Below are 564,191 nucleotides of genomic sequence, written 5' to 3'. Positions count from 1 at the left end.
AATTGTACTGTCAGAAACACTGCCAGCTTGGCCTCAAAGAGACAGAGAGAGTACAGAAAGAAAAGAGGCCTTTGGACCCTCATGTTCTATTAGCAGGGAGCAGGCTGAGAAAACTATTTAGGTGCAAACCATGGGCTACCTTTCATGAAAAACGGATGACTTAGAGGCTGTAACAAAGAGCCTACAGGGTAGAACCTAGAGCCAAGGAGAATTATTCTGAGGCCTTGAAGGTGGAACTGCAAACCTGTACCTGAGTGAATTTGAGAATTGCAATGGGCCAGGAACTTCTGCGCACCTCCTGTTTTCTGTCTGTTGGAACAGGAGTGTCTGTAGTAGTTATCCCATCTGTCCCACCATTTTACATTGGTTGTTGTAGGAAGGAAGCATATAGCTTCTTTAGTTCACAGGACTTCAGATTGAGAGGTACTCAAGTAGCTGTATATAAGGAATTCACCCAAGAAGCCTATCTACCCCTGGATGTATTTAGAGGATAAGACTCTGGACTTTGAGCTGATGCTTGTTAGTCTGCGACCTTGGGAGCTTCCTGGGGTGAAATCTGAAACCAGCCCCCCACATGAAGGGCAGGGAGAGACCAAAGAAAGAGGCAGACCACTCCACATTGGTAGGTGGCAGGTTTAATAAGCAAGGGAACTTACATACGAGGCTTGTCTTGGGAGGCTGCAAGACAAGTAGATTTCTGCACCCACCCACCAGAACCCTGAAAGTTTATATAGAGGCTCTGGGAAGCAGGGAGGGGCAGTATAGCAGTAGAGGATTAAGAAGTACAAACTATTATGTATAAAGTAAGCTAAAAGTACAGCACAGGGAGTATAGCCAATATTTTAAAATAACTATAAATGGAGTATAACCTTTAAAAATTGTGAATCACTCTATTGTAACTTATATAATATTGTACATCAACTATACTTCAACAAAAAATTTTTTTTTAATTTTAAGTTTATATAGAGGCTTTAACTAGGTTCAGTCATATATACCATCTGGACAGTCTCAACAACACCTTACTGTCTCAAGGCTACATCCTTGAAAAAGTTCCCACTGTGGAAACAGTAGGCAAAATGTACATTCCAAGGACAGGCGAGGAAGTGAGGAAGCTCCAGTTGGCCAGGTTCAGCTTGTGGGTCATCCAGCAGTCTCATCTTCTTGATTACCTCCTCCAACAATGCTGTAATAGGGTAAGACTTGGGGGGCTTGGGAGGGGTGAGTTTATTTTGCATGTGGGAGGACTATAAATTTGTGACCACGGGACTTCCCTGGTGGACGAGTGTGTAAGACTCCACACTCCCAATGCAGGGGGCCCAGGTCTGATCCCTGGTCGGGGAACTAGATCCCACATGCATGCCACAACTAAGAGACCACATGCCACCACTAAGAGACCACATGCCACAACTAAGAAGTCCACATGAACAACTAAGAAGTCTGCATGCTGCTGCAGCAAAGAGCCCAAATGCTGCAGCTAAGACCTGGCACAGCCAAAATAAATAAATAAATAAATGTTTTAAAAAAATAATAATTTGTGACCAGAGGGTGGACTGTGATGATTTTTAAAATATGTCCACAAATACTTTGATGCTTGTATTAGTTTTCCATTGCTACTGTAGCAAATTACCACAAACATCATGGTTCATGGTAAAAAACAGCAATTTTTTACCTTACATTTATGGAGGTCAGAAGTCCTAAATGGGTCTTACACGGCTAAAATCAAAGGCTGCATTCCTTCTGGAGGCTCTAGAGGAAAATCCGTTCTTACCTTTGCCAGCATCTAAGGGCTGTGTTCATTCCTTGACACATGGCCATATCACTCTGACCTGCTTCCATGATTACATTTACTACTCTCATTCTGATCCTCTTGCCTTCCTCTTATAAGGACTCTTGTGATTAAATTAATTCTACCCAGATAATCCATGATAATTTCCCTATCTCAAGATACTTAATTACATCAACAAAGTTCTTTATTCCATGTAAGGTAGCATATTCACTGGTTCTGGGGATTAAGATATGGATATTTTTGGCTGGGGGTGGGAGTGGTCACAGGCAATGGTTTTGTCTACCACAAAGTTTTTCTTTTCAAGAAGAGGCATCTAGTTCCCTCCCCTTGAATGTGGGCTAGATTTAGTGAGCTATTTATGATAAAGAGTATGGCAGAAGTGATGATGTGACACTTAAAAAAACTAAGTAATAAAAGACATGGCAGCTTTCTCCTTGCTCTCTCTTGGATTACTCACTTGTGGAAAAGCCAGATGACATGCCACGTGAACACTCAAGCAGTCCTATGGAAATGTCCTATTGTCGATAGCCAGCATGGAACTGATGCCTCCTGCCAACAGCCATGTGAATAAACCATCCTGGGAGAGGATCCTCCAGCCCCTTTGAACCTTCCGTTGACTGCACCTCTGGCCAACAGCTTGACTACAACCTCTTGAGAGACTCTGAGACAGAACCACCCAGCTAAGCCATTCTTGAATTCCTGAACACAGAAACTGCAAGATAGTGTTTGTTGTTTTAAGCTGCTAAAATTGTGTGGTAATTTGTTATACAGTAGTAATCCCCTAGGTCACATCTTGATCCATGATGTCTGCTTACAGTCTAGCCATTATCTCTACATTCCAGCCTGCAGGAAGAAGGAAGGGGAGAAGAAAGTCACGCTCCCTCCCTTAAGTGGCACTTTCTGGAAGTTGTGTGCACCTCTTTCATTAACATCTGTCAACAGATGGCCATCACACACCTAGCTTCAAGAGAGGCTAGGAAACAGTATTTATTCTGAGCAGCCATGTGTCCAGCTAAAAATTAGGAGTTCTAGTACTATGTGAAAAGGTGAAAACAGATACTGGAGCACAATTAGTAATCTCTGTCACAGTGGGTGATTATAAGGGTACCGAAAAGTAAAGTCTGGCATAGATCCATCAACATTTTTCCTTTTTCTTAACAAAATATTTCCATCGGCCATCACATGATATTTATACAGGCATTCACTCTGACCTCTCCAAAGAATCATGCCTATTGTGCTTGAGTCACAAAAAAACTAATATATTAGGTAAAACACAATGAATTGTGAAACTTTTTCCTTTCAAAGATATTTTCAGGGACACTGTTAAAGAATAATTTACAATGGAGGTTTTGCCTAAAGTCTCTTAAATTTCCTAAATGTTGCTTTCTAGATACTTACATTCCGTGTGCATTCTTTGGTGTACTGTCAGAAAATACACAGCTAATGAAAAATATTTCCTCTATGCAAGAGGCTGGAGAGACATCACTATGACATTAGCAGCTGCAAGGAACACAGTCATGTTCCTGATCTATAATTTTCCTTTCACACACAATCCATTCTTGGATACCCACAGTAAGTGGATTTTTAAAATTTTATTTAACAGCATGGTTAACCCCGATCAAAAGGTTTAAAACTGCCTCCTTGTGTGCTTTAATCAAACTAAAACAAATTAGGAAAATGTATTTCCAGAATATATTATATTACAAAACCAAGTAGAAATTATTTTTCAACAAGTATTAAATAGCTTATTTGCAAAGCATATATTATTGTTTCCTTACATCATTGTGAAAAACGAGGGCATTGTAATTCCAAGAGAATCTGCTTATAATTGGTCCCAGTGGTCATTAGATGTCTATTATAATAGAATTCAAGCTACAGAGGTCAAGAGTTAAAGGATTACACGTATACTTGACATATTGCTTTCCATCTCATTTTCACATAAAGTCCTCCATTTTCATCCATTTAGTCATCAGTTGCCATGACGTAAATAAAACAATGAATCTTACAAAATTTCACCATATAAGGACTCAGTCTAGGTTCACATAATCTTTTTATGATGACATGTACTGTATTGTGTTTTTAAAAATGTACATTACGTAAGGAATGTAAGACTCAAAGGCAAAGATAATAAATGTTCTATAAAGTACTTCAATGCCACACTGTCAGTGCTTAATAAATTTTAAATAGCAAAAAGTGAAGTTACAAATTCTAAAGTCTTATTCTGGCATCCTATTGGATGATACTGTTAATAATTAAGATTTTGATCCTATCTCCTGTGAATTAATGCAGTAAGAGTATTTTTTTGCCTCAGCTTGGTACACACAAAAGGTTTTCTTCTATGCCAGCCAAGTATCCTGTTAGCGTTTTTTTTCCCTGTGATTCTGATCTATTCTTTTAGTTTTTCATGGGAATTTGTGGCTGTGAGTGAACCCAATAAGCCTGTGATTACTTAACTTGGAAAATGGATTGAAAGTAGACTTTCATTTTGTGTGGGTAGATATTTGGTTTTCTTAATCTATCAGCCAAGGTATGTTCTTAATCCTTTAGTAACTGAGCTGACTTATTGTAAACTTCTTTCTAAGCCAGAAAGGATAGGTATGTGATTCCTTAAATCAGTGGTTCTCAAACTTGAGCATGCAAAAAAATCACCAGGGGGACTTAGATCATCTGGTCCTAGGGCCGACACTTTGAAACCCACTGCCTTAAATAAAAGTTGGAGTTTGGAAGAAGTTGATTCCAAGCTTCATGGATGACTTTGAGGGGTTCAAGACTTCAGTGGAGGAAGTCATTACAGGCGTGCTGGAAATAGTGAGAGAACTAGAATTAGAAATGGAGCCTGAAGATGGGACTGAATTGCTGCAATCTCATGATAAAACTTGAACAATGAGGAGTTGCTCCTTATAGATGAGCAAAGAAAGTGGTTTCTTGAGATGGAATCAACTCTGGGTGAAGATGCTGTGAAAATTGTTGAAATGACAGCAAAGGGTTTAGAATATTACACAAACTTAGCTGATGAGAAAGAAGCAGCAAGGTTTGAGAGGACTGACTCATTTTGAAAGTTCTACTGTGGGTAAAATGCTATCAAACAGTATTGCATACTACAGAAAAATCATTTGTCAAAGCAAGAGTCAATCAATGTGGTGAACTTCATTGTTGTCTTATTTTAAGAAATTGTCACACCCTCCCCAGTCTTCAGCAGCCACCACCCTGAACAATCAGCAGCCATCAGTATTGAGACAAGACCCTCCACCCGCAGAAAGATTAGGACTCGCTGAAGGCTCAGATGATGGTTAGCAGTTTTTAGCAATAAAGCATTTTTTAATTAAAAAATAAAAAAATAAAAGTTGGGCATTTAAATGGTCCTGTAAGTAATTTGCCATTAAGCCTTTATTTTACTAATTTATGCTTCCTGCAGACAAAACCTAGACTAAATTGACAGTTCTGTTGAGATTATACAAGTTCCTAAAAAATCTCCAATTAAAAAAACAAAACTCTGACTCTCATAACAGTAAAAATGTACTCATTTTGTTACTAAAGTCTAAAGAAAAGCTCTAGGTTCCAAAACTAACTTCAGTTCCCGGAATCGTCATCATTCTGTTACATTTGGAAGCACACTTGTTCTAAAATAATCATTTGTGAGGCAATGACACTCTTATTCACCCAAAGGAAACAGAAATAACAACACAGGAAGCGCTGGGCAGCCTTAAGCCAATTCTTTTTGGAAAGCACATTTAATTCACCGTTGCACAACTCAAACAGAGGAGGTGGTTAGGAAGTCAGGAAGGTAATTTCAACCAGGAATATTTAACAAAGAGAAATATCTTGAAATCATGAATGTTCTAGGAATATCTGAGAGGTAAAGAACTGACTTCTTATGTGACAACTTGTCAGGAATGTTCAAAATTTCCCATTATTGTCCACAGACCCTGAGATTGAACGTAAAATATCTCCAAAAGAGCTAGGCACAAATAACTTCTTCGGGCTGTTTTGTCTGAGGCTAAAATACTATTTTGATGTTCACCCTACACAATGCCAAAACTGACTGCTCTTTGCTATCTCGGGAGCACAGCTACAGCTTCTCCCCACATACAAACAGTACTGATCTTCAAAGACTATGAGCCTCATTCCAGAAACTCAGACAAGATTCTTACTGTTTTTTTCATCCTTTGAATACATGTTCCTCCTCCTTTGATACAGTTTCTTCATATAAACCATTTTATCTAAAGAAAGTGACCAACTGTTACTCCAGTGGAGTCTCTTCTCAGTAGCCAAAGGTTATAGTTAGATTCTAAACTTCTTGGATTCATGATCATCCCTCCCCGTTTATCCCTCTACAACATTACCATCCTCAACAGGAAGGTGTAATCCACGAGTGAGGCAGGGCTCGGTCATCTGTCCTGTTCCTAATCCCAAGGCTTATTCTCAATGTTAACACATGGATACAGAAGACACATTGCAGCTACTTCTTATGGAGTCCTCTTCCCCAATTCGTGGATGAAACCATGTGCAAAGTGAACAAAGAAATAATAACTAAGTGGAGCTTAAGTGCTACACCAGGAGATGTGACTACCAACAACAGTTGGAAAAGGGGTTCTGTGAGACGACAGAATGAAGCTTTTTCATTGAGAAAGGTGATATGGGATGACATCTGCTCTTGCCAGAGCCAGGTCTCCCAACTGAAAAAACAAACAGTATCAACATCCCACAGAATCCTGACTGCATGTTTGATGCCACAGTAAGTCCCAGCATCACAGACTGTTGACACTGAAAGAGACCGCCTAGACTGGCTGGTCCAAACCCATCATTTTTCAAACTAGAAAACTGAGCCCCAGGAAAAAGAAAGTAACTTGCCTTAATTAAGGTTAAAGTTCCTTAGCTGCAACACTGAGGCCAGGACTTAGATTTTCTGACCATCAGACCACTGTTTTTAGGCCCCTCCCTTTTTCTTGGGGAGTGGTGGTGGTGGTTAACGTTGAACGAATGTAAACACCAATGGAGTTTTTCTGCTTTTGCTAGAAAAAAAGAACAGCCCATTTACCTCCTCCTGCTTGGGCAAGGTCCAGCATGTCCACGTGTCCATCCCCGCAGGCTTCAGGGATGAGAGAGCCCTTACAGACCCAGCAACTGGGCAGCAACTTGCTATGAATGACGTCAAGTGGGAGTGTCTGCATCCAGCCCAGGTCTGTGTGGCTTTTCACCCTTTTCTTCTTCATCATCAAATAAAATTACAAATATAATGCAAGTGTGTTTATATCTATGCTCCTTTAGATTAAACAAGCCTCATCATGGTTTCAGGTGCCCCAATGAGAAAAATAAAACAAAATTGCACTTGTGGCCTCTCAGATTAAAGACTGAGTTAAAATGAGGTTGCCCGGCCCATAGGAGAATGGGCCACACACGCTGATACGACTGGCCCATCATTCCACCCTGGCACTTATGCCCAGCAGACTCAAAGACCCGTGGGAATGGCTCCTTCACAAGACACCCAAGAGGTAGATAAATGCAATCAGCCCCATGGGTGGACGTAGCACACAGAAGCACAGGGTTGGGTGTGTGGAGGTGCCTTGGACACGAGACAGAAGGCCTGAAGGGTGAGGCCAGACCTCTGGCTCTAACCATAGCACTCTCCCTGGAAGGAAAAGCTTCTGGTCATGAGAGAAATTCCCAGTATGTAGCAAATGTCTATAGTAGTGAGAGGGTGGAATAGGAGGTAAAGAGGTGTTGCTGGTCTAAGGGTGACACACCTTTTCTACATGAATCACTAGGGTAGAGCTGTCAATGAGGCAAATCTGAAGGGTTAGGATTATGAACTGGGGAACTCGGGCACCTTAACCCCAGGCCATGCATGACCCGTGGGTGACCCTGCCGTTCTCACTCTCAACAGACCGAAGAATAGGTAGCAAGGACTTCCTTTAGGAGAGAACCATGCTGGATTGAGGTGATGGCAAAGACAGGCAGCTCTGATGGTTCAGCTCTCCCCGGATTTCTCCTTCTGCCTGAGGGAAGGGAGAGGAGCTAGGGGCATGGATGACACAGCAAGGCTGCAAAGCCTGGCAGTTCCTACCAGAGCTGCTGAGAGTCAGGCCCAAGAACCACAAACACAGGGTAAACCAAGGTCCCTTTCTCTGAAATGAGAGGCCTTGGCCCTGCCCTCCTCTTTAAGAGAATGGCCTGAGAAGGAAAGCTGGCTTCCCACTGAGGTAATGAAGAATACCTGCTCAGCTACTAGGTCACCCTCAGGTTAAGCAGGTAGACTCCCTGAAGGAGGCGTTCTGAGGACAAAGGCGAGGAGCTCTGCTTATCTGGGACACATCACAAGTTTTAAGTTACACACTCTCCCACACGCAGCACACTCACATGCACACACGCACAGAGACCCACATTCTTCCAACCCACCCCACTCCAAGCCCCCAATTCCACCCCACAGGTATTGCCCCTGTAAACACGACAGCAGAGACACCCACAATCCTGGGACAGTCTGATAGTGATCTGAGGATGACTGCCTGTCATTAAGTGCCCCGATAGGTGATGTTGGTGAAGGTGGACGTGGCCTCTTTATACAGTGGGTTGTTGGCCTGCGGAGAGAACAGAAAAGTGTCTTACAGCGAATTCCTCAATTCTTCCCTACCCTCAGGGTTTACACGTCATCTGAGATGTTTACCCAAGACACTCTTCTCTGGGATACACCATCGATGGACTGCTTGATGCTCATGGTACTCACACATTTGCTCTTAAGGAGGGAATGGATAGGAAATAAGAGGAGAGATAAAGTGGAATGCTATCTTGCCACCATGCCTAAGGGGTTAAATTCAGCCCATCACTTTTGGTGATCCCAAAACACTTCAAGATAGCTTTTAGCCAATACTTCCTACTTCCTCCCTCCCTATGAACTCTCTCTTTTGCCTTTCTCCCTTTTTTTCTTTGTTGTGACTGTGATTGGGAGTGTGGGCAGAGAAGAGAAATGTAGCAGGTGGTGGCTGGAACATATAGGACCACATTTGCTCAAATAATTCTTTTTTTTTTTTTTTTTTTTTTTTTGCGGTACGCGGGCCTCTCACTGTTGTGGCCTCTCCCGTTGCGGAGCACAGGCTCCGGACGTGCAGGCTCAGCGGCCATGGCTCACGGGCCCAGCCGCTCCGCGGCATGTGGGATCCCCCCGGATCGGGGCACGAACCCGTGTCCCCTGCATCGGCAGGCTGACTCTCAACCACTGCGCCACCAGGGAAGCCCTCAAATAATTCTTAATCTGTTTTCATCTCATCCCTCAAGCACTACCCACAAACCGTCACGTTATCAGGAAAAAGGCCCTCACAATAATTTGGTTTCCCAAATTATTTTCTAACAAAAAGAGACAATTCCCATTAGGTCTAGTAGTCCTCAGTGGTAGCCTCAAGAAACAGAGCACATTCTCATGTGCCTCAGAGAGTCAGGATTTCTACATCATCTGAACAGAAACATCTCAGTTTCTTGGGACCCTTGAGTACAATGGCCTGAGGTCACCATCAAATGGGAACAAACTTTCAGCCTAACCTCAGGGAGTCGGTCATTTGGAAGGTCCAGAAAAAAGTTAAAATGTGGAACACGAGCCAAAGGAGAATAGAGTAAACTTAAGTATACAGAAGGTTCTCCATAAATGCTTGTTTGATTGGATTCAATCAGGATAAACTTCAGGGAGCGTACTTTTAAGAGGCTGACCCAAAATAATTCCTATCATAACCTAATTCCCTCCCACAATCAGGAAAGCTGCTTAACTTCTCTATACTCAGTTTCTTGGTCTATAAAATGGGAATAATAATGTTACCTACCACATAGGGCTGTTATAGAGATGAAATAAATTAATACGTAAAAAGCATTTAGAACAGTTCCTGGTAAATCCTCAGTAAATGTTAGTTATTATCTGTCTCTGTTTGTCTTTAATGCTTTCATCAGTAGTATATCATGTATTACTATATGTCCTCAGTGTAGGATTCTCAAGTTTGTCCTGTCTCCCTCACTCAGGAATAAGTTTCCTTTTCATCACTTCGCGGTGTCCAGAGCAGAGCTGAGCCCTCTCTGTGCTCAGTTGGTACTCACTGATGCGGTAGAGAGAGAATCGGGTGGTTTCCAAGAAGCATACGGACAACAGGACAGTTAGACCATCTCTCAATTTCCAGAACAGAGGCTAACTGGGAAACTATGGTGCTGGCTGATGCTGGCCACCCTAAATAAGCATCTGCTGCTTCCTCTTGAGACCCTTGAACCAGCGACTTAGGACAATGCCCAGCTCAGCCCAGCCTCTTACTGTGTCCCATTTGGCTCTGGCTCTCTCTTCCTCAAATTTAGCAAACTCCTTCCGGTCATGGATGGTAATGAGGAGCTTCCAGATGAGCAGAGTAGCAAGGCCGATGAGCAGAATGGCCCCCATCACTGAAAGCAGGACCACCAGGATGTCAGGGCCCTTGGGACACTCTGTCAGGAGAGAGCACAGAGCAGGGTGGTTGGCAATGGAACAGGAATCATTCGAATTGGCTATAAATAAGATCTTCTTGACAAAGTAATGAAGTATTGGGTTGGCCAAAAAGTTCGTTCGGGTTTTTCTGGCCAATGTCATGAAAAACCTGAACGAACTTTTTGCCCAACTCACACTAGAAAGTTATCTAAAGGGAACAGGACTTATAAAATAAGCCAATTAATTTTTTAAAGGAGGGGGGTACAAGCTTTAGAGCAGCAATAATCTGTCCTGATTGTTTTAAATGAGAGGTTGTTAGTTGGTCACCCACAGGCGGAATCTAGCCTACTCTGTGTGAGTCCCCACAATTGGTTTTTGTTTTTTAATTTTTTTAAATAAATTTATTTATTTTTGGCTGCGTGGGGCCTTTGTTGCTGTGCGTGGGCTTCTCCAGTTGCGCAAGCGGGGGCTACTCTTTGCTGCGGCGCGCGGACTTCTCATTGCGGTGGCTTCTCTTGTTGTGGAACACGGACTCAAGAGTGCAGGCTCAGTAGTTGTGGTGCATGGACTTAGTTGCTCCGCGGCATGTGGGATCCTCCCGGACCAGGTCTCGAACCCGTGTCCCCTGCATTGGCAGGCGGATTCTTAACCACTACACCACCAGGGAAGACCCACACAGTTGTTTATTAAAAATTTGATTTTGTGGGCGACATTGAGTAATCAGGAGATTCTCCCCTTAGAATTTCAGATTCTTCTTCTCTTTAAAAAAAAAGTCAAAAGACCTAGAACCACTGAACCTATATTTTTATAGGGTTGTAAATGGCTAGGGCTGAGGAGCAGCTGCCCCTTTTAGATGGGACACGTTTTTTAGTTTGCCAGACTCCTCACTACTCCCTCTTTTCTCCACTAAACAGAGGCAAAGTGTGATTTGCCATTGAGTCTGTGCCACTGTGGGCTTTGGAGCCAGACTGCCTGGGTGTGAATCCTGGCTTTCCACTTACTCTGCTATGTGATCTTTGATAAATTATTTAACCCTTCTGGTGTCTGTTTCCCATTTCTCCATCTCTAACAGTAATAGCCCTGACTTCAAACCTTTATTATGAGGAATAATTAAGTTAAATATATTGAAAGAACTCAGAACAGTGCCTGGCAGATCCAGTGCTCGATAAATATCAGCTACCATTATTACTGGTGCCCCTGTTACACGTGGCTGTTTTCCCTAATTTACTTACCCAGCTCCTGTAGGCATTTGAGTTAGCTGCCCTGGTTCAGATATCTAACATCCCCGAGGGCTGGGAACCAATGACAATTTTAGCATACTTTGAGACTAGGAGGCTTGCCAGCCAAGACAATATTTTGGGTTTCTTCCCAAAATATTTAGTCATCCAAAATCCTAACCCTATTGAGAACCGACTTCCTGTTCAATCCCAGTCAACAACCAACATAAACAGAGGTACGTCACCCCTCTGAGGGCCAAGATGAATATGCTCTGAACAGCTCTGCTTCCCATCAACCACAGACGTCTGATGAGTGACCTCGCTCCGGTAACTTCTCAGGTGTTATGTAATTAGGTGTTTGTATATGTGAGTACTGATGGGCCTGGAAAGGAGTCACACCTACCTTCCACACTGTTTCCCACCTTCTTCTCTAAACATATACACTATGCTCACCACACACTACCCAAAAACAGCCACCACCAGAATCCAAGCTGGCTATTTCCCATCCCACCAAATTACAAGCTGTCTATAATGAAAGAAATGTCTGGAGAGAGGCTGTGAGGTTCCAGTGTCCAAGGTCCTAGGAGTGAAGGGCCCCCGTTCTTCTGGGAAAAGCAGTTACGAATTCTCTGGAAGACTGAGGTAGGGCTGACCCTCAAACCTCAAAGTGGAATCTCTTCAATTTTACATGTCAGTACAGGCAGGACAGGTAGAATGCCAGATCTTAAGGGGAAAGATTAAATCTCTTAACCATCTGTCCTGAGAGGGGTGGATGGCAGGCTTCCTGGAAGCAGACACAAGATCAGGCGGTCTCTGGAGAGCCCTCCCAGCCACAGTGATGATGGCCCACGGCGGGTGATGACCCAAGGTCAGGGAAGACAGGGTAGGGTTAGCAGACTTGACAGACTAAAGTACAGGAAGTCCAGTTAAATTTGAACTTCAGATAAACAACAAATAACTTTTTAAGTATGTACCACATATTGCATGGGACATATTATATTTTATCAGGCAACACTATCTGGAAGTGATGAGGGCTCAGCTCAGGGGAGCTCATAACCTGAGGGCTGAACACCACTTGGCCAATGCCAAACTCTGGTGGTGCCCTCTTCACTGCCCTGCAGTGGCTCAGCCCTTCAAAAAGGACATCTGCAAGGACATGAGTTAGGGAAGAGAATGAGAATAATCTCCTCCTACACTCAGGGCCCCAGACGCTACCATCTACTAAAAGCCAGAGACCCTGAAAATGATTGGAGGTTGGGGTGAAAGGAGAGGCAGAACTTGGAATTCCAGGACTACAAGGTAGGAAACGTAGGTCTAGGGTCCCATCTCCTAATGTGGAGGAAGGGGTCTACTGGCAGTAAGCCTAAAAAGTTACCCTCCACTCTGTTAACTAGTTATGTGTTACCATCCCAGTTATCATCATCTTCGTTCCCCACAACTCCAGGAAGTAGATTCCAGTCTCAGAATACGAGGTCAAATGATTTGGTAAGTGATACAGCAAGAGCACCAGCCGGATTGTTATAACAAAGAGATGAAGTAATGTTAAACCCCAAAGCAGGAACACACTGCCCTTCTGTAATGAGAAGGGACAATGGTACAGATCGGGAGGGTGTGGGAAAATCCATTTAATGTGTTAACACAGGTGGATGGGAAAGTGTGAGGAAGTCATGGCCAAACTAACCTATATCTGCTCCCCCAGAGAGATATACCCAGACTCCTCCCTCTCCACTTCCCCACACCAGCCTTCCCTGAGTCACAAAATAAAACTAAGGTGATGCCCTTTCCTTACCTTCCTTCTCCCTTATAAAGGATGAGAGTTCTGGAAAGGCTGATGAACAATATCACAAATGGGGACCCCATGCTTTCCTCTACCCACGGGGACAGCAACACCCTGGGTGACATAGATGTAGCCCTCTTCCCACCTTCAACCCCTCCCTTCTTTAAGCAGCCAAAAGTCTGCCAACAGATATTAAGATGTATATAAGTCTGTCTGTCTCCTAGGAATAATCAGTCCTATTAATTCATTCAAAAACTGTGTTTTAGGTATCTTCTCTGTAAATGACTGAGCCAAGTATGGGGATATAACAGTAGATAAGACAGACACCATTCCTGTGTTCATGGAACTTATGGTCAGCTGAGGGAGACAGCCGCTGTGGAGAACAGTATGGAAGTTCCTTAAAAAACTACAAATAGAACTACCATACGACCCAGCAATCCCACTACTGGGCATATACCCTGAGAAAACCATAATTCAAAAAGTCATGTACCACAATGTTCATTGCAGCTCTATTTACAGTAGCCCGGAGATGGAAACAACCTAAGTGCCCATCATCGGATGAATGGATAAAGAAGATGTGGCACATATATACAATGGAATATTACTCAGCCATAAAAAGAAACGAAATTGAGCTATTTGTAATGAGGTGGATGGACCTAGAGTCTGTCATACAGAGTGAAGTAAGTCAGAAAGAGAAAGACAGATACCGTATGCTAACACATATATATGGAATCTAAGAAAAAAAAACTGTCATGAAGAACCTAAGGGTAAGACAGGAATAAAGACACAGACCTACTAGAGAATGGACTTGAGGATATGGGGAGGGGGAAGGGTAAGCTGTGACAAAGTGAGAGAGTGGCATGGACATATATACACTACCAAATGTAAAATAGTTAGCTAGTGGGAAGCAGCCGCATAGCACAGGGAGATCAGCTCGGTGCTTTGTGACCGCCTGGAGGGGTGGGATAGGGAGGGTGGAAGGGAGGGAGACGCAAGAGGGAAGAGATATGGGAACATACGTATATGTATAACTGATTCACTTTGTTATAAAGGAGAAACTAACACACCATTGTAAAGCAATTATACTCCAATAAAAAAAAAAGCAGCAATTTGATAGTGTGATGAAGGCCCATCTAAAGGGAAGCACAGCTGCTGTGAGAATCAAACAGGTCACCAAATCTAGTCATCGGAATGGAGGCTGGAGGGGGTCTGAGATGGCGCATCAGGGGACGTGATGTACCTAAAGCAGAAGCATTCAGACATTGGGGACATGGCACAACTACCAGGAGCATTAACAAAGGACACAGAGGCATAGGCCCGTGGAAGTAAGACAGGGCTCAGGACTCTGGACTTTTTAACAAGGGAACATACAAAAGTTTGAGAACCACTGCCCTAAAGCAGGGGCCAGCAAACGATGGCCCAGTAAGCCAAATGCGGCTGGCCACCTGTTTCTGTAAACGCAGCCAGACCCCTTCATTTGCATATAGTCTATGGCTGCTTTCCTGTGTCAGAGTTGAGTAGTCACAGCAGAAACCACCTGGCCCACAAAGCCTAAAATATTTAATATCTGGCCCTTTACAGAAAAAGTTTGCTGGCCCCTGGTCTAAACGATGATTTGAAGAAATTCCTATGGCTGTAAAGAATGTCCAGCGACCGACTGATTTACCCTCTGCCTTCAGAAATTGTTCCTTCACTCCTGAAAGTTCTTGTCCATCCCTCCCGTCCCCAACGCCCGCCACACTGTAGCCTTTATCCCTCTGCAGTGTCATTACCGATTTACATGCCTCTCTCCCCCATGGTGAGTACCACATCTGCCTTATTTACTGTTATAACCCCAGCACCTAGCCCACTGCCTGATATATAATAAGTACTCAAGAATATTGTCAAATGATTCATTACTTAGTCCGTTGTTTAAGGGAAAGAAAGGAGATGAAGGAAATAAGGGGAAGCAAGCAAATCTACCATGCTGGATGGTGACAAATCTGTGGTGGGTCTGTGTGTGACGGGATGAGCTCCCCTGCTTCCAGAGGGTCTTGAGAACACGAGGTAAGTTTTCAGCGTTCAAGGCAGCCTCGGGCCGGTGCCTCAAGCACCTAACCACATCCTGTGGTGAAGCTGGCAAGGGCAGCTTGCCCTCAAACCTCAGGCCTTCCTCTGAAGCAGCAAGCAGGTTGCTCTTGGCAACAATTTAACTTTTAGAAGAGCAGATGCCTTGTGCTGGAAAGTGCTAGCATTGAAATTCCTTACTTCTTAACATTATCAACCTCGAAAAACGCCATGCTATATATACTCTGTTCCTTGATGAGCTCCATACCTCCCTTCTTCCTCTCCTGACCCACCTTCTTATTTTTCTATCTCCTAAATTAGCAAGTAAGTTCTTGCTAATATTTGTGTTTATATACCCCCACACCCAGATAACAGGCCCTGACTTATCACTTGTAAGATCAGGTTTAACCTGGCTGCCTCTGTTTAAGAGGCGTGATGGGTGGAAATAACTGCCTAATATTGGTCTCCCTCTCCCTGCGGGGCAGGGTTGGGACCCTCAGGGTTCACTCACCGGGCTCTTCTACCACATACAGGATGGACTTTCCACTGGAGTCTTCATAGTACTGGAATCTGACGACACAGTCCTCCTCATTCTTGTAGGTACAATTCACAGCATCCTTTCCAGTGTCCTCTGGGGGAGGGGGAAAGATGGGAGGATGAAAAACAAGGCAATTCCAGAAAGAGGGAGCCATCCCCAAAGCCAGTCATGGGACGTCTGGGAAAGCAGGTGACAGGATGTCACGTATGCCTGACGTTAGGCAAGATGCCTAGATTCGAGAGGGCTGTGGTGCCTGGCAATTGCCTCTGGATGACCCTCGCTGACGTACTTTGTCCCTCACAGGCCCTTTTTGGTTCTTATTCTTTCCTCTGGAAGGGACATGACATAAAAGCATTACATAATCTGATTCAAAACCTGGCTCTATCACCTACCGGCTATGTGATCTTGGCTAAGTTACTTGACCTCATCGAATCTCTCCCTTCTTCTAATCGAAGAAAAGATACCCTCACTCACAGGGATGGTTGAGAATCAAACAGCATGAAGTCAACTACCCAACACACAGTGGGCGTGCCCTTCCCCCTCATTCCTTTCTCTACTTGCTCAATGATTCTCAATAGTTTGTTTACTCGGCCCTTATATTTCTTCTATTGCTGCTTCCAATCCAGTGTTCCTCTCCAGAGACATCTCCTCTTCTCTGACTCCCATCATGTTTTGTTGGCTTCATCCCTTCTAATTCTAAAACCTGTTATTCTGACTGTGAAACTATGGGCTACCCTCCACCAGCTGCACTATGCCCCTACAAGATTAAGCAAAGGTGCCAAGGTCACACAGCAAATAAGTGATGGAGTAGGGGTAGGACATGAGTCTCAAAGCACATCCTATGGACTTTAACTCAATATGCCTTCAGTAAACCAGTAGTATTACAGGACAGTGGAAAGAGTAAGGATTTCAGGATTTAGTTCTGATCTTAACTCACCACTCATTTGCTTGGACAAGTTACTTAACTTTCTTGAGATTCAATTTCCTTATCCTCAAAATGAAGATAACAATAGTACTAAGTTCTACTTTACTAGGTTGTTGGGAGAAGAATAAGATAATGTGCATGAAAAGATACTTTTATAATTTGTATGAGTTATAAAATTCCATACAAAGCAGCATTTATTTTTATGGTTATCATGGTGGGGGGCTGGGGTACTTATCGACTAACTTGGAATATCCATCTGGTCTAGATGATAAAAATATCTCTGGGCTTCCCTGGTGGCGCAGTGGTTGAGAGTCCGCCTGCCGATGCAGGGGACGCGGGTTCGTGCCCCGGTCCAGGAAGATCCCACGTGCCGCGGAGCGGCTGGGCCTGTGAGCCATGGCCGCTGAGCCTGCGCGTCCGGAGCCTGTGCTCCGCAACGGGAGAGGCCACAACAGTGAGAGGCCAGCGTACCAAAAAAAAAAAAAAAAAAAAAAAAAAATCTCCTATCTCAGCAGTCTGTTCCATCTAAGCTAATCATAGGAAGCCTGGTCTCCTCCAGAGGAAAAACTGTTGCTTAACTCAATCCCCAAATCACTACCCTCACTCCAGCCCCACTTTTGATATTAGCCAAAGGGTCCAGGGATCTAAGTCTTTCCCATAACACCCCACCCAGAAGCTGGCTGGCTAGCTGTGTCTTACTGTGGCTCTCACTGAAAATGTGTTTCCTGCCTTCATGGGAGATCACCATCTCCAGAGAGATTGCCATCTCCTGGCACCACCCAATGCCTAGCTGGCCCAGATAACCACGTCAAGTATGTGACAGCAGCAAAGATCATCTCCTTTTAAGTCAAGATGAAATACAAACCAGAATAATTGCAGGCAAGAGTTTTGCTCTCCATCATGTTTCTATCTGTCTTACTCCAGGAGGGGCTCTGGAGAGCCAAAAGGGCTTCAGGCTAATGATTTTGGCTACAAATCCGTAAGGGCGAAGGTTTCCCTCTAAACCAGCAAAGCTGTATGCCTGGGCATTGCTTAACACTCGTAGTTAGATAAACTTAGTAAATGATTACTGGCCTACTAAGCTACGATTATCATGGGTAACCACTTCCTCACTCTGTGCCTCAGTTTCTTCATCTGTAAAATGGGGTACATTATCTTCCTTTCCTTGGGGTGGTACAGTTAGGGTTGCCTGATTTAGACATACTTTAAAGGGTATTTGCAGGATTTTGCTGAGCCCGTGGGCTCTGGGAAGCAGAAGGGGAAGGGACTGCTGAACAGATAAGTAAAGAGGCAGGAGGACTCTCAAGAAAGCCAGCTTTTAAGTGCCTACTGTACATCAGGCCTGCACAACATGCCTTTGAGGTAGGAATTACTCTTCCGTTTTGCAGATGAGACTTGGATAGGTTATGGGATTAAATCGGAGAAATTTAGAACGTGGGTGTGTGCAACTGTATGACATGCCGAACTTACTAAGCTCCTTCACAGGCTCAATCTCATCACGGCAGTAGCGGCTGCAGGTATTCTCCTCGAATAGGGCTCCTCGGTTAAACTTCTTACACTCCACACACTCCCTAAAGGAGAGAGGACATAGGCATGAAGGCAGGGAAAGAACAAACTTCAGTGTGTTTCAGTCTGGCTCTGCCTGCCATACACCAGGAAAACTGTTCCACCTCAGAAAACAAACACAAACAAAAACATCTGTAAGACAATCCTGGGGTCCCAGATAGTCACGTCTGGAGTTCGGGGTGGGAGTGCCCTCCTCACCTATAGGTAAGGCCAGGTAGGCAGAGGCCCCCGGTAACTTCATTAAACTTCTTTATGTCCCATCCAAGACTGTGACAGGAGGGCAAACCCTACGCCACTTCTGGGAGCCTTAAAGTCAGAAATGGTCTCATAATTTGGGGGCCCGGTGCAAAATGAAAATGTCAGGTTCCTCATTCAAAACTTAGTAGGAATTTCAAAACAGTGACAGCAGAACATTAAACGAAGTGTAGAGCCCTTCCAAGCACGGGGTTCTGTACAAATGTGCGGGTTGCACGCCCATGAATCCAGCTCTGCTTAAAGTAGTAAGAGAAACAGCAGCGCCACAGGCCTGGGCCAGCAGGGACTTCCTCTGATGCCCAGATGAGGGACATTTGCAGCGGTGAACTTCTCCTGTTTCACATAGTGTCCTCCGTAACCCCAGCCCCACATCCCGCACAGAATCAGAACACGAGCACTGGAACGCTCCCCAGGAGTCACCTGGTTTAGCCTTCCTCCCAACTCAGGGATTCAGGATCCAGCCTAAAAGAGAGGCTTCTCCAACAGCAGTCCATCTGGTCCTACTCTGTCCCCTTCACGCTTGGCTCTACCTCCAGTTTTTCCCCAAGTTTTCAATGGAAAGAGGAATGCTAGTCATTTGCTGTAACAGACTCCTCTCCCTAAAGCTTTGGTGAGTAAGAGAGAACCTGCACAGTCTGGGGGACCCCCAGACACTCAACTCTCTCCAACTCACTCACTTCTTAAAGGTGCAGGCATCAGGGCAGGTGGGACACTTCTCACAGGTGTCCCCGTAGGAGCCCGGCTGGATGCAGACGCAGCTGCCGCATTCACACTTGCCCCGCCCGCTGCACAGCAGCCCATTGCTGGACATGCAGGTGTCCGTGCGTGTCGTACAGTTGCAGTAGTAGCCGGTCCAGTCGGAGTCACACAGGCAGTCCCCACAGCTGCACTGGCCATGGCCTGAAAACACACAGCCCAAAGGGGCAGACCAGCCAGTGAGGCCCCACCCCAGGACAGCATCCTGGCTTTACCCCTCCTCACACTGCCACACTTTCACCCCCACACTGAGCCGTTAATCGTCTTCTACACTGTCCTCATAGCCTCATGCTTCTCTGCATGCTGTTCCCTCTGCCTAGATGCCCTTTCATCCTGTGACCACTACCAAACTCCTACTCACCCTTTAAAGCCCAACCCAAATGTTCCTTTCCCTCTGTAACTTTTCCTGACCTCCCCAGGCCAAAGCAACTGTCTGCCCATGTGCTCTCCCAGCACTTATAAAGACCTCTATTTCAACCCTGATGTTCAACCCATTTGCTTGCTTATCTGTTTCTCTTTCTGGATTGTGAGCTCCCTGATGGGGGAGCACATATCATATTCATTTTTCCAACAATAGTGATTAGCATAACATCTGGTACAGAGTAGGCATGCCATTAATGTTTATTTATCCATCCATTCAACAAATATTTACTGAGCTCATACCACAACCTGCGCACTGGAGACTCAGCAGTGAACAAGACAGGCAAGGTCCCTACTATCATGGAGCTTACATCCTAGTTAAATTCCTGGAAATTCACACAAACCTCCACCAACATGTGCCCTGCGTTGTATTATCATAGTATTGCAAAGAGCCGTCAGCCCTAGTAGGAAAGACCTATTCACTTTCCTACATGAGTATAGGAACGGGACAGAGAGACTAGGGTGGGGGGTTGGATGGCTTAAATGTAGGCATTAACTCTCAACACTGTATTCCCCTAATATTCATCTACCAATGAATATTGGTAAACTTGGCTCTAAACCCTACAGAAAGGTGACTCATTCTGCAGGATTCTGAATCAGGAAGAAGTGGGTGAACAATAGAAATCTGATTGTTAATCAGAGGAAAGGCAGGGAGCAAGGGGGAAGTAACCTGAATTGGTCTGAAAACCATGCCACTGTGTGAGCAGATGGGCCCCAAGATGGTGGAGGAGAGGGTGGTACACAGCCAAGCTCAGATAGCAACTAGCTGGCAGCCCTGTCCCCGGTGACCCCGGTGGGTCTGATAAATGTCCATTGGCCACTATGGGTCCCCCTGGATGGGTATCACCCACTACAGGATGAGTGATACCAGCATAATCCTCTAGGAACCACACCGGCATTCAAGACTCAGACACACCTTCACTGTGTGTGTGTCTGCTTCCCAAGAAGGAAGGGAAATACAACCTCACCTGCCCCAGCTGCCAGGGACATCTAGAGAGTAGAGCTACCGGGCTGGCGGAAGGGTGGAGAAAGAAGAAGACTGCATTGTGAGGTTGGGTTCCCTGGCAGTATAGCTTGTGGTGAGGATTCTTGTTCCAGTGACTTACTGGGGAAGCAGAAGGGAAGGAGGGACGCAGGACAGGGCAGGAGGCAAAGGCCGGCAGGAATGCGGTCTCATCTGGAGACTCCCCGCAGCCTGATCCCACGGTGGGCTCAGGAACGTGAACGGTACCACGATAACCTTGAGGCAAAGGGATTGGCTTTGTGTAACCCCACTGTCCATCAGTCATCAGCCAAGCTCTGAGAGCAATCCAGGCCCTGTCAGCTGAATACAATTCTCCAGAGGAGGGGCAGCTGTGAGGTACTATCAGTAGCCCTACCAGCAGCTGGGGGATGGGTGGGCCAGCCAGCAGAGAGGGACCCCACAGTGTCCACTACACCCAGCTTCTGGCCACACCTCCCAGAAAAGACATCACAGAGGCCTGGCAGCACTCAGAGGCCTCCGTCTCCTCTGAAACGCTTGTCCCATAGTGTTTCCTTTGTGAGGCTAAACAAAGCGATCTTTGAGAAGACTTGTGCAGGCCAGCCAGGGAGTGAGGTTGGGAGTGGAAGTGGCAGGCCAGTGCCACTAGGCTGACTCCAAGGCCCCGGCAGGGTCAACCCTTAAAAGGAAGCCACAGTGTGGTAATGTCACAGGACTGGCATCCCTCCAGCGAAACGGGTTCACAGGAAAGTCCGGGGAGGAGGGTGGGAAATGAAGAGAAAGTGTAAGAAAGAAGAGGGAGGTAGGGAAGAAGGCAGCGGGGAGCGGGGGGCGGGGGGGGGGGGTGTTGGGGTGGGTGGGTGGGGGGGGGGGGAGGGAGGAGGAAAGGGAGGGGCCGGTGTTCCAGGTCAGAAGGAATGAAGTCACTCTCTCTATATAGCTTGACCTTCTGGGCTGATGCCTCACTCCACCGCCCTCCTTTATGAGCCAGCCCTTCCTCTGACTTCCCACCTCCTCCATGAAGCCACCCAGGCCTCCCCTGTCCACAGTGAGTCTCTCTCCGGAGGACTCCTATAACACCCACTTCCAGGATCAGGGAGGTTCTGCCTCTTGCTGTGAATTCTCCTTAGGTAAGTTAATGGAGAGCAAAACCGTCTTTTTCATGCCTCTTTATCCCACAACACTACGGCACACAGCACAGAACCTGGCTCACGTGGGTGCCTGATCAATCTATGTTCATGGATGTGGCAGGTGGAAGAGTCCCTTGACGACAAGGACGCACGCCCTGACGTTTGAGGGGTGCTGAAACTGTGCGAGCACGAAGACCATGCCTCCGGTGGGGAGGAGAGGACAGGGACGTCCAGGGGTTGAAACAATGGCCAAGGCATAGTGCTCCTGCCTCATGAGCCCCTGCTTGAGCAAAGAACAGACCAGGGCTTCCCTGGTGGCGCAGTGGTTGAGAGTCCGCCTGCCGATGCAGGGGACACGGGTTCGTGCCCCGGTCCGGGAGGATCCCACATGCCGTGGAGCGGCTGGGCCCGTGAGCCATGGCCGCTGAGCCTGCGCGTCCGGAGCCTGTGCTCCGCAACGGGAGAGGCCACAACAGTGAGAGGCCCGCGTACCGCAAAAAAAAAGAAAAAAAGAAAAAAAAAAACAGACCAGGCCAGCAGCTCTGGGCAGGGACAATGGTGAGCTGGGCTATAAGCCTGGCCAGGTCAGGAATCATGCATGAGCCCCGTTCACCCATATGGACCGAGGGCCTGGCACAGAGCAGGTGCTCAGGGAGCATGTGTTCCTGACTGTTTGTCAACGGAGAACATGATCATGGCACCACAGGGTCCAGATCTGAGGCCAGCGGGCACCCAACACCCTGGCAGGAAGGGAGAGGGAGGCCTCTGAGAAGCTGCAGCGGCTGTCCGGGGTTCCCTCGTGTAACTGGCAGGAGCACACTGAGGACGGGCTGTTCTTGCACTGCTGGGAGGCAGGAACCAGCGCTGCTGACCCCGGCAGCTTTGTTTTGTGGCTTCAGTGTGGCCGGCAGCCAAAGGAAACACACTCTGGCCGGGGTCCCTCCCACATGCCTCAATCAGACCAGGAACAATCAGGCCACAGAGGAGCAGAGGACCTCCCTCCATCCCTGGTGCCCCCGTAGGCTATGCGTAGGCCTCTCCTAGGGTAACGCTCTTCCCCTCAACCCCAAACTTCTCCTCATGGGTCTCCCATGTCAAACTTAACCATTCCCTTTGGAAACTAGAATATGATGTAAATACTATTAAATATTAGAAGGAACTGAAATTTCTGCCTCACACCCTAATTCAGATTGATCCGTGTGTTTGTGTGTGTGTGTCTGTGCGTATCTGATCTCTCTTTCCCATAATCTCTCTGATACCATTTTTCTCCAATCTCTCTCTCGAATTTTGCTGGCATGAGTAAAGGAAACAACTGTATAGCACAGGGAGCTCTACCTAATGCACTGTGGTAACCTAAGTGGGAGGGAGTCCGAAAGGGAGGGGATCTCTGTATGTGTACGGCTGATTCATTCTGTTGTGCAGTGGAGGCTAACACTACACTGTAAAGCAACCACACTCCAATACAAATTAATTTAAAAAAATGAGTAAAGGAAACAATGTTGCAGATAACACATAGGAGCCGCTTTTGTATTACTTGGGCTTTAGCACGACACACATTTCCATTCCTCATCAGGCTTTCTGAAAGGCTGACGTTAAAGTGAACATCTGGGTAAATTAGCTCAGCCGGTTAGAACCCCCATGCAAGTGAAGCCAATCTGGGTCATGGATTTGATCACCCCAGAAGCCGATTATAATCTCTCTTTGATTGGCCACACAAGACACCCACAAAGCAGTCCCAACCAATTTGCACATATCTCCAATCTATCTCTCACAAGAGGGATTAAGCCACAGTCCACTACACCCCAGCAGAAATGTATCCCCAGTGCCCAGGAACAACTCAGACTGCCCAACTGCCTCTGGGAGTGTTGTCAGTGTGTCTGCAGATAAAGACTACATTAACGTTGGCTGGACTTCTTCTAGCTGGCGAAGTACCCCAGGAGTGGGCTTTGGGGCAAGGTGAAACCAGCTTCAGATTACCAGTGGGCCTCAAGATTTTACTGAATTTTGTAATGAGAAGGACAAAACGCAGTACCCTGCAGGTAGAAGGACTCAAAGTCATAACCCCCAATCTGCAGGCTGGGACTCTCTACGGCAGTGCTATCCAATAAACATCTGTGCTGTTCAAAAGGGCAGCCGCTAGCCACAGGTGGCTCCTGAGTGACAGAGGAATGAAACTTTTTCTTTTTTATTGAATTTGAGTTAGATTTAAATGTACTTAAACTTTACTCTTGATTAATTTAAATTTAAATAACCACCATATTGGACAACAGCGATCTAGAGTACAAAAAGTAATAGTATATCAATAGTGATAACAAAATAGTACCAACATTTAATAAGAGCTCACTATTTTCCAGTCATTGTCTAAGGATACTGGCACATTAAATGCGCTCCAATATCTTGCATATACACTACCATTTTCCACGTCTTTTGCGATGAAAAAATAAATTCATGTAAAATAATTGTTTGAAAATAAATAAATGTTACTAACTTCATTACCTATTCTGACATCATGTAGTTTCCAAACCTAGATATACTAAAAATTTAATTACCATCAGTCAGTGATTTTTTTTAAACTTAAAAAGGGGTTGGTCCATATCCTCGAAAAGATTAGGAACCAGTGACAAAGTACTAGCAGAAGGGCAGATGAAGGAAAAGAAAAAAAACTATCTTCACTTTCAAGTTTCCCCACGTCTTCCCACCCTCTTCTAGGAGAGGAGCCCCAGGAAGCAGATGCTCATTTCTCTTCCTTGTGCCCCTCGAGCAAGGGCAGAGGGAGCTGAGAGGATTAACGAGAAACTCATTTCTGTTTCCTGCCATTGGAGTGGCACACCATCTACTCGCTCTGCCCCCGGGCCTTCCTGTGCCCACCTCAAGCCCTGGCCTGCATCCATTTCCAGAGGCTGCAGACGTGTGAGTGTGTGGGGGTACCAGGACGGGAGGGGTGTGCAGTTCTACTCACCTGAGCACATCTCCCCCTTGTAGCGGACACAGGAGAAGTCATCACACTCGCAGTACTTGCCCGTGATCTTGCCAAAGTCACTGCTATGGCAGACGCACTGGCCACAGAGACACTCGCCCCGCTGGCTGCAGATGGGCTGGCCCTCCCGGGGGCTACACTCGTCCTGCTGGGAGGGACGGTAGTCCTCTTCTGAGCACTCACACTGGGACCCCAGCCAGCCAGGCCCGCAGCGGCACACCCCACACTCAAAGGTCCCGTTGCCGTTGTTGCAGTGGTGGCTCTGAGGCTCAGCCTGGGCCTGGCAGGCACAGTCACAGTCGAAGGTGACCTGGACGGTGAGGCTGTCTTTGAAGCCCACAGGCTTGATGGTGAAGGACTTCTCCTTCTCCTGGGGGCAGCCACGCACCTTGGCCTCAATGCTGAAGCTCACCTGGATGGAAAGTAAGATCGCATTCAGACACAGGTGGACCCTGTTGACACTCCAGCCCTGGAGGGAAAGAAGCTGTTCCCTGCCCTGCCCGGGAATACCCAAACTGGGCGTCCTGTCCCCCAGCAAGCTGGAGTTCCTCAGCCTTCCCACCACCACGGTCTGCAAAGCCAAAGCAAGAGCCTGGGGATAGTTGTGCAGTTGGGACATATCTGGCTGGGTGTAGACATGGTTTACAATCACAGATAGCTTTTTTCTAAAATTCCATACGTGAAAATAAACCAGCTCAAGCAGAAAAGAACCTTTGATCTTACAAACGCTCTGCCGTGGCCAAATAAGCTAGCGGGACTGATTACGTAATATCATCAGGATATACAAAGCACTATTTCACACCACACAGTGGCCAACCACAGGCTCAGAGTCTACTGTGCAATTTCCACAAAACATTTCATCACTTATGCAATCAAACATGTTTCAGGCCAATATTTTTTACATAGGGTGTGTGCACATGTGCCTAGAAGATAGAGAGATGGATGGATGGAAACAGATATATAGACAGAGATGATGTAGATATAGATGATATAGCTATAGATATCCCCTCTTTTTTTCCACCCCTTTCACCAACCCCTCTCCCCTAAGGCAGAAGCAGAGAAGAACCAGCCACTAAGGAGGGAAAACTATAGACGGACTGGAGAGGCAAAATGAACATTTGCATTCTGACGTTCCAGGAGGGTGGGTATTTTGTGTGTGTATGTGTTTATTTTTTTTTCCTTTTAATTTTTATTGGGGTATAATTGATTTAAAATGTTGTGTTAATTTCGAGGGTGGCTATTTTTTTTTTTTTTTTTTTTTTTGGTACGCGGGCCTCTGACTGTTGTGGCCTCTCTCGTTGCGGAGCACAGGCTCCGGACGCTCAGGCTCAGCGGCCATGGCTCACGTGCCTAGCCGCTCTGCGGCATGTGGGATCTTCCCAGACCAGGGCACGAACCCATGTCCCCTGCATCGGCAGGCGGACTCTCAACCACTGCGCCACCAGGGAAGCCCAAGGGTGGCTATTTTTGCCTATTCTGTTTGCTGCCAAATCTTCAGCAGCTGGAACAATGCCTGGCACAAAGTCGGTGGTCAATAAATATTTATAGATGACACTGCTGTTTTACCTTGTGAAGCAAAGAAAGGCATACCTTAGGGGAGGCTGGAGACCAGTTAGGGGCTGAAGGTAGAAATATTTTCATTTGCAATCAATTGTGCATAAACAGAGGTAACCTAAATGCAAGTTTTTAAAAATCCTGATGGTGAAGTTACTTAACGGATAGAGAAGGTTTAGGCAACAGAAGCCTCAGAGGAAAAGGCTGGCAGCTCCATTACATCTATCTTGTAAGGACGTTCAGAAAGAAGGTACAGGGAAGGAAGGGGTGGGTGCCCACAGACGCTCTGGGGCACAGGCTAAAGTCAGAGCTGCAGCCTCAGCCCCTGCCCAGCCCACCTCACCGTGTCTCCAATCTTGAGTCCGACACAAGACTTAAGGCCTGGGATGACCTCGTTGTTGAGACAGGTGGCGTTGAAGGATAAGGACAACTCCTCAGGGAGGTCACGCACTTCCAGCTCTACTTTAGAGCGGATTTTCTGAGCAGAAAAGGGCAAGAGAAGATAAGGAAATGGGCTGAGAGGAAATGAGTAGGAGCCAATTACATCCCAAGCAAAACCTCCCAGATGGTCCTGGACTCACCTGCAGTGCCAGATGCTGAGGTCCACCTGCAAGCTGCCAGAGCATCCCTAGGAGCCTGTTTCCTGCTATATTTCCAGCCCAAGACCTGCTCTCTCTCTTTCTCCACTTGCTTCTAGGTGAGTCTGGGTAAAATCTAAACTAGCTACGCCCTCCTGCAGGACTCACGGACGTGTGAGAAGGGAGTGCTAATACTGGTCACCTTGGCTAGTAGCACTTTCTACCTGATCTTTCATCAACCTCACATTCCCCATGGTTCAGCTCCCTCTCTGCTCTATTGTTGGAGCCCAGATCTCCATCACTCTGCACCCACCCCCCTCAATTTCAGGGCCCTGCTCGTCCTCATCACCATCCCCATCCTCTCTCTTCCACCTTCTCTAAGCTCTTCCCCCATTGTTCCTAAGCCTCCTGGGCGTTCCTTTCTGAGCCGTTTCTATCTCAGAAGGCTGCAGTCCTCCCAGTGCTGGCTATCACTTCCTGGCCTCTGGAAGAAGAAGAGGAAGGCGGTGAAAGCTGCATGGTGGACTTGCAGCCAGGACTTCCAAATCTGAGCCCTCCTGGGTAATGCCAAGTGAAGTGGACTCTTAGCAGGCCCATTCCCAGTGTAAGACACTTACCCCGTAAGCATCAACAATGAGCTGGAGGACATTGCTGGAATCAGTAGACAGGACCCCCACTGTGGTCCCTGGGATGAGCTCACTATAGTTCTAGAAAGGAAGACAGAGATGTCCGGGCATGACTGATGAAGCTGGTGGTCTCCAAAAGCCCTCCCCAAATCAGACTGAGGGTCTTGAAATGAAACTTGAGGGAAGGATGGGATTTTTTTTTTTTTTTTTTTGCGGTACGCGGGCCTCTCACTGCTGCGGCCTCTCCCGCTGCGGAGCACAGGCCCCGGATGCGCAGGCCCAGCGGCCATGGCTCACGGGCCCAGCCGCTCTGCGGCATGTGGGATCCTCCCGGACCGGGGCATGAACCCGCGTCCCCTGCATCGGCAGGCGGACTCTCAACCACTGCACCACCAGGGAAGCCCAGGATGGGATATTTTACTTGTCACTGCCAGGAATATATCTAGCAGTTTTTCAGCACTGAGCAAAATTATAGAGAACCTCTCACACCCCTCTCCCCACTGAATTACTCCCCTCCACCACTGCAAACATCAACACACCTATCCTGCTAGGTTCAAAGTTGGAGGAGAGAGACCGTCGAGAGGAATCATTAGCTCCTGGGTCTTTCCCAGTTAGGGACCATGGCCAAAGTTGGTGTGGGCTGGTTCCCTGAGACAAGTCCACCCATCACAGGCCCCACTCCCACTCCAGGAAGCCCCAAAGGCATAGTCACCTGGTAGAGATTGACTACATTTTCAGTCACTGCAAAGATCAAATTGATGTTTTTCTGGGACAGCTTCTCGGTCATCAGCCCCAGGGAGGGATAATCCTATGAAAAGAGAGGATGTGATGGTTAGTTAAGAAGTCTATTCACATACATCCATGAATTCTAAGCCTTAGGGCTTGGGTGGTTTGGGCCATGGCCCTGACAGTGGTGGGATTTAAACCTTTTCACCCCATGACAATGTGAGGCAAACACAAACCCAGTTGTGAACTCTAAGGATAGATAAAGAGGTACAGGCTGGTAGTGCCAAAACTAAGCACCTCTGTCTTCCTACTCAAATTCAATGCATTCGTACCAAGGAGCAGCTTCCACGGGTCAGGTACTGCCAGACCTCGTTGTTTTCAAGCTTCCTCCCATTTTGCAGCTACTGACAAATGCCTTGGGTTGTTGCTTGCAATCCTTCACCATGTGGTCTCAACCTTCCTTTCCAATCATTCACCTCTCTCCCCCTTCTACTTACCACCGAGCTGGTCCACTGTCTTTCTCCCACCTCGAGTGGCCTTCTTTTTGGTAATGCTCCTCCTTCCTTAGGACCCAGCTCAGGTCCCACCTTCTCCAGGAGGCCTTCCCTGATCATCCCAGTTCATGACGAGCTTTCCTCTTTTGAACACCTAAAATGCTCATCAACTATTCTATCCAGTTAGCTGTAATCATGCATCTTCTCTTATTGGTACCACATCTCCTCAACTAAACCAAAATCTCCCTAAGGGTGAGACCTTATATAGTCTTATTATCTTGGCCCCTGGTAAGGCCCTGCATAGACTAGGTGTCAATCATTACAGACTCACCCATTGCCTGGTAGTGCTCAACCTGTATATGGCTGACACCAAAGAATTCAAGCCAAAATGAGGGTGCTGGTAAATTATGAACATGTCCCTGGAATCCTAGACCTTTCAGGGAGCTCATGAGATCATGCAACTCAGGTTCCTTTTCACAGCTGTACCTTTAAGCCACCTAGATGAGGTAGTTGCTACACTGTCTTTAAGAAATGAAGAGTTCACACCTCTAGATACTCAGGGTGGCAGCATTCTGCAGGGCTCTACGTTCTCTTTATGGCTTACTGCAATTCCTCCTGTTTCAATGTAAACTCCTCTCCTCTTATTTAACCTTCCACGGTTAGATGAAAACAACTTATACAGAAAACAACTTATAAGAAGTCTTCTCATATAGAGCAGTGATTACCAGAGGGGAAGGGGCTGTGGGGAGGGAGAAATAGGTAAAGGGGATCAACTGTATGGTGACAGATGGAAACTAAATTTTTGGTGGTGAGCACGCTGTAGCGTACACCAAAGTAGAAATATAATGTTGTACCCATGAGACTTATATAATGTTATACACCAATGTTACCTCAATAAAAAATAAATTAAAAAAAAAGTCTTCTCATGGATCAGCTAAAGCATCCTTTAGCCTTCTTTTATTCCAGCTAAAGGACTCTGAGCCCTTTAACGTTTCCTCACAGGACTGGCTTTCTATGCTTTTGAGGATCTTTGTCTCTTTTTCCTCTGTCTTCTTCCAATAACCACAAGTGAGCATGATATTCCAAGAGGGGCTAATCCATGCACAGTCGACAGGATGGCCTGCTTTCCAGCTGGACCTGCAGAAGTCCTCTGGGTCCACTCTGGATGCCATGATGATGCTGCTGGTGCTGGAGGCAGTGGTAACACCGACCACAGTCAGGACCATCTCTAGTGGCTGTACAGGTGGTACCCTGGATGAGGGTGTCCAGTAGGTGGGAGAGGTGAGGGTGGGCTGAAAAGAGCCCTGCGCCTTGCCCAGAGGAAGGGCTGCCATTTTCATATTCACACAAAGACTGCCTGGGTTAGGGCAGTCCTGGCTATAGTGAATAGGAACCATAGGTGGTACCGAGAATCTCACCATGGTAGTGGAGGCAGCATAATGGTTGTCACTGCCCACATGACACTGCCCATCGTTGGGCTGGACGATGCCTGCCAGCCTTCCATCCAGCGCTATATGGGTCTTGGCATCAGTGGTAAACACCAGCAAGTGGGAGGCATCATTCCTCCAGCCAATCTTCTCCTGTTAAAAAAGAGAAAAGGCAAAAGAGAGACAGCGACTTTAGCCATGTCACTGGTACAAAACAAAGACCCAAGGAGCTCCCCATCTGAAGGGCTAGACAAGTTGTCTTGGAGAAGGGCCTCAGTCCTAGTCCTTGGAACATAAGCTGGGGTTTTCCAACTCAGGGGTTTCTGTTCTCTTAAGAAAACAGTCTCAGGGCTCATTCCTTCAAGCAGCTGAAAGACACCTACTTCAACTCCAAAGAGAACTTCTTCAATGATAATCACATGGCCCATCTAGAAACCCATCTGCATCTGCAGAGCTGGGTTGGGCTAGAAGAAATCCCATCTGGACATCTGCCCACTTTGCTGAGGTTAGGTGAACCCAGCCTTGACTCTGATACACTTCCAGAGAAGATCCTCTCCCCAGAAAACATCTGGGACCACTGAGGTTCCCAAAAGTATCAGCTCTGGCCAGGGAGCGGATACAAGCAGAGGCTGCTGATCGGGAGCAACCTGTTGCTCAAATTGTACAAATGGTACAAAGCTCTGCCTAGTTCCTATCTCGTAGTTCACATAGAAATCCCCACAGTTGAGCCACTTCCCTCCCCGTTTTGATCTGCACCACCCACACCTGGCACTCCATGCCCTCCAAACCTACATCACAGACGGTAGCCTGCATGATGGCGTCAAAGCCACCCTCTGGGGCATCTCGGTTTCGTGACACACTCTGCTTCTTCACCTCCTCATTGAAACGGGTCACCTGGTCAGTTAGCGTCAGCACGTGTTTGTAGCCAAACATGGGCAAACAGGTGGTCTTCATACTGGGGAGGGAAGGAATGATTTAAGCAGACATCTGATGGAAAAGGCTGCATGGGGAGTGGGAGGGAAAAGAGGGGGACAGATATAGACAGTGGAATGCCCAGGCGAGTTCTATACAACTACCATTACCCAGACAGGTTAGACTCCAAACCCTTCAAATTACCTAGGCATCACATTGACCTAATCTCCAGCTAGATCAGAGGATAAGGGAGTGAACTGTGGAACCAGACTACCTGGGTTCAAATCCCAGCTCCCTGACTTACTAGTCATGGAACCCTAGGCAAGCTTCTCTATACCTAACCTATAAAGAAATGGGGACATGATAACACATATCTCATAAGAGTTGTGAGGCTTAAATGAGTTAATAGATGTAAAGCTTTTAGATCAGAGTGAGGCTCTAGTTGTGGTTGCTATCACTTTATATTTAACACTTCTCTAAAGTAACATTAACACAACAACAAAGCAAAAGTTCATCAATAACTTAATGTCCCTGAACTATCAATAGATTGATAGATCTGTGCCGAACAGGAGCATTTCTGTCCCCAGTCCAATGGTTTGTTTAACTGATGGCTGACACAATTTCTGGGGAACCTTACAATCCAGACAGAAGGTTAAGAAGGCACATCATATAACTCTCGAGTCTAAAAAGTAAATTCATACCTCGTCAGGCTCGGTAACCATCACTTTAAATTATAATCCATGGATTTGCATAGTCTCCAACAAATAAATAAGCCATTCAGTTGTAAGTCCAACTCTCAACAGAGGGACACATCAACTTATGCTCTTAGAGGGTTCAACAAATATCATTTCCACTCTTTCCTATGCCTCTAGGACTTAATATCTTGCATTTCAACCCTGCAGGACTCATATCCTGGATAACGAGGACAATAGCAATGGAATCAATCATTCTGAAATCATAACTCCTCTATCCACTTATACTATTTATTCGTGGCCTAGACCAAGAAGCTGATGGATTTCCTTTCTAGGTCTCCAAACAGTCTTGGACTCTATTAATACAACACTCCAGATCAATGGGTTGGCCCACTTGCCGGACAGGGAGACCATGGTAGAGAGGAGATATGATTTGGCCAGAAGGCAGCCAACAAAGCTACCCTAGACTAGAAAGAGGAAGCAGGACTTGGATTTGTCTGGGGCAACGGGGAGAGATGCTGCCCTGGCTTCTAGAAGAGAGACTTACTCATAGCAGGGGTTTCTGAGGGCCTCTGGTGGGGAGATGTACATGTATGGTGAAACAGGCTTGTCCACGAAGGCCCCGAAGCCAATCCGCAGGTTACTGGTGAGCTTACGCATCTGGGAGGCCAGCTTGGTGCCCAGGTTCTGGATGCTCCACAGATCATCCTTCATGGAATAAGACAGGTCCATTAAGTAGTAGATGTCCACAGGGTAATCCTCCACCTGCCGAACTTGGACGGAGAAATTCTTCGAATCATCTGCAAGGCAGAAGAACGTTAATTCTTCTCCTCTTCTCCCTCTAAGACTTAAGTAGAGTTGGACACAGCTGGGATGAAGTAACTTTTGTTTTTTTTTTCCCCGCACCACTCGTCTTGTGGGATCTTAGTTCCTCGACCAGGGATTGAACCCCGGACCTGGCAGTGAAAGCGCCAAGTCTTAACCACTGGACCTCCAGGGAATTCCCTGAAGTAACTTTTTAATCAAACCAAACTTGAAAGCCCTGGTCCCTTTTCCTCTCCCCTTGCAATTCTATTCCTCTTCCAATCTCTTGACCCTCCTACTTTTTTTTTTTTTTTTTTTTTTTGCGGTACGCGGGCCTCTTACTGCTGTGGCCTCTCCCGTTGCGGAGCACAGGCTCCGGACGCGCAGGCTCAGCGGCCACGGCTCACGGGCCCAGCCGCTCCGCGGCACGTGGGATCCTCCCGGACCGGGGCACGAACCCGTGTCCCCCGCATCGGCAGGCAGACTCTCAACCACTGCGCCACCAGGGAAGCCGACCCTCCTACTTTTAACCTCTTTTTTTTTGCTGTACGCGGGCCTCTCACTGCTGTGGCCTCTCCCGTTGTGGAGCACAGGCTCCGGACGCGCAGGCTCAGCGGCCATGGCTCACGGGCCCAGCCGCTCCGCAGCATGTGGGATCTTCCTGGACCAGGGCACGAACCCATGTCCCCTGCATCGGCAGGCGGGCTCTCAACCACTGCACCACCAGGGAAGCCCTTAACCTCTTCTTTTCCATTCTAAAAGTCTCCACCCTCTCTAAATCCTCATCTGTCTCGTCCTCTGGGTCCCAAGGGTCTACCACCCTGAGTCACAGAAGTGTTGGCAGTTATTACACTTCAGACTCTGTAAAAGGTAGGAACTATGTCCCACCCTTCTCTGAATCCCATAGTAACCAATATACACCTTGCACGTAGAAGGTACTTTCTTAAATTCTTGACTTAATTGAAAAGTCAAAATGAGTGCTTCAGAAACGCCTGTCTCTGGACTTCCCTGGTGGCGCAGAGGTTAAAAGTCCACCTGTCAACGCAGGGGACACGGATTCAATACCTGGTCCGGGCAGATCCCACATGCCACGGAGCAACTAAGCCCGTGAGCCACAACTACTGAGCCTGCGCTCTAGAACTGGCAAGCCACAACTACTGAGTCCACGTGCCACAACTACTGAAGCCCGCATGCTGAGAGCCCATGCTCTGCAACAAGAAAAGCCACCGCAATGAGAAGCCCGCGCACTGCAACAAAGAGTAGCCCCCACTCGCTGCAACTAGAGAAAGCCCGCATGCAGCACAAAGACCCAACGGAGCCAAAAATAATTTTTTTTAAAAAAGCCTGTCTCTTAGCCTAATCCGTCCCCCCTCTGAAGGTCTCCGGCCCTATTTTCTGTGCCCCCATGCATGCCCTGCCCCAATCTTACATGGAAAACGAGCTTACAATTTGCTTTCTCATCTTAGACTCACTTGAGCCTCAATAGAAAGCTATATGCTGGGTAAAACAGGCATTGGGGGAAAGAAGAAACAAACATTTTTTGTGTACCTACTAAGTTAGAAGGGTTAAGTAACTTGCCCAAAGTCAAATAGCTAATATATGGAAGAGTCAAGATTCAAACTCAGATCTTCTGACTTCAAGTCCCCAAACCTTCCACTTTCTTCCATTCTCCTGCCCACACTTCCCTCCACATCCTTCTCTTCCCACCCCAATTCCACCGTGAGCTACTTCTGCAGGATCCCCACCTGGCCGTAGCCGGAGTGCAATCCTCTGGGGACTGACTTGAGTGATCTGGGAGCTGTCTCCAGAGCCCTTGTCACTGAGGGGCCTGGCCTCCAGGATTCTGGCCTCGCTGATGGGGAACTCGATGGACTCCAGGGCGCAGTCATCCTTCAGCAGATTCTCCTTCAGGTTACAGCGGGGCGAGCCCGGAGGCAGAGCCTGTAAGACGAGAGGAAGCCCTGTGATCAGAGCTACGGCGGTTCTCTGCTTCCTGCAGGCTCTGCCACATCCCAGCAGCCTAGAGCTTACCCAGCACTTTGGAGCTAAACCAACATAAATGAACTCGTGTGGTCCTTCCTAAGATAGCCCCTAGGCCTGTTGTACAGAAGGGGGAGACTGAGGCATCAGAAAGGTTGGGTGAGTGCCTGCTCATGGATGGGTAGGTAGGAAGAGGAACAGTACAATGAGAGGCCTGTTGGACCAGTGTTTTTCAAACTGTAAAATGCAGCCCACCTGTGGGTCTCAAAAATCAATGTAGTAGGTCTCAACCACCAATTTATTAAAATGCAACATAATAGAATAGAAAGTATCAAAGTGTGTAAGTGGTAAAAGTAAATATTGTTTTGGGAAAGGTTTATTTATTTTTTAAGTTTTTAAGTTTAAATCTTTTTTAAGCTTCTTTTTTTTAATATTTAGTTTTTATTTTATTCATTTATTTTGGCTGTGCCAGGTCTTAGTTGCGGCACAAGGGATCTTCATTGTGGCAGGCGGGCTTCTTAGTTGCAACATGCGGGATCTAGTTCCCCCACCATGGATCAAACCCCGGGCCCCCTGCGTTGGGAGCGTGGAGTCTTACCCACTGGACCACCACGGAAGTCCCGGGAAAGGTTTATATGTTGGGGAGTAGGGTATAATATGTATAATAAATAATGATAACAATGTATGTCTTTCTGTAGGTGAGGGTCAAAACAGTTTGGAAGGCACTGTGTTAAAACACTGGCTGGGGTGTGAGATCCACGAGGGCAGGGACTATGTGTGTCTCATTTCCCCTCTATTCCCAGCACACAACACGAGACTGACAACTAAGTGAGGGGGGGAGGATATGGGGAAGCAGCAGAGAGTAGGCGCTAAGAGCACAGATTGGCTGAGACTATATCTCAGCATTGCCTCTTACTAGCTGGTTACTAGGGCGAGTCACCTAAACTCTCCAGGCTTCGTTTCCTCACCTATAACATGAAAATAATAATAGCCCCAGCTTCACAGGGATGTTCTGCAAGACCATAAAAGACAGTGTGCGTAAAACACATAGCACGGTGCCTGCGATAGTGTAAATGCTCAATAAATCTTAGCTATTATTGTAAGATGTTCTATAAATAGTTCCTGGATAAATTAATTTTGAATAAACTTCACAAGCTTAGGCAAATCCCATGATGTCAAGCCACTGATCAGAGCCTGTCCTATCACTTTCAGCTTCCTCCCTCACCCTGGCCAAATGGCAGACTGAGTGCCCTTCCAAACACCCCGGTGTGTATCCCACAGCCCTCTGGGGCTCGGTGTGTGTTTCCACCTGAGTATTGAACGGGGGACATGCTGCATTGGAATGAACGCTAGAAATCAGGAAATGGGTTCAATCCTAGGTCTGCCACTAACCAGCCTGTGACCTCAGATAAGTCATTTCACTCCACTGAGCCTCAGTTCCCTCGCCTGTTCACCCCTGTTAAAGGGGTTAGATGACATGGTGTTCTCAGTCCCTTCCTGCTCTGACATTCAGCAAACTTAGCCAGCACCGTGTGGGCGCAAGCCCATAAGGGCTGCTTGCCAGGCTGGGGGAACTGCCTGCAAAGCTAGAAAACCCCTCCTTGGACCTATTTCGAAATATCCAGGCCTTCAACCCCACAATCCCACACATCCCTACCCACCCCCTCTCACAACCACTTCCAGAAGTCAGCTGAATAAGCCACACCAACATCCCAGAACAGCTAGTGTTAACATTTATGGAGTACTCACTGCATGTCAGGTACCAGAAGAAGCACTTTACATGGATTATTGCAATCCTCCTGATCACGGTTCTGGAATGCTGGAATTATTATTATTTTACAAATTACAAACCTGAGGCTTGGAGGTTTCACAAATGAGGAACCCAATCTTACAAGTAAGAAATCGAAGGTTTGGAGAAATTAAGTATTTTGCCCAAAGCTACAGAGCTAAGAAGTGGCAGAAGTGAGATGCTGACTGGATTGTCTGACTGTAATTATCCTCATAAAACGGTACGTTGTATTGCATTCTGTGTAGAGCGGGAATCAAGGCAGAGAAGCAGGAATGTAGAAGAAACAGTCCCGGGAAGAGCCACACCTGAGAATGCACCAGGTAGGGAACAGGATGCAAGATGGGGATACGGGAGGTGTGGGAAGGATAGATAACATTCTGCCTCCTCAGCCCCTCAGGTGACTGGCAGCCATGTTTCCAGGAGAGGGACTGGGCCACAAGGAGACATCCATACTCAGAAACTCAGGACTCTGTAGCTTAAACCCCTCCTGATGCTCGACGCCCCTCTCCCACTCCTGCCCAGCCCTCCTCTGATAGGCGGAAAGGCTTCCCCACGTGGATGGGACCATGAACAACACCAACAGTACTACAGACTGAATGTGTGTCCCCCCAGAATTCATATATTAAACCCTAATCTCCAAGGTGGTGGTATTAGGAGGTGGGGTCTTGGGAGGTGACAGGTCATGAGGTGGAGTCCTCACGAATGGGATTGTGCCCTTATTTTAAAAGAAGGCCCCAGACATCTCCCTGGCCCCTTCCACCATGGGAGGACACGGTGAGGAGACGGCCATCGATGACACTGAATTTGCTGCTACTTTGATCTTGAACTTTCTAGCCTCCAGAACTGTAAGAAATAAATGTTTGTTGTTTAGCCAGCCTGCCTGTGGTATTTTTGCTACAGCAGCCTGAACGGACACAAATGGCATGAGGACTGCCCTAGCCCGGGCAAAATGTGGAAAGAGCTTCCGGAAGCCAGCAGCTTCCTTCTTCCTCTTCACGGGTCTGAGGTAGAGAAACGGCATCAGCAATGGGAAATGGTACATGAGACTTAATCTTCCTGGTTCAGAAGATCCCAACAGGACATCAGAGCTCCTCAGAGAGATGAAGATGCCCTCCCCTCACCCAGCCAGGTCCCTCTGCCAGGGACAGAATGGCAGAAGGGAGAACTCACGAACACTGAACGTTTTTGTGCCCCAATTCTTGCTGCTTCTGTCCATCTCTCCCAACCCTTCTCTCTCAGGAAGCAGTCTCTTTCTTGCTCAAAAAACTCCCTACTGTATCTCTGATTCCAGGGTCCCACAAAACCCCAGAGAGAAAACCTTCCAAAAAAGGCAATGATTGGATGGACCGAGATGCCCTGAGTTGCTGATCCTTTCCAGGACTAAGACAGATGCTGAAGGAGAGAGAGGGAAGGGGGAGACCAGGAAACAATGAGAACAGCAAGGCCATCATGTATCTTCAGGCTGCATCGGTGAAGGGAGAGAATATCTTGGCGGGGGTTTCCTGACCCCCACTTCCTAACGTGGCAGTGTTTATTAGAAGAAAGTCTGAAGTGCCAAGACTTGCTGACAGTGCTTATGGTTTGTTATGAATTTCCGAAGAAATCTAAACACTAAGAAACAAAAACTGTCTCCTTCCCTCCCTCTGTGGTCGCCGACATCAGGGGTCAGGCCTGCTCCTCAGCCACGCTCGCCCTGAGAGCCTGCTGTCCCGAAAGGACACCAAGGCACTGACCTCGACACATCTGGGCCACATTCCTTTCTTAATCACCCAGGCTGAGAAGGTAAAAGGAACGTGTCCAGGTTACTCGGAGAGAAAGCTGGAAGGAGGGGGGGAGGAGTGTTCAAGTTCCAGTTCCCAGTGAAACCAGATGTTACACAAAAAGGGCAAAGATAACCAAGACCCAGGGGAAGAGCCAGAGCACAGTAGTGGGAGGTCCCAACCCACATGCAGTGTGAGCTGAACTCCCGCCCTCTCCTGGCGGGAATTCAGCTCCTAGTCCCATTCTCCATTAATCCCATTTTAGAAACTGGGAGAGGACAGCATGAATAACTGTCATTATTCTACTTATTTCACAGGGTTGGACAGGGGATAAAACTGTGAATGGGAAATGCTTTCAAAATATAAAAATCTCAGCGGAAGTCAAATATACTCCAATCCTTTTGATCTGCTATAAACAAACATTCAAATAGGCGACTCTTTTCTACTATTACCATTCTAACTACTGCTATTATTGCATACTCTTTCTTGGAGGACAAGGAACAATAGGTCGCGGTACATTTTATTTCCCCAGAGTGCTAACAAATGCCTCCAATCCAAAAAAATGAACATTGTTCTCTTGGCATCTGGTAAGGACAAGAAATCACTTGAACATAGAGAGAGAGAGGTGTGGAGGGGACAGAAAGGAGAGGAAAAGGAAAGCATTTTAGTTTATGGTTATTGATACTCACACCCCACTGTTTACAGAGGGAGGAGCACTTTTAATATTATGCCTTTTTTTATGATAACAAATGGGGGCAAAACACTCAAGATGAGAGTTTGCCCTCCAGATTAAGAAAAAAAATAGGAAGAAAGAAAAAGCAGCAGAGAAGTGAGAATGAAAGTATATTAGTGACTAAAAAGGAATTAAACAGTGGCCTAAACCTCCCCCCACCGAAAAGGCAGAGAAGAAAAATGAGAAGTAAGTTCTATTAGAGTCTTCTTCTTTGTGGGATCCAAACCCTTTCTTCTTGTTTTATCCATGGATGTCAGGCTGAGTGTGAGCAGGTCTACCTTCTGACGTGCACTCACGACTACAGAAGAATTCCTAGTATTTCTCTCCACATTAGGGTTGCCAAATTTGGTAAATATTTGGGATACACTTATACTAAAAGTATTTGGGACATACTTATACTAAAAGTATTTGTTGTTTGATTCAAATTTAACTGGGGTGTCCTGTATTTTATCTGGCAACCTTAACTCCAGCTCCACCCATCATGACCCCAATGATCAGCCCCTTCAATTAGCAATATTTGCCAAACTTGCTATTGTAACAACCCATTCTGATGCAACAGGTTCAGGGTCCATCCTGGAAACCCTTATCTTTAACAAGCACCCTAGGTGATTCTTACCAGCAGGCAAACTTGGAAGGTTCTAGATTCCAACATGATGCCACCAAGGCCAAGACCACAAGCTGAACCTCTCTGTGAAGCCAGCCTCTCTGCTAGATTCACAGTCCAGAGACAGCACACCACCCCAACCCGTATCAGTATCCAGTCCCCCAAGAACACACCCTATGCAGATGAGCCCAAAACTCTGCACTCATCCACATTGGCTATGTTTTCCTATTACCCAGCCAAGGGCTTGCTATCCACACCCAGAGCTGCTGTCCTCCAGGACCAGGGAAAGCTGAGCCCAACCAGTTGTTTTTCCAGGCACTGCCAACTCTGCCTGTAACAGCCAAGGTAAGAGAGGCAGGAGCAGAGGGCTCTCCAGGATTGATTATTCAACAAATCACATGCAAAGTGGCCCAGATGGTTCACTTTTGGTTTCTAAAATCAACAGCCAAGACACTTTCAGCAGTTAAACTTGGTCAGTGCAGGGGAAGCCCTCAGGAAAAAAACAGCAGTCCTGTTCAAGTTACAGTCGGGATTCCCACCTCCCATTTCTCCCTGGTTGACAAATGTTAACCCACACTGGTCTCCTCTGCTACCCTTCCTCCCCTCTTAGATAACTGTAGTCATTCACCAAGCCCTTGGCCCTCCCGCTTCCCCAGGGTGCTGAGAACTCACCAAAGGCCAGGAGGATGCTTGACTAACTTCCTGTGTCCCCCTCCCCCTCCCTAGGTCCTGTCCACTGATTCAATCCAGAGCAATAAATCTGACTTTATCACTCAAAAAAACCAAAAACAAAAAAATCACTTTCCTTTTTAAATTCCATCCTCCTAGAAAATATCTTATTGGACCATCTATCTCCTCTCATTAGTTTTCTTTGGTCCTGGATACACCCGTCTTCTCTCTGACTCCATCCCCCATCCCTAGGCTAGTCCTACATTATATTTTGATCCTACCTGGTACCTTTCCCACCCTCCTTCTTCCTTCCTCCCACCTTGGTATGCCCCATGGGAAAAAATTCACCACGGCCATCAATAAATATTCTACATATATCTCCAAATTCTGGTCACATGACCTAAGGGCTTTGTCTGGTCAGGCCTCAGCATGGCCTCAGCAGGCCAGTTACCTGGCTTGTTCCTATGCAGATCAAGACAGGTGACAGACATTCCAAGAATCCCAGACTCCTCTGAACCACAGTTTCTCCATTTTGTCTTGCTTTGGGTTGAAGAGAGGGGAGCATCTTTTGAGTGATACTAGGGCTTCTGCCCTGGCTACCCCTCTGCTCCAGCCAGCTACAGGCCATCCAATCCAATGAGGCGCCCTCCCCATCCAGCTCTCCCTTCTTCGAGGATTCAGCTGCAGAATTCCAACTTCCTCATAAAAGAAGCTTAATAATATCACGATGGTGACCAAGGGAAGGAGCATACGGCAAATGAGAAGGGAGGAGGCCACATCACACTTGAGCAGCCAGTTCAGCCCAGAGGGGTGGAGAACCTGCGGGGGTGGAGGGGAAGGGCTCACTCAACCCAGCCCCACCCCCAACTCCCAGCCCCAGGGAATATCTCATTTGCTAAATGAAGTCAATGTGGCCCAGATGTTGGGCAGCTGCCTCTGGAAGCAGTTCTCGTGCTGAACTGCTCAGAGGCCAAAGCAGTGTGCTGGGCTGGCCTCTGTCGTTCTGGCTGTCCTCTCGTTGAGGGATAAACACAGCCTCTCGGCTCCCACCCCCCACAAGCCTTCCAGGGAGGTTGCCTTTTTAGGAAACTCAGCAGATTGGGAAAAGAAGCAGAGAGAATGAGGGCCTGAGTTAGAGCAGTCACGGAGCTGCAGAGGGCAGGGACGGAGAGGGCACCTCAGGTGGCTGACACGCAGCCAGGTCAGGAGCTCAGGTAACCACCTGCCGGGGACCAGGCCCATGACTCAGCCCCAGACTCTGTGATCACTGGACCTTCTCCAGCCACACTCACCCCCCAGCTCTTGCCAGCTCCAAATTCCCATCCCAGCCACAAACACAGCCATTCCCTCAGACACACTCATTCCCTAGGGCCCCAGACACAACAAATCCTCTGCCTAGACACAGCTAACCCTTTCCTGTCACCCTCCCAGCCTCACCAAATTGACCCAGCTCTTTCTTTCATTGACACCTTCCCAAGAGAAGGAAGGAAGGAGAGGAAGAGGAGAAAGAAAGGGGAAAATGTAAAGCCATGGGGGTCCAGTCATCAGACAGGAAAAGGGAAGAGAAGAGATACTCTGTCTAAACAGCCCCCCACACAAGCGCAAGATCCCTCTCTTGCTTGCCTTTTAAAAATCCTGGAATGTTCATAAGCCAGCATCCCCTTTGTACCTATAACCCTCTCATGCCTCCCTTTTTGAGACCCGAGGCTCTGCTTCTCGGGGGTGTTGCACCCCAACAAAAATCAAGCAAAGTGTGGTAAAGGATGGCAATGGCTACAGAGAGGCCAGCAGGCCTAACCACTCTGCCTAAGGCCGGGGCCACACAATACACTCTGGATGGCATTCCCAGCAACAGCCCATGACAGCTCCCTTCGACGGCCATCAATGGGAAGGCTTCTCCCTAGTTTTGCTCAGAAGGGACAAGGGGCTTGTATACTTAGGAGGAAGGAGATATCCCCATGGGTCTGTCTCTACACAAAAGCAGCTAAGTCTGGGGAAGAAATAAATTCGGATATCTGCTCCTTACCTCATCAGAGCACCAGGCACACATGGGACTCACAGCCAGACATTGCTGGCAGGAGCTCACGCCTCGTGTGGCACAGATGTTGGGCCCTGTAACAGGGAGACAGAGGCATTAGTATCTCATTTGACATGACAAAGTACCTGGTCTGCCCCCATCCTTTCCCAGCTTTCCCAAATGCCCAGGTTTACAGCTCTCAGATGCACACAAATACACCTTACCCATCCCATAGACATTTACCAAACACAGGCTGTTTGGTAAGGGAGAAGGAGAATGAGGAAGGTCAGGAGAAACTCATCACAGCCCTCAATTGATGAGGTCACTGTGATGGCAAGTGATGGAGCAAGTGTCAGATCATAAATGACGGAAAGGCTTTAATTAACAACTGATTTGACACCTACATTGTACAAATGAAAATCTCAGGCCCAGAGCCATGGCAACGTACCCTCTCTCCAATTATTCTAGTGACTTAGTCACAGCCGCTACACAGGGAATTCAGAGCCCGGATGTACTAACATTAACACACGGTCTAAATATGGGGGTGGGGGGTGACCGCCATGGCAGTGTCCTACTGGCCTGCCAGGGGAAAGCAAATCTTCTCAAGCTTCCCAATACATATATCTTGGGATCCAAGTATATAGAATGCTTTAGGGAAAACCGCAGAAATATTAGAAAAAGTTGACTGATATAAGCTGGAAGAACATGGAATTTTGGAGTTGGAAGACCTGTATTTGAATTCTGAATGCTCTTCTTACTAGGTGTCATGACCTTGGTCAAGTTAGTTAACCTCCATGAAGTGATGATATCTGTTTCATAGGATGTGGGCAAAGAAGTCAGTGAGGTAAAGGAGAAGCAGTGGGTACACTACAAAATGCCACTCAAGTGTGAACAGTCTTCATACTGTCAAAGGACAGAGAAAAAGCTGCAGGGAGGAGCAGAGACAACCAGAGGCATGAAAAGAGCCTTGAGAAGCCCAACCAGGAAGCAAACCCCAGACATCTGCCTGGACAGAAGCCCCCATCCTCCCTCCTTCCCCCAGCTTAGCCTTCCTGGCCTCAGTCAGGTAAACCTCCAGTGCCCCAGGAAGGCCTTCTGCAGTACAGTCAGCCCTCCATATCCGTGGCTTCTGCATCCACAGATTCAAACACCCATGAGTTGGAAATATTCAGGAAAAAAATTCCAGAAAGTTCCAAAAACCAAAAGTTGAATTTGCCACGTGCCAGCAACTATTTACATAGCATTTACAACTATTTACATAGCATTCACATTGTATTGTAAGTAATCTAGAGATGATTTATAGAATACAGGAGGATGTGCAAAGGTTATATGCAAACACTAAGCTATTTCTATAAGGGACTTGAGCATCCTTGGATTTTGGTCGTCAGGGGAGCTTGGAATCAATCTCCCACAGATCCCGAGGGACGACTGTGCAAAGAGCAGAATGAGGGAGACCCATTCCTACTATGACCCAATTATCTTGACAATTACTTTATCCAATTTTCCAAAGTGGTCCCTTGCCCCCAGTTTGTAAGACCAGCAAATATATTTGGGGGAAATCAACCTCATCACTGGGATGTTTTTCCAGTGTCCCTGAAACTTCTTACGGAGCTGTCTCAGTCCCTTTTATAACAGCGTGGCTGAACTCCCTTTCAACATCTGGTGAAAATAAAAAATAAAAAAAACCACACCCAGCAAATGCGTGTGTACACACATACACAAAATATTGTTAAGAAAAATTATCCAAAATGTGGAAATAGGCAAAGGGAGTACTGGGTGTCCTTTCAAGGTAATGCAAAGGGTTGACCAGTAGACCCACCATGCTTAGAGATTGTCTGATTTTCCAGGGATGTGTACCTTTGTTTGACTTCTATCTTACGATTCTGTAAGAACAGAGGCTGACCTGTAGAAAACCAACAACAATGGAGAGCAACGTATATGATTCTTATCCAACAGCAACGTAAATGATTTCTGTCCGGTAGAAAAGGTAACCCCCAAAGGTTAAGGTTTATTGCCTTGTAGAACATTAACCAATTTTGAATCTGTTAGGTAACTGATTTCAGCATTCCTTTGACTGACTATAACTCCCTTACTTGAATTCTCTTTTGAACTAGTCAACATCTTATTGGTTCCCTCATTAAGTTGGATGAAATCTTTGACACATGTTCATTTTATAGTTGTATGAGAATCATACTTTTAACTCTTTGAAAATTGCACTTTAACAGTATCCATCTCAGGGCAGAGTGACCTAACAGAAAAGGTACACACGCAGTCAGCAGACTGTGGTCCTAACTGAGTCACCCACTAATAATATAGTCTTGGATGAGTCATTTAATTCCTCTCAGCCTTAGTTTCTTCACTCCAATATTCCCAACTTATAATTACTTATGCATCTGCCTTAACAGCACTGCCGCTCAATAGATTTTAAGCCTCTTGAGGCCTGTCCTGCCCAGCCCAGCCTCAGCCCTTGCTCAAAGGAGATGCTAAATAAATATATATTAGAGCAAATTGAGAGGTATTGGACTAGATCAGTTTTGTTTTGTTTTTTAAGCAACTGAGCTCATTTCTCCAAATTATGCATACAATTCCAACATAAAACAGGCAAATGGGTTGAAACTGTTCCTTGGGCAATTTAAATTTTCATTGTTCTCCACAAAACACTAGATTATATGTGGAATCCTTGAAGCGCCTTCTGGAAGCCCCACATTTCCTCAGAGCCCTGAGTCTGTCTAACTTCAAAGACCTTTCCCAGGACTTCCCTGGTGGCACAGTGGTTAAGAATCTACCTGCCAGGGCTTCCCTGGTGGCGCAGTGGTTGAGAGTCCGCCTGCCAATGCAGGGGACACGGGTTCGTGCCCCGGTCCGGGAAGATCCCACATACCGCGGAGCGGCTGGGCCCGTGAGCCATGGCCTCTGAGCCTGTGTGTCAGGAGCCTGTGCTCCGCAATGGGAGAGGCCACAACAGTGAGAAGCCCGTGGACCGCAAAAAAAAAAAAAAAAAAAAAAAAAAAAAGAATCCACCTGCCAATGCAGGGGACATGGATTCGATTCCTGGTCTGGGAAGATCCCACATGCCGTGGAGCAACTAAGCCCACGTGCCACAACTACTGAAGCCCGCGTGCCTAGAGCCCGTGTTCTGCAACAAGAGAATCCACCGCATTGAGAAGCCCACGCACCGCAACGAAGAGTAGCCCCTGCTCGCCACAACTAGAGAAAGCCCGGGTGCAGCAACAAAGACCCAATGCAGCCAAGAATAAATAAATAAATTTAGTTTAAAAAAGGCCTTTCCCAACCCTAAGATTCTTCAAGTGATATGCTACTGCGAGCCCCTGAGTAACCTCTGGGGCTCCAGCCTCTGACGGACTCCAACCTAAGCATGCCATACAAGGACTGCGAGGTGGAGATTACGGCAGTGGCTCCAGACCTGGCCCTACGGCACCAAGGCCACCTCTGAGCTGGGGTGGCCCTCAGCCATGTACTGTCTCTAATGGAAGAAAAGTAGCCAATCTTCCCAGAGCTGCCAGATTCAGAATGCCTGAATGTTCAGAACCAGCAATGCATCCAGAGGGCCTCTCCCTTCACGGGCTGCCTGGCCGGCTGTTAGCTCACAACCGCTCTTTTCTCAGCCAGATGGGAACTCATCCCCCTTTTACTGCCTTATTGGAAGAGTTCTGAGAGAAGCACAGCCTGCACTATTTTAGGCATCCCCTTTTGAAGTTTCCATGAGAATCTACATCCATGGGAGTACTTCTGGACATAAGTGACATGGATTTTCGGTAGGGAGAGGAGACGCACAAGATCGCAGGAAGCGTCAGAAGAGAGAAGCGGGCCGTGGGAGGTGTGGGCGCCGTCTAATTATTTTTTGAAAACTTTTCCCAGTCTATCCATTTAGCCATCCATTCATTCTGAAATTAGCATTTCCCCATGAGTCCTTGACTCATAGCCACAAAAGCAAGCCTTATCAGATGTGAAATAAACAACAGCAGCCCCACCCCCACCCCCGCAGTGAGTCCCTGACCCCAGAGGATGCTATGAGCTGCTGGGACTTGTTCTTTAGGAAGTCATGGCTGGGGAGTCACGGTTACCCAGCTCCCCTTACCTCTCCTTTTTAATGAATCACAGGTTGATTTCATGAGAATCAATGATTTCCCCCCTCCACCCGCTTCCTGGGATGCCCCCCACCAAGACCTGCGACCAAGGGCAGGTTCCCCGGAATGCAGTGGCTGAAAGCGACTGACTCATCAGAAGTCTCTGCGCCTGGGCCATGCTGATTCAACGAGCCGCTGCTCTGAGGCCACCCCTCCCCCAAAACATGTGGAAGGAGTTTGGGCCTCTGTTTCCAGTCATTCATAAGGCCTATGTTCCTGCTCAGCCTCGGAGGCCCAGACTCGGCTCTGCTGGAGAATCAAGGGTCTTCATCAGAACTTTGTCACTGAAACAAATTAACAACCCTAGCACCCATTTTCTTGGACAGCTTAGCCACAGCGAGGCAACAGGAGGACTGGCCCTGGTCCTCCCGGTGTAGTTATAAAGCAACCAATCCCTGTCACACTCTGAGCACAACAGCTGGCAAGACAGAAAGTTCTCAATAAAGGCTGCAGCTGCTATGGTTGCTATTGTTTTTATTGTTGCTGTTTTTATCCTGAGGCCCAAGCAGTTGAAGGCAGGGGATCAAAAGTGACCACCTGGAGGGGTGGGATAGGGAGGGTGGGAGGGAGGGAGACGCAAGAGGGAGGAGGTATGGGAACACATGTATATGTATAACTGATTCACTTTGTTATAAAGCAGAAACTAACACACCATTGGAAAGCAATTATACCCCAATAAAGATGTAAAAAAAAAAAAAAAATATATATATATATATATATAAAATCTAGGAGGGATGGCCAAGAAAAGAAGGCCAATTAGAAAACATAGACAAGACCAGCAAAGAACTTTGCCTGGAAAGTAGAAGTAGAAGGCTGTGGTTTGACACATCAGCCCAATTCACAGAACCAGAAGAGAGACAAAGGGTGGGGAAAATGGAGGAAAAAAAGGGAACAAGGAAGGGAGTTGGAACCAGTGGAAGTCATAATGCGTCAATGAGAGCTATTTTGAGGATATGCTGTCCAATTAGACAGGATGTCAGAACACAGGAACGGGCCACCCTAGTGAGGCCAGGGGACCCCAGGAAAGGGCTCAGTCAGAGCGAGAGGTGTTCAGTGGAAGGGAGGACTGTCCATACCGCAAACACCATGGGCATCTCTCTTACTATCTGCAGGGAGGAGTTCTGGCCTGGGTCTCCAGCCCCGCCACTGACCTTTGACTAGTGACTTCTCAAATAGGTCCAGGGGACACTGCGTGACTTGGGCAGTGCCTGACCTTCCATTGCAGTCACCTGGCTGGGTGAGTCATCCAAGAACAAAACAGAGGCTAACGGTGCTGTGGATGCAACAAGTGGTTTCTCTAGAACAAGCTGTTAAGAAAGTTTATCTTATTTTTGTTCTTTCATTTACATGCAGCAGCAGCTCAGTAATCCAAGGAAGGGGAAGAAGGCAGGAAGGTGGGACTCAAGGTAACACATATCTCTGTGCTCTGAGCAGAAAGCTTCAGTAAGCATCTCCCAAAGCAGTAGGGAGTCCAAACTACCGTACAGGAGGCAGGCTGATTTCAGGGATTTTCAAATGTTTAAAAAAAAAAGTGCATCAGAGCCAATTAAATATGGTACTTAACATCAGAAGCCGTTTGTGTACAATTTGCCTCGACCAATATTAAAATGTGTTACAGGTTGAATTGTGTCCCCCAGAAAGATATGCTGAAGTCCTAACCCCCAGTACCTACAACTATGATCTTATTTGGAAATAAGGTCTTTGCAGATGTAATCAAGATGGGGTCATTAGGGTGGGTGCTAAACTAGTATGATTGATGTCCTCATAAGAGGAAAACACCACGTGAAGACAGACAGTGAGAACGTTGCCGTATAAAGACAGAGGCAGAGATTGGAGTGATGTAGCTGGAAGCCAAGGAACGCCAAGAGTTGCCAGCTACCACCAGAAGCTAGGAAGATATGAGGAAGGAGTCCATCCAGCGTCTCAGAGGGAGCATGGCCCTGTTGACACCCTGATTTCAGATTTCTAGCTTCCAGAGAGAATAAATTTCTGTTGTTTTAAGCCACCCAGTTACAGCAGCCCTAAGAAGCTAATAATACAAAATGGATTTGCATTTCCATAGCATATATGACATGATTTTGAGAAACACTGCTCTGAAATACTCTGCATGATTGAAAAAAGCCAGCCTAACCATTTTGTAATGGTTAACCCACCTATGGATAACAGAAAAGTGTTTACTCTTCTTTTATACTTTTCTACTAACATATATCAATGGTGTTGGCATTCATTCATCCACTCACTTACTCAAATATTCACTGAGTACCTACCTGTGTCTGGCACTCTGCTAAGCACTGGAGACACACTGATGAGATAAACAACCCCCTTACTCTTGTGGAGCTTAGAGTTTAGCGAAAATCAAACATGCTCAACAGAAAGCCAAAACATACACAACGAAAAAGTACAATTTCAAAAAGTGGCAAAGGCACTAAGAAAATAAAGCAGGACAAAGCATCGGTAAGGGGAGGGTGTCTCCTTTAAAGAAAGGCCTCTCAGAGTGGCATTTCAAAATGATATGAAGGAGTGAGTCATGGGAAGATCTAGGGGACGAGTATTCCAGAAAGAACCCACAGCAGCTAGATGGTCCTCAGCCTCTTAAAAAAACAGCAGGAAGAGAGAGGGAAGAGGAGAGAGATAGAGAGGCGGTTGGAAACGCAGTCAGAGACCATAATACTGGGAAGCAGTAGCCATGGTAGGGAGTGTGGCTGTCATTCTCCATGTGGTGGGAAGCCGCTGGTGGGCTGTGAGCAGAGGTGAGCAGAAGATCATCCTGGCCACGAAAGGAGGGCAGACAGTAGGGGAACAAGACCAGAAGGAGACCAATTAGGAAGCATTACAACCATCCAGGCAGCAGATGGCAGGGGGCTGGATTTGGATGGTAGTGGTATCCATAGCATGGTTAGACCCTAGATGTTCTCTGAGGACTTGCTGATCCACTGGCATGAGGGACATGACCGAAAGACAGGAAGGATTTCTCCCTGAACAAGTGGATCCCCTTGGACAAAGTTCAAATGTACTGACCACTGGCCATGCCCTTTCACTGACCTTTCTTCAGCCAGTAGGCCCTGCCCTTGTAAGTGAAGCCAGAACATGTCTTGTTATCATCTCCAACTGGGATAATTAAGTCGCCATGTTTTATGCTGAACACTGCATAAAAAGGACAGAGTCCTGTCTTCTGTGTAGTTATCATCTAAAATTAACACCCAGCCCCTGGAAAACACCCTGAGGGCAGGGGGAGTAAACCGATGAACAGTGTAACAGTGGATGTGGTGGGGGAAGCATGGTGGTGGGACAGCAGACAGGAGACCTCAGGTCTAAAACCACTTTTACAGCTCCACTGGCTGTGTGACCTCAGGCACGTCCCTTCATCTCTCTGGTGCTCTCTCTAAGGTCCAGTGTCACATCTCTATTCGAGAACTTATAATTGTTCCCTCCTATTTAACGGGTGCAACCCAGCCACATCAGCCAAGCCCTGGAGACCTTCCTTTCCCCCATGCTCCCAAATATGGGCGGAACACTTACCTCAGGAGTTGTTAGGATTAAAAGAGATAACACAGATGAAAGAACCACGGATAGCAGAGTGGATGCTCAGTAAATGCTGGTTTCCTTCCTACTTACCTTCATGCAAATCACTTCCTGCACGAGGAATGCCCATCCCCCCCACACCCCTACCGCCTCATATGAGAGAGGGTCCTTGGTCTCTACAGGATACAGTGAAGAATCACTGGCCAGGAGACAGGAGCCCCCAGGGCTAGACCCCACCAACGCCACTAAACTAGTTGTGTTATCTTGGGCAAGTCACTTCACCTCTCAGGACCTCCCTTTGTGCTTCTCTGTAAAACAAACGGTATTAGATGAGATGATTTTCAAGCTGCCGCCAGCCCTGGAAGTATATATATTCCAAACAGAAAGCATCAACAAGCTGACTAATACTCTAGGAAGCCTAACATCCCAGGGCCCCAGAACCCTCAAATATTGCACACATGTCCATTTCTTCCTAACAGCCTAACTAATATTTGATTCAAATGTTGCATCTCAAGTTCTGGAAAATTTTATCAGCACAGGCCCCACCTCCCATCTGACTCATTCAGTATAGAAAAGAGGCAAGCCCATACCAAGTTCTGTTTGAGGCCCAGCCCAGCAGCACCCTTTTGGTGACCTCCTTGGCATTCAACTGTCCAATTCTGCTACTTTTCCTCCTGAGGCTCATATCTTGTGGGTAGAAACAGCAGGCGGTGGTGCTGTCACCAGCCCTTGCTTCCAGCCTGTCTTGGTAGGAAGGCAAATTGGTCCCACCATTTTGGAGGACAATTTGGAAAACCTATTAAAATTTAAATTTAAAATATTCGTGTCCTTTGACCCAGCAGCTTTCGTTTAAGAAATTCAGCCTGCAGAAACACTTGAACAAAGGTGCATAATAATGAACAAGGATGTCCCCTGCCGCTTTATCTGTAGTAGCAGATAATTGGGGGTGATCCCAATGTCTACCAACAGGGAATTGGTTAAGAAAATTCAGGTATATCCACATAGCAATATGCCTTCTGGCTAGAGTTACAGCTCTTGGCATAAATAGTAATGGAAGGCCATGCACTGATATAAAAAGATGCTCACGGTATATTATTAAGTGCCAATGATCCTACTGTGGATGATTCTGCTTGAGAAACAACAATAATGATAAATCATTATATATGGTGACATATAGATAGGAAAAAAATTCTGGAGTAACTGTCAACAGTGGTTATCTTTAAGTACAAGACTACAAGGGACTTGTACTTTCTACATTATTCTATTTCTGTACTGCTTGACTTTCTTTTCTTTTCCAGCCGTGCCATGCAGCTTGTGGCATATTAGTTCCCTGATCAGGGATTGAACCTTGGCCACTGCAGTGAAAGCGCTGAGTCCTAACCACTGGATGGCCAGGGAATGTCCTTGAATTTTTTTTCCCCCTACAAAAAGTTGAATTCGTTTTATAAGCTAAAAAAAACCCTAAAGCTAATTTTAAATGTCTTCTCTTCTGTCTCAGTCTCTACATTTGCATTCATTTAAAGGTAGGCTCCCCAGGGCATGCCAGGCTCTCTACAAGCAAGCACCTTCAGCCCCAAAACCCAGTAACCTCTTGGAATCCCAAAGCTCAAGGGGAACTCCAGAAGTAACTTGGCCAGCCCGCTCCCACAGCCTTCAGGAATCTCCCAGGAGAGTGTGGTCTAGTCTCTATCTGTAGGGGTCCCAGAGTGGGGGCACCGCACGCCCTCCTCTTCCACCTTCCCAAGGAGTTGGTCAAACCTGCCCCTTGCAGGTGGCTCCAGCCCAGGTTCAACCTGGAGGAGTTTATCACGTGCAGTGGCTAAAGCAGGGGGTTGGAATCATCAGCGGTTCTCACAGACCTGGGTTCCCTCTATCCAAGAATCCCATCACCAAGCAGATTTAGGGTTGACGACAGGGACTTTCAAAGTGGCTACTGAATGTGCCTTTCGCCAAACTTCTGGAGCTTTCTTCCAGGGCGAAGTTTTTCAAGCTTGTTTTTAACTGCAGACCTCCCTTTTTTCCCCCCCAAAGAAATCCTTAAACGGACTTCCACACTATTAATCAGCTAAAGGAAAAACTTCTCCAGCTGGTGGTGGGGAAGGGCAAGAGCAAACCAACATCTCTCCCTTTGACACATTCACCCGTTTGCAGCCCTTGAGACCCCAAGAGCCTGAGGCCCAGAGGTAAGATGACTTGTTCAAAATCACCCAGCAGATTGACAGAAAAGCCTGTTGAGCCATGAATTGCATATTGGTTTCTCAATTCCAGACCCACAGTTCTTTTCATCCTGAGGGGTTTTTCTCTATATGAACAAAAAAGTGGCTTTTGTTAAGTTGAAAAAATGTAACACAAGTTTAGGTAAAAGAATAGATATACACATGAGAATTATTACATATATACATACCAATGAGAATTATTACATATACATATTACATATGCAAGTTTAGGTAAAGGAATACACATACCCATGAGAATTATTACATACATTATTACATAATGCAATAATTCTTGCATTATTACATATGCAAGAATTATTACATATGCAAGATTTTACAAAAAATATGAATAGAACACACCATCTAATTAATAGTGAACATTAGGGGGGAACAGAATTAGAGGGGAACCAGCCATTTACTCTCCAACATGTGGCTTTCATATAATGAGCATATATCACCTCATTCACCCCGTGAATGTTTAAATAGCTTTACTAACTGAACTAAGAAATGCTGGCAGGGAGGAAGAGAAGTGTTTTTGTGGGAACATGAAAGAAAACCAGAAAGGAAGACTTACGGTGGGTTGTTTTTTTCAGAGATGCTACCCCAAATTTTAAAAGGTAGAATAGCCCCAGTTTACTTAGCTTCTAGCTCCAAAGATTGTGACATACCATATTTGACCACATTTGATTTTAGGACCAAGGATAATAAAAGTGCTGGCTGCAAATGCATCTATCCAATTTCAAAATTTAGAGATTGAACGCTGGATCTGGGTTTAACAGATATAGCCCCCTGCTTTCAAGGTAACTGTCTCAGAACCTGAGGAAGACAGAGTAGCCTGGGATAACCTCTCAGCATTCTGATATACGCAACAACATGGATGAGTCTCGAACACATTATGCTAAGTTAAAAAAGCCAAACTTGGGCTTCCCTGGTGGCGCAGTGGTTGAGATTCTGCCTGCCGATGCAGGGGACACGGGTTCGCGCCCCGGTCCGGGAAGATCCCACATGCCGCGGAGCGGCTAGGCCCGTGAGCCATGGCCGCTGAGCCTGCGCATCCGGAGCCTGTGCTCCACAACGGGAGAGGCCACAACAGTGAGAGGCCCGCTTACCGCACAAAAAAAAAAGCCAGAATTGAAAGGCTACACACTGTATGATTTCATTGATATGACATTCTGTAAAAGGAAGAATTGTAGGGACAGGAAACAGATCTGCCAGGAAATAAAGGTGGGGAAAGGAAATTGTTGACAAGGAGCTCAAGACAACTCTTTAGGGTGATGGAAATATTCTGTATCTTGATTATGCTGATGGTTACTTGACTGTGAGCATTTGTAAAAATTCATAGAACTGTACACCTAAAAAGGATGAATTTTACAGTACATAAATTACACCTAAATAAACTAACTATAAAGAAAAGAGTGTTCCTGGCGATACTGTGTGCATGCAGAGAAAGGCAGATTTTATAAATTTTTGCTGCAGAGTCTCCCATTTAAATAAACACCAGCAGTTCACACAGGGAGAACAGGCAGTGTCATCTCCCTGCTGCCACCTGCACTTCCACTTGTGACCTGAGCTCCATCAGCCACAATGATTGTCCCACTCAGAAAGGGCCAGGGGTCAGGAGAAGAGAGAAGAGGCGATGGGGTGACGCAGCAGGCCAGCTCTGTGGGCAGCAGAGGGGGGTGGGTCAAGCCAAATGGTTGATCCCTGAAGCCGCTCAGTCATTCCCCCAGTTAATTATCTGTCTGCTGATTCATGAGTTGTGGTTCCGGTGGGCATGTTTCCTGGCTATCCCTGCCAACAAGGGCAGAAGGAGTCTTAGGGCTGGGAGGGGATGATAACCAGAGATCCTGAGTGGGGCGGGGAGCTGTAGAGGGGGAATTTCTACTAGGAAATTCCAGAGTCATATCCAGACTCCCCCTCGTCACTGTTGCCTCCTTGCCCCAATTATGCTGTGCCCAAGAGACCTCAGCCGCTCACACTCACAATTTTGAAGGTGGTAAAGAAGAATGCTGCCCTCCTGTGTATATTCCCCCAGGAGGTGAGGGAAAAAGCAAACACTTCACAGAGGATCCCCTGAGTTTCCAGCACCCTCAGAGCAGAGGTCTAAATGGTGCAAAAGTATAGAGGTCCAAATGCCCAAAGAACTCATGGGCTTGGCTGTATTCTAATATCCTCCAGAATGCCGAGATGGAGCACTTGAGGATCGTCTATGAATGAATACAGACATTCAAATATTGGGTATCTTAAGGTGAGGCACATCTCCTCTAGATGCCTTTTCATAGCTTTCCATAGGTACGTATTTTGCCACCTATGTGTCAGCCACTGGGCATAGAGTGTCAAACAAAATAGACATGTCCTTCTTCTCAAAACCTGTGAATGTATTTTACTTTCCTCTTTTCCCAGGGACAGAACTTAAGGTTTTCTCATGGATAAAGCAAATGTATGGGCCTCTCTTCCTCTTGGACTCTTCTGTGAAATCTTATTGCGACGGAGCGGCTGAGATCTGCCAAGCCACAAATGCAGAATGGGTTGAAATAAGGAGGAGTCCCCTGTCACATAGGCATGGGAAAAGGGATCCCATGGGTCTCATTTAGGAACCTGGATTGTATTCATGCATGAAGCAGTAGCAGCCTTACCTCCAATACGTTGTAGTTACCAAGGATAGGAAGAATAATGCCATTTATTGAAAACTTTTTTTGTGCCTTTATCTCATTTAACTGGCACAATCATAGAAGTATTATTTCCTCCACTTTACAGATGAGGAAACTGAGGACCCAAGAGATTAAGTCACTTGCCCAAAGTAAGACAGATAATAAGAGGCAAAATCAAGAATTAAACCCACATCTGATTGGCTTTAAATCATAGCTGTCCCCTTCCCCAGCCAACAAGGCTTCCTCCTATGTCTCTCCAGGCTCTGAGGGCTCCTGCAGAGGGTTTCAGTTGGAGAGTTTCCACGATATAAATCAGGAGGAGAAATCAGCACCTCAGCTCAGAACTAATCAATTTAGATGGTGATAGCAAACAAAACTTGTCACTCAGTAGGTCTCAGATTAGAATAAAGAACCATATTTGGGGGCTTCCTTGGTGGCACAGTGGTTGAGAATCCGCCTGCCAATGCAGGGGACATGGGTTCGAGCCCTGGTCCGGGAAGATCCCACATGTCGCGAAGCAACTAAGCCTGTGCGCTACAACTACTGAGCCTGTGCTCTAGAGCCCGCGAGCCACAACTACTGAGCCTGCGTGCTGCAACTACTGAAGCCCGTGCCTAGAGCCCATGTTTTGCAACACGAGAAGCCACCGCAGTAAGAAGCCCGCACACCGCAACAAAGAGTAGCGCCTGCTCGCTGCAGCTACAGAAAGCCCGTGTGCAGCAACGAAGACCCAATGCAGCCAAAAATAAATAAATTAAATTAATAAATTTATATAAAAAATAAAAGAACCATATTTGGGGAAGCCACAAGACCCAAGAGTTCTTGAGTGAAGCTAAAAAATCACCTTTGCACATAAATTCCAAAACTCAAGTCTACTCTCAAACAACCTCTCTATTCCCCATACGAGACTCTCCCACTCTGGGGTGGCCTCTCTGTGCCACCGCCACCCAGTTCTGTCTCTGTCCCTTCAACACTGTGTATCCCAATATAGCTCTCCAACTCTCATCCTGCATCTGCTTCCCAGGGATCTGATGTTACCTGCAAGCCAGCCCCCAACACTGAGATGGGGGATTTAATGACAATTGCAACTGCTTTTACGCGGGGCTTATTACTCTGGGGGTCTTCTCTAGAGCCCATGCTCTTAAATATGACTCTATCTTGCCTCTCAGAGGGAGTCTGAGGCTAGCTCAGTACAACCTATCACCACTTCTGGAATCACCCCAATCACAACAATGAATCTGTGAACAGATCCCCAAGAGGATATTTCATGCAAACTTAGGTATGTCAATGCAGTGGAATCCTCTACGTATTATTGAAAAAAAAAAACAGATCAACAAAAGGTATACTCAGGGGTGGAGAAAGAGACACCAAAATAACAAATACGCTCTTCATTTTCACTAATTGATCCAAGCACCATGCTAGGCTCTATCTTGTGTTACCTTACTTACTTCTAAAACTGTAAGAAAATATAATGATTAGATTCAGAAATCATTCTGAAATTCAGGAAGCTGTAGATGTGGGAAAAAAAAAAAAGCAAAAATGTTTTAAGTTCATGGAAGCAGGCATCTCCGTAGGAGACACCTGAATTGCCTCTGGATTTCTCCATTCAGACAGCATCTGAACCAAGGCTCTAACCTCTCCCAGGGCTGAATGCTGGAGATTCATAATTCCATGCCACAGTCATCAGGCTGCTCACTGCAGGCTAAAGACATCAGCTGACCTGTTTGAGCATCTGTCACATGGGAAGCTTCAACAGTAATAACTTAAACAGCCCCCTATATATTATCCCTAACTCCTTCATCAAGTTATGGGTCATAAATTGTGATGATTTCATGAGTGTACACTTATCTCCAAATTCAAGTCATATACATTAAATATATACAGCGTTTTGTACGTCAATCATACCTCAATAAAGTGGGTTTTTTAAAATGATGCTGTTGCCCTCTCCTGCACAATCTCTTATACATGCACGAGTCTTGAAGGAAGTCATCAAGTATTTATGAATAGCTATCTTCGAAATGGCCTTAGCAATAAATCTTACTTTTTAAAAAATATCTTCTGCAGGAACTAAATTGCCCTACAATGAGTACTACTCTTTTCACTAAAAGTAGGTATATGCACACTTGTGCGTCCTCTGCAGAGAAACACAGAGGACCAGGAGCCAGAGTTCTCCCTGGGAAGGTCACCCAGGCTCCAGAAAGATCACGGGCAGCACCCTTGGGCTGTGCTCTGCTCTGCCCCTCGCAGCACCAAGGAGGCCGAATGCCAGCTGCCTTGGCAGCTAATCGTGTGCGCAGCAGCAGGAGAGACAAAGCCAGGGAGCCAAGCCAGCTCCAGGGACCCCTGGCGTAGCAGCTCGCATACTGTGGAGATTTTTCGGATGCTGGGTTTGTCCCGGAAGCAGAGGCACCGCTGCCACCCGGGGACACTGTAGGAGGCAGAGCCCTCATCCTCCTCCGAATCGTTCCCGCGGGGGGCCACCAAGCAAAAACCAAACAGAAACTTGGGAGAAAGTGTACACAAAGAGAAAGGGGAATGTCGAGTAACCGGCAAACCCGGGGGCGCACACACTCTCATCCGAGAAGCTACAACCGCATCCCTCTGCCAACGCGCGGGAACAGCCCCGAGAAGCCCCAGCTCGCCTTGGCTTCCAGAGCCTTCGGAGGGCCGGGACCACCTGCGATGCGCGCAGCCGGGGCTGAACTCGGGGCTCAGAGATGCGCCCACCTCACCGCGCACGTTGAGACCGCCCGGAGCGGGCGCCTAACCTGGCTAAGGGCTTCGGTGTCCCGGAGGACCCGCCCCTAGGTAGCCTCTCGCCTTTCCCACAGCGGGGCCCGGAAGGTCCCCAGCTCCGGGCTCCGACAGCCCCAGGCTGGCCCCGCGCACTCGGAGCGCAGCCGCGCAGGACCCGCCCGCCCGGTTTCCCCGCTCGAAGTCTGCACACTTGGCTGCGTCCCCGCCGCGCGGGAGCCTCACTCACCTCCGACGCCGACGCCCGCCAGCGCTCCCAGCACCAGCACAGCGGCCCACAGCGGCAGCGCTCGCATCTCGTCCGCTGGCCGCCGCGCTCCGCCTCGGCCGCGTCCTCCAGCCCCACAGCTAGCAGCGGCGCCCGCGGCCGCTTTTCCCGTGGCCGAAGGGGAGGGGACGCAGGGGGTGGGACGCAACGGGGCGGGCCGTGGACTTGCGCTTCCTCCCCTCTGGCACTTTTCTGGACCCTCCACCGCATGGGGGGAAGTGAGAAACCGCCGCTCGTTTCTCGCCACTTCGGCTCAGCCGGCGGGGATCGCCGGCGGGTACGCAAGGCAAGACTGGGACCGGGGAGAGGGGTGCGGGGGTCGAGGTCGCATCTTCCGCAGACATCCTGGTCCCAGGGTGCGCGCTGGGCACTTGGAATACTTAGAAAAACCAGGAGCCTCTGGCACTTTTCCCTGGAGACACCCACGCGGCTTTCTCTTTCCCCTGAATTCCTTGGGCACTTGCCCTCTGTACCTTGAGTTTTGGTCATTCACACATTCATTTAATTGACAAACCTGCTGAATGCCTACTCTGTGCCAGGCCCCGGTTTAGTCCTTTATTATTCACTAATTTTTATCTTGGGTTGGTTTGGTTTTCAGGTAAACTGTAAACCTCTTGAGGACAGGACCACATCTCAAGCTGTGTAAGTATTTGATGTCCAGAAAGGGCCTTTCTCTACAAATGCTTGCTTGCCCAGGGTAAGTACCTGATAAACGTTTCAAGACACAGTCAATATACAACCTCCACTCAAACTCACAGGCTTTGGAGCTTTATCTTACTCTCTTCAAAGGCCTCCTGCCTCCGCCGAATCCTACCTATTGCTCTCTGGGTCCTCCCCAAACTAGAAACTTCAGGAGGCTCAAAGGGGCAAAATGCTAGGGCTATGAGCAGGAGGCCACCAGTGGCAGGGGCTGGTTCAGGCTGCCTCGATGGGAAACTCTAAGGATGATTAAAAACAAGGCCTGAAGACTTCCCTGGTGGCGCAGCAGTTAAGAATCCGCCTGCCAGTGCAGGGGACACGGGTTCGAGCCCTGGTCCCACATGCCACAGAGCAACTAAGCCCGTGCGCCACAACTACTGAGCCCATGTGCCACAGCTACTGAAGCCCGTGCGCCTAGAGCCTGTGTTCCGCAACAAGAGAAGCCACCGCAGTGAGAAGCCCGTGCACCGCAACGAAGAGTAGTCCCTGGTCGCCACAACTAGAGAAAGCCTGTGCACAGCAACAAAGACCCAACACAGCCAAAAATAAATAAATGAATAGATAAATTTATAAAATAAAAAAAAAAATAAGGCCTGAGGCATCAGGCAGGATTTGGACATCTCTCCAGCTCTTGGGCTCCCCTAAAGGCTTTCAGGTTGCCCCTGGGCTTCCCTAAGCCCTCTCCTGAGACACACAAGATACCTGAAAACTGGCCCTGCCTCAGATGTCCAGCCTCATCTCCCATCCTAGTCCAAGAAGATACTTAGCATTCCCGAACACGCCATGCCTCTCTGATTGATCTTACTTCCTTTTTCCACCTGGAAAATTCCACTTCTCTTTCAAAACATCTCAGGTGTCACTTCTTCCATGTAATCTTATCTGATATCCCCCTTCCTTCTGCCCCACCCTCAGCAGAGATGGGCATTCCCTCCTCAGACCTCCCAAACACTAGGATACACCGAAAGAATAGCACACATCAGCAGAAGTGTCACTAGCAATTTGCAAGGAGGCAGGGGAGGAGCCAGCCCACAGTGGGTAGATGGGCTTCCTGACCTGAGGACAATATACCTCTCCTAGCTGCTGGAAGGCCTCTAGGTCAGAAGCCATTTCAACAGTGTTGCCATTGCCCTGGTGCAAAATCCAGATCACACAGCCTGGTTACATCTCTGCCTCGATATTTACTTATGTGTTTAATTCCCATATATATATAACCAGTCTCCCATTCACCTAGGTGTCTCCTCAGCCTAGCTCTGCTGGTGCCAACCACTTGGGGTGGGCACCGGCCCAGAAAACATGCCATCCAAATTTCCAACCCCTTCAGCCTGAAGAACTTTCTTTAGCACATCTTGTAATTAAGGTTCACTGGCAGCAGATGTGCTCAACTTTCATTGGTTTCATCCTCATTTTTAGTGATATTTCTTATATAGAGATTTCTAGATTAATAGGGTTTTTTTTTCTTTCAGTACTTTAAAGATGTTGTCCCACTGTTATCTTGGCCTCCACTGTTTCTGATAAGAAGTCAGCCATCATTTATTGTATTTTATTTAGTTATTTATTTATTTTTGGCCGCGCGACACGCAGCTTTTGGTATCTTAGTTCCCTGACCAGGGATCGAACCCTGGCCCTCGGCAGTAAACGCACAGGGTCCTAACCATTGGACTGCCAGGGAATTCCCATCATTTACATTCTTGTTCCCTTGTCTTTTCCCTCTGGCTTTTTTTTTTTTTTAATCATTTACACTTACAGAAAAGTTTAAAAATATTAGAGAGTTCCCTTTTATTCTTCACTGTTTCCCCTATTATTAACATTTGGATTACCATATTGTAATTATTGAACACAGGAAGTTAACATCGATATGATACTATTAACTAATCTAGACACAATATTTGAATTTTGCCAGTATTCCACTAACGTCCTTTTTTTGGTGTAAGATCCAATCCAGGATCCCATATTGTATTGTCATCATGTCTCCTTAGTCTCCTTCAATCTATGACATTTTCTCAGTCTTCCTTTTCTTCTCATCACCTTGACACTTTTGTGTCAATTATTAGGCCAGTTATGGTATAGTATGACCCTCAGTTTGGGTTTGTCTGATGTTTCCTCATGATTGTATTGAGGCATTCTATACAAGAACATCACAAAAAGTATGTGCCTTGTCATTACATTATATCAAGGGGTACATGATGACAATACATCTTATTACTTACAGTGTTAACTTTGGTCACATGGTTAAGGTGGTGTCTGCCAGGTTTCTTCACTATAAAATAACTATTTTGCTCTTTGTAATTAGTAAATACTTTATGAGAATATAATACTGCAATTCTATGCAAATGTCCTGTTTCTCTTCATACTTTCACCCACTAATTTTAGCATCCATCAACGGTTCTTGACTGCAATTAGTTAGTGTGATGGTTGGTTAATAGTGATTTTCCACTTCCATTTTTCCTTCTACAGCTATTAATTGGTATTCCATAGTAAGGAAGACCTGCCCCCTTCTTCCTCACTTTTAAAATTCAGTTATTTATTTATATCAGTATGAATTCATGGGTATTTATTTTATTCTATGAGTTATAATCCGATACTATGATTTACTTTGTTGCTCAAACTGTCTCAGTTTGACTCTAGCTGCTTTTAATGTACTCTTTATCTTTGGTTTTTAGCAGCTGGACTGTAAGATGAATAAGTGGTTTTCTTCATATTTATCCTGCTTGAGGTTGGTGAGACTCTTGGATATATAAGTGGTTTATTTTTCACCAAATATAGGAACTTCTTAGCCATTATTTCTTCCAATATTTTCTCTGCCCATTCTCTCTCTCCTTACCTTCTGAAACTCCAATTACCCATATTTAGATGTTATCTAAAATAAATTGTCCCACAGGCCACTGAGGCTCCAGGTTTTTTAAATCATTTTTTTGTTTGTTTTCCAGTTAAACAGTAATCTCTCTTTAAGTTTCCAAACCCTCTCTTTGGCACTCTCTAATATGCGTTAAGCCTAGCCATGAAATTTTTCAGACATTGTGTTTTAAGTTCTAGAATTCCCCTTTGCTTGTCTTTCATAGTTTCAGTTTCTCTGCAGAGATTCCCCATATCTTCAATAATTATGTCTATATTCTCCTTTAAGCCCTTAAACATGTTTACAACCACTATTCTAAAATTTCAGTCTGCTAATTCTGACTCATCTCAGGAAATGTATCACTTTATTGCTTTTTTTTTAAATGGTGGGTCCCAATTTCCTGCTTCTTCATATGTATAGTAATATTAGATTATATACTAAACATTGTGAATTATTCATTTCAGAGTGTATATTGTCTTCCCTTGAAGATTATTGAGTTTTGTTATATTAGGCAATTAAATTACTGGCAGGTTATCTTGACAGGTTGGTTTTATTCTTTTTCAGGGCTGGTCATTTTAAATTTTATCCTTAGTCTTAGGGTGTGTTTTTTTGTTGTTTTTTTTTTTACTGTAGAACATGGTCCTTACTCCTAAGGTATGGACTTTCTGTATCACCTAAGTACCCAAGTTGTTTAGTGAGATCTTTTCATTCTGACTGGGCTAAAACTCCAACATCTCTAAGCCACGTACAACCTCTAGTGTTCTTGTCAGCTCTCAGCTGCTCTCTGCTAAGCCTTATAGAGTCTCATCATGTGCATGTGCAGCTCATCCCTTATCCAAAGACCATGGAGCTCACCCATGCAGATTTCTGCGGGCACCTCTCTGTTCGACTCCCTCCTCTCTAAAAGCCTTTCCCACAAATTACAGCTTCCTCAGCAGCCCTGAACTGTAATCTATGCACTTCACCTCAGTGAGACCATCATGCACTTATTAGGCTCCACCTTCTTGCACTGCAGTCCAGAAAGTTCCCCCAGGCAGAAAGGTCGGCAGATGTAGGGCTCATCTCATGTGTTTCCCTTCCCTCAAGGATTATAATTCTGCTTTGTCATATTCAATGTCTAAAGCAGTTTCTCATATATTTTATCTAAATGTATTGTTGTTATCTGTGGAAGAGCAAGTCCCATACCAGTCACTCTGTCATAGTCAGAAGTGGAAGTTCTGTGATTATTTTTCCACTCCACCTCTTCCACCATCACCTCTCTGTGGTAGACAGTGAGATCCCTGAGTGCTTATTATCTTTATATTCCCCAGGAGGCTCTCAGTAAAAAAAAGAATTTCTTCCTATTTTTGCCTTCTTAGCAGCCCTTGATAGTTAATTTTAATAAAATAGTAATTGAACAACGATGTTGGGGGATCTGAGTGTCTATTCTGTGATTTGCCCAAGTGCCATACTCCCCAGGTGATAGGACTATGGAGGGGTATCCAGTGCACGACAGACAGATCTTCTCCAAGATCCATTTAGGATGCAAGAGGGAATTCCCCAGTGGCCCAGTGGTTGGGACATGGTGCTTTCACTGACAGGGCCCAGGTTTGTCCCTGGTTGGGGAACTACGATCCCGCAAGCTGCACAGTGTGGCCAAAAACTAAAAAATAAAAATAAATAAATGTCTATGATGAGACAGTATAAAGAGGAAAATTTTAAAAAAAAAGATGCAAGAGTCACAGTATCTGGCTCCTTGATTGACCTTGGCCAGGCTGACCCCAAGATAGGAATCCTTTCCCTGTGCTCTCATCAATAGTCTGCCCTCTTGTGGAAGCCTCACTTTTATCCAGTTCCTCGTTGTCACCACTATAAGTTGGAGGAAATACTTTTGTGGCCATTTCCTGGACCTCTTGACTTCAAGGTCATGCTTATTTCCCCTTTGTACTAAGAGTCAGAAGGTCCCCGGATTTAGGTCCCTGCCCCACCTCTTACTAGTTAAGTGATCTTGAAAAAGTCTCCAAGAAGGGAACCCTCCTACACTGTTGGTGGGAATGTAAATTGGTACAGCCACTGTGGAGAACAGTATGGAGGTTCCTTAAAAAAACTAAAAATAGAGCTACCATATGATCCTTCAATCCCACTCCTGGGCATATATCTGGAGAAAAACACGGTCCGAAAGGACACATGCGCCCCAATGTTCATTGCAGCACTATTTACAATAGCCAAGATATGGAAGCAAACAAAATGTCCATCAACAGAGGAATGGATAAAGAAGATATGGTATATATATATATCATCTAAAAAAATGATACAAATGAACTTATTTACAAAACAGAAACAGACTCACAGACTTAGAGAATGAACTTATGGGTACCAGGGGGAAGGGAGAGTTAGGGAGTTTGGGACTGACACGTACACACTGCTCTATTAAAAATGGATAACCGACAAGGACCTACTGTATAGCACAGAGAACTCTGCTGAATATTACGTAACAACCTAAATGGGAAAAGAATTTGAAAAAGAATAGATACATGTATACGTATAACTGAATCACTTTGCTGTATACCTAAAACTAACACAACATTGTTAATCAACTGTACTCCAATATAAAATAAAAAGTTAAAAAAAAACCACGATCATCTTGTTTAAAAAAAAGTCTCCAAATCCTCTCTATACACATTTTCCTTATCTGTAAAAATAACTATCCGTTCCCTGCCCTTTTCCTCACCCCCAAACCCACTCTACCCCCTCCCAACACACACACACACACACACACACACACACACACACACACATATACATTTATGAGGTTCTAGAAACCAGGGATATGAAAGCCTTTGGAATCTGAAAAACAGAGGAAGTGTTCTTATTATTGTTATTATTTGTGGAGCGATTGTAGGTCTATCAATGCAAATTCATTCGTCTAGTGAAGGGGACTGAGTGTAGAGTAAGTATATTGGCTCAGAATCTTCTCCTCCTACACATTTGTCGGTGGCTCTTCTGTCCATTGAGAGAGAGAGAAGATAGAGCTGTTCCTTTGGCTTAAAGGAAATGGGCTTTTCAGAGTCCACACTCTGACTTAACAATGATATAGCTTGGAATTTCTGGGCTCTGGGGAGCTGTCTGAGAAAGTACCCCTAGATTTTTATCAACCTTGTGGAGGGATGAGCTCAGCCTTGGCATTTCACATTCATTCACAAGTATGTATTAGGCACCTGCTGCGTGCCAGGTGATTCTCAGCATACTGAGGATGTGGTAGTGAAGAGCCCCAGGCCCCGCCCTCCTAGAGCTCGAGCCCAGTTGGGCCTGAGACAATCAAGTTCTGTCTGGGATTGCATCCTCAAGTGAGGAGACCATCCTCAAGTGATGAGCCAGACCTTTCTCTGCTGAGAAGAAAATGTAAGAACCCGTGGACTCTCCATCCCAGCTCAGCACACAAAGTACTGCCTGGCCAAGGCTGGATTCAAGCTCTGTGCCCACAGAAGGCATCACATGGCTGCTCACACCCCATCTCAGACCAATCCAGACACCCTCCCCATCCAACCCCCAAGCCATGGTCGCCTCGTTCTAATAACAGAGCTGCTTCTTGGCTTCTGGACCCAAATACCTGCTCTGGCATCTTTCTAAGTTCCCAGTCACCCTCCTTGGGGCCCTGCTTCAGTGAATCCAAACTTGCAGCTGGGCGCCAGACATGTTTTTTTGTTTGTTTGTTGTTTGTTTGGGGGGGCGGTGTGGTGCACCGCATGGCTTGTAGGATTTTAGTTCCCCAACCAGGGATCGAACCCAGGCCACGGCAGTGAAAGCTCAGAGTCCTAACCACTGAACCACCAGGGAATTCCCCCTCCAGACATGTATTTTAGACTTCTCAGACCCTCCTTGCCTTCCTAAGAGACAGAATAAAGTAAGGATTGCCTGTACAAGAGTCAGGTGGCCAAGAATTGAATCCTAGCCCCACTATTCATTAGCTCAGTGACCCTTGGCAAGTGGCTTAACTGCACTGAGCCTCAGTTTCCCCATCTGTAAAATCGGGGTTCACTGGAAAGAATTAATGCAAACCACTTAGCACAGTGACCGGCCTGCAATAAGTATTCAATAAATGTGAACTTTTTTTTCCCCCCTTAGGATCAACTCATCTATGCTGGATTCCTAGTATATCCCCACATTCTGCCTACAAGTCAAGATACCCACTGCTTCATAGTTGTTGCCTATCACTAGCCCCCTGGGCTAGTTGAGGTGAGCTGAATTGAGGCAGGAGGATGTTATGGGCTATGGGCATGGTCCTTGCTGGTCAAACTGACCATCCTCTGCTGTAGCTCCTGGGTCAGGTCCCCTGCCCCTGTACCAACCCATGGCTGATTCTTGGCCTAATCAGTGCTGCTGGGACAAGTACCAGATTGTCCCAAGCTCATGGACCCCTCTTCTTGCCAACACCTAAAGCATCAGGGCTCTTCTGAAGCCAGGGACAGAGTTTCTTCACCCCAAGACCTTGGATAAGTTTCAAGGGATCTGTGAACCCCCTCCAATAGGCAAAAGTTTGTGTGATATATGTTTTCTACAGGAATAGTCCTTAGTTTTCACTAGCTTCTTAAACGGTCTGTGATTCCACATGTTAAGAACCATCGCTTTGGGGGAATGCTAGAGTCTAGAACCCCATGAGGCTGGGAGGCCTTCTTCTGGGCCTCTGAGGACTCAGAGGGGCCCCCAGTGCAGCCAGTGTCAACAGTATCCACAGTTCCCTGCCACCACTCCAGCTTCTCTGTACAAACAGGGGCCAGTCAATGGGCCCCCAAATCTGCCTGAATCCATTCCCCAATCCCTCAACAGGGAGGGTTAGCTCCCCAGGTCTCCAGCCAGAAAATGGCCTCCCTTCCCCCTCACCCCCACTTCCCCTCACTGTGATGAGCTGCTTACCCAGGTCCTTTTCCCCCGAGTGTGATTTCCTTCTGAGGGAGAGAGCTAGGATTTGAGAGCGCCTTCTCTGCCCCTGATCTGTATCCAGAGTTTCTTCCAGCCCCGGCTTGGCGAGACAGGTTCTGACAGAAATAAAGTTCACGTAAGTCATGTTCTGGGAGGAGCTTCAAGATGGCGGAAGAGTAAGACGCGGAGATCACCTTCCTCCCTTCTTTAAAATAAATATCATTTGGGCTCTCCTGGTGGCGCAGTGGTTGAGAGTCCGTCTGCCGATGCAGGGGACACGGGTTCGTGCCCCAGTCCGGGAAGATCCCACATGCCGCGGAGCGGCGGGGCCCGTGAGCCATGGCCGCTGAGCCTGCGCGTCCGGAGCCTGTGCTCCGCAGCGGGAGGGGCCACAACAGTGAGAGGCCCGCGTGCCGCAAAAAAAAAAAAAATAGATAAATAAAACATATATATCCTTCTTTTTGTATACCGCCTCCTTTACAAATATTGATCATCTCTCTTAATCCTCATAATAACTCATTTTACAGAGGTAGGAACTGAGGTTAGGTGGGGTGATGGGACAGTTATTATCTTTGTTGTTGTTGTTATATTAGCTGCCGTTTGTTTTGTAATTTTTATATACAACATACTATGTTAAGAATCTTTTCATACTTTATTTAGTCAGCACAAAATAGGCACGGGAATCCTGATTTTACAAGTGAAGAAACAGAGGCTCTGAGAAATGCGATAATTAGCTCAAGAGCACCTAGGTAGTACGTGGCAAAGCAGGGATTGAGAAACAGGTCGGTCAGACTTTACAACCCACTGTCTCCCTTGCTATAAGTGGGACTATAGGTTGCCAGACACCCCCAAATGTTTCAAGTGGGCACTGCTATGTTCGTGGGAGAAATTCCTATTGGAATAAAGGAAGACATTAAATTGGGAAGTCCATAAAGAAGTTTTCCCTAGGGATCCTGCAGCCCAGGCCAAGTCCAGAAATTCTACACACATAGGCCAAGAAGGCACACAGAGCCTTTCCTCCAGAAAAAGCCACCTCCTTGCTCTCCTACCGCCTAGCGCTGCTCTATTTCCAGGTCCTGACCACTTCCTGTCTTAACGATTACAAGAAGTTGCCAGCCATGACCAGCTGACTCCTGAGATATGACAGCTACACCGGAAGAACCTGGTCATTAGACCAAGGTCTGGGGCAAACAGAGGGCCCCTGGGATTCCGCTTTTCCCTGAAAGGATGACACAGAGTGGGGTGACTGTGAGCTCGAGTATGATCAGCAGCGTGCCTCACTTCCCCAAGGCTCTGGCTGCTTCCAACCCAGTAAGGTCTGCAATCCTCAGCCGGGACTTGGAAGCCCCAAGGTCTGAGGAAGGAGTGGACGTGGAGAGCCCACACCTCGTGCCCTCCAACCAGAACCCCTGGCAGGAGAGCACCTCGACCTCTCAGGCTCCCCACCCTTCTCCCCTCTTGCTCCAGTCTCCTCCCCTCAGGAGCTCAGTCACCTGTGACTACCCCAAGGGTTGCGTTCCCCATCCCCGGATAGTTACCTGCAACCACCTCTCACCTGTCTTCCTGGCCCTGTGTCTTTGGTCCTTCCCTGGGAACTCTATACTCTAGCCATCCCCTAAATGTTCAGAGGATTTTGCCTGTGGTAAAACCTTCAGACTGGGACCATCCTAGTTAAGGAATGCCCTGTTTCCTTTGTCCAGATCACAGAATGAACCTCTATTTCCTACTGCCTCAGAATTCTACTGGGCAATCCGTTAAGCTCAGATGACAGAGTGGTGACAAATTCATAGCTAACATTTATCGAGGGTTTATTATGTGCCAGGCGCTGTACTAAATGCTTCATAGATATTAGCTTGTAAAATCCCCACAATACCCCTGAATGAAATGGGTGTTGTTTTTATCCCCATTTTACAGATGAAGACACTGAGGTGCAGAGAGGGAGAGTCGTTTGCCCGAGGTCACTCACTGGTGTACTGTAGTCCTCAGTTCCAAACCCTGGCATTCTGGTTTCAGAGCCCAAACCCTCAATAATCAGGAGCCTGGTGGTTAATAATGGACATTTGGGACACTGTGGCAGGTGACCGTGAGTGTCCTTTAAGGCAGGGGGACAGAACTCTCAAAGTCCTTCAGAAACTAATTGTAGCATGGCAGAAGATGGAGAAGCACATGGTAGAACTGCCAAAGGTACATGAAATTAGTTACATGGGTTAAATAGCGTAAGTCCCTGGGTTTCCCTGGTGGCGCAGTGGTTGAGTGTCCGCCTGCCGATGCAGGGCACACAGGTTCGTGCCCTGGTCCGGGAAGATCCCACATGCCGCGGAGCGACTGGTCCCGTGAGCCATGGCCGCTGAGCCTGCGCGTCCAGAGCCTGTGCTCCGCAACCGGAGAGGCCACAACAGTGAGAGGCCCGCGTACCGCAAAAAAAAAAAAAGCCTAAGTCCCTGCCCTATTTATGTGTGGCAGTTTTTCAATTGTATTCTTTATCAAGCTAGAAAACGAAACCAAATAAAAAATATGAGTGATTATAGTGCAAGACTACTCCTAACAAGTCCAAATTCCCAGAAAAAAAGAAATTTAGTAACATGTCCGCCTTAACTGCCAGCCACGTCACGCAAGTGGCTCACTGCCTCCCCTCTCTGCCCTCAAATGCGCTGTTCCTGCTCTGTCTCTCCCCACAACAACCCTCAAGCTTCATCTCAGTCAGATGCCCCAGATGCCACAAAGAGAGGACCAGAGGCCGGGGTCACTGGGGAACAGCCCCTCATCCCACCTTACCAGCTGGAGCCCAAAGCAGCCTTCCCCATTCTTTCTGAGGTCAGATTTTAAACTCCTGTTCCCTGGGAAGGGTCTCTCACTGACTTCTTGTCTCTGGTCACTTCCTTATCCCAAATCACCTCAGTTTTTCTGCCTTGATTTTATTACGTGCTGGTTTGATTTTTTTTCCTTTTAACCTGCTAGCAGGCTTGCACCAAGGAACCTGGGTGCTTGGCTTTCTACTTCCTTGTGCACTCCTGTCATCGGGACATTTGATGGCTGGAATGGTACACGACAGCCAAATAAAGACAAGTTTTGAGGAGAAGGGAGAAAAAGAAATCAGACTCCTTAGAGAAGAGAGGGACTTCCAGAATATCCTTGACTCCTTTACTTCAAAAGGAAACTAAGCGAGTTTCCTGGTGGTCCGGTGGTTAAGACTCTGCACTTCCACTGCAGGGGGCATGGGTTTGACTGGGCATGGGGCGGAGCCTGGAGGGGCCGAGGAAGGCAAGTGCACTGTAGCTGGTGCTTACGAGCAGAGGTGGGTCTGAAGCTTCTGCCCACTCACTGAGTGCCCTGATGGGAGTTACTTAGCCTCCACCAGCCTCAGTTTCCTCACCTGTAGAATGGTGATAATTGCACCTGCCCCTTGAGGAGTCGCTGGGAAGAGTAAGCATACAAAGCGCGTGAAGCACTTGGAAGAGCGTTAAGCACAGAGTAATTATGCGGCACAGGGAGCTGCTATTATGATGAGCGCCATTTCTCTCTCCACTGTTTCCTGGGTAGTTCTATCATTTGGGGATTTCCCAAAAGAATAATAGTTCTTTCATTTTCCTTCTTTTGCTAGAGCTGTACCCACTACCTAGAATACCCTTCTCCCCTACAGATTTAATAATTGAGTCCTTACTATGTTATAGATGCTGTTTTTGTTTTGGGGTTTTTTTAGATTTTTAAAAAATTTTTATTGGAGTATAGCTGATTTACAATGCTGTGTTAGTTTCAGGTGTACAGCAAAGTGAATCAGTTATACATATACAGGTGCTGTTTTAAGTGCTTTACGTGGATTAACGCCTTGGATCCTTGTGATAACCAAATGAGGTCAGCACTACTATTATCCCCATTTTGTAAATCAGGAAACTGAGGCTTGGAGACCTTGCCCGGGGTCACACAGCTCATGAGTGTAGACCCATCCTGACCCTGAGACTACGCTCTTGACTGTGGCTCTCTTCTATGAGTGTGTATCCAAATCACCCCCACGCTCCATGGTTTCAGGGCCAGTCCCTCCTCCTCCAAAGAGCCTCCTATGATCTCCTAACTGGAAATAATCCTGCTTTTCCCTTTAAAATTCCCCCACTTCTTTGTTAGTATCTGTCTCACAGCCTTTGCCTTCCACTTGATGTTTTTGTATCTGTGCCCCATATATATCTTAGCTTACCTATCAGTCCTAAGTGCAAGGAGCAGGTCCTATTCAATTCTATAAACCCCAAAGTCCTGGCAAAATGCCAGCTGCCATTATAAGAAACTAGACACTGGCAAAATAGCACAAAGACTAAATTCTAAGTCAGAACAAAACTTGCAGTACCAGCAATAAAGTGCACTCAGTAAATAATTGTGAAACTAACTACACAAGAGCTCTCCCCCCATTCCAACTGGTAACCAAGTTTTAAACACTAGATCTTTGACCTCTGGCTTCTCCTTAACATGTAGGGCACAGAAAGGCTGCAATGAGAGCTGAAAGGTGGGTGGGATGGAATGGGAGAAGGGGTAGGGCCAAAGTGGTCATTTTTAAAAATTTCCTTCGAAGCCTGGGGGCTGGGAAGGGGAGGGATCCCTAATAGACCAGCACTGCCAGGTGTGCTGTTTCAAGTCCTCAGATGCCCAGACCGAAGTTTCACACTCCACAGAGACACTCAGGACACCCTCAACAACCTGTCCTTACACCGACCACAGCCCTTGGTTATGAAATGACACATTGATCCCCAATAACTAATATCTTATGAGATTTACATAAATGCAAAATGATGGAGAGTTTTTAGAATCTCTCTACATGCTCTTTTGGGTATGACCAAAAATTTGTGAGATGGGAATCATCGCCATTCGACAACGGACTCTGTTCTATGAAAGGTAAAACTGCTAGGAGAGCGGGCATGTGAGTGCAGACCATCAAGAAGGTTCATATCCACAGGGAACCCACCTGTCTGAGGGAGGAAGCCCAGCGGAGGCCATCGGAGTCTGATCAAGGAGAGAGGAACCAAAGGGACCATGGGGATGTGGTGAGCCCGTGAGCCCGCGGCTCCAGCTGGGGGGTGCACGCCCACGTTGGTTCAGCAGAGTCTGGAGCAAGGCTCAGAGGGGTGTGGTAGCAATGCTTATTCAGCTAAAAGCAGGGCTACAGAGGGAGTAAAAGTAAAAGGTGGAACTGCCTCTCTAAACCTAAGTGTGACCCAAGGAATGGCTGGGGGAGAGGGGGAAGTGAAGAGGGTCCTGAGAGAAGGAGATGTGCTATTTTAGAGGTCGTGGTAGCCCGGCGGAAGGCTGGCCACAGCAGATGCAATGTCAAAACATTCAGAGGAAAGATAAACAGAATCCCACAAAGGCTCTCAAATAGCAGTCCTTAACCCTTTTTGGGTCTCTGACCCTTTTGAAAATACGATGAAAAGTACAAATTCTCGGGCTTCCCTGGTGGCGCAGTGGTTGAGAGTCCGCCTGCCGATGCAGGGGACATGGGTTCGTGCCCCGGTCCGGGAAGATCCCACATGCTGTGGAGCGGCTGGTCCCGTGAGCCATGGCCGCTGAGCCTGCGCGTCCGGAGCCTGTGCTCCACAACGGGAGAGGCCACAGCAGGGAGAGGCCCGCGCACCGCATAAAAAAAAAAAGTGAAATGCAAACAATTCAATAAGGAAACAGGTGGGGAAGGGGCTCTGAAGAGGCTGGCGGAGCTGAGGAAAGAGAGTTCAACAGCGTTCTTATCCAGAATAAACGGAAGGTGGGGCAGCCAAGGGCTTGTTATGAACATAAAGCTGTGACATGGGGCTGTGAGAACAAGGCCAAGAAGGCGTGAGTCCCAAGCTAGGTGAAAATTTTTTTAACGGTAAAGTTAACAAAAATCGGCTGCACTAAGGTTCAGAGCAAGAAATACAGAAAAGGCACAGTCCTCAGTGCTACATGTGTGACATTTGCAGAACTCTCCAACCTCTCTTTGACCTCAGTTCTGTCTTTTCTGTCAAGAAGATTAATTTCCAGACTCTAACGTGGCAAACTACATTGCTAAGAGGGAACTGAGGCCCAAGATAGAATGCATTAGACAGCAACCGGCCACATGAAATGGGTTCAAGAATCTCAGTGTGGAACAAGCACCGACTGGGAGGTGCTGAGCTGAGAAAAGAGGAAACGTCAACTTCTATCACCGGGAATGGTCTTAGGTCTTTTCTGGGTCACTTTGCAAGACAAATCCAGGACCAGTGGATGGAAATTTCAGGGATGTAAATGTCAGATTCCTACTAAGAACAATAGAAATGATAGTTTTTCCCAAATGGAGTGGGCTATCTTGGGAGGTAGTGAGTCTCGTGTCATGGTAGATATTCAAGTGAACACTGGACGATCATTTTACAGGACTTTTATGGAAGAGTTTGAATTAGAGGTCTCTTCCAACCCTGAAAGCCTGTGATTCTGTGGCCTAACAAGATTAGGGGAGAAAAGAATGAGTACTTTCCCAGCATACACTGAATTTTTAAACTTTGCTTCTCTACCTCTGAATTGGTAGCATCTCACTCCAGAGTGTGACCCCTGCACACCCTTCCACCCTCCCTCTGTCATTCTTCCCTTCTTCTTGCCTCTTGTCCCATTCTCCAGTTGCTTTTCTCACTCTTCTTTTATTCCTCTTTATTTCTTTTCATGTAAATCCTAAAAGGCAGGGACTGTGATTATAGTTGGCAAAGAAGAAGGCACCCTGTGCTTCCTGTCAGGAATCACACTCTCTGGGTTCTTGTCTATTTATATCCCATCCCATTTATATCTCACTCCTCTTCCATGAAGCCCTCCCTGGCCATTCCCTGAGATCCGAGGGCTATGATCCCACACACACCTCTCCCTCAATTCTTAGACACATACTGCCTGGTGTCCTTTCTTCTATTTTGCCTTATAACATAGTTTAAATTTTCACCTGTAGATCATTCTTACTTCCATAGAGTATAAACTCATGGAGTGAAAGACCATGAGTGACTTTCCTTTCTTTTTTTTTTTCAACTTCAAAAAAAAAATTTTATTGATTTATTTATCTTTGGCTTCGTTGTTGTGCATGGGCTTTCTCTAGTTGTGGCAAGCGGGGGCTACTCTTCGTTGCAGAGCGAGGGCTTCTCATTGTGGTGGCTTCTCTTGTTGAGGAGCACGGGCTCTAAGCACATGGGCTTCAGTAGTTGCGGCACATGGACTCAGTAGTTGTGGCTCACGGGCTTTAGGGCGCAGGCTCAGTAGCTGTGGCACATGGGCTTAGTTGCTCCGCGGCATGTGGGATCTTCCCAGACCAGGGCTCGAACTCGTGTCCCCTGCATTGGGAGGCAGATTCTTAACCACTACACCGCCAGAGAAGCCCGGCTTTGCTTTTTATCTCCCAAAGCACGTACAACTGTGCACTCCATAGTTATTTTGAGTGAATACTTTCTACCACTTAATATTCTAAACACATATACATGGGGTGAAAATAAAACAAATGGACTAGAGCTGAGTACAGCAAGTAGTTAGTTGAGTTCTAAATGACCCATATCAGAGAGCTGGGAAGAATATTAAAGATGATCTAATCGGGCTTCCCTGGTGGCGCAGTGGTTGGGAGTCCACCTGCCAATGCAGGGGACGCAGGTTCGTGCCCCGCTCCGGGAAGATCCCACATGCCATGGAGTGGCTGGGCCCGTGAGCCATGGCCGCTGGGCCTGAGCGTCCGGAGCCTGTGCTCCGCAGTGGGAGAGGCCACAGCAGTGAGAGGCCCGTGTACCGCACAAAAAAAAAAAAAAAAAAAAAAAAAAAAAAATGATCTAATCAACTTCCTTATTTTTCAACCTGTGGATCGGAAGCTGAGTGTGTATGTGACTTAGGAGCACAACTGGTCTACATGCCAGGTTTCCACGTGTCCAGAACAGTGTCCTCTCTCTGACCCCTCACTGCAAAACCTTTGTGGAGGTACTGAAACAAGCTCACTAATAGTTGTGAGTCTTTGAAAGTGAATAAAACCCCCATTTTTCTGAAGGCACAGAGATGGACCAAGTGACTTCTGAAGGTTCCTTCTAAGCCAGGCTGGGAATCAGTTTTGCTCTCATTCCCACTCCGGGGTGTCCTTTGGAAGCATGATGCTGCAATTGTGCCATCCAGTGGTATGAGGCAGACACTGCACCGCCAGCAATCACCAGCGTACATTCTACCTTAAGAGCCCAAGCTACCAAGAGAGCGTGTAGAGGATGCCCAACACCTGATGGCACTTAGCTAAACGCTGCAAAGGAAAGAGCGTAAGTCTCCTCCCTGCTCCTGCCTTGGCTCGTTCCCTCTGACAATGGGAACTTTAAAGGAAACTACCCATCCTCTCTGACATGGAGCAGAAAACTCTCCGCAACATTTGTCCGCAGGGTTTAGGGTGGGAAGGCAGCTGCACCAGGGCCATGTTTACTGTACCAATCCCCGGGAGGCAGGAAGCTCAGCCTATGGGCACCTTCAGTCATCTTCCCCCCACAAAAGCAGCTGTCTCATGTCCCATCACTTGCCGTCACCCTGTCAGGACTCACGCCATCTTTAGCTCCAGGCTGGAGCCCTCCTTCAATCCACCCAAGAGCTGGGACACCCCTCCTCCTCCTCCTCCCACCCTTACTCAACCTCCTATAGTGCTATCCTCTCACGTCCACAGTCAGCCACCCCACAGGGTGGTGGAAGGGACCACAGTGGGAGCAGCCCTATTCCTATAAATTACATGGTCCGCTATGGGACTTAATTGTGTCCCCCAAAATTCATATGTTAAAGCCCTAGCCCCCAATCTCCAATGGGATGGTACTTGGAGCTAAAGACTTTGGTAATTATGTTTTGGTGAAGTCATGAGGGTGGAGCCCTCAAAATGGGGTTATTCTGTCTATCTGTCTCTCTTTTTCTCTCTCCTCTTTTTTCTCTCTGTGAGGATACCGCAGGAAGGTAGTCATCTGGAAGCCAGAAAGAGTCCTCACCAGAACTCAGTTATGCTGACACCCTGATCTCAGACTTCCAGCCTCCAGAACTGTAAGAAATAAAAGTCTGTTATTGAAACCACCTGGTCTATGGGGTTTTGTCATAGCGACTCAAGCAGACTAAGACATGGTCTGAGTCCCGGTTTGAAATACTGGAAGTCAGTCCAAAGAAAAGCTTGGAAATAGTTCACCTTTTACCCATACCTCTTCCCAGATGGGGCGGTGCCGAGCCTTACTGATGGGCCAGGCAGGAGGCGGCTGGGGCAGAGAAAAGGTGACAAGGAGGACAGGAGTTCTTCGGTCTTCAAATGAATGAGCCCAACACCATAAGGAGGCCAATAAGTCATGCCAGTTCCTAAGGAGGGTTCACCAAGTAGGAGACCTGAAGAGACAAGGTGGCTGAGCTGGAGCAGCCATCGGGGCCATGAATAGAGGTCACACATCAATGTCACAAGATAGAAGGAGCTTAGGTCCTGAGGACTTCGTGCAGAGTGGCTGCCATACCAGCCCTAGACTGCCAACCTCCGGACTTTGGTGGGAGGGGAAAACGCACTTTCGCATCTTAGAAGCCACTGTCTTTCGGTCTCCATAACCCACAGCCAAATATCAATATACTCGTAACCGACGCTGCCTTCAATAAACGTTGGCTATTATCTGCCACACGATACAATTATTTAATGTCTGTCTCCCCACTAGACTGTAAGCTCCATGAGGGCAGGGACCATGTCTGTCTGGTTCAGTGTATTCTCAAGGCCCAAACCAGTGCTATACACGCAGCAGGCACTCAATCAGTGTCTGTCCAGTGAGTCAGTGACCCCCTGCTCGTGCCCTTTTCCTACCTGAGCCTGAGCTGCAGACTTGGGGCATCTTCTCCTTTAAGGTCTCACTTAAAGCCCACCAAGGAAAATCATCCCTGTCATACCTCACTTCCTTCTGCTTCGTGCAGGTCCCTTGGAACTTACCCTGTGTTACGTAGATGAAGTTGTCCTGCTGTTGTTGTGATGCTCATTCTCTAGTTAGTGCCCTGATGCTTATGTCCTTGCTTAACTTGATGGTAAGCTACTTTGGCAGGGAAAACACTTTCAGTTTTTAATCATTGGGAGCTTAACCCCAATTCCTCCTAAGTGTATATAGTGGGGGCTTCCCTGGTGGCGCAGTGGTTGAGAGTCCGCCTGCCGATGCAGGGGACATGGGTTCGTGCCCCGGTCCGGGAAGATCCCACATGCCGCGGAGCGGCTGGGCCCGTGAGCCATGGCCGCTGAGCCTGCGCGTCCGGAGCCTGTGCTCCGCAACGGGAGAGGCCACAACAGTGAGAGGCCTGCGTACTGCAAAAGAAAAAAGAAAGAAAGAAAAAATGTATACAGTGGACAATAAATACTTTGTGGAGAAAGGGAGGAAAGGAGGGAGAGAGGGAGGAAGGAAGGGAAGGAGGGAAGAAAACCTGACAGGGCCCCAACTCTGAGGAGGAATGCTAGCATTTCAAGTTGGGGAGGGTGACTGTTAAAAAGGAGAAATAATGGGGAGTTCCCTGGTGGCCTAGTGGCTAGGATTCTGGGCTTTCACTACCATGCCCCGGGTTCAATCCCTGGTTGGGAAACAAATCCTGCAAGCCACACGGCATGGCCAAAAAAAGAAAATAAATGAAATAAAAAATAAAAAGGAGAAATAAGTAAGGTCAAAAAGGAGCAGGCAGAATGGTAGGAGGCAAACAAGAGAGAAGACTCCCAAGAGCCTAACTTGGAAAAAATTTCAAAGGCAGGTTGGTGTGTGTCAAAAGACGGAAAAATGTGGGATTCCGGGGACCTGGGCTCATCAGTCATTAGCTGTGACCTTGGGTAAGTCAATTCTCCTCTAAAGATCCATTTCCTTACTTTTACAGTTAGCAGGTCTGACTCAATCAGTGGTCTTCTGGTTGTGCTCCAAGGAGCCCAGGTAGAGGCTCCAAGACGCTGGCATCTAGGCCTCACCTCCTCAGCCAGAGAAGCTCTGCTCCCTTCAGATTCATGCATTGGCTTCTGCACAGAATTTAGTTTGAGCAAAAGGCTACGGAGCTAAAACCAAGTCTGAAAACCACTGGTGTCAACAACCCCGCTCACAACTACATAAAGATCTCAGGTTTTATGGTTCAACAGTTCTCTCCCGAAGCTGGAGCCCCTCCTCAAGGAAGGCAAGGTGCACGTGGGCCTTGGTCTCATCTTCCCAGCCAGACTTTAGATTCTGAGAAGACTGAATTTGGGCTCATGGTTCTCAGCTTCCCATGACAACTTCCTGTTTGGGCTCATGGAATCTCAGCCTTGGCTGGATCATCACCAAGAAAAGATGTTTCACAAAATTCTGTGGCTGGATGCCCTGACAGGGTAGCAGAAAGGTTGTGAGAAGGAGAATCTAATCCACCTTGGGTAGTCCTCAGGGATTTAAGGGACGCCCATCCAGGGGTGACTGGGCCCCTGACTTCTGGCATGTGTTCTGTTCACATGTGTGTCTTTATTTTTCTTAATTTTTTTTAAAGGGCTCATGAACATGTAATTTTTTTTATTTAGTTTTTTTTTTATTATTTTTTTCTGTGTTGTGTCTTCGTTGCGGTGCGCAGGCTTCTCGTTGCAGTGGCTTCTCTTGCTGTGGAGCGTAGGCTTTAGGTGCGCGGGCTCAGTAGCTGTGGGTCACCGGCTCTAGAGCGCAGGCTCAGTAGTTGTGGCGCATGGGCTTAGTTGCTTCACGGCATGTGGGATCTTCCCTGGCCAGGGCTCAAACCCGTGTCCCCTGAATCGGCAAGCGGATTCTTAACCACTGTGCCACTAGGGAAGTCCCCTCACATGTGTGTCTTTATTTTTTTTTTTATTTTTTTAAAGGGCTCATGAACATGTAATTTTCTTTTATTTAGTTTTTTTTTTAAATTTTTGTCTGTGTTGGGTCTTCGTTGTGGTGCGCAGGCTTCTCGTTCAGTGGCTTCTCTTGCTGTGGAGCGCGTAGGCTTTAGGTGTGTGGGCTTCAGTAGTTGTGGCACGGGGGCTCAGTAGCTGTGGGTCACTGGCTCTAGAGCGCAGCCTCAGTAGTTGTGGCGCATGGGCTTAGTTGCTCCACGGCATGTGGGATCGTCCCTGGCCAGGGCTCGAACCCGTGTCCCCTGAATTGGCAAGTGGATTCTTAACCACTGCTCCACCAGGGAAGTCCCCTCACATGTGTGTCTTTAATTTCATTACATGCTCTTTCTCCTTCTTCCCAGTCTCTGGTTTCTTGTCTTCCTCCTTTTCTCACTTGCCTCCCTGCACTCCCCTGCCCTCCCAGCCTGAGGCCTGTGCTCCCTCTGAAGCCCTGACACTTTCCCAGAGTCCCGGGTACGGAGTCGTAGGTTTGAGCAGGCAGTCGGTGAGACGCCCAGAACAAGCAGGGCTGAATCAGGCACCAGAGGCTTTGCTCTCAGGGGAAGAGACACCTAAAGTGCCCACATCAAGATATAAACACTGGGACTTCCCTGGTGGTCCAGTGGTTAAGATTCCGAGCTTCCAATGCAGGGGGCATGGGGAACGAGGACCTCGCGTGCCATGTGGCGTGGCCAAAAAAAAAAAAAAAAGATACAAGGACCATAAACAAAATGTGGTACCTGCACACATACAGTAGAATACTACTCCTCCTTAAAAAGGAAGGGAATTCTGACACTTGCTACAACACGGATCAACCTTGAAGACATTATCAAAGTGAAATAAGCCAGTCGCAAAAAGACAAATACTGTATGGTTCCACTTACATAAGCTGTCTAGAGTAGTCAAATGCATGCACAGAGACAGGAAGTAGAGTGGTGGTTGCCAGGGACTGGGGAGAGGAGGAAATGGGGATTTATTGTTTAATGGACATAGAGTTACAGTTTCATAAGATGAAAAAGTTCTGAAGATTGGTTACACAACAATGTAAATATACTTAACACTACAGGACTGTACACTTAAAAATGGTTAAGATGGAAAATCTTATATTATATGTATTTTACCACAATTTTTTTCTTTTTTAAAAAAAACTTTTTATTTTATATCGGAGTATAGTTGATTAACAATATTGTGTTAGTTTCAGGTGTACAGCAAAGTGATTCTGTTATACATACACGTGTATCTATTCTTTTTCAAACTCTTTTCCCATTTAGGCTGTTATATAATATTGAGCAGAGTTCCCTGTGCTGTACAGTAGGTCCTTGTTGGTTATTCTTTTTTTTTTTTTTTTTTTTGGCTGAGCTGCACGGTATGCAGAATATCCTAGTTCACTAGGGATCGAACCCGCACCCCTTGCAGTGGAAGGGCAGAGTCTTAACCACTGGACCTCCAGGTAAGTCCCTAGTTATCCATTTTAAGTACGGTATTGTGTACATGTCAATCCCAAACTCAACTATCCCTCCCCCCAACCCTTCCCCCTGCTAACCACAATTTTTTTAAAAAGAAGAAGCAGGTGGCTTCTTCCTATTTGTCACCTGGACGGGACATAAGGTGGAGAGTGAGCCTTGGAAGGAAATGAAACTCCTGATTACAGCTCCTCAAATGCAGGCCCTTCCTGAGCTCTCTGCGCATGGTCTGGCCCTCATGTTTCTAGATCTCTGGGCTCTGGCCCTTGTCCCCCAGCTCCCAGTTACTGCTTATTTCTCTGAGGAATATGCATGAGGCTTCAGGTGACATTATCACACACACTCACAAAAACCCAACTCAACTAGTTAATTCATTTAAAAAAGCAACTCAGAGACTGGTTGGAATCAGGGAACTCGGCACAACCTTGCCGGAGCTGTTTATTTACGGGGACGGCTATGGGCCCATGAGGTCCTCGGGGCTGCGGTGCAGTGGAGAGTCCAGGACTCCAACTCCAGCTCAGTCACTCTGGGCCTCTCGTTAACTCACCTGGGCTAAGGCCATGGGCCAGGCACCTGAAAGAAAGCACTAGACGTACAGGGCTCTACCTCACTCTCCATACCCCAGCCCCTGATCACAGACCCCACCCCTACCAGGATGGCACCAAGCCTGGGCAGGAGGGCGCAGGGGGTGGTCAGGGAAGGGAGAAAAGAGGAACAGGGTCAAGGGCACCTGGTACCTGGCTCCTCACACACAGGAGCCTATACAGGAGGCCCCTCCTGAGGGAATGGTCTTGCCTTGAGAGACCCCAGAAGAGGCAGGAGGATGTGACTGATGAAGGTCAAGGTTAGGTGCAAAGACCAGGGAGGGCAGGGGGCAGAGCAGGAGGTGACAGGAGCACTTAGAGGGCAGGGGACTGATGGGCGGGGCCAGGCTGTTCTCCGCCCCCTGCAGTGCCCTGTGGGGCCCCAGAGGGACCCCGAAGGAGAGGCTGCACTCACCCTGGAGGGGTCTGCTTCACCCAGACATGATGTGCTTGACAAAGGCTGGGAAAGAAGACGGAAATCAGCCACTGCACTTGGCCCCTCTCAGCCCCTTAAACCTCTTCTCCCTGCTCTATACCGCCTGACCTCAAACCTTCCCAATACCCTTTCTTCAGAGCATGATTCTTTCCCCCATTTAGGGTTGATGGGGAGAAGGTAGAAGGAAGGAAGAGACATAACCACTGCTCTGTGTCCATTCTCTGTGCTGGTACTTGACACAGATGAAATGAGCTACATTATCTCTGCCAATCCCCGCAAACTTGGGACAGGGGCCAGCATCACCCCATTGCTCAGATGAGAAAACCAAGGCTCAGAGAAGGTAAGTGACTTGCTCAAGGTCACACAGCTGGTATATCACAGAGCTATCTCCGAAATCCATGCCCCTTCCATTACACTGTGATGTTCACTCCCAGGAAAGAAAAAGAACAATGTCCACTGGGAGCTCACCAAAGCCCACGGGGTGTGCATGCTCCCTAGCCCCTGCATCTGCTCTGTTCTGCAGCCCAGCCCAGCCCTGCGCAACCGGGGAAGTGCAGCATGAGCCGATACCTTCGTAATTGATGCAGCCATTGGCATCCTCCTGCCCTGCTAACAGCTGCTCCACTTCAGCCTCAGTCATCTTCTCTCCTGGGGCGGGAGACAGTGGGCACTTAATTACAGATGGGCAAAGGAGGCACAGGCCAAACCCAAGCACCCCCTTGAGTCTGATGGCTCAAGACTTCCTGGGTATAGGAAGTGGCCATACCAAAGCTCCCCCAGAGGCTTTGGAGGGTGGAGCCAAGGGTCTTAAGGTCCTTCCTAGTCCCCAAGGTCTCTCCCTCTGGCTACAGCCACCAGTGGGTGAGCAGACCAGGGCCCCAGTGACTGAGGCAAAGACAAGGACAGGAGCCCTGGGTCCCACCTCTCAGGCCTCACCCCCGCTCGGCCAACCTGCTCTCCTCTCCTTCCCACCCTGCTGAGCAAACCCAGCTGGGGAAGCAAGACAGGCCTGGATCAGGATGTGATCCTCAGGACGCAGGAACCCCCATGTCTCCCCAACATATGCCACTTGGTCACTTCCCACGCCTCTGTTCCCCCTGCCCTTGGGCTCCACCTCTGCCCAGCTGGCATACCCAGGGTGGCGAGGACGTGGCGAAGCTCGGCGCCCATGACCGTGCCGTTGCTCTCCTTATCAAACACGCGCAGCCCCTCCACGAAATCCTCGTAGGTGCCCTGCTCCTTGTTGCGGGAGATATGCTGCAGGATGGGCAGGAACGTCTCAAAGTCCAGCATCTTGGTGTTCATCTCTTGCAGCGGGGACAGGGAAGGAAAGGGAATTCGACGTGAGCTCGAGGGAGCAGAGGGTCAGGAGGGGTCTCATCTGGCTCTGCCAGGCTAGCCCGCCCCTGGCAGCACCCAGAGCTCAGCCGCCGCCACTTCTGGGTGGGGCACCCCGTCAGCAATCCTGGAGGGCTCAGAGGCCTGGGAGCCAGGCAGGAGCTGACTCTGGGCACTCTTCTCAGTGAAAGGACTAGGGCAGGAGGGAAGAGGGACCGTGACTCCACCCAGACCTCTGAGCTCCAGGTGGCCAGCAGGGCAGGGAGCTGAGGTGGCAGCAGTAGGATTTGAGGGACACCAAGGGCCACACAGCGCAGGCCTCACATTCACAACTTAGACTTCTGACACGTGACAGACTCCCAGTCACAAGGGTAAACTGACAAAATTTCAAAAAGAAAATTTTGCATAACTCCAAATTTGGGTCCCATCACTAGACCAACAGTGCCTGGAGCAACTCTGAATCAATTTACTACTAACCAGTAAAACGTGTGATTCTTGTGTGACCAGCACCCTTCTCCCACATTGTCATGTGTTAAAAGCTTTAATTTAATAGAGGTAAACCATTTTTAAATACCTCCAAATGTTGGCATTGCTTTCTTTTATAACCCAGGAACCTCCTACAATGGAAGTGCCCAGATATCTTTCGACCTCTGAGAAGCCCTACTGACACCGGTAGACTCCTTCCTCTGGTCCTTCTGGCCCACATCCTTCACCCCCAACCAGTGTCTTCACCAGCAAGAGCAGGAGGGGAAGGGGCCAAACCAAGGAAGGGGGTAGAGCCAACATGGGCCCCAGGAAGCCTCCAGAGATGGTCCACCCTGGCTGCGGGCCCCTGCCCAGGTCTGCCTGGCCCCGTCCTCTCAGAAGGACATGTGTGTTAGGGCAGCTGTCAACTTGACTGCCATGGTGACAGGTGACATTCACAAATGTTGCCACTTGCACCACATTCTAAACTCTCATTCACCAAAATCTATCAAATACAAACAAGTGAAAGAAGCATCATTATAGAGTTAATCTTGAGTCTGCTGTAATTTATATTAAATGAATAATTTGCAGTCCTCAGTGATCTAACCATCATTAGAAGGAGGACAGCTCAGCGCGGTGACACCTCGACCACAATTTGCTGGTGGGGAAGGGGGGGGCGCTGCTCAGTTATCAGCTTCCCTCCAAGCTTCCCTGCCCCATGTCCCCGGCACCCTCGGTGTCACAGGAAGACACTAAAGAAGCAGAATGTCGTTCCTGCTCCCCAGGAGCTCCCACCCTCACGGGGAAAACAAGAACAAGCCCAAGAGAGAGGGTCAACTAAGTGCCAGGCGCTTCCAGGTAATTCTAGCAATGGGAGGAGGGTAACCTGGGGAGGGTAGGTTTGTCTTGAAGGGAGAGAGCCCCAGGGGCGGCGGGAGACACCACGAGGCCCACGCTGACCTTCCGGCTTGGGCTTGCCCAGGACGCGCAGCACCTCGGCGTTGGTGGGGTTCTGGCCCAGGGCCCGCAGCACGTCCCCGCACTGCCCGTAGGTGATCTTCAGCTCTCCAGTCGGGGTCCGGTCAAACAATGAAAAGGCCTCTTTGAACTCTGCAGAGAAAAGACTGGCTGCAGCCCCCGGGGCCAAGCGAAGGCGGTGGCTTGGGGCTGATCGGCCTCCACCCGCGCTGTGGTTGAGAAAATATTTCAGTATTTCCCTGCAGCCATCATCCCAGCCGCTCCCTGTAACCCATCCCCACCCCATCTTCTGACAACTAAAGAAGCATGCTGGAGCCCCACGACCTGTTCCAGCGCTGGGCCTAGGATCTCTTCCATCGATCACTTGTCACATCATTTGAAGTCTCCCCTGCCCCCGCCCCTCCCACCCACCCATCCTTCCCTTTGCAGGTGAGGTGGCTGACTGTTGAAAGAGGCAGGGAAGTGAAAAGGGCACTGGCTGAGGAGTCAGGATTCCTGGGTTCACCTCTTCGCTCTGCCGAGCAGCACCGGGCTGGGTCTCACTTTCTTTGCGCACGCGCAGAAAGTAAGGCTCCACCCCGCCCTCCCCTCCCAGTTACTACGAGTGTCAAAGGAGGTGGCAGTGTGTGGAAGCACTTTGCAAAGTGACAAGACCTGTTCAGAAGTCAGCTACTATCAGTACTGCCTGTTCCAGGCTGAGAGGGGGCTCCCAGGCTGGACAAGGTGACCTGGTGGAAACAGTCAGCCCGCCTCAGCTCTACCACTGACCCGCAGGTGGCCTCGGCCAAACTCCTAACTCCCACGGGCCCTCTGTTTCTTAGCTCTAAGTAAGGATACAGTGTCCACCTGTGTGGGCTGCTGGGGGTATTACAAAGCACTCCAAGCATGGTGTCTAGCATGTGGTAAGGGAATCAACACATGGTGGTTATTATTATATTTCCTAGTTCTGGAGCCAGACTCCCAGAAGAAGGTTCCAGGGCAGGTGTCCAAGGGGCAAGGCTGAATGAAGGCACTCCTGGGCCCTTTGCAAAGAACCTTAATTCCTAATCAATTTGGATTCAACCAACTCTTCACTGGGGATAATATGGACTGGGTATGGCATTGAAATTACCTTATGCTACCGGCGACAAAACGGTTTACTAAGCAGATTAACAATATAAACCTAAGAAGAATGTGTGAACTACTTAGGAGAAAAGCTGCTTTTAATCCTCTCTAAGCACTTTAGAAACACTTATTTCCTTTGATGCTGCATACGGATTATTCACAAATCATTCCACATATCAAAGCAGGTTCCCCAAGACATTTACCTGCCACTCTTTATTAGGCTTTGTATGAATTTCAAAGATATAAAGCTGCCTGTCTTTCAAATTACTAACTAATTGAGTTCAAATTCTGTTTCCATTGCTTAGTAGCTGTGTGACCTTGGGCAAGTAAATATTTAACCTCTATAAACCTCTTTTCTTCTATAAATGGCACCTACCTCATAGGGTCCTTAAATTACATTCAAATAAAATACAATAGTGTGCGCATAAAACTTTAACTCTGTGTCTTAACACAGAGTAAATTCTCCAACAATGCTGTTAGTAATCTCTTACTGAGGTTAATCCCAATTTTACCACTTAATTGTGTAATCTTGGCCAAGTCACATAACCTCACTGAACTTTGTCCTCTGTCAAAAGGAATAGCACTGACCTCACAGCTTTGTTAGAACCATTTAATTTTTTTTGAACTTTTAAAGCAATTAGCGTGGCTTCTGGCACAAATTCATTGTTCAATAAATATGGCAGTTGAATCTGAACTCAGACTTTTTGATCTTCTAATTCATTCAGAAGAGTGAGGGCAAACTTAATAAAAGTAGGAGTCTCCACTTAAAAGAAGAATGATATTTAATAGAAGGATGGAACAGGGGGGAAATAACAGGAGTAATGACCTATGATTTGAGCACTTACTGTGGGCCAGGCTCTGAGCTGATAACTTTGCATGAATTATCCCGTTCCTCTTTACAAAGACTTTATGCTATAGCTATTATCATCCTCATTTATAGGCCACTGCAGATGTGACTTCCAGCCAACTACTAAGGAAACCAAGTGAGGAGGAGGAGGAGGAGGAGGAAGAGGCCTGCTGCACCAGCTAATGTTCCAGACCACTGGGAAGGCTGGTATGCACATAAAAACCAAACACTGAAGTCTAGGATAGCTACTAGGAGGAAAAACAAGGCCAGTGTGATCTCGAGGTATATGAGAGATGAAGTTCATTGTCCCAGAAGAAACTTCTGAAAGATCTGTAGTAGGGAGCTGCCTGCTAGAGCAGTGAACAATGGTGGTGATCCCTTTCCAGAAGGATATGGAAATAGGGGCCAGAGAAGGAAGTCAGGACTTAGAAACTAATTCCTATGAGAAAATAAATAAATAAATAAAAGAAATTGGAGCCATATCACCTGGAGATCATAAAGCCAGGAAGGGATTTGATAACTGTCTTCAAATAGATGGAGGGTATCTAGAAGATGCTGAAGAGAGTCACAGAATTTCTGAATTGAAAAGAACCAAATACCCTCACTTTGCAGATAAGAAAATCCAGCTTTAAAGAAGTGACTTGCTCTAAGTCTCATGGCCAATAGTGGCAGATTTAGGGCTAATTTCAAAGTCTCCTGGTTGCAGATAACGTTTTCCAAGCAAAACAGGAGAAAACCATCTTCAGTTTCACCAAAGAGCAAATGAAGAGATAGGAATAAAATTAAAGCAAAAACAATTCCAATCCAACCTAAGGAACGATGCCTTCAAAGTCAGAGGGATGAAAGGCTGGAATGAGTTAGGCCCCAGCCCTGAATATCTTCACAGAGAAAAGAGGCAACCAGCTGTCTCAGTTGGCTTTGACCAGGATTCCCATTTGGGAAATGAAAATTTTTTATCATTAGTTGATTTTCTAGTCCTCATGGGTACCACTGTGTTTGTATATACACTGAGTATATATATATATTTAACTAAAATGCATTAAAATTTATTTTAAGAATTTCACAGTGCTCCAAACTATTGATGGAAAGTGACTGTCCACAGGGTATTGCAAAAATGGAGTTGGACTCGGTTCACTTGTTTCAAAATGCATCTGCCATCTCTCATGCCCTATTGGTGGGTAACTGGCATCACTTTTTTGGAGGGAAACTTGGCAGTAACTATTAAAATGCACATATCCTTTGACTCATTGCTAGGAAGATCCCCTGGGGAAAGCATTATCTACCCCAACTGGAAACAACCTGAAGGTCCATCAATGTGGGCCTGATTGGATTAAAAGGTGCATCCGTGTGTGAGAATCTATATAACTGTTTAAAAGAATGAGGTAGAACTGTTGGTGTTAAATATAAAAAGATATTTAAATATATTATTAAATAATATGTACTATGTTATACATTGTTCAACCCAAATATATATTAAATAAAAGATGCAGGACAGTATGCACCACATGACTCAATTTGTATAAACTTTACACATACATACATACATACTGGTATAACATTATATGTTTTTTAATCAAAGGATACACAGACCTATTGACAATGATTGTTTTGGGGAGAGGGGATCAGTATGAGAGGAAAGCAAGGGGAAAATAAATATTTTTAATTTTCTTTATTTTTAAGTAGTATATGATTTTTTTTTTTACCATGTTCATGGATTCGTTTGATTTTTAACGTATAGTCTGTGCTTAAAATCAAGGGGTTGAATCAGGTGACCTTTCAAGGTCCCTTTCAATTCCTATGATTTTATGTCCAGGAGGCATTTGGTGGGGGAAACAAAGGGATAAGTTGCAATGAAGGTGGATCCCAGCTGTAAAGTAGATATCACTTGATGAAATATTTCATCCTCAAAACACCAGACTCCTACAGAAGAGGGCTGAGGGGCAACAATTAAGTTGGAGGGCGGGAGGTCTCGAGGCTTGTCTTGAAGCTACACTTAAGAATACTTATATTAAGTTGAGAAAACAAATTGTCTTCATCAAAGACGGAGAAGGGCTGATGGAGATCACAGGTGGACTAAGGCACCCTCAAGTCACCGCTGGTCCTGCCACCATTAGCGGGTGAGCATCTTGGCAGACTTCAGGATGCAGGGAGAGGGAGCTGGTAACCTGAGGAGGGCTTTCCAATAACAAACCAGAAATGAGGACTTCTAAATATCTTGGATAGGAGATTATAGAGTGGAGGGAAAAAAGGCATTTTTGCTGTGCATCTATTATGTTCCAGGCAGTCTGGCAGAGTAGTTCAGAACTCAAGTCTGGAATCAGATTGCCTGAGTTAGAATCCTGGCTCCACCACCAACTGTCTGTGTGAGACTGGGCAAGCCACCCAACCTCTCTGTGCCTCAGTTTTATCACCTGTAAAGTGGGGTGGTGACAGTCCCTACCTCACAGGGTTGCGGTGAGAATTAAATAAACTAATCCACGTAAAGTGCTTAAGTAATAACACGTAGTAGGTGAAAGTGAGCAGAGAACACACCTATACTTGCTATTTTGCGTAACTGTTTTCCAGTCACACCTTTGTGTACCCTGACTCAGATACGGGTTTGCAATGATGAAGATGATGATGTTGATAGTGATGGTGGTGATTGTGATGGTGGTGACAGTGATGATGGTGGTTGTGATGGTGGTGATTATGAGGGTGGTGATGGTGATGATTACTATTATGGTGGTGACAACAACTCCTCCCCAGGAAGCACAACAGAGAGAGTGTGATGGGATAGGTGGGGTCGCTAGTACTCACCTTCGATCTGGTCAGCAGTGAAGTCTATCTGTGGAGAGAAACACAGAGGAGTGAGGGCTGGGACTGCTAAGGCCTTCCAAAGGAAGCAGAAGCGGCTTCCGCAGCAATCGGGTCACCTCCAGCAGACACTGATGAGGACGGAAGGAGACTACGGGCTGAGAGTCAAACACCGACCGGCCTCCTGACAACTGGGCCGCAATTGACAGGCTGTCAAATAATGCAGCCTCCAGAGCTCTCTCAGCACCACTTGTTAAGTGATGGCTCCAAATGAGAGGGAAAGAGAAACACTCTGAATAACTCTAGAACCCACACTGACTCCCTATTATAATTCCTTTGGGTCGAATGTAAATTCCGTCCCAGCGGCTGTAAACAGCCTTCGCATCCACCCCTTCAGTCTCTCCCCTTTCTACTTGATGCTGGCTTTCAACCCACCTCCTTCAACAGAGCCTTCCCTCACCCCTTCCATCGCAGCCTCTCCTTCGGCACACATCCCTCTCAGGCGGGCCCTGGATGCTTCCTAACTGTTTTCCTGTCATGCCTTTATGTGTACTGTGATTCCTTGAAGCCAGGGTCCCAGCAGGGCAGGGGATTTGCCAGAAAATGCCTGGCATAGAGTAGGCACTCAAAATATATTTGTTGAGAGGAGTAAATTTTGGGTTTTCCCCCCTAAATTCAAATCTGAGTACAGAAGAAGAAGGTGGAAGGCTCTGAAGATGAATGACAATGAACAAGCATTAGTCATTATTTTAACTTAGGATCTTGCATGTTACTTCATGGTCCTTATCTACCACCACCACCCCCTAAAATCCCCTCTCCGCTGGTGGTGGTAACCAATCCTGGAGCATCTTCTCTGTGTGCCACCATTCCCAGTCCTGATTCTGCTGCTCTGTGCCCATCCAAGTCTGACCTTGTTAATGAGGACCACTGGAGGTGGCTGGAACGAGCTAGGAGAGCAGAAGAGGGGTTACACCGTGTTGGGAAGAGAGCTAGCTGTACCCAGGAATGGGTCAGAAAGTTAAAGAAACCCTCTAAATGGGGTAAAGGATGCTTTGAAGGAACCCTCTGGGGAACGGTGCAGTTTGCCTTACTTTGCGATGATTTAAGCCCCAGGATTAAACGTGTAAGAGAAATTAGTATAACGACATAACATCTGAATATATGGTCATAACCACACACATTGGGCTTAAGTTTACTTTTGCTTTATTTTTATTTATTTATTTTTTTTGCGGTACGCGGGCCTCTCACTGCTGTGGCCTCTCCCGTTGCGGAGCACAGGCTCCGGACGCGCAGGCTCAGCGGCCATGGCTCACGGGACCAGCCGCTCCGCGGCATGTGGGATCTTCCCGGACTGGGACACGAACCCGTGTCCCCTGCATCGGCAGGCGGACTCCCAACCACTGCACCATCAGGGAAGCCACTTTTGCTCTATTTTTGAGCAAAGAATCTTCTAAGCAAAGGAACTGGGTAAAGTATAATAATAGTGAAAATAGTCTTCATGAAAAATACCTAATTTTTTTTTCCGCTTTAAAGCAATTTCAACAACCCCCAGAACTACAAAATCCAGACATGGAAAAGAGAATTGCAACCAGATGTGAGAAACTGGGGAAGGTGGGTGGATGGAGGGAAGTGATAGGCCCAAGAGAAGGGACTCGGATGATAGCACTAGGCAGCTCTTGTCCAGTCTAGGCTGTCCCACGGGAACAGTGCGTTATCAGAACAACTCAGAAATCCAGGTTTCCTGAAGGGGGAGATTGTCAGCTTTTCTTGCTAGGCTTTGTCCAGAGAGGGAGCGATGTATGACCTAGAAAACCTTCAGGTACTTTCAAGGTCTTACCCTGTGCCTCAGTTTCCCCAGAGTGTCCCATCTCTTGGCCAAGCCAGTTCTGCTTAAATTCCGCCCCTTGTAGGGACTACCATAGATCAACCCCAGGGTTCTGGGCACAGTGGCAGGGTCTCCCAGGGCTGTGGGTACTAGGAAGTATCCTGAGAGGGCCAGGGAGGGTCATCCAGTTAGAGCTCTGGGGGCTAGTTTCTCTTCCTCTTTGTCACAGAAGCAGGTCCTGAGTTCTAATTTTGATCTGATTCCTCACCACCCCCAGCCCTGCCCTGAGGCTGATATACCCAAGAGCCCACCACTCCCAACCTGCTATTAATAGCCCTTCATACCAGTAGCCACTTGACCTCTTACATTCTGGTGCCAAAGCTTAAAACTGCTTCAGTCTCCAGAGGCCTCTGACCCCCTCCTTCATTGGCCCATCCCCTCCCCGTGCCATTCCTTAAGCAGCTGGGCCAGATAGCTGGGAGGCCTAAAATGACTGAGTCAGCAGGCAGGGTCTACACCAGCTCCAAGGAGAGGAGCCTTTCAGGGTGAGGGGAGCGTGGTGGGGCAGAGAGGGAATAGGGCTATGGCGGCAGAGGGAGTCTGGCCCAGCTCCTACACCAGGTTAGAGGGAGGGTCTCGGCCTGGGCTAGGCTAGGCCACTGCGTGCTCCAGATAGGAGCCCAGGCTAAGGGCACAGAAGGAGGGGTCCACCGGGGTGGGGAAGAGGAGAGAGAAGCAGGCTCTTCTCATCTTATCTAGGGCCTCCCTGCCCTCACCACCCACCCAGTGCAAGAGTCTTTGCATGTGAAGCCTTTCCCAGACCCCAGCACCCAGGGAGCAGTGCTCCCTCGCTCTTTCTATCACCTACTCCAAGTTACACTGGAAGTTATCATTCTGTGTCTGTTCTCCATAAGATATCACACAGTCTTTTTTACTTCACTATGGTGGTCCCCACAGTGCCTTAAAGAAAGTTTAGATGGTTGGTTGGTCGTACCGCCCTGCCATTCCCAACTTTGCTGGGCAAATTTGGGATGACAGAGCAGGGCTTCCTCAGACAGAGCAGAAACCTGTTCTTGAGGGGAAAAGCCTGCAATCTAAAATAGCCCTCACCAGTCCCAACACCTGCTCCATGCCCCATGGGACCCTGAGCGGGGGATGGACACTGCAGCCCTCACCCCGGTCCAGCCCCCGTGAAGTAGATCTCTGAGCTCCAGAGCAAAGAGCGTTCTGAATGTCATCCCCACCCCCATCCCAGTGGCTGAGGCTCACTTACCTTTACACTCTTGGGATCAAAGGCAGGTTCCTTGGGAGGCTCGGGAGGTGGGGCCGAGGCCGGGGCTGGGGCTGAGGCTGCCTTGGGCGCTTCCTTCTTAGGCTCAGGCTTCTTGGGAGGCATGTTGTCTCGTTGGGCTCTTCCACAGAGGTGGGACCTAGGAAGGAATCGAGAGATGCGGCACCCAGGAGCTGAGACGGGAGACTGGGCTGCCTCCTGCCCTTTTTATCCTGGGCAGGAGCCCCCACGGAGGGGCTGGGTGATCGCAAGAGCAACTGCTGCTGACTATAAAAGGAAGAAACACCAGCAGGGTACAGCTGACAACTGTGCATTGTCACCAGGTTTGGGGCTACCAGCCCCCTCCCCCTCCCCCTCCCCCCACACCTCACACTCCTCACGACCTCCACCTGTGGGTCAGGCTGACCCCTTCCTGCCAATCGGTGGACACCCAGAGGGGCCAGGGAAACAGACCCTCTCAAAAATGCCAGAGTCCAGCCAGAGAGATGAGCTGACTTGAGCAGTTGATAACCCTCACACAAAGCCCAGGGGAGGGCGAGGCTTTTTTTAGTCCCTCCTGAACAGAGGCAGCCCACTGCACATTCCTTTTAAGCCAAGATCCTTTAAGCTGAGAGCCACTCTGGGGCCTCAGCTCTGCCCTGAGGTTCAACTCTCTGGCCTGGCGCCCTGAAGCAACAGCTGGTCCGGCCAACTCACACTGTCCCACACCCTCCCAATCTACCGGGTAAAACCCTGCATTTCCCAGAGCAGGCTCCCCGGGAACTCCACAGACCTCAAATCCCTGGGTCCACCCCACAACTTCAATCATCCATTCAACAAATATTGAGCACATAACTTGTGCTGTGGAGCCAGGGTGAGAAGCAGAGAGGTTGGCTGAAAGTCGATGAGACTGAAGGTAAGGAAACTGGGGTCTCGTTTTTCTATACTGTACCTCTAACACATTCTGTGCCCCGTGTGTGTGTGTGTGTGTGTGTGTGTGTGTGTGTGTGTGTGTGTGTGTGTAGTACTTACTGTGTATCGGGCACTGGTAGCTGAGTGCTATTCATACAAAACCTCCTTAAATCTTCACTGCAGTCCTATAAGTAGATATTATTACTCCCATTTTACACATGAGGAGACTGAGACTAAAACTGGCCAAGTAACAAGGCCACTCAGCTAATTAGCTATAAACTGGGATTAGAACCCAGGTATGTCTGATTCTAAAGTTTGTGCCTGAATCATTGATATTATAATCCTATGGGGGGGGGACACATATATATTTGTGGGTTCATCAGATAGGTCAGGATGAATACCACTAAAATGTTAACAGGAGACACCCCTAAGGACTCAAAGGGTAAGGACAGGAGGATGACAGCAATTTGCAGTTTTTACTTTTTTCACTTCCTGTATTAACAGAAGTCTTTACAACGAGCATGTACTGTTTTTATTTAAAAAAAAAAAAGTTGAAAGTCAAAAAAAATTGTTCAGAAAAACAACAAAAAGCTTATCCACTGCACAGACTTGCTTTGAACTGAATTGTATGGCTCTACATTTCAGAGGATGAAGAGAAATAAAGCTGAGAGAAGCAGAAAAGTCACTTTGCCTTTCTAGGTTCAGTTTCCTCTCCCATAAAGCAAGATTGCTAGGGACTTCCCTGGCCGTCCAGTGGTTAAGACTTCACCTTCCAATGCAGGGAGTGCAGGGTTCCATCCCTGGTGGGCGAACTAAGATCCCACATGCCTCGCAGCCAAAAAAAACAAAACATAAAACAGAAGCAATATTGTAACAAAGTCAATAAAGACTAAAAATATACATTAAAAACAAACAAACAAAGAAAACAAGATTGCTAGACCACATAACGCCTGGTGCCCTGGAGCCCACATCTGCCCATTCTCTGGGTTCCCTAAGCACAGGCTCCAGGTCCCACATCTTTCAGAGCCAAAAGGTCCCTTAGAGATCGTCTCATCCCGTCTGGTGTGACAGGTGAGGAATCTAAGTCCCAGGAGACTTCGGAGCTACGGCGAGACATTCAGTTCTTCACAGGCGGAGCTTTGCCAGCTAAGCCCGGCTGCTCGTGTGCGGTGCTCCTACACCACCCTGCCGCTCCTGTACCCTGCACGTGCTCTCACCGCCGGTGAGCAGAGAAGCCTTCAAAGAAAACTGAGGCAGGAAAGGGGGGCAGGTCTTGCCCAAGGGGACCCTAGAGCAAGACCAGGAAGCAAACCCTAGGCCAGACCCGGTCCTGGGCTGGTCCGGCAGCTCCTTCGCTCTTTTCCCCTCCCCCCTTCCCCTCTCCAGCCTTCTCTTCCCTCCGACTCCTCGTCCCCGCGCTCCCGCGTGCCTCTGCTTGCACCCTTCAGTATTCCCCGGCTGTTCTCTCCCTGACTACCTCCTTCCCCAAGGGGCTTGGGAGCTCAGTTTGTTGGTCATGAGGAAGGAGGAAAAGAGGAAGCCCCGCCTCTCCTCTTTCTCTACCCCCACCCGCATCCCCTTCCTGGTCTAGGTGCAGAGATACCCACACTGCAGAGAGCTGCAGGCCAGAAGCTGCAAGAGCCAGACACTACTAGTCCTGAACGTCAAGCCGCTTCCCCTCTCTGGGCCCCAGCTTCCTCATCTCTAAAGTGAGAGATAGTCAGGAGCTTTCAATGTGTTCGTCAGACACTTACGTCTTCCTTAGCTTGCTTCTGGCTGTCAGGGACACAGAGGGGCCAGGTCTTGGGGCTCTCCCATCCCCTGCCACTTCAAACAGCACCACTCCTAGGTGTTTTATACACTGGAGGTCCCATGGTCATTTCGTAGGAAATAGTTCCATGATTTAAAAGTTCAAAAACAACCAGTGAATGAGATGTTGAATAGAAAAACAAGGTATTCTAATCATTCTATGAAGAAATATGATCCCCAAAAGACAGGCAGTTGTAACTCTGTCTTTTCATTTCTTTTCTTTTTCTTTCTTTCTTCTTTCTCCTCTTTTATTTATTTATTTTTTTTTAATTCTAAAGCGAAACAAAATATCCAGACTGCTTGGGAGCAGAGCTCTGAGGTTAGAAAACTGGGAGCGCAGAATGGGGCTGGAGGATCTGAAAACGTGGAAAGAGTGTGGACTTTAGAGGCAGACAAGCATAGGTCTGAATCCTGGTTTTGCCATTTCTAAATCTTGGGCCCAGGACCCTCAGGACCTTTAACAGTACACATTTCCTTCTCAAGTTGTTGTGAGATTTGTATGAAGTAATGTTAGCTAGACACCACAGACCATCTCTGGCATATAGTAAACAATCATAGCTGGCAATTTCACTTCGTTTTCTGAGCCAGAGGAAGCTAGAGGTGTGCTCTGGTGTCTCAGGTTTCCTGGAAGGAACACCAGGAGAGGGGCCCACAGGAGGGAGGGACGAGGAAGGTGGCCGTGGCTAACTTGATTGTAAGGTGTGGGTTTAGGAAGGAGAAAGAGGTGGAAGGGAATGGGGGAGGGGAAGGGCAGCAGCTGGGTACCCACAGTGTGAAATATTTGTGGCTCAGAAAGCATGTAACTGGTCCCTGGGGCCCGGCAGCCTGCCTGTCAGCGACACTCAGACGAGGAACCTGGCTGCCTGAAACCTCAGTGGGGGAGGAGATGCTCCTCAAATCAGTTTCTGATTCTCTTTAAGCAGCCCCAGCTAAAGAAGTGGCTGGTACTTCAGAAGCTACTAGAGGGGAGCTGTGGTTTCCCAGGAGCTGTGTCGAGAATCAAGATACCTGACACTAGCCTTGTTATACTAAAACCCATGATGCCCACAGTTCATGAGACCCCCAAGAACTGGAGTCAGAGTTTTCACTTTCTTCTGGTCCTCATTCTGCTTCACGGCCACTGACTTTCACCTTGCAATTTCACCCACCTAGGGTACCCTTCACAGGACCTAGGGCAGGGTTGACCAATCAGAGCAAAGGAAAGGAAGAGAGACAGAAGGAAGAGGCAGAAGTGTAAAGAGGCAAGCATAGTAGCAGGTACTGGTAGCCTGACTACTGCCTCTGGGGAGGCATCGAGTGGTCCCCAGCCAGAGCTGCTCCAGCCACTTGAATGCTGCCACTGGAAGAACCTCACACTCAGTAGATGGAAAACGCAGAACAGAATTTCACACCAATCAGCTTACACCACATGTCAAATCTGGACAAACGCACAGAAGAGAACTGACATCAGCCCTCCTTTGGGCTGGGCTTCCACACACTCACACATCCTCCTCCCTTCACCTCTAACCATGTAGGGCCTGTGTCCTGCCTGCCTGGGATCAAATGATGCTGACAGTGTGCCTGGCTGTTAATGCTTTGTTCTTGTCACCTCCCCCCGCCTCTTCCAGACAGTGTCTCATAAGCTAGACATCATGGGGCAAAGCCCTGGCCAACACTACATTTATGTGTCTCTGTAGAGGACGCTGCCGCAAGGCAGAGGTTAAGAGGGCCCACTGAGGACTTAAGAGTTCTGGGTTAGAGTCCTGATTGATTTGTCCGTTAGGCAAGCTAGTTAAACTTCTTTCTGTCTCAGTTTTCCCGTCTGTAAAATGGGGCTGCTAATATAACCTCACAGGGTGATTGTAAGGATTAAATGAGTTAATACAGATGCTACACTTAGAGTAGTGTCCAGCACAAAGCAAGTACTCAAAATCCTTAAGCTTGACTGAACCAGTGTGACTGCTGCTCCCTCTCCCAAGGGCAACTACGAAAGAATTATAAACAGAAAACACCAAGAAATGAAGAAAACTGTGAGATACCCCTTGGGTGAAGGGGGGCCCTGTTTTGAACTGGTGTGGTGTGTGGTAAAGGGGTGGCTTTGGTTTACGGCAGGAGGTGGCCAGGCATGGCTGTGGAATGATAAAAAAAGAAGAGGATCTCTGGGGTTCTCATCTGTCTTTTCCTCCACCAGTGTCTTAGAACAAACAGTGATGTGCCTGCCATCACCTTCCTGACTCAAACTGCTGATCCAGGTGCTGGTAAGAGTAATCAGGGCACTGAAGACGCACTGTGCTTGTGAGGATCCAATAAAAAATAGGAGGGGAAACCGAACTTCGGACAGTTGTTTCCCCTCCTCGCCCCCTAAACTCTCATAGCAGGAGAACTGCAATCTAAGAAGTACTTCCCCTAAGGTTGCTTCTCCCTTGGGAGGTGGGGACAAAAGGTGAAGCCTTGACATGAGGAGTTATTTAGTGAGGTCGGGTCTGACTGACTTGGGAGTTTTGGTGCTTGAGGTTCTCAGTCTTACGGCTCATTCACCCCTGACCCTCACCCCCTGAGCTAAATGGCACTGGTACACATTGTTGAACAGAGCAACCTATGTGCCCATGGGCCAAATAACAAGACAGGTGAGGAACACAGCTAATTCAGATGGATACAACCCACTTGATTACAGATTGTACCTTAAGTAGAAAGATGACAACAGATAGACCAAGATTTTAAAAGTAGCTTAATAAACATGCTTAAAGAAATGAACATATTACCAATACGACACCAGAACAAGAAAACATAAAGAAGAACCAAACAGAAACATCACATATAGAAAATTATAATAGTTGAAATTAAGAGGGACTTCCCTGGTGGCGCAGTGGTTAAGGGTCCGCCTGCCAAACATGGGTTCGATCCCTGGTCTGGGAAGATCCCACATGCCACGGAGCAACTAAGCCCGAGCGCCACAACTGCTGAGCCTGCACTCTGGAGCCCACGAGCCACAACTACTGAGCCCGTGTGCCACAACTACTGAAGCCCACGCACCTAGAGCCTGTGCTCCGCAGCAAGAGAAGCCACCCCAATGAGAAGCCTGCGCACTGCAATGAAGGTAGCCCCCACTCGCCACAACTAGAGAAAGCCCGTGCACAGCAACGAAGACCCAACGCAGCCAAAAATAAATAAATAAATTTAAAAAGAAATAGTTGAAATAAGAAAAACAACTTTAGTAAAACAAGCAATATGTTAGGTATAAAAATAACTAAAATAGAGCACACGATAGATATGAAAAGTAGCAAACTGGACACAGCTGGGAAACATATTAGGGAATTGAAAGACAAAAGAGAATGTCTCCAGGAAGGAAAAAAGAAAGGCAAAGAAATAGAAAAGCTGGGACTTCCCTGGTGGTCCAGTGGTAAAGAATTTGCCTTCCAATGCAGGGGACATGTGTTCGATCCCCGGTCGGGGAACTAAGATCCCACATGCCACGTGGCAACTAAGCCCGTGTACCACAACTACTGAGCTTCTGCTCCTCAACAAGAGAGCCCACGTGCTGCAAACTAAAGAGCCCATGCATTCTGGATCCCTCACGCCACAACTAGAGAGAGAAAAAAACCCCACACGGCACAACTAGAGAGAAGCCCGCGCGCCACAGTGAAAAGCCCGCACCACAACGAAAGATCCTGCACGCCTCAACAAAGACCCCTCATGCTGCAACTAAGACCTGATGCAACCAAAAAATAATAATAATAAAGAAAAAATAGAAAAGCTGGGCTTCCCTGGTGGCATAGTGGTTGAGAGTCCACCTGCCGATGCAGGGGACGCGGGTTTGTGCCCCAGTCCGGGAAGATCCCACATGCCGCGGAGTGGCTGGGCCCGTGAGCCATGGCCGCTGAGCCTGCACGTCCGGAGCCTGTGCTCCACAACAGGAGAGGCCACGACAGTGAGAGGCCCGTGTACCGCAAAAAAAAAAAAAAAAAAAAGAAAAAAAAGAAAAGCTAAGAAATATGGGGGATAGAAGGAGTACTGCTTTGTGATTTAGGAGGGCAATCAAGCTAAGTATACATCTGAAAGAAATCTCACATGAATTCATAAGGTACATGAACAGGATGTCTGCAGCATGATTTGTGGTAGCAGGAGTTGGAAGCAATCTGGGTCTCCATCACTGTGAATGCCTGGGTAAGATGCACCATGTACCATGAAAGAGTGCGTAGCAGTTAGAAGCAAAGGATTAGATGCATACACAGAAGAAACATAGTGATAAGTAAGAAACTGAATGAGGTATAAGCCACGATAATATTTCTATAAATTAAAAATATATGCATACAATCTCACTGATATCGTATTGTATATGAACAAGCTAAAATTGAAGCTCCAAGGAAAGAAAATGCTTATTTGCCACTTAGCTGGATAGGTACAAGAATTTATGGTAAAATTGAAACTTCTCATAATGCAAATCAATACACATTTTTCTAACATAAACACACAGGATATTTTAATTGTAATCAACAGTCCTATGTAAATTGGCTGCAAAAATGACAAAAAAGTTTAAATGTTTTGCTGGTGTTAATAAATCTTAGAGTTGCTTTCCAATTTATGCAATATCTCTTTGAATTTCATGTTAATAATTCTGATTGACACAAGAATTGGTAAATTTACTTAACTTGCACATAGTTGTGAAACTGACATGCTTTTGCTTCAAAGTCAAATCAATGAAGCAATTTATAGCACAGGGAGATCAGCTTGGTGCTTTGTGACCGCCTGGAGGGGTGGGATAGGGAGGGTGGGAGAGAGGGAGACGCAAGAGGGAAGAGATATGGGAACATATGTATATGTATAACTGATTCACTTTGGTATAAAGCAGAAACTAACACACCATTGTAAAGCAATTATACTCCAATAAAGATGTTAAAAAATAAAATTAAATGAAGCAATTTTTTCAATTTGGATGCAAATATTAAAAGAAAATGATTTTTTTGGTATTTGATTCAGTTACTGGAAAATTTTAAAGTATGTTTGGAACAACTCATCTACATGAATCTACTTTTCAACTGTGAATTTTATGAAATCTAAATACAGATCAAATATTTATGATGAAAATTTAGCATTCAAATTGAGATAATGCTATAAGAGTAAAACACACACTGGATTTTGAAGACTTAGGACCAAATAAAAAACAGAATGTAATATATCTCATTAGTAATTTTTTATTGATTACATCTTGAAATAACATTTTGGGTACACTAGGTGGAATAAAATATATTAAAAATCTTAAAATACATGCATACTAGAAACATTACCTGTTATTCAAGAACACATACAAAAGAACACACACACATACACACAAAAGAACACATACAAACAAAAGAAATACACATTAAAAATATCTGACGGTTGCCTAACGTTGTAATGTTGAGCGTTGTTTAGATGGGAAGGGTAATGAGATTAAAGGGAATAAATAAACAATTAAACAAGAGAGGCCTTGCATGAACCATTGATGAAAGAAGGCTATAAATCAAGTAGAGTGTTTAACCCAGTCCTCTGTATCTAAGATTCCTTGCCACCAAGGAAGGAGGAAAAAAGCAATGAGTCACCTGAAGTTTGAGACCCTTAAGGCCCAGAGCACCCAAGGTAAAGGCAGAAAAGAAGTAGAAAGGTGTCTAAAATCAAAATTTCAAAGACCATGGTAGCACCAGCTCTCAGAGCACTTAAATCGTGTCCTCAAACTTCGTTTCCTTGGCTGTTTTAGTTCAGGTGGAGAGTGCTACATATGCTTGGCCTCATCACTCAACAGTCAGCCTAAATGGTTGAAGCTATTTTCTGTGCTGAGATCAAAGCAGTGCCGCCTGGTGACATATCTGCGAACTGAACTGTGGGAGGAGGATGCTGCAGGGGCCCAACGACAGGTGGGTTAGAGTCCGCCTGAGGACCGAAAACAGAGCGCAGGACAGCTGGTGTTTGGCAAAGCGATTTACAGATGAAAAGCAGCAGAGAGCAAGTTGGAATCCTCACCAGTCATCCAAACTGCATTCTCCCAGACATCCTGACAGCTGCAAGGGGCTTTAGAGACCCAGAGAAAAGGGGGTGACTTGCCCGAGGTCACACTGTGAGTCACGGCAGACCTGGGACAAGAACCCAGGACACTAAGGCGACAGTGGGAGCTGGAATTGCTGATAGGGGTTCCCTCTGGGAGAGGCCTGGCACCCAAGGGAGCATGGAAGCAAGAAGGCATCAATGAAAGAGCTGGCCTGGTGCCTACAGCATGGATGGCTCTCAGTAAGGAGGAGGTGATTCAAACTCCTAGCAGGCACTTGTTCTCAGCATTTGGGGATGTGCTTTCAATGCTAGAGATGATTCTCTTTTCTCAGTTTCCCTTTCCACCAGCTTCTTCTTTTACTTCTTGAATTCTGACTGCCCCCCTAACACTCCATTGGTAACTTGTCTGTGGCTACATCTGTGGTCTTAGATATCTCTAGCCCTTCTCTGCTGTACTTACAACACCAAAGATGTCACTGACCCTCCTCTCCTTTATCTCCTTTATCTACATTACTCTCATTCACTCATTCGACTAACACCTAATGAGCACCCACAGTGTGCAGGTACGTTTACTAAGATGAGTGAGAGGCCTCCGCTGGCCCCAAGGAGCTCACTGTCTGGTGTGGAGGATGCAGATATATAAACAGAGTTTTAATATAATGATAAATAGTCTCACAAAGGTTTTACAAGGTATAACATAACCCCAAAAAGAAAGCATTTAGTTCTACCCGAAAAATCTATATCTCCAGTGCCAGCTTCTTTCTTAAATTGTTCAAGCTTCACATTTTCAATTGACCTTTGGACATTTCTCACCTGAGGCACTTCAAACTCAGTATGTTTTAAACCTAGCTTATCACCTATCTCACAAATCAAATATTTGTGACACAAAAACAGACCAAGAATAATAACAAAGTCTATTTAAGACCACTATGGTGTATACTCAAGACTGGAATAAATCAAGTCTGTGTTTAATCCATTGTTGTGCAATTTATTTAGAGAACAATGAAAGTCTCTCTAGAAACTAGAAAAGGGAGAAATAAAGAATCTATTATTTGGTTGGTGTCCTCTCCAAGTGATACAGATATTTTTTTCTCTAGCAGTCAGACATATATGTCCCTTCTGAGGATAAGTAGATAATAGCCAGTAAGATCATTCAATTAGCTCTTTTGGTTTGAAGTCTATAGTCACCAAGCTGCCTTCCGGTTAGAATCTTAATGCCCTCAGGAGAAGGAATTGGATAAGAATATTTCTCACTATAAATGAGTAATTCAGAACCATTTCCATTTTCCATCTTTTTTTCAGATTCAACCATCTAGGATGCTATCATAATAGAAATTCAGAGCTGCCTAGACTCCCTAGCAGCCTCTCTGCTGTATTCCTGGTCCCTACTCTCTCCTCCATTTCACACAATCCTCAGCTGTTAGCATAATCTTTCTCACATTCCATTCTCATGAGGTCACTCCCCAGCTCAATCACCAGCAGCAGCTCCCTTGGTCTATTTTATCAGTCTAAAGTCATCAGCCTGGAACCCAAAGCTTATCAACTGTCCCCAACACCATCATTTCAACCAAGTTTATACAGCCTCCGCTCCAAACAAGCTAATTTGCTTACCGTTGATCTCTTTCCCTTTGAGTCTGCATAGCCCTCCTAGCCAAGATGCATCTTCTGATTAGCCTCAACACTTCAGACACTGCCTAGACTTTAAATCCCTCAAGGACGTGTAGGCAAGGCCAGCATGTTCTCTGGGTCCAGAGAGGGGAGTCAAAAAAGCATCAAGTTATGACCAATAAGAGATAAGCTAAGTGGTCAAATCATTCAATCCTCAGATATTCCAAAAATGTTTGTAGATTTATAATATTTTAATATCCCTTCATATTTGTACAGGGCACTGTGCTAGGTGGTGGTGATATCATGGAGAGTCAAAGTCCCTGCCTACAAGGAACTTACAGTAAACAAATATAATTAAAATTACCATACATACTATGAAGGAAAAGAATGACGACTCTGTGAGAGAGAACAATAGGATGGAGCTAATTCGAAAAGATACATGCACCCCAGTGTTCATAGCAGCACTATTTACAATAGCCAAGACATGGACCCTACTTAAGTGTCCATCAACAGATGAATGGATAAAAAGATATGTGTGTATATGTATATATATATAATATATAAAAAGGAATATTACTTGGCCATAAAAAAGAATGAAATATTACCATTTGCAGCAACATGGATGGACCTAGAGGATACTAAGTGAAGTAACACAGAGAGACAAATATTATATGATATCACTTATATGTGGAATCTAAAAAATAATACAGATGAATTTATTTACAAAATAGAAACAGACTCACAAGGTGTAGAAAACAAACTTATGGTTATCAAAAGTGAAAGGGGAGGGAAGGGATAAATTAGGAGTATGGGATTAACAGATACACACTACTATATATAAAATAGACAAACAACAAGAATTTACTGTATAGCACAGGGAACTATATTCATTATCTTACAATAACCTAAGATGGAAAAGAATCTGGAAAGGGCTTCCCTGGTGGTGCAGTGGTTAAGAATCCACCTGCCAATGCAGGGGACACAGGTCCAAGCCCTGGTCCAGGAAGATCCCACATGCTGAGGAGTAACAAAGCCTGTGCACCACAACTACTGAGCCTGAGCTCTAGAGCCCGTGAGCCACAGCTACTGAAGCCCGCATGCCTAGAGCCCAGGCTCTGCAACAAGAGAAGCCACCACAATAAGACCGCGTACCACAACGAAGAGTAGCCCCCGCTCACCACAACTAGAGAAAGCCTACGCACAGCAACCAAGACCCAATGCAGCCAAAAATAAATAAATAAAATAAATAAATTTATATATAAAAAAAGAAACAGTTAAAAAAAAGGATCTGGAAAGATATATATATATATATATGAATCTCTTTGCTGTACACCTGAAACTAATGCAATATTGTAAATCAACTATACTTCAATTTTATAAAAAAAGAAAAAGATAGGATGAAGCTAATAATTTAGATTAGGTAGCACACGGAATATTCTGAGGAGGTGATATTAAGGCTGAGGCCTGAAGGATGAGTAGAATTTAACCAGTTAAAGAGAAAGGGAAAAGTACTTTAGGAAGAAGAAGTAATATTTGTCAAGGCTTACACTTTAATCACTCAGTCAATATTTTTTAAACATCTACTAAATATGTAATGCTTTTCAAATAACAGTATGGAGAAATATAAGACTTGGCCTTCCCTTAGCGAGACAAGACATAAATAGAATAACCAATTGTATTAGTCTGCTCAGGATGCTATAACAAAATACCACAGACTGGGTGCCTTAAACAACAGAAATCTATTTTCTCATAGTTCAGAGGCTAGAAGTTCATGATCAAGATGCTAGCAAATTTGGTTTCTGGTAAGAGCTCTCTTCCTATCTTGTAGTTGACTGCCTTCTCGTCATGCCCTCATATGACATTTCCATGGTGATGTGCATGCACAAGGGAGGGCAGTAGAGAAAGAGAGTGAGCTCTCTGGTGTCTCTTCCTATAAGGACACTAATCCTATTGGATCAGGGCTCCACCCTTATGATCTCATTAACCTTAGAGACTCCATCTGCAAATACAGCCACACTGGGGGTTAGGGCTTCAACATATGAATTGGGAAGGGAGGGGGACACAAATATTCAGTATATAACATCAATCAATAAACAAAAAATAATAATAGGAACAGGTATAGCACAGGGAACTCTACTCAATGCTCTGTGGTGACCTAAATGGGAAGGAAATCTTAAAAAAGAGTGGATATCTATATATAGATATAGATATGGATATATATATATATAACTGATTCACTTTGTTGTACAGCAAAAACTAACACAACATTGTAAACCAACTATACCCCAATAAAATTTTTTTTTAAATAATAATAGGAACAGAATGAGTTTATTCTATTCGTTCATTAAACAAATAAGAATGAATACCCATCATGTACAGGCATATCTTGTTTGATTACATTTTGCTTTGTAACCTTCTACAAATTGAAGGTTGTGGTAACCCTGCATCAAGCAAATCTATTGGCACTATCTCTCCAACAGCATTTGCTCACTTTGTGTCTCTGTGTCACATTTTGGTAATTCTCACAATATATCAAACTTTTTCATTATTATTATATTTGTTATGGTGATCTGTGTCCAGTGATCTTTGATGTTACTACTATTAATTGCTGAAGTATTTTTAAACTAAGGTATGTACATTTTTTTAGACATAATTCTATTGCACACTTAATAGACTACAGTACACTATAAACATAACTTTTATAAGCACTGGGAAGACAAAAAATTCATGTGACTTGCTGTGTTTTGCTATTTGCTTTATTGTGATGGTCTTGAATACAACTCACAATATCTGCAAGGTATGCCTGTACCAGATACTGTATTAAGGGTGGAGAATACATCCTGCAACAGGCAAACAAGGCTTCTATCATGGAGCTTACAGGCTAGATAGGAAGTAATCACAGTAAAGGGCAATAAGAATAATGACAAGTATGTTAGCACTTGAGCAGTAGCAGGGATAGGCAACCTATCCCTGTGTTCCAACACATCAGAAAAAATCTAAAGAAGTATAAAAAAACTAAAGAAGTATATTTGGAGGATGGGCAGAGATAGCCAAGTGAAGAGTGGAATTAGAGTGTTCTGGACAGAGAGAGCAGTATATACAAAGACTGGGGCAAGAAAGTGGGTCAAGAAGTTCCATGTAGCTGGTGTAGGGGAGAGAAAAAAACCTTTTCCCTCTATCCTCTTATTTTCAGGATCTAGGGCCCTGCAGATTAAACTGACAAAAGACGGGTTAACAGAATTTTTAAAAACAACATTTTAGGGCTTCCCTGGTGGCGCAGTGGTTGAGAGTCCAACTGCTGATGCAGGGGACATGGGTTCGTGCCCGGGTCTGGGAAGATCCCACATGCCGCGGAGTGGCTGGGCCCGCGAGCCATGGCCGCTGAGCCTGTGCGTCCGGAGCCTGTGCTCCGCAACGGGAGAGGCCACAACAGTGAGAGGCCCGCGTACCGCAAAAAAAAAAAAAAAATCAACATTTTATTTACACGTGCAACATGCATACACGTGAGCGAATTCAGTGATAAGTGACTCAAAGAGGTGGTTAGAATTTGGGGCCCAACTATCATCTTAGCAAAGGGCAATATATTTGTGGAGAAGTAACAAGACAAAGAAACAGGGTTTGGGCCTCTAGGGGTGGTAAATTGTAGAAAGGTAAATAGATGGGGAAATGAATGGAAGATAAAGGTTATTTTAGTAAGGGTTTTTGGTGCAGACCCAGCTCGGTGCCAACCCTCTGTCTCCAGTGATAATGGTTGTTTTCCTGCTCCTTTTACAGGAGAGGGGAGGGGATACACCTTCACAAAGGGGAATTTATGTCATGCTTTTAGGCAGATAGGGGGAGGGCAAAAAGATTTATGTTTGCTGTCTTAATTGCTTTCAGTTCAAAATAATCCTCATGCCAAAGTGGCATTTTCTGATCCCCTTCACTGGAATGTATAGTATAAGAGGGAGACAGGCGACTTAAGTCTGAATGAGGAGGCAGAGACTAGACCTTGGACAGCCTTGTAAGACTAGTTAAAGGGTTTGGACTATTTCCTGAGAACAATGGGAAATCCTAAACTGGGGCATGTAAAAAGTTAATAAACTGAAACTTCAATTAAAATGGAGTTGGGAGACCAGAAGAGGGCGTGAGAGCAATAGCAGAGCCCAACAGGAAGAAGAAAGACTTCCTCTTCTTTCCTGGCAAGAGCTCAGCCAATGAGAGACTGTCACAACTCAGCCAAGGAAGAGCCATGGACTTTTTGTTTACTATAGCCCTCCTGACTTCCTTTTCCCCTCTATAAAAGAGTTCTCCATTTTTGTTGGGGACTTTCACATGGCTCACCATAGTTGCAGATCCTGAATTGAACTTTGCTGATCCCCCAAAAAACATTTTTTTGCTGAAGAAATAACTGTTAGTCTATTTTTATTAATTAATTTATTTATTTATATTTTGGCTGCATTGGGTCCTCATAGCTGTGTGCAGGCTTTCTCTAGTTGCTGAGAGCAGGGGCTACTCTTTGTTGCGGTTCGTGGGTTTCTCATTGTGGTGGCTTCTCGTTGCGGAGCGCAGGCTCTAGGCGCACCGGCTTCAGTAATTGTGGCACGTGGGCTCAATAGCTGGGGCTTGCGGGCTCTAGAGCTCAGGCTCAGTAGTTGTGGCGCATGGGCTTAGTTGCTCCACGGCATGTGGGATCTGCCCAGACCAGGGCTCAAATCTGTCCCCTGTATTGGCAGGCGGATTCTTAACCACTGCGCCACCAGGGAAGTCCCAGTCTATTTGTTTTAGGTCAACAGTGGGGAGGCTTAGCGAGGGGGGTCCTGACATGATTAAACTTGTTTTTGGAGGTAGGTGAGACTTGAGGCAGGAAGAGACATGAAGGTGTCTATTTAGGAGGTAAAATTAGTAGGGCTCTGAGACTGGATGTTAGGGCTAAAAAAAGAGAGTGGTTTCAGGTTTGGACGATGGAGAAACTGGGATAGGTAATATTTCAAGTAAGGTAATATTTCAAGTATGAGGAACGAGGAGTTCCATTCTGAACAAAGTATTTGTGAGACATCCAGTTGACAGCTAGGCATTTAGGTCTGGAGTTCTAAAAAGAGTCTGGCTGGAGATACAGATTTTGGAACAATTTTAGATAAAAAATTGAGGCCATGAGAATGAAAGAGTTTGCCTAAGAAGAAGGTGTAAGATGAGAAGGCCTAGAACTGACCCCTGAAGCATTCTAATGTTAGGGGTTCTGTAAAGGAAACTGATAAAGAACAGAGCAGTAGGAGGAAAACCAGGAGACTGTGTGATCAGAGATGCCAAAGGAAGGGGGTGACTTGAAGAGAGAGAAGCGAAGATGGTGGGGGAAGCTTCACGGTCAGGTAGTACAAAGTGGATAAGAGGCAGCGTACAACAGGGACAAGAGAAGCGTACAGATAAGGAGGACTGAAGGAATTCAGAAGAGTAAGCTTGCTCTGGCTATACCAGTGGGCCTGCACCTTGCCAATGATACCATGTCTAGTTTCTTGAATAGTTCCCTAAACCCTGGTTTCCAAATCTGATTGAATATGAAACAGACCAAGAGGCAGGCTAAGGAAAAGGATAATTTATCATGTTTGGAATAATGCTTATTGTAACCTAACTCTACTTGCCAGCTAAAGATATGTTGATAATGGGTGATGGCAGGATGCTCAAGTGGTTGCTGGACAGTGAGTTTAAGTAGGTCAATCAGGAACAGAAAAGGAAGTAAAAATGCTCTAAAAGAGTCCATCAAAGCACAACTTCAAACAATGGGGTCTGAATGGGCACAAAACCACAACAGATGTGTTAGCCCAGTGAACAATGGTCAGAAAAGAGATGCTCTTTATTAGAAAAAAGAAAAAGAGGGCAGGGGGGTGGGGGTGAATTTTAGGCAAATTCTAAGCTTAAGAGCCAGAGTGCTAAGCATCACAGAGTCTTTAAATGCTGAGCCTAGACACACATTTTTACACAAAAAATATCATCTTTATATATCCTGTGTTGTGAGTTCCTACATTTAAATTTACAAGAATCAAATGCACAGGTACAAGACACAGCAGCATGTTGTGTGAAACAGCGCTATGTGTGTAAAATAACAAAAAGCTTAGCATGAGCAGTCATGTGACTGTTATGCACGTACAACTTTAGTCCACTTTAATAGAAGTCATCCAGATAGTAAAAGCAATAGTCCTATTGCCTTCTGAATTCATTTGACTAAATCTGGAGTGCTGTGTTCAGTTAAAACATCACATTTTAAGAGTAATATCGCTTACCCACCCCTGTCTTTCCATTCCCACTGCCAGTCTCTCATCTCAAAGATGGTCAATCCTCCCATGGCACAAGCCTTTTGCAGTGTCACTTTGCCATTCCTCCCATCTCCTCCTGTTGAGACACAGGCTGGCCCTGTGTCTTAATCTGACCAATAAGAAGTGATGGGGTTTGACTTACAGACCTAGGCCTTAAGGGGTCTCACTGCGTCCGTTTTTGCCTTCTTGGTTGCCAGCCGCCAAGTCAAGAAGCTAGGATTAGACTACTGACTGATGAGAGGTCATGTGGAGGAGAAATGAGGGGCTCAGCCAACAGCCAGCACCAAGGCCCCAAACATGTGAGTGAAGCCATCTTGGATCTTCCAGCCCTAATCAAGCCAACGATGGTAATATTCTGTATCTATGCTATCCAGTATGGGAGTCGCTAGCCACATAAGTGTATTGAGTCCTCAGAATGTGGCTAGGGCATCTGAAGAGCTTCATTTTTAATTTCACTTGAATTTAACTAAACTGTAGCTAGTGGCTACCACACTGGACAGTGTAGAACACTATTTCCACTCTAATTCATCCAGCATAATCCTGCTAACAGAACAGGGCATATGGCAGCATAAAATCACCTTAGCACCTACCCTTTATGGGGCTATAAGGACACAAGCAGTGACTAGAGATGGCTGGTGGTAAAGGTTATAGCTCTGTCAACTGGTGTTTAAAACAAAACAAAACACTCCCCTGCAACATCACCCAAAGGAAGGGAGTGACCCATTCTAATCTGATTTTATCTGCATAAAATGTGAGAACCAGAAAGGGAAATTTCCACACAAATGGAATATACCATTGAGTCCCACATCTACCCTAGAGATGTCCTCATTAGGACAGCAACCTTTAAAAACTGTTTTCTTCAACCATATGGTTACCAAAGGGGAAAGGGAGGAAGAGAGGGAGAAATTAGGTGTGTGGGATTAGTAGACACAAACTACTATACACAAAATAAGCAACAAGGATTTACTGTATATCACAGGGACCTATATTCAGTATCTTGTAATAACCTATAGTGGAAAAATAATCTGAAAAAAGAAAATATATCTGAATCACTTTGCTGTACACCTGAAACCAACATGATATTGTAAATCAACTATACTTCAATTAAAAAAATATTGCAGAGACTGTTTTTCTCATCTACCAAAAACCAAAATTTTAATAGTTCCCTGTTCACACATTTCGGGGGTAGGGGGAGCAAGAAGGAAATCTGAGAGCCTCTTATGTGTGTTAGACACAGTCACATACATTAATGTACGTAGTTCTCTTAACGGTGTTTTTTCAGACTAAGGAAATAGAAGTTCAGAGAGATTGTGACTTGCCTAAGGACCTAAAGCTAAGTTAGTGCCAGAGATAAAATTCAAATCCAACCTCCGGATTTCCCAACACACCACAACGCCTCTCTTAACAAGAATAAAAATTTCTGCTCTCCTGAGATTTTCCGTGATCTGGCCACCTAAATACTCATTTCCAGTTAATGTCTTAACTCTTACCAGATTGATCTCATTCTGCATTCTTTCACTTTCTCCTTTCATTTCTTCTAAGTCTACCCACCCTTCAAAATCCAGTTGAAGTCTGAAACTTTCTTCATCTCAATGCTAATTAATTTCCCTTTCCTCTGAATTTTTATGTCACTTATAATGGGCACCACATAATGTAGCATTCTTTGTTACATTACTTTTCGTTAAACAGACCGTAATCTCTTTCAGGACAGAGGTCATACTAAATCTTTGAAGAATGGCAATCTTTCCAATTTCCTATTTCCCTTTGAGCCATGAATAGGTAGTTCTGGAATGGATGAACGACCTAAACTCAACAGACAGATACTTCTTGATTAATTAAAGTCAGCCCCAAACTCTCGAGTTTAACTCTTTGCTTAATCTACCACGCACCAATTAATCCAGCAAGGTTGAATGGCGAACCGAGACCTCGGCCCGGCCACGTAAGGCTCCCAGCGGACTCCCGCACGCCACGCCCAGCCTATTGGTTGTCGATGAGGCGTGCCCCAGCCTTGGGTGGCCGATGGGGCGTGGCGTGCGTGAAGGAAGGCGTGGCCGAGAAGAGGAACCTACGCTCTGGATCACACTCGGTAGTCTCCGGTAGTCCTCGACAACTTCCGGCAACGGTCTCCTCCTCCGCTGATTCACCTCGGGTATTTCCGGTCTCCTTCGGGCCTTTTCGTCTGGCTCCCACGCGGGTCTCTCCACTTCGGGTTTTTCCGTGTCCCGCTCGGAGGTGCTCGGCAAACGCTCGGCTTCCCCCATCCCCCGGTAACGGTTGCTGGTGAGTTTAAATGAGCCGGGGCTGGCCGGGCCGGAGCCGCTACGGGGGGGGCCTGAGGCACTGCAGAAAGTGGGCCTGAGCCTCCAGGATGACGGTGCTGCAGGAACCTGTCCAGGTAATGGTAACCGTCTTATCTGAGGCTTGGCTCTCAGCCTCGGTCGAGAAGCAGCGTATGGCCACTCCGCGGCCTGGTGCGGCCTAGGCCCAGCTGCTTCTCCCGCCTACCCTCACGCCGGCTCCTGCCTGTCTTCTCGTTAGTTCCGAGGCCTTGCCCGCAACCTCAGCCGTGTTACCTCTGGCCCTACGTTACTTCTTCCCCTTGGTGTGAGCGGAGTTCGGCAATAATACCTCATTTCTCCCTGGGCCAGCGTCCGGTGAGCCCCTCCTGTCAGCCCAGCGGCTGGGCCCCGGCCGGCGTGAGGGATGAGGGGCCGACAACTCGCCCCAGGTGCCCTCTTGCCTAAGGATGTTTGGGAGGCACGTTTGATCGGCGCTTGTACGATCTTCATAACGGTGGGGCAAGTTTGCAGGACGAGTGTTGGTTTTGTTTTTGTTTTCTGTGAGAGGGTGGAGGGAGGGTAGGATCGGTGTTTTTAATACGAATTTCTATTTTGGTAACAGACTTTATAGTCCACGTTGCTTTATCTCGCTCAGTAAATTTCCCTCTGGACAATGATCTGCGAAGAGAGCCCCGAGGCCCAGTGCCGAGGCGCAAGCACCTGTACAAGGGGAGAGGGTGGAAACGGCAAGTTGGATTTTTTCCATGACCTGTGAGGGGGATGAGGAGTGTTTTATTGTGCCTGTTTACAAGGCGTTCAGAAAATGAAAGACAAATGATGGTTTTTCCATCCATACCACACCAAGGTATGCTTTGACGCACAGTGCTCTGTTGGCATGGAAGAAACACTATTGGATTTTTAAGTGTGTGAAGCAGTGCCAAGTCATTTCCCCCCCGCCATCTGAAGAAACTGAATCTTTTGTCCCTTGGTGATGGACCAGGTCTGTGAGACTTTCACCCTCTCCTGTGATCTTTGACTTAATTAGAAGAGTTGACCTCTATCAACTGCTGTCATTGAGTCATGGGCTTTCTTTATTTTGAAGTTATAAAGCAAACCGATTTTAGAAATTGCTTCATATTGCCCTTAAAGACCTGTGATGTCAAATAGTAAATATTTTAATACATCACTCCTTCCATATTTCCTTAATTTTTCTTCACAGGATGAAATATCAACTTCTCCTAGTTGGCTCCTTCTCCAGCTCTTTACATATAGCAGCTATTCGTTTTTTAATTAATGTAATGTGGGATTCTGTCTTAGGAAGTTTACCTGTTTGTACATTATACTGGTGCTTTCAAAGCTATTTCTTTCCATCCGAATTTCTCTTACTAGTGAAGAGTCTCTTCTTAAGATTTTTTTTTTTGAGGCCTAACATGAAATTAGAAGTTGCTATCTATACTCTTAAATGGATAAGCAGATCACTCAAGTTGTTTAATTTCTGTTTCATATTTTTGTTATTTTGTCTTAATAATTAATGATACATTTGCCCTATAGGTACAGCTTCTAAAATGATAAACTAGTTTTATTGCTAGCCTATAACCACTTTTTAATAACAATTTCAACTTGCATAAAAACATGGAGAAGAAAAGAAACATGTAGCCAACTCCTTGACAGTACCCATCAGGTTTTCTCTTTTTCCTTAAAGTACTCTTAGCAGTAATGCATTTAGGTATTTTTAAGGCTTAAGAGTCAAATTTGTCTCCCCCCGCCCCCCCCCACGCACACTACCTTTGTTTATTAGATTTGGGGACAGAGGTAAGACGTTTTAGGATATAGCTAGGTGAGAATTTTGGTTATAATTTTTAGGATAAGAAGTCATTCAAGAAGGGATCTGGAGCAGTAGGAGGAACAAGCAACTTTGGCTACAATGATAAAGATAAACTGATCAGGGATAGTGCTGAAAACAGGAAAGAAGAGTAAGGAAGAAAATAAAAATAGAACAACTAAATAAGATACTTTTTTTTTTTAAACTATGATAAGCGATTGCATGTATTTGTAGAGGAATGAGAGTAAGTTGAAAAAGTGTTTCCTTTCTAGGGATGCCTCAGGGTTTGAGGTATTACTAGGCATAGGAAAAAGTTGAGAGAAAAGATGAGCAACTGTTTTTTGCTTTTTCTTTTTTTAAAGTTTTAACATGGAATAGCCAGGTTGATATGTCACATAAGCCTAAATATAAGTGCTCCAAATTATCTCTTATAGGAAATTGTTACTTTGAGTCTTTGCAAAAAATCTCTCCTATTATGAGGCAGAAATTCTGTCAATTATTTTATTTTTAAAATAACTATTTAGGGAAGACACACTAGCCTAAGTGACTTGAATCCATGCTAATTTGCATGTTTATAAAATTCACCTGATGAAATTGATTTTTAAAAAGACATTTTATGTAGATTTATCAGTTATTCCTGGGGGTAGGACATCACAGAAGTGTTGGATGAAGTTGTAAAAATCACCTTAGTAAGCAGTATAGTAAGTGGGTGCTTTACACATATAATATTGTTTTAGAGATTATTAGATAGTGAAGGAATACTTTTGGCTTGGGATAAGATGAACAGGGACAGCATCTAACGTGGATTCATAAGGTACCATTTTCAAGTAATAGAATTGAAGGTAGTGTATTCAGGAAAATTGTGTTAGATGATTCCCACCACCCCCCGTAATGGCTTTTCAATAAAGCTGTGTTATCCAACGAGAGTAGAAAAAAATGAAATTCCTAAATATATTTTATGCTTTTAAAAAATATATGTATGTAACTAAATTGATAAATCAATAGGCATTTGACTATTTGATCTTCATTGAAAAAATTTATATATTCAAGTTAGCTGAAACATTTTGTTTATAAAATTTTCTTTTGGAAAACAGATTACATTATATTTAGTTCCAATATAGTGTCTTGAAGACAGTGCTACATAGTACCTGAACTGGGAGAATAAGCTTTGGGATGGGGAGGTAGAGGGGGAAGTCGTTACAAATATGCAGTAATTCCTTTATGGACTAGTATCCCGATATAGCCTTTGTGCTTATATATAGAGAAAGCATGAGACAAATAATCACAAATTAATAATTATAAACTGATAAGAAGGGCACTATAAATAGGGTGTTAGGAGAGAGACCTAATAGGAGGGTCCTGACCTAAGTCAGATCTGCAATTGGACCATCAATGTTCAGAAGCAGCCTCAATGAAAAAAATCAAATTGGGAAGACTGTTATGCACCTGCTATGTGCCAAGCACAGATAAAAGACATTCTAATACATACTCTAAAAAGGATGTTAGGAAAGTTCCTTTTGAGCAAATAACATTGAACCTGAGTTCAAAGTTTGAGAAGGAAACAGTAGTTTGAAGAGCATTACAAGCAGAGAAAACAGCATGTGCAAAGTGCCTAAGACACAGCAGAACTTGGCATTGGAAGAACTGAAAGAGGGCCAGTGTGGCTGGAGTTGCATAGTAATGGAAGGCCATTATAAGGAGTTCAGTTTTCATTCTAACTGTAATGGGGAATCACTGAAGGATTTTCAGCCATGGGTTGACACTATCTGATATAGATCTTAAGATCTCTCTGGCTACTATAGGTGAAAGGTCAGGGAGGAAGGAGGCAAAAGTAAACACAGTCTTAGGATGAAGGTAACCTAGACTAAAGTGGTAGCAGTGAAGTAGGAAAGAAGTAGATAAATTCAAGAGTTGTTTTAGAGGAAGAACCAATGAGACATGGAAATTGATTGTTTGTGGGGGGATCAAGAACAGCTACCTGGATTTAATTTTGGGGGGCACCATTTAATAAATGGAGAATTCTTTGAGAGGAGACAAATTTGAAGGAGGACAATTAAGAATTCTGTTGTGAACAAATTGAGTTGGAGATATTTGTGAAACCAACCAGTAGAAATGTGGATATGTAACCTCTAATCTTTTGAGGGGTCTAGTCTTGTTGGGAAGATAAGTATACTTAACAGGAACAACTGGATAATGTTACAAGTCAGTATGTGATTGCACAGATAACAATAAATACAGGAAAGAGAGATCCTTGTAGACTGGAAAAATGGGAACGGTTTCTTGAAGGAGTAGAACTTAAAGCTTTAGAAGGTGGAAAGGGTTTGAACTGGTAGGGAAGAGAGAATATTCTTGGCATGGAATGGCATGAGCAAGAGCCCAACGTTGAGAATGGTGTTTAGGAACAGGAAAATAATAAAACTATAGCATTGGCTAGGATGGAAATAGAGGAGGAAAAGATAAGGTTTTGCTAGCCAAGTAGAATCAGGTTACAGGGGACTTAACATCCAGGCTGAGGAGTTTAGATTTAATTTGTTGGTAATAAATAGCCATTATAGGTTTTTCAACAGAAAAATTATGTAATGAAAGCACTACTTTGGAAAAATTAATCTGATGCTATTGGGAAGGAGGGACAAGACAAGATTTAAGGAGACATACAGGCTAGTAGAGAAATCCAGTTACATGGTAATGTATATCAGGGTTTCTCAATCTTGGCACTATTGATGTTTTGAGCAAGCTAATTTTTTGTTGTAGGGGTACTGTCCTGTGTATTGTAGAGTGTTTTGCAGCATCCCTGGCCTTTACCCACTAGATGTCCCCTCTGTTTGTGACAACCAAAGATGCCCCCCAGACATCACTACATGTCCTTTTGGGGGGCAAAATTGCCCAGACTGAGAACCACTGATGTAGACCTGAACTAAATTAGAGTTCTAGAAATTAGATTGTAATGTATAATAGGAAAATTCCACAGTGATTTTTTTTCTTCATACCTTCTTATATTGTTCATTTCTTTTATGATCTAAAAAAAGATCTTTTATAATCTAAAAGAAAACTATTTTCTTTTTTGACAAAAACAAGAATAACACAAAACAATCTATGTGGTCACATTTAAGTCTGAATTAGTTGTACAACTTACAGAGGTTTGTTTATATTTAAAATAATATTTTATATTTAAGAGCAAGGAAGTAAGGAACTTTGCCATTTCATTTCTGTGGTGTTGATTTAATTATCTTTAAAATCACTGTAGCCTAGGACTGACCCATTAATTTAATCAGTAGGATTTCTCTTTTAAACTTTTTTTTGGGGTCGGTGGGTGTTGCTCTGTTTGGCTTCATAACCTTTCGCAGCATTTCGTCCATGTGGCTTTACTTTGTAGAACTCCTGAAGTGATTCACTGAGTGATATTCTTTTATGGGCAGGTTTACACCAGCAGTTGAGCAGTAGATGAATAACAAGGGGGCTAATCTTAACCCTGTCTGTCATGAGCTACCAATTTGTAATGCTTTAGAAGATAGTTTATTCCCCACTCCATTCCCCCAAAAGAGATACATACCGTCACTCAGATGCTGGAGCAGAGTGGTGATGAAAGCTGTTATGTGGCAAGTTTTACTTCTGGGATGTATGGGAGTTTTTGTTGCCTGCCTTCACTGTCCCTTTCTGACCCTCTTAAGAATTGGTGATAAAGGAATGATGTTGTTCTGAGCAAAACTTGATTTTAAATCAGAAATGGATAGAACTCTTGAATATGATACTTTTTTTCTCTTTCATTTATTTAATTTTAAAAAGACAGAAAGTCAAAGTTCTAGGAGTTTTGGGCCACAATATTAATGTGCCAAATTTTCGTGGTGATCAATATCACTAATGTAGCTGGTGAATCAATCATTGGGTCTTTTTTTTTTTTTTTTAGTTATTTTACTTTATTTTTTCAGCATCTTTATTGGAGTATAATTGCTTTACAATGGTGTGTTAGTTTCTGCTGTATAACAAAGTGAATCAGCTATACATATACATATATCCCCATATCTCCTCCCTCTTGCGTCTCCCTCCCACCCTCCCTCCCTATCCCACCCCTCTAGGTAGTCACAAAGCACCGAGCTGATCTCCCTGTGCTATGCGGCTGCTTCCCACTAGCTGTCTATTTTACATTTGGTAGTGTATATGTATCCATGCCACTCTCTCACTTCGCCCCAGCTTACCCTTCCCCTTCCCTGTGTGCTCAAGTCCATTCTCTACGTCTGCGTCTTTATTCCTGTCCTGGCCCTAGGTTCTTCAGAATCTATTTTTGTGTGTGTGTGTGGCTTATATGTTACAAAATAAACAACTGTGGCAGATATAATGAGAGATGTTACATAACACAAACTATAAATTATATTTATTGAATTTGTTTATATTAAGAGCTGGAAAAGCAAAAGGTTTTAAGTGCCTAATGTGTGCCAGTCAGTATACCAGGAGCACCATATCATTTCATTTAACCCACACAAGTCCAAAAATAGAGTTCCATTTTTCACATGAGGAAATTGAGGCTGAGAAACGTTAAATAATTCCCCAAAGTCACACTGCTGAAAGTGCTGGCACACACATTTGAACACAGGTCTCCAACATCAAATCCTGGGTATATTCTTTCTCTTCACCATGTTCTTTTAGTAGGTTCTTAGGAAATCCCCGTATTTTATAAAGGAGTAATTAGGTGGTAATTATTTGCATTACAAAAATAATTCTATGTACCATGGAGTTTCTTTCGAGATTTCCAGAGATCCTTAACTATTGGACATATAATAATACAGAAAAACTTAAGGCTAAGACTAACATAAAATGCTAACAGTGGGAGGACTGCCAGAGTTCAAAGGCCATTTGTTTATTCATTCACCATACATTAGTTAAAGCACCTACTTAAAAAGTACATAATAGGGCTTCCCTGGTGGCGCAGTGGTTGAGAGTCTAACTGCCGATGCAGGGGACACGGGTTCGTGCCCCGGTCCGGGAAGATCCCACATGCCGCGGAGCGGCTGGGCCTGTGAGCCATGGCTGCTGAGCCTGCGCGTCCGGATCCTGTGCTCCGCAACGGGAGAGGCCGCAACAGTGAGAGGCCCGCGTACCGCAAAAAAAAAAAAAAGTACATAATAAATGCTGGGAGTATATAGTGAGCAAAAACAGATGTAGTCCCTACCTTTCTAAAGTTTATATTATAGTGAGGAAGACATTATTCACATACTCTTCTAAATATGTGTAAAATTAAAACAGTGAGAAGTATTGCAAAGGAAAGGTACTTGGTGTCATCAGAGTGTATAAGGATGCCTAACCTCATCTGGGTGTCCTAAAAAAGCCTTCCCTGGGAAAGAAGTCCAAAGAATGACTAGAATTTGCATATTTTGAAGGAAAGGAAGGGGGTGTGCCAGGCAAAATGAACTGTATGTTTAAAGGACCTGTGGCAGAAGGATAACATGGCAGATTTGAGGAGCTGAAAGAAGGTCGTTGTGGTAGCATGGAAAGCATGAGAAAATATGATGCAAGATGAACAGAAGAGGTAGGTACAGACTATACCACACTGCCTAGTTTGGTGGCTTTTGCTTTTATCATTAAGAACAGTGAGAAGCCATTGAAGGATTTTAAGCAAAGGGGTGATATGATCAGATCTGACTTGTGAAAAGCTCATAGGGAGAGAATGGATCATAGGGTAGAAAAGAATTCAGAGGGGCTAAGTAAGACACTCTTAAAGTAATCCAGGGAAAAAATGGTCTGCCTCTAAAAGTAAATGTTTGGGGGACTTCCCTGGCAGTCCCCTAAGTGCAGTGGTTAAGACTCTGCGCTTCCAATGCAGGAGGCGCAGGTTTGATCTCTGGTCGGGGAACTAAGATCCCACATGCCACACCAAAAAAAAAAAAGTAAATGTTTATTAAGTTTCTTCCTTTCATTATTACTGCAGTTGCCTAATTTAAATGAGTATCGGGGCTTCCCTGGTGGCGCAGTGGTTAAGAATCCCCCTGCCAATGCAGGAGACACGGGTTCGAGCCCTGGTCCGGGAAGATCCCACATGCCTCGGAGCAGCTAAGCCCGTGTGCCACAACTACTGAAGCCCACGCACCTAGAGCCCTTGCTCTGCAGAAAGAGAAGCCACTGCAATGAGCAGCCTGAACACCACAATGAAGAGTAGACTCCACTCGCTGCAACTAGAGAGAGCCCATGCGCAGCAACGAAGACCCATCGCAGCCAATAAATAAATTAATTTTAAAAATTTTTTAATAAAATGAAATAAATGAGTATCATTTTGAAAGATACCTATAGGCATAGTTTCAGAACCCTAGGTCATATATGGTCTGGTAGAACACCAGAAGGCCAGATCAGTTCTTTGGGGGGTTTAGAATTTAGCCAGTCACTGTGCTAGGCTTATCTCAGAGGTAAGTATTGTTATCCTTATTTTACAGATGATTAAAGCTAAAGGTCAAGAGAATTGATTTGGTCATCTAGATTAGTGTCTGAGGGATCTTTATCTGCCTTGGATTGAGGTGTGGAGATCATATTAAGTATTCAAGAAATAATTGAGTCACATTAGGTTTGAATACCCTTTAGCTGTTGTTTTCTGAATGACTTTTTTTTTGAGTTATTCTATCCAAATGTTGAAATTCTCTGAGGAAAACACAGTTTATTGCATTATCTTTTATCTGTCTCTTTGTTGTGTTGTAGTATAGAGGAAATACAGATTAGATAGCAGTGATTCTGTAGTATGTTTAAAACCTGCTATTATATTCACTCCTTGCTAACACCACATATTTTTGTTCAAAGGTTCAGCTTTCTGGCTGTTTGATAAGAAAACAAAAGCACAGTGAGCACAATGACAATGACCAGATAGGTGCCTGTAGAATAATACCCGACTTATTTCTCATTGTCAGTAAATACCTGAAAATTCAAAATGTTAAGGCTTTGTGTAACCTACCGGAAGAACTTGATTTTCTCAAATTGGTTAAGTTCTTTATGTTGTTGTTTTTTTTTTACTGCTATCAGGATCATATAGCAAACAAAGTAGATGCTCAATAAATATTTACCAAATGGATGAATGATGTATTTCAGAGGTGGCAGGCATATTGAATAAGATGATAAGGAAAATGATCCAAGTAGTATGGAGACATGATCTCAGCTGCTATTTACCAGAAAAATCTGGTTATCTTCCAGGTATTTATAGATCACACCACTGAGAGATTTTATTGCCCCCAAATCTGATGTATTCCAACCCCTTGGTCAGACTGACCCTTATCTCCTTACCAGATTCTTGGTTCCTTTATAATGTTTTGCTTATTGTATCAAGGAAGAAACAGCTGGATGTTATTTTGTATTTTTTTATATTGCCAACATTAATGTTTTAATAATGTTTATAGGAATATCTTATATTTTACTTCCAGATTGGGTTACTAAAATTTTACAGGTCAGTAAGTGGAAAATAGATTCAGAGTTTTAAAACATTCATTCAACAAACTTTATTGAGCATTCACTATGTTTTTGTTTTGTTTTGTTTTGTTTTTGTACGCGGGCCTCTCACTGTTGTGGCCTCTCCCGTTGCGGAGCACAGGCTCCGGACGCGCAGGCTCAGCGGCCATGGCTCACAGGCCCAGCCGCTCTGCGGCATGTGGGATCCTCCTGGACCAGGGCACGAACCCGTATCCCCTGCATCGGCAGGCAGACTCTCAACCACTGCGCCACCAGGGAAGCCCAAGCATTCTCTATGTTTGAAGACAGTTATCTAGGATAACTAGGGAAATAACTTAGTTAAGTAGGATAACCAGGGAATTATAGAGAAAAATAGAATCTGGCTTTTGCCCGCAAGAAGTTGCAACCTGGTTAACCAAATAATATAACCAAATCTAATAAAAAGCCTGATATTTTTTTTAAAAGTATAAACAAAATTGTCTAGGACCTCATAGAATGGAGTAATTAATATTGCATGGGATAGATCAGTGAAGGCTTCATGAAAGGAAGAGACCATGTAAGCTGAATTTTGAAGAAAGGATGACAAATTTCAGGAGATAGAAGTTAAAGACAAAGGACAGCCCAAACAAAGGTGAAGACTCTGAAATATGAAAATACAGCTGATGTTTAGGGACTGATAGAGCTTTGTTCTGTAGATGTTTATTGTGTAAACTTTGTGGGGCTATCCAAGAGGAATCATTAGCAAGTTTTGATCCGGGAAGAAGACATGATAGTGATAATGATGAGGGCAGCAGCTAAAATTTATTGAGTAATTATTAGGTATGTGCTAGGAACCATTGTGTACTTTATTGGAGTCTTATGTTTTAAATTAAGAGACTGAGTCTTAAGAGACATTGTTACTTGCCCAAGACACAGAACTAGTAAGTCATGGAACATGAATTTGAACCCAAGCCTCTCACTATTGTCTCCTGTTTAGCAGTGATGATGTTTTTGTTTGAGGAATTCTGGGACAGGATGGATTACATTGTAGCCTGTAGGTAGAAAAACCACTTAGGAAAATAAAAGGAAAGAAGATTCTGTTACAGACTGGGACTAGGAAAGAGGGGATAGACCCTAGGTACTTTTCTTTATGTGCAGTTCTATAAATGATGGTTAGATTCACTAACCAGCCCATTAAAATCTTTTAAATCCATAACTTACCCAGATTGATTTACCAGTACAATTGTTATTTCATGTATACTTACCCAACGTTTCTGACCTTGTATAGTGAAAGACTTTTTGAGTTTCAAACAAGGAGTACCTCTCCTAGTCCTGGCAGCGGCAGTGCTCCTCAAGGCACTAGTACTGCTGTAGTCTCTAATATGCAAAAGAGAAATCATGTTTCTAGGTCAGTTACTTGTCTCTTCCCCTTTCAAGTATCTGAATTGAATTCCATAAATATTTATTGAACACCTTTTATGTATTGGGCTCTAATACTGTCTCCCATCAGCTAGACCAGTGATTCTTAATGAACCAAGATATTTGTGAACCCCACACACTGTATACACATTTTCTGTATATATGTCCATGTGCTTTTTTCTGGGGAGGAGGTCCATAGCTTTATAAGTTTTTCAAAAGAGTATACTATAAAAGGAGACAGAACTACTTACCTAGAAAGTAGAAGAATCGTTCTGAACCCTGAATGCTTACCAGTAAAAAGGTTTAAAAATAAGGATATCTAAACTCAATCCCAACTTCCAGAGATTGTGATTCAGTGGATTTGAGGTAGAGCACCACAAGAAAGGGTTGATAGCCACTGATCTAGACAGGAGTAACACTAAAATGCACTCTATGAGAACAGAAACTATTTGTTATTTATTGTGTGCCTAGCGTCTAGAAAGTGCTGGCACATAGTAGGCACTCAGTAAATATTTATTGAATAAAGGAATATTAGAGCTCTCCAGTGAAGAAAGCTTTATGAAGTAGATATTATTTAAGCTGGGTCTATAGGGATGAGGAATTTATAAGAGGAGGTAGGTGAAGGAGCCCACATTCCCCAGTGAAGGAAAAGGAAGTACAGAGACACAGAGGTCTAAAATTTCATGGGGAGTTGAGTGAGTAAATTCAGATATGTTAGGAGCCATACAGTGAAGAGCCTTATCTAATATGTTATGGAGTTTGCACTGTGGGCAGTGAGGTTTTATTACTTAATTTAGACATGTTAATTTGAGTATTATATGCAAGGCTCTGTGCTAAGAGTTACCTTGAAACTCTCTATGTTTGTATATTTATGTTCTTTTTCCTCCACTTACAGGCTGCTATATGGCAAGCACTAAACCACTATGCTTACAGAGATGCAGTTTTCCTCGCAGAGCGACTATATGCAGAAGGTTTGTAATCTGTTCATTTCTATAGAACTGTAAAAGAATAAAATATATGGAATTCCATCACTTTTTATGACTGTAACAAGATTCTGGGTATTCCTTTTTTTTTTTTTTTTTGGCCACGCCACGCGGCATGTGGGATCTTAGTTCCCCGACCAGGAATAGAACCCGTGGCCCCTGTATTGGAAGCACGGAGTCTTAACCACTGGACCGCCAGGGAAGTCCCCTGGGTATCACTTTTGTTTTATCTTTATGATTGACACTAGTTCATAAAAATATTTCCGAGTGTCTGTGTAGCTCCTTATATGCTACTTTTAATAACTGTGTAGAGTTGCTTTGGGTTTTATGCTATGGTTTACTTAATCATGTTCCCCGTCTTTAGGTATTTTTTCCCAGGTTTTTTATTACAGTCTATATTCTGTGGCTTAGAGCATGGGTTTTGAGCCTACAGCCTTAGTACAAACCCTAACCCTGTCACTTAAACATGCAGTAGTGTACTGTGGGCAAGTTACTTAATGTCTGATTATTTCAGATTTCTCATCTACAAAGTAAAGATAATAGTAACTGTCTCATAGAATTGAAGAATGAAGTAGTATATTTAAAGCATTTGGCACAGCCTTCTGGCATGGTAATAAATGCTCAGTAAACATTAGCTGGTAATGTGTGTTTTGTTTCTGTCATTAATTATTATAATCCTCTTTCTAAGATGCTAAGATAGATAATTATGTACAACTTTTCTTTTAAGTCATTTCCTTGGGTTATATACTCTAAAATGGAATTTATGAGTCAAAAGGTGTGATCAGTTCTACAACAAATTACTTTTTGCCTAGTTGATAACCCAGCAGAGAGAGGTGTGATAATCAAGGTGTCACCAATAGTGTAAGACTTCCTTCATAGTCCTATCAATATCAGATTTACCATTATTATGTATTTTTGCTTACTGGAAAATTGTGAGGTATTTTGTCTTGCATGTTTATAACTGTGAAGGATTCTGGGTATTTTCTCAAGTGTTTATTTTAAATGTATTCCTATTTCTGTGAGCTGTATCTTTGTTTATTGCATATTTGCTCCAGATTCTTTGCCTTTTAATCTTAATTCTATTGATTTTTATTAATCTGGTATTTTAAATTGTTATGTAGTTGAACTCATCAGCTGTGTCATTTAAACTTTCTCCTATTGCTCCAATAGCTGGAAAATTGTCATCTTTCTGCAACTCAATAAACATACAGTTCTTGGTAGTTTAAAAAAAGTTTTTAAAAATTTCTGCTACAACTAAGATCTGACATAACCAAATAAATAAATAAATAAAATATTTAAAAAATTTTTATCATAGTATTATTACTTAGTTTGGTCCATGTTATTTATTAAATAATTTCCCCCCTGCCCCACATGGTATCTTACTTGGTTTTATATTAAATTTTTATTTTATTTTTAAAATTTTTATTTATTTATTTTTTATTGAGGTATAGTTGTTTTACAATGTTGTGTTAGTTTCTGCTGTAAAATGAAGTGGAGTTCCCTGTGCTATACAACAGGTTCTCATGTATTAGATTTTTAAAAAATGTTTTGCTCTGTCCCCAGAACCTCTCCTTTCTTTCATTAGTTAATTTTCTGTTTTTAATTCAGTATCATACTGTTTTATTATTAACACTTTATATTGTCTTTTAATATCTAATAACGCCTATCTCCCATCATTTTTTTCCCAATTCTTTCTTTGCTAAGAAGTCTTTACCCTTTTTTTAATTCTTTATTTTTTCATGTGTATTTTACTACTGCTTCGAAATTTCACAAATATTTTGATCAGTGCGGACCTATATAAGTCTATGAATTAATTTAGCAAGTACTGACATGTTACTATCTTAAAGCCTTCTTAACCAGGAACAGTGCTGCCTTCTTTTTACTCCAGTGTTTAACTCAGTTTTCCCACTTTTTGAGTAACCTCCCATTGGATTACTTACCAAAATTTTTAATTTTTTTTATGATTGTAGGTGAGTTTTTTTGTGTGTCTGCATGAACTAGTAGTGGAACCTTTCTGCTCAGTTATATGATTTTACTCAAATAAAGTGCTTAGTAACCCAACTGCAGGCATAGAAGGTAGATATTAGGGGTTTGCTAGGCATGTGTCAAAAAGGGACAAGGGATAAGAACATTAAGAATATAGGCAAGATGTGGACCAGGAAATGTAAACTACATAGGAAAGTTAACACAGGAAGGGATTGGTAAATAAGAGGTTTTAGAGAGGTACTGGAAGTCCAGATGAAGTTGAATTGGGAGATATATGAGAATAACTTAGGAGAGGAAGACTGTGAATGAGGTGCAGAATTCTTTCGTTAATGAAGCAGAATGTCTTGAATTTAGTAACTGAGAGTTATAAGGAGAAGGTATGAATCTCAGGAGGAAGGAATTTCACAGAAGGACAAAGGGTAATGCTTGGAAAAAGTTGTGAGAAGCAAGGAGGAAACCAACCTTACTGTGGGATAGGAGGGAATTAGCATCCCTTTGGGAGTGCCGACAGGTCCTCAGGGGAGAACAGGAGTTCAGTGAGGAAAGTGAGGGAAGATCTGTTGAGCAGAAGTCTGAGGTCCAAATGAAAAGATTTAGAACAGTGAGAGGCTTAGAAAGAAGGTAATATAATAGATTGCCCTATTCTGCTCGATTATGTAAAAGCAAGGTTGATTGTGGATAATCTATTTATATATATTTTCATTGATACCTAGGCAAGCCCCCATTTTTGCTGACTTATACTTCTTTCTTTTTTTAAATTTGTTTATTAAAGGGTAGGCAGTTTCTAGTTTATTATAGTTAGGTTCCAAAAGATTGCAAATTAGTGGTTTCAAATTTAGATGAACAGGTTTTCCCATAGAATTGAGGCAGGATTCCAAATTAATCCACATAAAGCTGTTTAATCCTCTTACTACCTGTGTCTGATACAGTGCTTAACACTTGGAAAGTTGCTCATTGTTAGTTTCTCTCAATATAGAACCTAACTACTCTGTTTGACTATATTTCTATGAGGGAAGATTTTAGAATTTAAGTGCAATGGGAGTAGATACTATCCCAGCTCAATAATAATAACAGTAATTCTACCATTGATTGATTTCTTACTGTGTAGTAGGACTCTGAGTACTTAATATTAATTCCTTATTTAGTCTTCAACCATCCTATAAAATAGACATTGCTATTACCATTTTAGAAGTGACATTTAGAAATGACATTGCTATTACCATTTTAGAAATTAGGTCATATTAAATGACCTAACCTATATTTGAAGCCTAACCTGTTTGTAAGAAGAGGACTTTCAGTATTGTTCTGTAACTTTCTGTTTGTTTTTTCACCTAACAATGCATCCTGGAAATCTTTGTCAGTTTTTTTTTTTGACAGCTGTAGAGTGTTTAATCACATGGATGTACCTTAATTTAACTCGTACATGATTGATTTATCAGTATTACTTTAAGAGTAACTTTGTGGAATCAGTGTTTACTTTATTCCTGTTTATAAAACACAGCCATCTCAGGACCACCCATGGGTTCTGCACCTGCAGATTCAACCAACTCCAAGTGCAGAACCTGCAGCTACAGAGGGCCAGTTGTATATTATGCACCATATAATTCCCAATCACATATTTTAATTAAGGCTGTTAATAAAGGATGGCAAATAAATGTCATGCAGACATCTATAACTATTTCCAGATCCTGGTATTTTGATCTTTGCACACTTACTGGCAAAGCCATGATCAACCTTAAAATTTTTCTGAGTTTAGTACTTGAGGCAGCCACTGTCAGTCAGTTGGCGTTACTGTTCCAGATGAAATCTATTTGTCAGTACTCTACCTTTTTTAGATTTATTATAGCCACTTACTGCTGGTTCACTAGCTATGTTTGGGGCTGTCAAGTTATTTCTGGGAAGCCTCAAAAACCACCCATGTCTCTCCATGTGTTTTACAACCCTTCAAGTTGTTCTGGATTTACTTCACTATCTTATAGTTTCATTAAGCTTAAGATTTGTTTAAACCTCCAATCTATAATCTCACTTAAACATATAGTTTTTAAGTCATCACACTTCAAAAAAGTAGTTGCAGTATGACACTAAAATCACACACACAATATTTGGTATCTTTATACCAAATATTGTGTGTGTGAAAGCACTGAGGGACTAATTCATCTTCCCATTTGATGGAAATGTCCCTGAAGGATGCAAGCTTAAGCTCCTCTTAATTATTTTGGGCTTTTATTAAATGACCTAACCTATATTTGAAGCCTAAACTGTTTGTAAGAAGAGGAGTTTCAGTATTAGGAAATTTTACTACAGTGAAAAATGGACCTAAACATAAGTGTTTGTAAACAAACATTTGATAAAGCATTTTTTTAGCTGAAAGTTGAACTAGTTTTTGGGAGCCATTGTTTATTGGTATAACTAGTTTTTAAAAGCTTACTTTTTTAGATGACAAGAAACTAGGCCTTTGCAAAATCTATAAGAAATCACACTTTCTAACTTATGTGAATTAGCACTTGTATTTCAATGAAATTAACAGTTTGTTCCCACTGCAGTAGAGCTCCTCATTCATTTTTTTGCTTCTGAATCACAGATACTACTATAGATCCTATTAACACATATATGCTAAAATTTCTTGTCATTTACTACATGTCATTTATTGTACACTGTTTTTTATACTAGGGTTTCATGAAAAATAAAATGGACCAGAGAAGAAGGGTTCTGTTGGGTTTTGCTTGCACATACATGACATACAACAACAACAGCAAAAAAAAGAAGAAAGAAAGAAAGAAAAGAAAAGAAAAGAAAAAGGAAAATCTTTATAACAGGAAAATTTCAAATTACTTTTTTATCCCACATCTTTGAGTTAACTTTTCAGGAAGATGTGGCAAGTTTATCTGTACTTTAAAACAGTGATTCTCAAACTTTAGCATGCATCAAAATCACCTGAAGGGTTTATTACAGCACAGATTACTGGTCCCCACTCCCAGAATTACTGATTTTAGGGGTCTGAGCTGATATGGGGCCCAAGAACTTCCATTTCTAACAAGCTCCAAAGTCATGCTGATGCTGGTATAGGGACCACACTTCAGGAACCACTGGCTTAGATGATCCCTCAGCGCCTTGATATTATTACATAACCCATTTTTAGAAGCACAGAACAGATTTTCCCCTCTTTCTTTCTATCCCCTTTATTGTTACCTTTCTAGACTCTCATCTGGGGACTTCCCTGGCCGTCCAGTGGTTAAGACTCCGCGCTTCTACTGCAGGGAGCATGGGTTCGATCCCTGGTCCATTGGGGAACTAAGATCCCACACGTCACGTGGCGTGGCCAAAAAGAAAAAAAACCTCTTATCTGGATTGGTTGTGAGGTTGTGAGGATAGAAGTGAGGTGATGGTCAGTTTGGAAGAGAGTAAGGGGAAAAGTGCCACATTTCATTAACTAAGGCATTTCCTAATGTAAAGAAAAGGCAAGCGGTTGATAAATAATTCTGCTCTTGCCATTAAAGAGCAGTTTAATTATTGTTACTGGACAGGTGTCAAGTCTGTCAATTGAGTGTTTAAATAGTGTGGATATTCACAATTTAGAAATTTTTTTCCTTTTTCTTAAATTATCTTGAATATACTCTAGTGTATATTTGGTGTTAGAAGTAAGTGGGTTGGTTTTTTGTGTTTGTTTGTGTTCCAATCTGGTCTTTTTTTAATATACAGATTGATAATTACGTTTATAACCCTGAGTTTCCCTCTCATGAAATTTGACTTCTGTCCTCTCAAAGAGTCTATTAGAAAAATACTACATAAAAACAAGATGCTTTTCTGGTAGTCTATTTAAGGGTAGTTGTGTGCATGTGTTTGCTTTTCTTAAAGATTTACAGAGAATACTACGATTGTCTTCATTGTATTATTTCCTTGGTTCCTTGGGGAACTAACTTTTCTATCAGAATATTATTTCCTTGGTTCCTTGGGGAACTAACTTTTCTGTCAGAAAAGTATTTCTCCTTAATTCAAATTTGAATTAATAAATTGTTTTTTGTATTAAATAACATGGCTGATTTTTTGTTGTTGTTGCTAAACTTGTTTACCTATTGGTAGGTGAAAATGATTACCATTCAACATCCTGAATAATAGGCAATTTTTCTTGTGTGTGTGTTCTTAGTACACTCAGAAGAAGCCTTGTTTTTACTGGCAACCTGTTATTACCGCTCAGGAAAGGCATATAAAGCATATAGACTCTTGAAAGGACACAGTTGTACTACACCGCAATGTAAATACCTGCTTGCAAAATGTTGTGTTGATCTCAGCAAGTAAGTTTCTAAATCTTTTCTATCTAATTTTGTTCTACTTACACTGTAGAATTCTGGATAAAATTCTTTTGATGGATTAAACTCTGACTGACTCCCTTTCTCCCCTCTTTTGATAGTAGAGGTTTGTCTATTTCAGTAACTTTTGAAATGTTTACACTGCTGCTTATGGCATTATTATTTTGTTATGGAGAGATTTCATTGTTATGGTATAAATAATAGAATTTAACTCTGGAGAAACCTAAGTTATAACTAATTCCAATCATTTTCTAAAATGATCCTAAGTGTTATTTCTTCTCCTTTGCTTTCATTGCTAGACCAGTTGGAATAAGCCTGAAAACCTAACTTACCAGTTCATCTGAGATTAATGCTCCCTTATGTCTAGATAGTTGTGTAATTATTTGCCTTTCAAGATCATTCTGTTTGGGAACCATTACTCCTTTGAAGCAAGGAGGCAGATTCAGGAGAACATTTCTTTTGCACAGTACAGTTCAACCAAGTCAGCTGTCCATATTCTGAATCTGGAGGCAGCTAGAGATTTAGCTAGTTGTATTCTGTCAAACTGTTTTCTGTGCTGTGAGAAATGGAATAATGGTAAAGGTGACTAAACAGATAATTGTAAAAGCCTTTGTATTTAGTCTGTAGATTTACAGTGAGAGAATACAAATAAGCCTCATAAAGTCTCCATAGTCTGCTAAATGTTTTATTTGTCCAGTGTCTAATTGATGACTTTTAAATTAAAGCTAGCTAAAATATATACAAAATTTCTGAGACATTTGTTATTGAATTATTTCTACTCCAAAGATTCTAATGTTAAATTCTTTAAAATCTACTTATTTAATTTACCAGTTTCTTAAGCCAGTTCTTACATTAGACATTCTTATCCCATTTATAAATATTTATAGTTTTTAAAAAGTCCCACTGATAGTAACAGAACTTTAGATATCAAGTTTTATGTTTAGGATATACTATGTAAGCTTACTTGAGAGTTTTCCACATGATGATTTGGAAAAAACTTTAAAACACAAACCGTTACAAACTCTGATATGCTAAAAATACATAGTGAAATCAGGCAAATTTCTTTTCCCTTTGGGGAACATTTGTAATTTTCTATATCAAGAAAACATAATTGATAAATAGAGATAAAGTGCTATTCAGGTTTTATTTGTAAACCTAAAAATAACTGAGGCCATTAAGTACGCAGTTTTTAATTAATATGTTAGTCTTGTTTAACCTGCTTGCAAATTCATACTTCAAGGAATTATAGAACTAAGAAGGACCTCCACATCTGTTAATGAAGAACCATTCATATTTTCCCCCCAGTATAATGGTCTTCCCTTTCTTTTGACGTGAGTAATGTGTATGTTGCTCAGACTAGATTTGTACGTACAGAGAATAAAGGTAACTGTTTCTGTTTTTAAAAGTAAGACTGAAATTTTAAGATTTACTTTGTCTCCATAGTAAGAGGTACATTAGTAATGAAGAATGTCTTTACACACACTGCTTTTTATATTGACTTTTTTTTTTTTAATGTGTAAATTTGTGTTTTAAAGGCTTGCAGAAGGGGAACAGATCTTATCTGGTGGAGTGTTTAATAAGCAGAAAAGCCATGATGATATTGTTACTGAGTTTGGTGATTCAGCTTGCTTTACTCTTTCATTGTTGGGACATGTATATTGGTAAGTAAGAATGATTCAAATTACCAGAAATTTGTTTCCAGTACTAGAATGCTTTGTGGTTTTAAAAAAACCATGTTGATCTGTGTTTATCAAATAGCATTTGGTTGAGTAGTACACAGTCTTGTAGTTCCGTGATCTTGTTAAACCTGTAAAACAGTAGAGATTTTGATCCTGTCTATGACTGTCCACTTTGCTTTAATGATAAATAGCTACAGCAGCACTACCTAACAATTGAGTGCACATGTGGGTTTTTTTTTACCTTGGGTGAGGAGAATATCTTCATGTGACCTACTGAGGAAAAAGAAGCGAAGAGTGAAGTTTTTTCTATGATATTAAATATCACCACTGCTCCTTAGAAAGAGGCATGAAGTCATGTTTCAGTAATAAAGAATAGCAGTTCCCATCTGGTATGTCATAATGAATTTGACAAATTTCCTATGATGGTAGCTGAAATGATAGTGATTTTACAAATAATCTTAAAATTTATTTACATTTATTTTAAATTAAGTCTCTTAAAAGCAAGTGAGAATGAATTCAGAGTTATCACTATGGTAATATTGTTCTCACTGATTTTTATTCTGAAATACTCTGAGTTGGGGAGTAATTAGGTAACAGGAATTGTTCAACTGCCCATGGGAGGGTATTTCATGTGTAAATGTCATCTGTTGCATGTGGGAGAAATAATTGAGGATTGCTTATCTAAAGAATTAGGTTAGCATCTGTTCTAAGGTAAATTGAGGCTAGTTTGAATAGCAGTTTTTTTAAAAACCTTGAAAATACCTTTTTGAACAGAATAAATTATTTGGCTGAAATTTGGGGCTCATTTTCAGATGGCACCACTCTTTTGAGAACAGGAGTAAGTAAATATATAATACCAATATCTTCATTTATCTTAATAGAAGGACTTGGAGTAATGGATTTAGTTCATGCAACTATGATTCTTGTCATTTGTTCGAAACACTTTGAGATCCATCCCCTATTATGGCTAGACACCATACTTGGCACTAGGAATGTAAAGATAAATAACTCACTGTCCTCCTCTCCATCCCCAAAGGTTTATAATAAAGTGTAGGAGGAAAGAAGTAGTAAACAAAAGTTTATAAATTTTTATCATCACAATTTAAGTGCTATGATAAAATTTGAGCAGTATTCTGTTCAAATGAGGGAATAATCAGTTCTACCCAGTTAAGAAGAGAGGTAAGATGGTAACTAGGAAAGACTTGATAGAAGAGTCGTTTTTGTTTCTTTTAACTTCTCAATAATAAGAAAATTAGAAAATGGGCAAAATCTTGAACGGACACTTCACCAGAGAGGGTATGTGAATGGTAAATAAGCACATGAAAAGATGTACCAAATCATTAGCCATTAAGGAAAAGCAACTACCATTAGAAGCTATTACATGCCTATTAAAATGGCTAAAATTAAAAGTATTGACAATATCAAGTGCTAATGGGGATGCAGAGCAATGGGGTTTCTCATACATTGCTGGTGAGAATGTAAAATGGTACTTGTACATGAATGTTCATAGCAGATTTATTTGTAAAAGCCCAAAAATAGAATCAACTCAAATTCAGTGGGTGAATGAATAAAAAAACTGCATCCATACAATGAACTACTACTCAGCAATAAAGAGGAACAAACGATTGATAAACATAATAACTTAGATTTCAAGGGCATTATGACAAGTGAAAAAAGCCAATTTCAAAATTTTACATACACTATGATATCATTTATATAACATTATTTAATAAAACAAAGTAAGGGAAGGTGTTAAATCACAAAAATGCTATATATATTACTAATTATTTTAAAACAAGATCACTTGTTTAAAAGTTTTTGAAGGTGCAGTTTTATCAAGTCCTAAACATGAAGAAGGAAGGTTTTTCCCCTTCCTCAGAGAAATAAGGATGGGTTATTTTTATTCATCATAAAGTTTAAAAGATTAAGTATCCAATGGGGCACGACCCTGCTTCAAAAACTGGCGCTTCATTTCAGTCATCATACACCTGTCTTGTGACCAAAGTTGCACCCCATAATCTAGAAACCCATGTGTTATTGTTTTGAAGCTACAGCTTGTTAGGTTATCTTTTATCTCCAGTATTTTGATGTAGACAATCATTGGTCTTTTTGTCTACAGTACCACATGAAATGTGCATCTTTAGGACACAGCTGATACTAAGTTTGGTTCTTAGATTAACCTATTTCTTCCCAGTGCCATTTAAATAGTTTTTTTAACCCCAATTCTTTGGGAAACTTCTTTCGGAGTTTTAGTTTTTAAAAAAATCCATCTAAAGTTGGGGCACTCCAGGCAGCTTAATTTTATTAAATCTTTCCCCCTTTTTATCTCTCTATTGAACAGAGATCTGTCTCCCAGATTTGGTTATTGTAAGTCCACATCTGGCTTCTTCACCAGTTAACTTTTATGTTATTGGGTTGGCCAAAAAGTTTGTTCAGGTTTTTCCGTAACATCCCAAACGAACTTTTTGGCCAACCCAATATTTATACATACCAGTATCTATCCATGTGTGTGCATGTCTGTGTATATCTAATCTCTTCTTAGCAGACATTTTGTTTTACATTTATTTTATGGTCTATTAATCAGATCATGGCTTATTATAAAAATCAGCCTTGCCAACTTATCAAAGGTTTAAGAAAATTTACCTTTTGCTAATGTAAAAAGAGAATATAATTTACATAATACTGGAGAAGAGGATTTTCATCACAAATGATCACCTCTTACATTTTCATAATATTTTTTCTTGAATAGATTATTTTATCTTTGCTTCATCAGTTCGTCCACCACTTTTCTGGCCATTTAAGTAATTCATATATTCTCCTCAATGCAACTTTAAAAATTATTAGTAAAAGTATTTTATGATATATTGTACAAGCAAAGCAAGGGGGCGAGGCTATTCTAAACAGGAAAGAGGTAATATAAAAATGAGAAATCTAATTTCCTGTCCTCAGAAAGCTTATAATCAATTGCAAGAGAGCACACATGAAAGATAAATAAATGGGGGATTCCCCTGGTGGTCCGTTTGTTAAGACTTCGCTGTCCAGTGCAGGGAGTGCAGGTTCAATCCCTGGTCGGGGAGCTGAGATCTCACATTCCTCCTGGCCAAAAAGCCAAAACAAAAACAGGAGCAGTATTGTAACAAATTCAATAAGGACTTTAAAAATGGTCCACATCAAAAAAAAAATCTTTAAAAAAAAAAGGTAAAGAAATAGACAAACCATAATTAGTTATATAAGCAATGATGGGGCTATATAACATGAGTCAGTTTAGGTCAAACATTGAGATTTCACTGTACTTTTCTTTTCATGGCCTTATGTTAAAAGTTCCTGAGCATTGATTTGACACTTTCCACTCCTAATTATCACTTTCAAAAAATACTCTTTTTATGTCTTTGCTTTGTTTCCTATTTTTAAGTTACCCCTCTATCCGTGGTAAATGATTATATTACTCTTGTTACAACTATTTTTCCTTTAAGAAATTTCATCTAAGCAATCCTAGATATAGACTGATAAAACTTACATTTTCTGAAAGCCTGCCTCCTGCTCCTGCTTCCTTCTTTGTCTATGTGTTTATTGGGTCAAATTAGGCAAATGTGGGAAGCTAGATAGTCTTCAACTAGTGGTATTTTCTTGTCTTTATTACATCATTTATTCTAGTTTCTATTCACCTGCAAAATTTGGAAGTAAGGCACACCAATATATAGTTACTCAAGGGGGTCTTCTTTTCAGTTCTCTGAGATACACTGACAGCACATAAACAGATTATGTTTTAACTGATAGTTTCATTTGAAGGTTGTTTTGAAAATCTTGGTTAGATGCCATCTGGTCCTTTATAAAACCTTAGGGTTTTGGAAAAATTGCTGTATCTTAATTTTTTTCCATTAGATAATGAAGAATTTCAACCTTAGACCAGGTGAATAGTATTTTTTAACCTGAAAGCTCCAACAAGTCTCACTAACCCTCAATCCCATCTTCCCCCATTTAAAAGCTAGGGAGGGGCTTCCCTGGTGACGCAGTGCTTAAGAATCTGCCTGCCAATGCAGGGGACACAGGTTCGAGCCCTGGTTCGGGAAGATCCCACATTCCGCAGAGCAACTAAGCCCGTGCGCCACAACTACTGAGCCTGCGCCCCAGAGCCTGTGAGCCACAACTACTGAGCCCACGTGCCACAACTATTGAAGCTTGAATGCCTAGAGCCCGTGCTCCACAACAAGAGAAGCCACCGCAAGGAGAAGCCCGTGCACCACAACAAAGAGTAGCCCCACTCGCTGCAACTAGAGGAAGCCCGTGCACAGCAATGAAGACTCAGCGCAGCCAAAAATAAAATAAAAATAATTAATTAATTAATTTAAAATAAAATAAAATTAAAGCTAGGGAGGCAACGATGCTGTTCTGATAATTTCCAGATTGTTTCAAGTATATAGGGTCCCAAGAATGTTGTTTATATTCTAAATGTGAGCCTTTATATACCCAATTTAGAAAGAAATGTGAATTTTCCTTTAAGTTAAGAGCTACCACCTCTACTTTGTTAAAAAATCTGATCATTTAAATGTGCTATTATTTGAAGCATTTAATTCACTTTCAAAATTACCACTGGGATTTATATTTAAAATCAACAATAAGACTGAAATATTTGGGTGTTTTCCATATTTCCTCAGTAATTCTAATATCCAACAGGAAATTAAAAGCAATATAGTATTTAAGAAGGCTATGATAGCTTGTTTATTTTGTTAACATTCCTTTCAATTCATGTTCTGTTTGCTTTTACCTGACTTTTGACTTGAACTGCCCTAAATAATAGAGGTTGGAGGATGGTAAGAAGGAGAAATTGATAATTTAAGAAAGAATCTAGCAGAGTACTCTCAGAACTTATATAAGATTTACCTAATTTTCTATATCAATAGTTTCTTTGTAATAGATGTTTTAGATTTTATAGCTTGTCTAATCTATTTGTTTGTCTTTACAGCAAGACAGATCGGCTTGCCAAAGGATCAGAATGTTACCAAAAGAGCCTTAGTTTAAATCCTTTCCTCTGGTCCCCCTTTGAATCATTATGTGAAATAGGTAAGCTTGTAGAGGTGGCTACGGGAGGGTTCTTCCATTTCTTCTTCTTTTTTTTCCCCTGCTTAATTTTTGGAGAGTGATACAAATTATCCACAAGAAAAGTATTTTTCAAAGCTAAGGGCTTTTAAAATTGAGAACAAGAAATAAGGTAGAATCATATGTTTTAGGAATAATGTGTCCATTCTTGTGTCCTCTAGAATGAGTTGTATTGTGAGTATAACACTAGCCAAAACAGCATTCTGGGTAAGAAAAGAAATTAAAAGAATGCCCAGAGCAGAAACTGTTCTATAAATAAGACCTGGATAATATGGGGGGAGAGTGTCTCAGTATATATGTTCCAGGATGCATAAAGGATCATTTTAAAACATTGTGTCTTTACATGGAAGTGCTCAAAACTTTAGTATGATTTCTACAGCGTTTCACCTCTTCACCCTCACTCCTTACCTTGAGCAAAATGAGATCTATTTGCTTTCTGCTTTAAAACAAACACAGAAATCTGCATTCTCCTGTGATTTATTATATTTAAAGTCAGTGTCATTGTGGTTTAGTTTATTTCCTGAATTTACAGCTTTATCTTAGGGGTAAACTTTTACGATAAATTGATAGATGGGCTTTTGGGAGATAAATCTGATTCACTGAAACAGAAGAACTTTAAAACTTTGGATAAGGCTTTATTTCCACTGATTTATGCATGCTTGAAAAAAAAATTTAACCTTCGTTTCCTCAGAGGCAAACTTTTTTTTTTCCCCTTCACAGGTGAAAAGCCAGATCCTGACCAAACATTTAAATTAACATCTTTACAGAACTTTAGCAGCTGTCTGCCCAACTCTTGCACAACACTAGTATCTAATCATAGTTTATCTCACAGACAGCCTGAGACAGTTCTTACAGAAACACCCCAGGACACAATTGTAAGTGTATTATACACTAGTGTTCAAAATATTGTGAAAATGAAAATCAATGATCTGAACTAAATAATGTATCATAAATGACATGGTAGAAATTTTCTGTTTCAGGAATTAAACAGATTGAATTTAGAATCTTCCAATTCAAAGTACTCATTGAATACAGATTCTTCAGTGTCTTATATTGATTCAGCTGTAATTTCACCAGATACTGTCCCTCTTGGAACAGGAACTTCCATATTATCTAAACAAGTTCAAAATAAACCAAAAACTGGTCGAAGTTTATTAGGAGGACCAGCTGCTCTTAGCCCATTAACCCCAAGGTAAGACAAATAAAAGATACTTTAAAATGTGCTGTAATATTAAACGATCATATAGTAATTCCTATATTAGTAATATAAATTAATATGAACAGCAACTTCTAAATCATTATGGAAATAGAGGTATTTAATAAGTCAATAATGAACCTATTCCATTTTCAGAAAATGAAGTAATAGAAATACAGTACCTGTGATAAAAATTCCGTCTTAAATATTGGAGAAAATTTTAAAACATGCATTATTCAGCTGGTGTATGCATTAAAAAATATTGTGTTTATGGCTGTGCATCAGTGAACCTCTTAAAATGTTGGATTGCTTATGATAATAATCAGAGTGACAGCAGTGGTTATTGTTAAAGTACTGTATTCCAAAATGGGAAGGAAGAATTGACACCTATTGATATGAAATATTTTGTCAAATTATCAGAAATATATGTATATATAAATATAGGAACCCAGCCCAGAGGAAGCATATCCAAAAGAATCAAAATAAAAAATTATATGTTAGGGGCTTCCCTGGAGGCGCAGTGGTTGAGAGAGAGTCCGCCTGCCGATGCAGGGGACACGGGTTCGTGCCCCGGTCCGGGAAGATCCCACGTGCCGCGGAGCGGCTGGGCCCGTGAGCCATGGCCGCTGAGCCTGCGCGTCCGGAGCCTGTGCTCCGCAGCGGGAGAGGCCACAACAGTAAGAGGCCCGCGTACCGCAAAAAAAAAAAAAAAATTGTATGTTAAAACAGACTATGAGTTGGGTCCCAGTTCCAGGGAGCTACTAAAATAGTATGACCATGAGATTACAAAACTCATTGAATCCACAGATGTGTTCATTGGCTTCTGGAGACATTTTCTCTGTAATAGGGTCTAAATCCCATAAATTGCAAGAATTTGAAGTAATTTGATAAGTTGGATCTTAGCTTTTACAAATCCACTCTTCTTTATTTCTAATAAATCTCCTGAGTCAGTAGTTGCTGCTCAATGTAGTTTATTGTTTGATTTTTTTTTTTAATTTTAGTTATGGTGGGTGGAATAGTCTACATTCACAGCTTATTTTTAATCTGCCCCTCAGATCCTAAATGCCCCCAAGACTGATTTGCCATTCTCTTCCTTTTAGACCTTCTAATTTAAGTATACTGCTGCTTTATATATGCCTTGATGACTTTTTGACACCTTGATTTCAACCTCTTCTCAGTTTTGGGATTTTGCCATTAGAAACCCCAAGTCCTGGAGATGGATCCTATTTACAAAACTACACTAATACATCTTCTGTAATTGACGTGCCATCAACCGGAGCCCCTTCAAAAAAGGTATTTTCCGTGTAAAATACAGTTTTGGTATTGATGAAGGAAATTCATTTAAAATTCCAATCTGTTAAAGGCAATTTCAGAATCTAACTTTCTTTAATTGCTGTTGCCTTAGAAGAGTTTATCTAAATGTAAAAGAAAGTTGTCATTATCATAGCCTCCAGTCATAGTAGGAGACACAAAGCTGGTTGCTCTATTGGCCATGTAAGTTTGTAACTCACAAGTATAGTTTAATTCAGCATATAGCTAAATAAACATTCAGATTTTTAATTTCCTTTTTTTAAAAAACAAAATTAAGATTGTTTCTATCACTTCGAAGGTAAATAATGGAAATTATACCTGCCATAGTTTTTGCTTATCCCCACCACTATGTTTGTTTTTTAATTTTACTAATTAACATGATAAAGGCAGCTATTTCTGATAATAAAATTTTTATAGTGGATCCTCATACAGGTGGAGTAAATATGTAATAAATGTATAGTAAAATGAAAAATATTTCACAGTATCCTTATAGTAAATACTGCAACAAGACAGAGTTGCAACTGCGACTCTTTTTATAATATTCTTTTATTAAAGTCTGTGGCAGTAGAAGCCAAAGTGCTGTTTATTTAAAACATATCCGTGGTGCAGGGTATCTTATGTAAGAATTAAATTAGTTATATGTAAAATACTTATTGCCGTGCTTAATAGATGTTTGAGAAATGGAAGCTAAATGAGTCAAACTGGTATGTGAATGACTGATATAGCCCTTTTACCCTCCTAGAGAGACATGTTGCTTCTTGTTTTGTTTTTACTCTTACTCCTGAACTTCCTTAGAGTCAGCAAAATTTTTTTCTATGATAGCTTCTTAATGAGTGATAATAGGAACTCCAAGAGTGGTAAACAGGGACTATAAAGTAGTTAATATGTGGATTATTTTAAATAGGATTTTTTAAAAGTTGGCAACTACCTGCTGTTGTATTATTATGGGAGTGAAATATAAGTGTGGAAATTAGTTTATTACAGTTATGAGAAGGCATAGCAGGATGGTGGTTAGCATGCCAGGTGAAGTAGGCCAAAACCATGTGAGTCAGAGTAATTAAGGACAAGTTAGGCAATGAACAGTTACATGATTTCATTGCCCAGTCTCAACCTCTTCCTGTCGCAACCTCTTCTGCCTCTGTTCTATTACAAGACATTCCTGGAAAAGGTATACTTCTAGGTCTGCCTGCAGTATCAACTAAAAATATCAAACCAAGTAGTGAGTTTAGTAGATAGTACTTTGCTAAATAAGGACCAGAGTTGACTAAGTTTTGTCCCTTGTGTGAATGTAGAGGTGCTAATCTGGGGAAGGAAGAGGAGGAAGTGTTATAAAAGTTTTATTGAAGGGAGTGGTAGATTAGGTGAAAATATTCAGTGGATAGTTAGTTATAGAGGAAAGACTCTGGCCAAGTGATAGAAATAATAATTGAAGGGTTAGAATGGCCAGGCTCTCCTGGGGAAAGAGAGAGTAGCTAAAGATCTTAATTTGGTAGTAAAAAAATTTTTTAGTATCCACTGACACAGTAGCCAGAGATCACTTTATAAAGAAGTTAAGTGAGGACTTCCCTCGTGGCCCAGTGGTTAAGACTCTGTGCTTCCACTGCAAGGGGACATGGCTTCATCCTTGGTCGGGGAACTAAGATCCCTCATTATGTGTGGCGCAGCCAAAAAAGAAAAAAAAAGGTTAAGTGATTAAAATAAATAGAAATAAGGTAGTAAATTAGAGAAAAGAGAAGGGGCAAGCAGAGACCAGTTAATAGAAGATTGAACACACCAGAAAGAAATGCTAATTCTAAGAGCAATATTCTTAGAATTTGGAAAATAATCAGATGATTTTTTTTTAATCTACTCCTCTGAATTACTCTAGAACTGTTTTTACTAAGTGCCAAAGAAGGGATATAAAATCTTGCTGTATTATTATTTTTTTATGTATACTAAGTTAGATCATAAATCTTGAGAATAGTAGCTGTCTTAAAGTTCTTCAGCATTTAGCCCAACTGGGAAAGATATATAAATAAATGGCTTCTAGGAATTTTGAGCCTTTCCCTGGAAACTAAAGTTGAAAGATGAAAGGATAGTGTAAGGGTAAAAATACTGAGGTTAATATGAAGAAATAGGCTGATGTTCATTCTAATAGAACATTAAATTAACCTAAAATGACATAAATAATGACATTAATAGTTTGTGTTTTCAGATGACAGACGGTATATAATATGAAATCTTGTATTAGGAAAATGTAGATGGGCACATCATGATGTCTTTTATCATTTACAGTGCAATTTATAATTCACAAACCTTAGACTTTTTGTGTTTTACAGTCTGTTGCCAGAATCGGCCAAACTGGAACAAAGTCTGTCTTCTCACAGAGTGGAAACAGTCGAGAGGTAACTCCAATTCTTGTTGCACAAACACAAAGTTCTGGCCCACAAACAAGGTATTTATTATGGTGTCATTATTTGATACTGTTCATTATTTGATATTGTTTCTTATTGTGAAACATGATTGTAATCCTTCAGTTTAGGCAGGTTTTGACTGTCCCAAGAATTCTAGAATGACTATTTTAAATTTTGAATATGTTAAATTTGAAATTTCTAACTTACTGAAAAACGAGTTTAATTTTTAGTTGAGTATTATTATGCAAATAAAGACAAGAGTTAGCTAAAATACCTTTTTACTCTAATTGCCTCATGAATTTGTTTGAACTAGATATTCTGAGCAGTCCTCCAAAATAATTTTCTTCTTTTTTTATATGACCTTCTCCACTGGTCAAGTACAGATAGGTTATTCTCCCCTTCCCCTATTATGCATTTCTATAAACGGATCATAATACTAATCTTCCAATAAATCTTCAAATAATGAATCCATTTCCACACAGAAGTGGTGTTAAGTAGGATCTCTCTTGTTCAAGGACTCAAAAATAAATTATAGCTAATATTTTAAGAGAAAGCTCCAACTTTGTCTCCTAAAATAATGAACATGTACCATAAGTCTTAAAACAGACGTACGTGCGCATACACCTTGACTATATAAAAGGCCTCAATATTTCTAAAATGCCAGGATGGTACGTCTCATCATGAGAGCCAGCTCTCAGGCAGGTGACAGTGATTGCCTCAGGCTCAGTTATGAGAAGGAGCCTGAGGCCTCCTGCAGAGCAGCATTAATCAGGCCAAGTATATGCTAGTCTTGAAGAATACATAAACATAATTTACTGAATTATACGTTTCACTTTAAACAAATATACTAACTAATATGCATCAACTATAATGATTTTGTGTTCTTTGTATTATTAATTCCATTTTATCTTCTCTTTTTTTAAGTTAAGGTATTGTTGATATACACCACTTTATCTTCTTTATTGCTTGTTTTAGTTTCCTACAGCTATTGTAACAAAGTACCACAAACTGGGTGGCTTAAAACAACAGAAATTTATTCACTTACAGTTCTAGAAGCTATAATCCAAAATCAAGGTATAGACAGGGCCATGCTTCTTTTGAAGCCACTAGGAGAGGATCCTTATCTTTCTAGCTTCTCGTAGCCCCAGGCATTCCTTATTTTGTGGTAGTACAATTCAGTATTTGCCTCTGTCTCCACATAGCCATCTTCTCTGTGTGCCTCTGTATTCAGATTTCCTTTTTCTTATTAGGACATCAGTCATGTTGATTTAGGGCCCACCCTGATGACCTCACCTTAACTTGATTACATCTAAAAAGACCATATTTCCAAAAAAGTTCACATTAACAGTACCAGGGGTTAGGGCTTCAACATATCCTTTTGGAGATACAATTCAACCCATAACATTGCTTTATTAACACTTACTCTTTATTTTGTCTTTTTAGAGGTCGTTTTAGGGTTTATATTACACATTTTAACTCATCAAAGTCTACCTTCATGTAATACTTTACCATGTCACATACAGTATAAAACCTTATAACGGTATATTTTCATGCTCCTCTCTCAGTCTGTATGCTATTGCTGTCATATATTTTACTTTAGAGTGATTGTTATAGTTTCTGCCTTAAATAGTTATCTTTAACAGAGACTTTTTTTTAATAAGAAAAAGAAGTCTGTTTTATAGATACCCACATATTTACTGTTTCTGGCGCTCTGTTTCTTTCTGTAGATCCAAATTTCAATTTGGTATTTTTTTTTTCTTCATCTTGAAGGACTTCTTTTAACACTTCTTGTAGTCTAGGTCTGTTGGTAATGAATTTTTTTTCAGCCTTTGTATGCAGAAGAAAGTTTTAAGTTCACCTTTGTTTTTATTTTTGAAAGATATTTTCACTGGGTATTGAATTCTTTTTTTAAATATTTATTTATTTTGGCTGCACTATGTCTTAGTTGCAGCATGCAGAATCTTCGTTGAGGCATGCGGAATCTTTAGTTGTGGCATGTGGACTTATTAGTTGCAGCATGTGGGCTTCTTAGTTTCAGCATGTGGACCCTTAGTTGTGGCATGAATGCGAGATCTAACAGTTCCCCGACCAGGGATCAAACCCGGGCCCCATGTATTGGGAGCACGGAGTCTTACCCATTGGACCACCAGGGAAGTCCTGGATATGGAATTCTAGTTGACAGTTTTTTTTTTCTTTAAAGATGTTGCGTTCCTGTCTACTGGCTTGCATTGCTTCTGACAAGAAGCCTGTTGCCATCCTCATTTTTGTTTCTCTATGTATGTAATCTGTCTCTTTTCTCTGACTCTTAAGATATTTTCTTTATCACTGATAATTAAGCCATTTGATTATGAGGTGCTGTAGTGTGTTTTCTCCTTTCTTGGCCTGCAAATTCATTGAGCTCCTTGGATCTGTAAGTTGATAGTTTTCATCAAATTTAGCTAATTTGGGGCCATTATTTCTTCAAATACTTTTTCTGTCCATGTCCTTCTCTCTCATTCTGGGACTTTAAGTACATGTATATTAGACTGTTTAAAGTTGTCCCACAGTTCACTAATACTCTGTTCTTTTTTGTTTCCAGTCTTTTTCTTCTCTTTCATTTTGGATAGGGTTTACTACTGTGTCGTCAAGCTAACGAATCTTTTCTTCTGCAGTGTCTAATCTGCTGTTAATCCCATTCAGTGTGTGTGTGTGTGTGTGTGTGTGTGTGTGTATTTTATCTTAGGCATTCTGTTTTTCATCTCTAGAAGTTTGATTTGGTTCTCTCCTTAACATGCCCGTGCTTTCTTCTACCTTTTTTAACATATGGAACTACATTTTATAGTAGCTCTTCTAATGATCTTAACTACTAAGTCTTACTGTGTCTGTTTTTTATTGATTGGTTTTTCTCTTCAGTATAGGTTATATTTTTCTGCTTCTTTCCATGCCAGGGTTTTTTTGTATGCCGGTTATTGGAAATTTTATGTGGTTGAATGCTGGACTTTTTGTATCCTTTTAAGTATTTTTCAAGTTTTGTTCTGGGATGCACTTAAAGTTTTTTTTTAATATCTTTATTGGAGTATAATTGCTTTACATTGCTGTGTTAGTCGCTGCTGTATAACAAAGTGAATCAGCTATACGTATACACATAACCCCATATCCCCTCCCTCTTGTGTCTCCCTCCCACCCTCCCTATCCCACCCCTCTAGGTGGTCACAAAGCACTGAGCTTATCTTCTTGTGCTATGCAGCTGCTTCTCACTAGCTATCTGTTTTACATTTGGTAGTGTATATATGTCAATGCCACTCTCTCACTTCGTCCCAGCTTACCCTTCCCCCTCCCCATGTCCTCAAGTCCATTCTCTACATCTGCGTCTTTATTCCTGTCCTGCCCCTAGGTTCTTCAGAACCATTTTTTTTTTTTAGATTCCATATATATGTGTTAGCATACGGTATTTGTTTTTCTCTTTCTGACTTACTTTACTCTGTACGACAGATTCTAGGTCCATCCACCTCACTACAAATAACTCAATTTTGTTTCTCTTTGTGGCTGAGTAATATTCCATTGTATATATGTGCCACATCTTCTTTATCCATTCATCTGTCATTGGACACTTAGGTTGCTTCCATGTCCTGACTCTTGTAAATAGTGCTGCGATGAACATTGTGGTACATGACTTTTTTTGAATTATGGTTTTCTCAGGGTATATGCCCAGTAGTGGGATTGCTGTGTCATATGGTAGTTCTATTTTTAGTTTTTTAAGGAACCTCCATACTGTTCTCCATAGTGGCTGTATCAATTTACATTCCCACCAACAGTGCAAGAGGGTTCCCTTTTCTCCACACCCTCTCCAGCATTTATTGTTTGTAGATTTTTTGATGATGGCCATTCTGACCAGTGTGAGGTAATACCTCATTGTAGTTTTGATTTGCATTTTTCTAATGATTAATGATGTTGAGCATCCTTTCATGTGTTTGTTGGCAATGTGTGTATCTTCTTTGGAGAAATGTCTATTTAGGTCTTCTGCCCATTTTTGGATTGGGTTGTTTGTTTTTTTGATATTGAGCTGCATGAGCTGCTTGTATATTTTGGAGATTAATTGGTCAGTTGCTTCGTTTGCAAATATTTTCTCCCATTCTGAGGGCTGTCTTTTCGTCTTGTTTATGGTTTCCTTTGCTGTGCTTTTAAGTTTCATTAGGTCCCATTTGTTTATTTTTGTTTTTATTTCCATTTCTCTAGGAGGTGGGTCAAAAAGGATCTTGCTGTGATTTATGTCGTAGCGTGTTCTGCCTATGTTTTCCTCTAAGAGTTTTATAGTGTTTGGCCTTACATTTAGGTCTTTCATCCATTTTGAGTTTATTTGTGTGTGTGGTGTTAGGGAGTGTTCTAACTTCATACTTTTACATGTAGCTGTCCAGTTTTCCCAGCACCACTTATTGAAGAGGCTGTCTTTTCTCCATTGTATATTCTTGCCTCCTTTATCAAAGATAAGGTGACCATATGTGGGATGCACTTAAATTACTTGTTAACAGCTTGATCCTTTCAGGTTTTGCTTTTTAATTTGTTCGGTGGGACAAGAGCAGCCTTTAGTCTGGATTAATTTTGCCCCACTTTGAATACTCTACTCAATGTTCTGTTTAGTATGAGGTTTTTTCACTCTGGCTATTGAATATATGAGCCATTCCCAGACCAAGGTGAGCTCCAAGAATTGTTCTGCCTGCTCCTTTTCAGTAGTTCTTTCACCACATTCTGGTAGTTTCCTCACTGCAATACTGTAAAGCAATTCTGATGCTACCTACCCAGACTTAGCATAGATTTTGCAGGCTATGGTCACAGTCCCAACAAGACTGTCATCAAGTCTTACTGACTTGCCAGTTACAAGCTCAGGGGTTCCCCAGGCCACTCACATTTCTAGCCAACTGGCTACAAATTTGAGAATTCATGCTAGCCCCTCAGGTTTGATAATTTGCTAGAACAACTTACAGAATCTAGGAGAGTGCTATACTTAAAATTACAGTTTTATTATAAAAGATACAGAGCAGAACCAGACAAATGAGACCCATAAGTTAAGATCTGGGAGAGTACTGAATACAAGAGCCTCTGTCTCCATGTGGAATCGAGATGTCACCCTCTCGGCATATCTGTGTGTTTATCAACCAGGAAACTCAACCAAGATTTGATGTTCAGAGTTTTTAATGGGTTTTATTACATAGGCATGATATATTGTGTCATTGATCCCTTGAATGAACTTAGTCTCCAGCCACCTTCCCCTTCCTGGAGGAGGTCAGGCTAATATCACCTAGCTCAAAGTCCAGTCCTCTAATCACATGGTTAATCTTTCCAATATGGCCAGCCCCCCATCCTGAAACTATCTAGGACCCCACCATGAGTCACTTCATTAGCATAAACTTAGGCATGGTCCCAGACACCCACAATGAGTAACAAAGATATCACTTGGGAAATTCTGAAGATTTAAAAGCTCCCTATCAACAACTTGGGACAAGACTAGGCAAATTATCATACAACACTCAAACACCTGCACTGGTCAGTTTTCAACTGAAGGCTCTAAGGAAACCTCTTACAGATCTTTGGAGCTCCCCTCTTTGTAGCGCTCTCCTTTCTGGTGCTGCAACCTGCAGATTCTAACTGCCTTGGCTTCCCTGAATTCTCAACATTTTCTTCTCAACACACGGAGTCCACTGAGCTCTAGTTGTGTTCCCCTTCCCTGCCCTGCATCCTCAGAACTTTCCTCAGGCATGTGCTACCTGCTGTCCAGTGTCTGAAAAACATTGTTTCATATATTTTGTTCAGTATTATAGTTGATTAAGATGGGAGAATAAATCTGGAATAAATAATTCCATATTACTCTATCATAATTGGTAGAAGTCTGTTCTTTTATTTAGTACTCTTAGCTAAATCACCCAAGAAAGTTTGTTGGTCATTGTTTTCTCCACATGTTAACCTCTAAAAATCATTTCTATAATCTTTCCAAGGCATTTTCCTATAATTACTAGGATATTTCATATTTTATTGCAAAGCCATAAGATGATGCTATTTACAAAAACTTTTTTAAATGGTATTTCATATAATTGGCACATAGTCAAATTAAGTAGTAAGTGGTAGAACCTGATTTTAAACTTCAACAGTCTGATTCTGGAGCACATGCCTTTCACTGTCAAACTCCTAGTTAAACAGATGCAGTATCCTGTTTCACTTTTCTGGTGCCTGTCAGACTTTGAGTTTTTTATTTTGTCAGATGGCCCTTTGGAGCTAACAGAACCCTAATGAAAATTATAATACAGGGATGTCTTCTTTAACCTCCTAGCCCCAGAACTCTCTTATTATTTTTACTTCTACCCCCACAAGATGTATGTTACCCTCATGTAGCCTTTTGCCTGTTTAAAGCAAGCTCAGCATCTTTCTCAGGCTTGTCCTCCCTATAAACTGCTCCATACTATGAAGTTATTCCCTCCTACTTCTCAGGCAAAAGTCTTTTCTATAGTTAACGTAATCTTATTGACAAAATATAGCTTACATGTATAGTATAAATGACACATAGTTGTTCCTGCCAAGTAAAGGATAATGGTACTTTTAAAAATGAATAGGTTTCTGGAAAAGGCAAAACTATGGAAACAGTAAAAAGGTAAGTAGTTGCCAAGGAAGGAGGAGGGATGAGTAGGCAGAGCACAGAGGATTTTTAGGGCAGTGAAAACATTCTGTATGATAATATAATGATGGATGCATGTCATAATACATTTTTCCAAACCCATAGAATATACAAAACCAAGAGTGACCTCTAAGGTAAACTATGGGCTTTGGATGATTATCAATGAGTGACAATGTGATAGTCACTGTAGATTCATCAACTGTAACATTGTTCCACTTTGGTGGGGGATGCTGATAACGGGGGAGGCTGTGCATGTGTGGGAGCAGGGAGTATATAGAAATTCTCTGCACCTTCCCCTCAGTTTTGCTGTGAACCTTAAACTGTGCTAAAAAAAAATAGTATTAATAAAAAAATTATCATTAAAAAGTAAATTGGTCAACCCAAATGACCTCACTTGCTGAAATCTCTACATTGAGATTGTATCTTTGAAAGCCTGTGCATTCTTTTATTCACTGGTCAGCTTCTCTTTTATTTTCAGAAGCTTCTTTGACCCAGACTCAGGTAATTAGTAGGATTTCCCATAAGCTGTATAAACTGTAAATAGTTTAGTCCATAGACTTACTGTCAATTAGATAATTTGAGGTTTAAATCTGCTTGCTTTCTAACAATGGAATTCTTTTTTTTTTAATTGAACTATAGTTGATTTACAAAATTGTATTAGTTTCAGGTGTACAGCAAAATGATTTGTTTTACATACATACATATATATATATATATACATACACATATATTCTTTTTCAGATTCTTTTCCATTGTAGGTTATTATAAGATACTGAATATAGTTCCCTGTGCTATACAGTAAATCCTTGTTTATCTATTTTATGTATAGTGTGTGTATCAAGAATAGAATTCTTATATCTTAAGATTTGCCTTTAAAGTAAAAAAAAAAAATCTATCCAAGTGATTATTAGATTCCTTTTGCTCTAAACAGAATAATCCCTTGGTGTGGCTGTTTGAATTTACAGGGTAATAACTTCCCAGGTATCAATTGTTCTAGTGGTATTTATTTGTTGGCAAATACCCCACATTTAGACTGTCCATGTCCAGCTTTCTTTTTCTTTTTCTCTAACTTGCTATAGTTGCAAATGAGGGCTAGAGATAATTGGTTTATAGATGTGTTTACTATTTATTGACCCATAATTTTTATGTGGATTGTTTTAAGTTCAAATTAGCAATTTCAGATAGAGTGAAGATCTGTGCTATAATTTTTATCATTTTATCATAACAAGAATCATTTTTTAAATAAGAGTTTTCATAGGGGGATGAGAAAAGGACTGATGTCATCAATTTTAGAATGCGAACATGTTGAATGCTTATTTTTTAATATACTTGAATTGAAACAATAGTTAATGGTCATAAACTGAGGTTTTTTTTTAATGTCTACTTTTATAATTTTTTAGTACAACACCTCAGGTATTGAGCCCCACTATCACATCTCCCCCAAATGCACTGCCTCGAAGAAGTTCACGACTTTTTACTAGTGACAGCTCTACAACCAAGGTAATTTAAAGATTTCTGTATATCACATTTACTTAATGCTTCCTCCTCTAAAATTTCTGTTCATCGATGACTCAATGTCTGATGAATAAATTAGGAGACTATTTAAAAATTTTTTAATGTTTTTTAATTTGGAGGACCATCTGTAACATTTGTAAATTTTCTTGGTCCTTTAATAAATATAACATTGTAGAAATTACAAAATTATAGTGATGGAGAGCAGGTCAGTGGTTATTAGGAGCTAGAACTGAGGGGAGGATGTGACTTTTACAGCATAGCACAAGGGAATTTCTTTGTGTAGTGGTAGAGCAGTCCTATATCTTTATTGTGGTAGTTGATTACACAGATCCATACATGTGACAAAATTATACTGAAGTATACACACCAAAATTTTTTAAAAGGTGCATGTGAAAACTGATGAAATCCAAATAAGATCTATAGTTTTGGTTGCTAGTGTTGTACCAATTCCAGTTTCCTGGATTTGATGGTGTACTACGGCTATGTCAAATGTTACCATTGCTAAAAGTTGTGGGAAGAGTAAATGGAAATTTTCTGTGTTTTCTTTGCACGTTTCTTTGCACAATTGGAGGAACTTATACCTTTGGTAAATTTTCTTCATCTATTGACAAATATTATGGACAGTCTTTAACTTTGACATATATAGATCAGCAATTTTGTACCTTATAAATTACAATGCTCTGAGACAATTAGATAGTTGTTGTATCTACTTACTTTCTTATTTTTTTTTTTTTTTTACTTTCTTATTTTTAAATAATAAATGAAAGTGATGGTTTTTAAAAAAATGTTTGTTTATTTATTTGGCTGCATTGGCTCGTAGTTGCGGCACGTGGGCTTCTCTCTAGTTGTGGTTCATGGGCCTAGTTGCCCCACGGCATGTGGGATCTTAGTTCCCCAGCCAGGGATCGAACCCACGTCTCCTGCATTGGAAGGTGGATTCTTAACCATTGGACCACCAGGGAAGTCCCAAAAGTGATATACTTTCAATAAAGAGAAATGCTTAAAGCTAATGTACCTTAAACACTAGTTAGTTACTATGATTTATTTTCAGAATTGTTGCATTCCAAATTAAATGACTGATGACTTGTTTTCTGAGAAAAATACAGATCAATCAAAACTGTTTATTTTATATCTAATACTTGAGAAAAGGGTTGGGGGGATGTCTAAAATAAATGAGTGTAATAAGTGTGGGATTTTCCTTCTTGTTACAGGAGAATAGCAAAAAATTAAAAATGAAGTTTCCACCTAAAATCCCAAACAGAAAAACAAAAAGTAAAACTAATAAAGGAGGAATAACTCAACCTAACATAAATGATAGCCTAGAAATAACTAAATTAGACTCTGCAATCATTTCAGAAGGGAAAATCTCCACAATCACACCTCAGATCCAGGCATTTAATCTACAGAAAGCAGCAGCAGGTCTGTTTTAAATGCTTAATGTCTTCTTTGTATTTTATTTTATTTTATTCACTTATTTTAAGTAAATTTATTTATGTTCATTAAAGTGCTTTCCATTTTTTTCTGGATAGATGTTGGAATTTTTAATGAATTATTTTGTAATTAGCCTTTCTAGAAAACCAGACTGCTTTACTGTGTTTTTCTCCTTTGTTTACTACATTGTTTTCTCCTAGAAGGTTTGATGAGCCTTCTTCGTGAAATGGGGAAAGGTTATTTAGCTTTGTGCTCATACAACTGCAAAGAAGCTATAAATATCTTGAGCCACCTACCTTCTCACCACTACAATACTGGTTGGGTCCTGTGCCAGATTGGAAGGGCCTATTTTGAACTTTCAGAGTACATGCAAGTAAGTATGAAAAACAGTTATATATGCCTTTCTAGAGATAATTTAAATTTAATTAAAATGCTTATGCTTGAGAAGCCTAGATATAAAGGGTCAGTATTTATTATGTAATGTCTATATTTATTTTGTCACTATATATATATATATATATATGAGCACAATTCTTTCTTGTGTTAAGGGGTAGTTTAAATTCTTTGGGATTACTTGAGATAGATTTGTAGAGAACCCAAGTCATCCATACATTCTTTTCTTTTTTAAATTTATTTTTCCTTTTTTTTTTTTTTTTTTTGGCTTGTGTCAGGTCTTAGTTGGGGCACACAGGATCTTTGTTGAGGCATGCAGGATCTTTTTGTTACGGCACATGGTCTGCTTGGGTGTCTCTCTAGTTGTGGCAGGAAGGTATTCTCTCTCTAGTTGTGGCACGCGGGCTCTGTAGTTTGTGGCATGCGGGCTCTCTCCTTGAGGCGTGAGCTCAATAGTTGTGGCACGTGGGCTTAGTTGCCCCACAGCATGTGGGATCTTAGTTCCCGACCAGAGATGGAACCCGTGTCCCCTGCTTGAAAGGTGGGTTCTTTACCCCTGGACCACCAGGGAGGTCCCCATCGATACATTCTTATGTGAAACATTTGTACTCTACTTAGTTGGATCTGAAAATGTGTATTTACCATGTAATAGATGTTTATAATCAATTCTTTCTACTATATATATAGAGTTCTTACTGGGATGACTTTTTGGCATTTAGTATGTTTTATAAATTTAATACTATGGAGAAAGTTGTATATAATGGAGAACATAATGTCCATATTACAAGGCTTTTATCATTTTAATTTTAATTATATTTGTTGCTTAAGTTATCTGTTTAAATCAGGAAAGGAGAGGATGATTAGCCTAAAGCCAAAGAAAATTCTAATTTACTCCCCATTTCTTCTTTCAAAGCACTTCATCCCCCTGCCCCTAAACTTAAAATTAGAAAAACGTTTAAAAAAAACTTTAAGAAACCTATATATTAGTAAAATTTCTCTAACATAAATTATTTAAAGTTGATAATAAGGTCACTTATTTGCCCTGATTACTTTCAGCATATATTTGAGTGCATGTTGTATCCTAGACTCTATTCTGTACTGTAATATAGCTAGACAGATAATTGCTTGCCTTCAGAGAGCTTACTTTCTAGTAGGAGACATATTGTAAGCCAATAAATATATAAGGACAGGCAATAAGCATATGAAAGAAATAGCAATAATAATAGCAATAAGCATATGACATAGCAATAAGTCATATGAAAGAAAAATGAGGCATGGTAAGGAGATTGGGAGACAGTGAATTATGGTGCTATTTTTTAAAAAACATGCTCAGAAAAAGGTTACTTCTCCCTGAATGAGCCATGCAAAGCTCTAGGGGTGAAGTGTACTTCCAGGTAGAGAATAAATGCAGAATTGAAATTTATTGTAAATTACAATTGTAATTTATCTTATAATTTTTGTAATCTATCTTGTAATAAATTGTAATTTATCTTGTAATTTTGAGTACTAAAGAAAAAAGAGTTGTAGACAGAAAGACTTTTTCATTGCTGGATTGTGGTTTTTTTAATTGGTACACAGGTAAAAGCTTTATGTGGATTATTTCTTATTTATTGTTTCACAGGTACTTTACATGAATTTTATTGTTACCCCTAATTATAGAGCAGATGTAGACCCAGATATTTAACTAAAGAAAGCCTTTGTTTCAACTTAATTTAGTAAGTTTTTTTTTCATTTTCCTTTTTGTCTATGGCACAGTCACTTTTCAGAGGAAGCAATAGATTCTGAAAAATTTTAAACCAGAAGGTTTCCAAAACCTGTATTTAGCAGGTGGTTAGGTCTGTCTTCTCTTAACCAACGCCTGTTTGAAAAATGCCCATTTGAAAAACTTATCTGTATAACTTTTAAGGGATTCAGGGAAGTCACAAATCTAAGCTAAATTTAGATAGTATATGGCCATATGTAAGAATTGTTCCTATTTTTCTAGTTTTATAAATTCTGTTTCCATATTTTGTCATCTTCATTTCATTAAGAGTAGACCAGATATTCCTTATTCTAAACTAAACTTGACTTTCAGAATTTTTAACTTACTGAATTGATAAACTGGGGAGCTACATAACCCAAAGCCTCAAACTTCAGGGGAGAGAAGCACAGTTCTGGAAGCTTTGAGTGTGGTGAGGAAAAACTTTGACCTGGTAGCTGAGAAGGGACCCTAAAGTCAAGAGAGTGCTGCAGAAGAAAAGGGAATTATACTAGGCAGGGACTATAGTTCCTAGCAGGTAAGACATTGATGAAAATATTCAGTGCTCAACATGCCATAGGGTTGGTGGCCAGCCAAGCCTGTTTTTCCCCTGAAGTTTTCAGCTCAACCTCTTAATAATCAGTACAAAAATAGGTTTTGTATTACACAGGTCATTCTTCTCTCACCTTTCCTGAGAGTTATTCTATAAAGCCATAATTAAAACATGGAATAGTGTTTTTTGAGAATAAAATAATTGACTTCTTTTTAAATTATTAACTTTGTATAGATCTCTCTTCTGTCTTTTTGGTGGAAACAAATTTTCTTTTCAGAATTCATGTTCCTGCCATAACTTGTTTATAAAAACTAGGTTAAGTGTGAATATGATTACATCAATATTTGACCTACCATGGAAGGTTGCTCAATTTGGCCATGTGTTAGTATCAATACTAGTTCACATAAACACTGTAAAACAAGGCAGCGTTTAGGTCCTATGAGAACAGTGCCCAGCACTCTCCCTCTGTATATGTAAATTGTATCAACTTGTTTTCCCCTTACTAGTTTTTATATTTCAGGCTGAAAGAATATTCTCAGAGGTTAGAAGAATTGAGAATTACAGAGTCGAAGGCATGGAGATCTACTCTACAACACTTTGGCATCTTCAAAAGGATGTTGCTCTTTCAGTTCTTTCGAAAGACTTAACAGATATGGATAAAAATTCACCAGAGGTAAATTAACTGAAACACTTTGCTTATGTGGCTATCTTTTTTTATTTTTATTTTATTTTATTTTTTTTGCCTCACCAGCGCAGCTTGTGGGATTTTAGTTCCCTGACCAGGGAGTGAACCCAGGCCCTAGGCAGTGAGAGTGCAGAGTCCTAACCACCGAACCACCAGGGAATTCCCTGTAGCTATCTTTTGATCATCTTTACCAAACGGAAATGACCCAAATCATTCATTTAGTATCACCCACACTTATTTTCGTATTCTTCTGTATAGGCAGGGACTCAGAGAAGAAGGGGAAATCCTAGAGTATATGGTGCAGATTCACAAATAGAAAAATCATAAAGCAGATTTTTCATTCAGGATTAATCAAGATTTGGTTTTGTTATAATTGCTGTTGTCACCAAGAGTAGAGTTCATTAAACAGAAATAGAGATTTTTTTAAAGTGCTCATTTTAAATTAAAATGATAATTTTAACAGTCATTTTAAGACATAGGCGCAGTTTACATGTTTCAGTCCTATAAGGATTTTATTTCTGTGCTCCTCAAGAATATTTAGTGGTACTTCTGTAACATATTTAAGCTTCTGTAGTCTCCATGAACACTGAATTGGCAAATACTGAACCATTGCTCCTAGGGGAAATACACACACACATATCACACTTGGATCCACCAGTGATCACTAAAGCACTGCAAGTATTGATTTTGGTTTTACAAATAAATTTTAGAAAGTAGACAAATTTGCCAATATGGAATCCATGAATGAGGATTGACTATATTAAAACTCTTTCAATTGCTGTCTTTCTGTTCTAAATAAGATCTGAGTCTTGATTTTAGTCATAGATTGCTTTTGTTAGAAAAAAATAAAACAAAATTTTAATTGTGCATTTGCTTCTTGTTTCCATTTTTTTAAGGCCTGGTGTGCTGCAGGGAACTGTTTCAGTTTGCAACGGGAACATGATATTGCGATTAAATTCTTCCAGAGAGCTATCCAGGTTGATCCAAATTATGCTTATGCCTATACTCTATTAGGGCATGAGTTTGTGTTAACTGAAGAATTAGACAAAGCATTAGCTTGTTTTCGAAATGCTATCAGAGTCAATCCTAGACATTATAATGCATGGTAAGTGCTAACAAAGTGCAAAGGCAGTGTCTTATTGATGGGGCTGATACTCAGTAATTTTTCTTATTAGATATCTCTTTGTTGTCATGAATTTGATTACTAACTAATACTTGAGAATGGTACCTACTAGTTGATAACTTCTAACCAAAATGGTTTTTTATGTGAAATTTATACCTTTAACAAACTCTTAACTAATGCCAATAGAATTCCAGATCCTTATATTCAACAGTTTCAACCTTTTCTCCTACCAAATTTTTGCAAATAGGTGGTTTTGTTACTTTGATTTGCTACTATTTCTTAGAACACTAAAATGGTGATTAAAATAGAAAGTGGTTGGGACTGTGGAAGGTTAATCTTTTGGGTTAATCATTATAGCAATTTTCTATTTGTCACTAAATCTGAAGCACTAGATTATTGAAATATATTTTTTCATTGGTGTATATGTGTTTTTTAATGGATATCTCATTTCTAAGTAGTTACATTGCCTGAAAGATGGCCTGATAAGTGCTGGCTTCTGCCGACCTATTAAACAGTCAGGCTTGCCAACATTCACATAAAGTTCTCTGTGATATTTTCAGAGCTCAGTTCTTAATAGGACTTCTGTTGTTTTTTAAATATGTACTGTCTGTTCTGCTATATTGCAATAGTTGCATTCTTAAAAAAAACTTTACCATATCAAATATTATGCTATAAAAATAATTGTTTCAATTAGAGAAAAGGAGGAATATTTAGACTAGGAAGCTTTTACTGGGAAGAATTTCAATATTGAGTTATTTAGGTAACTATATAAGTATTTAACTAAACATTAAGCAAATTTGTTTTTCCAACTCCAATCTTCAGTTATCTCCACTTTCACCGTTATTAGCACAGAACTTTTCATACCTTTTCTTCACCTCTAACACAATTATAATAATAAACAAAACCACACAAATAAAGCAGATATACTGTTGTGCTTTTTTTCTTAATTATTTGGTGTTTATTCCCCATCATCATTAGCTAGTTTAGCCAAGAGGGATCCTTAATGTAAATCTGTCACAATGTGTTCATTTGATGTTTTGAAAATTCAGGAAAAATACCTGTATGTGAAGTTACTATACTGTTACATAGTCTTTAAAATGTATAATTTTGAAGTCTATTTGAAGCCTTTAAAAAATTTAATTTTGAAGTCTGTAAATTTTGAAATCTATAGGAGCATATTTTTGGCACAGTGAGTGGGGAGACGGGATGGAAGCAGAACATGACACTATGCATATTCTAATTATAGTATAAAATATATATGCATTTGGACAAATAACATGGAATTAGCATTGTTAGGAGTTTAGGGTCTAGAATCATAAAGGAAGGAACTGATTAGAATCCTTATTAGCTGTATAACTTTGGGCAAGTTATTTAACTTCTCTAAGCCTCAGTTTCTTTATTTAAAAATGTGATTGGTAACAGTACCTATCTCCTTGGTTCCTTCTAGGATTAAATGAGGTAAATCACACAAAGAATTTAACAAAATTCTTGGCACACACACATGATAACCACTCAGTAAAAATTAGTTACTAAATCTAGATTGTAGTGGTGGGTCTAAGGATGTGGTTTCTTTTTTCCCTCATTGTTATAGTTTTATTTGATTGATTGATTGATTGACTGGATTGGATTTATTGTTTTTACCTGTAAAAGTGACTTGGCTAGAATTCTTTGACAATTTATCATGACTGATCGTTTTTGCCTGTCCTAAGACCATCAGTATTTTTCTACTGGTTTATTAAAATGCCACATTCCATACATATCCTTTTATTAGTTGAACTAAATTAGCAGTTCATATCCCTAAAATTGTACTTTATTTTAAACTCTCAGGTATGGTTTAGGAATGATTTATTACAAGCAAGAAAAATTCAGCCTTGCAGAAATGCATTTCCAGAAAGCACTTGACATCAACCCTCAAAGTTCAGTTTTGCTTTGCCACATTGGAGTAGTAAGTAGCTTTCTAAGTATTGTTCAGTTAATCCCTTTTGAAATGTTTGTTATTGACTTAATTGCTATAATGAAAATTAGGGCTTTTTGTTATTGTTATTCTTGAAACAATATCCTAGATTCTTTTACAGCCAAAAATATTGCCTTTTTGCTTGGCATAAAGAGAAATCACTGGAGTACCCTCATTCCTTGGGCAAGTTACTTAATTTCTCTGAGGTTCTATTTTATGAGTGACAAGTAATACCACCTTGCATACCTCATAGGGTTATTATAACATTCATATGAGATACTTCATATTTTTGAGTGTTAATTATAACACTCATATGAGATACTTCATATTTTTGAAAGCAGTTTTCCATATTAATATTTAGCTCCTAAATTAAGTAATTAATAATTTAAGGCAAATTATTTCCTGTATTTTAGCCTCTGAGTGATATAGATATGTCAGGAGTAATTAAAATTATTATAAGGCAGTGTGGATTGCCAATTTTATATATTTTTTTAATGTATCTGATAATAAGTTGTACTTTGATAAGATAGGAGAAAAGGTATGTTTGCTTTTTAAAATCTCATTTACTAGTTTCTCTGCAAGCATGGTACCTTAAGTTCTTTTTCTTGCCCTCTCACCCCCTTCCCCTCTCCCTCTTTCCTTCCCCTGCCCCTTTTTCTTTCTCTCAGCAAGTTTGGCTTTTGTGTGAGCAAGCGTACAATATGAGGAAAATTATATTAGTTTGGAATTTCACTGTTCATTTTGGGGGAAGAATTCTAGTTCTTTATAATAATTTTCTTAAAAATTGACATGGTAACCTCTTTTATAGTTAGATACTGTGCAAAAAATATAAAGTATGTCAAATTAAAGATTTTTTTTCCATCACTTAAGATAAACCAAACTTGATTATCTCTTGATACCTTTTAGTGAAGTTGAACATATTTTATAGTAGGCTTGCTTCTAAAGTTATTGTGGAACAGATTGTTTTATAATTTTGAGTGGTTTCTTTGAAGTTTTTAGATAAAAGAGTATGCTTCTCTGTTAGGAAACTAGTATTTAGGATTTCAGTTCTGTGGGCAGAATATTTGGCCGCATGTAGTAATAACCTTCTGCAAAGATCATTGCATAGATGAATTTAGCACCAGATGTTGGCAGTACCTACTCTCACATTCTTGTTGGTTAAAGTTCCACAATCACATCCATTCACTCCACTTTATTTTATTTTATTAACTTATTTATTTTAATTGAGATTTTCAAGGAACATAATTTCAGTTTTAATCCCACTTTCCAATCACACTCAAATTCCAGGTAAGAGACTGGGTCATGGTTTCATAATTATACAATATAAAACAGACAAAGTGTGATGGTTGAACACCCCCCACTGGCCAGTTTCTAAAGCCCATAGTCCAGCACTGTGTGATCTGTGGGTTCTAAGACCTACAAAGGTCACTTATCTTTGCTATAGTTTCCCTGTTTTTGTTTTTTTTTGAAGTATAGTTGATTTACAATGTTGTGTTAGTTTCAGGTTTTCAGCAAGATGATTCAGTTATATATATATATATATATATATATATATATATATATATAATTTTTCAGATTCTTTCCCATTATAGGTTATTATGAGATATTGAATATAGTTCCCTGTGCTATACAGTAGGTCCTTGCTGTTTATGTATTTTGTATATAGTAGTCTGTATCTGTTAGTCCCAAACTCCTAATTTATCCCTCCCCCACCCCTTTCCCTTTGGTAATCATAAGTTTGTTTTCTATGTCTGTGAGTCTTTTCCACTTCATTTTTAACATATAATTCATCTAAGGAGGAACAGCAGAATATGAGTACACAGGAATAAATAGTGAGACTTGGTTGGGTTTTTTTTAAGTTATTTAAAATAAATTATTTACTACCCAGAATTACAGATTAATGGTTTTCAAATATGTAAAGCAGAAGGACCATTTTTAAAACAAATTCCTAAAATATGTAAAAGTGTAATTGTTCCGAGTGAAACAGGGTTGGTAAGTTTTAGAGCCAAATCCTCTAGGGGTTCTTGGAAAGTTTCGAAAAGTCTAATATTTAGAGGACCATAATAAATCTGTTAAAATGTGAGTATTACCTAGCTAAATAGTACAGATTTTCTTGAGAAGGAAGACAAAGGTTTTTCTTATCTTTTAAGCTTAAAGGTAACCAACTATCTACTCTAAAGATAGAATCTTGATTATCATTATGTAGGGTAATGGTGAATTGGGAGCTATGTTGGTTTTGAGTGACACTATTTGGTTTCACCTTTCCTCATAAATATCAAAAGGAAAAGTAGGATCTTTATTTCTTACAGGTTCAGCACGCACTGAAAAAATCTGAGAAGGCTTTGGATACCCTAAACAAAGCCATTGTTATTGATCCTAAGAACCCTCTATGCAAATTTCACAGAGCCTCAGTTTTATTTGCAAATGAAAAATATAAGGTAAGATATATACATGTATCTTAATCATCTCCAACGTTGTACTGCTTAAGTTTTGCCCCTTTTTTAATAAACTAAAAGTTATTTATACTTGAATTTTTATCTTAAATAGTCTATTTTCCCCATTTTTAAAAGCTATTTCTTTTTTGTGCCTGTGTGATTTTATTTCTTCATGAGAAGTACTCATGGGAAGGATGGGTGTATGGATATTTAGGAATATATGGTTATCCCTTGAAAAGATTTCCTACGTGGAAAGGCAGTTATCTTAAATGTAAAACATAAACCATCCTGTTAGGACCAAAATATGCGAACAGATGACAAATGAATGTGTGCATTTTTCAATAAGTATTTATTTGAGTATCTGTTATATGTCAGGCACTAGGAATGTAGTGGCAAGTGAAGCAACCATATTTCCTGCCTTTGAATAGTACCCTTCTAGAGGGAGAACAGACATTAATCAAATAATCACAAGAATAATACATAAAGGAAAAGTATACAGAGTGAGTTATGAGATCTTATAACAGGGAGACTAGGTAATCATAAACTATGAATCCAAAGTTTTGATTTTAAGTTCAGGTTACTTTTTAAATAAATTCAGGCTCTTTCTACTAAAAACAGTTAAAAAGTTACCAAAAAAATACCCGAAATTTAAGTGCATGGAAAAACTTGGGTTAAATAATGCATTTTAGTGGACTCCTTCCCTAGAAATCTGTTATTCCAGTACACATTGAAATTTGCTGAAATCGAAAAATACAAACTCGGTGGTAAGCCCTTAACTTTTTACAAGACTAAGAAAGATATATAAAGGGATTAAATGTATAATTTATTCTTTGTCATTTATTCAGTGATTCTTATAGTCTCGCTCTGGTTTTCTTTATGAAGTGGATGTCTAATCCTACTGTTCTGTCCTTTTAAAACTTCTTTTAAATCTAATAAACACTTTTAACTTGCTCTTTGAAGCACTATAATTGTAATTCAGCATTTGTTTTCATTTTTTTGCTTCACTGTACTTCTCTAGATATGTGGTCAGGTTTTTCTGTTGAAGGATTTTATTCAATTTATTGTTCTTAAAGCCATTTTAATGCCACCACACCTACCAGGAATGCCATGTAAATCAGCCTTATACTTGCTTCAAGAAGCTCATGTTCTAATCTGATCCACTGTCCAGGCTGTAATGGTTATAGTCATTTTTGAGTACCAGCTTGGGGCTTGGCTACTTTGATGCATGGATTAGATACAGGTAGAAAAAGGGCATAAGGAACAGTTACTGATTGCTCCTGAAATGTCTTGCCTCCAAAATGAAAATCAAATTGTGTTAGAGGGCCACCTCAGTCTCTGTGGCAAAAACATTGCTAGACACCACCCTATTTAATGTGTTGTGTTGATATCTAGTTGTGTAAGTCTTAAGTCTTTTAGAGCAAAAATGAGAACTCTGGTGCTGTGTTAGACACTATTTCTCACTATTTTTCTATTTGCAGATAGATTATCGGGGGGAGGCATGATAGATACATGAAATTTTGATAACAGTTGTAACATATAGTCATAGGAAAAAACACACATCAATTCTGAACTGTGTGAACTGTGTGTGGTGTAGAAGTATAGAAGTTTTGGGGTATGTTATCTTGATTAAAATTTCTTTAAAGCAGTGATTCTCAAAGTATGGTCTGGGAACTTCTGGTGGGGGTGGTCCCAAAAACCCTTTCAAGAAGTCCACAAGGTCAAAACTATTTTCATAATAATATTTAGATGTTATTTGCCTTTTTCACTTTCATTTTCTCCCCAGTGTACAGTGGAATGTTTCAAAAATTACTTGATGTGATATCATAACAGATTGAATGCAGAAGCAGATAAGAGAGTCCAGCTGTCTTCTGTTAACCAGAGATTTGCAAAAATGTTAAACAGTGTCACTCTTCTCACTGATTTTTTATTGTTCTGATTAGAAATATATTATGTTAGTTAACATAACTAGGCTAGATTCCTAACAGTGGGATTGCTGAATCAATGTTTACCTGCAGTTGTTAACTTAATAGATAATGCTAAGTTGTCCTCACATAGAGGTTGCATCAATTTACAATTCTGCCCTCAGTGATGAGAATACCTGATTTCCTTCACTCACGGTAACTTCATGTAACATCAAACTTTTTATTTTTGTCCACTTACTAGGTGAAAAATTGACAGTATCTCATTTGGGGAGCCAGTTTTTTGGGGTTTTTTATTCTTGGCTGCATTGGGTCTTTGCTGCTGCGCTCGGGCTTTGCGGCGAGTGGGGGCCACTCTTCGTTGTGGTGTGTGGGCTTCTCGTTGCGGAGCATGGGCTCCAGGCACATGGGCTTCAGTAGTTGCAGCACGTGGGCTCAGCAGCTGCGGCTCACGGGCTCTAGAACGCAGGCTCAGCAGTTGTGGCACACAGGCTTAGTTGCTCCGTGGCATGTGGGATCTTCCCAGATCAGGGCTCGAACCCATGTCCCCTGCATTGGCAGGCAGACTCCCAACCACTTCGCCACCAGGGAAGCCCCAGTTTTTATTTTTAATCATCATATCTTTCTTTTAAATACAAATGCAGTTTTCCTATCTGTCTTTTCAATCTCCTGAACCCTTTAGCAGTGGTCAGAAAATTGCTAGATAATTTTAACTCAATTCAGAGGGTTAAATTTTAGGCTCTTCATCATTAGTTAAAATGGCAGGTTGGTATTCAAAGCTTAGTGCTGGTGTCAGGCAGAAGGTAAATTAACAGAACTTCAGAGTTGTTCTGCAACTTAGTTTTTAAAACACTTTCATATACAGTGTGATGGAGTTTAGTTATTTTAAACAAAATGGTGACAAAAGCAAGGGTTGTCACCTCCATATTTCACAAAGAATTGTGTGTGTTTTCAGTAAATTTTGGTGAATTCCTGCCACTTCTTAGTTCCTGTTGTCATAAGTATTTTCCTTGCATTTTATTTTCACAACAAGAATTAATGCAACAAGGAAGTACATTGATTAAGATCTAGTAAGCTTTAGTTAAGATGATTTAGTTAAGATAAAAACACTTGCTTAGTCAAAACTGTACTATTTTGCTACTGTGTTTTTCTTTGCTTTTTTCAGTCTGCTTTACAAGAACTTGAAGAATTGAAACAAATTGTTCCCAAAGAGTCCCTCGTTTACTTCTTAATAGGAAAGGTAAAGATTGGGGCCCTGGTTCTAAACTGTGACTTTCATAACATATTAATTTTTGAAGAATAAATATAATATTTTATTGTGCAATATCTGTTGAGCAAATTCAACTAGAGCTCTGAACTAATTGCTCTGGAAATAAAGAATGGATTTAGTTTTAACACTTAAGAAGATGACATCCTACTGAAGAAGCAAGAACACACACCCTATAACCCTAATCCTTCTATAGTTTTGCAAGTGTATTAGCACTTGCAGCCAATGGCCAGTAATGAATTCCTAACTGAGGCTACCTCAAGGAAAGCCCTTAGCTTCCAATTATCAATAAAATACTCAAACATCCCCCAAAAGAAGAAAAGTAATGCCGCTGTGTTGTTTAGTTTGAAAAAATGGCTTGCAAAATTTCCAAGGCCAGACTAGTCAGGATTTTACACACTGGGCCCCCAGATGCCAGTTGGTTAAGGTAGCTGAGGACAGTGGACAGGTGCTGAGAGTTGATGTAACTCCGTTTAAAATCAGTGTAAATGAATGCTAATCAAGCAGCTTATAGTCCATTTCTTTCCATTATCATTGTTCCAGACAGAGTGAGATTTATTGGAAGCTCACTACCTGAGAGATATAGGCAAGGAATTCTGAAAATAATATCTGAATATATTAAAAGGAACTCAAAAGTTGGTATGAATTCTTCGATAGGATGAAAATGTCCTACTCATCAGAATGAATTTATAGCACATAATCAAGAGCCTAATTTAAATTTAAAATGTTTAGGATTTTATAGCTGAAGCTTACAACTTAATGAAAAATGTAGTGCTGCTGTTTATTTTTAGGTTTACAAGAAGTTAGGTCAAACGCACCTCGCCCTGATGAATTTCTCTTGGGCTATGGATTTAGATCCTAAAGGAGCCAATAACCAGATTAAAGAGGCAATTGATAAGCGCTACCTTCCAGATGATGAGGAGCCAATCACCCAAGAGGAACAGATCAGTGAGTATCATCCATGTGAATTAGGTTTATATGTGGTTATTCAAACTAGAAAGCTAATGAAACACCACATCACAGTTGGTAAGATGAAACAAATATTTCTTTATGGCACAGAATAAACATGGAAATTTTTTTGAGTATTCAGAAAGCTACCTTTTGTATACGGATTTAGGGACTGCTTTTTTATTTTATCTCTAACCATGTTAGATTCTTTATACCAAATGAAATTTTAGGGAAATTGAACAGGGTCGTATAATAACAGCATGCATATGGAGCCAGGTAACTAGTTTCAGTTCTGGATCTAGTTTGCTGTGTGATTTTTGACAAATCCATTGCTAACTTTTACCTAAGCTTCAATCTATGTAACTAATGCCTGCCTTATCTGCTTCATAGGAACGTGGTAGGGGGAGAAAAGATGATAGGTGTGACTATGTTGAAAACATTATAAGTGTTAAGTGAATGAATAATAAATTTGTGCACCTTTTGAAGTACTGACAGATCTGTAGTAGCTATTCAAATTCTATGTAGCTCTCACAAACCTAAAATCTAAATATATGGTGAATATATTTAAATGGAGAGATCAAAAAAAGAGGAAGGAACAAAGAATTAGATTGATAACTTAAGGCAGTAAATACTCTATCCCTATACTGAATCACTACATTGTACACCTGAAACTAATATAATATTGTAAATCAGCTATACATCAATTAATTAAAAAGCAAAAAATATATATACTCTATCGCTTAATTGAGAGTATGTCTTAAAATAATTAATGAGAGCCAAGACTTAATATATTAATATTTTTTAGTAAGAGAATTGAGAGACCTCTGATGAGATAAACTAAGATGACTTTGTTCCAGAAATATATTTATATTCTATATTTTTGTGAACTAACAGGGACTGTCCCCAAAGTGGAGTCAACAATTGGACGGAATGTCAGAGAATAGTTCTGATTCTTAGGTTAGGAATAGGAATTCATTAGGGAGAGGCAGTTTTAGTAGTTAAAACTCTTAAAGGTTAAATGCAATAAAATAATCTTAGACATGCTATAAAATAAGGAACTTGAATTGCATTTTATTGAAGGATATCAGGATTTTTAAGGGCTTTTATTTAAGGTCTCATCTCTCTGAATATAATAATTTTCTTGTTTTCATGAACCAACAAAAAATATTTGTCAGATACCTTACTGTAGATTTTTGTTTTATTTTTAAAGTGGGAACAGATGAATCCCAGGAGAGCAGCATGACAGATGCGGATGACACACAACTTCATGCAGCTGAAAGTGATGAATTTTAACTTCTGGAAATCAAGACTTTTGCAACTGGATGTGTGACTAGTGCTGATGTGTTTCTTGTCCTTCCATATACTGAGTCTTCACTCTTGAGCCAGCAGTGTCATCATCCATCACTTATACCCTGAGTGTGCCCCTTTCATTGGACCCTGACTGTACACAGAATGAAAGGCAGTGCAATATTTAGCTGCTAACAAGACTGGCTCTTTCACCAGTATGAATGACAATTTAGGGGGTAGGTAGGGTGGGAAACTTTCTTTTCTTTTTTTTTCTTTAATCTCCCTTTGTTGGAAAGCTATCATGGAAGGAAGAGTTTTGTTTTATCTTGAAGGAACCATTAGAGATGGAAAATGGTGATGAACCAGAATCTCTTGGTCGTTTTTCCAAAAATTTGTTTTACTTGGTTCTGTTCCTGATAAACAAAGTGACTGATCTTCATTTCTAGGTTCTTCAAGAATGGTGTTAGCAAGTGCCAGATGGAACAATAAAAGACATTGCCTATAACAGAGTAACTTGATTGCCAAGGAATGTAAATTACCTTAAACTTGCAGTGTCTCCCATAAACAAATATAATGGGCATATTGGAACTCATATGTAGGAATCAATATCCCTCCATACAGTGTACAATTACTCTTGGCAAGAATACTTTAATGTCTAACCAAGAATTTTAATTTATTCATCTTGCTTCAAAGTGTTGATCATTGTTGTCTAGGTATTACAAACTTTAAAATTGGTCCTTACCATATTGCCTCTTCTCTTTGAGCTCTGTGGGATCACCTTTAACATTCAGAGATGATAGAAGGGTTGCCCACTGAAAAGCCAAAAAAAGGCTCTTAATAACCATTTAAGTTCACCAGAAGAATCAAAATGAGAGCACTAAATGCAAAGACTTTAGGAGATCATGACAGTGAAAGCCTTAATACAGTCAGAATCCTGCCATAACCTTGAATCTATATTTGTTCAAGACAGTATCCCTCTGACTTTTCTAAGTGTTTAAGCAGGGTGCAAGAATGTGTGGTTACCTGCAGTTGAGGTCATTTCCATTCTTTTCAACTCTCTGCTTCAAATTATTTTCAATAGTGTGAGTCACCAAAACATTTACTGAGAGTGATTGGGTTTAGGATATTAGAAATTCTTAGCTGAAAAAAACCCCCGCTCTTACGAAGGAGAGGAATTCTCTTTTGAGTTTGTCATAATATAGGTTGATGTCTTTGGGGAATGACCATAATTTTAAAGATCTAATTATGCATAATGAAATGGGAATTATTGGAATTTCACAGTAACCAATTTAAAGTCTTAAATTGTGTATCTCCTTTATTGTAATGTATGGAAATTTTTAGAGAAACTTTAGTTAACATTTTGTTAAGTGCCAATGTCAGAATATAACAAATTTATAGTTTCTTATGAATGACAGGCCTACAGTTATTGTTTTGGATTATTTGATGAAGGACAAACTTATCTACTGGTTACCTGTATTTGTTAGTCAAGCTGTGAAAATAAGGTGGATTACAGAAGGTAAGAAAAAAATTTTAGCCTGTAGACTCAGTAATTTTCTATCATTTACTATTAATCTGCTGATTTGAATGTGGCTTAGATACCGTTACAAACTAATTCAAGTCAGAGTCTTAGATTAGGTATTGGGTGCCAGAGAGGTATTTAACAAAATTTTCTACCTAAATCTATATTTGTGCTGCCTAAAAAAAAATAATTTATAAGAAAAAGGAAAGGTTGTGAGTAAACGAATATCATTAAAAATTCCCAAAGGCTAGCACTTGGATTCTAACAAATATTCCATTTTTATCCATTAGTTCTGTAATATTTAATTTTATATTCTTTTATTTTTTTAATTGGCAAATCATAAGCCAGCTGTATAACAGTATCAAATATAGAGTTTCATAGAAAGCTTTGGACTGAGCTCTTTGTTACAGAGCTTGGAGAAAGCTATGCTCAGAAAACAATTTGCTGATGTATAATTAGTTATTTTTTGTAGTAGGAATTTATGTCCTGTGCCAGAAGTAAGTCTTTCTGGTACTAATTTTGAGACCAAGGATAAAAGGATAGTTGTGGAAGGCACAGCATGGCAATGGTTGGCTGAGGGATAATCAGCCTAAGCTTGACCTGATTGCATTTTCCTCACACCTCTACTTTCAGAGTCATTTAGGTATTTGAAGCCTTATTTCCCACCTATTTACTGTTTCTGGCTTTCTCTTTTCTTTTTTTCTTTCTTTTTTGCTTGGAATGGAGATTAAACAACCAGAAGAAGATATGCATTGTGATCAAGCAAAATGTTTGCTTCAAATTTCATAAGTTATTTTGAAGGAAATCAGAAATACTAAGTACTTTGACGTCCTTGTTTCTCTTTAAGCTTTTCACATGTGTGTGTACACACACAAAAACACACACACACACTCTTGTTCAGAAGTTATGTTGTGGCATTGGATATTTTCCCCCTTGGAAATGGTTCTTAACTCTGGGATTTTAGAAGTTTGGAAAATATTTTTTCAAGAGAACAATGGTACTCAAAATAATGAAAGGTGGTCCTACTTTTTCTGTATTTCATTACTTTAAAATTTTTATTTTTTCCAAGAACTGCAAGTGACATTTGAACCATGCTGCTGTTGTACCTTAAACAAAAACTCAGTGATAACCAGTATTTAGTCTATTAAAAATGCTCTTTTTGAAGAAAAAAGTTTGCAAGTCTCTGTTTAGCCAGAGTATAGTATGGGTCTTCACAAGAAATATGGTGACCTGTTTTCTTTGTGAAAACCTAGGAAAATGCAAGCGTGGGTGTGATGTGTGTGTTCTATTTGCATTGAAACAATGTAATTTTGTGTCTTCTTTTTGCTTTTCCTGACTTATTTCGGAAATTGTACAGTCTTGGGGGGGAAAGTCTTTTCTGTTAATATATTTGCAATTCATTAAAGGATATGGAAAATCCAAATAAATTACTTTTGAAAGCAAATTTATAATCAAGTCATTAAAGCTATATAAGAGCTGTGCCATCTGTATTTTTATAGTAAGGCACAGCAAAATAGTGAAAGATTACAGTTTTATGTTCCACAAAAGTCTAGGGCAATGTTTCTCTATTTTTTTTTTAACTTACACCCTCTTCTAATATATATATATTTTTTTTTAACTCACACCGTTTTTTTAGTATTATTTGGAATGTCAAAATAAATATTGTGACCAAAAAATGGTAACTTTTAGAACATATTTTTCCCAAACTACAAAAGTCCCTTGCCAGCAGCTGCTACTTTGCAAGTCAACTGCTTATTATTCTTTAATCATGTGATTTCTGAAATTCCTTTAAAAGGGACACACAGCTTTTTTGTTCTAATTAGAATCAATTTTAAATATCAAGATCTGAAAGAAGTAGAATATAGAAACCAAATTTTACTCTAGTTTGATATCTTGGAAAAAGGGTAGAGAGCTGAAGGGTTTTGTTCAGACTTGAAGAAAGGGTAGCAATAGGGAAAAAGACATAAAGTGAGATGCGCTGAGCAGGTGAGAGGGAATGACTCAGACCGTAACCTTCCCTAGGACTGGCCATTTGCTGTCAGCAGGGCAGGGATAACTAGAAATGTAGGTAGGAAGTATTCTTTGGTTTGTTTAGCCTCTAATTAATGGTTCATGAAGGTTCAGAAGTGCAAACTTTGCTAAATACTTATGTTTAGTGAGATCTTGCCATGTGCACCGTGTTACTTTCCTTGTGTACAGTATTTTCAGTCCTCAACCCTATAAGGTAGGTGCTACTGCATTTTACAAAAGAGAAAACCAAGACTCAACTATTAAATGATAGAGCTGGACACTTTTGGCATTTGTGTATGTTCAAAACCTTTTACTTAGTTTTGGACTTCTCTGGAAGTTTCAGATCATATCTAATGTTAACTCTCAAGTGTCCTCCCTAGCATTTTGACATTAAGTGTCACAGAAGTTCGGGTTTTACAAAGGAAACTTTATTACTAACTGTAGATTTAAATCTATTATATGCTTAGTCCTTTGAAGGGGCTTTTATGTGTATCCTCCCTCTGTACTTTTCATACTGAAACTGAAAGCGGTATCCCTTTCTTGAGTAACTAGAATTTGCTTTAAAGTAGGAAATTTTAAGTGCTTGATTTTCCTTCCATTTTTACTTTTTTTTTTAATTACCAATTTCCCTTAACACAAGCATTCTTTTTATTCAACACCCTCAAAATGGAATTTTCAATTTGAGGCTAAAAGCTGTATTTGAGAAGAAAATTCAAATGGATAGTGCATCACTGGAGTTGGAATAAGAAAAAGAGTAAGTAACAGTGGGAGCAAAGAAGTAGAATTAAGGTTTCTAATCATGTATTTTTAAAAAGCACTAGACTGATATCTAGGAAATGTAGACTTTGCCCCTTAGTTGCTGTGTGACCCTGAACAATTAAACTTTTTTTCTCATCAATACAAAGAAGATCAGATCTACCCTTCTTATCCCACAGAGGACTGAGGATCGTATGTGTTAAAGCATGGAAATGCTTTGTAAAACTAAAGCACTGTACAAATATACAGTGGTATTGTCAGGATGGAGGTGATGTTATAGAAACATCACAAATAGAAACACATATATACACATATACTATGTACTATACATATAATCTGACATTTTATATCCTGCAACCCCTGAACGAGAACTTACAGCTATATTGGCATAACTATCTGCAAATCACCCCAAATAACATGTAGTCTAAGGTGTTAGATTTTTCTCAATATTTTGTGAGTTAATACATCACTGGGCAAGGTGCTACACAAGAATAAAAATTCATCAGTTCTTAGTTTCCTAATGAAAAGACTTGATTGGGTAAAGGGATTTCTTTGTATATAACAGCACTCCTTAAACTTACGCCAGTTTGCAGCCCTTATACCAGTCGATGCTATAAATCTGTGCCCATAATCATTTGCATATCTTGAAAAATGCTAGTATTTATCTTCTTTTTATTTAGGATTTATGGATCACTTTGATATAAGAATAATCTCGTTTCATCTTTACAGCCTTATAAGGTAAGGCATGTATTACCTGTTTTATACAAGAGGAAACTAAGTCTTAGAGAAACCAAAGCATTTGCAAAAAGAGGAAGATCTTTTGCAGGAACAGCTTGGCACACATTTGCTTACATATTTTTGGCCAGGACTGGGTCAAATAATCATCCTTAGCTGCAAGGGATACTTGGTAAATTTTAGAATCTGGTAAAAGGGACTGGGTTTGCCATGACTGGTTTAGATACATTGTGATCTGTGTTTGGACCCAGAGATTTTGTTAGCAAAGAAGGGGGAATGGCTGTTGGCTTAGCAGCCAAGAGCACCTACCACACTGCTGTAGAGAGGGTAACGCTTTTTGTCAGTTGATCCTAAAAACTTAGTGAACTTTCCTATTCTAAGAATTTGTAGGGTTTCTATTTGAGCAGGGAATTCCTGACATTAATTCCTTTTTTTTTCCCCATCATGTATTTTATTTTATTTTTTATTTTTTTTACATCTTTATTGGAGTATAATTGCTTTACAATGGTGTGTTAGTTTCTGCTTTATAACAAAGTGAATCAACTATACATATACACATGTACCCATATCTCTTCCCTCTTGCGTCTCTCTCCCTCCCACCCTCCCTATCCCACCCCTCCAGGCGGTCACAAAGCACCCAGCTGATCTCCCTGTGCTATGCGGCTGCTTCCCACTAGTTATCTACCTTACGTTTGGTAGTGTATATATGTCCATGCCTCTCTCTCGCATTAATTCCTTTTTAATCCTTGTGTAAAATACCTCATTTCTTTTTTCTTTTTAATTGCTGTGGCTGGGATCACCAATATTATATGGAGCAGTAGCAGCCATAATATCAAGCACTCATTGTTTTATTCCGAGTCTTAAAGAAAATGCATCTTAATTTTCTCAAACTTTCAACTCGATATAATCTAAAACCACTCATGTGCAATATGTTGCCTTTGTTAATCTCATTGCCAATTCCAACACAACTCTCGCTTCAACTACCATTTATAACCATTGATAATTAAGATACCTCCTTTCCATCGCTAGTTTTCAATGGTTTACATCGTGACTGGGTGCTGAAATGTATGTCTGATAAGAAAAAAGTATATTGAGACTCCTAGGGCTGGAAAACAATGGCACTTAACCTGATTACAAATCTGTCCCTCTCCCAAAACAACCATAAAATCAAGTAGAACAAAACTGTACATGTTTCATGCCTTCATTATTAAGAGAATACTATAACTTCAAATTACCTGTAAGTAGAGCGGAAATTTTCCAGTAGGGATCCTGCTATCACCATTAGCCTGTGGTCACAGAAAGTGAGGAAAAAGGCTAAGTCTCTCCATGGACAGAGCTGAATGGAGTAGAAGACTTATTACAGGAAGCCCAGAATCTTCGGGGGAAAAAATGAAACAAATGTAAAATACCGAACACAGGTTGGGACTTGGTAGATTATAGCCCTCACTTCAGGGAAAGGTTAAAAATGTCTGGAACCAGGAGTGGCAGCCTCATACAAGCAGTGTTTCTACGGGAGAATAAGATATGAAAAAGAGGCATTGAAAGGAAAAAGGGGAAATAAAAGACTGGCAGAAAAGAGAAAGCACATCATTCTTCCCACCCCTACCAGCAAGATCCTGAAACTGCAAAAAAGAGCTCTCAAACTAGGAATCCTGCCCATGAAATGACTGGGAATAGAGCAAAGCGATCCCCGTCCATACAAAACTATTGCAAAAAGCCAGCAAACGTAAATTAAAGGCTTTCTGCTGATAAAAAAGACTCTCCCCAAAACAACTGCAAAGCTGAAGAAAAATATGCTTTTAAAAGCATATGAGGAAGTGAAATGTCACCTTAATTGAAAAAAAAAATCAACAAAAAGCATTGATAAATTTGACTACATTAAAAACACTTTGCATGACCAAAAGAAAGACAAATGACAAACTGGGAAGAAATATTTGCCCTTATGTCACAGATAAAGGGATAATTCCCCTAATGTGTAAAAAAAATTTTTTTTTAATTTTGAGAGAGGGAAAGACACGAACAACACAATTCACGAAAAGATATAACAAAATGCCCCTTAAACATGAAAAGTTCAAATTCAGTCAGATCCATGCAAATTAAAACTACATAGAGATACAGAGACTTCCCTGGTGGTCCAGTGAGTAAGACTCCGTGCTCCCAATGCAGGGGGCCTGGGTTCAGTCCCTGGTCAGGGAACTAGATCCTGCATGCATGCAGCAACTAAGAGTTTGCATGCCGCAACTAAGAAGCCCGCATGCCACAACGAAGATCTGGCGTAGCCAAAATAAATAAATATTAAAAAAGAAAAAAATACTACATAGAGATAACAATTTCTCACCAAACAGATGGGCAAAAATTCAAAACTTGACAATACTCAGTTGGAGTTGGAGGCACGTCACAAGGACACAGGAGCCAACTGGACTGCCCAAACAATACATTTGATCCTCCCAAAATCAAGTACAATAATGCTATTGGAGAAAAATAGGAATTTATGAGCCCATAACAATAATTAATAAAATAAATAAAGAGCAAAGAAAGGAGGAAAGGTAGGGCATACAGTCTGCTGTAACAAAAATATCAAACTGGGTGGCTTAAACAACATTCTCACAGTTCTGGAGGCTGTGGAGTCCAAGATCAAGGTGCTAGCAGATTCGGTGTCTGATGAAGGCCCACTTCCTGGTTCATAAATGGTGGTCTTCTAGCTATGTCCTCACAAGGCAGAAGAGGAAAGGGACCTCTCTAGGGTCTCTTCTATAAGTGAACTAATTCCATTCATGAGGGTTCTGCCCTCATGCCCTAATCACTTCCTAAGGCCCCACCTCTTAATACCATCACATTGGCGGTTAGTATTTCAACACATGAATTTTGAGAGGACATAAACATTCAGTCCACTGGATTCTCCCTCTTCCCCCCCAAAATTCATGTCCTTCTCACCTGCAAAATACATTTATTCCATCCCAGCAGCCCAAAAGTCTTAACTGGTTCTGGCATCAACTCCAAAGTCTCATCCAAATATCATCTAAATCAGATATGGGTGAGACCTGAGGTACAAGTCATCTTTTTTTTTTTTTTTTTTTTTTGATGTGGACCTTTTTTTTTTTTTTATTTTGCGGTACGCGGGCCTCTCACTACTGTGGCCTCTCCCGTTGCGGAGCACAGACTCCGGACGCGCGGGCTCAGCGGCCATGGCTCACGGACCCAGCTGCTCCGCAGCATGTGGGATCTTCCCAAACCGGGGCACAAACCCATGTCCCCTGTATCAGCAACCGGACTCTCAACCACTGCACCACCAGGGAAGCCCCAATGTGGACCATTTTTAAAGTCTCTATTGAATTTCTTACAATATTTCTTCTGTTCTATGCCTTGGCTTTTTAGCTGCGAGGCATGTGAGATCCCATCTCCCCGACCAGGGATTGAACTCGCACCCTCTGCATTGGAAGGCGAAATCTCAACCACTGGACCTCCAGGGAAGTCCCGAGGTACAATTCATCTTGAGGCAGATTCCTCTCCATCTGTGAACCTGTGAAACCAAACAAGTTATGTGTTTCCAAGATACGATACTGAGACAGGCATAGGACAGACATTCTCATTCCAAAAGGGAGAAACAGGGCTTCCCTGGTGGTGCAGTGGTTGAGAGTCTGCCTGCCGATGCAGGGAACGCGGGTTCGTGCCCCGATCCGGGAAGATCCCACATGCCGCGGAGCGGCTGGGCCCGTGAGCCATGGCCGCTGAGCCTGCACTCCACAACGGGAGAGGCCCCAACAATGAGAGGCCCGTGTACCGCAAAAACAACAACAACAACAACAAAAAACATTCTTTTGGCATTAGTTGGTTACAGTGATAGCAAGATACTGTGAGTGTGGCAGAGCAGCTCTAATGTAACAACTGCATTCCCTGCTTTCTGAACCGAAATGTAAGTGACTCATATCCTTTACATATGCGTTACCTGCAAACATTAACGCTGCAAATCTTGACATACACCGTTTAGGGAGAGTTGATGCTAAGGGGTTACAGTAAATGTTGAAAGGCTCCAAAAGTTCCTTTGGGGACTTCCTGTTTCTCCTCCCTCCCCTGAATTACTCTGCTTAACAAGAACCAAATTACTTAGAACTAGTCTGAATAGCAGCAGCACCCAAGGAGCACGACACTGAGTTCATGTTAAAAAGCAGTACCTGTGTAATGTACGTTTTACACCACAGGCAAAGGGAATATCGCTCTGGTTTTTAACTCCTGCATTAGAGTCTCCTACAAAAATAAAAGCATCCCATCAAGTTCTTCTAGATGGTGTTATTGCTGTACATTTGTAGATGGGTCACTTTCTGTGCTGTGTTTGCTTTGAAGGGATCTTCCAATATATCTCCAATATTCCTTTCTTATAGTGTCCTTTTCTTTAGCTAGGATTTCACATAACTCTAATGCTTTATTAAGAATGTCCTCCTTGTTGTATTGGTTTCCTAGCATGTCTTCATAGATGTCCACGAGAAAGGCAATTGGGGGAACTGCGACTTGGTTGTAAATCAAGTAATTGATTAAACAGGTTGGGATACTTGGAAAGACCACGATCCTGCAAAATCCCTTTCGAATAGTTCCATGCACTTTCATTATGTGGTACTAGTTTGATCGTTTGCAGAGTGTACTGGACTTCTCTCTTCAATACAGCACGATCATTGTAGCCCGTGGTGTTAGAAATTACGAACTATCTTTGGTTCCAGACAGTTATTTCTCACATCCTCTTTGAGAAGTTGATCTACATACTGCAGCTCATTATCCCAAAAGTGAAAGTCCTGAATAACCCATTGTCGATGTTGCCAGGCGTGATAATTCTTTGCATCCTGATTAAGAATATCAGCAATAAACTCAAGCTCCTGAGATGGGTCTCTCAGCCATTCCACGAGCACTCGCCTATGCTGCCAAACTTGATAGTTTTGGGGGCTGTTCCTCAATTTTTGCCGTGATGTAGTTCATTTCCTCACGTAGATCCTTTTGAAGTGACTTTAAGAGAACTCTCCGAAAATACCACACTGTGTAATTGGCTGCATTTAACTCGATAGCATCTCTGGTTAGTTTAAAAGCCCGTTCACTTCTCTCGTCACGCTGCAGGACAGCCCGGAAATAATCATAAACATCTTGAAATTTTTCACTATAAATGATCTGGACCGCTGCATTGGGGCCATCATTCTGCAGCACTGGATCTATATCAGCCCATTCTGCCCTGTTCCTGTACAGGACATAGGTGGGCGAGTCCAGGCTCAGGAACACTTCGTCCATAGGGGACGCCGCCACCTCTTCTTGCGGCGGCTGGGGCGGCTGCGTGTCGGGCTGACCAGGTTCCCCGCCCTGCGCAGCCGCCCGGACGCCGTCTGCGGCCGCCATCGCTCCTCGGCCCGCCGCGGAGGAGGCGGCGGAGGCCCCGCCCCTATTACATTTATTCTTATCAAAGACAGACATTCCTATAGTTTGAATAGTGAAAAAGGTTTTCACACTTGTAAAAAAGAGCAGTCTCTTCCCCAGAGGGAATCACTTTCATCTCCTTTACCAGATTCTCTTAGTATTTATCTGTATTCTCCAAATGCAATGTTTGATTTTTCAATTTTAGGAGTTATCTACTGACTGCCACTGAGGAGAATGAAGATTTATATTTCCTATATCGCTTCTCCCTACATAAATAATCTTCCTAGTCTGCCTTCAGTATAATTATAACTGTGGCTAGAGCAATATTCAAGGTTTACAATTTCATCACTTTTTAAACCCTGTTCACAACTGAGCCAATTTAACACTGTGATTTCCTTCCCTGTACAATTTTTTTTTGTTTTCCCTAGATTATTTGCCTTGTTTCTCATTGTTAACTTTTAAATACTTATAATTAATTCAACTCCAAACTCTTTACCATTTGTCCAAATCTCCTCTCAGCATGTTCAACTGTATCAGTTATGCTATCGATTTCATCATCTTGAAGTGTCTTCTGTAGCTTTCAGAACTGCTTCTATCTGGACTGGTTGCCTTCTGTTAGTTGCATCCTTAGCTTTCTCTTTACCATCATCCTAGAGATTCCCTTTGCTCTTCCTTTATGATGGTTCTCCTTTTTCCTGTATCCAATGTCTTCCTCTTCTTCATTTATGCCCTCACTTTGGTGGGGCTTCCCAAGAAATCGTTGAAGTGAAGTGTCGCAGGCTGAGGTCCCCAGGAAGGAGACTCTGAAACAAAAATTAATGTACAAAGCTTTTATTAGGGAATGTTCTTAGGATCAACATCTACGGAAGAGAAGGAAAGGAAGCAGGTCGAGCAGAGGGAGACGTTGAGCTATGATGAAGTCTCAGTGAGGGCCTCAGCTGACTGGGCCGTTCTGAAGCTAGATATTTTAAGAGTATTAACTCAAGGTTAAACCTGAGACCCTTGGGTTCACAATGTCAAAAGGTAGGCAAAACAAGAGAAGTTACTGAAAGCACCACACTTGTTTAATGCAAATTGACATCCTTTTTCCTTCAGCAAGTTAAGCAGGGAGCAAAAAAATAGAGAAGGGCATGGATGAAAGGGACATATAATCTTGTCTGAAGATCCAGTCCCTCTCTATCTCAGCCACTGCAGACTCCTAGCCAGTACAGTAAGTCCCCTACATACGAATGAGTTCCATTCCAAGAGCGCATTCGTAAGTCCAATTTGTTCATTAAGTCCAGCGAAGTTAGCCTAGGTACCCAAGTAACACAATTGGCTATATAGTACTGTACTGTAATAGGTTTATAATACTTTTCACACAAATAAAACAAACAAAAAACAAAGAAAACATTTTTAATCTTACAGTACAGTACCTTGAAAAGTATAGTAGCCCAGAACTGTATGTCTGTGGCCTCTGCTAGCAAAATTTTCTTCCTCCGATCTGCACGAGAAGGTTGGAGCCACCTAACAATCTGGTATGGATGTTGCAGTTTTCTGTAGAAAACTCAACTTGACACCTTCCCATGGGAGCCTGATGCTTTGCTCAATGCTGGAAAACTCTCAGAAGGCCAGGCATTTGTACTAAAACATTCACTAGAGGAGCTGTGGAGTTTCAGTAGCCATGAGTCTTAGCATAGATCCTATGAGTAATTCCATAGGCTTTCTTAGGAACACAAACACCTTGTTTACTCAATTTCCAGGTAAAAACGTATTTTCCACCTTTTAGAAACTTTTCTCAAAAATATATTCAAAAATAAGTTTTCATAATTATGCTTATGACATTTTTAACGAACATGTTTACAATTTGACAAAATGAGGTGGAAAAAACTCAAAACAAGTTCACTTTTAGGGGAAGGAATAAATATTACAAATGTTTATAAACATTGTAGTGGGTGGACCTTTAGAGTGGTCCTGAGTTGGGGCAAGGAGACAGGACTTCATACCTCCGTGTCGACCAGTCATTGGATGCAGGCTGGCTCAGAAAGGGAAAGTGTCCTTGGATGAAGCAAGTCTTATTCATCCCTGTAAGGGGGTTTTGTATATTTTATTTAACCCCAAAATCCAAAATATCATACGAACGTGTAATGAGCATAAACATGAATAAAATATTTTACTTTATTTTCATATTAAGTCTTTGAAATGTGGTGTGGGTTTCTTGTTTGTTTGTTTGTTTTTTGGCCATGCCACGAGGCATGTGGGACCTTTTTTCCCCGACCAGGGATCAAACCTGCGCCCCCTGCACTGGAAGTGCAGAGTCTTAACCACTGGACCGCCAGGAAAGTCCTGAAATGTGGTATGTATTTTATACTTATGCCACATCTCAATTTGGACTAACCACACTAGCCACATGTGCTCAATAGCTACATGTGGCTAGTGGCAACGATAGTGGCCCTAGATAGGTGTGTTATTATATGCACCAGGATCTATGTACAAAATGTTCATTACAGATTTTTAAAAATTACTTAAAAGTATAAACACCCCAAATTGTCTATCACCAATAAAATTATAAATAAATGATGGTATAATTCAAACAATGGAATGATATAAACTAGAATTAGACACAAAAATATAGATGAATTTTACAAACAAAAATATAAGAAACAAAACAATACGTATCACTACTTGGCAACCACCATAGTAATAATTGTTTGGGGCCAGAATGATCACTGAATGCTAAAACTAATAGGCAGAAGTTCGAGGAGAAACAGGATATGTACATAGTCTCAAAGTCCCTCCCCACAAGACACATTATTTTCGCCTCACAATTAACAACTTTTTTTTTTGGCTGCACCGCACAGCTTGTGGGTTGTTAGTTCCCTAACCAGAGATTGAATCTGGGCCCTCGGCAGTGAGAGCAAGGAGTTCTAACCACTGGACTGCCAGGGAATTCCCTACAATTAATAACTTTAGAGTGGGGAACCTCGGCAGATGCCACCTTAACCACGTGATCAAAATTAACATCAGCAACAGGACAACTAGATACCATGTGCTTCCTGATAGGATGCATGGAGAAGTATACAGCATCACTTCTGGATATGATATTCCTGCCAAAAATGCATAACCTGAATCTAATTATGAGGAAATACCAGACAAATTCAAACTGAGGGACATTGTACATAGTAAGTAACCTATAATCTTCAAAAGTGTCAAGGTTATGAAAGACAAAGATAGACTAAAGAACTCTTCCAGATTAAAGGAGACTAAATTGACAAGAAAATGCAATGTGTGATGCTGGATTGGATCCTGGACCGGAAGTTATTTTATTTATTTATTTTTTTGAAGTTATTTTTTTTAATGTTCTTTTCCTATAAAGCACATTAGTGAGACAACTGGCAAAATTCAAGTAAGGTCAACAGATTAAATAGTAGTGTCAATATTAATTTCTTGATTTTGGTAACTACTCTATGATAGAAGATAATAGCCTTATTTTTAAGAAAAACAAGTATTTATGGATAAAGGGACATTATATCTGCAATTTATTCTCCAACAGTTCTGAAAAAAAAAATCTGTGTGCGTGTGGAGAGAGAGAGAGAAACAAAATTATAACAAACTTTGTAAAATGTTAACATTTGAGGAATCTCAAAGAAGAATGGATGGGAATTCTTTGTATTATTTTTGCAACTTTTCTGTAAGTCTTTATTTCAAGATACAATGTTAAAATAATACATATATCATGTATAATTCTATTTATATAACAATTTTAAAAGACAAAACTAAACTATGTTTAGGGATACATGCACAGTTGGTGGAAGTATAAAGAAAAGCAAGAAAAGTATTTACTACAAAAGTCATGAGAGTTGTAACCCTAGGAGAGGGGAGTGTACTGTGATCCAGAAGAGTCAAAGGGCCTTTCATGATGCTAATAATGGTGTTGGTTATACAGGTGTTTGCTTTATCACTATCTGTTAAACTGTACATATAATTCTTTTCTGCACATGTATTATATTTCAAATAAATGTTTAAAAGAGAAGAGAATAACCCTGACGAGACAAAAAATTATAATATATTTTTAAAAATTATTATTATTATTTTTGGCTGCACCTCGCGCCTTGCAGGATCTTAGTTCCCTGATCAGGGATTGAACCCTTGCACTAGGCAGTAAAAGCGCGGCGTCCCAACCACTAGATCGCCGGGGAATTCCCCTAAAAATGTTTCTGTTTCAAAAAGCTTTGAGGGCTTCCCTGGTGGCGCAGTGGTTAAGAGTCCGCCTGCCGATGCAGGGGACACGGGTTCGTGCCCCGGTCCGGGAAGATCCCACATGCCGCAGAGCGGCTGGGCCCGTGAGCCATGGCCGCTGAGCCTGCGCGTCCGGAGCCTGTGCTCCGCAACGGGAGAGGGCACAACACTGAGAGGCCCGCGTACCGCAAAAAAAAAAAAAAGAAAAAGAAAAAGTTCTCCATGCCCCCAAGTGTGAAGCATACACCTGTCAGCATAATATTCAAGGCTCTCTGCAGGTTGATCCTACCCCTCATCTTCTCTAGATCAGTGGTTCTCAGAACGTGGCCCTCAGACTGGCCACTCTGGTCAGTAGAACTCACTCCTACGCACTAAATCAGTCTCCAGGGATGGAGCTAGGATGCTCTTTTAACAAGGGTGGTTTCAATGCACACTGAAGTTTGAGACCACTATTCCAGATTAATTAATTTTCTTTCTTGAACGCCATGCTTCAGCCATACTGAACTATCAGTTTCTGGAAAGTGGTTGCTGTCTCTCACCTTCTGGGCTTTGCACATGCTGTTCCCTGTGTTCCCTGCTTGCCCACCTCACACCCGTGCTTCCCTCTATCTCAGCGTTTATTCCATTGTAAGGCTTTTGCCTGTTTTTGTCTGTCTTCCCCACTTCCATGTAAACTTTGAAGGCAGGGACACCATCTTAATCATCATTGCATCTTTAGCACCTTGGCAGGTGCTCAATATCTATTTTCTTAATGACTATAGAGATTTAGATGTACAGAAACCTAATTGCTAACAGCAGTCAGCAACCAGCTACTGGGGTTCGTGAGGGAGAGCCCAGTGTCGTGTGCTATTACTTAGGAATAAATAGAGTCAACATATACCTACTTGCATTTTACTCCAGTCCTACTGAATATCACTGTCCAGTGATCTCTTAACTAAGTTGATGACAGTGGGAAGGAAAGGAAGTGGTAAACATGTGATATTGTGAAGGAAAATCAACACAAGTGAATGGATGTGAGAGCAGTGCATACAACTCAGGATCTCATCTCTTCTCATATTTTAAACCAGAAGGCCAGAGTCCTAAGAACTGAACAGTAACAACAATAGCATCAGGCCACTTATACTGAGCATCTACTCTGTGCAAGGCTTTATCTGTGTTAATACTGACAACAACCCTAGGAGGTAGGTATTATTTTGAGAAAACTGAGAAATCAAGTCATTAAATATTTGCCTAAGACCCTACATGGTGAAACCACTGTTATTGGTACTTCCTGTTCATGAGTCACATGGCCCCAAATTACATCCCCACCTCTGATCTTCACAGATCAATTGTGCACCATGAGGCCCATAGGTGCGGGTGAACGATCACCCAGACTTAAGGAACATGGCTTTTGGATAATGGTTTGGTGTATCATCTTTGACTAGAACACATGAGTTGTTATTATAAGATCTCAATGCAGTTGTTGGAGAATTAAAACTGAGGGACAGAATTTGCTTGTCCCCCTAATATGTTCACCCATGGTCACAGGAACCTCCATTACCCTAACTCTCATCACAGTGTATCGTAATTACTTGGTGAAAATGAAATTTGGTTTTCCTCTTCACTGCTGCCCCTCCAGTACAGCACCTGGTAGGTGGAAAGCACCCCAATCTATCACCAACCAAGCCCATCTGGGACTAGCACAAGCCCCTTAACCTCGCCTGGTCTGTGTAATCACCAAGATTTTCTCTAGTTTCTCTGTAAAGTGTCACACAGGGTTCTATGTATGGACAAACAAGGATGAAAAGTACAAGTTTACTCTAGATACTGTATTTACGGTCCTTACTTTGGAATGTCACATCAGACGCCTTTGTGTCTGACTGAGAAAAAAATAGCTTATAATTGATCTTACCCCTTTAAAAATTTTTTTAAATGTATATTTTTCAATTTATTTATTTTATTTATATTTATTTTTGGCTGTGTTGGGCCTTCGTTGCTGCGCGCGGGCTTTCTTCAGTTGCGGTGAGTGGGGGCTACTCTTCATTGCGGTGCGTGGGCTTCTCATTGCGGTGGCTTCTCTTGTTGCGGAGCACGGGCTCTAGGCACTCGAGCTTCAGTACTTGTGGCACGCGGGCTCAGTAGTTGTGGCTCACGGGCTCTAGAGCGCAGGCTCAGTAGTTGTGGCTCACGGGCTTTGTTGCTCCGCGGCATGTGGGACCTTCCTGGACCAGGGCTTGAACCCGTGTCCCCTGCATTGGCAGGAGAATTCTTAACCACTGCGCCACCAGGGAAGCCCCCATTTTATTTTATTTTTTATTTATTTATTTATTTATTTTTTTGCGGTACGCAGGCCTCTCACTATTGTGGCCTCTCCCGTTGCGGGGCACAGGCTCCGGATGCGCAGGCTCAGCGGTCATGGCTCACGGGCCTAGCCGCTCCGCGGCATGTGGGGTCTTCCCAGACCGGGGCACGAACCCGTGTCCCCTGCATTGGCAGGTGGACTCTCAACCACTGCGCCACCAGGGAAGCCCAGAAGCCCCCATTTTAAATTTTAAAGAAATATTTTAGCCAACAGTTATTTATTTAGGCTTCTGTGCCTGGCAGTGCATTGTGTAAAATAAAATATAGAAGATGTTTAAAATGTTTAATTTATTTTTTGATAAGTGACACTTTGACATGGTTCAAAAGTTTGAAGAGAGAAATATTCCCCTCTCACTTCATCTTCCAGCTGCTTGGTTCCCCTCCCTGAAAGCAACCAGTATTATTGAATTGTGACCTCTCCGAGAAACATGTTTTAAGTGTATGCAAGTACATATGTAAGACTTTTTTTTTCTCTCCTTCCTTACACAAATGGAAGCATGTCAAAAACATTGTTTGACACCTTTTTTTGTTTTTTCACTTAATATATTTTGGAGATCACTCTCTAGCAGTACATGTAGTAAAGGAAAGACTTCCTCTTTCTTTTTTAAGACTGGATACTCTTCTATTGTCTATTTGATAATAGCAACACAGCTATAATGATAATAATATTAAATATAAAATAGCTAAACTTTAAGAGTTTTACTTATTAGCATATTTAATCCTCTCAACAATACTATTAGATAGGTACGATTGTTCTTCCCACTTTGCAGGGGTGAGTGTTTAAATAACTTGCCCAATGTCACAAAATTCATAAGTGACAAACAGGACAAGCTATCTAATTTGAGGGGCTCAGTGCAAAGTGAAAATGTGGGTTCCTTATTCAAAAAGCAGGGGGAAATTACCATTAAAGGCACTAAAATATAAAGCTTTTTCCATTCTTTCATGGTCTCTAACTTGTCTCACCATGGTGCTTTTTATTTGCTATTCAATGTCATCTAAGTAAAGAAAATTTTTAAATTTAAATCGTTATTATGAAATTTACCATCCTTCTTCATATTGTGCAATGTCAGTTTTAAAGAGCATTTAACTCCTAAGTTGAATCATCGAAATTGGACAATTTGTATTTTGTAACTTGTACTCACACAAGTCTGTTTTATTCTTACCAGAACAATGATAACTCTGGATAAATGAACTCAAATGTTTTGATTTCACTTCTTGATATGTGCACATTCTACCAACACTTTACTTTCAGCTTCCTGATAAGCAAGGAAGGACTGAAAGGAAAAGGAACTCTGGGTTGCCTTGTCGCCTTTTCCTTCTATGTCATCATTTTCAGCATAAGTGACTGGCTAACACGGAGAGGTAACGCAAGTAAGAAATGATATGATATGGCTCCTTGGTCTTCCATGTTTCTTAGAAAACTGTCTTCTTTCTGGCTTCAGAGCAAGTTCTAGTTCAAAAGGAAAGCATGGCCTCTCAATGCTTATTCAGTCATACATGTAACACACTTACCTTGTACAAATTGGCTGAATTTCCCACGTATCACGAGTCCACCAGAATTCTGTGCTCATGGAACATCACAGATGCTATTTACGAATGAGGTGACAAGGAATGGTGACACCCAATTTGTTCATAGCTCCTCTGCTTCAAGAGGCAACAGCAAATCATGAGGCCCTTCTGAGTGTGGGACCCTGTGTGACTGCACAGCTCACATGCCCATGAAGACAGCCCTGGTGACAGAGCAGGATGCAAATCATAATTTATTTAACCACTCCTGTAATGAAGTGCATTTAAATTTTATTCTCTATACAGTGTTTCAAAAACAAACCAATAGCCGTGTATACACAGATTATCTAAAGATTTGTAAGTAGGGAAACATTTATTATACTTTTTTCATTTTATTTAATGTGCTCTGATAAAATCTTAATTGTATTCTCTGGTTGAGATTCAAGCCTTGTTTCTTGTGAGTAACTCTATGATAATAATAAACAGCCCCATGTTCCCAGACTTTTCGTAGACTATATAAGATAAATTCTAGAGCATAAAACAGTGCCTGCCACATAGTTGGTGCTAAATAAATATTTGGGGAATGAATGAATAAATCCCTAGGGATGGAATTGCTGAATTAAAAGTTATTTGCATTTATAATTTTCATGGCTATTACCTAATTGCCCTCCATAGATGTTGGAACAACTTATATTTTCACCAGTGATGCAAAAAATGGCTATTCCCCTCTCCATTGCCAACACAATGTGTTAGCAAGCGTTATCTTCATGACCTGTTAGTATCTCAGTGGGGTTTTTTTGTTTTTGGGTTTTCTTGGTCACGCCTCACGTGACCTTATTTTCCTGATCAGGGATTGAACCCTCACCCTTGGCAGTGAAATCACGGACTCTTAACCACTGGACCGCCAGGGAATTCCCTCAGTGGAGTTTTAAATGCACGTCTTTTAGTAAAGTTTAGCATCTTTTCATTTGTTTAAGAACCATTCTTATTTTCCTTTTATGTGAAATTTCTGTCGTATCTTTTGTCCATTATTTTCTACAGAGATTTTTTAAAAATATATTTTCTTTGTGAAATATAACATACATACAGAAAAAATATATACGTTTTGGGGTACATTTTAATAAACAGTTATAGAGCAAATACTTGCGTACCTGTCACTTGATCAAAAGTAGAACACTGCCAGCCCCTAAGAACAACCCCTACTCCCAATCAAACAAAACTCCTTCTGCTCCCGATGGGCTCTCCTGACTTTTATTGTGTTCATTTCCTTCTTTTTCCTTATTTTACCTCCTAACTATGCATCCCTAAAGAATATAGTTTACTTTTGCCTGCTTTTAAACTCTATATAAATGGAATAATACTAGATATATGTTTTTGTATCTTGCTTTCTTTTGTGTTCAATATTACCTTTGCAAAAAGTTATTCATGTTGTTGAATATAACCATCATTTATTAATTTTCACTGTACAAATACATCACAATTTAACCATTTATGCTTGGTAGACATTTGGGATGTTTCCTTTCTGGGTCACTGAGGAACAACACTGCTATGAATATTCTTGTACAGTCATCCTGACACTTGACATTCTGCATTCCCTAATAATATATATGTAGTAGTGGGACTGCTCTGATAGAGTATGTATATCTTAACTTTTACTGGATTATATCAAAGTCGTTTCCAAAGTGGCTGTACCAGTTTACACTCCCACCAGCAGTGTACAAGGATTGCTGGGCTTTATTTATTGATTTGTAGGAGGTCTTTATATACAGCATTATGGAAATTAGCCCTTTGTAATATGAGTAGCCAGACATTTTTTTCCAAGTTTACAATCCCTTTAAAGAGACACTGATGTTATTCCCCGCCTAGAGGAATGAAAATGTACCTGGAAAAAATGGAGTATTCTAATTTTGAAGCATTTAAATGAAAAGCAAGAGTTCTGAGCTAACCCTCACAGCACTCAGTTTGCTACTATATATGTCATTAGTATGAACAATCTTACCAGAAATTTTCATGGAATGTGCTGGAAAGCAGCATGCCAAATGTAATAATAAAGATAGTTAAAAACTGAGTGTTTAGCCTGTGTCAGGCACTATTTTAAATCCATTATATGTACTAACTAATTTAATCCTCCCAAAACTCCTAGGAGGTATTTACTATTTTTTGCCCAATTTTACAGATTTATGAAATAAGATATTGAATTGCAGACGTTCTCTAGGGCTGATTTGAGCAATATTAATAAACTCAGAGAAAAGATTCTTTCTTAACTGATAAAGATGTTTTCTTTTTATAATTTGTTTTCTCTCTTGGTAGTGAATGATACCCCATCCTGGGCTCCTCTTCCCCATCTTTTCAGATCTGCAATACACCTCAGAGCTTTCTCTTTTTTCTTTGAAGACAGATAAGGTGTATATATATCTTTCCTCCAACCCTCATTCATCACCCCTGTTCTTAGTGTCACAGAGCCGTCAGACATCTGCAGGCAGGACTGGGAACCAGAGGGTGCTTGGAGCAAGTAGGGAAGGGTAAGAGAGAGACAGAGATGGGGGTGGGGGAAGCAGGGTCACATCCCTATGTGGGTAGGGGAAGAATGATTTCTTTCCGATAAGATTTCTTAACCTGGGGTCCATAGATTAGGAAATCCACAAACTTGGATCAAGAAAAGGTAATATGCCTGTATTTTTGCAAAAGTCTAACAGAAAATTAAAAACAGGATATTAGTATTTCCTTCAATTATGAATGGAGATAACAAACCAAGTAGTATTAGCAGTACCTGTGATCTTGTCACCAATAGAAATCACAGGCATTTTCCTATTATATGACAGTTGTGGATATCTTGAAATATTATTTTTACTCATTTACCACCTCAAAATTATGGTGGTCATTAGGCCCGCCACTAGATCTTATTATTTAATAGATTTAATACAAAGCAATATATTGCTATGTTACACTTTAAAAAATATCTTGAAAATTGTATTTTAATGTAATTGGTTTCCTTTGAATTTCTGTGTATATTTGTCATGCATTTAAAAACCTTCTGAGAAGGGTGCATGTATGAAAAAGTTAAGAACTCTGCTTTTTGAGTATTCTCTTGGCTTTCATTCTTTTTGTTTTTTAATTAAAAAGCTTTTTAAAAATTGAAGTATAGTTGATTTACAATGTTGTGTTAGTTTCAGGTGTACAGAAAGTTTTCATTCTTATTGAATGAGCCTTAGAGGGTCCCTGAAGTGAGTCGTAACACCTGTGAGGTTCTCATAGTTTTATTATTTTATTTTTCCAGAGACCCTTCCTCCCTTAACTTTCATACCTTTTCACTATTCTGTTCTTCTTGTCTCACTGACCCTCTTTCTTTCTTTTCACGCTCCTGAACTTACTGTGGGTGTCTTTTTCCATTTCTATGGGGGAGTTTATCCTTTAGCATGTCACTAATCACCATATTTAGGTGGAGAATTCCAAATCTCCCGTAGTCCGCCCTCTCCCAAGGTTCCTAACTCCACTTGCCTCTGGGACACCTCTACTTGGTTTACTACCGGTATCTGGAACTGAACATATTAAAAACTAAAATTCCTCTCTAAATCTGCATGTTGTCCCACTTTGCCTGGAGGACCATCTTATCTGTCCCCCTGGTTTTGCAATCTTAGAATTATTTTAAAATTTAAGCTAATTAAATTCAAAAAATGGGAATCTTTGCGAATGGTACTGAAAAAAGATACAAAAGGATATACAGTGAAATGTAAGTCTTCCTCCCACCTGGTCGCCTCAGCTCCCCTCCTGTTTTCAGCTCTTAGAGTGATTTTTGATTCTTTCTTATTTTGGCTATATCTCAAGTCCTTCCTTGCCTGTGAGATGTGTGCCCTTCCCTCTCCAGGCCCTAGTGACCTTATATCTGGTTGACTTTATATATAAGTATTTGTATGTGGATATTTTATATACCTATATAAAATCTCCCTCTGTGGCCTTCCGGCCTCGAGTTTTCATCACATCGCTTCCTGGATGAAGAACCTACAAGGGTGAGGGGCCGGGGTTGGGGGTGATGGGTAAGAGGATCTCAAGGGGACTTAGGTAGGGGGTTCGGAGTGGCAGACTGGTGGGAAGCTCTGCCAGGATTCCTATTTCTGTTCCTTCCACCTGAGGCCCCTTTCCAGTCCTCTCATCCAAATGTCTCTCATTTCCAAGAGCCGAGACAGAAACAGAGAGATACCCAGAGACAGAGACGCCGAGGCACCAGCATCCCTCTCCGCTTCTGTCCCGCCCCACCGCTCTGACGGACATCCTCCACCAGCCAATGGCGCTCCCGATGTTCCCCGGAAGGGCCAATGAGAGACATAGGAGGGCGGAAGATTCCCCGCCCCCACTTCTAGGCTTGGTTGAGCCGTGCAGGTAGGTCCGGGGCCGGGGGAGCCGCCGTTGGCACTGGTGCCCGAGGGGTGGGGGCACGAGTCGGTAGGGGTGATGGTGGAGAAGGGTAGGAGGCCCCGACCGCGGGAACCCGGGGGGGCGGCCCGGCCAGGAGGCGGGGGGCCGACGGGCCCGGGGAGCGGGCGCTGCCGAGGGCCCTGGAAGCGGCTGGACTGGGGGAGCGGGGACGCGTGTGTGGGGCACAGGGACCCCCGCCCCGCGCCCACCCGCAGGCCTGGGCCCCAGGTTGCGGGCAGAGGGGCTGGGGCCCTGTTGCTCTGGGGGCGGGCTGGGCCGGGCCCGGGGCCGGGGGCGCCGAGCAGAGCCCGGGGCGCCAGGCCGAGCCGAGGTGGGACGGACCGAGCGGAGAGGAAGGGAAGCTGCATCCCTCGGGCCGCCCCCTCCTGAAGCGAGCCGGGGCAACGGCCGCAGGCACCCCTGCCATGAGCCCACTCTCCCTTTCGCCCCCTCCCTAACAATGGGTTTGGGGCAGAAGGAGTCGCCCCACTGTGGGAAAGGGGGTAGGTTTGGGACTGGGGTCCAGGGTGGGGGGAGGGGTGGGAACTCGGGCTCTCCCCTTTCTCATCGCCCCTTGGCTTTTGCGGTGGGGATCATGGAGGGGCTCTTAAGCCCTCCCGAGACTTGGGTCAAGAGTCAAACTCCCCCCTACCTTCCCCCCCCCCAAAAAAAAATCCGACGAGCGGTAAGGAGAGTGATGCCAAGTCTTCGAAGCCGAAGTGGCAAACGCATAGGAAGAACACATCCACTCCAGAGGTTTTTATTTTTAATTTTTCTTAAAAATGAGGGTACTGTATATTCTTCGAATTTTTTGAAATTTATTTTACAGAGGTGGGTGCTGTTATTTTTGTCCCTACTCGGGCAAGCCTCCATTTTAAGCGAAGCAGTAACTGGTTAAGCTGGAATTTTCATTCAGGCCTAGGACGTGGGCAAGGATCCTACAAGAGGTCATTTAATCCATCCTCCTACCTCCAGACAAACTTGCCTCCCTCCCATCCTCAAAATTAAGTTGTTTGGTTTGCTTTTAAAGATCTCTAGGAAAGAAGAGTCTTTTATTTGTTTGTAGCACTTTAGTCAAGAATGGATTTTACTTTTCATGTAGAATGGGCTCTGCAACTTAAACTCAAGAAAATTTAGGACAATCAGAATGATCAGAGAGGTTTTAATTTATTAAATTAAACTAAACGTGGCAAGGGGCTTTTTTAGGTGATCAGTTAACAAATCATTTTTTAATAGTGTTTATGAAGTACCCTGGATAATCATTTTTCTATCTGGGAAAAATGGTTTTGCCTTTCTAATTATTTGATAAGCAATTTTATATTACCTAAAATATGTGTTATACATTTAATCCAATTTTATGGAAAAATATATTTCTACGTACATATGGAGATACCTATACCACACACATTTGTCCTTTTCCAAAGGGGATGGTATTTTCTACATCTTTTTAAGATGGTGAGGCAAACAGTACTTCAAATCTCTGTCCAGATAGCTTAAACTATTTGTTTATTCATTTTAATTTGCTTATTCTTGATTATTTTTAGTCTAAATGAAAGTCCTCTCTTTCAGATACCTTCTTGAAACAAAAGATTTTCTTACCTGCTCGTACTTGGTGACTGGGGGATTACTAAGACTACCTTCCTGCTCATTTCTGAGTATTGTCTGAACTATTCCTGACACTATGAATGCTATTTGGATGCTTCTTAAGGTAAGATGTGTTTTGTTTTTTTTTAATTAAAGGCCTCATATTATTTCTTTTTCTTTACCATTGAGGATTTTCTAGTTCTTGAATTTGCAGTTCTTCAACCCTCTTACCCGACATTCCTTCGCCTCAAAAAAACTGTTGTGTTTGCTTCCTAGGACTGATTAGTTACTCCTTACTTTGTGTTGCTACTGTTCTTAATTATTGGTGTTAAAATATTAATGAATTAATGAATTTAATGAATGAATTAATTCATTTAATGAATGAATTAATGAAATTAATCTCAAATTAATTTCCATGAAAATGATGTGTTTATTTTTTAACTTTAAATTATGACAACCCACATAGTTGTAAAATTCTGTTCCAATCTCAGTAGGATGGATTGGCAATTCAGACAGCCAGGTCCACTTTCAAACAGGTACTTTAGTGTCATAGGTGCTGGGGTGTGTCCCACTCTTGCAAATCTGTAGCTGATTCATGTGTTACAAAAGATGTGTCACTAGCCATTTATTTACTCTGAAACTTCATTTAGTATGTTAGAACATTCTAAGACCTGTTAGTTTATGTGTATATCTCTGTTGGAGAGTTCTCCTGCTATTCCCTGGTCGTTTGCATGCGAATTTACACCATTTTTCTCAACAGGTAGCACTCTGTGCCATGTTTCATCTCACAAGATGCACCTCTTTGGGGGCAGTGTGGGCAGATGATCTTTACATGAAAAAGCTCTCAGTGATGTGGTGGTTCTCCAGTCTCTTGGCTACTTCAAGTTCTTGTACATATATGTCTCCATTAGGACTAAGCAGAGGACAAAGCTTCAGATACACGTAGGGAGGAAAATGGGAGGAAGGATGGGGAGGGATAAGGAGTGATGGAAGCCCCCCACCAGCTTCATGGGGTGGCACAGGTTGCTTCCTTCAGAGCTAAATACTAGTGTAGTTAAGATTGTTGTCTGGTAATCTGTCCTGTGGAATTCCAAATTAATGCAGTGAATAAATCAGATATTAATGCAGTCTGTGTAAACTAAATATTTGGATTGTGGGAAATCTTTAGGTAAATGTAGACTGAGTTCTCATCTTCATTTATGTTCCAGCTGCTATTGTTGGATGAGGAGTGCTTATATTAGTATAAAGGAAGCCAGAGAAACACAGTTTTTCTAGCCAGTCTCCCTGTAGAGTTGGAGGGAAACCCAGCCAGAAGTCCTGAACCTATAGGAACTGGAGGACCTTGTACAAGAATATTTCTCTTTGGTATTGAGTGTTTAGAGCCACGACCTGGTGGCATTTGTTGTCTTTAGGAAGCAGGCAAGGGGATATCCACAGGTTCTAGTTCTGTAGAAACCCAAGGAACTGGGGATCAATATATTAGATTTTTATTTTACAGTTTTAACTAATGGATTAGATACATAGAGGGCTGCTTTTTAAGATCTATATATCTATATAGATATAGATATCTGTATATCTATATATGACATTTTACCTCTAAATCTCTGAACCTGGGCAAGTTCTGCACTAACCCTTGGAGTTGCACCAAAGCCCTCTGGAATGACAGGAATACAGAGTGAAGTCAGTACTCCATACTGTGTGTTACCACCTGTTAACTACTTAAGAATGTAGTTATGTGACTGCCTTAATTTCACCCTTTCATCAATGGAAGACCTCTTCTGAGTCTAAACAAATTTTTTATTTGCTAACATTTTCCTCCTCCTTTTATGACTTTAAAAAAAAACCTTAAAAACTGTAGTGTTTGATCTGGGCAGGGGAAAAAGGCACTTTTTGGGGGGGGATGGGAAAAGGATAGCATTGAATTTGCAGGATGGAAAATAAGAGAGAGGGAACCTTTTTCTCTTTTTCATTTGTGAATACCTTTAAAATGTTTCTGAGATGTGTTTTCAGATTGCAACTGCTTATTTTTAAATAAAAAAAGTTAGGCTAATTAAAATGTATACTTTGGAGCCAAAATATTTATTTTCTATAGTTCTTACGCTTTGTTTCTGATTATCTTATTTCAGAATGAACTCTAGTTCTATAAGGCATTACTTAAACGTTAGACCTCAGTATGTGCTTATTTCTTTTCCCAGGCTTATAGAAAATAGTGCCAATACTCACCCTTTTCAAGAATCAAAGTACAAAAAGAAACATAAATAACAAAGGAAAAATAACTCCAAACAAAAGCTCCTCAATTTAAGGCACTCTTTTTAAAAAAAAGAAAAAAAGAAAAAATTATTTATTTCGGTTGCGCCGGGTCCTAGTTGTGGCCCTCGGACTCTTAGTTGCGGCATGCATGCAGGATCTAGTTCCCCGACCAGGAATCGAACCTGGGCCCCCTGCGTTGGGAGTGAGGAGTCTTATCCACTGGACCAGCAGGGAAGTCCCTAAGGCACTCTTGTTAATTAGTTCCCATGGAGTTATTTACCCCTTTCTCTATATCAGGGGTCTACAGCTTTTTTATTGCTAGCCATGACTAAGCATTATCAGTGATGTTTGGTGTTTTTATGTACAGTTGTCGGGGTTAGGGTATGTGGGAGATGGGAGAAGAACAGGGAGGAGGAGGAGGAGAATTGGGCGAGTTGGAGAAAAGATCAAAGTGAAGGTGAGATGGAGAGAAGAGATACAAGGTCTTTGGTGTGTGATATGGTACCACCATCAGTTGTCTCAGGTAGCTCTCAGGGACTGCTGGTTGCCTGTGTGCTAGTGCCTTGTGTGCTAGACTGAACTATGATGAAAACAAGTAAAAAGTATTCTTGACAAACAAAAGGACATAATTAAAATATGATCCAATAGGATATGGAAAGATCTCCAAGATAAACGGTTAGGCGATAAAAGCAAGATGCAAAGTGTGTATGATATGTTACCCTTTGTGTTTTTCGAAAAAAAAGAAGAGAGAAAAGAAAATTTGGCTTGTTGTATATGCATAAAAAAACACTTCAGAAGAATAAACAAGAAAATGGTGACATCGATTACCTGTTAAGTCTAGAAACTGGGCAGGTAGAGGACAGAGTGGGAAGGAGACTTATCGCTGTATTGTATTTTTTTCACACTTTCCGATGTTTGATTCAAAATCAAAAAATACAAAAAATTTTTTGAAAACTTTCAGTCCTTACATCTTTTCTTCTTCTGTGTCTGGAAGTCAGAGAAATGTCAAGGGGCCACAAATGAGAGGGCAGATAGCTCTTGGACAGTGGTTGAAGGGATGCATATACAAAGGGTACTGTAATCTAGGGCACATTTTCTCCTGGGATCTTGAAGAATTTCAAATTTATAGGTTTATATTTCTAGTATTGAATTGCAAGGTCAGGCATTAAAAACTTTCACTTGCTCTTAAAGTGTTAGTAAAAAAAAGATTTTCATTGTTTATTCCTTCCAGTTGGCAATTAGATACACTATCACATTCTTGGTTATGTGATGTGGGACAATTTTAAGAAATTTTAAAATCTCCCGGAGGTTCAGGGTCCTCCTTTGTACTGGAAATGAAATTAACATTTACTTCAGAGGATCTTTGTGTATATTATATCTGCAATTTGGCTTAGTGAATTACTACTGTTATTAAAATAATTACTAAACATAATTATATGTTTAGTAATTATTATAGCTAGTGGTCATAGTGGGGGGCTCTGCCTGATGTTGGGCAAGTGTCTCATCCTTTTAGAGACTTGGTGTCCTCATCTGTGAAAAGTGTATAATTGTAGTACCTAGATCCTAGGGTAGATTTTGTAAGGACTAAATGAGTTTGTTGATGCAAAATGCTTAGAATAACACTTGGTATGTGCTCGATAAACACAAGCTGCTAATTTTCTTCATGACATCTGTTTGCTAGGGCTGCCATAACAAAGTTCCACAAACTAAGTGGCTTAAACAACAGAAATGTATTGTCTCTCAGTTCTGGAGGCTAGAAGTCTGAGGGCAGGGGCATGCTCCATCTGAAGGTGCTGGGGCAGGAACTCTTCCAGGTCTCTCCTCTAGCATCTGGTAGGTCCTTGGCTTGTGGCAGCATAACTCCAGTCTGTACACAGAGTTCTCTCTGTGTATGTGTCTTTTTTGTTCAAAAATTCTCCTTTTTAAAAGGACAGCAGTCATACAGGATTAGGTCCCATCCTAATGAGCTCATTTTAACTTGATTACCTCTGTAAAGACTCTTTCTCCAACTAAGGTCACATTCTGAGGCACTAGGGGTTAGGAGTACAAAATTTCTTCGTGGGGGACAAAATTCAACCCATGACAACATCCATTAGCCTCATCAGCCCTGTAGACTGATGTTACTCATCATGGGTAGCAGACCGTCAACACCTACACATAGGAAATGAAAATTTTGGTGCAAATTGGTCACATGATTTAAAGAAGTAGATTATTTCTTTAGGTGTCTCTTTAATTTTTTTAATTAATTAATTTTTATTGAAGTATAGTTGATTTACAATGTTGTGTTAGTTTCTGGTGTACAGCAAAGTGATATATAACTGAATCACTTTTCCTTTTTTTTTTTTTTTTTGCGGTAAGCGGGCCTCTCACTGTTGTGGCCTCTCCCATTGTGGAGCACAGGCTCTGGACGCGCAGGCCCAGTGGCCACGGCTCATGGGCCCAGCCGCTCCGCGGCACGCGGGATCCTCCCAGACCAGGGCACGAACCTGCGTCCCTTGCATCGGCAGGCGGACTACCAACCACTGCGCCACCAGGGAAGCCCCTGAATCACTTTTTCAGATGCTTTTGCATTATTGTTTCTTACAAGATATTGACTATAGTTCCCTGTGCTATACAGTAGGACCTTGTTTATCTCATTTGTCTTTAATATATAGATTTTGTTATTGAAGCTTTAGATTTATATAAAATTGAAACTTTAGAAGGTGGTAATATTCTTTTTCTTTTAGCTATCAGTAAAATTCTGATTTGAAAAATTAAGGTCAAGATTACAGTCTGTTCTCCATGTCTCATCCTTTGTGGAAATTGATGAAACATTGGGATTTCCTTACTGTGTAAGAATTAAGCCCAGGTATCTCTCTCTCGAGGGGTTTGGGAGCTAAGGATACTCAGTAATGTGGAATTAACACCTTCTCTGTGTAAATAAAGAGGTGTTTTATGTTCAATTAGATGCCATACTTGAAGAAGCCGGCATGGTTATACTCCAGCATTTAGCTTCTTTGGGGGGTTGACAGTATGGGTCATTCAAGAAATAGCAGGACCTCGAGGAAGTTCCGTCTCTGGCCTGACTGATTTGGCCCACCCTCTGCCTCCATTCCCCTCCTATTTGCCTTTAGGGTAAAGTTCAACCTTTTTGATGTAGCTTATAGACTCCTGATAATCTGGCTGCTGCTGACCTTTCTGTTTTGTTTTAAAATCTTACCTTTCTCAACTGGCCTGTATGTACCTTTGTTTGATGGTTTCCTCTCCTGAAACTAGTGTTACAACTTCAAAAGTTTACTTAGGTGAAAATTTTTCTGAAAGGTATTACATGCTTTTCTGCCTCTTTAAGAAAGCACTCTGGGGAATTCCCTGGTGGTCCAGTGGTTAGGATTCCTCGCTGTCACTGCAGAGGGCCTGGGTTCGATCCCTGGTTGGGGAACTAAGATCCCACAAGCCACGCAGCCAAATTAAAAAAAAAAAAAAGTGCTCTGAACAAAATTTCATTTTTTAGTAATAATTCAAAATTACGGAAGATCTACACTATGCCCACCACTTATTGTACTGTGCTGAAATGTCATGTGCCTTTGGAGGCCGTAAAATAAACCGTATTCATGGAGTAGTGTGCACGTATTACGTACCCTCGGGCTAGTCTTCATTTTCTTTAGTCTGTGATTATCTACTTTCCTGATCTCCTACCTTAGTATCTGGCTGTTACTGGCCTTGTTCCAGCCTCCAGAAACTCTCCCCTCTATTTTAATGCCTTCTTTCTGTGGTAGGTTAGGATATCAGCAAACTAAGCTTATATAAATTATTTGCCAAGGAAGAGTAAATAGATCTTTAACGATGGCTGGAGGGACTTTTCTATGGATAAGATAACATGAAGATGACAGCTTTTTGACAGTCTGATGCAAAATGATGTGGTTTTGCCTGTGTGCATGTTATGGAGAGGAAGGGTCCATTGCTTTCATCCAATTTTTACAGTGGTCTGGGACTGCTTTAGATAAATATGTGTTATGAAATTGCTTTGTTGTCATCAGAGGCTAGTTCCCAAATTCCTTCTCCTGTCTCCCTATCCTGAAGTGAAGGAGTTCATGATATTGGATAACTGTTTGGACTGTGGGCCGAGAGGCCATTTGACTAGGCCAGAGAGAGTGCTGACCAGGCTGAGGCAGAGCTGGGGAGAGAAGTCAAGCCGTGAGCGGGAGAGCAGCTCTGGGCATTGTTGTCTGGTTTGCTCCAGAGGACAGTGGGAGTAGCCATAGTAAGTTCTGGAAGCTCAGAGAGTATATTCACGTACTTGACTTGAAGAAATGGAAAAATATTATCTTTTAAAAAAATTATCTTTCTATTCTGAACAGTCTAGTGATTTTAGTTTTTGCTAGATTTTTTTTCTTGCTTAGAAGTCATCTTGTGAAATGTTTGCAACGTAGATCATAATTTAATGAGACAGCTAGATAAGAGTGAAAACAGGAGTAAAAGAATCAAATAAAGAATATAAATTAATGTTACAATTCTAAAAGCATCTTAAAAAAATTATTTATTTATTTGGTTGCACCGGGTCTTAGCTGCTGCAGGCGGGCTCCTTAGGTGCGGCAGGCGGGCTCCTTAGTTGCAGCTTGTGGGTTCCTTAGTTGCGGCTTGTGGGTTCCTTAGTTGCGGCTTGCCAGCTCCTTGTTTGTGGCACACGGGCTCCTTAGTTGTGGCATGCACGTGGGATCTAGTTCCCTGACCAGGGATCGAACCTGGGCCCCCTCTGCATTGGGAGCGCAGAGTCTTATCTACTGTGCCACCAGGGAAGTTCCTTTAAAAGCATCTGACTGTGGGGGCTTCTTCAGAAGTGGAACATCTGCCTTGCTTACAGAGAAAACCTCTTTCCCCCAGTGACTTTGCCTCTTCGGTCATAGAGCACAGAGCCTGTCAGGGAAGGGACTCTTCTTGGGCCCAACACTGTCCCTGTATTTGTTTCTTCTTATACTAGGCCACCTCTCTGGTCTCTTGAGCTGTTTTCTTCCTCCTTGTAGGGACCTCTGGCTGTCATTTGTACCTTTTCCCAACCCATTTTCACCCTCCCATTCCCTGTTGGCTCTTGTCCCTCAGCTTATAAACACACTCAAGTCTCTCACTTTACGAACGCAAAACCCTTGAACTGCGACCACTGGTCCCTTTGCCAATGAAGTATTTGTGTAGCTTCTTCCTATGTGTTCCACTGTACCTGCCCTTACAGAGTCATCCCTTTCTGCACTTATCTTCTGGGGCCTCCTTGTGGTCTTTGACGCCATGGACCGTTCTCCCCGGCTGTGGTGGTAGTGGTCCCTCCTGGCTTCCTGTCGTCATTTCTGAAAGGCACTGTAGAGTTGTGATACAGAACATGGACTCTGCAGTGAGTCTCCTAGATTCAGATTTCAGCTCTGCACTTACTGTGTGCCTCTCTGTGCCTCAGTTACCTCACCTGAAAAATGAGAAAAATAATATTAAAAATAATGGCACTTAACATTACAGGACTGTCGTGAGGAGGAAATGAATTAATACATGAAAAGCATATAGATGAGCGCCTGGCACACAGTACAGTACAGATGATCTGAGTGCTGGCTCTTTCCGGCATCGCTGTCATCTCTGGCTGTTCTTTCTCAGTTTTCTTTGCACACATTTTTTCTCTTTCAGTCAGTGTTTGCCTTGCCTTGGCCTTCTCTCCTCCCAGCCTATGTAGTTCCTGAGTAACATCTTAGATTTGTGTCTCACTCTGTATGAGTCCCACATCCATATACTGATGATCTGCAAATGTGTTTTTCCCAGCGCTAAATGGTCTCCTCATATGACCATATGTTTCCTCCCTGTGGCTTACCTGGCTTTCGAGGTGAAGTTCAAACACTTGCCAAGCACACAGGCCCTTGGCCCAGATCACTTCCTCTGCTCCTTCCTGAGCTGTCTGCGCTCAGCAGCGTTAAGCTGCTGTTTGTAGTTCCTTCTGTACACCTTGTTGCTCCTTTGCCCCTGGGCCTTCACACAAGCAGTTGCCACTGTTTAAAGTGACCTCCTGCCCTGTTCTAGAAACATACTTGTCCTAGTTCTTTAATAACAGTGAGGTGTAGTAACAGCAGTAACTAACGTGGAGAGCTTCCTACGTACCCAGGCTTTGCCTTTGTGTGTGCATCCCTAGCACTTCTGTTGTACAGTGATTGCAGGTTTGCTTCTCCGCGCAGCTAGTCTCCAAGTTCTTTGAGAGTAGGGGCTGTGTCCTGTCTTTCATCATCACTGCTTGCAAAGTGATGACATGTAGTAAATGTGTGTTGAATGAATGAATGGTCTGAGCACTGCACTGCCCAACCTGTGAAGTGCATCTTTAAGAGGGTATCAGTGGGAAAGCTGAGTTAGTTACATCCATTTGCCAGTCCTGGCCTTACCCTTTGGAACTGTAGGACCCAGTCTGTTTAGTGTGAGCAGCTTTGTAGCTTTGGAATAAGGGTTACAAAGAGGGTTTTGTTTTTAAATCGTTCATTGAATGATGAAGGGTGCATAGGTGTTTTGTTTTCTTATTTTTGCTTTTAAAAAAGAGAACCAGTGTGCTGACAACCAGGGTCATCTGGCAACTAGAATGTTTTTACATTGTTGGAATAAAGTATAGGGACTTCCCTGGTGGTCCAGTGGTTAGGACTTGGGCACTTTCATTGCTGTGGCCCTGGGTTCAATCCCTGGTCAGGGAACTAAGATACTGAAAGTACCCACGTGGTGCGGCCATAAAAAAAAATAACAGTAATAAAAATAAAGTATAGAGAAATGAATTTTATGCTTGTAATGTTCCATCCAGGTAGTAATTTGGCAGTGAACTGATTATAATTTAAACATTTTTGTGACACTAACCATTAAACATTAGTGATCAGGTGTCCCCTTTCTCCTTTCCCTTCACAGCTCTGTTAAATATGGGTTTAGACACATAATGTTTTATCTTTTATCACCGTGTATAAATTGCGTTCGTAGCAGCAGCCCAGAAAATGGCAAGCTTTTAAGTGTAGTCTACGTGGTACTTTAATCTAGGTCTTGACCATGGTAGTGATTTTTTGGCCAGCAGGGGGAGCCGAAGTCACTGATATGTGACTCCATCTCAGCTGGTTTTCAGTTTGTCAAGGCCCAAAGAAAGTAAAAATGCCTTACTGACAAAGGTCATGATCAGAGTTCACAAAGAAGAAACACAAATGACCAAGAAGCATATAAGAAACATTTTTATTCTGATAAGTAATCAAAGGAATTCAGATTAAAATGATATACTACTTTTTTTTAACCTATCAAATTGGCAATTGAACTGTATGGTCAAAGGTAGTGAGGGGGCAGTCTCTAAAACTGCTAGTGGAAGTGTACATTGGGCCCAATTTTTCTGGAAGGTATTTTGGCAACATATATCAAAAAACCTTAAACTGTCTTTTAACTAAGTAATTCCACTTCTAGGAATTTATCTTAAGGGGGAAAATATAGAGATATATAGAAAGATTTGTGAACAAAGATATTCATTGTAGCATTATTTATACAAGTGAGAATTGGGAATAAACTTGAATGAGCAGTGAGATTAATGGGTAAATTATGGAGTATTTAAGGGTGAATTATTATACAGCCATAAAACTTTTTTTTTTTTTTTGCTGTACGTGGGCCTCTCACTGTTGTGGCCTCTCCCGTTGCGGAGCACGGGCTCTGGACGCGCAGGCTCAGCGGCCATGGCTCACGGGCCCAGCCGCTCCGCGGCATGTGGGATCTTCCCGGACCAGGGCACAAACCCTTGTCCCCTGCATCGGCAGGCGGACTCTTAACCACTGCGCCACCAGGGAAGCCCATAAACTATTTTTAAAGAACTTTTAATGTCTTAGAATGTTGAGTATATGATAAATGAAAAATTCAGGATATAGAGATATATAAGGATTCTAAATATATAAAAGATAAAGAAGGTACACACACACACACACACACATATATATATATATATGTATATATATAGCACACATGGAACAATGCAAGAATTAGGGGCGCTGACCTCTGTGCAGTAGAAAATCCACATATAACTTTACAGTAGGCCCTTTGTATCCGCAGTTCCACATCCAGGGATTCAATTGAGCATTGCATAGTATGTATTGATTGGAAAAAATCCGAGTATAAGTGGACCAGTTCAAACCTGTGTTGTTCAAGGGTCAATTGTACATAGATAAAGGACTAAAAAGAACTATAGGGCTTTCCTGGTGGTGCAGTGGTTAAGAATCCGCCTGCCAATGCAGGGGACATGGGTTCAAGCCCTGGTCCAGGAGGATCCCATATGCCGCGGAGCAACTAAGCCCATGCGCCATAACTACTGACCAGTGCTCTGGAGCCTGCGAGCCACAACTATTGAGCCCGCGAGCCTAGAGCCCGTGCTCTGCAACAAGAGAAACCACTGCTCTCCGCAACTAGAGAAAGCCTGCGCACAGCAACAAAGACCCAATGCAGCCAAAAATAAAGAATAATAAAAAAATTTTTTAAATTATAATAAAAATAAAAAGAACTATACCAGCAAGCCTTACTGAGTCTGTTAGGGGGCTGTCAGCCAATTGTCATGTCTCAGTTGGCACCAAGGAATGTTTTGATGTGAGGCAATTATCTTATAAGCTGTTAACCTCAGAAACTTAAGGCCTCACCTCAGATGTCACTTCTATCCTGTAGGAGCCCAGAATGGACTTAATATACATAAATTTGTATACTTCTTGAGTATTCTTAACCCTAAATACTGCTTGGTGATAACACGTTCTACAACTTTCTTTTTGTCTTTTGTGGAAAAAAAGATCTACCTTTTCAAGTTTAAAAGCTTAAGGTATTGTACCAAGATTTGGTGAATAAATTAGTATTTACCATATTGATACATTTTCTGATTTTGATCATAGTGCCCCTTGGCTTTCATGTTTCTCAGTTGAAGATGATTGATTTTAAAATGTAATCTCCAGTGACATCTCCTTCAGCCTCTTAGTTGTTCCATTTACGTATACTTCTCTGGATCTTTGTCAGCATTGCTTTGCCTTTCTGGATTTATGGTAACCAATCATAACTGCGTTTCAGATATAGCTAAAATTATGATTTGTTAGAAGGATAGGAAAATATGTTCTGTTCACGGTCTTTTCCTTGTTGGCAGTAGAATTTGCAATCCCTCCCCGTTTTGCATACAAAAATCACATTGTCTTTAGGTAACATTCTGTAATTATTCAAAAATTTCTTTTTTAACTAGAAGGCATGCATCCTTTAGGTACAACTTGGATTTTTTTTCCTGTAAATGCTTTACTTTTCGTTTTTCCATGCTGCATGCTGTTAATACCTGCTGTTTTCGTGCTTGCAGTACTTTAGGCGCTTGTATCTCAGCGGGCTCTTAGAGATAATTCAGAGTAAGAATCACCCTTTCAGTCAGGTCTGGTCTGGTGCTTAGAAAGCTTGACCTTATGTTAGTTGAAATGTGTCCCTCTGCAGTTTCCACTTTGGGCCTAATTTTGTCTACACGGGAACTGCCTGGAGCAACTCTAGTTTCTCTTCTGCTGGACAGCCCTGCAGATATTTAGATACCTTTCATGCTTGCAAAGTATTCTCTAAACTGAAAATACATCCTAGTTTTTGCAAATGTTTCTCATTTGATATACTTAAAATTTTTTTCCACCTCTCAGTTCCCTTATTTTTCCAACTTAGTGCAATATTTCACTGTCAGGAAGCTCATCATTCCATCTGCAAGATGGGGAATTCTCTGTATACCTTTCATATAATTTATGAAAATGTTAAATATAGCATTTCTAAAACATTACCTAAGATCAATCGTCTGCTTATACTTCCTGGGGAAGTACCTTAGTGTCCGTCCACCCATAGTTTTCTATGCGTCATGCCCTGTGTAAACCTGCCCCCTTTGTGCAGTACACGGTGTGTCAGTCTCATAAACCACACCCCATCCACAGGAAATAGTCTCAACTCTGTGGCCACTCAGGCTTTTTAAAAATAGCCTTTTATTTAGACTCTTATCAAGACTTTTATAAAAGCCTAAATAAGTTATATACTTTCTCCTCAGAGAATTTGGGTAGACTGGTGTGGTGTGATTTCTTCTTTTAGAAAACATGTTTGTCTTTTCCTCAGAAGGTTATTTATGCTGATATGTCTTCTGATCTCATCCTCTAGTAGAGGTTTGCCAGTTTGACCGATTTGAAGCTCACAGCCAGAGCCTTTCTCTTGAATAGATGGGAGTTATATTGATGGCATGTTTTTGTTCATTTTTGTTCAGCAAATATTTATTGAGTGCCAAAATATGCCAGGAGTTGAGCAAGGGGCTGGGTAAATGTTGTTGTTAAAGGAAAGAGATCTGGATTCCGTCCTCTTATGTCTTATTGGAGGTCACTTCTCTCAGATGACTGTCAGTAGGTTCTTCCTTGCAATTTTATAATTTTATAAATAAATTCTTCTAAAATGCGAGTACTTTGAGACTTCATGACTACCTATCATCTGATATATTAGTTTGGAAGCATCTTGTTTGTTTAATGATGAATTTGATTCACTGTCAGTGATTCATATGCTTTAAAGTAGAAATAGATTTCTTCCTCATATCTTCTTCAGTAAGTATTGAAGCAAATTACAGTTAGGCCTGTCAGTTGTCTTGCTCTTATCACTGTTTATACCCTGTTTATCAAGTGCTCCATCCAGTCTTTATTCAGCATCTGGCTTTTTATATATTTAAACCACCTCTCTGTGGCTTTGCATTTTCTTGCAAGGTTTATTTATTTATCATATATATATATCTATTTTTTAAAATTAATTAATTAATTTATGGCTGTGTTGGGTCTTCGTTTCTGTGCGAGGGCTTTCTCTAGTTGTGGCAAGCTGGGGCCCCCTCTTCATCATGGTGCGTGGGCCTCTCACTATCTCGGCCTCTCTTGTTGCGGAGCACAGGCTCCAGACGCGCAGGCTCAGTAGTTGTGGCTTACGGGCCCAGTTGCTCCGCGGCATGTGGCATCTTCCCAGACCAGGGCTTGAACCCGTGTCCCCTGCATTGGCAGGCAGATTTTCACCACTGCGCCACCAGGGAAGCCTTATTTATTATATTTTTTAAAATATTTATTTATTTATTTTATTTAGGCTGCGCTGCATCTTAGTTGTGGGATCTTTTAGTTGTGGTGCACGGACTCTTTGGTTGCAGCATGCAAACTCTTAGTTGCAGCATGCATGCGGGATCTAGTTCCCCGACCAGGGTTCAAACCTGGGCTCCCTGCATTGGGAGTTCAGAGTCTTACCCACTGGACCACCAGGGAAGTTCCTCTTGCAAGGCTTTAATTGTTGTTTTGCCTACAGAGGCCTTAGTTCTCCTGATCTGCTATAATTTATGGTATTTTATTGCTTTTCCTCATTTTTATTGTCTATTTTGAGAAAAGTTATTTTCCTTCTCCTCTCCCCACCCCTACTTTCCTCCGCTCCCCCCACACTACTTAGCAATTTAAACATTTTGTTAGAGCATCTGACTTTTTTGCTTTCTTACAGTCAAGTATTTTTAAAGTCCATCTCTATGCTTTGTATTACACATTTGCCTTTTAAACATAACTTTAGTTTTATCTAGCCAAAGTCTAGATCTTCCTTCTAAAATTGGGTAACCATATAATACATTTTTAGTTTTTCCTGACTTTACAGAATATTGGTTAAGTGTGTTTCTTATCTCTATTACTAGTGAGTCACATATGTCAGTTTCTGATTATAATTTAGAACCAAGTTCTGTTATATGTGTATGTCTTAGTAGGTTCTAATTTTTTTTTATGAAAGCATTTATTGTGTTATTTAAATTTTTATATCAGTTCCCTTCAAAGAAGTTTTGTAGTGTTGAACACACAGATTCTTGAACCACACATCATTGTTACTATTGTAGTTTTCAGGTTTCTGAATCATTGAGCTTTAGAGTTGAGAAGAAACCTTGGTTTAAGTTAGTCAGGCTGTCTTGTTTTCTACATGAGGAGACTGAGAGCAGTGAAGTCATTTGCCCTAAGTCACATCACTGCTTGGTGGTAGAACTAGAACTTGAATGCCAGTCTAGCATTAATCACATCAATCTGTTGATTGCTAGGGGATAGTTCATCTGCTAATCACATCTATATTGATTGGACCATGAAACAAAAATAAATTGTTGATTTATAGGGGCAAAAATAAAATGATCAATCTGGCTCGGAAATGAGTTGACTGATCAGCATATTCTTTCCTGTTCAGCACATGCTTTTCCTCTCAGATCCTGTATTTGTGAACCAGGGCAGTTTTCTTTATACTCCAGGTAGAACTGGGAATGACAAAGCCAAGTTTTTTCTCTTTGAACTACCCTTTTACAGAAGCCTTGCCAACCATCTGTTATAATAATCTTTGGGCAGAGTATAGTATTGCTACTTTTGTTTAAGCTTTTAAAATAATAATACATTCCACTCCTATCTCACTGAAGATAACTCTTCCAGGAATAGGATTTTGTGTTCTTTAAACTCTTCACTGGCTTACTGATGTCCTAGTTTGTATCATTCCTATAGATGACTGATTTTATCTGTGACATGTTGTATCTTCCTCATTTCATTCTTACATAAAGTAATTTAGAATAATTTACTTGAGTAAGTTGAATAACTTGAGTTTGACGAGGACCTAACTTTTGCTTATATATACTGCTGGCAGTGAGGTTGCAAGTGTAACATGGTAGCACATTAGTGCTCTGAGGTAATCTCTCAAGTGGAAATAAATTGCAGAATTACGGCTTGTCTTCTGATATTTTTACAAGTAGTTTAACATTGTTTTTGCACAGTGAAGTTTAGAAATTAAGTATTATTTTGGCTTCATCTTTTTTTTTTTTACAGCTTTACTGATATTCATTTCACATATCATAAAATTTACCCATTTAAAACATACAATTTTTTTTTAGTGTATTGACAGAGTTGTGCATCCATCACCACAAACTAATTTTAGAACATTTCCAACACCCCCAAAAGAAACCCTGTATCTATTAGTAGTCACTCTCTATTTCCTTTTGTCCCCTAGCCCCTGGCAGCCACTAATCTAGTTTCTGTCTCTATGATTTGTCCTTGCTGGACATTTCATATAAATGGAATCATACAGTATGAGCTGTTTTGTGACTAGCTTCTTTCACTTAGCATGTTTTCAAGGTTCATCCGCGTTGTATCATATATCAGCTTTTCATTCCTTTTATGGCTGAGTAATATTCCATTGTATGGATATACCCCATTGTGAGGGTTCCAGTTTCTCCACATCCTGTCAACACTTGTAATTGTTTATCATTTTGATTATAGCCATGCTAGTGGGTGTGAAGGGGTATCTCATTGTGGTTTTTTCTTTTTTCATTGTGGTTTTGAATTCATTTTTCTGATAGCAAATGATGATGGGCTCTTTTCATATGCTTATTAGCCATTTGTGTATCTTCAGAGAAATGTCTATTTCTGTCACATTATTTGCCATTTTTAAACTCCATTGTCTTTTTATTGTTGAGTCCTAAGAGTTCTTTATATATTCTGGATACAAGTCCCTTGTCACACATGAATTTTAAATATTTTCTCTCATTTCATGGGCTGTTTTCACTTTCTTGATGGGGTCCTTTTTTTTTAAATTAATTAATTTATTTATTTTTGGTTGCGTTGGGTCTTTGTTACTGTGCATGGGCTTTCTCTACTTGTGGCGAGCAGGGGCTACTCTTTGTTGTGGTGCACAGACTTCTCATCGTGGTGGCTTCTCTTGTTGTGGAGCACGGGCTCTAGGCTCATGGGCTTCAGTAGTTGTGGCACGCAGGCTCAGTATTTGTGGCTTGTGGGCTTAGCTGCTCTGTGGCATGTGGGATCTTCCTGGACCAGGGCTTGAACCTGTGTACCCTGCATTAGCAGGGGGATTTTTAACCACTGCGCCACCAGGAAAGTCCCTTGATGGGGTCCTTTAATGCACAAAATTTTATAATTTTGACGAAGTTCAGTCTACTTACTTTTTCTTGTCATTTGTGCTTTTGGTACCATGTCTAAAAACCATTGTGTAACCCAAGATAATGAAGATTTATTCTTGTTTTCTTCTAGGAATTTTATGGTTTTAACTGTTATATTTACGTCTATGATACATTTTGAGTTAGTTTTTGTGTATGGTGTGAGATAGGGGTCCAGCTTTATTCTACTGCATGTGAATATCCAGTTGCCCCAGGACCTTTTGCTGAAACGACTATCCAACCCCACTCCTACCTCACTTGCCTCCCATTGAATTGTCTTGGCACCTTTGTCAAAAGTCAATTGACTGTGAATGTGAGTGTTTGTTTCCGGACTCTTAAACTATATTCCATTGATTTATATGTCTGTCCTTATGCCAATACCACACTGTTTTGATTTCTATAGCCTTGAATTAAGTTTTGAAATCAGGAAGTGTGAGTCCTTCAAGTTTGCTCTTCCTTTTCAAGATTGTTTTGGATATTCTGGAATTGAATTAATATGTAGATCAATTTAGGAAGTATTGCCATCTTAACAAAGTTACATCTTCTGATCCATGAACATGGGATGCCTTTCCACTTAATTAGGACTTCTTTAACTTCTTGTGACAATTTTTGTAGTTTTCAAATTATAAGGTTTATATTTTCTTTGTTAAATTTATTTCTAAGTATTTTATTCTTTTTGATGCTATTATAAATGGAGTTTTCTTAATTTCATTTCAGATTGTTTGTTGCTATTGTATCAAAATACAATTGGTATTTATTTGTATAGTGATCTTGAATTCTGTAACATTGATGGATATGTTTATTAGCGCTAATAGTTTATTTGTGGGTTCCTTAGGATTTTTTATATACAAGATTATGTCATGTACAAATTGTAGTAGTTTTACTTGTTCCTTTGTAACCTGAAAGCTTTTAATTTCTTTTTTCTTTTTTTTTTTTTTTTGCCTAATTGTCCTGGCTAGAATCTCTAGTACAGTATTTCTTTAAAAATTTTATTTATTCATTTATGTTTGGCTGCATTGGGTCTTCAGTGGGCTTTTCTCTAGTTGCAGAGAGTGGGGGCTACTCTTCATTGCAGTGTGTGGGCTTCTCATTGCAGTGGCTTCTCTTGCTGCAGAGCATGGGCTCTAGGTGCACGGGCTTCCATAGTTGTGGCACACGGGCTCAGTAGTTGTGGCTTGCAGCCTCTACAGCACAGGCTCAGTAGTTGTGGAACATGGGCTTAGTTCCTTTGTAGCATGTGGGATCTTCCTGGACCAGGGCTGAAACCCGTGTCTCCTGCATTGACAGGCAGATTCTTAACCACTGTGCCACCAGGGAAGCCCTCTAGTACAATGCTGAATAGGGGTGTTGAGAGCAGACATCCTTGTTTTGTTCCTGGTTTTAAGGAGAAAGTAAGTATTCAGTCTTTCTCCATTAAGTATGATGTTAGCTGTGGGTTTTTCATAGATGCCTTTTCTCAGGTTAAGAAAGTTTCCTTCAATTCCTGTGTGTTTTTATCATGAAAGGGTGTTGGATTTTGTCAGATGCTTTTTTGTATCAATTGAGATGATCATGTTTTTTTTTTTTTTGTGCGGTATGTGGGCCTCTCACTGTTGTGGTCTCTCCCATTTCGGAGCACAGGCTCCGGATGCGCAGGCTCAGTGGCCATGGCTTACGGGCCCAGCCGCTCTGTGGCATGTGGGATCTTCCCGGACTGGGACACAAACCCTTGTCTCCTGCATCGGCAGGCGAACTCTCAACCACTGTACCACCAGGGGAGCCCGTATGGTTTTTATTCCTTATTAATGTGATGTATTACATTAATTGACTTTCAGATATTAAACCAACCTTGAATTCCTTGAATTAATCACACTTAGCAAAGGTGTACAATCCTTCTTATGTTGATGGATTCACTTGCTGGTGTTTTGTTGAGGATTTTTTACATCTATATCCATAAACGATATTGGTCTGTAGTTTTCTTGTGCTGTCTTTGTCTGGTTTTGGTGTCAGGGTGATAACAGCTTTATCAAATGAGTTAAGATGTATTCTCACTTCATCTTGAAATAATTTTGGTTTAATTTTGGACATTCATTTAGCAATATTAAATTCTAATTGCCTAATTACTGAATGAAGATAATAGTTAATACAACTAATGTTTAAGAAATTATGAGTTATTAAATTTGTGGCAATCACAAGAAATCTAGAAGCCTTCCCACGGGGCAAGAGCAAATATTTGGGAATGAAAGAAAGATGTACGGCTTCCTTGGTGGCGCAGTGGTTAAGAATCTGCCTGCCAATGCAGGAGACATGGGTTCGAGCCCTGGTCCGGGAAGATCCCACATGCCGCGGAGCAACTAAGCCCGTGTGCCACAACTACTGGGCCCATGTGCCACAGCTACTGAAGCCCACACTCTCTAGAGCCTGTGCTCTGCAACAAGAGAAGCCACCTCAATGAGAAGCCTGCGCACTGCAACAAAGAGTAGCTCCTGCTTGCCACAACTAGAGAAAGCCTGTGTGCAGCAACGAAGACACAATGCAGCCAAAATAAATAAATAAATAAAATTAAAAAAAAAAAGAAAGAAAGATGTAGAATTAAATACAGTTGGACTAGGTCACAAATTTTCCTTTTCTTGACCTTTTCCCTATCTTGAGGCATTCAGGGTAGAGGTACCAAGTCTGGCACTTGAGATCCTTGTCTCCTGCTTGGTTCCCTTAACCTCTTCTCTTAGTTTTATTTTTGAGGTACTTGTTTTGTTACCTCATTCTAGTTATGCCATAAATAACACCTAATTTTAGCATTCTTAGGGTGGTCTACAAAAGCTTCCCAAAAGGGCTAGAAGAGAGTTGAATTGGAAGCATAAAGCACTAAAATTTTGCTGATTGTTCTCTTACTACTTCTTGGCTTTGAATTACTGTTTAAAATATCAGTGAATAGAAAGGATTTTTTTTTTTTTTTTGGCTACCACATAGTTTATGATGGTGACTTAGCATTTTTTTCCAGGGGTACTATAGTGTTTAGCATCCAGTAGACACTCAGTAAATGTTTATGAATGATTGGGAATTAATAATAGGGCTTTAAGGGGATATCTAGTTTTATTGAAAAATCAAAGAAAGTCATTCAAGGCAGGAATACAAGTATTACTGTTGTTATATTATAAAAATTCAATGCCCTAGCCTAAATGTTACCAGCAAGATCACATTTTGACATTGCCACCATAGAAATTCTAGGACGTGTGAGTAGGTTTTCTCCTCCTCTACACAGAAGGATTTTTTTCTTCTTTATACCATAGAAGATATAGTTTCATTAGGCTATTTGTTGTTGTTGTTCTATTAGTTGAAGCTAGAGCTAGATCATTTGAGACAATTTTGTTAGATAAATTTGTTTCTAAATTTGATTGTGAGAATTTGGAATATGGCTGAAAATACTGAATATTATGTTCTATTATTTTTTTCAGTCTAATTCAGAAATGAAAAAAGAGTGCTGTTAAGAAAATTATATATGATTTCTTAGTAAATGAGTGACAGAGATAAGACAGGGGCTTTAGCATTTCCTGAATTCCAGTCATGTTCTCTCAGTAGCTTATGGTCTCATTTATAATATTGTACCCACAACAATTTTTACATTAGATGTTTTCAGGTTTGATCATTTGTATAAAGGGACTACACGTTCAGGGTTTTTGGGCACGCATATTTATCTACAATTGCTTCTCCTAAAGTACTGTCAAGATCTGGGGTTGTCCAAAGCAGCTTGTCACAAAAAGAGCATTTCTCTGAAGACTCCTTCTCTATCTTGAAAAAATGAGAATTTTGCATGTTGTTCTGTAATATATTTGTGTTTAACAAAGTGTATCTGATTTTACTATAATCTTTGATTAAATCGACACTCCAGCAAGATGTCTCCTGTCTATTGAGTGGCTTCAGTTACTTCCTAGTCCATAGCTGTATGCTGCACACTACATGAGAACCCAGTTCAGGAATCCAGGAATCAGTGGATTTAAAAAGTAATGTCCTTTCCAAGAATGGTGTGCCTCTCTATTGGAGGGAGCAGGTGTGATGTGCTATCTCCATAACCCCTAGGTTCACTATGCCATCAGAGCAAGATTTTAGAAGTTGCATCTTAACTTTGGACTCAGCAACTCACTTAAAAATTTTTTTTAAAATGCCTTTTGCCTTGTGCACTTGTTGCCTCCTTTTCTCTGTGAACATTTTTTCCCCTTCTGACTATCAGGCCCTCCACAACTTGGGTGCTCACAGCTGCCTTGAAGTTCTCCATGTTTACCTTTACGTATCATTTGGAAAAGAAGCCAGGCAGTTTCTTGGTAAATCTGGGGCATGTTCTGACATTTATTATCTAATACAGTGTTTAGGTCTTATGCAGATTCTTTCATCTGACATTGCCTTATCTGCAAAATCAGTATATTAAAATACTCCTGTTATGTTTGGTCAATTAACTTTTTCGGTTAATTCTAATTATTGGAGAATTTTAAAACATTCTATACTAAAGTTCAAAGCATTAGAATTTATTAAAATCCACCTAAATAATCAGTCTATTTAATCAGTAGTTTTTTGTATGTTTGTTTAATTTAACTCCTTGAGAAACTTTATTAAAATATTCATGTAAAGTTCTGGTTAAACTGCGTGTATTAGAAGTCAGTGCTTGTGTACCTACTTTGAAATCTGGGACTGCACAGGAGAAAACCATCAATCTTGGATGTTAAGTCTTAACATAGCTGATGGCCTGGGAGAACCTGACTTGTTTCTTTAAGTGATACAGTTGTATTCAGTTGAATTTTAGTACTGTCTTCTTAAATATCCCCAAATAAATTATTTCTAGATTGAGGAGTGCTTTCAGGGTTAATCTGTAACTTTAGTTACTGTTCTCAGTACTAACACGGTTAAATCAGGAGTCTGCCTAAAGATTAGTTTTTCTTCTCAATGAGTTATTGGATCACTTCTATGGTGAGATGGTAAGATAGTATCTTTCTCTAAATTCCAGAGCCTATATATCTTTAGTATGAGGAAGAAAATTATCTTGTTTTTGGGTGGGATTGAAACTAAGGAATACCATGCATTCTTATAATACTTTGTCATTGAAAAGTTTTTCAAATGCCTTAAGTTGTTTAATCTTACTGAAAGTTTGTCGCTATTGGACTGAATACATAAGAATATATGATATTGTGAATTAGTTGAGACCTCCATTTAGTGAAAAAAAATCTTGATCTTTGTGCTTTATTGTAAACAATGTGAGGATTTTCTCTTACTTACCTTGGCCAAATCTTGATACTGGTGAAACTGAATTGGTAGTATTGTTCAGGTTTAATACCTTTGTCATGTTTGCACTTCTTACTCTCCAGGTGAGTAGCATGTTTCTGTTGGGAAGCTCTAACTCTGGAAGGCAGGTGATACAGTGGGGAAAGTGAGAATTGGAGACTGACACCTGGATTCCAGCATGTGTTCCAGCTTTGGCTTTGGCCAGTCTCCTAACTATTTTCTCTTGGCTTCATTTTTTTTTTTTTTTAACAAATGGAATGCCTTCACTTTTATTAATTAATTAATTTATTTTTGCTGTGTTGGGTCTTCGTTTCTGTGCGAGGGCTTTCTCTAGCTGTGACAAGCGGGGGCCACTCACCATCGCGGCCCCTCTCTTTGCGGAGCACAGGCTCCAGACGCGCAGGCTCAGCAGTTGTGGCTTACGGGCCCAGTTGCTCCGCGGCATGTGGGATCCTCCCAGACCAGGGCTTGAACCCGTGTCCCCTGCATTAGCAGGCAGATTCTCAACCACTGCGCCACCAGGGAAGCCCTGGCTTCATTTTCCTGATAATAAAATCTGGAGGTTTATATTAGATGGCCTTCCATATTCCTTCTAATATCCAAAATTCTTTTGTTTAAATTTCCCAATTTTGGTTCAGTTTATCCTGGCTTTCTACTTCACATTTAGCTGGCTGAATATTAACATGAGAGCATGCACCAATTTCAGTTTAAAAATGTTTCTTCCATGATATAATTTTAATATTGTCTTATATAGATTGATGTGTTCATTTCTGTGATATCTGGACTAGGTCCCTGGGATGCAATGGCAAATAACAAAAACTGGGTCTCTGTCCTTTTGAAACTAAACGGTTTAGGCTTTAGGACTTTCTCTCCTGAGTTACTTTAATAATTGCTTTTTCTTTTTTTTTTTTTTTTTAAGTACAACATAGAATAATCCCTTGTCCTTTTGAGATTGGTCCGGACATATGAAATACTGAATTTGTGTTAGAATATTCTGCTTAGGAATTTCTGGGTTGTTAGAAGATATATGGTGAAGAAGTTAAAGAGTGCCTTTTTGGAGTGTGTTTATTGTATAGATCAGGGTAATAAATCAGAAAAGTTGGAATAATCATAGTTCCTGCTTTTAAGAGCTTTGAGGCTGGCTTTAGGAGGCAAGATTGGTATATGAAAACAACCTCAGTGGAATTACAGAGAGCATTTAACCAAGAGCAGGGTAATACAGTGCCAATTATCCACATTATTGTTATTATTACTGTTTTCTTTTTCTTTCTTTCCTATTCTATTATTTATCCGGCTTGCAGAATCTTAGTTCCCCAACCAGGGGTTGAAGCCGGGCCCATAGCAGTGAAAGTGCCAAGTACTAACCACTGGACTGCCAGGGAATTCTCTTATTACTGTTTTCTTGAAGGAAAAATAAATTAGAGGTGGATTGAGGGAGAGGAATGAACAAGGATTGGTGGTGAGGAGGGATGGTCCTCTTTTTCAGGGCAGAAAGTTCACATAGATAAAGACATGGATGGGTACAGAGTTGTGTATATGAGGAAAGGACTGGTCTATAGGTTATATAAAATATGACAATATAAATTATCCATAAAGTATTTTAGAGTATACAAATACACTAAAATATGAGAAAATAATCAGTATGTTTTTGACTTCAGGTATAGGAAACCTAATTCAAATCGGCTTAAACAATAAAGAAGTGTTTGTTGTTACCTTGGTCTCATGTAGCTGGAAGTCCAGAAGTCTTGCAGATGTCAGGATTGTTTGATATAATCATTTAATGCTGTCACCAAGGACCAAGGTACTTGCCAGTTCTCCATTCTGCCCTTTTTGATGTTGGTGGCATCTTCAGGCTTGCTGTAAGGTGACTGTAGCAGTGTGAAGTGTCATGTTCAGCATTACCTGAAAAGGGACTGTTTCTTCCTCATCTCATCTTTAGGACTGAAGAATCTTTTCTCTCTTGGAGGCCTTCCAGTGGGCTTCCACTCGTGTCACATTGGCCAGGATTACATTTCATGCCCATTCCCAACCAATCATTGGCAAAGAGAATGGGTTGAAACTAATCTACTAGGATAGAGTGGATATCGGAGGACAGTCAATCACAGTGACTATTCCAAGAATGATTTGGAAAATGAGTAGTATGCGTTTTTTTTAAAAAATAAATTGTTTTATTTAGGCTTCATTGGGTCTTTGTTGCTGTGTGTGGGCTTTCTCTAGTTGTGGCGAGTGGGGCCTACTCTCGGTTGCAGTGCGCGGGCTTCTCATTGCGGTGGCTTCTCTTGTTGCGGAGCATGGGCTCTAGGCGCACGGGCTTCAGTAGTTGTGGCATGCGAGCTTCAGCAGTCGTGGCACGTGGGCTCTAGAGTGCAGGCTCAGTAGTTGTGGCACACGGGCTTTGTTGCTCAGCGGCATGTGGGATCTTCCCACTGCGCCACCAGGGAAGCCCGTGTGTGTGTGTGTGTGTGTGTGTGTGTGTGTGTGTGTGTGTGTGTGTGTGTGTGTGTAATCAGCCTTGACATCCACTGTGTTTTGGAAAATGTATTTGTCTAAGATTTTTGTGTCTGTAGTAGCTCACCTTTGAGTGTCCTTATTTGGAAAAATTGGTGTCTGAGCAGAAAGACATCTGATTCGAGATAACAATGTAAAAGAAATTAAGTGCCATAAACACTGTGAACTCCCTACTCTTGGGCTAAGCAATGAGAAAAGGGGAAAGTGGGGATTTACTTTTACCCAAAATGCATGTTTAAAAATGAGCATTTCCACCTCTTTCTTAATCATTTGAAAAGAATGTATTTTATAACCTTGGTTATTTGGGGGCCTAATTAAATCTGACACTTGAGTTTTAAGAATCGAAGCAGTAGTAAAATTAATTATTTTGTGGTGAGTGTCTTTGAACATAATATTTAAGTATACACTGCAAAGGGCTAAGCCTTATTTGGTATTTTCATTCTGCTCATTTGGATTTCAGAATCCTCACATTAGGGCTCTAGTTCGCCATCTGTTGGTTTTAGAATTGTGTTCAACACTTTCTGCTATATTTTGTGGAATAACTATTTATATGGAGATGTGTGTATACATTTTTCAATCAACTAACCCCCCCCCCAGGATTATAATTTAAAAAGCCAAGACTAGGATCTCTTTTGTTTTTACGTGGGCCTCTCACTGTTGTGGCCTCTCCCGTTGCGGAGCACAGGCTCCGGACGCGCAGGCTCAGCGGCCATGGCTCACGGGCCCAGCCGCTCCGCGGCATGTGGGATCTTTCAGGACCAGGAAACGAACCCGTGTCCCCTGCATCGGCAGGCGGACTCTCAACCACTGCGCCACCAGGGAAGCCCTAGGATCTCTTTTGGATGTGTATACAAATATGTATACATATTTTTTTTTATTCTTGTGTAATTTGACCCTGTGACTTTCTTTTGATATTTGAGAACCATGACTATGATTAAGAGTGTGATTTTAAGGGTACAAATGGAAATATAGGTGTAGATGCTGTAGGAGCTAGTGAGTTAAAATTTGTGGCAGGACAAGCTGTTGGGCTGTTTTTTGGCCTAACAGAAGTGACGCATACCACCGGATATTGGTTTTGGTAAGCCACAAAAAAGTATTGAGCGTTTCTCATCTTCCTTTTTGGTAGTAGAGCATACATACCTTTCTCATCTGCTGCATTTGATGATTTAATTGTTGGAAACATTTTTTTTGTTGTTCTGTAATTTAAAGTAATATTTTGATGAATACCAGAGTTCCTTTTTTAAACCTCTAAGCACTGGATTCATCTTTTGGCAACTTTTTCTTTCGTTTTAGAGGATAGTGGATTATAATTTGTGTAAATGTGACACTTCGCATTATATTGCTGAATTTTTTTAACCTAGAAAAACTTCCATTATTTTAAGGCCCTATTTTGGGAAAGGAATAAAATACTGTACTGACAAACTGGTCATGAGAAATGATAAAGTGCCACCACTTTAAACCAACTCTGGTAGGAAAGTGGAAGTTTGCTTTTTGTCGGGAGATTTGGGTTTCTCTGTGGAGTTCTTTGTTAAACTTTTAGCATAGCAGTGAACTTCCTTTTGGTGGAGACAGGAAGCATAAATACTCATTGTGTAATGCCATTTGCCTGCTTTGGTGGATTCGCCAAGCCGTGACACCCAAAACCAGACGCGTGCTTCTTAACGAAAACTACAGTTCCCAGCGGGCCTGGCGCTGGTGGGCCATCTCTTCCCCTCTCGCTCCCGGCTGTCCCTTCCCGGGCTGGCCCGACGCGGGCCCTGGCCCGCGCCTGCGCAATGAGGACGTGCGCTTTTTTTTTTTTTTTTTTTTTAACCCTGGCGGCTGCGGATCGTGGCGCTGGGGCTAGTGCCCAGGCGTGCTGCAGTGTAAGGAGGCAGGCTGCTAGGACAAAGGGCGGCAGGAAGCGGTTCACTGGTCAGAGAGCTCCCCACTTGATTCAGCGCACGTTTAGCCCTGGAATAATGTGGTACCGACGGCATTAGCCTATTTACTACCCAGTACAAACAGTTCCCTCGCTCACGTCCTCTTGCTCTGTCGCGCCAGCCTGCCTTGCCCCTCACAGCCGGCGCGCGGCCTTGTCAGCCCAAGCGCGGAAGGAATGTGACGGCGTCAGTGCCTCAGGCTAGCCTCACCCCAGCCGGAGCGAGGGTCCGCTCCCGCCTGCCGCAGTGCCGCGTGCCGCCGCCGCACGTCTGGGAGCGGCTGGGTCCCGGCGCCGCGGCCTCCGCAGCTGGAGGTGCAGAAACAGCGGCCGCGGCGAGCAGCCATGACTGACTGAGGCGGCGGCGGCGGCGGCGGCCGCGCCTCCTGGAGGCTCGCGGGGGCGGCGCGGTGGGCGCCCCCTGGCGGCGCGCCGGGGCGGAGCGGCCCTTCGCCGCCGCAGCCGCAGCCGGCGGAGGCGCTGCTGTCCCTCCTCCCCGTGTCCCCGGCGCTCGCCCGCTCGCTCGCTCGCTCCATTCTCCCTCCGCTTCAGATTAAAGGGGGGGAGGGAAAAGAAGCTCGGCCGCCATTTTCCCAGTGCCGCCGCCACCGCCGCCACCGCTCGCCGAGCCGGCGGGAGAACCGAGCACCTTAGCGAAGCCGACTCGTCTCGCCGCGGCGGTGCGGGGGGCGGCTGGAGCGCTCCCCCCGGCCGGGAAGAGGCGTCCGGGGGCGGCGGCCGGGGTGCGGGCTTGGGCTGCAGACGGCGGCGCTTGTTTGTGCGGGGCGGGGGGGCGGCTTCACTCTCTGCCCCCGCCCGCCCGTCCTCCCGGCCGGGCTGTTGTCCCCGGCCGTGCCCAGGCCCCGCCGGAGCCGAGGAAGGCCGGAGAAAGAGCCCGAAAGAGAAGAAAAAGCGGCCGCTCCCCGCCGCCGCCGCCTTCCCCTCCCCCTCCGCCTCGCCCCCCCGCCCGGAAAGTCAGGGCGGCTCCGGGCGCCGGGGGGGAGGAGAGCGGCGGGCCCGGGCCGGAGCCGCCGCCGCGCGCCCCCGCCCGCCGCCGCCGCCGGCCCTCGGCGCCCAGGCCGGGGGCTGTTTGCAAACTGCGCCCATTTTGTGGGGCTGAATCCGCCCGGGCAACGCTCTTCCATCACGTGGTAGGTGCTGCTGCTGCTGCTCCTCTCCTCCTCCCGCTGCCCTTTCTCCTTCTCCTCGCTCTCCCTGTGGCTCCCATTTCTCCCTCTCTTTGTTAGTTGTAACTAGAAAGGCAGGGCAGGGCAGGAAAAATCCCCGGAACTTTAAATGGCCTCTCCGGGCTTCCCTGCTGCGGGTCCGAGGCTGGGAGTCGCCCCAAGGGCGGGGGTGTGCGGGGGCCCTTCCCCACCAGCTGCCGCCTCGTTCGCCAGCTTTTCCTTTGGCGTTCTATTTAAAAATGCGGCCTTAAGAACACGATTTATTCCGGTTTAAAAAAAAAACCCAAACAAACTCTTGCTCTCGCCTTGAACTTCTCTTGACTGCAAAAGGCCTTTCTCTGGCCGAAACACACATCTTGCGCGTTTCACGGTGTGTATCACAACTCTGATTGTTTAGTGAGATGGTTATTTGTTTCATTTATTTATTATTTTTGTTGCTTGTAAATTGAGGTCACTTACGTTTTCAGATCTAGTCTCCCTCAGGCGGACGTGTTTTTTTTTTTTTTTTTAAACTAAAGAGGAAGAGACATTTATTTGCTTTTAAGTGAGTTTGGGGGGCCTGTTTTCCGGCTGACTGTCTTTTGATTCTCAGCAAATAATTTGATTGTTTTCCATAGGATAAACAGCCTTACCCCCATGCTTTACTTAAAAATCCTTTTGTTTTCCGTTGTCGGGATCCCAGTGTGGTTTTTTTTGGAGAAACACGTTACTTAACTCTTGCTTATTGATTGCCTCAGGGGAGAAGGGGTGACATGATGGCGCCACTTTAAATTGCTCTCTCCTTCTCCTCCGTTTTTCCCCCCTTTATTCTGGAGGTCACTGGAGCATTTTTCGTGACCTATTAATAAACTACTTGAGAATGTTAACAGTACAACTAATAGGGCTAGAGTTTGGTACCTTAAGGGTCGGGAGACCCGAATCCCGAGGTCCCCAAAGTTCCGAGAAATCTTCCTAGTCCTCCTGCCTCGCCTCCCTCCCCTCCATTCACAATCCTGGTGTTGCCATCTCCTTTGTCACGTGGCTAGCAATCATTGTGTTTTTTTGTTTGTTTTGGGGTGTGTGTTTATATTTTTAAATTGTAGCCCAGAAGAACTTCTCTCCTCCCCATTAGAGAGATCAAAACGTTTTAGTTTTTTTAGTTTTAAAATCGGACATTTATAATAAACGATAAAATTACATAATCTTTGCCTTGCATAATCATGATATAGTTATAGGTTGTTACTGAACTTCGTTTCTAAAGCACTTTCAAGTATGGAAAGTAGAACATTGGAATATGTTTTCCATTTCTCAGAATAGTCTGTAGTATTTTCCCTGCTTTTTGGGCCCTTTAAAGAAACCACTATTTACAAGGGCTTAAGTGGGTGTGTTTTCCCCTCCCCCCTTCTACAGGCTATACTTAGTTCTTTTTCTAGCATACTGTCTGACCAATTTAGAAATTTTCAATTGTCTACATGCCTGTCATTTAAAACTATTTTTCTTTTCTCGCAACAATAGTGAACACTTTTGAGTAATAATTGTTTTCTACCTGAAGGTATTTCATTATGTTTCTGTTACGTTTTTGATCCAGAGAATTTTTACTACTAATCCTATAGATTTAGAAGAATGTTTTTCTATTATGTTTCTTCATATCAGTTTTCCCCGTAGTTGGGTAAATTCCTATTTTATAAAATACCGAATACATTTCTGTGTTGTTTCTACAGAGCTTACTAACCGCGTTTCCAATTTGAAAAAAGATCTGTCGTGTGTTTAAAAAATTTCAAAAAGTCAATATGAAATATAGTGATTCTTGTGTGCATTGATTCGTTTCCTCTACCATGTATATTTTCAATGGTTTTGGGCCATTTTCTTTGCTAACAGTTACATCATGTCATGTGATATGTGCAGTGTGATGTGTAGTTCTAAAAATAAGGCAAGGTAAAAATGCTCATCTCTTGGGAATCTAAAAAATGTATTATAAATGTGGGATAACTATCCTCAGTCATGGAATTCTGATTTCGATTTCCGCTAGGTTTATCCTACAAAGTATGCATTCCTTTGACCTTTAGCATATTTGATGTATTTGTTAGTGATCTCATGATTTGAGGTGGTCAATTTTTAATTTTCAAGTGTGTACCACTTGGAGGGAAACATAGATGTGACAAAGATTCTTAACATCTGTATTGTGGTAAAGATGATTGGTCTCTGATGACTGCCTTATTTAAGTATATGAAAAGTATTTTTGATTTACATCTGTAGACAGTTAAGAGTGATCAATTAAGTATTGATAGAGCCTTGAGGTATGGTGGGGTTTTGGTCCTTTTATCTTTGTGAATCTACTTAAGTGAGGTATTTAGAAGTGTTGCTGCATCTTTCTTGAAAGGCTTATTCAGAATTTTAGTGTTTGACTTTTGTGCTTTACCAAAGTGAGATGTTAAATCTTTGTATGATTTTCTTCCTGCCTACACACGTTATTCCTATGGTTAAACCTGCAGAGCACACGTTGATTGTTAGGTGACTTATCATTATCCTGTTGAGGAAAATTCTGGAAGCTAGAAAATGAGTAAGCCTTAGTTCTCTTTTAACTTTTATCAAGGTGAGAGGAAAGGAAAATAACTATTTTTTTCTTCTTCAAACACTGCCAGTACCTTTCCATTTCTAGTCATGCTACACTGTAACCAGTGTCTCTACTACTCTGGATTTTATTGGATTGATCACAGATTTTAATTGTATTTTAAAGTGAGTAACAAGTTATAGATTTGTTTTGTTTGATATAACCTGACTCATGCAATCTGTAAACATAGGGCCATTGTGGTTGAGGATGCTGATTTGAGAGGGTATTTTAGTATTGAGTGGTTCTAATTAGGAACTTTTTTGAGTAAAGCTTAGTTACCTTGTTACAGTACTAGAAAAGCAATTTTAAAATGTGAAAAACGTTACTAATCCATGTTGGATTTTCTAAATAATAGTCATTGAAAGTACTGTGTTTAAAGAATATTGCTTATTCCTCTTATATTGAGTCATCTTCCTTGGGCGGGGGGTTTGGTAGGGGTTATTTTTTTCTTCTTGGCGAGGTCATTAGACACAGAAATTAAGTGATTTCCTTCCTGGAGAGAGAGAGACTTTTTTTTTTTTTAATTAATTGGGGTTTTTTTGGTTTTTTTTTTTTTAACCCCAAACATCTTTCCATCCCCTTGAGTTTGGAAAGGAGGAACTAGTGCAGACTAAGTATGTGGTCTTCGGTTGATTGCCCCAGAGCAAATCTCATTATTGAGTGGTTTATTTAGAGTTTCAAAGCACCTTTTCTTTGCCCTCTTTCTCTATTTTAAGTAAGTTTCTGCCTTGATTGATTAGATTGTTCTGGGTCTCAGGAAGCATATTTTACATTAGTGCCTTTTTACTTGATCACTTTATAAAAAAGTACAGGTGCAGGTGACTCAAATAAAATGGCCCCAAACACCTGGCCTTTTTACTGTGACAGTGCAGAGTACTTGGACCACATCCTTTCCCTAAAAAGGACTTTAGCTATTTCTTGGAAATCTATATTAAGTCTGGATTTTGAGTCTTCATGTTGCTTCTGAAGATGTATGTTTAAATTATAGTTTCTATCATAATAAATTGCATATTAGCCTCTGGGCATACTAAAAGCTGTGCAAAAATATTCCTGCCGGAGTGTGATAATTCATGACACAAAACAAGACACTTTCATCAGTACTTCCCATTCCCTGAAATGTGAGATCAAAACTCAGTGAACCGCAGTAATGCTTAGAAAAGACAATATGAATTTAAAAAGACAAATATTACACTGTGATAGAGGTCACCAATATTTGAAGGTCACAAGAAGAGATAAAGAAAGTGGTGTCCTTGGGTGTCACTTGCAGATTGTGGAGAGAATTGTGGCTCATAGGAAAAGACCAGTATATATGATTGGGAGGGTCACTATTATTTATTAGTTCGGTTATCATTTGTTCCTGCATTATGCCCTGTGCCTGCCTTTTAGGATGTAGGGTAAAATGTATAGGAGAAAATAAACTGATAGGTATGATTTACCAAAAAGCTTGGCCTCCAAAAAGAACTGAAGTAGATGTTTTTTTTCTTTGTGTGTTAAGCTTTTCTTGTCTTTAATCAAACAAAAGTAAAAGCAAAAATGTAGGGTGTGAGGAAACTGACTTCAAAGTAGAGAGCACAGTTCATATTTATGAATGAAAAACAAACTTGGGTAGTCTGAAAGAAAAACTTAAGGATTGTATAAGAAGATTTTAAACCATTATGTCAAAGAGAGGCTCTTCAAGGTAGATACCTTTTAAATTTTTGTTTATCTGTTGGGTAGTGGTCTCTGGCAATGGATAGCTGCTTAATAAATGTTACCTTCTGCAAGCCTTGCTTTTCTAAGATTTTAAACTAGCTCTATAAAATTGTAACATTTGAATGCCCTAGCCCACTAGGGAATTATTTAGCTATATATTTTATTGTTGTTGACTGTAAACTTTCCTTTTTTTCCTCCAGTTCTAACTTTTTAAAAATACAGTTTCTCCCCAAGCTTTTGAGAGTGAGGAAATGTAAGGTAGAGGTAAATTCAGTGCAGTTTTATCTAAATGTTATCAAAAACTCTGGTTCTTGTTACTTGAACCAGGAATCCCAAATGAGATCTCACTCTGAATTTTAAGTACAGCAGATTCTGCCCTTGTTTGGAAAAAAGTTGCTTGAGTGGCATTAAACTTAATAGAGTCCCTCAGCTTTTAATTTCTTTATATATGTATATATTTTTTCAATACATTTATTTATTTATTTTTGGCTGTGTTGGGTCTTCGTTGCTGCGCGTGGGTTTCCTCTAGTTGCGGAGAAGCAGGGGCTACTCTTTGTTGTGGTGCGCTGGCTTCTCATTGCGGTGGCTTCTCTGGTTGTGGAGTATGGGCTCTAGGCACGCGGGCTTCAGTAGTTGTGGCTCACCGGCTCTAGAGTGCAGGCTCAGTAGTTGTGGCGTCCGGGCTTAGTTACTCCACGGTATGTGGGATCTTCCAGGACCAGGGATCGAACCCGTGTTCCCTGTATTGGCAGGCGGATTCTTGAGCACTGTGCCACCAGGGAAGTCCCTTAATTTCTTTTTAAAAAGGGAGCAGCTTAGGGTCAGACCTGCTTAAATTCAGTTGGAGGGGAAGTGTTTGGGAATAAAAAAGATGAATTACAATTTTGTTGTTAGGGCAGTAAACCAAAAATTGCTAAAAACTGATATCTAGGCTTTCCCTTGCTATTTGGCCTTTGTGACTGCTTACTAGCACCTCCACTGGAGGGTATGATGAAGGGATAGAGGCGAAAAGCTAATTAGTTTAGCTTCTGATGTTTGCTAGCATTAGAGGCTTTGCAGAAAACTGGTCTGATAAGTTGAACTGTCAGGAAAGTTTCGTTAAACTGCTCATATATTGCCATGGAGAACTGAGGATGTTTGAAGACTTTAAGCATATTTCAGAAGATAATGGATTGCTGTTTTTTTGTAGTTAATCTTTAATTCAGTATTCTAAAGGGATAGGTTGATTCAGTGAGATCCCTCGACTTTGGTCAGGTACCCCCTCCTCATCCCCTACCCCCCCAACCTAAGAAGAACTTGTTTGCTTTTGAATTGCTTGAACCCTTCAAGAAATCTTCGATTTTAGTATTGTTCAGAAATACTTGTATTATTAGAGTTTGCTAGGAAGAGATGAGATAAAAATACATTTTTCCTTCTTTGTTTTTTGTGAGGTAAACTGGAAGGAAACTTGAATGCAGTGATAGAATAGAAATAGGATAAACATGAATAAATATTTTGATATGTAGTTATCCTTCAAAACAATTTTATTTTTTTTTAAATGCAAACATGATCTTACCTGTTTCGTAGCTTGGTCTTTTTTTTTTTTTTGAGGTACGCAGGCCTCTCACTGTTGTGGCCTCTCCCGTTGCGGAGCACAGGCTCCGGACGCGCAGGCTCAGCGGCCATGGCTCACGGGCCCTGCCGCTCCGCGGCATGTGGGATCCTCCCAGACCGGGTCACGAACCCGTGTCCCCTGCAGCGGCAGGCGGACTCTCAACCACTGCGCCATCTGGGAAGCCCCGTAGCTTGGTCTTTTTTTTCACTTAGTTGTATATCATAGAGATTTTTCACATCAACATATAAACAGTTTTTTTTTTTTCCCCCCCGGTACGCGGGCCTCTCACTGTTGTGGCCTCTCCCGTTGCGGAGCACAGGCTCCGGACGCGCAGGATCAGCGGCCATGTCTCACGGGCCCAGCTGCTCTGCGGCATGTGGGATCTTCCCAGACCGGGGCACGAACCCATGTCCCCTGCATCGGCAGGCGGACTCTCATCCACTGCGTCACCAGGGAAGCCCTAAACAGTTTTTTTTTTAATAGCTGCATAATATTCTATTGTATCTTTTAAGTTTAGTTTTTTTTTTGTATTACAATTCTTTAGTAAAAGAACTGTCTTCAGCAGAATTGTGCATATATTCTTATGTATCTGTGAGAATATTTCTGTTGGATAGGTTCATAAAAGTGCAGTTACTAGGTAGAAGTCTGAGTAGTTGCATTTAAAATTTTGATAGGTATTGCCTTCAAAAGGCTTATGTAGCCAAATTTAGTAGTTTAAAAGTAACTTAAAAAAAAAGTAACTTAAAAAGTTTGTCAGTCTGAGTGCATGTGCTTGGCAATGTAAATGACTGGAACTTGAGGTAGTTGAAGCCTGTCCTAGATTCTGTTGGTTCCTGCTTCTTTTTTAAAAAAATTATTTATTTTATTTATATTTATTTTTGGCTGTGTTGGGTCTTCGTTGCTGAGTGTGGACTTTCTCTAGTTGCAGCCAGTGGGGGCTACTCTTCCTTGCGGTGCGCGGGCTTCTCATTGCATTGGCTTCTCTTGTTGCGGAGCACAGGCTCTAGGTGCGTGGGCTTCAGTAGTTGTGGCACGCGGGCTCTAGAGCACAGGCTCAGTAGTTGTGGCACATGGCCTTAGTTGCTCCGCGGCATGTGGGATCTTTCCGGGCCAGGGACCGAACCCGTGTCCCCTGCATTGGCAGGCGGATTCTCAACCACTGAGCCACCAGGGAAGCCCCGTTCCTGCTTACTGTTAGATTGTTTTTACCTTATGATCAGACACCCCCATTAACTTTATAATGAATCTCCATCTGATGCATTCAGCATAGACTACTCAGGTTAGCTAACATGTATTGGTCCACTCTCTGCCAGATGCAGTGCTACATGTAAGGATAGAGATAAAACAAGCCATAACCTTCCTTTTAAGAAATACACAGTCGGGATTGGGGCGGGAGGGCGACAAAACTAGGTGTTTATGTTCCATTATGAGCTGTTGCCCAGGGTGTCATGGGAGTGCATATTAGACCCTAGAGTGGAAGGGACCTCTAACTTCACCTGGAATGAATGGGGAATAGTTTAAAGAGCATGTGATCTTGAGCTAAAACTTGAAAAGCAAAGGTGCCAAGGGTATGGAAGAATCTGGAACTATAAGATTCAGGTGGCTAAGGTGGGGACAGGTTGGAGAGGAGGCTGAGTGTAAAAGGGGGGCAGATAAATGTTGTGTGGAAGTTTGAGTTCATCCTTACCCTAGAGTCACTGAAGGATTTTAAGCAGGAGCACAACATGGTTGGAGTTATGTTCCCTCTCTTCTTCCCTTTTTTCCTCCTGCTTTCTAGTAATCATTTTGGTAGTGGGTACTAGGTTGAAGGCTTGCTGAGACAGGAAGAAAGAACAGTTGGGAGATTACAACTGTCTGGATTACTGTAATACGTAAGAGGTTCTGAACTAAGGCAATGGTATTAAGGATGCAATGAATGTGCCTGTCATTCTATATTGAATCCTCCCTATTTAGCCTTCAGTAGTCAGTCAGAATGTCATCTCTTTCTGAAGCCTTGCTTGATCCCTTCAGGAAAAACAGTGCTTTATCATCTGGGTTTACCTTCACGCCTAATTTCTATCTTTTTATCTTTGGCATTGATGACACTGCTATAATTCTTGGTGTCTCCAGCATTAGACCATGAACTCCTATAGCCTTCCTATTATTCCTATCTGGTATTAGTATATGTTTAAGTATTAGTATATGTTTAAGTAAGATGTCTATCAGATGGTAAATCAGTGATTGAGATCGGGATTCATTCACATGGGGCATGTTGAGGGGCAGGAACTGGTTTTGGATTTGGTGTTGGGGATAGGGATGTTGGAAGTAGCTGTATGGGCGATACTGGACCCTCCTTATTCTTTAGGTTTCAACTTAGATGTTTTTGCCCCGGGAAGCCTTTTGTGACCCCACCCACTCTCAGCCTGTGTGAGGGTCCCCCCAGGATTCCCTGATCACAGTGAGTGTCTGTCTTTACGTGGGGCTTTGAATGCTGTAGGCATTTTAATAAAATGTCTGTTGGAGATAATCAGTTGGTATTTCTCATTGACTTTCCCATAAAGACTAAAATTCAAAAACCTCATGTCTAGCAGTTAAGCTCCTTCCAGTTTAGACCTAGCATTGTATATAGTGGTAACACAACATTGTAATTCAACTATACTTCAATTAAAAAAAAAAAAAGAAAGCATGGGCCTTACAGTTAGAGATTTGAATCGGAATCCTGTCTCTGCAGCTTGGTAGTTGTGTGAGCTTGGGCATGTTACTTAACTTCTGAGCACCAGTTTCCTTATCTATAAAATGAGAATAAGAGTACATACTCGTCTTATAATGTTATTGTGATGACTAAATGAGGATGTGTATGTAAAACATTTAGCACAGTGACTGACGCAGTAAAAGGTCAATTAATGTTAGTGAACATTAGAGCATTTAGTAAATGTTAGTGAACGTTAGAGCAATCATAATAATAACCTATTCTCCAGCCAGAGCTATGATTCCCTTAGTAATTATAAAACCTAAGAAGCCCTGCCCTGTTGGCATAGAAAGTGTTAGGGACTGGGGTGGTGAGGTCCACATTGTTTCTTTGCTTTATAATAAAAATTTTGCTGCCCACTCCCTGTTGTATTCCATAACAAATCCACATTTGTAAAAGAAATACAAAAAAAAAAAAACTTTCCAGTGTGTTCCATAATGTAGCTTTTGATACTTCATCACAAAGCACTGCATAGCTGCTTTTTCCCTCTCTTTCTTGAGAAGCTGCACATGTACCACTTGGTTCATCCAAGTTCTGTGGATCATCTCCCAAATCCTTCCCTATTATTTTGTTTAATTTTTTTTTTTTTTGGCGGTACGCGGGCCTCTCACTGTCGCGGCCTCTCCCGTTGCGAAGCACAGGCTCCGGACGCGCAGGCCCAGCGGCCATGGCTCAGGGACCCAGCTGCTCCGCGGCATGTGGGATCTTCCCGGACCGGGGCACAAACCCGTGTCCCCTGCATCGGCAGGCGGACTCTCAATCACCGCGCCACCAGGGAAGCCCGTGTCAGTTTCTTGATTAGAATTTCCTCATCTTTCTCTGCTTAGCACAATCTTATACGTGAAAGCCTACCTCTAGGTCTGTTTTGACTACTCTAGCCCTGTCAGTAAGTACTCACAATGCTTACTATGTACCAAGCCCTAACTAGATAAAGTTAGTGAGCATGCAAAGAGGGATGTTAAGGAACTTCCCCTGTCTCGGAAATAGAATAAATTAATATTAATAAATTGACAACTAGGGAACATTCAGATGATTTTAATTGAGTGATGGCTTTAAGTGCGTTGTACAGTTTAAGCAGGAAGAAAGTGATGTGAATCTGAATAGTCTGGAAAAGTTGTTGTGGAGATGCTGTGTATTGAAGGATTAAGTTTTGGGCTTAAAGGGTAGAAGGACCTTCCAGGTAGAGGCAGCAGCATAGGCAAAGATTATGGAGTTGAATCTGGGGGCAGGGAGTTCTAGGTCTAAGCCACCTGATGCACTTGCTTTGAACCTTCCAGGTAGAGGCAGCAACATAGGCAAAGATTATGGAGTTGAATCTGGGGGTAGGGAGTTCTAGGTCTAAGCCAACTGATGCACTTGCTTTGATATTGTTTTAAGTTTCATCTCAGAGAATTTGGACTCATGAGAAAGGTACTAGGAGTTATTCTAGAGTAGAGAAGAGAGGCGATAAAAAGAATGGATTACGGAATGGATTAGAGGACTGAGGCATCAGTCAGGAAGCTGTTACGATAATTTAGATGTGAGCTCATGCAGACGCGGGCTGGGTTTGGCTTGGCACTGTTAGGAAAGGAGAGGATACCCCAAAACTGAACAGCCCCCCCTGCCACCTGTACAGCTTTATGAGAAATAAATGAGAGATTTTTATCATAAAGGAGCTGAAATTATGAAGGAAAAGACAGCCTTCTCTCTTAAGAGCCTTTACCTTTTCGGTTTATGTCACTTATTTGGCCCTTCTGCAGACTTTGGGCCCTTCCAAAGCCTGGAGGAGACTTCGACCATTCCACTGTGGTGAACACCTTGGTTGAGATTCTTGTTGCATCCTATCTGGATTATTGCAGTAGCTTCTTCATTGGTCTTTGACTTTTTACTTTCTTTTAATCTGTCTTACCCAACTGGTCTCTCTGAAGCACAGTTCTCATGTGTCACTCCCCATTTGAAAAACCTTTAATGACTTTCTGCTGCCTTTAAGTCTGAGTAAAGGCTGGCTATTGAAGGTTGTCCATTAATGATCTGGCTTCAAACTTCCTTTTCACCTATTTCTATAGTGTTTTCTCTGTTACAATATGCTTTATATTTCAAGCAAATTGATTATTTCTTTCACCCTCCAGGATATCCTATGTTTTCCCACAGTTTTGCCTTTTCCCGTGCCTTTTCCTCTCACTAGAATGCCACATTACCCTTCTTTTACCCCAGCCTTCTACATAATGAAATTTTAGCTAATTTTCAGGTTTCAGCTGAAATTTTGATAACTTCACAGACACTTCCCTAACCATCCTTCCTCTGCCTATTTCTTTCTTTGTTTTGTGCAGAGTAATGAGGTGATGGTGGGAAGAGGTTAGTAGAAGCCACATTATGGGCAAGCTTCTTGTCCCCCATTTGATTTTTGCTTCTGTTTTCAGTGAAAGTGCGATTGTTGGCCACCCAAATGGCCAAACACTTCCCTTTGGGTCCCGGCAGCTTATCAACATTTTTGCAAGGTGGATGCTGCCAGTTTATTCTTGTGTAACTGGAGTCCTGTCTTGGGAATTTACAAGGAATAAGGCGTGGTTCTCACTTGCAGGTGTGGAGTTAGTTTTGACTTGCACTATTTGAAGCAGCCAGATATGTGTGCTTTCTGAAAATCTGTATATACAGAAATATATATATACATGTACAGACATCTGTAGCTATAGAGATAATCTATCTCTAGACAGTGGTTCTCAATTGGGGGTTGTGATTTTGCCCCCTGGGAGACATTTGTCATTTCTGGAGGCATTTTTGGTTGTCATAATTTATAGGAGAGGAGAGTGCTGCTGGCATCTAGTGCGTGTAGAGGCCAGGGATGTTGCTAAACCGCCTGCAGTGCACAGGAGAGATCCCCTTCCTCCACAACGAAAAATAATTTGGCACAAGTCAGTAGTGCTGATGTTGAGGAGCTCTGTCCTAGGGGTGTACTTCGGCTTCCCAGTGCTGCTTGTGTTAGGTGGAAGTTTGTTCTTGAATCTGTATTGCAGTTTATAATAATAGAATCATAAGCACAGGAAGGGACCCTAGAGGTCGCATATTTGGACTTTATTCTAACTTGTATCCCTCAGAACAGTGTTCTGCAAGATATTGATAGGTGTAATGGAAAAAAGATGTTTATTTGTTAAAGCTGCAAATATTTGAGTATTCAGTATAATGAAGTGTGTTGTGAATCTTCACCAAGGAAGTTTCTCCTAAATGTGTTTGCCTGCTGAACCCATTTGACATCTTCCAGTCTCCAAAATGCTTCCTTGGAACTGGGAAGGAAACTGTTATTACCTAGCCCAAACTTTTATAGCCTTTTAAAGGACTTTGATAAGATAGCCCTTGTTTTTGTCTCTTCAAACTTACTGCTGAATCTTAATTTATGTCAGTGACAGCAAGTACATTAGCTCCATCTTTTTTTTTTTGGTCAGATTGTGGTTTATTAGATGAACTAAAAAGTTGGAATATTTTAGGTTCCTTTATTCTGAATGTACCATATAACTTTACTATCTGTCCCCACCAGTGAATTGGAAATTATAATCCCAGCCCGAAACCTACCACCCAGGTTGTTATGAGGATTAGTAAGTAATTATAGCTTTTAATGCTTTGTATTCTTTGGAGAAAGATGATTTATCATAAACTGTTTTTGTAAAACTGCTTAAGTCTGACAGTTTTTCTCTGCTCTGAATTGTTGAGTAGTGATGTTTTTTGGGATTCAAGTGGGATGGGAATCGTTTCAATCAACATTTTGCTCATTATGTTAAATTTAAGAAAGATATTTTGCCTTATTCACGTTTTTTGGATCTTTAAGAATTTGCATTATTTTTGCTTGCTTCCCTTTTATTATATAAGCAATACATGTTTATGGTGGAAACATTACATAAGCCAGAAAATAAAAGACAAAAGAATCTTATCACCTACATTTTAAAAGAGAAATGAGGTCATAGTATGTGTTTTATTTTTTAACACCTTTTTTTTTCATCTCACATTTTTTCGTTTCAGTAATATTTGCTTTTTGTCTATAGGTTATAATAACAATGCAAATAATGGGTGCTTGTGCCAGGCACTAGGTTAAGTAATTGAAAGTATTTTGTTTAATCATCACAGCAGCCTTCTGAGGTCAGCTCTGTTTCTTGCAGACGAGGAAATTGAGGGAACAGAATAGTTAAATAATTTAAATACAGGTGGAGCCAGGATGTGAACCTGGACTGGCTCCCCTTATCTGTGAATGTCTTTGGGAGTAATATTGCATCTCAGCACAGCGTTTCAAGTCAATGAAGGGAGAGGGGTGTAGTTTTTAATATGTATATTTTTAACAGCAGTTTTGGTGTAGAAAGATAAAGATTTAGGAGTTAGGAATGGAATTTCTTCTGAAGACTTCACTTTTCCCCTTCCCTATTTATTGAGACGATTGTTTTAGTAACTACTCTTTGCAATGCATCCTATGGGGATATTGAGACCAAGGATGGAGTGTAAGCAAAATAAATTCGCTTTTGAGGTGTATGAGATTAATGTCAAGTTCTCGGACTGCTTGCGGAGGGTCAGAGAAATCTTGAAACAGATGGGATTTGAGTCAGCAGGTTTTTCTTTAAGTTGTGAATTTTTAAGAACTGAATAATTCTGAAATAACTTTGGTATGTTTACTGCTTAAGTACCTCTGTGGTGTGAAGTTAATTACACCCCTCTTTTTACCTGAACTGTGTGAACATGAGTTTTCGTCAGTAAGTTTTGTGGAAGCTGTGTAACATCTGTGCCCTTGCTTGAGTCCCCAGAGGGAGGCTGTTTCCTGCTATTTCTGAGACTTAACTGTAGTGCTTTGGGGTAGTAGGCTACATCTACTCTCATATGCTGTATTAATCATCTGGCACTGATAATGTGCCTCCTTGCATTGCCAGTATCAACTGTATATTGATATCAGTGCGAAAGAGGATATTGAGTTGATGGGAAAGATCAGATAGTGATTTTTGTTTATGGGAGAAAATACCTTTTATAAAATTGACTTGAGGTATTTTGAATAAAGAACTTACATTGGTTCATCTGTCAATTCAGCCAGTGTAACATAACTATTTTTTATTACATTAGGAATTATTTTTAAATTTAAAATCAGAAATAGGAAAAGTGGATGTAGAACAGTCACACAGAATGCCATATGCTAGAAAGTCCATGAGGATAAAACTCTGTAATCCCCAGAAGATCTAGTTTAATGAATATAGGATGTTTGTTAAAGTTATTATAAGCTTAGAGTGAGAAAATTTTGGCAATTACATAGAGCACTAGTCAAATTTGACCTATAAGTGTATTGGTATTTGTACGGATGTTTTCTCAGTCATTTACTTAAATATTTCGATACTAACGATTTGAATTGCCATACTATGAAGAATCTTAGTGTAGTACTACAGGGCTTACTGTCCTATGTTGATTGTTATCTAAAGATAAAATGTTTGACCAAATTGGAAGTTGCTGTCATTTTTTTTTTTTTTTGAGGGAGGAGGAGGTTGCGTTTAGTTCAGTGATTCATAAACTTTTTGGTCCCAAGGCCTCTTTTCACTTTTAAAAAATGTTGAAAACCACAGAGAACTTTTATGGGTTATTATCAGTAGTTGATTAGAAACTTCGAGAAATTCAAAGAATAATTATTTACGGGGAACTCCCTGGTGGTCCAGTGGGTAGGACTCCGCGCTTTTACTGCCGAGGGCGCAGGTTCAGTCCCTGGTTGGGGAACTAAGATCCCACAAACCACGCAGTGTGGCCAAATTAAAAAAAAAAAAAAAATTTACGAATTCATTTAAAAATAACAAACCTATTACATATTATGAAAATAACTTTTTACCAGAACAAAAAAAATATTAAGTGTGAATAGCATTATTTTCCAGTTTTGCAAATCTTACTTATGTCTGGCTTAATAGAAAACAGCTGGGTTCTCCTATCTGCTTCTGCATTCATTCTATTGTGATATGTTGTTTTGGAATTATATAAAGAAAATCTGACCTTGTACAGATGTGTAGTTTGGAAAAGAGAGGAGTATTTAAATAGCCTTTTAAAGTGTGGCTATCCTTTGATACTGTACTCAAACTTGGCAAGTAGTAGTTTCATAAAGGTTAGCTGCACTATGGAATCTAAAGCTGTTTCAGTGAGTTTTTCATACTCTGTCACATTAATCCATTGGCTTGTCTTGCACTTACTTTACCCATGCACTCGTTTCTAACGATCTTGGTCATTTGGTCATTCACTGAGTTATGCAGATCTTCCAAAGGTTGACACATTTCATTATGTGGTATCAAATTCTCATTCACTAATATCAGCAGTAGTCTACTTAATCAAGACTTCAGTATTGGGGAAATATTCAAGCTCATGGTGGTGGATACACGTTTTCAAAATACTTACTTTTGCTTGAAAACTCAGATTTTCTCATTGGCAACAAACATCATCATTGGATTTCCTTGAAGTGACAGGTTCACTTCGTTCATTTTCAACAAAATGTCTGCTAACTATTCAAGTCTGAATAATCATAGTTTGTCAGTTGTTCTGCCAAGTAAAAATAGTGTTCTGTGAAGGGAAGCTTCTAGTTCAGCTTGTAACTCAGTTGTACTAGTGCTTTTTCTCAGATTTCTTAAAGCAGCAGAAGTGCTTTATGTCTACTTTCCCTTTCATTGCACAGAATATTTGTATACCTATATATATATACACACACACTGAAGACTCGAGTGGAGATTTTATAAAGTTCATTATTTTCATATTTTCACCAAGGACATCAAAGGTCAGTGGTACTAACCTATTTATTGATTTATTTTTAAATGCATAGAGAATACAGTGACCAGTGGTTATTAGTAGTTTGGTGCCTTTGCCCTGAATTGTGCAAAGGTACCAGTAGTTTTGCTCAGACTTGTTTTTGCACCCTTACTGCGAATGTCAGCACTATGAAAAAAGGCAAATAACGTTTAATATTATTACGAAAATGCTTTGATCTTGTGGACCTCTGAAATGGTCTTCGAGTTCTCAAGAAGTCCATAGGCCACACTTTAGGAACAGCTGGCTTAGTTCTTTGCATAGATTTCCTTTTACTCTCAGACCAGATAAATCAAAGGGGATAAAGAAGTGGCAAATGGCTGAGGTTTTTAGCTTGGGTTACTAAATGAAAGCAATACCATTACCTGAGATAATAGAAATGGGTAAGGAGTAAAAAGAAAGTCAGTTTTGAGTTTCAGGGGGCTTGAGGAACATAGAGGTGGGGATGTTGATTAGTGCAGCTGAGCATGTTTTTCTGAGTGCTAGGAGGCCTTACCATGTTGCTATAGTGGTTGTTGCCAAGGAAGTGAGTTGAGAGAGAAGAGGGCAGAAGAATGGACCTTGTTGTCAAGGACGTCTGGAAAGGAGAATTTCAAGAAGAGTGGGGTGGTCAGCACTACCTAAGGCTTCAGAGAAGTCAGATAGAATGCGGACTGAGGCTTGAGCATTGGATTTGATGATGAGATTACTGGTGACCTTTGCCAGAGCAGTAGGGGTAGAAGCCAGATTATAGAAGAGTGAGAAGTGCAGAGGCAGCTATTTATAACTTTTTTTTTTTTTTTTTGTGGTACGCGGGCCTCTCACTGTTGTGGCCTCTCCCGTTGCGGAGCACAGGCTCCGGACGCGCAGGCTCAGCGGCCATGGCTCACGGGCCCAGCTGCCCCGCGGCATGTGGGATCCTCCTGGACCGGGGCACGAACCCATGTCCCCTGCATCGGCAGGCGGACTCTCAACCACTGCGCCACCAGGGAAGCCCTATAACTATTATTTCAAGAAGCTTTCGGGTAAAGGAAAGAGACACATCAGTTGGGCAGTTAATTTGAGAGGTGGGCCATACTGAGGACAGCAAAAGAAAAGAAAATTGATGAAGTGAACTGGTAACACAGGTGTGATACAATTAAGCTTTTAGTATAATCTGTCTTGCAGAGAAGTGGGAAGCTGACGAACATTGGATCCTTTGGCCAGAAAAATGTACAGACCTGTGACAATTGGCATAGAAACTTTGGTAGGGATGAGGAGTTCCTTACTAATTCTTTTCTGTTTAATTACTGGGTGCTTAGTTTGATACATTTGCTTTAAATTCACTAATTTCAAGAAGTTTTAAAGATATTTTTTAGATGCAGATGATTTAACTTTAACAGTCTGTGGCTACTTTCAATTTATGGTAACAAGTGACAAAAAAGGATGGAATTCTTTCTCTTGTGCAGGGATTGTGGCCCTGCCCCAACACATCTCCCCTTTTGGTTTGAGTGTTTTTCTTCTGGAGGCAGAGTTTGGTTAACAGCCTCAAGTAATGTTTGTATTAAAAACATGTGTGTTGTTTTCTAACGTGCTTGTATTTCTAACTTCCTTTTCTTCTTTCTCTTCTAGTCTGTTCTCTGGGGAGGCGGTAAGGGGCTGTGGAGCTGGCCTCGGCACCGGGAGAGGCTGGACTTCCTGTCTCTCTGTGCTGAATGGCTGCGATGGCGCCCGCTCTCACTGACGCAGCAGCTGAAGCACACCATATCCGGTTCAAACTGGCTCCCCCATCCTCCACTTTGTCCCCTGGCAGTGCCGAAAATAACGGCAACGCCAACATCCTTATTGCTGCCAACGGAACCAAAAGAAAAGCCATTGCTGCAGAGGACCCCAGTCTAGACTTCCGAAATAATCCTAACAAGGAAGACTTGGGAAAGCTGCAACCACTGGTGGCATCTTATCTTTGCTCCGATGTAACATCTGTTCCCTCAAAGGAATCGTTGAAATTGCAAGGTGTCTTCAGCAAGCAGACAGTACTTAAATCTCATCCTCTCTTATCTCAGTCCTATGAACTCCGAGCTGAGCTGTTGGGGAGACAGCCAGTTTTGGAGTTTTCCTTAGAAAATCTTAGAACCATGAATACAAGTGGTCAGACAGCTCTGCCACAAGCACCTGTAAATGGGTTGGCGAAGAAATTGACTAAAAGTTCAACACATTCTGATCACGACAATTCCAGTCCCCTTAATGGGGGAAAACGAGCTCTCACGTCATCTTCTCTTCAGGGGGGTGAAGTGGTGGCATCTGAATCTGGGGACTTGAAAGGGGGTATGACCAATTGCACTCTTCCACATAGAAGCCTTGATGTAGAACACACAACGATATTTAGCAATAATAGCACTGCAAACAAATCTTCTGTAAATTCCATGGAACAGCCGCCGGCACTTCAAGGAAGCAGTAGGTTATCACCTGACACAGACTCCAGTTCTAACTTGGGGGGTGTCAAATTAGAGGGTAAAAAGTCTCCCCTGTCTTCCATTCTTTTCAGTGCTTTAGATTCCGACACAAGGATAACAGCTTTACTACGGCGGCAGGCTGATATTGAGAGCCGTGCCCGCAGGTTACAGAAACGCTTACAGGTTGTGCAAGCCAAGCAGGTGGAGAGGCATATACAGCATCAGCTGGGTGGATTTTTAGAGAAAACCTTGAGCAAACTGCCAAACTTGGAATCCTTGAAGCCCCGGAGCCAGTTGATGCTAACTCGAAAGGCTGAAGCTGCATTGAGAAAAGCTGCCAGTGAGACCGCCACTTCAGAGGGACTTAGCAACTTCCTGAAAAGTGATTCGATTTCAGAAGAATTGGACAGATTTACAGCCAGTGGTATAGCTAACTTGAGGTGCAGTGAACGAGCATTTGATTCAGACGTCACTGACAGTAGTTCAGGGGGAGAGTCTGATATTGAAGAAGAAGAACTGACCAGAGCTGATCCTGAGCAGCGCCACTTACCCCTGTGAGTAGAATCATGCATAATGTCATTCTTGGGAAATGTTTGGACAAGAGAGAAAGAGTTGGTGAATTCCCATCATGGGAAGAATGGGCTTCTTTGTATATAGGTGCCTAGATTTCTTTCGTTTGTCTTTTTCCTAATTTTAGGTAGGTGGATGCATGTATACCTGCTAGTGAAGAAATGGAAGGTATATTTGGTACAGCGTTTGTGTTGCTGTAGGGTAAAAGCTGTTAATTTCCCATTGAAATCTTACTAAGAAAAAACTGGAAGACTTCCAATTTGTAAAAGTGTACCCATCCTTTCAGAGTGAATAATTAGGTTTCTTTTGAAACTATATGTAGGATATTTTTATAAGTTTATAAGGCTTGACTTCACATTTTGTTGTTTCTAGTAAGTGGGGCCAAAAGTTTAGTTGACCTAGTTAAGTTTGCTGGAATTTATAGTTGCTTCTAATTGAGCTTTCAGCAGAGAATGTACCCAGTCTTTAATTTTAACACTTGAGATTTCCGTATGTTTTAAGGACTAATAATCAGAAAATGCTTCAGAATATTTTATAGGTTGCCTCCAAGCACAGTCTGCTTTCACAACCTCATTCTCTCCCTAAAAGAAACCATCTTTATCAGATTTGGATTTTATTTTCTCTCAGTTAAGTAAAATGTATTGACATATTTGGGATAAATTTGTACTGGATTTTCAAAATCTGTTGGTTTGAGGAAAATTATTCATAAGCTTTGTGTGGCACTTTAGATGGACCTGGTTGAGCCAGAGGTGCTTTACTCTTCTTCTTCCCTCCTGACCCTGCATTCTGCTCCTGACAGATAAGGAAGTAAAATATATCTCCTTAAAGATAGATCAATGTACATTTATCGAGACTTATGAGAGAGTAAACAGAGTAGTTGGAAAACAAGGGCAGGGGAGTTGACTAGTAGATCCTCTTTCATTTCCTTTTTGGGTAGGGATGTTGTAAAGGTTGGATTACTAGAGAAGGCTGAAATAGGTGGATATGTTGGAATAATTGGCTTTCCCTTGCCTGAAATAAAAAGGTGACTAAGGTTTTCACTGGAGAATTCGTTGAGACAGCTATGCTTTTAAGCATAAGTAAATTTCCTTTTTTTTTCAGTTTTGTTTATGTTATTCACATGGATAACACTGTATCCGAGTACGAAATTTTGTTTTTTGTTTCTATTTTGAGTGAAAAAATCTGGATAATTTTGCTGTATTTTTTCCTCATAGACCAAGTTCCATTACCATTTGTTAGTTTACTGTGCTCAAGAGTGCATTTCTATATTCAGGTCTAAAGCAAATAAATTTCAGAGCCTTGCTACTGCTGTAACATAGTTACCGTTCCTTAAATGGATTAGTAGCTTAAATCAGCTTGCCAGTATTTGTGGCATTATCCCCACTGACTTTGCTGCGTAAACCAGTGTTTTAAGAAATCTTGGTTAACGGTTGAATATTTTGTGTTTAAAAGTAATTTTGTGTAACATACTGTAGTTGAAACATTTTAAGTTTCCTGTACTTATTTTGTGTATTTGATGAAGAAAAACACCTAGACTCTATGAGCGTAATCTTTTCAGGATACATTGTATTGGAAACATTTCTGAGTTTTGGTAATGTTGTGGGTAACTGTTCCAACCCGGTGAAATCAAAATACCTAAGAGAGAACTTTTTTTATTTCATGGGGTAAGTCTAGTGATTTGAAAAGACCTCTTAGTCCATTTCACTTCGTTTCACTTCTTCTCACATAATGGTTTGTTGATTGATAGGGTGTGAATTATAAGGACAACTGAGGGATCATTTTAGGAAACTTTTTGGGATCAGTTTAATCCTCTTACAATGAAATCAACTAAATAATGCTTTAAAAAGTTGAGTTTCCATCTTCAGATCATATTAAAGTAAGGACAATTTGGACACTAAAAGTACTGTCAAATAAATGTACTTTTTGCATATTATGATATATATGAACTTATTGACAAAACCACCAGTAAAGTGTAAATACGTTTAAGTTCTTGTTAAGCAAGGTTACCCAATTGACTCCTAAGGCTAGTATTTAGCCAGGTGTTTGTTGACCTTCTGAGTATTTTAAAGATTTTCAGCAATTGGCCAGTGAGAGTGGACGCATTGCTTTGATTAAAAAAGAAAAAAACCCGGGAGGTTCTCTGGATGCTGAGAAGCCTTTTCTTTGTGATTTAATAGTCCCTCCCAAATCTTATAACCAGATTTATAATTCTTGAGTCCTGGAATAAGAAGTTAGTTAACTCTTCAGGAGCTTGACCCAGCTGGTGAATTTCAACTTTTTACCTCTTACAGTAGCCTGTCTAGTATTTCACTCCTTTGCTGAAGTACTGTCAGAGATAAAGTCAGTAGATTTAGTCTGAGCAGCCATAATGAAAATATTTAGTAGAGAAGACTGTTGAAATGAATTGTTTTTAAATGATGTTGCTTAAATTACAAGTGGATGGTTCTCTGAAAATTACAAGCTTTCACCAAGAATTCATGTGTGTTTTTCCTTATTTCCTATGTTCCAAGAGGAAAATCAATGATTCATTGTAAATCCTAGGCACATGCTAGCAGTAGCAGAATGATTGGTTTTATATGTTGTTGAGAATTTTGTGTTTATCATTTTACAGTTAGTAAATTCTAATATTGCTGGATGAGACATGTTTAGAGAAGTTCTTTCCTTTTCCTTGTTTTTTTTTTTTTTGGTTAACTGATTTTATGTTTAATTTAAAACTGTTATACCTTTTTATTTTAAGTTCTTTTTGGAAAATTATCCAAAAATGTTATATTTGTATGTCTTCCTGTCTTGGTACATGTAACTACTACTTTGGAAAATCTGCACTACATTGAGTTTGACCTATATCGTTGTTTAGTAACATCACTGTGGAATGAGCAGGAATTTAAACATCATCTTAAAATTTTTTTTTTTTATTTGAAGTATAAATACTTTGATTTACAATGCTTTGTTAATTTCTGGTTAACACCAAAGTGATTCAGTTATACATATATCTACGTATATTCTTTTTCATATATTTTTCCGTATGGTGTATTACAGGGTATTGAATATAGTTCGCTGTGCTATACAGTAGGATCTTGTTTATCTATTTTATATATAGTAGTTTGTATCTGCTAATTGCAAACTCCTAATTTATCCCTCCCCCACCCCCTTTTCCCTTTGGTAATCATAAGTTTGTTTTCTATGCCTGTGAGTCTGTTTCTGTTTCATAAATAAGTTCATTTGGGTCATGTTTTAGATTCCACATGTAAGTGGTATCATATGGTATTTGTCTTTTTCTGATTTACTTAACTTAGTATGATAATCTCTAGGTCCATCCATGTTGCTGCAAATGGCATTTCATTCTTTTTTTTTTTGGCTTTTTTTTTTGATTGGAGTGTAGTTACTTTACAATATTGTGTTAGTTTATACTGTACAGCAAAGTGAATCAGCTTTACGTATAGATGTATCCCCTCTTTTGGATTTCCTTCTCATTTAGGTCACCAGAGAGCATTGAGTAGAGTTCCCTGTGCTATACCATTCTTTTTAAAAACGTCATCTTCTTGATCGAGGGACTAGAAAGGAAGCTGTATGTTTCAATAAATACCTCAGTGTTTAATTCTTAATTGTAGAAGTATGAATAGAAGCATTTATTGATAGTTATCTCGTGTTTATAACAAGAACTGTTGAGTGTGTGCTTGTGCGCCCACACTCTCTTCTTCACTTTAGTTTTTCTTTGTATTCCTCCTTCTCATTTCTAAGAGTTTCGTTCTGCTATTTTGTTAGGAATTCCTGGACCTATACCTAGTTTTGCTGAATTTAGTTTTCATTTTCTTACTCTTGTGCTTGTAAACTTTTATAGTAAGTACCTGTAAAGAAAAAATTCTTTTCCAGCTATTCTCTTAAATGTATTCTTAGATCATCAGTGTTCTGAGTACCTGGATAGTTTGTAGACCTCTTTTCCCTTAAAAACAAAAAACCAAAAACCAAAAAACTCTGTAAACTGTTACCATAGGCTTATCTTGAAGGTTAGAATAAAAATAATTCCATAAAACATTTTGTTAGTGACTACAGAAATATATGTTGTTTTATATGTAAAATACATCTTTATGTTACACAATGCCTTCTTTATAAGGACTTCAGGGCAAAGATATGCAACCAAGAATAATTGTATTTTTTCCTAAGCTTTTAAGTCTGTTTTTATTACCTGGCTGTTATAATTTGTGTTGTTCACTAGGTCTCCATTTTCCTGTTGGCTTTTTGGAAGTTTAGAGCCAAATTTGTAGGACTTACTGTTGTACTTGTTTTTTAAGCCTCATTCTTGGCTTCGTTTTGTTCTCCCTGTTCTTGTTTTATTTTCATGTTTTTATTTTTTTAAATTTATTCTAACCTATGTTTTATTTGTCTGATAGCCTCCTGAAGTCTGTTCCAGATCAGGGTTGAGTAAAAATAAACTAGATGCTCAGTTTAGTGACACTAAAGAAGTTATTTGAATTTTGATTGTCTTGATTGCAGTGACTTTTATATGTTTCTGGGGAATTTCACCCTTTTGGAGTTGTTCATGAAGACTTAAGGGTATAATGAATGACTAGTGTGTTTGTTGATTTTGCTTTTTAGTTACTGTGGAATGTTTTGTGTTATAGCTCATACTTGAATTTATTAAGTATTCACAGATGATGTTGCCAAAGGTGGCAGTCTACTTGATTTGTCCTTATTTTCCTATTCCTTGTCCTTTCACAGAATGATGGAGTGAGAGGTCTATTAGCTGGAAACCTAACATCTAACCCTTCTTTGCTACAGACTAGCTATAGGGCTAATCATGTTACCACTTTTTCTAATATAAATGAGGAAATTGATCTCTAGGGCTTAAACTACTTTGAATTGTGACAGCTCTGTCTTTAACATTGATGGAGCTATTCTCAGCACCATTTTTTTGCATTTGGGGAGTCTGAGGCAAAGTTCCCTGTAAGTCACTGGTGTACCTCGAAACAAAATGGCTTTCTTGACTTGTGACTTAGAGCTTTGATTCTTTCACTACCTTAGGTCCCCTTTCCACCCCATAATCCATTAAAATGATTATTGTGGATCTCACTGGGTGTGATACATATGTGGGAATAATTCCATCATGTTCTTAGAGAAGTTACTTCAGAGCTGAGTAGACTTTCACTTGTCAGACATCTTGTTCTAATTTAATCTAATCATCTTTGATTATGTTTTTTTTTTCTTTTTCTGCTAGCCTGCATATTGACATCCAGTGGCAGAAATAGGAGCTTCTGTATTTTCTCCGTCTTCTCCCCCCCACCCCCCACCCCCCGCCTATTTTCTGAGAAGTTATGTAGGTAGTGAGAATTATTCTTGGTGCTTCTTGTATGATTCTGAAGGAAGGAAGTTAGGCAGCAGGAATTTGGGGGTTACCCGTTTGCTGCAGATCTAGTTGCTCCAAATATTTTCTGTTGCCTTGGGATTGGTGTTTTCATTCTTTAAAATTGAGTGAAGGGGCTTCCCTGGTGCCGCAGTGGTTGGGAGTCCGCCTGCTGATGCAGGGGACACGGGTACTTGCCCCGGTCCGGGAGGATCCCACGTGCCGCGGAGCAGCTGGGCCTGTGAGCTGTGGCCGCTGGGCCTGCGCGTCTGGAGCCTGTGCTCTGCGGCGGGAGAGGCCACAGCAGTGAGAGGCCCGTGTACCGCAAAAAAAAAAAAAAAAATTTGAGTGAAGTACAGTTGACCCTTGAACAACAATGGGGTTAGGGGTGCCCACCGTCTCTGCAGTTGAACATCCACGGCCCTCTGTATCCATGAATTCAACCAACCACAGATCGTATTAAATGTTGAAAGAAATCTGTGTCTAAATGGATGTGCACAGTTTAAACCCATGTTGTTCAAGGGTCAGTTGTACACTTTTAAAGTGGTCATATATAAGTACCTATGAGTGAGTGTGTAAGACGTGAGAGATGCCATAGGTAAATAAACTGAGTTTCTATCCACAAAAAGTTTATAGTTTTGATGTGTATTGGAGACATGGTAGGTAAAGATGACTACTTAGAACAGTGCCTGGCATATAGTAATATATGGTAAATGTTGGGTGATGCAAATGAAATAGGAAGAGATCACAGCTGGTTGATGGAATTGGAAAGAAAGGATATTAGAAATGAGTCTTGAAGGATGGCTAGGATTTTGGTAGAAGGTTGTCTTGGTTGTGGCCTGATGAGGTAGGTCAGTACAGGAAAAAGGCACAGCAAAGACAGAGGACAGAGACTAAAAGGCATGGGGCTTTAGTGGCTAGAGTGGAAATACTTTAGAGATCTAGTAATATAGGTAAGTGTAATAAATGTAGTGTAAAAAGGAAAAGAGGAAATTCCAGAGGTGGTGCAGAAATAGATTTAATGGGATTAATAACAAAGGCGGTATGGGAAAAATAGGGAGGGATCATCACAGATGGTTGAAGTTTCAAGCTTGGGTGACTATAAGAACACACCTTGCAAAATAACCCTTATATGAGGGTTCAAGTTCTTTACCAGTGTCTCAAAAATGAAGGTTTCTGTATTACTTGTAAGTTCCAGCAACTGTTAAAAATCAGGAAATGGACTTCCAAGTAATCCTGTGTAAACAGAGAAGGAGTTGACCTCTACAGAGAGGCCTCAGAACCTTACATTGGAGACTTTGGAATTAATTAATTCGCTTATTAGATGTATTGAATGCCTACTCTGTGCTGAGGTGCTAAGGGTAGATAGTGGTGAATAAGAGAGACACAGTCCCTGCCCTGCCCTCATGGGCAGTATAGGTGAGAAAGAGAGATTATTTGAGCAAGTAATCATATAGTTAATGATATATTTATAGTGGTGTGGGTGCCACAGAAACGAAGTTCGGAGTGCTAAGGGGGTGCATATTAGGAACATCTAATTAAGATGGGTGGGGATGTCCTAGCAAGTATCTTGAAGAAGTCACATGTAAGTTGAGACCTGAATGATGAGAAGGAGTTGGTGAAAAAGGGAGGAGGTGTGTTACAGAGGAAACGGCATGTGCTAAGGCCTTGGGAATGGGAGGTGCTGGATGCTTTCAAGAACAGTGCAAAGTGTAAGGAGAGTAGTGAGAAATGAGGCCAGAGAGGTTGCTAGAGGCTATGTCACGTAGGTGGGCTTGTAGGTCATCTCCAGTTTAAAATTGTATCGTGAAACCATTGACAGAGTTTATATATCATTGGATTTTTTAAAGACCCCTCTTATTGTATGAAGCGTAGAGTGGATTTAGACTTTGGGAAACCATTTAGGCTGCTGTGGTAAGCTATGTAAGAGAGTGAGGACTTGGCCTTTGGAGGGAAGAGTGAGGGAACTGGGTATTTTGGAGGTAGGGTGACTAGGACTTGTGATTGATCGGATGCGATGAGTGGGATGTTGAGAGAGAGGGAAGAGGAATTATGGGTAATTCTCAGATTTTTGACAGGAGTAACTAGATTGGATGGATCTGTTGGGATGAAGAAGGAGCCAATGGGGGATGTTACTGAATGTGGTCCATATTTACTAATTTTCATTTAAACATTTTTGGCTGTTGGGCATACCCAGAAGTTTCAGTGTCATTTGCAGAGCACCCTATTAGATTCCATCAGCAAGATAAAATAAACTGTTTTACTAGGAAAAGCTTGGAGTCACATTGTATTTCAAATGAATAGTACTTTAGTTTCTCTGCTCTCTCCCTGAGCAAAGACCAACATGGATTAGATTATAGTCAGCCCTCTGGATCTGCAGGTTCCACATTGGTGGATTCAACCAACTGCAGATCAGAAATATTTTGGGGGGGGAGAATTCCAGAAACTTCCAAAAAGCAAAACTTGAATTCAGAACTTGAATTTCAGTTCACTGGCAACTATGTATTTAGCATTCACATTGTAAAGTATTTTAAGTAATCTAGAGATGATTTAAAGTATACAGAATGATGTGCATAGGTTATATGCAAATACCCTATTTTATATCTGCAGACTTGAGCATCTGCATTTTGGTATTGGGGGGAGGGGAGTCTGGAACCAGTCCCCCTCGAATACCCAGGGACATCTGTATTTTGCAAGGTAGGCAGAAATTCGTGCCTAAGGCATCTCCTTTCATAACTACAAGTTCGTTTTTTTCCTGTTTTCCATTGTGTATCTGGGAAAATTATGCTATCTGTTTGAACCAAGGGGCTCAGTATATAATAAATATAAAGAGTAAATCTTACTAATTTTGATTCTCATTAATTAAGGCTTTGTGGCAACTTTAACCTATTTGAATTTAGTTTTATTTTTCTTGGCTGCGTCGTGCGACATGTGGGATCTTAGTTCCCCAACCAAGGATCGAACCCGCACCCCCCTGCATTGAGAACGCGGAACCTTAACCACTGGACCGCCAGGGAAGTCCCCCCATCTGTTTGACTTCATAATTGTATAATTATGAAGAAAGGTTTTGCACCAAAGTGGTAAGCCAGATTGCTTTGAAATTAGTTTTAATCTAGTAATAAAAGTATCTGAAGAGTCTTCCTCAAACAGAATATACTGAAAAATTGTTGTTAAATTGTAAATGTTGTTCGTTGCTCTGGCAACCTATTTAGTAACATTGTAGCAACCATATAGATTATATTCAGAACTCAGTAAGAGGATATGTGGAGAATATTGTGTGTGGGGGGGCAGTGGGGAGTGGACATTGAGGAATGGCAACCAGGAAGAGGGGTTAAATTCCATTTTAAATCATTTTCTGGGACTTCCCTGGCAGTCCAGAGGTTAAGACTTCGCCTTCCAATGCAGGGGTGTGGGTTTGATCCCTGGTCGGGGAGCTAAGATCCCACATGCCTTGCAGACAAAAAACGAAAGCATAAAACAGAAGCAATATTCTAACAGATTCAATAAAGACTTTAAAAATGGTCCACATAAAAAAAATCATTTTCTTAAAAGATGTTTTACTTCTTCTGCCTAATAGAATAAAGGGCATGAGCCAGGGAACTGAATGATACCATTTATGTGTGTGACCATTTTCTTGTTCATCCTTAATCCCTGTTTCCTGTTTGTTCTTGTGGTACTTGAGAGATGCATCCTGGTAAGATAGAAACTGAAGGAGACAGAGCTAAGGGCTGTTGGGATTAAATTAGTCTGAAACGTGGGCCCCAATAAGGTTTTGACTGAATTGATTTGGTTGAGCTAGGAAACATTTTAAATCAACTTTGCCTAATCAGATAACATAGTTTGAGACATACTGATAGAGGAAAAAAAGTAATAACCTACATTTGTGGAATATTTGGAGGTAGGTAATGTGTTAAAAGTGCTTTACATGCATTAATTTATTTAGTCCTCACAATACAACGAGGTAGATATTATCTTAGTTTTACAGACTCAGACTGAGGATTGAAAAGTTTAAGTTACTTGTTTAATGTCACATAGCTAATAAGAAATCAGGATACAGTCGTCCCTCAATACTCTCAGGGGATTGATTCCAGGAGCCCTGCAGATACAAAAATCCCGAGGAGGCTCAGGTCCCTTATATAAAATGGCCTAGTACAGTGAGTACAGTTAGCCCTCCATATCTGCAGATTCAGCCAACTTCAGATGGGAAACCTACAGTTAAAGAGGGCCAGGGACTTGCCTGGTGGCGCAGTGGTTGAGAATCCACCTGCCAGTGAAGGGGAAAAAATAATAATAAAATTATTATTATAAAAATAAATAAACTGAAAAAAAAGAGGGCCGACTGTATTAATCTAGGCTGTTTACCCACAGCTTGGGCATAAACACTACCTATTTTAGTGGAAATAGAATCAAACTGTCCTTTGGATTTGGTTGATGAGAAGAGATTTACCGAACATCATGTAAAAATATGGCACTTTATGGTTAAGAAATGTAAGTAGTATTAAGGAATTTGATAGTATCTTTTTTTTTTTTTGCGGTACGCGGACCTCTCACTGTTGTGGCCTCTCCTGCTGCGGAGCACAGGCTCCGGACGCGCAGGCCCAGCGGCCACTGCCCACGGGCCCAGCTGCTCAGCGGCACGTGGGATCCTCCCGGACCGGGGCATGAACCCACGTCCCCTGCATCGGCAGGCAGACTCTCAACCACTGCGCCACCAGGGAAGCCCTGACAGTATCTTTTGAGGAAAGGTATACCAAGTATATTCTTTTTTAAAAAATTATTTATTATTTGTTGCTGCGTGCGGGCTTTCTCTGGTTGCGGTGAGTGGGAGCTACTCTTCGTTGCAGTGTGCAGGCTTCTTATTGTGGTGGATTCTCTTGTTGCAGAGCATGGGCTCTAGGCGCGCGGGCTCAGTAGTTGTGGCTCACTGGGCTCTAGAATGCAGGCTCAATAGTTGTGGCGCATGGGCTTAGTTGCTCTGCGGCATGTGGACCAGGGCTCGAACCCGTGTTCCCTGCATTGGCAGGCGGATTCTTAACTACTGCGCCCCCAGGGAAGCCCCCAAATATATTCTTAACTTACAATACCGTTACTCATTTCTTTTGTGGAACAGGAGTTGGATGGATTGGGTGGGGCATTTTGTTAAGGTAGATGTTAACATCTAGGAAGTGCTGGGGGTGATTATTTTAAAAAAGAAAGAGGGAATTCCCTGGTGGACCAGTAGTTGAGACTCGGTCCAGTGGTTAGGACTCAGTGCTTTCACCGCAGTGGCCCGGGTTCATTCCCTGGTCGGGGAACTAAGATCCTGAAAGCCTCATGGTGCTGCCAAAAAAATAAAAATAAAAAGAAGGAGACAGGGGAATTAATAAGTATTGATCACACCTTCTGTATGTTAGGTGGTTTGCATTTGGTAAATCTTTAAAACATTCATATGATGAAGGTGATATCTTCATTTTATAGTTGAGACCCAAGACTATAGATATGTTAAATAATTTGCTTGAGATCATGGAGAAGATGAAAGCTAGGTCTTCCTTACTGCTCTCTCTACTGTTTTTCTCCTGGAACTGATATGGCAGGAGCAGAAAGAAGATTCTGTTTGGAGAAATGGAGCAAACCTGAAGGTGCATAGCTCTTCAGATGCCTCTCTGTCGGCCCAGTACACTGATGGGCATGGCATTGACCGTGAGGGATGATGGGAAGGTTAAATAGTTTCCCTCTACTATAATAAATCTAAGGAGGTGCTTATTTCATAATTTTTTTCCCAGCAAATAAACATTTTTGGTATTCTAAAAGGATGATTTATATTTCAACTTGCATGGAAAAATCCTCTTTATTTCCCCAGTTGCTGGAAAAAAGAAATTTTTTAAGATATGAAAGTATTTTATGTTCTTTCTCCTTTAGTCTTCCCTGTGCTTATAGCTGATGCTTGAACTGTTAGCATGTACTTAGCGTTTATTATTTTCCTCAAGGAATCTCTGGTTGTAAAGCAACTATACTCCGATAAAAATTAATTAAAAAAAAAAACTCTGGTAAATCTGATTACTATAAGAACTTGAAAGGCATGAAATAGCAATTGAAGAATATCCTGATTGGTTTTCAACCCAATTATACAAATTTTTGTCACTTCAGTGTCTGAGTATAAGGTTTATCATTAACGTTTGATTTCTTATTTGATAATCACCAGAAAACCTGAAGGATGAACTAGAAGTTATCATTTTTCTTAGCATGTGTAGGATTAGTACTAAAGAGGGAACAATATAGTAGAAAGAATTTTGGACTACTATTGAGAATTGTTCATTTTAGTTTAGTCTTTTAATCTTCCTAGGCTTAAGTTCCTCACTTATAAAATCTCGATTATACCTTTTTGAAAAATATTTCTTGTTGTTTTGTAATGATGAGACCCAGGCTGGGATGGGAAAGGCCTTTGTCACTGTGAGCCATACTACCCTGTTTTGCTGATTATGTTGACCGTCCAGGCAACCCTCTGTGTAGCTCACACTGCCTGCATTACCTCAGGGAGTCCCCAGACTGGGTCCCATCAGGGAGTTAATGGTGGAGCCGCAGCAGTCTGCGCACTTGTTTCTGTCATGGGGTAACCTGGTGTGTGTGCCTGTGTGTAACTTTTTATTTTTTTTATTGTGTTCTACTTGTGGCAATGAAGAAATCTGAAGGTTAAGTTTACAAAGTGTGGACCCTGAGGATGGGGTATAGTGAGAGTAAAGACAAAGGCCTTTACCAGAAAGGTATCCTTTTCGCTTAATAAAGCTGTTTTTGGAGTGTTACACTTTGAAAATAAATATCCCTAATGAAAAACATCTGTCTCTCCCCTGCCCCTAAAATAAACAAAACAATACAGAGTTCTCTTGTTCCTGTTTCTTTCCCAGAAACAATTGATCAAAAACTATTACAGATTGTAAAATCAGTTTATATAGAACAAGTAAAGAGACTTGTTGCCTTTTCACACTGCCACATATCAAAGGCAGAATTTCAGTTATTGGGCTTTAGATGCGTAAAGTTAAAATAGTTGAATCCTTCATTGATTCATTTAGTTGCCTTTCATAGACTTTTACTCAGAAAATGAAAAGATCTGGGATTTTTCTAAAAAATTTTTTCTTCATATCTTGAGGGTTTTCATCTGAGTCGCTGTAACCCCTGTTTCTCTAGAATTCCAACTGGGTGAAAATGTTTTTCTTTTTAAACTGGCAGTTCCCCAGCATATTTTTCCAGCAAGTATTCTTTGAGCACACCCTATGCCTAGTGAATTTTGCAAGATATTTATTCACAAGGCTGGAAGACAGGTCAGTCTTCTCTTTGTAAGATGAAAACAGTGAGGCTTGCTTAAGACTCATTTTGCTTCTGCCCAGCTTTATTCAAAATTGATCTTTTATGCAAATACATTCAAGCATTCACAGAAATAATCTGACTTGGAAGTTTAAGTGGAAAGGCTAACTTTGTATTTGCAGGAAGTTTGGTGCACTGATTGTCCTCCCAAATGAGAACTCTATTAATTTGCTCTTAGTGATAACTTGATAATAAGTAGGGCTCAGACCCAAGAGTTGAAAAGTGTGAGGTGACTTTGATATTTCCAAGTGTGCTTTCAAGATGTTGACATGATATGTATATACTTGGTTTCACGTTTTATTAGATGCAGGAGGTTATTATTTCCACTAATGTCTAAAGCAATATTAGATTATTTATAATTCCATGGTGTCCTCTAAATAGTGTGATGGTATTCCCAGATGAGATAAATTTCCTTAATTTCATCCATGAACAGTAAGATTGCCTGGCAGACTTACGGAAAGGTAAAGAACAGCATTGTCTTCGGGTGTTTCCTAGTAGGCCAGCCTTCAAAGAGCTACAGTTTATATTCCTTTAATAGAGTCCTTCAGCAGTGATCAGAGGAGTTAACCAGAGTTGATCATCGGAGTAGAAACTAAGATGTGTCATCATTGAGGGTAGTGAAAAGTGTCCCTATGGCAATTCCAGAAAAGGAGATCCAGAATTCTCTGAGCAAAGAATAAATATAAAAAATTTCAAGGTAACTCTTAATTATTTGGAGACTAACCTTTCAGGATTGTGTATCATCAAGATAAACGTTGCCCCCAAAGGGCAAGGAAACACTTCTCTGATAGTAAAATAAGGAATGATGAAAACAATTAAGTAGAATCGAGAACGTGGTTCCTGCTTTCAAGGAATAATTTATGTGACTGATTACGCATATGGCCCGCCCCCCCCCCCCTCAAGTAGAAAAAGAAGCATTAGAATTAGGCAATGTTTGCTGAGTACTAGATACATGGTACTGGCATTAAATGCTGAAATTTAGGAGGAAAGCGTGATTGCTCTGGGCTAATAATAAGTAAGGTGATCTGAAGACCTGAGAAGAGATGGAACTTTAGTTTGGATCAAGGATGGCACTTAGGTTTCCAAGAGAAATAGGATGTGTCAGGTGCAAGGATGAGGAGCCTGAGATGGAGGATGTTGTGTTGGGTAACAGGGAAGGGAGCTATATGCCACAGATAAAAGGTTCAAGAAGGCGTAAGATGAGGTTGGAAGAGTAAGTTGGGGTCATATTGTTTTTGAATGCCAGGATAGTGCATTTTGATTTTATCCTAAGAATAGTGGAGAATCACTAACGTGGGAATGGCATAATTAAAGTGCTCTCATAAGGAGTCTTTGAGAGTGGATGTGGACTGGATGGATCGGAGGTGTAAGATGGTTTGGAGCAGGGCAAGACTTAAAAGAAAGTAGCCTAGCTGCAAATAAGTCTTTTGAACTGGGGTGATGTATGTGGAATAAGAAAGGTCCAGGTGCAACATTGATGAAATAGAGAATTTTAGAACTCACTTTGGAGCTAAGTACAAATTTGTCATATACAAACGAGAAACCTAGGGACAGAGAGGTCAAGTGACTGTGCTAAAGGTTATTAGGATAAGAGTCAAGGTTCTGCTAGAGCTCTTGACTCCAAATCTAACATATTTCACTGATTACACACTTTAGGAAACTTGATGATGTGACTGGATTTTGATCCTTGAAAATTGGCAGAATATTGATGTAGCTAGCAGAGGCAAGAAGAGATTGTCAGTGTTTGGGGAGGGAAAGAAATGAAGTGAAATTGTTTGGAGTGAAAGCCCTTTTGTTGGAGAGGAGCTTCCCTAAGAGGAGTGACTTTGTCTAGCTTTTATGTTTATCTCTTAAAGTTCTTTTATTAAAAAATTTTTAGTTGAGGTATGATTGACATACATTGTATTAGTTTCAGGTGCACAACATAATGATTCAATATTTGTAGGTATTGTGAAATGATCACCACAGTAAGTCTGGTTAACATCTATCACCATTAATGGTTACAGAATTTTTTTTTCTTGTGATGAGAACTTTTAAGATTTGCTATCTTAGCAACTTTCAAATATGTAATACAGTATTAATAACTGTAGTTGGCAGTGCTGTACATTACACCACCATAACTTACTTATTTTATAAGTAGAAGTTTGTACCTTTTGACTCTCTTCATCCATTTTATCTAACCCCTACCACCCACCTCTGGCAAGCACCAATCTGTTGTCTCTGCAGCTCTTTTTTGTGTATGGTTTGAGGTAAGACTTGAACTTTATCCCCACCCCCCCACCTCCATCCATGGATAAACAGTCTTCCCTAACCAGTATATTCAGTAGACCATTCTTTTAGAAGTGCTGCTTTGATTGTAAACTAAATTCATATAAATATCTGTTAACGTGTTGTCTTCTGTTTCACTGATCCAGTGTCAATTCCTACATCAGTATCACACTGTTTGAATTATTAAAGCTTTACCTGATAACAATGTTGTTCTGCATACTATCTATAATATATGCTGTTTGCCATAGCTTTAAATATCAGATGGAGTAACTGCACAAATAGATATATGTTTGTGAGGGCACTATTCGTGCTCATTATCTTCTTCCATATGGATTTTACCTCAGTTTGTCAGCTTCCTTTAAATCATGTTGGGATTTGGATTGGGATTGCTTTGTGACTGTACATTAATTTGGAGATATGACATCTTGACAACATTATGTCTTCCAAAATTGTGATATTTTTCTCTATTGAGGTCCTTTATGTCTAGAGTAAAACTTATACTTTTCTTTCTATAAGCCTTGCATATTTTCTGTTGTGTTTATTTCTATGTATTTTACAGATTTTAATGCTATTAAACATGAGCTTATTTCTTGCTGGTATGTGGGAAAACTTTTTATATGTTAATATTTTTGTTTGGCTGCCTTACCGAATTTTACTGTTCTTAGCAGTTCTTTCAATTATTTCGATTTGATTTTACCAGGTAGATAGTCACTTAGTAGATAGATGGTGACATTTTTGTTTTCTCCTTTTCAATTGTTAGACTTTGGGTTTCTTTTTCTTGTCCAGTTGCATAAACTGGAACCCTCCAGTACATGGTTGAATAGTACCAGAGGTATGGGGACTTTTTTGTCTGGGTCCTGAGAAGTTATGTTTAGCCATTGAGTGTGATTTGTGCTATGGGTTTGTGATGATTGTCTTTTGTTAGGTCAGACACAGTTCTTTTAATTTCTAACACAGTAAGGATTTTTGTTACAACTGAGTATTAAATACTGTCAATGCCTTTTCAGTATCTGTGGCGGTAATTTTATATATCTATATTTACATATATGTATACATATATATATATTTTTCTCTTTTAGAGCCTTTAAATGATTTCCTGATGTTGATTGACCCTTAAATTAATTCAGCAAATGTTTATTGTGTGCCTGTTATTTGCCAGGGGCTCTTCAAAGCACTGGAGATAGAGCAGTGAGCAAAATAGACAAAAATCTCTGCTGTCTCTGGAGTGTACATTCCAGTGGGGAGTTTTTAGACTAACTATTATCAGTTATTGACTATCTGGATGACCTGGATTATTCTTTTAGCATATATCAAATGGGAGTTGTTAAGTGTTGTGGTTTGTTTTTTGAAGAGGGGGGCTGCTTTCCCTCCTCCATGTTTGTAACTTGGAATGGCCAGTAGTTTACTTTTTGACTGGCTGTCAAATCCTTTCACAAGGATTATCTGTTCACTCACTGATGGTTTGTTTTTTTGTTTTTTGTCTGCCTTGGGTCTTTGTTGCTGCATGCGGGCTTTCTCTAGTTGCGGCGAGTGGGGGCTACTCTTCCTTGCGGCGCGTGGGCTTCTTATTGCAGTGGCTTCTCTTGTTGTGGAACACGGGCTCTAGGTGTGTGGGCTTCAGTAGTTGTGGCGTGCAGGCTTCAGTAGTTGTGGTACACGGGATTAGTTGCTTCACGGCATGTGGGACCTTCCCGGACCAGGGATCAAACCTGTGTCCTCTGCATTGGCAGGCGGATTCTTAACCACTGCGCCACCAGCGAAGTCCCCTCACGGATGTTTTTGATAGAACTTGACTGTTAAATTTTATCTTGAACTAGTTGCCGCTATACTTTTAGGCATAGGTCTTTGCTTATATTTCAAACTCATTCTGTGGTTGTTGGTTTAAGGGTTTTTTTTTTTTTTTTTTGGTGGTACGCGGGCCTCTCACTGTTGTGGCCTCTCCCGTTGCGGGGCACAGGCTCCGGACGCACAGGCTCAGTGGCCATGGCTCACGGGCCTAGCCGCTCCACGGCATGTGGGATCTTCCTGGACTGGGGCATGAACCCGTGTCCCTTGCATCGGCAGGCAGACTCTCAACCACTGCGCCACCAGGGAAGCCCTGGTTTAAGGTTTTTAATCTCTTCCTTCAAGACCAAATTTTAGTTATACATTTTCCCTGCAAATTGCTCTTAAAAATTTCCCCATAGATTTATTATTTGTATTGCTTTACTCTGTTGTTGAATGTACTTTTTTTCTTTCTTGGATACAAAGTTTTCTGCTTTATCAGTTAGCTCTTTTTAAAAACAACTTGGTTATATTGATTGAATTTGTCTTTTGTTTACAATTTTTATTTCATTGCTTTTGTTTTTGTATTCACTTCTTACTTTGGAGTTTTTAAAAAGTTTCTTTAAGTTTTAGGTCATTTATTTTCAATCTGCCTTATTTTCTTAAATAAGCATTTAAGTATCTAGCATTTTCTCTGAGTTAGTTCTTTGGCCAAATTCTAAGAGTTTGGTGTGTCATATCTTTATTATTCTTTTCTAAAAGAGGAGAGCAAGTTTAGTTTCTCTTCAGCACAATTATTTAGAAAGATGTGTTCAGTTTTTCAGTCTTTTTTTTTCTATTTTTTCCTATGCTTTAAAATTTTTTTGATTTTTAGTTTTGTTGCATTGTGTTAAAGAATGTGGCCTGTGTGCTTTCTGATTTTTGGAATTCGAGCTATGTCTTTGTGACCAATTACATGGTCAGTTGTTAAACCTTTTATGGGTATTTGAAAAGTATATGTTTTCAATTTAGATATAAAATTCTGTATATAAATAAGTAGTCATGATTATTTTTACTAGATTCATAATACTTCATCAAGTTTTTACCTCAATTATTCATTGCATTCAGCCTTGCACAGTGTGTGAAGGTTTAGAGAGCTTTAGGCTGTCTGACTTACTAGTGCTCTGATCTTTGCACCTTAGTTTTTTCTGTAGCATGGAACTTATTAACACTTATCTAATGGCGTTTTTGTTAGGCTTTTTACATACATTATTTCCTCTATCCTATGTCCTATTTCAGTGCCTGGCACATAGATAATAGTACTGATATTTAGATGTTGAGTGTATATCCATTGTTGGACACTACTGTCAGTTTTTCTATGCAGTGAGTGCTTTTGTACATTGCGTTCTTTCTTTTAAATTGGGTTCTGTGGTCAAAGGATATCATTTAGAAGGCTATTTACCCCCCCCCCCCCCAGATTGCTTTCTAAAAGAATTGTATCACTTTATTCTGCTGTCATTGTTAAATGAGCGTTCCAGTTTAACTTCAAGCTTGAATGTTATTATTCTTATTTAGAAAAATGAATGTAATAGGTTCTCAATGATACTTTATCTGCATTTTTAAATAATTGGGAGGACAAAATATTTTTCCGGCATTTACAAGTTTTTTTCCTGACATTTGTGATTTGAGTAATAGCTGCCATAAAATAGGATTGTTTTTAAACTACCTCCTAAATAGACTTCTTATAGGCTGTAGGAACTACAGAGTCTGTTTTCCTCCTGTTTGTGTGGTTTTTCCAGAAATGAATTTGTTTAGGTGTTTCCCAACATAGGCCCTATTGATATTTTGGGCCAGATTGCTCTTTGTTATGGAGGGCTGCCCTGTGCATTGTAGGATGTTTAACAGCATCTCTGGTCTCTACCTACCAAATACCAGTAGCGCTCTTTCTCCCCCAGTTGTGACGACAAAATACGTTTCCAGACATTGCCACATGTGTCCTGGGGAGACAAAATCACCGTTGGGTGAGGGCCTCTGGATTAGTCTTCTTTATGTCTCCTTAGAGAGGGAAGGGCACTAGCGTCAACTTTCATGCTGAATTCCAGGAATGCCCTTTGTTTCATTTTGTATAACATTCTCTAGTTATGTAGTAAGCTTTGTGTCTATTTTACCAATGAAGAAACTAAAATTGAGATAAAATCTTGAGAAGGCATCTTATAAATCATATATCATGGGTGTTTCTGCTCTGATTGTTTATTCCTTCTCTTATTATTTACTCCTTCCCCTCATCCCACCCTCACCTTTCTTTGTCACCAGCCCTAAGAAAAGAATATACTTGAACTGTATTTGGGTAGTGTTTAAGGCTTTGCAATGAAGATGGACATTGATGAGTCACACCGTACCTTTAAAGTAGAAATTCTTTAAGGACAGTCATGAGGAGGAATATCTTCCTAACGAAGAATCAGAAATCAGTTAGCTCACCTCGCCCATTTCCAGTTGCATTTGATTCAAACACATAGATATATGCCAGTCAGCCTTTCTCAGTTAAGTTGAGGTAGAGAAAAGGTTGTGAGCCACTGCTTTGTTCTTTTAGTCTTCCGGCCCCCCTTTTTTTCCACTCTTCCCCATCACTATTATACCTTTTCACCCCCTAAAACTAGATATCCTTTTGTCCAGGGGGGTTCATTCCCTTCTACTTCAAAGTTGAGTTAAGGGTAATGGGGCTGATTTCAAAATGCTGCATCTGATTTAGAGGGGATATAGTTGAGTGCAGTATTATCTGGTTGCAAGAAGAACAGGGCACTGAAGCAATTGCTAGAGAGAGGAGAGTTCTCTCTTTAAAGCCCTAGCATGTTGAGGCATCTGAAGCTGTACATGAAATAGTCGGTTTTACTGGTCAACCTTTTTTGTTCTCTTACTTTTTCTGACTTGGGTAATTAACTCCCGGGGCCGGGGGTTCCCCCACCTTATAGCTCCCTTTGGATCCAGTTTTCTTAGCTTCTCTCTCTTCTTCCTACTGAGACTTTCTTTTTTGTTTATTCTTGTATTAGTAAATTAAAAGGAGTGAGTAAGCATTCTCGGTTGGTAACCTACTACTGAATAAACGACGTGGTCTCTTGATATTTCATGAAGTCTTCAACTCCTATATCTCCAGGTAGCCTTTCCGTGTAGTCTTGTCTTTCTCTGTACTAGTGTTTTTTTCCTGTTGTATGAGACTTGTGTACATGAAAACATTTTGTAAACAGCCAGTGGAGTTCAGTTCATATCCTGTGCTGCTTTGTTTTCATTTCCAGCCCACATTTTGAGAATGTGTTTTTGTGGCTTCATTTATCTATTTGCTAGTTAATCCCAGAACATTTATTTCCATAGGCTCTTGGTAAAAGAGAAAGTTAATAATAAGAGAACATTATTTTATGTAGAGTAAAATGATATAGCAAACTAAAGCTGTCCCTGTGCCTATCTTTGTAGAAAGAAAATTTTAAAGAGGAATTTTCCATCTCTGATAGTTTTACATTTATTCATGTTTCCTGTGCATTTCAAGCTCCATCTGTCTCCAGTCTCTTCAATTAAAATGGGTTGACGAGTTGTGTACCTGCATGTGTCTCTTTGTTTGCACTTTCTCATTAAATTTACTTCACTTGACAAGGAAAATGAATAATGCTTAGGATAAAATTGCAATATGACCAAGAAGTAAGCCAGGAAGACTTCATAGCTAGGAGTCTGACTTTCTTCCCCAAAGCTCCTTTAGATTTAAAAACTGTTGCTTTAAGTTTCTGATGTTCTATATCAGGTGGGCTCATGACCTGGTGCCTCTGTGTCAGCACATGTCTCCACGCAGTCAAGAGTCAAGACAGATGGGTAGGTGGAATGAGTTCCTTAGAGGTTCTAAGTATCCTAACATTTAAAAATTATTTATCATTCTGGACTTTAGCATCTCTGGATTTAGTTGTTTATTTATTTATTTTTAGCAAATACTTAGCATTTTGCTGCTTTAGTCTCTTATCCTGCCGATCATTTTTTAAAAGGGGCTTCTTGAGTGAGGATATAAAAACTAGTAACCTATGGTACTCTAGATTGGTAACAATGAAGTGGCTCATAACATGATGTTTGCTTGTTGGACTTAAAAAACAAAAAAACAACCCACCACCTGTGTCAGTCTGACACCTGTTTTTTTCAAATCCTTTTTGGCATGATCTAAATAAATCTCTGAAATTCCCCTTCCCTCTTCTTTCTCCTTTTTTGTGTGTCAGTATTAGTTTCACCTAAACCCTCTGTCTGTCATTCTTTATAACAGTAGAGGCTAAATGAGGACATTAATTGGTGAAATACATTGCTTCAAAGAAGTTTTTAGCAATAGAACTACAGAAGGCATCATAGTTGTAATGTAGTCCTTGATTGGACTTCTGTTGTATTTTGTTGTTCTCTTGATGTTTTTAGATTTTATAATCTAGTAAATTATTAACAAGTGAACTTTTGATTGAAATGGGTGTGTTTTAAATGAACAATAATTTGTGTTCTGAGATTAAGTATTAAAATATCAGTATCAGATTAGTATTTAAGTAGAGGTAGAGATATTAATCTTTGTGTTAAATGTTTGTCATATAGAATTATCGAGGCACTTGTATATTAATCTGTTTGCCAAAGATGCTAATTCTTTCAGAATTCCTAGTTTTTAAATTTTATTTTCTTCCATATATAAGTGGTTTTGAGAAATCTGATCCATTTAACATTGTTGCTTCCAAGTTGCATGCATGGTTCTCAACTTTTGCTGTACACTGTAATCACCTGGGTAACTAAAAAAAAAAAAATCCTGATGCTAAGGTTGTACCCCAGACCAGGTAAAACATAATCTCTGGGATGGAACCCAGGCATCTGTATTTTTAAAATTCTCCAGGAGCTTCCACAGTAAGACCAAAGTTGTGAGTCACTGCCCCTAGGATGTTTTTTGTGATTTAGGGACCCTTTAAAGAAAAGCTGTAGACTTTTCTTCCAGAAAAATGGGTATAATGACTCCCAGAAGCCTCAGATTAAGAGCCCCTATCCTAGGAGTAGCCTTTACATGCTAGATTTAATTGGAACCAGTTGAGGGTAAGAAGCTATGTAATTTGTAATGATGAAGGAATATTTTTCATCACTCAAGAGCATGTCATTCATTTAACAAATAACAAATGTATATCAAGTAGTCAGTATTTTCCAGGCTCTATTATAGTTGCTAGGGATACAGCTGCCAATATAGAATTCCTGTTTTCATGAGGTTTTATCCTAATATGGGAGATAGATGATGAGTAAATGATATAAGGCCAGTTAACAGTTGCTAAAACAAGAAATAAAGCAGCGTAAGGAGATTGAAAGTGATAGTTATCTGAGGGAGGTGGTGATTTTAAATAGGGTGTTTGGGGAAGGCATCTCTGATGAGGGTTTGTGCTGAGATCTAAATGAAGTGAGAGAAGAAGTCCTGTGAAGATCTTGACAAAGAGCAGTCCCAGTGAAGAACAAGTACAAAGGCCCCGAGGTGGGACTGAGCTAGGCTTGTTGAATTTTAGGTAGGAAAGCCGGGTGGCAGGAGCACGCATGGTCATCCAGGTATAGAATGAGTGGTAGGAGATGAAATCAGAAACCCTTGTAGGCCAGTGTAAGAAGCTTGACATTTTAATTTCAATTTGATAGGAACTTAACTTGATTATTATACACTGTTGTTAATGTTTAACTTTATGCCTAAAATAATTTCGAAATCTTCAGCTTTCATCTTTTCAGAATTAGGTGGAAGTTTAGCACTCAGTATATTGTGCTACTTGTCTGTGAAAGGATCTTAACCGGCTGAATTCTTTTCAACAGGCACCATCCATGTCTTCTTCATATTCATATTGCTGAGCACAGAAGATGTTCAACAGTTTTTGCTGACAGAATAGGGACCTTGCAGTCAACTTAGACAAGGGCTCATAAATTTATATGAAAGTCATAATGCATGTTAATTTACTGGATGCCTGCTATGTGCTAATAGTCATTCCTAGTCCCCTCAGGTAGGTAATTGGAATACCTTGGAGATATTTTGGGTTCGCTTCCAGACCACTGCAATAAAGTGAATATCGCAATAAAGTGAGTCACATGAATTTTTTGTTTTCCTAGTGCATATAAAAGTTTACACTATACTGTAGTCTATTAAGTGTGCAATAGCATTATGCCTAAAAAATGTACATACTTTAATTGAAAAATACTGCTAAATAATGTTAACCGTCATCTGAGCCTTCAGGGAGTTGTAATCTTTTTGCAGTAGTAACATCAAAGATCACTGATCACAGATCACCATAAAAAATATAGAAGTAATGAAAAAGTTTGAAGCATTGTGAGAATTACCAAAACAAGACACAAACACAGGAGAAAATAATGATGTTGGTAAAATGTCAGTGCAGGGTTGCCACAAACCTTCAATTTGTAAAAACGCAAAATCTGCGAAACACAGTGAAACGAGATATGTCTTGTATTTTACACAGGAAGAAGCAGAAACTCAACAACAGTGGCAGAACCAGTATTTGAATCGAGGCCTTTTCTGCTCTTTGCACTTTATCATGCTGCCTTCTGAGTAATGAGATTGAGAGTGATTTTTGAAGGTATAATCTGTTGAGCCAGTGTCACCAGTTCTTGTGCAATGTACTTTATTAAAACAGAACAAGAGGGCCTCAGGCTTATTACTTTAAAAGTACCGTGTTATGCGAAGGATTTTAATTGTAGGAATATTTTCTTGAAATAGTAATAATTTCTTAAATATTTGTTGAGTGTAAAGTACTATGGGAAGTGCTGAGATGAGTCATAAATAGATCCACAGGCTTAGGAGAGCTAAGATATTTACATAATTCACTTTGTATAAGATACAAAGCAATTGGGACTTCCTTGGTGGCACAGTGGTTAAGAATCTGCCTGCCAGTGCGGGGGACACGGGTTTGAGCCCTGGTCTGGGAAGATTCCACATGCTGCGGAGCAGCTGGGCCCGTGCGCCGCAACTACTGAGTCTGTGCGCTAGAGCCCTTGTGCCACAACTACAGAAGCCCACGTGCCTAGAGCCTGTGCTCCGCAACAAGAGAAGCCACTGCAATGAGAAGGCTGCGCACCTCAGCGAAGACCCAACACAGCCGAAAATAAATAAATAAAATAAATAAATTTATTAAAAAAGAAAAAGATACAATGCAGTCATTGTCACAAAAGGTATAAAGTGCCATGGAAGTTCTGCTAAGGAAGAGTTTCTTGGTACACAGAAAAGGGACATTTTGGAGGATAGAATTTAGACCTAGATTGGGGTGGGGAGAACAAGGCGGGTGTTAGGTGTTCTAGAGGGAGGGGAAAAAAAGGAAGATTATTCTGCATGCAGGTTTAGGAAAAGCTTGGAATTGGGGAAGTGTAAGGAGTCACGTAAGGGAATGTGGAAATAAGTTTCTATGTAGTATAGGGGGTGGGTGAAGGGAAATACAGCTGTTGGTAATGAAGATTAAACCTATACACAAGCATTTGTGTATCAGGCCAATGAGTGTTCTTTGTGAGAAAAGGGACTTTTGAGCAATCACATGATCTGTGATGGAAGTTGGTGTTAGTTGGTTGGATTAGTAAGGGTCAGCAAATTGGCTTGTAGGCCAAATGTGGCTCGAGGTTAGTTTTTGTAAATAAAGTTTTATTGGAACACGGCCATGCTCATTCACTTGTATACCATCTGTGGTTGCTTTAGTTTTACAGGGGCAGAATTGAGTAGTTGAGACAGAGACTTTATATTCTACAGAGCCTAACGTATTTACCATCTGGCCTTATACAGAAGTTTGCCAACTCCTAGATTGGAGGGGTGGAGGCAGAAATCCTATTCAGCATTGTTGCTATGGCTAGGGTCTGAGCCTGTGCCTTCATGTCAAATGAAATGAAATGAAACCCAGATTGCGGCAGTCCTCACAGAAAAAGGAAAGGAGAGAGTGAATGAGCGATAGATAAGAATTTATTGAATTTGGCAATTGCTTAGATTTAAGAGTTTAGGGAGAAGAAAGAATCAAAAATTTTTTAAAAGTGTAAGTGATTGAGGGTGTTGTTTTGGGGTAGAATAGGCTTTTAATTGTAAGCCATCTATGTGTTTTGTTCTTTAAAAAGACCTATGTTAAATATGCCTTAGAGCTCTGATCTTTGGAAGTATGAATTTTTCCTACTTTTGATAAATATTTCCTCCCTGTTTATGATTAGGAGTGGGTTTTTCTCATGGTCTAACCAGGTGATGGTTATACTTATGAACATAAAACAAATTGTGTGTAACGTTTAAATTCTAATCCTTAAAACATGAAAGAACTCTCCAGTTGTCCTTAAAACTTCAGGGGAAGAATCTTTATTCACCATGCTCCCCTCTTCCCCCAGTTCTCTTCAGATCAGGTGACTGACTCTCATTTTTGAAATGCTGCTTTCTTTTGGGAGTTGTTATAAGGGAAGGAGCATAATGACACAACCATGTATAAAAACTTGTTAACTATTTGCTAATGTCAAAAGTGTTCAGTATTTATAAATACATGAAGTTTTCACCGTAGTTGCTGCTATTCATTACTTACTGTGTGTCAAAACCGTATGAGAAGTACTTTAATAAACCATCTTTAATGCTTTAGAACTTTTCTCCAAGGTGGGAGGATGTGTCCCTACCATCCCTATTGTACCATTGAAAAACCAGCTCCGGATAAGTAATTGCTTAAGTTGTACAGCTACCAAGGCCAAGGTTATTGCTACCCTAAACTTGCCGTCAGTTTGTACTGTGGTGGTTCTTAAATTTTATGTTCATTAGAATCACCCCAGCTCTTAAAAAAAATACATATTCCTGGGCTTATCTGTCAAGGATTTGCCTCATAAGTAATTCTTTTTTTTTTGCGGTATGCGGGCCTCTCACTGTTGTGGCCTCTCCCGTTGTGGAGCACAGGCTCCGGACGCGCAGGCTCAGTGGCCATGGCACACGGGCCCAGCCGCTCCGCGGCATGTGGGATCTTCCCGGACCGGGGCATGAACCCGTGTCCCCTGCATCCCTGCATCGGCAGGTGGACTCAACCACTGCGCCACCAGGGAAGCCCCCTCATAGGTAATTCTGATATCTGTGATCCTTGCATCAAACTTGGAGAAAACACTGCCATACATACAGACTTCTATTACCAGATGTTGCTTCATGTGGAAAACAACTACTTTTACCCGAAACCTATTCCCATACGGACTGAAGTTTTTGCTTTTTATGAACATTTTGAAATATTTGTTACGTTAGCAGGAGTTCATGTGATTATATAGTATCTTATCAGTTGAGGATTTTCACCTTCCTCTCTTTAAGACATGTTTAGAATTTTTAAACCAATAATACAAAATGCATATATTGATTTCTTCTCTACTGCATTTTGAGCATATTTAATTTTTTAATTGGATCATGTTTTGCATCCAAGTATTGTGGCTTTTCCAGGTCATCCTAATTTGAAGCAACACATTACTTAGTCAATTGATTGGATCTTTCATCTTTTTAAAAGAAGAAACATTATCTAGATGTAAAAACCTGTCAAATTTCTGTGATATTTTTCAGCTTTACGCTTTAGGTTCAGTACAGAGGAAAGAGCCCTGGATTGTCGAAAAACCTTGTACAACTTGGCCAGTTATTTGACCTTGGTTATGCCATATAACCTTTCTTAATCAGTTTCCCTATCTGTACAATAGAGACCATACATGGCTTGATGGCATGCCCTGTTTCCTATTGTTTTGATCAAAAGAGTATGTGAAAGTTCCTGTGAAAACTGAAAGCCTATTCAAATAAGAGGTGGTGGTATTTTCAGAAGCTTGTGGATGAATGAAGCATCTATTTTAGTGCTGTTCACAACTTAGTCTCATAATAGTGAGTGCTTACTGAGGGGCTCTATGGAGGTACACTAATTGCTTCTTTAGGAGATGTCTTTAGCTGTCTAGAATGGAAAACAAAAAGGTTTTAGAGAAGTTAATATAGATGGAGTACCTTCATGCTCATCATTTCACTTAGAGCTCGTTATATTATTTTAGACACACTCTAGGTAAGTTTTGTAGTTTGATTTCCTAGTTCATAACAGAAGGGGTTTTGTAAGCTGTACTAGCCTGACAGTTTGTGCTTTTTTGTTTAAAAAAAAATCTTGTGGAGCTATTTATTGCATGGAAATTCAGACCTAAGTAGTTGCTTAGCCCTGAGAATAAGGCTGTGTTTCAGCATAGTACAGCAGTGTTCTTCAGGAAGATAACTTTCCTGGGTAGCTACTATCTTTTCGAAATTTCATGATGACAGAGGTTTGGGAAATTTAGAACTATTTCCAGATATTATATTATCAAATTGGTTAAATAGAAATAGAAAATTTGTTGCATAAATCAGTAGATTTGTCTTCCTAAGAATCTTAGGAAATAGGAAAGGCCAGGAGGTGGTGTCTGTATTTGAAATATGGGATGGGCCCATAGAGGGTGAGTTGGAACATAACAGTTAAGTGAATGTGGACTCTTGAGTTTACCAGTGCTCTTAAGTCATATTACAAAAGACCTTTATTTTCATGCAGAATCACTCCTTGTGGCTTTTCTTTGTATAGAGTGGGTTTAAAGCAGACTATAAGAAGCAGATCTTTGGATGGGATGATGGAATTTATAGTCTCTGTCAGTTCTTAAAGATCTATTTTTAGCCATATACTCTTTTTTACCACCTAGAGTTTGACCTTGTTCCCATTCATAAGAATTGAGGAAATGCAGTTTAGACTATCCAGCTTTTTTTGAACTTTAAAACAGATTAGTGGGCTTCCCTGGTGGCGCAGTGGTTAAGAATCTGCCTGCCAATGCAGGGGACACGGGTTCGAGCCCTGGCCTGGGAAGATCCCGCATGCCGCGGAGCAGCTAACCCCGTGTGCCACAACTACTGAGCCTGCGTGCAACAACTGCTGAAGCCCGAGTGCCTAGAGCCCATGCTCCGCAACAAGAGAAGCCACAGCAATGAGAAGCCACACACTGCAACGAAGAGTAGCCCCTGCTCGCCACAACTAGAGAAAGTTCGCACGCAGCAACGAAGACCCAACACAGCCGTGTCCCCTGCATTGGCAGGCGGATTCTTAACCACTGCACCACCAGGGAAGTCCCTGGTATTTGGCTCTTAAATGAATATTCTCACCCTACTTTTTCCTTTTCCCCCCCCATTTCATCTGAAGGTCCCATATTTTTAGTTTGTCTCATGGCCTTTGAGGACTTTTTTTTTTTAAGACACGTACTGTTTCTTTTTTCTCATTCATTCATTCATTTATTTATTTATTTATTTATGGCTGTGTTGGGTTTCCGTTTCTGTGCGTGGGCTTTCTCTAGTTGCGGTCAGTGGGGGCCACTCTTCATTGTGGCGCGCGGGCCTCTCTTGTTGCGGAGGACAGGCTCCAGACGCGCAAGCTCAGTAGTTGTGGCGGCATGTAGTTGCTCTGCGGCATGTGGGGTCCTCCCAGACCAGGGCTCGAACCCGTGTCCCCTGCATTGGCAGGCAGACTCAACCATTGCGCCACCAGGGAAGCCCCTGAGGACTTTTTAATTTGGGTATATTATAGCTATATGCATGTATTTGCTTTTGCAGTGTACATATGGAGTTGGGTTTTTCTAAATGTGTGATTTTTAGATATCCACTGGATTGAACATAGTACGAAAAAGGAAGGTGTAAAATATTTCCTTTCACTACATACTTGTTTTACTGTTCTATTGATGGACTTTTCTGGTGTTTGCTATGCATAAAGCTCGTTTTGTATCATTTATTTAGGGTCTCAGAATCTATAAAAGAGAATTTGAGCAGCTCAGAAGACCCAGGTATACCAGGTATACCTTGTTAGTTTGCTTTCCAAAAAGGTTCTTTCAGTTGTATTCATTTATAGCAGCAGTATATCCGGTTGTTTAACCATATTCCAATTAGCACGGAGAATGATCCTTTAATGTTTGCTAAACCTATGGGTAAAAAATAACATGTTTATTTAAATTTGCATTTAAAAATTTTTGGTGAGGTTGAACATTCTCATAGGTTTAAATTAATCTTTTAAAAAAGTAGTCATTCATTTTTATGATTCTTAGATGTAGCAGAGCTATTAATCCTTTGTTGATAATATTGGAAATCAGACTTGAATAAGATACAAATTATATAGAGTTAAATTTTTTGTCTATTGATCTTTTCTCTTGAGCTTTCTTTCTCAACTTAAGGTATTGGAAATCCTTTACCCCTCCAACATTAATAGGAGAATTTTTTTCTTATTTTCTTCTAGATGTTTTTAGTGGTTTTATTTTTTAGGAATTAGCCCTTTCATCCATCAAAACATTTTTTGTTGCATGCTATGAGGATCTAAGTAAGTCCTCTCCGCCACATTTCCCAAGTAGATAACTAATATTTCAAAACAACTTATTTAAACCCACAAGTTAATTTGAAAAACAAATCTTTCCATCCAAAATCTGGGTTGTTCAGTTTTCTTTATATTCGTTTAGCCTATTTTATAAGGGTATTTTTGAGCATTTTGTACTTTTTTCATAATGTTTTTTTGAATAGGATCTCTTCATTAGATATTTTTATTGCTGGCAAATAGCAAAAATAGTAAACATGAAAAAAAAATTTTTACATCTTTTATCTGGTATCTTACCTACTTTAAAAGTCTGGAAATAAGTACAAGTAATATTAGGAAATAATTCATTTTTAAACACTTTATAATTGTATATATTTATGCCGCCTCCTACCCCTCTCCAATAGGTTGAAAGAGTAATGGCAGGATAAATGATACTTTAAAATAAAACTATCCTGGTGATTTAAATTCTTAACGAAATCTGCAAAAGGGATAATAGTGACTTTGCACATCTTTAAAATGTTACACAAAAAAATATAAGTGAAAATCACTGCCTACCATCTAGTAGGCACTAATGTTACATTTCTCTTAGAATAAGACTTTTATGAGCAATTCCTTTTGGTAAAATTTATGCATATGTATTTAAAATACTGCCACTGTTTTTTCCTTTGGGTTGATAGTTCTGTGGCATGAAAACTAAATCTAGCTAATCCATGTGCTCTAAAGCAGGTAGCTTTATTTTTCTCCTTTACAAAAGTAATGATCTTAGAGTCATGGAATTTTGCTATGAGTTTTAAGTCCTTGGATGGTACTTGGGCTACCCTCTTAATTTCATAGATGGAGGAACTGAGTTCTAGACAAATTTACTGTGGTCTCACAGCTTGTTTGTGATAGACTAGGAGACTCATTCATATGTCCCTTTATAGTAAGTCTTCCAAAAAGGTTATCCATACTTGGTTTGAATGAAGACATCATCACTTTCTTGGACAACAGGGAAAGTCTACGTGTCTTTGGAGAAAAAAATTTCTTCCTGCATCTTCTGTGTTGGTGCTAGTTTTGTTCCTTCTCCCTCCCCATAGAGTGTCTTCTCGTGATAGCTGCTCAAGTATTTGAAAGCCACTGTTTACCTATGGACTGACAGTTGACTGACCAGCTTATGATATTTAATAAACACTTTTTAACATGGATTATTTCATTTAATGAATGTCATGTGCTTTTCTGTCTAAATATACCTTCTTTTAGCCATTTTTAGGTCTGATGGACTATCCTTGTTACTTCTCTGTGTGTTTCTATTTGGATCTCTGTGAGACAACTGTCTTGTGGCTTGGTTAGTATTACAGAGTCTGGTGGTCCTATCACTAAGCCCTATTCTGATAACAGTACTTTTATTATTGCAATTTCAGCTACTTTGACAGTCTTATCTAGCCTGCTGTCAACTTAAATCTTTGTTTTTCTCACGTATGGCCTTGCCCATTTTGTCTTTGTACAGCTGGCTTTTTGATCCCAACTGCAGAAACGTAGATTATCCATAAACTCTAAAGTGGAGACTGCTTTAATATGAAGTGTTTGTAATTGGTTAGTTTATTTTTTGTTTACCTGGTCATTATCATCTATGTAGGAGAGGGCGGAACTGTGATGGCCTTCTGCTTGGTGATCTGAAGAGCTTGCATTTCTCTCTTCAGATTTTTTTTTTTTTTTCCCTGTACGCGGGCCTCTCACCGTTGTGGCCTCTCCCGTTGCGGAGCACAGGCTCCGGACCCGCAGGCTCTGCGGGCCATGGCTCACTGACCCAGCCACTCCGCGGCACATGGGATCCTCCCGGACCGGGGCACGAACCCGTGTCCCCTGCATCGGCAGGCGGACTCTCAACCACTGCACCACCAGGGAAGCCCTCTCTCTTCAGATTTTAATTTAGTTGGGAGAACATGGTCAGTCCATAAAGGGGTCTGGGAAGAGTCGGAAAGTGATGTTTGACTGTTAAAGCTTACTTTTTTTTTGATACTTCATGTAGTTTTTGTTTGTTTGTTTGTTTGTTTCATTTTTCTTTTGGCCGCCCAGCTTGTAGGATCTTAGTTCCCTGACCAGGGATTGAACCCGGGCCCTCGGCAGTGAAAGTGCAGAGTTCTAACCACTGGACCGCCAGGGAATTCCCACTTCACATAGTTTAAAACAACAACAGGGACTTCTCAGGCAGTCCAGTGGTTAAGACTCCGAGCTTCCATTGCAGGGGGCACCAGGTTTGATCCAAGGTCGGGGAACTAAGATCCTGCATGCTGTGTGGCACAGCCAAAAAAATAAAATAAAATAACAACAAAAGTCCTAACAAAGAGCCACAATTGTAATTGTATTACATTTTTTTGGACTCTAAGCTGAAAAAAAATTTTTTTTCTTAGTTTGCACCCAGTGTTTCCACAGTAGCTCAGTGGAATGAATGTTTTGAATTTAGTGCAAGAGAGACCTTTCATGAACTCAAGATATTGCATGGAAGTATTTATTTACCTGAGACCCTTAAATATCCCCTTCCTCCCTCCAGTGAACTTGATTTAGATGTGTAGACAACTTTGAGGGAAGAGAAGGGCACTTTGGCTGCTTTCTTGTCTCGAAGAGTAGCTAAATCTAGGGTTCTATGAAATGATTCCTAGTGGCAAAGCTTCAGTTTGGACCCTGTTCCATAGGATAATGGCTGAGTTTAAATGTGGATATTTCCTACTTCAAGATCTATCGGCCTGAAAGGTAGATTTGTAATTTGAAAATTGAGCTGGCTTAGGTTACCAGTGTGAGGGGGAGGATAGGTTTCAGTCAACAAGGGCATGCTGAACAATCTACCAGGAAATGGAATGTGACCAGAAACTGCAAGATGTCTCTTTCATACCTAAGAACCCATCTACTTGACTTAGCTTTAACCAGTAAAAAAAAAATATTCTTAGGGTTTAGAACTATATTTCCTTTTTCCTAGTCCAAATATGTGTTGTTAGTGATCTGCGGCATTGATCTTTGGCATGGCACACTAATGTTAATGGCTGGCTTGTAGAGCTGCTGTGGCTATCATTGAATTGTGGTAGGGCAGCGGGGAGGTTACTTGAAACACCTGGGTTGTAGCAATTGTGGAGGGTCCGAAAAGGCCTGGGAAAAGGAGTTTCGAATGCTTTTGTTTAAGCAGTAGGAACATTCCTGCTCAGGGTTTTGACATAATGAAATTGTTTTAGGATGAAGACTCTCACAAATGTATGTACTTATTAGAATAGAAGAAAGAGTCTGAAGACAAACAGTTAAAAAACTGCTTTGCAAATACAGTTGTCCTTCAGTATCTGGAGTGGGGGTGGGGATTAGTTCAGGAGTGTGGTCCCCCCTCACACACACACCCCGCCTCCCGCCCCCCCCCCAAGATACCAAAATCCATGGATTCTTCAAATGCCTTATATAAAGTGGTGTAGTACAGTCGACCCTTTGTATCCCAGGTTGGTTGATTCCCAGGATGTGGAACCCTGGAATATGGAGGGCCGACAGTATTCAGTTCATTGTGGTAACACTCAAAATAATAAATAATTTTACCCCCAAACTGTCTAAAATTGCAAGTGTCCCTTGATGTTTAGGCCTCTCTGCATTCCTCTTTGATTTTCTTTGAAATACTTTGCTAGTGAGAACTGTTTGTATCAATTGTTACTATGTATAAGACCTTTTTTTAGGATGGACACCAATGAAAGCTGGTTGTTTTGAATCAAAGTTATAAACTTTGAAAGACTAAGTTTCTTTTCAACCAGATACTGATCTGCATGATTTAACTCTAAACAAAAAATTTTTTTAATAACAAAGAATACACAGGCAACATCTTATAATTTTTCATCCTTTTACTGTCTATCCCAAATATTCACTTAAAGTGCCATAATATAATACTGATATTTTAAATTTTATCCAGACCTTTAAATTTGCGTTTAGACTTTAACAGTGGTTTTCAAAGTGTGGTCCACAGACCAGCAGAATGAGCATGACTTGGGAATTTAAGTTCATGGTTAGAAATTCCTCACTTAGTTTAGAAATGCAAATTCTCAGGCCTGCTTAATTAGAAACTATGGGATTGAGGCCTAACAGTCTGTTGTTTGTTTTTTTAACATCTTTATTGGAGTATAATTGCTTTACAATGGTGTGATAGTTTCTGCTTTATAACAAAGTGAATCAGTTATACATATACATATATCCCCTTATCTCTTCCCTCTTGCATCTCCCTCCCTCCCACCCTCCCTATCCCACCCCTCTAGGTGGTCACAAAGCACCGAGCTGATCTCCCTGTGCTATGCGGCTACTTCCCACTAGCTATCTGTTTTACATTTGGTAGTGTATATATGTCCATGCCACTCTCTCACTTCGTCCCAGCTTACCTTTCCCCCTCCCTGTGTCCTCAAGTCCATTCTCTAGTAGGTCTGTGTCTTTATTCCCATCTTGCCCCTAGGTTCTTCAGAACCTTTTTTTTTTTTTTAAGATTCCATATATTTGTGTTAGCATACGGTATTTTTCTCTTTCTGACTTACTGCACTCTGTATGACAGATTGTAGGTCCATCCACCTCACTACAAATAACTCAATTTCGTTTCTTTTTATGGCTGAGTAATATTCCATTGTATATATGTGCCACATCTTCTTTGTCCATTCATCTATCGATGGACACTTAGGTTGCTTCCATGTTCTGGCTATTGTAAATAGAGCTACAATGAACATTGTGGTACATGACTCTTTTTGAATTATGGTTTTCTCAGGGTATATGCCCAGTAGTGGGATTGCTGGGTCGTATGGTAGTTCTATTTTTAGTTTTTTAAGGAACCTCCATTCTGTTCTCCATAGTGGCTGTATCAATTCACATTCCCACCAACAGTGCAAGCGGGTTCCCTTTTCTCCACACCCTCTCCAGCATTTATTGTTTGTAGATTTTTTGATGATGGCCATTCTGACTGGTGTGAGATGGTATCTCACTGTAGTTTTGATTTGCATTTCTCTAATGATTAATGATGTTGAGGATTCTTTCATGTGTTTGTCGGCAGTCTGTATATATTCTTTGGAGAAATGTCTGTTTAGGTCTTCTGCCCATTTTTTGGATTGGGTTGTTTAACAGTCTGTTTTTAACAAGTAAACCCTCCATATGATTCTGGTGCAAGACCAGAGTTTGAGAACCATTGATTTAAAGCGAAGAAAGGATGTCATTTCTTTCCTCAGAATTATTTAAGATATGAAATTCAGAAGGAAAGGGGTGGGATAGAGTATATAATTAATGGAAAATCATGACTTTGTGGGTCACTTTCATTGCTAGTGTAAAGGCTGTTACTGATCTTTATTTCTCTTAAACTACAAAAATAATTTTGGACTGTCAAAACAATTTACTATTAGAATTAATGAAGGAAGATTAAGTTTGGGATGATTTTTGTCTCCTGAATGGCCCTTACTTAACGGAATCTCTTGTTAGATCACTTGTTAAATATTTTCATTCCTAATCCAGTTCAGAATACTGGCTAGAGGAAATATATAAAATGATAGCAGATACTTCCAGTGTATTGGCAATGGAAATACTTCACACTGATTATGTGGGTGGGGAACTAACACTTATTATTTTCATATGTCCATGAGAAAGAGCTTTCATGGTTTTTTTAACAGCTTTATTGAATTATAATTCATATACCATCTAATTCATTCATTTAAAGTATGTAGTTCATTAGCTTTTAGTACATTCCCAGAGTTGGGCAAATATCAGCATAATCTAATTTTTCCTAATAAATTGATTTACTCCAGATATTGATCATATAAGAATTAAGTCAGTGAAAGCAACTCAGGTGTCTTCCAACAGATGAATAGATAAAGTGTGGTGTAGACGTAAAGTGGAATGTTATTCAACCTTAAAAAGGAAGGTTATTCTATTCTGTACTATTGGAATACAGTTGATTAACAATGCTGTGTTAGTTTCAGGTGTACAGCAAAGTGATTCAGTTATATTCTTTTCAAGTTCTTTTCCCATTTAAGTTATTACAGAGTATTGAGCAGATTTCCCTGTGCTATATACTGTAGGTCCTTGTTGGTTATCTGTCTTAAGGAAGATAATTCTGACATGTGCTACAACATGAATGAACCTTGAGAACATTATGCTGAATGAAATAAGCCAGTCATAAAAGATAAATTCTGTATGATTCCACTTACATAAGGTGTCTAGAGTAGTCAAATTCATAGATAGTAGAAAGGGGAATGGTGTTTGCCAGGGGCTGGAGAGGAGGGGGAATCAGGAGTACAGGGTTTCAGTTGCAAGATGAAAAGAGTTCTGGAGATGGGTGGTGGTAATGGTTGCACAACAATGTGAATATGCTTAACACCCCTGAACTGTACACTTAAATAGTGTGTGTTTGTGTGTGTTTTACCATAGTTAAAAATTGAAAAAAGAAATAAGTTAAAATGTGCTGCGTTTTCAGTTATTTTAAATGTCTTTGTAGAATCCTCCTTTTTATAAGCTGGAAGATTTTAATATTAAAGTATTTTCTAAGTTGCCAGGTACTAATTCACATTTGGTGTGACACAGTGCAGTCACTACATTTTTAAAGATTTTTTTAGTATTTTTTAAAAATTGAGATATAATTCATATACCATAACATTCACCTTTGAAAGTGTACAATTCAGTGTGTTTTTAGCATATTCACAGAATCGTGCAGCTATCACCACTGTCTAATTTTGGAACATTTTCATCATCCCCCCCAAAAAACCCTGTTAGCCATAAGCAGTCATTCTCCTCTCCCCCTCTCTTCCGTTACCCAGCCCCTTGCAACCACTAATCTTTCTACGGATTTGCCTATGCTAGACATTTTTTATAAATGGAATCATACAATATGTAACCATTAGCATCTGACTTCATTTAACACAATATTTTCAAGGTTTATACATAAAATAACATGTATCAGTACTTCATTCCTTTTTATGGCCAAATTCCATTGTATGGCTGTACAGCATTTTCTTTATTCGTTCATCCATTGATGAACTTTGGGTCATTTCCACCTTTTGGTTATTATGAATAATGCTGCTGTGACCATTCATGTACAAGTTTTTGTGTACATGTATTTTCAGTTCTCAGGTATTGTACCTAGGAGTGGAATTGCTGGGTTGTATGGTAACTCTGTTTAATTTTTTGAGAAACTGACAAATTGTTTTCCAGAGATGCTGTACCATTTTGCGTTCTCACCAGCAATGGATGAGGGTTCCAATTGCTCCACATCCTTAAGGACACGACACTTTTTATTGTCTTTTTAATTGTAGCGCCATGTTAATGGCTGTGGAGTCATATCACTGGTTTGATTTACATTTCTCTGGTGACTACTGATGTTGATCCATTTGTGTATCTCAGGTGCTTATCACTTGCATATCTTCTTTGGAGAAATGTCTGTTCAGATCCTTTGCCCATTTTTAAAGTACTGATAGGTTATTTGTCATTTTAATTGTTGAATTGTAAGTGTGTTATGTATTCTGAATACAAATCTCTAGTCAGATATGTGACTCGCAGATATTCCCTTCTCTGGATTGTTTTCACTTTCTTGTTATGTTCAGTGCACAAAAGTTTTAAATTTTGGTATAATCCATTTAGTCTTTTTTTTTCTTTTGTTCCTTTTGCTTTTTGTATCATAGTATATTACAGTATTGCCTAACCCAAGGTCATGAATTTACTCCTATGCTTCATTCTAGGAGTTTTATGAGTTTAGCTCTTATATTTAAGCTTATGATCCACTTTGCGTTAATTTTGATGTGGTGTGAGGTAGGGGTCCAAATTCATTCTCTTGCTTGTTGTCATGGCATTATTAATTGAAAAGGCTGTTCTTTCCCCATCATGTGTTTTAAAAATGGAAATGAATATAATTTTAAGATGGAAATATACTTGTTTTTTAAAATTTCAGTGGTTGTATAGGTGATATTTTCTTTATGTTATTGTTTATTTTCCAAATATCTGTAACAGAACTTTGGTAACAAAAAATATATTTACACCAGAGTATTAACAGTGCTTATTTCTAAAGGATGAGATGGGAATAGAGGAAGGGGAAGTGATGACTTTCATTTATTACATTAATACTTTTAAAATGTATTATGACCTTTTTTTCTTTTTTTGTGGTACGCGGGCCTCTCACTGTTGTGGCCTTTCCCGTTGCAGAGCACAGGCTTCCGGACACGCAGGCTCAGCGGCCATGGCTCACAGGCCCAGCCGCTCCGCAGCATGTGGGATCTTCCTGGACCGGGGCACGAACCCGCGTCCCCTGCATTGGCAGGCGGACTCTCAACCACTGCGCCACCAGGGAAGCCCTATTATGACCTTTTTTATTTTATTTTATTTTTTTGCGCGGGCCTCTCACTGTTGTGGCCTCTCTCGTTGTGGAGCAGAGGCTCCGGACGCGCAGGCTCAGCGGCCATGGCTCACGGGCCCAGCCACTCCGCGGCATGTGGGATCTTCCCGGGCCGGGGCACGAACCTGTGTCCCCTGCATTGGCAGGCGGACTCTCGACCACTGTGCCACCAGGGAAGCCCTATGACCTTTTTTAAATTAAAAAAGTAGAAGATAATTCTTGTCTCTCTTCATTATACTGATTTACTTAAATGATATGGCAGCTTTTAGACTAGGGCCAAAGGTGCTTTGTTTAATTTTAGTGTTTTGGTTTTTTTTTTAGGACGGTGTTTTCAAAGAATGCTTTCTGTTCCTCTAGTGATAGTTTCCAAAGTCAGAGGGTTCTATTACAGAAGAGGGAAGGAAACTAACACTCACTTAGTGCCTATTATTGACACTATGCTTTTATATACATGTTAATTCTTCACATTTTTGCAGATAGAAAAACGAGCGCTAGACACAGCAAGTGACTCAGTAGTTGTGGTGCTCAGTAGTTGTGGCGCACGGGCTTGGTTGCTCGTGGCATGTGGGATCCTCCTGGACCAGGGCTTGAAACCATGTCCCCTGCATTGGCAGGCAGATTGTTAACTCACCTGGGAAGTCCGAGTGCCTGCTTTTTATAAGAATTTTTTGCTGGGCTCTGAGGATAACATGCTATGGTTAAACTTAGACTAAGGATGTGAAGTCAGATATATAAGTTGTTGTCTGTGATAAATACAGGGCAGAAATAAGCATATGCTCTAAAAAATGTAATAAGCTTCTAAGGTTTAGAGAAAGGGGGAGAGGATATTTGGTTGGACTATCTGGAAATACTTCAGAGAATGCTTTTAGCATGGGATATTATTTTGACTATCAAATATTAGAGAGGATGGGGTTGGATAGAGAATAAGTAAGTAGAGTAAAAAGGGGAAGAAGCAGGGCCAGGGGACAGAAGGAAGCCAAGGCAGTAAGTGTGAACATAAGCCCAGAGGTGAGCACAATGTTTTGGGAGAAGGGGTTGACGCTCTTACTGTTGTAGTATCTGCTTTCTATTCCTGTGTTATACCGTACTCCAGCTCTGCCATACCCCCACCCCAAATAACAAAAACAAACGTTCAGGAGAAGTATTTTAATCTGGAAATAATTGAAGAATTGTGAGCCATATACATACATATATATATATGTGTGTGTGTATAATTTTCTTTTTCGTACTTTTTGTGGGACTCAACTCTCAGTCCAGAAAATAAAAGTAATCACGACAAACTAGATCTCGAACATTTTGCTTTGTTGTTTAATTTACACATATTCTTGCGAATACTGTGTTCTGGTGTAATTTGGTCCGTAATAGCAGTTAAATTGGACTTGTGTTGTCTTCTAGGTCGTTAGTGCTGTGACCTTCTGGTCTTCTTTCCTTGGTTTTATTTAACTTTGAATTCTGGGAGGAAAGATACCATGTAAATTTAATAAAAGATTCCTCTTCCCTTTTTGGTTCTTCCCAAATCTTCATGGAACTTTCAGGGAAGAGGCCTTGGGTGGGTGGGCAGTGGGAAAGTTCTGCGAATTTGGTTAAGAAATGAAGAGGGATTGTCTTTTGGGCAAGTAGTCAATTTAGTGCATTTATGGATTTATGGCATGTGCTTTATCATTGAGGATTTCAATTTAAATGTGAGTGCTGATATTGCCAAATTTCTACTTCTTGTGGATCATTTCAGTCCTCAGCATTTCTATGGAAAATTTTTATTTTATCGATAGCAGAAGAGGTAGAGACTTGGTTCCTCTCTGCTACTTCGAGGGATGGTCATGGGTATGTGTATGTGTGTATGTAAAATAAAATTAATCTAAACTTGATGAGTTAAAGATAACTGTCATGTTTCATGCAAGGAAGGGTGCATCGGCCTATATTGTGTTCAGAAGAAGGTAATGCTTTATAAAGAATGTGAAGATTACTGTGAACTATTATTTTCTCAAATACAGTATCCTAATTGAGTAGTGAACAGGTTTATGACCAGGAGAGAGCATGCAGTGCCCAACTTCTCGCTGCTTAACAACTGTTGAACCTAGTGTATCTCACAGAATGTGTGTGTGATGAGTGATTTTTTTTTTAAACTAGTGTAGGAGCACTTGATCCCTGCTCAGTTACGTATGAATGATTCTGTAGCTTCCCAGACTAATGTAGGACATTCTCAATGGTGAAATTTTATTAAAGTCATTTAGGTGTCTTAAGAAATGAAAGTGTTCAGTAGAGCCTAGTTTGCCATAGCCCTTTGGAGAATTGTTGCGTCACTGTTTTGGTAAATTTGTGCCTGACTTAAGCATCTTTGAGACATTTTAAAATAAAAACATATGGTTTAGGGAAAAATCTTTTACCCTTAAAGTCTAAAGGTGAGCCTTTAATCTTCTGGAATGTCTGGGTCAACCCTGTGAATTTTTGGTTGTAGCTGTCATTACTCTGGATAAAATCGAAAGGTTTCTCTTGGGCTAGCGTTTGCCAGCCCCTCTTCCTCCTCCCTCCTTTATGTTTTATTGTAGAAAATGCAAGCTTAACATACAAGTGGAGAGAACAGTACAGTAAACCCCCGTGTGTGTGTCACTTGGCTACAACAGACATAAACTCATAGCTATTGTGGTTTTTATCTAGACCCCCTTGCCTTACTACTAGCGCGTGCGTGCACGCACACACACACACGCGCACACTTCAGTTATTCTGAAGTCAGTTCTATACTACATATTATTTTGTCTGTAAATATTTCAGAATCTTTCTGTATAAAAGCTCTTTTGCTGCCTCCCCCCACCACCGCCATCCTGTTCTTCTTAAAAAGTATTCTTGTTGTTGAAAGAGATGTGAAGGAATGAGGTTGAGATGATATAGGTGGGACAGAGTAGAAATTAGGTCCACCTGATACTTGATTTTTCAGACGAGAAGAGGATTGGGTAGACCCAGAACCATAAAGGGGATATGAGCTAGAATTTATTTAAATATCAGAAGATGGCACACGTGTCCTGTGTCGTTCCCCCCGCCGACCCGGTCTTGCATGCCTCCATACAGACTTCTGGTGCCTCGTCTCTCTCTACCCTTTGAATGTTAAAGTGTGTCATGGTTTGGTTTTCAGGACCCCCCCCAGCCCCCCATCTGTATTTTTCATTGGTGATCTTTAGTCCTTTGAGTATCATCCATACACCAATAATTCCAAATTTATATCCCCAGCCCAGGTATATTTCTCTTCTGAAGTTCAGATTCATATTTAAAATGCAGTTCTTGATTTCCCTTGCCACTGTGATCAACATCCTTCTCATCACAACCCCACTTCACCTTCCCATTCTGCCATCTTATCACACAGTATGTAATAAACTCTAGGAGTACACCTTTGTCTTAGTTCGGGCCACTATAATGAAGTACCATAGGCTGGGTGGCTTAAAAACAATAGAAATTTATTTCTACAAGATTTTCTGTGGATTTCTAAAAAGTTCCCAAGTTATGCTTATGCTGCTGGTCTGGGAGCCACAACTTGAGAACTACTGGACTTGATAATCACATAATCCTGCCAGCACTAGGATATTACTGTTGTCTGTCTAACAGTAATGATGGAAATAGCCAGTATTTGAGACTAAGTGCCAGGCATTGTGTAAAAGGGCTTTATATGGGGACTTCCCTGGTGGCGCAGTGGTTAAGAATCCACCTGCCAAAGCAGGGGACACGGGTGTGAGCCCTGGTCCGGGAAGATCCCACATGCCGCGGAACAACTAAGCCTGTGTGCCACAACTACTGAACCTGTGCTCTAGAGCCCGTGCTCTACAACGAGAGAAGCCACCACAATGAGAAGCCCGCGCATGGCAATGAATAGTAGCCCCCGCTCAACGCAACTAGAGAAAGCCCACGTGCAGCAACGAAGACCCAACACAGCCAAAAATTAATAAATTTATTTTTTAAAAAGTGCTTTATATGTACAATATTGTTTGATTCTCATGGTGATTGGTAGGTATTACCTCTTTTAAAGGGTTAGGTAAATTGTTGACATTCACACAGTAAATAGCAAAGTTGAGACTACCCTGGTCTGCTCGCAAAGACACAAACCATTTTTCTCTTGACCAAGTGAGTGGCTTCCAACCTTGGCTTCTTATATATTTAGGACTCCCACATATAGTTTTACCTCTTAATTATTTGGCTTACCAATGTGTTTTTTGGTCGCCAAGACTCCAGGCTGGGAACTGCTACTCATACTTAGTTTGTACTGCCTGATTTTAAGCCCTTATTATGTGTTTATTGCTATATTGCTTATCAGCCTTATCTCCTCAAATTTATAAACTGTTTTGAGGCTATGGACCCTGTCTTTTGATTATTGTGTAGCGCTCAGCAGAATGCTGTTCACATTGTAATGGTTCAGATGTTGTGGAAGGATTGTCATTGTAATCATTTTGGAGGTATATATTAGGCAGTCAGATTTAATGCATGGGGTATATAACCAGTTGATTTTGAATATTCACGTCATGGCATTCAAGTTCCTTACCACTTTGCTGCTTTTACATGATTAAAATAAGACAGCACATTAATTTTATTGAGAAAAAATACTTAAATCAGCTGAACATTAAATATAAATCTGAAATGAAAAGTCCTATGTTCTGATTTCAGATTTCCAGAAACAATATATAAGGGAAACTGTTTAGATCCTTTCAGCCTAAAACTATGCATTAAAAATGCTTTCCGTATTTTATTTGTATCCGTGTCCACCTGTCAGCTTGAATAATCAATTAATTAATTATAGAAGGGTCTAAATCCATGTAAAAACCAGACTGAATTTCCCTTTTCTTTTTTATCCCTATCTCTTTTATCATTGATCGTAGATAAGGATTTTGTCGTTTCTCTCATATTTGAAAATCTATAATGAGGTGAAGATCAGCTTGTGCCTTAAAACTAGGACAGAGTTGAAATGTAATTGGAAAACTATGGCAGCCTTCTTCATGTGCTCAGGAGGATGGGAACATGTGTCAGTTTACTAAGATTTTGCTTTACTCTTGTGTTCTATAGAATTTCTTAAATGTATTTATTTTGCAGCTGAGGACTGGGAATTTCACTGCCCTATCCTCATGTAATAGTACAATGAATCCACAGACTCTTTGTTCAAAGTTAGCTATTGATGAGGGGAAATGGGAGGGACAAGATGGGGTGTTACTTTCTTTTTTCTAGGTAAAGTTTCTTCAGCTGAAGATGTGTTTAGCTGTGCAGCAAGTAACTGCTTTCTGTAGAGATTTAAGGCAGCATTACAGGAAGAAGACAACTTGAATTGACTCTAGTTTTGTTGCAGTGATAATGTAAGTAAAAAATGCAAGCCTTAGGAAAGAATGTGGGTGGGGTTAACCAGGGTTTGTTTCGTTATTTCTGTTCTGTCCTTACCTGAGCTGTTTAAGTATGTATGAAATGAACCTTTTATTATTCCAAGACAATTCCTTTTATCTGTCCTCCAAAATGCTCACTGTGAGCCATCAGTTAATATGAGGGATCAACTTTGTTGACTCAGAAAATGTTGAGTTTCTTTAGGAGTTTTTGTTTAAATTCCTCTACTTTAATCTTTATTGCTATGGGTTGGTGGTTCGAAACTTTGGCTGCTAAATGGAATCACCTGGAAAGCATTTAAGGAAAAATTCAGGCCCTACCGGCAGTTAATTTTGATTAAATTGATCTGGGGTGTGTCTTCAGCATTCATGTTTTTAAAACCTCCCCAGGTAATTCTAATGTATGGCCAGCATTAAGGAATACTGCCCTAAGTTCTGTTTTTACAGACTCCAGTAACTTCCTTGGAGGAAAAATAAGAGTCATCATGTGTATCCCCACCTCTCCCCCACCCCCATCTCAATCCTCTGTAGTTTCTACAGAGGGAAATTAAAGTCAAATCTGAATCTTATGTAAAAGCATAGAAATTTAATCCTGTAATTTTGCAGATATATAGAGTAGGCTTTGAGGAGTTTTAAAAATAATGTCTAATCTCCTCTTTGCTCGCTAAACTTATTTTGTCTCTTTTAAAAAAAAAGTTCAACACATTTTGATTTATGACAGATTTACCAGATTCCTCGTATATCACAGGACACCAAGGACATCTAGCTCTACTTGGTGAAGCAAGTCTGTCAATTTATCTTGTCAGATAATATAGCCAATCTTGTAGTTCACAAAGAAGTATTGTTGCTCTGATATTGTAACTTTTCCTAAATGAGCCGTGTGTGTGTGTGTGTGTGTGTGTTCGATTTTGAGACAGGTGGTACTTTGAGGTGAGTTTGCAAGTTCAGTGGAATATGGGTCTCTGGTTTCTTTTGTTTTGGTATCTTTTAACTCACCTTTCTTTCCCTAAGGTGCTTAATTTCCATGCTTGACACCCTACCAGTATTTGACAGCCAGAGTAAATGCCTGTACTTCTTTTTGCGGTATGCGGGCCTCTCACTGCTGTGGCCTCTCCCATTGCGGAGCACAGGCTCCGGACGCGCAGGCTCAGCGGCCATGGCTCATGGGCCCAGCCACTCCGCGGCATGTGAGATCCTCCCGGACCGGGGCACGAACCCGTGTCCCCTGCATCAGCAGGCGGACTCTCAACCACTGTGCCACGAGGGAAGCCCTGCCTGTACTTTTATTCTTTTGAGAAGTGTAATAGGTCGTTCATTAATTCATTCAACTAGACTATACTCACTGCTCCTGTGTCTTGAGGACCGAGTAAGTCATATGTGGCCCCTGTTTTCGCAGCAGTCCCATACATTCTCATGGGGAGACACAGATATCAAATTTTTCTCTTTTTAGCTAGTGGGAAGCAGCCACATAGCACAGGGAGATCAGCTCAGTGGTTTGTGACCACCTAGAGGGGTGGGATAGGGAGGGTGGGAGGGAGGGAGGTGCAAGAGGGAAGAGATATGGGAACATATGTATATGTGTAACTGATTCACTTTGTTATAAAGCAGAAACTAACACACCATTATAAAGCAGTTATACTCCAATAAAGATGTTTAAAAAATAAAGAAATCAGATGTTCAAATTTGGAAAAGAAAATTTTTTTCTCTTTTGTGTCAACATTCTATTCCTTTGGCAAATCTTGCTGGCTCCACCTTCAGATTACATTCTGAATATAAATACCTACTCCCCATTACAGATGCTGTCATCAAACCATTGTCTTTTGCCTGGACAACCTCAGTAGCCTCCTAATTTGTCTCCTTCTGTTATTGATCATCTATAGTGTGTTCACAGAACAGCAAGAGTGAGCTTAAAAATGTAAATAGTAATAATATCTTGTGCTCCTGCTCTAATTTGTCCAAAGGCTTCATGGCACACTTAGGCTAAAAGTCAAACTCCTTATCATGGGCTACAAGACCCTACTGGATCTAGGGTCTATCTGCTTTTGTATACCACCTTGGTATCATCTTAAAACATTTCCTTAGGCTCACCGTGCTCCACCCACACTGGTCTTCTTACTCTTAATTCTGAGTGCGTTCCTGCCTGTACATTTTACTGCACACTCTGCCTGGAAAGCTTTTCCACAGGTTTCCTGTCAGCTGAGTTTGGTTCTTCATCCTGTTCAGGTCTCTGCCACTTTTAAAAGAGAGATTCTTGACCACCAGCTGTAAAAGGGCAAGTTAATATCACAAATAACATTTTAATGCACACACACAAACACACTTCTGCTTACTAGCTTATTGTTCTCTACCTCTGGAATGTAAATTTCCTCCTGTTAGGTAGGGATTTTGTCCTGTTCACTGCTATAACAAAAGTATCTCGAAACATAATAACCATTAAAAAAAATGCTTGAATCAACTGATTAAAATTATGTTTATGATGAGTATAGCAAAGGGCAAATAGATCTGTGAGAGGGACTGCCAGGGAATCCTCCTTTAGTCTCCGCCAGTGTGGCCAGAGTATAAAAGAGCCAGGAGAGGTTTTGAGAGTGGTTCTTAGGGATGATGGTATGGGCAGAGACAGATCAAGCAGGACCTTTTGGTTGGTCCCTGTTAAGAACTAGGGAAGGGGGCTTCCCTGGTGGCGCAGTGGTTGAGAATCTGCCTGCTAATGCAGGGGACACGGGTTCGAGCCCAGTCCGGGAGGATCCCACATGCCGCGGAGCAACTAGGCCCGTGAGCCACAACTACTGAGCCTGCGCGTCTGGAGCCTGTTCTCTGCAACAGGAGAGGCCGCGATAGTGAGAGGCCCGTGCACCGCGATGAAGAGTGGCCCCCGCTTGCCACAACTATAGAAAGCCCTCGCACAGAAACGAAGACCCAACACAGCAAAAATTAATTAATTAATTAATAAACTCCTACCCCCAACAACAAAAAAAAAAGAACTAGGGAAGGGCTTCTCCACCTCACCCCATCTGCATCTGTTTTGCAGATCATGAGCATAGATTTTACAGCTCACTTTGTATTTTTTTTTCTCTCAATTTGATTCATACGTGAAATTTAGTATCCCCATTAATGGGAAAGGAAGATTCTGAAGAAAATACAGAATTGAATTCCTTTTTAGAAAGTCTGGTTACTCTGAGCTGTGATTGGCCTTCTTATCATTAGTTTAACTGTGAGGAGTGAAAATAACCTTTTGACTCTCTTATGGAGAAAGTGGTTGTGTTCTGTAAAAGACATTTCATTCAGTATGGTTGTTACTGGCTTGCATAATCCCACCATGTCACCTGGTCTCTGATTAGACCCGGTGTGTGAGTCTGATGAGAGCCAATTATAAGTTACCTCTCAAATTTCCTGTGGCTTTTCTCTCTCCTCCTTTATTAGCTTGATAATCCAGTTGAATGTATTATTGCTTAGAGGTTGGGTAATGACCATGACCAGTTTTTGAAGGCTAGATTCCACATTGGTGGGCAATTTTTTTGTTGACTAGTATAGCCAGAAACATTTTCACATTACTTTTTTCCATTTATCAAAGGAAATAAATATCCAGGCTATTTATGTATTTCTTTTTAGGGTGTTCAGATGTCTTGGAGGAAAGGACTGTGGAAAACTGAGTCCTAAAACTCATTTAATTTGAAGTTGGGCAAAAAAATTACAGTTCTTATTAGGTAAATATTTTCAGATTTTAAGCCCTTTACCTTTAATTTATTTTGCTAAAATATTCTGATAGGACTCCTGTATATTGTCCAGAACCCAGTGTGCTTTATATGTCTGTCATAACGATTTCAGTTTTGACTCAGAAAAGCCTGTGGTCTGTTGTAAAGAAAGCATTTTTTGAAAACAGCTTTATTGAGATATATTTTAGAATACAGACTTTTGAGTCGGACGTGAGTTTGAATTTCTGCTGGCACTGATTAGCTGTGTGACTTTGTCAAAATTGCTCAGTTTTTTAATAGCCTTGGAATACAGTATTTACTTTAAGTTGTAATTAAAATTAGAAAATTATACATGTCAAGTACCTGGCCCTTCAGGTTTCAACAAATGGTAGCACTTTCTAATATTACTAATACTAGCACGTAGGATGCTTATCTCTTTCTGTCCTTTGGGATTTTAAAGCCTGGGAACTGAACTGCAATGGACAACAGTGATAGTAAAATCTGATGCTACTGAACGCAGTCACACAAATTGATCTGCAAGGCTGAAATTGTTAGTTCAACTACACTTCTTTAACTTTTCCTACATTAAGTCTTGGTTTTATTGTATTAATGAGCAGGAGGATTACCTTATTCTGCCCATTTTATAAGAGGTTTCCACTGAATGTAGCTGTCTTGCAGAGAATAAAGAGTAACCAGGTGTGTTACTCCATGTACAGTGTTGTATGGCTCTGCCCTCCCCACTTTCACCCCCACCCTCCAGGCCCTTGGGTGGTACCCTGTGTAGGCAAATGTATTTGGGATCTAGATCTCTAGATTTAGGAGAAGTACTTTATTCACATTAAAGCTTGATACTTAGTAAGTTGTTTATCAGGATGGATTAATTTACTGTTTCTAACCATCCTTGTGTTGATAGGGGATCCTCCTTCACCCATTTCCCAGCCAGTTAATATTACAGCAGTTTTGTTATGAATATGATTAGAAATGTTCCATTTCACAATGTGAATACTTGTTTACCTTTAAGCACTTATGGCTAAATGCATCTTGGTCTTTATGATAGCAGTGTAGCTTCAGTAGTGAGAAGGAACCTAGTAGGAGGTAAACTCAGGGTAAAGGGGGACTGGAGTAGGTGGAGATAGGGTGTTTGGAAGCTAGTTGATTATTGTAAGGATTTTAGCTTTTACTCTGAGTATCACCTTTGAGTAGAGGGGTGACATGATCTGACCTAGTTTGAAAGAAAAGCTGACTGCTCTGGACAGCAGCAGCGGCATCTGTGCTGGGGGCTGTTGTGATCTCTGGTGCCAGAGGGTGGTGGCTTGGGTCGGGGTGGTGGTGAAGTTTGTGAGGAGTGATGTTTTATTCTGGATATATTTTGAAAGCAGAGCAGGTAGGATTTGCTCATGGGTTAGGTGTGTGGGTTGTGAAAGTGAGTTTTTTGATCTCAGCCAGTTGAAGGAAGGTATTGCTCTTTATTGAGATGGGGAAGATTAGGAAAAGTAGATGAGGGCAGGGGGAGATTAGGAGTTAGTTTATATTACTGTGATAAAGACAGTGAGAGCTAGAGCAACACTCTCTTTGATTTTGGCATTACATATTTAAAATAGTGGATACATGTCATTATACATTGGTCAAAACTGCAAAGAGTAAACCCTATTGTGTAAACTATGGACTTTAATTAATAATAATAATGTATCAATTGGTTCATCAGTTGTAACAAATGTATTACACTAACGCATAATCATAGAGGAAACTGTTGAGGGGGTGGATATACGGGTTCTCTACTTTTCACTCAGTTTTTCTGTAAACCTAAAACTATTCTAAGAAATAATGTCTGTTAATTTTTAAAAAGCAATCAACGCAGATAGATGCTATCGTGTTTTCTCTGATCTTCGTCTTTCGTTCATTGCTGAGGCCAGTCTTCTTTCTTCTTTTGCAGTAGCATGTCAAATTGCTTTTCCCTCCTAATTCAGATCTGTTTCTAACATAATTTCATACCAATTAGATGCCCAGAGTAGACCTGTTTTCCATTCTGTTTAGTTCCTCAGTTACTTCTGAGTTCTTTCCTTAAGCAAAGTAAATATTATTGCCATAATATTTGTCTTGGACATCACCAATATATTGCAGTGGTTTTTAATAGTAAATGATGAATACAAAAAATAGAACCATATGTGGCCATAGGCTTAAAAATATGATTTCACTGATCTTTTTGTTCTCTTATTCAGTTGGTTATCTGCTCTTTCCCTTTTGCTGTGCAGGGTCATTTACACATTCCTAGGACTTCTCTACTGGGCTTTAGAGTTTAGAGACCAGCCTCCATGATCCCTTCAGGGGATTACAGCTTGCAGGTTCTTGACTTTTCACCTTTATGCCTTTCTGTGTGGAGACTGAATTTAGGGTGAATTGGGTATCATTTTGTTTTGCATGCTGCCTCTTAAGGGCAGGGACTAATGTGTTTTTATTTTGTGTGTCACACAAAGTCACATACTTTTATTAATGTTATAATGGAGTGTCTGTGCTTCCTTTATATATATATATACACACACACACACACACACACACACACACATACACATATAAATTTATTTATTTATTTTTGGCTGTGTTGGGTCTTCGTTTCTGTGCGAGGGCTTTCTCTAGTTGCGGCGAGCGGGGGCCACTCTTCATCACGGTGCGTGGGCCTCTCACTGTCGCGGCCTCTCTTGTTGCGGAGCACAGGCTCCAGACGCGCAGGCTCAGTAGTTGTGGTGCACGGACTTAGTTGCTCTGCGGCATGTGGGATCTTCCCAGGCCAGGGCTCGAACCCGTGTCCCCTGCATCGGCAGGCGGACTCTCAACCACTGCGCCACCAGGGAAGCCCTGTGTTGGCCTTTTTTAAGTAGAGTTCTTAGCTGTATATGGAAACAGAAAAATGGATTCAAGAGGTAGGTAAAGACCTTAAATTGAATTCCCTGTTAACAAAGCTTTCCTTTAACACAAAGGCAATGAGGATAGAGGCACTATAGTGCAGTGATTAAAATTAAGGGCTCTGGAGCCAGATGTACATCTTGCTTTTTCTTCTCTGGGCAAATGACCTAACCCCTCAGTGCCTCAGATTCTCCATCTGCAGTATGGGGATAGTAGGTGCTGTCTCTCAGGGTTGTTATAATGATTAAATGATGAAATTCATGTAAAGTTGGTAGCAGTGCCCAGAACAAAGGAAGCATTCCACAAATGTTACCTACTATGTATAGTTTCTAGCTGAAGAAAGAATTCAAATTCAGTAGAAAATATTAGAGCTGGTAATAACGCATTTGTTGGTCATGAAATATTGGAGCTATAAGGTATCTTTTACAGCAGTCTTTATTTGCAACCCGTATTATGTTATGAAGTGTAGAAGAAGTATTTAAAACTTTGAGAATAAATAAAACCCATGAGGAAGAATGTAGAATTTAAAAAATAGGACCAAGAATTTAATCTAGGATTATTCCTAAATTTAGTGTAGGGGCAATGGTTTTCTACCTCTGATAATTAGGGGTAGTCAGTGCTGTGACATCTGCGGTGACTATTGGTTTTTGATCCATCAACTTTTCTTAGGACCCTCTACCCCATCCCCTTAAATGGCATCCTCAGGATTATTCAGGTATCCTGCAATTGTGTAATTCATGGGACCCCTCTCTGGCTTCACTGAGGAAGTTTCATCAGTCTAAGTTTCTCAGAGTGTGATCTTTGGACCAGCAGCATTACCTAGCATCACCTTGGAACTTGTTAGAAATGTAAATTCTGGGGCCCCCACCTCAGACCTACTGAATCTGAAACTCTGGAGATGGGGCCCTACAATACGGGTTTAGACAGCCCTGCGGGCTTAACATTTGACTTCTAGTGTAGGGTTTCCAACTCAGGTAACTTCAGGAGTTCAGACATATAATATAAATGAATGACACCTACCAGGTGGGGATAATTTTGAACTGTGGATCAAGTGCCACAGCTGAAGGGATCAGCTGCTGTTTAGCTAATAGTCATTAAGAGACTTGCAGACCCAGCATTGGCAGACCCTGTCTTTGTATATAATTTTAAACTGCTGGCAAAGAATTGAAAAAATACTGTATCCTTATGTATGGAGGCCAAAGAAAATTCAACTATAAGCAAATAAAACCAACTTCAGGAATGTGACCTTCGTTTGTGATCTCTTATATAGGAGTTTTGTTGTGAGTAAAACTTGATTCATGTCACAGGTTATTATCTTAGGTTAAATTTCTGATGTGGAAAATTTTTTTGGTCATAGGATAAGGACAGTTTTAAGGTTTTTGATAAATGTTATATTGTTTTCCAGAATGAAACTGCTGTTTCATCAGCAGTTTCCCTGAAACCTAGCAGGCATTAGATACAGTTCTTTTTATGTGACTTTTAAAATTTGTTCGGCAGAAAAGGCATCCTTTAAAATTTTTATTGCTTTGATTTACTAATGTAGTTTAACCCTTGTTTTGTATTTACTGGCCATGTGTATTTTTATATAAATAAATCTTTCGTAGTCACTTGCTTATATGTCCTTTTGAATTGATTCATAAGTATACATTGTTTTCCCTAGCTTTCTGTTTGCCTTTTTTTTTTTTTTTTTTTTTTTTTTTGCGGTACGCGGCCCTCTCACTGTTGTGGCCTCTCCCGTTGCGGGGCACAGGCTTCGGACGCGCAGGCTCAGTGGCCATGGCGCACGGGCCCAGCCGCTCCGCGGCATGTGGGATCCTCCTGGACCGGGGCACGAACCTGCGTCCCCTGCATCAGCAGGCGGACTCCCAACCACTGCGCTACCAGGGAAGCCCTCTGTTTGCCTTTTAATTAGTATGTTTTTTGAATTATAGAAGTTTTAAATTTGGGTAGTCAAATCCATCAGTCTTGTCAAATTCTCTCAAAAAATCCGTCTGGGATTTTCATTGGAATTAGATCAAACCTATAAACTAATAACCCTCAGTAAAGATTTGTGCCTGCCTTTCCAGCTGTACACATACTATTGTGAACCACTGTGGATAGGATACTCCCTTCCTCATCTCCACTACCACCGATATTCATTCATTTAACATACATTTATTGAATACTTACTGCACGTGAGCCTACAGTAAGCCCCCTATATACAAAGGAGTTCCGTTCTGAGAGCGCATTCATAAGTCCAATTTGTTTGTAAGTCCAACAAAGTTAGCATAGGTACCCAACTAACACAATCGGCTATGTTGTACTGTACTGTAATAGGTTTATAATAGTTTTCACACAAATATATTTTAAAAAACACAAAAAAAACCATTTTAAATCTTACAGTACAGTACCTTGAAAAGTACAGTAGTACAGTACAACAGCTGGCATACAGGGGCTGGCATCAAGTGAACAGGCAAGAAGAGTTGCTGACTGGAGGAGGGAGAGGAGGTGGGAGGTGGTAGAGCTGAAGGATCGTCAGCAACAGGAGACGGAGGGCAAGCTGCAATTTCACTCACGCCTGACGTTGATGGCACAGGGTCTGGTTCCTTGCTGGATTCAATTCTATCTACCTTCTTGAAGAAAAGATCCAGTGATATCTGGGTAGTAGCTCTTCTTTTCGCATCATAGCTGACACGTGACAATGTACGCCAGACACATGAACTAACTAACGTGATGGGACATGCGAATGCAACTTGAAGATTCGTGTGTTGGGGACTTACTGTGTTGGGTTTGTGGGGCTACATTAGTAAATAAAACAAGAATTTCTTGTGATACATGAGTGAATAAAACAAAGAATTCCTGCCCCTCTTGTAACTGACACTGCTGGAGGAACTGAGGCAATAAATGAATAAATATATATCAAGTGGTAAGTGCTGTGGAAACAAAGGAGAGTCCGGGGAGGGTGGTGGCAGCAGCTTCGCTATTTTGTGTTGGTCAGAGTAGGCTTCTTTGATAAGGTGACCCCAGGGAAATACAGAAACATTGCTCAAGGATATCTGGGAGAAGAACGTGTTTCAAGACAAGTTCATTTAAGTCAGAGAATGGAGGATGAGAAATAGCGAGGAGCCTTGTAGGAACTTTGGCTTTTACTCTGGGTTAGATGGGAACTTTCTGAGCAGAGGACTATAAGGTAAGTCCGAGGCAGGAGGACCACTCAGGAGGCTGATGCCATTTCCAGCTGAGAGATGATGGTTGCTTGGTTGAAGAGGTCTGAGATTAGATGTATTTTGAAGGTAGATCCAAAAGAGTTTCTCGTGGATTAAATATGGTTGTGAGAGAAAGAGAGGAGTTGAGGGTAACAAGCTTTCCAGCTTGAGATACTGGAAGAATATTTTGTTATGTTTTGTTTGCTTTTTACAGAGGAGGAGAGGACTCTCAAAAACAGATTTTTGTAAGGATGTGAGGATTTTAGTTTTGGGACACTTATTTGTATCTGGCCAATTTTGTAGCCTTTACTTTACAGTGAACTCTACTTCTGATAGTTTCCCTGTTTTTTTCTCTGAAGGATTTTGTTTTCTTTCTTTTTTCTTTTTTTCTTTGCGGTACACGGGCCTCTCACTGCTGTGGCCTCTCCCGCTGTGGAGCACAGGCTCCGGACGCGCAGGCTCAGCACCCATGGCCCGTGGGCCCAGCCGCTCCGCGGCATGTGGGACCTTCCCGGACTGGGGCACGAACCCGTGTCCCCTGCATCGGCAGGTGGACTCTCAAACACTGTGCCACCAGGGAAGCCCTCTCTGAGGGATTTTTAAAAATTAATTTTTATTAGAGTATAGTTGACTTATAAGGTGTTTCTGTTGTACAGCAAAGTGAATCAGTTATACATATATCCGTTCTTTTTTAGATCCTATTCCCATATAGGTCATTACAGAATATTGAATCTATGCGAGATTTTAAGGTAGACAGTTACATTGCCTGGGAGGAAAGGTTCTTGATATATGCAGGTAAACAGCTTGATGGAATGATTTCTCTCAGTGTCCACCTTGTTGCCTCTACATTCCTACTTTGAGCTTTATAAGTGTTACTGAGTCCAGCCTCTGGCCAACTTCCTGATACTTGATGGTGTTCAAATGTGCTGGCTGAGGAGGAATCTTCTGTATGATTATGTCACACTGCCTTTTTGAGTAATGTTGCTTCTTGGATAACCTGATGCAGTATTTAGTCCTTTTCCTTGCTCAACAGTCAGTGAAAACCATTTTCCATCATTTTATGGAAATGATGCTTCAGCTTCTTCTCATTGCCAACTAAATATCCTTGGATATCAAATACAATTTTCTGTCTGCTTTCATCTAGCTTTCATTTCATTATTTGAAATTTGTAACACAGGAAAGAAATGAGCTCCTTTTTTTTTTTTTAAGTTTGTGGAAGGGATTGGCAATAGATGCCTTCGCTGCCTTTGGTTATTAGAAATTCTGTATATGATATAGTGATTAGAAATAGAAATCTATCTTTTCCTCATGTGTTCCTATTTTTTTTGCCTTAATGATTCTTCTAAATTTTGGTTATTGGAAATTCCTCTAGCTATTCAGAGATTAACCTGTATTCTTAGTTTCTAGCTATGTGAAACTTTAAGATTCTAATTTTAATGAGTATTTAAAGGGAAGTTGGTGGAGCGCAAATTGGATTTCAATAACTGTCTAATATCTGAAACTGGAAAAAGGATTTTTCATAACCCAGTGGTAACGTGCGTACTCTTGTCGTCCCCCCCCCCCCAATCCTGTCATACAGCATGTCACTGCTTTTGAGCTAGGTAGTTAATACTTGTATACATATTTTTTTTATGTGACTCTTCGTAATGTTAAGATTTTCTGTTCCTATCCCAGAGAGACCCTCACTCTTAACCCTGGATACTGTGAGTCTAGCAGCTGTGTGCTCTGGATGTCTGATGGTGATCTCAGTTTTACTTAGTCTGCATTATTGGTTTTTTATAAGTCATCTAAAGATCCTAGAGATTTCAGAATGTAGGTGTTTCAGACATTTTGCACATTTGGACGTAGCACATAACTATCGGATCGTTTTTGGTTGAACGTTGTACTGTGTAACTTGCTGCCGACAGTCATTTTACTTTTATCTTGTTAATGGATCTTTATTTGCATAAAAGGAAAGAATTGGAGATAGGACTGAAATCAGAATCAAAGATGGAATTGCCACCATTCAGGCCTTTGCAGCATCCTGTTGTTACTTTAATGAGATTTAAAAACATTTCTAGATCAGGGAAAAGTATAATCCACCAGCACTGTTCTACTGGACTTGAAGATTTCCCATCCTGGACTAGAACTAGGTGACTTAAAGGCAGCACTAGGTCAAGTGTTTGACATGGTTCAGTGCCTAGCTTTAGTGTTACTTTTAGGTAAATCAGCTTTTGCTGCAGTATATCTTCGAGAAAAAGGAAGTACAGTATCTACCCCTGCTGTCTGTGGCAGCATTGAAGATAGGATTTATCAAATACAATCTCTTTTATTGAACTCATTGACAGTATGTTGGCAGTCAGAGCTGTAGCAAATCTTTGTCTTTTCTCTATGTTACTAGAAATTACATTCCTTGTCGTTTTTCTTTTAGTAAGGTTAGTGGTAACCACCTCTAAGTTAAGTGATTCTTAAGGTGTAGTAGAAAAGTTTTATCATTGACACCTTTGAAGATTCAATGGATAATATCTAATTTGTAATAAAAATGGAAGGAGCTTGGTCCTCACATTTAAGAGAAGTTAAATCTCCTTACATCAAAGTCCCTGTGTTGATCTGTTTGTCCTCTTCTAATGAAACATTACCATTCAAGAGGATTTTAAAGAATTAAAAACAAAAATTAATCCCATTTTTGTTTTCTACGTTGGCCAACATGTAACCTGAACTCTAAATTTTCTAGTACTTTCCACTGTTTAGCTTTAAAGTGTTTATAAATGTGAGAGCTTTTTTAGAGGAAATGATTTTTTGGTTCACGTAAATAATTATTCTTAGATCCCATGGAATATCTTAAGTTCTAGGTATGTGGTAATATTCTACTAACCCTGTAAAAAAAAAAGAACTATTAAAGCTCTAAGTTCACATAGCTAAAAAAGAGTCTATTTATACAACATACACTATTTTATACAAATAAATACTGGTACATAGCTGGCAACATTACAGTTTACTATTCATGTGATATTACAAAAGCAAATATTAGTACTGTATCTTTCTGCATTTAGGTAACCAAAAAGCAATTCATTGTGTAAAAGTTTAATGGATTTTTATACAGCACATGCAGACAAAGAAAATTTACCAGTAAAACATTTACTAAAAGCAAGGAACAAAATACAAGTTAAAATGAATTCCCATTCAGGTAGTAAGTAGCCCAGTACATGTAGACATATATTCTGGTGCAAACTGGCATAAAGTACATGGCAGAACAACACCTTAGAAAGCATCCTAGTGTCCTGCACAGACAGCACAGAGCAATTATTTTACTAATTATTAGCACAGAGTAAGCAATAGGAAAGAGTTGAACGAACCCTGTGGATTGTTGGAATCCACATCTTTTTCTTCATTATTGATAATGACTGCAGTAGAAACCAGTTCATCATTATATTTGCGTAAGTATTACTCTGCAGCCTTAGTCACATGTTCTATTTAAAGCATGACCCTGCTTTTAAATCAGTGTCTCTTGTTTTGAGCTGTAAATTATCAGAGTAATACATTTACATTTTGAATATTAGGGGCGAAATATACCTCTACCTCTGGTAAACTGAGTTTCTGTGGCATGTTGTTTTTGTTGAGGAAACAAAAACATAAACTCTTACACTTGAAGCTGTTATTCTTGCACTGTGTTTTGTGTTCTGCTCTGCCACTGGGGTGTGGTAACATCTTCACAGCTCACCTCAGGCTTGCTAACTGTACACCTCCCACCTTTGTTAACAGTTCAGCTTTCTGTCCACGTTGCTGGTATTTTGAACACAAGATACTTTTGGGACACTTGGGGTGGGGTTTTCCATTTTTCATTAACTACCTCATTGTGACAACTTCCTGCTGAAAATTACATCTGGTTAGAAACTGTCATATGACAAATGTATTTGTAGAATGAAACCTGTTCATAATTGGGGGTTGCAGTCCTCCCTTAATGCTGCCTATCTTTAATTAGTTTATTTGTCTTTAATTAGTTTATTAGCCAATCTCCAAAAAAATATTACCATGACGTTCGGCTTTGTATTGGTATTTAGAATAATACTTGTATATCAGCCTGTTAGTTTTGACCTTAAGAAAATTGAAAAGGGCTGTTCATTAATGTCAAAAGAAAAAATGTGTTTATCCACCAAAGTTCTTGTGAACTGAAATGTTTTAAGGAATTTTCTTTTCCTTTTATATTTTCAAGTTTTCCCACAGTTAAAGTGTTGTGGTTTCTTTCTTATTTTTTCCTTGACCTCAGACAAGAAAGAAAAAGAGAAAAAATTCTTTCGGTTAAGATGTGTCGAAATTCAGAAATAACAAATTGTGGCGCACGGGCTTAGTTCCTCCGCTGCATGTGGGATCTTCCTGGACCAGGGCTCGAACCCATGTCCCCTGCATTGGCAGGTGGATTCTTAACCACTGTGCCACCAGGGAAGTCCCAATAATTCTTATTATTGTTTTTTGGGTTTTTTAAAAAGTTTTTATGTAGTTTTTCCATTCCACATTGTTGAGATTTAGTCGTGTTGAGACATACAGTAATAATTAAATTGATAAACAATACTCCATTAAATTCCTTTACTACTTGTTTATATCTATAGTAGTACTTACTTTGTTTAGCTTATTATTAGTTTTTATGTTTTTCCATTCAACATTGTCTTCTGAGATATTGTCATGTTGATACAGATAGTTTGGTTAATATGTTTCTATTGCTATAGAAAAATCCAGTAAATTATAGTGTATCTATTTCCCTACTTTAGCAAATTAAATTGTAACTAATTTTTAGTTATTACCAACTATTGCAGTGAACCTGTTTCTTCATGCAGATGTGCAGGTTATATTCTCAGAAATAGAATTTCATGATGGCTAGGTATACACATTTTCCACCTAGCCAAGTATTTCCAGATTACTCTTGAAAAGTGGTGGTGCCAGTTTTTATTATTGTTGGAAATGTATGAATTACTGTTTCCCACATCTCACTAACACTTGGTTTTTCCAATCTGGGTTTGAAATGACTTCTTAGTATTTGACCTACTAATATTTTAACCAAAAATCTAACAAGACCTGGCATATTTTTATGTATTTAGTGGCCATTTGGATCTCTCTTATGTGAATTTTTAATTTATTCATCTTTTGTTAGATTATATTCTTCTTAAACCTCTTTGGTGGAGTTCTGTTATATATTCTGATGTGTTATTTTTAGTTTTATGTGTTACAGATATCTTTACCAACTAGTAGCTTGCCTTTAACTTTATTAAATCTTTTGCAGTATGTTGAAAATTAGCTAAATTTTTTGTGTCTTATTTAAGAAATCCTTCCCTGCCCTGAAGTTCCAAAGATAATCTTATTTAAGTTTGACTTTTCAGATTTAGGAATTCCAAAAATAGTGAATTATATCATAAAGAAAGGAAGTAATTTTACTTTTTTCATGTAAAGAACTGGCATCTCAATGCCATTTATTGAATAATTCAGTCTTTCCTCACTGCTCTGAATGCCCATCTCTTTTATATATCCAGTTCTAAGTTTGGGAGTTCTGTATTCTGTCCCACTGGTCTTTTTGTCTTTCTAGACTGCCTTAATCACCATAGCTTTACCCTAAGTCTGTAGTGTGAGTTTTCAGCATACTTTCTTTAGAATTTCTCTAGTGGTGTTCCTCCCCTCCACTGTTGTGGATTTTTGGATGTTTGTAAGTTTCCAGTAACAACCCTGTGGTGGGGGGAATTCCCTGGCAGCCCAGTGGTTAGGACTTCACGCTCTCACGGCAGAGGGCCCGGGTTCAGTCCCTGGTTGGGGAACTAAGATCCCATAAGCCGTGCAGCTCAGTCAAACAAACAAAAAACCCTATGGGAGATTTGATTGGAGCTTATTTGAATTTGTAGGTAGATGTGAAAATTGCCATCTTAAAATCTATCTCACCATTTATGTAGGTCTTTTGGTTTTATTATTTTCTCTGCAAAGATCTTTTGTGTATAATGTTAGCATTTGTTAGTGTTGTAAATAGTTTAAAAAAATGAGTCTTTTCTACTTGTTGGCACTTGGAAACACTGTTAATTTTGGTATGTTGATCTTTACTCGGCAACTTTGCTGAATTCTTGGTTAGCTTTATAATTTGTGGTGTCTTGGATTTTCTATGTAGATAACGTAATCTTTATCCTTTATATGTCTTAAAGTAGAAAATATTTCTATCTCCTGAGAAATTAAGGCAATTCAGAAAAACTGCCACAGACAGGATCAGGATACTTAGAAGGCAGTTTCAGCTAGTTAGTTTGGGAAGTATCTATGTGAAGAGTTTTATCCATGTATGTCCTGTGACATACATACATAAACATACATATAGTCTTAAGTTTTTCTTGACACTAGAGTTTTCTGTATAAGGGCATTTAGACGTTAAAACCATCCCACTCCCATTTAGTATAAATGTTGCTGCTACTCTTGGATTTCACTCAGTTTATTTCCTTTTAGGAGGCGCAGGTCAGAATGGAGATGGGCTGCAGACCGAGCAGCTATTGTCAGCCGCTGGAACTGGCTTCAGGCTCATGTTTCTGACTTGGAATATCGAATTCGGCAGCAAACAGATATTTACAAACAGATACGTGCTAATAAGGTAAGGGATAAGTGTCTGGTCTTTTTCAGCTCAGCTAAAAACTATCATTATCCCCTTTTCCCCATCCCTCAGTAACTCTTAACTATGTCAGAGAGAATGGTTTAATATGATCTGATATAGCGGTTTAATTTGTTTAAGAGCCTGGTGTTACTTAGCATAATGCAGACAACACTGTTAGAATATAATGTTAGATTAGCTCATGGGTTTAGAACAAAACAGTTTGAATATCTGGGCTAACAGGGAACATTTTAAAAAAGGCACTATTTAATGTAAGCCATTGACCATACCTGCATATTTGTTATATTTATGGAAAAGTGGTGATGACTGTGTTTTCATCTTATTTTTTTACTTAGATGCGTTTCTGTTTTACTGCTAAGCCTCCCTTGCTTTCTTGAGGAAAAATAAAGTTTTTCCTGAAAGATCATTCAGGCAAGATTAGACACTGGTGATTTCATTTTCCTTTGTTCTCCTTGCAGTGGACTGACTCTTAACGATACAGCTTTTATCTTTAACAGTGATACTTGTATAGTTCTTCTTCTGAAAAATGTCCTCTGCTTATTTGGAGTTTGACTGGGGGAAAAATGTACATGGAAAAGAAATCCATTCAGTAAATAGTTGAGTGACGGCTGTGTACCAGCACTGTTCTCCTTAGTGGGGTCACAGTAAATAAAAATCCTCCTTTCTTGGTACTTATGTTCTTGCAAGGTACTTATTGTGTTAGCTTGATGCAGTGACTTCCCTGACTGAACATGTGGGTCTAGATGAAGCATCTACTGCCCCTAAAAATAAGTGTCACAACGTTTTTGTCCTGCCTTAGTGCTGGTCAAAGCCTTAAGAAAATTGCTATGTACCGTGAACTGCATATATTAAATTAATTAGTAGACCAAGAGTTAAAGGATGACTAATTGACAAGATGAACAAAAGGGTAAGAGTTTGAAGTAAAAGTCCTGCAGCCTCCCTTGTATATTATGTAAGCTTTTATTCCAAACATTTCACTGGAGCATTCTTTGAGCTTCTTCCCCAAATGGGCTTATATGTAATTCTCCAGAAGTTCAGTAGAACATATTATAATTGAGGGCAAAGTCCAGAGGACTTACCTTAAAAAAATAATAATAATAATTTGTTCCTTTAGGATAGGGAACACATTAAATCCTAACTTTAAAAATTAGCTAGCACAGGGCTTCCCTGGTGGCGCAGTGGTTGAGAGTCCACCTACCGATGCAGGGGACACGGGTTCGTGCCCTGGTCCAGGAAGATCCCACATGCCGCAGAGCGGCTAGGCCCATAAGCCATGGCCGCTGAGCCAGCATGTCCGGAGCCTGTGCTCCGCAACGAGAGAGGCCACGACAGTGAGAGGCCCACATAACGCAAAAAAAAAAAAAAAAAATTTGCTAGCACAAATGAGGAATTAAATCTAAAAATATTCACCAAGGATGGTAAACATTATGCTTAGCTCTTTTTCACAAAGAAAATTAAGTGATATTTGTAGAATATGAGCTGGAATGTTGATAAAGAATATCTGGGAGATGACTGGATATGCCTATCCCGAGGAGAAAAACAGTCTTCCTCTGTCATGGACACCTCTCCAGTGTCTGGTATTTTATAGCCAATAGTTAAGAGAGAATTTTCATATTTGAGAACTAGAGTCTCTTAGTAACAGCTGAGATTATTAGAATGGTAGTCAGTCATATTTGTTGCTTTATCTATTTTTTATATATATATATATATATATAATTATATGTACTGTGTGTTTATATATGTGTTTATGTTATATTAGTTCCTCATTATAAAACTACTGTATTTCATAGACTCAAAGATGCTGTTGATTGTAAGCTGCACCATTGTTATGTGCCACTAAGAAGTGATTTCAGTTAAACTAAGACATACCATCTGGAACACTATTGTGTTTTAACTTTCATATTCAGTCAGCTTTTTTAAAAAAGATGCTCCCATGTCTTAAAATGAGAAAGGAAAACAGTGTCTGAACCTTGAGTGTGGACTATATACAGGTACATTCATGTGTGTTATTTAATGCACAAAGCAACAGCTTACAGGCTTGTAAGAAGCAGAGCTAAATTTGAACTCAGGGCTATTTATCTGACCCCAAAGCATTTTCTGTCTAACATATTCTGCTGTTGTATCCTTTTCATCATTTCTCTTGAGCATATTTATTGAAATTTCACACCTGGTAAATAAAACTGAGGGGGGAGTGCACAGGGACCAAGAGGGTTCTGTTGCTAAAGGAGACTTCTTTCTCTTAACACGCAGTCTTTCTCTTAACACGCAATCTTCAACATCCATGTCTAGTACAAAACATTATATTATTTTTTTATCCCTTCTTTTGACTGATCTGTCAGATTGCACAGCACCTGCTAACTAAGGATGGAAATGTTACAGGGAATGAGAGATGGAAGAACAATGAAACTTCTGGATAGAAAAGCTGCTGAATGGGAACAGCAGTAACCTAGAATACCTGTCTTCAGAATTGATGTAAAGTAGTTGAAGTTTCCATCTTCCTAGAGTTATAAGGCATTATGGACAGCCATGTCTAGTCTAGGTAGCCCAGGACCATCTTGTGGTGCTGGTTTACAGTGAGGTCACTGATTTATCTTAAGATGGGTAGGAAAGCTTGACCTATTTAGAATGAAGTAGGAAAGTGAGTATGTGAAATTGCATCTTAATTTTGTTTTACAGATGAAGAGGTGTTTTTTTTTTTTTCCCTTGTACTTTGACTCCATGTGTTACCTGAAATTGGTAAAGGGAAAGCAGTTGACCCAAGCATACAACTTAGTTTTTTCTTTTCTTTCCTTTTTGCTTGCTTGCTTTGGCCCTGTTTTATAATCAGGCTTAGCACAGTTTCTTCTACCATTTCTTCCTTTTTCAGTTTTACTTCATTTTTTTTCCTTTTTTAAATGTAGGACAGATTTGTATTTCCAGAGAGGAATAATTTGTAAGGATATGTTACGACTTCATGCAACTGTGACCCTTCCCAATTTCTGTAGTCCTGTGTTCTGTAGTGTTTAGTTCTCTAGGCCTGGACAGTCCAGGCATGGTCCTGGTTCTGACTTTAGGAAGTGATAGTGAAGGGTGGGCAGACTCTCCTGGCCTTTTTACCTTGGGCTTAGAGTGCAGTAGCCTTGAGGTTATTGCTGCTTGTGGCTAATGTCACAGCCATGTAATGCTGACCCAGTATAAACCCCGAATGCTAGGGAATCCCAGCTTGGGGTTGCCATGACAAGTGTGGAGTGGAACTTCATGGAGTTTTCTTTGCTAATAATGACCTTTCCTTTCGTGATTATTAACTATATTTATTAAGTATATTTTAGGAAAATTTAAGTAATCATGTAGACCTCTCCATAAAGCCTTACTTCCATCAGTCTCTTCCTTAAGCTCTGCCTCTTTTCTGCTCTCACGTCATCTTCTCTAAACTTCTGTTATAGCACTGTCATTGCCATACTTCGCCTGCCTGTCTCTCTGAGGTAGACGAAGGTAGTAAGCTTCTTATGAGTGGAATGTATTTTATTTATTTTCTTATTCTTAGGGTTTCACACCACCCAGCATGTGGTAGACACTCAATAAAGGTCACCTGAATGAACAGATTTTAGCTGTTTGTATGCTTTTTATTTGCTCATCTTCCTTTTAGTTGCTTTCATCCTTTTTGGTATGAGGTACAGTATAAAGGATTTAGTGGTTGGTTTTGTATGCTATAATGAACGAACAGAGTTCTGGGGGTCAGGGCAAGAATGCATGGGTGAATGGTAGCATATGAATCAGCATAGCACTTGAGTAAATATTTGCAAAAATAGATTTGATTAAAACTAATGCACATTGAAAAGACCTTTCAACAGATTAATAGGAGCTCTAATGTTGCAGAGGCCAGAAACCTTTACTAACTCTGTGACTGCTCTCTTCCCTCACATCCCAGGAAGCATATTTGCATAACTGATTGATTCTGTCTTCAAATATATATATATATATATATATATATATATATATATATATATATACAGAATCCAACCACTTCGGTCCAACAGTGGTTCTTTCTGCTCCTCTATTTACTGTCCACTCATCCACATGTCAACACAATAGCAAATTGATCCTTTTAAACCATAAGTCAGATCATTGCTCCCTTCTGCTTGAAACTCTCCAGTGATTTACCATCTGGACATAAAAGCTGAAAGACAGGGAGTTACAAGGCCCTGCACCCCCACTTACCTCCTCTGCCTTGAGCTTCTGCCTCAGACTCCACTCATTGATTTTCCTTCAGCCATACCAAATTCCTTACAGTTCTTAAAGTTATCCAGCTGGCTCCAACCTTGAAACTGCTGCATTAGCTCTTCCTGCAGATATTCCCAAAGTTTGTTCCCAAGTTTCTTTCCAGTATTTGCTCAGACACCACCTTCTCGGTGCATTTTACCCTGACCGCCTAATATGAAAGAGTGCCTACTCCCACTTTATTATCCGCTCACTGTCCTTTAGTTTTTTAGCATTTAACACTTTCTAATGTGCAACATAAATTTTACTTATATTGTTGATATTCTGTCTTTGTCCCAGTATTAGAATTGTAAGCACTTTGAGGGATGAGTTTGGATAGGAGTAGGGAGAAGGATATGTCTTTTTTCTTTCCTGTATCCCCAGCACCTAAAAAATGTTTGATGAATGGAGACGCAGTGGCTTGATTTGAATGAATGAAAGCCAAAACAAAGATTAGCTGGGTCTAACTAACCCAGCTTTTATCCCTCGTTCTGCCACGGATTGGCCTATTGACATGACCTTCGACCTGCATCCTCCCTGGGTCTATAAAATGATGGGGAATAAATGGTCCCTGCTAGGTCTTTTAAAGCTTTCACAGGAGGGTGTCTTTGTAGTCTCTAAGGTGTTTTTTAGAAATTATTTGGTAGTTTAAGGAGAAAAATTTCCCTTTGGAAAATATTGGCTGTTTTATCCTGACTTACCTTCTCACCTAAGAAAAATTGAGGGAGTAACTTTATACCTAATAGTTGGATTTATTTAGGCTCCTAGCTATAATTAATATAAACTTAATATTTTCTCGTTCAAGGGCAAAAAGTTTTAAACATAAAAGTCAAAAAATAATTATTATGCATTTCCTTTCTTGGTGTATAACTCTGCTAGGGAATATGGGAGATTCGAATATATTTGTATTTTGTCTAAGTCCTCAAGGATCTTACCATTAGTTAACATTTAAACGACAAATTGAGGCAACAATAAATGAAATAAATAATTTGGCCTAAGGTTCTGCTCTGGAAATGAGATTTAAATATACAGAATGTAAGATAAAATCACCATGCTTTAGGAAGTCTGGCAATGTGGATAAAGAAAATAAGGGGCTCAGTTAAACCAGGGACATTTTCTTGGAAGGAGGTGGGACTTGGCCTTGACAAGCTTTTTGAAGCATAACCTTTTGGATAGATAAATGTAAGAGAAGGGCAGAATCAGTATAAACAAAGACATAAGAACAGGTAGTGGGTAGTATTGTAACCTTTAGTTGCATTTCTTTACCTACTACTTTGTAATAACCCCCAGCTCTCAACAACAACTTCATATATATTCAGACATTTTCTAGGGGATAATGCGGTTAGTGTAACAATATTTGGAGAAAGTAGTTGGAAATAGATAAGGTAGAGATGGATTATGGACTATGCCAAAATGAGTTTGGGCTAGCTTTATATAGGAGATGGGGAGGTGGTTTAGGCTCTTAAGCAGAGAAGATGTTGAATGCAATATTCTGAGAAGGGAATGTTGTACAAAATAGCTGCTTTTTACAAACAGTTTTTACTTTGAAATGGAAAAGTTTGTGAGGTCTGTTTTATGCTTCTGATTGAAACAAGAAAATATTTTGCAGAAGTTCTTTTAGCCAGGGCTTCCCTGGTGGCTCAGTGGTTGAGAGTCCGCCTGCTGATACAGGGGACATGGGTTCGTGCTGCGGAGCGGCTGGGCCCGTGAGCCATGGCCGCTGAGCCTGCGCGTCCGGAGCCTGTGCTCCACAATAGGAGAGGCCACAACAGTGAAAAAGAAGTTCTTTTATCCAGAGAAACCCCATTTTGAAAGCTAGGGCAAATGTTTCTTGCTTTCTTAATAACCTCTCCCTCTTTCTGCAGAGTCTCTGCTTCATTTTCTACATAGCCTAGGTATAGTCTTATTCCAGAATAGGAAACTTGTTGTTTCTCTTACGGTTGGGGGGGGGTATGTGTGTGTCCTGTTTTTCTTCCCTTTTAAACTGAGGTAAAATTCCATCGGTCCCTCTTAACCACCACTGGACCCCCAATCTCTTATATCTCCTATTTCACGGAGATTTTTGTATTAGAAATAACCCCAGGGACAGGATCATCTGGTTCATTGGCTCACAAGAGCCTATGTCATAATGGCCTAGGGAGCTCAAATTGATAAGTCAAAGTTTTTAGGCCCTGAAATCTGTTGATAGAACATTTTAGGATGTTCTCTGGGGGATTCTGATGCTGAGTCAAGATGATTGAGTCTAGTATTTTTCAGTTTAGAGCTTGCATTAAGACTTACCAGGGAAGCTTTTTAAAAACAGAATACCCAGCTCCCTACCTCCCTACCTCCCTACCTACCAGAGATTCTGAGTAGATTTGATGTTGGACCTGGGCAAGTGTAGTTTGATAAGGTTTCCCCCAAGTGATTCTAATACAAAATTTCCATTAAGAGCTTCTTATCAGTCAGATCTCCTTATTTTCTAGACCAGAGAAAGAGAACCAAAGAGCACCTGCATCCCAGTCTTTTTGTTACACAGTGTCATAACTGGATTTTGGTCACTTCTACTTGCGTTGATGGGAGATTCATGTCTGTGGTTTTTGTTTATTTTTCATAGTAAGCTAACTTCTGTCTTCACCAAGCTGGGCCCATGCTGGCTACGGAGAGGATTTGTGGAGTCATTTAAAATTTCTTTTTACATTTTTTATTTTCTGGGGTGAATGTAAAATCTGAGCTTGAAATTGTCAAGCAGGAACCTAATCTGGAGTAATGCTTATGCTTGTGAGAAACAGGTGTCTTTGGAACAGTTTTAAGTTTTTGGTTTCTAAGATACTGACTGTAGAGACTGTTCCACCTTTGTTTCACCCGGTGGTTGTGGTTGCTCAGAGATAGTTGGTTTAGCTCATCATTTATAATTGTAGCACTTCTAGTTTGGTCATCCTTAAGCCACATTTTTGATCAAGTTAAGTAGAAAAACTGCATTGCTATTGTTAATATGGTATAGTCTGGTTGGTGATATAGTGTAAAATACCATACTCTGATAAAGATCCCAGATCTGGAAGATGTGAATAAAAGATGCTACAAGCCATGTAGGTCCATACATTCAAGTGGAAGAAAGGGGAAGCTTGGGTTTGAGTCTTAGGCTGTATTCATGGCTACTGCTAGGGCCTTTTGTTGAAATCACTCTTGGAAGAGCAAAGCTGCTGGTGGTATATTTTGTTTCAGAACCATAGGATAAAGGAAAAGGCCTCTGGTAAACCAGACCCACCCTGCCCCTAACTCTTGATATTAACTACTAAATTAAATTTGTAACTTACACCACTTAAGCTGTTTTTCTCTCTGTCCTGCAGGGGTTGATAGTTCTTGGAGAGGCGCCTCCCCCAGAGCACACAACAGACTTATTTCTTCCACTTAGTTCTGAGGTGAAGACAGATCATGGGAATGATAAATTGGTAAGTATAAAAGACAGAAGAGGGAAAATGAGTGAGAATTTGGGGTGTAGCTTCAGCATAGTTTATTCTCTGTAATAAGGATCCTTGCATTGGCTGAATGAAGGGGTTGTATCCCCTTTTATCACCTCTGGCATTTTAGGCTCTGAATTCCCGAATAGGGCACCACAGGGCTCCTCGAGCAGTTGTGTAGCTGACTTTAAAATTTAAAAGCAGCTTCTAACTCTCAAGACAGCACAGCCAGAGCAAGTGTGACATTATGGAATATTCCTGGGAATTAGGAGACCATGTGGCTCTGATAACTTTGATAAGTAAGGTAACCTTTCTGGGCCACTATAAAATGGAAAGGTCGGACTAGAGGTTTAACTCACAAAGATGTTGAAAATGCTGTTTGAGTTACCCCCTTTAATTCTGTAATGAGGATAAAGCTGTCATTTTTTGTAATCTTCTGTTTCCTTAGAGCCTAGCTCAAATCTCTTCATAATTCCTTCCTTTTTCCTATTTCTCTGAACACCAAAATTAATTTCTTTTCTTTCTGAATTCCAAGACCACTTTTAATTTATTTCTTTCATATTTTTACTTTTCTCAAAAGGTCACGGGCTTTTATGAGTATTAACATTTCTTGTTTTAAGTAATTTGATCTAAGGAAAACTCCTAGATTTGTGTATGAATGAAATTTGATTTTAGACTTAACACAATAGTTGCAAAAGCAGTACACAAGAGTCCCCACATAGCCTTCCCCCGCTTCCCCTAGCGTTAACAGCTTGCATAACCATTGTTCAGTGTCAAAACTAGGAATTAACGTTGATACAGACTACAGATTTTATTCCAGTTTCACTTATTTTCTCATTTATGCCGCCTTTTTTTGGTCCAGATTTCCACATTGCATATAGTTGTCATATCTCTTTTTTTTTTTTTTTTTTTTTTTTGCGGTAAGCGGGCCTCTCACTGTTGTGGCCTCTCCCGTTGCGGAGCACAGGCTCCGGACGCGCAGGCTCAGCGGCCATGGCTCACGGGCCCAGCCGCTCCGCGGCATGTGGGATCTTCCTGGACCAGGGCATGAACCCATGTCCCCTGCATCGGCAGGCAGCCTCTCAACCACTGCGCCACCAGGGAAGCCCTGTCATATCTCTTTAAAGTCTCTTCCAGTGTGTGAGAGCACCTCAGTTTTTGTCTTTCATGACCTTGACACAAGAGTATTGGTAAGTTATTATGTGTAATGTTCCTCAGAAGGGAGTTGCCAGATGTTTTTTCGTTAAAGGTTATGCATTTTTTGCAGTAATTCCACAGAAGTGATACTGTGCCCTTCTCAGTATACCATATTAGGGGTACAAGATGATGGTGATAGCTTTTTCACTTGGTTAATGTGATGCCTGCCAGGTTTCTCCACTGTAAAGTTAGTATTTTTCCCTTTGTAATGAATGACTATCTCATGGGGGGATACTATGCATTTTTCTGTTGCTCATTATACTTTTATTTCTTTTATTTTTATTTTTTTTACATCTTTATTGGAGTATAATTGCTTTACAATGGTGTATTAGTTTCTGCTTTATAACAGTGAATCAGTTATACATATACATATGTTCCCATATCTGTTCCTTCTTGCGTCTCCCTGCCTCCCACCCTCCCTATTCCCACCCCTCCAGGCGGTCACAAAGCACCAAGCTGATCTCCCTGTGCTATGCGGCTGCTTCCCACTAGCTATCTACCTTACGTTTGGTAGTGTATATATGTCCAGCTCATTATACTTTAATCCACAGTTTTATCATCTACTGGTGGATTTTTCCTGCAAAATTACTGCAGTAATTATTGCTGTGGTGTTTACTAAATGGTGATTTTCTGTTTTCTGCATTTGTTCATTGGAATTCTGTTAGGAAGAGCTGTCTTTTCTCCCTCATTTATTTCGTCCATCAGTTAGTTACTTATTTCAGGATGGTTTTATGGATATTAATTTTACGTTATGGATTATAATCTACTACTATTAGTAGTTATTCAGTTGCAGTTGTCTGAACTTTTGGCATCGGGACCTTTCAGATTGGCGTCTGTGTCCTTTCAACATGCCCCCCGCCTTGTTTTTTGAACACTCACTTTCTGGCACCCCACAATGTTCCAGGTTCATCTTGTATTTTACTTGTTCCAGCCCTGCTTCTTTTTATTGGAGAACAGGGTTTTGAAACCAAGATCTGGGTACTAGTTGTGCTCATTGCTACTTGGTGTCATTGCTTCTATCTAGGACTTCTCAACAAAGCTAGTAAATATATATATGTATGCTGCTACATGCATACACATACATATATTTTGTTATCTACCCATCTGTATATACACTAAAAACCATGAGTTTATACTAGTACCAGTCTAACACCACAGCCTTTCTCCTTCCTTATTGATACTTATTTGTTCAATCCTAGTACCAAATAGAGTAGTTTCATAATTGCCAGCTCATACTCCTGTGAGAAATATCTTTACTAACCAGAGTACAATATTGTATACAGTATGTTAGCACTATAATAAACCGTCAAAATGCTATTTCCCCGAAGTTGTTCTTAGGTTAGTTCACCTTTCAGTGTGACTATGCAATTATTTTGTAATACAGTTACGTTCTTTTGTTACTATAGTATTCCACTTCTTGTTGCCCACACACACAGTAGTTGATATTTATTATTTTTTGAGTATGCAAAACATTACTACTGTGCTAAGAATTAAAGCTGTACAAAAGGCTGTAGCCGGGCTTCCCTGGTGGCGCAGTGGTTGAGAGTCCACCTGCCGATGCAGGGGACACGGGTTCGTGCCCTGGTCCAGGAAGATCCCACATGCCGCAGAGCGGCTAGGCCCATAAGCCATGGCCGCTGAGCCAGCATGTCCGGAGCCTGTGCTCCGCAACGAGAGAGGCCACGACAGTGAGAGGCCCACATAACGCAAAAAAAAAAAAAAAAAAAAAAAAAAAAAAAAAAAAAAAAAAAAAAAAAAAAAAAAAGGCTGTAGCCCTGTTCCTATTTCCACCTTCTTTCCATTGTGTTCCCACCTCCTGTAGGTAGCCAGTTTTATTAGTTTTTGCATTATCCTTCCTTTCCATAGATTTGAAATTGAGGAGGTTTTTTGTTTGTTTTAGCAAAAACATTGCTTCTGTGGCTTTTGAGAAATGACGTCATTATTTGTGTTTGCTTTTATTTGCAAAATAAGCCTCACTTTTTAAAATTTTTTTGGTCTGCATTGGGTCTTCGTTGCTGCATATGGACTTCTCATTGCAGTGGCTTCTCTTGTTGGGGAGCACGGGCTCTAGGTGCATGGGCTTCAGTAGTTGTGGTGTGCAGGCTCTAGGGCACGCGGGCTTCAGTAGTTGTGGCGCACAGGCGTAATTGCTCTGTGGCGTGTGGATCTTCCTGGATCAGGGATCGAACCCGTGTCCCCTGCATTGGCAGGCGGATTCTTAACCACTGCACCACCAGGGAAGTCCCAAGCCTCATTCTTTTACCTTTCCTTGCTTTGTGGAATTGATGGAGTTAACAAGTGAACTATTAAGTGAAGGACTAATGCTTTCCCAGAAGTAAAGCATACAAAAATGTAAGCTATTGCTTTTTCTTTTTAAACATTCAAGGTATAATCTTCCTACCATTGGTTACATGGGAACAGTGTTCTTTTCCTTGAAGTTTTGCAGTCATCAGGGACAATGAATGGTGCATTGGCCCCCATGAGGGGTTTGAGATAGAGAGTAGAGGGTTAGGTACTGTCTGGGGAATGTTTGATCCACAGTATTAAAAAACACTGACTGACCAGTTAGGACTTTTAAAATAAATTGGGCTGTGGATAAATAAGTTGAACAGTAAGAACTTATAAGGCTGTTTTTGCAATTACTGTATTTCTCTAGATTCTAGAGAAAGATTTTCAACAGTGTTGGTAAATACAGATCTTAGGTTTAGTAGTCTCTGGACTTGTAACAACATTATGCTGGTTGCATTTTTAGAAACGAATAATTCAAAGTTTTGTTTTTAACTTTCTTTTTTTTAATTGGAGTATAATTGCTTTACAGTGTTGTGTTAGTTTCTGCTGTACAGTGAAGTGAATCAGCTATGTGTGTATATATATATCCCCTCTCTCTTGGACCTCCCTCCCCCTGCCATCCCACCCATATAGGTCATCACAGAGCACCGAGCTGAGCTCCCTGTGCTATACAGCAGGTTCCCACTAGCTGTCTGTTTTACCCATGGTAGCGTATTTATGTCAAACCTAATCTCCCAAAGTTGTTTTAATATAATTATAGATTATATATATATATATTTTTTTTATTTATTTATTTATTTTTTTGCGGTACGCGGGCCTCTCACTGTTGTGGTCTCTCCCGTTGCGGAGCACAGGCTCCGGACGCTCAGGCTTAGCGGCCATAGCTCACGGGCCCAGCTGCTCCGCAGCATGTGGAATCTTCCCGGACTGGGGCACGAACCCGTGTCCCCTGCATCGGCAGGCGGACTCTCAACCACTGCGCCACCAGGGAAGCCCTACAGATGATATTTTGACCTCAATATTAGAGACATAGGAAAGTGAGGCACATAGTCCCATTTTACATATGCAGAAATTGAAGCCTAGGTAAGTAACTTGGTGGAAGTGGAATTTTCAGAAAGTTCCACTTCCACTTTAGCACAGTTTCTTGGCCGTGGTGCTAGTTCATGGAAATGACTGTTATACTCTTTATGGGCCAGCAGTATTTTGGTAATTTTAAGCAGGACTATGCTGGGTATCATTGAGATGGAGAGCATTTTGACCCAGAAATGAAAGTTGAATTCCTTACATTCAGTTAGCCTTTTCTTTCCATTTTGATAATGTTTGTCAGAAAGGTAATAACTAACCAAAACAGAACTGTTAAATTTTCTAGACAAACAAATATGGTGCATCCAAGGAAAATGGTATTTTCAAACAGTTACAGCATGGCGTTACTTGAATGACTAAAGTAAAGATACATACACACATATCTTGCATACACACCTAGAGATTTATTTTATTACGTGTTTTTAAGTTGTGTGCCTTTTGATTTTTACCCCTTTACTTTCTCTACTTTTTAGTAAAACAAATTCAGTGAACATGGGTTCTCAGACCCCAGAAAAATCTCCCCCCACACACAAATAAACCTTAATTTAATCTAGTTTTTCTTTAAAGGCTCTTCGTCACACTTAATTGTTGTGGCCAAGAAGGTGGAGTAATGAATCAAACAGATGCCTACTTTATAAGAATAACAAATAGAATCTCACTGCTGTGTTATTCCATACATCTGACCCTTTCAGTCAAGGAAAAAAATCACTTCAGTAACCCTGCTTGCTACCTTTAACTCTTAAGATTTCCCCAAAAGGTAATCCCTGGGGCTCTGCTTTAGAAAAAGGAGGGATTACAGAAGCACTCTACCTACCACTTCACTTCAGCTTTTCTGTACTTTTCTGGCTGTGGGATGCATGTACCCTCAGAGTGTATCTGAACATCACATAAAACTCAAGAGAAGCTCTGTAACAACTCCTATTTACAGCTTCCCATTGGATGGCAAATATCTGAGTCATGCTTTAGTTTCCTGAAAATATTAATGATGTAAACCACTGCAGTAATAACAATCGGGCTTAAATTAGTGTGTGGATTTAATATTTGTGAAGTGTTTGTTAATGTTTCTCTACTCTGTCTTTGCAGCCTTTTGGACTGCAAGATAAGGAGTGTTCACTTTTTCTTAAAGCAATGTGAATGCATTTAAGAAACTCTAAATAAAATTACATGTGTTTGTGAGGTGTGTTTTTCTTTTTCTAGACGAAACACTATTAGAGGATTGGGGTTAATATTTTAAGCTCTTTGAATTTGAGAATGAATGATGAACCTAGTTGCCCCAGTGCCCTGCTTTAGATCTCAGTGTGATTACATGTAGGATATCCCAAGGTTTCTAAGCAGATCCTTCTAAATATTCAGTGCCTCCTTGTATGGTTGGGATTGGAATTCAAGCACGTTTCCTCTCTGACTTTGATGCTCTTAATTGCTGTGTGCTTCTGTATCCTTGACAAGCATTTCTGTGCTTAAATAACCTTTTGCCTGTTGACTTTTATTTTAATTTTGGGGCTGAATTACCCCCAGGAAAGTTCCAAGTTCCTCTAAGAAAAATAATAAAATACACATTGAAGATTAATGGCCTTTAAATATACTTATATATCTGTAGGCATGAAAAACAAGGATAGATTATTAGCCAAGAAAAGTAAACTTGTTTTGCAATGAGATTTTGTTAAAGAATGGCAACAGTTTGTCTTGACAGGTTTTCTGGTGGTTAGTTCTCCATAATCCCTAGAAAATAAATCTTAATCAAATGAGAGTCAACCTATTGCTTAAACATGGCACCTTGTAAAACATGTAGATATATAAACCAGATCTCTGTCATAATTTAATGCTAAAAGCTATTGTTTTAAGTGAATATAAAGTTGACAGAAGTTCTTCAGATCAACACCAAAAAGTTCATAGTCACAGCGTTTTCATGTTGAAAGGAAACTTTTTCATTCAAACCAGAACTTCAGAAATCTAGGAAAGCTGTAACATGGCTGGAGTCACACATCTAGTTAACAGCAACCTGAATCTTAAATCTTTTTGTCCTTTGTCATACCATAATATTTGTTTGGGCTTTTTGAGGTGTTCCTGAATGGTAAATCCTCACTAGCATTCAGGAGGGTATTGGGTTTATCTGGGGTTTTTTTTAATGTTAAAAATATTATCTAAATGTAAAGAAAACTTCGAATAGTCCTATTCTGCCTCATTTTTAAAAAATTTTATTTATTTATTTTTGGCTGCACTGGGTCATTGTTGCTGCATGTGGGCTTTCTCTAGTTGCGGCGAGCAGGGGCTACTCTTCGTTGCGGTGCTCAGGCTTCTCATTGAGGTGGCTTCTGTTGTTGTGGAGCACGGGCTCTAGGCGCGCGGGTTTCAGTAGTTGTGGCACATGGGATCAGTAGTTGTGGCTCCCAGGCTCTAGAGCGTGGGCTCAGTAGTTGTGGTGCATGGGCTTTGTTGCTCCGCGGCATGTGGCATCTTCCCAGACCAGGGCTCGAACCCGTGTCCCCTGCATTGGCAGGCAGATTCTTAACCACTGTGCCACCAGTGAAGTCTCTATTCTGCCTCTTTAACACTATTTTTACCTTGTCATTATCTGTGTACATATATTTTTAGTCACCACAATTATATTAAAAATATTTTGAATTTAGCCCCTTTCCAAAATCATTTCTACCTATTATTTTCTATATTTAAATATTCTTCTGGGTAAAGGAAGAGGAAATTTCCTTTATGATTATCTTCAATATTCTGATTTGGTGTACCACATTTTATAACTATGCCTCAAGCATTTAGGTTATTGATCCATATCATTGCAGTGACTAGCTTTGTGTGTAAGATTTGGAGGTATGTTTTGTTGAGTTATTTCTTTAAGATAGATTTTAAGGATGAGTAAAATACTTTGTCAGAAGACGTGAACATCTTTATAACTCTTACACATTACTTTCCATGAGGAAATCAGTGTGGCTTTTAAGGCAATGAGTACATGAGCCAAATTTACCATAATTTTGGTGTTGTTGACTAATATAATTGTTCAAGATATACCAGTAAATGTACAGGGTATCTAACAAGGAAGACAGAACACTTTCCCAGTGTTTACTCATTGTAATTTACTCATGTGTCTTGTCTATCCTGATCTAACTTTTTGGATAATTTGTATTAAATTTTAAAAATTAGCTTCCCAATGTATTGTCCTTTCTTGAGGCTGTTCTCAGGTCTTCAGATCCTTTGGTGTTTTCTCCTTGGGGGTAAAAAGATCAAAAGAGAAATATAACAATACTGATAAATAGAATTTCAGCCTCAAAATATTGGCTTTGATATCTACTGGTAGCAGTTACAGGAAAGGAGATGTCAAAACACCCCAAAGTCAGTTTGAGTGTAAGGCGGAGACAAAGACCACAGCCATTCTGTGGTATTCCAACAACTCCCAGAGCCGAGGGATAACTGAGCTGTGGCTTTATTGCCAATACCTCAGACACTCCATGTGATTGACATCTCATGGCTGCCCGTACCCCTTTTAGCCTAGTAAATATATAATTTCTTTTGAAATAGTGAAATTCCAACTTTTCCACATTTTTTTCCTACCTCCCTTTTTTCATTTTATATTGTAAGCATATACAATTGACTCTTAAACAACATGGGATTTAATCCACGTATAATGTATAGTCAGCCCCTCCCTATCCACAGTTCCTCCACATCTGCAGATTCAACCAACCACAGACTGTGTAGTACTTTAGTGTTTACTATTGAAACATATCCACGTATAAATGGATCCCTGCACTTCAAATCCAAAAGTTGTTTGAGGGTCAACTGTATTTGTACAGTCCAAAGTTACTACCTGATAGCATTAGGTAATTATTAGTTATTCATTGTCATTTTATTAATTGTTTCTATTTCTTTTATCACAGGGGTGAAATATATATATAGAGTGAGAAAGTGAGAGAGAGTATGGTTTTCTGGAAACAAGCTTCCAGCATACACTGCGAAGTTAAGCAGATATTAACTACATTTAAATTTCCTCTTAGTTGTCTTCCTACTGAACTTATGTACCCTTGACCCTTAGGTTGAAAACTTGACTCTTGGTACTATATAATGTTTTGCTGTGCTTCTGTTCCATGGAGTCATTAGGTCATTTCCCTGTCAGTAGGCACTTTACTACTTTGGGTCTGTTAAATATCTTAATTCCTAACCCTTCCCTCCAAAGCAAATTCTCCAAATTTTGCCAAAGCAAATCTCAAAAGCTGATTCTCTTAATTATTTTTTTTTCCTCAATCATACGAGTGATTTTGGTTTTTTGGGTTTTTTTGGTTTTGGTGTTTTGGGTTTTTTTGGTTTTGGTTTTTTTAAGGCCAAAAAATGCATTTATTTGGGATTTGTGAGGACTGCAGCCCAGGAAACACAAATCCAAGAAACACTTAAATGTGTTCCATAAATGAGGTTTTTTTCAAGTTGGTCATCAGAAATTTTAGATGTTTCATTAAAATGAAATGGTGCTGCTTTTCAGGCTGGTGCTGTTGGTTAAATGTTGATAATATATTTTCATTTTTCTTCTCATTAAGATTGAGTCTGTTTCTCAACCACTGGAAAACCATGGTGCCTCTGGTCATCCTTCAGAGTCATTGTCTACTAAATCATGTGGAGCATTGAGACCTGTCAATGGAGTTATTAATACGTAAGTTTTATCTCTTCTGCATACTTCTTATACTCAGCAGGCTTGTTAAAGATGGGTTTGAGACTCTTAGTTATCCCTAGCCAGGAGTAACCCTGGTTTAAAGAAGCAGAAACCTTATCACTTCATAATATTGTGCATGCCTCCTACTGTAGCAAGTATATTTTAAGCAGCCTCCTAATGTATTTTCCTGTTACTTACTGCGGCCTAAAATCGACTCAGCATGGAGAAAAATTAAAGTCCTAAAGTTATTATGAATCGTTGTGATTGGTCCTGTCTTGGTAGAACTCCTCAGAAATATTTACATAAAATCCTCTGCTGTAGAACAGATTAGATCCCTAAAGGCTGTAAATCTGCATTTATAAAAGATCGAGGAATCCTTCTGCAAGTGAACAATGAGTACACATCCCGAATAGGCAAGTTTCATAGGAGAACTGATTCTCAATATATATTAAAAATATTCTTACCAGTTGCAATTTTCTAGACTTTTAAGAATTCATGTTTTTGTTGTAGAAGAGAACTTAATCAGTAGAACCTGAGTTCACTTACTGACTTTTGCATTTTTCAGACATGGTAGAGTAACATCCACCAAGAGCACCTTAAAAATGAGCACAGATACTGCATAGCCACTTAGATTAACAGACATCAGCATCAAGAGGTGACCTCTGTGTGCTCTAGAACACATGTTTGTGTCTGTGAACATTTGCAAGTAGAGGTGGTTGAACAAGTATTAAAGGCTTTGTTTCCTTATGTCTTATGAGAAGTGAATATTCTTCCTTCCCCTTGTGTAGTCTTCAGCCTGTCTTGGCAGACCACATACCAGGTGACAACTCTGATGCTGAGGAACAATTGCATAAAAAGCAAAGACTGAATCTAGTTTCTTCATCAACTGATGGCACCTGTGTGGCAGCCCGAACACGTCCTGTGCTGAGCTGTAAGAAACGGAGGCTTGTTCGACCCAACAGCATCGTGCCTCTTTCCAAGAAGGTCAGTACCAGTGAGACTTGGTCACTGTTAAACAGTGAGCCAGATGCTCAGATAGAGGGTACTAGTTTCTTGCCAGCTTTGGTTCTTTTAACCAGTGTTTTCCAAACTTGGCTAACCACCAAGGCTTCCTGCAGAGCTTTAAAAAATACTAGGTTCCTGAGCCCTGTTTCCTAGAGATTCTGGTTTCGTTGCTCTGGAGTTGGGCCTGGGAATCTTGTTTTCAGAAAACAAAAAGCTCCTAGGTGACTCTTCAGCCAGGTTTGGAAACCATTGGCTTGAGATTTTAATAGAAATGGGAGAGAGCAAGTTGGAAGTTCTGCCATCAACACTTTGAAGGAGAGCAGTGTGTCTTCTCACTTATACTGTTATCCCTGAAAATGGCAATGTGGAATGCTTTCCTTTTAAATAAGAATCTCCATTAAAATTTCTAAGTTGATGATACTAAACGAATGTTTGTCTTCACAGACAAAATGGAGATTATTTTACAACTATAGGAAACTTGATTGCTGACTCTTCAAATAGCAGGGTTGGATTTAGTTCAAAACCAACGAAATAGTACTCCAGTGAAAATAATACCATGCAGTGATTAAGAGCATTAACTTTGAAGAGGACAGACTTGGGTTTGAATCATGGCACTGCCACTTAGTAGTTTGTGTTTGGGGCATGTTAACACCCCACCCCACCCCATCCTGCCTCAGAGATCTCATAGGGTTGTTTCAGGATTAACTGAAATGTATATAATTTGCTTATTGGGGTATCTGGCTGCTAAGTTACTAGTATAAGATGACCCTTGCTGTTTACACTTTTATTTTTATTAATTCACTCATTCAACAAATCTTTTTTTGAGTTCCTACAATAAGCTAGATCTGTTCTATGCACTGAGAATACAACACTAAACAAAACAGACAAAAATTCTTACCCTCATGAAATAATCTAATGGGTAGAGACAGAAAATAAAGCAATAAAATGAAGTATATGGGGGCTTCCCTCGTGGCGCAGTGGTTGAGAGTCCGTCTGCCGATGCAGGGGACACGGGTTCGTGCCCCGGTCCGGGAAGATCCCACATGCCGCGGAGCGTCTGGGCCCGTGAGCCATGGCCTCTGAGCCTGCGCGTCCAGAGCCTGTGCTCCGCAACGGGAGAGGCCACAGCAGTGAGAGGCCCGCGTATCGCAAAAAAAAAAAAAAAAAATGAAGTATATGGTATGTTCTGTAGTGTTAAGTTCTGGGGAGAAAAATGCAGCAGAGGAAGGGAATAGGGAATGGTGGGGAACTCAGTTGTAATTCAGCCTTGATACATTTTTTTTATTCCAAGTCTTTGGAGATGTGAAAGATAAGAAACTGGGAAGGAGTGACCAGTGAAGCAGAAGGAAAACCAAGAGAGTGTGGTATGTGGAAGGCAAGTGAAGAAAATGTTTCAGAAAGGAGGGAATGATCATCTCTGTTAGATGCTGCAGATGGGTCAAGTTAGGTGAAGACTAAGAATTGACCATAGGATTTCGTGGGGCTAGGGTTGCTTGAGACCTTTGTAAGCAGTTTTGTTAGAGGTAGAAGAGTGAAATTCTGATTGGATCAGGTTCAGGAGAGAATGGAACGGAAAGAATTGAGGGAACCATCATAGATAACACTTTCAAAGAGTATTTCTGTAAAGGAGAACAGAGAAATAACCTGTTTGACTGAAAGAGAATGTTTCTTAAGATAATGCTATTACAGTATATTTGCTGGTGAGAAAACTGAGGACAAGGGAGAGGAGATAATTGTTGGAAACATTAATATTTGGACAGTAGATTTTCACTGCTTGGCTTTTTTTGTTATAGTATGCATTTGGACTATATAATTTTGCCATGATCATTCATTCATTCATTTATGGCTGTGTTGGGTCTTCATTGCTGCGCGCAGGCTTTCTCTAGTTGCAGAGAGCGGGGGCTACTCTTTGTTGAGGTGCGCAGGCTTCTCATTGCAGTGGCTTCTATTGTTGTGGAGCATGAGCTCTAGGTGCGTAGGCTTCAGTAGTTGTGGCTCGTGGGCTCTAGAGCACAGGCTCACTAGTTGTGGCTCACAGGCTTAGTTGCTCTGCGGCATGTGGGATCTTCCCAGACGAGGGCTTGAACCCATGTTCCCTGCGTTGGCAGGTGGATTCTTAACCACTGTGCCACCAGGGAAGTCCCTTGCCATGATCTTTTTTTTTTTAAAGGAAATTATTATTAGTGAAAATTAACTATTAGGCTGTACCATTTTTCTCTTGTCTATTCCTCAGATTGCCTGAATTACCAAAATACCAGAAAAGAATTTGGTAGGTTTCTCATATTGACATTTGAATCAATTTTTTATTAATAGTCATATAAATCTAAATTATTTTCTGAACAGTTTTGAAGAGTTGATATTGGGAAAGCAAAGAAAACAGTATATTACTGTTACGTATAAGAAAGTAGATTTTGGCCATGCCCTTGATGCTTTTAACAAAAACCTACCAACAACATCGCCTCATGGGGAAATAGTGTCCTTTCTCTGTTTCAGCAGTTGCTAGCCATGGTGTCATGACATCTAAGGGTGTGATAAAATTTTTCTGAAGTATAGATTGGCCTCCTGGATTCTTTTCTTTATATCTGTGAAGTAGCAAGGCTTCTTTGTTGCAGTTGACAGTAGTTTGTTCTTGTTCATGCCCCAAAACTGATGTACTTTTGAAGGTAGTACATATAAATGTTTAAAACAAGGGGGAGACATACAAAGCATACTAAAGACCCTTTGCTTCCAATGCCAGTGTCTAAAACAATCATTCTGACATGCAGAAGTAAACTGCATGGAAAATAAGACAAATAAATAAGTTTAGTTTGGGAAATAAACCATTTGCTGATGATAGCAATATTGCTGGAGTTCTGCCAAAATTGGAGACAAAGGCCATTCTCTCTGTCTTAGTTGCTCACTGTGTCTTCAGTGGATCCTTGCTCAGTGATATTTGCTGTTGAGCAAGTACCTTGCCCTCTACCATTTTGAGGTGATGGATTTGCCAAGCAAATTTATTCAGCAGTTTTGGGTCCCCACGGTGTTCCAGTACACCTGGGTTTCATTGGTGAACAAAAGTCCTTGCCCTCATGGAGCTTACTTTCTAGTGGCAGAGTACTCAGAAATCACCCAGTGCTTAGGACAATAGCCTCTAAACTTTTATGGGAGTGTTTTATATATGCATTATAAAACACATACAAAATAAATTTTGAAAGGCTGAGATAAAGTAAATAGAAGTAGAAGCCCTAATATTTTATTTACAAACTGTCTTCAAGTCACAAGAATTTTTTAAAATACTTTAATATTCTGTGATTAACAGATAATGATGATAGAGCCTTACTTTCAGAGAGGACTTCCTCCATAACCACTGAATTGGTTTTTTGGGTTTTTTTGCTTTTTTGTTTCTTGTTTTTTGTTTTTTTATTAAACAAATGTGGCTTGGATTTTGCACTAAGATTTTTGGAATGTCTTTAAATTATGATGGATTTCAATTCATTTTTGTTCTTGGCAAATTCTCTATCAGATGTTGCAGTGTCTGTGAGCCAATAAGAGTAACACATTGCATTGCATTCTGATTACCACAACATATACTAAGATTTCTAAGTTAATTTTTTTTAAATAGTGCTTTATTTTCATAATTAGAAGGTGAAATAATTACCATTTCAAATAGTTAGAGTTGAATATTTCCTATTTTGGTGCTTTTCTCTTCCCTGAAATGTATTCAAAGCCTTGTTTTGTTTTGTCTTTTTGAATTTTATTTTATTTATTTTTTTATACAGCAGGTTCTTATTAGTCATCCATTGTATACATATCAGTGTATACATGTCAATCCGAATCTCCCAATTCATCACACCACCACCACCACCACCACCCCCGCTGCTTTCTCCCCTTGGTGTCCATACGTTTGTTCTCTACATCTGTGTCTCAGTTTCTGCCCTGCAAACCAGTTCATCTGTACCATTTTTCTAGGTTCCACATATATGTGTTAATATACGATATTTGTTTTTCTCTTTCTAACTTCACTCTGTATGACAATCTCTAAATCCATCCACGTCTCTACAAATGACCCAATTTCATTCCTTTTTATGGCTGAGTAATATTCCATTGTATATATGTACCACATCTTCTTTATCCATTCGTCTGTTGATGGGCATATAGGTTGCTTCCATGACCTGGCTATTGTAAATAGTGCTGCAATGAATATTGGGGTGCATGTGTCTTTTTGAATTATGGTTTTCTCTGCGTATATGCCCAGTAGTGGGATTGCTGGTAATTCTGTTTTTAGTTTTTTAAGGAACCTCCATACTGTTCTCCATAGTGGCTGTATCAATTTACATTCCCACCAACAGTGCAAGAGGGATCCCTTTTCTCCACACCCTCTCCGGCATTTGTTGTTTGTACATTTTCTGATGATGCCCATTCTAACTGGTGTGAGGTATTAGATACCTCATTGTAGTTTTGATTTGCATTTCTCTAATAATTAGTGATGTTGAGCAGCTTTTCATGTGCTTCTTGGCCATCTGTATGTCTTCTTTGGAGAAATGTCTGTTTAGGTCTTCTGCCCATTTTTGGATTGGGTTGTTTGTTTTTTTAATATTGAGCTGCATGAGCTGTTTATATATTTTGGAGATTAATCCTTTGTCCGTTGATTCGTTTGCAAATATTTTCTCCCATTCTGAGGGTTGTCTGTTCGTCTTCTTTATGGTTTCCTTTGCTGTGCAAAAGCTTTTAAGTTTCATTAGGTCCCATTTGTTTATTTTTGTTTTTATTTCCATTACTTCAGGAGGTGAATCAAAAAAGATCTTGCTGTGATTTATGTCAAAGAGTGTTCTTCCTGTGTTTTCCTGTAAGAGTTTTATAGTGTCCAGTCTTATATTTAGGTCTCTAATCCATTTTGAGTTTATTTTTGTGTATGGTGTTAGGGAGTGTTCTAATTTCATTCTTTTACATGTAGCTGTCCAGTTTTCCCAGCACCACTTATTGAAGAGACTGTCTGTTCTCTGTTGTATATCTTTGCCTCCTTTGTCATAGATTAGTTGACCATAGGTGTGTGGGTTTATCTCTGGGCTTTCTATCTTGTTCCATTGATCTGTATTTCTGTTTTTGTGCCAGTATCATATTGTCTTGATTACTGTAGCTTTGTAGTATAGTCTGAAGTCAGGGAGTCTGATTTCTCCAGCTCTGTTTTTTTCCCTCAAGACTGCTTTGGCTATTCGGGGTCTTCTGTGTCTCCATACAAATTTGAAGATTTTTTGTTCTAGTTCTGTAAAAAATGCCATTGGTAGTTTGATAGGGATTGCATTGAATCTGTAGATTGCTTGGGGTAGTATAGTCATTTTCACAATATTGATGCTTCCAATCCAAGAACATGGTATATCTCTCCATCTGTTGGTATCATCTTTAATTTCTTTCATCAGTGTCTTATAGATTTCTGCATACAGGCCTTTTGTCTCTCTAGGTAGTTTATTCCTAGATATTTTATTCTTTTTGTTGCAATGGTAAATGAGAGTGTTTCCTTAATTTCTCTTTCAGATTTTTCATCATTACTGTATAGAAATGCAAGAGATTTCTGTGCATTAATTTTGTATCCTGCAGCTTTACCAAATTCATTGATTGGCTCTAGTAGCTTTCTGGTAACATCTTCAGGATTCTCTATGTATAGTATCATGTCATCTGCAAACAGTGACAGTTTTACTTCTTCTTTCCAATTTGTATTCCTTTTATTTCTTTTTCTTCTCTGATTGCCGTGGCTAGGACTTCCAAAACTATGTTGAATAATAGTGGTGAGAGTGGACATCCTTGTCTCGTTCCTGATCTTAGAGGAAATGCTTTCAGGTTTTCACCATTGACAATGATGTTTGCTGTGGGTTTGTTGTATATGGTCTTTATTATGTTGAGGTAAGTTCCCTCTATGCCCACTTTCTGGAGGGTTTTTTATCATAAATGGGTGTTGAATTTTGTCAAAAGTTTTCTCTGCATCTATTGAGATGATCATATGGTTTTTATTCTTCAATTTGTTAATATGGTGTATCACATTGATTTGCGTATATTGAAGAATCCTTGCATCCCTGGGATAAATCCCACTTGATCATGGTGACGATCCTTTTAATGTGTTGTTGGATTCTGTTTGCTAGTATTTTGTTGAGGATTTTTGCATCTATATTCATCAGTGATATCGGTCTGTAATTTTCTTTTTTTGTAGTATCTCTGTCTGGTTTTGGTATCAGGGTGATGGTGGCCTCATAGAATGAGTTTGGGAGTGTTCCTTCCTCTGCAATTTTTTGGGAGAGTTTGAGAAGTTTGGGTGTTAGCTCTTCTCTAAATGTTTGATAGAATTCACCTGTGAAGCCATCTCGTCCTGGACTTTTGTTTGTTGGAAGATTTTTAATCACAGTTTCATTACTTGTGATTGGTCTGTTCATATTTTCTGTTTCTTCCTGGTTCAGTTCTGGAAGGTTATACCTTTCTAAGAGTTTGTCCGTTTCTTCCAGGTTGTCCCATTTTATTGGCATACAGTTGCTTGTAGTAGTCTCTTAGGATGCTTTGTATTTCTGCAGTGTCTGATGTAACTTCTCCATTTTCATTTCTAATTTTATTGATTTGAGTCCTCTCGCTCTTTTTCTTGGTGAGTCTGGCTAATGGTTTATCAGTTTTGTTTATCTTCTCAAAGAACCAGCTTTTAGTTTTATTGATCTTTGCTATTGTTTTCTTTGTTTCTATTTCATTTATTTCTGCTGTGATCTTTATGATTTCTTTCCTTCTGCTAACTTTGGGTTTTGTTTGTTCTTCTTTCTTTAGTTCCTTTAGGTGTAAGGTTGGATTGTTTATTTGAGATTTTTCTTGTTTCATGAGGTAGGCTTGTGTAGCTATAAACTTCCCTCTTAGAACTGCTTTTGCTGCATCCCATGGGTTTTGGATTGTTGTGTTTTCATTGTCATTTGTCTCTAGGTATTTTCTGATTTCTTCAGTGATCTCTTGGTTATTTAGTAACGTATTGTTTAGCCTCCATGTGTTTGTGTATTTTACTTTTTTTTCCCTGTAATTGATTTCTAATCTCATAGCATTGTGGTCAGAAAGGATGCTTGATATGATTTCAGTTTTCTTAAATTTACTGAGGCTTGATTTGTGACCCAAGATGTGACCTATCCTGGAGGATGTTCCGTGCGCACTTGAGAAGAAAGAGTAATCTGCTGTTTTGGGATGGAATGTCCTATAAATATCAATTAAATCTATCTGGTCTATTGTGTCATTTAAAGCTTGTGTTTCCTTATTAATTTTCTGTTTGAATGATCTGTCCATTGGTGTAAGTGAGGTGTTAAAGTCCCCCACTATTATTGTGTTACTGTCGATTTCCTCTTTTATAGCTGTTAGCAGTTGCCTTATGTATTGAGGTGCTCCTATGTTGGGTGCATATATATTTATAATTGTTATATCTTCTTCTTGGATTGATCCCTTGATCATTAGTGTCCTTCCTTGTCTCTTGTAACATTCTTTAAAGTCCATTTTATCTGATATGAGTATTGCTACTCCAGCTTTCTTTTGATTTCCATTTGTATGGAATATCTTGTTCCATCCCCTCACTTTCAGTCTGTATGTGTTCCTAGGTCTGAAGTGGGTCTCTTGTAGACAGCATATATATGGGTCTTGTTTTTGTATCCATTCAGCAAGCCTGTGTCTTTTGGTTGGAGCATTTAATCCATTCATGTTTAAGGTAATTATCGATATGTATGTTCCTATTACCATTTTCTTAATTGTTTTGGGTTTGTTTTTGTAGGTCCTTTTCTTCTGTTGTGTTTCCCACTTAGAGAAGTTCCTTTAGCATTTGTTGTAGAGCTGGTTTGGTGGTGCTGAATTCTCTTAGCGTTTGCTTGTCTGTAAAGCTTTTGATTTCTCCATCGAATCTGAATGAGATCCTTGCCGGGTAGAGTAATCTTGGTTGTAGGTTCTTTCTTCCCTTTCATGCCACTCCCTTCTGGCTTGTAGAGTTTCTGCTGAGAAATCAGTTCTTAACCTTATGGGAGTTCCCTTGTATGTTATTTGTCATTTTTTCCGTTGCTGCTTTCAGTAATTTTTCTTTGTCTTTAATTTTTGCCAGTTTGATTACTATGTGTCTCGGCATGTTTCTCCTTGGGTTTATCCTGTATGGGACTCTCTGCACTTCCTGGACTTGGGTGGCTATTTCCTTTCCCATGTTAGGGAAGTTTTCAACTATAATCTCTTCAGATATTTTCTCAGGTCCTTTCTCTCTTCTCCTTCTGGGACCCCTATAATGTGAATGTTGCTGTGTTTAATGTTGTCCCAGAGGTCTCTTAGGCTGTCTTCATTTCTTTTCATTCTTTTTTCTTTATTCTGTTCTGGAGCAGTGAATTCTACCATTCTGTCTTCCAGGTCACTTACCTGTTCTTCTGCCTCAGTTATTCTGCCATTGGTTCCTTCTAGTATATTTTTCAATTCAGTTATTGTATTGTTTATTTGTTCTTTAATTCTTCTAAGTTTTTGTTAAACGTTTCTTGCATCTTCTGAATTCTTTTTCTGGAAGGTTGCCTATCTGCACTTCATTTAGTTGTTTTTCTGTGGTTTTAACTTGTTCCTTCATCTGGTATGTAGCCCTCTGCCTTTTCATCTTGTCTGTCTTTCTGTGAATGTGGTTTTTGTTCCACAGGCTGCAGGATTGTAGTTCTTCTTGCTTCTGCTGCATTGGGTTTTTAATGGGAATTCCTTCAGAGAGAATTGATGCCATTACAGTGTTGAACACAGAATTCCTCTTTTATCCCAGTATTTAACTCTTCATACATGTTATCTACATTCTTGATATTTTGGTCATGTGAATGAGATCTTTTTTGTTAGTGTTATTTTATGAGTTGGTTTCTGGGTATTTATTTTGTAATTGAACATTTTTCTGAACTCTTAACATTGTTTTGGTTGTTTGGTTTTAATTTTCTAGGTTGGCTTTCTGTCATCAGCAAGCAGTTTGACACCTCTTTATATACTTACTCCTTTTCCTTGTCTGGATTCACTTTCAGAACAGTGTTAAATAATTGGTCGTAGTGAGACATCTCATTTCTGGTTTGAATGGCAATACTTTTAGAAGGTCACTACTAATTTTGATGTAGGACAACTGAAAATGAATTGGGACACTTAGAGTATCATTTGCCGTGCTCTGGAAAAGTTTAAAGATTTTAAAGGAAGGATCAATTTGTTTAAAATTTGTTAGAACTCAAGGTAAAAGCATCTGAGATTGGCATCTGTTCTGCAGAAAATTTTCCATCAGTTACATATTTTCAGATTTACTCATATAGAATTTTAATAAGCGTTCTTACTTTTTAAATCCCTGTATCAGGAGTTAATATCCATTTCTCAGTCTTCATTATATTTGTCTTCTCTTTCTTGATCAACCTTGTCAGCAGTTTTTCTATTTTATTGGTCATTTCAAAGATCAGTTCTTTGCTGTTAACTCCTTCCTGTGGTCTTGTTTTTTCCCCCCTCTCTGCCTTTATTCAAATGCTCGGTTAATTTATTTTCTGTTCTTTGTTACATAATAACAGAAGCATTTAACTTTTTGAATTTTCTTCTGAGTGTATTTTTGGATAGCATTCCATAGCCTTTGTTGTGTGAAGGAAGTGGGTTTTTTTTTTTGCTGTTTGTAAGTTGCCTTTGAGTTTTTAAGTTCTTTTCCCAAGAGTTAAGAATTGAGTTTTTAGATTCTAAACGGTTTTTCTTTTTAAGCCTTTGTTATTAATTACTGATTTTTATAGCATTTTGATCAAAATGATGTTCTTATAGTTTCTGCTTATATTTGTGGTCTATTGTGTTGATTTTTTAAAAAAAAAACTTTCATTGGTGTGTAGTACAGTTTTATATATTTATATCTTCTTTGTGACTGTGGCTCCTGTCTCCAGTAGTTGTTCTTGCCTTACAGTTCTACTTTTCTTGATATTAATATTTAGTGTATGTGATTTCTCATCCATTTAGTTTTAATATTTTGTTTTCTGTATGCTTTTTGAAACAGCATAAAAGATTCAGGGTTTGGGGGTGTTTTTTGTTTTTTTTTAATCTCCTAAAAGTCTTATTTTAATGGGGATTTTATTAAATAGAGAATAGTTTTTAATTTTATATTCAGTTTTGAAAGTAGACTTAAAGGCTTATTTTGGTTATAACATTTCATTGTTTGTTGACAGTCCTTTTTATATCTTCATTTGCCCGTTCATTGAGTTTTTAATTTGCATTTGTGGTTTTTCAGTGATTTGAGCAACAGTTTGACTGTGTTTCAAGTTCTTAGATCATAACCTCTGTCCCTTAAAACTCTGTTCCACTGTCTTTTGGTTGGGGGAGGAGAGCAGTTGTTTATTCTGTTTTGTTTTGGCCAGTCTATGTTTCTTTCCTTTATGTTGGTAAATGGTTCTACTCTATGCTGTCCAGTATGGTAGCCACTATCCACACGTACCTATTTAAAATTAGGATAAAAAGTTCAGTACCTCACTCATACCAGCCACATTTCAAGGGTTGAGTAGTCATATGGCTAGTGGCTACCATATTTAGTTGCACTAATACAGAACTTCTTTACCATTGCAAAACTGCACAGGACAGTGCTTCAGAGTATTTTATGTAGCACTGTCAAGTTTTCTTCAGTAGTAGCTTTGGTTTTTGATTCCCTTAAGTTTGTAGTTGCCTGTTTTTAAGTATACCAATTATCTGTGTGTTATTGTTTCCTGTCCTTTTTATCTAGCTGTTACTACCTGCTCCACAGCATTGTTGTGATTATTAAATTAGATACAGGAAGTGACGGGCACATTTTGAATGCACATAATAAGTATTCAGATGTGAGCTAGCTGTTAACTTTTCTCTCACTGTTTTTATCCCTTTGGTTCTTCCATAGTGCAAAGGAATAAAACAGCTAAGTTTGTTGTCCACATCCTGTTTTGATTTTCTATATCATCAGTTCTAACCTATAGTTCCTTTTGTGTAGTTTTTTTTTTTTTTTTTTTTTTTTTTTTGCGGTAAGTGGGCCTCTCCCGTTGCGGAGCACAGGCTCCGGACACGCAGGCTCAGCAGCCATGGCTCACGGGCCCAGCCGCTCCACAGCATGTGGGATCTTCCCGGACCGGGGCACGAACCCATGTCCCCTGCATCGGCAGGCGGACTCTCAACCACTGCGCCACCAGGGAAGCCCTTGTGTAGGTTTTAATTGTGCTACCTTGGGTTAATATTTTCTGTTTTCTTTTTAGATTTTATATTTACTTTTTATGTCATCTTGTCCTTTCACTTTGTTACTTTATAGTAGAGGCTATGTTATCTCTTACTCTATTAGGGATGCCAAAAGTTTTCATTAATTGTTTTATCAAACTTGTTTAATAGATAGTTTTCCAAAAATATGTTTTTTCTGAATTTCTCAGATTTGCTTTCTTTTCCTTTGTTCTACAGTGTTCTACTTTAGTCCCCATGCTGAGGGTTTTGTTTGTTTTTTCCTTTTGTCATTCTTAAAAACTAAGTTGATCTATCTACACTTTGTATTTATCACTAGGAAAAACTTAGTAGCTGACTGAATTAGTTTCCTGTCAAAGTTCTGGAGGCTAGAAGTCTGACATTGAAATCAAGTTTGTCAGCCCTTGCTGGCCTCTGAAGGCTCTAGGGAAGAATCCTTCCTTGCCACTTCCTGCAAGCAACCTTAGTAGTCCTTGGCTTGTAGTAGCATAATTCCTATTTCTGCCTCCATCTTCACACGATCACCTTCCCTGTGTGTCTGTGTTTTCACATGGTCTTATAAGGACACCAGTCATTGGATTCAAAGCTTACCCTAATCCAGTAGTACTTCATATTAAACTAATTGCATCTGCAAAGACCCTATTTACAACTACAGTCACATTCTGTGGTTCTGGGTAGGCATGAATTTTGAGGTAGGATCTGGGGAGGGGACACTATTCTCAGTACACTAGTTGGTCCTTCTCTCTGCTGCTCATATGATGGTTGAACCCTTTTCTCACTTCTAAATCTAGAAGACAGATTGATAGGTGCTGTTCCCAATTCAGTTCCTGGGTTTCAGCAACTTTCAGACTTAATACACCTTTGCTCTGAAATAGTTGGACTTTCTTTTACTCCCACTGCCAGTTTTCTGGGGCTCTTCTATACCATTGAATTTATTGTGTGAAGAACTTAAGTTCTCTGTATATAGAAAAAATTATAGGTTTACCTGTCTCCTCCCCTGATTTTTTTAATTCTGTGAAGTATAAAGGATGATGTAACAAAAATCGATGTATGTACCAACCTAAATGTTAATATTCAACATTTTTTTTTACTTCATGTGTTTTTTTAATATTAAAAGAAAATTATAGATAACTAGGGCTCCTTTTATTTTCTTCCATCTCCTTTACGTGCTTTCTTCCCCAGAGCTAACCACTATTATGAATTTGTGTATACTCCCAGTTCAGGTTCTTAGATCTCTACTACACATATATGTGTGCAAGAGCACAAAATGCAGTATTGTTTATTTAAAGTTTATATAAATGCTGTCGTTGTACGTATTCTGCAACTTGGGTTTGGTTTTTTGGTGTGTGTTTTTGGGAGGTGTATGTGTGTGTCTTAATTTACTGTTGTGTTTTCAAGATCTCCATGTTGATGTACAAAATTTTAGTTTAGCATTTGTAAATAATCCACATTTCCTAAAAAGACAGTATTTGTGTGGGTGTGAGTGTATCCATATCCTGTTTGTTGACTTCAGGGTTCTAAATTTAACTCACATCTTGGGCTTATTGTGTTCATATCTTCTATATCCTTTGGTCTGCTTCCTATTTTTTTTTTTTTTTTGGAATATGTTTGATATGTGCATTGTGTAAGTTTAAGTTACAGTTTGATTGCCATTGTAGCCTTAGGTAACACCTCTATCTTCACATACTTACCGTTTCTTTTTTGTGGTGAGAATAATTAAGATTTAGTCTCATAGCACATTTGTTGTTTATAATACAGTGGCATTGTCTATAACCACTGTACTCTGTATTAGATCTCCAGGACTTGTCTACTGGTAGTCAATTTATACCGTTAAACTACCTCTCTCATTTCCCCAACCTCACCTCCATTTCTTTTTTTCTTTTCTTTTCTTTTTTTTTAAATTCATATATGTTCATACAGTTCCAGGGCGACTGGTTAGGTACATCGTAGTTAATGATTATTATTTCTTCTTCATCTTCATTCCTTTCATCATTATGTTGTTTCCCTTTTGATCTCTATTAATTTTACTTTAAATGGGTTTCTTTGGTAAGTACTTGCTAGATACATCCTTTTCCATCTCTTTGTTTTCAGTTTTTCTGTGTCAGTTTGTTTTGATGTGTTTTAAAGAGGTGATTTAAATCCATTTATATTAACTCTGATTACTATCATGTTTGGAATCAGTAATTTCTCTTAATTTTTTTTTAATCCTTGCCTTTTCTTTGCCTTGTTTTTATGCCTTTCTGCTGTCTATTGGGTTAGTTGAAAGTTCTTCTCATCTCTGTCTGCTTTGGGAACAGTAGGACTTTAGAATGCCTCTTTATAAAACTCCAGCCTTGGGACTTCCTTGGTGATGAAGTGGTTAAGAATCTACCTGCCAGTGTAGGAGACATGGGTTCGATCCCTGGTCCAGGAAGATCCCACATACTGCGGAACAGCTAAGCCCGTTCACCACAACTGCTGAGCCTGCGCTCTAGAGCCTGTGCGCTACGACTACTGAAGCCCACACGCCCTAGAACCTGTGCACTGCAGCTACTGAGCCAACGCGCCTGGAGCCTGTGCTCTGCAACAAGAGGAGCCACCCCAATGCGAAGCCCACGTACCACACTGAAGAGTAGCCCCTGCTCTCTGCAACTAGAGAAAGCTCATGTGCAGCAATGAAGACCCAGCAAGCCATAAATAAATAAAATTGTAAAAATAAATAAAAAAGTAAAACTCCAGTCTTTCCTACCCATTATCTATAATTCATTTTTATTATTTTAGTTACCTTGTTTTTAAATCCCTCCCAAATTAGCCATTTTTAGGTTTATGCTTATTTACATTTACCAATACTTTTGCCATTCCTGTTCAGTGTTGCTTCTTGCATCCTACTCAATTCTTGCTGAATACATTTAGTAGCCTTCTAACAATGGTATAAGTTGTAAAGTCCTTATAAATTAAAAACATACAGAATTACATTCATGTGTGAAATGTGTATATATGTGTAGTTGTGAATACACACACAGTTATATATTGCCTTTATTCTTGCATGATGACTTAGCTGCATGTAAATTTATATTTAGCACTTTGAAGATAATTTCATTGCCTTCCAATATTTATTGTTGAAAATTCTGATGTGAGCTTAAGTGTCATTTCTTTATAGATTATCTGTATCTTCTCTCTGGTAACTTAAATCTTTACCCCAACCCCTTCTGGTTTTGTTTTTATGTTTCACAATATCAAGGGACATAGTTAGATGTATGAATTAGTTTTTAGCCACTAGGTCTTGGTGTGCACCCTCATTCTGAGAGTTCTTGTTCGTCTTGAGTTTTGAAAATTTTCTAGTCATTATTTATTCCAATTTTTCCTTTTTTATTCTCTTTTTAAATATAGAATGTCTGTCGATTGTTGTTGATCTCATTCTCTCCTCCATATTGCTTCCTTTCTTTTTATACTTTGCAATTTCATATCTCTTCCTATGCTTTATTTCATGTAGTCTTCTCTGACTGTTCCTCCTCTTTATCAGTTTTTTCTCCAGCTGTGTTTAGTTTATTGGTAAACCTGTCAATTGGGTTTTTTATTTCAATGTGTACTTTTTTTTTCAGAATTTGTTACTTTTAGACACATCCTCTTTTTTTCATCCTGTTCCTGTTTCATAACATATATTCCTGCCATTATCACTATGAAAAATTTTAATATACTTATTTTAAAGTTGTTTCCTAATTGTTCTATTTCTAGCTTGCCCAGGGCCACTTCTTCCCATTTTTGCATGTACTGACTGCCTCATAACAGTCTGTGTTCTTTTATGATTTACAATACCTTTCATGGTGAGCTTATCTGGGTCCAGGGTGAGGGAGGCATGCTTTGTTTAGGAGTCTTGTGATCCCTGGACTGTGAAAGTGTCCTTAAAGCACAGTTTTCCATTAGCTTCTGAAGAGACTTCAGGAATCTAGGTGAATTTGGAGTGGCAGATTCTTAGCTTAAGATCCCTGCACATAAACAGGTAGTATGAATTTGGACCTCTTACATGAACATGGATCAGGAGGGGACTTTCACTTTCTCCCTGTTGGCTTTTTCCACAAAAGTCCCGGAGTAGGTGTTAAACTTCCTTGCCACTTCGCTGGGTGGTTGACCAAGACCAGCCTTGGCTTTGCATTCTTTTTCTGCTTCTTGCATCTTGCAATTTCTTTTTTAAAATTAATTAATTAATTAATTAATGGCTGTGTTGGGTCTTTGTTGCCGAGCACGGGCTTTCTCTAGTTGCTGTGAGCGGGGGCTACTCTTCGTTGCGGTGTGCACGCTTCTCATTGCGGTGGCTTCTCTTGTTGTGGAGCACGGGCTCTAGATGTGTAGGCTTCAGTAATCGTGGTGCATGGGCTTAGTTGCTCCACGGCATTTGTGATCTTCCCGGACCAGGGCTCAAACCCGTGTCTCCTGCATTGGCAGGCAGATTCCCAAACCCTGCACCACCAGGGGAGCCCACATCTTGCAGTTTCTTACTCCTGATTCAGGCCTTTGGCAGAGTGATCATGTATGTGGACTCCTCAGAATAGTGTTTTGTTTTGTTTTTGTTTTTTTAATTTTTGGCTGCATTGGGTCCTCGTTGTTGCACGCGAGCTTTCTCTAGTTGCAGCGAGCAGGGGCTACTCTTTGTTGCAGTGTGTGGGCTTCTCATTGCGGCAGCTTCTTGTTGCGGAGCACGGGCTCTAGGTGCGTGGGCTTCAGTAATTGTGGCACACAGGCTCAGTAGTTGTGGCTCGCGGGCTCTAGGGCGCAGGCTCAGTAGTTGTGGCTCACGGGCTTAGTTGCTCCACAGCATGTGGGGTCTTCCTGGACCAGGGAACAAACCTCTGTCCCCTGCGTTGGCAGGCGGATTCTTAACCACCAGGGAAATCCCACACTTTTTTAATGCATAAAAGACATTGGATTATAGGGGAAACTGAGTATGTTGAAACAGTTGTTAAAATATAAACTTGTGGTTTATTAATTGCTTTATTAATGAACTAAATAACAGGATTTAGCAGCAGGTATAGTAACTGTCATGATTTCAAAGTAGTGATGAGCTCTTAGATAATTTGCAGTATCTGCCACCAGTGTAATGTGATGGGTGAATCAATTTGGAGAGCACTTCATGCCATATATGCTCCACTCAGAGATTCATAAAAGACGTTAAAGACTTAAAAGCCTTTTGTTTAAAAGAAAATCTTTTGTTTCCCCAACTTATTTGACAAGGAAACCTTGGTAAAGTAATACTGATTAAGCATGCTCATGAATTACTATGATTCCAAGAGAAGCATTTCAGAACATCTGCTTCCTGTTCTGTAATCTCTTTGTAGGTGATGTTTGGACGCTTGGCAATACTGAAATTTAAATTTTAAAATGAAAGCTTTAACCATCAACGTTTTCCATTTCTTAAAATCTCATTCTAAAATTATGAGTAGATGAAGTAGATGTTTTTAATTAAGTATGCCAAAGTAAATATAAAATACAGAAACTTTATTTGCAACATTGATTTACTGATCCCATTTTGTTTTCAAACATAGTCTGAATAAGTTTATAGGGAAATAAACTAATGAAAGGTCAGTCAGCGACTTTCCTGGCGGTCCAGTGATTAAGACTCTGTGTTCCCAGTGCAGGGGGCATGGGTTCAATCCCTGGCCAGGGAACTAAGATCCTGCATGCTGCACGGTGCAGCCAAAAAAATAATAATAATGAAATAAAACAAGTAAAAACAAAAAAAAGGTCAGTCAAATGATTGTACATTTTCTTTCATTATCTTATGTATTTGCATTGATTGTTTTAATTGCTGTGCACATACACTTGATTTTTATGTTGCATATACATACTTAATATCAGTGTACTTGGCATTTTAGATGCCACATAAGAAGTGATGCCATGGTTTGCTTAACCATTCCACAGTTCATTCTTTACTATTATATACCAAGTGAGCCATGAGTGTTTTGGCACAAATTTCAGAATCTCTACCTTTTTCATTATCATCTTAGACAAGTTCCTTGGGGGTCTACTTTCCAAGAAATATTTACCAAAGTCAAAGAATCTACTGTTGTTAACAGTTCTGCATATTGCAGGTTTAGGCTATTTTAAGATTGAATCAGGTAGTACCATCTTCAGTATTGTCGGTGATTTTTGCCACTGGTAATGCTTTTGACTTTAACAGTGATTCCTACCGTTACCAGAGACTCCTCTGTTCAGATTACCCAGACTCCATAAATGATTTTTAAAGTTTGTTTGAATCAAGATACAGATAAAGTCCATACATTCCAGTAAGTCTTTTAAGTCTGATTTTATAGGCTTCCCCTTTATTTTTTTCCTTGCAATTTAAACAGGTTTATGGTGTGCTTGGATGTTGTTTTCTTTGTGTTTTCATTTAGCTTGGGTTTTGCAGTTTCTTAAGTCTGTGGATTAGTGTCTTTAATCATTTTTAGCACAAACTGAACCATTATTTCTTCAAACATTGCCCTTGCCATATTCTCTGTCTTCTTCTCTCCTTATGGACCTCTGATTACAAGTATGTTGGATTTGATCACCGGGCATGTACATTCTGTTCTGTATTTCCCTGTTATTTTTTTCCTCTGGTCCTCAATTAATCTATCTCCCGGTTCTCTTATCCACACTTCTGGTGTGTCTAATAACGATGCCAAATTCGTTTTGAGTCAATGTTGGATATTATATATTTAAAAGATTTTCGCAGCTCTGATGCTCTCTTTCCCCAGAACAGATTCACCTTCCCCTGCTAGGCATATAGAATGGGAGCCGAAAACGTGACTGCAGTTAGGCACTGAGCTGAGTTGTAGCTAGGTTATAGTTTTGTTTGTTAGTTTGTTTGTTTTAACATCTTTATTGGAGTATAATTGCTTTACAATGGTGTGTTAGTTTCTGCTTTATAACAAAGTGAATCAGCTATACATATATCCCCATATCTCCTCCCTCTTGCATCTCCCTCTCACCCTCCCTATCCCACCCCTCTAGGCGGTCACAAAGCACCGAGCTGATCTCCCTGTGCTATGCGACAGCTTCCCAGTAGCTATCTGTTTTACGTTTGGTAGTGTATATATGTCCATGCCACTCTCACTTCGTCCCAGTTTACCCTTCCCCTGGGTCACAGTTTTGATAAGGCTTTGTTTCTCTCTGGTCCATTCTTAGGGCATGGTCCATTCATAGCCTTGTTTCTTACTCCCATTTCCAGATGAGAACCTGATTCGATGACCAGTGCCCTGAACGCTAATTGTAGTCTCCTCATCAAAGTGAGCCTGCCAGAATCTCTCTACTTTCCAGAGGCTTTCTGCTTAGCTTCTTAGCCTCCTGCCCATCACAGCTTCAGAATTTTCACAGCTTCAGAATTTTCCAAATGCCTTGGGAGCAGGAGTATCTGACATGTGTCATTCTTAGTTTCCTGTCCTTCCTTTTCACTGGGAATTTGGCTCTTCAGGTCTCTAAAGTTGTCCCTTCAGACCTACAAAAGCATCAGAATCTCTGCTCATTTCTCTGTCCCCAGAAGTGACCCTCTACCAAGGCACCAAATTCTAAGCATCACTCAGAATCACCCATTGTCCACAGGAAGAAGCAGCTCCACACTTCATGGTCCTACACGCTCTCTGAAATCTTGACTCCTTGATAGTGTCACTGCTTTAGCATTTCTCTTGTATCTTAAAGTTGAGTTTGCTTTTTTTTTTTTAATCTGGACTTTCTAGTTCTCAGAGTGTTGGTTTGCTATAAACTATCCATCATACCCCTTTTCCTTGCAATTTATTTGTTGAGAAAACTGGGTTATTCCAGTTATTTATCCAGTGGCTTACATTTTTCTGATTATATCCCTGTGGTATAACTTTCTCACCTCTTGGCACATCTAACAATGTTTTTTTTGGATGTTGGGCGTTTAATTTTACGTGGTTGAAGTATAGGGATTGTATTTTCTTCCTTTAAAGAGGCTTTGTTTTGTTGGCAGGTAAGTCACTTGAGGTTCAGTTTTTCCTTTACTAGGGAGAGTGTAGAGTAGCCTACTTTAACTCCACTAGTAAATCAGGATCTTCTGGGGTCTTTTTTGAATGCTCTGTGCCACTTGGCTGGTCGCAATGGAGAAGTCTCCCTGCTTGTGTGAGCTCGGGGAACTGTTCAGTTCACAGCTCCTTCGTTGTTCTTTGCCTGACCTGATGGAGTTTCACCCTGTACGTGGGCTTCTTAGTATTCAGCAAACACTCAAGGAAATCTCATGAAGATTTCTGGAGCTCTTTTTCTGTATGGCTTCCTCTTCTCAAGAATTCTGCCTCATAATTACCAGTCACCTGAGCCTCTGTACTTCAGTCTCTGGGAGTGTATTTCCTCAACTCAGTGAAACCATCACGCTCTGCTTAGAATCCCTCACCTGCTGTGCAGTCTGCAGTGTGCCTCCAGGCAGAAAGCCAAGGCAGTCACAGGCTACCTCATTTGTTTCTGTCTTAAGCTGTGTGTTGTCCGGTTTTCTAGTTTATGGCTAAAGGATAAATACGAGCATTCTATAAGAGAAAAATGCCCTTTTATACTATTGGTTTACCCTTAAGTACAGTTTGTGCAGAAAGAAGCATGATTCATGTTACTTTATCTACCAATTTTCAAACAGTAAGTTGATTTCCTGCCATCTTCCAAGGGCAATCAATAAAGTCTTTGTGGAGGGGGGGGTGTATGATTATGAAGTCATCGACTTAAACGTATTTGAGTTATTCAAGTCATTGAAATTCTTTTCTATGCTCAAATTGTCATTTTTGATTAGTGGAAGCCTCCTCAAGCTTGCTGTTGAGTTCTTTTTTTTTTTTTTTTTCCTTTTTGCTGTTGAGTTCTTTTGACTGCAGTAGTCTTGAGACCTTTCTTCTCTCTCACCATTAATATTTAATGGGAGCCTGTGCGTTGAAGTTTACTAGGAGGGATAACCATAATTTGAGCTGCATGGTTCTCAATGATTTTTGACCTACCTGCCCACCCCCAAGAAACATTTGACAATGTAGTCATTTTTGGTTGTCACAAAAGGTGGGGAGGAAGGTGTTACTTGCACCATGAGTAGAAAGGTCCGGGAAGCTGCTGCTTATTTACAGTGCACAGGACATCTCCCAACAAAAAAATTATCCAGCTCAAAGTGTCAGTAGTGCTGTTGTTGAGAAACCTTGACATATACTAATTTAGCTAGCATTTGTGTAGTGCTTCAATAGTTTGAGAAATCATATTACATTTCCCACAATCCCATGAAATTGGCATTATTGATCCTTTAATAACAGATGCATAAATTTGAGGAGGTCATACAACTAACAAGAAACAAGAATTTGATATCGATGATCTTTATGGTTGATGTCTTTTTTTTTTCTCCCCCCATTATAAGTGAAGACAGTGTACTTTGTATGACTACAAAAATAACAGAGTTGAGACCAGACACTGTTCCCAGTGATATTTATTCTCAAAACAGCCTTATCAGATAAGCAGCTGTTATTATGGATGAAGCCATTACTTAACTTGTCTAAAGTTATACAGCTAGTAAGCAGCAGAGTTAGGGCTCAAACCCAGACAGCCTGGCCCCATTGCCTACACTTTTTTATTTTTTGCGTTACGCGGGCCTCTTACTGTTGTGGCCTCTCCTGTTGCGGAGCACAGGCTCCGGACGCGCAGGCTCAGCGGCCATGGCTCACGGGCCCAGCAGCTCCGTGGCGTGGGATCCTCCTGGACTGGGGCACGAACCTGCGTCCCCTCAATAAAGTCTTTGTGGCCTGCCGATGGACTCTCAACCACTGCGCCACCAGGGAAGCCCTGCCCATACTTTTAACTACTGTATGTTGACACATAATTTTTCTTTTACAGTTTAAACATGTTTGTTTTATCTTTAAATCTTTAATACCTTTGGAATTTATTTTGATGTGAAGTAGGAATCCAACTTCTTCCCACCCCCTAGACCTTGATTTCCCTGATTCATTTATTGGAAAAGTCACCTCCCCCTGACCCTTTCTTTAGTTAATTCATTTAGAAATATTGCCTGTGTTAAACATTAAATTGTCATGTTATATATATTGATCTATTTTTTCTTTTTGTTTAATTAATTTTTCTTTTCCTTAACCAGTAGCATATTTTTTTAAATTACTGTAACTTTTAAAATGTGGTAGGGCATATCACTCCCGTCTACCTTTGCTTATCAGAAAATTTCTGGGAACTTTTCCCCTTGGCATTTATTCTTCCAGTTTGTAGTTTATTTAAGTTACATTTGTCTCTTCTCTCTTCTGTACCAAAAACCTACTGAGTTTAAGATTATAGATTAATCTGTAGAATATTAATAATTAATAGCTTTAAGCTTTGTGCTTAAAATTTCTAGTTAAACTTATTCCAGTATTTTTTTTATTGTTGTTATAGTCAAGAATAGATAGGCTCTTTGGTCACTTGTATGTTTCTAAATAAAAGTTATTTTTAGGAAGATGACACTTGAGAAAAACACCTGAGGTGAGGGAATGACCATGGAGCTAATAGAAGAGCCAAGGGCAGGGGCCTGTGATCAGGAAGTTTGCCTGTCATTTTGGGGAAGGAACAAGGAAGTCAGAGGAACTGGTAGCGTGAGCTAGGAGAGAAGCAGGAAATGAAGTCAGAGAGGGGATAGAAGTGACAGATGGTATAGGGCTTTGTGTGTACCAGTGCCAGAACTTTGACTTTTATTCCTCATGAGATGAGCCATTGGAAGGTTTTGAGCAGAGGACTGGCATGGTCTGACTGAGGTTGTAAAACAAGATTACATCAACTACTGTGTCAAATAACTGGAAGGAGGGACAAGCAGGAAGACCAGTTTGGAGGCTATTTAAGAAACCCATATGAGAAAAGATAGTGACTGCAGTTGAGGTGGTATGAAGTGGTCAGATCCTGGATACATTTTGAAGGCAGAGACGATAGGATTTCATAATTGGTTTGGGGGTATGATAAAGGAGTTTAGGATGAGTCCAAGGATTTACGATTGAGCAACTGGAAGTTGGGAAGAGTTAGGAGCTCAGTGTTAACTCACTAACTCTGAATACCTGTTAAGACATCTAAGTGGAGATGTTGAATGGGCAGTGTGAAATTGTATTAATTGATGTCCTAATATCAAATACTTTTGATATCCAGGAATAAATCCCACTTGCTCATGGTAGGTTGTTTTTATTTTTTTGTGGTTTTAAAAATAAACAAATAAATAAATACATGTGTATAATTTGGCATCTTAATTCTGTGTGTGTATATTTAAAGTTGCCCGAACTGTCCTTCAAAAAAATTCCCCAAATTTATCTCTTAATAAATTAAGATATTTTTATATACTTCTAGGTTCTAGTAACACTTCACAGTTTTTCATTCAAAAGTAAGGTTGGTGTGTAAGTATGTGTGCACATACTTTTTATCAGGTTTTACCTTCAAAAAAATTCCCCAAATTTATCTCTTAATAAATTAAGATATTTTTATATACTTCTAGGTTCTATTAACACTTCACAGTTTTTCATTCAAAAGTAGGGTTGGTGTGTAAGTATGTGTGCACATACTTTTTATCAGGTTTTAAATCAATTCTATTTTTCTAAGAGGACTAAAGAAATCTAATTTTTTTTAAATTCTGATGAAAACTCATTTTTAAAAAAATTATTTATTTATGGCTGTGTTGGGTCTTGGTTTCTGTGCGAGGGCTTTCTCTAGTTGCGGCGAGTGGGGGCCACTCTTCATCGCGGTGCACGGGCCTCTCACTGTCGCGGCCTCTCGTGTGGAGCACAAGCTCCAGACGCTCAGGCTCAGTAGTTGTGGCTCACAGGCCTAGTTGCTCCGCGGCATGTGGGATCTTCCCAGACCGGGGCTCAAACCCGTGTCCCCTGCATTGGCAGGCAGATTCTCAACCACTGTGCCACCAGGGAAGCCCTACAAATCTAATTTCTTTATGCTAGCACCAGCCATTTTAATTGAATAGAAATTATCTGTTCTTCAGTGTTTTTAAAGACTTCACTGAGGACACAAGAGTAGTCTGAGCCCCTGCCTTTATTTAAGGCATGTGTATTGTATTCTCCAGTTAGATGGAATATAAAAATTGTAACATTTAAACATTATAGAAATGCATAATGTGGAAAATGAAAGCTCTCCTTAATCTCCTCCCCACCATCATAACCACGTCAGTGGTTTCTTGCACATTCCTCTATCCTCCTTCTCTCTGCATCTCTCTACATGTTAGTGTTTTATTTGGATAACATTATTATGTCAAGACTTTATTTTTATTTTAACTTGGCTGTGTGTATGTGTCTACACTATTGTATCTTGTATCCAGTTTATCAATTAACTAGTGCTTTTTTGAGGAGTTCTTATATGTTTGCATTTTTTCCTTTTTTCTCTTTATTAGGCCAGTCTTACAGTTTATCTAATTAATTGCTCTGTTCCTATCTAAGCCATTCTTGGGGTGGGTTTGGGAAGAGGGGGAGAAAAAACTCCCAAAGAGCAGTTCTTAAATTTGCTGTTTCTAGCATGTATTTTTTCTTTTGGTAATTTCAGTTTTTATTTTAATCTTTCTCCTAGTTTGTTCCTCTTGCCATATCGTTTTTACTCTACATCCAGTCTATAAAATGGAATGCTGTGCATTGCCCACTTGGAGAGCTGATTGATGTCATGGGTTAATTTATGAGGAGAAAATATACCTCCCTTTTAAGATTTCTTATTCTGATTTTTATATGTTTTTCTAATCTTGTCAGTGTTTAAAGTTTTGGTGCCATTTTTGGATTCTGATTACCTAAATCCTCCCATTCATCTCCTGTGCAGTCTGTGGTCTTTGTCCCTGCCAACGTAGGCCCCTCTCTCTCTCTGCCTCAAAATGTTACCTCCCCCAGAAAGCCAGCCCTGGTTAAATAGGTTGCAAGAGGTATTTTTTCCCAAAACAGTACCAGTTAATGTCTACAGAAGTGTGTGTTCAGTTGGTGTAATTTCCTTTCAAAGGCATCTACAATTGCAGCTTATTAGAATACTTTTACTTTAGCGTAAGTTGCCCAGTCTAACCTTCACAGGGCCTTCTTTGAATGCCACCCATCTATGTCGCTGCAAGAAGGAGGCAGTTGGGCAATGTTGATAAAGACTGCGTTGTTCTCATATTTGTCTTTCTTCTGTGCGTGTCTGTGAAGGCAAACAGCTTTCAAGAGTTGGGTGTGCTGAAACTAAACGCACCTCTCACAGTTGTTACAGAGTTTTGATGCTACCCTTTTGTCTTTATTATGATACTACCTTTGCTCCTAGCATCCCTTGTCATAGTGTCATTCCACAGACAAGTCCCTTCTTCTAGGACTGCATGCTACCCAGATGACTTTTTTGTGGTCATGATTTGGCAAATGCCAGACTTGTTCATCCTAACACAAGAACCTAGGGATCCTGCATTCAGCATGACCTGAAGTTTTCTCCTCAAAGCACAAAATCATAAAAATCCCATTTTGTTTTTAACAGAATTAAATCTTTTGAAGACTTAGATTATTTTTGATTGTGATTTATTTTCTGCGGTACGTGGGCCTCTCACTCTTGTGGCCTCTCCCGTCGTGGAGCACAGGCTCCGGATGCGCAGGCTCAGCAGCCGTGGCTCACGGGCCCAGCCGCTCCGCGGCATGTGGGATCCTCCCGGACCGGGGCAGGAACCCGTGTCCCCTGCATCGGCAGGCAGACTCTTAACCACTGCGCCACCAAGGAAGCCCAACTGTGATTATTTTTGACTGTGGACTTAGCTGGAGAGGTATTTCTTATCCTGCTAACATGTATACAAAGGACGTTTAATGAAAATGATTTCTATCCCATTGGAGTTAATCTAACACAAAGACTGTGGGTATGAACACTCACCATCCCAAATTCATTTTCATTACTTAAGTATGAGCTTTATAACAGTAGATTTTTAGGCTAGGTTAAAGAGTAGCTAATGAGTTCTGTGTAGTCCACGGAAATTTGCCGTGTCGTTTCAGGCCACCTGGAAGTCTTTTTATAGCAGGAGATGTGAAAAGAACAGGAGAGGTATGGTTTGTTATTCATTAGTATGGCTCTTAGGTGGATGAAGTTGCTGAAGAGGGCAAAGTCATGTTCCAGCCAGAAATCTGGAGCCAGCTATTCACCTTAGCAGATGGTGGGAAACCATCAAGGTGGTAGAAACATACAGGTTTTGTAAAGTGTTCTTGGTAAGGACCTAAGGGCTTCACATAACTTGATGTCTTCATGGGAGAAGAAGCAGGTTTACTTAATTACTTTGAAGGTTAATGTGTTGGAGAAATGGAAATCTTTTAACAAACTGGTCAGACTTTTTGTTTGGTGTCATATATGTATCTAGAGAGGGCCTTTTTTTTTTTTTTAGCTTGCAGGTCACTTTTATTTTATTTCTTATTTTATTGAGGTATAATGGACATATAACATTATATAGTTTCAGGTGTACATCATAATGATATTTTGTTTGTTTCCGGCCGCACTGCGCGGCATGCAGGACCTTAGTTCCCCGACCAGGGATCGGACCCGTGCCCCCCTTCATTGGAAGTGCGGAGTCTTAACCACTGGACTGCCAAGGAAGTCCCTAGAGAGGGCCTTTTGAATCTTTGGGATACTGAATGGGGAGCTGGGTTTTTATCAGACACTGAATTGTCAGTTTTGTCTGACTTTTCACAGGTTCACCGGAACAGCACAGTGCGCTCTGGCTGTGATGTGAACCCCTCCTGTGCACTGTGCGGCTCAGGCAGTGCCAGCACCACGCCTCCAGAAATCCACTATGAAGCCCCTCTGTTGGAACGCCTTTCCCAGTTGGATTCTTGTGTTCACCCGGTTCTAGCATTTCCAGATGGTAAGAAAGTCTACATAATATAAAGTCTAATACGTGAGACTTAAAGGGTTCAAAGTGAAAGAAAGTCGGCCAAGATTCTGGTGTAACTCCCAGGTACTGTCAAGGTATTGCTGTCAATAAAGTCTTCTCTTAGAATTTTGCAAATAGATCTCCCAGACCGGAATGTGCCACTAAAACTTCGCAGCTTGCCAAGAGAGAAATTCCCCTAACACTTCAAATGGTGAGGCTAGGACAGTTTCCTCCAGCCACAGCGCTTGGAGCCTGGTCTTGTTATACAGAGTCTGTCTTAAAAAATGTATTATCTATGTGTGCCATGATGTAAAACAGCATGGGCAGCGCTGCTAAGTTGATCTACCTGATAAGCCTCCGTGTCTGCCAATTTTCCTTTTCCACCTCCCTTTTCATAATTGCTTTTCTCCCACTACGTGAAAGTCATTCCTCTTACCTATATTGAGTCTTGCTGTGGGTCTTGCCCCCCAGAGTATAAAAACCTTGGGCAGTAGGGACACCAAAGGAACCATTTCAGAGTTCATGGCTCCTGAAGAAGAATCCTGTGGGAATTAAGTAAAAAAAGTTTTGAATAAAAAATAATGAAGATGGAGGTACATTATTTTTTTGTATATAACTTAAGGCAAGATTCTCTGCCTTTTCTGTCACCTTAAAATAAATATTTAGAGAATTAATAACTTACATCTGAAACTAACATATTGCACGTCAACTGTACAGTATTTAAGTTTTAAAAAGAGAAAGAATTAACAACTGAAATTAGATTTTACTGTGACTGTAGTCTGATTGAATAAGTAGGTGTAAAAGATTTTTTTTAGTTAAGGTAAATATTATATATGTACATGCTGAGGTGTTGGTATAAATAAATATCTTTAATGCATGTAGTATTCTAGAAAATACAGCCTTTACAACTGTCTGAGTTTATGATTTTCTTAAAAACTGTATTTCGGAATTCTCCGGCGGTCCAGTGGTTAGGACTCCATGCTTTCACTGCTCAGGGCCTGGGTTCAATTCGTGGTCGGGGAACTGAGATCCCACAAGCCTCGCGGTGTGGCCAAAAAAATTTAAAAATTTAAAAAATAAAAAATTACATTTCAAATGGTGGGGGTACATGAGCAAAAATGTTGAAAACTGTTCTGTAGACTACAGGAAGCCAGTGTTTTCATAATCTGGATTTGTTTCACTGATTTGCAAATAATCTCATGATCTGGCCCCTCTTGGATCACTGTTATTTTATCTATGTGTTATGGCTTATATGATGGCTGTTTATGACCTTATTTTCCATTAGTTAAATTTTAAGTTCTCTCGGGATAAGGGACCATGTTTTTCTTCCTGCTCTATCCTTCATAGCACCTTACAGATAGTCTGTACAAGTTTTTGAAAGGAGGATAACTAAAACAGGAGTCTGGGGAATGTGAATTATATGGGATGTAAGATTTACTTATTGGCATGAGAAGAAAACCCAAGTTTTTTCTAGCATCAGTAGTATATTATCTTTTTCATAAAAGGGCAGATACTAAATAATTTAGGCTTTATGGATCATACTGGCTAGGTTTAGTCTATGTTGTAACTAGGCAACTCTGCCCATATAGCACAAAAGCAGTCGTAGACCATGTATAAGCAAGTGGGTGTGGCTGTTTCAATAAAACTTTATTTATAAAAACAGTCATTACTGATAAACTATCCTGGAGAATCCCATCTTCTAATTGATCAAACATTAGATGACTGTAATCCCCTCATTCCTTATCTGTTCTTCAAATGACTGGATTCTTTCTTGGTCACCTACATCTGTTGAGCTACTCCAAGCCTTACTATCATGACTCCCTTCAACTGTAAGAAAGGCATGGTATAATATTCTTGCTGCCACATGACTTCTAGTAAGAGTGGAAATATTTAGAGAACTTGAAACATAGGGATAGCAAGCTAGGCAGGGGTTTAGGTCAGGAGTAGTGGAGCAGTAAATAAACTTTAGAACATGATGAGTAGAAAACACTACAACATCCTCCTCTGTACTTCAGGTTCCAGAGTCATTGACATTTACCCTTTCTTGCCATTTGGATTATAACTTACATAACTTAAGATAATATTTATATAGTGTTTTATAGTTTACAAGCACTTTTCTTATACTTGTTTCATTTGCTTCTCTCAGTACTCTTATAAATTTACTTCAGTTTTACAGATCAAGAAATAGGCTTAGAGAGGTTGTGGTTTATCTCAGGCTACATAGCTAATGTAGAAGGCTCCAGAATTCAAACCGAGGTCATCTGATACCTGTCCTTCTTTTCACTATAGTTCATGTTTCTCCCCAGCCAGGATATTAAGAGAAGTCAGGTTTCTACCTGTTTCCAGACTGTAGCTACAGAGAGAGACACCAGGATGATTTGGGAACATTTCTTGAGTTAATCTCTCAGGATTACAATATTGAATTGTATGGTCTCATATTTGAATAAAGAAGGCTGAAGCCTATAGTTATATCCGATTCTGATAAGGTCTCTTCCATACTCATTGAATATCAGTTGATAAATATGTTGATCATTCCTTTGTCAGCAGTATTACCATGTATAGTTGTGAATTCTGTCTCCCATCCCCTGATCAGATATGCCCGAAACACTTGCCTGGCGTCTCCTGTTCCATCATTCAGCATCTCTACTAGGAGGTACCCATTCCCTATTAACACTTTCTGTTCTTCTGACTGCATCGTATCTATAAATCTGACTGCTGCCCTTACACTTCCCCACTCCATTCCATTCCAAGCAACTATAGGTAGCAAATGAGGGGGAAAGGAAGGAGACCCCTTTCTATGGTCTCTGTGGTCTTCATTTTCCTGCCTGCCGTTTCTCTGTGTCTGTCCTGTCTCCCCCACCACTTTTTCCCCCTCCTGCCTTTCCCCCTTCTCTCCCCTCTCTCTGACACACACACACACACACACACACACACACACACACACACACACACACACACACACACACACACACACACACACACACACACACACACACACACACACACCCCACCCCCCGCCCCCCCCCCCTCCTAACCATGACATTGGGGTTTGGACAAGCGAGTTGGTCATTAAACTCTACTTTAATGATTAACATATCTGCCTATGGATAAATTAGACTTTCTGTGGGTTGATTCGGGGACCTAATTAGTGTATCTAATATTGTGACTATCGGGGTAATTTTGACTTGATCCAGACAACTGCCACATTCAGAATGCTATCTATTTGTAAACTGGAAGATTCCCAGGGCCACAAAGATGGGAATAGCACCTCCTAAAGTATTGAGATGCCCCAAATATCTCTGTGTAGAATAGTGAGTAATGGTGAAGACTAGCAGCCAGCACCCTGTGTGGGTCAGACGTGCTCCACACCTGACTTCTGCGCCACCCCTTTGCAGCCTCTTCTCTAGACTGTATTTAAAGACGGCGGGACTTCCAACTTTTCATTTTCGTGTAGAGTTTTACTAATGTTTCCTAACCAGTTTGTGTACTTTGTGAGGATGGGAACCAACTGCAGCTCTTAATCTTAGAGTTCTATCTTCCATCTTGCCACACCTCAGCCGCTACCATTAATTTGAGGAACTGCTGCCTGACTGGAAGGTGGAGACATTAGGGTGTGATAACCCTTTAGTACTCCAGAAAGAGGAGCTTGTTTCCTTATTACCTCACTTAATCAAGCCAGTTAATCCTTAGCTTGAAATGTAGAGGATGTATATAACCTTGGGGAAAAGAATGTTTAGATTTAGGTTTGTGCTTAATAAGAGCACCACCTGCTGGCTGTGAAGATCAATGCTCTTTTGAGAGAGCTTGCCAAGACAATTAGCTGTATACATGAGGCCACTGCACCTTACCAGCAGGAGGAGGAAGTGAGCATTACAAAACACCACAAGAAAGTGTTCTTGAGAAAATGGTGGAAAGTAATGAGTAAAACAGGTTAATCTTGGAGTGTCAGACCCTGGTGGGCCTGAAGTTAAAGTCTTTTCATTTTGTTTGAGGAAATAGTAACCTAAGATGATGTTTTCTGTCATTGATCTGCATTTCAAGGATCTGCACCTTCCTGTTTGATAATATACTTTAATAGCCATTACCTATGCAGGCATGCAGTGTGTGGAGTCCTCTAGCTGAATGGGTCCCTACTGTGTTCTCTTCCATTTTTACAACTCTTTGCTTACTTTCAGGTCCTCTATATCCAATCTGTTTCAGAGTTGTAGCTCTGTAGATCCCAGGTGTTATTACTCAGAACAGGAACTCAGACCAGCAATTCCTAAGAGATCATTTTTGTTCACTGACTGGGGGGTTTAACTTGAGTTTCTCTTTACTCATATAAAAGCAGTTAAAACACAGCAAACTTCTAGCAGCCTGAGTCCCTTAAACAGTTTGTTATTATCCCTAACTGCTTACTCAATGGGCTTATAGGGGAAATTGCTCTTGGTTCTGCTTAGTACCTCAGCTCCAGAGCACAAGGCAGTAGTGGTCTACACTGTGCCAGCTTCCGCTTCAGAGCATTTAAATGAGGGGAGGGGATTAAGAGTGGAGTTTTAGTTGAAGACTCATTGATTTAACATGTTAGAGTTGAGAGATCAGTAGTCATCTGGTCTAGCAATAACATATAAATGTCTTTTCTCTCGTGCTTAACTCGAATTGATTGATGTTGTCTGTATGGATTTAATTAACTAGTTAATTATTTGAGATGGGTCTAAGGTCTTGGGGTACAACAGAAAGAATGTTGCGAGTAGCCTGTGCCTGCAGCAGACAGAAGAGGAGAGAGCTAGAGCATGTGTGCTAGGATGTTACCAGCTCTGATCAAGTCTTGCTGCCTCATTTTACAGATGAAGAAGCTAAAGCCCAGCTAAGTGATTTGTTCTTGTTTTCTCCTACTCAGTGATGGGACGAGGACCCGTGTCTAGGACTACTAATTTCCACCATAACCATATCCTATTTCCTTTTCTCCCTGGCTTAATTTTCAGGTTTGGGAGCACAGTGACTGTGGAAAATAAAAGGAAAAGACAGTGAAACTACTATGCTTTTGTAGTCCCATTAAACAGCCTTTGCAGGCTTCCTTGGCAGTCCAGTAGTTAAGACTCCATACTCCCAATGCAGGGGGATCGATCCCTGCTCAGGGAAGATTCTGCATGCTGCGTGGCATGGCAAAAAAAAAAAAAAAAAAAAAACTTTGCCAAGGGGGAATAACTCTCCTGCTGACCAAGGGGTATCCTGGGATATAGAGGAGGTGCTCTACCACTTCTTGAGCCTTCTTTATACCTTCAAGCTCAGCCCAGCTTTCAGAATTCCTCTAGACGATGCTTTATTTCCTATATACTTTTCCCCAACCACTCTGAGTTAGAGCAAGGAATTTTTACCACTAATACCTCTAAACTTAATTCTTAGTTGGGAAATCTTTTTTTTTTTTTAACATTTGACCTTTGGGGGGGTGGGAAAATCAAACCATTTTATTGAGGGCCTTGGGTGGGATCTAAGGACTGGGAGTACAATGAGCTCTGATATCGTTGGCCTGGCTGAAAGCTGATATATTTGTGTTAAGGTTTGGGATAGGTGAATTTGTTTTTAAGTGTAGAAAAGAAAGAATGATTATGGGAAAAAATTTCAGGAGATAGCACTGTTCCCAGAGATGTATCTTGTTCTTTGAAGTGTCATGAAATACATGGTCTGTGCTATAGGAAGGAGTTTCTTTTTTACACTGCAGAACTCTTTTGAAAAATATCCTGTACTCTCCAGTTCCTTGGGAATAATTTGAGAAATATCAGATTTCACCCCAGGATTAAACTGCTCCATTCTCTGGGCCAAAGAATAATTTCATGGTGTAGTGGCTAAGAGTATAGGTTTTAGGATTTTACAGACCTGAGTTTGAATGTTGCTTGTTACTTACTAAACTGTGTAACCTTGACAGTTAATTCACCTTTCTGGATCTGTTTTTTCGCTTTAAAGGGAGCATAGTAATGTTTACATCATGGAATTGTTACGAAGATTAAGTGCCAGCCACAGTATAATGGGTTTAGTAAATGTTCATTTATTCCCCTTTTCTTTGCCCCCCATTCCTAGCTCAGATTAAGCACATCAGATTAAGCTATCCTCCCTGGGCACCAAAACCCCAATAATGTTTAGAAAATACACTAAATAAACCTCTAACAATTCTGAAAAAAAGAAGGCATGCCATTGGTGAATAGAGTTTGGAGTGATTTTTGAAAGCTGGAAAACAAACAGGATAACTGTGAAGAAATAAAACTAGAAAAGAGGGGAGCCCAAAGCACATGCTTTTGAGTAAACTTCTATGGGGTAGGAGCTGGTAGGGGAAGGTTCTTTGCCCACAGTGAAAAAGGACACAGAACTACGGATGGGACCTGGGCATTTGCCTGGGTGATAAGTTTGGACTTGTTTTGGAATATAGCTAGGTTGGATTTTTTCCCCTTTTCCATAAAGCGGTGGTGTTTCATTCTTTGCTACAGCAGCGGGTATGAACTCAGGGGCTGGGACCTTTTTTTTTTTTAAATTTGTTTTATTTATGTTAGTTTTGGCTGCATTGGGTCTTCGTTGCTGTGCCTGGGCTTCCTCTAGTTGCAGCGAGCAGGGGCTGCTCTTTGTTGTGGTGCAAGTGTTTCTAATTGTGGTGGCTTCTCTTGTTGCAGAGCACGGGCTCTAGACATGTGGGCTTCAGTAGTTGTGGCATGTGGGCTCAGTAGTTGTGGCACACGGGCTTAGTTGCTCCATGGCATGTGAGATCTTCCCGGACCAGGGCTCAAATCCACGCCGCTTGCATTGGCAGGCGGATTCTTAACCACTGTGCCACCAGGGAAGTCCCAGGGGCTTGGACTTTGACTATGTCCCAGGTAGTTAATGATTCCCAGGAGGAACTGGGAGCTAAAGAGAGATGTTCTGGTCTTCAGATTAAAAAGGACCATGGAAAGTTTTTCAGAACCCTGAAAAAAGACCCACACCTATATCCATGGTGGTGAAGTTTCAGAATGAGACTATAAAAAGGAAAAATGTAAGTTTCAGATTGCCACTAGAGGTTCTACCCAGAATAATAGGACAAGAAATAGAAATAAAAGGCATACAAATTAGAAAGTAAAACAGCTTTTTGTAAGTGACATACTTGTGTATGTAGAAAATTCTAGGGACAACACAACAACAAACAAAAACTTCATAATGGATTTAGCAAGATCACAGGATATAGGTCACTATATTAAAAATTACTGTATTTCTACATACTAGCAGTAAACAATTATAAATTGAAATTTTTAAAAGTGCTATCATGTATAATGTCATCAAAAATATCAAATTAACAAAATATGTATAAGAACTGTACAATGGGGACTTCCTTGGTGGTCTGGTGGTTAAGACTCCACACTCCCAATGCAGGGGCTCAGGTTTGATCCTCGGTCAGGGAACTGGATCCCGCGTGCTGCAACTAAGAGACCTGGTGCAGCTAGCTAAATAAGTTAATGAATAATAAATAACTTTTTTTTTAAAGAACTGTACAATAAAAACTACCTAACACTGATGAGAGAAAATTACAGAAATCCTAAATAAATGGAGAGGTGTACCACGTTCACTGATTGAAAAGACTCAGTATTAGAGTTCTCCCCAAATTGACCTATAGAGTACCACAACAAGCTTTTTTCCCCCAAAAAAAAGTTTAAAGGAAGAAACAGAGCACCTACAAGTGAATGAGTCAGATTCCATCTTATTGGTGACACTGTAGTAATAGCTTTAAAGTCTGAGAGAAAACTGGTTTTAATCTAGAAATACTATTTCTAAAGAAATTACTCAAGGCCACATTCTTAGGAAAATAAAAGAGGAAACTAACAAAATGGAAAGATGCAAGAAACAGTGGTGAACCCCCAAAGAAGGTTAAAAAATTATAATTAAGTCTAAAAGATTAATTTACGATATTGAATATTAACTAATCCACTTAAAAACCTAGGTAATCCCCAGGTGGGAGGTGGTGAGGGTCTGGAGGAAGGAGCGGGGAGAATAGTATAGTTCTTATTTAGGGGAAGATGTAGTACCCAGTACAGTGTCTGATAAAATAATAGACGGTAAGTAGTTGTTGAATGAATATATCCTGATTAACTTTATGTTGATAGAAAGAAGTAGGTCGAAATATTTCAGTTTCTACAAGGATAAGAACAGGATGTTTATCAATCTTTCAAACCAGTAAAATTAACAGACTTGGTGGAACACAGGAACAAAGAAAAGTTCATCAATCTAACAAAAGGTGTTTTAGATTTTTTTTGTTTGGAACTTGCAAATAAAAGGCAATAGTGACTTGTCTGTGAATAAAAGAATGACCTTCAGTAAAGTTCCAATAAACAGATCTTCCACTTGACAGTGCTTGCCCTGCTTGGGTCATCCTGCCACTGGGTAAATAAAAGAAGGGTGCAGTGTGGGTCTTGCTCACCGGTGACCTAGAGTTGCTGTGAACACGCCTCACTTTGTGAGAGAAGAGCCCAGAGCCCAGGTGTCTGGACTAAAACCGCAGTGTTTTGTGTTTCTTGCAGATGTTCCCACAAGCCTGCACTTCCAGAGCATGCTGAAATCTCAATGGCAGAACAAACCTTTTGACAAAATCAAACCTCCAAAAAAGTTTTCACTTAAGCACAGAGCACCCATGCCAGGCAGTCTCCCTGATCCAACTCGTAAAGACAGGCACAAGTTGGTCAACTCCTTCCTGACAACAGCCAGTAAGTTTCAGGGGTCCAGAGAGTCCTCCAATTACTTTCCTATTCCTTTTATGTTCTTAGGTTACTGGTATGGCTATGGCACTGTGTCGGGGTTGGGAGAAGCAGTTGACTGATGTAAATTCAGCTCACAGTCGTCTTTTCCTACTTGTCTTAGATGCTCTCGGATGGACTGTGAAAGCTATTCCAGACACCATGTATCTTGGGGCTCAGTGAACAGCCACCTGTTCCATGGCATTGGATCCATCTGTGGGCAGGCTGTCTTCTGTAGTCTGGTGTCACTTTTTTCTGGTTGAGAGCCCTGTGGGCTTCCTGGCCTGTTTTGGCCAGTGTGTTATTTGCCAGAAGCGTCAGTCCCAGAGGACTGTCCTGCTGCCCTGGGTGTCTATCACTGACCTAGAGAGAACTCAAGAGCTCGGAACTCAAATAAGAAAAGATTGAGAGGAGGTGTTTCACAGCTCTTTTTCTGTTCCCCTCTTCAGAGCTGTCCCATCACCAAACCCGGCCTGACAGGACCCACAGGCAGCACTTAGACGATGTGGGGGCCGTGCCTATGGTGGAGCGAGTGACAGCGCCCAAAGCAGAGCGCTCGCTCAACCCGCCGCCACCCGTGCATGACCCAAACCACAGCAAAATGAGATTGCGAGACCATTCATCCGAGAGAAGTGAAGGTAGGGCCAGGCCCGGCACCTCTGCCTTCGTTTGCACCTGCTCAGGGCTTTCTGGGGCAGCCTGGGCTTCTTATAATTGCCCTTAGCTTTGTCCTTCACTTTCTAGGAAGGCAGAGTAGAGGGGCCCTACTGCTTCTAAGTGTAGGTCACTTCTTACTCTGTAGCAACCTCTGCTCCATCCCTACCTCCCGTCAACCAGTTTGCTTCATCTTTTTATCCTTTAGGCTTAGAAAGCATTTTTGCCTTTACTGCATATTGCTGGCATTCCTGGCTTGTGCTGGAAGTAGAGCAGGTTGAGGTAGCCACGTCTTCCTCTTTTCTGTTGACTTCTGCAGTGTTGAAGCATCACACGGACCTGAGCAGTTCGAGCTACTTGGCGGCCACCCACCACCCACCACACAGTCCCTTGGTGCGACAGCTCTCCGCGTCATCAGACACCTCTGCACCCACCAGCTCTAGTCCACAGGTTACAGCCAGCACGTCTGTAAGTACCTGCGTGGAGTTGGACAGCCCCTCTGCAGTGACAGCTCGTTCCAGTGGGTCTGGAGGACAGTGTAGAGAGAGGGTTGTAAGGGCCAGGGCAGTTATGGGGACTCGACTCATCTTGGCGTATTTGTCTTTTTCAAGTCAAAGTGGTGCTATTTGATCCTCCGTTACATTGTTTTCCTTGAGTTGTTTTTCACAGTAGACATGGATCTGAGCTGAGCCAGCCATAGAAAGCTTGATGCAGAGACAAACTCTTGGGTGATCTATGACTATTCAGGATGCGTGGGACTAAGTTTCACACAGAACTCAACAGTATCATGACTCTAACTCTGTTGGGCTAAGTAAACATGAGAGGAGGGATAAAAGAGAGATGCCTGTGGGCATTGGAGACGTTTGATTTCCTTGTTTTTACTCTCCTGGGGAGTGGAGCTGGAGTGCTGAGAATAAACACTGGGTGTGTTAGGGTGCTTGCAAGGGAAGCGGGACATAGAGCCCATGTTTTTTACGTGTACAGAGCAGAATTACAGATCCAGCAGGCCACGCTGGCAGTACTGACATGTAGTATGCTCATAACGGCAGGCTCTTTGGCCCCTGATCCGCTTTTGCGGTACCACACTCCACCCCGAAAGCTGTTTGCATGGCCATTCCAGACATTAATATCATTCTAGTGTTTTAATTACTCAGTGTGTGCCTCCTTGAACACATACACCTGTAGCTGCTTTGTGCCCACTAAAAGGGTCCTTTATATAGTAATGATAATAATAATGGAGATGGTAAAAAATAAAACAATACAACTGTAATGTTTGTTGTGTCAGCGCTGAGTGCATTATGTGTGTTACCTCATTCGATCCTTTAATGAATGCCCTTTGAGGCGTAGGTGGTATAAAAGATTCCCGTTTTGTTGGCAGGGAAACTGAGTCTTTCCAAGGTTAAGTAAGCTGCATAAAGTGAGGTGACTTGTGAGGGTGTAATTGTGATTCAGGCCCAGGCAGTCTGACTGCAGAGCCAGTTCTCTTACCATCACGCTGCACAAAGAGAGCCTAGGTTGGGGCATTACAGAGGTGACTTATACAGGTGCTTTGAAGCCCCTTCAGAGCTTATATCAAGAAACTTCTAAGCCCACAAAATGTGCTCACTGAGCTGTGATCAGGTAGGAATTCTTCACATTGTCTGTCTTTACTCTTAAAAATCAGAGTCTTGGGCTTCCCTGGTGGCGCAGTGGTTGAGCGTCCGCCTGCCGATGCAGGGGACGCGGGTTCGTGCCCCAGTACGGGAAGGTCCCACATGCCGCGGAGCAGCTAGGCTCATGAGCCATGGCTGCTGAGCCTGCGTGTCTGGAGCCTGTGCTCCGCAACGGGAGAGGCCACAACAGTGAGAGGCCTGCGTACCGAAAAAAAAAAAAAAAAAATCAGAGTCTTTTCCAAGTGACCTCCTTGTTCCTCCCCTCCCCACCCACAAATTTCCATAGGTGGTGTAGTATCTATCACTAACTCAGTTGTCCATTAGTAGGGGGTCTCAGAAAAACCAAACTATTTTAAAGAGGCGAATTCTAATAGAAGTCTTCTCTGAGACTTGGTGAGACGTCAGTATTTTTTCACCTGCCGCCCTCTTGTGCCTGGAGAGTGTAAACTTAGGCCTGGATCACTTGAAATTTTTTACTTATTGTCTAATGAGTACAAATTTTGTATATAGCACTGTGCTGACCCTTAAGGCTCTTGCTGCCGGATTTTTTCAGAGAATCTGGATTTATATAATAGCAAGAAGAGTGATAGGCCGGGTAGTTAAAATAAGGTAGAGAAGCTACAAGACACTGGAGAAATGGTGGGGGAGGAGAGGGATGGGGTGTATGTGGTAGTGCTCCCACAGAAAGCCACAAGAGCTGATAGACGCACCAGAATCGCCTCCATGGCCTTTTTTCTTTTCTTTCTTGGAAGCCCTGGATATTCTGATTTGGTAGTTAGAAGAGAGGGGCCCCCGCACCTGTTTCTTCTTTTTCAAATATACTCCTCATCGTATGTCTGATGTGCAGCCAGGTGTGGGAACCACTTTCCATTCCCATCACCTGCCCTCCACCTCGTTCCAAACAGGAGAAAGTAGTTAAGTTAGATCAAATGAGTGCCTCATGGAATTGGGAAATCTAAATGTAGGGTGGGAGCTGGAGCCTGCTGAACCCCACAACCCGCTCCTGTCCCTTTGCCTTGAAGACACTAACAGCAGGCCCAAGGAGGTTCAGGGAAAGTACATTCCTGTTTCTGCCAGCAGTTTCACATTCATTCTTTTTTTTTTTTTTTTTGTCGTACGCGGGCCTCTCACTGTCGTGGCCTCTCCCGTTGCGGAGCACAGGCTCCGGACGTGCAGGCTCAGCGGCCATGGCTCACGGGCCCAGCCGCTCCGCGGCATGTGGGATCTTCCCGGACCGGGACACGAACCCGCGTCCCCTGCATCGGCAGGCGGACACTCAACCACTGCGCCACCAGGGAAGCCCTCACATTCATTCTTGACCAAGATATAGGGAAAGCTATCTCTTGAGGCTTTCTTAAGGTACACTTCTTGTAGTGGGGTGTGTAAGTTCAGCAGAGATGTGGCAGAAGCCTTTGGGTGTGAGGTCACTAATCCTCAGCCAGGCAAGACTTGCAAAAGTCTCTTCAGCCATTTTGGTTAACCAGTTACCCTAAATTTGTGAAGTCAGTGACAGTCTATTCTTAGACAGAGGAGAAGACTGGGATGAAAAAGACATTGTAATAACCTGAAATCGTAGGTGACAGCAGCTAAAATCCTGGCCCAGGAAACATTGCCTTTCAACATTTTCTGAGAAGGTCCTGAAATGATACGATGAATCAGTCATAGATCCCCCTCTGGGAACAGAGAGTAGAGAGGTCAGCTGTAGGGAACAACCTCTTCCCCATCTTCCTTCACTCTGGGCTGGCCACACTTGGTGGTTTGGGTTTGAATGTAGCCTCTTAGTTGTCTGCAGCTGTATTGTCACCATGGCAGCATGTTTGTCATCCCACTGTTTCACTCTGGGCTCTCACGGCTCAATCGCCGGTCTCTCTGTTTCAGGGCAGGGTGTTTGCTCTCTGGGCACAGGCAGCTCGTGGACATGCCCCTCCATCTAAGAAGCCATGCCCTTTGGCTCCCTGCTTTATTCCTCCGTCGATCTCCCGCTTGCTGCAGATACCCGCCGCCGCCTCTGATATTGGATCCTTGTTAGTCTTCTTTCCCAAGGGTTTGATCTTAACTTCCTATAGGAGTGAATTTCCTTTCTCCAGGAGTGTGAGCTGTACAGCCAAGGCTTCCCTCCACTCGTCTCTGTTGATATAGCTAGAACGCTCTTAGCTCTTTCCCTCAGAATAATAGCCAGAAGGGGAAATCACATAAGGGCTGAGCAGATGGTTGGTACAGATTTAGCTGAAGAGTTCAGATCTACGAGAAGGAGGTGCTTCCATGACAACCAAGGTTAGATGATCCATTGAGCTGGGCCTGTCCTTTGGGCATCTTTCAGGGTAGGGGAATTCATCTTTTTAACCCGAAGAATCACCACCAGGCTGAAGCATTGCTTTTAGGATCCCCCATGGGTCTGTGTCATAGACAGAGATAAAAGGGGAAGCAGAAAGGAAGATTTAGTTGGGGTTGTTAATAAGGCTGTGCGTAGAGGAGTAGAAACCGTGGCAATTGACTCAAGGCCCCGGGATACCCACCCCTGTAAGCTTCAACAGAAGTCTCTTTTCACGTGAGCCCATGAAGAAAGAGGGTGCAAGTGAGACTTGTGGACGGAAGATACTCCTCAGGACCGCTTAGTATTTCCCCTGTGCGCTTTGCTGTTGGGGGACTGTCTCCTAGGTGCAAGCAGCTCTGCCATCCCTGCCTGGGCCCGACCCAAAGACCCAGATTCCTGGTTATTGCTGATCCTGTTTTAAATCTCAGATGTATAATTTGAGGTACGTAGAATTGTTCCTCCCTCTTAAACTTGCCTTTGTCTTACAGCAGCCAGTAAGGAGGAGAAGGGGAGAGAGCTCCTTCGATATTAACAACATTGTCATCCCAATGTCAGTCGCTGCAACCACCCGTGTAGAGAAGCTACAGTACAAGGAGATCCTTACTCCCAGGTAAGAGGCCCTGGGTGATGCGCTCTTCTTGCTGGTCTTGCTGTCGTTGCCCTTTTCCCTCTCCTCTGGTCACTGAGCTTTGGGGCCTAGCCTTGGCTGTTGTCTTCTCTTTAAGAGAAGGTCTACCTGATCAGAGTGAAATTATTTCTTTACATAATTTTCTTCCATTATATGAGCACCAACCAGACCACAGGCCACAAACTGGCTATAGCCATGTTTTGTTTGATGCATACAAATATGTTTTAAAATACTGAATTTGTTGTTAGCATCAAAGCAGGATTTCACATATGAATGTTTATTTCCAGCTTTTGTTGACACATCAAAAGATTGGGCAACCCTGTATGTGCACTCCCGTGTGGCAGCAATCAGCTGCTGCTGGGTACTGCTGGTCCCCTCTAAACAGGTTCTTTTGCTTGAGTTTGTCCATCTACCAGCTCTAGTCCCACCCTCAGCCTGCTTCCCCTCTTTCTGCCCCTTGTGCGCATTTGAGTGTGGGACCTCTTAGAGAGGCCCCAGGGCTAAGCAGGCCCAGCAGAGAGCAGTGTCACTTGCAGGTGGAGAGCTCTCGTTCCTGCACGGATGTACTTATCCTGCCCAGACTGCCTGCCGTCTCACAATTGTTCCTTCCTGGTTTTGCAGCTGGCGGGAGGTTGATCTTCGGTCTCTGAAGGGGAGTCCTGACGAGGAGAATGAGGAGGTAATGGCATGGGCGTTCGCTCTTAGAAGAACACATGAACTCGTGGGTGCACACACTGCAGATGCCTCAAGACCTGTGGGTGTCAAGTGCAAGCTCATTGTATTCCTGTCCTGACCAGGAAGAGCCTAGTGTGGGGTGGGGCTGCTTCTAGAATTGGTCTACGCACTGAAACTTGACTTCCTGGAGGAAAGGGGGGATCGATGAAGATGCTCTTTTGCAGATAGAGGACCTGTCTGACGCAGCCTTCGCCGCCCTGCATGCCAAATGTGAGGAGATGGAGAGGGCTCGGTGGCTGTGGACCACGAGTGTGCCACCTCAGCGGCGGGGCAGCAGGTGATGGAGCAGGCACAGGCCTCCAGGGCCTGTGCAGGGAGGGTCAGCGGGGAGTTGGGACCCTGGCTGTGTCCATGGAGTTGCCACTTAGTTGTTCTTCATATTCATTCCCTGTCGATGGCTGAGAATGCAGACGTTCTGTGGTGTTTGTTGGGACTAATGAGGGTGTAAGCAGTCAAATGCTGGACCTTGCTGAGCGGTGACTGTCCAGTTCTGACGAGCTCCGTGGTCTCCCGGGGTCCAGGAGGAGGCTGTCATGGCATTTGGGAGGCTGGTTAGGGTTGTGGTGACTGGATTAGAGGAGCTTTGGAGGCCTCGCCACAAGTTAACCTCCTTTGAACAGTGGAGTTTGATTGTTGTGGTCTTGCTTTATTTGGAAGAACTGTCCTACCCTCTCTCCCTTTAGTGTTACAGTGAGAAGCCCTCAGGATTCTCAAGTAGAAATATTTAGGGCTCTTGTTTTTGCTTTTTACTTTGCCTGCAGTTTTCAAAGTCTGGGCTAATTCCCCTTCCCTTGTGAATCCACTGGGCACTGAGCCAGGGATACCCCCAGCGTTGTTCGGCCGTGGCCTTTTCCTGGGATGGCAGGCGTACACAGCTCTTAGGTGCCGTGTTGTGTGCCTGCCCGTGTGCACAGCAGTGGAAGAAAGTGAGGGGTCTGTGGTTCCTAGGAGAGAACTGCTGGTGTCAGTCTGCCTCAGCTTCTCTGGTCGGGAAGCTTTTTTCATGCCTCCTCCCCAACCCAAAACACAGACACATGAGAAATTACCTATTACCCAGGCACTCAGATTCGTGCTTCTTGGTATACAGGTCTTACAGGTCATCGGACGGCCGGACAACGCCCCAGCTGGGCAGTGCCAACCCCTCCACCCCTCAACCCGCCTCCCCTGATGTCAGCAGTAGCCACTCTTTGTCCGAGTTCTCCCACGGGCAGTCCCCCAGGAGCCCCATTAGCCCAGAACTGCACTCAGCCCCCCTCACTCCCGTGGCGCGGGACACTCTCCGACACCTGGCCAGTGAAGACACCCGTTGTTCCACACCAGAGCTGGGGCTCGACGAGCAGGTGAGGAACGCTGCCTTTCCGTGGGATTAGCGGGGTGGCGGATGGGATTGTTGGGGGACAGTACCTGCTCAAGATGTATCTTCATTTTATGGATCTCCCCTCCCCCCCAATTTGAAGGGGACAGGGGACTGAACTTGAAATTGACTTTCTGAAGGTACCATGGAACTGGCTATCATTAAAAAGTTGCCCACTCTGATAATTTTCTCTGGGCCAGCCCAGGAACTCTAGAGAGACTGGTCATGGCCTCCAGTCCACATGTCTGGGGAAGGAGGCGGGCTGGGACTGGGTCCTCACCAAGACATCTTATCTGCCCGCAGTCTGTCCAGCCATGGGAGCGGCGAACCTTCCCCCTGGCGTATAGTCCCCAGGCAGAGAGTGAGGACCAACTGGATGCACAGGAACGGGCGTCCCGCTGCACTCGGCGCACCTCAGGCAGCAAGACTGGCCGGGAGACAGAGGTGGCACCCACCTCGCCTCCCATCATTCCCCTCAAGAGTCGGCATCTGGCGGCAACAGTCACAGCTCAGCGTCCAACTCACAGATGAGTGGGATATGAGAATCTAAACAGACTCACTATTGGCATTAAAGCTTCAGAAAACTCTGCGTTTGATATTCAAACATCATATGCCGAAAATTTTCACAGTTTTTAGTGAATTTAAGGAATTTAGATTCTACTTTGATAATTTCTTTCTTGTTTTGATTTTTGTTTTGTTTATGTTTTGGTTTCCATGTTTATCGTCACACACCTGAGCACTTCCTCCAGTTGGCACACAGTTCAGGATAAGACCCTGCTGGCCTGGTCCTGGCACATCCTCTGCACTGTTGAATCACTGGACTTAGCCATGTTGGATGATCACCCCTCTCGCGCCCCTGTGGGCAGGGTGGGACAGCCAGGTGGGCAGAGGGAAAGGAACCTCCAGCTCAGCATTGCCCCCTGAGGTTAGGGTGGGAGAGAGCAGTGTGCTCTGGGCTCGTACCCCGTCCCTTCTGTTGCTTAGCTCAGCTCCGGCCCTCCCGGCTGGGTCCCCTTGGTCGTCTGTGCTGGAGCACCTCCACCAGAACCTCTTGGCCTGAACTCCAGCTGTTCTCACCCAGCTCTCAGCTGACAGAATGGCTTCCCCTTGTCACCCAGGTCTTGGAGACCTGTTCTGGGTTTCCTCTGCATTCGGTCATCCCTGTTCTGACTTCTTAACTGAGGTAAGCTGGCTGCGGCTGTTCAGGTCCCCATCCTGCCCCTTCGTGTCCTCTCACCTGCTCTCGCACACCATTCACACGCCCACGCACACAGTCCTTCCACTTGGAACGTTTTCCCCCCCTAACCTGGTCTGTGGAGGTAGGGTTAGGACTACTTAATCTCTCTTCCCACTCCCCTGCAGACTCTAGGGGGTCTTGGAAATGAGCAGCCATCTCTCCTGTATAATTCTGTTTTCACCGAGTCATTTGGTCATATTTCCCCACCCCCGTCCAGTTCCCTGTCAGTGTCTGTCAGGTCCTTCCTCTTTCGAGCTCCCTTGCCTGTGGAACACTGTCTGGTCCTAGCTGTGGTTCCTATCACTCCCCATCACCCCCCCGGGTTAACCTTGTGCCTGTCTCATCTATGATCACATCACCAAAAAGGGGGGCAATAAGGACTTTTTTTTTTTTTTTTTTTTGCCATTTTGTAATCGTATAAAAATAGTAGACAAACTGCTTAATGGTTGGGGTTTTTTCACAATTTTCAACATTAGTGATTTTTTTTTTTGATTCTGTTTGCAAGTTAAAGGGTTTGTCATTGTTTCTTTAAAAACAATAATGCACCATATCCCTATGCATAAAGTGCTTCTTCTATTTATAAGGTTGAAAATTCTGAATAACCCTTTTAGCATTGTAAAAAAAAAAAGAAAAAAGAAAAAGAACAAAAAAAACCTTGTATTTTGTAAATATTTTCTTTTCCTGCTTTGAGCTGTGTATTGGCAGCGAAACATGTAGCTGTCTTTGTTCTATAGAAATGCTTTTCTTCAGAGAAGCTGATCTTTGTTAATGTCTTGATTCTGTTCGCAAAGCACAGACTAGTGCTTAAAAAAAAAGGAAGGAAAAATTGAAAAAAATAATAAAAAAAAAGTTACAGAATGTTGTATGCCAGGCCCTTCTTGTTACAGGACATGGTACTGGTGGTGGCTGAGGAGCCTCCCTGAGGAGCAGTTGTTCTCTGGGTCCTCCGACTGGCTGTGAACCTTGGGAAGTCCCCACTGTCTTCTGGGCACCGGGCAGGGTCCTCTGATGGTCACCAGAGAGAGTGGTTCTCACCGGGGCGGGGGTGAGAGACGCCAGGAGGAAGGGCGTCTTCGTAAATCGTCTTTTTTTGTTGTTGGATGTAAGTAATTGATCCACTGCTCTTAATGTTCCTTCTTCTAGTGAGGCCGGCCAGCATTGGGACATTTTTTAATCTATTCTAAATTGCTCTTTAATGGATATTTCACTTTCCATCATCCACCTTTTCTGGGGTTGAGGTCACTGCAGACATGTATATACTTTGCATGGAACCTGAGCTGGTTCTCAGCAGCTTTCTTCTGAGAAGGCTATGCTTGGTGTTCTTTGTACAAGATGAATAAGTGGGCAGGCCTGCGACTCTCTTTACTTCCTTTTTTCCTTTTTTTTTTTCATAGCAGTCAAGTTGACACAGCCAATGCAGCTGCCTCTCCTGACTATGAAACCTACGAGTTCTGAGGTAGCATTTCTCTTTGGCTGCCCTGTTGCTGCTTCTGTAGTTGCAGTTAAGACCTGCTCTACTTAAGCTTCTGCCTGCAGTGGCTAAAGCACATCAGGAAAAGCTGAGAAAAGTAGTATTTTGAAGCTGTATGAAAAATCAAAGGCCTGAGTGTTATGACCTTGACCTAATTATTAAGGAACAATAATATGATGGGTTCTGTTCTGTTTTCCTTTGTAGCATTGCCAAGGGCTACCTGGTATCCCTATCTTGATCTAGCAAACACTCTCCAATCTATAATAAGGCTCAAAGGAGAGAGCAAAGCAGCTCTGTAATCCTGCAAGGCATCTAGCCATTCATTCAGCTGACTGGCCTAGTGTCCTGCCTCAGCCCCAGGCCCCTAGGCTAATTTCCAGGGGTAGAAAGGGTTCCTAGAGCCACCCCAGTGTTCTCAGCTTTGAATACAGTGGGCTGGGTCTTACAAACTGAGTGCAGCCTTGTGAGCTCACCCACAAGGGTATTGCCCTTTGAGTTGGACCAGGATGGTTTGCCAGCACCAGAACGAGAGAATCACCTGAAAATGAACAAGTCTGAGAGCTCTTTCACCTTCAGGGCCCCAGACCCAGCTGGTAAATCCTGATGTCCAGGTTTTAACAATATTGTCATTTCCTGAGCTAAGTTCTCTAAGGCTGGGAAAGGACCTGCAAATCATACATCATTTTCTGGTCCTTTGAATCCATACATGGAGACCTTATTTAATCAGAGTAATAACTTTATTTTCCAAATTCACTTTTACAGCAACAGTGTAAATCATTTGTTAAAACACACAATACACCATATGGACATTCACAGACAGGAAGCTAAGCTAAGGTGGTTTCATGTCCCTCCCCCCACCCTCAAAATTAACAAAGGAATCATGGGACTTGCAAGTGCCAGAAATTGCCCTGCGCAACACTGCAAATTCACGGGGCTGAGTCCGTCAGGAGGCGAGACTCTGGGTCAGCGCCCAGGGTAACCCTTTCCAAAGCTGAAGAGAAACCAGAAGTCTCTTGAAGCCACAGATCTGTAGACAGGACAAGCTGATGACCTCCACGTCTGCCCTCATCCCTGCCTCTTTGCTTTCCTTGGAGGACAGAGATTTAAGGGTGACGAGATCTTAGCAGCTACTAGGAGTACAGGCTGTGTGTCCGGAGCTGGTGGGAAAGGTGACGTGGAGGTGCCAGCAGCTTAAAGGAAAGGATGCCAGCGTGTTCGGGAGGCATGACTGCGGGCTTGGGAACCCCGCGAAAGGGCAGCAGGTCACAGCAACCATATCTCCGGATTCCTCCACAAGCCTCACTGCCTGCACCTGGCCGGGAAGGAGATGGGAACTAGCTGGCAGCCTGTGGCACCTGTCGGTGAGAAGGTGAAATCCCAAGGGACCTCTAGCACACGTGGTTGAAATCAGGAAGAAAAGTATTACCAGGCCTTGGACTCCTGCTCTCCAAGACTCCCCTTTGCCCGGTGGTAACTCTCCTACAGGTTCCTCTCCCCCGCACGGCCCCACCAGGAGCACAACACGCAGTTGCCAACAGGATACGGTTTCACCACTGAAGTCAGTTTAAATGGAACTTTTGATAAAGTGAATGCAGAGCTTGAAGCGACCAGGCGGATAGTGTATCCCATCTAGCCCACCCGAGGGACACCGGCCCTGGAAGAAACGGCGGTGGGGGAGTGCCCAGCCCTGGGGGCCGTGTCCTCTTTTACGGTTCCAAGCCAGCGTTGCGCTCTGCAGGCTCCCTGCCAGCACTGACCTGATGACCCTAAATCACGCTCTTTAGGCTGCTCCCGACAGCCCACGCAACACGAGGTGCCCGCTGAGTAAGGCCCTCGGAAAAAGGTACTGGAGGGCAGGGTGAAGAAACTGCAGGGAGAGGTTCAAGAAATGCAGCCAGAATTGGTGGCAGTAATGAGGGGCTGCATCTCTAACAGCTACCAGATCTTCACACCAAGTTTCCTCTTTCTTCCTCAGAACCCTTCCAAGACCAGCTGGGACCCAGAGGACAAAGGAGAGCCGCCGCACTGCGGGAAGTTTGGGGCCCAGGTGATCCTCTGGCTGCAGATGAAGCGTCTGGCCCTGGACTCCAACCACCCAGCCCCGTACGGTTGCCTTTAACTGTACCCAAATCAGAAGTGGCAGAACCAAGCCGAGGTTGCTGATTTTCTTCAAACAGCAGATTTCTACAAAGGCTGCTTCCCTTTCCCCGTGGCAGGAGATGGGTTTCATGCAAGGTCAGCAGGGGCTCTGGCCAAGGATTTGGAAATGGTTGTCTCCTGACCTGTCACCCTTGTCAGGCGGCTCAGGCCCCTGGGGCCAGTCCAGGGCAGGCAGTGCATCCTAACCCCTGCTGTGGCCATCAGGCCCCGGGTGGGGAGGCCTGGGCCAGCCTTCCCGCGGGAGAGCTCGGAGCGGGACCCCGGGCTGGAGGGTGGGTTGCAGACCTTTCCCCAGCCGGCACTCGTGACGCAAGGAGTTAGTTGTACGACCCTCTCTCAAGGCTGCTGTGGGGCTTCTCCAGGGCCATCTTCACCACAAGACACACTGCCCCCTGCCTGACAGAAGGGAGCCCCGGGTGCGGGAAGGGGGGGGTACCATAGCTTCTGTCCTCCTCCTGTGCTTCAGGCCTTCTTTGCAGCTGAGGGTTCTCAGATGTCAGCATCTGGTCTCCGCTGGGTCCCAGATGTTGATGAAAGTCTTTCAAAAATTGGGAGGCCCCACAGAAGAGAGTCACACTGGCCTTCTGGATCCAAGTCCCAGCTGGGGGGTGAGAGACATCTAGGACTCCCGTGGGGGGTAGGTTAGAAATCTCTTTACAAGCATTTCAAGATACATGCGTCCTTTTTTTTTTTTTTCCTTTTTTTTTTTTCTTTTCACTATCATAGTCACTCAGGTGAATCCAAGCATAAACAGACAAATCCGACTACAACGCGACAGGGTGCAGATGGGGAGGGAGGGGCGACATCTATGTATATGTTCAGCTGCTCCAGGAGGACAAGACAGCATTGCTTCCAGCTGAGACTGGGGGAAGAACCATTTCCGAGGGGGCATGTTTCCCTTTTTGGGGTGAGGGCTGATTATATGCTCTTGGGGTTGAGCAGCGGCTGGGCTCTCTTGAGAGGCTGGCAGTCACAAGCTGGGGCAGACGTAAGGAACGGAGGGAGCGTGGTCCTGCCCTGGGGGCCTTGCCTGCCCGTCCCCGTGCCATCTCTGGCATCCAGGACGGCCAACCTGCTGCCAGCTCGGCACAGGAAGGGAACCAGGCCTTCTGGGAGAAAAGGCTCTCCAAGTAAACAAGGCATAAACGTCCAGGGTCACTGCGAACCCCACCCTGGCTCCCATCTGGGATGGGGGCAGGGGCAGGGAGCCGAGTAAGGTCGTCAGGTTCATTGTGAGGGACATGCCAGCTGGATGAGTACAACTTAGACTGAGAGACTGAGGTCCCCCCGCCGTGTCCGGACTTCACCCTCCTTGACTTTCCCCCTTGGTTTAGAGGAGGTGCCTCCCCATCTAAACAATGTCCGTTACTGAGAAAGGGGGTGGGGTTAGGCTGGGAACTCGGGACAGCGTGATGTAATGCGGGGTACAGGCAGTGACTGGGCTCCGCACGGCAGACACAGGCATGGTGGGGCAGACAGGTGGCTGCGGTGGCCGTGAGAGGTTCAGGGGCCACCTCCCAGGTCCCCCGTACACTCCAGAGATGCCAGAGGCCCAGGCTTGGGAACAGGCGGATGTCCCCCAAGAGGCACAAGTCCTTACAAAGAACCGGTTAGCCCTAAAGTCCCAGGTCTGTGAGGTGCCAAACTCGTGGCTGCAGTTCCAACCTTCAGAACTCAATAAAACAGGGTTTCCGCGGGGCAGAGGGAAGCCCCTCAGCTCAGGACCCCCACCCTGCGGGGAGGGAGAAAGAGGCCAGCGCTCGGTCTTCTCCGAGGAAGTAACCCACAGGATGCCACTCCCGCAACCTTCCTTCTCCTCCCGCCCCCGGCCCTTCGTGGTGTAAGCCCTCCTCCCTCCAGAGGGTGGCACGCCGACCCGCAGCAGACCCCGGGCCACCAAGAACCGGAGGCCACTTGGTCCGAGTTTGCTGTGGGCGGCAGAGGCTGTGTCCTGCCTGCTGCGCCTCCGGGCCGTCCTCAGCATCTCCTCCCTGAGCTTCTCCTCTGGCATCCTCACGTCCCACACCCACCCCTCACCTCGCCCTAGCCCCGCCCAGCCCCCCCCCACCCCTGCACCCCGTCCTGCTCCAAAGGTGGCCCTACGCCTGTGGTTGCACCAGCGCACCAAGTGTCGAGTCCCTTGTTGCCGCTGCTGCCTCTGTGACACCCCCAGAACGGGGCGCCCCCCCAGGCCCTTGAGAGTCCCCAGAAGCAGCTTTCAGAGCCTCTCCTCCTCCCTCTTGCACTCAGAGGGGGGAAAAAAAAAGAATCGAAAGTAACTGCCCAAGGAAATTCTGGGTAGGGCCATCTTTTTAAAGGTTTTTAAAAGTATTTTATTATGATTGGCCCGCCCGTCAATTTGGAAAGATGAACTTGGCTCTCGTTCCCGTGACCGATTTGGAAGTCCCGAGCCAGAGGTGAGCGACAAGCAGGTTACGTGATTAACCGATTACCCGATCTGTGAGGAGCAGCTGGGGGAGGGCAGAGGGCGAAGGGCCAGATCATTATTCTTTTTTTTTCCACACTCTCTCACTCTCGTCTCTCCACGATTACTGACCGCCCGGGGGCCTGATCACAAACCCTGCTTGGCCAGGGAGGCGGACACCTCGTCGGCGAGCGTGGCCAGCTGCGGTGAGTCCACCATGTCGATGCTGCCAGTGGAGGAGACGTTGCTGAGGTGCCGTGGGGACGTGTCCCCCGACACCACAGGCGACTTGTACACAATCTCCGCCCCGTGGTCGGTCTTGGCTTTGGCGTTCTCGCGGAAGGTCAGCTTGTGGGTTTCGATCTGCAAGAGAGGAGAGGGCAGGGTGAGGCGGAGAGGCCCCGCCAACTGCTGGCCTTGGGTGGGAAGGAGGCGTGGTGGGGACCACAGTTTCATAGTTTCCCAACGGCTAAGCTTCTGCTAGGTCCTGGTCACCTGCCAGCCAGCCTCCCAGGCCCCCTTTCCAGAGGCAGCGATCACTGTGAGTTTCTTGTGTACCTTTCCAGAGACAGGCCACCACACACGCAAACATGCGTCTGTGTGAGTAAAGGAAAAAAATTACCATACATAAGGCAACGATATCCACAAGCTTCGCACTTGGGTGTTTAGACTTAATACCTTGCATCGTCATCCGTACATAGCTCCCTCACTGCTCGCTGAGGGCTGTGTGGTTTCCTGTCACAGCAGATGAACCAAAACGTATCCACGCCCCTGTGGGTGGGTATTTAGGTTGTCCCAGTCTTTTGCTCTCACAGACAATGCTGTGTTCGAATAACCTTGTAGGCATCTCATTTCACACGTGTACTGTAAGTGTATCCCAGAAGTGGAATTGCTAGTAGGTCAAAAGGCGTGCGCGTTTTATTTTGACGTACACACATTGCCCAATTGCAAATGAAAGTGTGGAAGGAGAGGCTGGAGGAGATTCAGGGATGGGGCCGGAGCCCCTGCCGTCCAGCTGTGAGCCACACACATGCCTCCCCTTTGCCAGTGGCTGATGAGGATGCTGGAGGTGGCAGCCGCTGTGCGCAGCACTGGCAGGTATACTAGAAAACACGGTGCAACAAAGCCCTTTTGAAAGTAGGGCATCGTTCCCAAACACACAAACAGCCCGTACAGCTCCATCAGAAAAACAACCCAATACAAAGTAGGCAGAAGACATACAGACATTTCTCCAAAGACGAAGTACAGATGGCCAACAGGCACATGAAAAAATGCTCACGCTGATTATTAGAGAAATGCAAGTCGAAACCACATGAGGTTAACACTCACTGCAGTCAGAACAGCCATCATCAGAAAGTCTACAAGTAAAATAGAGTTGCCACATTATCCAGCAATCCCACTCCTGGGCACATACCCAGACAAAACTGTAATTCAAAAGATACATGCACCCCTGTGTTCACAGCCGCACTATTCACAATAGCCAAGACGTGGAAACAACCTAATGTCCATCGACAGATGAATGGATAAAAAGGATGTGGTATATATATACAGTGGAATACTACTCAGCCATAGAAAAACGAAATAATGCCATTGCACAGCAACATGAATGCAGCTGGAGATGATCATACTAAGTGAAGTAAGTCAGACAGAAAGACAAATACCATATGACATCACTTATGTGTGGTAAGTGGAATCTAGAATATGGCACACATGAACCTATCTACAAAACAGAAACAGACTCACAGACATAGAAAACAGACTCATGGTTGCCAAGGGAGAGGGGGGTCGGGGAGGGAAGGACTGGGAGTGTGGGATTGGCAGATGTAAACTCTTATATACAGGATGGATAAACAACAAGGTTCTACTGTATAGCACAGGGAACTATACTCAATATTCTGTGATAAACCAAAATGGAAAAGAATATAAAAAAAGAATGTCTATGTGTACAACCGAGTCACACTGCTATACAGCAGAGATTGGCACAATGCTGTAAATCAACTATACTTCAATTTAAAAAATTAAAGAAAAGCAAACAAATGAACTTATTTCAAAAACAGAGACTCACAGATAACAAACTTCTGGTTACCAAAGGGGAAAGGGGAGGGGATGATAAATTAGGAGGTTGGGAATAACATGTACAAACTACTATATATAAAATAGATAACCATCAAGGACCTATTGTACAGCACAGGGAACTATACTCAATATTTTGCAATAACCTGTAAGAGAAAAGAATCTGAGAATATATATATGTATGTATGTAAAACTGAATCATTGTATGGTACACCTGAAACTAACACGACACTGTAAATCAACTATACTTCAATTTAAAAATAAACAAAAAATGAAGTAGAGCATCCTTGACCCAGAGGTCTCAGCTCCAAAGGATACCTGGGAAGCTCAGAAGCAGAAAGCATTAGCTGGAGATGCCAGTAGTACATCATAATTCTCTCCTGATGAGTCCTGAAGTGGTAAACACTCTGCCTGTTTTGGGTCCTAAGACCTCCTTGAGCATCTGCTGAGACCAGGAAAATGTGTACACACGCGTGTCTGCTCTCATACGCACATGACAACTTCTCCCTACAGTTTCAGGAGTCCCTGGACCCCAGGTAAAGAGGGCCTATTGCAGGGGCATTTGAGTGTAGAGAAAAACCAGGCTCCCATTTAAGCCATATGCTTGTTTTGTTCACGTTGGGTTACTACTCTGAAAAAAGGACTTTTCCTTATTACTACAACTGAAAGGCCATTTTGACATAAGCTTTGATAAGAACACTTACGTTCTTAAGAAAAACGGGACAGCATCCTGGGAATGTCCCCAAATCCCCCAAACTGAAAGGAACTCAGGTGGCAGGGGTCCTACGCTCCACTGCTTGTCAGCAGTTTTGCTCATCACAGAGGGAAATAGGGGACTGAACACAAGAGGACCCTCTGGGACCAGGTCAGTGTCTCCTGGGCAGTGGGCAGGGCAGAGCCCACCCTTTCTGAGGCATCACAGAGATGAGTTAAAACAGGAGAAGTTCTGACTCGGATCTGGCTCTAACTCATGTTCTTTGATGACGACAAAGCTCCGGGCATCCTCTTGAACACCGCCTCATCCGGGCCTCACAACCACCCTGGGACGGGAATGTTTCCATCCGCTTTGCTGCAGGGGAACCTGACGCTGAGATGGCTTGCAGATCTTGCCTGGGTCACGCCTCCAAGCAGTCAAGCCCAGAGCTTTTCCCAGGACACAGAAGCTTCCAGAGTCAGGGGTAGAGGCCTTCCTTCAACTGGGAATCACCAACGCCCAGGCCTACCCAGACTCATTCCATATACAATATATTCAGACTCTCTGGGGGTGGGACGTGGTCTCCTTAAAGCTCCCCAGGGCAGGGACGCCCTGTATTAAACAGGCTGGGGGCTGCGATGGAAACAAGCCGGCCTTTTGCAGAAAACCTTCTCATTTCCCTGGGTCTCACTTTTAATAGAGACCCAGGCGGCACTGAGGAGTAGTCCTGCCCCTGGGGAAGCCCAGTATGTGGAAGCCTGATGGTCAGGGAGCCCTGTGGGGAGCCAGGACCCCGTCCTCCCCCCGCCTTCGGGCGCCTGCATCACGGGTCAGATGGGCCCCGAGGTCTCAGTTTGCAACCTGTGATTTAAGAACACACCAGCAAAGGCTTCTCCAAAACTATGCTGTCGGGCTTTCACTGCAAAGGTGGGGTGTGTCTGTTCAGAACCAGAGGAGGAGGTGCTGACTGCCGTGGGGACCCTGGCGGCCTCCAAGCAAGGCCCGGCTGCCACTTTTGACCAGCGGGGCCCCCTTGGGCTGCACCGCTGCTCACTGCGGCGTTGGGTTTCAGTTGCCACACCCGTTCTCGGACATCCCTTCTCCCTTCACCACTCCTCAGTCAGCTGCTGAGAGGCACTGAAGACTGGAAAGTGAGCCACTTGCAGAACTTCAGGGCAGGCGTGGGCAGGAGACCCCAGAGGGTACTTCGCTGTATTTATGCACAAGAGAAAAAGTGCAGCCACAAGACGGCATTCTGCAATGGGCCCAGAGGGAGACACGGGTGTCCCCCGGCCCCCACTGCACACACACCCAGAGCCAGGCCCAGGGCCTCTAGAAACTGCAGGGAGCGCTGAGGTCCTTGGTCTAGCAGCCTCCCCGTGGACACTTACAGAGGCTTTGCTGAAATCTGGATTCCAGCATCACTGATTTCCTCTAACTGCCTAGTGACCCATTTAGAGAGTTAGGTTACATTCCCGTGGCTGGCTTTGGTGACGGCTACTTCCTTTTGGGGATGCTCGCCCACCACAGGGCCTAGGGCAATGGCTCTCACCTTTAACTGCACTAAAGAGTCACCTGGGGGCTTTAAAAGCTCCACTCCAGGTGCCCAGACGGCACCTGAGACCAATTAGGATCTCCAGGGTGGGGCCTGGCATCAAGTGTGTTAAAGCTCCCAGGGGACATCAAAGGGCAGCCCAGGTGGAGCCCCGCAGGCCTGGTGGTAGCTGAGAATCCATGTCAAGCCAGTCAATACAGGACCCTCAGCTCTCCTGCCGTGGGAAACTGGACCAGCCTTGTCCGCCTGACTCTGTTATAGCCTCCTCCCCGCCCTGCCCCTTTACCTTTTTATGTCCTCCGCCAGGGACGTGGGTGATGTTATCCAGGGACCCGATCTTGGACTGGACTCTCTCCTTGAAGTCCAGCTTCTCAGACTTTACTTCCACCTGGCCACCTCCTGGAACACAATACACACAAGGGCACCAAGCCTTGAGTGAGGGCTAAGCAAGTGAGTGATTCCATGCAGACGCCAACCTTGAGGGGGAGCTAAGACCACCTTTTATTTAGAGCGTAAGTTTGGAGCAAGTAGGTCCTTCCAAAGGGCTTGAAAGCAGTTTGCTTTCTCTCTCTAATCAGGGTGCACATCAAATACTCAGCAAACTCTTCCTCCTCAGATGATGCAAAGGTAGATGACAGCTCAGTTCGCAAGAAATTATTCTAAATTAGTTGGCTTCCAAAGAGTCAAGTCTTTCTATGCCAACATCCTATAAGCTACAGCCCTATAAGACCTCAGGATTAAACTAAATGGCAAAATGCACCCTTAATAAGGAAGGGCCCTGACCCTTTCTCCCTCCTCAGACACGTGATGCCATGCCCAAGTGTGGGAGATATGGCCTGAGGAAGAGACGAACTACATTACTTTCTTTGGAAGGATAAAGCCACTTAAGAAAGCTGCTCCCTTGGGACTTCCCTGGTGGCATAGAGGTTAAGAATCTGCCTGCCAAGGCAGGGGACATGGGTTCGAGCCCCGGTCCGCGAAGATCCCGCATCCCGCATCCCGCGGAGCAACTAAGCCCGTGCGCCACAACTACTGAGCCTGCGCTCTAGAGCCTGTGCTCCGCAATAGGAGAAGCCACCGCAATGAGAAGCCCGCGCACCACGACGAAGAGTAGCCCCCGCTCTCTGCAACTAGAGAAAGCCTGTGCGCAGCAACAAAGGTCCAACACGGCCAAAAATAAATAATTTTTTAAAAGATATCCATACTTTATTAAAAAAAAAAAAAGAAAGATGCTCCCAGCGTGGTAGGATGGTAGCCTCAGGAGAGGCACAGTTTTCACTGGGAGAGACTGAACTCCCACAAGATGTCCAAGGGAGGCAGGATGTAATGACACACCTTCTAGAGTACGTTTCTGCTCTGGCCTTTCAGGCGGAAGTTAGCTCTCCAAGATGGTAGCCACTAGCCACCTGTAGCTACTTAAATTGTATTTATTTATTTTAAATTTTAATTGAATTTTATCTTTTTGGCCACGCCGGTGCGGCTTGTGGGATCTTAGTTCCCCGACCAGGGATCCAACCCAGGCCCGCCCGGCAGTGAACGCGCCAAGGCCTAACCATTGGACTGCCAGGGAATTCCCCAAATTTAATTAAATAAAATTCGTTCAGTTCCTCAACTACACCAGCCACATTTCAAATGCTCAATAGTCACATGTCATTAGTGGCCACCATACTGAACAGCACAGGTATAGAACATTTCCACTGTCTCAGAAAGATCTATAGATAGCACTGATTTCTATACGGCATGAGATGGAGAGGGAAAGGGTTAGCACGGGGAGTTCCAACAGCATCATTTTCTGCTGAAATGAAATGACAGTGGGAGCATGGCAACAGCCCAGGGCCCCATGTTGTAGCTGGGGCAACTGGTGAAATGCTCCTCACGCTGGCTGAGGACCAAACTGGGACATCCTCATTAGCCAGGCTTTGGGGGCCAGATCAGGCCCTTTCCCAGCTCTACATACCCCGTGTGCAGCCTGCTTGGAGAACTGCGGGTTAGGATTTAGACCATCATCTGCCCTCCCTCCTTATCTCGTCTTGGCCAGCCTGGCCCTGCTCAGGAACAACACGCGAAGCCACGCCTCCCAGGCCGCAGCAAGTCCCACCCTTAACACTCTCCTTGATGGCCCATCCCCTCAGTCCTTCCCAACCACTTCCGGAGAAGGCACCACCCCATCCTGCCCCACCCCTCGGGCCTCCCCGCCCCGTCCTTGCCTTCCGCAAGGGCTGGCTACCTGGCTTATGATGGATGTTGCCTAATGAGCCACACTTGGAGGTCACCTTGCTCAGATCCACTGGTTTGTAGACTATTTGCACCTGCAGGAGAGAGAGAATGAGAGGGACAGTAAAATAGGATTATTCTATTGGGGGCGTAACGCAATGAAAAGCAGCTAAGTCCAGGCCCTGCTCGGTGTTTTCCTGTCTGCCACGAGGAAGACACCCTAGTCATGGCGGGAAAATGTGTTGGAATTCTGCCAACCTTGCCCCAGGGGAGCTGGGTCTTCACAAAACAAATGGAGTGGCCTTCAATTCCACAGGACAAGGACCCTCGGGGAAAAACAGGGCTACTTCCCCATTGTGCAGGGCCTACACCTCTGGTTTAGCAAACACTTACACGAGATAAAGTTATTCTCTTTCCTGACATGACATCCACAGATCACGTTCAGTGAAGACAGAAAGAAAGAAGGGATCAATACGATCTGTTTGTGCAGCATTTGAAAAATCTTGGAAAAGCAAGAGAGCCATATCTGCTGGGCCTCTGAGAGCAGAGGGCGGCGTGGGGCTGTTAGCATTCCTCCCAGGAGAAGCTTCACAAACCCAGCAGCCCACAACAGAGAGGGCCCCAGAGCAGTCCCACAGCCCAGTAAGAGTCAAGCACCAGCTGTCCCCCGCACCCCCCCCACACCCTGCCCCAGGGCACACAGTGTCCTGGACATTTTGGTTCTTTACAGAAAGGAGCAAAGCAACACCAGCAGGATGGGCAGGCAGGCGGCACAGCAGAAATCACAGGTTTAGTGTCTCAGGCAGGTTCAGCAGACACACGTAGGGGAGGCCTAAGGGCCTCAGGGCTCAGAGCCAGCCTGAGGGTCCAGCACGTGGCCAGGCCACACAGCCACCCCCCCGCCCCAACCGCCTGCTGATCTCAGCGCCCCGGAGGAGAAACCCACGGGGACCCAGCATTAGCAGAGGGGTCTCCTAGAGGAAGTCTCTACAAAGCCATGGCTGTGAGGGGTCCCTGATGGTCCCTGGGTGACACTTCCCTCATGTGAGGTCACCTGAGGGTACAGGAGGCCCATTGCCGTGGAGCCAGTCGGCCCCTGCGCCCTGCCCTGGAGTCACCCAGGAGAGAGACGGCCTCGTGCCTGAGAACGGGGTTAACAAGGACATCAGAAAAAAAGGAGTTTTTACTTAGGTCTAAATCATCTGGGACAATCCCAAATTACGCTAGTTAATCAAAATCATACTGGCGTCTGCCGATTACTGATGGAGTTGATTCAGGCTGACAGGTGGACGTGGCCTGTGTGCGTGGGTGCATGGAGGGAGGTGTGGAGAGCCCGCACCTGTGGGCGCTGGTGAGTTAACGTGGATTCTGAGCACGATGGGGGGTGGGGCGGGGCAGGGCTATGGGAACTCCCCCCTCCTTCCCTTTAGGAGGGAGATGAAAGTGAGGCTGGTGTGTACAGGCTTCCTTCTCTTCCCTTCAGCCTGGATGCAGTAACCAGTGGGGGAGAAGGGAGGGTGGAGCTGTGAAGAAGGGAGAGCCTGGATTGGCAGGGAGGGGAAAGGAATGGGGATGGGGAAGGGAGGGGAGGGGAAAGGAATGGGGAGGGAAAAGGGAGGGGAAAGGAATGGGGGAGGGGGAAGGGAGGAGGAAGGAATGGGGGAGGGAGAAGGGAGGGGGAAGGAATGGGGAAGGGAAGGAATGGGAGAAGGGAGGGGAGGGGAAAGGAATGGGGAGGGAAAAGGGAGGGGAAAGGAATGGGGAGGGAGAAGGGAGGGGAAAGGAATGGGGGAGGGGGAAGGAATGGGGAGGGGAAAGGAATGGGGGAAGGGAAAGGAATTGGGGGAAGGGAGAGGAGGGGAAAGGAAAGGGGGAGGGGGAAGGAATGGGGAGGAGAAGAGAGGGGAAAGGAATGGGGGGAAGGAATGAGGAGGGGGAAGGAATGGGGGAAGGGAGGGGAGGGGAAAGGAATGGGGGAAGGGAAAGGAATGGGGAGGGAGAAGGGAGGGGAGGGTAAAGGAATGGAGGGAAGGGAGAGGAGGGGAAAGGAAACGGGGAGGGGAGGGAGAGGGGGTCAGGCAGACTGGAGGCCAGGGAGGGGGAGGGAGGAGGCCAGGCTCTGGAGTGCATCCCGGAGCCGGCCAGGAGGCAGGGAGAATCCCTAGGAGAAGGAACAGAGCCTGCCTGCTGGGGAGTCACCTCCCAGCTGAGGAGAAGAGGGGCAGGGAGCAAACAGAGGCAGAGCCCAGGCCAAGGGTCCACTGTCCCCAAAACGCCTGAGGCTGACATTGTGCTGGGGCTTGTCACCCCCCAACCTTTCACCAGGAGAAGAGCTCTCTGTGGCGGCTCCTACTGCCGGGGCCACAGGGCACGGACAGCGCTCGGGGGCCAGCCCGGGACATCCTGTGGCACTCTGCCGTGGTCACAGACTAGGCCACCAGCTGGCAGAGTGCAGGGGGGAGGGGAGGTGCCCCTGAGGAAGTCCCTTGATGTCCTGGGCACCGCCAGCCGCAGAGGGAATGTACCCCCTGCCCCCACCTTCCGCCTGAAGGAGCGGGGCGCTGACTGCAGCCACTGGACCCCACCCCTCGGCCCTAGCAGCACAAGCTCCCACCAGCTGACCAGACACACCAGACGCGAGTTAAACCGGAAAGCACATGTCTTTCCTTCTCTGGCCAGAGCCTGCCATCTGCAGGGAAGCGAGAGCCCGAGTCAAAGCTAAAACAGCAACGTCCCTGGGAGCCCAGGATCACAGCCTGGGGTGGTCCCCAGCCCTTCTCTTGCCGGAAGACGAGGTGGCAGTGGGACGGGAGAGCAGGGGAGATACTGAGCAGACACTGGTGAGGAAGCGTGAGTGGAGCGCCATGCAGCAGCCTCGTCAGTGGCAGAGCCAGGACCCGGCGCGCAGGGCAGGAGGCAGCAGCGCATTGCAAGAATAAACCCCCAGGTCCGGACGCAGATATGCGGGCCCAGGCTGGGCACTTTCTGGAGAGACAGGGAGGTCTCTCCCACTGTCACCCCGGCACTGCCAGCCTGAGGCCAGATGCCTGCTCTCAGAAACCATCCTCCTCCCCACGGGTGGACCTCAAAGGGTCTCGAACATCCCGTTCCCCGACGTGTTCATAAACATTTGCCTCCAGCTGACCAAGAAGGCTGGGGGAGCGAGGGAGGCTGCGGAGAAGGGGGGCCGAGCCTCAGGATGCCGCGTTTGCACCCATTTGTCTGTGAACTTGGAGGATAACAGCAGAGCCGGCCAAGTGGGCAGGCGAGAATGAGGATGCCAGGCCCAAATCTCAGGGACACATCCGCTGGGGATGCAGGGAGTCCGCAGGGACACCTGGCGGAGGCCAAATCTAAAAGGGCTCCAAGCGGCGTTTCTGTCCGCCCTCGGCCGCGGGCAGGTCCCTGGTGCACTTCTGTGGGGCTCTTTCGCATCTGGAGCTTCTGCCGGGGGTGGAGCTGTTTTCAAACATGAGCCGAGAGGCTTAAGCATCAGCTCATCCCTCGCAAATGCAGAAGTCAAAGGCGCACAGAGCCTGGCCTCTGCTTGCTCTGACGCAGGATGGTAAAGACCTTTGTGTCGGCTCGTCAGAACAAGCGGGCCAGCTGTCCCCAGTGGAGCCCCTTAAAGTGAACCTGACCAGGTGACGGAACAGTCAGGTGCTGCCACCTTCAGCCCAAACTCAAACGAGCTGTGGGGCTCCCAGTGAGTGGGGGCGAAGATGGGGCTTATGCTGTGAGGACCCGGCCACCAGGAACAGGTCGGAGAGAGGACCAGTCACCTTCCCCGTTCCACCCATGCAGCGCTGGGGCGCCCCTCCCGGAACGGTGGGCACGGGTGTGGGGAGCCTGAGCTACATTTACCTGGGGACCCGGACAGACTCCGAGCCTGAGAACGGTTTATTCTATGCAATGTGCAAGTACAAACTCATGCCACTTCTCAAACCCGGAACCGCAGCGCGGCGCAGGGATAGCGTGACAGTACTCACACTGCCGCCTCCTGGCACGTGTTTGATATTATCCTTTGAGCCACACTTGGACTGGACGTTGCTAAGATCCAGCTTCTTATTAATTATCTGCACCTTTGACAGCCAGAAAAAAGGATGAGTGACACACCACACTCAGATGCACCTGCCCCGCACAAACACGTCTGGCTGCAGGCCAGGGAGAGGAGGACAGGGCTCACTCACACCTCCCGGGAAGCATTCCAGAGCTGTGAGTGGCTGGAGGTGGACCCCACCTTACAGCACTGGGTTTACAAAACGGATCCACCAGGAGGCAGCTCTTCCCTTTACATGAGGCTTGCGTTAGGGAGGCCCCCCCAGAGAGCACCTTGGAGGCCTAAAACTCGGAGTGTCCACCAGGTTGGGATGCAGCAGAATGTACTCAGTTACATTATTAAATGAACAAATAAAAGTCCCAACTGTGGCCTCATTCATAACACCTACCAGACCCCTGTGAACATTCACCGAGACCTTTAGGTGGCTGTCCTCAAGTCTGTTAGGTACTGGAATCGCCCGCAGACATATTTTTAAAATGCCAGACCTCACTCCTGACCTTAGAATCTCAGTCTTTGTGCTTATGAAAAGCACCCCTGGTGCCTGGTTCAGATGCATGGCTAGGTTCGAGAATCACAGACTTCATGGGGAGGACACAGGTGGTTTTATGGAGAAGATAAATCTGGACCCCCTTCCATGGGAGGCCTTGGCCTCCTGGAAGGCAGGGTAAGTGCCTGCCCTGCACCATCGGCTCCCCTTCATCCACAAACCACCAGGCGCTCAGGGAACAGGGCGATGTTCCCAGGTGACCTTCCCTAACTTTTCCTGGGCAGGTGTTGTCCAGATGGTAGAGATCCCACTGTATCTCTGCGAGGCTTCTCCTTCTCCAGGCACCAGGGAAAGGGTGTGGGGCTATCCACATTCCAGGGGGGAATGATTTTTACCCAATTTGTCTGTGCATTTCATAGACAGACAACCATGGTACAGAGAAGGGGAGCTGAGAAACTCTGCGTTTTGTCTGCCAGAGCAGGGATCACATCCTCGCCGGCTGTCCTCCATCAGGAGTGCTGTATTTGGAACCGGTGGGCCTTAGTTTCTATTAATCACAGGTATAGATAACTGGCAACTGAAGTTTCCAATGAAGAACCAGCACTGCCCTCTGAAATGCCGGAAATGGCACCAAGACCTCAGCTGCTGCCAGGTGGGGGCCACTGCCCCTGAGCCCCGGGGGCAGCCTTTAGGGCAGCTGTAGCTGGGGGGTCAGAGCCGGGGCCTGGCTCATCTAGGGTGAAGGGCCCCAAATCTGACCCAAGAGCCAGAGCCGGCCATCAAGGGGTCCACAGGTCCTCAGCCAAAGGAGGAAATAAGGACGTGACAGCAAAATTTGTCCGTCCTACTTTTTGGTTTTAAAAATGGCCTTTCCTCCAATAAAATTTAAAAAAATAAAAATGAAAATAAAATGGCCTTTCCTTTATTACATTATTAATTATTAAATTACATCGATAGGAGATATTATTTTTAGATGTCCTTAACCTGGCAAAATTTAAAATATAGTCATCTTCTCTTGGACCCCATCCCTGTTTTTTTCCTTAATTTCACTGCTCTGAATTGAAAAAACCTGGGAAGCACACATCTAACCCATCACTTTGTTTTCTTTTATGTTCCTTTAAAGTAAAAAGCTATGCCTTGGGCTTCCCTGGTGGCACAGTGGTTGAGAGTCCGTCTGCCTGCCGATGCAGGGAACATGGGTTCGTGCCCCGGTCCAGGAGGATCCCACATGCCGCGGGGCAGCTGGGCCCGTGAGCCATGGCCGCTGAGCCTGCGCGTCCGGAGCCTGTGCTCCGCAACGGGAGAGGCCACAACAGTGAGAGGCCCGTGTACCGCAAAAAACAAAAAGAAAGCTATGCCTTTTTTCATCATAAAAAAGTAACAGGACATTACGATTTTGAGAAACAGAGGTTCCAGAAAGAGGAGAAAACGTTTTCTTGCTAGCACAGCCACTGTTGCACTTTCTTGAATTCTCTTCAATTCTCATATATAAAAATAAAACTACCATCTCAGACATAGAAATGGCAGTAATTATTGTGTACATACTATTTTATACCAAGTATTTGCCACGTTCTACAGTCATCAGAAGCATTAATTTAAAAAAGATGTCAGATTCCATTTCCTGTCACCTGTGCTATCAGATATTTATATTGATTCCATTTTGAAGAATACAGTCTCATCATGAACATCGCTCTGCAAGGAGTTTCTCCCATTCTGTGGGTTATTTTCATAGCACAGAGCTCCAGGAGTACAATTTCTGGGCCTAAGTTACAAACACTCTAAAAACTCTCCACACAGCTCTCCAAATGGCCTTCTAAAAGGGTCAGATTAATTTCTCCTGTGAGCACTGTTGAGAAAGTCAGTTTCACCATGTTGCTGCCAGCATTGTGCATTAAAAGAAATTGTTTTTCTTATTTCTTTGATTAAAATAAGTGGATCTGTGTTATTGGCTTATTATGCATTTCTTTGATTATTATTAAAATTGTTCCTTTGTCTTTTTCTGCTAGTAGTTGTATTTTTTTTTCTAACATACAAACGTTGACATTTTTATATACTTCCTTTGTAACTTCCCTGGTTTTTAAATGTAAAAACCATCCCTCATTTAGAGGCTGGATAAATACCTAATTCCACGTCACCCTTCTCACCTGCCATCCCCCCGGCCCCGCCCCCAACCTTCCTGATGAAGAGGCCATTTAAAGCCCAGAGAAGTTCAGTGACTTTCTCAAGTCAGCGGCAGAATCCACACAGGAATCTAGATCTGGGTGTTCTGCGGCCACGGCTACCTACGTAACAACAATATTTTGCCGGAGCTGTTCTCAAGCCTGTTGTCTCATAAACCAAATAAAAACAACACTCTCTCAAGGTGAACGGTGACGTCTCTCCTGCCATATAGGAGAGAGCGTGGCAACGCCTCAGCCCAGGCTTGAGCTGGGACGAAGAGGTAGAACAGGTTTTCTCACCCTGCTTTGTAGGCAGTTGCTATCAACCTCTGCACAATGTCCTTGAATCATTTCATCCCACCCTCAAATTTTAAGGAGTCCCACATGAACTCCTGCTTTGGGGATCATTTTTTATTGATAACTTTCCATTGGATAAGTCCCAGAAGCAGACTTTCCAGCTTTCATAAGAGAACTGGAGTTTAGAATTAGAAAACACACACCAACACACAAAATAATAAAACAACTTTGTTATAAAGCAGAAACTAACACACCATTGTAAAGTAATTATACCCCAATAAAGATGTTAAAAAAAAAAAGATCCATATTGAAATAACAATATTACAAAAAAAAATAATAATAAAACAAGAAGATTGAAAAGACAATGGTAAAAGAACGGGAGGTCATCAGGACTGACAATGATAGGACTGATCATTACATTTAACTCTGAGCTTCCTGGAAGCCAAGGCAAAAAGCGAAAACATGTTGGGTTACATAACTCTCTTATCTGACAAAGAAAACTTACCCGTTTTTCAAGGAGGATTGCCTTATTTTCTGTATTAATCCTTACAAGGACATCAAAAAAACTCAAGAGCCATTAAGCAATAACAAGATGTGCAACATACACAGAAATGTTTTCTCTGTGCAGCTTTTTCTTGTTCCAACCCCACAAAAAAGGCAACGAGCTTTTGTGGGATTTGGCAGGAGACATAAGGATATTTACAAAGCAGACCTGAATTACTGTTAGTTGTCAAATTAAGTCAACAACCCTTTTCAGAATGGTAGATTTACAGAAAGGAGAAAAACGGGCAATGGTTTGTATTATGAAATTGGAATCCTGAAACTTAATTTCTCAACTAGAGTAAATGTACGATCCTGAGTCTCAGCTCTGGGCAGACACTGAAAAGAGCCAAAGGAAAAAAACAATGTTTTGGAAGCTCCAACTTTTGATCCCGGGGACTCCTAGTCAAGGGATAAATTCCTGTGGTCAGGGTTCGACCCTGGAGGAGAGGCTGGGGTGGTGTGAGCCTGGGAGCGGGTCCACTTTGGTTTAATCCATTTCCTAGAGAACCCCAGATGGTTCCAAACCCTCATGAGACCTTGTTCTGGTTCTTTTTGGGCTCAGCTTTCTTGATGTGCTCCAGATCGCCCAGCCCTCACCACTCCCACCCCAGCAGCTTCCAGGCTGGCCCAGTGTCCTTGGGTCACCCCTGGTGAGGCCTGTCTCGAGCACTGCCTGGCGCTGGGCCTGGCTTGGCCTCGCTAGGGTCAACAGGCCCAGTGCTGAGGATTGGGGGCTGGGATGCTCTGGTGGGAATGTAACCTGGGGTGGGCACTGGACGCCCACAGCAAGCCTCCTCTTCAAGTCCAAGGTGGTCAGCCTGAGAACTGACACAGGAGATCAAGTAATCGGGGAGTCACCTTTAGAACTATTTATACTGTTCCTTTAAACAGTGACTGCCCCAAGATTCTTTATAATGATGGGATTTACACAAGATTTTTTTCCAGAAACACAGATGTTGTGTATAGGGAGAGATGCCCAGAGGGTCTCAGAGTTACACGGCTATCCCAGAGGAGGCTCTCAGCCTGGCTCTGCACAGCCTGATACTTCAGCTCAAGTGCAGCTGAGTGCCTGGCCCTGACCCAGGACAAGCAAACTATCCTACGTACAGACTCACTTTATTTACTCCACATAAATGTTCTACATGTGTACTTTTAAAAATGAGACAAAGTTTCAACAGATGCAACCAATTTTTGAAACAGGTCTCCAGAATGGAGACAGACGCAGCGTGCCATCGCCATCTCGTGGCCACATGGAATATTGCAGCCCAAGGCTTTCCAAGCCTGGCAGCTTTGGCAGGTTTCTGTCCTGCCCGGGGCCTTCGCATCCCAGCTACTGCCTTGGACATCCTCGGAGGAAGTGACTTTAGCTCCATCTGCTCAAAGCCAACCAGACCACCCCCCATGCTCTGGTCATGACTCTGCATGTCCCTTCTCACCTCGGCAGCCACAAGGATACCCCCAGTTCTCCTTACCTGGCAGCCTCAGCCCCATATGAGCTCTTTCTCTCTCACGATGGAAGGTACCTGGGACCTCTGTGCTCTCCGCTGACCACACAGAGACGCTGCTGAGGTTGGTGCTGCCATCACCTGGGCTGGGCCCAGACCTGCCCTCTTATTCACCTCCCCCTCCGTGACTCACTGACAGGCCAAAGGCTCTGCGGCGGGTGCTCTCCACTACTCTCTTTCTTCTCCATCCTATCCTGTCCTGTCGGGGCAAACACAGAGCTGGTTCACAGCACACCCAGCAGGGACCTCCCTCTATCAGCTGTTAACTCTCCAAAGCTCTCGCGTGAACGAACAAAGCTCCACCCTAACCCACGCCCTTCTGCTACCCCAGCTGGTACCAGTTGTAGCTTTATTTTGCTTTTGCTCTGAGTATCTCCAGGTGCAGTTTCCCACTATTCTCTCTTCTGTGTCTCCAGCACTCTACGTGGGGGACTTTCCTTTCAAAGACCCAATGACGGTCCCAAACAAGGGTCTGTCCTATCTTCTCTGACTTGGTAACAACTGATATTGTGGGTGACACTCCACAGCACAGGTGACTCTCAGTATGGTGATCCTTGAGGGTGCAGGTAACCCCCTCAGTGTGGGTGACAGCAGTACAGGCGACCCTCAGTATGGGGGACCCTCGATGGTTGCAGGCTGCCCCCTCCTGCATATGCTTCCCTGGCCAACCTCTCCTCTTGCCCTTTTTTATACGCTCATGTGTCTCTCTCTCCTGCCTGGGCCTGGGGGCAGAAACTCTCACAGCACAGGGCCTGGCGCTCAGAGGTGCCGCAGGAATGTTGGATCAATGAATAAAGGAAAGAGAGAAGGAACCAGCTTTTGGTGCTATTTTATGTTGTTTTCTAATTTATTTCTGCTCTTATCTTTGTTTCTGTATTCTTATTCTTTTCTTGTATTCTTTTTTCCCTCCAATAAAAACATATATGCTGCTATCATTAAGTTTTTAAAATAATAAAAGCATTTAAAATTATGAATTCGTTCTAAGTACAATTTGGGGGCATCACCACATAATTTATGGCATTTGTTATCAAGGCACTTGGAAAAGGCATTTTCATTTCCAAACTGAATGAGCAGTGACAAAGGAAAGGTTTTTAATTCCCAGGCATTTGTGGTCATACTGGTGATATGCACAAAGTGAAGTTCTGGTGTATCACAATGAGGTTAGAGATTAGAAGCAATTTCTGCTTCTCTATATTTATAGGTGTTTTTCTTTATGGACTAAATAGATTATTGACATAATATCTGGACTCTTAACAGATAAACCCTTGGCCCTACAGTTTAATTCCTGACATTTGTTCATTTTCCCCTTTCAATTACATGGACTTTCTTTGTCCTTTTATCTTTTTACTTTACTAGTATCTACTGTGACACCTCCAGTCACAACTGTATTTCTATCCATTTTTTTCTTTTTTAAAATATTGATTGATTGATTGATGTGGACCATTTTTAAAATCTTTACTGAATTTGTTACAATATTGCTTCTGTTTTATGCTTTGGCTGTGAGGCATGTGGGATCTTAGCTCCCCATGGGGTCTCAGCCTGGACTGCACACTGGGAACCCCTAGGGAGGCCCTCTCAAGATTGTCACGCGCCAGGGAGAGGCTCTGGCACTAGGATTTTTTTTTTTTTTTTTTTTTGCGGTACGTGGGCCTCTCACTGTTGTGGCCTCTCCCGTTGCGGAGCACAGGCTCCCGACGCGCAGGCTCAGCGGCCATGGCTCACGGGCCCAGCCGCTCCGCGGCATGTGGGATCTTTCCGGACCGGGGCACGGACCCGTGTCCCCTGCATCGGCAGGCGGACTCTCAACCACTGCGCCACCAGGGAAGCCCTGGCACTAGGATTTTTAAAAGAATCTGCCCCCTTCCCTGCCCCAGGTGATTCTCCTTTGCAGTCACAAGAGAACTGCTACTCCTTCCTTCCCTCCCCACCTTTGGTGGATCCAGCTGGTTCTGTTAAAGTGGCCAAGTGATCATCTGCATTTTCCTTTAAAAGTAATTTCGTTTTGGACTCTTCAAGCAATATATGTTCACTGTAGCAAATCATGAAAACAGAGAAATGTACGAAGCAGAAAACAGATGTTTTACATTTTTTTCCAACCAGTGATCTGTTGCGGTTTTCAGTCTCTGCAGGTTTACAAACATGACCATCTCCTGCTTCTCCTTCTTCAACGTGTCTTCTGTTCCGGGAGTTGAGTTATCCTTCAGACTCTTGGAGCATTCGTTGCCCCTTTTGTAGCCAAATAAACAGTGATTGAGCACTTACTGTATTGTATGTTGGGCTGAATGAGAGGACACAGGGACCCAAAGATCTCACGGGACCTTGAGGGACCTTCAGTCTAGTCATTTTATTTTATTATTTATTTATTTATTTGGTTGCACTGGGTCTTAGTTGCAGCAGGCAGGCTCCTTAGTTGCAGCTTGTGGGCTCTTTAGTTGTGGCTTGCCAGCTCCTTAGTTGCGGCTCACGGGCTCCTTAGTTGTGGCACGCAAACTCAGTTGCGGCATGCATGTGAGATCTAGTTCCCCGACCAGGGATCGAATCCCGGCCCCCTGCATTGGGAGCGCGGAGTCTTATCCACTGTGCCACCAGGGAAGTCCCAGTCTAGTCATTTTAAAAGGCCTTCTGTTTGGATCCCAGGTGCCTTTTTTCCTTTTCTTGTCGTTTTTCCCGGAGATTAATGTGTTGAACTTTGTTATGGGTCAGGTTTTCTTTGTTTCACACAATTTTCTAGGTTTTCCATGGAATTTAAGGGGAAGCTGTTACCTCCCCTTCTGCCACTTCCTCACATCTCCTCCCCAAAAAGCCCCAAGAAAAGTCACTTTTCTTCTTTAACCTTCAGTTGCCATGGACACACGTCTGCGCCCCAGCGCGGTGCGGCCATAACCTGGGGGCACCCTCCCCATTTCCGCCCTGAGCATCAAGTCGCTGGCCCTCGGGGCCGGCGGCTCAGGTGCGAGGCGTGGGTTCCTCCCTGTCAGCCCTGTCACTGCTGTTCTCAGCGGAGTTACCAGAACGGGGCCAAATGGGCGGGGGCAGCCGGCGGGTGTTGCAGGTGTGTGACAGAGCCCCGCAGGCTGGGAGGCACTGATGGTCATGGTTTCCCTCTCGCCATGATGAGCACGCTGGTCACAGCCCCACAGTCTTCTCAGTGGTGCAGAACTGGCCGTGTGGGGCTTTGTTTTTCATTTTTCAAAACAGGCAAATGCTCTGTGCTATGAAAACAGGGCACACACAGGACACCCACAGCGTTGAGGGAGGGGTGCCAACGCCAGTGGGAAACATCCCGTCACCTTGGAAACCCTCTCCCTGGGGGTCCCTCTGCCCCTAGAGCCTCACAGAGGGGTCAACTTCAAGCCAGCGCCCCAGCCAGCTGCGCCAGAGCCCCTTCTGGAAGAAGACAGGCATCTTTACGAAGCACAGCAAACACTTCAGGAAGGTAAACACGGCTCAGGCCCAGCACTGTGGCCCAAAGACCAGTGCGATGAGACCCCGAGAGGCACCCAGACCTCCCCACTGGGCAGGACCGTTCGGGTCCCAAGGATGGGAAAGGCCAGCAGGGGTCCCTGAGGCTCCAAGGGAAGCAGAGTGCACGGTTTCAGGCAATGGCACCAACATGGACCAAAGGTGCTCCGAGACACCCTCCCTCCACGGTGACCCAGGCCCCAGACAAGAGTGATTAATAAAATCAAGAGTGCGGAGGCCCCACCTGGGGGTCCCGACTGAAAGGGAAACATTGGCCCCTGCCCACCAGGAGGCTCGCTGCCCCAAAAACGGCCCAGCCTGGAAGGCCCAACACAAGAGCTGGGTCTTGGACCTCCAATCCCTTTCCTGCCTCCCTTCTTCCTTCTCTGTTCCCCACCCTGTGCTGGTGGGGGAGGACTGCTATTGTCTGAATTGTGTCCCCCAAAATCCACACGCTGAAGTCCCAACTCCCAGCACCTCCGAATGGGACTGTATGTGGAACAGGGTCTCTAAAGAGCTCATTAAGTTAAAATGAGCTCATTAGGGTGGGCCCTAATCCAATATGACTGGTGTCCTCATGGGAGGGGGGGACTGGGACACAGCGACACCCAGAGATGGACCATGTGAGGCCATGGGGAGAAGGCGGCACCCACAAGCCAAGGAGAGAGGCCCCCGAAGACACGACCCCCGCCGACACCTTGATCTTGGACTTGCAGCCTCCGGAGTTCTGAGGCGTTACATTTCTGTTGTATACGCCGCCCAGGCCATGGTATTCCGTATGTCAACCCTAGGAAACTCACACAACGGGGGATGGGGTCAGGAAGAGGAGGAAGACAGCCCAGGCCGTCCCCATTTCTCCCCACCTCTGGCCCTTGGAAGCTCATTTTCTCCAACTTTGGGAGACCCAGAAATGTCATGAGCACCTATTCGTCCCTGGAAGAATCAGGTGTTCAAAACAGAATCACGAATTTCCCCAGAATTGGGACCTAAACAAATGTCCAACCAACACCAGAGACACACCCACCTATGGACTGGTTGTCTCATTTTCGAAACACAAGGCAGCCACGGAACCCCTGTGGCACCCACTTTGAGAACCGCCAGGTCACGGAGCTACAAGCCTGTCACCTCAGATCCGTCCAATCAGCAAGGGCTGAAGTGAGGAAGGGAAGAACCGGTACCTTCTCTCCCCTGAGCAGGGCACTCACGGCCTGGTGGTGACCCCAGTAAAGAACCGAACAGTAACCTACTGTCTTTCCTTGAAGAGGCCGGGGAGGTGCTTGTGCTATGGGGGGTGGGTGGGGGGACCCAGGCTGGTGGTGGGAGGAGAGCCGCTCGCCCGCCTCCAGCCCAGCTGCGGGGGACCCACCCGCCTCCTCTTGCACAGCCAGCCTCTGCACGCCCTTACCTTCCCGCCTCCCGGCTGGTGCTTCAGGTTTTCCGTGGAGCCGATCTTGGACTTGACGTTCTTCAGGTCTGGCATGGGCCCGGGGGCGGTCTGCAGGCGGCTCTTAGCTGCAGACGGCGACTTGGGTGGAGTGCGGACCACTGCCACCTTCTTGGGCTCCCGGGTGGGCGGGGTCGGCAGGGAAGGGGTGCGGGACCGGCTGCCCGGAGTGCCTGGGGAGCCGGGGCTGCTGTAGCCACTGCGGTCCCCGGATTTCCCAGATTCACCTGGAAAGGAAGGAGGGCATGAGGCCAGTTAGCAAAGGGCTATCTGTCCTGGGGTCCGTTCCCAGACTCAGGGCTGGATCAGGCACGTGGAAACAAGGTCAGAAGCTCAGTCACACCAGCAGGAGGCTGCCCATTTCTAGAGAAACGCCTCCACTGTGCTGCTTTGCGACAGAGATATCCTGCTTCCCAGAGAAGCAACAGAGTGGTCACCAAGGACCACCCAGTACCCCCTAGAGGGGGCCCGACTCTGCCCTGTGGCCCTGGGGCCAGGAGAGGCTCCAGCGAGCTGTGTGGTCTCAGACAAGTCACTTACCCACTCTGAGCTCAGAGGAAAAAATGGTAATGCCTGCAGTGAGTGAGGCCGGGCAGGGCTACATGGCCTGTGCCCTGAATAAGGGCAATGCAATGGTGGGCCAGGGGCCCATCTGGATCCACTGGACTCTTTAACCACAGGGTGAATTTTAAGCTGTTCTCCAAGTTCAAGGCCCCTTTTCCCTCAGACCCCATCCAAACTCCCAGCTCCTCTATGGTACCTGGGCTCCACAATGGTATACCTGCTTCGTGTCTATCTGTCCCTGGCTCTCCAAACAAGCCATGCCACTTCCTGCCGCCCTGCCCTCCCAAGAACCCTCTCCCCACCAAAGCGATGCGCAGCAAATAGCAGTGCACTTTTTCAGGTGCAATGCGGGCGCCAAGCCCTCCAGGAAGGCCGCTGGGCCCACCCCTCTCCCAGCGGAACAGCCCTGGGTTCCCCAACATGCGTCTCTTCCTGCACTTCTCATCCCCCATCACACTTTAATAGTTGGCTATTCCGTCTGCCTCTTGGATTCGTGTTTCACCAAGTGTGGCCCCAGGCACCCCTGCATCAGAATCTCCGGAGCCACCACGGAGGAGTGGGACCTGTAAGATGCAGATCTCCAGGCCCCATCTAGACCTGATAGGACAGAATTTCTAGGGCTGGGGCCTGCAAAATTGGTGCTTCCCACGCTCCCAGGGATTCTTGAGCAGACTCGAGTCTGAGAGCCACTGGGCCGGATGCTGGGCTCCAGCTCTGAGGGTGGCTGATGCCCCCGCCCCAGGAACTGTTTGTACCAAACAGGGACCTGCCGGGCCCCAGGCTGGAGAAGGGCAGCTCTTTGCTGGAAGCGACAACTTCTCTTGCCGAGGGGAGAAGGAGCGTGTGGCTGTTAGCGGAGTCTCTGTGTCTGCTGGAACTCTCTCATGGTGCCAAGCTCTGCAGGCAGGGCTCGGTGCCCCCACCCTCTGCCCCCAGGCACACAGGCTGGCTGGTGGACCTGGTGGTGGCTTCAGATTCTTTCTGTGCCACTGAATTGCAGAGCGACCTTAGGCAAGTTACTCGACCTCCCCGGGTCCAGCACAGTGACCGTCACCCACAGGATGCCGGTGCGATCTCACATGTAACCTGGTTGGGGCCAGTGCAGACCTCCAGCCCCCGTATCAGCTCGAGGCACATCCTCCCCTGGGCCCACCACAGCCCTCGGCTGCAGTGAGAGCACGCAGGATTAGAACGGCCCGTTGGACAGACACATCCGCACAAAGCACACGAAGAGAGGAGCAGGAATTCTGACTGTGCCGACGTCAGGCTCAACGTGGGACACCTACGTTTCAGAAGCACGTCCTCCCGGCTCTAAACACCTAAGCCACCCAAGAGGCACGTGCGCAAAGGCATGACCCTGCGGGCGGAGCAGGCTCAGAATTACCTCTCTCAGATTTTGCCCCTCCGTGGGGTGGTTTTTTCTGCACTTGCTTCGTAGCTTAAAAAGAAAAATCCACAGAGAGCCTCGTTACATCGAGCTTAAAGAGGCCTTAATGAGTGTTTTTTTATGGGCGCCCAGTCATGCCCAGCCAGGCCATCCACAGAGGCGAGCAAGGCGGGGAACGGGGTCAGGGGCTCCATCGGGCAGGAAACAAGGCCAACTTGGGGGAGATCTGTCCACCCAAGAGCAGGTAAGATCCAAAGAGAAGCACACGTTCTTGTTTCCAGTTATGATCCAGTTGCGTGAATCAACTGGCACAATGACGAGTGAAAATAAGCAGCGTCAAAATCATGTAAAAATCCCAGTCACAAGTCTGGAAGCTACCCCGTACCATACGTATCGTATACGTGCGGAAAAACCCTGTGGGAGAAAACCAACGTACGAGCCTCAGCGAGCGGGCGTCCGTGCAGGCCCCACTCTACGGCAACCTCGAGGAACATCACAGCCAAGACATGCAGCAGACAAGGGCTCTGAGCGGCCACCCCGGGGCCAAGGGGCAGCAGAGGCCCCGTGGCACCCGCCCAGGCCTCGTGCGCAGCCCATATAAGATCCACGGGGCCCCTGAGCCAGCGCAGGCCAGACGCCCCCCGAGTCATGCACAATCTAAACCCAGTTTCCTGGGACAGTCCCCAGGGCAGTGAGACAGGGGCACTCAGCCTGGCTGTCCCCAGTGGAAGCAAGATGGCTCAAGTGAAGCCTTGCCTGGTACTCAAAACCGAGTGGGTTTTACTCACAGGAGCCCGGGGGAACGGGCCCAGGGTGTGACTGCTTAGCTAAGATTCTTAGGTTCTGTCCGAGGGTCCCTAACATCCCAGCAAGTTAGCAGGGGCCGTGCCCTGTGTGAGGTCACCTATAGTGACCTAACCATCATTTGGGGACTGAAAAACACCTCCCAGGGGCCCTGGACGTGGGGTCCAAGGATCTCAGAGAAGCCCCTTTTCCGTCAGTTACTAGTCTTACGGCTGCTTTTTCCTCGTGCTTAAAAGTCTGGTTAGACTTAGTCGAGCCTCGATTTCTTCATGGTAAAAAGTGGGGATTCAATATCTAGCTCAGAAAATTAAAAGAATTAGACAATGAACATTCGGTGCTTAGTAAACTGCAGGCGTCGATCAGCTACCAGAGCTGAACTGTCAGGGCTTCCACAGCGAGCTCTCCCCCGACTCGGATTCCAGAGAACAGCCCTCTTACCGGTGCCCGGTGGGGTCTTCGGGGAGGGCGTGGTCTTCTGGGTGGGCGTGGTTTTTGCTGGAATCCGGGTGGCGTTGGCCGGGCCCTTCTGGCCTGGAGGGGCCGCTCCCCGGGGTGTGGCGATCTTCGTTCCAGGTTTACCATCTGCCCCCTGTAAACGAAGCATGGTAGAGTGGTTTTCACGACTGGGAAAGGTTCCCGCCACCCGGCGTCAATGCCAGCCCCATTCAACCACCGTGACTCCAAATGAGGCTAAGGTTGGGGTGACACTTTGCCAGCCAGATACAACAAACGTCCTCTACAATGACGAGGGTTTGCTGGGCACACAAATCCACAGCCCCTCCCAAATGCCTACCTTTTCCTCCTGGAGGGACATTTTACATGAGTTCTCTGCAAGAGCTGAGCTAATGTATTTAATAAAAAGTCAACAGAGCTTACAGCAATGATCGAGTTCATCATCCAACCAGTGTCGGCAGGCAGGACATCTGTAGACTCTTCCTACGTGGACACCACTCTCTGACTCCCTTAGGGATTTATCTGACTGGTGGTGGTTAGTTTCAGAGGGACAAGGAGACAGTTTGTTGAAACTGACTGAGAGTGCTAACAGAGCTGGGCCCTATCCTCCTGTTCTCTCCCAAACAAGCCTCAGGCTTCAGTACCACCTCAGGTGCGCTAAGAGCCCTTGGCGGGTAAACACCAGCGTCAATTAGCAAACTGGCCAAAGGTGGAGCACAGGCGCACAAGCACAGTCAGCTGACTGGGGACAATGACTGGGTCTGGGGACCCAGCTGATGACCTTGACATATAACACAAACTCAAAGAAGAAACTGACATGAACTGAGGACCACGAGATGGTTCAGGAAGGAGTAAACTGGTGGGACAGGCATGGCTGCAGAGTGATGCTGTCCGACCCAAAATGAGGGCAACCTGGAAGCACCCCCCGGTTACCAAAGTCAGAAATGGACAAAGGAACCCAAACAGAGTGGCGATTTCCAAGCCGGGGTCCCCTCCGGTGCCTTAGGGCCCGCTGCCACGACGGGGCGCCAAGAAGGATGGCACGGTGCCTCCTTTTCCTTGTTTCAGCCAGAATTTAACTGTTCTATGTGGCGCTTCTAGGTAAGAGCTTATCCAGAGAAAGGTCTTTGCAGCTAGAAAAGCATACACTTGAAAACCACAGTAGAGCAGCCTCATTCTTTCCAAAGGTGCTTTCCTTACCTTGACTTTCATCTCCTTTGCTCCAGAACTGCCAGTTCGGGGTGTGACAGAAGAGGCGTGTTTAGGAGAGGAAGATGGCTCTGGGCACACGGCGGGGCTGGAGGGTTTGATCAAAGGGTCTGAGCTACCAGGAGTGGGGCGTTTGGAGCTAAGGCAAGGCCTATGGCTCAAGGTTTTAGCAGAGGAAGGTGTGGATGTCTTAAACATAAACATGAATAAAATCAAAATAAAAGTCAGCACATGGGAGAAATGAACAAACTGAAAAAAAGACAGTGACTACAAATAAATAAACAGGTAATGGTTTAAAGCCGTGATCGCCAAACTGGATCACGCACCCTCATCAGTCCTTCTCATCAGGAAGAACAGAAAGTGACCAGGCATCTCATGTACTTGCAGTTATGCATCCGCTAATACATATCCTACGATGCTAACGTATGACGAACGTTATGAAACTTGCATGTGGCAGACCTTGGACAATGGACAGACTTTCTGGTACGTTCTTTCTCCAGCCCATTGGCTCTACTTCAGCGCTGCCCTTTGGAGACCACTGGTTTAAAGGTGTCTCGCACCCAAAGAGTTCATGGAGGTCGCCAAAAGTACGTGATTCTTAGGATGTTTCTCAAGAAAACACCTCCAATGTGTCATGGGTCAGAAGTGCCCCAGGTTCTGCTCAATTCCAGGTGGGGAGCTCATGCTGGCCCCCTAACTCCTGGCCCTCTCCCACCGCACCGATAGACTCGTCCTTGCTAAAAAGAGAACTGTGCCTGCCCCAGGTCTTGAAGATTCTGCCTGACACCACTTAGATCACGCGCGTGCACGCACGCACACACACACACACACACACACGTGCATGCGCGTGCACACACACACACACACACACTTTCTGTATAAAGTCTCGAAGCTAAACACTGTCTGGTGAATCTTATCTGGCCACTGTTTACTCTTGGCCACGGTCCACCTAAGGAAATAGGCTGGGTGGGCCAGGCGGCCAATGGGACAGGGCTCTGTGAGCTGGCTGGCCTCGCGGAGATGAGAGCACGTGAAGGACGGTGGCCAACACCTGCGGTTTGTCTAGATGGCCTCCGGGGGCCTTGGACGGGGATATGTGGCCCTGGTAGGGAAGGGTGGCCTGGGAGGGGGAAGGGCCATGCCTTCAGGAATACAACCAAGAGGCCAAGCCCAGAGGTGTTCCAAGGAGGATGTCAGAGCTACAGAGCAGGGTCCTGACCAGAGACTTTGTTACTGGGGTTCATCACTAAGGTGGCTGAGACCCTCTCTGCTGCCAGCCTTGGGGAGGACGAGAGCGAAAGGGATGGAGCACGGGGGTGAGGGGAGGGTTGCGGGCTGAAGCTCTGGGGCCGCTGACAAGAAAAGCCGAGGGTGGGTACTGGCAACCCCTCCTTCCCCAGCTGCGCGAGGTCCCCCTCCCCTGGCACTGCTCCCTACCTGGCCAAGTGGCCAAGGTTCGTGAGAGATCTGATCCCTTGCTGTGAGGCTGTGAGCAGCTCCAGGGCAGGGACGGCTTCCTGATGGATGAGTGAACAGAATGCATGCCGGCATGAGGACGCGATTCCCCTGAATGGGCTTCACGACTGGCAAGCAGCTATTGCCTTCCCTCAAGTTCCCGCAGGACCCTCTGCTGCCCCACTGATGGGCAGAGTCCCGATGGCGAAGCCAACTTCCTCTAGGGCAGGCACTTTGGGCAGCGACCCTCAACACACGTGACCGAACTCTTGGGGCCTCATTCTGCATCTGGGGACTCCATCAGGCCTCCAGGACTGATTGAGACCCAGGCGTTTCAGGCAGCATGCATATGGGACATTTGAGACGCCTTTAAGGAAAACAGGTCTTCATCTAGGGCCCCAGTGAGGGTTTCCTGGCAAAACACTACCATGCATTTACAGGAGCTTTTTCCAAGATGCACAGTCACGGAGGAGAGTAAACTACAGCTGAAAGGGAGCCTGAGAAGGACCACACTGTTCCGGGTGTGGTTTTGGTGGCGAGCAAGTTGCTTCATTTTCTGGTCCTCGGGGCGTTTCTGAAGACCGGCTGGCGGGATTTCAGGACGGCGCCCACGGCATCATGGCCGTGTCCGCTCAGTATGTAGGGTGTGTGTCAGGCTTCCCTCCTCCAGCCTGTGTCAGCCCCACTCCGAGCTCGGCAGCAACTAAGCCGATCTGCTCAGAGCTCCCCAGTCTCCTCATGCCCCCGGGGCCTTTGCTTGCGCTGCTCCTATTCCTTAAAACGCCTCTTCTCACTCCTACGTCACCAACCCCCTTCATGTTTCCTTCTCGGCCTGCCTCACAGGTCCGCTCTTCTAGGGCTTTTCCAGGACCCTCCGCCTCAGGCTGGAGATCTCCTTCTTGCTCAGTACTCCCTCAGCCCCCTAAGGAAATGGTATTTTCTAGATAGATCTTAAACATATCTGTGTGCGTGTTTGTATATAGATACATATTTGCTGAGCCTAGACCTGTAGCGGGAAGTGTAAAACGCGCAAATTTCAAACTTCATTGCAGAAAATTCTAACACACCTTCATTTACCGTGAACGTCTTAATTCAAACTACGCTGATGCAACGACAATTAGCATTAATTAATTCATAACTTGCTGACTGCCCTTCCCTGGCCCAAGTGTCCAGGGATAAATGCTAGAATTTTAAACGTTTGCATAAAAGCACAAAGCACTTGGAATGACAGTTGTACTTCAGGGACAAACGCTCTCCCCATGTTATATGTAAAGATTAATTCAGATACAAAGCATGGCTTCTTGATCAACTTGATGGCAGCAGAGAGGTTTCATGGTTTTGTCAGCTTACCTTGGTTTTTTTGTCCTCGGGTCCAGCCCCATCTTTGCCTTTACTGACCATGCGAGCTGATGAAATATAAAACGAGAATGTACGTTACACCCATGAGCACAGCTCACAAAGTGCCCGACGGAGCGGAGCTGACTTCTCGGGATCCATACAACATGTCTTGCTCAGTTGGGCCAGTGGAAATCCAGCTGGTTTTCTTTCCCCTCGAATCTGTTAGGTTCTCGTTGTTAGTATCAACACAGCACACTGGAGTCATTGCTTGGAGCACCCTGACAAGAGGGGGCAGCAGGCTGGCCGAGGGCAGGGACATGCAGAGGGGAAACTGTTCCGGGCATACGTTGGCACAGGGGCCATCAGGGAAGGTAGACAGTACAGGACCACCTCTCACAGGCTCCCTTCCCGTCTCTGTCGGGGTCAGCCTCCCACAGCCGGGGCCAACCCCACTCCAAGGAGGGGCATTTGGAAAACCCAGGGCCACGGATGGGGCAGCTCAGCCAGGCTCCGGTCCCTGCAGGACCATCTGCTCATTCAAGGGCCAAGGGGTGTAGGCTGTTTTCCCAGAGCCCACCCCTCACTAATGGAGGCTTTGGTGACCAGCCCCAGCTGGCTCTCTGACAAGCCCATTCCACCCTTGACCCAACCCTGGAGGGTCTTCTCACCACTTACAGGCTCTACCAAGAGGACTAATGTTGCCATTTCTCCAAGCTAGCAACAATCTAGCTACTGTCGAACATCCTACAGATAACCTCTGGATTTTAGGACCAAACCATTGACGGCTTTTGTGTTTGGAAAGCCACACCCGTTGGTGAAACCAATCCACTTGTCTACCAGTGTCACCTCTAACTCACTCCTGTTATTGGCATTCATTATTGAAGACTAGTTATAGGTTTCTGTCTTTGGCTTCAATATTGTATATTCCCTGCTCCAGGGACAATGGGGCTGGTTGGAGCATCTCACTGGTTACTAGAGACCAGATTTCTAGAGTGACCAGCACTGATGACCTAGCCTAGAGGTTTTCAAACTTTACTATGCAGCAGAACCCCATTGGGAGAGATTCCTAAAATACAGAATCCCGGGCTCACTCTGAGACAGTAAGCTTAAGGTGGGGCCTGGGAACCTGCATTTTAATAAGAGCCCCAGGTGGACCTGGTTCACATCTTTTGCCCCAGTGACCATCATCATCTATGTCACAACAAAAGCGTCTGCTAGATCAGCATTTCCCAGTGCTGACTGGCGAACTGGGGAAATGCATACCATGTGTCCTTCTCAGAGGGTCATAATGTACATTAGAATATTAAAGGCTCTGACAAGCCCTGCTGCAGCAAACCCTGTTTAACTTTGTTTCACCTGTTTTTTTTCCCAAACTAATTGGACCATGGAAATCTTTTTTCCCTTTACACACCTATCAACATCCAGTGGACCAGTATTCAATAAAATGCCACTTCAGGAAACACTGTTGTAATCTGTCAAGTCACAGTATTTTGTCCCATACTATTTTGGAGTTTAGGATATTTTAAAGTAGGACTCTTTCTCTGACTTAAATTTTAAATACAGGTTCCTTTATCTATAACAGTTCAAAGTTTTCACGACGAGTAGACGAGTAGGCTGCAACTGACAGCTTAAGTAGCCTCAATTTCTGGGCCCCGCAAATAATTCTAAAATGCTACAGGACCTAAGTATATGAATGCGCTCGACTTGTGGCCATCCATGAGGCCCCCTCTGGAGTAGAAACTGTCCTCTCACTGACAGGACACAGACCCTGACCCTTAGGAACCTCCCCTCCCATCTCTCCAGCTCCTGAAGGGCTGCCGCAGTGACGCTTCCCAGGGCTCAAGACTGAGCCAGGGCTGAGACCCCTGCGATCCCAGCACAGGGACTGGCTGGGCTCTGCTGAGGGAGGAGGAGGTGTTTTCTTCCACAGGCAGTTTTTGTTTCTGCTCACTGTCTATCCTGCCACGAGGCAGGGTGGAGTGGAGTGGGGGTGGGGACTCTGGGCCACCTCCAAATGCTTGTGTGTGTCGCCTGCTACATGTGATGTGTTGTCCACTGACAGAGCCGAAGAAGACAGGCACGTGCCCTCTGAGTCTCTGGGCTAGGAGGACACACTTCAGAACCTTCTGGAAGGCACTGTGGTGTATAGGGAAGGAAGGGCCTTTCGGAGCACACCTACCTGGATTCCGAACCTGGCTCCATCACCTAATACTCAGTGACCTTCAGCAAGGTACTTTACCTCTCCGAGCCTCAGTTTCCTCATCTGCAAAGTGGGGCTAATTATGCCCACTTGGGAGGGTTGGGAGGGTTCTAGACAATGAATCTGAAACACATAACAAGCCCTCCGAAGTGGGAGGAGCTGCTATGCTCTCTGTGGAGCGCGGCCCACCAGCCTCCAGCGGGCCGATGGAACCTTGTGGATAAATCGAGTGGCCAGAGAAGCGAACGGGGCAGAAAGCATGGGGCGGGGGTGTTGGTGACATGCAAAACGGCGGGCAAGCGTGAGAGGAGCCTGGAGGGCAGGAGGAGGCGGGAGGGTGAGCAGAGGCCCAGTGGCCGGTTTGGTGGCTGTCCCCCGGGGGCCTTGGAAGCGGCAGGAACCAAGGAGGGGCCGGAAGCTCAGTGGCAGTGCCCGCAGCCTGGGTGGCACACAAGGTCGCCGGGCAGGAGCAAAGGAGCTCAAGACACAGACCTTTGAGTTGAGGAACCCGGCTGACGGGCTTCCCCGGCAGACCAGCTGCAGGCTGCTTTTCAGATGGTTCTGGAAGGGCAGTCTTTTTTGTGTCCTTGCCCTCAGAGGGGCCCCAGGGCTCTTGCTCTGCTCCAGAGGCCCCAGGAACTGCAGCCCCTTCCAAATCCACCTCCGAAGGTCCCTGCTCCTTCTGCACATTGCCTTTGATTTCCACGTGGAACGTGAACTCGGGGGGCTCGTCGTGCCCTTCCGCTGGGGGCCCCTCCCCGGGCCCATCGGGCTCTGAGACCCGGGTCTCTGCAGAAACTTTAGAGAGGAAATTGACAGGGAGGGGGGTGGCACCCATGGCTGAGAAACCAGGGATCCCAGGGGCTTCTCCGGAAACTGCGTCGGGGGTCAGCCCGCCTCGGGTGGTGGGGCTCTGCAGACGTGGGGAGGCCTGGGAGGGAAAGGAGTCCTGGGGAGAGGACTCGTCAGTGTCCTGGTCTTCATCCACCTCCTCGGCCCCCAGCCTCTCTTTGCCCTGCTCCCTCTTCAGAGGCGGCCTCTCCTGGGTCAGGTCTCCCAGAAGCTGGCACTCCAGCAGCTCAGAGCCGCAGCGGCTGCCGTCTGCATCCTCAGGTTCTGGCCCCGAATGCTGGTGTGTGGCCTCTCTGGGGCCTTCGGGCAGGATGGGAGCCCCAGGCATGTCAGACACGTGCTGGCAGGTCAGACCTGGGGTCCCGGGGTCCATGGCCTCACCTCCACGGCGCCCTGGTTCCCTGAGGAAGCTTTCCTGGACAACCTTGACACTCCCAGGCTCCGTCTGGAGACATCCAGGGTAGGTGGGCTTCAGAAAGGCCAGCCCCTCCTCGGCCTGCTCCCCTCGCTTTGGTCCCCACTCCTGGTGGGGCTCCTGAGGGCCTCCTGGTGGGAGAGGCGGCTGGCAGACAGGATGATGCTGGGAAAGGTGAGGGATCGCCAGGACGGGAGCCTCTGGCTGTTTCTCCCCCAGATGCAGCTCGGAGACCCCAGAAGCTTCTTGGCCGTGTGCAGGCTGGACCTGAGAGCTAAGTCCATTAGCAGGGGGCCTCTCAGACACTTCCCTCTGCTGGCCCGGAACTCTCCCCTCCCCTGGGTTTGAAGAGGCGGAGGCGGCAAAAGGTTAGCAAGAGCGCATTAAGTGTTTAAGAGAGGGGACGCACTTGGGAAGAAGAGAAGGACATTTAAACGGCACCTCAAGCCCACCTAACCAAGAAAGGAGCCCACGCTCTGGGCTCACCCTCGTTGCTTTTCTTTGCTCAGAATGAAAGGTCTCTTGGTCTATCTGCCACCAACTTGCTGAGTGAGCACCTCCCCTCTCTGGGCCTCAGTTTTCTCATCTTTGGACCAAAGCCCCGTCTAGTGGCAGCATTATCCCTCTGCCCATCGTGGGTCTGGTTGGGCTCCGAGCATCCTGTCATTAACTGGGGCTGCCTCGTGCTAACTCCATCAGCCACGAAGCTTGTCCTCCTCTCCAGGGACAGCGAGCCCCCCGAGGACTCTGGCCTCTAGCTGGGACCTGGCTGGGGTGCAGTGAGGGTCTCTTTTCCTCTCCTTCTCTCTCTTTGCTGACTGAAACCAGCAGGTGCCTACAAACCCACCCTGACAGATTTGAAAAGCCCAAAACGTATCAACATCAGGGCTCAAGTCTTTACTACCAGACCTGCCATGAGACCCCAGTAAACAGAAACATGGTTCAGGTGCATCCGGATCGTGGATTATGGACAGCCTTCTGCACGAGGTGAGGCGACCACCGTGGCAGTAAAGGTGGTCTGCACGGCAAAGACATGTGCGGCCCACGGGGACCACTGCTTCACCCCTATCACACCACTTGCCATGTGCCAATCCGGTGGATGGAGGGCACACTGCCCTTTTTTCTGCTTCATTCATGCGACATTCACGTGAATCCCTCCTTAAAGTATCCGTGTATTGGGACTTCCCTGGTGGCGCAGTGGTTAAGAATCCGCCTGCCAATGTAGGGGACACGGGTTTGATCCCTGCTCTGGGAAGATCCCACATGCAGCGGAGCAACTAAGCCCGTGCGCCACAACTACTGAGCCTGTGCTCGAGAGCCCGTGAGCCACAACTACTGAGCCTGCATGCCACAACTACTGAAGCCCACGCGCCTAGAGTCTGTGCTCCGCAACAAGAGAAACCATCGCAGTGAGAAGCCCGCGCACCGCAACAAAGACCCAACACAGCCAAAATAAATTAAAAAAAAAAAAAGTATCTGTGTATTAAGGACAGTAGTCGTATGCTCATTGGTTCTCCTAATAAACATTCCGTATTTGTTTTAACTCCCAACTCTTCAAACATCCTACCTAGTTCCAGAACAACTTCATGGCTCTCCTCTAAACAAAATCTGGAACCGCAAAGGATTGGGGGTCTTGGAAGAGAAAGAGACTGGATGAGGGGAGGGGAAGGAGGTGGGAGAACACAGGTGTCCACACGCATGGGTAACACGTCCCTCTCGCCCCAACCCAGTCGGAGTCCTTGCAGTTGCCCACTGGACCCTTATCAAGAGGCCCGGCTCACCCTTACCTCTCACCCCTACACTGGGGCCTTGAGTTCACCATCTCACTCATCTCGTGTTCCTAGCACCGCCACAGAGCCTGCCACAAGGCCAGGGATCAGGACATGAAGGCGTGTCAGGAAAACGTGCTGATTTCCACCTTCCGCGGGGTCTACAGGCACCTCACAGGGGCCCTTGGTCAGTCTCGGGGAAGAACCGCCCAAACGACAGAGAAGGAGGAAACAAGCTGGGCAGCAGGCAGCCTGAGCAGGTGCCTCAGTGCCTCTTCTTCCCAACCCACTGCTCAACAGACCAGAAGCGGCAGCAGCTGCCGGTCCTTAACACCCACTGATGGGCCAGGTCTCCAGCGCCTTCTGGGAAAAGCTTTCCTCCAGAGCTTCCTGGAAATTGCTCGTGATGTGGATGTTACTGTACTCTGATATGCTGCAGGACTTTAAAGCCCCTCATTAAATAGAAACAAGGGCACCAAACACAGCCTGAGAAGTTACCAACAGATGACAGTACAGCACACGTGTGCACGTGTGCGTGTGCATGCGTGTGTGAGGAACCTTAGCTCATGCCATTGCACTCCCGGAGGAAGGAGCCAGGCTGGAAGAACATTCTATTCAGCTCCCAGAAGACTGTAAAGTGCTCAGTAAATATGAAACATAGCAATCACCGGGGGTGGGTCCAAGGTAAAAAATATTTGGGAAAACACAGTTTGATGTGTTAAATTTGTGTCCCCACACTCCCTTGGGAGACCTGGTCCTGGAGACACTCACAGAAGAAAGGTCTACCCTGGTGTGAGCAGGGGTGAGATGGGTAGGGTCTCCCCACACCTAATACTCAGCCAATGGCAGCTCCATCCTGAAACATCTTATCTGTCTTAGTACGTCATGAACACAGGCTGCCAGAGGTTTTCCTTCTGCAGCAGGAAAGCAAGAAAGAGATAATAGCCGTGCTTTTGTATACACGGCTCTCCCTAAAGCTGCTTGTTTTTGTTCAGAACAGACTGCAGGCCTGTGTCAAATAAAATGTTTGCGGATCACGAGTGAGCCTGAATTTCACAAGGTTCCACTGGAGGGAGCTTGGGCTTGGCCATGTGGATCAGCAGCTCCAGTCAAGACACTAAATACTGGCCTTGGGAGTAGAGGTGGAAACCTCCACGTGTTCACAGATTTGGTGCCAATTTCCCATGGCAGATGTTACCTGGTGTTCATCTTTATATCTATATGACTCTAGGCCAGTGCTGGGAAAGTCAAAAATTCAGTTAGCACAAAAGTAAAGTTTCTAGGAAAGCGGATGGCCTGATCTTTTTGTTGCATGGAATATGTTTTAGGGGCATGGAGACATAGCCTGCAATAAAAATTGGTAGAAAAAACTCATTCATTTCTTTTTATGGAAATAGATCATCATTTCCAGAGGTTATAAAAACCTCTAATTTTACCTAAAAGCTGCAAATCATAACCGAAAAGAAACAGGAGGCAGGATTCTAGTTGTTTAACACATAGACTGAGGTTTCCCCTTATAATGATTATCCCTTCTAATATTTTCTGAAGCTCTTTGTAAGCCTAAGAATGAAAACACGCCTTTCCATGACATGTGAGATGAGAAACCCTAGCCCACGACGGGGCAGGGACCCCTGGGGAGCAGAAATGTGTTAGTTAGGCTTCAAAACACCTTCAAGGAGACATTTCTTCAGGGCCCAGAGTCTTCCTAAAGTCAGATGGCCCCAGTGGTGGCGCTATACAAATCCCAAATCACTTTCTGGAGAAAAGAACAGTGTTTTCCCTGCTTTCTTACAATCTAGAAGCTTCCACATTACACAGTAGACTGTCAAATTCATTTATGCAGCAAATGACGGAAAACAAACCCAGCTAGGCTGTATTGGCGGGGTCTCCGTTTCCTAAGACCAGGAATCTCTAGGATTTAAAAAATTGAGTTCTTAAAACATGTATGCTCAGTGATTATACGAAGTTGCTTTTCTTGAGCACAGCAGTTTTGGTCCCTGAGAAGAAAATCATAACAAGGTTTGAAGGCTGCACAGAAGAGAGTTGAAAAGAAATAGCTCAGTGGTGATCTGGTGGAGGCTTTGCTCCCGGGACAGGCCAGAGGGCCGCCTGCAGGGGAAATCACTCATCGTACATATTATCTGCGTTTCTCCTGGTCATTGATTCTCGACTCCCCATGCTGGGCAGGGCCAGCTCCTTTCAGAACACTGAACACCTCAGGAAAGACTCAGAAATGGCTAGATAGAGCTAGAGCTCTTTCTCTATCTGAATAGCCCACCTTCGATAAAAACCAACTCCTAAAGACCAGGAATTAAGGCCCAGGTCCAAATTCTCTTTTCAGGGTAGGTAGGGTCCATCTGTGTCACCATGCCCCTCTTCCCGGCCCCCCACGTCACGCGTGGCAGGCGATTCTAGCCCACTGACCTTGGGTCACATGTCCAGCAGCTTGGTCTTCCAGGTTGGGGGTGTCTCCAATGCCTGCTTCTTCAGCTGGTTTGTGTGTCAGCAAATGAAGAAGATAAAAGCAAAGACGGTTACTGTTTGCTAGAGACAAAGCTCCCTGCCTCTTCCGCTATGTTTCTGAAAGCGTTCAGGAAAGGCGCGCCTTAGCACCACCAAGGCGCTGCACCTCTGGCTCTTTGCAAATGTGACTGCCGGGGACGTGGATGAAAACAGTCCACTAAACAAAACCCACACAACCACGCACTTTACGGGCGACACGGTCCAGTAGGAAAGACCTTCTCCACAATGGGCCCAGGGTCCTCAGTACCCCACTCAACAAAGACACAGGACAGGTGAGGTCAGAGAAGCAATTTGCTGCTCGGCCACGGCTGTGGGAGCTGTGTCCGGGCGGAGGCTGCCCTCCCAGCCCCAGCCAGCGCTCCTGGGGCGGCGGGCGGCAAAGGTGCAGGGAAGACTAGGCGCGGGCTGTGGAGTCCGGCTGCGGTTCAAACCCAGGTGCCACCATTACTCAGCCTCTCTGGGCCTCTGTCTCCAACTCTAGAATCCCAAGGTGATGACACTGGCTCACCTTGCAGAAGAGTGGTGAGGATTCATATAAAATGGTGTGAATATATTTAGCAAAGTGCCTGGGACACAGCAGGGGCCCCCCGGCGGTTCAGTTTCTTTCCTCCAAACTGCTGGGCAAGTCCTTTAACCTCATGCTTAGAATAGGGAGGGAGGCCAGCAGTGTCAGTGAGCAGCTTTTGGGGTGTCTCAGGCTCCTGCTTAGGGAGCCCCAGTCCACCCCAAACAAAAAAAGACTGAGAAAAGCTACTGATCATCAGTGGTACCAAAATCAATAAGCTTTCATACAACACCAATTTCTGCATCGTGAAAAAAATCGGGATATTGCGGCAGGACAATGGATACAACTGTCCAGAAGAAAGGGCCCCTAAAAGGCAAGTTGGTCACATCACACACTGACGTGCGGTGACCCCATGATCCCAGGAGAGCCAACATGCCCTGATGGACAGTGACAGAGAGGCCACCACCCTGAGAAATGCCCACCAGCTGCTGGCTGGGCCACCAGTCTTCTCTGCCAGTCCTGCAATGACTCAGTCTCTACACCTAAACCAGAAATGCCAGGTTACCACCACCTGCCATACGGGTCCACCACAGAGAACACGGCGGAGGCAAAAGAAAGAGCCCCTGGGTCGCTGGACAGACGCACGATGGCCTTATAAACAGCCAGCCCACTGGCTGGCCCAGGGCAGCTGTGGCGAGGGGCAGGGGGCCAGCAGTGGGCTCGGGCAGCTCCCCCACTGCCAGTTCCTAGGCAGGAACATCTCTGGGTCCTCTGCACGCTGACACTGTATGGCCTGTGAGGTCTAACGGTGACAGCTCCGCGTCACTCGACAACAGCCGACTGTCTGGGAAGCACAGCTCCGAGCATAGGTCTGATCTGAGTTTCTGACAAGGTTATGGAAGAAAGGCTCAGAGTGACAGCAAGTCCAGCTAAATGGCACGGAGTCCTGGAGACAGAGGACACGAGGAGGCGTGCCGACGACATCACCGTCGTGGCACTGGGAAGCCCACCGCTTTCGCTTTCCCACGCGGTGTCTTGATATCCTGGTCCTGATGCAAATCAGAAACCGCGGGCTGCTGCCCACATCTCTGACATCCCCTGATCCCAGCAAGGGAGATGCTCAGAGAAGCCAAAGAGAGGGAGGGTGTGTGACAGTGGCTGGGCCGTCACATCCCTATATGGCTTCTCCATATCCCTGGAGCCCCAAGAGGGCTCCACGCTCACCCCGCAAGGCAGGGATTCCTGCAAAGGGATGGCCACACTGCACCCCCAAATGGACCTCAAATGGGAAGTTTCACAGGAGAACCAAGATACAGCAAAGGGGACATGCCCAAGTGAGGTGCTATTGTTAACGCCACCAGCTGAAAAAATGTCCCCCCAACTCTAAAACCTCCCGCTTCATTGAGGATGTAAAGGGTGGAGGGCGAGAGAATTTATGAGGAGGATTTCTTTAGAGACAGCAGCTTGTGGGGGTGGGGGGTGGCTGCCTGGCCACCTCCCATCTCATCCCATCGAGGGGGTTTCAAGGCACCAGGGGGAGACACGTGGTGTGAGTTCTCTATGGTTAGGGACATGGTGGACGGCTGTCAGAAGCCCACCTGGGAAAATCAGAGGAGGAGAGACACGCTGGCCCTGCCTTGGTGGCAGAGCAAAGCCTGCGGGCAGTCTGCACATCCACAGTCCGTTGGGGCAGAGAACAGCCATGTTCCCCGTGGGCCTGCTGTGGGCACAGGGCAGCTCTAGTGGAGGGGGCGCCTCGGGCCACATGCAGCAGGGCCACTGATGTGAGCAAGCCGACCTCAGCAGGCGAGAGGCTGGAGACCCCAAGGGGCCAAAGAGAGAAGAAATGTCTGCTGGAATCCAACGCAGAGGGAGGGGCCTTCGGAGGGATGACGGGGATGGTGAACGTGGGGTGTCTGGAAGAATTCCAGAAAGGTCCCCACAGAGAAAGAGTCAGCTTTAAACACCTGCAGCCCACGTGGAGCTGGCTCACAGCAGCGCCCACGCAGTAAGAACCTTCCTGCCCCTGCCCCGTCCTCGCCCCCTCCCTAGTCCCAGAGAGGAGGGGCTTCAGCTCTGGCTCTTATGCAGGACTGGACATTCTAATCAGCATTTGCAGACTGGGTTTTGTGCCTGTGGAAACTTAAAACACTTTTGATAACTCGGAAGTGATCAAAAGTCAAGAGGTGGCTAGAGTTTTCATCCCAGGCAGGGGAAGAGCTTCGCCCACCGACACAATTGTAAAGGGACAGCGGGAGACAAAAGCCAAGTTACCAAGAGTCGTTTGTCCCACGGCCTTCAAACGACCTTCACTGTCAAGGACAGGGCCTGCCAGCTTCCGGAACATCCCCCTCCACCCATCTCGGAAGACCAACTTGCAAACAGAAGCTACTTGGAGGAGGCCGTGGGACTGCTCGGCCCCTGCCCAGTGCTCCCAGCACACAGGCCCGGGAGAGGGCTGCAGGCTTCCTAAACGGCTGCCCTGAGCCCTGTCTTCAGGAAGGAAAGAAAACTCCTGCCGGGGGACATGTCCCCCGCTGTCCACTGCTGGTGACATACGGTCCAGAGCTCTTCTGAATTTCGTGCTGAGCACCCTCCAAGTCACCAAGCCAACGGCAGAGTCGTGCGTAAGCCCAGGGAAGGGGACGGGAAGGAAGTGACAGCCAGGGCTCTGGGCTGTGCTCGCTGTTCCCTAAGGGCCTGGGCAGCTCACAGGTGACTCTGGCGGCCCCGCATCCAGTGCTATTTCTGGTCAGTGCCCTGTCTGGGCTACGCCCCATCATCTGTGTTGACGGGACAGTCTCATCACGTCTGTTCGACGCTGATACGTTTGAAAGGATAGTCCTAAAAATGGATGCTAGATGACATCGCTGAGTTCCTCGGGGACTGTCCAATTACAATCCTCCAAAGGTGTGGGTGGGCCACCTTGATGCTGCTGCACACTTGGCTGCCCCCCCCCCCCCCGCCCAGGGAGCTGTTTACCTCCGAGGAAGTAACCCCGTTGCTGGCAGAGTCGCAGCAGGAGGGTGGACTGACCTTGGGGGTGAAGGCTGCCACCAGCCTGCCTCAGAGAACTCTCTGGAGCTAAGACAAGGAGAGGAGGAGCTAGAAGGAATCCAGAGGTCCTCTATTCTCTGGGAGGCAGGCAGGCAGCCAGCCATGGAAGCAACAGGGCATCAGGCTCAGAACAACCAGAGATTCCCAGAGGCTGGTGTCCACCCACATTCCTGCTGCACTTGGAGACGGGCATAACCCCACGTGCACCCGTCCTCCAGCAGGGGAGCTGGGCACCCCGACCTGGGAGTCACCCTCACCTGTGGTTCCTTCTGGGATCTCCGTGGGGGGCTGAGCGGCCGCCTGCTCACCGGGGGCTCCCTCATCCACTAAGGGTGCTGTCACATCTGGAAACCACGGAGAGTCACCTTAGGGGGCCGGGATGAGCTGTGCCACACCCCTCACCTTTGCTGTTTGGGGGATGCAGAGATGCAGGGATGGGGAGGGGGAGGGGACTCAGCCACATGCAGAAAAGCAGCCCCACAGAGCAGGGCCCAGAGCCGTGCTCCAGCCTTGACATCTCTCCAGGGAGCATAGCAATACTCTGTTTGAGTGGCGCCCATGCACGAGACACCCAGGCCCTCTGCCAGGAAAGCCAGGACAGCCCCCCTGTAAAGACTGCAGTGAGAGGGACGGCTGGGGACGGTCGCAAGTGTTTTTAAGGAGGAAGTGTTGAAAATCAGATGACTGGTCACAGGTGTTTGATCCTTAGAGCAGGACAGAACAGGAGAATGGGATTGGGACCAAGGCAGTGCAGGAACCCTGCAGTCAGGGCCGGAGTCTATGGCTCTGCCGGGAGGCTGGCTTTGGGCAAGTCCTTTGTCCTCTTAGGGTCTCAGTTTTCTCATCTGCAAAATGGGAGTATCACTACCAGGTGACCTCCAAGTTCTCTTCCAGTTCTAATCCCCCTGTCTCCCGGAGCCCATGACCCATGGTTTAAAACCACAGACTCCCCTGGGTGGCAACGAACAGGTCGGCCCTGTCAGGAGTCAGGTGCTTGACAACAGGCCCACAGATGGGTCCACCTTCAGAGCAGAGGCTGGAGGGAAAGATCTACCACCAGGAGCTGCTGTTGGTCTCTCATCGAGGTGAACACTTCCAAATCGGCATTCTTCCCTGAGCAACGCCCTGGCATACTCCCAGGCCCTTCTGGGCAGACATGAGGAGCTGTCAGCTTTGAAAGCTTCCCAAGCGCCTGACTCAGGTTCGTCAGAAGGAGTCCACTTTATTATGGTTGTCTCGGGAGCAGCCTGGCAGAGTCCAGCCCCAGCAGGCTCCCCCATTCCCCGCGGGGCCAGAGCTGACGCTCTTGGGATGCACACACGGACAGGGTCCAGAGTGCAGCAAGACTTGGTTGGTAGATTCTTCCAGAATAAAGCTGATTTGGAAGGCTGGCAGAAAATCTGCCATTAGTGTTTCAGGACCTTCTCAGGGCGGTAGGCAACTTGCAGAACTATCCTAACAAGGTCAGCAGGCTATGTCTTAACATCACTGGCTCTAAGAAGGAGAGCAAACAGCATTTGGTCTGGTATTCTCTTCACTAGGCTGAGAACTTCAGAGGTGGGGGGGCGGGCAAAGTGGCGGAAGGGCCACATCCACTATATCCTCCACAGATGCACCATCAATTGGCAGCCACCTGACAGCCACTTTCTGAATTCATCCAAAGGTGGACGCTTGGGGAGGTGCTGGGGCCAGGTTCTCATCAAAGTCATGGGCAGGGCCCAGGGAAATGCTGAGAATAGAACCTTGGAGAGGATGGAGAGAAGGAGGGGCAGATACTGCTGACTGGTTACTCGAAAACCATTCTCAACGCCCTTATCCCTTGATTTTTCCTGCTAAAGAGCCTGGAAGGCAAAATGCTCAATGTCCCAGCCTCCCTTACAGCCAGGGGTGGCCATGAGACCCAGTTCTGGCCAATGATACATAAACAGAAGTTGGTTCGGTGGGGCCTGCAGAAAAACTGTTGCTTTCCTAATAAAAAGGGAAAACATTTGGTTTCAGGGTTCTTTTGGCTTTGCTACTTTCTTTCTTCTTTGAAGGCAGATGTGATGCCTGGAGGTACAGCAGCCATTCTGTAACTATAAGGCAACAATCCAGCCATTAATGATGGCAGAAGATAAAACAGTTGACACTGAGAAGCTGCTGCCCAAGTCCAAACATTTTACTATGTGAGACAAATAAACCTCTTCATATGTATGTCACAGTTAGTTGGGTTTTCCGTTACCTGCGATCAACACGGTCTTGACTGATATAGATGGGAAGCAAGAGAAGATGGTCAAAATCAGGACCAAGGAACACTTCAGGAAATACGTCAGCAGCTTTGTAATAACTTAGACACCAAATGTCTACAGAGGACAGGTTAGAAGATGGGCTGGAACTAACACCATGGCCAAGGTCCAGACACCCAGGCCGAGCTCAAGAAATGAAAGATACTAAACCAAGACCCATCCCAAAGTGTGAGCTTGGAGATGTGCACTGACCTGCCCTTTCCTCAGCCAAAGGGCTGCTTTAGGACCTGCTGGCTCATGAAAGAAGTTTTGGGAGGACAATGGGCGAGGAGCAGGGGCTTGGTGGAGCTGACGTCAGGCCCTGCTTTGCCACAGATCCCAGCCTGTTCAAGTGCGGCTGCCTCAAAACTCACACACGATGAAGCTGCCCATACCTGACCCTAGCGAGCAGGGCTTCAAAACAGAGCGTGGCTCCCACAACATCCGGGGCCTGAGCTCCGTCCTGCAAAGCACTGAGCGAGCTCTCTCTCAGCCAGAGGGAGAGGCAGCAGCAAATGCAGCCAGGAAGGGTGGCACGTATGAGCTCAAAGCGTGGCTAAGCGCAGGCTGGAGCATGGAAGGAGCTGCTTGAATAAAACCATGAGAAGAGGGAGGCCCCACCTTCCGCCGTTGGAGTGCTCTTAGCATCAGAGGTTTCAGAGCCTGGTTCCTCAGATCCATCATCGGCCGGGGTCTGCAGGGGAGATTCTGGAACATATACAATGAGCCCCTCAGAATGGCTGCCTCTCTCCACCCCTGCCTTCGACCTCAGAGGACCTCGGGGACAGTGTCTTTTGGAGCTGAAATCACCCAGCGTGGAACCCAGGTGGATGGACTGTGGCCACATGACAAAACCACAAAGGGGACCAATCCCACCCCCACCCCAACACAGCTTGGCCCCCACACCAGGGTCAGCAGGCAAAGAGGCACGCAATGTTTACCTGTTCTGGGACGAGAGGAGAAATTGCCTTTTAATTAGCTTGTGGTTCCAATTGAGACAAAGGCTCTTATATTGACAAACGGGCAGCAGACACCAGAACGCTAAGCCACAAGTAGACTTGGGCTTTGTGTTTCCCTACTGAAGAGACTCATGGGAGATCACTGCCATGAATTAATGACCATTAACGACCTGGGAAAACACTCAGAGATCCAACTCCTTCCTCTGCAAAGGAATTAGCTCAGGGCAGACACAGTACCTACTTCTATTCTAACGGCACACTTGGCTGTGTCTCCAAGCACCGCCCAGCAAGCCTTGAGTTACACCTGAAATGTCAGCCATCGCTACCTATAAGAAAACTGTCCTTTCAGAATCTAAAGCCAAGGGAGCTCTGATGGACTCTGCAAAAGCCACTCCACCGGGGGTGGGGGCAGCCTTGGAGACAGAGGACAGGAAGCTGGTTCTGCATGAAGCAGACTCACGAGACGAAAAGAGGCAAGTGGTGTTCCAGCACACTTCGAGATCAGACACGTCGCACCCCCTGCTAGAACGCCATCCCTGGACACTCAGCCCTGGCTGCACCCATCCAGCCAAAGAAGGGCTGATTCTAAAGAAGCTTCCGGTCCTGGAGCTTGCCAAAACCTGCCAACTCTCTCAAGTAGGCTCTGGACACATGGTGAGGGAGCATGATGCAGACTGTCTGCCGGGTCTTATTACGGACCAGCCTCGACTGTCAGAGCACAGAAGCCTATGGGCATGACGGTGCCTTACACACTTGTCCCCCAAACACCCCTCCCCCAATCCATCCCCAGCCTACAACTGTCATCATCTGCTTTATCCTTGTTAAGTTTCTTGGAGGGAGGGAAGGAAGGAGGAAGAAGCCTCTTCTGAGGGTCTTCTGGAAGGTCTAACAAGTTAACTCATTAACACCTTTTAATTCATGCGGGTGCATTATTTTATCAGTTAACCAGCTTTTACCCACTTTGCAGCTCTCTTGGGCTCTATCTAATCCTATTCCAACTTTTAGCATCAATGCAGATTTACAGAAAAACTGCAAAGATAGACCAGAGAGGATACCCCACACCCAGTTTCCCAAATTCTTAACATCCTACATTATTATGGTACATTTGTGACAACACAATATATATAGTTTAACTTAATTTTTAAACCAGGCTATCCTAAACAGAGCATCATTTTTCTTTTTTCTTTTGGCTGGTGGGATCTTAGTTCCCCGACCAGGGATTGAACCTGGGCCACAGCAGTGAAAGCACCGAGTCCTAAGCACTGGACCGCCAGGGAATTCCCAAGAGCATCATTTTTTCATTGGCACAGTTCATCTGGGGCAGAGTTCAGTATGTTGGGATTCTAAGTTGGATTCTACCCACAAGAGTTTAATAACTGAAGCTTCAAGGAGACTTGGCTAAGGGTGACCAGAGGCAAAAACAGCTGACATGGAGCTGAAGGCTATACCAGCCCCATAATCTCAGAAACGAAACTTTGTCATCTGTAAACTGGGGAAGGCAACCTCCGCCTCCACTGGTTATTCTGAGCGCTACCTGAGACGTCGGTGGCCAAAGCGCTTTGCGAACTTCTGTAGAGTCCTACAAAAATGCCTGAATTATCTTTCTTTTTTTAAGATTTTTTTTGATGTGGACCATTTTCACAGTCTCTATTGAATGTGTTACAATATTGCTTCTGTTGATTTTATGTTTAGGTTTTCTGGCCACATGGCATGTGGGATCTTAGCTCCCCAAGCAGGGATCAAACCCACACCCCCTGCCTTGGAAGACAAAGTCTCAACCGCTGGACCACCAGGGAGGTCACCTGAATCGTCATTTTAAGGAAGTCCCATTATAAGTAGGGTAGCCACATACTTTGTCACCCAAATAGGGACACTTGAAAGTGAAAGTAGTGATACTGATACTGAGGCAGAACTCTCATGTGGAGGGATGGTGGGCTCAGGTCCTCAGATGAGGGAGCTCTTAGGGCCCAGCTGCCATTCCAACCCCTTGGGGAGTTGAAAATTAGCAGCTCTGGCTGGAGCCAGGCCGTGGCCTGGGAGATGTCAGATGCACGTTTCTTGCCACCATTGGTGCCTAAGGAGGGTTGGGTTGAGCCGGATGGGAGCAGGCATTTCCCCTCACCCAGAGCTTCGGGCTGGGTGTGCCCCCAAGAAGGCCAGAGGGTGGCCTCTGAGCTCCGGGGACAGCCCATTTCTTCCCTCACCTCCCCCACCATGGAGTCCACTTGTCTGATTCCCAAGCTCTGCCTCCTAATGTGTTCTCTGCTTAAACAGGTACAGAGAAATCAGCCTTTGAAACAAGGCCCCCCAACGAGTCCTGAAGCATCTCCAAGGTAGGGATGTTTTCTCCATGTGCTCCCCCAACTCAGGCCTCCTTCTGGTAACACCGCCTCTTCCAGGGAACCTTCCCAGATAGATGTACCCAGAAGAGTTCCCTTCCCACCTTGGAGCTCTACCCCTGCCATCAACACTGCACACCCCAGGCTTGTTATTTTAGTATTAAAAGAGGAAAGTAGACTGCCATTTCGTCTCCTTAGAAATGGGTCTAGAAGACAGGGACCTAGTCTTTCTTATCCCGGGGCTGCACGGTCGGCTGCTCCAGGGGGCACTGGCCACCAGTGACACTGTGGGGAGAGGGTTCCTTATAGTACAACCCAGTGCCCTACAGGTCCTCTGGTGCGCCCATCAGCGATGGAGGGACTAGCGTTCGGAGCCAGAGAGAGGGCTCTGTGTGCTCCACGGGGCTCCCCGATCTCGGTGGTCAGACAGTGCAGTGAAGGGGAGAGAGGAGGCCAAGCCAACTGGGCCAAAAGACTGTACTATAGAACATTTAGAGGTTGACGTGGTGTATTAAGGTATAACAGGGACAGTAAGAAACCCAGAGCTAACCAACTCTGGCCAAAAGGGGCCAGACAGGCCTATTAAGGAAGAGAAAAAAATAATGTATAAAGTCATGTATTCTGCATGCCAATAAACCCTGCTGATTTATAGGGTAATGGGTTTGGTTAAAGACTCAACAGAGCACCCTTGTATTAATTAGACCAACAAGCCTCCGGCAATCTTTATCATACTATATCCACGTATGTGGCAAACTCTCCTTTGCAAAAGGCAGATTTTCAAATAGCTCACATTTTGAGTTCTGTTGGCTCGCTCAAATTAATGAGGTTTCAAGCCCATTGACAATCTAACACAATAAAGTATTTAAAACTCCTTTAAAACTCAGGATGCGAACTTTTCCTGCCAGCCCTTTCCAGAGCCATCGGGTCGGCCGCGATCCCCGCAGCGCCTGGGCCCGTTACGCAGGGCCGTGCACTAACCTTTCAGGCCGTGCTCCACGTCACCCTCGTGGTCTTGCAGCAGGGTGTAGTCCCCCTGAGCATGATCTTCCATCACGTTGAACTCCTGGCGGGGTTCAGCCATCCTGGTTCAAAGCCCACCTGGGGAATGAAGATGGGAGGTGAGGGCTGGGATGCTGTGCTGAGGCTAAGTGCTTGGGGGTGGGGTAGGGGGCAGGGAGAGAGAGGTGCCACCTCCCCAGTTCACAGCAGGCAGATTTCCACCTCCCCTCTCTCCTCCCCAACAACCAGATGCCCAACCTCACCCGCGGGGCGTATCGCCAAAGTGTTATTTACTTGTATGTGCACTTTCAATTCACCAGCATCACATCAGTTCATGTCCAAAACCATCAGGTGGGCAGGTTCAGCAGGCCCAACTTGTTACTATGCTCACTGCTCTTTCCACTTCATTAAAAAGTAAATGCTGCTGACTGGTAGCTTGATGGGGTTTAAACATTCTTTTTTATTTTATATATTTATTTATTTTTATTTTTGGCTGCATTGGGTCTTCGTTGCTGTGTGCGGGTTTTGTCTAGTTGCGGCAAGCGGGGGCTACTCTTTGCTGCAGTGCCCGCGCTTCTCGTTGCGGTAGCCTCTCCCGTTACGGAGCACGGGCTCTAGGCGCGCAGGCTTCAGTAGTTGTGGCACGTGGGCTCAGTAGTTGTGGGCTCAGTAGTTGTGGCCATGGAACCAACTCGACCTGGGTGTCCCGACTCCCCAGCTCTGAGTCAGGTGGCCCCCGGGGTCAGGGACGGGCTTTCACTCGCCTCACTGGTTCCCACCAGGACCCTTGGGTGTGCATTCTGAGGGCCAGGCTAAGTCCTTAACAGGGCGCAGTGCGGGGGCATGAATTTGGGGCTGAAGAGCAGCGTGCACTCCCCTCCCCCAAAAGCCCCAGCTGAGAGGCGGCTTCAGCTCAACAAAGCCCACTAGAAACGATCATTTAATCCTACTCTGCCCTCTTCCTTACTGAGAATGTTTAATTCTTTATCTTAAAAATAACTTTGAATTTCTGAACTTTGGAGTGTGTCATTTTGCTGTGGTTCATTCACGTCACTTTGGATTATTCCATGTTTTACGTTTTTATCTCTGTAATTTGAATCTCTTGTATTTTACTTTGATATCTTCCTTTTAAATGATCTAGTTATCTCATATTATTTATTTTCTACTTTATATTTTTTCTTATCTTTGAAACTCCCCTGTTCTAGCTGCTTCTACTTCCTCCCTTTAAACTTTTAAAAAAGTTTTTAAAAAACTTTAAAATAAATAAATAAATAAATGGTGGGCTACAGGGTCGGAGGGTCCACCTGGGGCAGACACTCCACCTAATACTTCCCAGACTGACAAAGGTGTGGAGAGACAGCCAGCCTCTGGCACTGTGTTTTTGTTTTTTTTGTTGTTTTTTTCTTGCGGTACGTGGGCCTCTCACTGTTGTGGCCCCTCCCGTTGCGGAGCACAGGCTCCGGACGTGCAGGCTCAGGGGCCATGGCTCACGGGCCCAGCCGCTCCGCGGCATGTGGGATCTTCCCGGACCGGGGCACGAACCCATGTCCCCTGCATCGGCAGGCAGACTCTCAACCACTGCGCCACCAGGGAAGCCCTACTGGCACTGTGTTTATACCAGCTGGCCACTGGCATACTCAGGTCCAGCTCCATTTCTCTCCTTTCTAGGCGGACACGCTGGTGTGGGTGTCTGAGCTCTCTTCTCCACCCACGATGTAGGATAAGAAGCTGCGAGGACTTAGCATGGTTCTAAGAATGAGTCAGTGAGCCCTCCTCTGGGTTAGGCAGAGGGTGGGTGGTCTGGGCGCTCCTAGACAGCTACTTTTCACTCTGACCAAGGCCCTTGTCTCTCAGAGAGCTCTTGGGAGGGGCATCTGAGGCTGATCATCTCCAAACCTTTGATATCTTCCCAAGGATGAGCAGGACTTTCCTGGGAAGATCAAAGCCCCATTCATCCTTCAAGACTTAGGATTTGGTGGTGATATTCTCTATGGTGATATTCTCTACCCTGAGATACACTGATGGTCTGTTTCCCTTAGAAAGCCCCAAAACAAGAACCCCTGTGCTAAGAGGAACAAGTTTCATTACCAAAGGCGTCAACTACTGCTCCCCACCCAACTCTATGAAGTAACGCCTCCCTTGCTGCTTCCTGGTGACGCCTCTCTCAGGACATCCCTGGTCACTGCCCAGCTGCTCGTGCCCGTGCCCGGGATGGGTCCATGAGTCACCTCACCTGCTGACTCACCGGGAGCCCCACCCGAGCGCGGTGGAATCCTCCCAGAAGCGCAAGCCTCCCAAACTGGCTGGAGACACTACACCCGGCCCGGGTGAGCCAGATCAGACAGATCAGGCCGTCCTGTTCAACCTGCAGCTAAAGTTCTAGTGAATGAGCCCCGTGGTTTTGTTTTGGAGATTTGATCAATTCCTTTCAAGGACTAAGTTTTCCCATTTGGAACGCGGTGGATGGAAGTGTAAAAGTAAAAATCTGCTGCCCTGGCTTCTTTTATAAGATGCCCCTTTACATCCTTTGCTTCTCTGTCATGCCTCAGTGATCACCGTAATGATCTGAATGAGTTCTTAATCTATGAGTGACATGAACCCTTTATCATATTTGTGGCTAATAGCGTCTCCTTTTACTTTCGTTTCTTTCTTTCTTTTTTTTTTTTTCTTTTGGCCACACCGCACAGCTTGTGGGATCTCAGTTCCCCAGCCAGGGATTGAACCTGGGCCATGGCAGTGAAAGCCCGAATCGTAACCACTAGGTCACCAGGGAACTCCCTGTTTTGGTTTCTGACGGCTTCTACTGACGGGTTTTACTTTTTCTACAGTCAAGTCTATTTTCCTTTGTGATTTATTCCACTGCTCTATAGTCCGTAAAGATCATAAATATTTTCTACTGTGTCTTTAGTGATCTAATTCTTTGTATTAAATTTATTAATTCATCTAGAATTTATTTAAGTGTATGATATGAGGTGGGAATCTAAAAAATTTTCTCCCAGATACAACAGCTAAACCAATGGGCCCAGCCCTATTCATAGGACGGTCTTCCCTCTTTCCCCAGGTGAGTGAACCATCTATTCTGCTCCATTCGCCTGTCCGTTTTGGTGCTAGAGCCTCCCGATTTAGGTGTTGGATCTCCAGCCTTATTCTCTAGGTGGGCGTAGACACTCTCATCTTCTTTTTTCAAAACTGTTTGATCTTCTTGCACATTTTCTCTACCAGATGCTCTTCAGAACACTTTTTCCTCAAATTCTCAAAATTCCATTGGGATTTTGGCTGGAACTGCATGACGAGCCAAAACGATAAAAGTTGCTATCTTCACAATATTTAGTGTCCCCACCCAAGAGCAAGGTATGTTTTCCCATTTATTCTTGTTTCTAAATCTCTTGGGGTGGAAGGAAAGATGTAGTCCTGCATGTTGCTGAGGCCACTCTTTTTTTTAAATTAATTAATTAAATTAATTAATTAATTAAAAATAAATAAATTAATTTAATTTAATTTAATTAATTTTTATTTGATTTTTTTGTCTCTTTTTTTCTTATCTTTTCTAATCTTGCTGCAGCCACTCTTGATGTCTCCTCATCCTTGGCGTTGCCTTTGTGAGTGGGACCCTCCCCTTCATCGTGTTGATGATATAATAATAAGGGCTCTGGGTTTCCACAGTTGAGATGATTATGGATGGAGCTCTAACACTGGTACTGGCACAGAGGCAACAGGTTCCCCTCAAGGTCTCTGGGGAATGAATGGGAGAACCATTTTCTAGCCTTCTGTTTATCAGAGATGAGATCCCTTAGCAGAAAATCTCTCAGTGACTTGTGAGGACCCAGGTTCGATCCCTGGTCAGGGAACTAGATCCTGCATGCATGCGGCAACTAAAGATCCCGCATGCCACAACTGAAAAGATTCCGCATGCCCTGGTCTCTTCCCTGCCCATCTGCACGACCACCATGTTGGGGGCAGATGGGGTGAACCACGTGACACGGAGGCTGCTTCTCACTCAAAGTCTGGAGGTGGGCAAGGTGCCCAGTTTGGACTTTGTTCACAGGCATGAGCAGGGCGGCATCAAAGAAGTGCTCTAAGTTCACTTTAGCAGCAGTCGGCAGGGCCAATTGGATGGGTAAGAAAGGACTGTTGGCAGGGAGGTGACTGCAGTGATCCAGGTATACAGCAAAAAAGCCAGAACCAGAGCGGGGGCAGAGGCCATGGAAAGGAAGGGACAGATCCAAGGAGTGTACTTTAGATAACATTAGACTGGGCTTTAAAACTGGGCTGGGGTCAGAGGGAGAGATCAGAACCCAGAATTACACTAGAGGTGAGGGCTTGCAAGGCTGGGAAAATGGGAGGCGGTAGCACAGTCAAAGGGAACAGCATCAGGGTCCAAGGCAGCTAGTCAACAAGGGTGGGTTCTGGCTTTAAAAGATCCCTGCTCAAAAGAAGAATCTCGGGCTTCCCTGGTGGCGTAGTGGTTGGGAGTCCGCCTGCCGATGCAGGGGACACGGGTTCATGCCCCGGTCCGGGAAGATCCCACATGCCGCGGAGCGGCTGGGCCCGTGAGCCATGGCCGCTGAGCCTGCGCGTCCGGAGCCTGTGCTCCGCAACGGGAGAGGCCACAACAGTGAGAGGCCCGTGTACTGCACTGCATTTTACCAACTGGTGATTGATTTGAGTTAATAGGTTCTAGGAAGTAGATTCTGCTCTCCCTCGTGATTTCCATTATAATTTTACATTTTTTATGGATCTTTTTTTAAAACAGATCTACAATGAAACAGTTTTCCACTTTAATTTCAGGTCAAGGGTCAGCAGTTTGTTTCTGTAAAGGGCCAGATAGTAAATATTTTAGGCTTTGGGGGCTGTGCCTTCTGTTACAACGACTCACCTCTGCTGCTGCGGCAGGGAAGCCAGCATTGATGATAGATCCGTAAATGAATGAGCACGGCTGGGTCCCAGTTAAACTTTTTTTGCAGACACTGAAATTTGAGTTGCATATAATCTTATGTGTCATGAAATATTTTTCTTTTGTTTTTTTCCACCATTTGAAAATGTAAACCATTCGTAGCTAACACCAGATTTGGCCCATGGGCCACAGTTTACAGACTCCTGCTTTTGGCTTTTCCAGTATTTCTTCTCCTCTCTCAATAGTTAAAAAAAAAAAAAAAAAGAATCTGTAATTACGTCTTAGCAAGAATCATTGTACATTTTGGTCTCCTTCCAGAAGTTTCCAGAAGTTTCAAGTCAGGAGCAGGAGAACTAAGGGTCATCCTGGGGCCTGGGGCAGTGCCGCACTGTTCTAGGGACTGGAGACAGCATCCGTGGCATAAGCCCTTCGGCTGCCAGGCCGCCTCGCTCAGCGCCACAGAGCAAAAGGCAAGGCAATGGGTCTCACTGTCCCAGGTTCTAATGATCCCCCCACTTCCCTACCACCAGCACCACCCCTGCATGGCTGGAGAAAGTCAGAAGCACTAATAGGAAGCTGAACAAATTACAGGGGCCTCTGGAGAAATTAAATCATCCTTTAAAACATAGGCTACTATTCACTATGCAAAATGAATAAACCGTGTGCATCTCAGGTGCCACTATTTTCCTTTAGGGTAAAAAGAGGAATGCATGGGAAGAACTCTCTAAGCAGGGAGGCACCCCCCCCACCCCGCCCCTCCCACTGACCCCAGCAAATGGCCTTAGGTTCATGGACCTCCTGATTCAATGAAGCCACCAGTGCTGTCTCTCCAACTCATCTGGGCTGGGTCACTTGCCCCGTGCTAATGTTTTGGTACCTACAGGTCATCTCTGGAGCATCTCTGAGAGGCTACTCGACGTAAGCAGAAAATAGAACCCAGAGGAGATGCGCTCGGAGAGTAAAATGAAGTAGTTCTTCTTCTCAGTCTTAGGACAAATACTGCGCACGAGAACGCAAGTCCCGTCGGGTTGGACCTGTCTGGGTCACTTACGGGCAGATGAGGAATCTGGGAGGTACTCTGCCCAGGTCACATAGCCAGGAAGAGGCAACGCCAGGATGCAAAGCTTGTGTCCTCACGGGGCACTCAGCTGCCCTCACTGCCAGTCCTTCCATCCAGGACCATCAAATGTTCTCCAATTTTCCATTGGGGCACAGATCTGGGGTGTGGAAGCAGCAGTGTCCAGGACTCACACCCCAAAGCTGTGACTAAGTCACTTCTCTCAACCTCCTTCATGTCACCCAGTGACCCCTGAGCTCCCTTCCTGCTCCAACATTTTTCTTTAAGCGGATCGATTAGGCCTGTGTCCTCCAGCTCAGAGCCCTGGGAAGATTGGTCACAGGGCAGCAGGAGTCTCTAGCCCAGGCCTGGCTGAGAGGCAGGGGGCCCTGCCATCCCAGCCAAGGGTCTGAAAGCTCAGCCCTGCCTCCTTCTCTGACCCCTGTGGTCTTCCTCTACGAGAGCCAAGGGCAGGATGATTTCTCTGGAAGAACTGGGCAAAGAACATGTAAAGCAACTGACAGATGGCACAGCCGTACATCCAGCCCTAGGACTTTCACGCAAAGACAGCAGACTGAAAACACAAAAACAAGCGTAGCCCTGAGGTGGGTACACAGTCCAGACTAGACGTGGTTATATCACCCCACGGATCCCTGTAGCCTGAGAGAGACACACAGACAGGAAAATAAACACGCCAGGAGCTACTGTCCTAAGGCCATGCTTTGCCTTCTTATTCTTCTAAATCAACCAATCTCTTTTTCAATCTCTCTGATTTCCTACCTCCCATTTTCCCAGGCAGTGACCTACAGGCAGTGGGGAGTGAGGTAAGGAAGAAATTTGAGGAGGAGCACAAAAGTTGAGTTAAACCTGGAAACGAAAACGGGTCACTCTTTAGGGACCCTTGGAAAAGCACTGCCTCCTGACAAGAGAAAATGAGAACCAGAGGGTCCTGGAGTCTGTCCTTGTCATTTGGTAGCTGGGAAATTGAGGGGAAGGGGCTTGTTAAGTTGTAGGACAGTGCCTGGTCCTACAAGATCACACCCCCAGACCCAATGCTGCCTTGCCAATGGCTTGTGGCGGGGGGGGCAAGCCAGGGAAAGGGAGAAAAGTGTGTGCGGGGCTGAGAGGGAGACAGTGGAAAAAAGAGGACAGCGCAGGTGATGAGAGGATAAAAGAGAAGGCAGGAGAGGGGAAGGGGGTGAAGGCACAGGGAGGGAGGAACCCCCTGAATCAAACCGCGGCTGCTGCAACCCAGCCTTTTCTATTTACTTTCCTGATTGAGGTAAAATCCACACAACACACAGTGACCGTTTTAAAGTGAACCACCAGCGCCTCTGTCTAGTTCCAAATCATTTTCATCACCCCTGAAAGAAACCCGGTGCCCATGAAGCAGTCTCTCCCCACTCCTCCCCCCAGGCCCTGCCAACCACGCATCTACCTTCTGTCTCTATGGATTTACCAATTTCGGAGATTTCAAATAAATGGAATTATCTAACACTGGGCTTTCGCGTCTTGCTTCTTTCGCTTCGTGTAATGTTTTCAAGATTCACCCACGTTGCAGCGCGTGTCAGGACTTCGCTCCTGGAACGATATTTCATTGTATGGACACACCACATTTTGTTTATCCATGTATCCATTGATGATTACCCACAGTCTTTTAAGTTTGGAAACAAGATAATATGGAATTTTTTTTTTTTTGGCGGTACGCGGGCCTCTCACTGCTGCGGCCTCTCCCGTTGTGGAGCACAGGCTCCGGACGCGCAGGCTCAGCGGCCATGGCTCATGGGCCCAGCCGCTCTGCGGCATGTGGGATCTTCCCGGACCGGGGTACGAACCCGTGTCCCCTGCATCAGCAGGCGGACTCTCAACCACTGCGCCACCAGGGAAGCCCTGGAATTTTTTACTGTGATGTTTGTCTGATAATGCTGAAATCGGGGTGGAGGGGGAGGAAAGGTGAGGGCAGGAAGGGGTAGGATGATGGAAGAGAAGAATGGCAGGGACCCTCAGACAACCTTCAACTTCTTCCTCATTTTGCCAAGGCTGGGCCCCCGGCCCCTCCAGACCCTCAGGGGCCCAGGGATGTGCAAGTGAGACCCCGGGTCCCTTTTGCTCCGGAAGAAGAGGGTCTTCCCAGGCTGCAAGGTGGATAAATTTTCTGCCTGGTAGAGTTCACCTGCTCTGTGTGTCTTACCTGAAGAGTCAGCTTTGTTTCTGATCATCTCAGGCTGCCCTCTGAGGCACCCAGAGGTGGATGAGGGAAGCCCAGGAACCTAGCCCAGCCCAGAGGTGACGTCTGGGGCATCATCAGGGAACCCTGCTCACTATTTAAAGCACGTCTGCCATTTTCCTGGACACTTTCCCATGACAGAACATACAGGCTCACCACAAACCTATGACGTGGGCAGGATGCAAATCCCAGCCAGGTAAAGGGCCCCAAGGGCCTAAATGACTTGCCCAAGGCCAGCAAGGCAGCCTGGGGCCTGACTCCCCTCTGGAACACAGATTCCCAGCAGTTCTGATGCCTCTGTCTGCTTCCCCACCCAGGCTTTTGCTCCTGTCCAGTTCTCCAGGGTGTCTGAGGGTTTCAGCTGACCTGGGGCAGTCTCTACCTGAAGGAGATGAAGACCAAATAGCCTTCCTACACCTACTGCCATCCTTCCTATTCCTTTTAATTGTCTTACAGCAATGCATCTTGATTCTAGAAAGCTCCTCAGGTAAGCCAGGACAACAGTGGACACCATTTTGGGCAGTTTTGGAATATTAACAGCATCTGTTTATTTGAGTCGTGACTATTAGCCAGTCTCAGGGGCTTCAGAGAGAGAAAGCAAATCTCTGTAATACAACAGCCCCAAGAGAGGAATTATCCTCACTTTGTAGATGAGGAAACAGGCTCAGAGAGGTTCAGGAACCTGCTGAGTGTCACACAGCTAGTAAGAGGCAGAGCAGGATGTGAACTCTGATCTTTTGATGCTAAAACCCATCTTTCGGATATTGTATCATATCAGTGCCTTCCCAACAGAGAGTTTAAAAACATAGCCCTTTTCTCCCCTCCAGGACCCAGAGAAATGACCCTGTCTCGGCTGGATGGAATTAGAGCCGAGGAGGTAAGAAGAAAGCCCGTGTCAGGGGCTGGTCCCGCACCCTGGCTCACCAGGCTCCAAGCAGGACGCGCTGCCTGTGCAGTCCAAGCCCGGGAGGAGCTTTTTGTATCCTAGAGCCCCCTCCCTGAAGGCGCCGGGTGGGCTGTTTAGGGCGGAGCTGCAGCCCTCGCTAGGGGGCAGCACATGCCAGGGCGCGGTGCCCGCTCGCTGCAGCCCAGCCACCGGACAGCTTCTCCCCCAGGCAGCACTGCAGGCTCCCGGGGCCGCTGCCGTGACTCAGCGGAATCACCGCCACCAGAACAGGTGGCTCCGTCCAAAAAAAGGACGCTGGCCCTTAAAACTCCCTCAGGTTAAAAACTCAACTGGAATTAGAGAGTGGTGATATTGCACAACTTTGTGACTATACTTAAATCACTGAATTGTACACTTCAAAGGGTGGATTTTATGGCATGTGACATATCTCAATAAAGCTGTTATTAAAAAAACAAACACCCTAAATGGATCTCTCAGCTGAAGATCAAGTAGAGAGAAATCTAAAAAAATAACCTTAAAATGAACTTTGATCTCCAAGGTTATTTTTGGCTCCCACATCCCATCTTTCCTTTGCTCTGGTCCCTTTTCTGCACCATCATGAATTTGCCAGTGCGTTCAGGTGGAAAACAGGATTCCTCATGACAGGAGCCACGTTTCAAGCATTTCCAGGTATTGACTCATTTAATCAACACAACTGCCCCTATTATTATGTCGACTTCTACAGAGGGGGAAACCGAGGCACAGAGAGGTCGAGTAACTTGCCCAAGGTCACACAGTAAACATGTAATGGAGTCAGGGCTCAAAGCCTAAGCAGCCTGGCACCAGAATCTGACCTTGTGAGGCCGACTGACACAGTGATTAAATCAAGCAGTGACTGAGATCACCCATTTCAGGAACATAAGGACCCACTCAACTGAGTGAAAGCTTTCGTTTCCTTTGACAACTTTCTCTTTGTATTTACAGTCTATTCTTTAATGCTTACGGTTCAACTGTTGTACTTTAAGATATAAAGATTAGTGAAAGGGCAGGCATAGTAGTCTCCTTGGCGGAGGTGAAGTCTGGGCCCAAGGTCGTTAGGAAATCCCTATACTTATGAAGCGGGGAGCCAGCTGTACCTAAAGAAAGAGGAAGAGCCTCCAGGGTTCAAGAGAACTCTGGGCTGGCGCGTGGCAACTCTGCTGCTTCAGATGCACTTCCCTCACAGCTAGTCTCCTTTTGTGTTGCCCCTCTTCTCTCCCGCCCCCGACAGGCAGGTGGCACCCAGCACCCAGACACCACGGGGAAGTTCTCAGGAAGACTTGCTGGAGGGAAGACGGCCTGGCAAACCTCAGAGGAACTCTAAAGTGTGAGCTTGTGCTCACATCCTATCACAGGGTACCAGAGAATGTTCTAGAACCGAATCTGAACAATAATAATGATAATACCTGGATTTCAGGCAGAACTGCCAAATTAACTGCAGAGAAGATAAAGGAGCCCACAGAGAGGAAAGACTTAGGTTGGTGAGAAGAAACTGGAATAATCCCGGGCCTCAATCCAAAGAGAACAATCAACAGTTGTATGAAAGCATGAATGAAGGCCGCTTTCTGGGGGGAGGTGGTGTTGCTGTGCACACACCATGTGTCATGGCTGATGTCAGCCGGCTGACGTCCACCACCAAGAAAATCCACAGACTGTGTCGGAGAGGACAATTCTGGTTTTAAGCTCAAGGATTCTGTTTTATTTTTTTGACCTCCTTTGTAACTGCTGGTATAGTCAAACAGTGCTGTAGCATCTGTTAGGATGATACGGCGTGCTTGGGTGGCCTTTGTTTTCAGAACTGCAGTAGTTTTCCCTCCAACCCCCTTTCTGATCAGTTAGCCTTCAACGAGGACAGCACTGCCATGTGACACCCCTACGGGGGGTGGCGGCAGGTTGCTGAGCCTCTGTCCCGTTCAGGGACTGCCAGTGGCCCTGGTGACCACTTAACTGTATCTGAGATGAATCCCCTCAACTCAGAGCACCAAATGGATAAAAAGCAGTCTCTTTTGATGTCAAAGCTGGGAAAACCACAGCGAAAAATTGCTTTTTTTTTTTTCTAGGGCAAGCCACTCTTAATCCTGAGAGAGAGAGGGAGAGAGAGAGAGAGAGAATTTATTGTTTTATAAAAGTGATTCATAGTCATTATTAAAAAGTTAAATACAAAAATGTGAAAAGAGGAAAGCAAAATCACCACTGTTAACATTCTAGGGAACTTCTGTGCAAACACCTCGCCTATGCACACATATAATTTTCCCCAAATGAGACCATATCGTACCAGCTGTTCTGTAGTCTACTTTATTTGTGTAATAAATATACTGATATTAATAAGCTTTATATTAATTTCTGGTTGATCGTCAATGGCTACAATGTCTAGATTTGCTGTTATCTCTCTGCCCTCTAGCTCTAACAGGCAGCAAATGGAGCACTTAAAAAGCTCTGGAGGGGGACTTTTAAAGTCCCCCCACCCCGCCCTTTTTTTTTAGCCATCCATGATCTTCCCTGAATAAATATTTCTGTAGCCAGGCACTATTTACACATTTCACCTCATTTAGTCCTCACAACGGCCTATGTGAAGGAGGAAATGTTATTATCTTATTATCCCCATTTTTGCATTGATGCTCCGTAGCCCCGGCTGAGGGAGGATGCACGCGTGGCTTTGAATCTGCAGTCCCAGCCTCCAGCTGGACACAGGGTGGGTCTCTGGAGACCTTCACTGACAAATCATGAAGCCCCACTCTGAAGCCCTGATATAGGAGGAGCCATTCCAACTGCACCTCTGTGAGATGCACGGGTCATCTTAGCTCCATTCTGCAGCTGGGGAGACTGAGGCACAGAGAGGATCAAGTGGACCTAGAGATAGTGCCAGAGCGGGGGACAGAGTGTGGCGGGTAGTGATTTCCTGGAAAGCTCACCTTAGGGCTAGGAAGTCGCTGGGAGTGAACGCTGGGCGGAATGATGTCAGGGGCGTGAGGACACAGCTGTACCCGATGTTGAATGGGCCCCCCACAGTCAGGGTCTTGAGGCCTCTCAGAGGCACCTCGGGCCATTTGCCAAAGACCATTCTGGGTTCTCGGGAGCACCTCCTTCTCCATGAGCCATTCCTGACACTGATGACTAGCACTTAGGCTGCCCCCTCTTAAGGCCCTCTGAGAACACTGCACGGCTTCACCCTCACAGCAGGGGCTGGGGAGGCACCCTCCATCCTGCCCCCAAAGGTGAGCCTGGAGGGTCCCTTGCTTCACTTCCCCTTGGACCCGGGTCTCTCCCATGAAGCAGGGTCTCTTGATCCAGAGATGCCATGTTTGCATCTACCCTGCGAGGCCACTCGGCCCTAGCGCCTCTCGTGGAACGCGCCAAGTCCAGCCTTGTTAGCTGCATGAACGGCTGGACTCCTTGTGCCCTCGGTGCACTGGCTCCAAATCTTCCTGAGGACCTTATGGCCGGTTCAGACCTCTCCATGGATTTGGGTAGAAAGGACACGTGGTGTGAAGTCCAGAGCCCTGGGTTCTAGGCTTAGGAGGGACCACTCACTGGCTGGTCGATGCTGGGCCAGTCACTTGCCCTCTCTGAATCACAGATTCTTCCTTTGTAACATGGGCACGAGGACACCTGTGTCACAGGGTGGCTGTGAGGGTCACTGGAAAAATGCATGTGAGAGAGAGTGCTTCAGTGAACTGCGATGTTCTAGACTGATACTCGGTACTGTTGTTATGACACGTGGGTTCTGAGCAAGGAGAAGATATCTGAGGATGGGGAAGAGGAGGCCTAACCTGAAGGGATAAAATCAGGGGCCGATACAAGAGCCTTTGTGCTTCTGCCCTGAAGGAGGGGGAGACAGAGCATGGAGACGTGAGAGGCAGCTCCGGGTCGGCCCAGGGAGAGGAGGAGAAACGAGGGGGTCCTTCCAGGAAGGTCTCGGAAGTGACGGAGCGAAGGTAAGCATCGGGGAAGAACTGGGGTGTCTCTGCTCCCCACCCCTCCCAGCACTGGCACCCGGAGCACAGAGGAGACAGGGGAGGTGATGCGGAGAAGGTGATGCCGGGGGGTGGGGAGAGACGAAGCGTCCGCACCAGTCTTGGCAGCGAAGGAGGCGGGAGTCTGAGAGGCCACGTGCAATGACCAGAAATTGGCTCTTTTTGCCACAACATTTCATTAGCTGGGACAACAAGGAAGAAGTGGAGGGGAGAGGAAACGAGGAAGGGAAGGTGGTAGTTTGGAGGATGCTTTCATTTCTATTTTTTGAGTCTGAGGACACACCCTGAAGGACGCGGGGCACAGGAGGACGGCGTAGTCTGTCTCTAATCAGCAATGTCCCTCAGTAATGAGCAACCTGAACTCAGCACGGCGGGAAAGACGGAAAACAAATAGTGTCCTTTGAACCCATGGGAGAAATGCCACCCAGGTCAGGCACACCGTCCCTGAATTACCCCCTTGACAGAGGTGCCCACACAGCATCAGGGGCGGAGCTGACAGTGCATTTCTGGGGCGTGGAGAACACACTGGGGTCAGGCTGTCTGGGTTCCGCTCCAGATCCGCCACTTACTAGCGGGGTGGCCTCGAGTGAGTCACTCAACCTCTCAGAGCCTCCGCTGCCTCGTCTGTAAGGTGTGGGGATTGGACGAGTTAACACAGTAAATGCGATCGAAGTGCCCGCTGTGGTTATCATCATGACAACCTATCACCCATTATCTGAGCCAAACCTTTCTGTGTCCTGTTCGTATTTTCAGACTAAACAGCTTCTCAGGGCCCAGAGCCCCACCCCACGTTGGATCCAACGACACATGGTGCCCCCTTGGCCCTCCTGATGCAGCCTCTGGCCAGGCAGGGCAGATGGTGTACCCGGTGAGGTCATCCCCTGGTCCCGTGACTCCTGGAGACGGGGCCAAAACCGTGTCCCGGAGCACGCTGTGTGAAGCTGACCCCTCTGTGAGGAGGACAGGGGAGAAGCGAACACACTGGCATGGAGAGAGCTCCATCCTGTATCACCAAGGGAAAAAGGCAGTTTTAGAAATGTGCACGCACAGAATGTTTATAAACAAGACAGTAGCATATATATGCATATGTGCAGACAAGAAGTCACAAAGGGGGCTTCCCCGGTGGCACAGCGGTTGGGAATCCGCCTGCCAATGCAGGGGACACAGGTTCGAGCCCTGGTCCGGGAAGATTCCACATGCTGTGGAACAACTCAGCCCGTGCGCCACAACTACTGAGCCTGCGCTCTACAGTCCACGAGCTACAGCTACTGAGCCCGTGCGCCACAACTACTGGAGCCTGCGCTCTAGAGCTCGTGAGCTACAACTACTAAAGCCTGTGTACCTAGAGCCCGTGCTCCACAACAAGAGAAGCCACTGCAACGAGAAGCCCGTGCACCACAATGAAGAGCAGCCCCCGCTCGCCACAACTAGAGAAAGCCCACGCGCAGCAACGAAGACCCAACGCAGCCAAAAATAAACTTAAAAAAAAAAAAAAAAGATATTGTAAAGGACACGTGATCTGGGAAGGGAAGTGGAATTAGGGAGACTTTCTCTTGTTGTTGTGTACATTTTTGTTTTATCATACTGTTTTCTAAACATGTGCTCATAATCTGACAAAAAGTAATAAATACGTTCCGCTTTTGGCAAAACAAAACACCCTGTAACAAAGTCAAGGATTTGTCCACAGTGTGCTGCTCCTTTTGTTCACAAATTGTGGGCTGCCTGTAGGCACCGGCATGGCTGACGGGTCAAGGTGACCAAGAGGTTTAATACTGATTCTAGGCGTCAGTGTGATGTGTTCAACGACATCTGTGATCAACCATGAAGACAGAGGCCGCTTAGGGGGACAATGTGTGTGGGGCATTCTTAACCTGGGGCCAGAGGAACACCACCAGAGGTGCCTGATGGGGGTAGTGGGGGAAGCCCTATGGAGCCAGTGATGGTTCCTAGATGGGGAAGCTTTACACAGTGGGAGGAGTCATGACACAAAGAGATGGGGTTCACTAACAGCCGACACGCAGCCTTTCAGGTACATTTAACGCAGAGAGCCAGGGACACCTGGACATAGCACTCTGGTGTCACAAACCCTTGCCTATCACAAGTGTGATTCTCTAAGATCCAGTGAAAAGTCTAAACACATTGGGGCGCTGTAATTGTTCATGTATTTATATCTAGCTTGTTCCGAAAAGGGATTTAGAGAGAAGCAGGGAGGTGAGAAGCCCCACCAGAGCTGAAGTTACAGCCTTACGAGCCCTAGAAAAGGTAACTTCCCAATGCAATGTGCACGGTAAGGGTTCGTGGCCACATCAGAATATAAAAATATAGGCTCTTTATTTAGATAAAGGGGAAACCAGACACTTTTGCTGCATCTATTGAGGTTGGGAAAGTAGTTTCAATATTTATCAATAAAACTTCTCATTAAAATTAAAATAAGAAAATGCAAATATTATCCAGCATGGGACCCTGGGTCATGCTCTCTTATTTGGATAAAATAATTATGCTTGACAAAGTGGAGTACAGTGGAAAACAGAAAATTTATGGAGTGAGGAAATGATCTTGAAAGAAAGAATTTCAACACAGCTTTGGAAAGAGATCCAATCCAGGCGCACAAATATCTGGTTCAATTAAAACGGACACAGCAGAAATTCAGATCAGGGAGAGACAGGAAGTCAAAGCCAGGGGCGTACATTTAGGCTCTGGGCCCCCAAGTACGTATTTCAGAAAAAGCCCAGGCAGCCTCTGTTGGTCGCAAAATATTCATTATCCAGCAGAAAGGCCTGGACATTATGTTCAGAAACAGAAATTACAGTCAAGGAGGGAAGGAAGACAGAATGAGCAGATAAGAGAGAAAAAGCTGGCGAGAAAGAAGTACAAAGAACTTAGAAACATGATAGGAAATGAAATTCTTCTTGGAAAAGGAGAAAACACTACACCCGGAGTCACGCATCCGGAGAACAGAGAGGGGCAGCTGCCTGGGCGCTGTCGCCCTGCCCCCATCTGAGCTGCTTCTGGGTCTTCCTAGTGTCTTAGGAATTACCATCAAAGTCGAAATTGTACAGGGATACTAAAACCCACTGAATTGTAACTTTAAAGGGATGGTTTTTATGGTACGTGAACCGTAATCTCAATAAAGATGTTTAAAACATTGCAAAAGAGGCTCAAAGTCAAATTTATTTTCCTTTGCTAAGTCTAAAACTACACATGCCCTCCCACCTTCCTGTGGGGAGGCGGAGCCCTCCGCCGGGCGGGTAGAAAGCGGCTCTCTCTGAGGAACAGCGGAGATGAGGCGGCTTGTACACAAACCTTCCCTCTGCTGGGCCACCCAGCTTCGGCTCAGATCTAACCCCCGGGGGCGTCTGTGACAAACAAGCCGCCAAGGTAGCTTTGCATTGTTTGTATGACCTGAGCTTTTCCTTCCGGTGGGCAACGACCCCACCCCATTCAACGGTCCTGGCCTTTGTCGAATGGGGGGTTGTGGCCCACCAGGGTGCAGAGGGGCACCAGGAAAAGCGCTGGGCCGAAGGGTACCTTTCCAGGTGGACGGGCTGTCAGGGGGTGGCAGGTCAAAACATCCTTGCATGGGAGGTGCAGCGTCCTCCCTGTTAAAACCAGGAGTTGGATACACACAGCAAAAACAGGGAAAATGAACGAATGAACTGCTTGCTTGGGAAGGCTGCTGTACTGCAGAGGTGGAGTACGGGTGTCTTAGGGGTCCCTCCAGGCCAAGAGCCCAGGCAGCATTCACCATCCTGTCCCCACAAAGCTCAGGGCGGGCAGAGGCTGAGAGACGCAGGGCTTGCTGGGGAGGTGCGCGTGCGCGCGCGCACACACACACACACACACACCAGGTGCCTTGGGGAAACAGAAACATCACAACTCCCTCACTTCCAAAGAATTCACCACATCTCCCTGACCCCACTTCCGGGATTAGCCTGGAAACTCATGCACTCCCGAGACATGGGTAAGAATCTATTACCTCTCTGGCCTCCTTCCACTCAACACTGGGGCCGGTCTTTCCTGTTGCACCTGTCACATCATACCCTAATTGTACCCATGAGTCCCTCCATTAGAATGCAAGCTCCTCGAGGGTGGAGACTCTCCTGTACTTGTTTTTTTAAACCTGTAAACAACTCAGTACTTAGTGCAGTGCTTGGTAGGGGGTCTGCGCTCAGGATGAACGAAAGAATGACTGTGAACTGAAAGCCACCCCTCACGCTTCTTCGACCCTGACGGCTACACTTGTGCAGTTGTGAGACCCTAACTGCTACACTTTCTCCCCCCAGGCCTTTGGCAGGCCTGGTCTCCCTGCCAGGGAAGCCCTGTCCTCCACGTCCCCTCCCCTTTGTCTGGCTAACGCCTACTCAAGCTTCAGGCTCTAGCAAAGCAGCCACTGCTTCTAGAAGCCCTTCTTGACTCTGCCAAACTCCCTCGAGTGTGCCCCTCACAGACACTTGCCTGGTGCTGTAATCCTCTGGGATGCTAATGCCCTGAGGATGGGAGAGCCACAGCCACCTCCTTCACCATCATGTCTTCAGCACCTGGTCCCACACCTGGCAGGAGGACGGCCCCAATAATTCTGCTGAACCAAGGAGTTGGGGGGCAGGGAGATGGGCTCCCGTGGGATGGAGGAGGAGAGGTGACAGCATTCATCGATAACACTTCCCAAGCTCATTGTCCGCTGCAAATCTGACAGCAGACCTGTTCTCTTGTGTGGGCTACCCCAGCTCCCTGGATAACTACCTCTCACACCCCATTGGAGAGAATATTCCTCTCCAATGGGGTAGGGGAGGGAACTCAAATTCTCTCCCCGCTTTGCAAACCTCAAATGACCAAAATAAATGAGATATAACTGCTGAGTCATCTGGGCATTGGGTTAACCAGGAATGACCTTGAATTTGTCATCAAGGTCTCTCCCACTGTGGTTCCTTCTCCTCTCCCCAAAACAGACTTGTTCTCCAGGCATCTGTCTGGGTGCCCCTGCTTGACTAGGTCAGAATCATAGAATTCTGGGTTCTAAGCTTAGAATGGACCTTAAAGAAAGAGGCCCTCGGGCTTCCCTGGTGGTGCAGCGGTTGAGGGTCCACCTACTGATACAGGGGACGCGGGTTCGTGCCCTGGTCCGGGAAGATCCCACACGCCGTGGAGCGGCTAGGCCTGTGAGCCATGGCCGCTGAGCCTGTGAGTCTGGAGCCTGTGCTCCTCAACGGGAGAGGCCACAATAGTGAGAGGCCCGTGTACCGCAAAAACAAACAAACAAACAAAAAAAAACGAAAGAGGCCCTCGACAGCACAGAGAGGTGAAGTAACTCACCCAAAGTCACACAGCTAGTCGACAGTGAAGCCAGGATTCAAACCTAAGTCAGGAGCACATTTCACTGAACACACCCCAAGTAAAGCAGAAACTATTGTTTTCCAAGCATCAGATCCATGCATTTGATACTGAAGGTCAAATGCAATTCCGTTTACTTAGAAAATACCACAGTGTTTTTGCAATAAAATTAGAAACTTGTAGTATAGAGGCCGTCACTGTCCCTTTTCATAGATTTTACTACTCTCTGTTCTCTTAGAGTCCCCACCACAATTTTAGGACATTGCATCTCTGCTTCCTGTCAAGGAGGAGGAAAATAATCTGATTCCTTCAAGTTACACAAACGATGAACAAAAATACGAGAAAGTGAGTTCATTGAGAAGAGTAAAGATCACTGAATGCCTCTTTCCACTGAAGGAAAAAGAGGACATCAGAATCTGAAACATACTCGAGGGAACCCTCGTCAATGCAGGCCCTGCACGAACTCCAGGGTCCTTCTCAGATGTGGCCCCAGGGACATTTTGGGAGTGGGTGTTTCTGCTCTGTGACTGGGTCCTCTGAGGCTCAGGATGAAGCCACATCATAGGATTCTCTGTCACCCACACTTCAATGCCTCAGCTCAAGAGAAAGAGCAAAGTAATTAGAAACCTCCTTCTAAAAGACCATCTGCAATTAAAGAGCACTGTCCTTTCCTTTGCGTCCTGGGGCTTATTGTTTAGAAAGTATTTTCCAGGGAGCCATGAAATGTTGATTTATAAGCAATATCCGAGGGACAAAGAATGTCTAAACACCTTAAGCCTGTGATTTAAAGGCTTGTTCTATGTGAAAGAATGCAAGATGAGATAAGATACTGCAAAAGGCCTGCAGAGAAGCTGATTTTATTTAGTAAAATCTGGTTAAAAGTGTGCAATGAAACTAAGGATATTACAAATATGATTCAGATTACTTGCATCTTAATTTATACATTTATACCACCTCTTCCAGATCTTGTTGAAAAAGATTAGTTATTAAATCTTCTTCGATTAAGAAAAAATATGTATTTGCATTTAGTTAATGTGGCAGACAGAACAGCATCTTAAAGATATCCATGTCCTGGGGCTTCCCTGGTGGCGCAGTGGTTGAGAGTCCGCCTGCCGATGCAGGGGACGTGGGTTCGTGCCCCGGTCTGGGCCACGGAGCGGCTGGGCCCGTGAGCCATGGCCGCTGAACCTGCGCGTCCAGAGCCTGTGCTCCGCAAAGGGAGGGGCCACAGCGGTGAGAGGCCCGCGTACCGCAAAAAAAAAAAAGATATCCATGTCCTAATCCCCAGAACCTATGAATACTTTGTTACTTTATGTGGCAAAGGAGGGTTAAGGTTGCAGACGGAATGAAGGTTGCTAGTCAGCTGACTTTAAGATTATTCTGGATTATCCAGGTGGGCCCAATGTGATCGCAAGGGTCCTTACACGTGGAAGAGGGTGGCAGGGGAGTCAGTGTCAGAGTGATGTGATTTGAGAAGGACTCAACCAGTCAAGCTGGCTTTGAAGATGGAAGGGGCCATGAGCCGAGGAAGCTGGAGAAGGCAAGAAAACAGATTCTCCCCTAGACCCTCCAGAAAGGAATGCAGCCCTGCCATCACCTTGATTTTAGCCCAGTGAGACCTGTATTGGACTTCTGCTACCTCCACAACTGTCAGATAAAACGGTTGTGTTGGTTTAAGCCACTACATTTGTGGTAGTTTGTTACAGAAGCAAATAGAAAACGAACAGTTAATTTCTGTAAGTCTGCTCATTAAGGTGGACCAGCACGTGACAACTTGATTTTGGGAAAAGAAAGGAAAGAAATGGACGTGGAGGGTGCACCTGCCATGTGGCAGGCATCGTGTGAGGCCCTGTAGTACATACCGCACAGTCTCCTCCACCCTCTGGCCAGGTAGGCATTGAGAGCACCAGTGTGCAGCCCACAGCTCTGAATCTCCAAGAGGTCAAGGTGCGAACGCTTGGTCTGTCTGACTGTGCACATGGACAGCCCCAGAGTGGTGGTCACATCCTCTCCACATGCCCTGCTGGACCCCCTCCTCCCTCCTCCCCCGTGTCAGCACCCACCAGCTTCCCGGAGGGAACGGGGCTGGAGACCAGGGCAGTGGTTGGAGGGGGGCTTCTCCCCACAGTTCTGGTCCTTCCACGGTCCCACCTTCTGCACTGTCCACTGGAGGGGCACAAAGACAGAAGCACAATGCACCTGAGCCTGTGCGGGGAGGAGGAAGTGACGCGGGGGGAGTGGGGAGTCCGACCCATGACCCACGCTGAGGACGGCTCTCATACCACATGTCATACCCATGACATGCTCTCATACCACATTATGTATTTGCAGACCAGGAGTGGGCATGTGCGGCTCAGGGAAGACTCCTTTTCCACTTTGAATGGTGAACTGGATGGAAGAACTCTCCTCTCCCAGGTGGGGAGAGATGGGATGGGAGTCATCTCTCTGGGTGTCTCACGCTGCTAGACAGCCCCAGGCATACACGCTCTGTGTATCTAGGTGGTTCTCGATGCCTCCCGAGAGTTCGGGGAACACACCCGAGATTTGCTCCGGGCGCTGTCCAGATGTCGGTAGCTAATGATGCAATGAGGAGAGTGCCTTTTCCAACCAGCGGACAAAATCCAGTTAATTAAGAAGAGCAATGTTTTGTGCTTAAAAGGCACAAATTCAGACGCATCCATTAGTCTCTTCGGTTTAATATCCCTTTTAAATCAAAGCTGTCAAGCTGAGGCTGTAAGAAGCATCTATTATTAACAAACAGAGAGGAAAGTACGCTCCTAAGTGACAGGCTCACCAAGCACCACACGCTTGGTGGTGGATTTGGGAGCCAATTCAGACACGTCAGTTGTGTAATAAAGTTTACAGCAGCTTTCAGTGTATAAAATGCATTACTGACGCTGAGCTTAGGGGCTGTGTCTATGTGCACCGCGCCCATGCATGTGCATATATGCCCTCCAGTCTCAAAGGCATACCTCTGGGCAGGAGGGTAAGTCAGGCAGGGAGAGATGATATAAACAGGACAGAGCAATCCCACTGGCCCAGCCCTGGCGGAGCAGCTGGGGAGACCTCAGGGACCAGGGCAGTGAGCAGACTATGAGAAAGTCATGTACCAGCCCCCAGCAGGGAGCAGATGTGGCCCCTGCCCTTGGATATAGTCAGTCTGGCCGGGGAGATACATATGCAAATACTGAACGACACAGGGATAATTTCAGGGCAACCCCATGGTCAACTCCATTTTCGGAATGCTGCCTCCCATGGGTGGGGGTCTCCAGCCTGGACAAAGGGATGGAAGACTTCTTGGGATCTGGCTTGGGACGGGAGACAAAGAGATAAATACAGTTCAAGGCCACAGGTCAGAAGATAGAAGGCAGATTGGCCTGTGCCCCAAGAGTCTGTGATTCTGTGAGCTAAGCGTGGAATAGGTGCTAGAGACAAAGCTGTAGCAGCCGGAAAGAGACGGGGGTCGAGAAGGCTCTGGAAAGAATACGAGCTTGAGCTAAGACTTGAAGGAAGGCAGACCTGGAGGGACAAACTCCTTCCTCTGGCTGGAGAGGGGGTAGAGACAGGGTCATTATCAGGCATGGGGTGGGGGGCGTGTCATCACCGGACAAAGGGACATCATTGGTCAAAGGGGTGATGGTTGAGAGACTAGACATTTTGGTGGAACCCAGTTCTGAGAGACTTAAGGCCAAGCGCCAGCTAGGAGCCCTGAGCCAGCACCAGGGGAACAGCTCCCAACAGGCTTCTCTGTGACAGTCCTGTTTGCTGGAATCTAACAAAGAACAAAGCATGCACCTCACACGTTGGCTCTGGGGCTGGTGTTGGAGCTGTTAATTCCTGCAGAGTCCAAATTCCTGCACCGCCTCGCCTCCAAGTTCAAAGGAGGTGCGTCCGGTAAACAGACTGGCCCTGGCTGTGTGCCCACCTCTGACACCCTTTTCAGGGTGATCCCTGGACCACGTGATCAAGCTGCAGAGAGGCCCTGGCCAGAACCTCCTCATTAGAAAAGGCTGCAGCAGCATAAAGGCTTGTGAGAAAGTTGAGGGCGTTGGGGAGGGAAGGAGAGGGACCAGTTGGGGTGGGGGGTTGAGGGAGGAGACAGCATCACGGCGCCGAGGAAGGGATGCCCAGAAACTCCCGACCTAATGGAAAAGCCTCTTTGGAGGGACACTTCTCAGCACACCATTAGCTGTCAAGGTCAGCAGACCCCACGACAGTCAATTTTCAAATTCTGGTGACAGGCTCTGGGCACAGCAACCTTCCCCAGAGAGGTCTGCCCTGGAAGGCTGCAACTGCATGCGGTTACCTCCCCAGTCACACTTACATCTTTCCAACCAGAAAAGGACAAAGCCACGCATGATTATCTAAACAGAAGTGTTCCCTCTGCTTTTCCCAATTATTAACTTGTGGTTGTTAAATAGCTGGTAGGATCAGAGGTCCTTCTAAGAGGGGGAAATTACACAGCCTCGGGCTCAGGGTCCACCTTCCGTCTGGTAAGGAGATGACTCCACTTTGCAGAGAAGGTAACAGAGAAGCTAAGCAAGTTGCCCAAAGCCACCCAGCTAGTCAACAGCCAAGCAAGGCAAGAAATTAGCTTCTGCCTCTGACACTGCGCTAATTTAACAGAGAGCTCCTCTGGCTGTACCACAGGCTCAGAAAGCTGGTATCCACTTTGGATTGATGACTTGACATCAGCGTTGTTTTGTGCTCCAGCCCATGCCTGTTCATGTGCAGTCTCTAGCCAGTGGCCTTCAGAAAGCAAAACGCTAGAAGGCGCCTGCAGAACACACATTCTCAACCGTGTGGCTGATAATATCATTTGGGCAATTGTCCAAGAAAAGGTTAGTATTTTTTTTTATTTATTTACTTATTTTTGGCTGCATTGGGTCTTCGTTGCTGCACGTGGGCTTTCTCTAGTTGCTGTGAGCGGGGGCTACTCATCGTTGTGGTGTGCGGGCTTCTCATTGCGGTGGCTTCTCTTGTTGCGGAGCACGGGCTTCAGTAGTTGTGGCTTGTGGGCTCTAGAGCACAGGTTCAGTAGTTTTGGCGCATGGGCTTTAGTTCCTCCGCGACCTGTGGGATCTTCCCGGACCAGGGCTCGAACCCATGTCCCCCGCATTGGCAGGCGGATTCTTAACCACTGCACCACCAGGGAAGCCCTATTATTTTTAAGTTAAATTAAAACCCACAATATAAACTACTCTGCAAAAAAGAACAAATGTATGCATCATTTAGATCCAACACATTGCACTGAAATATCCTAATGACTAAGGATCATAATTTAAAGAAACACACCAATAACACAAAGTATAAACAACAAATGAAGCCTCTTTCTGAATTCAGAATAAATCTACTGCGAGTGGCTGGAGATGATATTATTCCTAAGAAAAACCTGCTAGAATTTACTGCAAGCTCACTTTCTAGCTCAATGGCTCACATCAACCTTCTCAAACCTAACATTTAATTGCTTGTCTGTTTTCTTTTATAAAGGAAGTCAATATAACAGAGCAAAAGTTCCATCGGAAACCATGTTAAGATGCAGAGACTCTTGGACGCACGGGGAGAGCTGGTCCTGTCCAGGAAGAAGGTCAAGGGACCTGGGATCTAGCAAGTTGCCTCGGTATCCTCAGTCCTAGGAGGATTGCCAGAGATCTTTTTTTTTTTTTCTTCTTCTTTTTTTGGCTGCACCACACGGCTTGTGGGATCTTAGTTCCCCAACCAGGGATCGAATCCAGGCCCTTGGCAGTGAAAACATGGAGTCCTAACCACTGGACCACCAGGGAATTCCCGCCGGAGATGTTCTACCATCTCCCTTCACCTCTACCAGAACCAGGGGCTGGATATATAATATATAACCAGTGAAGGGTAGAGGGAGGCCTACACATGGCAAGCTAGTAAAGGGTGGACTGTCTGTAGAGAATCCAAAAATAATAATAAACGGACGAAAAGTCAAAATGATTTTTATGAGCATCAGGTGTTGGAAATCCTCAACAACGTCAGTGATAACATTCTCCTCCCTGAAAAACGTCTTTTTGGTCCAAGTTATGAACAATTGGTACTGATGTTGTTGACTGTCAATAATACATATTTAAGTTCAAATTCGCACGTGTAAAAACGAGTCCTTTACTAAACCTTGTCTTCTCCATGGACGTCATTTGGAGAACTCCTAGTTACATAGTCGGCCCCAACATATGCGGAGTCGGCTACACACAGCTGCTTGGAGAGAAATCCTCAACTGTTCAGAATTTCAAGCCTGCTTCAGGTGACGTTTGCATTTCCAACCTCTGTGAGACCACATACTCCTGCATTTAAGCAGTAGATTCTAAGCTTGAACAGTGGTAGTGCCGTGATCACAAAGAAGCTGAATTACTTCAATTTTGTCATTCCACATGGCCACTTGGAGATTTTGTTTTTAAAATTGAAAACAGTGACACCGGATGTGAACTGCAAAGTGTATTACTTTTGCTCGGTAAGTACAACGTTTACTCCATACGTGACATATTTTACTGAGTTTGAATAGTTTTTTTTTTTTTTTTTTTTTTTTGCGGTACGCGGGCCTCTCACTGTTGTGGCCTCTCCCGTTGTGGAGCACAGGCTCTGGACGCACAGCGGCCAGGGCTCACGGGCTCAGCCACTCCGCGGCACGAGGGATCCTCCTGGACCGGGGCACGAACCCGTGTCCCCTGAATCGGCAGGCGGACTCTCGACCACAGCGCCACCAGGGAAGCCCTGAATAGTATTTTTTAAAATGGAAATCTGTTCTTTAAAATTGTGAGTTTTAGCTTTTAAAACTAAAAATTAGGGCTTCCTAATTTTTAGTTAGGAAGTAAATAATAATATAAAATAATATATTTACTTTTTTTTATATTTATTACTTTTATTTTAAAAATCCTGGCGTAATTACATGCACAGAGTTCAATAAGAGAAATATTATCTGTGTTTCTTTTCTGGCAATTATTATGATTGTTTCATTTCATGATTATTCCTTTTTCTATATAAATTTATTTATTATTTATTTTTGGGTCTTCGTTGCTGTGTGTGGGCTTTCTCTAGTTGCCGTGAGCGGGGGCTACTCTTCGTTGCGGTGCACGGGCTTCTCATTGCAGTGGCTTCTCTTGTTGCGGAGCACGGGCTCTAGGTGCGCAGGCTTCAGTAGTTGTGGCTCGTGGTCTCTAGAGCGCAGGCTCAGCAGTTGTGGCACACAGGCTTAGTCACTCTGCAGCAGGTGGGATCTTCCCCGACCAGGGCTTGAACCTCTGTCCCCTGCATTGGCAGGCAGATTCTTAACCACTGCACACCAGGGAAGCCCTTCACGATTATTTCTGAAGATAATTTTGTCACATAAAGGAGGGGACAGTTAAATGGCTCGGTGTCAAGTGGCTCGGTACCTCTGTTCTGTAAAGTGGCATGTGATGGCCGGGCAAACCCTTTCAACAATCAGTTAGTCTCAATCACCCACAGATCTACAACAGAATGAAGATTATTTTTTTTCCCTAGACCATCAATTTCCCTGTTAATCCCTACGTTCCTTTCTCTAAACACCACCTCACACAGCAGCCACAATGACAGTGAATTCTACAATGTAAAGTTCAATGATGTGAAGGTCTGTGATGACTTCACAGGGCCAGGGATGAGAAATCCAAGCAGGGCCCTCAGAGGGTGATGCTCCCAGCCAAGTCTGGCCCCTGCCCAGCCCTGAAACCAGAGGTTGGCCCTCTCGGCAGCCAGTGTGTGTGGTCCCTGCAGCCATGACCTACTTCCCAGTCTACCGGCAGGGAACTGGGCAGCCGTGACGAAGCAAAATTAAGCGGATCTGAAGTGAGCCCATGCTAGAAGAACTCTGAGCAGTGAGCAACGTTTTCTGGGGATGGGAGAGGAAGAGAGAGGAAGAGTGGAAGAGAGAGGAAGAGATGGAGAGAGGAAGAGTCCAATCTTGGAAATTAAAAAATTAATCAGGGGGTCGTAGAAAGAACAGGCTTTGGAGCTGAAAGATCTGGGCTCAAATTCTGGTTCTGCAATTTACTGGCTCTGTGATCTTGAGCGCATGACAATCATTGAGTCTCAGCTTCCTTATTTGTAATTTAGGGATATAACCCCACCTCTAGAGGCTGTCCTGAGATGAAGGAGAACTGTGTCTGCTCTCTGAGTCGCTGGCAGTCGGTATCTTAGTTCTCTCTCCTTTAGTTTTCAACAATGACACAAAATATTCTACAGACACAGAACCAAAGCCTGGTAGGGCCTAGGCATCCGATCTCAGGGCTGCATTGGTGGTCAGGCAGAGAAACTTCTCTAAGAATGATGAGTATACCAAAGTTTATCCAGGTAGGAACTTTGCTTGCCAAAAGGTGGATAGCTTGCCAGCAGGGGCTGGGTACCTATTACCAATTCCCCTTGGAACCTGGGCTTCAGACATCTGTTAGCAGCAAACCATGGCCAGGTAATCCTGGTATTTTAAATAAACATGTGCAAACTGTGGGTAATGAAGAATAAATCACCAGAACACTCCATACTTAGGAATTACGAGACTAGATTGCAGGTGGGAGAGAATAATAAGGAAGGAAGATGGAAAGAAGGAAGGTCTAAGCTGTGATTTAAAAGTAATGAAGGTTTTTGGTTTTTTTTTTTCAACACAGCTCTTTTTTTTTCTTAATATTTATTTATATTGGCTGCGCCGGGTCTTAGTTGCGGCATGTGGACTTCTTAGTTGCGGCATGTGGACTTCTTAGTTGTGACATGCATGTGGGATCTAGTTCCCCGACCACGGATCATACCCGGACCCCCTGTATTGGGAGCGCAGAGTCTTACCCACTGGGCCACCAGGGAAGTCCCATAATGAAGGTTTTGTTTTTGTTTTGTGGTAGAACGTTTATCGAGATCTTTCTATATATCCCTACTAAATAAGACACAAGTCTAGAGGTATGGGTGGCCATTTTTTACCACCGCCTGGGGAAGGCTATCTGAATCGTAGAAAGCGGAGCCAGGAGAGGGTGCATTCCAGGTTCTTGGTGACATCATCTGGGTGACTGGATCCAGCTGTACCTGAACTGAGCTCTATCCCTGACTTTTTAAAATCTGGAAACCAATAAATTATCTTTTGTGTTGATGCCAGTTTCTTCTGGCTTCTGTCAGTTGCAATTGAAAGACAAATACACCCTGGCTGAGCCCTGAAATCCTTTACTACCTATTCATGCCTCCCTCACCTAAAGTAACTTCTCCTTGTCTGTACAGTGGGTATAAATTATACCCTTCCCAGTCACTGGGCCTGCCCCATGCAAGGTGCATAAGAAAGCTTGGTTGAAATTAAATATGAAATTTCACAAAATAGGAAATTAACACATTATTACCTAAGCTGAATAGCCTTAGCCTCCTGTCTTTTGGAGGGGTTTGGGGAGATTAAATGTTCAGAGACTGATTTATTCATTCAAGAAAAGTTGAGTGTTAAGCACAATGCAGGTCATTGGTTCTCAAGCTTGTGCATTCAAACTCCCTACAGTGGGAATTCCCTGACTGTCCAGTGGTTAGGACTCCGTGCTTTCACTGCTGCGGCCTGGGTTCAATCCCTGGTTGGGGAACTAAGATCCTGCAAGCCGTGCGGCGGGGCCGAAAATAAAATAAAGTAAAATTCCCTACAGTGCTTTAAAAAGATACCTATTGCTACCTGGGCCCACCTCAAATTAGAATTCATTTGGCCTGGGATGGGGCCTGGGTATGATGAGTTTTAAAGGCTCCTCCGGTGGTTCTAATGTGTAGTTAAGGTTGGCAACCAGGGTGCAGGGGCTGGGACCACAGCAGTGACACAGACCTGTCCTTGCCCTTGTGAAGGCATCTCATGAGGGAGATAGTCGACAATCAAGTGAGACAAGTGTCACAAGGAAAGGACAGCAGGTCACTGGAGTCTAAGATGGGCACTTGTTAGCCTTGGGGGGTTGGAGAAAACTTCCCTGAAAAAGTGATGCTTATACTGAGACCTGAAGGATGAGTACAAGTGAGCAAGGTGAAGGGAGGGAGGAGGAAGGAACATTCCACGCAGAGGGAACAGTGCATGCAAAGGCCCTGAGGCAGGAAACTGCAGAGAGTTTTCAAGGAACTAAAAGATGACCCATGAGGCTGGAAGATGAGGAAAGTGGTGGTGCCAGAGGTTGAAGCCACTGGAATTTGGGACTTGTTTATTACTGCAGCATAAACCTGGCCTCGTTGACTAATACAAGTGGTTTTAGTAGAAAGATAGGGGGTGGAGTCCAGCTTGGATTCAGCTGAGGAGGGCAGGCGTGTGGGGAGAAAATGGAGTTTGCAGAAGTGTTGATGATGCTTTGAAAAGAAATCTGTCTGGGAAGAGGAGGACAGAGCTAGTGTGGTGGACTGAATGGGGGCATTTGTTTTGTTTTAAAGAAAAACAGCAAGGAGTCAGGAGAGAAGGAGAGGACAGAAACAGGAGAAGGTGGGAAAAAAAGCTAAGCAAGCTTCCTGAATGGTGGGAGAGGTGGAGGGATGGAATCCAGGGCATGGGGTGGGGGAGGGTCTGGCTTTAGCAGAGTCACCCAAGAGCTGCTGGAGAGGTGCACACAGCGAACTCTGGCCAAGTACAGAACAGTGCTGATTAGCATGTGAGGTGCTCTGGGCCGCCCACATAGGTCAACCCTGCAAAACACCTTGACCCCTGGGGGTACTTCCTAAGACTACCAAATCCCAGTATCCCCCCAACATTTAAGGACCATTTGCCTACAACAGAAAACAAATTAAATTGTCAAATCACACTGGTTGGGCTTCCCTGGTGGCGCAATGGTTAAGAATCTGCCTGCCAATGCAGGGGACACGGGTTCGAGACCTGGTCCAGGAAGATCCCACATGCCGCGGAGCAACTAAGACCATGTTCCACAACTACTGAGCCTGTGCTCTAGAGCCCGCAAGCCACAACCACTGAAGCCCGTGCGCCTAGAGCCCATGCTCCGCAACAAGAGAAGCCATCCCAATGAGAAGCCCATGCACCTCAACAAAGAGTAGCCCCCGCTCGCTGCAACTAGAGGAAGCCCGTGCACGGCGACAAAGGTCCAGTGCAGCCAAAAATAAATAAAATAAAATAAATTAATTAAAAAAATAAAGATTATGTGGTTAAAAAAAGAAAAAATCACATTGGTTATGTTTCCAGCATTCCTCTCCCCTCCCCCAATCTTTTACTTTGAAATTTTTCAAACTTACAGAAAAGTTACACAAATAATACAATCAGCACCTCTATATCCTTCTCCTAGACTCACCAACTGTTAATATTTGCAACATTTGCTTTCTCTCTGTCAGTCTCTGCATGTGTATGTATAATTATATACAAAACTTAATTTTAAACAATATTTTTCTTACTATAAAAGCAACACATGGGGACTTCCCTGGTTAGGGGAAGGCCAGTGGTTAGGACTCTGTGCACCGGCAAAGTATAAAGAAGTACGTACCTATAATCCTACCACAAGAAACATCACTATCAATATTTTCATATACTTTCTTTTGGGTTTTTGCCATGCATTTTCTTTCTTTTTTTCTTTGGCTGCACCACGCAGCATATGGGATAGCCGCAGGGATCGACCAGAGATCGACTCCCAACACCCACTGCATTGGAAGCGCGGAGTCTTAACCACTGGACTGCCAGGGAAGCCCTCCCATGCATTTTCAAACACAGTCAAGATTATTCTGAATATGCAATTTGTACCATACTTTTTTTTTTTACCATACTCTTTTATTACGTCAAGTATTTTCTCGATAATTTAAAATTCCATAGACATCATTTTCTAATGGCTACCTATATTCTACATAACCACTTCCCAGAGATTGGACATGTAGCCGGCTTTTGAAATTTCCTAGTGTAAACACTGGTGAGCATCTTAGTGTTTTCGTCCTTTTCATGTTTCTAATTATTTCTCTAGGACAGATTCCTAGAAGCAAAATTCTGGGTCAAAGGGTAGCAAACATTTTAAAGCCTCTCTTTACATCCTGCCAAAGCGCTTCTTGGAAATTGGTCCAAATTTTACTCCCACTAGCATTGTACGGGAGCAGACTTGAGTAAATGCTATTGTTGAATCGGGGAAGGACTGAGGGGCACAGATGGAGACAGGGGGTGACCCCCAAGGGGAGAACGTGTCACAAATCACCTTCCACAGTGGAAACCGGCAGGGGCGGGGGGCTGGAGAAATCCCAGCCTCCCAAGGCCTCCCATTCCTCCTGGCCCACTGCAGACACTCGAGACACGGCTGCTCCATGAATAAACAAATCCACAAACATGTATTTCTGCATTCCCATCACATGTCCAACACAAGATACAAAGAAAAGAAAATAGCGAGAGTTCATGGGGTGAACCGTGACAGCGGGCACACAGGAGTCAAAAGAAAATCCACCCTATGGGCAATACGGCAGGTTTTCTTAGGAGAGTCTGACCTCCTCTTAGGCTGATCATTTACAGACTTCCCACCCCCACAAGACAAGCCCCGATCTAATTCAGCTCCCAAATCCCAGCAGCTATGAAGAGGCAGGAGGGAAGAGACAGGGGTGAATTAAGTACCACTCCCCCAGCACCGCCCAGGAAAGGGCAGTGACGTTACCTAAGGAAGCAGCGGGGGTCTCTCGCAGCTGCTTCTCGGCCAGGAGCCGGCTGACAGAGTGGCTACAGAGATGAAAGGCAGTTTCCCGGCCCAGCGGTTTGTCGCGGACGTGCTGTCACTCCATCGGGACGGCTTTCCGTAAGCGACTCCTGGCTGTCTACATGGGCAGGAGCAACCCATATTGGGTGAGATGGGCTGAGCAGGGCCTGCAGGGGGGCTATGGGCACACACAGGCGCACACATGTGATGGAATTGACGTGCTGTGCCCCCAGGGGCTGCATGGTCAGGGAGGCCGGGCGTGACATCACAGTCACCCTGGGAGAAAAGCCAGGTCTGTGACGTCATGGAGTTCTGAGGCCTTTCTTCTCCTACTTTGCGCACTGTTTGGCCTTGTTTACCTTCAAAGAGGAAGTGATGGAAGAACAGGCAAAGAAGAGTGGTGTGGCGGAGGCTGGGAAGCCAGCCCATCGCTCTCCAATAGCACCCCTCTACTCCCTCGGCCCTGAATGGTGATGCACTGAGCAAAGGAGCCTTCAGAGGCCCAGGTGACTTGCACTCATGAGCTCTACACCTGCATCTGAAGCGGGCTTTGGAGAGTCCAGACTTGGAGCCCCTGATGGGGTGGTGAGGACGCTATATCCTGGTTTCACCATCTTGGACGAGGGGCTGCTTTCTCTCCTCTTCGTGTAGGCCTGCCAGGCCTGTCTCACAGCTGTGAAGCAGAACTAGGGCTGGATCCCAAGGGAGAGCGGGCTTGGGTGTGAAGTGCAAAATAAAGGGCTTGTGAAATCCACAAAGAGTGTACTTAAGGATCTGTTAAATCTAAACCCTTAGCTAGTACTTGCTACACGCAAGGCTCTTTTCTATGCACTTTACAAATCTTAATTCATTTAATTCTCTTCCCAGCGCTATGAGGTAGGTATTATCATTATTCCAATTTTATATGTGAGGAAACTCAGGCAGAGAGGCTGAATGACCTGGCCAAGTTTACACCACTAGGACACAGCAGTGCTGGGATTTGAGTCCAGGCCACCTGGCTCCACAGTGTGTGCAAAGATCAGGGTCTCATGCAACATGATACTGGCTGAGTCAATAACAGCTGCAGTCCCATCATGTGCTGCAGAGTGAGGAAGGCGGTTGTAAATGTAAAGACTTCGGTTACCTTTTACGGGAGCAACTCAGAACCACACAGAACCTAAAATGAAGGCTGGCTGGCTCTGGGCATTCACCCAAGTGCCCACAAGTAAACCCAGGATGGCCAGACCATGTCCAGGCTGCCCCTTGCCGGGCATGTCTTGTGCTCTTGAATCAGGAGTAAACTCTATGGGGCTTCTGAGCTAAACCAGCCATGGAAGGGTTGCTGTTTCCTGATGGTTCCGGGGATCTGCCCTAACCTGGCCTGACTTCCTGGTGGGGATCCAGTCCCAATGTCAGCCCCATCTTTGGGCCACATTCCGATCCCATTAGTGAAACACCTGAACCATGATAGAAGGCAACCAATGCTGCAAGAAGGCTTCAGGTAACACCTGTTCTAGGCGTCCTATCTTTTAAGAGTCTGTATATCAAGACGTCTCAACGTAATAACATAACACCTTTATCGTACATATAAAACTGACTTATAAGACCACAGTGTGTGTGAGTGTGTGGGTGTATATGTGTGTGTGTACCCTAGCTAGACTCTGAACTCCTCACGGGCCAGGACTGAGTGGTTCCCGAGTAGCCTGGTACCCGGCACATAGCAGACATCCAAACGGACACATTGGACCTTCTCACGTTTTACAGTATAACTTGTCTGGGCACTTCGGCTGGGAATTTTGATAAAACATCCCTTAACCTTAAAAGTTAAAAGATGGCAACCAAAAGGCATCAGATGAAAGGAATCCTCAAAGAGCAAACTATTAGGCCTTTGGAATGAGAGTCACAGACCTGCCTAGAGTTGCCATTATATAGAGCCAGAGAGAGGACTCAGGGAGTGTCCATTGGTCAAAAAAACACTTGCTGAGGGTCATGGGCTAGGTGCTTTGAACCTCCCTGAGGAATCTTCTAGTCCCTGCCCCTTACTTCCAGCTGGATGGTACCAGAATACCCCAAAGACACACCAGACCCCTTTTCCCCAAGGTCTCAAAATCCCCACCCCAGGAAGTGCTGTCTGGCTTGAATTCCTCCAGATAGAGTTTAAACCAGACCAAGAGCCCAGGAGTATATCACAGAGTTTAAAGCTGCGAAATCAGTAAGCCACACTTGAAAACAGGGATATTTGATTGAAGGACAACTTCTGATGTATCTTGAAAAGTTGGAATGATCTGGCTACGATGGGTCCACAAGACACTATCATCGTCTGGAGGCCCCCCCCCACGTTGGCATTTGGTGACAGGATGCTTGTCTGGGTTCTTTGCTCCTTGTCCCTTGGTAACAAGTGATTCGTTGTCACCCATTTAACTAAGCAACGCATAAACCCCCTCAGCTTTTCCTCCACGCCTGGTGACCCCAGGCCGGGCACCAAGCTTCCTCCAGGGCAAGCTGTCCTGATGGGGTCGTGAAGGCAAAGAGGGGTTGCGGTGTTCTGGGCTGAGAGGTGCTCTGACCCACATTGTCTTGCAGGACACACCCCCAAGATGCCTGCCAGGCCACGGGGTCTGGGTCTGGAGGAGAGAATTCTTCTGCAAGGGATGTTGATTACCCATTCCGGAGAACTTCCCACAGCCTGCTCTGCAACGGCCCTCACCAGCGAGAAACACTCCAACTTTCTGCCCAGATCTACACGGAGAAGCGCATAAAGGTTTTAGTCCCAATTCTTTTCATGACAAATCCTACTACAAGAACCGCTGAAGAGCAATTATCACTAAACTTTCATTTAAAAGTCTGGGGAGGGGAGGAAGGAGTACAAATCTTTGCGCTCAGATTTTTCCCACATTCATTTTTATTCCTGATGAACTGTTAATGGCTTGTTCATCATGCTGTATAACAATTGCGCAAAGACGCATACATTTACCACATGCTGGCCTTTCTGAGTTCATTCTGAATTTAATTATCATTAAGTACCCGCAGTGCGCCAGGCGCAAAATGCCAGATGAGGAGTGGGACGTGAGGCAGGCCCTGAGTCGCCAGTCAGCTGTCGCTAGAACCGCTCAGCTCTGCCGCGAGCGCCCCTGCAGGGCCACCCCCGCTGCCTCGGAGACTTCAGACGCGTTCCCCGCGAGTTAGTGGGTGACTGAGGGGGGCGTGTCTGTGGGATTCCCAGGCACTGGGCAGCCACCCCCGGCTTTGCCAGGGTGCTCCAGTCTGGTATCCCTGTGGGACAGGGGAGGGTCCAGGGCCAGATCTGAGCCACTGAAAGAGGGCAGGATGATGGAGCCGCCAGGCAGGCAGGAGGTCCACAGCTTGGGGAGAGGAGGCCCCTTGGGGAAGCAATGCTCGGGCTGGAGGGTCCTCCAGGCTGTGCTGCTGAGTGTGGCCCCTGAGAGCTGAGGGACAGTGTGGGAAGGTTACCTAGCCGCTCTGAGCCTCGGTTTCCCCAGGTGAAACAATGGAGGTAGAATCTGCAAACTCAATAGGCGATAGAGTGATGAAAGGAGATGAAGCAGGAGCACGCCAGCCATCACAGTTCTGTTCCCATCGCCACTGCCAACTCCGGCCAGGCAGCTGGTCAACAGCTTCAAGTACCAGACAGGTGACAGGGGAGCAGAGGGTTGGGAGAAAAGCCAAATCCATCCCTCCACATAAAAAAGAAAAAAAAAAAAAAAAAAAGGAACCTGAGGCCTAGGATCTGTACAAAGCAAGTGTGGTGCCCAGCGCATCACAGGTGCACACGGAGCCCAGGAAAACATTCCCGGCTCCTGTGTCCTCTGCCTACAGCTCATCTGGAAGGTTCTTCTGTCTAAGGCAGCCAGGTGCCCAGGCCAGCCCACCAAAGCCTAGTAACACAGCGTGTGTCTGAGATAGACCTTAGGGGCTCTGAGCTGCCGGGCCCATCTTGAGCCCCTTTAAACTCCTCTGAGCTTTAAGCCCCACCTGCCTCCAGTTGAGCCCAGCCATGGGGGCAGGTGGGGAGGGGGAGGAAAGAAATGTGAACCAGGCAGAGTAATGAGAGCCAGCTCCGGTGACGAGCCCACTGTGTCCCACAAGGTCGTTTGTGGGTGCAGCCATGGGAACTAACGGTAAGCAGGGCTCTCTGCACCAGGTCTGAGGAAACCTCGGGATCCTTCACAGGTAGCGGCAGGTGAGGGGCTGGGATGGGGCCTCTGGCCTCGGCAGGGGTGAGGGCGCCCTGGGAGGAGGGCACCTTTCCTTCCTCCTGTTCTGTGAGTCCTGGCATGCTGGATGTAAGAGGAAACACAATCTACCTGGGAAGAAACATCTCCTGGGGAGGCACCCCTGGGCCAGGTGGAAGGAGGAGTAAAGACTTATAACATCAGAAGGGTGGAAAGTGGAGTTGATGAGATGAATTTTCTCCAAATGTTATTTGTTTCTTTTTTCTTGATTATAAAAGTATTCATGGTACTTCCCTGGTGGTCCAGTGGGTAAGACTCCACGCTCCCAATGCAGGGGGCCCAGGTTCGATCCCTGGTCAGGGAACTAGATCCCGCATGCATGCTGCAACTAAGAAGTCTGCACGCAACTGAAGATCCCGTGTGCTGCAACTAAGACCCGGCACAGCCTAAATAAATAAATAATTTTTTTTAAAGAAAATAAATAAAATTCATGCTGCTGTCTGAATTTCTGATGAGAATCTCTTCACGTATTACTTACGTAATATTAAAAAAATTCCACGCACACACACAAAAGAAATACAGACCTATTGAATTTAAGAAAAAATGCAAGTGCGGAACGTAGAAAGTGAGAGCCTTCTGTAACCCCCATTCAGTTCTACAACCGCCTTCTAAACGCTTATCAAAGCAGGAGCATGTTTCCAGGTCGCTACCTATGGGTCCACCGTGATGACTGGTTACCATGGTGGGTGTTCAATAGTGTAACTAAGGGCCAGTCACTCACTGTGCTCTGTGCTTTACAGACATCACCACCACTCCTTACAGCAGCCCTGAAACAGAGGTGCTACTATTCCCATTTTTCAGATGAGGAACCGGGCTCAGAGAGGTCGAGCTACTTACCCAAGGTCACACAGCTAGGAGGGAGCAGCCAAGAGTCAACCCCTGTCAGCCCTCCTCCAAGGCCTGGGCACTTCCCACTACATCTCATCCACAATCCAGGATGGCAGGGAGAGGTGGGTAAACTGCATCTCATGTCCATTACTTAAGTATGACATAGTAACAATATAATGATTAAAACAACACTTGGGGAAAATTGTTTGAGTGGCTAAGAATAGGCCAGGCAGGTGCAGGGAGAGATGACCGTTGAGGAGCCCCCTTAGCAGCTTTTGTGCTAATAGTGGGATGGGCTGACTTTGGAAAGGAAGATGGTTCCAGGAGACAGCAAGGGGGGAAATAACCAAAGGGGACAGAAAAATGAAGGGCTTTGGGGCTCACCCCATGGGTGGGCCAAATGGCTTGGCAGTTCTGCCCTTCTTTCCCATACAGTGTGTCCATTGTTGGGAACTGCTTCATTTCTCTGGGCAAGAAAAACCTCATTAACCTAATTGATATTTTCCAGCAACAAATGTTGCATCTGTTATTTAAGCAGCCGGAGGGGGAGGCTATTCCACTAGGGACACCCACGCATCCTCCAGGAATGGTGGACGTTCTCTAGGAAAATCAGCATTTCTTTTTAAGCAGGGTGTATGCTTGTCTTTTCGAAAGGAGTGAAGACAACTCAGCCTGGCTGCCTTTTTTTTTTTTTTTTTTTTGCGGTATGCGGGCCTCTCACTGCTGTGGCCTCTCCCATTGCAGAGCACAGGCTCTGGATGCGCAGGCTCAGCGGCCATGGCTCACAGGCCCAGCTGCTCCACGGCATGTGGGATCCTCCCGGACCGGGGCACGAACCCACGTCCCCTGCATCGGCAGGCGGACTCTCAACCACTGCGCCACCAGGGAAGCCCCAGCCTGGCTGCTTTAGTGAACGGTCTCTTAGCCTTGACTCAGAGCCAATCTTTGAGAGACGGCTTTTCGTTGTTTTTGCTTTTGTTTTTCTCCTTGAGGGCACGTCCAGGCACAATACCCAGTCTAGCTCCCGCTGCTGCTCCCCCGAGGGGTAACTACTTGGCTTCAGAGCTGATTACTCAACACAGGCTCATGTGATCCCCCCGAGGCAGGTCTCACACTTGCTGTGAAGTGAAATGATTTGTCAAAATCAGTGAAACAAGGGATCCTTGGGAGGAGACCAGCAGGACACTGCAGGAGAAGAGGTCTTTTCAGTATGCAAGAAAGTGGGAATGTTCTGGAAAGCTGCTGCCCAAGGGACGCATCCGTAACTCAGATCGCGTGTCCCAGAGACTGGCCTCCATCATCCGAGAGGCTTCACCTTCACTTGATGGGATCTCAAATATTGGTGCTTCCTGGCCAGGCCTCCACCATGGGTCGGCTCCACTGGCCAGGTGGGTCTGAGGGTCCCTCTCTGGGGAAGGGGGCGAGATGGGGCACGGGAGGGCATCTGTGTGGGGAGGAAGGAGACCTGGGCTAGCCCAGCCTTGCCAAGAACTCACTGTGTGACTCTGGGGAGGTCACTTTACCTCTCTGGGCTGCGTCCTCATTTCTCAAGTGGCTCTGGCAGCTGTTAAAATGCCAGATTTGTGGTCCTTGTCACCTGTGCTGGCACCTCTGTGGATTTTTCTCAGTATAACTTTAGAAAGCGGGGAGGTGTGGGGGAAGGGAGGTCCCGACAGGAGAAGAAAGAGTTGAAGGGAAGGTGGTGACTCATTCTAAGGACGTCACCCGTCTGGGGGCTGCTCCCAACACTTTTTTTTTTTTTTCCCAACACTTTTATCTTCCTCTCTGGCCCCTTCTTTCTCCTCCCTCCCAGCCCCCTTGTCAGGCCGTGAGCTGCCGTCACAGGGAAGCTGGGGTGACTCTGTCAGGAAGACAGAGGAGGAGGTCTGCAGGGAGGCTGGGAGGTGGGACTGGGTGGGCTCTGGGGGCTCTTGCCCCTCCATGGTACTGGGAGGTCTGGGGCCCACAGGCCAGGCAGAGTGACCCTTAACTAACAAACAGTAGGAGATGCTCAGGCCTTGGGCTCAGGAAACTTACATTCTAGCCGTGGCCATGCCCGTCGCCCTCTCTGGAGAGAGCCGATGGGACAACATGATAATTAAAACTGAAACGAGGCCCTCAGAGGATTGGCTGCAACGTCCCTGAGGGCTGCAGTCCTGTGTCTGAAAGAGAAGACCAGCAGTGCATTTTTTGCTTCTCTGGGCGTGGCAGGCGTCCCCAAATAGCAGGGGCTGTGGCCCACATCCTTCAGGGAATGAGGGGGTTCTGGAGGGACTCTGGAACCTGCACCACGGAAGTCATTCCAGAAGAGACAGGCTCCTGCCCCACAGCAGGGCTGGGACCAGGAACCCCGCACCCTGTCCCACTGCTGAGGTTCTGGGGTGGCAGCTCCCGTTACTTCCCTTTCCCAACAGGAAGTACCACCGGCCTGGAGCGGCTGGGAGGACGAAATGAGGTCATCCGTGTGAAGCACCAAGAGAAAAAATGACACTGAGGTTGTTTTTGATATAAAACGATTGGGCACTGACACTGTAAAGCGGCACATCGTGCAGCCTGGCCTCGGAACGCGGCCACGGGGGTCTCACTTGCAACACAGGCCACCAGGCACTCTGGGGACCAGGGGGGCTCATGGGGCTAGTCTGGGTTGTCACAAACCACGACAAGGAGTCGACACTTACATAACACAGTAGCCCACCTTCCCCTGTCTTCCTCTACTCTCAAGGGAGCATTCTAGAAGGTGCTCTCTTGTGTTCCATTACACATTTTATATACACTGCACACACACACTGTGCGTGTGCTCCTGCTACATCCTATTCCTCCAGCTTATCTGGAAGGCTCCCCTGTCTGAGGCATGCAGTGCTCAGGCTAGCAGGCCAGGTAACAGAGCTTCCGCCCCTCTGGGAAATGAGGGTGAGGCCAGATCAGAGCTTCTCCACCAGGGGTTGTCATGCAGCACCTGGGGAGGCTCTCAAAGAACCTTCTTCCAGATGTGCTTATCTTTTTGAAGTGAGCTAGGGTCTGAGCATATATATAAATTTACCTTTAAAAAAGGTAATATGGGGGCTTCCCTGGTGGCACAGTGGTTAAGAATCCGCCTGCCAATGCAGGGGACACGGGTTTGAGCCCTGGTCCGGGAAGATCCCACATGCCACGGAGCAGCTCAGCCCGTGCGCCACAACTGTTGAGCCCACGTGCCACAACTACTGAAGCCCGCGTGCCTAGAGCCCGTGCTCTGCAACAAGAGAAGCCACCGCAATGAGAAGCCCGTGCACTGCAACGAAGAGTAGTCCCTGCTCGCTGCAATTAGAGAAAGCCCACATACAACAATGAAGACACAACGCAGCCAAAAAGTAAATAAATTTAGTTTTTTTGAAAAAGGTAATATGTACACAAGATAAAAGAGTACAGAGTGAAAATGGCATCTCCTGCCCACCCCCCAATTTCTCCCCCCAGAGGCTGCCATCAAAACCTGATTTTCACCTTTCCTTCCAGTGTCAGACTCCACATGCATGACTCATTCCCATGTACGCTCCCGCCTTTTACACAGATGGTAACACATGATGCCTACCTTGCTCCCGACTTAACAAGGAATCTGAGGGAGCAGCCAGAGCCGCGACTATGGACCTAGTGCATTTCTCCAGGGACCACAGTTTATTTAACCAGTTCCATACCGACTCTTTCCAGACTTTTGCATAACAGATAATTCCCCAATGAACCTCCATATATAAGCCTTTGCTCGCACAGAAACAGCAAATTCTCAGAAGCAGTGATGGTCTGCCAAAGGGCATCTGGTCAATCTTCTCTCCAGAAGTGGTGATTTTCCACTCCCACCGACAGCACACCCCAGCCAGCCAAGGGTTACCGCCCCTCCGGATCTTGGCCATCTCACCCACGTAACAGTGGCATCTTACTGTGGTTTTATCAGCAGTCCCTTAATTGTGGGCCAGGTCAAGCATCTTTTTCATGTTTAGTAACCCCCCCCACTTTTTTTTTTCTCCTGTAAACTACTTGCTTTTCTCTTTTCCGAGGCATGGTAAAGCATCTGGGGGCAATTCTGGGGTGTCCTAGGACCCCCTGCCAGTTCTGGATGACCCAAGGTCCCTTGAAGCTCTAACACCGTGGATTCTGGGAGCATCATTAAAAGCCCGAGGGTCCAGGGACTGTCCAAGTTTCAGAGAGCCCAATGGTAAGCAAGAGAAGCCCTCCGCAGCCCAGCAGGGAAAGCTGCGACTTTCGGCCCCGCCTCGGGCCTGAGTCTGAGCCTCTGAAGATAGATGTCCCGGCCTGGGCGTGGCAGCCCTCTCTGCATGGGAGAACGGGCCAGTTTGTCTTTAACTCGTGTTAGGGTGTGATGCCACGAGACACAATGGAGACATTTTGCATCTACTTCCATTGAGAGCTCCTCCTGGGAATCCAGAGCTAGCTCATTCCTGCAACATCTGCCCCCTCCCTCCATTTCAGGTCTGCCATGAAGTCCTCTCCTTCAGCCACTGGGATTTACCCAGCTGTTCTGCTCGGGCCCCACCATCCAACAGTGAAAGGGTACAAGACTCCCGGGGCAGCTCAAGTATCAGCAATGCACTGCGGCATCACTCAGGCTCTGCTAATGGCCATTTTTCATGTGATGTAGCTGGAACGGTTTGTAACTTAGCCTAGATGTACCAGATTAACGGCTATCTCCTCCACCCTTACACAGAGCTTCTGTTTTATGGGAAGAGCTCAAACGACTGCTGAAAAAATAAATCATTAACACCTGTCTAATTGCCCCCCTCTTTTGTCCAGAGGGTAGTTAGTAAAGTTCAAATTGGTTCCGTTGGACTGTGTTTACAAAGACTCCTAGCATGAGGAGGTACACTTCCTGACAGGCTCAACCAGCTTTCTTGCAAATTCAAAAGCCCCTTTCTTTGGTCCTGGGAATTAGGATTGCCGCATCAAATACAGGATGCCTAGTTCAGTTTTAACTTCAGATAAACAACAAATAATTTTTTGAGTGTGTGTCCCAAATATTGCATGAGACGTATTTAATTGTATTGGTTTCCCGTGGCTACTGTTAACAAATTATCACAAACTGAGTGGCTTAAAATAAGAGATATTTATTCACTCGTAGGTCTGGAGGCCAGAAGTCCAACCTCAGTGTCACTGGGCTGAAAGCAAGGTGTTGGCAGGGCCATGCTCCCTCCAGAAGCTCTAGGAGGAAATCCTTTGCTTTCTTCTTGTAGCTTCTGGCGGCTGCAGGCATACATGTCACTCTCATCTCCGCCTCCATCATTACATCATCTTCTCTCCCATGTTTTTCATCTCTCTCTGTCTGGCTCTTATAAGACACATGTGATTGCATTTAGGACCCAGATAATACAGGAATCTCATTTCAAGATCCTTAATTTAATCATATCTGCAAAGATCCTTTTCCCAAATAAGGTCATATTCTCAGGTTCTGGAGACTACGATCTGATATCTCAGGGTGGGGGGGCATTATGTAGCCTACTACACTTAAAAAAAAATTGTTCATCTGAAATCCAAATTTAACTAGGCATCCTGTGTCTTTTTTTTTTTTTTTTTGCGGTACGCGGGCCTCTCACTGTTGTAGCCTCTCCTGTTGCGGAGCACAGGCTCCGGATGCGCAGGCTCAGCGGCCATGGCTCACGGGCCCAGCCGCTCCACGGCATGTGGGATCCTCCCGGACCGGGGCACGAACCCGCGTCCCCTGCATCGGCAGGCGGACTCTCAACCACTGCGCCACCAGGGAAGCCCTCTGTGTCTTCACTTGCTAATTCTGGCAGCCCTACCTGGGCCTGAGCCACTCCTGAAATGGCTGGGATTTAAATGGTTTGCCTGAAAAGAATCTAAAAAAAGAGTGGATATATGCATATGTATAACTGATTCACTTTGCTGAACATCTGCAACGAACACATTGTAAATCAACTCTACTTCAATAAAATAAATTAAAAAAAAACATTTTCTTTGTCCCTGTCGGGGCGGGGGAGGAGGGAGGGAAGCAGTGTACAGCAAAGTGATTCAGTTATGCATACACATATATATCTATTCTTTTTCAGATTCTTTTCCATTATAGGTTATTACAAGATATTGAGTAGAGTTCCCTGTGCTGTACAGTAGGTCCTTGTTGGTTACCTATTTTATACATAGCAGTGTGTATATGTCAATCCCAATCTCCCAATTTATCCCTCCCCCTCCTAACTCTGCATCCAGGTCTGTGTGCAAAGGGGCCCACACCCCTCAGCTCCTGCCCGGAACCACGCAGCTAACCAGGTCTGCGCCCAGCACCAAGTACCACCAGGCACTCCAACTTTCTGTCTGCGGTGTTTTTAAGAATTTTCTTGAAGAAACACTTACTACTCACCCTGAAGGCAATTTATAGGCTGAAATGATCCCTGTGCCCGCCCCCGCCAAAAAACACAAAAAACAAAAATCCCAACAGATCAGAAACTAGGGCAGGATCTCACAGGTGGTATCTTGGCTGTACAGCCGGTGGTTTTTTTGTTTTTAATTTGGGGGAGAAAGTAGGAGGCAAGAACAGGACTGAGACCAGACTCTTGTTTTAGTTAGATGGAAGGGTGGCTATGGGAAGTGTATTTCAACACCATCAAAGTGCCCGGTGAGGTTGCGGCTTTAAGTAACGTAGTATGTGCAACCTCAACCTCGTGGCTGTCTGTCCCTCTCTTCCCTGATCCCCGTCACTTTTCCTGGTCCTAGAGCGTGAACTGCAGTGGTGTAGACCTGCGGGATATAGAGTGGACTGCTGAGTAAGGAGGACGGGGCAGTACCCAGGGGGCTTGGTGCCGCAGCTTTGGCCCCAACCCCTCCCTCCCTCCCTCCCCTCCCACTGTAACTCCCTCCCTCCCTCTCCTCCCACTGTAACCCGTTTTCCCTAACGGCCGGGGACTTGCTTCGGCGGCCCAGGGAAACCACTCACGTTGAATTAAATTTCTCCCTGCAGACACTGCCTGGGAACCTGAATGTCATCTTCCCTGAGTCTACACCCCAGGGCTCCTCTGGGGCCACATTTTCCAGGCTTTTGGTCCCATGTACCCCTCCATGGAAGTGTGGCAGGTGTGAACATTTTCCATGCTGGCAGAAAAATGAGCTTCACTATTTGGTAAGTGTAGACGCGCCCACGACACTAAATTTGGTTCTGCCGTCACCGCGGACATGAAGCAGCAGCCCAGTTTAGAGGCTAGCTTTCAGTTTAAAATATTTTCCCCGGGCTCGTATTACATATGACCCGATCACCGAGGCCGGAGGGCACGGCTTCTCCGGTCATTAGCACTAAAGACATGTCCGTTGGCATGAAGGGTGGAACCATGCGGGGCTCTGAGGGCATGGAGGCAGCAAGACAAGGTCCTGGACTGAGGCACCATCTGGCCCCCTCCCCAGCTGTGAAATCTCTGAACCTCAGTTTGCTCCTCTGCAAAATGAGGATGGTAATCCCTGCCTCGTAGGCGAGTGAGGGTTAAACGCAGCAATGTTTTTAGGAAAGTAAAAGCAACCTGTTACTACCATTATTATCAGCATCTTCATACAGCAAAACTAATATGGAATAACAGTTAAGTTGGTCTGAAGTAAGGCAAAGCAACAATTATAGAATATATTAAAGGAAACGTGACTTCTGTTATTTTAAGTATATAGAACAATTGAACCATGTACTAGGAGGTGGAGAATGTACTTTACTTAAAAGGGTAAAACTCATTTGACATCAGCCTGTCTGATTTATTAGTATCCAGCTTCATGATTCCAGAGTAATTATTTTGAGCTATGTATGTGCTCAGCTCTGTGACTGGGCAAGCTCTGTGACCCAGGGGAGCAGGAAAGCCACACAAGACACAAGCCTTGCCCTCAGAGAACATACAACCTCTTGCACACACAGAAAGGCAAGAGGTAGAACCATTAAGCGTTAACCTCTGCAGTGCTGATGACTGCTGAGAGATGAAACGTGTAGATCTACGGATCTTGTTGAGTGCAGTAGCTGGAGAAGGCTTTCAGAGGAGACAGAGATTAGGGAAGGTCGGCAGAGGGGAAGGAGGAGGGGACATTCTCAGCAAAGGTACCATGGATGAGCTGGGGCAGAAAGAGCATGCTGTTTATGAAGAAGCCAAGAGGCAGGCTGGCCAGCGGTGGGACCGGACCCGTAGGACCAGACAGGGAGGCCAGGCCGAGGCATGCGGACTTGGGCAGGCAGCGAGAGGTGGGATGTGACTCAGCAAGGGACAGAAAAGGCGATCTTGGACTCATGCTTGGATGGGGCAGGGCAGAGGACAGGGCTACTCTGGGAAGAAGAGTTTGGCAATGGTCTGCAAAACGGACTGGAGGTCAATTTCGGAACCGAACTTGGGAACAATCCATTATTGTTTCCACAATGATCCAAGGGTGAGGTGATAAGACCTACATTCCTTTTAGTGCTGGTGAGGAAGCACTGGAAAGGGAGGGGCAGGTCCAGGTGACATCTGGGAGGAAGGAAATGATGGCTAAGTCTGTTCCAGGAAAAGCGGGGGGAGCGGGGAGAAGAGTGTAAGACTCCAGGGTTTGCCACATGGGGACTTGAGGATGGCGGGTTCCAGTGACCAAAGCGGACAGGACCATGGTGGAACAAGGACAGCTTTGGGGAGAGCAGGGTAAACAAAGGTTGATGATGTGGGGACACCAGGTACCCAGGACTGATGCTCAAGGCCAGCCACTCAGTAGAACAGCCGGGCTGTTGTCAGGGTGGGGTGACACACAGCCCCTAAAATACTCCCCACTGTCCCCTTGCATGAGAAACCCTCCATTCACAGAGCAAAGGCAAACAGACTGCAGCCCAGCCCCAGCTCAATTCAAGTTCCAAGTGCAAGCGTTCAATTAATGAGCCTTCACTATGCCTCTTGCTGCCAAACAGCCATCAGAATATTATACCATCAAAGTCAACTCCAGACCTTAATCGCTCTTGACCTAAACGATCCCCTGCACGTGCTAAACACAGTGGCGGGAAGAGGCTGCCCCGGGCATAATTAGAATATGAGATTCTGCACCAAGTCCCTGCTTGATTAGGAGGAAACTGAAACCCCCTGAGAAAACAGAAAGGCTCCCAGGAAATTAGTTCCCTCTGAAGGTCACAGCATAAGCCCAGGAAGTCCCACTGGCAGGATGGGCTATCATCTGAGGTCACACTAAAGGAACCCCACCCACTGTCCTGCACCTGGCTATCGGCTTCCCCTCCAAAGAAGGGGCAGATAAGATCAGGACAGGCTGGACTGCGGCCATCTGTCTATCCATCCAGGGCTCAGGCCCAGCTGACTGGGTGCGCACTCCTGGGAAGCAGTGTGCACCGTCTGGCTGGCGCTAAAGGAGAGAGGTAGCAGCAGCGGCTATACTGTTCCAGGCTCAGCCCAAGAGAGACTTCAGATCAGGTGCATGACTGTGGCTCCCAGGAGGCGTCCCCCACCCCTGTGGCACTTGTTTTCTGAAAAGCCCAAAGGAATTCTCCTAGATTGTTTCATTTCAGTTCTGTGATTACCCAGTGAGAAGAAAGACCACATTATTGTCCATTTTGAGAAGGAAGATTGAATAATCCCCATTTTACAGATGGAACAATGAAGGTTTAGGAAATCTTTTTTTTTTTTTGGCCGAACCTCATGGCTTGTGGGATCTTAGTTCTCCAAGCAGGGATTGAACCTGGGCCCTTGGCAGTGAAAGTTCGGAGTCCTAACCACTGGTCCACAAGGGAATTCCAGGAAATCTTAATTACTGCCGCAACTGGTAGGTAAACAGGAAGATTGCAATTAAATTCAGGGCTGGGTAAGCCCAAGCAGTGAGTGATAACAGAGGCCCCACAAAATAAGAGGATGGCTAACTTCTGGAATTCAGTCTTGCTGGCAAGATTTATTGTTCAGATCAGGAGATGTTTTAAAAAGATTTTCACTTGGCCCAGATTGTCAACTTATAACATGAATCCTGTCGGTTAAAAAAATTTTTTCCCTGCATTTGCCATGAGACATCAAACATTGGTTCATAATTATTCATAGCACGTTAGTGACACTGAAAGGGATTTATTTCAGTGTATTCAGTCTGTATTAATACTCTGCAGGGAACAGAGTGCAGCCATCACTCACCGTGCTGCTAAGAAAGGAGGGACTTCAGAACTAAAGGGGGAAGAAATGCACCCAGTGGAGAGACACCCAGGAGGCATGTTATCCCCACAAGATTAACCCTGGGGAAAAGATTAAACAGGTTTAAAGAAGGTTCCGGTGAGTCTCTGAATGATCAGTCCTTTATTCAAGCAGGTTTAGGGATGTTCTGCAAAATCCTTCGTTTCTAAGCCAGCCTCATGGCGACAGCAGAGGCAGAAGTTGAACTGCTGTGCCATGGAGTGGGGACAGTGTAGAATTTCCCTGTTCTTAGGAAAAAGACAAGACAGAAAATGGATGGCAGAAGAGTTAGCGACTCTTCCAAAAGCTATTCCTGGTGATTCTTGGCAAGTGGCAACTTTGAAAGGGACAGGTTTCATACGAATCAAACCATTATTACCAAGTAATACCAATAACCAAACGAATATTACGTTGCCCCAAAGTAGCAGGTTACATGCAACTATTTTATTTGTATGTAGAACTTCTGCTTGGCTTATCAACATACGTTGACTTAAATTCTGATGCACGACCAGTACCAAAGCTGAAAGCTGTTCCAGTTTTCAGCAAACCCAATATAAAAAGCCCAGACATAAAATAAATAAGGTAGTGAATATTCGTGTTTAAATATTAAACCAAAGAGACTCTGTAAATTGTAACCTTCTTTTGGGCACTTAAGCCTTTATTTTTTAATTTTTAAAATTTTCATGAGCTCCAATTTGTCTATGTTTTCTTTTGTTGCCTGTGCCTTTGGTATCATATTTAAGAAATCACTGCCACGTGTAATGATTTGAAGCTTTTATCCTGTATTTTCTTCTAAGAGTTTTATAGTGTTTTTTTTTTTTTTTGGTTGTGCCACATGGCATGCAGAACTTCCCTGAACAGGGATCAAACGTGTGCCCCCTACGCTGGAAGTGCAGAGTCTCAACCACTGGACCACTAGGGGAGTCCTTAAGCCTTTAGATTATTAATTATCCAATAAGCCTCTTTTTGAGATCATGGGAGAGGGAATGAGGTAACACAGTGGTTTGGTATCACTGTCCAATCAAGAACAACGGAAAATAAGCACCTCTGAAATGATCTGTAAATCAATGGCAGAACTGGATTTGAGCCAGGACAATTCTGTGGACACATAATTTAGAATTCTGGTTCTACTTCCGGAGGAAGGGCTGTCCTTTATCCTGGGTGAGGGGCACAGTTCTAGGATTCCATGAATTGGTCCTTTCTGCCACTTCCTTCTTGGCATTAGGCAGTGGATCACATCACAGGCGATTATGGACTCAGGGGTCTTCTAATATCCTTAATGTCCTGAAGAGGAGGACACAAGGATGAAAGCGCCTCCTGAGGTTCTTTGTAGAACTACAAGCTTAGGTCCCAAGACAACATCACCCAGCCTTCCCGGGAAACCAGAAAACTGGGCGATAGGCTGCAAGGAAAACCAGCAGCTGGGACCAGAGATAATTGATGTCCCTCTTCTCTTTGATGCCTGATTTAGCAGTGAAGCAGACAGGACCAAAGGGAGGCCGCCCATGAATGAAACATCATTATCAATGGCTTCAGATTTAATTCTAACTTGCTGATTTGAAAACGGCTTTTTAATTGTTGGATCTTGATCTAAAACTCCTTCACTAAGGGGAGTTAACATGGTAAAGGGAATTTAAATTTATGTTGAGTTTTATGGGGAGAATTTTGCAATGCCCCCTTTAGCTGGGATTCTAGGTGAATGAACACCAAGTGCCGTGCTAGTCCTGGAAGACAGGCAAGAGGTGCGGGGAAGACGATGCCCATCATTTACTTAACACAAAAGTCTCCAGAGCAGGCCCTCTCCTTCCTGACACCACGTAAGGAGCAGAAATGAAGGAGTGTAAATATTCAAGGCTGGGTCCACCAGGCCTGATGTCCACAGCCAGGGCCTCCTCCTACCACCGCCAGCCGTCTAGGTCCATCGTATTTGTTACAGTAGTCACACAACTTAAATACAGTGCAAGCTGATGACATGCAAGTGTCAAATGTAAGATGAATTCTGAAAATCATTCACGGACTCTAAGAAAATCAAGCTGAATACTTGGAGAGACTTCATAAAGGTGAGTAAATTTTTAACCATCAAATAGGATGTTAGAGACTGTGAAAAAAATAGTAAAACTCTAGAGAGACTCTGCATTCAGATTATACACCGTGTAAGCCCTCGCTCCAACCAGCTGGAAGTCCTAGACAATGCATTATGAGTGTTGCTTAGGCCAAAAAGACAAGGAATTCCAACCAGCTGACCCAAACACCAAAAGAAGGCCTGGGCCCTACAGCAAAAGATGGAGGAATAAATGCACAACTATCTGGTTAATTTAAATGTTTAAAATATATATGTATCATTTTTATGATCTTTTTAAAAATATTTTATTTATTTTTTGCTGCATTGGGTCTTAGTTGCAGCAGGCGGGCTTCTCTCCAGTTGTGGAACACGGGCTCCAGCATGTGGGCTCTGTAGTTGTGGCGCATGGGCTCAGTTGCCCCGCGGCATGCGGGATCTTAGTTCCCCAACCAGGGTTCGAACCTGTGTCCCCTGCATTGGAAGGTGGATTCTTAACCGCTGGACCACCAGGGAAGTCCCTTTGATTTTCTGATTTAATGACTTTTTTAAAGAAACATGTATTATGATTCTCAGAATTCACTACATGGATAAGAAAGCTTCTTAAACCAGATTTATTAATTCAGATATAACTATGGCTATCGAATGCTTGGCGTTCCCTGGATTCAGAGCACGTTGAGTTTGCTTTATTTAACATTTTTTCTTCTTGACCCTCAGCTGCCACCATGAAGCCTACTTCTGAGTTTACCAAGTTCAGCACTGCTTCATTATTTCATTTGTAGAATCTCTCCTCCATTGTCTTCCATTAGTTGTTACTTTCTCAATCTCATCAGTGCTCACTTTTTATTCAATCGGTAAACTAGTAAGATCTCGGAACCGACCTGCTAAGCCAGGTCGCCAGTCCCAGGCTGGTGGGAGGGAGGGTGGTTCAGCTCAGGCTGGCGTGGACAGTACACAGGCTATTCCTGGCGTGTAGCAGATTTCAGGAAGGAAGAGGGCAGAAGCAGGGACAACAAATGACAAGTCACTCTGCTTGCCTGTGGCAAGAGTTCTGTTGTGTGCAGTTAAACGTGGGTGTGTGTGATTTTCGGGGGCTCCACTACCACCCAGACAACAGCGCCTGCTTCCAGGAAGAACTGCCTACTTCTATCTTGATCCCTACTCAGTGTAACAATGTATCTGTTCCAACTAACTCCATCACCAAGGTCAGTAGTTTGCACATTCATCCAATCACAAGGGTCTGCTCACAGGCTGCTGCCCACGAAGCCATTTAATGAGCAATTATTATGTGCTGAGCCCTGGGCCCTGGCCCTTAGCCCTGGGCTAAGCACTACCTCATTTAAACCCCACAGCAACTGTGAGATAGGTACCCCAAGTTACAAACAATAAAAAAACTCTCCAAGAGGCTAAACAACACAGCTTAGGCCCCGCAGTGAGTAGGGGAACTGGGATTTGCACCCAGGAGTTCTGATCCGAGGCCCCACCCTCAACCATTAGGCCAAACCTACTGTGTCTACATGCAGGACACTGCCCTGCACTGGGGAACCCGTCCAGGGAAAACCAGCATCTGCCCTCCAGGCATTCACAAACTTTCCTTGAATAGCTGAGGCACAAAATGCATTTCTTGGGGGTTAATTCTTAGCCTTCCTGATCGAGGCAAGCACAGAAATGTCGACAAAGAAAACACAATTTCAGATAATCCGCCTGGAGGTCATCCAAGCTGGCATTTTGTGGAAGCCGATTCCTACACCTACAGAATGTTTCCTAATCAAAGAATCCCCAAAGCTCGAAAACCACCCCGAGCTGGCCTCAAGCTCCCTCCCCACCCTCAGGTGGGGGCCATCTGTGCAAGACAGGAACCTGGCAGAGATGGCAGGAGCATGGCACCCGAGGCAGGGAAAGAGGTCTTGGACAGCAACCCCTTTGGCAAGGGAACAGAAGTGAGTCCGGCGTGTGTGGTGTGTGTCCGATCGCCCACACAGGCGCTTGTGGGAAGCAGCAGAATCGTAGCTGGGTGGAGTGGCAGTAAGTCCTGTGGGTGGAGGATTCCAGGCTGTCCCTCTACACCACAGTATAACGGAATATTTACTGCAGAGCCTGGGCCCCAGGAAGTGAGAAAAGCTCCCAGGCCCACCTTTGCCAAGGGAGACAGATTCTGGCTTGAGGTCCTTCCTATGCCCGCCCAACTCCTCTCACACCCACAGGCTCCGAGCTGGGTCCCAGTGGCAGTTACCAAAGCTTCAGCCTCTGAGGTGCAGAACCTAAGATGGAGAGCTAATGTCCCTAAAACTTCAGTGATTTGATCTTGAGTCTATGTCATGATCCCCCGATCTTGATTTCCAGACTTCTTTAAGACAGTCAGACCTGGCTGCTCCTTTGTGTGACAGAGCAGTCCTGAAATCCTGGATTTGGGGGAAGAGGTTTAAGGTCCCCAGGATATCTTCCCTGTTTTATAAACAGAATCACAGAGGTTGAGTAAAATCTCTTGTTCCACGTGTCAAGGCCGAAATTCCGAGCTTTAGGCTGTGCTCCAATTACAGACTCTTACAAAAGTTCACATGCGCGTCAGTGGTTTTGGAATTAGTATATTCCACTGGGTCAATGTTATAGATCGCGCTGTGGTTCCCGCTAGCCCACAAAGGCCTATTAAGCCCACATGTAGCTGAGAAGGGGCAGGGGCTCCTGTCAGACACCCAGCTCCACCACTCACTGGCTGTGTGACCTTAAGTGAGTTACTAAACCTCTCTGTATTTCAGTTTCCCCATATGTAATACGGAGATAATACAAACTGCTACTTAAAGGGGTTGTTGTGAGGATCGAATGAGATCATCTCTGGGGAACACTTAGAACAGTGCCTCCAAGAAGATACTCAATGAATGTAAGATGCCACTAAGATGATGGTGCCAGGGTAACAATGTTTCTAGAGCAGGGCTTCTCAACCCTGGCACTTGTGACATTTGGGGCCAGATCATTCAGGCACCCTGGGCCTTGTAGAATGTTTAGCAGTATCCCTGGCCTCTTTCCACTAGATGCCAGTAGCACCCCTGCCCAGCTGTGAAAACAAAAAAAAATGTCTCTAGACATTAAAGTGGCCCCAGGGCTTGAGAACCACTGTTTTACAGGAAACCAGCTGAGAGTCCCAGCTCGAACATCGGATTCCTCTCCCTGCTGTAGCCCAGATGGTGAGGCTGGGGTTTTCCCTTCCTCTCACCTGCTGAGGTGGCCCTCCCATGCCAGCTCCAAGTCACTAGTGGAAGCATCTAGGCTGGCAAGTTAGGAATGGTCGGGCAGGTGGGTGTTTCTGGGGATGTGGAGGGGTTGGGGGGTCCTCTAAGTGGGATGATGAGAAGTGGGAGGAAGAAGAAGGAGCAGAGGCAAAGGGGGTTTCCCACCTCCATCCCTCTGACCTCCTGCAGGAACAGCACCTGCAGGGCTAAAGGTTGCAGGGCAGGGTCCTCCTCCCCCTGGGGGTGGAGTGTGGTCTCTCCCCTTTCCACTCTGCTGGCCAATGAGGGTGAGGTGAGCAGTGGGGACCAGGCTGTGGGGCCATAAGCAGCAGGAAGGGAGAAGGCAGGGAAGCAGTGGGGGAGGGGAGGGCATGGAGGTGCACCAAGGGGTACAGGCAGCTTTTGGGTGTCATTTTGACACAGAGCAGGGGACAAACTGGACTGGATTTGTCCCCAAAACTTCTTGATGCCATGACCTTGAATAAAGCCCTCCTCCCATTCTGCTTTCTTTCCACCACCTTTTTTAACCTGCATTTTCCCGTTTTATCCATTCATTTGTTAAATGAGCAGGGCCCAAAGACCTATTGTATGTCTAGCACTGTACTAAGCCCCTATGGGTGCTTTTATTTATGAGTGATTCTTGATTTCAAGGTGAGAGGAAGGCAGGCAGTAATTAACTAAACAGAAGGCGCAATCTAATTGAAAACTAACATATGTTCATGAACACAGCTGCGGAGCCACCCAAATCATATACATGCATTTATGTACATAAATGCCGAGGGAAGGGAGAATAAAACAATTCCTTAACATTTTCAACCAATGGGCTTCATGAATTGATGTTAAAAGGGCAGAAGGAAAACTCAGCCTAAACAAAGGGCACCCCAATCCTACCACATCTGCAGGCTGCCACAGCTCTCAAAGGGCATGTGGGTCAAAGGGCATGTTCCACAGAAAGGACACTTTCCCAACTGGAATAAATCTGACCCTTCTTGAATCAAACTGATTGTAAGTTTTCCTCTTGTAATTTGTGGGAATAACCCTTTTCTTTTGTTCCTGTTGGGGGATCTGTGCCTGATATTAGAAACCACTCAAAGACGGGCGTGTGCAGAGGAGGTCGGACAGACACAGACTGTCATTCACCCAAAACCAGCATAACCAACACACACCTCCCGCAAATTGTCCAACGTTGAACGCCAAGAGCCAAGCTAGGTTACTGCAGTAAACACAAGCTGTTACAGAAGCAAATGTTGGTCAAGAAATTGATTAGCTTCAAGAGCCACTCTGAAGCGGGCTCTGGGAGAAGCATGTTATTAATTTATTTAGGGGAAGGTCTGGAGATGGAGGAATGGATAAGCAATTCTTATGTGGTAAACATAAGCAGCATCATAAAACACAAAAAATACCTTAATTAATTATGGTAGGAAAGGCATTCATTTCTCTTTCTGTCGTAGGATCGGTCAGTTGGAGGGACGGGGATCAGATAAAACTCAAAGCTGTCCTGTTGAGCCTGAGCGCGCGGTGGCCCAGAGGAGCAGGCTGGCATTCGCTGTCCCAGGTCCCACCATCCATCCCAACCCGGACCAGCCGGAGACTCGCGCATGGAGTTATGGGTCCGGACCGCCTGACGCCAAGCGGGGTCTCCCGGGACTTAAAACAGCCCCCACCTGCTGGAGATTCGGTGACAGGAGTCGATGGGAAACCCAGGAAACCCAGGCGCGGCGGCTGGCCCCAGCTTCAGCGTCGGAGCGTAGGCGCAAACGGGGCATCTCTCGCGTTCCCGGGTAGGAAGCCGTGTAATTAAAGCGCGCCCAGAGCCAGGGATGGAATTTCCCGATACGCGTACGAAGGACCGTCCCCAGCCCCCCGGGATTCCTCCGTGAACAGCCCCCCAACCCCGGCCTTGCCGACCAGAGAGCCCTTACCAAACCGCCAACACATTTCCAAAGAGTAAAATCGCGGATGCCGTACTGCGCTTTGTTCCCGGCACTGAGCTAAACGCGCTTGCCTCTGCCTCGCTCCTTTTCCCCCAACCGACAGGAGATGACCTCTCTGCCCCCGGTCCATCCCGAGCAGCGGCGGCCGCGGGCTCCCCGTTCCCAGGGCCGCTCTAAGACCCTCGCTCTCTCTGGTACCAGAATCTCCTGTCCAGCTCTATTGTGGGGAGGGGCGGGGAAGATGCTCGAATTGATCCTTGAACCTCTCCAACCCACCCGTGCCGAGCCCAGCTCTGCAGGGAGGCTCTGATCCTGAAGCCAAGAGAAGGTTCGGCTTGGCCCCGGGCAGCCTCTCGACGCCCCGCCGAGTCATTCCCGAATATTCAGATCAACCTGCGCGGCTCGAGAGGACGATTTGGCCCCTAAAATGCTCATCCCTCTCAAAACTGCGCCCCCGCACCAGTTTCCAGCGATAGAATTAACCAGAAAGCCGGCCAGGCTCCGGCTAATGGAAGGAGGGCGAGGCTCGGATTTGTTCGCCGGGGTCCGTACCCGCCTCTCTAGCCCTCCCTCCCCACCCCCGCCTCCTGGTTTCAAGGCGGCGGCGAACTCGGGATCTTAAGTGAAAATCCCGCACAGTTCTAAAATAATATTCGGCTATAATAATAAAAACACATGAGAGATGCCTATCTGGGTGGCTGCGGCCGCCGGAGTCCAATTAGGAACAGGCACGGGTTCAGGGTTGGGGGTGCGGGTCTCCCTCCAGCGTCCTCCAGGAGCCAGAAGGGGCGGCCCTGCTTGTCCCAGGGTTCTCCATCTCTGCTGGGAAGGGGCGGGGCACGCCCCAAGGGCCCGGGGAGCGTGTGGTCTCCATGACAACCTCCCCTCGGCGCCCCCCATCCCAGTCCTCCCGATAAAAATGGGTGTGGCCCGCAGCACCCGAGGAAACCTCACGGCCCCTCCTCACAATCTCCTGCCTGGCGAAGCAACAGGGCTTGAAGCGAAGCGGGGCCCCGCCTGCGAGCTCCCACCGGGAGTCACTGGTGCTGTTTGGTGGGCAGCCTGGTGGGGCATGGCCCCCGGGACGTTCCGGGTGTGGGGAGGGGCATCGATCCTTCGCGGCGACCCGCAAGGCGCTCGGAGACCTCGAACCCCACCCCTTCAGCCCCGCGGATGCTTTCTGGCGCGTGGCCCGGCTCTGGGAGGGGGCTGCGCGGGGTGACGCCCTTTCCATGCGTGCCCCGAGGCTAACTCGAGTTTCTCGACCCCGGCGAGCTCTGAGAGCTAACAAAGGGCTCGGAAATGAGGGGCAAAAAGCGGGAGGAGGGGTGGGAACCTTGGTTAAACACCCTCGTAGAATAAAAGCCAAAAACCAGTGCTGGCAACGCAGATCACGTAGCCCTACAAACAAAGCATCGGGCCCCCGAGGAAGATTCCGGGTGAACGACCCCGGTGCTCAAGACCGCAGCAGCAAAATGCCAAGACTTCAGCGCTAATTGCGCTCCCCCCTTTAATGACAGTCCCCGCCCTGTCCTCCTAAGCCCAGCCACCCGGCTTGGCATGGTACTGTAAAGACGTGACACACCGCAAAAAGATGGCACCTCGCGTTCGGAGGGGAAAAAAGCAGGGGTGGAAGTGGGAGGAGGCAAAGCCTTCCCTCCCCCTCCTCGCCCACCCAGGTCCACACCCACTGCCGCAGTGAGGGGCGAGCACTGCGCGCCAGCCCCTCGCCTCCGGCAGGGAGCGCACAAGCCGGACGCCCGGCGCGGAGCGCAGAGAATGGGGCCCGCCCCGAAATGCACCTGCAGCCCTTGAGCGGGTTGGTGCCGGGCTGCGGCTGTGCGCGCCCTCGAGCCGGGATCGGCAGCTGCCGAATCCTTCCACATCGCAAGGCCAGGTGACCCCTGCCTTTTCGAGCCTCCACCTTGGGATCCGCGCGCTGTCTTCTCTCGGGCACGGCGCTGCTTGCGTCTCGGTGCCAGGAGCGCGCAGGGGGAAGGGCGACTAAAGTGACAGCGCCGAGACCCCTCCCCATTTCTCCGATCCCACTCCCAGCCCTCAAATGTCCCCAGCGGGTTTCTGAAGGAGGAAATCGAGGAGAGGGTGGGCCACCGCCTTAAACCAAGGGCAGCGAAAGCCCCACTGGAATCGCTGCCGGGGAGGGGCTGGCAGGCAGTCATCTTTTCTAGAACCCGATCAATACCTTCCTTAGAGCTGATGGCAAACCGAGGCAGAGAAATTGGATTACAGGTTCGGTTTCGGGGGTCGTCACCGGACTCCCCTCCACCCCCCGACACACACACAGTCATACGCCCATTGCGGCAAAAGGCGGTGTTCGAGAGTGCATAGCAGCCCCCTCCCCCAGATCACCGCCATCCGCGCCCCACCCTGTGGGCACAACATCTGACGGGTCCGCGAGAAGCGGGTCGTGTAGACAACCCCCCCTCAGGACACACACACGAGCGCGCGCGCGCGCGCGTGCATCCCTTGCATGGGTCCCTTTCCAAGTCGCCCCAATCCAGGCGCCGGAGCGCTGAGGGCGCAAGGAGGGGCCGCCGCCTTTGCCCCCGACCAATGCCCACCTCATGAAACCCATCTCTGAGGCGAGGGGAGGCGGCATGGGGTTGCAGGAGGGAGGACGGGGAGGCCAATTTCGGAGCCTCGCACTTACCTGATAGTCGACAGAGGGCGAGGACAGTAGAGGGAAGCAGAGGAGAAAGTGGCTGTGGTGTCGGTGGCAGAAGGTGGGCGGCGGCGGCGGCGCTGCTGCTGGTGTCTGAGCTGGTGGGTGGTGGAGACTGCGAGCGCGCGCACGAGCGAAGAGGGCGCGCTCCCGAGACCGGCGGGCAGCGCAGGCGCGAGCAGCGGGAGCACGAGCCTCCCGAGGGGAGGGGCGGGCCGTAAGGCCTCCGCGGGCGTGTTCTCCTCCGGCCACCAGTAGGCGCGCGAGAGAGCTCCAAGGATCGGCCCATCCTAGCCTCTCGGCTCTCTCCTCTCTGAGCTTCCCTTCCCGGGTCTCGCCTCCCTCCCACGACTTGGGCCGCGGCGCTGACCGCAATGCGCATGCGCACTCTGGCCCGTCTCCTGCTAGGGGAGCCTTTGTCTTGTCTGAGGGGTCTCCTCCCTTGGGAGGGAGGCTTGGATGCTCTCTGGGTCGAGAAGAGGCTGGGTGCTCCGCCCCCAGGTCCGCTGCCCCTTTTTTTCCCTGTCGTCCTGGGGTGATGTCCTGTCTGGGAGAGGTTCTGGGCGGGTTTCCACATGGCCAGCCCTCCAGTCCGTCCACCCTGGACCTCAAACCTCCCTCGGGCTTGCCCTCCTTATCGCTGGCACCCTGACCCTCCCCTGAATTTCCCGAAATGATTCCCCTTGTTGGAGATCAGTTCCCCGGATCTGCTTCCTTTCAATCTGTCCACCTTTTTTGTTACCGATCAAGGTGAATTCTTTCCTTAGCAGATATGCTGAAAACAGGCTGACTCAGTTGTAATACGGTAGTGCAAGGTTTTGGGGGGTTTTGGTTTTTTGTTTTAACAAGGAGCATTCGAATCTATTATTCATCTGTGACCCAAGAATAAAATCTTAAATTAGATGAAGATTCAAATGGCACTTATCACATTACAGAGCATTTTCACATATACAGTTATTTTTACCTTGTTTGTGAAACACTGTTAAACTGTAAACAGCTTGAGATCTGAATTTCTAAATGCTGCTGGAGATTCTCACCTGGATAACACGGCCTCAGACTGAAACTGACCAGGGGCTTTCATTCTCTCAGTCAGCCAACATCTAGGTTTTGTCCTTAGCTTTGTCTCCCCAACATCTAATTTAAGCCCTGGCAGTGGGAGGTTTTAAGTGTATGAGGGCTTGGAGACAGCCATCTTGTCCTAAGATGGGAATTTGTATTAAAGCTTTAATTTGCATAGCTCATATATTTTTTCAAAGCAGTATTGTATGTTACAGATTAATACAAAAAGCAGGTAATTAAAGATGCTTTATTCACAGGGGGTTAATTAATGTATTATCGGGAGCACTGAGTGGATGATGGAGATGGGGGCCAATTTCTTAAGCTCTGAGTCTCTAGAATTGACCTTTTGTTGTTCCAACTGCCACCATCCTAAAGACCCTTATTTGGTTCTCAATATGTAGTGACCTTACTGGTGTCCCTTCTCTGTTTCTTTCTATATCAGCTCATCCTGCCTAAAGGCTTCTAATTTCTTCCTAAGTGAAATTAAACTCCTTAGCCTTAAACTTCTCTTCATCTGCACCTCCCCCCCCCCCCCGCCGCACCGCCCCCCCCCCCCCAGCCCCCAGCCTATCATCTGAGCCTCTGTCCTTTCCAGTTTTCTCTCTCATCTACTCTATGGCCAACTGAGCTTGTTTGACTGGAACTCTTGTTCTACTCTGGGGTTTTCCTTTGCCTGCAAAGTCCTTGCTCTTTCTTCACCAATATCCTACCTAACTTTCGAAACCTAGCTCAAATTTTACCAAAACCTCCCCTAATCATTCCAACTGGAAGGCATATTTACAACCAGGCAGAGTATTTGGACAGCTGAAGTGTATTTGTTCCGCCTAATTGTCTGCTAGGCAAGGTGCTTTGATGAGACACCTACAGTCCTCTCTCAAAGCCAACGTAGGGGAGTATCAATATAATACAGCTAGATTAGAAAGTGAGTATTAACATTACAGACAAATGCTTTACTATGCAAAGGGAACCATATCCAGATTCCCCTAAATGTCAGTTCCCCTGATGCGTTTGAAATGTAAGTTGATTTACAGGCAAATTTGTAAACACCTCAATTATATAAAAGGAGGCAGATCCATGCCTTAGTTTCTCTGGACTTACCTCTTGCTAATTATCGCTTAGGCCCAAATTTTCCTTTCTGTCTTTATATTTCCTGAATGCCTCTTACCTACCTCTCCTTCCCTCCATTATCCTGCTGAGAACATTGCCCCTTGTCTAGGTTTTCTGGATTCCAGCAAGAAGCAGGACGAACTGCAGACAAGGGTTTCAGTTACACATGACTCAGCAGTGTAGCTCTATTGTCAAAAAAGCGAAGGTCATCCTGGGGCCCAGAAATAGGGACAAGGCATAACAGATCCATGAGATCAGCCTCTCCTTATATTTGGCTTTGCCCAGACACTCTGGATCTGCCTGCTTAGGGGAGTGTCAGGTAATTTGGGGAGTTTTCAAAGGGGAGCCCCAAATACAGAACTTGAAATCAACTTAAATATTAACTTTCACTTAAACTGTACCATCACTGGCAAAATCCCACTCTATGGAAGATGTGGTCAGAATTCTAAAAGTGGGATGTAATGTACAACATGATGACTAAATCCTAAAAGTTCTCCTTACAAGGAAAAAAATTTTTGTAACTATATGAGGTGATGGATGTTAACTGAACTTATTGTTGTAGCTATTTCACAATATATATCTGTCAAGCCATTATGATGTACACCTTAAACTTATACAGTGCTATATGTCAATTATATCTTAATAAAACTGAAAAAAGTAAGAATTCTAAAAGTTACCAAAATATTGAGACCTGAGTCGCATCTCATGAGCTATAGTCTGGCGTTTGTACTTTATTTTCTACAAGCTGTTCTTTTTTTTTTAAGCATTTTTTAAAACTTTATTTTATTTATTTATTTGTGGCTGAGTTGGGTCTTCATTGCTGCGCACAGACTTCGGCGAGCAGGGCTTCTCTTGTTGCGGAGCGCAGGCTCTAGGTGCGTGGGCTCAGTAGTTGTGGCTCCCGGGCTTAGTTGCTCCACAGCATATGGGATCTTCCCGGACCAGGGCTCAAACCCATGTCCCCTGCATTGGCAGGTGGATTCTTTTTTTTTTTTTTTTTTTTTTTTTTTGCGGTATGTGGGCCTCTCATTGCTGTGGCCTCTCCCTGCTGTGGCCTCTCCCGTTGCGGAGCACAGGCTCCAGACGCGCAGGCCCAGCGGCCATGGCTCATGGGCCCAGCTGCTCCACGGCATGTGGGATCCTCCCGGACCGGGGCACGAACCCATGTCCCCTGCATCGGCAGGCGGACTCTCAACCACTGCGCCACCAGGGAAGCCCTGCAGGTGGATTCTTAACCACTACACCACCAGGGAAGCCCACAAGCTGTTCTTTATTCAGAGTAAATATCATTATCATTTCTTTTTCTATGTAATACCAAGTTCTAAGTACTATTACTGACTGTTATTAGTGTCCTGATTTTTTTTTAATCAGAGAAGGAGGTTGTTTATCCTTTCAACAAACTGTATGGGGCGAAAACAATGATAACCAAGACTGTAAGTTGCTCTCAGTATAGTGATTTGCACTTATTGATTAATAAGTGATTTATTTATTAATTGATATTGATCTTACACATTCAGGGTTAGCTCATCTGGAAAGGTTGCATATGATCCCACTATATGACATCCTGGAAAAGGCAAAATCATGGAGACAGTAAAAAGGTCAGTAGTTGTTCAGGGGTTAAGGGGGAAGAGGTGGGGCGAAGAGGGATTTTTAGGGCAAAATTATTCTGTATGATGCTCTAATGGTAGATACACGTTGTTATATTGTTATACGTTTGTCAAAACTCAGAATGCACAGCAGCAAGAGTAAACTCTAAACTGTGGACTTTGGGTGCTAATGATGTGTCCGTGCAGGTTCATGGATTGTAACAAAGTTACCACTCTGACGCAGGATGTGGATCCTGGGTGAGGCTGTGCCTGGGAGCGGGCAAGAGGTGTGTGGAAACTGCATCTGTATTTTCTACTCAGTTTTGCTTGAGCCTAAAACTACTCTAAAAATAAAATCCACCTTTTACAAATTCAAACAAAATTGGGGAAATGCAAAAAAAACCCTCTGGCGTTAGGTACCACCCGGGCAGTTCGTGGCATGCCTTCCTTAAAAATAAAATTCTAAGCATCGTAGTGATACTTTTTTGGTCAAGGAAAGTCCCCATGCAGTCAGTGGGACAGCTCCAAGTTGAGACTCTGAGGGAACTGTGTTGTATAACTATTTTTTTCCTATATAAGAGACTACCTATACTTTTATATATTAAATAAAACCTCTCAGTCCCATGTCTAGCATTTCACATAAATAATTGCCCCAGAGGGTCCCTGGGATTTAGCAGCTTAAGGAACTTATTTATCACTGTTCTGGAAAATTCTGAAGCACCGACTACCGAGACTGTTCTCGTAACACGTTGTTGGGCAAAGCCTGCTGCGTTTCTGTCAGCAAGTGGCAGCTCAAGACCCATGATTTCTTGACGCTCCTGCACAGGCGAATACAGACAGTGTGGATGCTGACAGCTGACAGAGCAGAGAGCCCTCTGGGGCTCTGAGGCACTTTGCTTTGCTCCAGTCGGAAATGAGTCTGCTAGTTCAGTAGTCTGGCTTCCCTAGCATCAGGCCATGAGCTGTAAGTCACCCTCTGACAGGCTGTCCTTCTAGAATGACGCAGGATGGTCTGTTTTAAACACTGCTTCAGTGTAAGATAGCTTTCCATGAGTCCCAGATCTTTAGTCTTCTTTCAAAAATTGAAATCTAGTTGACGTACAATATTATGTTAGTTTCAGGGGTACCACATAGTGATTTGCCATTTGCATATGTTATGAAATGATCACCATGATAGAAGTCTTATAACCCTCTGTCCCCATACAGAGTCATGACAATACTATAGACCATATTCCTTATGCTGTATAGTACATCCTCATGGCTTATTTACTTTATAACTGGAGGTTTGTACCTCTTAATCCCCTTCACCTATTTCGCCAACCTCACTCCCCTCCCCTATGACAATCACCCACGTTTTCTCCATATCTGAATCTGTTTTTGGTTTATGTTTGTTTGTTTTGTTTTTGAGATTCCACATACAAGTGAGATCATCCAGTATTTGTCTTTCTCTGTCTGACTTATTTCATTCAGCTTAATGCCCTCTAGATTCATGTATGTTGTCGCATATAGCAAGATTTTCTTTAAATTTTTATGGATGAGTAATATTCCTATATATATATATATTACATCTTCTTTATCCATTCATCTATCAATGGACACTTAGGTTGCTTCCATATCTTGGCTATTGTAAATAATGCTGCAGTGAACATTGGTGTGCATGTATCTTTTCAAATTAGCGTTTGTGTTTTCTTCTGGTAAATACGCAGAAGTGAAATTGTCCAATCATATGGCAGTTCTATTTTTAATTTTTCAAGGAACCTCCATACTGTTTTGCATAGTGGCTGCACCAATTTACATCCCCACCAACAGTGCACAAATGTCCCCAGATCTTTAGTCTTAAATTCATAAATACCTCTAAACTCACTTGGATTCTAGGAGAAATCAAAATATTTTACTGAATACAGTGGTCATTGGCAGTACCGAGAATTTAGGGGTTCATATTTACGTTTTTGAAATACAGATAATCCTCATTGTTCACGACTCCATATCTGTGAATTTGCCCACTCCCTAAATGTATTTGTACCTCCCCAAATCAATACTTGTGGCACTTTTGTGGTCATTTGTGGATATGTGCAGGGGGCCAAAAATGTGATTGGTCCAACTTCGCACGTTCCCAGCCGAGGTCTAGCAAGGCATTACTCTCTTCTGCCTTCAGCTCTCACCCTGTAAGCAAGTGTCCTTTCCTCCATCTATTTAGTGCCACGCTTTGCCATGCTTTCTTTAGTTTTGTGGGTTTTGCTGGTGATTTCGCTTTTATTTTTTATGGTTTAAAAATCTGTCCTTTATTTTATTTATTTATTTGGCCACACCACATGGCTTGCAGGATCTTAGTTCCCCGACCAGAGATTGAACCCGCGCCCTCGGCAGTGAAAGCGTGGGGTCCTAACCACTGGACCGCCGGGGAATTCCCTGATTTTGCTGTTTAAAATGGCTCTAATGTTTCTAAGCACAAGAAGGCTGTGATGCGCCTCATGGAGAAAACATGTGCATTAGGGAAGCATCATGCAGGCACGAGTTACGGGGCTGTTGGCTGTGAGCTCAATGTTAATAAACCAACACCATATATTCAATAAGGTGGTTTGAAGCAGCCACACACTGCCTTGGCTTGGCAAATGCAGCCTGGGTCCTCGCTGAGCCCTACCATCCAATCACACTGTATTCTTAATTTTTTTTTTTTTTTATTTACTTATTTGGTTGCACCAAGTCTTAGTTGTGGCAGGTGGGCTTCTTAGTTGTGGCACATGAACTCTTAGTTGCGTCATGCATGTGGGATCTAGTTCCCTGACCAGGGAATGAACCTGGGCCCCCAGCATTGGGAGTGTGGAGTCCTATCCACTGCACCACCAGGGAAGTCCCCACACTGTATTCTTTACCGGTCATTGAATCACCAAACTCTCTCTTGCTTTCAAACCTTTCATAAGCCTAGATCATTCTCTCATCTCTGCCTGAACAGCTCCTATCTGTCCTTTAAGACTTAGCTCTGATACCCCCTCCTCTTGTCCTTTAAGACTTAGCTCCGACACCCCCTCCTCAGAAGGCCTCCCCTGAGACCTGCCTTTTAGGGCCGGGTGTTACCCGGGAGGCCCACTTACCACACTGGGAGGCGGGGGATCGCTTGGGTACCTGTCTATCCCATCTGAGTGTGACGCCCTGGAAGGCCTGAACTGTATTTTATTCACCTTACTGCATAACACAGTACTTGACACACAGTAGGTGCTTCATAAACAGCTGATGAGAGGCCTGTAGACTGGATGGATAAAAGAAGAACTGGGTGAAACATTTCTGAGAAACAGGTGCAGGCTGTGGGATACAGCAGAGCCTGAGAGCTCAGCTTATTGGTGTTGATGTGGCTAGAAAAAAACAGAACAGGTACAAACCTAAGACAAAAAATATGCATAAACCCTCTTTAGGGAACCTGGAGTGGGCCATTCAGCTCGTCTCTCCCAGCTTCCAAAAGGTCCTGAATCACTGTTTAGACAGAACAGCCTTTTATTAAATACCTCTCACTCCCATTCAACTTCACTGTAAAGCTTGATTGGATTCTGAGATGGACCGGGAGGAAATGTGGATGGCAAGGAGCAAGGGGGCATCTCTTTCTTTTCTCCTCTTGCCCCTGTCTTTTTTTTTTGCTGTACGTGGGCCTCTCACTGCTGTGGCCTCTCCCGTTACGGAGCACAGGCTCCGGACGCGCAGGCTCAGCGGCCATGGCTCACGGGCCCAGCCGCTCCGCGGCATGTGGGATCTTCCCGGACCGGGGCACGAACCCGCGTCCCCTGCATCGGCAGGCGGACTCTCAACCACTGCGCCACCAGGGAAGCCCTCGCCCCTGTCTTTTGATTACAGCTGAACAAGAGTCAAGAGGCCAGTAAAAGACCAGCAAATCTAATAATCCTGTGATTATGATTTTTTAAAGCTCACAGGCAGATTCAAGCTGAATTGAAATTGTTCAATTTCTCTTGCCGTTAGCAAGGAAACAGCTGAGTCACACACACATGCACACACACACACACACACACACACACACACACACACACACAAAATTCCCTCCCATTTTTGGTACATTGCTCTTTTCTCTGTGTACTTTGCATGCTATTTATCTCAACTTCTTCAAAAACCGTTCAGCAGCCCCTGCCTCCTCTTCTTATTCCTTGGATCGCAGATGACGTTTTAGTGCAGAGTCAGCGCTGGAACTGCCTTCTGGTGGTTTCAGGACCTCCGCTGCCTCTCCCCTCTCCTCCTGTTTGCCCAGCCACCCCACTGGCTGTCAGCCCTCCACGTTCTTTGGTCCCTTTATCAGCCCCCTCCTGTCACATGAACTGTGTCACCGTGCAGCTGAAATCCTCACTCCACTGTTTCTTTGGGGAGAGGGTGAGGCTATGACTGGAGAAGTATTAGAATGAAAAACTCCAGCACCCCAGCCCTAGAGCCTTAGAAAGCTCTGAATGGATTTTAGAAGTCGTCCTGTTCGAGCCTCTCATCTTACAGATAGGGAAGCATAGGCCCAAAGAGGGAAGCGCTGAGTGATTAATGGCAGAGCTGGGTTTAAAATCAGGCCCTCCATTTCCCGGTCCAGGGTTTGCTCCTCTGCAGCACACCTGGAATGGTACCCTCTGCAAACTTGAAAATTTTATTAAAACAGGGTCTCTACTGGGGGAGATTTTGCCTCCAGGGACATTTGACACCGTCTGGAGACATTTTTGGTTGCCCTCACTACTGGGAAGGAGTGCTAACAAGTGTTTGGAGACTCAAGGCCACTTGTAAGCACTTATCAGAAGTGGGATCTGGTCACCACCCCATGCGGGGCCCAGCTGCAGCCCATCTAATGGATGTCCATGTGGCTTCAGCGATGGGAACCACAACCTCCCAGCTAATCCAACATGCAGTGGCCGAACTCAAGGCAGACTTTTGCTTGTTTTGGTTTGGGGATTTATTTTTGTTTTGTGTTTTCAGAATGTGAATTTTGCATTACTCTAATACAGGGCTTCTCAACCATGGCAACCGTGGGACAATCAACTTGTCCCATGATCCTAGGTGGGCTCAGGAGTGAGGTGTGAGACCCGGACTCAGATTTATGTGCCTGGAAGAACTCTAGACAACAAGTTTTGTCGTGGGGCCTGTCCTGTGCATTGTGGGACATGTAGCAGCACCCCTGGCCTCTACCTGGTAGATATCAGTAGCACCTCTACGACTTTTTTCCTCCATGGAAGAACACGTCAATTTTTTTTTTAATTGAAATATAAGAGGGAGGAGATATGGGGATATATGTATATGCATAGCTGATTCACTTTGTTATACAGCAGAAACTAACACACCATTGTGAAGCAATGGTACTCCAATAAAGATGTTTAAAAAAAAGAAATATAACTCATGTACCATAAAATTAGGTGAACATTTTCTATGACTTTGGTTGTCTTTATTCCTTAGTTCCACCCAGGCCTTGCTCATAATTGGTACTTAAATGTTTGACCAGTTGATTCGGCACTGGGCTCTCCTTAGAGAGGCTTTTCCCTGGACACGGTACCGAGGTGGGGTTCTTGTGAGTGGTGTGTGTATATGCTGAGGTCTGGTGAGCACACAGGGCAATGGACTTAAATGATGTGCAGGGTCATGTGACTAGTTCAGACCAATGAGTTGTGATGGGTGTCACTTCCAGGCTGGCGCATTTGACTGCTTGCGTGAGTCCCTCCGGAGTTCTCTCCGTCCACTGAGGTGAGTGGAAGCACAGGTAAGATGGAGCCCCCTTCAGGTAGGGCCCCTGAGTGATTACCATAAACTGCAAGCTCCCTCCTGATCCTCATGGGACATGTAACATGAGAGGAAAGTAAACTTCTGTCAAACCATTGAGATTCGGGTATCCTTTGTTATTGCACCACAATCTAGATTATTCTGACTGTTACAAGGGCATACACAGAAATCAACCCATATTCAAAGAAACCATCCCATTCACACCAGCCAGTGGAGTCCATTCAAATGCCAAGATAATCTGGGGTTAAAAAAAAAAGTTCATGAAGTTAATTAACAAACATTTTATTGAGTTAAAAACACCAGCAAAGCTAAAAAAAGAAACGGCTTGTTTGTGTTATGTTTCAGTTGTTTACAAATTCAAGAGGGTGAAACAGAGCGTGAGCACAGTGTGTGCCCTTTTTCTTTCTCTGTGTGATGTGGGGGACCGGCTATTACAAAGTCACAGAGGGGCTTTTGTGTCCACCAACAGCATCTCAGGGCCCATGAGCTTTGCATATTCATCCACAATAACTACTTTCTTCTTGTAAGTTCAGGCCAATGACTTTGGGTTTGGGGTGTGGAATCAAAATTATGAACAGGCTAGAGAAGAAAAATTGTACCAAACATGATAACGATAGGGGTGCATGTCTCTTTAAGGAAGACAAATGTGAATATTCAAACTAGATAAACCAGAAAGAGTGACCAATGACTAAAGCAACTCTTTTACAAAGAAGTCTTCTGTCCTAATTCCCTTGGTGCCCCGCCCCGAGGTATTTGCTTCTAGATCCCCGAGATTCCAGAGGTGGATGTAAATGGCAAATAAATGTGAAGCTAAGATTCATTACCATTTGACAAAAAAGATAAAACATTTTGTAGATAAATGCACAAAAGAGAAAAATTCAATTTAATATTCATGTAGTTAAAAAAAAAACCCTATGGCTTAAACTTTAAGCCTTAAAAAAAAAAAAAAAAAAAGCATACCTGTCCAGGATAAGTTCTCATTACTACATTTTTTCTTAAATAGTTTGCAAACATCACATGGAATCCCTGAGTGTTGATTAATTATTAGGATTCCTTATTGCCAATGCTACTAACTAGCAGGTATTATTGGGTAAAACGCTTGACTTCTCTGTACCTGTTGCCTCATTTGTAAAATGAGTTGGGTTGGAATAAAAGACCCTCCAGGGGTCTCTCAGCTCTAAAAAATTCTGACTTTTTGAAAAGTAGCACCCTGGAGGAAAACGTGGGCCCATCCTTTGTATATAAAGGATACCTTTTCTGAGAAAATTGACATTCCAAATCTGACATTTTAAAATAGAAAATAACTTCCTTCCAGATAGGGCTGGTTTCCTAAAAAAGTCAGAGTCGTCAGCATCCAAGGCGTTTGGTGTCCTGAGGAGGGGCCGCTGGAGTCAGGAGCCAGTGCGCTCTGGGCACCTGCTGTCAACTGCAGCATCTGGGTGGAGACGGTAAAGCAAGAACAGCTGGAGACGCCAGCCAGGTCTCCCAAGGTCTTCCTGCTGCTAAGAAACCAGACCTCATGCCTACCAAGGCCAGGCCCTGGGCTGAACGTGGGGCAATGTGGACACCCCCTGTTCTCTCTGCTTAAAACTTGTTCTCTTCTTCTAGGGCATGGATGTCCTCTTCTTTAGGAGAAATGCCCCTTTTGTGCATGGGAACCATGTGGTTCTCTTTTTTTTTTTCCTAGCACTTTTTTTTTTTTTTTTTGTGGTACGCGGGCCTCTCCCGTTGCGGAGCACAGGCTCCGGACGCACAGGCCCAGCGGCATGTGGGCTGGGCTCACGGGCCCAGCCGCTCCGCAGCATGTGGGATCTTCCCGGACCGGGGCACGAACCCATGTCCCCTGCATCGGCAGGCGGACTCTCAACCACTGCGCCACCAGGGAAGCCCAAGGCAATTTTTAAAGAGCAGTTTTATGTTCACAGCAAAATTGAGGGGAAGGTACAGAGATTTCTCATATACTCCCTGCTTCCCACGAAATACACAGCCTTTCCCATTATCAGCACCCCCACCAGAGTCGTACATTTGTTACAGTTGATGAACATGAATTGACACGTTATAAACACCCAAAGTCCATAGTTTACATTATGGTTGTATATTCTAAGGCAGCGGTCCCCAACCTTTTTGGCACCAGGGACCGGTTTCGTGGAAGGCAATTTTTCCACGGACGGGGGTGGGGGATGGTTCAGGCGGTTGATGCGAGCGATGGCGAGCGGAAGGTGAAGCCTCACTCACTCGCGCGCTCACCTCCGGCTGTGCAGCCCGGGTTCCTAACAGGCCTTGGACTGGTACCGGAAGGTTGGAGACCCCTGTTCTATGGGTTCCGACCGATGTATAAAGATATGTATCCGTCATTATGGTACCATACTGAGTACTTTTCACTGCTTTAAAAATCCTCTACGCTCTACCTGTTCATCCTTCCCCTACAGCCCCTAGCAACCACTGATTTTGCAGTGTTTCCTTAATGTTTTCCTTTTCAGAATGTCATCTAGTTGGAATCATGCAGTACGTTTTCTGATCCACTCTGACAATCTCTGTCTTTCAGCTGGTGCATTTATACCATTGATGTGTAAGGTGATTGTTGATACAAGAGTTGGATTAATATTTGTTACTATTTTCTATTTGGGGAACCATGTGGTTCTGATCGGAGGCCCCTGTGATGGTGTCCACCTCTCTGGTTCTGCAACTGGGCACCTGATCCAGACGGGGCTGACCCGTAGGCCTCTTTCTAGTCGGAACTGGAGGAAGAGGCTCCCTTCCTCTCTGGTGGCCAGGGTTCTAGCCTTGTGGAGAAAGTCCCTCCAAGAGAAACAGAAACAGGAAGGGGAGAGATCTGAAGGGGTCTGAGTCCCCACCAGGACCTTCCCCTGCCTTCCCTGTAGCCTGTTCTGAACCCACAACCCCCCATCCAAGGGAGTTGCAGTTAACCATTTGTACCTCATGAGGCTGGACTTGAGGGAAAGAAGGAAGAAGGAGAGAGTCCTGGAAGATTTTCTGTACGTTCAGCCTGGGGAATCCAGCCTTGGAAAGTCACGTGGAGCCAAAGCATGGAAGATGAGGCCAGGCCCAAAGGCCATTGGGGAAGGGCAGGCTAGACCAGCAATACAGTCCCGCTGGAAAGACGGTTTATCAAAGGATGGCAAATCTCACTAAGTGGGGAAAGAGAGAGAAGGGGCCAAAATCTTAGGAAGTCTGGCGAAAAGAAGATGGGTGGAAAACAGAGGTTGAGAGAAAGAGAGAGACAAAAAGAGAGAAAGCGGGGAGGAATGATATATCATGGTGTTGAGAGACATTTTTGAGAATGAATTTGGGTTTCAGCGCAAGGATCCGAGAAGACATCAAAACAGGACAGTCTATGCCTTAAGTGAATTTGGGAGGGACATTACGTATTCAGGAGATGGAAAAACACTGTACTGCAGAGTGTGAATGGACTTAGGGGAGACTCACTTGAAATAGATTCACTCTGACCCTTCACTTCTCTTCAAGCTCTGTTTACCTTGAGACTGGCCCCCAATTGCTTAAAGCCAGGCTCTACCTTATATTTCATGTTCTACCAAGACTTAGACTGTTGTTGGCTTTGATGAGATGGTGGAGGCAGCCTCACACCACCCCTCCCCCTTCCCCCTCCTCCCCTCCCACCCTATCCCACCCCCAGCATTTAAAACCCTTTTGAGGTTTCCTACCTGCCTGATGCTGAAATCCTAACTCCTTTCCTGGGTCTCCCAGGCCCTCTCTGATGTGGCGCTGCCTTTCTCTCCTCCCTCATTGTTATCTTGGGCGGTCTGGGAGGCCTCACAAAGGCCCTAAGTCAGGAATGAACTGGAAAGCGTGAGGACTGGAGAGAAGCAGGTGTGTGTGTGTTGGGGGGCAGTGTAGGGAGGGGGCAGCATAGGACACAGCCTCAGATTCCGGTTAAAGAAATTCAGAGCTGGAAGCAACCTCGGAGGGGCCCTAACTCAACCCCTTCAATTTATTTATTATTTTTATGTATTTATTTTTTAATTGAAGTATAGTTGATTTACAATATTATATTAGTTTCAGGTGTACAGCATAGTGATTCAGTATTTTTACAGATTATACTCCATTAAAAGTTATTATAAGACAATGGCTATAATTCCCTGTGCTATACAATATATCTTTGTTGTTTTTCTATTTTATACATACATAATTGACATATAACATTGTATTACTAACTCTTTTATTTTAAAGACCAGGAAATTGCAGGTCAGAGAAGGTTAAATCACTCGGGCAGGTTTTAAAAATAATTATTTTAAAAACCTGCAGAAGTAATACATGACCTTTCATGTTAAACATTCAGAGAATACGGAAAAAGAAAAAGCCCCCTTTGGCGCAGCCCCACACACCCGTGCCTGTCCCAATCTCTGCCCCACCGTCCTCTCCAGAGGGAACTTTGACCAGTCGAGAGGGTGCTGTTCCTGACTTTTGGGTCAGCCTGTACCTTTGTATATGTACGTTTAGAAATGTACGGCTTTATTTGGGCTTTTCCTTCACATCGGTGGAATTATACTTTCTGGCTTTGGAAACCTTTTCACTTTTGTTCACGTGGATGGATTGCATTCTTTCTACCTGCTGCATAGTATTTCATGGTTAGATGCACTATATCATTTAACCTTTCCTCTCTTGGGCATTTGGGTTGCCCCTGGTTATTAGAAACAGGGCTGTGGTGAATACCATTGGACATGCCTCTCTGAATACAAGTGCAAGGATTTGGGTACCTTGAATACCAAGCCATGGGATTCCCAGGTCCAGGGGTACTCATAATGAAATTGTAATCAATGCTTCCAAAGTGCTCTCCAAAAAGGATGTATCAAATCACCTTCCCACCAACGGTATGTATGACAGCCTGCTTCTCAGCACCACCACCTCCAATGCTGGGTCTTATTAATCTTTATAATTCTTGCCCCTGTGTTGGGAAGACAGTGATACCTCTGTTACTGTTGTTATAGTAGTTGTTATTTACCTTTTTATTTTGAAATAAGTTTAGGCTAACAGAGAAGTTCTGGAAATACAGAGTTCTTATAGTCCCTTCCCCCAACTTCTCCTCATGTCAGCATCTTACATAACCTCATATAGTGATCAAAACTAAGACATTCATTAACATTGGTACAAAGTTATTTAATAAACAGCAGACTTTACTCGGATATCACCAGTTTTCTCACTTGTGTTCTGGTTGTTTTAAGTTTTGTTTCCCTAATTACTAGAAAGATCAAACACCTTCTTGTATTTTTTTTTTTTGGCCATCTGTGTTCCTTCTGTACAACGCCAGTTCAAAATTCTTTGCCCATTTTTTCCCTTCTTGGATTGTTTGTCTTTTTATAATGATTTGCAGAGGCTCTTTATTTAAGAACTCTTCTAAGCTCACACAGCTAATTAGTGAAATGAAAACCCAGGTCTATCGATTGCCTATTTCCACTACGAACACCCTGTCCTCAGTTCTCCTGCCTCTCAATGGCTTCCTTTCTCTCCTGGTCCATGCTCTGTGGTCCCCAGCTGGGAGGCCATGTTCCTATTAGCATCCCTCAGAGAATCAAGTGGGGCCAGGGCTGCTCGCTTGTACCTCATTTCACTCATCATCGCTGGGCTAATGACATTAGAGGCCGTCTGGGATGGGCCTTTTCTGGACACCAGCTTGCTTTCTGGAAATTCTCATCTCTCTGAGGCAGGCTGCAGAGAACGCTGGCCGCCAAGGCCCAAGAACGTGTCATTGGCTGATTGTTCCTTCTTTAATGGCTGTCCTGGCAATCATAAAACCTCCTGCCCTGGCAGAATGGAAACTGCAGAAGGAAGGAGTGTGCGTCTTGGTATCGCTGGGGCCCCTGCAATTCCCAGAGCACCGCCCAGGGCGCTCCGAGCCCCCTCTAGGCCACTCTCTCATCCTCCAGCCACAGCTCCGGAAATTGATGGGAGATGGCAGGCCGAGGTGGGCACTGCCGTGGGCGGGGGTGCAAAGGTGGCGCCCTTCCTGGCTGCTCTCCTTCCACCCAACCATCAGTTCCTTGAGGAGGGGGGCTGTGTCTCGATATTCTTCTCCCTCTGGCTCTAGAATGGGGCTAAACAGAAATCTTGTCACTTGTGGTTACTCTAGATAAGGAAGGAGATGGGGTGGAGACACCCTTTGTCCCTAGTCTGGTCCCAAATAGTTGGCAGGGCCAGTGGTGTAGTGTGTTGAACGGTGCCCCCCTCCCCAAATGTATGTCCACCCAGAATCTGTGATTGTGACCTAATTAGGCAAAAGCGTCTTTGAGGATGCAACTTTTTTATTTTATATTGGAGTAGAGTTGATTAACAATGTTGTGTTAGTTTCAGGTGTACAGCAAAGTGATTCAGTTATACATATACACGTATCTAGTCTTTTGCAAATTCTTTTCCCATTTAGGTGGTTGAGGATGTAATTATTAAGAACCTCAAGAAGAGGTCACCCTGGGTTACCAAGGTGGTCCCTAAATCCAATGACACATATTGTCACGCGATAAAGACAGAGGGAGATTGGAGACACACAGAGAAGAGAAGGCCATGTGGACGTGGAGGCAGAGACTGGAGTTATTTAGCCACAAGCCAAGGAACGCCTGGGGTCACCAGAAGCTGGAAGAAGGAAAGAAGTCTTCTCCCTTAGAACCTTCCGAGGGCATGTGGCCCTGGTGACACCTGAAGTCCAGACTCCCATCCTCCAGACTGTGAGAAAATAAACTTCTGTTGTTTTAAGCCACTTGGTTTGTGGTCATTTGTTATAACAGCCACAGGAAACTAATATAGGTGGGAACCAACCAGGCCATTAAAACCCATAATCCTTGAAGGGACTACAGAAGTCATCCATTGTTGCCTGAGTAGGAAAATGAGGACAGCAGGGAGGGATGCCCCGCCTCTGACCAGCATAAGCAAACATCAGCCTGTTTCATTTGTACACAATAGCCTGTGTGGTGGTATGTCTTTGTCAGCCCCACAGGGGACAGGTGGAGAGCAAGGCACTGGCTCTTCACCATGGAAGGAAGGTGGGAATTTTCTCTGTGGAAAACAGAGGGCAGGGGTGGGGCTTGTTTTGAGAACTTGTGGGAAGCGCCCAGCTCCTTCCCAGGCCCCCTCCAGGCCCTGGGGAGGGTCCCGAGAATTTGCATTTCTTTTGGTTGTTTCTTTGTTTGGTTAAGAAGACATTGGATGATTTGTGTGTGTGTGTGTGTGTGTGTGTGTGTGTGTGTGTTTTCTTTTTTGCGGTACGCGGGCCTCTCACTGCTGTGGCCTCTCCCGTTGCGGAGCACAGGCTCCGGATGTGCAGGCCCAGCAGCCATGGCTCACGGGCCCAGCCACTCCACGGCATGTGGGATCTTCCCGGACCGGGGCACGAACCCGCGTCCCCTGCATCGGCAGGCGGACCCTCAACCACTGCGCCACCAGGGAAGCCCAATTTTTGTTTTTAACTGAAGTATAGTTGATTTACAGAATTTGCATCTTTGACCAGTTCCCAGGCAAGCCTGCTGCTGCTGGATCAGGGATCACTCTTTGAGAGCCCTTGCTCTAAAGCAGTGCTTCTTAGACCTTAATAAGCAGAGGCTTCACCTTGGGATCGTGATATAATCCAGATTCTGACAACCCTTTGTACTATCTGACCCTGCTCTTCTCGCTGTCCTTTTCCAGCCGCAGCTGACTGGACCAGGAGCAGATGTTGAATCAAGGGCCCACGGGCTCACCAACAACCGATGAAAAGACCCCGACCACACAGAGTAAATCTAAGCCCAGCCGAGTCCCTCTCTTGAGAATCAGAATGGTATCTGAATGGAGACCATTGCCCACTGGTGGTGGTCCCTGGGCAGAGACCACGATGCAGAGTTGGGACCAGTGCCACGAGGAGCCAAGAGCAAACATGAGCGTGCAGAGGCAGCTGGCTCGGGAGGGGAAGAGAGGAAGCAGACGCACAGAGCCTGTACAGCCTGGAGAGGCAGAGGACGCCTTTGCTTTCTGACAGCTCTCTAATTCCCAATTCCCATGAGCCCCAACTGGGCTGTTTGCCCTGGTGCTCTGAGAAACCCCGTGTCCTTCCAATAAGCTCCTCTTTTTGCTTGAGATACTTTGAATGGGTTCCTGTTCCTTGAAGCCAAAGGGCCTGAATGAATCAGGATGTATGAATCTATGCCCTCATCCACCCATTCCTGACGGTGAAACCCTCTGAGGCAGGAACGACATCCCGGGTAATGTTTGTGTCCAGGACCTTGGACAGGGCCCTGCACAGGGGTGCTGGAGAGTGTGGCGTGAATCTCTGGATATACGACGTGCATAGGTATTAGGGGAAGGTGCAAGAGCACATTCCAGGTGAGTGGAAGGTGGATCAGAGGCACGGAGCTGGGCGAGCCTGTGTGAAGGGCTACACACACAGGGTGGCTGGGGGATATAGCAGGCAAGCTTGGCTGTAGGGAAGGCTGATCACGGACTGCCTTAAACACCAAGCCGAGGAGCTGGGCTTGGTTTGACAGGCCGTAGGGAGGCATCGAAGGTCTTTCAGCCAGAAGGACACGACCAAGAATAGTTGTGCTCTTTTTTTTTTTCCTCAAGGATCCTAATGACCTCTCATCCCCAGGTGAGAGGTGACATCTTGAAATCAGCCTGTAAAAATGGGAAGGAGAAAATAGATCCCAGAGATTTTCCTAGCATAGAATCAACAGGAAATTGCGACTGGTTAGACACCGTGCTAAGCCCGGGAGTGGAGAGTATTCTGTTAATAAACCAGAGTGTGGAAATAAAAGTCCAACCTCACTGTTAAGTAGAGACATGCAAATTGAAAGTGATATTGTTTTTCATCATAGCAAATTGGAAAAGATCCTGGTGGAAGTGTGGTTACTTCCAAGTTTGACAGCACACGCAGAGGGTAAATTGACACACACACAATTTGGAAAGTAATTTAGCAGAATGCATTACCATCTTTAAAGATTTTCATACCCCTAGTTTCCCAGAAGTAAAATGACTAGATCTATCTTACAGAAATCTCCTAAAACATGTAAAGTAACTTACTGCCAAAGATATTCCTCACGGTGCTGTAGGAAACAGATCAAACATCCAATAAAGAGAATGTGAAGTCTATGAAGTTATATCTGCTATGGAATACTACATAGCCCATTCCAAATAAAGTTTCAAAAGGTACATAGAATATTCATAGCAGAATACCAACGTATATATCCATTTTGATAATAACTATGTAACTGAAACACACAAATAAAAACCTGTGAATGGGGAAAAAAATGACTGCCTGGAAACATACCGAAGTTTAACAGGAATTGTGCCTTTTTTCTACTTTTTTGTGCTCTCCACTTTTTCTCCAAAGCACAATAAAATCACGATAAAAAGAAACCCCTGGAGCCTGATAAAGCAGCTGGAACTGGGAAACACTCACTGGCTATTGCAACGGAGACCCCCAACTTCGGTCTCTCCTTCACTGACTCCGGGTGCCCGGCTCTCCCCAGCGGGAAGGACTAGGTGTGTTGCTGTCGGGCTGTGTCTTTGTCTCGTCTGCTCTGTGAGACATTTAATTCTCAAGCACAGGGCTGGGCACTCAGGCAGCTTGTGTCAGGGTTACCTGCTGACCGGTGTGCTAGTTTCCTGTGGCAGATGTAACAAATTACCACAATCTTGGTGGAGTGAAACAACAGACATTCATTCTCTCACAGTTCTGGAGGCCAAAAGTCTGAAATCAGGACTACTGACCTGAAAGCAAGAGGTCGGCAGGCCAGTGGGCCTACTGGAGGCTCCCAGGGAGAATCTGGTCTTTGCTCCTTCCAGCTCCTGGGGGCTGCCGGCAATCCTTGGCTGGTGGCCACGTCACTCTCAGCTCTGCTTCCATCTTCACATTGCCTTCTCCTCCTCTGTGTGTGTAATCCTCCTCTTATAAGAACCCTTGTGATTACATTTAGGACCTACTTGGATAATACAAGACAGATTCCCTACCTCAAGGTCCTTAATTTAATCACACCTGCCAAGTCGTCTTTTTCTTCTTCCATATAAGGTAACATTCACAGGTTCCAGGGATTAGGACGTGACTGTCTTTTGGAGGGAACACTATTCAATTTATCGCAACCAGCTTTAAGAATTAAGTGATGTGGGTTGAGACCAGACCCACCCATGGCTCGCACTGTTGTGACTGTAGCAGGGGATGGCCGGGAAGACAATCTGGGCTGTGATGGGTGAGGATTTGCAGGAGGGCTGCCTCTCTTGCCCAGGTTCACTTCATTTTCTGGGTCAGAACTCCAGGCAGTGGCCAGGCTTTGCCCAGGATGATTTATGAGGGGCTGAGGATTTTGCCTAGAGAAGTTCTCCGCTCTCTGGATCGAAGAGCCTCCTGCTTTAAGAAAACCGAGAATGTGGTGGGAAATTGGGACCTTGTGAAACAATCCCTGAAAGGCAAGCAGTTGCATTCCAGAAAGAGCTTCCTGTTTGTGAAGGGTTCTTGGGTTAGTTTCCAGGTTCTTAGTTACCTTCGCCTTGTCAGTGGCTTGCTGTGTGACCTCGGGCAGGCAGCTCTCACTCTCTGTCCTCAGTTATGGAGAGTTCTGAAAGGTCCCTGGAGGCTCTGCCAACACCCTCACTCAGACCTCATACACCGTCCTCCCCCGAGTCTTTTGCACCATTCAAGTCCTTAAGAGGCTGGGGAAGCCACTTAAAGGCATTTCTCAGAACTACTCCTCCCAATGTCAGCAGCCCAGGGTTCTCCCAGTGGAGCCTCAGTTTTCCTTTCCAGCTTCCCCTTCCTGGGGTCTCTCTGAGACTGTGTTCCATAATTCTAGGCAGGCTCAGAGGTGAGATGTGAGACCTGGACTCAGACTTATGTGGCTGGAAGAACTCTAGCCAAGAGTCCTAGAGGCTGAAGAGTAGGTATTCCCAAAGATAAAACTGAGCATCTGGAAAGTAAACCAACGATGGGCAGGGACGTGCTCACAAACACAATGAATAATCGCTGTGCTGTGTGTGGGAAGGGGCATCTGTGGGCCTACAAGAACAAGTACTGGGGGGACCAGGGGACAAAATGGGGAGTCCCCCTCACCTAGCAACGGTCCATGTCCTGGGGGTCTTGAAACACAGAATTCGTTATTCACAATAAGGTCACTTATTTAAGGTGACCTGATTCTATGGGGGTGGGGTGAGCACCAGGGCATGGACTCTTCAAGCATCGGGGCTTGTGATGCTGCCTTCATTTCATAAAATATCAAAATACTCTCAGACCCTTCTCCAGGACACCTCCCCTTCCTCACAGCCAGCTTCTAAAGAGTTAACCTCGGGCCCAGTAGGGACTCCAGAGCTTTGCTGATGGGTAGTTTATTATACAGTTTTTGAATATCACCCCTGACTATAATTATTCCAAAGTTCCCTGATGGAATGCCCCTGGCCTTTGGAGTGTGAGCCCGCCTGCTCTTACATTACTGACCAGGAGATGGCAGGACAGGAGCGCACAAAGTTCAGCGTTGCAGGAAAAAAGGCACAAAATCTTCCGCGTTTCGGTCTAACTGAGGAGGGATTCCTCTTCTGGTTATGTGATGGTGCCCTTGTTCGCCGCCAGGCACCCACCCTCACACCGCACCTCACTGGGCATGGCCGGACATCCTAACCCTTGGAAGGGAAGAGGATGACACCCCCTCTGGGAGCTCAGCCAGGAAGAATTGTAAGCTGATTTGGGAAAGACGGCATTTGGAGGTGTGACAAGTGCTGTCCTGGAAATTTTGCTCTGAAACCTGGGCATCAGGTAATAACAGGTGTATCTAGCCTATCATTAGTGCTTAACACGTGTCAGCTGTGTGAACACATACCTCACCTCATTTAATCCTTTCGACAAACCCACAGTGTAAACCTTTGCAGCCCAGGTTACAGATGAGGATATCAAGACACAGAGGGGTGGCTTCAGTTGTCCAGCAGCACACGGCAAGTGAGTAGCAATGCTGGACTTCGAATCCAAGTCTCAGTGACTCAGAGCGCAGCTGTGTCCTCCTGTGCTAGCGGAAGACATGCTTGATGGTGAACCACAAACCTTCCACACACAGTTACTTCTCAGAGAGGATAGAGGGCTGAACGTCCTGAGGGGCACAAGGCAAAGGAATGGGTAGACCCTGGGTTTTCCTGGAGGAGGCATATTTTGCAGATCGGGGTGTGCAGAGAGGAACGGTGTTGAGGATGGGAACTGATCCCAGCCGCTGGGCTGGGAGGCAGAAGACCGGAGTTGTGTTCTGTTTATGCTGTCCCATTGCTGTGTGATGTTGGGCGGCTCCTGACACTCTCTGGGCTTTCCTTTCCTCATCTGTGGGATAGAGCATCTCTTGGGTCCTTGCTGGTTCTCACTATCAAGGGAAGCCAAAAGCTCTGGTACCAAACTTCTCACCAACTAGAAAACAACTAGGCTGTGACTATTCAGCTCATGGGGTTCTTGCTGGGATTAAATGAGGCCACAGAGAAAAATGTCGGGCAGCCTGAACACAGTGTAGCCCCAGAGCTGGGACTGGGCCACCTGGAGCCCTGGGCATGGCTCAGGAGTTCATTCCTGCCCTGGTCCCATCTTAGTGGGGTTTTTTTGGGGGGGGGTGGTTTGGCTGCGCTGCACAGCTTGTGGGATCTTAGGTCCCTGACCAGAGAGTCCACTGGACTGCCAGGGAATTCCCCACCTCCCCATCTTAGGTTTCACCTGTCACAGGATGGGCTCTGCAGATGTTGAGATGGGGTTCAAAGTGCAAAAGCTGCAGAGGACGGAACAGGTGAGGGCGGGGGAGCCATCAGACCGGGGCGCAGGCTTGCCTGCCACCGTCTCTGCTAGCCCAGGGGAAGAGGGTCAGGCCCTGGTCCACTGTACTGCCCTGTCATTAGCTACCCGAGGGTGCAGTATGGATGTGTGGGCATGTCTACTTGCACGTACCCGTGTGTGTGTGTGTGTGTGTGTGTGTGTGTGTGTGTGTGTGTGTGTGTGTACATGCACATGTGCAGTACTCTGTGTCCCTCTGGCACTCAGATGGGGGTTGCCAACTCTGGGCACCTCTGACAGGTGACAGCCACCTGGATTCGGCCCAATCCCTGGGAAGCAGACTGGCAAAGGGAAACACAGCCCGCAGCTAAGAGAGGATCCTGGCTCTGGAGTCAGGGCAGGAGCAGGGGATGCTGGGTCATCAGAGACGAGCAGCGACAGCAGCGCTACAAGATGTCGGGAGCCCAGGCTCGGCGCCTTCCCCGGCTGCTTTAATATGTGCCAGAACCCCCGAGGGAGGCAGTATCATTCCCCCCACTTTATAGACAGAATAGTCTCTGAATGTTAGCCCCTGTTGGGTAGAAGAGTGAGGACAAGAGTTGGATTCATTCTTCCCTGAATCTGTTTGGACATGACGGGGGGTGGGATGCGGAGGGCTTCCCATGAGCATCCTCTCTGTGGAGGCAGGCATCGCCCTGCCCAGGGGGCTCCAGTCCAGCGTCCTCAGAGCCACACCGCCTGCAAGTTCCTGGGAGAGCAGGGCTCCTTTGCCCCCCAGGCGGTGAGGGGGACCGAGAGGCCTCAGCTCTGTTCACCCTCCCCCTTGGGCCTGGCAGAGGGATATAGCCCACGCTTGGCAGGCCCAGTGACGCAGGTCAGCAGTGGGGAGGCCGCCCTGGCTGGAGGTGAGCCAGAGCCTGTGGAGGCCCCTCTGTCCAGGCCAGATGGTCGCTGGCTCCAGCAGAAGGGGCTGCCAACCTCTCCGGTCAGTGTCCTGGCCCGGGTTCCTCTCTCTGCCCTTGTTCAGACCCGGCCTTCAGATGCTGTTTGCCTAGGGGGCTGCGCTTCGTCCCCAGTGAGTGGGACTTTCTTTGAGATGCCCTTTCCCTGGCCCCCTTCCTCCCCACCCCCAGGGCCCAGCCAGAACCCTCAGAGTCTCATCTCCACACTGACCAAGGCCCTGCAGTACCCCAGGGAGGCGGCCTGGGGTGTTCGCTCGTGGTGTTCAGGCTGGAGCAACTCATTCATGCATTCGTTCATTACAACCAGCTTTAAGAATGAAGTGAGGTGGGTTGAGACCAGACCTACCCTTGGCTCACACTCTTGTGGCTGCAGCAGGGGTGGTCCGGAAGGCTGTGGTGGGTGAGGATTCCCAGGAGGGCTGCCTCCCTTGCCCAGGTTCACTTCATTGCCTGGGTCAGAACTCCAGGCAGTGGCCAGGCTTTGCCCAGAATTCATTGGTTCATTTATTCCATTCATTCATTCAATGATTCATTCATTCATTCATTCATTCCTCCAACAAATATAACTCAAGCACCTGCTACATACCAGGCCCTGTTCTACACAGATGAACAAGACAGAGGGTTCCCTGCCCTCACCAAGCTGACATGACTGTGGGAGACGAGAAGACTAATGAACCGGGTATAGGGTGATGTGATTGAGGCCAGGGGCTGCTTTAGGAAGGGTCATCAAGGTAGGCTTCCATGAGGAGAGGGCGTTTGAGCTGGGGCTGGACGGACAAGAAACTGGCCAGATCCGATTCTGGAGGTAGGAGGAGTGGAAAGTTGCAGGTAGAGGACCCAGCACGTGGGAAGGTCCTGGGGGGTGCAGAGGGAAGGTGTGTGTGACGGGGACTGGTGTGTGCTCGCTGGTGGTGGTAAGAGCAGGAATGCTGGGTGTGGAGGGGAGGAGGGGAGGAAGTTGGGGCCAGAACCCAAAGGCTTGTAGGGGTTGGATTTGATTCTTTCAGCTCCTTTCACAAAGGGGAGTAATATACACAGAGCTAACATTCATATCGATCTCCCTACATGCATTGCGTCAGCCCTCGTATATAAGCCAATGCGGTCATACCTCCCCCAAACCCCCACAGTAGGTCCTATTATTATCCCATTCTACAGGTGAGAAAACCGAGGCACTAAGAGGTTAAATCACTTGCTCAATGACACAGGACAGGTCAGTGGCGGAGCTGGAATTTCCGGTAGGCTGCGGGTTCCAGAACCCTAACCACGGTACCACACCGCCCCTCCCCCATAGCCTCGTCCGGAAGCCTTCCCTCACCCCAGAGTTTGTTTGCTCTGCTTAAGCAACGTATAAACACACCATAAAACTAAAGAAACTGTGGGGTCCTCAAGAGGTCATTTTGTCCATGACCCTGCCTCCAGGTGGACATGGTATGGGTCCCATTTTGAAGATGAGACTCCTGAACCTCAAAGGGGTTAAGAGATTGGTCCATCGTCCAGGGTCAGAGAAGGAAGCACGGGAACTAGAGCCGTGGTCTCCTAAATTCTTCCACTCCGGCTCCAACCTCTCCATCCCCGTTTTGAGATGAGTCTCAAGTTGTTTCTTGTCTGTTCTCCATCCCCCACCCTTCCCCCAGCTGGACAGCAGTCTCCCTCTGTGCCCACCACAGGGTGGTGTACACAGTAGGCGCACACTTGGTGTCTGTGGATGCAGCGGGTGGATGACAGCAGGCACGTGCTGGGCGTGGTGTTGCTGTCCAGGATGCCTAGAGCAGGGATGCTTAGCAGGAAGGGTGGTAGTGAGCTGACACCTGAAGACTGCTTAGAAATTCTCCAATGAGTGAGGGAGCTGGGCTGTGATACATCTGTCTGGGATGGGAAGGGTGTCTCAGCCAGAGAGAAACGCATGTGCAAAGAGAGAGGGAGAGGACGTGGTGTGATCAAGGAAGAGTAATTGTTCAATTGGACCTGAGCATGAGAAAAAGCTGGGCAGTGAGGCCGGGGCTGGGCTGCAGGGGGAGATGGGGCCTGTCCTAAGGGCCCCCCAGTCTCTGCATGGACTTACTCCGCGGTTGCTGCTTTCTTACAGTCCCAACAAACAAAGAGGCTCCATTGGGTAGATATGGAATACCTTTAATGCCCCGATTTCTTTGTGCCACACGTGGCTTCGCTCTGCAATCGTCTAGAGGCACAAGTCCCGGGGCCCCCGGTTCACAAAGGAGCCTGGGTCGACATGCTCTTCTTTACCTCCAGGCCCTTCTTCTTGTGGAGCCCTGTCCGGGGCAGGCCAGCATCGTGGGCCTGGGCCTGAGCGTGGGTGTGGCCCAGCTCCGAGGGCGGCGGCATGAGTGGCATCAGTGGCGTCAGCTCCTCTGAGGCCGCAGGGTGGGTACAGGGCAGCTCATCAGCCTCCAGGATGGCATCACTCCAGCCCTCAGAGCTGTCACTGTGGCCTTCAGGACTGGTGGCTTCATCCTCAGATATGGTGACAATCTCAGCCGTGTCCTTCCCAAGGCCGCCGTCTAAGTTCCCTGCCAGGTGCTCAGTGGCCCCCGCAAGCTCGCTGGCTCTGTGGACGTCTGCTGCGTGCTCCTGCTTCTGCTCAGAGCCAACTGAAGGGGCACCGCAGAGCCCTGGCACCAGCCGGGCGGGGATCTGGGCTCTGCTCTGGCCAGTCCAGAAGAGGGTGAGTTCTTGGCGGCAGGCAGCCACGGCCAGGCTGGTGAGCAGGGTGCTGGACACCAGGTAGAGCAGGGCGGGCTGGCCCATCTGCATGAGCGCCATGGCCGCAAAAGTGACCAGCAGGCCCACAGCGTAGGCCACGGTGCAGGCCACGAAGTAGACCTGCCGCGAGCGGATATGCACGTCAAAGCGGTGACAGTAGGCCACCAAGAGGCCGGGGACCACGATGTCACCGAAGCCAAGGATGGAGAAGGGCTGGTCACACAGGGTCAAGGCCGAGAAGCTCAGCCGGGGCACCTTGAGCGCCATGGGCAGCCTCTCGTGGCTCAAGGAGTCTGCCGGGCCCAAGGCTACCTCCAACATGATGCTGTTGCCGGTCCTGGTGAGCAGGGGCGTGACGAAGACGAAGAAGACATCAAAGGCCAGCAGGGCCAGCAGGAGGGAGGCACAGCTCTTGAGGGTGGACAGGCGCACACGCCGCAGGATGAAAAGGCAGTAGGCCACACCCAGCATGTCCTGCAGGAGCCATGCCCAGCGGTCCTCGTTGCGGTAGGCGACCCAGAGGACCGTCACCACCACGCACAGGCCGGCCAGCAGGGGCAGCTGCAGACAGGCCCGGCGGCCGGGCAGGAGCCACCGGTATCGCGGCACCACGGACACCAGGCAGCTGTAGAGGCCGGTGCTGGCGCCCAGGCCGAAGATGGCGATCTGGACGTAGACAAAACAGTCGTAGAAGAAGTAGAGCAGCAGCATGTTGGAGGAGGACACGGCGACCACTGCGCCCGTCATGGCCGGCGTGAAGTCCACTGCTGCGTCTTCTTGCTTGTGCCCCTGCTGGGCTGCCACTGCTTCCTGCTGATTCTGACCGCCAGGCCCCCCTCCCCCTTGGGCCAGGTGCCGCCGCAGCCGGTGAGCCTCGGTCACTCCGGCCCAGTAGCCGCCCACGGCCACGGTGCCTACAGCCAGGATGAAGATGACCACCATGTCGTAGTCAAGGACGGGCTCTGGGGGTGCGTACAAGGCCACGCGGACCCCGGCGCCACCATGGGCGTAGCTCAGGACGTCGAGCATGTCGGTGTAGCGGAGCACGGCCACGGGGATGGTGAGGTCTGGCAGGGGCTTGTGGCGGTCCTGGGTGGCCGGGGTGCTGTCTGAGCGCTGTCGGCTGCTGACCTGGCTCACGATGAGCAGCCCATGGGCTCCTCGGGCCTGAGCCAGCCAGCCTTTGGCGTAGAAGCTGCAGTTACCCCTCATGACCATGGCGGTGGTCTGGCGGAGGGGCCGCTGGCTGGGGGAGCCGGGGTGGGCCTGGTGGGGGGAGTCCTCGCCTGGGCACCAGGGTGCATGGGTACCATCGTACAGGGGCAGGAGTGGGGCGTGGTGTAGGTCCCGGGGCAGGGTGACATAGTCGGAGCGGAACAGGACGCAGTAGTCCTTGCTCCAGTTGTCCGACACCACGTGGACCACAGCACGCTCCCCCCGGGCCACGGTGCTGGCAAAGAGGAAGAGGAATAGAAAGAGGAGGAAGCCCGGGCACGCCATGCTCCTCAGGTACCTACTGCCGCGTCCCGTGTGGCAGCTGCCCGCTGCCCCCTCTGGGGGCTGGGTGTGGCCCTCAGTCACAGAGCGGAAGCTTTGTCTTCCGTCCAGGAAACCAGGGCCACACCTATGGAGTCACAAAGCTGTGCAGCCTCTCGGAATGCTGTCCCCCAGCCCTGCCTCTGGGTGCAGAGGTCATCTGGGCCCCCTACTCTGCCTGGCTCCCAATGGAGCTGGACCAGCGAATTTGAAACAAGAGGCGAGAGGATGGGGTTGAGGACCCCAGACAGGATTCTGGAGCCACCTTGCCCTTTATGCACTGGGCAACCCGGGCAGAGGCCTCTCCTCTCTGTGCCTGAGAAATGAGGACATTAGACCAGAGAGTTTCCAAGGCCCCTGGGAGCCCTGACCTCAGTGATACTGTGCACTTTTATTGAATTCTTACTAAGTGCCAGGTTCTTTACCTGTACTCACAGCACCCTGCAAGGAGGTATTACTACACCCATCCAGCACGAGGCTGCGAGCTGTCTTTTAAATCACGCCCCTTTGGGCAGGCACATGACTGGAGTTTTATTCCCAGACTCCCCTGGATCTAGGAATGGCCACGTGGCCATTTCTCACCAATGGAATTGAGCAGAAATGATGGGAGTCCCTCGGGGACCCAGACAGAGACTGTGGGGCTCCTCGTCCATCCCTTTCCTTTTCTCACAAATCAGTCACGGACAGGCCACTGACTATGGAGAGGAGGGCGTTGTCCTAAGGGATGGGGAAAAAGGGAGCGAAAGGAACCAGGTCCCTGGATGCTCACCGCGGACTGTTAGATACATTATCTTCCTTAAGCCACTGGCTTATTATGAGTCTCTTTGTTACAGCAGCTTAAACTTACCTGAATACCCCCACTTCATGGATGTGTAAACCGAGACTCAGAGAAGCCCACCCCATGGGCCCCAGCCCCGGTTCCCAGATCCAGCTCTCACACTGGACATGACCCTTAGGTCTTGCCCTGTCCAGGGAACTGCCTGGGGCCTGCCCGTCTCCCTGATGGCTTGATTGCAGCTCTGATCTCTGGCCCAAGGCCTCACCCGCTGCTCGTTCTTGTCCTTCAGGCCCTACCTCCAAGGGCAGCTCCACCACGTCCAGGAGGCTCTAGGCCCTGTTCTTTTTTTTTGTCTTCGTTGCTGTGCGTGGGCTTTCGCTAGTTGTGGCGAGCAGGGGCTACTCTTCGTTGCGGTGAGCCGGCTTCTCATTGCAGTGGCTTCTCTGGTTGCGGAGCACGGGCTCTAGGAGCGCGGGCTTCAGTAGTTGCGGCACGCGGGCTTCAATAGTTGTGGCGCACGGGCTTAGTTGCTCCGCGGCATGTGGGATCTTCCCGGACCAGGGCTCGAACCCGTGTCTCCTGCACTGGCAGGCGGATTCTTAACCACTGTGCCACCAGAGAAGTCTCTGGGTCTTTTAAAAAACCAAAGACTAAGACAGCTACTGGGGTAGTATTATAAAAAAAAATAAAATAAAACAGATAATAACAGGTTTGGGCACGGATACGGAGAAATTGGAATTCTCGTATGTTGCTGGCGGGAATATTGTAAATGGTATAGTCACTGTGGAAAACACTTGGCGGTTCCTTGATAAGTTAAACAGAAAGTCACCATATGACCCAGCAATTCCACTCCTGGGCATATACCCAAAAGAATGGAAAACAGGTGTTCAAACAAAAACTTGTACTTGAATGTTTGTAGCAGCACTCTTCACAATAACTTGGAATAGATGAAAAGAACCCAAATGTCCTTCAGCTGATGAACGGATAAAGAACGTGTAGTCTACCCGTACAATGGAGTATCATTCTGCCCTACGAAGGAGTGAAGTTCTGATGCACAGTACAATGTGGAGGAACCTTGAAAACATGAAGCAACGGAAAGAAGCCAGACACAAAAGGACAAATATCACATGACTCCACTTTTATGAAATTTCCTGAATAGGCAAATCGTAGAGACAGAAAGCAGGTTGGTGGTGGCTGGAGGCTGGGGGAGGGGGGGAGGGGGAGTGACTGCTCAATGCGTTCGGGGTTTCATTAGGGTGATGAAAAGGTTCTGGAACTGGATAGAGGTGACGGTTGCACAGCACTGTGAGTGTATTTAATATGTTGAATCGGATGAAATGGTAAGTTTTATACTGTGTGTGTTTTACCACAATTTTCAAAAGAACAAAGCAAGGAGCAGCTCCGGGCCCCTCCAGGGCACTGTGCTCAGGAGAGGCCTCATTGTAATTCTTCTGGACCCAATCAGACCAGCATATGCCCCTATTTGGGGTTCAAAAACATGGGCCCCCCAGAGCCTGCTTCTGCCTCTCCCCCACCCCGATCTACCCTTAGGCTCCTGGTGGTCTGGGCTCAACGAATTCTCTGGAGGCTCATTTCCTTTGAGGCTCTTCCTGGGACGCAGCTCACAGAAGGGTGTCTGTCCAATTGCTGCTTCCCCAGATCGCGCCATCCCACCTCCCAGCACCAGCCCCCAGCCCCCAGCCATGGAACTGCTCCTCTCTGTGGCTGCTTGTTGCCCTGACCACGCCCTGCAGGATGCCCTGGTAGGCGTGGTCACACAAGTGGCCGACGCCCACTCCCCAGGCTGTGTTTCTGCTCTAAGACTCTGCATCACCCACTCTCCCCTGCGCCCTCCCCAGATTCCACCCCTTTCCTTGAGGGCAGCCCCCTGATCTGAAGCTTCTGTTCCTTCCCCACTGCCCCCCTTAGCTATGGCCTGGGCTCTCAGGGTCGCTGCCCAGGGCAGGCCAGGGGCAGTGTCTCTGCCTTCTGTGTGGGGATGTAGGTGGCACCTGGAACACTTATCTTTATCCACTCAGGGCAGAGAGGGCAGCAGGTCCCAGGCAATGGGTCTCAGCCCAGTGGGGTTGCTCAGGAAGTGTGGGATGGTGCCCAGCTCACCGGGCCCGTGCACTGCCCTTGTTTCCTGGCCCAGATCTGTCCTAGCTGCATGTTCTAGAGATGGTACAGACCCCGAGAAGGGACCAGATTACCGTCTTCTCCTTCCCCCGAAACCCCAGTAATGAAAGCAAGAGAGGCAGGAGCACGCTGCTTCTGCCCCCACCTGCCTTGGACCAGTGGGCAATGAGGCTGGGCAGCAGGCATCTGTCCTGGACCCCTTGGAGGGGCAGAGGGGGTGGGTGGCAGCCTGGTGGCCAAAGGTGGTCTCTGGAGTTATTTCCAAATGATGATCTCATTGGTGTTTTCAACACACCGAGAGCTTTGAAAACTATACTTGGTCCAGGACTCTCTTGACCCAAGCCTGCCCAGCAGGGTCTGCGGGGTAGTGGGGCCGTGGAAGGTAGGAAAGAGGAGGTGATGCTCTGAAATGGAGCAGGGACAGGGCTGGGGACGCCGGGAGGCAGGCAGTCTGGGACTGGCCTGGAGGCTGGGCTGGCGGATTAGGCAGTGGGCCCACCTGAGGCCACGCTTGGCGGGCACAAACTCCTGCATCCAGCTTCGTCTCTGAACACCGTTCGTCCACAAAATTGGAGAAACTGAAGAATTTCCGTAGGAAGAGGATTGGACGGAGCAGTGGGTCAGGGAGAAGAACTCTGCAAAGAACTCCTGCTGCACAGGGGTTAAACACCGTGGGGGCCAAGTGAGGCCAGACTGGGTTCACATCCAGCCATACCACTGCTGGGCACGTCCCAACCTCTCTGGGCATTGCTTTCCCCATATGTTAAATGGGGATAACAGCTCCTTCCTCATAGGGTGGTATGAAGAGTAGATGAGACCAGTATGTAAGGGGCTTAGCAAGGGGGCTCCCGGTGAGCGTCAGTGATAGTATTGCTGAAATGTAGGAAGCACCCCCTCTGTTTGAACCAAGGGTGGGCAGGTCAGTTTGAAGTCAGGGGGCTGGATGAGATGAGCTTGAGAGACCCCTGAGCTGGAGGCCAGTGACACCCTCACATGGGCTGGGCAGGGAGACCCACAGAGGCTTCTGGTGACCTGGGCTGTACTGTTTGCAGTTAAGCATCATTTTAAGGAGTGGAGGGGAGCAGGATGTTGGGAAGGTGGGGAAGGGGTTGCCGGATATACAGAACCCTCATCGCTCCCACCCAGCTGGGCTCAGCAGCCAGACACTGGCCGGGCCGTCTTTGGGCCGGTTTCATCTTTGCCTGGGACACGGCCCCGATCTGAATCCCCGAGGCCTCCTCGCTGTCCCCTCCCTCCAGAGCTGCTTTATCAGTCCTGCCCTCCCCAAACCCAAGCCCAGTGACTTCAGTCAACTGATGGGGTAGAAAGAGGCCTGGATTTGGAGCCAGAGACCTTTGATCTCAGGGGAGTCGCTTGGCCTCAGTTTTCTCGGCTGTAAAATGGGCTGGTTCTGTTCCCTACTTCCGTGAATGCTATAAAGGATTTTGTGGATTGCAAAGCAATCTACAAATGTCCTCAATTAATTATTATCTGGATTCCAAAACCTCCCTCCCTCCTCGATCTGCACCCTCTGCCCTGACTTCCGGTCCCAGGGTGTCTGTCAGGGTCCCAGTCTGGGTCCCATCAGCAGCAGGGGGACTGAGGAGGCCTTGCGGGGGAAGCCGAGGACCCCAAGGCAGGGGCTATAGCTTCACACTCAAGGAGGGGGGAGCCAGAACTGGAAAACCCAAACCCCACAGGGTGCTTTTTCCTGTACTGGTGATCTGTGCCCATGAGGGAGGGACCCAAGGAGAAAAGGGCTCAGGTGGGGGAACTTTTAGGGAACTGCAGCCTCTGAGTGTGGCATGGAGAAAAATTCTTCCCAGCTTGAGAGAGGGGCCTGTCCCGCAGTGATCTCCACCCTGCAGCTGCTCGGCCCCTTCCCACAGTGGGGTGACATGTGTGTCTGTTGGCCCATCACACAGCCACAGCCCCAAGGGACCTCCCTTCCCACCCACCCACAAGTCGAAGCTCGGGGCAGAATGACTCAGAAATCCCATCGGGGGCCTGCCTTGACTCCTGCCCTGCAGCCCATGGAAGGGTTAAACTCGGCACACCTGCCCCTGGCAGGAGGGGCTGCGGTTCTTTGCAGCCCAGTTGTTTCCGGCTGTGCTGCAGCAGCCCCTCCACCCTTCCAGTCTCTGGACGAGAGGGATCCTGAGGTTCACCTGAAACAGCGCCCACGGCCCAGGGACCCCTTGCGGCTTCTGTGATGAGCCCCAGCCTCGCCTTGGATGTCCTCCCACGACCTTCCAGAGCCGGCAGCTCTGAGCTTTGCAGCCTGTGTGGCGTACGTCCTGGGGGTGCTGCTCGCCTGCCCCCGCCCACAGAGCTGAGAGCACAGTAGGCATGCAGAGGGTGCCCATCAGCTAAAACAGCCTGGAGGCACAAGCAGGAAAAGGGGCACCGCCCCAGCTTGGCCCCTTCAAGACCCCTTGCCTATAAAACCCCCTCACAGTCGCCCCCAGCCCCTCTCAGGCTCCTCTGTCCTTGGGATGCCCCCAGCCCCCCACACCCCAACATTGTCCATGAAATGCCTTGCTTTCTCACTTCTCCTTCATTGGGTGGAAGGCAACGTTGAGAAAGGTGCCTCACTTGTGGCCATTTGAGACTCAAGTCACTTCTGGTCCCCCTTGTCAGCTAGGACCCTTTGTGCGGCTGTCCCACCCCAGCTGCTCTGGAAGCTGTCAGCATATCTCCGTCTTGGTGCCCCTGGTCCTATTCTCATGGCTTCCTCTGCTCAGCTGGTCCCCCCATCTCCCTCCTTAAGGGGACAGCGCTTGGGGAGTTAGCAGAGCAGGGTACCCCACATGGCCTTCAGGGACACCTCCAGCTCCTCCCTCGGGGAGCAGTCAGATCCTCACCCGCTGGACCTCCCCTGCCCCAGTCGAAGCTGCGGGGCTCCCAGCATCGCGGTCATGTGTCTGTCCTGGTGTCCTGATAGCACACGCACCCGTGTGCACGTGTGCGCATGCACTCGTGCATACACACACACCCCTGTGTGGCCCTCTTTCCGGGTCAGAGACTCAGAGGCAAGGCCCGGGCCTGAGTGTGTTGGGTGGAGCGTCTGTGCCCCAACCACCTCCTGCCCCGAGGACGTGGCCCACGTTGTGCCCGGCACGCTCCCGGACTCCGCAGGAGGTGCAGGGATTTACTGTCCCCCAGGAGCTGGTGGATACACATCCCTCACCCCTCCGGTGGGACGACGCAGGTGTGGGTCCCAGCCGGCTCTCCCAGCTTCCGCAGCAGGACTGCCTGCAGCTGCCCACGGTGGTGGGCGTGTGCGCCCCTACCCTGGAGTTGGCTCTCGAAGCCTTGTTTCTTGGTATGCTTCTGGGGTTTCCATGCTGAGACAGCATTCAAGCCTGTTCGGCCTCCCCTGCTTCCTAATTCCTTCCTGTTCCCAGCTTATCTCCTCCCCTGGGGCTGGGACACACTTCGGTCTGGTCCCACTGACTCACCTGTGCTCAAGCTGTGCCCGGCCCGTGGTGTCCGCCACCTTCTCCCTACGACTCGCCCCCTTACAAAAGCTGCTCTTACCTGGTCCCCGCAGACCCATGCCCTTCTCCTAAGTCCTCTCCTGGACCTCAGGGGCTCCCCTAGCGCCCCATCATTGGCGTGTGTCTGAGTGCCACTGGTTCCCCAACCACACGGTGACCCTAAGGCTGGAAGTGGCCTCCATTTCTTTGGGGTACCCTCCCTACCCAGCCCTAGCACATACCAGGCTCCACAAGTGCTGGTTGAAAGATAAACATTATTATTTACACTAGCCACCCCCATCTCCCAGCCCCACTCCCCCAAAGCCCTGCTCCGGCTGTCCAGTATCTCTGGATGTGGCTGGGTCCTTACCAGGGGTGTAAGCGGTCAGCTGGCTGGTTGCCCCAGGAGCCACTTGTCCTGCTCTGGGGAACTTGAGGCAGAGAGGGGCTGAGTGCCCCACCCTCTTCTATCTTTGCTTAGCTAATGATGCTTCCCAATGAGGTCATCCAAGGGCCACAGGGTCCCTTTGACCAGCAGAGGGGTTGCCCCAGAGGCCAGGTCACCGAAAACAGCAGGCTGGGTGGCCCCCAGTATTCTCTGCCCCTCAAAGGGAGGCTGGCTTTGGCTGGGGCACACACTGGCTTTTGCTCAAGGACACTCTGTCACCCTCCCACCTCCCCATCATCTCACGAAGGGGGAGACACCTGGGGCAGGAGGTTAAGGAGGGGGAACCCATGTGGGCTGTGGGGTAGTAAAGGTCCAAGGGTGCAAGGCAGCGAGGCAGGGCGTTTCTGGTGGCAGTGCCACAGGGTCACATGAATTTCCGGTGGCTTGGGAGGGTTTCGGTGACGTGGCCTGATGTCTGATGCCACCTGATTTCTAACAATGTCTGCAGGGCTTCTGACAACATGGCCTTGGTTCCCAGTGGTGTTGCAAAGCACTGCTAAGGCCTGGAGGCATCATCACGGCGGCTTGAACGCTGTCACAAGAGTTTCCCATGATGCTCCTGGAGGAGTGGATGGCCCCGCACAGTCGCTGAGGACATCCCGGGGTCTCCAATGGGCTGCCATCTTGTGCTCTGGACGCAAACACCTCTTGGAGGGACCCACATGCTGCTTTGGATTCCCTGCTCTCCATCTCCACTCCGTTTCTGTTCCATTCTTGGGGCAAAGGGGAGCCAGAGGCCCTGGGCCCGGCGCAGGCCTATAGGTTATCTTCCATTCATCCCGTGGCCCAGACTGCTCTCAGAGGCCTGGAACTCCTGCTCGGCTGGGGGTGCGGGAGGGGCCTCCCGGGCTCTCAGTGCCAGCCAGCTGCTCCTGGGGGCACAGGGTGTGGGAGAGAGCTGGTCCCCTCCACAGACAGGGCGGCCAGCTGAGCCCGGCGACCATCTCCCCAGCCGTGGATCTTGGGGGCCACTCCACGGCCCTCCAGCTCAGACTGCTGTGGACTGTTTGATGCTGTGAAAGCTGACACGGGTGGGGGAGGTGGGGATGGACATGGCGCGGGCCACGCGGGCGCGGATCGAGTGCTTGTCCTGCCATCGGTGCCACCTCTTCCGGATGGCAGAGCGGACCTGTGGGCACAGAGCAGAGCACAAGGTCTGAGCCGGGGTTTCAGGACCCCCCTCCCTCCCCCAGGGCTTCCACAAGCAGCTGTACAGGGGAGCCGTGCACAGGGGGCCACGTCGGAGGTGGCAACATTCACATCATCAACATTGTTGCTTCGCATATTTGTTAGGACAATTTTCTCAAGCGTTCTGAGCAAGGGGTACCTTTTTCAAAGCCACCCAAAGGTGTCATATGGCCTTTGCCGTGAAGAATCTCTACCCTCAACCCATACACACCTCCTGCCCTAAACCTACATACACCCCTTGTCCCAGGGCTCCGCTTCCTGGTTTTCAACAGCCCATTTCACAGACTCATGGATGAGACTGGAGCCCCGGCTTCTGGCTCCCACACCTACTGCCTATGAGAGCAAAGAAGTGGGCTTGCCACCTCGGGCAGGAGGAGGCTACGGACAGTCTGGTCCCAGCAGGCCTCCTGCCGTCCCGAGTCCTGGGGCCCCAGGTCCTTACCTCGCTGTTGAGGAAGCAGTAGAACACAGACACGAAGAAACCCTGGCGTGGAGGGAGAAGGTGGGTCAAGGCACGGGGGCAGGCGCGGCCCCATCCAGCTTCGGGGCTGACCCCTTTCTGTCCCCAGCCTCCCACTCCTCCAGGCCCCTGCCTGGAAGAGTTCCCACCCGAAGAGGTGCAGGGGGCAGTCAGGGCTGGAGCGAGGGGCTGGGGTGGGGGACGGCTGTACCTGGAAGGATTCCAGGAAGGAGTTGAAGTAGATGAAGACGACCCGGGAGACCTCGTCCTCCCCGGGGTTCACGAAGAACAGCATGTACGTGATGCCCAGGAGGGGTAGCAGCACCAGGGTGGCCTTCACAGCCTTCCTGGGGTGGGGCAGGGAGGGGGGGAGGCCCAGAGTCACAGCCCACCCGGGAGGGGGCTGGGGCCTCTGGCTTGGTGAGAAGGACCGGGTCTGGGGGAGGGCTGTAGCAGCTCCCCAAGGGGAGCTGGGGTTTCAGGAGGGACTCTCAGGCCTGGGGGGACACCCCAGGCCCGAGGCTGGGATCTCTGAAGCGCCCCACGGGTGGGGGTGGCGGGTCGGGTTACCTGTACTGGATGGTCTCAGACGTGGTGGATGCCCGGAGTTTGGTCATGAGGATGCGGACGATGTTGAAAAGGAAGATGAAATTGATCTGTAATTTGACACACGGTGGGATGGCCTGGGCATGGGTGTGTGCAAGATGCTGGAGGGAAGGTGGGGGACAGGGCAGGGACTCAGCTGTCCCAGGTCTGCTCTCTGCCCCCTTGCTGCTCTCCCTCCACCTTCATGAGCCCTTATATATTCCTGGCCCTCTGCCCGCCACTTCTAGGTAGAGGGATCCTTTTAGTCCACTGTAAGCCTTGCTTGCCCCTCCCCACTGAGCCCCTCTCTCCTGTCCCCCTACCCAAGTTCTTACCAGCAGGACCAAGATCATGGGGCCCTGGTAGATGTAGTCCGTGTACACCCCAGGCCTTTTGCCAAACCAGCACCTAGAGGGCCACAGAGGTGAGAGGAGAGGGTCACCTGGGTCCAGTTCAGTGGCATGAGGGAGGAACAGGGCTTGGTCAGGCCAGGACTGGAGCCAAAACCCAGGATCTGGATGCCCCAATTCCAACCCCAGCAGAAGGTCAAGATAGCTTTCCATCTGCAGAATGGATAGCGTCCTTTGAGATGTAAAGCTGGAAGCAGGCACTGTGGCAGGGAGGGGGATTGGGGAAAAGACCACTGAATAGAACGGGCATGGGTCCAACACACACTGCTCGCCTCAGTCCCCACTGTGTCTCTGGTGCATGCCCACGAGGGGGGCCTTGCCCTGTACATGTCATGCAGTGATGCTCAGTAGCTAACAATCTCTGAATTTGTTTAATGGCAGCCTGAACGACCCAGAGGCAGAGACTCTACAGGTTCCACCTGTCGTGAGAGGCAGACTTGCTTTTCGTCTTCTTGAGCTTCCCTCCAGCAAGATCTAGGGAGCTCGGGGTGTGGGTTGGGATGAGGCACATAGGAAGTCCCATGTCCTTGCGCAGAGACGATGGACCCTCGGGCATGCAGATCCGCAGTACTTAGATCTCAGCTTGCTTCCATAAACAATAAACTGAGTTGTTTTTTTTTTTTTTTTTGCGGTACGCGGGCCTCTCACTGCTGTGGCCTCTCCCGCTGCGGAGCACAGGCTCCGGACGCGCAGGCTCAGCGGCCACGGCTCACGGGCACAGCCGCTCCGCGGCATGTGGGATCTTCCCGGACCGGGGCACGAACCCGCGTCCCCTGCATCGGCAGGCAGACTCTCAACCACTGAGCCACCAGGGAAGCCCTAAACTGAGATTTTTATGTGAAACCTCTTGACTTTTTCAAAGTTTGGAAGCAATTCAAGTTTTCAAAAAACACGAGGCAGACCAAACGCAAGCTGTCCTGGGGCCAGGTCCAGTCCTTGGCCCCAGAGCCTGCAGTCTCTCTCAGGTCTCACACCTGGATCCCTTCTGCTGCAGTGTCAGAATCTTACCACAAGGTGGAGCTCCAGAGACGCTCAGACCAACCTTCCTCTGTGCTCAGCCACCCTTTTTGCTCCAAGATGCGCCCAGACGCACACACTGCGCAGCTTTTGGAAACCTGTTCTTCCTTCCCTGTACTCACCTTCACACCTGCAGGCACAGGCTCCATCGCCCAGGATTTACAATGCTCCTGTTCTGAGACCCTGGCCTCCATTCTGGAATCACTGCCAAGCCCTCAGTCCTGCTTGTCAGCTGCCCCCCCACTCCCAGTTCAGGTCCCCATACCACCGGCTGTGCAAATGCAGAGAGCGCCAGCCAGGCTGGGCCGGAGTCAGGAGGGATCACCTCGATCCTTCCTAAACGTGAATATAATTTTCCAGGCTCCTTGTCAGGGGTGGAGAGGAATAGCCATGGTGATGGAGGCCGCCTGGAACCCCGGCCAGACAGTGGGTTCCTGAGGCCACTTTGGCAAAGAAGATCCTGGCACCTCCCCTGGCCATCTATGTCCACTTTTTCTGTCTCTGTTTTTCAGTGGTTCTCAATCTTAGCTTCATATTAGAATCACCTGGGCAGGTTTAAAAAATCCTGGTGCCCAGGCCACACTCCAGACCAATAACATCCAACTCTCTGGAGGTCAGACCTGGGCATCGGTACTTTTTAAAGCTTCCTGCGTGATTCTAACCCAAGCCAAGGCTGAGAACCACTGCAGCGGACGTGCAGTTTTCAGGGGTGATTGGGAACACCTACTTCCATTTAAGAACAGCCCCTCAGGACTTTAGAGCTGGAAGGAGTCTGAGATTGTCTGGATCAGTTCCTATTAAATCAATGGAATCGTTTGTTAAAACAAGTCTTTATTAATAGAAAACATTTATATGACATTTACTATGTGCCAGACTCTATTCTAAATGCTTAACATATATTAACTCATGTCATCCTCACACTTTGAGGGAGGCACTATTATGAGGATGCCCATTTTACAGATGAGGAAACTGAGGCACACTGTAGAAACTAGCCCAAGGTCATAAAGCTACTTAATGATGGGAGCCACAGTTCAGAACCTGGGTGGCTGGGCTCCAGGGACTGCCAGTAACCTTTAGGTTGTTCTGCCTGTGGTGAAAGCCCGAGACAGACAAAAGAGCCTGGACCTGCCCGTCCAGCCCCACCTGAGGCAGAACACTGTTAGGGAGACTCAGTTTGAATCTGACCTCCAGCACCCTCCCTATGTGGATGAAGAAACTGTGGCCCTGACAGGGAAGGTGACATGGCTGAAGGTCCCTGAGGAGCATCAGGCAGAGCGGGGCTGGAAGCCTGGATCTCGGGGCTCAGGGGGCCCTGAGGACAGTGAAGAAGAGGTGACTTACTTCTCATTGTCGTAGTACAGCTTCCCAATGGCCCAGGCCACGATGATGGGGAAAGGCACACCTGGGGGAGAGACCGGCTGTCACAGGGCCTGTCGGTGGAGTCTGGGGGATGCAGGCCTGGAAGACCCCAGCGCAGCCCAGGGCCTAGAGGCGGGCAGGGCCTCCCCAGGTACTCACTGGCCTACCATGCCTCCTTTAAGATGTTCCCATCGTCCCTGCCCCCCAGGTAGCGGCGGAGGGCTGTGTGCACACCCCACCACCCTAACCCGGCCTCAGTCTCAGGCCCTCAGCCGGCCGGTCTGAGTGTGGGTGGGGAGAGGACGGCGGGTCAGGGCGGGGGGCTGGCCCGCTCACCCCAGCCGATGCAGATGAACATCCACTTGCGCAGCCGGTCGGTGGAGTAAGTCAGCACGATGGCTGTGTGCAGGTAGCAGCCCTCGCCAAACATCCAGAAGAAGTTGGTCACGTGGAAGTAGTTGTAGGCGGCTGTCACCAGCCTGCACCAGCCCTGCCGCCCGCGCCATCAGAGGTGACGGTTAACCAGGGAGGGGGGATGGGAGGGAGCAGCCTGGGGCCTCCTCCCGGCAGGATGGGGCACCCCCCAGGGTCCACTCCTGTGCTGTGGGCTCCAAGGTCTGGCTCTGGTCCCTCCTCTGCAAAGGCAGCCCCACCCAGACCCCTCCCCTGACCCTGGGCCTGCCCCTCCAGGACACACCACGTTGCTCTGGTGGACTTCCGGGCTCATGGTGAGCTGGACCACGAACCACGTGGCATTCCGCAGGATGAAGGCCGAGATGAGGTTCCAGTGGATGGTGTTTCTCAGGCACCGGATGCTCCTGTGGGCGGCAGGGGAGGGTGGGCGACAGGCGGAAGAGGAGGAGAGAGGAGATGACGGCTAGGTCACCAGCGTCACTCCAGCCCAGATGCATGAATGCGGAAACCGAGGCTCCGAGCGGGGCGGGCTGACTAAGTCACACTGGGAGGCGGCAGCGGCGGCTCTCCTGACGTCCCACAGGCCCCTTCCTAACTGTGGCCCACCCAGACCTAAGCTCCGGGGCAGAGCCTGCCACATGGCCAATGCTGCAGGGACCAGGGGCTGCTGGCTGCTAGGGACGCCCCTTCTCCCATGAGCACTCTTCCCTCCCTGTAGCTCCAAGTTTGAGGCTCAGAAAACATCAAAGGCCTGCAGCAATAGGCCTCCCTCCCAGCTTTCAGCCCTGATGCTCAGCCCCTGCTGGCAGCCCCCATTCCTGGCACAGACCTGGCTGGCACCGCCACCTGCATCCTTGGCAGTTGTGCTGGGCCCAGGCAGCTTCAAACCCAAAGTGGGCTCCACCTTCCTGGTCTCCCAAATGGGTGCAGCCCGGCCTGGGTGTGGGTGACACAGGTGAGCCTGGGCTTTGGCCATCCCCCTCCCCTCTGCAGTCACTGGGCAGGGTTGCAGAGGTGACCCTGCCAGAGGTTCCAAGGGACCTGGGACATCTATATCTGTCACCTGCTCCCACTGAGGTGAGGGAGCTGGACTCCTCCAGCCCACCGCTGCCTCCTGTATCTTACTTCTCCCCGCTGCTCAAGGCTTGGGGGGGGGGTGGCGGGGGACAGTGCCAGGGTCTCCTCACCTGAGCCGCAGAAATAGGACAAAGGCCACCAGGAGGGCTACCAGGGAGATGCAGTGGCCCAGGTAGTTGATGATGACGGCAACGTGGTAGTGTACTTTGCTCTTCTTCTGAGGCAGAAGAGAGGGGCAGAGGTGAGGCTCCTTCACAGCTGTGCCCCTGTGCCCACTGGATGTGCCGGGACAGCCCACCCCCACAGGTGCCTGGGACAAAGTGGACCATGATAACAATAGTTGTCCCTTCCGGAGCCCCTGCTATGCGTGAGGTGTTGTCCTAGAGCAGTGCCGTCCAATCTGAGTCTATGTCTGTCTGTCTGTCCCCCAATCCCATGCTCTGTGCACTGCTCCGTGCTGTGGGAAAATTGTCAGTTAACTTGAATCTCCATATCACATAGGGTTCCCCACCCTGTGCACACAAACACGCATGCACGGCTCACGGATGTTCTCTCACGTTCACGTTTCCATTCAGTCCCAACACCAGGTGGCCCTTGTGGTGCAGACCAACCCTCTAGGACTTCTCTCCTCCTCCCGTTTCTGAGTTGAGCCACCATGCTCTCCATCACCCCTAAATCCCTCCCTGCAGTTGAGGCCCGCTCCTCTCAGCGAGGAGGGGGAAGGGCCGTTGCCGTGGGTTAGCGTCCACAGAACCATTAGAAACCATAAACAACCTCTCTAGGCTCTCTGACTTGTTTCCCGGGTCCCACTCCTGGCCCAGGGGGTCTGCTTGAAGTCAGTGGGGTCCTCTCCCAGGACTAAAACAAAGTTCCCAATGTTATTACTTAATTCATTTCATACACTGATGGAAGCTGGGAAACGCGGCAGGCCCCTTTCCAATCAAAGTTCGCTCCATGAGTGTGGAAGCCCTCCCGCTTACAGAGTATTTTCTTTCCTTTTTTTTTTCTTTTTGGCCGCGCTGCGCGGCTTGCAGGATCTTAGTTCCTCGACCAGGGATTGAACCCGGGCCCTCGGTAGTGATGAAAGCTAGGAGTCCTAACCACTGGACCGCCAGGGAATTCCCTACAGAGTATTTTCATATCTGTTATCTTCTCAAACCCTCAAGGCAACACTGGGGGAAGAGCCAGTAGGGGGTCTGTACCTTATTTTGCAGAAAAACAGGCCCCAAAGTACGCGGACTCGTTCAAGGTCACTCAGCTTCAAACCACCTCTCACCTTCATGTGCAGATTGACAAGATGCTGAGGCAGAAGACGGGTCCCGACCCCATGATGGTGGACTGGGGTCTCCAGGGCCCAGCTCTCTGCAGATTCCTGACCCCGTGAGAGCAAAGGCCCCCTTCACCCTTTTGTAGGTCCCAAGAGGGCAGGGGCTAAAGAGCCAGAGGGTGGCACACGGTGGAGCGCTGGGAACTGTGTGTCGAGTGCAGGAAGGAAAAATGGATGTTGGAAAGGCACTGGCTTTTGCGAGGGGAGGGTCCCTGGTAACCCCTGCCTCCCTCTCCCTTTCCAGGTTCTGGGGTGGGGCACGGGCATGATGATGCCCGGAAACTGGCAAGTATTGAGAACAAGATAAGCTCGCAGGAGACTTTGTGCACCCTTTCAGAGCCACCGGAGCTCCTGGCTCTCCGTGGACCCTCCTGTCGGAATTACAGAATCCACGGGCATCAGAACTGGTCCCAAGGGATCAAGTCCAGCCCTACCCATCTTCCAGATGAGGAAACTGAGGCCTAAACTCACCCACCCAAGGACAAGAGGTGCACCTCTGAAGCAGGACACCTAACAGGCATCTGAGAAGGGGTGAGGCCCTCGCTCCCCTGCTCTCCCAGCCCCCGCTCTCCCCCTTCTGAAGGGGTATCCTCACCGAAGAAGCTCTGAGGCCCAGGCAGCTCTGTTCTAGGGGCTGGTTTTCCTGGAAGAAGCTTTCAGGAACATGACAGGAAATCACATTAGCAGCTCAGGCTCTGGAGTGCTGAGACCCAGCGAGGTGTAAATGGCAGTGGGGAGAGAGGGCGGGAGGGGCAGAGGGTATTCATTGCCATCAAATAAACGCGGGGGGCGGCGGGGTAGCATCTCTGAGTGCCTGGCGGTAGATGCCAAGTCCAGAGACTCCAGCAGATATGCACACATCCCGCCTGTCTGGAACTGACATTTAATTTCCTCTTATTAAATTTTCCACAAATCCATGCTGCGAAGCCCCTGGGTAATGGCAGAGTCTGTGGAGCCCAGAACGGTGTGACGCCCCAGCTTCACACACAGGCCCAGGTGGGCAAGATGAGCAGAGTGTGCAGGGAGGCCCTTCACTGCTCCCCACAGCAGGCCGAGCCGGGGTCCTCTGGTCTGGGGTGGCATGAGTCATTTATTAAGCACCGACTGTATGCCGGGCACTGCGCCAGGGGCTTTACAGACATCACTGCTTTTCTTTCTCACAACTGCCCTCTGAGAGTGTCCTTCTGTCCCCGTTTCTCCAGGTGAAGGGGCTGCATAATCGGCCCAGCATCGGCATCCAGGTCTGCGTGGCCTTAAAGACCCTCCTTCCTCTGTTCCCGCGGTGCATTTCTTGGGGGATAAGCAAGGACCGAGAACAGAAGCACTGTCTTCGTCCTGGGCCCAGAGTTCTCAGGGAGCTTCTACGGGGAGGTGGGGGGCTCATGAGGGGTTTTCTCCACTGAGGCTGAGCGGGGAGAATTGGGCCGAACCATGCAGGGGACCACGTTTGCCTGACTCCTTGAGCTGCAGGGCCCAGGCTGGCTCCCAGCCCTGCTTCTCAGCTGCCACATCAGCCTGATGCAAGGCAGCTGGGGGGTTACGGTGCCGCAAGAGCCTGAGAAGACTGCTGGAGAGGTGGCAGTGCCATCCCGAGATGACCGGCATCACCAGGAGAGATGGCCAGTCACCCGCAAGAGGCGGTCAGTGATACCCTGAGGGGTGTTCTACGATACCCGGAGAGAACAGCCGGCAACATCCTAAGAGACACCCAGTGACACCCTGAGAGACAGTCGGTGACCTCCTGAGAGAAAGCCACCGTTAACTGCAGAAGCAGCTGGGACGCCTGAAGGTCACATGGACACAGCCAGTCCCTGGGGACCTGACCAGCACTCTGTCCTTGTCCAGTCTGGAGACCAGAGACTGGCAGGTAAGTACCCTGAAGAGGGTGGCGCAGTGTGGCACTGGGCAGAAGCCACTCCTCTGCACCCTCACGGACCAGAATCCAATAAGTAATTCTGACCAGACTCTCTGCAGGCACACCTGGTCCCAAGTGGTGGCAGTGTCAGACCTGTCCTGATGCCTTTTCAGGATGGCATGATGGGTTCTCCCCGCCTGGTCCCCACTGCCTCAGCCTCTCTCCCACCCCCCATCCACCCCGTTTTGAGGCTCTCCCTCTCCACCTGGGTTTCCTGAGCTACTCCCTCACCCCACCCTGGGCACTCCAGCCCCTTGCTTCCCCAAAGTGTGGTCCCCAGACCAGCAACGTCAGCATCACCTAGGAGCTTGCAGGAATCTTAAGAAATGCAGAACCTCAAGCCCCACCCCAGATCCACTGAGTCAGAATCTTCATTTTAGCAAGAAGTCCAGATGATTCCTAAGCATTCCAGAAGCCCTGGTCGAACCAACGCCCTCTGCGAGCAGTGAACGCCGGCCCACGAGCCCACACCCCCAGAGCCCCTTTTATGTCCCATCAAAGTGTGTGCCCTCCCAGGATGTGCCGGAGGCCAGGGCTCTCCGAGCTCAGCAGAGTGTAGGGGAGGGAAGCAGAGTGTGTGCAAGTGTCAAGGGAGCGGTGGGGGGACAGGAGAGCTGTCTGGGGCAGTTTGGGGTGTCTCTGCAGTGGAGGGAGACAAGTGTGTGTGTGGGGAGGGTGCAGGCTGGTGCCGGGGTGGGGGTCACTGCAGGGGCTGGGCCATGCATGGAGCAAGCTCCCCGGCTGGGGGCCTGTCCCCTGCTGGTGATGGCTGTGGGCAGGTCTCCTCCCTGGCCTGGCCTCTGGGCGCCCTCACAAGTCTCATTTCACAGGCAGTGGTTCTGCGAATCCATTATCTGCAGCTCCTGGGGCGCTGATGCTTAATTAGGGCTGAGTCCGGGCCCAGAGCTGAGAAATCGGCTGCTCGGTTAATTGGCGACATTCCTCTTGCTCTTTCCCAGTAGTTCCAGGAGGGGACGGGGAGTCTTGGGAATGGGGAGGGGTCTGGCGAGGCTGGGGGCTGGCAGAAGGGGATGGCATTTTCACTAATTAAATTAACTGATTACCCAGAGTGCTAGGCAAAGTGGCCAGCGGGGGCTGCCGGGGAAAGGGTGGGCGGGGCAGCCCGGGTGGGGGTGAGCGCTGCAACCAGGCGAACGGGGGTGCCCGTGACCCCATCGGGGGTGACCGATGGTTGGTGACCCCCCCAACCATCCCCCCTCCCTGGTGAACGCAACAGCCTCCCCTGAGCTCAGGTGATGAGGCCGAGGGGTGGCGGATAGATGGAGCGCCCTCTACAGGCCAAGACGCAGGCGGACACCGCCCTCCCTCCCCCAGGAGGCAGACTGAACGGCTCTCCGGCCTTTTACAGACGAGGAAGCTGAGACTTAGTGAGGCAGAGCTACCTGCCCAGGGTCACACAGCACATGTGCTGGAACCAGAATCCAAACCCCTCCAAAGCCGGTGCTGTTCCCGTTACACTGCCTAAGAGGGGCCTGATGAGAAGCTGGTGCCCCCTAATCCGCCTTCTCCCCCCAACCCGCTGGTGGAGAGAGGGAGAGACCCCAGTCCAGGCAGAAGGGGTGGGAGCTGCAGAGTGGAGAAGGGCCTCTGCCCCTGATTCTTTGAAGGGTGTTGGGGGCAAGGGGGGCTGCTGAGTGTCCCCCGTCAGCCAACTAGAAGGAAGGGGCTTAAATTAGAGCAGGAGAGATTTGGGGGCCCGTGAATGTCCTCTGACGTTCAGGAGGCGCCAATGCAGGGAGGGAGATTGAAGGCAGCTGTGACGTCTCCAGCTTGGTGATGTCCAAGAAGGGGACAGACGCCCGCTTCTCTGGGGTGGGGGAGGGGTGTCTGTCCTAAGGCAGGATGCTGGAGACCTGACCTCCCCTTGGAGACACACGGTCAGCCTCAGGCCCTGCAGACCCAGCAGGATGATCAAAGCGCAGGGTGGGGTGCGACGGAGGGGCTGCAGGCTTCTTGCCTTAGCTGTGCTCCCCGACACTGTCCCTCTCCGGGCGTGAACTGCGGTCCTAAGAGCTGCAGACAACACTGACCAGCCTTTCCCATCCCCCTGCCTCCTCTACTGTGTGCTAGGTAAGGAGTTCCCCACTCCGCTGTGTGCTAGGTAAGGAGTTGCCCACCCGAGCCCTACCCGAGCCCATCTCTTCTGGTTTGACTACGTTTCCCAACATGGGAACCTTACTTCCTTCCTCCCCAGCCCTGGACTTCTGGGGTTGGCTCACCATGTAGATGCTTAGCAACCTGGGGGCTATCTTTGCTCAGGTCAGGTCACTGGGGAGCTGGGCCAACCCACCCGGCCTGGGGTGGACCATACGGCCTGGCCTGTGTGACATTAGATGCCAGGAAGCCTCTCGCCCTGCATCCCAAGTAACTCTTTCGTCTGCCAAAGCAGAACTACTAAAGAGCGTGTCATTCTTTTGGGCTAAGCACTGCCCTACCTTTGCAGCTTCTACAAGGAGACAGCAGAGCCCCAGTATCTCAGCGATGTGAGGCCAGGCAGCCTGGGGGAGCGGCTAACCCAGGCATGCGTGGGGTGGGGGGGGATGGGCAGAGTGCTAGGTGGGGAGAGCTGTTCTCCCACCATCAACCTCACTGCACGCCAAGTCCCTGGTTCTGGGCAAAGGGAGCCGCCTCCAAAGCCCCGGGGTCCAGGCTCTGCCTCACGCTGGCTGTGTTACCTTGTGTGAGTCACTCCCCCTTTCTGGGCCTCAGTCTCCCTCGCTGTAAGGTGAATGGGTTACCCTAGATCAGAGTTTCTCACTTTTTCCCCATCACCCCTCCCCCACACTCCCCCCTGCACTTGTTAAAAATACAGATTCCCAGGTTGTCCTTGGAGAGTTTATCGGATGTTGGGTGCAGCCCTGTATTTGAACAAGCGCGCGGGATGATTCTTATCCCCAGGCAGATCGAGATGGGATGGAGGGTCTCCAAGGTCCCTTCCAGGTTAGATCTTTTAGGCACTGGAATTCTTGGAACTGCCTAGACCAGCCCCTCTCTCCCACGCCCCAGCAGCCTGGGGCCCTTGGACAACTGGGGGCATCTCCCATCTGCCCTTTCCTTTCTGCTCACTCCTTCTTCCCTCTCCATGACTCCCACCTTCCTCAGCACCCGCCAAAGGGGTGGGTGGAGATGTCGGGGAGGAGACACGGGGGACGGAGGTGGCAGCAACACAGAACGACAGATATGCCCATGCGTCTGCCAAACATCACCGTTATTCACTGCGGCACTGTTTGTCATAAGCAAAGATGAGAATAAAGACTGGTTAACTAAGCTATGGAACATCTGTACAATGTGATATTATGCAAATGTAAAATAGAAGAACGAAGATGCTCTTTACGTACTGATACGGAACAATCGCCAAGACGGACGATTATATGAAAAAAGCAAGGTGTTGAACGAAGTGTATAATAGGCAACGTTTGGGTGAAAAACAAAAAAGAATATATATACATAATTGCTTGCCTATGCAGAGACTGCCTCTGGAAGAACTCTTAAGAAACTGGCAGAATGGTGACCTCTGGTGTGGGAGCCCAGTGGCTGGGACAGGGCTGGGAGCGAGATTATTTTGTTTTCCCATTTGTACCTGTTGAATTTTGTATTGCGTCTAAGCAACGTCTTTCTCAAAAACATTTAAATATTTGAAAGGCTCTTCAAGGGCTTTTTCCAGCTCCATGGCTCCTCCCACCCACATCCCGGATTCGAACGCAGGACCCTGGCTGGACCTGGATGTGTCACTCCAGTGGGTGGGGTGTAAACGGATGAGAACCGGTCCCAGTGAGCTAGGAAGGAGGGAGGGAGGGAGGGAGACTCAACTCACCGCTGTCAGAGCCTGCCCGCTGCCCTCTGGCCTCACCCTCCCTTGAGGATGCCCACTCACGGGCTGGCCTAGTTCTGGCTCCCCAGTTGGCTTCTCTCAGCCTCTGGCTCTCCCATCCGACTGGCTGGTAGCAGGCACAGAGCCGTGCTGGGGGCCCAGGCCCAGCCCTCAACAGGGTAGCTGGCTCGGAGCCTCACCTCCTCGCTAAGGATCTCCTGGCATTCTGAGTAGTTCACGCGGGCGGCCCAGGTGCCATTGGCCAGGCACTCCCGGTAGCCGTTGTCTGGAAAAAGAAGAGAGTCAAAGTGACCCGTGGCTCCTCTCCCAAAGAGTAACTGAGCATCTGTCCGTCCATTCGACTGTCCATCTAACCGTCCTTCTGGGCCAGCACAGGAGCCGGCTTGCTGGGGGGCTCTGGGGTGAAGCTGGGGGGCTCTGGGGTGAAGCTGGGGGGAGGAGCTTTCTTACTACCTCCACCTTCCTGCCTCTTTCTGCCCACTGGCCCCCCACAGAGGTACAGTGGTGACCCCAATGCGTGCCCACGGGGCCATGGCTCTGCCCACCCAGGCTGGCACAATCATGCCCACGGGACTGGCCCACGGGCAGAGGCCTGACCAGCTCACCGGGCCGTTTCCTGCTTCCTTGCAAGCCCTTATGTGGGGCAGATTACAGTGGGCACCCTTCTGAGAAATCTCCCATTTTGGGGTCTCACAGGGTAGCAGTGTCTCACGGGGGTGGGGATCACAGGGCAGCTGTTAGGGAAGGTCCCCAGGGTGGCATTTCCCTACGGCAGGCCTTATGTTGGAGGGTCACGTAGTGGGAGCATCCGTGGTGGGGGTCTCTCGGGACAGAAGATGACAGGTGGCAGGAGATGGGAGATGTGCTGGGGGATGTCATGGGAGTGGGTCTCGTGTAGCAATTATTTCGTAATTAGGATCCGCTCCAACTGGCTCCCAGCCTGGCACATGGCACTTGGGAAAAAAAGGCAGGAATGTGGCCCGGGAAGGGGTGGGGGGGTCCAAGCAGTCATCAGCCTGGAAGCCAGAACGTGTCACCTTCTAAGGAGACTGGGAGTTGCCTGTGGTCTGAACTGAGGCCTGGCTTCAGGGCTCTGGGACACCCTCCTTCCTGCCCGCCCCCCGGGGACACCAGGGCCCTGAAACCCAGTAGGGTGGGGTCCAAGGGAGATTCAAATCTGGAGTCTTTTCCTCTTTGCTGGCAGAGGTCACCCTGCTCCACCCTGTACCCCTCTCAGGCATCAGTAGCTCTAAATATGTTTCCCTGAGTAAATTCTGGTCCTGACACCAGGAAGCACTGGCTGGAAGAGGCTTGAGCCATTTCCACCGGAGCCCCTCGCCTGCTGCAGCCTTTCCATGGCTCACACTGACCTTCACCTCACATCACCCCCCCCAGCAGGGCCGAAGGAGGTTGCGGAAGCTGCTTGAGTCCCAGTCCCAGCAGTGGCAGAGCGCCACGAGAGAGGCAGAACGGGGGCCCCCACTGCGTGAGTGCCATCGGCCAGCTGGCCTCTCAGGACCCTCTCCTAACGTGTAAGAGGAAGGGCTGGACCAGCTGATCCCCAAGAGGCCGTCCAGCCTGGTACCTGCCTCTCTGCTGGCATCACCACACAGGAGGGAGAGGATGGGGTGGGAGGTGGGTTTGCGGCTGCCTCCCCAGGAGAGGCAGCCCCGGCCTGGCCTCCAGGGCTGCCGGGCTGAGACCTCCTCTCTAACGCTGCCCCTCAGCCCTTCTGCCGAGAGGCTGTTCTCGCACAGCACACCAGTGGGGAACTGAGGCTAACTGGATTTTTAAAGCTCTGCTCAGCTTCCCTGCCAGTGGACCTGAGTCTCGGCAGAGTTGAGCCCTTGGGCAGAGTTGAAGATGCTGCCGATTCCCTCCTAACTGCTGAATGAGGAAAAAGCTACCAGAGGGCTGAGGGCTCGGTGGCTGGGGTTTCGGGGACGCCTGTGGGGAGGCACGGAAGCAGGGGAAACCAGTGTGTCTGCCATGGACGGAAGGTGCCTGGGACCAGAGGCTGCTCCATAGTGTCTTCAAAGAAAGGGACTTGGGGTCAGAGATCTGGTGCGAAGGGGCATGAGGGCAGGGGTGGGAGCTGCTGCCTTAAGAGAGGCAGTATACTGTCGTGTTCCGAGCTCTCCACCCAGACAGCCTGGGTTCGAATCCTGCCATCAGCTGCCACTAGCTTTGTGTGTGAACCTGGATGAGTCCCACGACTTCTCAGCTTCCTTATCTGCAAAGACAGAAATGGTGCTAACAAGGGTTCCTACCTCAATGGTTGAGGGGCATTTTTAGCTGACGTATACAGGGTGCTTGGAGCTCTACCTGGCATGTGGTGTGAGCTGTTATTCTTACCATTATTGTCTTGGAGCTATATTTCTATAACCTTACCTAAGACTCAGAACATGTCGCTTGTCGCTATCATAGGGGGCCCTGGCGGGGATTCCGGGAGGCATCCCCTTGGCTCAAGCTCCCCTTTGAATCCCATAGGTGGGGCAGGAGCCTGGAGTCCTTCCCAGGCCGGGTCATAGAGGGAGCAGGCTTACAGGAGGCGATCCTGCAAGAAAACAGGCCCAACAAGCCGCGAGTCGTTGCCAGGGAGGAGGCGACTTCCTTGTCTTTAATTGCTGAGCTGAGCAGTCCTCCTGGAGAGTCATGGGAAAATGGATATTTTGGGAAATGCTTCCCATTCCTTTGAAGATCAGATGCAGTGGGAAGGAGGCCATTAAGGGGAAGGCCTAGAGGTCCTGGCAGCACCTCGTCGGTAATGAATTAAAGAGCGCCTAATGATTAGGTACGATTCTGCGTTCCCAGTCGCTACTGATTACACGGGTGTTCCTCGTCATTCTGGCACTGGGGGCACCTGGAAAGGGCAGTCTTCCAGCCCTGCCCCCACGTCAAGTAACCATCACCTCTTCCATCTCCCCTCCTGGGATCACAGAGGGGAGCGCAAGGGAGCCGAGAGAGCACCTCACCCAAACCTCCCACCACCCATCCTGCAGGTGGAGAAACTGAGGCCCGGGAAGAGCCAGTGCAGAGGGTTCCTTAACCAGCGTACAGGTGGAGCTGGGACTAGAACCCAAGACTCCCGGCTTCCACTTATGGCAGGGCTGCCCAATTGAGTTATATGCGCCCAGGCACTAAAGGTTTATTTGGGGCACGTCAAGTCACCTTTGGGGACAAGAGTGGGGGTAGTTCATGGGGAGTGGCTGGGACCGGCTGCAAAGGTAGGCAGGACTGTAGCTAGCGGGTGGACTTGACCATGGGGGCAATGGGGACCCACAGAAGGGCTGACTCCAAGCAAGGGTGTGACAGGGTCAGATGAGAAACTAGGGTTGGAGATTGGGGTACCCTGGACCGGGGCAGTGGCATTGGGGATGGAGGGCAGGGAGGGTCAGACATGAGACTCACTTTGGAGGTGGAAGTGACAGGACCTGGTGCTCTGGTGAGGGGACTTGGGGGGGTTCCTCCTGGAAGCAGCCCTCCCGTGCCCCAGCAAGCACCAGCCCTAACGCTGCCTTTCTCTGGGGAGCTGAGGGGAACAGCCGGAGGGCTCTGGCTCCCCAGTTCCGGCGCTGCCTCCAAGCCTGTGACCTTGGGCATTTTTAGCCTCTTTGCCTGCATTTCCAACTACGATGGGCCCAAGTTAGAGGCTGGCAGGATACACAAACTCTCCTTTAGGTCCTTCTGCCCTTCCTCCTACTTGCATTCTCCCCACACCTCCTCCAGGCTTTCTTCTCCTCCTGGTGTCCAGGGTGCAGTTGCAGACACACGAAGCTGCATGGTCTGGCTCTTCCAGCCTCCCGCCCAGTCCCAACACCTCCCCAGGGCCCTCCCACCCCTCCTTGGCTGTGGCCCCCAACCCGAACCCCATTAATCCAGCTGGGAAAAAAGAAAAGAGAGGGGCAGGAGAAGGAACTTGGGAGTTCTGAGCTGGACAGAGTCTTAAGAAGCCACGTCATCGAGCCTTCTCCATCCTCAGAGGAGGGGCCAGAGGGCCATAAGAGAGGAAAATTGTGTTGAAGGTCACAATTGGTGTCTGCGGTCCCCCTCTGTCACCTCTTGGGGGGCTCTGAGCTCAGGCCCACCAGATCCCAAGGGCCCACCCAAGGAACCCCCCACCCTCCCCTCAGACAGCTCAGGGCCCCTGGCCTGCAGCTGTTGCCTCTTGATAAGCAGGGGCTGTGAGGCACTGACAGGGGAGAGCAGATTAATTCTGAGGGTGACAGGTGGCATAGCAAGAAGCCGCAAAGCCTGGAGGTGGAGGCTCAGGGCCCCAGGGGAGCAGGGTGTTTACACGGGGATCAAGTATCTGAACAAACCCTGCCCGGGGCAGTCGTCTCCCACCCCCACCCCACCTGTGGGCCTACATGCAAGGACAAGCCCCCTGCCTACGGATCGAAAACTCTGAGTCCACCCATCTCGTGGCTGGAGGGCCCTGGATAGGCCTGGTATCCTCTCTGAGCAAAGTTAGGGCTTTCCGATGATTTCTGCCCTACCTCACGGCTCATGCCAACGTTAACCCAGTTTGTCAACTGCAGAAGAAAGTGTCAGACAGACCCGGATGCAAATTCCAGCTTCACCTCTTACCAGCTGCTGACCTTGGGCAACTTCCCTAACCTCGCCGAGCCTCGGAGGCCTTAGTTATATAACACAGTCACATGTAGCCTCTTCCAGGGTATCGTGAGCATCAGTAGTAACGAGCAGGATACCCAGCAGAGCACAGAGCTGGCCACTGGTCAATGGCGTTGCACCCACGAATGGCACTATTATTACTGTCATTGTCGTTATTATTTTCCCACCTCCAACAAGTCCCAAGCTCTCCCCATCCTGTCCCACCTCCCAGGAGATGGTCTGCCCTCCACGGGCTCCCTTACTTGTGGTGTTGTAGCGGACACCGTAGAAATAGGCAGGGCAGGGTCGAACCACCAGCTGCCCTGCGGGGCTCTGGGGCCAGCAGGTGCCAATGAGGTCCACGGATGCGTTGCACTGCAGTCCTGGGGGCAGAGACGGCTGGTGAGGCAGAGCAACATCCCCTCTGCAGTGTCCCACCCCCCTCCCCACTGGGCCACATTCACAAGCCATCTGGGGACAGAACAGGAGCAATGACCCCAGTGCAGAGATGAGCTCCTTTTCTCAAGAGGAGACACCAGGGAAAGGAATCTGAATTTGATGCTATGGCACCAGGGAGACAATGTGGGTTCCAGAGCAGAGGAGGAACAGAGATGGCTGGAGGTGGTGTTAAAAGTCGAGATCCTGGCTGGCATTTAGAGGAAGGCTGGACGTGCTCCAGGTCCCCTGCTCTGCAGCCTGAGGACATTTCTCTTGGCCCTTTACTTGGACCGCAGCTCTTAGAATTCACAGCATGGGACTTTCCTGGTGGCGCAGTGGTTAAGAATTCGCCTGCCAATGCAGGGGACATGAGTTCAATCCCTGGTCCGGGAAGATCCCACATGCCGTGAAACAACTAAGCCCATGCGCCACAACTACTGAGCCTGCAATCTAGAGCCCACAAGCCACAACTACTGAGCCTGCATGCCACAACTACTGAAGCCCGCGTGCTCTAGGGCCTGAGTGCCACAACTGCTGAAGCCTGCGTGCCTAGAGCCCGTGCTCCGCAGCAAGAGAAGCCACCACAATGAGAAGCCCACACACTGAAACAAAGAGTAGCCCCCACTCGCCGCAACTAGAGAAAGCCTGCGTGCAGCAATGAAGACCCAACGCAGCCAAAATAATAATAAATAAATAAATAAGGAAAAAATCCCCACATTTAATATTAAAAAAAAAAAAAAAGAATTCACAGCCTGGAATGGCTCAGAAGAGACCCAGCCAACCCCTGACCCAGTTCCCTCACATGTCTCTAGAACCAAACGACATCTGCTCTGGACCTGCAGGGAGGAACCAGCTAAAGGAAGCTGGCCCACCTTCCAGCTCACCTGATAACCACTTTTACGGAACATTCGTGCTCTGGTCTGTGCTGGGACCTAGGAGAGGACTGACTGAGAAGGGGACCATGGAGAAAAAAGGGAGGGAGACACCACGTGGGGGAGTGGAAAGGAATCAGTAATCTGGAACCCTGGCTTCAGACTGGGCTCTGCTACTCATTTGCTGTGTGACTGTAGGCAAGTCTCTTGCCTTCTCTGAGCCTTAGGTTTTATCGATAATGAAGTAGTTGGATCTGATCAGAAATTCTTAATCTCAGGCCACTGGAAGCTTTAAGGGTTCATAGAGACTTTGAAATTAAATGAAAAATTTGTTCTATACATGCAGTTGGGAAAGGCACCATGGCTTTCATTAGATTCTCAAAGGGGTCTGTGACTCAGAAAAGGATGTGAACAACTGGACTAGAGAGAGGATGTCAAAATCCCCTTCCAAATGTTTGCCCTTAATTAAGAGCTTTTTGGAGTGGAGCGTGCGTGTGCATGTGTGTGTGTGTGTGTGTGTGTGTGTGTTGGAGCAGAGCTGAAGCCACAGTAACACTTCTGGGAAGGTGGGGGGTTTTTGGTCTCCAATGGGTGGGGGCTGGGCTGAGGACAGTCCTGGCATCCCTCCTGATGCTGCTCCTTCTTTCTCTGACTTTCCATGCCCCTCTCCTCTCAAGGCTGGCACACCAGTCCTGTGGAGACCCAGTGTGTCCATCACGATGGGAGAGGTTAATAACCTGAGACTGGCCATAGAGTGTACAGACAAGCCAGGGAGAGCCACGAGCCAATGAAGGGGTGGCATCTCCAGTCCAGGGCATCAGCAGCTGCTAAGCCCTGGCTGGGGCCCGCCTGCCATCTCCCCCCCAGCTGAGCCTGTGCCCAGTCTCTCAGGAAACAGCATTGGGTTAGACTGGCATCCCTTACTTGCTGGATGCAGGGCAGTGCTGAGTAACACTTGTACCAAATTCTGGTTTTTCTTTCTAATCAAAGCTATTCATAGGATGTGTGTGCAAATCTGGGCTCAAGGGCCAAAGGCTTCGAGGCTAAGTGGTTTAATTGAAAGAGAAAGAAATCTGGATTGGGGCTTAATGGACACGAGGAGACAGCCAGCTAGGCAGCAGGGGTGGGCCAAGCCCTGGTGCTGTGCCACAGTGGGGCCCCCACGAATGACATCACAGAGAGGTGATGGGGGTAGGGGAGTGAGGAAATCAGGTTGAGATTTTAATCTGCCATGGGTCATGCCAGTCGTGCTGAGCCTGGAGGAGGGGAGAAACGGAGGCATGTGGCCGTCAGGAGGGAGGGATAGTATAATGGACCGTGCTCTGCTTCTCCAAAGGCCTTCTTCATGTATTTTGTTTGCTCCTCATTCACCCTGCAATATCATTATTCCCTTTTTTTTTTTTAATTTACAGATTCATTATTCCCTTTTTACAGATGAGGAAACTGAGGCCCAGGGAAGTAAGTGACTTGCCCAGGGTCGTGAGTCAATGCGTGAAAGAACTAAGACTCATAACCAGGTGTTTGGGACTCTAAATCAAGTGTTCTTTCTATTACACCACATTGTTTGCCAATACAGGGAGGAGAACAGTCAAAGAGGCAGCAGGGAAAGGGGGCAGTATTTACTGAGGGCTGACTGTGTGCCAGGCACCTGCCAGGCGCTTACATATACCATGTGACTTCATAACCTTCCTCAGGAGGTTGTTCATTCACTCACTCATTCACATTATGTCCTGAGCTAGGCACTGGGAGATGAAATGGAATGTCACAGTGGTACCTGGAACTTGCCTAAGGCCCACTCTCAGTGTAGCATCTGCCCTCCCTCCCCCGCCCTGGAGAGTTCCCCAGAGTCCCTTCAGAAAAGAACAGAGGGCAGGGCAGGACTGGGCACCAACCACAGCCAAGACCAGGCCACAGCCGAGGCAGGGACCGGCTGCTGAGCCAATGGCCCTCCTGGTCTCAAGGACCAGGTACCAGCCAATGCCCAGAGGCCTGACCCCACCCACGGCCGGTCGGGGATATGCAGGTGGGAATGGGCAGGGTAGAGCTTTCTGCCTCTAGTCCGTGGTACAGATTAGGATTCCATACCACCTACTATGGGTCTCACACCATCTGCCAATGTGGGCGCTAATTCTCCCTGTTTTACAGATAGGAAAACTGAGGCCGAGCAAATTGCTTATCCTTAGTCGCATAGACACTAAGAGGCAGAAGTGGGTTTTGACGCCTGCCCAGGGCTCTTCCCACTGCACCACAGCAGTCCCCAGTCTGGGCAACTGGCCTTCTCAGCATTTGGGTGCACTGGTCTCTGTGTCCTGGGTTCCTCCGGTAGTGCCTCCCTCTCTCCCTTCCTCCCGTCCCTCGACGCTCACAGAAGGCTGCGTGGAGGTGGTGCGGGGGAACACTGCATCAGACATGACCTTTACGTGAAGAGCCCAGAAAATCCTGGAGGGAATGAAAGTCTTGGTGCGAGACGGGAAGAAAGGGAGAGAGAGGCTGCAAGAATGGAGAAGAGAAACTAAATGCAAGCGGCCAGGGGACAACGCTGCCCCTCCCCCCGAAAGAAAAGGCCCCTGCGCGCTGGCCTGGGCTCCAGAGAGGGCGGGGTCCGAGGGAGAGAAGAGCCAAGCAGGGGTGCGGCCAGAGGCACAGGGCCAATCAGGAGTGGCGACCGGGCTACGACGCGCAAATACAGGCTAGAAAGTTCTAAGCGGAATTGGCCTCTTGGTTTTAGGGAGTAGACGGACAAGAGAGAGGTAGGGAGGGAAAAGAGGAGGAAAGGAAGGATTTGGGGGGCCGGGGGAAACGGCCTTTGTTGAACACTACTCTGTACCAGGCAATGTGAAGGGCACTTGATGAAATTCATGCCACCCATTCAATTCACTCCATCACTCTTTGAGGAGAAGAAAAGCAGGGAGGGGACAAGGGGAGAAGGAGAGAGGGGGAGAGAGAGGAAACAGAAGACAAAAGACACTGAGAATAAAACAGGGAGAAGCAGACAGAAAGCCAGGAGAACAAGGTACAGAGAAAAATAATTTCAGAGGTGCTGTGGGTGGGGAGGGACTGGATTTCCTAGTTGGGAAGGGGAGAAGGAAGGAAAGGAAGTCCTGGTGTCACTCAGCATGGGGGCTATAAGGACCTAGAGGTCAGGGCTGTTGGACTGCGATTCCCCAGGTCCCACTGATACAAATGTGCGTCTCTCCTGCTCTCCTGGGGGCTATGTTCCCCCTTGGGTAGCATAGTTCTGGGCTGAGAAGCACTTTGGACCAGAGTAAACCAGCCTTGCAAATAGCCAGGTAGACTTACCAGCCAGCAGCACGAAGCCTGAGTTACTATTAGGACCCAACTCCTCCCCGTGCAGACCCGTCACCAGGATCCCCTCCTGCTCAGTGAAGTAATAGGTGGGGAGAAATAAAGACTTTGCTCTTTATTCAACAAGTTTTACTGACCACCTAAAAAATGTTTTAGGAGCTGAGGATACAGTAATGAATAAAATAAATGCCCTGCTGTCAGAAATAGAGACACAGATGTAGAGAACAAACGTACGGGCACCAAGGGTAGAAAGCGCGGGTGGGGGTGGGGGTGGGGTGGGATGAATTGGGAGATTGGGATTCACATATATACACTAATGTCTAAAATAGATAACTAATAGGAACCTGCTGTATATAAAAAAATGCCCTGCTGTCAGTCTACAGGGTTGGGGGTTGGGGTTGTGTGTGCAGACAGACAGACGTACCTGTTAACCAGTGAGAGATGCTATGGAGAAAAAACAAGCAGGGTAAGGAGATAAAGACTGACAGGAGTGCTATTTTAATTTGGTCCTAATATTTAGGCAGAGGCCCAATGGAAGTGAGAGAGGTAACTGTGTGCCTACCTGGGGGAAGAGGGTTCTGGAGGGGACAGCAGCTACAAAGGCCCTCAGGCAGGTGTGTGCTCAGTGTGTCTGAGGCAGTAACATTCCTGTCGCTTGGTGGCTCACCCCCCTCACTCATGGGGCAGCTAGATCCCCACAGAGTTTCTTCTGGGGCTGGGGTGGGTGCAGCCAAAAGTAACCCATAAAACTGGTCCTGTATCTTCCTCCTTCCCCACATCTGCGCAAAGCAGATGCATGGGGGCCGACACTCCAGGTGTTCATGGGAGCACTGTGGTCAGCCCGCCCCAGATCCCTGCAAATGGAGGGAAGAGGAGAGAGGAACAGTAGGAAGGGCTCCCACCTGCCTCTGAAAAACACCTGCTGAGTCAGAGTCCTGGGGGGGCTGCTCTAATGAACAGAAAAGAACCCTTTGAGGGTGGTTTCTTCCCCCAAATAGATGATATAGTTCCCTTCCCATCAGGCTCAGGGTCCAAATGTACTCAGCAGATCTTTCCATAGCAGATAACTTCCAAGAAAGGTTGGAACCTGGTTCCTGTCCCCAGTTATGTCGGGTCTCCCATCAGGGGCTTCTGAATGAACTAGGGTAGGTGGGCACGTGGCAGCAGCCCTGCAGCTGGGAAGCCCATCCCCCTGTTTGGTTTAAGCCCAGGGGGGAGACTTAGCCAAGGCTGCGCCAAGGGGCCCAAGGGCAGCCTCTGAAACACACATGCCTGCTCATTCCAGGAAGGTGCTGCTGGGATGAATGGGCAGGGGCTCTGCCTGGGTCACCTGGCATAGAGAGGCCAGGCAGACAGTCCTGCTCTTTGCTCAGCCACTTTGTCATTGGACTGTCTTCTCCTTGGCTGGGCAGAAAAGAACCTTTGTAGGGTGTGTGATTCATCAGGACAAGTGGGTGGGAGCCTCCCGTCCTGTGGGTCTATGGGCTCTTCAGTGTTGCACCTAGTACGGTGTCAGGCACATACTAGGTTCTGAGGAATACTGGGAGCTGTGTGTAAACCCAGTATAGGTATGGGAAACTGCAGGGGCGTCTCTGCACCCCTGGAGGACTGACCATAGTGGGCCCTGGGTACTGCGACTTTCCAGATGACCATATACATGGTGGCGGGAAAGTCCAGAATCAGGCCATTTGATTCAAATCTTGGGGCTGCTGCTTAGTAACCACGTGTACTTGAGCAAATTACGTAACGTCTCTGAGCTGTACGCTTCTCTTCTGTAAGATGATGATAAAAATAATTCCTGGGCTTCCCTGGTGGCGCAGTGGTTGAGAGTCCGCCTGCCGATGCAGGGGACACGGGTTCGTGCCCCAGTCCGGGAAGATCCCACATGCTGCGGAGCGGCTGGGCTCGTGAGCCATGGCCGCTGAGCCTGTGCGTCCGGAGCCTGTGCTCCACAACGGGAGAGGCCACAACAGTGAGAGGCCTGCATACCGCAAAAATAAAATAAAATAAAATTCCTAACAGTATTGTTTGATGACTGAATGAGATTAAAGCACTTAGAATGGTGTCTAACATACAATAGGCACTAAGTAAACATTAGTTGTTATTATTAGTTATTACATTAATTATTATAATCATTCATGACCTTCAGACGGGAGATGACCCTGGGTCCTTGTCAGTGCTATGATTCCATTTATCTCTGATGTCATGGGTCAATAATTCTATTACTTTCTGGCATCGTCATATTCATGCCATGATTTTATGAGTTGTCAGGTCTGTGATCTGCCACAGGATGGAGCCTCAGCCCTGGGGACCCACCTTCTCCCTGCTCCTGGCATGTGAGAGGCCCCCCAAAGGCCCCAGCTCAGTGCCAGCCACCCCGGCCAGACGCCCATCCATCTGTCTCAGTCCCTCCACCCCACCCTCACCATCTGTCCCTACCAGTGCCCATCAGTCTGGGTAGGTCTTAGCGTTGGAGACAAACAGCCCATTTTCAGAGGCTGCTGTGGAGGGTGATGGATTGCGTGCCCTGAAGCCAGGCAGGCTGGGCTGGGCTGGGGGTAGGGGCACAGAGTACAAGTCATCGGGAAATGAATGACATTCATCACGGCCTGCTGCCTCCAAGGACAGGTGACACCTTCGTGGGCTCAGGGATGTCACTGCGCAGGAGCACAATAAGCGAGTCAGTGGAGACTGACCTGGCCGCCGTGCAAGGGGCTGGGATCGGGGGTAGCTTCTTCTCAGGCCAGGCCTCCGAGCAGGTCTCTTCCCTCTCGGTCTTTCTCCAGACTCTTGCTCAAGAACTTTCTGTTCCTCATGGCCCAGCTTAGCCAACTTTGCAGGCAGATGCTCTGGGCTCCCAGGACCTCCCCAGGCTTACTGCTCTCCCCTCCCGACCCCTCCCCTGTTCTTCCACCAAACCCACCTGCTAGTCCTCAGTCAACTCTAGCTTCGGCTCAGAGCATTGGCTCTTCTCTGCCAGTCCCTGCTCAGAGTCTCTCAGAGACTTGCCTTGAAGCCTCTTCCTTCAGGAAGGCTTCCGGGATTCACACCACCCCGATCTAACCTCCCTGCCACCTCCATTGTAGTGAGCACTTCATGGCAAGTGCCTGCCCCTCATTGCAGCTACACAGTAAGCACTTTAAAAGCCTGCTCTTACCAACAATAATAAATAGTACTCAGTAGTGGTATGCACTCTACAGTTTGTGAAATATTGCCATTAAACATAGTGCATTTAATCATAACAGATCCTTGAGGCAGGTGTCAGCCCTACTCTATAACTGCAAAGTGAGGCTCAAGGGAGTCAAAGGTGCACTCATCCCTGTGGCTGTCGGTGGGGGGCCCTAGGGCACACAGGACAAGACTGAGCGCCACTATGAGCATGGGAACCCAGTCGGTGCTCCAGGTCTGGTGCTCATTCTCTCGCCCCCCAACCCCCACCCTACTGAGGGAACAGCAGGCCAGGGGGCAGCTGCCTGGAGCTGTGGAAGCCTCCTCTCCCCGCAGGCCCAGGTTCAGAAACTCCCTGCTTCCCTGCTAGCACGTGGTGGCCATTTCTCCAACAGCGCGGGCCTTGCGCCTCATAGCACGTGTGTCTATGCACTTGACTCCCGTACCGGACTGTGAGCTCCTCTTTGTTCTCCCAGGGAACATGGGGCCCGGCGCACAGTAGGTGCTCAGTTAATGAGTTGGATTGAATCAAGGAGAGAGACCTGCAGAGGAAAATGAATCACCAAAGAACAAGCCTCTCAAAGACCCTCAGGTGCACCTCTCCACCTTCGCTGGGCAGCAGCATCCCCGGGACCCTGGGTAAAGGGACCAGGATGAGGGTTCAAGGACCACACCCCAGATTAGAAAAGGCATGGCCTGAGGAGCCCAAAAACCGAATTCTCCCACGCCTCAGTTTCCTCATCTGTACAAATATCTCATCTTAAACTCTTGTGAGGATGAAATAAGATTATTATACAAAAGCACTTTGTAAATGGTGAAGTTATACAAGTATTAGTAATATTTGCAGTTAAGCAGTATTTTCTATCGAGGAGGGGTAGAGCACGGTGCTAAAGAACGTATCTGGGAGCCAGGCTTCCTGGGCTCAAATCAGCTCCAGCACTTACTAGTTCTGCTCTGTGCCTCAGTTTCCTTATGTGTAAAAGGAAGATAACAGCACCTGCCTCAGGAGGTCGTAAAAACTCGGTGAATATACAGATGGTCGCCGACTTACGATGGTTCGACTTTAATGATTTTTCGACTGTACAATGGCTTGACAGCAATATGCATTCTGTACAAACCACACTTCAGATTTTGAATTTTGACCTTTTCCCAGGCTAGTAATATGTGGTACAATCCTCTCTCGTGATGCTGGCAGCGGCAGCTGCAGCAACTCCCAGTCAGCCACGCGATCGTGGGAGTAAACAGCTGACACACTGACAACCACTCTGTACCCAGACGACCATTCCGTTTTTCACTTTCAGTACACTATTCAATAAATTACAAGAGATGTTCAACACTTATAAAATAGGCTTTGTGTTAGATGATTTTGCCCGACTGTAGCTAATGTAAGCGTTCTGAGCATTTCAAAGTAGGCTAGTCTACGCTATGCTGATCGGTAGGTTAGGTGTATTCAATGACTTTTTGACTTACGATATTTTCAATTTATGATAAGTTTATCTGGGCGTAACCCCATTGTAAGTCAAGGAAGAGCTCTATCTCAAATACCTTGGACAGTGCCCCACACAGAGCGCCCTACATATTATGCTTCAGGCATTTTTAGCAGCAGCAAACAGCAGGTTTCCTTCCTCACTGACGCCTGAGTCAGCCCAGCCCTCCGCTCTGTTGGTTCTCACGGCTGCAAGGGCTGGGGCGACTTCCCCTGTGGTCCACCCCAAAGCAGGGAGGATAGCTACTTGGCACGCTTGCCCCGAGCCCCTCTGTGCCCCTGGCTGATGCTGTCACCTAGTCGCAGCTCTCTCTCCCACCACACTTACACCCACCTTCAGGACCCCGCTCGACACAGCACTCCGTGGATAGACGATGGATTGCTTGCGGCCCCAGAGGGGAAATCTCTCTGCTGTTCCTGCCCCAGGGCATGGCTCTGTGTGCAGGCTCTGGGAGCCCTGGGGGTGGGGGGGTGGGGACCTGGAATCTTGCAGGAGGCAGATGGGGGTGCTCACCAGAGATGTTGCCGGCCAGGGATAGGCTCTCGCAGTGCTGGTCCTGGAGGGAGGCGGAGATGGAGTGCAGCCCCAGGAGGAGAAGGGCCTGTGGGCACAGGGAGGTGAGGGACGCAGTTAGACTGTGTCATGAGCTGTCTGGCCTGGAGCTTCCTGCTGCCCCTCTTGCCCCCTTCATATGCGTCTCATTCCAGACACACACCCCTCCCCCACCGGCCCAGCCTCCCTTCCCCCCTCCTCCGTGTCCTCTCTGCCTACGAGGTCTGGGGCTGCCCTGCTCTCTGAGGGGCCTGAAAGGGAGGCAGGTGACAGCAGGAGCCCAGGTTCCCAGGACAGAGGGAAACTTTCTCCCTGAGGGCTGGGGGCCTCCAGAGCGGCTCTGCCTGAGCAAGCCACCTCCATCCTCACGGGGTCTCAAGGGTGGCACAGGCGTGTCCCGACACACCCACACCCACACCCTCCCACCTGCCCCCCCCGAGCACCCCCCCACCCGCATGGGCTCACAGAAGACCCCCATTGGTGAGCCTCCCTCCCTCCCCAGCTGCAGGAGCTCAGGCCCTGTGGTTTAATGAGCTGCCTCCCGGGCCCTCATCCCCACCCAGCTAATTACTGGTCACTACAGATCGTGCCTCACCATTTCCCAAGTCATTTTATATCCGCGACGGTACTTCATTCTCTGTGGGGCTGGCTGTCCCTGATGAGGAAGCTGAGGCCCAGAGAGGTGAAGGGATAAATGTGTCTGGAAAGATGCCTGCCCTAATCCAGGGAGAATCTTTGCCTCTTACCCTCCCTGGGGACTCTGTGTCACTCTGATTCCAAAATTTCAGCCCACCTGGGGAGAGTAGCATGGGTCTCACACCTAGAGGGCTGCCCACTTCTTCAACTAACACCCGCACATAATCATTGTGTCCCCTCCCTTAAGGTCAACACCTTCCCTGTGGATTTAGAGTCAAAAGAGACCTGGCATCCAGCCCCAGTTTCACTGTGTTGCCATGGGCAGGTTACTTGACCTCTCTGTGCCTCGATTTCCTCACCTGTAAAGATGGGTGTAATAGCCACCCCACCACCACTCCGCCAGGCTTACAGGACGCAGTGTAGGTAGAAGTCCTCTGTGAGCAGCACAGCTTGACCCAAGATGGGAGGGATTTTCTTTTGTTCATTGCATTCTAATTTGCTGAATATATTAACGAGTTACATTGTGTTTCAGGTCTACAAGAGGCACTCAATAGGTCATGCTGATTGATTTGAACTTGGTGACTCTTATTTAGTCAGGGGTTGGTGGCAAGGTATTGTTTCCCTTGGGATTTGATTTGTGAAGGGCTAAGGAGCGTGTGGGGGGTTGGGGTAGTGGAGGATTGTAACCGGCCCCCCCTCCAGTTGTCAGGACATGAGAGCCCAAGGACCAGCAGAGCCCTGTCTCCCTGACCTCATGGGAGGCTGCTCTCCGCATCACCACCCCTGTTCCTCTGCTCTTCCTCCCTGGGGTCCCCTCCCCGGGACCATCTCCTCTCCTCCCCACTGCCCCCCAACCTGCCATGGTGTCTCAGCACCAGCCCATTTCCAAACAGTTCTGCAAAATTCACTGCAGAGCTTCAGACAGGGACACTTCGATCTGGAAGCAGCCTTAGCCATTTCACAGGGGAAAATGAGCTCGTGAGAGAGGTAGCGACTTGTCCGAGTCCCACGTGAGCAAGTTTCTAATTTAGAGTAGAGCCAGGGTGGTGGCCAACACGAGCAGCACACGTTCGCAGCCCTCATTTGCAGACCTCAACCGCAGGGCCAGGACTAGGGTGAGGAGACCAAGGCATTCACCTCCAGTGCAAAATTTAAGGGGGGGGGGGGCACCAGAAAACATAGTAGTCAAGATACATAATATTTTAATGCAATATTTTTTTAAACTCTAAATCAATGCAAAAAAAGTCCATGATGAACAACATATCAAAAGCTTTTTTTAAAAAGCCAGGATCACTAACAGTGCTGGGCCATACTGGAGCCTCGGGTAGAAGGAAAAATCAGTAATAATATTAAAATATGATTTATCTTGACACTGCACTTTGGGGCAGCTCTTTCAATTCCATGCTTGAGAAAAGTGCCTCACTTGCCTCACCCAAGTCCTGACCCTGTTGCTCCCGTACCTTCTTCCCAAACTGGCCTCCACCCTGCGCCCCAGACCCTCACGACCTGTGCCACCCACCTGCCCACTCCCGCCGTCTGATGACAAAGACAGACCCTGCTCCCCGCTCTCCCACCCAAGATGGACTCGAATGCTCCCCACTCCTGGTCAGGATCTGTTCCACCCACACCTCCTGTAGGAAGCCCCCCTTGACCCCGATGACTCCCCCACGTTGTCCCCTCAGTGCTGTGCCCGAGTCCGCAGTGGGTTCGTTTATCCCCTCGCTGGCACACTCCTCCTGTCACATCATAGGGGTCTTTCTGCTCCGGGCCAAGCTCCAGGCTCCGAGGTCCACCCCCCGGCCCTGTACCCCCATCCCGTGCCCAGCGCTTGGCCTCAGCCCACGGCGCTGGGGTCAGCTAACTCGCTCCTGGGACTCGGGAGTGCTTAGAACAAACCCATTCATCTCTCTGGCCCCAAGGAACTTCCAACACTTTATTAATCACTAATTAAACTTCACTGTCCCGGAGAGATGGCGAAATATCTTTACCCTCCTTTTCCACTTCAGAACGCAGAAGCGGAGAGAGGAGGAAGCCACCAGGCCTGCCACTGGCTCCTGCACGCCGAGCGGAGAGCTGTGTCCTCGCTGACAGACCTGCTGCTCGGCTCAGCACAGGCAGCGGGGACCCAGCTCTGAGCTGTCCCCAGAGAGGGCCAGTCAGCTGGGATGGCCAGAGGCCTCTTCTAGAAGGGGACGAGAGACCCCCACCCACGGCTTGCCACCCACCCCTGCCTCTGCCACCTCCCAGCACAGACACACGTGTACACACACAGCGTGGAAATGGGGCTCCCAGAGGCAGCTCAGCCGCAGGCAAATTAAAGGCACCGGTAACACCAGACGTGAAAATGTCAGCCCTGCTGCCTGGCATTCCATCGCTGTCCTTCTAAGCCTGAAGCTGTGCTTTGTGTTTCGGTCTTTCCCGTTCTCCTTGAAAGCACACCACGTTTTATTCACGCTGAATTACTTGTTGCTTCCCCAGCACGTGGGGTCCTGCTGGTGTCTGCACACTTTTGCCCCCTCATCACCCTGGCCCACCTGGTGAAGTCTGCAGTCCTCAAACGCCAGGTCCAGAGCCCCTCCCCGCGGCAGCACCTTCCCCGACCCTCCAAAGCAAAGCAACTCGGTCCCTCGTCAATGTGCCCAGGTCCCCTCCGTACATGCTCTAGACCCTGGCAATCAGAGAATTCAGACTAGTCCCAAATGCACGGAATTGCCTCAGTGCAATGCACTTACGCCCCAGGGTTCTAATTAGATGGCAAATACACCAGCCAGAAGGTCTTAGCCTCGCCTCTGAATGTCCTGGGGTTCACAGAGGAGCAGGGCGCGTGCAGATTCATCATGAATCCAAAGCAAATGCCACGGGATGGAGCCTGTCCTTGGCTGGCTAACTGTAACCCTGACCCTTACCTCTCCTTGGATGTGCTGGTTCACAAAGTCATTTTCTCCCAATAGAGGGCCGGTTTTGCACTATGCACAGAAAAACGTTTCTTAAAATTCCCAAACCAATCTCTCCCCTCAGGAAATGTTGGCTCTGTACAGAATCTGGGCCTGTGACACCTCTGGCTCTGCGGAAGGGTTTGTCAAGGCTCCTGGCTTATTCCTGAATCACAGTTTCATGAAAAGTCCAGAGTTTTCCTGTGTATTTCCTTCTACCGTACGTTGATCTCCTCTTCAACTTTCACTAGTTTTCCAACTCCAGCAACAGGAGAGTATTGCACTGTAGGGACAAGCCCCCGAAGTTTCAAGGTTGTTGTCTGTGTTCTGCTAAAGCTGTGAATTCTTACTCTGGTGTCTACAAACATGAGGCAGGGGAGGGGATGAAACCCTGTAATTTAATGCAGAATGTTGCGTGTAATGCTGGCCATTTTCCTGGGGAGGGTGAAGAGCTTCCTTCGCTCTGTGGTGAGGTCTAGCACTCCAAAAAATATGGCTGGAGCATGTGGTGAGTAGGGTCACATCAGAGGCCTGGGCTTCACCAAACTGGACATGTCATCCTCTCTCAAAGTAAACCAAAAGTGGTTTTGACCTAAGAATCGCCACTTTCTTGGACCCCTCTGTCATCAGCCCTAGCCGCTGGCTCTCCTTTCAGAACCGTTTTTGACAAACCAAGCTCTCAGGACTTGGTGAGGTGGAGAGAAAACCAAAATGGGACTGAGGATCTGAAGCTGGCAGGCGCTAGGCTCACTCAGGAGGTAGAGCCTCACTTCTGTGTGCCAGCCTGGCAGCCCCGAGGCCCCCAAATTAAACCCACACCTCAGCTGCAAATCTCTCCCCTTGCCAGAGAGCCAAAGCTGGAATGTTACCTCTGAGAAGGTCAAGGGCGTGCTGTGGCTCGATCACAGCATCGCATAAACTGACCGTCCTGGGACCCAGGGGTCGCTGACACGGAAGGGGCACTGTGCTGCGGAGAGCACACAGAGCAAGTTCCATGCTCCCCATTTTACAGGGATTTTATAGTTGAGGTGCCCAAGGTCACGGAACTGTTTTTAGCAGCTGAGTGGAGACTAGGGCCCAGGAAGCAGGCGATCAGGTCTGTCTTTCAAGTGGATGAAGGACGGAGGGGGATGGATCAGGGCAGGGCAGGGGAAGAAGCGATGGGCAGAGAGGGAGGGAAGGGCGCAGGAGCCACGGAGAGGGCGGGGTGGGCGGGCCGGAGCGTGACAGCTGTCTGCCGGCTCCAGGCTGCTCCAGCAGCCGTACATGCCCCCACCCCCCGGCCAGCACACAGCGTGGCTAGAATTGAAGCTGCCATCCCCATTCCCAGTGTGACTTTGGCATAAAGGTTAATCACACCCAGAAAATGCTTATTAGAGTCCATAAATAACTACATTGCTGAAGCTCAGTTTGGTCTTTAAGGCACAGAAGTGCAATTTCCTTTGATGGGATGGTCTGGTAATTAACCTTTCAGCAAGAATCCTGAAGGGCCACTGGAGGCACCAGGGGCCGCGCTCATCTCCCCAGATTCATGAGGAGCAAAGAGACGGGGGCCTGCCTTCCCTCCCCTACACAACACCTTCTGATGCTCAGCCTGGGAGGGCCCTCAGAGGCCCCAAGAAAACCCTCCCTAGGAGCCAGGGACTGAGCTGGCCCTCGGGCAGAACCACAGCTGCAGCATTTGCGAGCGATCTTTCAGCAAGATTCCTCCCCCTTCTGCTGAGTTCTGAGCCCCATCCTGCTACTACTAACTGTGTGACTTTGGGCGAGTCACCTGGCCCCTCTGGGCAATGTGATCTTTCTTTCCTGCATCACAGGGACGCAGCTCACCTGGGGAGGGGGGAGAAAAGGAGGAAGATGCTTTCTGAAATTTAAAGTCTTCTAGAAGCGCCCATGGGGTCACTATCATGACTTGGTCACTCTGGGCCCTTGAATCTTCCTTGGTTACAGAGAGGGTTGGACTAGAGCAGGCTGGTCCTGGTGTTCCTTCCAGGCCCCGGGGAGTGGGGCTGCAGCAGGACCAGGGCCTTCTGCTTCACTCTGTCAGACTGTTCTGCCTTCTCTGTAAGCTTTCCTTTGAAAAGGGATTTTTCAGCTTAGAAGGAAAGTTGTTTTGATTTTTGTCTCTTGTTTTTTTAAACCACCAGATTAAGTGATCTCACTGAGCCCCTTGCTGAACTGGGATTCTACATTCAAGGAGTCCAGGACTCCTTGATTTGGAAAAAAGGAGAAGAATTCAGAAGAGGCAGGGAAGGATGCACAGACACACACACACACACACACACACACACACACTAAAAGGAGAATGGCAAGGCAAGGTGTTGTTGAGCACAGGCGGACCATGGGATTACAGGAGGGCTCAGCACAAGGGGATGGTGTGGGCAGGCTTCCTGGGGGAGGTGGCTTTGAGAATGGCAGAGTGGGCACAGACTGTAAGAAGGAAAGAGAGGGCTTTCCAGGCAAGGGGAGGGTCCTGAGCTTGAGGAGACTGGCCAGGCCATCTGCGGAAGGGCCCAGACACCGGGCTGCGGTGGGTCCTTCAGGCCTGGAGTGCCAACGTGGATTCCAGAGCATCAGTTTGTCACAGCCGGTCAGTTCACCATTTGTAGGTATGGACACGGGCCCAGAGAGGGGAAGTGAGACCTCGGAGGCACCGGCTCAGTGGAGGAACTTCAGTAGCTGGGGATGAACCTGAGCCTGGCTGCCTTCCCTGGCCCACGAGACTGTGGCAGATCCTGACTTGGAGCACAGAGAGGCCCCCCAGCTCCCCAGTGAAGCCAAGATTGCAACCCTCCCTGGGAGGCAAGACCCCCAGTGGACACTGCCGTCTGCTGGCCGAGGAAGGAAGGCCCACTCCTCTTGGGTCCTGGGGTCCCCTGGCTCCACAACCCGAATATCTGACCATCCTGAGTCTGCTTTGCTCTGGGCCGTGGCTTTTTTTCCCAGCTTTATTGAGATGTAATTGACGTATAACATTGTATAAGTTTAAGGTGTACAACATAATGATTTTATACATGTATATATCGCAAAAAAATTTCCACGATCAGATTAGTTAATACATGCATCATCTCACGTAATTACAATTGTGTGTGTGTGTGTGTGTGTGTGTGTGCGCGCGTGTGTGTTGGGAACTATTAAGATCTACTCTCTTTGTAACTTTCAAATATATAACACAGTATCGTTAACTATAGTCACCATGCTGTCCATCATACCCGCAGAATGTATTCATTCATAATTGGAAGCTTGTACCTTTGACCACCTTCACCCATTCCCACACCTCCGCTCCACTTCTGGTGGCCACCAATCTGTTCTGTTTCTCTGAGTTCGACTTTTTATTTATTTGCCTCTCACTACCGCGGCCTCTCTTGTTGTGGAGCACAGGCTCCAGACGCGCAGGCTCAGTAGTTGTGGCTCACGGGCCTAGTTGCTCCGCGGCACGTGGAATCTTCCCAGACCGGGGCTCGAACCCGTGTCCCCTGCACTGGCAGGCGGATTCTCAACCACTGCGCCACCAGGGAAGCCCTCGACTTTTTTAGATTCCACGTATATAAGTGAGATCATATGGTATTTGTCTTTCTCTGTCTCACTTATTTCACTCAGCATAATGCCCTCAAGGTTCATCCATGTTGTCACACATGGCGGGATTTCCTTCCCTTTTATGGCAGAATAATATTCCATTGTATGGACTGACATGTATACACTATTGATACTATGTATAAAATAGATAACGAATGAGAACCTACTGTTTAGCACAGGGAACTCTACTCAGTGCTCTGTGGTGACCTAAATGGGAAGGAAATCCAAAAAAAGAGGGCGTATATGTATACATAGAGCTGATTCACTTTGCTGCACAGTAGAGAGTAACACAACATTGTAAAGCAACTATACTCCAATTTAAAAAAAAACTCTGTTGTATGTATATACCACTTGTTCTTTATCTATTCATCCATTTATAGACACTTAGGTTGTTTCCACAGCTTGGCTATTGTATACAATGCTGCAATGAACACGGGGATGCAGCTATCTCTTCAAGGTAATAATCTCATTTCCTTTGGATACATACCCAGAAGTGGAATTGCTGTATCATATGGCAGTCTATTTTTAACTTTTTGAGTAAACTCCATACTATTTTTCACAGTGGCTGCACCAATTTACATCCTCACCAACAGTGAACAAGGGTTCCCTTTTCTCCACATCCTCCCTGCCACTTATCTCGGCTTTTTTATAATAACCATTCTAACAGATGTGAGGTGAAATCTTATTGTGTTTCTTACTTGCATTTCCCAGATTTAATTGGATTATTTGTGGGGCTTGTTTTTGTTTTCTTGGGTTTTTTTTTTTTGCTATTGAGTTGTATGAGTTCCTTATATATTTTGGATAGTGACCCCTTATCAGAGATGTGGTTTTCAAGGTATAGCCTGTTTTAAGCAAAGCCAAGAGAAAAAAAATCTAAATATGAAAAAGAAGAGGGATCATAAATCAAGATCTCTTTAGAAAGCTGGCTCCCCATTGGATTTAAAAATGAGGATCTGGTTTGCAGAAATAAAACACATGCAATCAACTCTTCTGAAGCCTGTGTGCCTACAGGGGATATATCTGTAGTGACGGAATGACAATACAGCGGAGGTACAGAGCCCACAGGCAATTGTGCAATTTCTGCCCTGCACAGAGGTGCCAAGTGGAGAGGTCTCTGGGGGCTAGAATTGCAGGCTCTGCATCAGCAGAGCCGGGACCCTCGGGCGGGGGGGGGCGTTTTCTAATCCACGCAGAGGTGCTCTAAAGACTAGCCAGGGTAAAACCAGACTTGGGACAGAGGGTGGTGATGCTAGATGTCCATTCTCAGCCCTCTTGACTGCCCAGGACTTCTGCCCCCAACCACCCTTTTCTCCCCATCCTGCCCCAGGACAGCCACAGCCTGTCGCCACCTCAAAGCAAAGAGCCTGTGCTTTCCCCAAAGTGGGTGAGCAGTGAAAGATTATTCTGTTCTAGGCAGTTGAGAAAGAATTTATTGTTCCACTTAATTAACTTAAATCGCTGTTGTGCAGAGAGGAAAAAATGGGAAGGAAGATCTCCCGCCTACATTTCAGGGAGTGGGGCACACCTGGGTGCTCCCACCTTCAGGTCTTCTCCCTGCAGCCCTGGGCTCAGGAGACACCCTGCCCCCTTCCCTGCTACTTCACTCCTCTGCTCACACAACGAGGCCCCACAGCAGAGCTGAAACCTGCTTCACCCACCCTAAGGGAAGTGAGGACCTGAGACACCCCAGCTCTGGAGTTCACACATTCCCCTCCAAGGGTCCCAGATATGCTGTCCCATTGGTTATAAGCTCCCTGAGGGCAGGGTCTGTGTTTGGCTAATTCTGTACCCTTAGTGGGGCCTGGCACAGAGTGGGCCCCCATACATGTTTGTTGAATGAATAAATGAATGACTGACAGAGTGAATGAATGGATGGGTTTTCATTTTCTGTCCCCTCTCACCATGGGGTCGCACCTGGACATTTTGATGGGTTCACGTTTTCCTGCATCTCTTCCCCCTGCCCACCAGGGGCTCTCTTTTGCCCTTGGTCTTCCTTCCTGCATTGATCTCCACCTTGGACTCCAGGAGGCTGTGCTGAAGGAAAAAGTGTTTTTGGGGTGGAAAGTGCAGGGCTGTGCTCCTGTTCCGAATCTGGCAAACTTGCTCTGTGACCATGGACAAGTCTCCTTCCCTTGCCCCCCCCCCCCCCCCCCCCCCCCGCTTCAGTTTCCTCACCTGTGAAATGAGGAGGGTAGTGTTCCCTACACTCCTTTCCAGGTCTGAATATGCTCTGACTCCAGGTTTTACAGGAGAGTAGAAATTCAGACCTTTAACTTTGAGGCCAGAGAGATCCACACTGGAATCTTTTATTTGCCCCCTCCTACCAATGTGACCTTGGGTAAATCACTTAACATCCCTGAGCCGCAGTTTCCCCATCTGTAAATGGCGCTAATAGGGATGAAGTATTTATATTCTAAAACTTTTGGAGAGATTCAACAATATGGTGCGTTTCACACAGCACAGGTCCAAACACACGGTAAGCTGTTAACCAACGGTAGTGATTAGTATTACTCGACTATGTATGTATAAGTTGCTTCCTTCCTGACTCGGCCTGTCTCTCCAGAAGCGCCCCCTGACTGGTTTGCCTCTCCACCCAGGGTGTGCACACCCACTTTCCACCACCACTCCATTCCCAGGAGCCAGCAGACACCTGCGAAAGTAAAGTTTGCATCACTGTCGCTGATGCAGATTTGCTGAGAGCAGGGAAGGGAGGTGGGGGGCGGGCAGTGCCCTGGAGCACCGCTGACCTCCCATCCTGGTCTAGCCTCCTTTTCTGCTGCTCACACATTCTTCCTCTCCTCCTCTTGATATGATTCGCTCTCGATTCACTCATTAACATTTTCTCATAGCTCGTGCCTTCTTGGCCTCCCGGTGTCCCTCCTACACATCTTCCTCTCTCTCCTGGTCTTAAGCTCTCCACCGGTCTCAGTCTTCCCTAGCCTCCATTTTTTCTTCCTCCTCCCCTTCCTTTCCCTTCCCTTCCTTTCTTTTTCCTTCCTCCCTTCTTCCCTCCCTCTCTCCTTCTTTCCTTCCTTTCTTCTTCTAAATTCCAGCTTTGACTGAAGACTTGCACAGTGCCAGACCCTGTGATTTTTCTCATTTAATCCTTCTCAACCCCAAGAAGTGGAGCCTTTACTATCTACCCACCATACAGATGCTCCGATCCTGGGGCTGTACCCCTGGGCAGGTCAGCCTGTTTCCCTGCCTGTCCGGCCTCCCTTCTTAGGCCCCACCACTGCATGGATCCTCCAAAGGAGGAGGGACAGGTTACTTTGCCTCTTGACCTCTAGCTCCGGGCCACAGCCTGGATCCCCGAAAGCTGGCAGTGGGAACTGGGGGGTAGACACCAGTGGGGCCCTGTCAGCTGGGGGCTCAGGAAGGGTGGAGTTTGGTTCTCGCAAGGGAATGGAGCCCGACCGGGGCTCTGATCCAGCCCCTGACCCTGGGAACTGCTCAGCCATGAGCTGTGAGCTTCTCCCAGACACTGGGAACCGGTCCCTGAGTGGGTGGGAGAGGCATCTGCTACTCGGAGAGACAGAGCCGAGGTTGGGGACAGCACGGAGACGCCAGCCACGCAGGTGCCACTATCAGTTGTGCTCTCGCTCAGTCAGCTCTCTGACAAGTGTAAAGTGAGGGAGATCTCAGTGTCAGCAGCAAAGTGACGTCCTTTAAGAAGCTGCGTTTTAAAAGGGATGTGAAGAGGGTCGGGGGGGGGGGTAGAGTGAAACGATCTGACGGCTGGAAATTAATTTCTGTTAGAAAACTGCGAAAGGTTTTGAGGCTGCTTTTCCTGGACAAGTGACTGCCTTCCAAGGCCATGAGGGTGCTTTAGAGGGGGCTGCTGGACCACCCAACCCCAGCGAGCAGGGAGGTTCAGGGCAGAGACTGGGAATAGCTGTCTAATCAACCATAAGCGGGGCAATGGCCCTGCCTGTTTCTTTGTCTGTGAAAGAAATGAATTAGCCACAATCAGAAGTTTCAGACAATGCCTGGCAGCCTAGAGACACAAATTCTGTTTCTCAGGCTTCACCTCAGAGAGCTGGGCTCGGCAGGCCTGAGGGGAAACTTGGGAGCCTCTCCGTTTTTTGAATGTTCTCCAAGTGATTCTGAAGGGTCACCAGAATTGAGGGGAACTGCACTAGCCCAGTAGTTCTCAAGTGGGGGCAATTTTGTCCCCCACGGGACACGAGGCACCATCTGGAGACAGTTTTGGTTGCCACAGCTAGGAGGAGCTACTGGCATTTTGTGGCTAGAGACCCGGGACACTCAGATGCAACCTCAGATGCACGGGCAGCCCCACAGCAAGGAACTACCTGGTCCCAAATGTCAACGGCGCTGAGCAGCGGAAACCCTGGGGTGGAGGGTTTTGCAGCTCCTTCCGAGCTCTGAAAACGCTCACTTGCCTGCCCATCATGGAAGCTGGGAATGTGGAAGGAAGATGGTGATGGGAAGGAGAATGCTGGAAAGAATGAGAGGACACGAGGGAGGAGCCTGCAGGACAGGAAGAGGCCCTGATCTCACCCTGTGGCCTTGGACCCGGCATTCCCCCACCTCCTAGCCTCAGCCCAAAGGCAGGAGACTGCTGGGAATGACCCCTCCTGGCCAGGTGGGGAGATGGGAGGTCCTTCCCCTCACTGCTGTCCTGGAGCCCCCAGGCCTCCTCCTGGAGGGTGTGCACAGGAGATGCAGACGAAGCAGGAAGGTGGCCACCTGTGGGTACAGCCAACGCTGGGGATCAAGCAGCATAGGGAGGGCACGTATGCAGCCTTTTCCTGGAGCCGTGAACCAGGGCTTGCCCGGTGTGCCCCCTGGGCGAGCTCCTCGGAAGCAGAAGGCAGAGCTGACCCTGGAGAAGTCGTGCTCCCTCATCTTGGGTGAGTTCAGGGACGAGGGCTAGAACCAGCGTGGGGCTGAGTCCCGTGAGCCTTGGGATGAGCCCACCACAGAGGAAGGGCTTCCCGTGTCTCACCAGAGCTCTGTGACTGTCATGTGTCTCCCCAACCCCTGCCCCGACCTCGGTGGGCGATAATGTGCGGGTTGATGAGTGAGAACGAAGCGGGGGAAGGGGCCCACCCAGAATCTGCCGGGTGGTAAGGGCTCTGAATAAACCGAAGGTTTCCACCCTCCTGGACAGGGGTTCTTCCTGCTTCCGGCAGCCCAGCCCAGCTGCTACAGCACCGAGTCTTACAGCAGGAGGCGCCCAGGTACAGGGCTGGCCGGCAGCCAGACTCCCTTGAAAAGTGAACCAGAGACTCTGGGCTATGAATCCTGGCCCCAAAGGAGGGGTTTAGATCAGCGCTGCTGAAAGGGTGGTGGGGACTGTGCGGGACTGCAGACTGTTCATTACTGAGAGTGAGCATCTGGAAACGCCGATACGAAGTTGTCTTGGCTGTGATCTCACTGAACAGGGTCTAGACCACTTCAGATGTTGTCCAGCGCTCCAGAAGAGTCACGGGATGCAGGCTGCATGGTCGTCATGCACAACAGGACCACATGGACTGGAAAGACCCACGTGGGCCTTCCCTACAGCTAGTGTGAGAAGCCCTGCTTTGGCTGGAGGAGAGCACACGATGGCCGGCTCATCAGGGAAGGCCCCATGGAGGAAGAGGGTCTTGAGTACTAGTTGGGCTCAGTGGCAAGGGGAGGAGTCGGGGGGATGGGGGACAGAGTGGAGGCTGGGGGAGGGACCTCACCAGGGAAAGCAGCAGGTCCCACTCATTGAGCTTCAGGGGGGACAGGCCCCTCAGCACACAGGCATTTCCTCCTTTATTCTCCATCATGGTCCAGAGGAAGACCAAGCCCAGAGAGGTTGTGTGACTTGCCCAAGGTCACCCAGCCAGGAAGTGGCGGAGCCGGCCCCAATCCCAGGCCTCCTGCTTCCTCAGCTCTAGGCACAGTTCTCCTCCCCCAGGGATGCTCTGCTTCTCAGGGATGTACATGTGCCACTGCATGGGCCCGGAGTTTCACAGCCTGGCAGTGATGTTCACTGTGAGGTCACTGGGGCCCAGCAATCTGGAGAGAAAGACACCAAAGTCTGTCCCACACCCACCCTTAGGGAGCTAGAGGGTAGGGATGTAGACTGAGAGACAAGATCCCACGGAGGGAGCCAAGAATGGGCTCATTCCTGGGGTTTCCCTGGTGGCGCAGTGGTTGAGAGTCCGCCTGCCGATGCAGGGGACACGGGTTCGTGCCCCGGTCCGGGAAGATCCCATGTGCCGCGGAGCGGCTGGGCCCGTGAGCCATGGCCGCTGAGCCTGCGCGTCCTGAGCCTGTGCTCCGCAACGGGAGAGGCCACAACAGTGAGAGGCCCGCGAACCGCAAACAAACAAACAAACAAAGAATGGGCTCATTCCCTTCCCCCAAGCGTCCACTGCCCACCTCTGCCTTATCTGTCTATTCCTGCCTTGTAACCAGCAGAACCGGGACAGCGGCGGGGAGGGAGGCCCAGGCTGCCACCAAGCCTCCTCCCCAGCCCCTGCCTGGGGACTAAAGTGCCCTGGACCTGCTCTCTGGGGACCCCAGGTTGTGAGAAAGTTCTTGCATCTCTGTCCTCAGCCCAGCTCCAAACCTGCTTCTGGCAATGTCTCCTACCAGCCCTGCCCGAACCCCTCATAAAGCAAAATGCTGCCCTTGTTTTTTGGGGGGTTTTTTTGTTTGTTTTTTTTTTTGCGGTACGCGGGCCTCTCACTGTTGTGGCCTCTCCCGTTGCGGAGCACAGGCTCCGGACGCGCAGGCTCAGCGGCCATGGCTCACGGGCCCAGCCGCTCCGCGTCATGTGGGATCTTCCCGGACCGGGGCACAAACCCGCGTCGCCTGCATCGGCGGGCGGACTCTCAACCACTGCGCCACCAGGGAAGCCCTGCCCTTGCTTTTACATGTGGACAAATGCCTCCAGTGCTACGGGAACCAGGGATGGAACGTGGGGCAGGGCTGGAATCGCTAAATGTTACTCAATGGCGCCAACAGCGTAGCACTCGATAAGCCATTGCGTCATAAATCCACTTGCAGAGCCGGGGGAATCTATCTGTCTAGCTTGTCATTTCCATGTCTCCTGTCGCCATAGCACCTCCACACACACAGATAAATGTTCAGCGGGGAGATGCCCTCCATCGAATTCAGCATCTATTGTGTGCCTTCGGAGCTTGGAGTACTGGGTTAGGCGCTCGGGACACAGTCTTGTTTTTGCTTTCATTTTTAAGGGAATCCTCCTGACCCGGCAGAGCTCAGAATCTATGGTGGGACAAGGGCTTGGGTTAGGCGAGAGTGACCAGAGGTCCATGCGGGGTCTGGCTGGTAAATGTTTTGAGCATCCTGTAGGGGGACAGACCAAAGAGCTGCAGGGTCCCCTGTTGTTGGAGAGCCCAGGCTCCACCGTGAGCCAGAGGGTCACATGATGGGGAGGAGGGCAAGCAAAGGAACGACCAGGGAGAGATGGACTTAGACCGGAGGGCTTCCTGGAGGAGAGGGTAGTGGTGGTTCAGGGAGAATTTGGTGGACCTATTAGACAGGATTGATGTAGAGAGACTGGGGGGACAGAAGCCCTAGAAGGAGGAATACTATGGCCAAAGGCAGGCGGCGGGCAGAAATGAGTATTCTGTGGAGGTAGGAAGGAGGGCTGGGGCAGAGGGCCAGAAGAGCCGATGGAGAGATGCGGGGAACATCTGTTTTTTTCACCCCTAGAGTAGGAGAGAAAAACTCCATGGGGTCGCGTGTGTGGGCGTGGGCACAGAGGCCCCTCGGTGAAGAGCCAGAGAAGCTGGGCGAAGTGGAGGGAAAGGGCAGGAGGAGGCGGACAGGCAGCGGCTCAGACCAAGCCCAGGACACAGGCCTCCCTCAAAGGACCAGCCTCTTGGGCTCCCAGCCAGGCATGTGCGGCCTGGGGCGTGGTCACGGAGGCTGTCCAACCTGCCATCCACCCCCACTACTGACCCCAGGGCCCTGGGGGCCCAGCTGCTACTCTGGGAGTCAATCCTCCAGCCCTGGCCCGGGCAGGAGGGCGCTGCCCACCTGTCTCATCGGTCTAACTGTGCAGCAGCCTCTGAGTAGGTAGCAGTTGGGGGGATGCTATTAGAAACACTGCAGATGACTCCCTGAGGATCCCAGCGCGTGTGCGTGTGTGTGTGTAAGAAAGAAAGAGACAGACTGCACAATGGGGGCCAGGTAGATCCTCAAAGGCAACAGGCTTTGTTCCTTCTGACTGGGTTGGGAGAGCCCAGCCCTGGGGTCGCTGGAGGGTGTGGGGTTGGGGGGAGCTCCTTCCCGTGGGCAGGCATCCGCAGCCTCCACAAGGCACGCCTCAGAGCATCCCTGCTCTCTGGGGCTCTGCTGACCCTGATGGCTGAGGAAGGCTCCTGGCAACAGATTAGGGAGAGTGGAGGGAATTCTTGTAAGAAATGGAGAGGGGGGAATGGGACTTCCCTGGTGGCGCGGTGGTTAAGAATCCACCTGCCAATGCAGGGGACACGGGTTCGAGCCCTGGTCCGGGAAGATCCCACATGCCGCGGAGCAACTAAGCCCGTGTGCCACAACTACTGAGCCTGCGCTCTAGAGCCCGTGAGCCACACATACTGAGTCCATGTGCTGCAACTACTGAAGCTCGTGCGCCTAGAGCCCGTGCTCCGCAACAAGAGAAGCCACCGCAACGAGAAGCCCGCGCACCACAACGGAGGGTAGCCCCCTCTCGCCGCAACTAGAGAAAGCAGCAACCAAGACCCAACGCAGACAAAAAAAACAAAGAAAGAAAGAAACTCTTAAAAAAAAAAAAAAAAGAAATGGAGAGGGGCGTTTCCAGTAAAGGCCATCTCTGGCCTCAGTACCAGAGGCACACGTTCACTTAGCTGCTAAAGGGAAAGTACTAAACAAGAACAGCCAAAAAAGACACGCAGGTCTTTCTCTTGCTATCACATCTTTCTCCCTCCCTTCCACCCTCCTCCCTTCACTTTCCTCCAGGCCCTTCTGTCCTCATCTCTCTCTCTCATGCCAACTTTAGCCAGTGGTCTCCGTCTCTGCATCACCTTTGGTTTCTTTCTGTCTTTCTGCATGTCCATATTTTATATAATAATAAAATCATCTATCCTGAGCAGGCCCATGGGCACCTAGCTGGGCCTTTGCTTCTGACTGTGGGGTCGGGGCCCTCAGTGCAGGGGGGCCTTCTGCCCCTTAGACAGCCCGGGGCTTTCCCTCGACCCTTCCCCAGGGTAGCCAAAGCCCTCCTGGGCCTGGTTTCCGTCTCCAGCCTACACAGCCCAGCCCCTCATCCCTGGCCGTCCCTCCCTAACCCACCCAGCTCTGTCTGCACAGTGGCGGGGCTGCTCCAGGAACAGCTGGTATCTCTGGAAATCACGGAGCCCTTCACACATCCTGCCAAGGGGGCTGGGGAGACACGGATGAAAGCAGGCGAAACCCTGCTGTAAATGGAAATGTCGCAGCCATCGCTTGCCCTAGCCCATCACCCTGGGCAGCCTCCCCTCCAGCTCTACGGCTCCATGCTCCTGCCAGGGGTACCGAGCAATACACTGTCCCAAAGGCCTGACCTCCCAGCGCTGAAAGGTTCAACTAAGTCTCCCACTGTGCCTCCGGGTAGCCTCACTACCTCTTAAAACTCGCTATGGGTGGGCTCCAAATTGCAGTCGGTCAGCCTAGAACAAACCCCCGTCTCCCTGCTTCTTCAGGCACAGAAGCAGCTGGACCAGTCTGGCCAGTTTCTGTCCTGGGCTTTGACCTAGGCGTCCTGGCTCCCGGCCAGATTGGCTGGAGGATGGGAACAGATTGACAGGTGAAGGGGGGGCAGGTGTGCACCCCACAAACCTCATCTCTAAGCACCTCACTGGGGCTGCTCCCTGGGGACCAGCGGGGCCAGGGGAGGGACTGTGATATTGCTTGAGTTTATAGGGAAGAAAGAGCACCCACAAACACCTTCATCTGTCCCTGAAATGGATTCATGGCTCCTGGGTGGAGAGTTGCCAAAAAACACATTCGGCTAAAGCACTGAGTCGGGGGTTCTGTGTACATGGGACCCATCTCCCAGAACTGCATCTCAACACACCCATTTCACAGAAAAGGAAGTGCATGTCCGTATTCCCCAAATCTTCCTCCTTCCCTTCCTCCCCTCCTGCCTTCTAGCTTCTCAGTTTTGTTGAAGTTGACACCAATTACTCTGAAAAGAAATGGTTAATAATCTGTTGCTTAATGGAATCTAGTTAGTTGTTTTAAAATAATTGTTTGCGTCAGTGACTTAATCATTTTGTATTATCCTCCTTACATGTCTATACTTTTTTTTTTTTTTTTTTGCGGTACGCGGGCCTCTCACTGTTGTGGCCTCTCCCGTTGCAGAGCACAGGCTCTGGACGCGCAGGCTCAGGGGCCATGGCTCACGGGCCCAGCCGCTCTGCGGCATGTGGGATCCTCCTGGACCGGGGCACGAACCCGCGTCCCCTGCATCAGCAGGTGGACTCTCAACCACTGTGCCACCAGGGAAGCCCTACTTTTTTTTTTTTAAAGATTTAATTTTATTTATTTTTGGCTGCATTGGGTCTTCGTTGCTGCGTGCCTGCTTTCTCTAGTTGTATGTGGTAAGCAGGGGCTACTCTTTGTTGTGGTGCACAGGCTTCTCTTGTTGTGGAGCATGGGCTCTAGGCGTGCGGGTTTCAGTAGTTGTGGCATGCGGGCTCAGTAGTTGTGGCTTGCGGGCTCTAGAGCGTAGGCTCGGTAGTTGTGGTGCATGGGCTTAGTCGCTCCGTGGCATGTGGGAACTTCCCGGACCAGGGATCGAACCTGTGTCCCCTGCATTGGAAGGTGCCTTCTTATCCACTGCGCCACCAGGGAAGTCCCCATGTCTCTACTTCTAATGCCAAATGTTTTCACATGTCAGAGATGTTCAGAGGGCCAACAGCAGGCACCTCTGTCCTTTGCCCTTTGAGCTTGGCTGATGGCAGGCGGCCCCATCCCTTCTCCCCAGGGTCTAAGAAAAGGACCCTGGGGCAGGAGGAGATTCTACATTGCTAAGTACTCCTTCCTCCACCTCCCTTTCCCTCACCCCTCCTCCTTTTGCTGTTCTTCCTCGAATTGATAAAATTCAGTAAAGATTTATTAAGTGACTACTATTGTTAATAGTTATTAAGCACTTACTGTGTGCCGGACAATGTGCAGTTGTGCTTAATTTCACACCTGACATCTCATGAAGTCATTATGATTATCCCATAAAGTAGATACTATTTTTCCTCTTTTTTTTTAAACAGATGAAGAAACTGAGGTTCCAAGTGATAACCTAGCTTCATAGCAGAGTCAGGTTTCAAGCTCACATCTGCTTCACCTGATGTTCCCACCCACACAAGAAGATGCTGATTGCCACGTTGGGTGAAGTGAGGGCTGGCTGGCCGAGAGCGACAAGTCGGAAGACAAGCATTTAAAAAGGACTTGATGATGTTACTTTCAAGGGACTCTGCTGACAGGGGTCCCCGAGGATCTAAGTAGACAGGAGTCATTTGTAATTAACAAATTCATTCATTGAATATAAAACTGCAGCTAAGACTTGGCCTTAGCTCCAAAATGGGCTCACTCTTCCTTCTGTTGATGCCATGAATGGTTAGGTAGAGTCAGAGCTGGGAGAGATCACCCCACCCTCTCCTTTCACAGAGGAGGAAACAAGAAAGGCCCCAGGTCACCTGCTGACAGCCTGCCCTCCTCCAGACCAGACAAGGCCCCACCCTCAATGGATTCTCCAAATCACCAGGTGCTACATTGGCTCTTTGTTGCTTTCTTTTCTTTTCTTTTTAACATAACCATAGTGGGCCTAAGGGGGGCAGTTCCAGTCTTTTCTGCATCAGAGGTGGCTTTTCTGCCAGGATGGTTTTGGCATCTCTCAGTCTGTTTGGACAGGACACCTGCACCTCCTGGGAACAGCAACGGGTCCACTCTGATCATGCAATACTAAACTGAAGGAAGCAGCGATGATAACACCAGCCAGCCAGCCAACTAACATTTGTGAAACGCTTATTACGTGCAGTTGATTATTAGGCCCAGTTCTATGACGGGTGAAAGATGCAAAAACGCTACCTGTTGAACGTCCAAGAGCTTTTCCTATAGTTGTTTTTTCCTGCATTATCTCATTTTCTCTGAAGAGCAGCCACCTTGCAACTTTTTCTGAAAGCAAACTCTGTGCCAGGTGCTGTTCCAGGCACTTTGTGTGTATATTAACTCATTTCACCCTTACCTCAACCTTTCGAGTTAGGTATTGCCTCCATTTCATAGCTGGGAACACTCAAGCTCAGAGAGGGTACTTGGGTCCGAGTTTTGAGGTCCTGCAGCTGGGAAGGGGCAGAGCTGGGAATTGAATCTGCTGCACCCCACTCTTCTCATATGAGGTCGTGGCCCTAAGGAGTGTTTCTGGAAACAGATCTTGCACAGAGACGTGAAAGGTAAAAGACAATCTAGTCAAATACCCCTGTTTACGGAGAAATGGTAGCTCGGAGAGGGAGGGTAACCTACCTGAAGTCACACAGCTAATTAGAGGCATAGCTGTGACTGATGTCAGGTTTGCCAACTCCCAGGTTGATGGTCTTTCCAACCCAATAGCTTCTAAAATGATCAGCCCTATACCTAACCCCTTCCGTCTAGGTCACATCATGTCCAGGGCTCAGGCCCATGGGCTTGTAAGCACCACGGGCACTTGGGGTGTTGCCAAGGGCACCTTCGACCCTCCAAACTCCTTTTTCTGTGCAGCTGAACACCACTGATGCTCTCCGAGGATGCAAATGTTAGAGAGGGTGAGAAATGGATTTTCCACTTGAGCTTGTCCTCAGCGGCCCTTGGTCAGTGTCCTGCTTTTCCACAAATCTATGCCCTCCTTAAGAACTGGACGGACCCAAGTCATGCCCCTCCCCAGAGCTGGACATATCAAATCCTGACGGCTTGGCCTGGCTGTCAGTACCCCTCTCCTACTTTGCCCCTGGGCTGTGGCCATGCCAATAGTCCCCACACCCCATGGCTCACTTGTTTGCCCTTGTTTTCCCTCCTGCCCATGCTCCTCTCAGAACCCGGCTCCATATTATTTGTCAAAGAAGCAATTTGGAAATGGCCCAAATGTGCACAGATATAGACGTGGCAGAAGAGCATCCCCTCACAGGGAATATGCAGATGTTGACGATCTCCTTCTGGAGGCTCCGGAATAACATGGGACAGACTTGGGTTGTGACAGTAAGTGAGGGGGCCCAGTGGCCACAGCTGTGCCCAAACATGCACTTGAAAAAAAGGCCTGCAGGGATTTTTTTTTTTTTTTTTTTTTTTAGGTTCGCAGGCCTCTCACTGTTGTGGCCTCTCCCGTTGCAAAACACAGGCTCCAGACGCGCAGGCTCAGCGGCCATGGCTCACCGGCCCAGCCGCTCCGCGGCATGTGGGATCCTCCCGGACCGGGGCACGAACCTGTGTCCCCTGCATCGGCAGGCGGACTCTCAACCACTGCGCCACCAGGGAAGCCCAGGGATTATTTTTTAAATGGCAACAATAGCTGTGTTAGGAGGGTGAGACTGTAATAATTTCCCCCTCTGGTTTTCAAACTTTGTGTAATACTGCTAGATTGCTTTTATGACAAAAGCAATAAAACCAGCTCTCTCTTCGCAGAACTCACTTTCCTTTAGTCGCCCACCAGGACTTGCCTTCTCCACTCTTCACACTCAGCCAAACCCACCACTCTGAGCCACACTTGGGTCTCCCCGCGAGGAGCTGTGGTTGGTGGGTAGGTGACTCGGAGGTGGTGGGTCCCTGGCCCTCCCGTGGGGGCAGAGACAATATTTCACCTGTCTCCTTGGCATCCACGCACACTCACACGCACATCATTTCTCCCTCACTGACATACGCAACCACCCTCCCATGCACACACACATTCTCACTCATACACATTCACACACACTCTCCCCCAGTTCTCTGTAACCAGTACAGTGTGAGGCCCATGGTAAGGGCCCCAGAGTGGATCCTTGCCCAACCCTGGCTGAGTTGTTGAGGACAGCACCGGATTTTGGATGAACCCCACCTAGATTCAGACTTTGATACCAACAAAACCGCCTGCGCTCTCTCTCATCTGGCAGAAGTCTAGGGTGAGATTTTAGTGGCTTCAAAGATTTTCTGATAAAAGCTACCAAAGCAAAGCCTTCGAGCCACAGTACCTGACTCTGAATTCTGGCTCCACCACTCACTGGCTGGATCAGTGAGGAACAAGTTCCTTAGCCTCTCTGTGTCTCAGTAATAATTCCTACTTCCCAGGACGGTTATGAGGACTAAATGACTTAATATTTGCAAGGCAGGTAGAACACTACCCAACAAGCTGTATATGCCACGTGAATAAAGGAAAAAGCAACCATTTAACTGAAACCGCATTGGCTGCGCATTCATTCACTGCCTCTCACTCATTCAGTATGCGTTTACTGAGCACCTACTGAGTTCATTAGGCCAGACGGAAAGGGCACACATCTCACCACCTAGCAGGAAACACACACACACAGCAACAGAAAAACAAAACAACTGTTTTTCCTTTTAGACGAGCATCATAATTCTAAGCAGAAACTTGCACATGATTCTAAGAAAGGCCAGAGAAAGAACATTTACCTATTACCACGTAAACTCAAAAACAAAAACAAAAACCTACAGTTCAATCCTTTGAGTCCATTTAAAACGCTGAATTTGGTCTGATTTGTGAATTTAGACCCAGGTTTGCTACACTCTAGCCTTTTGGAAAATATACCCGCTCAGTGCCATCTAGTCAAGCTCTCTGGATGTCTCTCCTCCTCTCTCCCTCCCCGGGTCTCCTTCATCACCCAGAAAATAATCTCTGGGTTCACCCCCAGTTCTCAGTTTAGGAGTGGGGGAGGGGCTATGGGTTCAACCAGACCAACCCTTAGTCATTTTTAAAAACCAACTTATATATATTCGGGAGAGGGAGGGAGAGAATGGAGAAAGCCTCGGTAACTAGTAATGTCTCAACTGATGAGCCGGCAGCTGTTGCATTTTTAAATCTTGGTGGTTTAACTCAAACCACTTTGTGTGCTGATATACGTATAGTTGGTTTAATAACCGATGGAAAAATGAAATTCAGTCAATCCGCACCCCTCCCCCCAATCCATTCAGTTCTTTTGAAGTTAATAGCTTGTAAAAGTGCTGAATCCAGTCAAGCTGCTGTCTGTGCTCTGGCGGTCCCCACTGACCCTGCGGAGGGTCAGGCAAGAGCCGCGCTGGCGTCCCCCGCGGCGGCGCCGAGGCCCACCCACCCCTCCCTCCGCTGCCGCCTCCTTGCCTACACCCCGCAAGCCGAACCGCTTTGGGAATCGCCCGGCACCAGGAAGTGGCAGCTGTCACTAGCGGCGGGCCCGGGTGTCGACGCCCCAGCCCTTCCCCGGGCCCCGAGGCAGACCCCGCCGCCCCAGAACTTCAGCGGACAGGCTGTGGACGTGCGGTCTGACGACTTTCCTAAACTCCGGACGCAGGAATCGCGTCGCCAGAGCCCGGGCAGGAGCGAGCAGGCGCGGGGACCGACCCGCTAGTGCAAAGGCTCGGAGAGCCAGCGTCGTGCTCCTGCGGGCGAGCCGGCGGCGGCGGAGGAACGGTAACTACCGCCGGATGCTCGGTCTGCACCCCGGAGATTGCCATATTGATCCAGGGCTCGCAGGCACCGGGGACATTTATCTCCCCAGACTTGCAGGGGCAGGAAGGAGCTCCCAGGAACAGGGCGGAGGCGTGCGGAGTGGGGGACCTGATGAGACGGTGCTGGGGCGGATGGGGAACCCCTCTGCCGGGCCTCCTGTCTCGGGACCCCAGTCTACCCGGGAGGGTGGGAGGGGGAACCCTGCGTCGGTTCCCGCAGCCTAGAGCGATTACCCTCACTGAGCTGGTTACCCGGGGGGGGCTGACACCCCCCCACCCCACGCCCACCTCCCGGCAGCTTCGCCACAAAGATTTCTTTTTTCGCCAGTGTCGTCCCCCTCCTCCCCCCGCCCAATGCCGGCTCCAAAGGTCCAGAGGCAGGGAGTTGGGCTGCTCCTCAAACCCCGGCCGACCCCGGACCTGGGCACAGTTCTGCTCAGTGACATCTAGTGATCCGCATCACACCCATAGCCCACCTAGCTCTGCGCGCCCGGAGCTGCGGGCCCGCAGTGCTCGAGGGCTGACCGGCTCGCTCTTACCTTGACGAGCCGGAGCTGCAGGCGCCGTCCCATCCTCGGGCTCGCTCGGTCACCGTCCTGGATGCCTGGGTCCCTCGGACATCCCAGAGGGGCCGGCCGGCGGGTGAGGGCTCGGGCTGCGTGGGTGGGCGGCCAGGCTCCTGTGTCGCCGCGGGTGGCTGAGGCGCCCGGCTCCGCGCTCCCCGGCCCGCCGGGCTCTCGCTCTCCCCTTCCCGGGCGAGTCCGGCCGCCGCTTTCTGACTCAGCCCGGCCCGCAGCTGCCTCTCCCCCGCCGGGAGCCCGTCTAGCCCCCGCCGCCTCCCCCGCGGTCCGCGCCGCTAGTCGCCTCGGCTCCCCGCCCCTTCGCCTGGGCGTCCCCTCCCCTCCGCTCCTCTCCCCTCCCCTCCGGTCCCTCCTCCGCGCCTCGCCCCTCTGCTCCCTCCCTCGCCCCGCCTCCTCTGCCCCCTGTCCTTCCCGGAGCCGGCTCCCCGCGCCCTCGCGGCGCTGACCCCCTTTTCCCGGAGCCCGGGTTTGCGGCAGTCGGCTGGGCGCGCTGGCAGCGCTGGCGGCCGCCGCAGCCCGGGGAGAAGCTGGGGGGTGGGGGGCCGGGGGCGGGAGAGGAGGCAGCTTCCCGCCTCCCGCCGGATTTCAGGCTGGGGCCTGGGGAGTCCGAGGGAGTCTGAGGGGACTTGGGGGGCTCAGGTGAATCTCTAAGAGCGAGGCTCTTGGAGGCTGGGGAATAGGGCAGCCCGGACTGAGCAGAGGCGCCGCGGAAAGCTGGTGAAGCTGGGAACTGCGTTCGGGCAGTTCCCGCCCTGCGGCGGACCGGAAGGTCCCCTCGCCCCCACCTCAGCAGGGCCGAGGTGTTGGTCCAGACCCCCCGCGCCTTTGGAACTGGCACGCCAGGTGCGCGCTGAGGCGCGAAAGCTCTGAGGGAGGAACCCTTCTCATTCATTCATTCATTCATTTTCTTTCATTCGTTCGTTCATCCTTCATTCATTGTACAAACTAAGCGCCTGCCCAGTTTGGTCCCGGCAAGGAGCTTAACCTGGGAACCCCAAGACCAGGGGAGATGGCGGTGCCCTGCAGGACTAGCCGGCCTCTGAACGCCGCGGAGGGGGAAAGTCCAGCGCGCATTGCGCTACGAAAGGGACAGCAGCTAGGAATCCAACAGGCTGGGCGAGGAGGAGGTCACAGCGCCCCCTCTCGGCCGAGCCCTCAGGGTAGGGTCAGCCGCCCCGCCAGGCCTCCTGGCCTCCATCCAGCCCCTCATCCCGCCCCCAGCCCTGGCAAGCAGCTCCCGCCTCCCCCAGCCCCTTAGACTTTCCCCTCCAGCTCTTCCAGGCGGACAGAACTTTTGACTTCTATCTCTTCCTTCCGCCAGAGCCGAAGGGGGAGGTAGAGAAGTGACTCTACCCCGCTGAGCCTGGGCCTGCAGCGGCAACCGCAGACCCTCCCGAGGAAGCGGGAGCGCTCCGGCCGGAGCACGCTCCCGAAGTGGTGGTCAGCCGGCTTTGCAAGCCAACTCTGAACCTAACCGCCCTGGATTCTGTGCCCTGCCGCGCCCACCTTCCACCTTCGGCCGTCTTCCTTCCACCCACTTCTCAGCACACTGAGCAAAAGCCAGCGCATTCATGGGTCCAACTGATTCTTCATTTAGACAGGGAGTTTTTGTTAAGAGGTCTTGCGAGGAAGCTGGGGCGCACAGACAGGTGGTGACCGGCCCAAAGTGACGTAACTGGTAAGCCTAGTCCGCAACCTCCTGATTCTCAGCTCAAAGTGCCCGGAGGGCTGGACCCTGATGGGGTTTGGGGCTCTGAAGTGGGAGAGGGGCCGTGCCCAGGAAACCAGCTGGTCACACTGGCTTAGCCACACTGGGTAGCACTTTCTAAATGAAGCACACAGTCTGGAGTCTTTAAAAAAAAACCCGTTTGGTTAGTGCCCCAGAGCTGGCTGTGCTGATCTTGGCACAGACTCATCCCAACCAATCCCAAAGAGATGGATGCACCAACCAGATTGCCAATTAATTGTTTCCAGCAAAACTTAAATGCAGGGTAGTCCAGTATAGTGCAGGTTCTGGAGTCGGCCTGAGTTTGAGTCTAGGCTGTTCCACTTACAAGCTGTATAAACCTGGAAAATTATTTAACACTGCCTCAAATTTCTCATCTATAAAATGGAGGTAGGGGCTTCCCTGGTGGCAAAGTGGTTGAGCGTCTGCCTGCCGATGCAGGGGACGCGGGTTCGTGCCCCGGTCCGGGAGGATCCCACGTGCCGCGGAGATGCTGGGCCCGTGAGCCATGGCCGTTGGGCCTGCGCGTCCGGAGCCTGTGCTCTGCAGCGGGAGAGGCCACAGCAGTGAGAGGCCCGCGTACCGCAAAAAAAACAAAAACAAAAAAAAAAATGGAGGTAGGACTACCTACCTCACAGGTTGGGTGATTTAAACAAGTTAATATTTGTAAATGGCTTGGAACAGTGCCTGGCACGTAGCAAGGGCTTAGTGAAGGTTAGCTGTAATCATCACCACCACTACCACCACCACCACCACCATCATCATCATAACCATCACCGAATGGACCAGATGCTCAAATGGGCAGAGTGGTCCCTCCCTCTAGGCAGTTCTTTATGGAAAGCTGAATTCTCGATTAGAAGGTCACAGCAGCGATGGACTGTGGAATCAGAGGAGAAGAAGCTGGCGGGTCCTAAGGGAAGTTTGCCCAGGCCCCGCAGAGCCCTTTCTCCCCAGCCCTGCTTGACCTTGGAGCTGGCTCTCCAAGGACCAGACAGCTCCAGATTTCCAGATTCTGTTTCTCTCTGCTTAATAAACACCACTTCCCCTTTCGGAGCCCCTTTGTTCTCTCCTTGAGGTGATCTTTAAATATGCTAATGCCATCGATCAGGCTGTAATCAAGTCTTGCGCTTCCGGCCTTTTTGGCCTGGGATTCAGACCTTCTCTCGCTAAAAGGGCATCTACAGATGGCACATTTCATCCCCCTTTCTCTCCCCATCCAGTTGATTGTGTTGATTTCACTGACGTAACCTCCACACTGCCCCCACCCCTGGGCAGGAGAAGGGGGCCTCCTGTATCACTCCATGACCTACTTATTTATAGTTTTGGCCTTGACCACCTCAGGGGGGTTATGAAAGCCTCAGGTTTAACACTCCTTCTGTAAAAGGATTCCACGTCCCCTTTCATTTGTCCTGAAATTGCTTCCTTCCACCTTCAGGCGCCTTCGCTGCCCTTCCCCCCCATCCACCCCAGCCGCTCCAGCCAACCAGCCCTGATGGCTCAGGACGGTCTCCTTAGCAACCTCTCCAACCCTCCTCAGGACCACCTTCTGCTCCATCCCAGCCAGACCCTTCCCAAACTCTCTTCGGACCCCTCCCTTGCCCTCTCCTTTTCCTGTCCAAGCCCAGACCGGAGTCAGCTTTCATCCATTGAATCTGCCAGATTTGGAAGAAAAGAGAAATAATGAGGAATCCAAACAGGACTAAAAGACAATGCCACGTCTTTCCAAACAGTAGGAGAAACAGATATGAGAATAAGTCGTGATGGGTGGGACCCAGCGAGGGAGGGCTGAGTATGTCCCCTCTGCCATTGGCTTAACCATGGGCATCCCAGTGAGGTCGATGGTCTGGAACTGTATTTCTCAGACTACTTGTGATGAAGAACCAGTTCTTGATTTTTAAATTTCTAATCTGTTGCAGAATGATACCATTGCAAAATATAGTGGGAATGAATTATTAAAAATAAAGACATACAAGCCTAATATTCAGAACATAAGAGCTCAGTAACTGTAATCTATTACAGTTTCTGATCTCATGACTTAAAAATTAAATCAAGCAAAAGCAAGAAAAAGAATAAAGACATACAAAAGAAAAGCTCAATTTTTAAAATTATTAGATCCAATGAACCTAAAACTACTTTAAAATTGCTTAAACTTTTTTACATGCTTACTCTATTTCTGCACCTACCTTGTTACAACTGGCAACAAATAGTTTGCAGGCAGATCATGCTTGGATAGCACTAGAATGCTTCTGAAAATGGCCTCACGGAGGGAGAAGCTTATAAAATCGCATGAACATCGTGGGAGATGGTGTTAATTACTCAATTCATCTGTGTCTTCATCCAACAAACATTTAATGAGCAGCAACTATATGCCAGTCACCACTGGACGCTGAAACTAATAAAGATTAATATAAACAGGGCCTTAGCCCTCAAGATGTTCAGACTGGAAGGGGAGACAGCCACTCTAATGAATAATTGAAAGCTAGTGAAATTAGGTCAGTAATAAACCAGGCATCGTGAGCATGGAGGGAGACATATTAATTCTGCTTGGGGCCAATGGGGAAGTGATATTGTGCTGGGGTCTGGAAGGTAAATGATCACTTACCAGGTAAGTGATATGGTGCTGGGGTCTGCAAGCAGAGAGGCAGATGTTCAATTCCATGTAGGCTGCTGGCACTCAGTACATGAGCTAATTCATGTAAAGTGCTTAGTGCAGTGCCTGGCGCAGAGCGAGTGCTTCAAAAGTCTTAGCTGTTTTTATTATTAAAATCTTATAAATTATTGTCATCATCCTGATCTTCATCCACCTAGATCTACCCAGCACTTGCCATACCACAAGGCTTGTGGGATCTTAGTTCCCGGACCAGGGATCAAACTCGCACTCCCTGCAGTGGAAGTTTGGAGTCCTAACCGCTGGACTGCCAGGGAAGTCCCAGGAGTTGGATATTGAAGGAAGTGGATGTGGACAGATGAAGAGAGAAGGAGACCTTCAAGGCAGGAGCGTCCGTTAGAGATACAGCCAGAGACACAGGCATGGAACAGGGGAGGAGACTGGTCTGATGGGGACAGGTGATGGGGGTGCAGTGACTGGGTGATACTATTCATTCCCTCGTTTAGAACAACAGATAATAACAGTACGAATTAGGGTGTGTGGGGCAGTTTTTGCCACACAGCTCTTTCACGAACATTTTCTCATTTAATCCTTGTAACAACCCTGCGGAGGAGGTATTAATAGCCTCACTTTACGGATGAGTTCAGAGGTTGATAGCTTGCCCGGGGTCACACGGCAGGATTCCAGCCCCATGACCTCAGCTCCTGTTCAGGTATTTCCCAGTGTACTGTGGAGGGGTGACCTGAGCCTAGACCCGCAGGGAGCTGTGATATCACCTAGAGGAGGCCCTGGCTCCAGAAAAATGACGTTCTAGGACCAGTCTTTCCCCAGTGGACAGACAAAAGGGAGGAGCAAAGGCAAGCTACACGACACAGCCTGACTGCAGACACTGTCTGCTAGGTGGGCCGCTAGGTCACAGAGGCTCATCAGGTGACCTACCCGCTCCTCCTCCCAAGACTGAGTCTGTATCAGTCAAGGGCAAATGTGCTTACCTTGGCCACAATTACCATGTTTTTGCATGCATTAAGTGTGGCCAAGAGGGCCATTGAAGTTGTTTGTCTTTAAAAGAACTTTTTTTTAAGATTTTTTTTATGTGGACCATTTTTAAAGTCTTTATTGAATTTGTTACAATATTGTTTATGTTTTTTGGTTTTTTGGCCCCGAGGCATGTGGGATCTTAGCTCGCGGACCAAGGATCAAACCCACACCCCTGCATTGGAGGGTGAAGTCTTAACCTCTGGACTGCCAGGGAAGTCCCTAAAAGAACTTTTTTTTTTAAAACATCTTTATTGGGGTATAATTGCCCCACAATGGTGTGTTAGTTTCTGCTTTATAACGAAGTGAATCAGCTACACATATACACATGTTCCCATATCTCTTCCCTCTTGCGTCTCCCTCCCCCCGCTAAAAGAACTTTTGAAAGGTGCGCTGGAATAAGAAGTGTTGACACCCTGGGAACATTCTGGACGTGAAAACAGATCAGAGGCACCAGTCAGAAGTGTGGAGTCGAAAGGAAGGGCACATACTCACATATCTTTACAGAGAAGTAGCATCCCTTTAGCCTAGACCAGTGGTTCTCAGCTGGGAGCGCTTCTGTCTCCCATAGGATGTTTGGCAAAGACTAGAGACATTTTTGGTTTCACAACTGAGGGAAAGCTACTGACATTTCGTGGGTAGAGGCCTGGTATGCCACTACACATCCTACAAAGTGCAAGACAGCCTCCACAGCATAGAATTATCTCTTTCAACACACCCACAGTGCTGAGGTTGGGGCACTGAAACCTAGACAAGAGTTTGGTACCATGGACAGCAGAAACCCTGGCTTTCCATGGGGCTACGATCCAAACCCAGACATTCTATTCTGTCTGAGAATCACCAGAGAGCAAGGGTTTCCCACTCTACCCTTCCTGAATTCCATCATTTCCAAAACACTGAGGCCCCAGGGAAAACACTGGGGTAACACCAATGGTGGGGGCATCCTGCTTAAGGCCACCCAGCTGGTAGTTGGTAAAGCCAGGACTTGAGAGGACTCTGGGGTCTTCATGAATGTTCCTCGTCCCACCACCAGGTTAGCACCTTGCCCGCCCTCCCCTCCACCTCTTTTATAGGTATAGTTTGTCCCTTTTTTCCTATTCGTAAAATCCCATTTATAACTCGGAGGGTTCTCATAGAAACCTGCTGGTCTAATAAGTAAGGTGCTATTATTTCCATTTTACAGATCACTAATTGAAGTCTAGAGGTTAAATATACAATGTTATCTGTTTCACTGAAGAGCTATGAGTTCCTGGAGGGCAGACTTTCCCCATTCATCTCAACAGTCTCAGCCTCTGGCAAAGTCCCGTGTCTCAGGAGATGCTAAAGGAAATGTTTTCAGTTAATGGTCAGTTTTAGGAGTGGATTAGACCCCAGGCTCCTGCCTCCAGGGCAGAAGACTCTGTAGGCATCCATATTCTTCTGGGTCCTTCACATCACTGGTGAGGCACCCCCTCTTCTGGGGGTTGACCTCACCGCCCCTCCCCCACCCCCTGCAAACAGGCAGTTACAGCTTCTTGGTGGGAAACCACAGAACTGAACCTCTGTCTGGCCTTTTCACTCTCTCCCGCCTCTTAGAGGCTCAGGACTGAACAGATTCTCCCTCAAGGTCCCTGGGAATGTCTTCACTGCCCCCAGAGAAGCCCACAAAAACTGACCACCCTGACTTTCACTGGCCACTTACAATTCATAGAACAAGACAAAGAGAGACCTATCAACCAACTGCAATATGTGGACCTCATTTGGACGCTGATTCTAACAAACTATAAACAAACAAAAACCCTACAAATAAACAACTGGAAATACGAATTCTGATTAGATATTTTAAAGTGTAATAATGGCATTGTGGTTATATACTTAAAATGAGTCCTAATCTTTTAGGGACACAAACTGAAATAGTTACAGGTGAAATGACATGATGTCTGGGATTTGCTTTGAAGTAATATAGGAAGGGAGAAAACAGGTGGGGATAGTGACGAAACAAGGCTGGCCATGAGTTGTTAATGATTGAATCTGGGTGATGGGCTCATGGGAGGTTATGGTAACATTTTGTCTATTTTTATATAAATTTATTTATTTAGTTTTTATTTATTTTTGGCTGCGTTGGGTCTTCGTTGCTGCATGCAGGCTTTCTCTAGTTACAGAGAGCGGGGGCTACTCTTCGTTGTGGTGCGTGGGCTTCTCATTGCGGTGGCTTCTCTTGTCGCGGAGCACGGGCTCTAGGCATGCGGGCTTCAGTAGGGTGGCTCGCAGGCTCCAGAGCGTAGGCTCAGTAACTGTGGCACGCGGGCTGAGTTGCTCCGCGGCATGTGGGATCTTCCCGGACCAGGGATCGAACCTGTGTCCCCTGCATTGGCAGGCGGATCCTTAATCCCTGGACCACCAGGGAAGTCCTTGTCTATTTTTATGTATTTAAAGTTTCACAGCACGTTAGAGCTGTCTGAGAGCTCTCAGGGAGTATATCGGCCAGGGTTTCCAAATCATTTTCTGTGCAAACCCAAGATTTTAAAAAGATTCTCCAAGGAGTGATGCTGGAGATGGGGTGGGGGGAGAAAGTGGTGCTAAGGAGACTGGCTAGGGGGCTCTCAGGCTGCACTTCTGTTTGAACCAGTTTTAGATACTGGAGTTCTACGGGAGATCTCATTTTGGGAAAAGGGTTCTGCCCAGGAGAGAAGAAATTTTTCCAAGACCAGCTGTGTCGGGGGCAGAGCTGGACACAGCCCAGTCTCCTGCCTCTCAGCCTCCTGTGCTCTGCACTGTACCACACAGTCTTCCTCAGGCCCAGCTGATGCCCCACAGCCCCTGTGAGACTCGGGAGGACCTGAGGCTTAGGTTTAGGGAGCCACAGCTGAGCTGGGGGCCGGGCCATGCCACCCCTGGCCTGAGGTGCCTATGGTATGCAGCCTCCACGGGCCGCTCACTGCCTGATTTCCAAAGCGAGGCCTGTGGCTCAGAACCAGCCTCAGCTTTGCTGGCTGCCATGTGGCCAAGCCCCCGTGGCTCAGCTGGGTGGGAGCCAGCACCTCCAGTCAGGCCTGAGCCAAAGAAGTGCTGACCAGGGCTCAATCCACTGCACACACAGCAGCAGCTTGTTCCGGAAGAAGGTCTCACGCTCGCTCCTTCCCGAATCCCTACTGCACGAGAGGACTGGCCTGAGGCTGACCAGATGTTTCCATCCCGATGTGGTCAGGGGAAAGGGGTGACAAAGGCTGAAGGTCTTGGGTCCTACCGGCAGGCCACGTGGGAAAGAAGCACAGAGGGCTTCTGAGTCACGAGGCAGAAGAGGGGAGGAAGAGGGGAAATTGCCTGTGAGACAGATAGGTGATCCATTCACAGGAAACAGAGCCTGGTAGGGCTCGGGAGGGCACAAAGGAAGAGCAGGGGTGTCAGAGATGAAGGAGGCCGTGGTGGCTGTGCAAGCGATCTCCCAACTGCCCCTCTACACCCACCCTCCACCTTTCCCTACCTGCCGTGCACTCCAGGGCTGACTGGTGTGAAGTGCACCAATGGGCTTCCTCACCCTCCCACTTCCAGTTGGATTTAGCCAATAGGAAGCCCCGGCTGAAGATGAGAGGAAGAGAGGAGCGTGAGCTGGGGTATTTAACCCACCAGCTCTCTCCCTGTGGGGAGGCCGTGGGCTAGCTATGTCCCTTGACTGAGGGTCCCCAAGCTCTCATGGCAGCCTCTCTCCATGACTCTCCTTCAGGGTTCTGGTAACCTTCCCCTGTCCCCCAAGATACTGCATGTGGTTAACTACAGGAGACCCTGTGCTTTCCCCATTTTGTGCAAAGTTTTGTAAACAGTCCGTTTAATAAACCCTTCTCGTTTATCTAGATTCAAGTGGGCCATTTATTTCCCTGCTAAGTCCTTGATCGATGCAGGCTGCTCAGAAGCTGAGTTTGCAAACGTGATTGCACAATGAGTCTTTTTCTGCATGTAACCCTAGTGAACTGGAGGGATGGCGAGGCCTCCCCAGGGGGCCTGACTGGACCCAGAGGGCAAAGGGTGAAGGAGGGATGTGAGACAACCCAAAACAAACGAGCAGAGACCCCAGCACAGGGCATCCAACTGGAGGTGTGGTTGGTAGAGGTGTCAGAAGGAGAACTGAGGGTCTCCCCAAGCCTCACTGGAAGGATATTGTCATGGGGCAGGGGAGGGCAAGAGGTGGAGGGGTCCAGTACAAAAAGCAGCAAGACCAGGCTTTGCCCATTCCTCTCCAGCTGTGCTGAAGAAGACAGCTATGCACTACCCCACTGCAGCGGTGCTCTAGGGGTCTGGGCCCATGGCTGCTGAATTCCCAAGGATGAGCCCCTCTCGCCGGACAAGGAACTTCTGCCCAACCTACCTTCCCCGCCTTGCTCTGGGGCCTCCCCTGTAAACATCCTGAGGGAGCCGGAATGAATCCTGGACACTGCCAAGCTCCCTGCTTTGGCACTTTTCCTCAAGCTCTGCTGGCTGCCTGGAGTGCCCTGACCCTCTCTAGGACAGCTAGACTCTCTCCTGGACTGCCACTCCAGGCCCACTTCTCTCCTCCATCAGTTCCCATCTTACATAGGGTTGTGTCCCCAGACTTGCCTCTCAGCATTGGCCCAGCCATTTACTTGCTGTGTGATTTTAGGCAAGTCACACTTCTTCTCTGGATCTTAGTTTCCTTGTTTATGAAAGGGTAGTGGTGGCAGGTGGTATATTAAGGTACCACTCCTGTCCCTTTCAGACTTGTATAAATCCATGGATCTATGTTTTTTGTCCCACTGATGATGCAAGAGAGGAGAGCATACTTCACTCATTCATCCTTGTGTTCCCCACGGCACCTAGCAGAGGGCCCAGCTGGTAAGGGTTGGATGGATGGATGGGTAGGTAGGTGGGTGGGTGGGTGGATGGATGATAAATCTCCCTGTAGTGAAAGAGAAAGGCAATTCATTCCACGGCCCTAAATTGACAGAAATGTCTCCTGAGAACTTCCAACCACCTCTGCTCACCTCCTGACTAATCCAGCACGTTCTCGTTTGTAACCTCTCCTGTGCAGACCCTCCCTTGAAAGGTGCATTGGGAACAAGCTATAATTGTTATCCTTTGAAGGAACACAAGACGATCGACCATAGTTACTTCTGGGGTGTGAGCTTGGGTGGCTTGGGAGAAAGAAAAAGTATTCATTGTATTCTCTCTGGATTATTTTTAAATCCACGAGTTACTTTTAATATAACACAAATCTTTTTGAAAAAAAGTCATAATTTTTTTGACTTAAAAAAAATTTTTAAGTCATGATAATTATTTGTTTTGCTTCCAATGAGGGGAACTGGGGAGCTGATGATTGAGGCAGGGGTCGGGAGCAGGGAGGAGACTCATTTGTCAGTTTAAATCCATTGGTACCTTTGGACTTTTGTACCATGTGCGTTCACCATCTATTAAAAGATAAATACAAATTCAAGAAATCACTAACCCATGTATAGATATTCTCACAGAGAAATGAGGCACTTCTACATGCAATAGCTCACTTAATCCTCACCACAACCCTAGGTAGCCATGATTATCCCTATTTTCAGATGAGGAAACCAAGACGCACAGAGGATTAAAGGTTTGCCCAAGTTCCTTAGTTGGTGTGACGTAGCATTGAGACTCACACTATGGGTCTCTAGCCCTAACGTAGGCTGCCAGTGAGGCTCAGTTTGCCAAATATACTTCCATTACAGAAAAACAAACTGGCATTTTGATGTATGACTCAGTCTCTGGAAGGTTTGTTTATCGTGAGTCAGTCCCACCGAGCTCTGTCCCATTGGAGACGGCTAAAATAACAAAGTTCCCAGCGCGGCAAAGTTGAGGCTGAGACACAGGGCTGAGGCGACCCCACCAAACCGCAGACACGGGGCACCCCCCAGGCCACCTGTCACACGTCAGCTCCTCATCTGGACTCTGGAAACTTTACCTTAAACCTCACCCCCTCTAGGAAGCCTTCACCAGCACCCCAGGCCAGCTCTTTGGTCTTCTCCTGGCCGCTCAAAACACCCCTGTCGAGAGTCTGCTTTCCCTGCTCCACCCTCGGCTCTATGCCTTGTGGACAAGTCCACTCCGGCGCACCTAGCCCTGGGCCCAGCACGCAGCAGGAACTCTAGATACTTGTCAAATGAATGAATAAACCAGTGGCCAGGCCCCTGCTCCTGCCAGGTCACCCTACTTGTCTCCTTTTCTAGCCTGTGCTGATCGCAGGTACACAGGGGTGTAGGTACACAGGAGGTGGGCCCAGATGACCCCTGAGGACTCTGCTCGCAGACTCCAAGTCTATCTCAGGCCGAGACCGTGGCTCATGGGGTCCGTGAGTGAGTGTTCGTCCCTCCCAGGCTGCCCAGCCCCCAGCTCTGATTTCCCACAAGGCCCACGGACTTGGGGAGAGGGGCGCTCTGGTGCGTGGGTGAGCCACTGGCACCCCCGTTCCCAGGGTGGCTGAGCTCTGGCGGGGGTGGAGTGTGGGTGGCAGTGGAGGGGGAAGGGGCTGTGGGAAGCCTCAAGTGACTACCTGAGCAGCGTCGCGTCTGATATTAACTGTGCCCAAATTGCTCGTTTCTGCGTCTTCGCCTTCTCTCATCTCTCCCTCTCCACATCCCTGCCTCGCCTCTCCGACCTCCTGAGCTGAGCCACTTCTCCCAGAATGACAGGAGGAGACGAGGCAGAAGGAGACTGAGTTCCATTCTCTCTGGAGCTTGTTCAGATTCCCTCTCGCTCGCGCCCTGACACCGCGCCCCCGCCCACCGTCCCTCCAACATCCCCTCCCCATGGGGCGCCACCCTTCTTCCATCCTTCCCTCCTGGCTTCCCCGCCCCCACCCCAACTCAGCAGCGGGATTTCTGCTCCCCCCCGCGAATTTCAGCATTCCGAAATCCTGGGAAAGCCCAGTCCCACTAATGAGCTAAAGCTGACCTGTTCTCCAAGCCGAGGCTGCTGCATTTATTAACCCCTCGCTCCAGCAGGGCTGTCGTTGACTTCCCAGACACTTTCTCATCATTATTCCAATGCAGCCCTTTATTAGGCACCTGCTGTGGACGAGACATTTACAGGGGGAGGGGCTGGTGGGTGGCTGGGGACACGCCCTCTTCCTCCTGGATTTATAATCTTGCAGGAACAGCTGCAACCTGTGTGAGAGAAGAGGTCGCCCCTGTGAAGCCAACAGAACTGCAGTCTGGTCTGGGTCTTGCCGCCAGCCAGCCCTGTGACCTCGAGCTTGTCCCTTCCTCTCTCTGGACTTTGGTAATTCTATTTGTAAAATAAGGAGTTCAACTAGGTCGGCATTTTCTAAACTGTGGTTTTGCAATCCATTACAAGATGGTGAAATAAATTTAGTGAGTCAGAACCAGAATTCAAAAAAAAAAAGGAAAGCAACTATATCAGAATCAGAGCATTGCACATAGTAGAGATAAGTAGTACATAAAGAAATGAGGGGACTTCCCTGGTGGCACAGTGGTTAAGAATCTGCCTGCCAATGCAGGGGACACGGGTTCGATCCCTGGTCCGGGAAGATCCCACATGCTGCAGAGCAACTAAGCCCACACGCCACAACTACTGAGCCTGCACTCTAGAGCCTGCAAGCCACAACTACTGAAACTGGCGCGCCCTACAGCCCACGCTCCGAAAGAAGAGAAGCCACCGCAATGAGGAGCCTGCGCACTGCAACGAAGAGTAGCCCCCGCTTGCCACGACTAGAGAGAGTCTGCATGCAGCAACGAATACCCAATGCAACCAAAAGAAAAGAAAAGAAAAGAAAAGACATGGGTATGTGTACATGTGTGTATTTTGTACCCGTGTGTGTTTATATGTGTCTATAGTTGAGTGTATACATGTATTCATTGTGTGCATATGTGCACTTATGTATGTTTTATGAGTCACAACATGGAGCAGATTCCTTATAATGGGTCACAGTCAAAGTACTTTGGGAAATGCTGGTGTAGATGGTCCCTAAGCCTCTTCTGTCTCTCATACTGCATGGTTCCAAATGCCGGTGGACGAGGGACCCTGAGGGACTCATTTTCGCCATGGGACAGGGAACGCCTTCACAAAAGGCATTTGTACTTTCAAAAATGGGTAGGGTTTCCACCAACCGAGAAATGTGGTGTGGGGACAGAGGGGAGAAGGGGAAATGGCATTCCAGGCAGAGGCACCATTGTGAACAAAGGCCCAGTGGTGGGACTCTGCTTGGTCTGCTCCAGGGAGTCCTGTGACACTGGAGCAGAGCGTGACTGGGAGGTCCTGAGGTTAGACAGGTGGGCTGGGGCCACAGCTGGTGGAGGCCCCTGGCTTCCACATGGGGGCTTCTCATATGGGGTGGTGGGGAGCCAGGCGAGGCTTTCAGTATCCTAACAGCCCCATGAGGGACCCCAAGACTCCATGCTCCTCCTCTTCCAGGAAAGGACTTTATAGGCTGATTTATACTAAGATGTGACTGACTGATAAGACTTCACGAACAAGCTGTTTTATGGGGATAGTTGGTGTTTTACTGTTGGCAAGTGGCTCTAAGACAGAGGGATTTTAGAATTTTTAGCTCTGGACAGGACTTTAAAGGTAATGTTAAAGTTGTTTTGTTTTTCTCCCTCCAGGGGAAAAATTAGTGCAATCTGCCTGATGGTCCCTGAGGGAGTTTGCACGTTGAGGTGTTGGCATTTCAGGAGCTTGATGTTTCTGAGGACATTTGGGACAAAATACTGGAAACCGTGAGTCCACGATATCTGAAAATCCAATACATAAACAGATGGATTCATTTAATCCCTCCTTCTGCAAATGAGGAAACAGCAAACCGGAGAGAAGGCACCAGGCCAAGGTGACACAGCGGGTTAGAACCCATTCTTGGTCCACTGAATGGTGGTGTCTGCTGGGCGGTGCGTGGGAGTGTGAGGGTGTAGGAAGAGGTGGTATTTCAGAAGGCCAACTAACGAGTCCTCTGGGAAGGTAGCTGCCTGCTCAAAAAGCCTGCACACTTAAAATAAAACAGCTCAGCCTGGCTCCCCTCCGTCAAAGAAGGCGGCCCCGCCCCTGCCCTGCTGGCTAATTCCTTGGCAGTCACATTAGTTAAAACTGGGTTAACCCTTGACACCCGGCCCAGCTCCAGGGAAGGACCCAGACCCCAGTCTCACTCCCTCCATGGCCCCAGCAGAGATAGAATGTTAAACAAGGAAAGGTGAACCCACAAGCTAACTATTTTTAGTCCAAGAATTGGTTGCCAGGGACATTAAGCTCATTCCCTGCCGTATATCAGGGAAGCGACAGTGAAGATGTTTGCAAGGGTCTAATTGCGGAGATTTATTGTAAAATGCAACTCGTCAGCTCCATGCCCGGGTTCAATCTCCCAGCTCTGGGAATCTGAGCTATTTGCTGATTGCTTGGGTGGAGGGGAAGGGAGTGGGGTGCAGAAGGGGCAGGCGCTGTGCCCTGGAACCCTGGGCAATCCTCAGCTGACCTTGTGCGAAGAGTCCTTGAGCCCAGGAGGAAGTAGAGAAGTTAAAACAGACGGGCCAAGCAGGAGGGGCTGGGGCTGCTGCGCCCCCAGTCAGCAAGACTCAACCTTGACTTTCTTTGTGCCTTCAGATCTGGAAAAGCCTCCTGTGGGGACCACGCTGACAGCTTTCACTCTTGCCCATGGACCACAGTACAGGAGGCTGCAGACTTGGGTTATAGCAGGATGGGTCAGTTAGACAGAAGGAGGACCCCCTTGACATGAGAGTGATTGATGCAGGCAGAGGCAACAACGTCTGGTCTTGGTGCTGGTTGTTCTTCTGCGAAAATGAGGGGGGGCGAGGAGAGCAAACACCTAGCAGAGCCCACTCTGTGCCAGACACACTGGGGGCACCTGGACAGAATGTTATTTAATCCTCTGCAGAGGAGGACTCTGGGTCCACTGCACATTGCATAGATAGGGAAACTGAGGCTCAGGTGAAGAGAGTAACCTAAGGTCACATGGCAGCCAGAGGAGCAAAACTGGAATTTTAAGCAGAATGTTTTCAACTCCAGAGCTCTGCTTACTGACCTAGGATCCTAGGAGCTGCAAGGAGGGGGTCCTTTCCCCCTTTGTTCCTCCATACCTGGAATTCTGGGGCAAAAAGACATCCATCCATCCATCCACTCAACAAATGTACCAAGTGCTGCAGCAAGCCTCTGGAATATAGAAATAGAACATGGCGTCCGCCCACAAGGAGCCCAAGGAGAGGTCGTTTCATCTAGCCCCCTGCCTCTCCTCATCCTCTCCAAAGAGGGCACTCTGCATTGCAAACAGCTCAATAAACGAAGGGCTGCACACTTCCCTGTGTCAGGAAGCTTTAGGAAGCTTCTGTCATCCCAGGTAAGGGGTAGGGGAAGGACGGCTTGGACTCTCGGTATCTTGGGGGAAGACTGGACTCAGGCCTACTTTCCTTATTTAGAAACGTGGACTAATGACGCAGAACCACCTTATGGGAAAGCTAAATGAGAAAAGGAAGGTTGAACGCCGCTGGCCATGGGTTCAACTTTCCTGAGACGAGCTAAAGTTGTGTTGATCATTATAGCAAAACTCTGTGATCAGGCATCCAGGTATATGGTTATTCTTTACAATTATTTTTAAGTTGTATGTGTATATATATATATATATTTTTTTAATAGCTACCACAGAGCTTGCACATGATGCAGAAATCAAAAGGTGCACAGGATATAGCCTGAAAATTTCCTTCCCTTCCCTGCTCTCAGCCTCCTAATTCCTCTTTCCAGAGGCTCCACGGTTATCAGTTTCCTGACAGAGATCGCCTGTCTATCTACATAAACAAGCAATTATGGCTGTATATTCTTTTTGTTTCAAACATGATTTTGTTTCATACAAACATGATTTTCTGTACCTTGCTTTCTTCCACTTAATTTATCTTGGAGATTGTTCCAAATCAGCCCATAAAGAGTGTCCCCATTCATTCCTTTTCCTGGCTGCATAATATTCCATGTGTTAGATGAACCATGATCTACTTATCTTGTCCCCAGTGATGGACATTTAGATGTTTCTCATCTTTGGCTCTTATCAGCAGTGCTGCCAAAAAATAACCTTGTTCATAAATCTTTTGGCATTTATAAGAGTATATCTACAGGATATCATGTCCATGGCCCATGAACGTGTGCATTTATAATTTTGATACTTGCCAAATGTATAATTTTGATTATTGCCAAATCATCCTCCAGATAGATTGCAAAATTTACACTGTCTTAGGGTGGGTTTTCCCAGAGGCAGAGCCTGGGCTAAGAATTTAGAGCAGGTAGTTTATTTGGGGGGTGATCCCAGGAAGCTCTAGTAGGGGAGTGGGGAAGGAAGCTGAGCACGTAACCCCAGTGGTGACTGGAGCTTAATCCCACGGAGGAAACTGGGGAGCCTGTGTGGGGTGCGTGCCTCGGCATTATCCTAGTGGGGGTGTGAGGGTGAGATTCCTCCAGAGACATGGGTGTCCTGTTGCCCTACTCCTTCACCAAAGGCACGTGGCTCTTCTGCAAGCCCAGTCCTCTTTCCCTTAATACCCCTCCCCTCACCCCACCCTGCTGCCCTACCCCAGGCTGACACCTGATCATCTGCCCCTGCAGGATCCCTCCCAGCTGCTGAGCCCTAGAAAAGGTCCAGAAGCATGTCTAGGGTAACTCGATGCTAAGCTCCCTAAAAGGAAACTACCTCTGGCACTTCCGTTGTGCCCCGTTCCCACCTCCAGGCGTCAGTACAAAAAGTACCCACTCCAGGGCTTCCCTGGTGGCGCAGTGGTTGAGAGTCCGCCTGCTGATGCAG

General features: G+C 45.3%; 7 protein-coding genes and 1 pseudogene across 42 annotated transcripts; 2 read left to right on the top strand and 6 right to left on the bottom strand.

The window, feature by feature from the left end:
* Nucleotides 1–5,146: 5,146 nt before the first annotated feature.
* Nucleotides 5,147–57,816, bottom strand: ITGB3 (integrin subunit beta 3). Of its 2 annotated transcripts, XM_004316608.4 has the most exons (15): nt 57,689–57,816; nt 42,178–42,263; nt 34,362–34,557; nt 32,360–32,612; nt 31,001–31,163; nt 30,200–30,361; nt 28,274–28,369; nt 27,553–27,642; nt 26,701–26,835; nt 24,786–25,215; nt 19,216–19,438; nt 18,188–18,288; nt 15,766–15,885; nt 10,068–10,234; nt 5,147–8,361 (listed from the first exon to the last, which is right to left on the bottom strand). In XM_004316608.4, exons 1-15 carry the CDS (start codon nt 57,753–57,755, stop codon nt 8,296–8,298), a joined length of 2,355 nt encoding a protein of 784 aa, XP_004316656.2. In that variant the 5' UTR covers nt 57,756–57,816; the 3' UTR covers nt 5,147–8,295. The 2 variants fall into 2 exon arrangements, with proteins under 2 accessions (XP_004316656.2, XP_033703354.1); XM_033847463.2 differs by lacking the exon at nt 10,068–10,234.
* A 22,015-nt stretch (nt 57,817–79,831) lies between these two features.
* Nucleotides 79,832–109,982, bottom strand: MYL4 (myosin light chain 4). 3 transcript variants are annotated; one of them, XM_073797835.1, is made up of 8 exons: nt 109,581–109,982; nt 91,076–91,232; nt 87,981–88,008; nt 83,216–83,365; nt 81,586–81,759; nt 81,023–81,100; nt 80,432–80,476; nt 79,832–80,005 (listed from the first exon to the last, which is right to left on the bottom strand). In XM_073797835.1, the coding sequence occupies exons 2-7, from the start codon at nt 91,196–91,198 to the stop codon at nt 80,448–80,450; spliced, it is 582 nt and encodes a 193-aa protein (XP_073653936.1). In that variant the 5' UTR covers nt 91,199–91,232; nt 109,581–109,982; the 3' UTR covers nt 79,832–80,005; nt 80,432–80,447. The 3 variants fall into 3 exon arrangements, with proteins under 3 accessions (XP_073653936.1, XP_033702964.1, XP_033702965.1); XM_033847073.2 differs by lacking the exon at nt 109,581–109,982 and adding an exon at nt 92,105–92,282; XM_033847074.2 differs by lacking the exon at nt 109,581–109,982 and adding an exon at nt 91,547–91,642.
* CDC27 (cell division cycle 27) lies at nt 109,948–166,411 on the top strand. 11 transcript variants are annotated; one of them, XM_019944468.3, is made up of 19 exons: nt 109,948–110,086; nt 121,502–121,577; nt 127,720–127,867; nt 129,418–129,543; nt 134,525–134,622; nt 135,379–135,533; nt 135,639–135,850; nt 137,032–137,146; nt 139,465–139,598; nt 147,601–147,700; nt 148,927–149,134; nt 149,347–149,519; nt 152,351–152,503; nt 153,412–153,620; nt 155,466–155,583; nt 157,902–158,030; nt 161,112–161,186; nt 162,005–162,161; nt 163,372–166,411. In XM_019944468.3, the coding sequence occupies exons 1-19, from the start codon at nt 110,060–110,062 to the stop codon at nt 163,452–163,454; spliced, it is 2,496 nt and encodes an 831-aa protein (XP_019800027.1). In that variant the 5' UTR covers nt 109,948–110,059; the 3' UTR covers nt 163,455–166,411. The 11 variants fall into 11 exon arrangements, with proteins under 11 accessions (XP_019800027.1, XP_019800035.1, XP_033702683.1 ...); XM_073797834.1 differs by lacking the exon at nt 109,948–110,086 and adding an exon at nt 118,897–118,956 and having other exon boundaries at nt 139,483–139,598; nt 149,350–149,519; nt 162,069–162,161; XM_073797832.1 differs by lacking the exon at nt 109,948–110,086 and adding an exon at nt 118,897–118,956 and having other exon boundaries at nt 139,483–139,598; nt 149,350–149,519.
* Nucleotides 166,412–172,620: 6,209 nt separating this feature from the next.
* LOC101336711 (protein farnesyltransferase/geranylgeranyltransferase type-1 subunit alpha pseudogene) lies at nt 172,621–173,841 on the bottom strand (annotated as a pseudogene).
* A 12,490-nt stretch (nt 173,842–186,331) lies between these two features.
* Nucleotides 186,332–354,476, top strand: KANSL1 (KAT8 regulatory NSL complex subunit 1). Of its 10 annotated transcripts, none has more exons than XM_019944325.3 (17): nt 186,332–186,839; nt 187,027–187,092; nt 187,906–188,044; nt 231,953–233,327; nt 292,283–292,424; nt 300,008–300,109; nt 309,220–309,332; nt 310,121–310,316; nt 336,135–336,306; nt 344,832–345,014; nt 345,494–345,682; nt 346,018–346,166; nt 350,153–350,274; nt 350,914–350,971; nt 351,192–351,304; nt 352,115–352,367; nt 352,685–354,476. In XM_019944325.3, exons 4-17 carry the CDS (start codon nt 232,036–232,038, stop codon nt 352,910–352,912), a joined length of 3,312 nt encoding a protein of 1,103 aa, XP_019799884.1. In that variant the 5' UTR covers nt 186,332–186,839; nt 187,027–187,092; nt 187,906–188,044; nt 231,953–232,035; the 3' UTR covers nt 352,913–354,476. The 10 variants fall into 10 exon arrangements, with proteins under 10 accessions (XP_019799884.1, XP_073654305.1, XP_073654303.1 ...); XM_019944324.3 differs by lacking the exon at nt 186,332–186,839 and adding an exon at nt 231,509–231,587 and having other exon boundaries at nt 186,917–187,092; XM_073798200.1 differs by lacking the exon at nt 186,332–186,839 and having other exon boundaries at nt 186,917–187,092.
* Nucleotides 354,477–359,558: 5,082 nt separating this feature from the next.
* MAPT (microtubule associated protein tau) lies at nt 359,559–461,526 on the bottom strand. 14 transcript variants are annotated; one of them, XM_033848438.2, is made up of 15 exons: nt 461,372–461,526; nt 405,239–405,358; nt 401,584–401,670; nt 398,956–399,042; nt 395,038–395,103; nt 394,038–394,039; nt 390,070–390,868; nt 387,390–387,445; nt 384,576–384,773; nt 383,361–383,511; nt 380,129–380,394; nt 370,200–370,292; nt 366,224–366,305; nt 364,283–364,395; nt 359,559–360,037 (listed from the first exon to the last, which is right to left on the bottom strand). In XM_033848438.2, the coding sequence occupies exons 2-15, from the start codon at nt 405,339–405,341 to the stop codon at nt 359,822–359,824; spliced, it is 2,319 nt and encodes a 772-aa protein (XP_033704329.1). In that variant the 5' UTR covers nt 405,342–405,358; nt 461,372–461,526; the 3' UTR covers nt 359,559–359,821. The 14 variants fall into 14 exon arrangements, with proteins under 14 accessions (XP_033704329.1, XP_033704326.1, XP_033704324.1 ...); XM_033848435.2 differs by lacking the exons at nt 390,070–390,868; nt 394,038–394,039 and adding an exon at nt 386,022–386,101 and having other exon boundaries at nt 384,576–384,672; nt 461,372–461,525; XM_033848433.2 differs by lacking the exons at nt 390,070–390,868; nt 394,038–394,039 and having other exon boundaries at nt 461,372–461,525.
* A 25,154-nt stretch (nt 461,527–486,680) lies between these two features.
* SPPL2C (signal peptide peptidase like 2C) lies at nt 486,681–488,849 on the bottom strand. Its single transcript, XM_004318885.4, has one exon. The coding sequence runs from the start codon at nt 488,782–488,784 to the stop codon at nt 486,772–486,774; it is 2,013 nt and encodes a 670-aa protein (XP_004318933.3). The 5' UTR covers nt 488,785–488,849; the 3' UTR covers nt 486,681–486,771.
* A 7,666-nt stretch (nt 488,850–496,515) lies between these two features.
* On the bottom strand, nt 496,516–547,305 carry CRHR1 (corticotropin releasing hormone receptor 1). Its single transcript, XM_033847846.2, has 13 exons — nt 547,020–547,305; nt 523,667–523,754; nt 514,146–514,265; nt 509,448–509,533; nt 502,285–502,391; nt 501,381–501,501; nt 501,020–501,173; nt 500,666–500,726; nt 498,233–498,305; nt 497,883–497,968; nt 497,524–497,659; nt 497,295–497,336; nt 496,516–496,793 (listed from the first exon to the last, which is right to left on the bottom strand). The coding sequence occupies exons 1-13, from the start codon at nt 547,050–547,052 to the stop codon at nt 496,653–496,655; spliced, it is 1,248 nt and encodes a 415-aa protein (XP_033703737.1). The 5' UTR covers nt 547,053–547,305; the 3' UTR covers nt 496,516–496,652.
* Nucleotides 547,306–564,191: the final 16,886 nt, after the last annotated feature.

Source organism: Tursiops truncatus, chromosome 20 (genome assembly GCF_011762595.2).
Source record: "Tursiops truncatus isolate mTurTru1 chromosome 20, mTurTru1.mat.Y, whole genome shotgun sequence".
Classification (NCBI taxonomy): domain Eukaryota; kingdom Metazoa; phylum Chordata; class Mammalia; order Artiodactyla; family Delphinidae; genus Tursiops; species Tursiops truncatus.
This window is presented reverse-complemented; position numbering and strand designations above follow the sequence as displayed.

What these genes read in the sequence shown, in the direction of transcription:
- ITGB3 (XM_004316608.4), bottom strand. Translation starts at nt 57,755, where the DNA reads ATGCGAGCGCTGCCGCTGTGGGCCGCTGTGCTGGTGCTGGGAGCGCTG. An exon ending in GGCGGGCGTCGGCGTCGGAG is followed by an intron (nt 42,264 to 57,688) that starts GTGAGTGAGGCT and finishes TCCCTGTTACAG; the next exon opens with GGCCCAACATCTGTGCCACA. An exon ending in CTCAGAAACCCCTGCTATGA is followed by an intron (nt 31,164 to 32,359) that starts GTAAGTCTCTCT and finishes TTCCCTCCCCAG; the next exon opens with TATGAAGACCACCTGTTTGC.
- MYL4 (XM_033847073.2), bottom strand. Translation starts at nt 92,139, where the DNA reads ATGAATAGCACTCAGCTACCAGTGCCCGATACACA. An exon ending in TTGATCCCAAGAGTGTAAAG is followed by an intron (nt 88,009 to 91,075) that starts GTAAGTGAGCCT and finishes TTCTCTCCACAG; the next exon opens with ATAGACTTCACTGCTGACCA. An exon ending in TGGCTGCATCAATTACGAAG is followed by an intron (nt 80,477 to 81,022) that starts GTATCGGCTCAT and finishes CTTCTTTCCCAG; the next exon opens with CCTTTGTCAAGCACATCATG.
- CDC27 (XM_073797829.1), top strand. Translation starts at nt 118,912, where the DNA reads ATGATCTCAGCTGCTATTTACCAGAAAAATCTGGTTATCTTCCAG. An exon ending in AGAGCGACTATATGCAGAAG is followed by an intron (nt 121,578 to 127,719) that starts GTTTGTAATCTG and finishes GTGTGTTCTTAG; the next exon opens with TACACTCAGAAGAAGCCTTG. An exon ending in CACCCAAGAGGAACAGATCA is followed by an intron (nt 162,162 to 163,371) that starts GTGAGTATCATC and finishes TTATTTTTAAAG; the next exon opens with TGGGAACAGATGAATCCCAG.
- KANSL1 (XM_019944325.3), top strand. Translation starts at nt 232,036, where the DNA reads ATGGCTGCGATGGCGCCCGCTCTCACTGACGCAGCAGCTGAAGCACAC. An exon ending in ATCATGGGAATGATAAATTG is followed by an intron (nt 300,110 to 309,219) that starts GTAAGTATAAAA and finishes CTTCTCATTAAG; the next exon opens with ATTGAGTCTGTTTCTCAACC. An exon ending in CCTCAGCGGCGGGGCAGCAG is followed by an intron (nt 351,305 to 352,114) that starts GTGATGGAGCAG and finishes CTTGGTATACAG; the next exon opens with GTCTTACAGGTCATCGGACG.
- MAPT (XM_033848438.2), bottom strand. Translation starts at nt 405,341, where the DNA reads ATGGCTGAACCCCGCCAGGAGTTCAACGTGATGGAAGATCATGCTCAG. An exon ending in GAGCACTCCAACGGCGGAAG is followed by an intron (nt 399,043 to 401,583) that starts GTGGGGCCTCCC and finishes CGTGGTTTCCAG; the next exon opens with ATGTGACAGCACCCTTAGTG. An exon ending in CAAAGGAGATGAAAGTCAAG is followed by an intron (nt 383,512 to 384,575) that starts GTAAGGAAAGCA and finishes CTTCGTTTACAG; the next exon opens with GGGGCAGATGGTAAACCTGG.
- SPPL2C (XM_004318885.4), bottom strand. Translation starts at nt 488,784, where the DNA reads ATGGCGTGCCCGGGCTTCCTCCTCTTTCTATTCCTCTTCCTCTTTGCC.
- CRHR1 (XM_033847846.2), bottom strand. Translation starts at nt 547,052, where the DNA reads ATGGGACGGCGCCTGCAGCTCCGGCTCGTCAAG. An exon ending in AAGTCCACCAGAGCAACGTG is followed by an intron (nt 501,174 to 501,380) that starts GTGTGTCCTGGA and finishes CGCGGGCGGCAG; the next exon opens with GGCTGGTGCAGGCTGGTGAC. An exon ending in CCATGATCTTGGTCCTGCTG is followed by an intron (nt 497,969 to 498,232) that starts GTAAGAACTTGG and finishes GTCAAATTACAG; the next exon opens with ATCAATTTCATCTTCCTTTT.